This window comes from Homo sapiens, chromosome 9 (genome assembly GCF_000001405.40).
Source record: "Homo sapiens chromosome 9, GRCh38.p14 Primary Assembly".
In the NCBI taxonomy this organism is placed as follows: Eukaryota; Metazoa; Chordata; class Mammalia; order Primates; family Hominidae; genus Homo; species Homo sapiens.
The window spans coordinates 110364087-110872028 of NC_000009.12; the positions used below are offsets into that span (position 1 = coordinate 110364087).

The 507942-nt window shown below is 37.4% G+C and overlaps 2 protein-coding genes, 3 long non-coding RNA genes, 1 other non-coding gene and 2 pseudogenes across 15 annotated transcripts, besides 20 other annotated features; 3 read left to right on the forward strand and 5 right to left on the reverse strand.

Moving 5' to 3' along the window:
* Nucleotides 1–1161: 1161 nt before the first annotated feature.
* On the reverse strand, nucleotides 1162–215655 carry SVEP1 (sushi, von Willebrand factor type A, EGF and pentraxin domain containing 1). Its single transcript, NM_153366.4, has 48 exons — nucleotides 214927–215655; nucleotides 185763–186018; nucleotides 182029–182205; nucleotides 149862–150020; nucleotides 148840–149019; nucleotides 138952–139131; nucleotides 134955–135152; nucleotides 132729–132847; nucleotides 125564–125693; nucleotides 119500–119607; nucleotides 118275–118406; nucleotides 117156–117350; nucleotides 115549–115670; nucleotides 112118–112229; nucleotides 108073–108237; nucleotides 107278–107511; nucleotides 104854–105015; nucleotides 101779–101940; nucleotides 94866–95027; nucleotides 94385–94476; nucleotides 93170–93266; nucleotides 91504–91617; nucleotides 87203–87316; nucleotides 85973–86174; nucleotides 82814–82971; nucleotides 81751–81952; nucleotides 79459–79634; nucleotides 72294–72418; nucleotides 71155–71278; nucleotides 70250–70420; nucleotides 68376–68549; nucleotides 67829–67948; nucleotides 66188–66364; nucleotides 65834–65918; nucleotides 65057–65248; nucleotides 63505–63672; nucleotides 46977–47649; nucleotides 42074–44865; nucleotides 40241–40466; nucleotides 36768–36923; nucleotides 25438–25501; nucleotides 23199–23372; nucleotides 21812–21988; nucleotides 15261–15431; nucleotides 13185–13280; nucleotides 11282–11377; nucleotides 5837–5930; nucleotides 1162–2474 (listed from the first exon to the last, which is right to left on the reverse strand). Exons 1-48 carry the CDS (start codon nucleotides 215455–215457, stop codon nucleotides 2453–2455), a joined length of 10716 nt encoding a protein of 3571 aa, NP_699197.3. The 5' UTR covers nucleotides 215458–215655; the 3' UTR covers nucleotides 1162–2452.
* RNU6-1039P (RNA, U6 small nuclear 1039, pseudogene) lies at nucleotides 5506–5612 on the reverse strand (annotated as a pseudogene).
* Nucleotides 5683–5977: a silencer, noted in NCBI's record as "tiled region #12709; HepG2 Repressive non-DNase unmatched - State 24:Quies". NCBI's record gives its function as "represses a minimal TATA promoter and a strong SV40 promoter by Sharpr-MPRA in HepG2 cells {active_cell/tissue: HepG2}" and the evidence as "EXISTENCE:reporter gene assay evidence [ECO:0000049][PMID:27701403]".
* Nucleotides 8093–8262: an enhancer, noted in NCBI's record as "experimental_104987 CRE fragment used in MPRA reporter constructs". NCBI's record gives its function as "activates a minimal promoter by MPRAs in K562 erythroleukemia cells, with activity observed for the introgressed 9:113134544 variant allele {active_cell/tissue: K562}" and the evidence as "EXISTENCE:reporter gene assay evidence [ECO:0000049][PMID:34662402]".
* Nucleotides 13332–13501: an enhancer, noted in NCBI's record as "experimental_105021 CRE fragment used in MPRA reporter constructs". NCBI's record gives its function as "activates a minimal promoter by MPRAs in K562 erythroleukemia cells, with activity observed for both the introgressed and non-introgressed 9:113139783 variant alleles {active_cell/tissue: K562}" and the evidence as "EXISTENCE:reporter gene assay evidence [ECO:0000049][PMID:34662402]".
* Nucleotides 101647–101816: an enhancer, noted in NCBI's record as "experimental_105134 CRE fragment used in MPRA reporter constructs". NCBI's record gives its function as "activates a minimal promoter by MPRAs in K562 erythroleukemia cells, with activity observed for the introgressed 9:113228098 variant allele {active_cell/tissue: K562}" and the evidence as "EXISTENCE:reporter gene assay evidence [ECO:0000049][PMID:34662402]".
* Nucleotides 107269–107438: an enhancer, noted in NCBI's record as "experimental_105151 CRE fragment used in MPRA reporter constructs". NCBI's record gives its function as "activates a minimal promoter by MPRAs in K562 erythroleukemia cells, with activity observed for the introgressed 9:113233720 variant allele {active_cell/tissue: K562}" and the evidence as "EXISTENCE:reporter gene assay evidence [ECO:0000049][PMID:34662402]".
* On the reverse strand, nucleotides 175604–175712 carry LOC124902331 (U6 spliceosomal RNA). The gene has a single exon (XR_007061908.1). It is a non-coding gene; the product is annotated as a U6 spliceosomal RNA (small nuclear RNA).
* Nucleotides 214522–215022: an enhancer, noted in NCBI's record as "H3K4me1 hESC enhancer chr9:113340888-113341388 (GRCh37/hg19 assembly coordinates)". NCBI's record gives its function as "activates a minimal SCP1, AML or CMV promoter by ChIP-STARR-seq in naive H9 embryonic stem cells {active_cell/tissue: H9 hESC(naive)}" and the evidence as "EXISTENCE:reporter gene assay evidence [ECO:0000049][PMID:30033119]".
* Nucleotides 215023–215523: an enhancer, noted in NCBI's record as "H3K4me1 hESC enhancer chr9:113341389-113341889 (GRCh37/hg19 assembly coordinates)". NCBI's record gives its function as "activates a minimal SCP1, AML or CMV promoter by ChIP-STARR-seq in naive H9 embryonic stem cells {active_cell/tissue: H9 hESC(naive)}" and the evidence as "EXISTENCE:reporter gene assay evidence [ECO:0000049][PMID:30033119]".
* Nucleotides 227483–227777: a silencer, noted in NCBI's record as "tiled region #9261; HepG2 Repressive non-DNase unmatched - State 24:Quies, and K562 Repressive non-DNase unmatched - State 24:Quies". NCBI's record gives its function as "represses a minimal TATA promoter and a strong SV40 promoter by Sharpr-MPRA in HepG2 and K562 cells {active_cell/tissue: HepG2 | K562}" and the evidence as "EXISTENCE:reporter gene assay evidence [ECO:0000049][PMID:27701403]".
* Nucleotides 235378–240995, forward strand: LOC124902247 (uncharacterized). Its single transcript, XR_007061730.1, has 3 exons — nucleotides 235378–235442; nucleotides 240332–240402; nucleotides 240624–240995. It is a non-coding gene; the product is annotated as an uncharacterized LOC124902247 (long non-coding RNA).
* An 8963-nt stretch (nucleotides 240996–249958) lies between these two features.
* On the forward strand, nucleotides 249959–261056 carry LOC105376218 (uncharacterized). Of its 2 annotated transcripts, none has more exons than XR_007061731.1 (3): nucleotides 249959–253166; nucleotides 254482–254705; nucleotides 255815–261056. It is a non-coding gene; the product is annotated as an uncharacterized LOC105376218 (long non-coding RNA). The 2 variants fall into 2 exon arrangements; XR_001746891.2 differs by having other exon boundaries at nucleotides 254482–254768; nucleotides 255815–257040.
* Nucleotides 253203–253372: an enhancer, noted in NCBI's record as "experimental_105200 CRE fragment used in MPRA reporter constructs". NCBI's record gives its function as "activates a minimal promoter by MPRAs in K562 erythroleukemia cells, with activity observed for the non-introgressed 9:113379654 variant allele {active_cell/tissue: K562}" and the evidence as "EXISTENCE:reporter gene assay evidence [ECO:0000049][PMID:34662402]".
* Nucleotides 256193–256362: an enhancer, noted in NCBI's record as "experimental_105219 CRE fragment used in MPRA reporter constructs". NCBI's record gives its function as "activates a minimal promoter by MPRAs in K562 erythroleukemia cells, with activity observed for both the introgressed and non-introgressed 9:113382644 variant alleles {active_cell/tissue: K562}" and the evidence as "EXISTENCE:reporter gene assay evidence [ECO:0000049][PMID:34662402]".
* Nucleotides 257034–257203: an enhancer, noted in NCBI's record as "experimental_105225 CRE fragment used in MPRA reporter constructs". NCBI's record gives its function as "activates a minimal promoter by MPRAs in K562 erythroleukemia cells, with activity observed for the non-introgressed 9:113383485 variant allele {active_cell/tissue: K562}" and the evidence as "EXISTENCE:reporter gene assay evidence [ECO:0000049][PMID:34662402]".
* Nucleotides 262301–262470: an enhancer, noted in NCBI's record as "experimental_105248 CRE fragment used in MPRA reporter constructs". NCBI's record gives its function as "activates a minimal promoter by MPRAs in K562 erythroleukemia cells, with activity observed for the non-introgressed 9:113388752 variant allele {active_cell/tissue: K562}" and the evidence as "EXISTENCE:reporter gene assay evidence [ECO:0000049][PMID:34662402]".
* Nucleotides 265484–265653: an enhancer, noted in NCBI's record as "experimental_105271 CRE fragment used in MPRA reporter constructs". NCBI's record gives its function as "activates a minimal promoter by MPRAs in K562 erythroleukemia cells, with activity observed for both the introgressed and non-introgressed 9:113391935 variant alleles {active_cell/tissue: K562}" and the evidence as "EXISTENCE:reporter gene assay evidence [ECO:0000049][PMID:34662402]".
* On the forward strand, nucleotides 304705–442472 carry MUSK (muscle associated receptor tyrosine kinase). 9 transcript variants are annotated; one of them, XM_005251994.4, is made up of 16 exons: nucleotides 304705–304897; nucleotides 318588–318714; nucleotides 323031–323182; nucleotides 331317–331444; nucleotides 333239–333380; nucleotides 364602–364631; nucleotides 370165–370289; nucleotides 383555–383714; nucleotides 398116–398122; nucleotides 403734–403997; nucleotides 411702–411877; nucleotides 412546–412569; nucleotides 420729–420930; nucleotides 421441–421632; nucleotides 423604–423752; nucleotides 436220–442472. In XM_005251994.4, the coding sequence occupies exons 1-16, from the start codon at nucleotides 304819–304821 to the stop codon at nucleotides 436900–436902; spliced, it is 2640 nt and encodes an 879-aa protein (XP_005252051.1). In that variant the 5' UTR covers nucleotides 304705–304818; the 3' UTR covers nucleotides 436903–442472. The 9 variants fall into 9 exon arrangements, with proteins under 9 accessions (XP_005252051.1, XP_005252052.1, XP_016870223.1 ...); XM_005251995.4 differs by lacking the exon at nucleotides 412546–412569; XM_017014734.2 differs by lacking the exon at nucleotides 403734–403997.
* Nucleotides 329144–329645: an enhancer, noted in NCBI's record as "NANOG hESC enhancer chr9:113455510-113456011 (GRCh37/hg19 assembly coordinates)". NCBI's record gives its function as "activates a minimal SCP1, AML or CMV promoter by ChIP-STARR-seq in primed H9 embryonic stem cells {active_cell/tissue: H9 hESC(primed)}" and the evidence as "EXISTENCE:reporter gene assay evidence [ECO:0000049][PMID:30033119]".
* RPS21P5 (ribosomal protein S21 pseudogene 5) lies at nucleotides 363363–363593 on the reverse strand (annotated as a pseudogene).
* Nucleotides 363955–364474: an enhancer, noted in NCBI's record as "NANOG hESC enhancer chr9:113490321-113490840 (GRCh37/hg19 assembly coordinates)". NCBI's record gives its function as "activates a minimal SCP1, AML or CMV promoter by ChIP-STARR-seq in naive H9 embryonic stem cells {active_cell/tissue: H9 hESC(naive)}" and the evidence as "EXISTENCE:reporter gene assay evidence [ECO:0000049][PMID:30033119]".
* Nucleotides 388723–389017: a silencer, noted in NCBI's record as "tiled region #6532; K562 Repressive non-DNase unmatched - State 24:Quies". NCBI's record gives its function as "represses a minimal TATA promoter and a strong SV40 promoter by Sharpr-MPRA in K562 cells {active_cell/tissue: K562}" and the evidence as "EXISTENCE:reporter gene assay evidence [ECO:0000049][PMID:27701403]".
* On the reverse strand, nucleotides 396972–421605 carry LOC107987115 (uncharacterized). Its single transcript, XR_001746892.2, has 3 exons — nucleotides 421517–421605; nucleotides 420727–420894; nucleotides 396972–400751 (listed from the first exon to the last, which is right to left on the reverse strand). It is a non-coding gene; the product is annotated as an uncharacterized LOC107987115 (long non-coding RNA).
* Nucleotides 418300–419499: an enhancer, noted in NCBI's record as "CDK7 strongly-dependent group 2 enhancer chr9:113544666-113545865 (GRCh37/hg19 assembly coordinates)". NCBI's record gives its function as "activates an origin of replication core promoter dependent on BRD2, BRD4, P300/CBP, MED14 and CDK7 cofactors, with strong dependence on CDK7, by STARR-seq in HCT116 cells {active_cell/tissue: HCT116}" and the evidence as "EXISTENCE:reporter gene assay evidence [ECO:0000049][PMID:35650434]".
* Nucleotides 426730–427302: an enhancer, noted in NCBI's record as "H3K27ac-H3K4me1 hESC enhancer chr9:113553096-113553668 (GRCh37/hg19 assembly coordinates)". NCBI's record gives its function as "activates a minimal SCP1, AML or CMV promoter by ChIP-STARR-seq in primed H9 embryonic stem cells {active_cell/tissue: H9 hESC(primed)}" and the evidence as "EXISTENCE:reporter gene assay evidence [ECO:0000049][PMID:30033119]".
* Nucleotides 444637–444686: an enhancer, noted in NCBI's record as "active region_28787". NCBI's record gives its function as "activates an Ori minimal core promoter by ATAC-STARR-seq in GM12878 lymphoblastoid cells {active_cell/tissue: GM12878}" and the evidence as "EXISTENCE:reporter gene assay evidence [ECO:0000049][PMID:35858748]".
* Nucleotides 457176–457385: an enhancer, noted in NCBI's record as "active region_28788". NCBI's record gives its function as "activates an Ori minimal core promoter by ATAC-STARR-seq in GM12878 lymphoblastoid cells {active_cell/tissue: GM12878}" and the evidence as "EXISTENCE:reporter gene assay evidence [ECO:0000049][PMID:35858748]".

Genomic DNA, 507942 nt, shown 5'->3' on the forward strand with positions numbered 1-507942 from the left:
GGAGTAGGAAGTTCATGAGTTTTAGAGTAAATCAGGCTTGGGGTTCATTTGGCTTTGCCATTTATTTTAGATCAGTTATTTGACTTCTCAGCGTTTCACTTTCCTCATCCATAAAATAAAGTTAATAATACCTATCTCAGTAGAATTGTTGTGAAGATTCAAAGACCTAATCTCTTTAAAACACCTACTGCAGTGTGTAGCATGTATTATTAGTTGTTCAAAAACTAGTTTGAAAGCTAAATTATATGATTGATTTATAGTTCATTTTCTTCTTTGTTAGGTTTTTGCATCAGAGTGACATTTGGTAAATATTTGGCAAATATTACTCAATGTTTGTCATCTTTTCCAGCTTGTGGGATAGTTTATATAGCATGGTGAATGGCTCCGCCTTCAAAAATTCACTACAAGATATATCTAGTATGAAAGATTTTAAAATTTCTTTTTAAAATTTTTGTTTTCCTACACTGGTCTTCTCTGCATAGTATGGAAGATTAAAAAATAATATTCAACTATTTTTAGTATCATTACTCTGTGACTCACATTTCTAAACATGTATTATTTCCACACCTCACTTGTATGGTGCTTTACTTCCTTATATTCTCTATACGCCAGGACTACTTTGACTTACTGTGAAAATATAAACCTTTCAGCCTATTCAAAGTAACCCAATACAAATTCCACTTTGAAGGTAAACTTATTTAGTAGGTACTTTCAGAACTGAGTGTTGTTTCCAATTGCTTTCTTAGCTTAATTTTTTCTGCTACTATTTTTTTTTATTACTCAGATTTGGGGCTGTATTTTGTTTTCTTTTCTTTTTGAAATAGGGTCTCACTTTGTGTGAAGTGGTGCGATCTGGGCTCACTGCAGCCTCGACCTCCCAGGTTTAAGCAACCCTCCTGCCTCAGCCTCCCCAAGTAGCTAGAACTACAGGCATGCATGACCATTCCTGGCTAATTTTTGAATTTATTTTATTATTATATTATTTAGTTTTTAGAGATGGTGTTTCTCCATGTTGCTCAGGCTGGTCTCGAACTACTGAGCTCAAGCTATCTGCCCACCTCAGCCTTCCAAAGTGCTAGGATTATAGGTGTGAGGCATCACACCCGGCTTTTTTGGCTGTATTTTTGTTTTTATGATTATAAATGACAAAGATCAACAAGGTTTGGAAGTTAATGGACTATGAGTAAATTTATTGGAAAGTAGACTCATAAGCATGTAAGACTGGCCAAGAAAGTGAATGTCAAGAGAAAGAAGGAGGAGTCAATGGCTGAGGGATGCCTACGGTAGTGAAGAGAACCACTAGGAGAATCAAGATCTCTTTCATCCTTTCTGCATTCCTCCACAGTGCTACAACACACTCCAAGGCCTGTGTGGGAGCAGTTTTCCCAGAGGATGGAGGCAAGTTGATTCTGAGTTTCCTATTTTAAAACAAAATCTAGGGTTTGACTTTATTTTCTGAAGTCTGGGGAAGGCTTCATCTTGGTACAATTGTTGTGATAGAGGTAGGTGACAGTGAGGACTGAGGGGCAGCTCAGCTTTCTCTTAGGTGGCTGCAATTCTTTTTTGCAGGTGAGACCAGGAGCACAGCTCTGGGGAATGTTTCCCATTTGCCTTTTTCCTTCTCTTTCCCTGTCTTCCCCTTCCTCCCAAAATAGTGAGTTGTGGGATTACCAGTCCGGGTATCAGCTCTTTGTTAATCTTCCAGTTCTTGCATTTCTTATTCCAGCCACGAGAAAGAAGGCTAGCACTTTCATTGTGAACCAAGGTCATTATGCTGTTTCTCCACATCCATGAAGTTAATGCCTACGGCTTTTCAAATGTTGTGAAAAGAATTAGCCAGGCTACCCTAAGTACCAGGACATAATTATGTGGTGGAGAGTACCAGGTCCAACAGTTACTCTCTGATTGATTAAATGAAAGAAAAAGCTTTTATTATTACACATATTGTATAGAAGATGGAACCAGAACAAAGGGGTCTCCTTTATTGTAAGGGGTCTCCTATGTGGTGCCAGTGGCACAGATGAAAGATCATGAGTCCTCTCTATGAATCCCTTGGCCACCTCATAAAATGGTACTATCCAGCAAAATATTATTTAGTAGCAAAATATACTTTAATGGAAAAATCATTTTAAGTAACTGAATAAAAATGTGTACCAGGAACTTTCCCAATAGACAGCAGAATATGTACATTTTGTGAGGGTAGAGCAGCATCTATTTAATATAATTTTTATATAGAAAATACAGGCATATTTAAAAATGGAAACATGTAAGAAAGTATGTCACAAGGAATAACAAAATATATCACAAAATAAAAAAAGTAACCCCAAGTAACAAGTTTACTAAACAAGACCCAGCACCATGTTGGACTTTCTTTGCATAAGTTCCAGGATGCCCAGGCACTACCGAGGAGAGATGATCCTGCTTTTGGGAGAGCCAGATGGTCGTGCAGTGGTTAAAACCCAGTCCTCCTTTTCCTGGAAAAAAAAAAAAAAGCAACCAAATAGATTCAAAAGAAAAAATTGAACTGAAGAGCTAACATCTCTTTAGGAGTTGATGAAAACAGGATTGAAAGTCCCAGATACCTGGGCATTATCTGTGATGTTTATACGGATGGGGGTCATTCTTTGAGATAACTAAGAGGCATGGGAAACAAGTGCTAACTTATGGAAAGATCTGAGAAGCATCAGACCTGAGTTTTACTCTTGATTCTGCCACTAGTTTTCTATCTATCTTACAATTCTCTCTTCTGTAAAATGAGGGGTTTGGAGCTAATGAACCTAAAGGTCTCTTAGTCCATTAACAATCTATGGTTTTTCATTATGATATTTGCTTAGGATCAGTTTTCTGAAGATGTGCACAGAGGTCAGAGGAAACACAATTTCCTTCTGAACAACTGAATTATCTGGAGAAAAGGCCAGGTCAGTCTTATTTATCAGTAGAGAAGGTAAACATTGAGGGATTTAATGGATGCCACAAGGCATTTCTCTACCAACTGACATTCATGCCAGGAAATTGCTCCATCTGTTAACAAACCTTTATTGAGCAGCGACTTTTGTGCCTGTACAAGGCACTAGGCATATATATATATTTTAAAACAAGATCTTACTCTGTTGCCGAGGCTAGAGTGCAGTGGCACAATCTTGGCTCGCTGCAACCTCTGCCTCCTGGGTTCAAGCAATCCTCCCACCTCAGCCTCCTCAGTAGCTGAGACTACAGGTGTGTGCCACCATGCCTGGCTAATTTTTCTGGGTATTTTTTGTAGAGATGGGATCTTCCTATGTTGCCCAGGCTGGTGTTGAACTCCTGGGCCCAAGTGATCCGCTTGCTGCCTTGGCTTCCCAAATTGCTGGGATTACAGGTGTGAGCCATCACACTCAGCCCAGCATACAAACTTTAAGGCATTCAGTCTCGTAGGAGAGAAGGAAAAACTTATACGGTAACATTTATTGTTTATTTCTCAGACAAGCACTCTTCCCCCTCCCACTTTCTTTTCTTCTGGGAATTGCCAGACTCTCCTCCCTTTTACCCAGTTTTTTGCCAAAATTACCCTTTATGTTGGTACAACATAATCCAACCTAGGACATTGATTCATGCTTGGCCATTGAATCAATCTGGACCAATCAGAGTCCTGGATTTTTAAACTGGGACAGTGTACTATGTCTCCGGATACTGTATGGTGACATGTAAAAAATTCTGTAAGAAATTTTGTCCTGGCCAGGCACGGTGGCTCATGCCTGTAATCCCAGCATTTTGGGAGGCCAAGGCGGGCAGATCACTTGAGGTCAGGAGTTCGAGACTAGCCTGGCCAACATAGTGAACCCTCATCTCTACTAAAAATACAAAAATTAGGTGGGTGTGGTGGCATATGCCTGTAGTCCCAGCTACTCAGGAGGCTGAGACAGAATCGCTTGAACCCATGAGGTGGAGGTTGCAGTAAGCCGAGATTGCACACTGCATGCCAGCCTGGGCATCTGAGTGAGACTCTGTCTTAAAAAAAAAAGAGAAATTCTGTCCTTCCCTTCCACATGAACTAAACAGAAGAAAACCACTCTGTAGCTAGACAGGATGGAGGAGACCCTGGAAGAGGTGGTGACATGGGAGGTGGAGAGGTACACGTGGCTTTCAAGTCCCCAGTCTGGTCCTCCTGATGCTCAACCACTCCTCTGTCCTTGGGTTCCATACAAGGTCCCTCTATTGTGATAATAAATTCTCTTCTTTGCTTAAACTAGTTAGAGTTTTAGCAAGAATTACAGTATATACAGGAGGAGGAACCTGTCTGGTCCTCTGGGTTGCTAGTTAGCCTTCCCTTGAAGGTGAGCTACACCTCTCAGCTTAATTTGCCATTATTTTTCTTGGATGCCTATATCAAACTTTTGCGTAAAAAATCTAGATCTTGTTTTCCTGATTAATGTACAGTATTTTAATACATGCTAATAATTATCCTTTCCTCAATCAAGAAAGAACTCCTATCGACAGTTTTTAAATCATGCAAACTCTCTCTGGGCTTTTCTTTATCTGAAAAATGAAGAGGTTGAAATATAAAATCTAATATTATAAAAAAGTACTAAATACTTCTTTTTTGAGTCACTGTTTTTTCTCTTTTATTTCCTCTCTTTTGGCTCTCATTTTCTTAAATTCAGCTCTGCTCTCAGGTAAAGGTATAATCTTGGCAGCTTCTAAATATATTTGTCCATTTCAAATTTGCTGTTTAGGGTTCAGTTTATTTTTTCTCCTTTTGCAGAGATGGCATATACTTGAGATGATGTGAGGAAATTCACTGGCATTAGACAGATTTTTTTGTTGTTGTTAGGTTTTACTTTAATTGCTTTTTTATATTTGCAAGTTGACTTTGACATTCCAATCAAAATAACAAATCAGGAAATGAAAAATAAAAGTTTTCAGTTAACTGAATTTTTCCCACTTTAAAAAATGAATATGGAAATACCCATTTGTTTTTAATGAGTCCTATATGGTAGGGGTAAGTGTACATAATACAAATCTAAGTGCAGTGATATATATTGAAAGTCTTAAAATATAGCTGATAATATTTCAACATTGCAACATTGGTGAGGACAATGTTTGAATATTGAAAATATTTTATCTGTGGTATGTCACAATATGGCTGATATTTTCCTGATGTTTAAAAAGTTATAAATGATCTTTTAAGTATTTTCCCTTTGACTTGTGATAGTATTTTTAAACTGTGATATTTATCTGGTCAGAAATAAGAAACCGATGAAAAAACATATTTTTACATAATCTTTTTGTAGTCAATGAAATGCTACGCATAGAAACACTAAAATACAAAATATATTACTTTAAAATAAACGTTTCTTATCAATTCAATACTATTTTTATTGTAATGAAGAACTTAAACATCTATTGGGTCATTTTCAATAAAATTACATTGAGTTTATTTATTTTACATCCTTGCATCTGTAGGATGCAATCTTCTGTTCAAGAAGTTTATTTATTTATTTATATAACCGATTTTTTTTAATTGCAAAAACTGTGGAATGCTTCACAAATTTGTGTGTCATCCTCTAGCATGGGTCATACTAATCCTCTCTGTGAAGTTCCAGTTTTAGTATATGTGCTGCTGAAGTGAGCACAAGACTGCTTATTTTTGAGATATTCTTGTTTTGTCAATCCTGAACTAATATTTCTTAGCTTTGGCTTTAATTCAAATTTAGAGAGCCTGTCTCAAAATGGATGTTTTCACATACAAAATACTTACAGTCAAACTAGACAGAGATAACTTCTGGCTCTTAGGACAATTTACTTGAATTTTAGAGTCTTCATGTTATAGGCGAACATTAGTTTTTGGTTATCTTACCTGGAACAGTTATGTCCCGTCCAAGAAGAAAGACAGTGACATCGGTTTGGTCTTACACATTTTCCACCATTTAAGCAGGGAGACTGGCAAACAGCTGGAATAAAAAACCCATGCATTTATTTAATTAATACTTAGCAATTCTGATGATATCCATAAAGGCACGTAGGATAAGATTTGACTCTACTTCCTGCAGCAGCCACTGCTGGTCTTCATATACCGTTAGCATTATCCATTTCTGCTGTTCTGCTTGACTTCACATCCTTATGTGGTACCACCTCCCTTTTTCCTTCCAAGCTGGTCAATTTTCACATTTAAGTCCCAGATTAAGTTCTACCTACTTATTGAAGCCTTTGCTGATCACTCCAAGTCCACTGATTTTCCTCTTCTCTAATCTCTTTTAATTTATGCAACCAATCTGACACTTTGAATGTTTTGAACTATAAATTTTTTTGTGTTCAATTAGATTGTACATTTCTTTCCACTGACTTGAAGCTCAAGATTGTAAATTCCTCGAGGGAGTTAGCATTGAACTCTATGATTGATTGGGTGATTAAGTCAGACGTCAACTTTTATGATAATAAATTAGGCACATGGATTGTCTAAAATAACAGATGATTCAACATCCCTTTGTGTTTGGAGAGGAGACATATTTCACGGCTTTTGTCAGCTTTAACTAGAATTACAGAAACTGGTTAGTCACAGATAAAACCCTGAGAGGACACTGAAAGATTTACTATCTAGGTGTTTTTCTCACAAATCCATAATCTCATAACCAAACTCTTCATCTGCATAAATGTATTTGTTAAAAAACCTGAAGATGCTGGTATTTGGTCTAGATGAATTTTTAGCAAGTGTAACATATCAAAGAGAAAGGAGAACTCCCTGTAGGAAGGAAATAAAATGTCTGTTGGGAGAAAGCTGGAAGTAAGAACCATTCCAATATCTGTAGCACAGAAAGGCAGGCTCTTTCCTGGATGAAAAACTTATAATTCACCATTGTACGTATATAATATACATATTTTTGGTGAATTATAAGTAAATGTCCTTTCTTCAGTCATTCATTCATAAAATATGGAGAAAATGTCTGCTAAGCAAGTAGTAGGCACTTGATAAGCACTGGTCCTTGTCCAGAGAGAACAAGAGAAGACAAGTAAAATACGTCTTTCCCCTTAGGGAGCTCTCTTGGTAAGTTAAGAGTAAGAGCTGGCCAGCAGAATACACTTATTAGCAATCTAATGGGAAAGAAAATTATGAAACAAATCAGGATTAAAACAAGCAAAAATAAAACTCAATAATTGAAAACCAACTCCCCATAGTTTCTGCTTGCTGATATAAGAACACGTTACTCCTTTTCAGGACTATGCTGAATTAGCAGTGCCTGACTGCACTAACAAACTAGTCATTACATTTACTTCCTTGTCTAAAAGCTTAAGCCTCCTTCCCTATCACGTCGGTGGTCCCAGTATTCCACTCAGGGCCACCTTTTCATGTTGCGTGTCTTCTGCAGTGTTATTTTTTCCTCCCGTGAGTATTTTTCAATGATGACTTATAAATCTCTATCTTCATCTAAATGCATTTTCTGGGAACCTAAACTATCATCCAACTGCTTATCACTTCCCTTGTATGTTTCTGCTTATCACTCCCCTTGTATGTTTCACAGTCCTCTCAGACTCAGCGTGTCCATACTTAACTCCTTATCTCTACTCTCAAGCTTGCTTCTCCTGGCTTCTCTATCTCAGTAAATGGCAACACCTTCCACTCCAGTGCCCAAGCTGGAAACAGCTTTTAGTCTTCCAAGTAGTATTTGGCTCCTCACAATAGATCTGTAACCAAGTAGCGTTGATTCTTACTCTTTAACTGTCTCTCAAATCTGCTCTTTTGTGGTTGTTTCTCCAGACTTCACTAATTCTTGCCAATTCTGCTTTTACAATCCCGCAATGAATCTCTCTATTGTAAGTCTTGCTTTCTTCCACTTTTCATACTGCTGCCAAAATCAGTTTTCTAAAAGAAAATCCGATCACATGATTTTCCTGCTTAAGATCCTTCAGTGGCTTCTGTTGCTCTCAACACATAATTTAGCATCTTGCACTTCGCATGTGATGTGTTTCCTGATCGGATGCTGCCCATCTTTAGAGCTTCATTCCAGCCACTCCCCTGCATTTCCTCTATGGCTTTGGTTATCCTTTGCTGAACACACCTGTATATTTTGTGGTCCATGCCTTTAGCTGCAATGATTTTCTTCTGGGGACTCCTTTTGTTTCTCCTCAGATTCTATGCTTCAGTAGCTTTTTCTGAACTTCAACATTTGGTTAGTTTACCCATTTCACTGTTGTCATAGCCCCTCTTATAGATTTTGATTAGCCTCTATCTTAACACGTCCTAGTTATCTATTTATAGGCCATTCCACATCCCTTCCCCTTTCCTAGATTGAAATTCTGGAGGGCAGGAGCCCCTGTTTTATATGGTTGTGGTATGCTTAGTACTTAGGGGTGTAACTATGCTGAGGTAGCTGCTGTAAGATTTGGCAGAACGAAGGCTATAGAGTTCAGTGTCATTAGGAGCATATTCTTATTAGAGAGCTAAGGTGTTAAAAGAAATGCAAATAAATCAGATCTATTTATTAGCTTTAAACTGCATGATTCTAACTAGTTGTGTAACGTTTATAGAAATGGAATGTTAGAAAGTAGATTATTGTGATATTGAACAAGTTTAGAGATCAGAGGAAACTTAGGCAGGACTTGGGGGTTGAGTGAGGCTAGAATAGGTGGAGGAAAGAGGAAGATCATTGCAAATGTAAGGAGATTGGGGAGGAGAAGAGGCTGCTTGCAAGGGTAGTGAGAAAACCGTCACTGCAGGGCACAGTGTGTGATGGTAGGATAACAAGTGAGTTGTGCTTCAGCTGTGCTGAAGCTGGCTTATGCAGCACCTTGGAAGTCAGAAGAATTCAGGGTGGATGTGGAGACTAAAATAGAGAACCATTTTAGCCTCTTAAACATGGCAAAGACATGCCAAAGTAGTACATTGATGATGTTCAGTCTGGAGGGACATGGAGACAAGAAGGTCAACTAGGCCATGATCCAGAGTCTTTTACTGACTGGTGACAGTGGTGTGGAGTAGAATGTGAGAGATGCTGAGCAGGAAGGAACAAAAATAATGATGGTGCTGTAACCTCAGATGAAAGGGAGGGTGAGTCAAGAGTAATTCATTTATTACCTGCACCAGTAAGGTACCTGGAAAAAAGCAGAGCTTGTTTATAGATGAGCAGGAGAAACGTGGGTAAATAGCAAAGTTGATTTGTTATAAACAAACACTATATAGACTGCTTTCAGAGTCTCAAATAAGGCCTTCAAATTCAGCCTCCAGGACATATTTCCTTCTCTACATTCATGAATGGCTCAATTTTGGCTTTAGGTAGGGTGACGACTGCACATCTGCTTTTGTCTGTAACAGTACTTTTCAGTCTCATTTCTCTGGTTTACTTATTAATAGTGCCTCTTTTACTCTCAAAAATGTCCTGGTTTGGAAGCTAAATTATATGGTCTTTCCAGCCTTAGGGTTCATGACAAGCTCTGGTGTTAGGAAGCCCTGTCTATACTTTACATGCCATTTATGTTTTACTCCACTGAGGAGGTGGTATAAACATTGTTTATAGGAGGAATAGTGGTATGTCAGAATTAATACTTCATAAATATAGCAAGCCCTATGTTTTAAGTGGTGGCTTAAAATTTTAGGACACTAGAAGGTAGTTTATCATTTTAAATTGAGTTATTTGACATTTACTAAAAATATCTACTATATTTCGGCACTATGCTAAGCACTGGGGATATAAAGATGATAAAAAAAAAATCCTTGCCCTCAAGTGGCGTATAATCTAGTGGGGGAAGGGATAGATAATCAAGCAATTGAACAGATGTCAAAGTATAGTGGGCCAAATGCTGTATTTGAGGTCTGCAAGAGGTGCTAACAGGATGTTTTTTACTAATCAATCAACTACCATTTGTTACTGTTGTCCATGATAAGAAACCATCTCTTTGATGAGTTTTGTAATATTTTTCCATTTCTTTTCCTTTAAACTTTTTTTTAACTTTTATTTTAGGTTCAAGGGTACATGTGCAGGTTTGTTATATAGGTACACTTGTGTCATGGGAGTTTGTTGTACAGATTATTTCATCACTCAGGTACTAAGCCTAGTTCCCAATAGTTATTTTGTTCTGATCCTCTCCTTCCTCCCACCCTCTACCCTCAAGTAGGCTCCAGTGTCTATTGTTCCTACGTGTTTACGTGTTCCCATCATTTAGCTCCCACTTATAAGTGAGAACATGTGGTATTTGGTTTTTTGTTCCTTTTATAAGGATGATGGCCTCCAGCTCCATCCATATTCCACAAAGAACATGATCTCGTTCTTTTTTATGGCTGCAGGGCTATTACTAAAAAGTAAAAAAATAGGCTGGATGCAGTGGCTCATGCTTGTAATCTCAAAACTTTGGGAGGCCAAGGTGGGTGGATCACTTGAGGTCAGGAGTTCAAGATCAGCCTGGCCAACATGGTGAAACTCTGTCTCTACTAAAAATAGAAAAATTAGCAGGGTATGGCAGCAGGTGACTGTAATCCCAGCTACTCCAGAGGCTGAGGCAGGAGAATTGCTTGAACCTGGGAGGCAGAGGTTTCAGTGAGTCAAGATTGCGCCACTGCAGTCCAGCCTGGGTGACAAGAGTGAAACTCTGTTCTCAAAAAACAAAACAAAACAAAACAAAAACATGCTGGGGAGGTTGTGGAGAAAAGGGAACACTTATACACTGTTGGTAAGAGTGTAAATTAGTTCAACCATTGAGGAAAGCAGTACGGCGATTCCTCAAAAACCTAAAAACAGAACTACCATTCAACCCAAGCAATCCCATTACTGGGTATATACCCAAGATAATAGAAATCATTCTACCATAAAGACACATGCTCGTGTATGTTCATTTCAGCACTATGCACAATAGCAAAGACACGGAATCAACCTAAATGCTCATCAATGGTAGACTGGATAAAGTGTTTTTTTTTTCATTTTAACTTAAATTGTATTTATGTATAACCTTGTTCTTTCTAAAGAGTAAGCATGAATTTAGTAATTTAGCTTCTTAGAGATTAAAATAAGTATTATTCTGAACCTCTGTGTAATGTCTTCTCTATGCTCTGCAAAATGAAGCAGATGACATAAAGAAGACAGATAATTGAGTAGACTTAGATGCTATTCTTCGGCACATGACCTGGAAACGTGTTTAGGCAACCATAAAATTCAGTGTTGAGACACGAATCAAGGGATCATCTTGAGGAATTTTTGAGAAACATCAGTACTTTTTCATTTTGCCACCACTTCTGAGTCTAAGTCACACTCTTCAATGTCCTCTGGAGTTTCATGGGCCTGAGCCACCAAGAAAACAAACCATGAAAGAGGCCTACCTGTATGACAGCGAGACCCCGTCCAGCCAGGCGGGCAGTCACACTGGTAAGGGGCCACACAGCGACCTCCGTTCAGACAGGGAAGAATGCAGATTGCTAAAAAAAAAAAAAAAAAAAAAAAAAGGAGGCAGGGGGGATTGAAATGGCGTTGATCAAAGTACACATCTTAGATAGGTTCAAGGGTTCAGAAAACATTTTGCAGGAGTGAAACCTTATATGACTCACTAAATAAGTTTCCTGCATGTGTTCTGCTTATTAATGAGTATCATTGGGAAAATACAATCAGGAAAGTAAGCCTGGATTCTTAGCCACATGTAATGACTTTAAGGCCAAATCCACTTTCAGTGAAGACACTCCGTAATCAGTGTCTGCAAAGTGCTTTGCTTTAACTCTTCACAAAATAAGCAGAACGGTCTCCATTTATTATAGTTTCAAATTTCCATTACAAATTACATAAAATGTTCTAAGAGGATTTGGCTGCCTTGAGGCTCTTCCTGTCTTGAACTAAATGTGAGAATGGGAATCAGATAGGCTGTAACATAGGGTTGGAGTTTGCAACATTTTGGTAGCAATGGGACAACACACCCTTTATTTCCGAGAAGCTGAGGACTGACGGTGACTGAATGATGCCTCCCGAACCCTGTTCATGACTATCATTCCTCCTCCTAGAAATCACTGAAATCTTTAAAGAGGCATAGTCTGTTTAAAAGATGTGAGTTTGTTGCTTTGCTCCCCAAAATCAAGTTCCCTAACCCCAATAGTCTTTGCATCACCTAGGAGTTGGTTAGCAATGCAGATATCAGGTACCAACTCAGATCTGCTGATCTCCCAGATGATCTGTATGCATAGCAAAGCTTGGGAAGCACTGGTATAATGAAGGAGGGCAGGCACATGCTCAGTGAGCCAGACCAGCTAAGGCAGCCAAGCCAGACCTGTCGTGGGGTACCCCAAAGTCAATGCTTACTAAGTCTTTGGACTCTTGACATAAGGGCAGGCTAAGTCTGGGAGCTCTAGGTGAAATGGAATGATTGGGGTGAGCTGGAAGAGAAAAGTGTGATTTCTCTTCTTTTTTAATCATTTGAGAATACTTGTTTTGGTGAGTTGTTAGCAGCCTAAATTTATTTCCATCATACATTTTCCTTTATAGATTAGTTGAAAAAGTCACACTTAAAACATTTTAGTCTCTTATAAAATTCCTGCCCTGTAGGAAAAACTGGTATAGACCAATGGCCATCACATGAATCACTCTTAATGGTTTACATACACTGCTCCTGTTGAAATATGAAACCATTTTATCCTTATATATATTTTAAGATATTGAAATAAAGTGTAGTTGAGATATTTAAAAATTTAACATCACTATCCATACCTCCCTGGAATTTCAAATTGTTTCTATAAGGATCAAAATTCTATATTAATTTACCAAGTATGGATATAGGAGTGCCAGCTTTTCTTATTTTCTTAATGAGTAGAAACTATTCTTAACAACAAAGAGGAAATGGTGAGCTGCAAATATTACCTGCAAAGTACATGTTTTGCAGTGGTGCACGTTTATACCAACTGCAGCAATGACTGACATAGCACATAGTAGACCTTGAGTTAAGGGAAGAGGATAGCTTGGAGACTTTACAACAAGCTCCTTCTCAAGAAGACTTTTGCAAATTTGTGCCAGGGAACATGTGAAAATGACTTTAGATGGATCTTAATAACAGTATTTTCAAAGTCATTAATATTCTAGATCTTCTGCAACCTGTTGACACATATGTGCTCTGTTTGGTGTGGACAAGGACTTACAGCAAATGAATTCTTCCCAACAGTACAACCATTTCCTGGTAACTCCCCTCAGGTGGGAGCATCCAGGCAATTTGTCAGGACTCAAAGTAAGATCTGAAGAGCAACTCACGTTCTTCACAGAGGCGCCCCATCCAGCCCTCTGGACAGGAACAAGCATTTGGGCGTTGGCAGATGCCCCCATTCTGACATGGAAATCGACAGACAGCTGGAAAAGAAGCAGGATGGGTCACAAATGTAGGGAATTATGAAGGGAAGGAGTCAGAAAATAGAATTGCCCCTTTATATCTCATACTATTTCCTTGAGTCAAGCTTTCAGGAAGAGAGACAAAAATCGAATCTCAGGAGGGAATTTCAGTATGTGGAGAAGTACAGCATTTTATTGGCTGCTATTATTTCAGTTTTCCCTGTAGCTTTATTGAGGTGCAACAAATAAAAATTGTATATATTTTTTACAACCTGATGTTTTGATTTATGTATAGATTGTGAAATAATCACCACAATGGAGCTAATTAGCACATTCATCCCCTCACATAGTTATTGTTTTCTTTCTTTCTTTTTTGTGGTGAGAACACAAGATCTATCCTTTCAGCAAATTTTCAGTATACAATACAGTATTGTTAACTACAGTCACATTGCTGGACATTAGAACTCCAGAACTTATTCATCTTGCATAACTGAAACTTTGATACCTTGAGCAACATCTCCCTATCCTCACCCCCTCCCAGCTCCTGGGAACCACCATCTACTCTCTGCTTCTATGAGTTTGACTGTTTTGGATTCCACCTATCAGCAAAGTCAGGCAGTATATGTCATTCTGTGTCTGGCTTATTTCATGTAGCATGATGTCCTCCAGGTTAGTCCATGTTGTTGTAAATGGCAGGATTTTCTTCTTTTGCAAAGCTGAATAATATTTCATTGTATCTGCCTATTTTTATCTGCATGTCTATCTAATCTATCTTCTTAATCATCATCATCATCATCTATCAACATACATTTTTTTATCCATTTATCTGTCAACAGACATTTATGTTGTTCAATATCACACACACAACACTCATTCTGACTTTAGACTTTAAGTGAAGTCTGGGATATTCCTTTAAGATGTCCCCCCTCAAAAGGCTCTACATTCTCTTACATCCCATGTATTGGTGATCTCACTTCTCATTGTTGCTGCCAGACAATGAGTCCTCTTTCTCTTGCAATAGCCCCTGTTTCTTTTGAGGCTCATGCCATTCATCCATTGACTTCCTCAATCTTCCCTGCTTCACCAGTTATTAAAGTCCAAATCTGTTTTTCTTGTAAATTTGTTTGAGTTCATTGTAGATTCTGGATATTAGCCCTTTGTCAGATGAGTACATTGCAAAAAATTTCCCCCATGCTGTAGGTTGCCTGTTCACTCTGATGGTAGTTTCTTTTGCTGTGCAGAAGCTCTTTAGTTTAATTAGATCCCATTTGTCAATTTTGTCTTTTGTTGCCATTGCTTTTGGTGTTTTAGACATGAAGTCCTTGCCCATGCCTAAGTCCTGAATGGCAGGTGGGAATTGAACGATGAGAACACATGGACACAGGAAGGGGAACATCACACTCTGGGGACTGTTGTGGGGTGGGGGGAGGGCGGAGGGATAGCATTAGGAGATATACCTAATGTTAAATGACGAGTTAATGGGTGCAGCACACCAACATGGCACATGTAGACATATGTAACAAACCCGCATGTTGTGTGCATGTACCCTAAAACTTAAAGTATTAAAAAAAAAAAAAGTCCAAATCTGAACAGTTTGTGGTCAACTCATCCAACAACTCAATTATTTAGTTCCTTGGTTTTATCTGTGTGTACTAGCGTACTTCTCGACTTCTAGCAAATATTTGTAGAATGAATGAAATAATTATTATGATGTATAAAAATCATATTTTATTATAAAAGTGTAAGTTTTAGAAGGATATAATACTAGGGTGCCTCATTACCTCTTTCTATTTTGCAACATTTCAAGCACAGAACCTAAGAGTTCTATGTGCTTTTAAAACTCAAACCATAACATTAAAAGAAAATTACACAGCTGCTAAAAGAAATTTTAAAGCCAAGGAAAAATAAAGTAGTATGCATATTAATTGCTGGACAAATCAGATTTCTATACACATTTCCCTGCAGTTTCACTAAGAAATAACCATTCAAATATTTCCTTACCTCTGCAAATAGGAGGTGATGTCCATGTTCCATTTTCTAAACAAACACTCCTCAGGAAACCCTCCAACATGTATCCACTGTAACATGAGTAGGTGATCATGTCTCCATATTGATAATGTACGCCTCGAGCAATTGCATTTTCTACGTGAGCTGGTGGACCACATGAGATTTCTACAGGATAACAAAACAACAATTAAGCTTGTGCTATTAACACAGACTGAGAACACAGTCTCATCTCTCAGAATGAATTAAAGAGCAAAAATAAAATACATAAGGGAAACATTTTCACCTACTTATCTAGAATAGTAAGAACTAAAAGAATTAACTGCTGCTGTTGAGAAAAATTGGACACACAAAGATCAAAGGTTTTTTGTCTTCTGATTCAAATGTTGAAGGTGAGCCTGTTTTAAACCTAAGGAAAGCAGTCTGTAGGACACCAAGAATTAGCTCTTGTACCTCATCAAATAAATGGCTGCAAGAGACTTTCAAAACAGGATGCTTATTAAATTAGGAGAGAAAGCATGATGATTGTAGTCTACTGTTTCAGAGTAAAGATCATTAATTGTAGTACTGCATATTGTATCAGGGCTATTTTATTAATGCCTAGCATTTATTAGTGCCTAGCATGCAACATGCTCTTGAAAATGAGTCAGTGAATGAATATTGTCTCTAGTCTATAGATGCTCAGTGAATACAACTTGATGAGGTTTATGAAATTCAAGGTTTCATGTTAGTTTTCCTCTTTTCAATACTGTAAAAGAGTGACTTTCTGCTTTTGGGATCTGTGATAGATTGGATGACAATCCTCTCTTTTAAAAGGGACATATGCGTATATTTAAATAGAAATTTTTATAACTGATATTGTTTTGAGAATTTTACAAGAAGCCTCAAGATAATTAGAATTATTCTGTGGTGGGCAAGGGTTAGATTGGTGTCAGGATTCTAATCAGAATCCAGTTTGTTCAACTTTTGAATGAAGAGTCCTTATAAGCCGGCGTCTAAAAGATCACTTTGTTGTCATAATACTACCATAAACTTGTTAGAGGAGATAATAAATTTGTATGATTTTTCTAAAATTTTTTCCCCTCTAAGGTGGACAAAATGCCTACTATGCAACAGAAATCAGAAGGAAATAAATGAATTATGTTTATTGATTTGCATATGTTAAACCAGCCTTGCATCCAGGGGAAGAAGCCAACTTGATTGTGATGGATAAGCTTTTTGATGTGCTGCTGGATTCGGTTCTCCGGTATTTTATTGAGGATTTTTGTATTGATGTTCATCGGGGAAATTGGCCTGAAGTTTTCTTTTTCTTGTATCTCCATCAGGTTTTGGTATCAGGATGATGCTAGCCTCATAAAATGAGTTAGGGAGGAGTCCCTCCTTTTCAATTGTTTGGAATAGTTTCTGAAGGAATGGTACCAGCTCCTCTTTATACCTCTAGGAGAATTCAGCTATAAATCTGTCTGGTCCTTGGCTTTTTTTGGTTGTAGGCTATTTATTACTGCCTCAATTTCAGAACTAGTTATTGGTCTATTCAGGGATTCAGCTTTTTCCTGGTTCAGTCTTGGAAGGGTATATCTGTCTAGGAATTTATCCAAGGGTGCATGTGTCCAGGAATTTATCCATTTCTTCTAGATTTTCTAGTTTATGTGCATAGAAGTGTTTATAGTATTCTCTGATGGTTGTTGTTTGTATTTCTGTGGCATCAGTGGTGATATTCCCTTTATCATTTTTATTGTCTATTTGATTCTTCCCTTTTTTTAATTAGCTAGTGGTCTATTTTATTACTTTTTTCAGAAAAACAGCTCCTTGATTAATTGATTGTTTTGAAGGGCTTTTTGTGTCTGTATCTCCTTCAGTTATGCTCTGATCTTGGTTATTTCTTGTCTTCTGCTAGCTTTAGGGTTTGTTTGCTCTTGGTTCACTAGTTCTTTTAGTTGTGATGTTAGGGTGTCAATCTGAGATCTTTTTACCTTTTCGATGTGGGCATTTAGTGCTATAAATTTCCCTCTTAACACTGCTTTAACTGTGTCCCAGAGATTCTGGTACATTGTCTCATTGTTCTCATTGCTTTCTGATTTCTTCCTTATTTAATTATGTACCAAGGAGTCATTCAGGAGCAGATTGTTCAATTTCCACGTAGTTGTGTGGTTTTGAGTTTCTTAATCCTGAGTTCTAATTTTTGATTGAGCTGTGGTCTGAGAGAATGTTTGTTATGATTTCAGTTGTTTTGCATTTGCTGAGGAGTGTTTTAGTTCCAATTATGTGATCAATTTTAGAGTAAGTACTGTGTAGCAATGAGAAGAATGTATATTCTGTTGTTTTGGGGTGGAGAGTTCTGTAGATGTCTATCAAGACCACTTGATCTAGAGCTGAGTTCAAGTCCTGAATATCCTTGTTAATTTTCTGTCTCGATGATCTAATATTGACAGTGAGGTGTTAAAGTCTCCCACTATTATTGTGTAAATGTCAAAGACTCTTTGTAAGTCTCTAAGAACTTGATTTATGAATTTGGGTGCTCCTGTACTGGGTGCCTATATATTTAGGATAGTTAGTTCTTCTTCTTGAATTGAACCCTTTACCATTATGAAATGCCCTTGTCTTTTTTGATCTTCGCTGGTTTAAAATCTGTTATGTCAGAAACTAGAAATACAACCCCTATTTTTTTCCTGCTTTTCATTTGCTTGGCATTTTGTGTCTTTTAAGTGGGGCATTTAGCTCATTTACATTTAAGGTTAGCATTGTTATGTGTGAATTTGAGCCTGTCATCATGATTCTAGGTGGTTATTTTGCAGACTTGTTGATGTAGTTGCTTCATCTTGTCATTGATCTTTGTACTTCAGGGTGTTTTTTGTAGCGGCTGGTAACAATTCTTCCTCTCCATATTTAGTGCTTCCTTCAGGAGCTCTTGCAAGGCAGGCCTGGTGGTGATGAATTCCCTCAGTGTTTTCTTGTCTGAAAAGGATTTTATTTCTCTTTCACTTATGAAACTTAGTTTGGCTGGCTATGAAATTCTGGCTTGGAAATTCTTTGAATATTGGCCCCCAATGTCTTCTGGCTTTTAGGGCTTCTGCAGAGAAGTTTGCTGTTAGTCTGATGGGCTTCCCTTTGTAGGTCACCTGGACTTTCTCTCTGGCTGCCCTTAACATTTTTTCCTTCATTTTTACCTTGGAGAACCTGAGGATTATGTGTCTTGGGGTTGATCTTCTCATGGAGTATCTTACTGGGGTTCTCTGGATTTCCTGAACTGGAATGTTGGCCTTGTTTTGCTAGGTTGGGGAAGTTCTCCTGGGTGATATCCTGAAGTATGTTTTCCAAGGTGGTTCTATACTCATCTCTTTCAGGTACCCCGATCAATCATAGGTTCGGTCTTTTTACATAATTTCATAGTTCTCAGAGGTTTTGTTCATTCCTTTCATTCTTTGTTCTCTAATCTTGTCTGCCTTATTTCAGCAAGATAGTCTTCAAACTCTAAAATTCTTTCCTCCACTTGGTCCATTCAGCTATTGATACTTGTTGCATTGTGAAGTTCTCGTGTTGTGTTTTTCAGCTCCATCAGGTCATTTACATTCCTTTCTAAACTGGTTATTCTGGTTAACGGATCCTGTAATGTTTTATCCTGGTTCTTGGCGTCTTTGCATTGGTTTAGAACATGTTCCTTTAGCTCAGCGAACTTCATTATTACCCACTTTCTGAAGCCTACTTCTTTCAATTCATCAATCCTAGCCTCTGCCCAATTCTGTGCTTTTCCTGGAGAAGTGTTGCAATCATTTGGATGAGAAGAGGAACTCTGGCTTTTTGAGTTTTCAGTGTTTTCTTCATTGATTTTTTTTCTCATCTTCCTGAGTTCTCCAGTTTTGATCTTTGAGGTTGCTGACCTTTAGATGAGGCTTTTGTGAGGGCTTTTTTGTTGATGGCTGTTGTTGTTGTTGCTGCTTTCTCTTTGTTTTTCTTTTAACAGTCAGGCCCCTCTTTTGTAGGGCTGCTGTGGTTTGCTGGGGGTCCACTCCAGACCCTATTTGCCTGGGTCGCACCTGCACCTGAAGGTGTTACCAGCGGACGCTGCAGAACAGCAAAGATGGCTGCCTGCTCTTTCCTCTGGGAGCTCTGTCCCAGAGGGGCACTGACCTGATGCTAGCAGGAACACCCTTGTATAAGGTGTCTGGTGACCCCTGTTGTGGGGGGGTCTCATCCGTGACCCCTGTTGTGGGGGGGTCTCATCCCAATCAGGAGGCATGGGATCAGGGACTCGCTTAACAAAGCGCTCTAGCTGCCCCTTGGCAGAGCAGGTAAACTGTGCTGTGGGGAATCCCACTAGTCCAGCCTGCCTGGATTCCTCAGAGCCAGCAGGGGAAGGACTAAGCCTGCTGATCTGTGGAGACCATGGCCACATGGAGCCCCAGGGGCTCCATCTCAGGGAGATCAGAGGTCTGTTCATAAACCCCTGGCTGGAGTTGCTGAAATTCCCGCAGGGAGGTCCTGCTTAGCGAGGAGGAAGGAGTCAGGGTCCAGCCTAAAGAGGCAGTCTGGCCACGATCTGTCACAGCTGCTGTGCTGCACTATGGGGAATTCCTCCTCTGTCCAAATTGCCCAGTCTCCCTGGCACCAGCAGGGAAAAAAAAATGGTAGACTGGAGCTGCAGTGATGGTGGCCGCCTCTTCCCCCAGAAGCTCAGTCATCTTAGGCAGCAGGCAGCCACAGTGACAGTGGCTGTTCCTCCCTCCGATAACTCAGTAGTCTTAGGCAGTTTTCAGCTGAGTGGCCGCCAAGAATCTACACAGCTCTGTGCTTGGGACCTAAGGCCCTGGTGGCGTGGGCTCATGAGGGGGATCTCCTGATCTGCAGGTTGCACAGATCCATGGAAAAAGTGTGGTTTCCTGAGTGGGGTAGCACAATCACTCACCACCTCCTTTGGCTGGGGGTGGGAGCTCTGCTTGCCCCATGTGGCTCCCAGGTGGGCCGTTGTACCACCTTGCTTTTTCTCGCTTTCTGTGGATTGCGCCAACTGCCTAGTCAGTCCCAATGAGAGAACCTGGATACCTCAGTTGCCGGTGCAGGATTCACTCACTGTTTTTGTTCTTCTCGGTGGGAGGCTCCGGCCACAGCTGTTTCTAGTTGGCCATCTTGAACCCCTCCCCGCAAAATAAACATTCTAATACTGCAATAAGCTGCTAGCTGAAAATTCAGGGACTTGGGCTGTTGTGTATATCTTCCTATTAGGAAATATTGCTAATATGCACCAATTCACTTATTCTTCAAATCTATAAGAAATCTATAATAACTACAAGAAAGATATAATTGAGACTCTTAACAAATGACAGCCCTCAGACTCAGAGAAGTAAGGCACTAGCATAAGTTTAGAGTTAAACATTTTGAGGACAGAATTCAAACTCAGGTCTTTCTGATTCCAGAATCCCCATGACCTTCACAGGCATATTTCTTATCTCATTAAGTGGCGTGCAAGTGTACTGAAGATGAAGACCATTGTAGGCATGATACATTCTTACACTATGCAGCCTTGTGCCTTGCCTCTGGTCGGACTCAATGAATATGTTAATTGATTACTGTAGAGGTAGTAGCTTGGACAACAAATGAGCCTGGAGGGCAGGATGCTGGCAGGGGGATTTTTATTTTTATTTAGTTTTTGAGATGTAGTCTTGCTCTGTCTCCCAGGCTGGAGTGCAGCAGTGGTGCGATCTTGGCTCATTGCAACCTCCACCTTCCAGGTTCAAGAGATTTTCCTACCGCAGCCGCCTGAGTAGCTGGGATTACAGGTGTGTGCCACCACACCCAGCTAATTTTTGTATTTTTAGTAGAGACAGGGTTTTGCCATGTTGGCTGGGCTGGTCTTGAACTCCTGACCTCAGGTGATCCACCCACCTCAGCCTCCCACAGTGCTGGGATTACAGGTGTGAGCCACCGCACCCAGCTGGCAGTGAGATGTTTTAAATGGAGTTAAAAAGTGTGCGTTAAAAAACGTTGCGTTATCACAAGGCTGAAAAAGATGCCTCCAGATTGCATAAATGGAGTAACAAAGCGCTAACCTATAGTGCTGGTGCTAGCAACGTAGTGCTTGCTAGTGGTTCTCAGATTGTTTTTTCTGGGCCAGCAGCATCCTCATCAGCAACATCTAGAAATGTGTTTTAACAGGTTCTCTAGGTGGTTCTGATGCAGGCTCAAGTTTGAGAACCACTGTGGAATAATTTTTCTGTTGCAAAACATTCATAGTCTGTTAAAGGATAGTTTGGGGACTCTGACAGTGTGGAGAAAAATTTGTATTTTGAATTTAATACCTTGCTCATTCTTAGAGGAGCACATTTTGAAAATCTGTTCAGGTGGGTTTTAGTTTAGTTCTGGAAAGCTTTTTTTAAAATGTTTGAAATTCAAAGATTAAAAGAAATTTACAAACATTAATGAGGAAGATGATAACTGTGATAGCACAGAGATCTAAGTATCTACAACTAAGTGACTTGATTGAAAACAACCTCACAGGGATGGGAAAACATTTCGCACTAGCGGCATGAACTGGCTTCCGCCTGCTGACTTACTTTCACATTTGGCGCTTGTCTGTGTCCACGTCTCGTCGGGGTTGCAGGTAATGATGCCGTGGCCCTGCAGCAGAAAACCTTCCCTACATTTGATGGACACATTCTGATCAACATAAAACTCCTTTTCAGACAGCAGAGCATTCTCGGGAATCACAAAAGGAACAGGGCATGGATTTGCTGTCAAAAAGAAAAGAAAATGCTTACTGATATTTCCCCTCTTTTCCTAATGTATTTCTTTGAAGGTGGAGTAGTAGTCCTATAAGAGATGGGTTCTCAATAATGATCATATAAGGTTTAAAAATATGGAACTCCAAACATTAGACACAGACTTGTTTTGCATCCTCATGAAATTATGTGTAAAGATAAAGCCAGATAAGATCAGAAAACATGAAGTTATTCAACCACTAATGCAAGGTCCTAAAAGTTGAAGATGACAATTTATGCCTGAAATTATGGGCCACAACATTATTTTAGACTGAGTTTTTGATCAGCATTGTGAAAACAAAAGGCATACTAGAAATCAAGGGGTATATCAAATATTCCCTTATTTGAAGAATATCAAATGCTTCTCATTGTCACCTTACTTTCTTTTATTGAACATCCTTCAGGAGGATGGAACCAGGAAACCATCAGACATTTCTATGTGAGCTGAATGTGACTTTAGACTCATACTGCTATGGGCAGGATATTAGAACTAGTGGAGTTTGCATGTTTTATTGATAAAGATGGATTCATTGTTATAGGCCCGAGGGAAACACAGGAAATGATGATGGCATTATGCGTGCTTAGCGCAAGTGTGTGACACACATGTCAACACATATTTCAAGCAATTTCAGATTTTTAAATGGGCATAAAAGTATTTGAGTGAGGTACACTTCCGCTGTTACTACATTATGATGATACTTGAAACAGTTAACAAGAGCAGTCTCAACTTCTACGTTGCTTGTGAATATTGTTTTCATTCGAATGGCTATAACTCATTATCTTAATTTATCATATTTATATATACTTCATTATATTAACATCACATATTAAATGTATTTTCTTTCATTTCTTTCCCTATCCCCAGTAGAATTCATGATACATCTTTCATTTCTTTCCTATCCCCAGTAGAATTCATGATACATGTATGTCAAAATTTTTTCATTAAGTTGCATTTTCTCTTAGTAATCACTCATGGAATCTGACAAAAGCTGATTCTCAGACAGGACTTAGATAACACAAACATATTTTTAAAATATCCCAGAGAATTCAGCTTGGATAGGCATTAATTGCTTTCTCTGGGCCCATATCCCTTATGAGTGGAGCTTCCTCTATGTTTTGGATATGCGGGAAGCTAATCGTGAAACTGAATCTGATTAAAATTTCTCCTAAAGGCAACACACACGTTTGCAGAGAGGGACTGGGTGGCTCCAGGTTCCATTTTCTGTGCAGTGTGCCTCAGATGGCCCTTCAAGACTGTAGCCTCTGTTGCAGGAATATACCACGTTGGGTCCAGTCGTCCTGTTTTCAATGTCAGCTTTCCCATTGAGAAATTCAAGTGGAGTTTCACACCTGGTCTCTAAAAACAAGAATAAAAGCCTCATATTAATTGCTTCCCCAATTCCTCTTTCCTTCTTTTCCTATGATTGCCAAAGATATTTCATGGAATATATAAAATATTATGGCCTACTCATGTGTGAAGCACAGTGATATTCATTGAAGGAGAAAAATATAGCATACCTAAGTATTGGATTAATACATGCATGCAATTAAAGATTGGGAGTTAGTCTTATTGACTCCAGCTGTCTTTATGTATTATTAATAATGCTGGGGACAGGGAGTATGGATGAGCAGGTGGGTAAAATAAAACAATCTCATTGTAAGTTGCTAACAATGGCCAAGAACTTTTCAAACAATACTAAATTTATTTCTTACAACACTTAAGTTGTAAGCCCAAATAAAATAGAGGATGCCCTGTTAAATTTCAGTATCAGATAAATAACAAATACATTTTTAGTATAAGCGTGTCTCCGATATTGCATATTTATAAGTTTACATTTAAATTATTTTTCATCTGAAATTTAAATATAACTGCATGTCCTGTATTTTTGTTTCTTCTAAATCTGGCAACCTTACTTATAGCAACTCTGAGATTATCTCATGTAACAGTTGGCAAAAAGTGAGGCTTAGAGAAGTTAAATAATTTGGTCAAGGTCATACTGCTTGTAAGAAGAGATAAAATATAAAATTATCAGAAGGTAAAAGACAATAAGAAAGTATAAAGAACAGGGACCCAAGAGCTTGTGGGGAATAGAATAAATGACATTTTATATGGCTTTTGAGGAATATGCTGACTTCATAAACTGGTGAGTATTATAGTAAAGTTATAAAGAATGATTTTGCATTATTGTGAGAAATGTTATTAACAGGGATGCTATGAGGAAAATAGGATCACCCTTTCAAGAATCTCAAAAAATGGGCTTGAGTCTTAATTTTATAATTTTTGTGAAGGCAGAGAAGGTGGTTCTAGACTAGTGCTTCTCAAGTTTGGCCGTACCTTAGAGAACCTGGGAAGCATTTATGGCCTATCACAGACCAAATGAGTCCAAATCTTTATACTGAGGGCTACTTTTCAGTATTATATTAAAAATTCCCCAAACAATTCAAATGTGAACTCAGAGTTGAGTCCCTGGACCAGATGCTAATGGACTTCTTTCAGCCCAAAGTTGAGTATGCTGAGATCACAGATCTTAACCTTGGCTGCACTTTGAAACCACATAGGGAGCTTTAAAATGCTATTGATGCTGTGCCGGGCATGGTGGCTCATGCCTATAATCCCAGCACTTTGGGAGGCTGAGGAGCATGGATTGCTTGAAGCCGGGAGTTCGAGACCAGCCAGGCCAACATGGTGAAACCCCGTCTCTACTGAAATACAAAAAATTACCCGGGCATGGTGGAGCATGCCTGTAGCCCCAGCTACTCGGGAGGCTGAGGCATGAGAGTCCCTTGAGCCCGGGAAGTGGAGGTTGCAGTGAGCTGAGGTTGCACTACTGCACTCCACCCTGGGTGACAGAGTGAGACTCTATTTAAAAATAAAAATAAAAATACATAAATACATACATACATTGTCCTTTGGCAGAGAAGGGAATACTGGGGATAAAGTTATGTGCATTAACCCACATTTTGCCAAATAAACTTGGTTGTTCTCATAAAATGAGTTAAATTCCATGCAAAATATTAATATTAATTGATTTGACAGATGGACCAACAGCACGTTAAAAGTATTGGCTAGTACTGTCACCAAAAAACAACAGCTCTTAGCCTTCTAATTTATAATTATTTGAGAAAACCCCCCCAAAATGCTAATAAACTCAATAATTAACTAGTTTTTAAACAAACTGTTTGCCATTCCAGAGTCAGTAATCTTGTGTCCTATTGCAGTTAATTGTTAATCCCTACTACAGTTTTTGACCCTTTTATTGGTTTACTGCCCTTGAGAAAAAGCCCATTAAAAGGTTCTCATATGGCTTATGGAGTTGGCTTACATTTTAATTACAAAACTAACCTATAAAGAAAATGTAGCCACACTGTTATTTTGTGTCCTCAGTGTCATTTTGGGGGCTGCTAAGTGTCATTCAACTCACCTTTGCATATTGCCACCCCTCCACTCCACTGTCTGTTCTCCTGGCAGACACGTTCCCTGTTCCCCTGTGAAACAATGGAGAAAGGTCATCAAGATCATAACTCTACAATAGAAAGATAATAAGGAAATGCAAAGTAATCTTAGCTATGGCCTTGAATCGCTCAGCACTGGAATGCTAAATAAACATGTTAAAAACATTTTTGAAAGTCTAAATCTACTCCTTAAACTGTATTTATTTATCAAATTGCTTCAAAATTCACACTCTGGCAGACCGGTATAATTAAGGTACAGACTTTGCTTCACCTTTTATTTTAAACGGCAACTAATTATAATCTGTAGCTAAGACTGACAAAGAATGCATTAGAAGTAGTCAAATAGTAGTATTCTTAGAAATATATGAATCATAGTGTATCATAATATATGTATATACACACACATACACAATAGAGTACTATTTGGCCATAAAAACACATGTGATGTATACACATAAGTGTGTGTGTGTGTGTATATATATATAAGTATATATACACGTATATATATAAGTATATATATATACGTGTATATATACACATACATACTTATATAAGTATATATACATACATACTTATATAAGTATATATACAAGTATATACATACATACTTATATAAGTATGTATGTATATATACACTTATATAAGTATGTATGTATATACTTGTATATATACTTATATAAGTATGTGTATATATACTTATATAAGTATGTATATATATACTTATATATATACATACTTATATATACTTATATAAGTATGTGTATATATACTTATATATACACATACTTATATACACTTATATATATATACTTATATCTACTTATATATATATATACTTATATCTCACATTTTCTTTATCCATTCATCCATCGATGACACCCAACACTTAGGTTGACTCCATATATATCTTGGTAATTGTGTATCCCAAAATGTATACAATTATGATTTGACAATCAGAAATAATATTAAGCATACAATCTAAAAATGCAAACCCCCAGAAACTATTTGGTTCACATGATCTTGGTCTAGCAATATATACTCTTTTCTTTTTACAACTTCTCAGGTGATTCTCAAGCAGATGGTAGTGAACTCCACTGATTATAAGAGCAGCAATTTGTCAGTGATTCTCAGTCCTGGCTGCACACACGAATCACCAAGGGAACTCTGAAAAGGGTACTGCTGCCCCAGACTCAACCCACAGAAATATTGAATTAATTAGTCTGATGTGAGAACAGGTATTTGCATTAAAAAAAAATCCTGTCTGATGGAAAAATTCAAACATATGAGAAATACCAACAGTAGAAAGAACAGTATAAGAAACTTCTGTGTAGACATCACCCAGTTTACCCAATTAACTCAGGGCCAACCTTGTTTCATGTAAGCCCCACCCCTTCCATGAACTCCTATTATTTTGAAGCAAATTCTAGACTTCAAATCATTTAACAATAATTATTTCAGTATGAATCTCTAAAAGATAAGAGCTCTTAAAAATTATAACCATAACATTATCACAACTTAAAAAGTAACAATTCCTTAATATTAATAAAATGTCGTTTTCAAATTTCCAATTGTTGCATAAATTTCATAATTTATTCTTTAAATAATTCTGTTGAATCAGTACCAAATAAGATCCATACACTGAGACTAGTTTATGTTTCTGTGATGATTCATTTTATGAACAAATGTACAGCAACCTGATGGGTCATTACTTTTTGTCTTTTTTTTTTTTTTTTTGAGACAGAGTTTTGCTCTGTTGCCCAGGCTGGAATGCAGTGGTGCAATCTCGGCTCTCTGCAACCTCCACCTCCTGTGTTGAAGTGATTCTCCTGCCTCAGCTCCCCAAGTAGCTGAGACTACAGGTGCCTGCCACCACACCCCGCTAATTTTTGTATTTTTTAGTAGAGATGGAGTTTCACCATGTTGGACAGGCTGGTCTCAAACTCCTGACCTCAGGTGACCTACCCGCCTCAGCCTCCCAAAGTGCTGAGGTTATAGGCGTGAGCCACCATGCCCGGCCTTGATGTGTCATTACATTTGAAGAAGTATTAATAGATAATTAACCTTTAAACTTTTGGAAACATCCTGGTATTAACTACAAAATTGAGAGAGCGATAATAGTGATTGCTCTCACTCTGAGCTCCATGTTAGAATCACCTAAGAAACTCTTTACAAATACTGATGTGCAGCAACTTGAGTGGGCCATGAGGTGCCCAGCTTAAACACTGCTTCTGGATGTGTCTGTGAGGATGTTTCTGGATGAGATTAGCATTTAAATTAGTAGATCATGTAAAGTAGATTGCCCTCGCCAATGTGGAGGGTGGGGGGCATCTTCCAAAACACTGAGGGACCAAATAGAACAAAACATGGAAGGAGGAAATGGCCCTCTTTTTCTTCCTCACCACTTGAGTTGGGACTCATCTCCTCCTCTATCTTCAGACAGGGTTTTACATCATCAGCTCACCTAGTTCTCAGACCTTTGGACTTGGACTGAATTACACCACCAGCTTCTCAGGGTCTCCAGTTTGCAGAGAGAAGATCCTGGGATTTAGCCTCCATTAACTTGTGACCCAATTCCTCATTATATATATATATATATATATCTCTTCTCTCTCTCTCCTATTGGTTCTCTTTCTTTGGAGACTCATGACTAATGCAATGTCTCTTATATCTCTCTAAACTTAGGTTCCTTCTCTATTTACTCCCCTCTGCCCTGTCAATTTATTTGTCTTGGACACTGAAAAACTGGGTCATTGGTCCTGTATCTGTTCCCACAGATAGAATTTTGCCACTTGCTTCACTGTGGTGTCTCTGACACTGTTTGTTGGATTTAGAGGCTTGATAATTTCCGTATTCATTTTGTGTGTGTGTGGTGGAGGTGGGAGAGCACAAAATGTTTTCATAGATGGGGTTGTTCACCCATCCAGAGACACATAATGTCTGGTTGTCTCCATTTTTTGTGACTTCAGCAGCCATGGATGATCATAACTTAAATCCATTAATTCTTAGGAGTTGTGAATTCTGCTATTTAAATTCTATTTTATCACTATTAACTGTAACTTCCCCTCATCTACTGTTTGGTTATCTAGTCAAACAGGTAGCACTGGAAAGACAATTCTTCCTCTTGAGTTGTCTGTTTTTAAAATAATGAGTTTGTTCATAAGCATCCTTTAAGAGATTCTAATTTTTTTAAAAGTATCATTATAAGCCTAGTGTCATTTATGACCTATTTGATGTGTTTCAGTCCATTGAAGTTATTACCCTTGTTAATGCTAAAATGGTCTCATCTTGACCTGTGGGAGCCTTGTCCAGTGGCTTCTGAATACTTTCGATGTGTAGTCTTTGTTAGGTTCCCTGCTATTTTGTGTGACAAGTTTCCAGGCAATATTTTACATTTCTTGTCCGAGACCTGGAGTTGGTAATTTCTCCAAGTAACTGAACATCAATATTTTAAAAACTTTCTCAAGTGATTCTAACATGTATAATAGCTTGGAGTGAGAGCAATCACTATTGCACCTTTCTCAATTTTTCAGTTAACATATATTTCCACAAATTTTTAAATTATCTGCTTCAAATTTAATGACAGTTTGCTCTACATTTGTTCATAATTTTATATTACTTTTCTTCTTAATAAATTGCAAGATTAATATTCTTGCATGAAGAACGAGGTTTCAAAAACAGGAAAACACTCCGAATGTAATCACCATTATATTATCATCTTTTTTGAGGAAAGAAGATATATATAAGCCTGGTCCCAGACTGCATATACCTATCATATGATAATTCTTGTACTGCATGGTCAGAAAATAATGAGACATGCAAAACATTTAACAGAAAAGTGGCGATGAGATGGCCAAATAGGAACAGCTCCAGTCTACAGCTCCCAGCGTGAGCGACGCAGAAGACGGGTGATTTCTGCATTTCCAACTGAGGTACCGGGTTCATCTCACTGGGGAGTGCCAGACAGTGGGTGCAGTGCACTGTGCACAAGCCAAAGCAGAATGAGGCATCGCCTCACCCGGGAAGCACAAGGGGTCAGGGAATTCCCTTTCCTAGTCAAAGAAAGGGGTGACAGATGGCACCTGGAAAATCGGGTCACTCCCACTCTAATACTGTGTTTTTCCAACAGGCTTAAAAAACAGCAAACCAGGAGATTATATCCCGCACCTGGCTCAGAGGGTCCTATGCCCACAGAGTCTCACTCATTGCTAGAACAGCAGTCTGACATCAAACTGCAAGGCAGCAGCGAGGCTGGGGGAGGGGTGCCCACCATTGCCGAGACTTGATTAGGTAAACAAAGCAGCCAGGAAGCTTGAACTGGGTGGAGCCCACCACAGCTCAAGGAGGCATGCCTGCCTCTGTAGGCTCCACCTCTGGGGGCAGGGCACAGACAAACAAAAAGACGGCAGTAACTCTGAAGACTTAAATGTCCCTGTCTGACAGCTTTGAAGAGAATAATGGTTCTCCCAGCACGCAGCTTGAGATCTGACAACAGGCAGACTGCCTCCTCAAGTGGGTCCCTGACCCCCGAGTAGCCTAACTGGGAGGCACCCCCCAGTAGGGGCGGACTGACACCTCACATGGCCGGGTATTCCTCTGAGACAAAACTTCCAGAGGAATGATCAGGCAGCAGCATTTGCGGTTCACCAATATCCGCTGTTCTGCACCCTCTGCTGCTGATACCCAGGCAAACAGGGTCTGGATTGGACCTCTAGCCAACTCCGACCTGCAGCTGAGGGTCCTGTCTGTTGAAGGAAAACTAACAAACAGAAAGGACATCCACACCAAAAACCCATCTGTACGTCACCATCATCAAAGACCAAAGGTAGATATAACCACAAAGATGGGAAAAAAACAGAGCAGAATAACTGGAAACTCTAAAAATCAGAGCGCCTCTCCTCCTCCAAAGGAACGCAGCTCCTCACCAGCAACAGAACAAAGCTGGACAGAGAATGACTTTGACGAGTTGAGAGAAGAAGGCTTCAGATGATCAAACTACTCTCAGCTACAGGAGGAAGTTCAAACGAATGGCAAAGAAGTTAACAACTTTGAAAAAAAATTAGACGAATGGATAACTAGAATAACCAATGCAGAGAAGTCCTTAAAGGACCTGATGGAGCTGAAAACCAAGGCACGAGAACTACGTGACCAGTGCAGAAGCCTCAATAGCTGATGCAATCAACTGGAAGAAAGGGTATCAGTGATGGAAGATCAAATGAATGAAATGAAGCAAGAAGAGAAGTTTAGAGAAAAAAGAATAAAAAGAAATGAACAAAGCCTCCAAGAAATATGGGACTATGTGAAAAGACCAAATCTACGTCTGATTGGTGTACCTGAAAGTGATGGGGAGAATGGAACCAAGTTGGAAAACACTCTGCAGGATATTATCCCGGAGAACTTCCCCAATCTAGCAAGGCAGGCCAGCATTCAAATTCAAGAAATACAGAGACCACCACAAAGATACTCCTTGAGAAGAGCAACTCCAAGACACATAATTGTCAGATTCACCAAAGTTGAAATGAAGGAAAAACTGTTAAGAGCAGCCAGAGAGAAAGGTCAGGTTACCCACAAAGGGAAGCCCAGCAGACTAACAGCTGATCTCTCAGCAGAAACTCTACAAGCCAGAAGAGAGTGGGGGCCAATATTCAACATTCTTAAAGAAAAGAATTTTCAACCCAGAATTTCATATCCAGCCAAACTATGCTTCATAAGTGAAGGAGAAATAAAATCCTTTACAGACAAGCAAATGCTGAGAGATTTTGTCACCACCAGGCCTGCCCTAAAAGAGCTCCTGAAGGAAGCACTAAACATGGAAAGGAACAACCAGTACCACCCACTGCAAAAACATGCCAAATTGTAAAGACCATCAAGGCTAGGAAGAAACTGCATCAACTAACAAGCAAAATAGCCAGCTGACATCATAATGACAGGATCAAATTCACACATAACAATATTAACCTTAAATGTAAATGGGCTAAATGCTCCAATTAAAAGACACAGACTGGCAAAATGGATAAAGAGTCAAGACCCATCAGTGTGCTATATTCAGGAAACCCATCTCACGTGCAGAGACACACATAGGCTCAAAATAAAAGGATGGAGGAAGATCTACCAAGCAAATGGAAAACAAAAAAAGGCAGGGGTTGCAATCCTAGTCTCTGATAAAACAGACTTTAAACCAACAAAGATCAAAAGAGACAAAGAAGGCCATTACATAATGGTAAAGGGATCAATTCAACAAGAAGAGCTAACTATCCTAAATATATATGCACCCAATACAGGAGCACCCAGATTCATGAAGCAAGTCCTTAGTGACCTACAAAGAGACTTAGACTCCCACACAATAATAATGGGAGACTTTAACACCCCACTGTCAACATTAGACAGATCAACGAGACAGAAAGTTAACAAGGATACCCAGGAATTGAACTCAGCTCTGCACCAAGCAGACCTAATAGACATCTACAGAACTGTCCACCCCAAATCAACAGAATATACATTCTTTTCAGCACCACACCTATTCCAAAACTGACGACACAGTTGGAAATAAAGCACTCCTCAGCAAATGTAAAAGAACAGAAATTATAACAAACTGTCTCTCAGACCACAGTGCAATCAAACTAGAACTCAGTATTAAGAAACTCACTCAAAACCGCTCAACTACATGGAAACTGAACAACCTGCTCCTGAATGACTACTGGGTACATAACGAAATGAAGGCAGAAATAAAGATGTTCTTTGAAACCAATGAGAACAAAGACACAACATACCAGAATCTCTGGGACACATTCAAAGCAGTGTGTAGAGGGAAATTTATAGCACTAAATGCCCACAAGAGAAAGTAGGAAAGATCTAAAATTGACACCCTAACATCACAACTAAAAGAACTAGAGAAGCAAGAGCAAACACATTCAAAAGCTAGCAGAAGGCAAGAAATAACTAAGATCAGAGCAGAACTGAAGGAAATAGAGACACAAAAAACTCTTCAAAAAATTAATGAATCCAGGAGCTGGCTTTTTGAAAAGATCAACAAAATTGATAGACCGCTAGCAAGACTAATAAGAAAAGAGAGAAGAATCAAATAGACACAATAAAAAATGATAGAGGGGATATCACCACTGATCCCACAGAAATACAAACTACCATCAGAATACTATAAACACCTCTAGGCAAATAAACTAGAAAATCTAGAAGAAATGGATAAATTCCTCGACACATACATCCTCCCAAGACTAAACCAGGAAGTAGTTGAATCTCTGAATAGACCAATAACAGGCTCTGAAATTGAGGCAATAATCAATAGCTTACCAACCAAGAAAAGTCCAGGACCAGATGGATTCACAGCCAAATTCTACCAGAGGTACAAGGAGGAGCTGGTACCATTCCTTCTGAAACTATTCCAATCAACAGAAAAAGAGGGAATCCTCCCTAACTCATTTTATGAGGCCAGCATCATCCTGATACCAAAGCCTGGCAGAGACACAACCAAAAAAGAGAATTTTAGATGAATATCCTTGATGAACATTGATGCAAAAATCCTCAGTAAAATACTGGCAAACCGAATCCAGAAGCACATCAAAAAGCTTATCCACCATGATCAAGTGGGCTTCATCCCTGGGATGCAAGGCTGGTTCAACATACACAAATCAATAAATGTAATCCAGCATATAAACAGAACCAAAGACAAAAACCACATGATTATCTCAATAGATGCAGAAAAGGCCTTTGACAAAATTCAACAACACTTCATGCTAAAAACTCTGAATAAATTAGGTATTGATGGGACGTATCTCAAAATAATAAGAGCTATCTATGACAAACCCACAGCCAATATCATACTGAATGGGCAAAAACTGGAAGCATTCCCCTTGAAAACTGGCATAAGACAGGGATGCCCTCTCTCACCACTCCTATTCAACATAGTGTTGGAAGTTCTGGCCAGGGCAATCAGGCAGGAGAAGGAAATAAAGGATATTCAATTAGGAAAAGAGGAAGTCAAATTGTCCCTGTTTGCAGATGACATGATTGTATACCTAGAAAACCCCATTGTCTCAGCCCAAAATCTCCTTAAGTGGATAAGCAACTTCAGCAAAGTCTCAGGATACAAAATCAATGTGCAAAAATCACAAGCATTCTTATACACCAATAAGAGAAACAGAGAGCCAAATCATGAGTGAACTCCCATTCACAATTGCTTCAAAGGGAATAAAATACCTAGGAATCCAACTTACAAGGGATGTGAAGGGCCTCTTCAAGGAGAACTACAAACCACTGCTCAATGAAATAAAAGAGGATACAAAGAAATGGAAGAACATTCCATGCTCATGGGTAGGAAGAATCAATATCATGAAAATGGCCATGCTGCCCAAGGTAATTTATAGATTCAATGCCATCCCCATCGAGCAACCAATGACTTTCTTCACAGAATTGGAAAAAACTACTTTAAAGTTCATATGGAACCAAAAAAGAGCTGCGTCACCAAGTCAATCCTAAGCCAAAAGAACAAAGCTGGAGGCATCACGCTACCTGACTTCAAACCATACTACAAGGCTACAGTAACCAAAACAGCATGGTACTGATACCAAAACAGAGATATAGACCAATGGAACAGAACAGAGCCCTCAGAAATTATGCTGCATATCTACAACTATCTGATCTTTGACAAACCTGACAAAAACAAGAAATGGGGAAAGGATTCCCTATTTAATAAGTGGTGTTGGGAAAACTGGCTAGCCATATGTAGAAAGCTGAAACTGGATCCCTTCCTTACACCTTACACAAAAAATTAATTCAAGATGGATTAAAGACTTAAATGTTAGACCTAAAACCATAAAATCCCTAGAAGAAAACTTAGGCAATACCATTCAGGACATAGGCATGGGCAAGGACTTCATGCTAAAACACCAAAAGCAATGGCAACAAAAGCCAAAATTGACAAATGGGATCTAATTAAACTAAAGAGCTTCTGCACAGCAAAAGAAACTATCATTAGAGTGAACAGGCAACCTACAGAATGGGAGAAAATTTTTCCAGCCTACTCATCTGACAAAGGGCTAATACCCAGAATCTACAATGAACACAAACAAATTTATAAGAAAAAAACAAACAACCCCATCAAAAAGTGGGAGAAGGATATGAACAGACAGTTCTCAAAAGAAGACGTTTATGCAGCCAAAAAACACTCATGAAAAAATGCTCATCATCACTGGCCATCAGAGAAATGCAAATCAAAACCACAATGAGATGCCATCTCACACCAGTTAGAATGGCAATCATTAAAAAGTCAGGAAACAACAGGTGCTAGAGAGGATGTGGAGAAATAGGAACACTTTTACACTGTTGGTGAGACTGTAAACTAGTTCAACCACTGTGGAAGTCAGTGTGGCGATTCTTCAGGGATCTAGAACTAGAAATACCACTTGACCCAGCCATCCCATTACTGGGTATATACCCAAAGGATTATAAATCATGCTGCTATAAAGACACATGCACATGTATGTTTATTGCGGCACTATTCACAATAGCAAAAACTTGGAACCAACCCAAATGTCCAACAATGATAGACTGGATTAAGAAAATGTGGCATATATACACCATGGAATACTATGCAGCCATGAAAAATGATGAGTTCATGTCCCTTGTAGGGACATGGATGAAACTAGAAACCATTATTCTCAGCAAACTATCCCAAGGATAAAAAACCAAACACTGCATGTTCTCACTCATAGGTGAGAATTGAACAATGAGAACACATGGACACAGGAAGGGGAACATCACACACTGGGTCCTGTTGTGGGGTCGGGGGAGGGATAGCATTAGGAGATATACCTAATGCTAAATGACGAATTAATGGGTGCACCACACCAACATGGCACATGTATACATATGTAACAAACCTGCACATTGTGCACATGTACCCTAAAACTTAAAGTATAATAATAATAAAATTAAAAAGAAAAAAGAAAACTGGTGATGAATACTTTTTTTGTTTTTGTTTTTGAGACAGGGTTTCACTCCTGTCACCCAGGCTGGAGTGCAATGGTGCGATCTTGGCTCACTGCAACCTCTGCCTCCTGGGCTTAAGTGATCCTCCTCCCTCAGCCTCCTGAGTCGCTGGGACTACAGGCACATTCCATCACGCCTGGCCATTTTCTGTATTTTTTGTGGAGACTGGGTCTTACTATGTTGCCCAGCCTGGTCTTGAACTCCTGAGCTCAAGTGATCCACCCTCCTTGGCTTTCCAAAGTGCTGGGATTACAGGTGTGAGTCACGACACCCAGCCAAAACCTACCTTTAAATACCATTGTAACAATAAAAATAAAAAAGAGTTTCCTGAATAACTAAATGACAACATGGTGTAATGTAAAATAGGCCTCTTAAATTTCAAATTTAGTGATACGGTAATGCTTTCAGCAAAACTGATTGATCTAGCTCTCCCACTAAAGTAAACAGAGACCTAGGTGCTGCGGAAGGGATTTTAATATTACAAAGCAACAGCTGTCTCAGGAATGAAGTTGGTATTAGTTAAAACTGTTCTGTGGTGTTTTCAAGCCAGATTTGCTTATGGGAACTTGGCATCTCAATGCCAAGGTATATGAGCCCATTGTTTGAGGAAATCCTGGCTTTGCATACCTAAATCCTTGTGGTTACCTCTCCATGGTGACCGGTGGACTTCCCTGTTGCAGAATATGATTACCAGCAAGCCGAAACACAGTTTAAATGGTCAGTTGAAGTCACAGCATCTGTCTTGTGGTTTGCGAACTTACTTTTTTCCTTCCTTATCATGGCTTTCATGTTTTTTATTTGAGACTTATTTTGCTTTTTTTTTTTCTTTGAGATGGTCTCACTCTTGCCTCCCAGGCTGGAGTGCAGTGGCATGATTTCAGCTCACTGAAACCTATGCCTCACGGGTTCAAGCGATTCTCCTGCCTCAGTCTCCCAAGTAGCTGGAATTACAGGTGCCTGCCACCATGAACAGCTAATTTTTGTATTTTTAGTAGAGACGGGGTTTCACCATGTTGGCCAGACTGGTCTTGAACTTCTGACCTCAAGTGATCTGCCCACCTCGGCCTCCCAAAGTGCTCGGATTACAGGCATGAGCCACCGCACCCAGTTTATTTTACTTTTTAAAACTCTAAGTTGCCTTAAATATTTCTTGGAAAATGTTAGAGTATAAGGGAACAAAGTATAATAGAATCTTTTGAGACCAAAGTCAGTAAAACAAATTTGTGCTAATACTGAAAGTATCCCCAAGTATATTGGAAAAACAAATTATTTCTAGTTAAACAATTTGTTCGCTTACCTCTAGTTCATAGCCAGGCTCACACTGATAAATAATTGTGCTTTCAAAGGTGTATTTACTGCCAACCACAAATCCATGTTCTGGACTTTCAGGTTTCCCACAAGAAACTGGACTGCAAGATTCATCGGAGAATGGTGGCTCCCAGGTTCCATCAAGCTAAGTGACAAATAACAAAATGTAAGTTATGTTTAGAAGTTAATACATATGAATGAAGAAATTTGCAAATATTGGTTATTTGCAGAATAATCTCCAAAATGATAGTCAAAAGCACCCAGGGTTTGGTCCTACTTTTGCTACTTATTATATGTGGGCTTAAAAAACACACTTTAATTATTAGATGGTCTTAATAGTCACCCACAGACAATTTTAGACATTTCTTAAGCCCATAAAACAGGCATTTTCTTCCTAATAGAATCTATTCAAAAATCACGAGCAACAAGAAATATATTTTCATTATAATGCACGAGAACTGGAGGTTAATACAAATATTCTATAACTTACACTAATGCACTCTTAAATTTCAAGATTCTATATTTTATAATAAAGTTTATGAGAAACAGTAAATTTTAGGCATACTACTCAAAGTTTAAGAAAATCAGCTTCCTTTTCTCCATTCCAACGAGAACACCTAAAAACATTTTATCACATATTTTTGAAGGGGTCATGTAGAAAAAAATTTATATATATATATATAATTTTGTATCTATAAAGAAATCAATAATGATTAAAATAAATTTTATAAAGAAATCCTCAATAAATGATTAAAATAAAAATAACCAAAATAAATTCCAGATATAGCAAAAGAAAACAATAATATGTAGCTTTTAACAGTTATTAGTGTTTTCATTACCCAGAAAGATTTCTGCAAAAAAAAATTATTAAGGCACTACCTACACTATTGAAAAATTAAATGCAACAAATATACTAGGAAAATGGTTAATCTGTTGGGTAAGGTGAGGCACACACAGATATATCTCTTGAAGATTGTTATTCTATTGCTAATATTTTTCTGTTTTCTTTGTGGAAATATATATGAATTGGATAACAGTGTTAAACAGGATTTGCGGCTAAACCCTCATTCTACATATGAACCAAAAGTAATTTTGTATATATGACTGCATCATGATTAACCATTTTCCTAGTATATACATTGCATTTAATTTTTCAATATTGTAAGTAATGCCTTAATAATTTTTTATTTTGCAGAAATCTTTCTGGGTATTATAACACCAGTAACTGTTAAAAGCTACATATTATTGTTTTCTTTTGCTATATGTGAAATTTATTTTGGTTATTTTTATTTTAATCATTTATTAATGATTTATTTTCTCCAGAGACTTGTGATGACTCCTTTATCAGAATCAGCTTCTGACTCATTACTTCTGTTCCATTTATTTTTACTCCTATGTAATTTTACATGAATACTACACTAAGAGTTTTGTAACTCTGTGATATGTTTTAGTTTCTGGAGAGACTGGTCCTCTTTCAGTATTCATTTTTCAAAATTTGTATTGATCTCCTTATCCATGTATTTATTTTATGAACTACAGAATCATTTTGTCACATTACACAATACTCCTAGGTGCTGAACATAGTTTTACACAGTTTACACCTTAAAAAGGGTCTATTCTACTTTTCAGACCAAAAATTTAAACCAAAACCCAGTTGAGCAAAAAAGGGGGGTCATACTATGTGTGAAGAAACTAATGAAGGTTGTGAAAAATAAATTATTGACTTAAAAAAAAAAGAGCTTAGTATCTTTTTTAGCCAGTATCACAGAGTTCTCCAGGGCTTACAAGGGGACCCAGTTGTCTACACACCCAACCTGGAGAACAACAATTTGATTCCCTTAATTATGGCAGAACTCTGTCAGACAGCTCAGAGTCTTAGACAAAGTTTCCTCTAAAACTTCTTCAGCTCTATATCTAAAAGGGACCATCTGGAACCATACAAAATTTGAAGGCAAGTTAATAATTTGGCAATTATTTAACTTGTTCCCCCTAATGTTTCTGCTTTTAGGTTTGACATTGACCAATCATTGAGTATGCATGATTTATAAATGGAAAACTGGGAGAAGGGAATGGTTCTTGAGTCCCTACTATATGTCAGGCAAGTACTAGCAATTTTATATCACATTAGGTAATTTAATCCTTTCAATTATCACAGATTTACAAATAAAAAAATAAGCTGAAGGAATATAAGGTCATAGAACCTACAAATATTTGAGATGGAATTTAAACAAAAAAGTATGCTTGAAGTGAAAGTCTGCTATACTCTGCCACATTCCTCTGCTTTTAATCCCCTGACACCAACCCCAACTCCAGCAAGAGTCTATCAGTGACACATTTTTTCTTCTCCTGGTATATCTTATGGAAGTTAGGAGAAGGGGATGGGCTAGGAAAGTCTGCTGTCTACGGTGATGATTCCTTCCCCGCCACCGCCGTTTTTTTTTTTTTTTTTTTTTTTTTTTGACACGGAGTATTGCTCTGTTGCCAGGCTGGAGTGCAGTGGCGCAATCTCGGTTCACTGCAACCTCCGCATCCTGGGTTCAAGCAATTCTCCTGTCTCAGCCTCCCGAGTAGCTGGGACTATAGGCATGCGCCACTATGCCCGGCTAATTTTTGTATTTTTAGTAGAGACGGGGTTTCACTGTGTTGTCCAGGATGGTCTCAATCTCTTGACCTTGTGATCCATCCACCTCGGCCTCCCAAAGTGCTGGGATTACAGGCGTGAGCCACCGTGCCCGGCCCGATTCCCATTTTCAAACTAAAAGTGCCAAAATTAGGTAAAAAAAATGTGAAAATATCTATAATAAGATTTCATGACAAATTAATCATAAATCTTATGTGCAAAAGAATGTCTATGCATAGAAATCAGCCATGGGTTATGCCCAATATGTTTCTAGATTTAGTGGAAAGACCAAGGTTGTAGAAGCAGGCACTTTCCTCCATTATTTATCTCATTTCTCACCAACAATACAAGATACGTGTAATAATACACTTTTTTTTTTTTTTTTACAAATAAGGAAACCAAAGTTCAGAAATTTTAAGCAACTTTCTCTACTGCTTACAAGCAGCAAATAGCAGAGAAGAGGATTTGACACCAATTATCTGTCTGCTTCTGCAAACTTTTGTCTTTCCACTAAAACTGGAAACATATTGGGCATAGCCCATGGCTGATTTCTACACAAGGACCCTCTTTTAATAAGATTTGTGGTTAATTTGTTATAAATATCTTGTTATAGAAATCTTAATATTTTACCTAACCCTGGCACTTTCTTAGTTTAAAGTGGGAATACTGCAGAAAAAAGATACATTTTACTATATTTTCTACCAAGAAACTTTTCAAATCCTTTGAAATGAGTGAAAACTTCAGACTTTTTTTTCTTTTTGGGATTACTATTATAGATACTGCTTGCTTGGCAATATATGTATATGTAGGCATTACACATTCTAATTAAGACAGAATCTTACCTGACATACTGATATGTTAACTCCCTCAAAGGTATACCCTTCTGCACATGACACAGAAACTTGCCTATTCACACTGAAATCGTCCCCATGTACAAGTATATGTGTTATGTTTTCCGGGAGAGGACATTTTTTAGGACTGCAGGAGATTCTCTCAGGGAACCAGCGACCATCTTTCTGACAGGTGAATGTATCTGTATCTGTATCCATCGTATAACCTTCCAGACATCTGCAATGGAAATGCAAAAATGAGTGCCTTAAATGAAGTACAATATAGTTTCTGATCTATCCTTGGATTTAGGAAGCTGTTACAAGGCTCAGTAGATATTTTGTGCAACATATTGATTGTTGCACAATCAATATGTCAGGCGGATGGCATTGCCATGCAAAAACACCAACATAACAATAACAACCAGTTGAGCTGGGTGCGGTGGCTCATGCCTGTAATCCCTGCACTTTGGAAGGCTGAGGCAGGAGGACCACTTGAGTCCAGGAGCTTGAGACTAGGCTGGGAAACATAGTGAGACTTCATCTCTATAAAAAATAAACAAAATTAGCTGGGCACGGTGGCACATGCCTGTAGTCTCAGCTACTTGGGAGGCAGAGGTGGGAGGACTGCTTGAACTAAGGAGGTTGAGGCTGCAGTGAGCCAAGAACATGCCACTGCACTCCAGCCTGGGTGACAGAGCAAGACGTTGTCTCAAAAAACCAAAAAACAAAAAACCGGTAATAACCAGATCAGTTCTCAGTTATCCACATGAAAAGTTAATCAAGACTAAAATTACTTTAAGTGTTTTTGATGTTATTTACCTTATTGTGGATATTATTATTATTGAATTCATTTTTATTCTATAAACAGCTAACAGTTCAGGAAATTCTAGACAGTCCAAAATGGACTCAGATACTAGTAGGAATACAGCATAATTAATATGTATTATGAATACCTACATGGACTCAGATACTAGTAGGAATACAGCATAATTCATATGTATTATGAATACCTACATGGACTCAGATACTAGTAGGAATACAGCATAATTCATATGTATTATGAATACCTACATGGACTCAGATACTAGTAGGAATACAGCATAATTCATTTGTATTATGAATACCTACGTGGACTCAGATACTAGTAGGAATACAGCATAATTCATATGTATTATGAATACCTACGTGGACTCAGATACTAGTAGGAATACAGCATAATTAATATGTATTATGAATACCTACGTGGACTCAGATACTAGTAGGAATACAGCATAATTCATATGTATTATGAATACCTACATGGACTCAGATACTAGTAGGAATACAGCATAATTCATATGTATTATGAATACCTACTTTGTGCCAAGTGCTGCTCTAGGTCCTTTACATAAGATATTTCTTTTAATCCTGATTATTTGGCATGATCATGGCCTGAATTCTTCAGTTTTTTGCCTTATGTCCCCAATATTTGCATGTGTCAATATAATCACAAAGTTATAATCATAAAGAAATTTACTATCCTGATGTTTAAAAAACAGCTTCACGATTCCGGAGCTTTTCAAGCTAGCTAGAGGATCTTGCTGTTTGTTTCACGAAGCTCAACAGAATATGATAGTCATGATAATTATATTAGAAACATGTCTGAAAAAAGTATCGATTTATTTTTATACTCAGTGGATTTCTACATAATTGTAGGTAGAATAAAGCCAAGTGTTAAAAGCACCAGTGTTTGGAGAGCAGTTCAGAGATGATGTTTTCTTCCCAATCAGCAAAATTTTTGATCGATCACATTTCATTTCATAATCCTGCCCGCACCCCTTGGAGACCCTAGAGCCATGATCTTACCTGAGTTTCACTTCACTTTCATAGGTGTGTGCCTCTCCAGTTGCCACTGCATTGGCGACAGACGGTGGGGACCCACAGGACAAGGGCTCACAGACTGGATAAGGCTGGCTCCATACCCCTTTCTCTGTACAAATCAGATCTGAACTGCCTTGTATGACATATCCAGACCTGCAGCTGTAAGTTATCACATTTTCCTTCCAAGAGCTGGTCTCACTGATGAACGCATTTGGTATCATTGGAAGAGAACCACAAGAAGTGTGTTCACAGTGGGGGAACCCAGAGCTCCACTGGCCATCGGCTTCACAGGTGATTTCAGAAAGTCCTAGGAGCTTGAAGCCTTTGAAGCACTGAATCCGGGCTGCCTTTCCACAGTCAAAATCTGTCCCATTGACAGTTCCATATTCAATTACTGGTGTGGAACATCTGCAAGGCAGGCAGGAAGGTGAGCTGCCACTCCAGGAGCCATTGGAGAGGCACCTTCTTGATGAATTTCCATGGAGCTTATAACCAGGAAAGCACTGATACTGTATATGGCCCCCATGAATAAAGGAAAAACCATTAGGGAAACCATGGGCAAGATCTTCAGGAGGTCCACAGTTGACTGGTTTACAGAGAGGAATCTCTGCATCCCAGTTGCCATCTGACTGACAGGTGAGTTTTGGAGCACCGTGCAAGATGTAGCCCTCGTGACAGTGGAATGTTACTTCCTTCATGAAGCCATAGTCCAGGCCTTCCGTCACCCCATTGGCCAGTTGTGGCGGGGTGGCACATCTGACAGGCACACAGTCGGGAGTGGCTCCACTCCAACTTCCATTGGCAAGACAAACCCGACTCCTGGCTCCCTCAAGCAAGAACCCTTCATTGCAAGTGTATTCAATCTCTTTTTGGAATGTGTACTCGTCTCCTCTCACCTGGCCATTGGCTGAGACTGGGGGTGAACTGCAGTCCACAGGAATGCAAATGGGCTCATCCTCATCCCAGTTTTTGTCATCCTGGCATGTTCTCCTCTCAGTGCCATTCAGCACATATCCGGGGTCACACTCATAGTACAACGTGCTCAGGTATGTGTAGTTGCTTCCTTTGATGGATCCATTCATGACTGGATTTGGCTTTTTGCATGAAATGGCTTCACAGCGTGGGGAGGCACCACTCCACTTTCTATTCTCTAGACAAAGCCTTAAGTCAGAGCCTGCTAGAATGTGTCCAGGTTTACAGCTATACTGCACAGCACTTCCCATGCTAGTCTCTGTAAAACGCAAAAAGCCATTTTCAGGAGCAGTAGGCAAGTCACATTCAATTGAAATGCAGGATGGTGCACTGCCATTCCAAGTTCCATCTTCCTGGCAGATCAGCACAGGGTTCCCCAGAAGTTCATATCCTGGATTACAGGTGTATGAAACCATGGTACCATACAGAAAGTTTGATGAATGTGTAGCAGGAGACTCCTTTGTATTTTCCCAGGTTTTAGCCACTGCTCCCAAATGATAAGGAGGGTGAGGAGTCACATATGGAACTTCCATCATGTCGTCTTCTTGCTCAAAATATCCCTGGTCATCTTTGAGTTTAGTACAGTCTCCAAAATCTATATGAGGAGGGAGGCCACAGTCTATTGGCATACATGTTGGGATGGAACTTGACCATCCTGACTCTTCACAGGTCTGCATGGCATGACCAGCCACCTGAAACCCAGGGAAGCAACTGTAGATGATTATGGCACCATAGCTGTAATCTGCACCTTCTACAAAACCATTTTCAATGGGTTGTGGGGAATCACAGTGGATGGCATTGCAAGATGGGGCATCTACATCCCAATCACCTGTCTCTAAACAGGTCAAGGCACTGGGACCTTCGAGCCGAAAGCCTCGGTTGCAAGAGTAGGTAACGGTCTGTCCATAGTGTAGGTCCGTGTAAGAGAATTTGCCATTCAAAATCTCCTTGGGTTTCAGGCACTCAATGGCTTTACATGTTGGTTTTCCTCCAAGCCAGTGACCATTTTCTCCACAAAGGGTGGTAGTATTTCCCACCAATTCAAAGCCTGGCTTGCAGGTATAGAGAGCTGTGCTGAGATAGGCAAGGCCTTGCACATCAATGATTCCATTGGGGATTTCCTCAGGTTGGGGACATTCTACTGGAACACATTCTGGCAGTGGAGAGCTCCAGGTGCCATCAGGTTGGCAGAGGGTGGTAGAATTTCCTCTTAGGAAAAACCCACCTACACAAGAATACTTGACAGTACTTCCAAAATGAAGAGCAGAAGAAGGAATGGGGACACCAAAGGAAATTAGGGGAGGTGGGGTACAAAGAACAATCTTACAAACAGGGAAAGAGTCATTCCATTGCTGGGATGGCAAGCATTTCAGGACAGAGGGGCCTTGCAGGACATGCCCTTCTTTACAGGAAAATGTCACAACTCCTACCTCGGTGGTCAACTCCTTTAATACTAGCTGGTTTTCCAAGAGGGGCGGCTCTGGGCACTTGGCAGGCATGCACTTTGGATTTGACTTCTTATTCCATTTGCCAGATTTCTGACATGTCCAAGAACTGTCACCAACAAGCTCATAACCCTCATTACAGAAAAACTGAACCTTGGACCCTACTTCAAAGTTTTCTCCTTTCATGAAGCCATTCTGGATCGGGGGAGGTTTTCCACAGTCGAGAGGAACACACATCAGAGGGGATTCACTGTGCCAGTGGCGATTGGCTTGGCAGACAAATACAGGACTTCCGACTGACTTATAGCCCGGGTTACACTGATACCTCACTTCACTCTCAAAGATCCTGCCAGTTGTATGCTGTGCAACAGGAAGAAAGCAAGTGAGTGCGATTTGTATAACAGATGATAGCATTAACTAAATCCTTGGATAGTGAAAAAAACTAAAAGGTCTATGTTAAAATGAATCAATTAGGAAGTAAGCAAATAATGATTTATGGTTTTTCCAATAGATCCATTCTATTTTTTTAAATAAGTGAAAATGATAGTAGAAAGTCAACTTAGGCTCGGCATGACGATTCATGCCTACAATCCCAGCACTTTGGGAGGCCGAGGCAGGAGGAACACTTGAGGTTAGGAGTTCGAGACCAGCCTGGCCAACATGGTGAAACCTGTACAAAAATTAGCTAGGCATGGTGGTATGTGCCTGTAATCTCAGCCATTTGGGAAGCTGAGGCAGGAGAATCACTTGAACCCAGGAGGCAGAGGTTGCAGTGAGCTGAGATTGTGCCACTGCACTCCAGCCTGGGAGACAGAGCAAGACTCTGTCTAAAGGGAAGAAAGAAAAGAAAGAAAAAAAGAAAATCAAATTAAGTAATCCCCACTGCAGAAATCCTTACTACAGTTTTGAGCCCATAACAAGTAAAAGATCAGTAATCTATATATTGATTGGTGAACTGATGAGGCAACGCTAAAAATGATAAATTACTCAGTTCAAAAAAACTTTCTGCCCAAAGAAATGCTAGTAAAGAAGCACATAAACAATTAACATGTATTTGTTAATGTTGTTAGATCATAAATAGTCAAATAAAATGTTTTTATGGGTATGTCTTAAGAATACTATCAAAATTTTGTTTATATTAACATATTTCTTAAAAATTACTGCTGTAACAATAGAAAATAATATCCTATCTTTTAAAACAAAAAATTAATATTCGTGATCTCAAAATTCAAACACATGTAATATAACAGGTCATAAACAAATAAACAAAATTACTCATTTTGTTTATGCATTGCTTGTGTGTCTCCCATGCATGTAAGCACCATGCCATTACACATCTAATCTGTGTTGTTAAATGCTAGGTCGCTGATTCTCAGAACTGTACCTGGTGCCAAGCAGGAGCTCTAGAAATATTTATTAAATTTATAAATGAACACCTCTCTACTTATACTCTATACCCTCTTCCAATTAATAAATGAACACCTCTCTACTTATACTCTGTACCCTCTTCCAATGAAAAGCTACTAAATCTAAGCAAAAGCCTTAAATAAAAGGCTTTTACTGTTTTGTTATTTTGAATGTAAAGGAGAAAAGGTTGTACTGTGTATATATGTGGGTTTTAAAAAAGTGTTTAATTAGAATATGGTCAATTTCAAATGGCCCTTGATTTGGGGGAATAGATTCTCATTCCTATTTTCTTGGTAGGCTTATTGAGAAGACACACATTAGCGTGAAAGCAGGACATATTTGGGTTGGACTGAACTCTTTTGTCCATCACAGTGAAATTACCTTTAGGTTTACCAAAACAGAATTGTAAAAACTACATTATTTGGTTTACCCTATCTTTTGTCTAAGCATTTAAAATTATAATATATTTCTCTAGGTTCCATTTAGACCTTGCCTTCTATAAAATAAAGCATATATCCATCCTGAAAAACCTCTGTAAAACAAAATATTATATTAAAATTGGTTTATTCTAACTTCCTATTTAGGGCTAAGCTGTTGCCACAAAGCACTTGAAATGCCTATACACTAGTAAAATGCAGAAAGTTATATACTAAAGATTCATAATCATCTTCATTAATTTTTTTTCCAGTCTTCACTACCTGTAGATTTTAGCCATTTCTGTTTTTCAATAATTAATTTGTTCATTGCCCCGCTTCTGAATAGTGGGTTCATCACAGTGGGCTGGCCCTGTAAGTGATGAAAGCCACAGAGCATTTGCTAATTAGTCTCTTACCTCCAGAAAGTGATTCACAACCTTAGGCAGATGAATTAATTCATCAAGAGATGAATTAATTATGAAAATGTTAAAAAGATTATCATGATTCTTTGTTAGTGATAATAGTAAATTCCAGTTTCCATGCCTTAGTGAACTTGGCAGTGTTTGGACTCAATTATTTGTTTTGTTTATTTATTTATTATGGGCCCTGTGACAAAAGCCACAGACCATTTGCTAATTGGTCTCTTACCTCCAGAAAGCCATTCTCAACCTTAGGTGGTTCACCACAAGATACCGGGTGGCACGTCGGTATAGGACTACTCCACTGCCCTGTGGCTTCGCAGGTGCTCTTCTTTTCCCCTTTGATGTAGAACCCCTTGTTGCAGCTGTAAGCCACCATGGCTCCAAAACTGTAGTTTGATCCACTTGCATAGCCATTCATGATGCTTGGTGGCTCTCCACACCGCACAGGGATGCACTGGATGGACATGGGGGAAGGGTTCCACTGCCCACCTCTCATACATTCAATCTTTGCTGAGGTGTTCAGTACAAAGCCTTCCATGCATTTAAAGCTCACAACTGAGCCAGCTGCAAATTTTGCTTTGCTCACAGATTCCAAGATGCTATAGGAAACCGATGGAGGTTTTTCACAGAAATGAGCTATACAACGGGGCATGTCTTGACCTTCTGGGGGTACCCACTTGCCCTGGGCATTGCAGAGAAGCTGGGAATTGTCTGCTAGGCTGTAACCATCAGAGCAGTAGTAGAATGCAATGTCTCCAAAGAGCCGATGGGCAGTCTCTGGAGAGGCGTGGTCCACAATGGGTGGCTCATCACAGGAGACAGCCAGGCACTGCTGGTCACTTCTACTCCACTTGCCGTCGGCCAGGCATTCAATGGTGTCAAGACCAGCAAGAGTATAGCTGTGAGGTTGGGAAGAAAGAAAGAATAACTAAGCATAATATTTGAGAAAAAGTGTTTGTGTCTTCTTCTATTTTTTAAATCTTTCCCACAATGACTTTAAATTTATCTTTAAAATAATATTTCCTCTTTGAATACTGAGCTTATTGATCAAATGACTTTCACTTGAGATATGTCAATACATTGTGATATTGTTTGTTCAGAAACATGTATTTAAATCTTCCCAACGACTTTATCTTTAAAATAATATTGACTCTTTGAATATTGAGCTTATTGATCAAATGACTTGCATTTGAGATATATCAATACATTGTGATATTAATATTTGCTCAGAAAGGGAAATGGATTTAAGATTTTTTTGCTACTTAAGGAACTCTAATAATTGCTATACATTTAAAAAATAAAATCAAGGAGTAAGCTGTATAGTGCTATTTGACTCAAATATGGAATTCTATCTGCCTTTAGATGGTTTTAACTTGATTTTGGCATTTGTCTTTATTGTTTGTTCTTAAGCTACAATGTACAATGCCATATTTAGCCTACATATAGCTCATTGTTATGTACTGACACCTAGAGAACTTTAAAACAGTGATTATAATTTCAGTCTCCAATGTCTCCTAAGCCTTTACCCCATGTGGCTAGAGTTGAAAGGTGTCAATTCAAGATGGATTAAAGACTTAAACGTTAAACCTAAAACCATAAAAACCCTAGAAGAAAACCTAGGCAATACCATTCAGGACATAGGCATGGGCAAGGACTTCATGTCTAAAACACCAAAAGCAATGGCAACAAAAGACAAAATTGACAAATGGGATCTAATTAAACTAAAGAGCTTCTGCACAGCAAAAGAAACTACCATCAGAGTGAACAGGCAACCTACAAAATGGGAGAAAATTTTCACAACCTACTCATCTGACAAAGGGCTAATATCCAGAATCTACAATGAACTTAAACAAATTTACAAGAAAAAACAAACCCCATCAAAAAGTGGGCAAAGGACATGAACAGACACTTCTCAAAAGAAGACATTTATGCAGCCAAAAAACACATGAAGAAATGCTCATCATCACTGGCCATCAGAGGAATGCAAATCAAAACCACAATGAGATACCATCTCACGGCAGTTAGAATGGCAATCATTAAAAAGTCAGGAAACAACAGGTGCTGGAGAGGATGTGGAGAAATAGGAACACTTTTACACTGTTGGTGGGACTGTAAACTAGTTCAACCATTGTGGAAGTCAGTGTGGCAATTCCTCAGGGATCTAGAACTAGAAATACCATTTGACCCAGCAATCCCATTACTGGGTATATACCCAAAGGACTATAAATCATGCTGCTATAAAGACACATGCACACGTATGTTTATTGCGGCACTATTCACAATAGCAAAGACTTGGAACCAACCCAAATGTCCAACAATGATAGACTGGATTAAGAAAATGTGGCACATATACACCATGGAATACTATGCAGCCATAAAAAATGATGAGTTCATGTCCTTTGTAGGGACATGGATGAAATTGGAAATCATCATTCTCAGTAAACTATCACAAGAACAAAAAACCAAACACCGCATATTCTCACTTATAGGTGGGAATTGAACAATGAGATCACATGGACACAGGAAGGGGAGCATCACACTCTGGGGACTGTTGTGGGGTGGGGGGAGGGGGGAGGGATAGCTTTGGGAGATATACCTAATGCTAGATGACGAGTTAGTGGGTGCAGTGCACCAGCATGGCACATGTATACATATGTAACTAACCTGCACAATGTGCACATGTACCCTAAAACTTAAAGTATAATAATAAAATAAAATAAAATAAAAGGTGTCTTCTGCATATGGCTCTGCTATTCAATCAGTATGAATAAATTTTTCTTAGTAATTCCCAGTCGTTATGCACAGATGTTGGCCCACATATAATGATGGATTGATGACTTACAAAAATCTAAAATTACTCTCAAGTGTTCTGTCAATGAGATAGAACAAAAGATTAGGATATACAGTATTAGAATAATTATATTTGAGTCATGCTTATTTTCATCACTGATCTCTTACTGAACAGAAAATTGATGGAGTTTTGAAAAAATCTCTAATACCTGATTAGCCTGTCATTTTGCTACTAATGAAGGGTAAGGGAAATAAAATAATTGAGTACCTAGTTTAATCCTGCTTAGATGTAATGATTTCTTCATTGTAAGGAAATAAAGTGAATGGTGGTTCAGACAGGCTTAGAAACTTGCCTGAAGTCACACAGCTGTAAGCAGCAGAATTGGGATCAGAATTTGGTTGATCAGTTTCCAACACCTACACCTTTTCCATAACACTGCTCTCTGTCTCTCTGTTTTGAAAGTGAAGAAGGTTAGATCATACTTTCTGGGTGTCCTGGGCAAACTGTATTGCAGTGTCACTAATACAAATTATTTGACCCACCCATTAGCAAAGATTAATTCATTAGTTATCAAATATTTCTCCTGAGATCTCTTTTAGTTTTATAAAGCATCAGCTATTATAGAGAGGTTGAAATTCCTTCATCCTAACTGACAATATTTATGAAATCTATAAGAGACAGAGAAATCAGGAAAAAAATAACAGTGTATCAGCAGAGCTATATGCAGCCACCTTACCTAAGTTCACACATCATGCTATGGATGGAAGTGGTCTCAAAATGAATACTCAGACATTCCCAATAGTTGAGTACAGCCCCCAGTTAGGGCCTGCTGCATTTCGTTGCTTTAGATAGGCTCAGTTCTTTGTATGAAGATCTGAACTTAGCTTGGAATAATAGCCTATCAATATCACAGTGATGCTTTAGAAGAACACATCTTAGGATAAACTGGCTGGAACAAATTTGCATTTTTCTGGAATCGTAACAAAAAATCCTTTGAAAATGGGCAGAATAATTTTCAGATGCAATTTGCAATGATTTGATTGACACACTGGGTAGAAGCTTACTAATGAGCATGTGCCTGGAGAGCTTTATGACAGAGCTCCCAAATGCATTATTAGCTCTTCTGTCTTAGCAAAAAAGCCTTAAAAGAGCAGCCTACTAGATATTTAAACGGCTGCAATTTAATAAGAACAACAGGAAGCATAAATCAGCATCAATAATTATGTTTTCAATCATAAAGATTTTTGTCTGAACATATCTAATAATTGCATTTAGAAGTTTATATCTGAGAAGAATCAAAAGGAAAAATTTAATTAGGATTTTAGGGTGGCAATAACCCTTTCTTCCCTCTGCGTTTCTCACCAAGGAGTATAAACATGAGCATGAAAAGGAAAATGAGAAACAAATGACCACTTACGTATTTGAGCAAACAACTGAAAACCCCCTACGTTTGAGGGTTTTGATAAAAGGTTTAAAAAAGATAAATGTTTTGATAAAAGTTGAATTTGGAAGGCCAAGTTTAGGGTAGGACACAGAAATGAGACTTCTTGCTTCTTTCTTTCCCTGGCATTCATTATATCACTTAAGTCTCTTAAAGTCTCTGCATTTTTGTCCTAAGCTTAAGAGTGGATCTTGCCCTTATAATTCAAGGAAAGGCCAATGAAAAGCACAACACCAGTATAGGAGGAAAACTCGGTGAGACAGATGCAAAAATGTGTGTATGTACACATGGTAAGCATGTGGCTTATATAAGGCCCAGGAGGCTTACATTGTGTGCAGGGCAATGGTCTGTGCTAGGCAGCCCCAAGGGAGGAGACAGTTAAGAGGGACTGGAGAAGGAAATAAACTTTAATACACTAATAAGGCCAGCAGCATCTTGAGAAGTGGAAGAAGACGGTAAGACAGGTCATATTTTACAAAGGCCATGACTTGAACAGAGCGATGCCATCCTTGACTGGAACAAGACACAGGGCATGTAGATCTATGCCAATCAACTCCTTGGGGAAAAGAAATAGAAAATAAGTAAAGAGAGATAAGATGAGTGCTGACTTCTTGTTCTGCTCTACAACAGTCTGAAAACCCTCCCTCTATAATACTTGACGAATTACAACACAAATTATTTTAAATGCATAGCTGAGCTGACAAGAAAGGAAATTTCCATGTGCCAGAAATGAAGAGGAAATTACAAACAGAAAAGTAAACTTGTGAATGGATGCTATGGTTGACCTTGGATTAGACAAAGAAGGGAAGTCGAGAGGATAGAAAATATAGCTTCGGAGTTAAAATAGCAATAGTGGAGTCTGTACCTCATGTGGATTGGAGTTTAGAATTTACACCATTCACTTTGTATGGAAAATCTTCAAATTGATAAATTAATGTAAAATTAGGTTCTTGGCTGGTGATACTCCCGAAACACCTGGTAGAAAAAAAATCTACATACTCAGAAAATAAGGGGTTACCATAGATAAAACAAGCCCTGTTTACTATAAGGGCACAATCTGAATTTATAACACACACAAACATATTTTCCATCACAAATGGGTTGGCAGACAGAAAAAACTGCAAGGGTAGAGCACCAATAAGTGAGATAATAGAAAAAAAGCTCTAAAATATAAAAAATAGTATGAAATAAGTATGTTGAAATAAGGACAAAAGAAAGACTCAAAATTCTATTAAAAGTGACTATGAAAAAATGTTTGAAAAATAAATAGAAATTCTGGAAATAAAAATGTGGAACATAAAAATTAAAAACAATGGACATATTCAAAAACAGGCTACAGATATTAGAAGAAAAATCAGTGAACTGGAAGAAATATATGAGGAAATTATCCAAATGTAATAGGTTTTGAAAGAGATGAAAAGTGTGACAGATTAATTAACATGAAAAATAGAATGAAAAGGCCCAACATATATCTAGTAAGACATCCATAAAGATATAAAAGAGAAAGTGAGAAACAGAAAATATTTGCAGTGAAAATGACTGAGAATATTCTAAAATAGGTGAAAGATATAAATTCTCAGATGTAAGAAGTACAATGAGTCCCAAACAAGATGAATGACAATAAATACACCATAGTCATCTCATAGCAAAACACTAAAACAACAAAGACAAGTTTTTAAAAAGTAACCAAAGAGAAAACATATTACTTATACAGCAACAAGAATTTGACCAGAGTTTCTCAATTTCAGCACTACTGACATTGTGGACCAGATACTTCTTAGTTGTGGAGGACTGTTCTGTACATTGTAGGATATTTAGCATTTTTCCTAGATTCTAACTATTAGATGCTAGTAGCATCTTCCCCCCAGTTGTGACAACCAAAAATGTCTCCAGACATTGCCAGATGTCCTTGGAGGGCAATATTGTCCTTGATTGAGGATCACTAAATTAGACTCATAAAGGAATTCTGAATAGCAACATTAGAATCATAAGGCAACGGAATAATAGCTTCAAAATACTTATGGAAAAATTGGAGGAGGAGGAGCCAAGATGGCCGAATAGGAACAGCTCCGGTCTACAGCTCCCAGCGTGAGCGACGCAGAAGACGGGTGATTTCTGCATTTCCATCTGAGGTACCGGGTTCATCTCACTAGGGAGTGCCAGACGGTGGGCGCAGGCCAGTGTGTGTGCGCACCGTGCGCGAGCCGAAGCAGGGCGAGGCATTGCCTCACCTGGGAAGCGCAAGGGGTCAGGGAGTTCCCTTTCCCAGTCAAAGAAAGGGGTGACGGACGCACCTGGAAAATCGGGTCACTCCCACCCGAATATTGCGCTTTTCAGACCGGCTTAAGAAACGGCGCACCACGAGACTATATCCCACACCTGGCTCAGAGGGTCCTACGCCCACGGAATCTCGCTGATTGCTAGCACAGCAGTCTGAGATCAAACTGCAAGGCGGCAACGAGGCTGGGGGAGGGGCGCCCGCCATTGCCCAGGCTTGCTTAGGTAAACAAAGCAGCCGGGAAGCTCGAACTGGGTGGAGCCCACCACAGCTCAAGGAGGCCTGCCTGCCTCTGTAGGCTCCACCTCTGGGGGCAGGGCACAGACAAACAAAAAGACAGCAGTAACCTCTGCAGACTTAAGTGTCCCTGTCTGACAGCTTTGAAGAGAGCAGTGGTTCTCCCAGCACGCAGCTGGAGATCTGAGAACGGGCAGACTGCCTCCTCAAGTGGGTCCCTGACCCCTGACCCCCGAGCAGCCTAACTGGGAGGCACCCCCCAGCAGGGGCACACTGACACCTAACACGGCAGGGTATTCCAACAGACCTGCAGCTGAGGGTCCTGTCTGTTAGAAGGAAAACTAACAACCAGAAAGGACATCTACACCGAAAACCCATCTGTACATCACCATCATCAAAGACCAAAAGTAGATAAAACCACAAAGATGGGGAAAAAACAGAACAGAAAAACTGGAAACTCTAAAACGCAGAGCGCCTCTCCTCCTCCAAAGGAACGCAGTTCCTCACCAGCAACAGAACAAAGCTGGATGGAGAATGATTTTGACGAGCTGAGAGAAGAAGGCTTCAGACGATCAAATTACTCTGAGCTACGGGAGGACATTCAAACCAAAGGCAAAGAAGTTGAAAACTTTGAAAAAAATTTAGAAGAATGTATAACTAGAATAACCAATACAGAGAAGTGCTTAAAGGAGCTGATGGAGCTGAAAACCAAGGCTCGAGAACTACGTGAAGAATGCAGAAGCCTCAGGAGCCGATGCGATCAACTGGAAGAAAGGGTATCAGCAATGGAAGATGAAATGAATGAAATGAAGCGAGAAGGGAAGTTTAGAGAAAAAAGAATAAAAAGAAATGAGCAAAGCCTCCAAGAAATATGGGACTATGTGAAAAGACCAAATCTACGTCTGATTGGTGTACCTGAAAGTGATGTGGAGAATGGAACCAAGTTGGAAAACACTCTGCAGGATATTATCCAGGAGAACTTCCCCAATCTAGCAAGGCAGGCCAACGTTCAGATTCAGGAAATACAGAGAATGCCACAAAGATACTCCTCGAGAAGAGCAACTCCAAGACACATAATTGTCAGATTCACCAAAGTTGAAATGAAGGAAAAAATGTTAAGGGCAGCCAGAGAGAAAGGTCGGGTTACCCTCAAAGGAAAGCCCATCAGACTAACAGCGGATCTCTCGGCAGAAACCCTACAAGCCAGAAGAGAGTGGGGGCCAATATTCAACATTCTTAAAGAAAAGAATTTTCAACCCAGAATTTCGTATCAGCCAAACTAAGCTTCATAAGTGAAGGAGAAATAAAATACTTTATAGACAAGCAAATGCTGAGAGATTTTGTCACCACCAGGCCTGCCCTAAAAGAGCTCCTGAAGGAAGCGCTAAACATGGAAAGGAACAACCGGTACCAGCCGCTGCAAAATCATGCCAAAATGTAAAGACCATCGAGACTAGGAAGAAACTGCATCAACTAATGAGCAAAATCACCAGCTAACATCATAATGACAGGATCAAATTCACACATAACAATATTAACTTTAAATATAAATGGACTAAATTCTGCAATTAAAAGACACAGACTGGCAAGTTGGATAAAGAGTCAAGACCCATCAGTGTGCTGTATTCAGGAAACCCATCTCACGTGCAGAGACACACATAGGCTCAAAATAAAAGGATGGAGGAAGATCTACCAAGCCAATGGAAAACAAAAAAAGGCAGAGGTTGCAATCCTAGTCTCTGATAAAACAGACTTTAAACCAACAAAGATCAAAAGAGACAAAGAAGGCCATTACATAATGATAAAGGGATCAATTCAACAAGAGGAGCTAACTATCCTAAATATTTATGCACCCAATACAGGAGCACCCAGATTCATAAAGCAAGTCCTCAGTGACCTACAAAGAGACTTAGACTCCCACACATTAATAATGGGAGACTTTAACACCCCACTGTCAACATTAGACAGATCAACGAGACAGAAAGTCAACAAGGATACCCAGGAATTGAACTCAGCTCTGCACCAAGCAGACCTAATAGACATCTACAGAACTCTCCACCCCAAATCAACAGAATATACATTTTTTTCAGCACCACACCACACCTATTCCAAAATTGACCACATAGTTGGAAGTAAAGCTCTCCTCAGCAAATGTAAAAGAACAGAAATTATAACAAACTATCTCTCAGACCACAGTGCAATCAAACTAGAACTCAGGATTAAAAATCTCACTCAAAGCCGCTCAACTACATGGAAACTGAACAACCTGCTCCTGAATGACTACTGGGTACAGAACGAAATGAAGGCAGAAATAAAGATGTTCTTTGAAACCAACGAGAACAAAGACACCACATACCAGAATCTCTGGGACGCATTCAAAGCAGTGTGTAGAGGGAAATTTATAGCACTAAATGCCTACAAGAGAAAGCAGGAAAGATCCAAAATTGACACCCTAACATCACAATTAAAAGAACTAGAAAAGCAAGAGCAAACACATTCAAAAGCTAGCAGAAGGCAAGAAATAACTAAGATCAGAGCAGAACTGAAGGAAATAGAGACACAAAAAACTCTTCAAAAAATCAATGAATCCAGGAGCTGGTTTTTTGAAAGGATCAACAAAATTGATAGACCGCTAGCAAGACTAATAAAGAAAAAAAGAGAGAAGAATCAAATAGACACAATAAAAAATGATAAAGGGGATATCACCACCGATCCCACAGAAATACAAACTACCATCAGAGAATACTACAAACACCTCTAGGCAAATAAACTAGAAAATCTAGAAGAAATGGATACATTCCTCGACACATACACTCTCCCAAGACTAAACCAGGAAGAAGTTGAATCTCTGAATAGACCAATAACAGGCTCTGAAATTGTGGCAATAATCAATAGTTTACCAACCAAAAAGAGTCCAGGACCAGATGGATTCACAGCCGAATTCTACCAGAGGTACAAGGAGGAACTGGTACCATTCCTTCTGAAACTATTCCAATCAATAGAAAAAGAGGGAATCCTCCCTAACTCATTTTATGAGGCCAGCATCATTCTGATACCAAAGCCGGGCAGAGACACAACCAAAAAAGAGAATTTTAGACCAATATCCTTGATGAACATTGATGCAAAAATCCTCAATAAAATACTGGCAAACCGAATCCAGCAGCACATCAAAAAGCTTATCCACCATGATCAAGTGGGCTTCATCCCTGGGATGCAAGGCTGGTTCAATATACGCAAATCAATAAATGTAATCCAGCATATAAACAGAGCCAAAGACAAAAACCACATGATTATCTCAATAGATGCAGAAAAAGCCTTTGACAAAATTCAACAACCCTTCATGCTAAAAACTCTCAATAAATTAGGTATTGATGGGACGTATTTCAAAATAATAAGAGCTATCTATGACAAACCCACAGCCAATATCATACTGAATGGGCAAAAACTGGAAGCATTCCCTTTGAAAACTGGCACAAGACAGGGATGCCCTCTCTCACCACTCCTATTCAACATAGTGTTGGAAGTTCTGGCCAGGGCAATCAGGCAGGAGAAGGAAATAAAGGGTATTCAATTAGGAAAAGAGGAAGTCAAATTGTCCCTGTTTGCAGACGACATGATTGTTTATCTAGAAAACCCCATCGTCTCAGCCCAAAATCTCCTTAAGCTGATAAGCAACTTCAGCAAAGTCTCAGGATACAAAATCAATGTACAAAAATCACAAGCATTCTTATACACCAACAACAGACAAACAGAGAGCCAAATCATGGGTGAACTCCCATTCACAATTGCTTCAAAGAGAATAAAATACCTAGGAATCCAACTTACAAGGGATGTGAAGGACCTCTTCAAGGAGAACTACAAACCACTGCTCAAGGAAATAAAAGAGGACACAAACAAATGGAAGAACATTCCATGCTCATGGGTAGGAAGAATCAATATCGTGAAAATGGCCATACTGCCCAAGGTAATTTACAGATTCAATGCCATCCCCATCAAGCTACCAATGACTTTCTTCACAGAATTGGAAAAAACTACTTTAAAGTTCATATGGAACCAAAAAAGAGCCCACATTGCCAAGTCAATCCTAAGCCAAAAGAACAAAGCTGGAGGCATCACACTACCTGACTTCAAACTATACTACAAGGCTACAGTAACCAAAACAGCATGGTACTGGTACCAAAACAGAGATATAGATCAATGGAACAGAACAGAGCCCTCAGAAATAATGCCGCATATCTACAACTATCTGATCTTTGACAAACCTGAGAAAAACAAGCAATGGGGAAAGGATTCCCTATTTAATAAATGGTGCTGGGAAAACTGGCTAGCCATATGTAGAAAGCTGAAACTGGATCCCTTCCCTACACCTTATACAAAAATCAATTCAAGATGGATTAAAGATTTAAACGTTAGACCTAAAACCATAAAAACCCTAGAAGAAAACCTAGGCATTACCATTCAGGACATAGGCGTGGGCAAGGACTTCATGTCCAAAACACCAAAAGCAATGGCAACAAAAGCCAAAATTGACAAATGGGATCTAATTAAACTAAAGAGCTTCTGCACAGCAAAAGAAACTACCATCAGAGTGAACAGGCAACCTACAACATGGGAGAAAATTTTCGCAACCTACTCATCTGACAAAGGGCTAATATCCAGAATCTACAATGAACTCAAACAAATTTACAAGAAAAAAACAAACAACCCCATCAAAAAGTGGGCGAAGGACATGAACAGACACTTCTCAAAAGAAGACATTTATGCAGCCAAAAAACACATGAAGAAATGCTCATCATCACTGGCCATCAGAGAAATGCAAATCAAAACCACTATGAGATATCATCTCACACCAGTTAGAATGGCAATCATTAAAAAGTCAGGAAACAACAGGTGCTGGAGAGGATGTGGAGAAACAGGAACACTTTTACACTGTTGGTGGGACTGTAAACTAGTTCAACCATTGTGGAAGTCAGTGTGGCGATTCCTCAGGGATCTAGAACTAGAAATACCATTTGACCCAGCCATCCCATTACTGGGTATATACCCAAAGGACTATAAATCATGCTGCTATAAAGACACATGCACACGTATGTTTATAGCGGCACTATTCACAATAGCAAAGACTTGGAACCAATCCAAATGTCCAACAATGATAGACTGGATTAAGAAAATGTGGCACATATACACCATGGAATACTATGCAGCCATAAAAAATGATGAGTTCATATCCTTTGTAGGGACATGGATGAAATTGGAAACCATCATTCTCAGTAAACTATCGCAAGAACAAAAAACCAAACACCGCATATTCTCACTCATAGGTGGGAATTGAACAATGAGATCACATGGACACAGGAAGGGGAATATCACACTCTGGGGACTGTGGTGGGGTCGGGGGAGCGGGGAGGGATAGCATTGGGAGATATACCTAATGCTAGATGACACATTAGTGGGTGCAGCGCACCAGCATGGCACATGTATACATATGTAACTAACCTGCACAATGTGCACGTGTACCCTAAAACTTAGAGTATAATAAAAAATAATAATAATAAAAAAAAAATAAAAAAATAAAAAAATAAAGTAAAAAAAAAAAAAAAGAAAAAAAAAAGAAAAATTGTCAATGTAGATTTGTATATTCAGCTAAACTACAATTCAAGAGCAAGGGCAAAATACTATTAGTTTCTGACCAAGACTGTGTAATTCATGACTCTTGCTGGAAAAGATGCAAAGAACATCTTCAGGAAGTAGAAACATGAAACTCAAATGGAAGGAGTGTGATGCAAAAAGAAATAGTGGTGAAAAAATTAATAGACATGTAAATAAATATACATAAGCAGTGACTGCAGTTAAAAAATGACTGATTTGGAAAGCTGTAAGATAAAAGGGAAGTAAAAAGGTACATAGTGATAAGACATTTAAGATGGGAGTGCTGACAGAAGTTAATGCTTTCTAAAGTCTTCAAGTTGTTCAGGAAGAAGGCAGAAACATTAAGTATGATCTTAGGATATGGAAAAATGTCTTAAGCCTGACAAAAAAAATCCCTAAAGGACTCTAAAGGAAACAACTGATAAATATGGGTATATTAAAATAAAAAATTCTATAACAAAAGGCACCATAGAGTAAAAACGAAGCCACAGATAAGCAGAATATCTTTGCAACTCATGTAATAAAAAAGGGATTGGTTTCCTGAAAATATAAGTCAATATGAAAAACAAAATGGGAAAGAGACACAAACAATTCATCCCTAGAATAAGAAATATGCACTTTCAATAACCCTTTGGAAGGTTGTATACCCAGTTAAACTACAATTTGAGAAGTGTTTATAGTCTTAAAGTAATTTCTGGGAAGAAACAATGGGAAAACCTTAAACAATGATGAAATTGGAAAGAAGAATCAACTGTGATAAACACTATTGTAGGCAAAGTTGTGGAGCTAGGGAAGCTATCTCACATATTATTGTTTAGAGTGTTAACTGGTATGGTCACTCCTGGGAGCATTTGGTACTATCTTGCAAAGTTAAAAATGTGCATCTTCCATGACTGGACAATTCCAACTCTTCGTGTCTAGGTCAGAGATGTTCTTTTACATGTGTGCCAGGAAACATGCAAGAATATTTACTTCAGCACTTGTATTCAAACGAAGTAAATAAATTAACCCTCTACCAGTAAGATGGTAATTTAGAGATAGCTCGTTCTGACAAGAAAATACTGTCTATCAGTGAAAATAAATTCAGTTGATTTACATGTATTGAGAGGGATAAATGTAAAAAAAATAAGGTTAAGTGAAAAATCAAAGCTTCAAAAGGATGCTTAGAATATGAAGCAACAGATACAAAAATTAAAATATATAAATTAATAGGATATTTGTTTATGGGGGAATATGTATTTAATAAAGACAAATATCCATGTTTGTTACTTTGAGGAGCATAGATGAGTGATGAGAATGGCTTCTAATTATATCTGTAATATTGTGTTTCTTTTATAAATAGAGATCTAAGGTAATGATGACAAGAATTTAACATGCACTTTTATTTCAGCAATGGATACATGGGTGATTTTAAATAGAGAGAATTTTATTTTTTGGCATTTTTGTTTTGTTTTGTTTTTAGACAGAGTTTCGCTCTTGTTGCCTAGGCTGGAGTGCAATGGCGCGATCTCAGCTCACTGCAACCTCCGCCTCTGAGGTTCAAGCAAGTCTCCCGCCTCAGCCTCCCGAGTAGCTGGGATTATAGGCATGCACCACCACACCCAGCTAATTTTGTCTTTCTAGTGGAGACAGGGTTTCACCATGTTGGTCAGGCTGGTCTTGAACTCCTGACCTCAAGTGATCCACCTGCCTTGGCCTCCCAAAGTGTTGGGATTACAGGCGTGAGCCACCACGTCCAGCCTAATTTTTGCATTTCTATTTATTTCAAATGTTTTGTTAAAAATTTGGCCAGAAGAAATGAACAAGAGAGAGGCTTTCCTTCCAGTCTGGCCACTTTCAGAGCACCCCTAAAAGGGCAAAATGCATATTAAAGGGGCATCATTTTTCTTCTCATCAAGAGTTTTAATTTCAGAAAAATAAAACTGTCTCCTAACAGTTATTTTTTTTTCCTTTCAGAAAAAGACTACACGTGGTAGTGATTTGGGACTATGTGTACTTCATATTAATTTGATTAGCTAGCTCAGATAGCTTCCCCATATATTATTGAAATGTCATCACTTTATATGCTAATAATGATACAGAAAACAATAAAGCCATATTTACATCATACTTCATATATATAACACACTTTTATAAAAATGGTCTCATACCCTTTAACAATTACATAATTTAGATGGGCAGATCTGATTCAATCTTTTCAATGACAGAAAAAGTTTCCACAGACTATGATCTTGCATAGAACAAATGGGCCTGTAAGAGAATGTGGCCCAACACCTTCATGTCTTAGCTATAAAGTGGGAATAATACTTCTTCTGCCAAACTCCATCTTTGTAGAAGGAAGTACATGAGATGATTCACATAGAATTCCTCTAAATAAAAAATCCTCTTCAAATGAATAGATTTTTTAATCGTTTTCATAATTGTCTTAATTGATTCTTTAAATCACTTTTAGATAAACGTTAGGCAGACATAAAACTCATCTTACTATATCTTCTAAGTGAACAATTTGTGAGGATGTGTATGATTTGTGAAGAGGAAAAGGTATAAATCTGTACATGTAGCATCATCTTTAATATTCAAATATACATGCAAAGACAAAATTCTAGGAAGAAATGAAGTAAAATATTACCAATATTTGTCTTTGGGTAATAAAATCATGGATGACTTTTAAATATAGATTTTGTGTTTTCTAGTTGTATATGGTGATCATGCATTACTTTTTAAATCAGAAAAAGCCCCAGCAATAGTCAATATCTAGATATTGTTTGGAACATGTATATTTGCTAAGATTTCACAAACATTTAAATGACTAATTTTAAATAGTCCTATCAGTTCATTAGGGGTAGTTTCTTATGTGAGTGAGTCCACAGGGGATAGATGGGACAATCAAAAGCCATTCCTGCATTGACATTTTAATATTAAAGATTCCTTGTTCACTTAAGAAGATGTTAAGATTTGGGCTTCAGTTATTTATGCAAGTCTTTAACTCTTATTATCTTTTCGCAAGAAAATATTGTTGCCACCTGCTGGCAGTCATGTATTAGTGGAATGGTTTTCTACTCCTGTGAAGTAAAATCCAACTTCCATGAAAATACAGAAACTGCACCAATCATCATAATAATGGCTAAGTTTGTTGGGTTCATTGATTTTTTTTTTCTGGTTAGGCCATGTATTATATCATTTTATTTCTCACAATATCCATAAGTATGAACTCATTTTATGCAGGAGGACCATCAAGGCAGAGCGGTCACACTATTTCCCTAAGGCCCCACAGTTAGTGAACAACAGAGTTGAGATACAAATCCAGAAAATGGCAACTTTTCTGCTGTGTCAGCTTGTGAAGAACAACTGTAGTAAATCTGGAGTGTGAAAGCCCTATTGATGAAAATATTTATTGAGGATGCATAGAGAAAAAACAATGATTGCAATGAAATGAAACTCAGATGACCTGAGATTTAGCCACCCCTCCATACTTTATTGGTTGCATTGAGACCCTAAACTGATCATCCCAAAGGGAGTCTTTCCCTTCACTGTCCCTCACAGGGCTTTTGCTAAGATCAAATGAGACAATGAGTCTGAAAGCCCTTCGTAATTTGTTACCTGGTTTCCAGAGGTGATCTCTGAATTAAATAAGATCCTTAGAAATGTAAAAACCTGAACTTTATTATCTTTTTTCCTCCCTGTAGATATGTCATCTTTATGTTATGACTTAAGTCTTGCCTTTGGTTTTGCAGAATATAAATACACGAACGCTCACTTAAAGGTACTTTTTGCATCTTAGTAGTACAATATAAGGCTGGGTGCAGTGGCTCATGTCTGTAATCTCAGGCTGAGGCAAGTGGATCACCTGAGGTCAGGAGTTCAAGACTAGCCTGGGCAACATGGTGAAACCCTGTCTCTACTAAAAATACAAAAAGTAGCCGGGTGTGGTGGCAGGCGCCTGTAGTCCCAGCTACTTGGGAGGCTGAGGCATGAGAATTGCTTGCACCTGGGAGGTGGAGATTGCAGTAAGCCAAGTTCATACCAATGCACTCCAGCCTGGGCAAGGTGATAGAGCAAGACTCTGTCTCAAAAAAAAAAAAAAAAAAAAAAAGTATAATATGAAGATATTTTTTCACTGCATTGCCCAATGTCCATTATTGAGGGTCTAATTTGATATACTACTCAAATTCCAGGAAAATATTATTTCCACAGGAGAATATACTCCGTCTCTGCAGGTAGGAAATAAAAGCATAAGGCTCTCTTTGTCTTTGGCTGCCAGGAAATTAAATTTCGTGTCCAATGGAGCCCATCTCTGCAGTCAGGAGCATCCACTTCCTTGGCTCTCAATGATCCTTTCCTTCACAGGCCCTACTCACCCTTCTTTGCAAGTGTAAGTGACGGTGTTCCTGAAAGTGAAGTTATTCCCCGTAATGACAGCATCTTTGATGGCAGGTGGTTCTCCACAGAAGACGAGGTGACAGGCAGGTGGCGCTCTGTCCCAGATGCCAGAAGCCGTGCATTCAATAATGGAAGGGCCCTGTAAGCTGCGGGAAAGAATGATGTTACTCTTTCATTGGCTATGGATTTGCTGCTATGGAGATAAAACAGGAAGAACTCTGGAGAAAATAAGGGACATTTGAGGAATTTGAGTACACAAAAATAGCATTTCTTCATATTAGATTGCTTTATATGAAAGCAAGAGAAATCTAAACAAGCTATACACCATTTGAAACAATGAATGGGTGAAAACAATATAACAACAGTAATCACTTGGTGCATAGTAAAATATTGAATCTGCTTATGGGCAGTGGTGTAAGGCACTCCAGACCTGTGAAGAGCAGATTACTTGGATGAGAAGGGGTTCATTAGACTGGTTAGAATCCAGCAGGAAGAAAGACACTCACCTAAGTAGCCAGGAAATCAGGGCAACTAAGGTCAAAGGGAACTGTCCAGGCCATGAGCCTGGGCATTTGAACCATGCTGCCCCTGACTCTGACCTCTGGTCTTCCTTTGACTTAAACCTCACATCCCTATGCCATGGCTTATCTGCCTTTCTTCTCAACTTGATTCTGATAGCATGCTTTAATTCACTCCACTTTCTCTTCACTCGATCTGTTCCACTTCAGATCCTGTTGATCATGTTTCTGATCACAGTCTGACTTTCTCCACTGTCCCCTCTGTTTAAACACACACACACACACACACACACACACACCATTAATCTCCTACAGTGTTAAGAACCTAGCCCCTTATCTTGACATGCTTTTTCATAACATTCCATGCAATGTTGAGTACGTTTGGTAAGCTGTTTATAAAGAAATCCATCACAAAAGCATTTATCGGGTATTCTGTTTATGCTTCATAAACTATTTTTGCTTTCATGTTTAAAGTCTGAATGCTTACAGCAATTGAACTAGGACTCTCAGAGTCATAGTTAGATAGAATATTTTCTTGGGCATTTACCATTAGCTAGGTAGGCCTCGGGAAGCATACAGATTTGAGAACATCCTCATATTTATAAATTTGTTTTTAGAGTCAGCCAGTCACGTACAAATGAAACCTATTGAGTAAAGAATACAGGCACGGTGGCTCACACCTGTAATTCCAGCACTTTGGGAGGTTGAGGCAGGTGGATTGCTTGAGCTCAAGAGTTCGAGACTAGTCTGGACAAAATGGCGAAACCCACATCTGTACAAAATACAAAAATTAGCTGGGCATAGTGACGCACACCTGTAGTCCCTGCACTCAGGAGGCTGAAGTGGGAGGATCGCTTGAGCCTGGGAGGCAGAGATTGCAGTGAGCTGAGATTGCGCCACTGCACTCTAGCCTGAGTGTCACAGTGAGACCATGTCTCAAAAAAATTAAAATAAAATAGGGAGCGAGTAACACAGTATTGTAGAAAGCTTGGTTGGTGTCTACAAATGTTACCTGTATCCTGTATCGCATGAATATGATGCAGTAGAAAGGTAGGTAAGCCCACTCAAAATATATTTTCCATTATTTATATTTTCCGGACTAGAACACTTCACTGGTTCACACACAGGAGGGGAATGACTCCAAGAACTGTTAGCAAGACAGGATGATTCTTTATCACCGGCCAGAGTATATCCTTTATTACACCTAAAGAAGATAGAGGAAAATTACAGGATATAATTTGCTTTATTTTGCATGCCGTTATCTGTGCCAAAAACCTCTAAAAATATTAAGAATTTATACATATTGGAAAAGTTGATTTTTTTTCCTACTGAAATAATGCTTTTAAATTAATTTTTTTTTTCAAGATTGAATACTGTATATCTTCCCCATAGGGAAGTAGGATAGATTTAAGAATTTGGCTTGCCTTCAGTTTGTGTCATGGATTAGTAACTACAAACAGGGAATCCTTGGCTTGAGAGTGGTGTGGTCTAGTCTGTTTCTGAGACATCAAGAGTATTCATTAGCTAGGAGCATCCACTCTCAGGGTGCCTCAAGGGGGCACTGGAGGTAATGATAGATTATTGGTCAGGGGATTTAAGGATTCTAGATATAACTACCATTAAATTATTGGATTAAGATTTGTTCACACTATGTATCATTCGATTAATTACATATTAATTCAAAAATGTCCTCTGCAATTATTTTCCCACCCCCTTTCTTTCAGTGTTATATCACTACCAGTATGCCATCAACATCTTCTACAATATAGTTTTAATCTTAGATACTTACCTATATGTCACTTTGCTGCCAAAAGTAAATGCTAACTCCTCAATGCAACCATTTTCTGGAATAGCCGGTTTACCACATGAAACAGCTTAACAAAGGAAAAACAAACACGTGACTTTTTTGAGACTGTGTGCAAAAATCTTTGAAATTTCAAGGGGCAGCTCAAGATCTTTTTTTGTTTGTTTGTTTTCTTTTTTTTTTTTTTTGGTGTGTGTGTGTGGGGTCATGTTTAAACATGAGCCTAATACCTCAGTTCAAATACAAAGAACATTGATACAACATAACACTTCATATGTCTACGCCTTACCTTTCTAGGATTGCCAAACATAAGAAACGTGGTAAATTTACTAAACATACCTTTACAATATGGTATTAGATGATTCCATTCTCCAGACTCCAAACATGTGATTTTGGTTACTCCCATCAACTGGTATCCTTCCTGACACGAAAATGTGACTTCGGCACCTACTGTATAAATCTCACCTGAGGAGTGGCCATTTTCCGGATTTCCTGGAGCCTTACATTTTATAGGTTCTAGAAACAGACAGTTTTGGTGGAATAATAAGTGGCTTTCACACAACCATGCAAAGTCTCACAGCAAAAGAATTCCACTATAGTTAAGAAACCTGTTAAAATCGCAAGAGAAAACCTCGTGAAGGGAAATGCATGAGGGCCCAGAGACACATTGGACATTAGACCAGAACATACATTTAATAAGCATTTAAGCAATAATAGTTTGAAACAGCAATTCCTAACAACAATATACATAATTTTTCTGGCTGCAAAGGTAGGCGCTCATTGGGAAAGTAGTGGTGGTGCTAGAGAGTGGCTTAGAAGGGCATTAGCCTCTTTCATCTGTTCCCTCTTCATACCCAGTTTTTCAGAGCAACTGACTTGGTGTCAGGCTGATGGAAAGGCTGAATAAAGCAGATTCAGGAAAGTTTCCAGCCTCCCTTCCCAAATAGAGTATGGGCTCTGGGCTCTCCCTATCTACAGATTCAGGGTCGGTCTCCACTGCTATAATAGGAAGGAGAAAAAGCTAAAGCAAGGTTTGGGCCAGTGTTGAGCAAGAAAAGTGAATATAATACTTGAATTCTCAAAACGGGAGGATATATTGCATCAATCTTTTCAAAGGCCATTTGAGCTATATAAGTCAAGGAGTTTAAACAAATTCTTAAAGTAAATGCAATTATGAGCTGATTTTGAGGAAAACAGCCAGAGGTAAGCATAAAGATGTATGTCCAAAGATGCTTATTAAACTGTTTTCCATAGTGAATATCACCTAATATTAACATACAGAGAAAAGTTACTTATGGAAAATCCATAAAGTGAATTATAAAACAGGAATTAAAATCCTGCTCTCAAACTATTTTGTGACACCAAAAATGTGCCTGATATAATATTACATGAAATAACTAAAATAAAGAACTGTTTATATGGTGTGTTCATATAGACATCTTATTGTTTTCCAGGAGTTACTCTTCACAACAAATGAAGAAATACAACAACGGGTTGAGAGATGATCTGGTATTATCAAAGCTATTTCAAAATATTGTAGTGCAAGATGTCTTGGGGAGGCAAGATGTCTATTTTTTTTCAATGATATAATTTTATGTGACTGAGGCAGAGGAAAGATATTGATAGTGAAGATGTGATAAAGCATCTTCCTTGCTCTGATTGAGGCAGGGATGTCACTGATTATATTTCTATATCCACTCTATTATTCTTGTACTATGTAGACGTTTCAACATTGTAGAATCATAGTTGGCTGTCAGTTTTGTTTCTGAGAAATTGGGAAGTTGGGGGAGGCACAATGCTACTTTAAAGCACTTTTAGTTGTTACTGATGTGTCTTTTGTAAGAACTTTATCTTATCTGCCTACCTGTATGCCCTTTGAAGTTGAAACAATTATCTCACTTAGAAATAACATACACTTAAAATATGTACTTGAATAAAAGAATGGAATTAGGAACTTTTAGTTCTACATATATTGGTTACCTGCACAGTTTTTCCCATCTCCTGTGTACGGTGGGACACATGAACATATGTAGGATCCATCTACGTTCAGGCAAGAAGCATGCTCACTACAATCTGATCCAACTGCACACTCATCGACATCTAAAATGAAGACAGCTTATAAATATTAAAGTTGATTCCTTTTCCGTATGTATCAAACATCTGTTTTTACTTTTAAATCATTACATATCACGTAATGCACAACACTTCATATATTTGTATAGAATTTAAATATAACAGTCATAATCACATTGCAGATATACAATAAAAGCTATTATTTCCCTAGTTTATAGGTGGGCAAGTATAAGACAGGGATATATAAATATAGTCTTAATATGGAGCCTGATAAAAATTTAAAACATTTCTGGCACCTCTACATACAGCTGCTTTGTCACTATGGCTTGGCCAGAGCTTACTGGGATGAGATAAAGTTAACAAAGCAATGCCTCAAGAACCTCAGGAATTTGGGATGACTGTCATCTACAGAGCTAGAATAATCTCATATAGTAGTTGCCAACATTTATCTCACCAAGGCAGGATGGTGAAACGCCGTTCCAGCTCCCATTATCTGTACAGAACATCCTTGAGTCACCCAATAGATAGTAGCCATTGTTGCACTGGTAGGTTACTGTGCTGCCAGCATAGAAGTCATCGGCTGAATGGAAGCCATTCTCCAAAGGAGGTGGCACCCCACAGCTAATGCCTGTAAGGTGACCAGGAAGAAGACAACGACATTAAGAGCAAAATACTCCAAGAACACTTTATTTGTATTAAACTAGCAGTTCAGTTAAGCATGACATTTTTACTGAATGCAAACATCAGACTGAGGGTGTCCTAGGGATAGCAGCAGCCTGAACCCTCAGCGTCTAGCACATTGCCTGGCTCACAGTAGGCATGCAATTCATTTATTCAAAAAACATTTACCCACTAGACGCTGATAAAGTTTGGATATTTGTCCCTGCCCAAATCTCATGTTGAAATGTGATCCCCAATGTTGGAATTGGGGTCTTGTGGGAGGTGTTTGGGTCATAGGGGCAGATCCCTCATGGCTTGGTGCTGTCCTTGCAATGGTGAGTGAGTTCTCGTGAGATCTGGTTAAGTGTGTGGCACCTCTCCCTCCACTGTCTCTCTTGCTCCTGCTTCTGTCATGTGATGTGCCTACTCTTGATGCCTTCTGCCATGAGTAAAATCTCCTTGAGGCCTCCCCAGAAGCTGAGCAGGTGCCAGCACCATGCTTCCTGTACAGCCGGCAGAACTGTGAGCCAATTAAATCTCCTTTCTTTATACATTACCTAGTCTCAGGTATTTCTTTATAGCAATGCAAAATGGCCTAACACATAGACACTGTTCTAGGTGCTGGAGTTACAGCAGTGAGCCAAACAAACAAAATCCCTGCCTTATGGAGCTTATTATCTAGTGGGGTAGATAGGCCAAAAAAAAAAAAAAAAAAAAAAACGGTGAATATATCAGGTGGTAACAGGTGCTTATCTAAAATAGCAGTCTAGCCTCCACCTAACCCTCATTTTGTATTACTTTTTTTTTTTTTTTTTTTTTAAGATAGGGTCTAGTTCTGTCACCTAAGCTGGAGTGCAGTGGTGCAATCTCAATTCACTGCAACCTCTGCCTGCCTCCTGGGCTCAGCGATCCTCCCATTTCAGCCTACTGAGTAGCTGGAATTACTGGCACACACCACTACGCCTGGCCAATTTTTGTATTTTTTGTGGAGATAGGGTTTCATCATGTGCCTAGGCTGGTCTTGAACTCTTGGGCTCAAGCGATCCGCCCGTCTTGGCCTCCCAAAGTGCTGGGATTACAAATGTGAGCCACCACACCTGGCCACACTTTGTATTTTCCTAGCCTCTTTTATTTTTCTTTACAGCTCTTGCTTCTAGCCCTTACCTTTATTATTTACTATAAATAAATATTATATTTACTTATTTTTCTGTCTCTCCTATTAGAATGTAAACTACATAAGAATAGGAGCTTTTTCCCCTGAACTGCTGCATCTCCAGGACCTAGATCAGTGCCTAGCACATAATAGGTACTTTAAAAGTTGCTGAATAAATGAATGAATGAATGCACTCGACTGAAGATGGCTCTCCCTGTTTCCCCCTCCAGCAATGACCCATCTATCTCTGGGCCTCTACCTGTAGGGTGTGTCTTTCCAACCCTTTCAGTTCCTTGCATCACCTTGGATGCATGCACAAATGGTCCCTCTGGATCCTAATCACCCATCTCCTTCATGATGCCCAGCACAGTTCATTAAACAAAGAAAAGGTTCAATGAATATTTGGTATATTTGCTACTGTGAAGTATTCACTCTTTGTCTAGCATTCCTGAAAAGAGTTATGTTTTCAATATTTTTCAAAAGTCACTGAAATGGCTTCAAGAAAGGCAGCTCACGTTCACAGTGAGGAAGTGGTTGTGTCCACTGTCCTTGATTCAGACAGTACTGCACAGGGTTCCCGACCAGCTGGAAGCCTGGATCACAGAACAGATTGACTTTGGAACCTGGCTTTAAATCTTCAGATGCAGTTCTCAGATGAGGCACTGACCCTCCTAAGCGTGGGCAATCTGAGGGCAAAGAACACAGGTGCAGAGCTTGTCAGCGGCATAGTGGTAGCATCACCAAGTCAATGATTTCAAACTGTATTCTGTATCAGCATTTGAGAGCCACCTTACTGATGTGAAAACAAGTTAACATGTAACCAGATCACTGGCAAGCAAAATCACTAAAAAAAAAAAAAAAAAAAAGCATTTAAGTCAATAACTCTCCCTCTTTCAAAATATTTTAGGAATGTCAATGAAATGTTCTTGTAAGTTATCAAAAGCCATAAATTCTAGGACAGTCTAAGAAACTCATTTAAATAAATTTGATTTTATGATACAGTTTTGATCATTCAGTTTTAGTGTGCAGATTGCAACATCCATCGCTTTTCTCCCTGTGCTACCTGTTCCTAGATACCTTCTACAAATTATAGAACCAAAAGAGTACCCCATCTCAAACAGGTGCATAGTATGTCGGTGGGCCTTGAAAAAAATAACCTCATTTCTTCTCTAATTTTCCTGATATTATTTTACTTTCATCCAAATTTCCTAATTATATTTTGTTATACAGAATATATTTTTGCATTAAAAAAACAAATCCTTTGGATGAAAATAGGGTAAATATGAATTACTAGTTACAAAAAGTAGATTGACAGTCACATACGATTGGACCGATAGAGAATTCTGAACTGTCTTCTTTTGCTAGACAGTCCCAGGGTGGTCAAGAGATAGTGGAGTCTATGAAAGAAGGAAATTCTCACCAGAACAAAATATGCTCTTAGAATCGATCTTCACTTTCCCCACAATTCCTGACAAGAAATCAGGCCATGCTAACACGTTTCCTTTACTGAGTTCCTCTGGGCAGGAGGTAGCCAGTGACTTCACCTGAAAGTTTAATAACACTTTAGATAAGCCTTACTTGTTCCATTAAGATGGAGTTATTACACATTAATTTAGTCCTATTGAAAACATTCACAGATTTTTTAGAGATGGGGGTGGAGGGAAGCAGGTATGATTTCAGGGGCAGCAGGAGATTCTCTTCTGTTTCCCTCTCTCCCAGCTCTATCATTCCCTCTCCCAGCTACTTCTCCCACTAGACTCGTTGTTGCCTGAAATTTTGGAATCCTACACCTAGAATTCCCTATGTAAAGCCATGTGGTTTGTTAAGGGGTTGTAGAGGCTCTCCCCTTCTTCATTCTATGTCTTTGACCTCTGACACAGAATTGAGGAAGCTGAGGCTTAGAGATTCTTAGAGGCTCAGCCTCTGTAGTAATAAGAGCAAACATTTATTAAGCCTTTACTATGGGCCAAATAATACCACAAATGTATATGTAGTATTTTGTTCAATCTTGTCAAAACTCTGCTATGTAGTTCTATTTATCTTTTATAGATAAGAAAACTGAAACTCAGTGAGATGGAATAACATGTTCAAAATCATCACAGTGAGTTTGGGGTAAGACTGGGATTTGAACCCCAGCTGTTTGACTCTAGGCTGGTTTTAGCCACTAGGTCGTATGTTGCTCTCTATGGATGATCTCGTGCCAGCCTTAAATTTCTGCATCTTCAGTCAGAGGGATTTGAAGCATTATTCTTTATGATTTTCTCCTGCTTCTTTGGTGATATTCTTAAATTTTATTGGAGAACATTATTTTGCAAAATCTAAAATAATGTTTTCCAATAAAATTTAAGAATATCACCAAGAAACTAAAAAGGGTGTTCACTGAAAATTACTGTAACTTCTGCCTAACTTCATCTATAACCACAGCATCAAATGATACTGGTGATAAATTCTGATAACCAAGAGCTTACAATAAGTTATGTCATCATTAGGCTGTTCACATTTTTACTAGGTTTGTACCTTTGCATCTCATTACTGTCATACACTGAAAATGGAATTGACCTGCTGTGGAGACAGGACATAGTCCCAGAGGTTGAGCTGGCTTATGGAGCCCACAAAAGACTCAGCTGGGCTGAATCCCTCTCCTTTTTTGTCTTGCTCTTGCCCCAGAACTAACGCACCACCACCTAAGGAGAGAGAAAGAGAAAGAAAAGGAGGAAAACTGGCCTGATGGTCTGTTATTCCTAAAATCCAAATTTAATGAAAGCACGACTGATACAAATAAATGAAAGAAAATTACTGAAAAGCAAAATTCTGTAAATTTACTGCAGGTTTTATCAATAAGAACAAATTCAATGTTTTATATAGCAACTTAAAAATAGACAGGATTTAGAATGTTGATTTATAAACCTGTAACTACAAAAACTGTATTCAATACATATATATGCATATAATATTTTATGTTGACAAATTAGGTGTTATTTTGCTTACTTTCTTGTAGAAAATCACCCTCCATGGAAGTGACTGCTCTTTATCTTTCTTATTCCTTAAGCTACAATGATATAATTTCTATCACCAAATCCAGAGAACTTTCTAAAGTTGCCAGGAGTCTCGTAATTGCCAAATTCAATAAAAATTTCAGTATTCATCTCTGTAACTTCTCTGTATCAGCTGTTTCTGTTAAGCATTTCATCCTATTCAACTTGCCTTTCTGGGTGTGCTGGACAGTCTGTGTCTGCACTGCCAGAACTGCCCTCCACCCTTCTCCACTCAGCTTTGTGTCCCAAAGGTTGTCCCCGTGAGCTGCATCACCCAGCTTCCTTGCCCCGTCTTCTCTTTGTTTCTGGCCAATGAAGAGCCAGCATGAGATAAGAAAAAGGGATGAGAGAGAACTTGAAACTCCTGTATCCCTTCCTGCCAGGCAACCAACTAGGAGTGGCTTTTTCTATTTCTGAAGAGATCAGAGGATTCTCTCCAGCACTACAGGTTCCTAAATTCTGGCAACAATGCCTAACCCTTGTCATTTCAGGCCCATCCCTTACAACCATCTGTTGTTGCTAGTCATATGTGTTTTACTGTCATATTTTGGTCTTCTTAACCATGCTCACACCTTTGAAAACAGCCCTTCGTTAAACTCACTTTAGTGATGCTACCTGTTTCCTGCCAGGAGCCTGACTTGATTACACTACGCTTGATTTCTATCAGAGCATTCTCTCCTGGTTTTCTTTGAACCTTTCTGCTCATTCTCAGTCTCCCTTCTCTGCCTGCCTCTTAGAAGTGATCCCAAGATTCTACCCTGTGACTTTCTTCCTTTAACTACTCTTTTTTTTTTATTTCAATAGTTTTTGGGGAATGGGTGGTTTTGGGTTACATGGATAACTTCTTTAGTGGTGATTTCTGAGATTTTGATGCACCCATCACCTGAGCTGTGTAAACTGTACCCAATGTGTAGTCTTTTATCCCTCACCCACTTCTCACCCTTCCCTCAAGTCCCCAAAGTCAACTACTCTTTCAATTTGATCTCCCTTGTTGGTCAATCTATGTCCAAAGATCCCTCCTTCATGATTTCCCAATCTACGTGTTTTTAAATTGTATTAATAATTTTAAAGTTAATACATGCACAGAAGAAAATTTTTAAAATAAATTATAAAGAACTCCTCTTACCTAGAAATAATTATTTAATAGTTTTTTGTATTTCTTTCCAGTTTTTATTTTGTTTTAGTGTATGTGTATGTATGTGTGAGGTATTTTAAAACACATAACTCAGTATCATACTATACAGAATGTTTGAATATTGTTGAAGGTGTTGTGAGACCATCTTGAACGCGTTCTCATTTCATGAGTTTTAGTAGTTATGCTATTTTTTTTTTTTTTTTTTTTTTTTTTTGAGACAGAGTCTTACTCCTTCACCCAGGCTAGAGTGCAGTGGTGCGATCTCAGCTCAATGCAACCTCTACCTCCCAGATTCAGGTGATTCTCACGCCTCAGCCTCCCAAATAGATAGCTGGGATTACAGGTATGCACCACCATATCCGGCTAATTTTTGTATTTTTAGGAGAGATGGGGTTTCGCCCACCCTCACCACGCATGTTGATCAGGCTGGTCTCCAACTCCTGGTCTCAAGTGATCCAGCCACCTCAGCCTCCCAAAGTACTGGGATTACAGATGTGAGCTACCACGCCTGGTCTAGCTATGCTATTTTAACACATGAATGGACAACAAAGCATAATTTGCTTCATTAATTAAACGGCCCCTTATTACTGGATGTTGGCCTTGTTTCTAAGTTTAATACTAAAATGACACTGAGATAAACCTGTTTATTTATACATAATTATACGTATGTTTGAATTATTGATTATTTCCATTAGATTGATTTCTGGTAGTTAAACTGATGGTTGCAGGCAAAGAATTTCTCTAAGGCTTTTGATACGAGTTTCTAAATTGTTTCCCAGAAAGACTGTATCAACTTACATACTTGCCAGCGCTCTATACACAGGTTTGCTATGCTGAATCCTAGCCAGTTTTATGGTGTCACTAAAAACAACTTTGCCAATTTGATATAAAGCAGTATCACACCTATATCTTTAGCTGTATTTTCGTGACTAGAAATTCAACATAGACCTTAAACTCAGTATGTCGAAAACCATATACACAATCTTTTCCCCTCTCACCAACTCCGTTTTTTAGAATTCTTACTTTAGCTAACAGACTCTTCAATAAACTTGGTCACTCAAACTGAAGCCAGTCATTCACTGCTATGCACTGAACTGTGTCCCCGCCAAATTTATATGTTGAAGCCCTAACTCCCACCATGGTGATATTTAGAGATGGAGCCTTTGGGAGGTGATTGGATTTAGATGAGTTCATGAGGGTAGGGCCCACGTGATGGGACAAATGCCTGCATAAGAAGAGACACCAGAAAGCTTGCTCTCTCTCTCCCTGCCATGTGAGGATACAGTGAGAAGGTGGCTGTCTACAAGCCAGGAAGGGGGCTCTCACCAGGAACCAACCATACTGCTACCCTGATCTCAGACTTCTAGCCTGCAGGACTACAAGAACATTAATTTCGGGTATTTTTATTTTTTTTATTTTTGAGGCAGAGTGTCACTCTTGTTGCCCAGGCTGGAGTGCAGTGGCGCAATCTCACCTCACTGCGACCTCTGCCTCCTGGGTTCAAGCAATTCTCCTGCCTCAGCCTCCCGAGTAGCTGGGATTACAGGCACCTGCCACCACGCCCGGCTAATTTTTTTTTTTGTATTTTTAGTAGAGACGGGGTTTCACCATGTTGGCCAAGCTGGTCTTGAACTCCTGACCCCAGGTGATCCACTTGTCTCAGCGTCCCAAAGTGCTGGGACTACAGGTGTGAGCCACTGCGCCCGGCCAATGTTGGTTATTTAAGCCACTTTGTGTATGGTATTTCTTTATGGTAACCCAAGCAGACTAAGACAGCCACGAAGGGTGTCAATTGGAACTCTGCAATATTTATGGATTCTCAAACATCCTGGCCATCCTTATGCCTCTGGTCAGCAAGCTATTTCCTTAGGTGGTTACTGTAAGAGTTTCTTGGTTTTATTTTCCTGTTCCTTCAATCTACTTTTTACTCTTCCATCATTGTTTATATTTTAAAGATAAAAATGCTTTTTTTAACCAGAAAATAAATATACGTTCATTATGAAAATAACATAAAATGAAGTCAATAAAAATCACCTGTAATCGCACCACTTAGAGAAGAGATAGTTGAAAACAAGAACACACTAAATGAAATGAACACAAACCACTGCCCCACCTCACTTGATAATGCCATTTCCTTTTGAAATACCTTTAATGTCTGTTAATTCACTGAAGGAGAAAATGTGCATTTCTTGGGGAACATAAACAGGCTCATTACAGCCCAACACTATGTTATGTTTCAGCTTCTTTATCACGTCTTCCTTTTCTTCTCTTCTATATACACTATGCTACTACTTTGGGGATCAGCCAACCATTCTTCCTCACACAAACCCCATTCATGGCTCCCTGCCTCTGCACGCAGAGCTCCTTCTGTCTGAGCTGCCTTTCCCTGTTCTTCTGACTCATCCTTCAAGACACAGGCTGGTTAAATTCAGCAGATGTTTATGAAGCTACCAATAATGTGCTGTCGACAATACCAGGCACTGGACTTAGACAGATGAAAAAACATTTCTTCTTCTAAGAGATGATAATTCTAAGGGAAAATTCATGCATAAATACTTTCCGATACAGTGTGGTTAATGCAGCAATGGAGGCATGCAGAGTCAAAGAAGAACTGAAAGAAAAAGCTCAGTGAGAAAGGGCTGGGCTCAGGGAAATCTTTCAGACCTGGATCTTGAGGATTAAGAGTTAATCTCATGCAGAAGGAAGATATAGAGAGTTTCTAGGCAAAGGAGTGGGTAGAATGCCAGAAAGAATTGTCTAGCGTGATGTGTATGGTAGATACTGAGGGTGTCCATCCACATCCCCTGAGGTCCCCTCTTCCATTCTGAGTGCTACAGCTTCTAATGGTCCCACACCTGCTCCACCTGTGGGCATGTATCAATAAGCTAATCTAAGTGGTGAAGGCAGAAGGGGCCATGAAAAGGGCACAGCCATAAATTAAAAGAGTTAGGCCATAGGAATGCAATTTGAGAGACTCATTTTAACTCGTCCGGAATTCTCTGTTTCTTCATTTCTAAAATAGTAGCATAACTACTCTATTAAACTCACATGATCATTGTGACAAAAATATTGTGTAAATTTTGTAAAAATATTTGGGTAATTAGGCATAAATGGTATTACAAGGAAGTTTTGGTTTTGGCACTGGCTTCCTGTTCAAGCATATTTTACAAAGAAGCAAAGGATGATAGACCACGTTTTAAATTTATCAAGAGTGATTTCATCAAAATTATCTTATTAGATATTGCCCTAGTATTATGAAATAATTATATGATTTTCAAAAGCAGCCTCTATATTAATCTCCCAATACTCCCATCTTACAACAACCTAATGTTTCTAGTTTGTCTGTGTTTCTCTTTCCTTCCCCTCCAAATTAATCTCCCCAATCCATTTCTTTATAAATCACCCTTGCTCCCTAAATTCATTAAACATCCTGAGCCTCCTTCTCTGCCCTCTCCTCATAACAAAATTCATGTGTCCTTGACTCTACAGCTCTGTCCTTTGGGTCTTCCATTTCTGGAACCTCAACACTCAGATGTTGCCTTACTGGCTGGATTGGCGCTTGGCAAATGCTCAGTGTGTGGATACACATCCAGGGATCTGTCTGTATGTTTCATTCCTCTCTTCAGTGATTCTGGGGTTTAAGGAAGAGTGGCTTTCTCTTTTATTTTTCATTTGTCCCAAGTTTCCCTCCCAGGAGAAGCATAATAAATGCTTCTTAGAGTTCAGATATTAACTCTCAGTGCTGTCCCTGCACTGGGGAGTCCTTTTGTCCTCTGGTTGGAAACCTCTTTGTTGTTTAGGAATTTTCACATACACCCTATTACTTCTTTCTGCTCGTGACAGAACCACCTAAGCTACCCTTCCTGCCATCTCCCCCATCCATCTTAAAATGCTTCAGTAACTCCCTATTGATTTTAGGGTGAAAACCTCAATCCTTAACCTACACCACATGGCTTTACGTGATTTGGCCATGTCCGCCCTCTCTACCTGCATGCCTTGCCTTCCCTCTTTCAGCCTGCATTTCAGATACATCAATCTTTTTCTAGCGCTTTCAACAAGGCCCAGGCTCCTTCACTAAATTAGTGCCTGATCACCCTGGAGAGTTAGGGACATATCCACAAGCCTCGATGGACTCCCCATTCTACATCAGCTCCTTGGGTACAGGCTTTCATAGAATGATGTTCCTTTCCACCATAGTGCTTGCCTCAGTGTGAAATTACACAGCATTTAGTGTGATTATGTGATGAACACCTCACTCTCTGACCACAATAAAAGCATCTGGAGAGCAGGGACCACACGACTTTTGCCCACCATTGGGTTTCCAGTGCCTTGCATAGGTGCCTGGCTTTCCTAGTGAGTGCTTAGGACGTATTCTTTACATTCACAAGTAGATCAATTTTGGTTTGATCCGCATGGATCTTCGTAGTATTAAAGTGAAACAATACATGGACAATAATTTCTTTCTTTTTTCTTTTTTTTTTTTTTTTTGAGACAGAGCCTCTCTCCATTGCCCAGGCTGGAGTGCAGTGGCATGATCTCGGCTCACGGCAATCTTCGCCTCCTGGGTTCAAGCGATTCTCCTGCCTCAGCCTCCTGAGTAGCTGGAATTACAGGCATCTACCACCATGCCTGGCTAATTTTTCTGTGCGTTTTTAGTAGAGATAGGGCTTCACCATATTGTCCAGGGCGGTCTCCAACTCCTGACCTCGTGATCCACCCTCCTCAGCCTTCCAAAGTGCTGGGATTACAGGCGTGAGCCACCGTACCTGGCCAATAATTTCTAATAAATAAAATAAGTATTGTATTTGAGGCTTCGCAAGGGTCATCTCACCGCATTTTTATGAAGTTTAGTATTTTTGTGCTATATTTATTAGTATACGTATCCTAGTTTCATACAACTTACTTCTAGAATGTATTAGTCAGTTTCTAATACTTTAATTCATTTTTGTCTATTTAATTTTCTTTTAGTATACCTGAAACAAATGAGCAAAGTAAAAAATAATGTCATATGCATATACTTCTATAGATGTATCCAGATAGAACAAGCTTATTGCCATGTACAATGCTGAGAACCTGGGTCACCTAATGAAATTTAGTTTGCAATTCTTCAAACTAAAACTCCTGGGATATTTATTAAAAAGTATTTTTTAGAAGACAAGCCAAGATCTATTTGAAAAGGGCCATAAAAGATGGATAGCAGTGGTCCTGCTTATATACTGATTACAAAACAAAACAATCCTTAAAATAAACAAAAAATACCAGTAATTAATCTCCTTAGAAGACAGTTTAGCAACCAGCTGCTAATTCAGCATGCTTCTTGGTAGTCTTAATGTAGATCTTCAAAGGCATTTCTCACACAGAGAGGCAAACAGCTTACTTAGGAAAAAAGCTTCTAATAACCCACAGTTAGGATAATCAGGGAGTAGGAAATAAGAGAGATAGCTGTTAATCTTTGTTTGAAACCAAGAACAACAATGCTAGCAAACCTGATGTCCATTTAAGCAGCATCACCTCTAGAGTCCAACAGAATTATACTCATTTTGTTAAAACATACCAGGTATGGGCAAACCAACAGAGAGGCCAGCACCACCGTCAGATAATTTCCCATCGATATAGACTTTCCAGATGCCATTGGCACTTGTCCAAGTGATTGCAATATGATGCCATCTGCCATCATTCACCGAGGGACAGTTTGTTATCTTTTCCCTGCCATTCACATAAAGAACCCAGCTGTAGAGAGAAAGATTCCAGGGAATGTAGTCATTAGCCATATGTTGCAATCCTTACTGTGGGGCATGCTACAATTTTTCTTCTTTTTCTTTTTTTGTGGGTAAAGTACTTTGTGTAAATCCATTACTCTTTTTTTTTCTCCATTTGGTCACATTTTGTAGAAGCAGATTTGATTTACTAATTATACTTTATTGTAGCTCACTGAAAATTGGTTTGTGTTTCTTAAACACTGAGGGGTAGGAAAAAGTCTTAGGATGAGCCAAGAGAAGTTGCTCCAATTTGAGAGAATTTACCAACTGGCTGTTTTGGAGAGAATGAGTCAAGAATGGAAAGGGTGAGAATTGTGTAAATGTCAAACTGACATCCTTCTTCCAGAATGTAAGTTTCTTAAGACCAAGAACAAATTTCAGATGTTTCATAGATACTTCATCAAACAAACAATTAGTCTGTTTGATGGTTGCTGCTATGGTTTGAATATTTGTATGCTCTCAGAATTTATATATTGAAATGTAATCACCAATGTGATTAGGAGGTGGAGTCTTTGGGAAGTGATTAGGTCATGAAGGCTCTGAAGAGACCACTTGCACCTTCGCCATGTGAAGACAGAGTAAGAAGGTGCCATCGTGGACAGGAAAGTAGGGCCTCCCCAGACACTAACTATGCTGGCACCTTGATCTTGAAGCCTCCAGAACTGTGAGAAATATATTTCTGTTCTTTACAAGCCACCAAGTCTATGCTATTTATTATAGCAGCCTGAATGGACTAAGACAGTTGCTCATGTAGTCATATGTCAGACAAAGTATGCTGATCCAAAGAAAAGAATAATTGAAACAACAAGGATGGCCAGCCAGAAGATATTTCCAATAACTGTGTCATTCAGGGAAATGACAAAGCTAATAAGCAGTTTAAAGTAAAAAGTCTTCAAAATCAAATGGAGAAAAAGAAACGATTAGAGAAAGTTGATAATGAAGATAAAAATTCATTGACCACTTCTCCCAGCATCTTATCAGATCCTGTTTACAGAGGTTTATGAAAAAATAATATTTTTGCAATATTAATGGTTTCCTTTCTGCATTTTTCCAGTTTCTCTCCTTATTCAAGGAGGCGACAGATTCTCTCTTTATATATATTTTGTCTCAAAGGAGGGTTTTTGCAAACTTCTTGGATTTTTGTTTTTGACAGATCAAGTACATTAAGAAGAATAGTATTTGAGGATGGGAGACTTCTACCAGAATAGTGAGATTCCCTTGGATTGGGGATAGAAAAAAAAGCTCAGTGGGTTTTGAACACCAACAACCTGCTCATAAGTAGGCCAACGATTTCAGTGGATCTGAGAGGAAAAGGCCATGTGGTGCACCACAGAATCTAACCACACGGAAGTTATGAACCTGAAGTTTTGCCAAGGATTTCACATGTTTAAAAAAGCAGTGGTTTTAAAGGGACCACAAACGCTGGGTCAGTGGACAGCTCAGTGATAAATAATGTGGACAGTTGGCCAACGATGGAAGTCCTGCTCAAGTCCGTGGCTCTTTGGCAAGACTCTGGGTACAACTAAGGTTGGCTCTCCTGACAACCCATGGCGATGGGGCCCTGGAGTTGGAATTAGTGGATTCTAAAAAAAATATGCACACTGAGTTTGTATACTGATTTGTATGCAATACACTTGTCTCCCAAGGTCAATGATGTCACTGAAATCCCTTAACTTTTAGAGATCCTATTATATAAAAGAAAGAGCATCAGTATTTGAGTCAGAGTTTGAGACTTAGCCCTGCTACTCCCAAGGTGTGAGATCTGGGGCAAGTCATTTAGACTTTCTGAAACTTTATTCTACTGTCTATAAAATGGGCACAGCTCCTCAGGTCATTGTGACTATCAGATGAAGTAATACATATGAAAAGACTTAGTAAACAGCAAAACACAATACATGTTTGAGGTATTATCACTAAAAATTTACGTTCTTAAAGAACTTGTTCAGATGCTCCATTTGATTATTGACACCCTGCTGTTTTCTGGGAACACCTGACCCTCTACTTTCCCATTTCCCATCCTCAATGTCAGTTCTAATTCGGTTCCAAGATAAGATCTTAAGCATAGCCTTCCCGACACTTCTGCTTACCCGTTATAATCAGTCAGGAGCAAGGTATTGTCGCTGCCGTTATCAACTGCATAGGAGATTGGTGTTCCATAGTTCATGTCGTCAGAGGATTTCATCCAGAAGGTACAGGTTAGAGCATGGAGAGATGGGAGCATGCCATCTAGCATGACATATCCATAGATGCCAGAAACTTCAAAATCCAGGTTAAAGCCTGTAGACTGTTCTGCAATGAATAAGAAAAGTGTGCAGACTGTGGCACTTGAAAGACATTTCCAATTGTCAGAGGAAGCAGTGCTATTGTCAAAGAAGCTCATTTCAGTGAATATGATTATCTAAGAAGCAGTTTCAAAATTAAATACATATTATTTACAAAATACATAGTGCATTCTTTTAAATAAAATAACCAGTGAGTATATAAGATAGGAAAAGCATTCAATAGTGAAAGGAAGCAGAGAAACAGGAAGTAGTTGGAAGGAGAGGTGAAACTGAAATGCTACTAAAGCCAGGAGATACTAAAGCATGTCTGTATGCTGATGAGAATGACTCAGTAGAGAGGAAGTAATTGATGTCACAGGAGAGAAGGAGGAGGTGCTGCAAGGGCAACATGCTGCCCTACTCAAGGCTCTGGCTTTTCCCTATTTCATGAGCAATTCAGCTCTGCCCCAAACCTGCACAGACCACTCAATAAAACAAGTCTTACAGCTAAAAGACTCCAGTCTCCTGAGAAAGTATTTAGATTTGATCTGCTGATTCTCAAACATGTCCATGGAGTCTCACCTCTGAAGTCAAGCGGCTTATCAAAGTATCATTTCTATTATAAATAAGTAGAACATGAAGAGTTCTACTAAATTCAATTTTCTCTATTTCCCCCCTAAATTTTTAAGCTTTAATTTCATCATCTGTGCCACTGAGGATAATAGTAGTAGTACCTAGTTTGTTGGATGGCTGTGAAGATTAAATGAGTACAAAGTGCTTGGCATCGTTTTTGGCCTACGGACACTGCTTGGTGCAGGCAAAATTGGTATTATTGTTATTATATTACTATTGTTAGTATTGTTATTAATAACACTGAGTTGATACATACCTGTTTCACACCTTTTGCCTGAAAATCCTGGCTGACATTTACAACTGTATGAATTTAATTCATCCACACAGGTGGCCTGATTTCTACATGGATTAGACTGACATTCATTGATGTTCAATTCACAGTGTGATCCTGTGAAGCCAGCTGCACACAGGCATCTGAAAGAAAACAAAATGTTGTAACAATTAGAACAGTTGTAGGAAGTCTCCCATTTATGATAATCTTATCTCGAAAGACTTTGAAAATTGAAATGCTGGAACACATTTTCTACACCAAAACAGTGCTTTAATTGCAGGTTACTTTTTCCAGTTCACTTGATTAAATCTATGTAAGACAAGATGTATTAGAAATGTGCAGTAGCAAAAATAAAGTAGAAAGTAGTTCTGGTACAGGTGAAATATAATTCATACATTGTGGTTTCTCTCCTCATAGGAGTTCTCAGAAAAATATGAAAAGTTCAAATGCTGTTCTAAAGGCTTTTATATGTTAAGCCAATTTTCATAACAATGAGGTAATACTAGTATTATTCCCATTTTACAGATAAGCTAAACTGTGGCTCAGAAAGATTAAAGAATTTACCCAAGTTCTATTGCTACCAAGTGGTGGAGTGGGGTTTTGAATCAACCTATACTCTTTTTCTTAATCAGGATGCTATATAGTTTCTGTGCTATGCAACAAACCATTTTAAACTCATCAGAATGGAAAGTATATCTGGTAATGTCAAATGTTGACAAGAGTGTCATAAAATAGGAAGTCCCATATAGTGAGTAAGACTACAATTTGGCAATGTCATGAGAAGTTGAGAGTTTGTGTTCCCAGAGCCCTATAAATCCATTTCTTGTTTTCTGCTCTAGGAGATAATTGCACAAGGTGCACAGGGACCCATATAACAAATGTTCATAGCAGGATCATTCTAAATGTCTATGGAGAGGAGAATGAGAAAATGAATCATGGTGTAGTTAATTCCATCATGTAATGGAATACTAAGGAGCAATTGAAATGAACAAACCAAAGCCAAATGTAACCTCCTTGATAATACTTGAAAATATCATGCTGAGTGGAAAAAAAAACCGAATTGCAAAAAGAATATGTATGTTATGATACCACTTATGTAACATGTAACTTATATACTGTTTATAGAAGTCATATATGTAGCAAAATATAAAACCTGAATAAGAAAGATATATTCAGACTGCAGGACGGTGATTACTGCTGGGGGAAGAAAGTGAATGTGTGTGTGTGTGTGTGTGCGCGTGTGTGTGTGCGCGCGCTCGCGCGTGTGTATGCATGTGTCTATGTTGGAGGGAATCCAGCCCTACCTTTAAAACTTACGTCTTTAAAACAGAAGATGTGAATCAAATATGGCAAAATATTAAGGTTTGATAATCACAGTGATCAGTACATGACTTTTATTATTGTAATTTTCCGTGTGACTGAAATATTTTGTAATTTAAAAGGACTGGTCCAATAAATGCGAGTTAATGTTATTGTTACTAGCATGTCATACGAAGACCTCTTTGATATTGACCTAACAGTGTCTAATAGGAATAACTGGTGTTTGGAGGATGTAAACAAAATCTCAGTTGGAATTGAGGGATCTTTACTGGGTCTCTGCATTTGACGGTAAATCTATTTTGACTATAATTTCACTCACCTTTATCCTCCTGTGTTTGGTGTCATTACAACACTATCATATCCTCATCTATGAAATAGATTCACTTTGTCAACAACCTATGTTCCTTCTGAATTGGGAGCGTGTACCTTCACCTTTCTTCTAGTTAGGATTTAGACAACTTTGGTATTCATCAATCGTTTTAAACCCAGGAAAGAGTTTAGAACTCTTGTTGTTCATCTGGAAATTTCTCATTGTCTACAGTTATGTACTATATGCCAGAAAATGTCAAACACCCATGAGAAAGTGATGCTACATGATAAGACCTCATTTCCACATTGTAGGTGAAAGTCTCATTGGCAGAGTTGCCTTCTTATTTCTTCTGGATAGCGCCTTGGCTGTTTGTGGGAGGATGGTAATGGAAGGGGGCTGAACTAGAAGAAAGGGGATTGGGAAATGTTGCAATTGGGCTAGATCTTTTTTTTCTTTTTGGTTTTTACTTTTGCAAACTTATAAAACCAGCAGCATCTTGAGGACAATACAGTTTTCTAAAATTTTGCAAGCAAGAGAAATCTATCTTGTATACTACAGATGTGCTGTCTTCTGTACTTCCCTGCAAAGAGTGGGGGATGGAATGGGATAGTCTTGATAATGACAACAGGAGAGGGTTGTTTTTCAAACTGTATTCTACTGGCACCTAAGAGCTGCCTCAGGGAGACATAGTCTTTCTGCCCCTCAAATACTACTATTTTCAGCCACAAAAGCTTAGCTTTGATTATTTTACTTTTTTACATTCATGTTAGATTTCTTTTGAACCAAAGGTTACTAAACTAAAAAAAAAAGTTTGAAAATCATGGACATAGAATAAAGATGAGCACTATCACAGTATGATTGCAGATTCCATTTTGATTTTATCTGGTATAAAAACTTTAGCTAAAGCACATGTGGCTCATCTGAGGCCAGGAGTTCAAGACCAGCCTGGCCAACATGGTGAAACCCCGTCTCTACTAAAAATACAAAAGTTAGCCAGGCGTGGTGGCAGGCACCTGTAATCCCAGCTACTTGGGAGGTTGAGGCAGGAGAATCGCTTTAAACCGGGAGAAAGAGGTTACAGTGAGCCGAGATCGTGCTATTGCACTCCAGCCTGGGAGACAAGAGCAAAATTCCATCTCAGAAAATAAAAAAATAAAAATAAATAAATAATTAAAATATGGGCTTTGTCTAGTACTACTGTATTTGCTTCTGAGTAATTATATTTCATCTTTTATGACTTCCCAAGTATAGAACGTTAGTTCCCAAACATGGCTGTGCATCAGAATCATTGGGAAACTTAAGCCATAACAGGTTGCCTATTTTAAAATGATAGGCTCTACTTCAGGCTTAGTGAAGCAGAAATGGCGGTGGGAATATTCAGCTGTAGCCTATCCTCGGGCCAGCATTTGAGAATGACTGACTTGAGACTCAAAGCAATACTCCATAAAGGCTGCAGAATCACTGAATAGTTTAAAAAATAAAAACAGTGAAAAGAATCAGACTTAGCCTTTTACCTGAAGCTATTGGCACCGTCTTTACAGGTAGCTCCATTTTTGCATGGCTGACTGAGACACTCATCGACGTTCTTTCCACATCGGGTACCCAAAAATCCAGGTGGGCATTTGCACAAGAATCCCCCAACCTGGTCTTCACAGACTGCATTATTTAAGCATGGGTTTGACTGGCATTCATTGACTTCTGTTTCACAATGCAGGCCTGAGGATGGAGAAGGAAGAGAAACAGCCCAAATGATTAACTCCCTGGGAACACTGTAACTAAAGTGTTGACTCCCTGGAGGATGCTGCTTCTAGAGGATTGGAATGGAGGCTGTGGAGCCCATCAAACTGGTTTGAGATCCATTCTGTAATGGGCTCTGGCTTTTGTAAGTCATTTTTTTGTGGACTCTGAGTTTTTGATAATCTGTTTTTTTTTTTTTTTTTTTTGAGACAGAGTCTTGCTCTCTCTCCCAGTCTGGAGTACAGTGGCGCGATCTCGGCTCACTGCAACTTTCACCTCCTAGGTTCAAGCGATTCTCCTGCCTCAGCCTCCTGAGTAGCTGAGACTACAGGCACCCACCACCACACCTGGCTAATTTTTGTATTTTTTTTTTAGTAGAGACAGGGTTTCACCATGTTGGCCGAGGTGGTCTTGAAATCCTGAGCTCAAGTAATCCACCTGCCTCGGCCTCCCAAAATGCTGGGATTACAGGCGTGAACCACCATGCCCAGCCGATAATCTGCTTTTTTAAATCTTACTTTTTGTTGAAATTAAGTTTGGTAATAGACATCTAATTGAGATAATGTTAAGAAATAAAGCTAGTAAATTCCATTCAAAACTTGCCTGTTTCTTTGATCTTGCCTTTTTCCTTCACTGGACACTTTCTTGGATTTACTCTTTAGAAATTAAGCATACACTTTTAAACCATATTATTGTACATCTGTTTGCAATATGATATTACATGATTTGTCTCCAGTTCCTTCTTGAAAGTTTGCCTTTACACACACACACCACATACACAAATTATTTTTTGCTGAACCATTTGAGAGTAAATTGCAGACCTGCATGCCCTTTTACCCCAAACCCCTCAGTGTGTATTTCCTCAGAAAATGAGGACTTTCTCTTACATAATCACCATACAGTAATAAAATCCAAAAATTCACATTAATATATATGTTAAGAAATGTACTAATTTGTGGTGGTTTACAAGATTTTAAGACAACATAGGAAGACTGGAAACATCTTACCTACAAATCCTTTCACACATGTGCAACGATAGCCAGCCACACCATCAACACAGATTCCTTTATTTAAACAAGGACTGGAGCTACACTCATTTATATTTTCTTCACACCGCTGACCTGCAAAGAATCATTCATCTTTGAGCTGGAGAAAACTTGACAGAACTTTAAGACCAATAGTTTCCAAGCAAGTTGTTCAGGCATTGGAATAGGGAAATTGGAAATCATGGCTAACATGTTTGTGACAAACATGTTGAAATAAAATGTTTCTTCTATTCTGTGAACTGCAAAATTTTTCTAGCAAGAAACCTAACATATTCAGCATGCAATGGAAAATGATAACCACGAATATCTGACCATATTTTTTTTAGTGAAAAAGATGTGTGATTTTGTTTTAAATTTTTTCTCCTTATTTGTTTGCTAGTTGTTCTCTTTTTGAGTTTATTCCCTTTAGAGTTAAGTGGTAACAGTTACAGCATTACAGTTACAAAGTTGGCAAAAATTATGGGAGAAATATATTGAATGAAGAAAATAACTCATTTTCTTCTGCAAATTAGGGAAACACAGCCAAATTTCTGTGCAGCTGTCCCATGTTTTGTGTGAACATAATTTGGGAACAACTAATGTTATTCATAGCCTTTATTTTACACATCTAGAAACAGATCCAAAGAGGTCTGTGACATTGCCAAGGACAGGCACAGAAATGAGCCTAGAACCATAAATCTTCATGTTCAAGAAAAGACGTACAAAGACTCGTTGGGTTGAAGAGTTCAAGGATGCTTAAATTTATAACTCATGGCATTATGTAACACATATCTAATAATTTATGTACCTTGACATTAAAATATGCTAAAAGGAAATTTCATAATAAAGGTTGTTTTTTGAGAACAGTAAATCTAACATAAAATCTACACTTTCATACAGACCATTATGAACACTTGTTTTTTCACAGTAAACCCACAAAATAAATTTAATGTCTAATAAATAACATACATAATACATTTCACATCTAGTAAATGTATATTTATTTTATTTAGAAACTTGGTTCTACTTTTCTCATAGTATGTGTCTGCCATTCTTGTCACAAGTTTTTACTATGATTCAACACCAGGTGTCGCTAATATGAGATTTGGAATTTTAAATAAAGAATTGTAGGATACAGGTGCATAATTTTAATACTGTCTAAGGAAATGCAACCATAGGCAGACGGTGGAGAGGAAAGAGCATGAGAAAGAAAATGGAAACCAGGCAAGCAATCTGGATGTGGTTCCAGCTGTTGAATACACACCCTTGGTTAGGGGTGATGAGTCTGCTGGTCTGCAGTTGGTCTCACAGCATGTGGACCTCTTAGAATATAAGCTGAGAGAAATTTGTTTCAAGATATGTGTGATGTGGCCCCTAAATGCAAGCCACACGCTTTGGTGTTCATAAGATAAAAATGATTTCTTCTGTTGTTGAGGTAAAATAGGCATATTTCTAAACAGCATGCCTGTCCACTATAATTGATAGAGTATGCTATCACTTTATCAAGTGCAATATCAAGTCCACTCTACTTGATGGCTTATTTGAAGGATTTTCAAGGCAACTTTGACTATTTAAAATGTCTCCCTATATATAAACTTTCAAATTACACTTCCAGATGAAATGCAATTTTACTGTATAAACTCAATATATCTTTTCATAAGCCTGGGACTACCAGTGTTGCATGGATGTGAAATAGAGAAAATATATGAGTTGTTCCAAATGATTACTACTGTAAGTTATGTTAAACATTTTTATGTCTTTATGGAAGTTGTTTTTAGATACACAATAAAATTATTAGAATCTGGTTCCTTTGAAATGTTATCAGGATTTTACTAAACTTTTTAAAATATAGAAAATTATATACCCACACATATTAAAATATATATTCAGATATCTTTTTAGTATAATAATGATGAGTTAGGTACAATGCTGGATGATTTAGATGATCTCAGTACTCTCCATAATAATATTATGGGGTCATTACTATTTATAAAGTAGTAAATCCTAGTCTATTTTATTAGAATATATCATCAATATTATAATAATTATAATGTGGGTTAACAAGGGAATTGAGAATAAGATCACTGTTTCTGAACTATTTTTGTGAGAAGGTGCTGGAAGCTGCGACTCTTAAGATATACACTTAGAGAAATCTCCAAACTGCTTTCCAGAGTGGCTGAACTAATTTACATTCCTAAAAAAGTATATAAGTGATCCATGTTTTTCTATAACTTGCCAGCATGTGTTATTTTTTGACTCTTTAATAATAGCCATTCTGGCCAGGGGCGGGGTGGCTCAGGCCTGTAATCCCAGCACTTTGGGAGGCTGGAGTGGGTGGATCACTTGAGGTCAGGAGTTCAAGACCAGCCTGACCAATATGGTGAAACCCCATCTCTACTAAAAATACAAAAAATTAGCCGGGCATGGTGGCATGCGCCTGTAGTCTCAGCTACTTGGGAGGCTAAGACAGGAGAATTGTTTGAACTTGGGAGGCAGAGGTTGTAGTGAGCCGAGATCATGCCACTGCACTCCAGCCTGGGCGACACAGCGAGACTCCATCTCAAAAAATACAAAAATTAAAAAAAAAAAAAAGCCATTCTGACTGGTGTGAGATGGTATCTCACTGTCGTTTTGATTGGCCTTTTCTGATGATTAGCGATGATGAGCTTTTTTTCATGTTTGTTGGTTGCTTATGTGTCTTCTTAGAGAAGTGTCTGTTCATGTCCTTTGCCCACTATTTAATGAGGTTATTTGTATTTTGCTTGTTGATTTGTTTAAGCTCCTTATAGATTCTGAATACTAGGCCTTTGTCAGATGCATAGTTTTCAAATATTTTCTCCCATTCTGTAGGTTTTCTGTTTACTCCATTGATGCTTTCTTTTGCAGTGCAGAAGCTCTTCGATTTAATTAGATCCCACTTGTTAATTTTTGTTTTTGTTGCAATTGCTTTTGGGGACTCAGCCATACATCCTTTGCCAAGGCCAATGTCAAGAAGGGTATTCCCTAGGTTTTCTTCTAGGATTTTTATAGTTTGAAGTTTTACATTTAAATCTTTAATCCAAGTTAATTTTTGTATATGGTGAAAGGCTGGGGTTCAGTTTCATTCTTCTGCGTATGGTTGGCCAGTAATCCCAGCAATCCCATTACTGGGTATACATCCAAAGGAAAATAAATTGTTCTACCAAAAAGACACATGCACTTGTAAGTTCATCCCAGTGCTATTTACAATAGCAAAGACATGGAATACACCTAGGTGCCCATCAATGGTGGATTAGATAAAGAAAATGTGGTACTTATACATCATCGAATATTATGTAGTCATAAAAACTCCACAAAATCATGTCGTTTGCAGCAACATGGATGCAGCTGCAGGCCATTATTCTAAGTGAATTAAAGCAGGAACAGAAAGCCAAATACTGCATGTTCTCACTTAAAATGGGAGCTAAACATTGAGTACACATGGAATAAAAATAGGAACAATAGATGCTGGATACTATTAGAGGGGAGAAGAAAGGTGGTGTGGGCTGCAAAACTACATATTAGGTACTATTCTCACTACCTGGGTGATGGAATTATCTGTACTCCAAACCTCAGCATCATGCAATATATCCATGTAACAAACCTGCACTTGTACTCTCTGAATTTAAAATAAAAGTTGAAATTATTTAAGTCATAAATAAAGACAAAGATTTTGAATGCTAAAAAATAAGATAACACTTAAATATGTATTTATTTAAGTTAAAAGGAGAGGCATAGTGGTCCATAACAATTTCAAGGATACATGCGCCTGAAGTCCACAGTTAGTAATAATTATACACACACATATTCACACACACACATGAACATCCACAGAAATTGGCATATACACTTCATAAATTCAGTAAAATACTAGTAAAAAGCTTGGGGATGACCTTGTATTTGTAGTAGGCTTTACATATTTTCTGTCATTTCCTCACCTCCATTTTTACTAATGAAGAAACAGGTTCAGTGAAGTTAAATGTCTTGTCCAAGGTCACACATCTAGCTGGCAAAGATGGGAACACGCCTGCTTGTTTTATAAAGCAATTACATACTGCCATATTGATATCTTGTTCTCCTTACATAACCGGAAAAGGACAAGAACACTTTCCCAATGCAAATAAGTAATATTAGAAAATATGCTTCTTCAATATGTTTATAATATTCTATAAATGTATCTTTGACACATTCCAAATTTATCTCAGTGATGAAATGTTAATGATTCAAAGATTTATATTGTTGAAAACAGGAGACCTTCCCCTTACCTGTGTAACCTGATGGGCACTCACAAATGAATTCCCCAACTAGGTCTTTACAAACTCCATTGTTGAGGCAAGGCAGTGGGCTGCACTCATCGATGTCTGTTTCACACTTTAAGCCTACAATGTAAACCAAATGCTGAGGGACAATCCAAGGATGGGATTAACCGAAATAGAACTATGATCATTTAAAGGTAATTATCTCAATAATCAGAATTTTTAAATGGGTAGTGGTAAAGGGTAATATTCATTAAGTGCTACCATCTATTAAGTATTTAATGAAGGTAATACCTCTTTCTAAACAAATTTAAGATATTCTTATAAAGATACATAGGAGATAGCAAAAGATCCCAAATTAGAAGTGGGGTAGGAGCACTTGGAAGCATAAAATGGAGCCAGGAATTATGCTAATTTCAAAGTGAAAGTTACAATATCATCTGTATGTGCTACCAAGGTCACCTGGCTTAGGGGTGGAGGTGGGGCTAAAGCCTGCCAGATCACAGCTCACATGCCAGGTGTCCCAGAGTGGCTGCATCTTCCCACAGGGTGCACACAGGCTTTCTATGGGCTAGCTGTGCTGGAAACCCATATTCTTTCTCAGGGTCCTCCTCACTAGCATCAGCATTACCTGGGAATGCAATAAAAATACAAATTCTCAGGCTGTACTCCAGACCCACTGAATTAGAAATTCTGGGGCTGGAGTCCAGCAATCTGTGTTTTTAACAAGCCTTCCAGATGATTCTGATGCACACGACTGTTTGAGAACCACTGTCCTATATTATACCCTTTCTCAACCACCACTCATTTACAGAATTCCCAAACAAGATCCTTTATTTCTTATGGAACGTCAAGGTAAATATTTTTATAAAAATCCACAGAGACACACATGCACACAACACGAGCCAGCTATAATAAATGGGATGCCAATATTCTAGATAGATCTTGGCTATACTTTGTTTTTTGACTTTCCTTTTGCTTATTTTGTGGTGAATTCCTTTACTTAAATACCACTTCTCATGAAAAACTTTCAAGTTGGTTGTATAACATTGAAAAAAACTGTCTAGAAGAAAATGATTATTTTAAATTAATTGCAATTTTAAGGTATAGTTCATTTCCCCTCAAAAATTATGTTTCTGGACTTAAGTCAAATGTGAACCAAACTGTTAAAAACCCCCATAATTCATACGTAATTCCTACATAATAAAGCCCAAAGCCAAATTGTTTTCTAAGCACAGCTTCCAGAAAGATAGAAACAAAGCATAGCTATTCATAAGAACTTCTATTAGTGTGTAGCAAATCAGAGAAGCTGCCAGTTCATTTAAAAATGTTTATACTGGACAATCTGTTCTATGTTGAGTATCATGCATATAATTTTTGATAGAATGAAACTTTGAACATGACCCCTGTATTTCAATTTAAATTGTGGGTTATGACAAAGACTCATAGGGAAGATGAGTCTTTATTCTTTATCCAAAATAGGCAAAGAAAACTGTCATTTGTGAAGTATGTATAATTTTTTCACCTATTGTTTATCTTGTTCAACAAATTTTGGCACATTTACATGGTCTAATGTATCTTATCGGATATAGTTAATGTACTAAAGTTTGATACTGCAAGTCATAATGATTTCATATAAAATATATTAAAATCTACATTCCTCTTGGTTATTTACCTGTATATCCAAGTGGACAGAGACAAACATAACCACGCCCAAGTTGCTGGCAGGTTCCACTATTGTGGCAAGGGTTAAAGAAGCATTCATGGAAAACCTACCAGTAGCATAAAAAAATCAATCAGAGACAAAGCACTCTATTTATTTCAAAGCAGTCCTGATTAGAGTCAGGTTTGCAACATTAGACAGCTCGTTCCTCCTGTTTCCAGGTAAGTTCACTCAAGCTAGGTGGCTTGCTGCCTGAATAACACTGGTGCCTGCCATATAGGGGAGCAAATGATATATATCATTCTTGGGTGATGTTCTGGTAAACCTAAGGAGTGTTTCTAAATGTTGGCTGCATGCTAGAATACAATTGATATTTTGAAGGCATACTAAGGTCAGGGCGTCAACCCAGATTAGCTAAATCAGAATCTCTGGGAGTGAAGTCTGTACATTACTGTCTTAAAAACTTGGCCAGGATTCTAATACACCTCCATGTGACAGCCACTGCTTTAGGGGATCCTACAAATTCCTATGTCCACTAGGCTCAGTTTGAAATATGATTTATAGAGTCCTAACAAGTCATTATGTTTGGACTAGGCTGTAGGAAGTTGTAATCAGAAAAATATCCCCATTATCCATGAAAATACTAAAAGGCAAGGAATTCATGACATTGGACAAGGTGAGTTCAGAGTAATGACTGAATCTATTAAAGTAACCAAGACTTAACAACTAGTCTTGTAAAAAATATAAAGCATTTGGTTTAGCTATATTCTTAATTTATGTTTCTTAATTTTTAAGGACTCATACTTTTCCCCAAGAAATCTTTTCTTTTCTGGCAAAGAAATTTAAATAATTTTCATGAAAGTTGGGTAACTCTGCCTGCCAATTAGAAAAGGCCTTTCCTTAAACCAAATTCTCTTACTCAAATGATGGGTTGTGCTTGTGGTAAGTGCTTATAGTGAATCAAAAGGCTCCCCCTGGATCTACTCATTCTTATTGCCAGGCATTTCTGGGAAAAACTCTCATTTTTGGTACTTAGAACATCTAATGTTGCATTTTGGGAATGTTCTAAACAGGAGTCATTGTAAATACAATTATTCATTTATAAAATTCATACATCTTGATTACTTAAAGTTTCAATCCTGGTCCTTTTCCTGTGTGTGATGTGTAAAATGACAAATTGCTTTCCAAGCATTCCACTAGAGAACAGTTTATGCAAAATGAACTTGCCTGACTGCTGATTTCATGCCTCTTTTTAATATGTCCAAGAGAGGCAGGGGGCACCACACTTTCCTCTGCCGCTGAGAAAGTTGAACTAAAACCTAATCAATTAATAGAAAAACATGTCAGTGTGGCAAATATGCCAGTAAGTGGACTATATCTAACACTATGGTCAAGATTCTGGTTGTCAGAGTGGGTAAAGCCACATATATTTTGTTTCACTTATATTTTAAAAAAGAAAACAGAGATGGATGGCATACATCATTACATCCTAGACTCTTAGAAAGAAATTTAGAAGTTATCAAGTTCAGTGTTTCCAAAACAAGACTCTTTGTGTCATGGTCATCAAAAATACCTCAGAAGGACAATTTAACAACTCCAGATGCCCAAATCCACCGAAAATAGTAATATTCAGAACTGAAGCTACAACAGAGACAGGGAAAAGTAAATGTCCAACATAGGATTACATAAGAAATGAAGTTCATCTTACTTGAACATTCTGTGATGGATCTGGAACCAGCGAATGGGGTAGTTCCATAAAAGGGACAGGCCAGGCAGAAGGCCTTCCCTGCATTAGGTTGGTAATAGTCACGAGGACATGGGTGACAGGGCATTAACCCAGAACGCGAGAATTTTCCTTCTGGACAAGGAACTGCAGAGGTAAAAACAAATCATATGTGCATATAAAGTAACACACCCTACATTTGAAAGAAGTGATTTAATCTGTGCATATAAGAAACCTACTGAATTATCTATATAATCTCTTCCATATATTTAATACCCATACCATCTTATCACCCAGGTAAATGTTTTGTTGGGTCTCCTTCCTATCTTTAGTAACACATGTTAACTTAATAAAGTTTAGAATTGGCCATATAATTGTATTCTGATTTTTCCACCTAACATGGTATCATAAGTGTTTCCCAAATCATTCCCCCAGATTATTGAATAGTATAGATTTTAATAAAATAAAAATGTTGCATCTCATTGACAGACCATGATTGAGCTAACTTTTCTACTATTGGATATTTAGATTGTTTTCATTTGTTTGCTATTATAAATAATGCTGAAGTAAATTTTTTGCATAAATCTTTGTATTTAGCTCTGATTATTTCCTTGGGATAATAGTTGACTTTGGGTAGTTGAATTAGAATAATTGGATTTGAGTAGTTGAATAGTTAGGTCTAAAGATTTGAAAAGATTAAAGCCATTGATATATAGTGCCAAATCATTAAAAAAATAAGTAGTTCCAATTTATACTCCCATTAGTAGTGTATGAAATCACTCTTTTCACTACATGCTCTTCAGCATTGGTATTATTAAATTTTTTTTCCAATTTGAGGGTGAAAACGGAATTAGTTATTTTAATTTGCATCTTGATGATAAATGAAGTTGCTTTCTTCTGCTTATTAGAAATTTTATTTCTCCTGAATAGTCTTTTATGGAGGTTTTTTATGATTATTTTATATATTAAGAATATGAATCATTTGACACACTTAGACTAATTATTTTTGCCAGTTTGTGCTTTGCCTGTTAATTTTAACTGCTTTCATGACCAAGTAATTATGACTCCTCCTTATTTAATACTACAATAATATAAGGTAATATATTTACCTATGAGACGTTCAGCAAAATCAGTAGTTTTATCGTTAGTATTTTTATTGGCTATTTTCTAAGTAATATGAATTGTAATTTGATTTTTTGACACAATTATTTTTCAGAAAGATGGTTTAAAATGTATAAATATTTGGAATATGCTTTAATTAATTTCTGTTTTTAATCATCTTATGGTCAGATAATTTACGTTGCATAACTAATTGCTACCTTTTGAATTTTGAGTTTTTTTGTTCATTATATCTAAAGATAAAAATAAATACTTCATTAAAAGTGTTATCACAGTAGAGTAAAAAGTATAACGTGTATTATTAGTTCAGCCTTATCAATCATGTACTATAAGTTTTCTGTGTCCTTACTGATTGCCTACATGATCTTTATAAATTCAAAGGAGTGGTGGGGTATGGTGGCTCATGCCTGTAACCCCAGCACTTTGGGAAGCTGAGGTGGGCGAATCACTTGAGGTCAGGAGTTCCAGACTAGCCTGGCCAAAATGGCGAAACACCGTCTCTACTAAAAGTACAAAAATTAGCCAGTGTGGTGTCAGGTACCTGTAATCCCAGCTACTTAAGAGGCTAAGGCAGGAGAATTGCTTGAACCCAGGAGGCAGAGGTTGCAGTGAGATGAGATGGCACCCACTGCACTCCAGCCTGAGCAACGGAGTGAGACTCCGTCTCAAAAGAAAAAAAAAAAAGAAAATTCAAGGAAGGTATTAAAATCTTCCATGAAAATTTTATTTTTACAATTTACCATTGTGAGACATACAGATTTTGTTGTATTTTACTGCTGTTATTTGATGACAAAGCTTTATTATGACTAACTTATACTGCTTGTGAATTACGTAAAAATAACTCTTTTCTTCCTCATGTGATGCTACTGGGCTTTGAATTGAACTTTTTCATAAATTCCCTTTACCACCCCTACTTGCTTGTTTTTTGTATTCGTCGGTCTGGAAATCTTATTATTTTTAACCTTTCACTGTCATTTGTGTTAGGCTTTTTGTAAATAACATTCATTTGAGAATTGTCATTTAACCAAATCTGAAATTCTCTTGCCATTAACGAGTGGAATATTAACAAAACTAAAAATGGCCTCAAACATAAAACAAGCTCGGGTTTTCCTCCATGATGTTTTGTTGCATTTAGCAGAGGGCAGGGGGACAGAGTACTCATGACTTAACTCTTTGGTTGGGGTTTTAGACAGCAACCCAAGTATGAATTCAGGTTGGGTATGTCCTTTCCTTGGATAAACTGGCATCATCTGGATAGCTTTAAAGCCATTATAAACTGAGAAAACTATTAAAAATACTAAGACTTGTCTGCATAAATGTAAGTATGGAAGACAGAACACAAAAAGTAGCTACTCAGGATGTCAACATCCTTATCATTTAGGGTTTGGTGTCCTTACAATAAAAATAGTACAGCAGAGATAATTAGTAGTACGGTTGAAAAATTTAGAGATGGACTGAGGTTCAAAGGAGCAGGGTATGCCATGTCATAGCATCTTTTTTTAATTGATTTGAGAAAAAACAAAGCATTTGTGATAATCTCAAGACATGTAGATCAAAATTTTAAAACAAAAATAGCCAAATTTTTTGCTAAAGAGCTCTTTTACCCAATTAACAAAAGAGCTCAATGAAGAGATGGTAATTCAATCAAGAGATGGCAGAAAATATCATAGATTTTTATGCAAATTTAGAAAAAATATTTCTTGCAGGTTTGGTCTTTACATGCATAAAATTTACATTTTTAAACTGTATCTTTATTTCACTAAGAACAAGCTAATTTACTCTTTGATTGATAGATCTCAGAGTGCTAGGTAGAGCTCTGTTATTCGCACAAACTGTAAACTTGCTTAGCTTAAAATGGGTTTCCTCAATCTCAAGTTTCCGAGAGTGACTGCCTATTTGGAAAAGGTAACTTACACACAGCTAATTAGTTAACAGAAAGCATCAATCTTCTGCTGGTAAAAGTATAAAACTTTTGTTTGAGAGAATATCTCTGAGTATGTATGAAATGCTGAAAAGATAAATTCCATCAGTAAAACTCAAGATGCTATAATGAATTAAACTTTTTTTACATATAATTTTCAGCACAAAGATGCTCAAAAAGAAAAGATGTTTTTGCCCCTAGAAACTAACAGAAGGTAAAAAATTGTACTAAGATGTAATAGTAATAAAATACTAACATTAAAAATAAATCTATTAGCTTCTAAAAATACCCAACTCATCATTGTAATGTCTATACTTTTTAGCATAGAAAATATAAAATAAATTTGCATGTGCAATTTTATTAGTTTAAGTTATTGTCCAAGGGCAGACAGTTGTCTTCAGAAATATATTTTCCTGCAGTGGTCAATTAGCATTTAATAGAGTATTTATATATGTAGTAAACATATATACACACACACGCATATATATGTATATATAAACATACACATATACATAATAGTGGCACTATCTAGTATGTAATACAATACTAAACATGTACATGTACACACACACATAAATACGCAATTCCTAATGAACTAGTGTCATGAGAAAAGAGGGGTGAATGTTTCATTTTGATTCTTGGCCAAAGAAACTAGTCTCCCGGTCAAGAAAAATGCAACAAAACCCTCTTTTCACCTCCTCTATTGTAGACAGAGAGACAGAGAGAGAGAGAGAAATAATCTAAGTATGCCAAAATGATATTAAAATCAAATGACAAACAGTGCATGGAAATGACCAGGAAAAAAATGTCATATCACTTGTGCTGTTCTCTGACAGTGTTAAGGGCAACACATATAGACCTGGAGCCAAGTGGATTTTGCCTTTTCAATGGGTTTTCTGACTATGATTAATAATACTATATTGTATACTAGAAATTTGCTAAGAGAATTTCAGGTTCTCTTACCACACACACCCAAAGAAGGGCAACTATGTGAGATGATGTATATGTGCATAAGAATATCATAACATCATTTTGTACACCTTAATTATAGATCATTTTAAATAAATAAATCAGTTTCCTAAGATGAGGTCAGAGGTCAATGACTTCCTGAGCCTCCTTTTAACTTCATCCTGGAGAGTCAGGGTAAAAGGTGGTGTCATCCTAGTCTAAACATCATCTTTTCTTCTCCTATAGATCATATATTAACAACAACAACAACAACAACAACAAGTACCTGTCGAACTTATTCTTCTGATAAAAATCATTTTTAATGAATGAAAAATTTCAGACTCTTGAGTGTGTACCTACAAACCCAAGAATATGTAATAACCTAACAAGTTATAAAAAGTAAAATGTACAAAGAATATATTACTTTAACAAACTAATATACTTTGTGATACTTAAATATGATTGCTATCTTGAATAATAATATTTTAAGTGCCACATGATAGAGAAATGCAAAAGCAATGTCTTAGCACAAAATAAAACAGTACACTATAAAAATAAATCAATACTGATAGAAAATAAATCAGTAATAAAAATAGTAAATCAATACCAAAAGAGAAAATAAAGAAAAAGGAAGGAAAGAAAGAAAGGAAGAAAAAGGAAGGAAAGAAAGAAAGGAAGAAAAAGAAAGAAAGAAAGGCTGATGAAAGAAAGAAAGGCAGGCGAAAGAAAGGCAGGTGAAAGAAAAAGAAAGGCAAAAGAGAGAAAGAGAAAGAAAGACAAAAGCAAGCAAGCAAGAGAAAGTGAGAAAGGAGTTAAAAACTAACAAAAAATATATATAAGGGACCGTTTTAGAACTTGCACACATTTAAGTTTAAAATAAAATGTTTATCCAGCACCGCAGAAGAATGTTAACTTTTGTCATTCCTAATTCCCACTCATGACAAGCAGAGTGTGGTTAAACTTATGCTAGGAATATTAGGAGAGTAGGGCCAAAAATTTAGAGACTTTTTGGGAATTATAACTCCTTAATTATAATAATTTAGTATTAGACAAACCTCAAGGTTTATTTAGAAAGCTAAAAAAAAATTGTCAAATGTGAACTTGTTTCACTATAAAAATCCTAGTTGCTTTTGTGGTTGGAGGAAGTGGGCAGGAAGAGAGAATTTTTTACTGTGGACTTTCTGCCAAAATTATTTCTTATATTGACAAAAGAGTCTCTAGCAGATCTATTTCAATCAGAATGTGAAGGCTTGTGAGACTTTTAATTAAAAGATCCAAAGCTGGTATTATCCAACAGACATGGTTTATGCGTTTCAGTTAGGCCCTAAATTTTCTTCTCAACTCTTCAGTGAAACTATTAGGTTGATGAATATTACTTGCCCAATGCCTCAGGTCTCAGACTTATATCTACCTTGATCCTACTAGACTGAGATAATTTAAACAGATGGAGTATATATAAACCTATAATTCAGAGTGTGTTTTGCCTGTTTCCTTTTCTCCCAATGCACTTATGAGGACTACAACTTCCAAGATGCAATGCTGGAAACGCCCCTTCCTGCCCTTGCACATTAACTTTTCCTACCTCTTGTTTACTGGTGATCTCTCTCTAACTGGATGAAGTTAAGCATGGCTGGGTGCAGTGATAGTAGGAAGTGTGCCTATGTGTCTCTGTGTAGCCTGAGAGAAGTAGGGAACCAGTAGGTTGGCTTCTTAAAAACATCATTCAATGTGGGAACAGCTTCTTCATTTCTCAGTTGCCATAGACCTTAGGTTTTTAAATAAAACTATAGAGGTAGGATACACAATTAAAAAAGAAATCTTTCATCAAGGAATGTTTGTTCAGTTCCCAGTGAGTAGCAGAGGTAGGCCAACAACAACCTTTTTAGTCCAGTTCTATTGACTTTGCAAATTACAGTAGTTGCAATTTTTTGGAATTTCTGGAAGTAGGCTGACCTTGACTGTCAGTCCTAATTTCATTGTCATTCTAAGTTTTCATCTTTTGTTTCTGTTTACATGTTCATGAGTATTTTGCTGGAAAACATCCCTCAGTAGGGATGTTAGTCAGAAATACTTAAAAATTGGAACTCTAATCTTTTTTTTTCTATTTAAACCAGTGGTTCTCAATGTGTGGTCCCTGGACCAGTAGAATCAGCATTACTTGAAACCATTTGTTAACAGAAATATGAATTCTCAGACCCCTCCCCAGACCTACCGAATCAAAGACCCTGGAGGTAAGGCCTCACAATCTGTCTTAAAAAGCTCTCCATGCTGACATTTGAGAACCAAAATTAGTGGCTCTCAGATTTTCCTAATCACTTCAAATAATCACCTGGGGAAACTTAAAAAAAAAAAAAGAAAACCAATTCCCAGCCTCTACTCAGACAAGTTAAATCAGAATCTCTGGGAGAGAGGATCAGGTTTCAGTATTTTAAAAATACTCATGTAAATGTGAAGATGATTCTAATGTGCTGCCTGACTGAATAACTACTCACGAAAACCTTCAACTCGTAAGGAATGAAATTCATAATCCACAGAATAAAATATTTTTAGAGTTTCAAGAAACACTAGACAGAACTTCACTTTATAAAGGAGGGAATGAAGTTCCTAGTTTAGATATATTTCTACCATATCACGAAGCCACATGTTTATTACTGTATGAGGCCTGGGACCAAGTCTTGTACTTCTTTTGTGTTCCTAACCCAGCCCGGTGTTTACACGGCAGGTATTTATACCTAAGTGTTAACTGGCTGAGAAAAGAAACTAAACAAACAAAAAAACCTCTTTATGAAGAGACAGTTATTTCCATTCTGTGCATAGAGTAGATGTATGTTTTTGCAGAAAATATGCCACTCCTTCATGCATAGAACCTAGTAGGTTTAAAGAAATATCAATGTCTAAGGCTTTGATAACCTCCACATGCAGAAATGTTCACGGCTCCTCTTTTCACAGTTGAGGTGTTTTCTGGACACGAGAGGCAGCTCCGGGAACCAAATTTTGGCTGATAAGTGCCCAGTGGACACGATTCACAAGTCTCAAGTCCACTGTATGAGTAGGTGCCTTGTTTACACTGAGCTGAAAAGAAAAAGGTAATATTACTATCAATAATGATATTAAGCTGCATAAAATTAGTACTGTGCGGGATAGGGTTTTCTGCATTTTAGTTTAGGACAGAAGGACAGAATGAGGGACCCAGAGAGCTCTTTCTCCTGTTAGCTAAGCATACGCATATTGTGGCACCACCATGCTTCTCTATACTAAGTTTTAGACTGTTTCCATTTACTTCCATTATGACCTTTTACAGTGTTTGACGCATAGAACACGTTCAATAAATAGTTGTCGAATGAAGTTAGAAATACATAGCACAGAAGGACACTATGATAGGAACAAGTTGTACACTGGGAATTTGTTCATGTAGAAGTTCTCAATACGTACACTGTTATCCTGCGTGGCAGAAACAAAACCCCAAACCTAGCTAGAGCCTTATAAACTACTCTGAAATCTCTGCTTTAAAAAAGAACTGGCGGCCGGGCACGGTGGCTCACGCCTGTAATCCCAGCACTTTGGGAGGCCGAGGCGGGCGGATCACGAGGTCAGGAGATCGAGACCATCCCGGCTAAAACGGTGAAACCCCGTCTCTACTAAAAAAATACAAAAAAATTAGCCGGGCGTAGTGGCGGGCGCCTGTAGTCCCAGCTACTTGGGAGGCTGAGGCAGGAGAATGGCGTGAACCCGGGAGGCGGAGCTTGCAGTGAGCCGAGATCCCGCCACTGCACTCCAGCCTGGGCGACAGAGCGAGACTCCATCTCAAAAAAAAAAAAAAAAAAGAACTGGCTGCTCTAAATAAGAACCGGCTCTGCTACCTCCTCCTACCTAGACACGCCATTTCATCCAAGGACCAGTGGGGAGTAGAACATAAAAGCAGACATACCTTCATGCCCAGAGAGGTGAAGCAACTTGCTATAATTCATAAGGATGATTTGTAGAAGAACAGGACTTTGGCCAGATGCCCTGACTCCCAGAGTACTGGCCTTTCTTTCTGCTTTTGACCTCCAAACAACTCTCCTTTTCACCATTGCTAACATGTTTAGCGCATTTCCAATTACGTAGCACTGCTCTAGAGTTTATATCAGTCATTAAACACCCACACCTGCATGCAGAACTATGGCAAAGAAGCACACTTTTGAAATTCCTTATTTTAGGCATGTCTTGCTGGTAGCCTTAATTATGAGAGAAAACGTTTCCATCAGGAACTCTTACTGAGAATAATAGTGAAAATATTTTGAAAATATTGAATATTTTAGCAGCAAGAATATGTGCACATGTGCCTGTAGTTATTCATTTCCAAGTAAACTGAGAACTGATCTCATCACATCAGACACTATTCTAACAAAAAGCAATCCAATAACTGCAAAGTGTCATGAGACTTCTTTCCATTAATTGATGTGAGATTCAAGAACAGAATCCAGCTGATAGATATAGTTTGGATGTGTGTCTCTGCCCAAATCTCATGTTGAAATATAATCCCCAGTGTTGGAAGTGGGGCCTGGTGGGAGGTGATTGGATCACGGGGGTGGATTTCTCATGGATGGTTTAGTATCGTACCCCTGGGGCTGTTCTAGTGATAGAGTTCTCGTGATACCTCGTTGGATAAAAGTATGTGGCATCTCCCCTGTCTTTTTTACTTTTTTTTTTTTTTTTTGAGATAGGGTCTTGCTCTGTCCCTCAGGCTGGAGTGCAGTGGTGCGGTCATAGCTCACTGCAGCCTCCACCTCCCGGGCTCAAGCAATCCTCCCACCTCATTCTCCTGAGTAACTGGGACTACAGGTGTGCACCACCATGCCTGGCTAATTTTTGTATTTTTTGTAGAGACAGGATTTTGCCATGTTGCCCAGGCTGGCCTTGAACTCCTTGGCTCAAACAAACTGCCTGCCTCAGCCTCCCAAAGTGCTGGGATTACAGGTGTGAGCCACCATATATTCCCCCCTCCCACCCCAACCCCCTGCCTTGCTCCTACTTTCTCCACGTGACATGCCTGCTCCTTATTTGCCTTCTGCCATGATTGGAAGCTAAGGCCACCCCAGAAGCAGATGCTGCTATGCTTCCTGCATAGCCTGCAAAACCATGAGCCAATTAAAACTCTTTTCTTTATAAATTACTCAGTCTCAAGTAATCCTTTATAGCAATGCCAGAATGGCCTAACACACCAGGCTAACTGATGAATGTGGATTGGAGTTTGACTTAGAGACAGCAATGGAATATTTCCAAAAGGAAAGCTAAATGGACTTCTTTAAAGTGGGGGAAACAGGTAATATTTTATGTTTAAAAGAAAGAAAAAATAAATAAAATTGCTTTCTGTATACTATTGTTTCATTTTATTTGCCATTTAGATTTCAGGACTGTGATGGGGCTTAGAACACCCTACCCCTAAATATCATACCTTGCCTTGGCATACTGAATATTTCAAGCCGAAGGAAATTTGAGAAAACCATAGAAGCAGGAAAGTGTCTCTGAACTTCTGCCTTTCTTTCCTTTAGGAGATCATAAAACCTAGAAATAATTCTTGGACCTTCCCCTTTGAAGCAGACTGTAAAACCCTCATGTGAGAAATGCCCACCCTATACTCAGAGGAAAAGAATATTCTTAGCCCTGAAGATACAGGGATACATTGAAGAATCTGAACAAACAAGACTTGCTAAGCTCCACCTAGCTTATTCCCAATAGGTCATTCTACTCCACAACTATCCTCTTCTTTATCCAATTTAGCATAAAAATATACAGGTTTCCCTGATTCATTTCTGGAGGCTCCTATGTCACCTAAAACTTATATTGAATAAATGTGTATGCTTTTCTCTTGCAAATCTATCTTTTGCCACAGGGGCCTCAGACAAGAGCCGAGTGTTGGGTGAAGAAAATAAATCTTTCTTTCCCCCAAAAGGGAAACAAAAATTGGGCTGCTTCTAGTTGAAATGTCCAGTAAGCCTCTACCTTTACAATCAGAGATGTTTCTTGAATGGATATATTCCGTGTACATCCCAGAGGGGCAAAGCTTGCACTCAAGTTGCCCTTCTTCATCTTGATAGGATCCGATCCGGCAGCTTTCACAGGTGAAATGTTCCAGATTATAATAGGTTCCCAAAGGGCAATTGACTACAGAAAAAGCAAACAGGAAACACTGAATAAACTACAACGGTGGAACACACTGGGCTTTTTTTTCCTAAGACATGAAAGTAATAAAGCATGCTTGAAGGTGCTATTGTTTATGGGTTAAATTTTATGGCCAGAGGCTTATTCACAAGGTAAACCTTTCAGAAATATATTCCCAGAAACCAACAGTAAGACATTCGTTTATTTTTTAAAGATAAAGCAAATTCTTATTGACCAAGCTTAAGGCTTATATAATGGGGGTTTAAAAGTGTGGGTTAAAGCTGTGATAAGCCAGATCATCACGGGAAAGACAGTTAACAAAGAAAAAGCTGATGGAGAAAAAAGGAAAAAACAGTTAGTTAGGTTCCTTTGAGGATTTCAGATACTACAAACATTTTCTTAGTTGTTTCTCTGAATGCTTCCCCATTGAAACTGACTGCTTGTCAGTTAGCACCCTCCTTTTCTTGAGATTTGGTAGGTTTGGGGTGGCTCAGAAATTCTGAGACCAAAATACAACATTAAACTGAAAAGCCTGCTACCAAAGTTAATATCCTTAATGGGGAAGACACTTGAGATTAGTACCTAGGTGATTCTGAGATGTTAAAAAGTGTGTAATAATTACCCATGTACTTGTTAAACACGCAGATTTCAAGACCCCAACTCCAAATGCATTAGTCCTAGGATGGGGCCTGAGTCAAGATGCACTTTACAAGCATTTTATGTGATGCAAGATCACACTGAGAAATGAGAAACACCGCTCAACGTGATTCCTAATTTTTACTCACAAGGTGGGGAGGAAACAAATGCAGGCTTAGAACAACAATTTTAATGTGCTTTTGATTGGCTGAATTTGTCACACTATAAAAAACCCAACGGAGCTCTTGGACTAGCAATAAGAACTGTGGAAGAAGGGCACAAGAACCCACGTTTATGGAGAGATGAACGTAAGATTCATGCCATTCGGTTCAGCTGAGTGTACACAGTTCCATTACAGGAGATTTCCTTATCTATAAATGATGATTTCTTTGGGGAACAGGCTGGAATTGACCCAGATCATGGCAGTCTAGAATCGGGCTTAAAAGTTAAGGGGTTTGGAGTGGGGAGGGAGAATAGGGAGTGACTTTAATGGGCATAGAGTCTCCTTTGAGGGTGATGAAAATGTTTTGGGAAGAGAGGTGATGGTTGCACACCATTGTGAATGTACTTCATGCCATTGAATTATACACTTTAAAATGGTTAATTTTATGTTACGTGAACTTCACCTCAATTAAAAAAAAAGCTAAGACTCGTGTTGGCTGCCTGGATGGGAATTTTTGCCACACTACTTACTGTCTTATTTTATTTTTATTTTTGAGAGAGTATCTCACTCTGTTGCCCAGGCTGGAGTGCAGTGGCGCAATCATAGCTCACTGCAGCCTTGACTTCTGGGGCTCAAGTAATCCTCCCACCTCAGCCTCCCGAGTTGCTGGGACTACAGGCATGTGCCATCATGCTTGGCTAATTTTTGGGGTATTTTTTGTAGACAAAGGGTTTTGCCATGTTGCCCAGGCTGGTCTCGAACTCCTGGGCTCAAGTGATCCTCCCGCCTTGGCCTCCCAAAGTGCTGGGATTACAGGCATGAGCTACCGAGCCTGGCCTCCACTTACTGTCTTCATATATATATATATAGAAAAATAAATATATATATATATTTATTATACTTTAAGTTCTAGGGTACCTGTGCACAACGTGCAGGTTTCTTATGTATGTATACATGTGCCATGTTGGTGTGCTGCACCCATTAACTTGTCATTTACATTAGGTATATCTCCTAATGCTATCCCTCCCCACTTACTGTCTTAATGGGTAAGTCTTAGGGGCAAATTCGTAGCCTCTCTGGCTTCAGTTTTCTCATCCGTAAAATGTGTTTAATAATAATGGTACCTCACAGAGGTGCTAAACAGGATTAAACATGACTGGTGCTCAGCTGGAATACAGAAGTGGTCAAAAAGTATTCATTATTATTATTGGAGCTGTTACTGAAAGCTGTGAGGTCTAAAGATCTTTAAATAAAAATCAGATTTGAGTCCCTCCCTGAACTAGATTTCCTGTCCCTACCAACAGTAGTTCCTTAGACTCTTGAGACAAAATAGTAATAATAACAACCACACAACAAGAGCAAAATATGTTTCATTTCAATATCCCTTTATAGTTGTAAAATGGCTACACCCATCTCATTTGACCCAGTATGCACCAAATATTTTTGATCACAGGGAACAGTCTTACCACACATACGCCCTCTCAGCACTGAGCCTGGTCTGCAGAAGGGGGAAGCCTTTTTTGTTTCTAATGAATTGCTGTCGGCTATAAGTATTTCTGATGCAAGCTGAAAGGAATACATGGGGTCTTTGTTGAGAGTCCTTTTCAGTTTATTTGTGATAGTTTCCAATGTCTGAAGGAGTCGTTGCTGATTTTCCCATTCAAGGGTATCATTTCTTTCATCGGGTAATGGCACACTAGCTGAGATAAAAACAAAATAAAACACAACACAAACACATGGTGTTTCAGAAAGTCATTTGTAGTTAATTTTTTACCAAACAGAAATACTTAAAATCTTTTAGTACTAATAAGTGGTCTATAGAAAAAAAATAAAAATCTTTCAGGAAAAATTAATTCAAAATAAATTTAACCACTATTTAGTGAACAATTAAGTTAAGTACATGGATAAGACTAAGAACTATACAATTTGTTTCAGTCCTCTCAGATGCTAAATCTATATCACCTTTTTTGGGAGTTCTTTATTATAACATAATAAATTCCTGTAAATTCTTGCATTTTAAAAGCGCACCTTAATCATGCCAAGATGAGAACGAAGTAGGGTGCTTTTCGCCGTGAGACCTACAAAAGACATCTATGATACTGACAGCAAAAGATGACAAGGCTTAGTTAACTGTGCTTTCCCTAATTCTCAATTCCAGAGTCATTTCCTAATAATGATAACAAATGGAAGATTTGAGAAGCAGGTTTCCAACCAAGAATTTTCCATTATATTGCTTTTTCAAATAGACAGTTTATCCTTACCTGTGATGTTAAAAATTAACTTAATTTTATAGTCAGATAATGGGGCACTTCTTTTAATCCGTGAGGACTTGGCATTGCCGATGCTTGTGGCTGTTTCTTGCACAGTGTCCAGGAAGTCATCGTAAGAGTAATCCAGCCTATTAGCTGCACCCCAGCCACCTGGTCCTGGATAGTCGGGGCAGAGACACAAATGATCACACAGTTGCTTTTTCGTCAGCGTTCAGGTTCTAATGTTAAGCCACAAGTGAAATTACACTTGACCATTTCCTCAAATGCCCATAACATACTGCATACAGGGTTTGGTCTACAATGTTATATATATTGTAATTTTTGATCACTTCATATTTAATACAGATTACCAATGAATAATACTAAAAGAAGAAAGAAAAGTCTCTATGGAACTACTAGGGCATTTATACCACTCTATCTTTGAGTTAATAGTTAATTATTTTAGCTTTAGAGGTAAATTTTAGAGGTAAATAAGAGCTGGGTGCAAAATTCTAGTCAATTTCTATTTCTTTGCAAGGCTTTCTCCAATCCTTTTTTCTTTTTTTAAAATTGACCTTAAAACTATTAATATACATAAATAGATCTCCTCTCATGAAGATTACTCAAGATGCTTTCATCATATTTTAAAGGTAAGGGTAGTTTTCAAAGGCAGCACATAAGTTAAATGATTCTATCATACAACCACACTGGAGGCAACAAGGGTACATGGAATTCTCTAGATGCCCTTGATATCACTGTGATTAACTGCATGGGTTCAGATTGTGGCTTCTCGATGTAGGCTGCTGTATAATCTTAGTCAAGTTACTTTCATCTTTCTGAGCCTCAGTTTCTTGATTTATAAATTGAGATGATTCTTACCTGATAGATTTGTCTGTGGATTAAATGAGACAAAATATATAAGCTGTCAAACTCAGTATTTGACTTATTATAAAACTATATGAATATTATTCTGGCCATTCTATTGTTATGTACTTTAGACAATAATTTATATTTATATAGGCCTCTCTACTTAAGTAAATTGTTTTGTGAACTTTTTGGCTTTATTTATGCTTTGGCTATTAAAATTAACTGGGATTAATATCATCTTTTTACTTAAACATTTTCTCCACAAGCATTAAGTAGCTGTTATAAAAAAAATGAGCAAAGAGAAATGTATTAAAAATTACTACAATGCTACCACATAGAAATAATCACCATGAACATTTTAGGCAAGCTTTTTTCCCACTGTGAATGTATAAATATACACACAGATATACATTTATGCATATGTGCATACATACATATACATACACACACACAAACCTGGAATAAAAACAAACAACACACTTTTAACAAAACAAGATTATGCTATGTATGTATTATTTAGTAATCTTTTTCAAATTTTATGGCATTTCTATGTGAAATGGCCACATAATACTCTCTTGTATGGTACAACACAAACAACCTACAGTTTCTATTTTTAGACTTTTAGGTTATTTCAAATGTTTAGAATATCCTTGCACATACGGTATTTAATCAAATCTAAGATACCATCGGTTAGAAGATACATCCCAATTTCAGGTCTAAAGGAAAAATATGCATCTCAAAATTTATGAAATGTAGTACATATTTGCACAATGGCATGATTTTTACCTTGAGAAATATTCTTAGAAATGAAATTTCTGGGTCTAAGTGCATGGGCATTTAAAATCCTTTAGATACATATTGTCAAATGCCCTCTTAATTTCTTTCTATACAATGTATGAATATGATTTTTTCCCCTACATTCTTGCCAACTGTGGGTATTATAATTCTTGTTTGTTAATCTGACAGGTCAAAAATTGCATTCCACTTTAGTTATTTTATTTTTTGAGATGGAGTTTTGCTCTTTTTGCCCAGGCTAGAGTACAATGGCATGATCTCGGCCCACTGCCACTTCCCCCTCCCGGGTTCAAGTGACTCTCCTGCCTCAGCCTCCCGAGTAGCTGGGATTACAAGCACGTGCCACCATGCTCTGCTAATTTTGTATTTTTAGTAGAGATGGGGTTTTACCATGTTGGCCAAGTTGGTCTCTAACTCCTGACCTCAGGTGATCTGCCCACCTCAGCCTCCCAACGTGCTGGGATTACAGGTGTGAGCCATCTTGCCTGGCCTAGTTTTAATTTTATATTACATGATTATTATGAAGTCAACTTGATTTTATTATATTTACTGGTTGCTTATTTTTCATACATTATGACCTTCCAAGGCATGGTTATAAATGTTACACCGATCTTGTGACTTTCTACTGGGAATACATTTGGGGAGCAATGCTTGTTTTTAGGATCACAGGATCACATGTGCCACCTGCCCATGCTTTTTTCTCAAGAATTGCCATTTGGACCCTTATTAGGTGACAAATATCGCTCATCTCATAGACTTGTGATGACAACTGACTCTCTCTAGGTGTAACCTTGTGCCCCCAAAACCTACCGCAACAATCTGGGAGGGGAAACCTGGATCGTGTTTAACAGAAGAGGGTTGATTATTCTAGATATGTTACTGACAATGCCACCTTACTTTTTCCTATCTAAAACCTTAATTTCCAAAATGTTCACTAAAGTGCTGTACATAATAGTAAACAACCGAAAATAACCCAAAATCTACCAATAGGAAACTATTTCTATAAATTATGGTAAACTGATCGATGGGATAATATTCAAACTGTACTGAAGTAGGATATTTAGTGAATAAAAATGTCCTCAATACAATGTTAACTAAGAATTTGTGTTCAAAATAGCATCAGTATATACACAATAAGCAGTTTTATATATATAATAATATGTATATATCATAGTATGGTATATATACAGTATATATAGTATGGTATATATATGTGTATCTACATACATATATACTTATAAATATATACATGTATTAACAGTCTTATTTCTGGGGTTGTGGATTATCTTGATTTCATTTTTTGTTTTTAAGCATTTTAAAAATTGTATAATAAACATATGCACAAATGATATTTAAAAAAATTTAAAAATCAAAAGCAACAGTCAACATCACTCTTAATGCTAAATCACCAAAAATATTACAGACATGACTAGTATTCGAAATGGAAAAGATGTCTGCCGTAATGCGAATTAATACTTACCATCTCATAACCTTCTAAACACATGACTTGAACTTATTCATTTGATGCTTAAAATGGTCACATGAGGTGAATACTCTTATATACCCATTTTATAGGTGAGGAAACTGAGGCACAGAGTGTGTTGATAGCTTGCTCAAGATCACACAGCTAGTAGGTAGTGAGGCTAGGATTTAGACTTAAGTAGTTGGTTGTAGAGTCCACGTGTTTAACCATTACACTACTTTGATAACAATATCATTATTATTATTATCTTTTTTTTTTTTTTGATACAAAGTCTCACTTTGTTGCCCAGGCTGGAGTGCAGTGGCATAATCATGGCTCACTGCAGCCTCGAACTCCTGGGCTCAAGGGATCCTCCCACCTCATCCCCCTAAGTAGCTGGGACTACAGGTGTGTGCCACCATGCCTGGCAAAAAATAATCTTAATAAAAATGTTCAGAGTATACATAGAGAAAACATCAAAATTCCACTTAAAGATATATTAGACTCGAATAAATGGAATCTTAACATATTTTTGGTGAGGAATCTGAATATTTTACATGTGTAACTGTTTTATGTTAATGACTTCATTGTAACTTACACTGAATGCCATATAAAAGTTGCTGTTAGGACTTTATTACTATTCTCTTTTAGGATACATCAACATTTGAATTTTACCAGCATATGTGACTTAGTTTTCTTAGTTTTTGTCATTTTTAAGAATCCTGGCAAATAATTTTAAATAATTTATTTGTTACTAAAATTTGATATAACCTTAATGATCTTTCAGCACATTATCAAATTATTTAGCCATCCTAAAATACTTGATGAATAAATTAATAGAAGTTAATGTTTCTAGTTTGCCTCACTTTTCTGGAATTATTCTTATTTTGCAGATTAGTCTTGCCAACTACCGATGCCACAGAATTTAATTACCAATTGCAAAGCCATTTTCATAGTCATAATTATATTCTAGGCAATATTTTTTGGTCAGGTTCTCCTCCAGTCTGCAGTCAATGTCCTCTGCATCACTACAAAATGATGGGACCTGCAAGTAAAAAATGAAGAGGATAAAGTGTAAATCACTTTTCTGCATGCCTTGGATAAACACTTTGCTCCCCTGGCCTTCACGTCTCCATCAGCAGGAGGGAAGGGAGGGCCCCAGAGCTCTGCACATTCCTCAAAGGGATTCTGACCCTCCTCCCCTACAGCCTCTAACTGTCTGTTGGTCACCAGGATTAGTTTCACACCTTTTATCTCTGTTTATGTCACTCACCATGAGAAGCCCAGCGCTCCTGGAATATCTCCTGTCTCTAAACTTTCGCTATATGGCTCTTTGGAACCCTTTCTCTGACCCCATCTCCCACTCCTCTTCCCCAATCCCCCAAGCCTTCCTCTATGCCCTCTGAAGCTCAGTCAGTAATCAGCAAATCTGTTATTTTCTACCTCCTCTCTTTATGTTCTCTTCACCTTTGCCCTAAAACCTTTCCAATTTTCTGGAACATCTCCCAGAAAATATTCTAGAAATACTAGAAATTCCAGAATTCTGGAATTGGGGGCAGGCCTGAAGGTGGAGGAAGGTCCTTCTCACTCTTCGTTGCTGTTTCCAGATCAAACTCCCTCATATCCCCTTAAAGGCTCACAGTTCTGAAGCTCATGCTGTCAACTCTACCACTCACTGACCCTTCTGGTGACAGTCACCTGCAGCATTTCCCCTCTGCGTCACTCCCTCATTCCAAGAACATTTGGTAACTGTCCCTGTTATAGTTCTTGGTGATTTCTATAGTCACCTAGCAAACTCTTCCATCTCCTTGGATTCTCAGTTCCTTTCCCTCTTCTCTCTTGTATTCCAGCCTTACTCTGTCACTCACTCCTGTAGTCATACCCTCAGACCTTGTCATTGTCAGAAACTGCACCTTCTCCTCTTCTCAGGAATCCAACAGTTCCTTGACTTCATCAGAATGTATAATCCATCGACCCTAGTGCCTCTCCTTTAGCCACTCATGTCTTCATGTCCTTGTTTACCCATCTAAGATTCCACGATCCATCACCATGGAATGTCTCCTCCCTTGCATGCCTCTTCCTCAATTTGTTTGCCTGGACAACACTTAACCTTGGTTAAATTAATCGTTCTGCTTCCCCACACCTGTACTACACAGTCAACTAAGGCTTGAGAAAAAATGTAACCCTGCTGGCTGCCAATCTTACTACATTTCTTTAGCATACTTATTCATCCTTTCTTAGAAAATTATTTTACACCACCTCTCTCTTCTGAAGCCTCCAACAACTCCTCCCCATTCTTACTCTCAGATGATCATTTTTTTTACGCCGATCAAAATTGAACTCAGAAAAGAGCCTCCGTTCACACACTTCCATCCCCATGAGTACCCAGTACCTGGACCTATGCCCTTGTATGCTCTGCCTCCTTGACTCTTCTCTTTATCCCACAATCTACTTCCAATGTATCAGCAAGTCCTACTGAATCTACTTTCAGAAGATATAAAAAAAATCCATTCACTTCTCACCACCTCCAGTGCCACCCAAGCCACCATCATCTCTTGCTTTCATTTCCTATGTGGTCTTCTTACTCTCTCCTACCCTCTCCTCCTAGAGCCCAAAGTCATCAGTAAGTTGTTCCCTCAAATGGCTTTCCATTTAATTAGAGTAAAAGGCAAAGATTTATAGTGACTTTCAAGGCTCTCCACAGTCTGATTTCTCTTCTTACCCCCATCTCCTCTTCCACATGTAATCTTTTTGACCATCTATCACTCAGCCTGTCATCTTCTCTACCTTTGCCACTCTGACATCTTTACGGTGGTTCAAACTCTGAAACACACTCCTGCCTCAGGGACTTTGCACTTGCTACTCCCTCTGCCTGGAACGCTCTTCCCCTAGATATGCTCGTGGCTCACTGCCTCATTCTTTCAGGTCTCCTCTCAAACAGGAACCTAGTGAGGCTTTCCCATCTTCTGCTTTATTTTATTCCATAGCATACGCCATCTGACATGCTACATATTTTCCTTGTAATTTGTTTATTGTTGGTCTATTCATTAACATGTAAATTCTATAAGCACAGGGAGTTTTGCCTGTTTATTCAGATCTAAATCCCTAGTGTCTAGAATAGGACATACTTACTAAATATTTATTAAATGAATACATAAGCATTTAACAGCACATCCTATTCCCTTATAGCACCTTTAACCTGCTACAATTTAGTGTCTGATAGACACTGAGTCTAACACACACAAAAATATTTAACATTTTAAAGATTTCTTCACCACTTTGGGGTGGAGTATAATTAGTATGAGTGTATTGTTGCCTTTCGAGTATAGGTCTATAGTAACAGAGGCCTAATGGGCGCAATATTTTCTTGGTTTGCTAGTAACAGTGACAACATTATTTCTCTTTTTGGAATTTGGTTTTATTGAATAGATTTAAATATAACGTTTTTACCAAGTGTTTTTGAATGGACATTCGTTAATATGTTAGGTGTACTTGTAACGTGCTTGGCATACAGTAAGCAGCACAATAAAATGTTAGCAAATAAATAAAGTGCTACCGAGTCTGCAGGGCATACAAATATGTATCTAGCATGGTTCCTGCCTTGAAGATGTTCAATACAGTTACATATATTGCTGTATTTTCTTTTCTTTCTTCTTCTTTTTTTTTTTAGACGGAGTCTTTCTCTGTTGCCCAGGCTGGAGTGCATGGCGCGATCTGGTTCACTGCAACCTCCACCTCCCAGGTTCAAGTGATTCTCCTGCCTCAGCCTCCTGAGTAGCTGGGATTACAGGCACACATCACCATGCCTGGCTAGTTTTTTTGTATTTTTACTAGAGACGGGGTTTCACCATGTTGGCCAGGCTGGTCTCGAACTCCTGATCTCATGATCCACTCTCCTTGGCCTCCCAAAGTGCTGGGATTACAGGCGTGAGCCACCGCGCCTGGTCTGTTTTTTTTATAATTGTTGTAAGAGTCCTTTCTAAACAAAAATGCATCTTTTAAATCTTTTAAATGTACAATTATCTTTTAAGTGTCCAATTATCTTCTTATCATAAACAAAATACCACCTACAATGTTTGGCATTTTTGTCAAACTTTAAATAATAAAGGCATTCTCCAACCATCCAGACCTTAAGCTTCTCTGACTTCCTAAGGATGTTTTTAAAGATTCAAAAATGTTTTAATGCATATTTACTTCTAAGTCATTTTAGAAGTTCAAAATCTATGAATAATTTTAAATATTAGGTACATGTCTGGATCACAAAGAAGAGGGAAATAGGATGAGAAATCGCAGTTGTAAATGACTCAGAAAGGTTATGAAAGCCTTATAAAAGAACACACAATAAATGACCACTATTGATGTACCATTTTTCCCAGGGTCGTCTCAAATGCTTCAGAAAACTTCTTCATCAGATCTGTGTCATCACAACGAGCTGCTTTGTAGAACATCTCAAAGGACTTGAACCCGTGGTTTGCAAAACGTTTTTCTAGAAAATGTTGGACAAAACAGCTTCAGTTGGTTAGTGTTTTTAAAACAAAGATTTGACTTTCTATGAAATAATTGAAACAATGTTTTAATTCTAACATAATTTGTGGGATTGTTATAAAAACAAGAGATGACAGTTAAGGAGAGTTTCTAGGCATTAAATGATCATAATAAACCATGCACCAAGCAGCACTGGACTCAGTTATCCAGTGAAGAGTTTGCTTTTGATATATGATTCTTTATCTTCCATTCATACAAAAAGTGAGTATTTAAGGGAAGAAGATACATAAAAATTGTTTTCATTATATTCCTGGGAATTTTTGAAAAATCCTGGCTGGCTCAAAGTTGTTATATCTTATATAGCACATATAATAATTTTAAAAAATAGGCATTGAAACATTTCTAAATATTATTTTTGTGCAATCATATTCCTTGAAAGTGTAATTGTCATAAAGACAAATTTCTCCCTGGATCAAAAGCTTGCATGGTAGACTTTGCAAAATGCCCCTGAAGAATTCAGGGACAGTCTCCTACTAGCATCCCACCGTCTCAATCTGTGAAAGAGGTGAATGGTATTGTTTCTATTTACTACTGCAGTTTGGGGGGAAAATAGCTCTGTTAAGTGGGTTTCACATTTTTTTCCAAGACACTGGTATTTAAATTCCATTTATGGTAGTGGATCAAAGATTCACTTCAGAGAATATTTATTTACACTAAATGAATACATTAGGTTATTTTTATAACAATGTATATTTAAGATTATAGAATAGTTTAAAATCTAAATCAAATATGAAGAGACTATGATTGATGTATTTTATTCCATCATGTATGTTAGATTTTATTTTAAAGTAGCTCTTCTGCACACTATGAGAGTTTTTTCTCTATTTTTTTTGTGCAACAGGGTCTCATTCTGTCACCCAAGCTGAAGTACAGTGATGTGATCAAAGTTCCCTGCAGTCTGAAACTCCAGGGCTCAAGCGACTTTCCCAACTTAGCCTCCTAAATAACTGGGACCACAGGAGCACACCACCAGGCCCAACTAATTTTTTTTTTTTAATATTTTTGTAGAGATGGTAGGCTGGTCTCGAACTCTTGGGCTCAAGTGATCCACCCGCCTCAGCCTTCCAAAATGCTGGGATTACGGGTATACGTCACCATGCCTGGCCACTATGAGACTTGAAATTCATATTTACAGGTTCAGAATTACATATTGTCAAGTCTCCAGATATTTCTGATAAATAATGAGAGGGCTCAGATGGTTCTGCCTTAAACTGAATCTTGTCCTACAGCAATACAATCTATAATAAGACTTTAGTGACTAATATTTTAAATCCAGGAAAGAGTAATTCTCTTATTCACAAACATTTCAAATTCATGGCACCATTTTCCATTAATTCCTATCGTAAGGCAATTTTCCTCTTTAACACTTAGAAATGTACACACATTCACACACATTAAAGAAGTCTAGAATAAAATTAAAACTTACTGGCACAGTCTGGCCATTCAGTGGTATATGTTGGTTTCCAGACGCCATCTTCATAAGCACAATAATACTTGTCAGTAGACCCTTCTGTGAAATCATAGCCCTCCAAGCAAGTTAATGTACAGTTGACTCCAGTATTATCTGGAGTGCATATAAAATCCCCATTTACAGGTGTGAATGGAATTTCACAGGGAGAACCTGTGTAAAAAAAATTGTACTATTCATATATAGTGGTACAAGAAGCATAAATTAAATTCCAGGAGCTTAAGCAGAATTTTGAAAAGGACTCCTCCTGTCTATCGCTATTTCTAGAAAAGCTTTTACCATATGTCTTTAGTGCAGGAGAAGGACAACACATGCTTTTTGGTTCCTAGATTGACATACATTGAAAAGCTGTACCTACGTGTAATTAGAGGTTGTGCATATTTTTATAAAAAAGTTAAAGTACTTCTGACTTGGAGTTATTATTATTATTATTATTACTACTACTTTGAGACAGAGTCTTGCTCTGTCACCCAGGCTCGAATGCAGTGGTGCTATCTCGACTCACTGCAGCCTCTGCCTCCTGGATTCAAGCAATTCTTGTGCCTTGACCTCCTGAGTAGCTGGGACCACAGTCACATGCCACCATGCCTGGCTAATTTTTTTATTTTTAGTAGAGACAGGGTTTCACTACATTGGCCAGGCTGGTCTCAAACTCCTGATCTCAAGTGATCCACCCGCCTCGGCCTCCCAAAACACTGGGATTACAGGCGTGAGTCACCATGCCCTGCCCTTATTTTTGACATTCCTTTAATAAAAACAAAAACTGGATAACATTGTGCAGCAAATATGTTTTCAGAATCTGTCTTCTCAAACATTTAAAATAGGATAATGTCAATAATACATTGTAACCTTAGAGAAAATGTTAACAAAATGTTAACTAAAGACTGTTCTGGGAGAAAACATTTATATCTATCACAAGGTCAAGGAATGACAATGGAAAACCTAAATAAAACCTGTCAGTCTTCTAACTGTAAAAATCTAATGCTCATAGCCTATTTTCTTTCATAAAACAGAGCACTATAGCAATGACATGTGTCAAATGTCAACTAGAATTCTGGGGACTTATGAAGACAATACCTTTTATGACAATATGGATATCACATGTCCTGTTATTGCCTGAGGGGTCAGTGGCTGTATACTGTACTATAGTCTCCCCTTGAGGGAAAAGGTCTCCTTGTGTATGACTTCTGGTAATGACCAATTCAGCCCCTGGAAAGGAAAGAAGGCAGCCAATTTTTGGGTTGTATTCACAATATTTTTTTTGAAACAGTCTTACTCTGTTGCCCAGGCTGGAGTGCAATGGCATGATCTCGGCTCACTGCAACCTCCACCTCCCAGGCTCAAGCGATTCTCCTGCCTCAGTCTCCCAAGTAGCTGGGATTACAGGCATTTGCCACCACGCCCAGCTAATTTTTGTATTTTTAGTTAGAGACAGGGTTTCACCATGTTGGCCAGGCTGGTCTTGAACTCCTGACCTCAGGTTATCTGCCCACCTTGGCCTCTCAAAGTGCTGAGATTACAGGTGTGAGTCACCGCGCCCAGCCTATAGTCACTTTATTAGTCTCTTATTTAATTTGAAGTTTCATGTCCTACTTATGCAAATCAGTTGGGCATTCCATGTTGCTTAGCCCACTAGTAGAAAATAAAAGATTTAATTTTATGCAGTAACATAGAAATAGTAGATTCAACAACCCCATTAAATTAAGGCTTTTTTTGACAAACAACTGATTTTCTCAAAGTCCTTTGAGATGTCCTACAAAGCAACTAGGCAATAGGTAAGTCTGCTACGACATTGGGACTTAAATTAAGAAATTACTTAATTTGCATTTTTTGTTGTTTTCTGAGTTCTACTGAAACCCTTAAAATAAACTTCAATTGTATTTGCTTAGTTTTTTTCTACTTTCTTATGACCTTTTATAATTTTATTTGTCAAGTATTTAAGAACTGAGTCTGAATATATAGATGTGCAGTAGAGATGCCGATAAAATGCATGGTTTATACCTCTAGAGCAACATAAGCTTGGAGACTAAAGAAATTCATTAGCACCCTGCTAGGTACAACACCTAGTGCAGGTTCAACAAATGCCCATGAAATACTGAATTAGGAAAACTCTCATTGATAGGTAAGATTGATAATGTTAAATTATAATTATTCTAGCATTAAAACATGTTAACTTATATAATTATTCATTCTCCCTAGACAGTTGTTATTTGCTTTTTCTCTTTTATCCCATTAAAAAGCTTTTTAAAATAAAAAAGAATTCATTGCTACTATGCTGACAACAAAGTCCTTGTCACCTCACCTGAGTTGTCTGAGAACTGAGGCTCATCCCAGCTTGCGGCATGTACCTTCTCCGAGACCTGGACGGGAGGTGGAGATCTGCACCAGTCTATGACAGGTGGTTCTGCATCTGAAGAACATGAAATCAGACAAAGAAGTCACAGCTGATATTCACAAACGATGAGGAGGTTTTCAAAAGAGAACTGAAGTCGGCTTGTGCTGGCAGACAGCCTTGAGCTTGCAAGAAACAAGGCTGACTCTGTGGCTCCTGTGATATCTTTTCCCTGATCCCCAACACCAAAGGAAAGAGCTGCTTTTGCTATACTTCCCCCATCTGTTGAAGAAAAAAATGCCACCTTTCTAAAATCACCTTGGTCACAAGTGTGTGAAAGGCAATTCCTGATGTGGTGGGCATTTGAATTGTGGGTTCTGTCCACGGTCGTTGAGCTGACCCAACTGGAAGGGAAGAGAACCATTCCAGACAAGCTGAAGGAATGAAATGACCACATCTGTCATTCCCATGATGTTCCTCTTATCTGAAGAGTCAAGACAAGGGCTAATAGATGGCTAAATAGAAGGACCATGGGCCAGAGATCTGAGTTATGTTGCAGAATAAGCAAGATGTTAGTGTGAGTGGCCTATTGCTGGGAGGCTAGGAGGTTATGTCCAGAGGTGGAACGCTGGAGCTAAAGATTTCTAAGGTTGACAAATTCTAGATGAAGACAAAGAAAAGAGTGGGAACCCGCAAGTGAGGAAAGGAGAGAGAGTATGAAAGCCACAGCAGAAGTTAAAGCACTGGGAGTCTGTGTTGCTGAGCACTGGAATTCTGGCTGAAGGGTGGATGTGAGGTGGGGTGAGTGAGCCAGGTTTCAAAGCCATGATTGAATGTGGTGGAGTTTTTAGGATGTCAGTAAAGAACAATAAAGTGGGTGTATAATCTAGGCAATACCATTCAGGACATAGGCAGAGGCAAAGATTTTATGACGAAAACATCAAAAGCAATTGCAACAAAAGCAAAAATTGACAAATGGGATCTAATTAAACTAAACAGCTTCTGCACAACAAAAGAAACTATTATCAGAGTGAACAGACAACCTACAGAATGAGAGAACACTTTTGCAATCTATCCATCTGACAAAGGTCTAATATCCAGAATCTACAAAGAACTTAGATTTACAAGAAAAAAAAAACCATTAAAAAGTGGGCAAAGGACATGAACAGACACTTTTCAAAAGAAGATATTTATGCGGCCAACAAACATATGAAAAAAAGCTCATTATCACTGATCATTAGAGAAATGCAAATCAAAACCACAATGAGATACCATCTCACGTCAGTCAGAATTGTGATTATTAAAAAGTCAAGAAACAACAGATGCTAACAAGGCTGTGAAGAAATAGGAATGCTTTTACACTGTTGGTGGGAATGTAAATTAGTTCAACCGTTGTGGATGACAATGTGGTGATTCCTCAAAGACCTAGAACCAGAAATACCATTTGACCCAGCAATCCCATTACTGGGTATATACCCAAAGGAACATAAATCATTCTGTTACAAAGATACATGCACGTGTATGTTCATTGCAGCATTATTCACAATAGCAAAGACATGGAATCAACCCAAATGCCCACCAATGATAAACTGGATAAAGAAATTGTGGTACATAGACACCATGGAATACTATGCAGTCATAAAAAGGAACAAGATCAGATCCTTTGCAGGGACACGGATGGAGCTGGAAGCCATTATCCTCAGCAAACTAATGCAGGAAGAAAACCAAACACCGTATGTTCTCACTTATAAGTGGGAGTTGAACAATGAGAACACATGGAAACAGGGAGGGGAACAACACACACTGTGGCCTTTCAGGGGTTGGGGGAGAAGGGGAGCATCAGGATAAACAGCTAATTCATGCAGGGCTCAATACCTAGGTGATGGGTTGATAGGTGCAGCAAACCAACATGGTACACATTTACCTATGTAACAAACTTGCACATCCTGCACTTGTATCCTGGAACTTAAAATTAAATTAAATTAAAAAGAGGGTGTATAGAAAGTAACTTTAATTTAATTATACATTTTATACATCTGAAGTGTTCTTATTACATGCCTTTGAGGTTTGAGGGAGATAGCAAAAACATTATTTTTCTGATTTTGTAGGTGAGGAATGTTAGTTAGACAAGGCAAACTTAAGAAACTTGCTTGAGGTCAGTAAGCTATTAAATTGTAGCCACAAGCATTAAGACCAAGTATTCCTATCCAAGATATATGCAAATACATACTCTGAAATTAACTGAACTGCACCTGTGAGAATATATGGATTCCCATTTTAAGCCAAGTCTCATGAACATATGTTCAATTTTTGTCTTTTCCTCATGTTTGTTATTAGTGCAGACCTTAGGTTTATTATTTCACTGTAGACCAGTGATGCAGTTTATTATTTCACTGTAGACCAGTAAACTCTGTAGACCAGTGATGCAGTCTCTTTTGCTCATGTTTGGATCTCCACTAGATAGCACAGCATCTGGCCTATAACAGGTGCTCAAACAAGTTGCTGGATAAAGGATAAAGCAATGCTCATAGCAGGTCAGTGTACTTTGAGAATGCTGAATCAAGTCAATTCATAGCTAAATTTACAAATCCAGCAGTATTTACTATTTTGCCAAAAGAAATGACAATTGAATATTCAAAGATTTTCTGGGCATATCTGATTTTATTCAGACATTTTAAAGTTAAATCACAGGTGCAAGAGGGCAGTAAGGCTCAGTCAATTACTGTCAAAAGAATTGGAGGCGACAGCAGATGTACTGTCTCCAAAGGAGAGGCACAGCCCACTTCAAAGCAAGTGAGGCAATACTCTGTGGCAGCCAAGGAGAAGCATTCCTGGCTTGACTCTCATTTATCATAAGGGTGACACCAACACCCTGAAGAAAATAAGAAAAATGTAAGCTTTGGTGTATTTTCTTTCTCTCTCTCTCTCTGTCCCTTTCTGTCTGTCTCTCTCACTCCCTACATCCCTCTCTGCTTCTCCTTCCTTCTTTCTCTGCTTCATCTTCCTTCTCCTTCCTTCTCTTTCTCTCTCTCTCTCTCTCTTTTTTTTTTTAGATGGAGTCTCTCTCTGTCACCCAGGCTGGAGTGCAGTGGCATGATCTTGGCTTACTGCAACCTCCGTCTCCCGGATTAAAGCAATTCTGCTTCATTCTCCTGAATAGCTGAGAATACAGGTGTGCGCCACCACACACAGCTAATTTTTGTATTTTTAGTAGAGACAGGGTTTCAACATGTTGGCCAGGCTGGTCTCGAGCTCCTGACCTCAGGTGATTCATCTGCCTCGGCCTCCCAATGTGCTGGGATTACAGGTGTGAGCCACCACACCTGGACCTTCTCTCTCTCTCTCTGTCTCTCTCTTTGAGACGGAGTTTTGCTCTTGTTGCCCAGGCTGGAGTGCAATGGTGCGATCTCAGCTCACCGCAACCTCTGCCTCCCAGGTTTAAGCAATTCTCCTGCCTCAGTCTCCCGAGTAGCTGGGATTACAGGCATGTGCCACCACACCTGGCTAATTTTGTATTTTTAGTAGAGATGGGGTTTCTTCACATTGGTCAGGCTGGTCTGGAACTCTCCACCTCAGGTGATCTGCCTGCCTTGGCCTCCCAAAGTGCTGGTATTACAGGATGAGCCATCACACCTGGCCCTCTCTCTTTTATAATTTGGGAATTCAGTTAAAGTCTAGTAGTCACTCAAGTACACATTTCACATTTCACTATGCTGACTCTTCATTATGAAAAATTAAAACTTGGCAAACTCCTGAACCACATTTCCAAGTCTAAAATCACTGTGTCAGATTTTTGAGAATCCAACATATTTTTCATGCAAATGGTAAAGCTCATGTTTAAAACAACACTGAAAAAGGAATTTTTAAAAACTAAGCATTGTGAAATAGTCTGATTTTTACTGGATTTCTTTCATCTACTTTTACCAAAACCTGTAATGTATAGGGTAAGGAACCAGTTTAATATATGTTAGTTATTTCAATAAGTTATGTAACATTTTTAAAACAAAATGAATTTAACATAGTGAATTTTAAAATAAACATATGAAAAATAGACCTGAGATAAATGTTGCAAAATGTCAGTATGTTGTCATCTAGCTTTCACACAGAGCTTAAAGTATGGTAGGCACTAGATCAAGTGGTTTATATATTATCACAAATTAAAAATCTCACAATGAGGTAATACATTCATTACTTTTACTTTTGGATAAAGAAATTGAGGTATAGAGCAGGAACTGGTCCCCTTGACTTTAAGCGGTGGAGATGAACATGAACCCAACCAGCTTGGGTTCAGAGTCCATGCTCTTGTCCACTACAGATTGCTATGTAGCCTACCTCTCCATGTATTTTATTTTGGTAATGAGCAGAAGACCAATTGAGAGATGATACGGTAAACCAGGCTCAAAAGATTTCAAAGGACTGATCCGCAGCGGTGGTTCTGAGGATGGAGAGAATGGGACAAACTTCAGCGATATCAAGTAGGTGAAACCAACAGCACCTGATACCTTCTTGGATATTGGTGAGAGGGCAGGGAGTCAAGCATGATTCCAAGGTTTTCGCTTGGTAGCTAGGTGGTTGGCTGTGTCCTTTTCTGAGCTAGGAAATAATTTAGGTTTAGGTGAGTTTGAAATGCCTGTGAGACATTAATATGGGGAAAGTCCAGGAGGCTTTCAGAGTCCAGTTTGGATTCCAGAAAAGAGATTCGAACTGGAAATAGGAATATGGGAGTTGTTGGTTAACAAAATCACTCAGGAAAACTACAGAGAGAGATAGAGAAGACCAGGGCTGAAACCCTAGAGAAGATCAGCATTTGAGAATTAGCCTGAGGAAGAGAAGCCTACAAAAGAGATAAAGAAGGTTAGGTAAAAATAATGGAGGGAAAAAAAAGACGGGAAAGACTAACATCAAGGAAGCTAAGGGAAGGAAAAAGTTTTGGTAACAAGTGTGTGGTTAATAATGTAAAACGTAGCTGGGTGTGGTGGCTCACACCTATAATCCCAGCATTTTGGGAGGCCAACGTGAGAGGATCACTTGAGGCCAGGAGTTTGAGATCAGTCTGGGAACACAGTGAGACCTTGTCTCTACAAAAAAATTAAAAAAAAACAAAACAAATTAGCTGGGTGTGGTGGCACATGCCTGTAGTCCCAGCTATTTGGAAGGCTAAGGCAGGAGGATTGCTTGAGCCTAGGAATTTGAGGCTGCAGTGAGCTATGATTGTGGCACAGCACTCACTCCAGTCTGGAGGACGGAGTGAGACCCTGTCTCTGAAAAAAATTAAATAAATGTAAAATATGAGGAAAGATTATGTAAAATTAGGACCAAAAAGTATGCAGAGTAACACCAGAGATCATTGGTGACTTTGATGACAGTAGTTTATACGAGTGAAGGGGATAGAAGCCAGATTTGGGTGACTCCGAATAAATGGCAATTAAGCAGAAAGACATGGCAAGCATTGGGAACTTTCATGTGGGCTCATATGGGAAGAAATCAAAGAGAAGTGGTAATAGTTAAAGGGTTTGTAGGTTTCAAACAGGGAGTGCTTTGAGCAAGTTTCAATGCCAGTTGGAAGAATCAGTGACAAGGGAGTTGTTGATCATAAAGGAGAAGTGGTCTCTGGGGTTCTGGATTGCTTTCATAAACCTGCCCAAATGATTCAATGAAGACTTACTGTATTAGTCTGTTCTCATGCTGCTAATAAAGACATACCCGAGACTGAGTAATTTATAAAGGAAAGAGTTTTAATGGACTCACAGTTCCATATGGCTGGGGAGGCCTCACAATCACGGCAGAAAGCAAAGAAGGAGCAAAGCCACGTCTTACATGGTGGCAGGCAAGAGAGCACGTGCAGGGGAACTCCCCCTTATAAAACCATCAGATCTTCTGAGACTTATTCACTATCATGAGGACAGCATGGGAAAGACCCACCTCTATGATTCAATTACCTCCCACTGGGTCCTTCCCACGACACATGGGAATTATGGGAGCCACAGTTCAAGATGACGTTTGGATGGGGAAACAACCAAACTATATCACTTACCAATAACCTTGATATGGAAAATGCAGCTGGCCTGGTTGCCGGATAGGTCAGTTGCCGTGTATACGATAGCAACATCTCCAATTGGGAAAAGGTAAGGTGGGGTGAAAGCTGGATGAACGTGGACTGACACCTATTGGAGATACACAAATATTTTGAAAGTTAATGTCAAAAGTGCGTTTATTCTTTTCTGATTTATATATTATTAGTAATGTTAACAATGATACAATATTTCACAAAGAGGAAAGGAAAAAGGCACAGCTTTCTGGCATATTTCTTTCCAGATTATTCTATTTACATGATTTATAGAATTGGCACACATATGAAATATTTCTCCTTGTTTTTTAAACATAATACCTTCAAACATCTTTTATGCTCTTATGTAGTCCTTAAAACTTAAGATGACTCTTAAATGTTTCCATAATGTTCTGTAGAATAAATATAAGATAATTTAAGAAAAATCTGTTGAAGGACATTAGTTTGACCCAAACATTTCCATTGTAAACAGTTTTGAACAGATAATTTAAACATATTTTTTCTTCTTCTTTTCTTTACTGATGCATAATAGATGTACATAGTTTCAAGGTACATGTAATAATTTCACACATTCATATAGTTTATAAAGATCAAATCAGTGCACTTCAGATATCCATCACCTTAAATATTTATCTTTTCTTTATGCTGGAACCTTTAAAATTCTTCTCTTCCAGCTATTTTGGAATATATGATCGATTATCGTAAACTATGGTCACCCTACTGATCTATGTAAGACAAGGTCTTATGACTTCTATCAAAACATGTATTCCTACCCACTAATTCTCTTCTCTTATCTCTCCCTCCCCCACCTTTCTTGGCTTCGGATAACAACCAGTCTACTCTCTATCTTAATGAGATCTACTTTTTTTTAGCTCTCACCTGAGATATTTGTCTTTCTGTGCTTGGCTTATTTTGCTTATTTATTATTTCCTTGTAATAGAGTTCCATGAACAGAATTATTAAACCCAATCATTAACATTTTATTAGTAGATAATATAAAACTTATTTCCAAATGCATGGTAACAATTCATATTCCCACTGTCAACCACATTTTCTGATCTATATTAAATATCATCAATTTTTGGTAAGTCAAAAATCTGGCACCAGGTCATTGTTTTAATGAACTGTTTTTTAATGCCATATGCTAAGATTAAATTCTCAAGTTTGCATGTATTATATTTTTTACTTCTTGAATTGTATGTTTATTTTCTTCATCCATTGAAAATTGATAAATTTCCTTTTCACTGTAGTTTTAAAAATATTTCAAATAAGATTAGAAAGCTACTCATGAAATGATTTGATAAGCATCCAAAAATATTTGATGGTAGTTTTTTTTATGATTTAAACTATAATTTGGAAATATATTTTCTGTGTGGTATGATTTGAGAGTATAACTTTACATCTTAAAAATCACTCACTGATTCCCCTTTATGATATTTTAAAATCCATCTATTATGAAATAGTACTGCATCATTCTGTTTATTTTTATTTTATTAAATATTTTGATTTCTGATAGAACCAGTTGTTTCTTATTATTCTTTTCAATACTTTAATCTAGGTATTCTTCTACTTTCCGTTACAGAATCACTTTTCATGCTCAAAAATATATTAACAGTACTTTTGAAATACATTTATTCTATAAATATTTTGCTTTTTAAATTTTTTCTTTCAGAAAAACTAGAATGAAACATTTTGTTTTTTAATCTACAAATATGGCATCTATTTCTGTTTGATTTCATTATTTCACCTGCCAATGTTTTATATTTTCCTTTAAGGTGCCATTTACCCTTCTTTTTAAATAGAAACCTAAATATTTTACATTTTATCTTGCATTGTAAGTAGAATCCCTTTTTAACCTATTTTAGTAACCTATTACTATATATAGCATTACATATTTTATAGAATGGGGTGTGTGTGTGTGTGTGTGTGTGTGTGCAAATTTATCTGTATCTTGGTAGTCAAATAGTTATTTTGCTCCAGGAAATTACATCAGGGATACAAAGAGTAAGTTTAAAAGTCTCATTCAGGACACAGAGGAAAACTTAAGAGTATAAATCATGGAATAGATAATAGACATACAGAATAGAAATTAGAGATATAACTTACGAATCATCAGTGTTCCTAAAAAAACAGAATGAATGGAATAAGAAAAATGTTCTAAGATATAGAAGAAAACTTTGATTTGAAGAAAGCTATGACTGTACATAAAAAGGACTCTTGATGTACCAAAGTTGATAAAGAACAATCATCACTTAAACAAATCCCAGATAACTTAATGTACAACAAAAAATTCCCACAGCACTCAGGAAGAAAAAAAGCAGATTATCTAAAAAAAGATAATAATCAGCATATATTATCTTTCTCTTAGTCATTAAATGCTAGTCTGGAAATAAAAGATGTTCTTGTACATGCAAAGGCTTAATAAATATACCACCTGTATATACTTTTTCTGAAAGAATGGATTTTGAACCTACCAAATGAGATGAATCACAACAAATCCCTCATAAGAGAGAAAAGTCATGGTGTGAAGAACTGTCAGCAAACACCAAAACTATGTAAACACATACTCAGTGTGAAAAATTGTGGTCGTTAGGATTCAGGTGTTATCAAAGATTTTTGAAGGGATGTAAAAAAAACTATATTAATTAATCTATAATAAATTAGAATAAGAATCCCAGATTATATCAATAAACTATAAGCGGCTGAAAAGTTAAACTGATAATTTACTCCTTTTACTTGGGCGAAATGCAATAGATACTCTTATTTTTTTTGCCACAGATAATTGGGTAATGAAAGGCTTATGCATGTTTTTAAAACTTTATTAAAAAGACTATATTCCTTCCATATATAATTGCAGCTACAGTCCTAAAGCTCCTAAGAATGGAAAAATCGCCAGGAGGCTGACACAGCAGTGGCTGGATATATATATTTCATATATATATATATGAAATAGGAGAATTGACTTGGGTAGAGTGTTGGGATATTTCCCCTGTCTTCTCCATGGGGCAAGGAATGGGGAGGAATACTGCCTTAAACCAAGTGGCAGGGCTTCAGACAACCACTCATAGAACATTGGCAGGGGGAAGGGGGTGCCTACAGAAAAGGAGACCAGCATCCCATTCCCAGGCTGGATGCTTGCTGGGCAGAAGAAATCCATAGATTCACCCCAATGTGAGGAGTGCTGGGTGAGGCCGACACCCATGCCTTGGAGTTTAGGGGCACATATGAATGTAGACAGGTGGCTGCATCTCTCCTGGTGAATTTTGAAGGCAGGAGGCTTATTTGAGCAATATGGACAGACTGGGAGGAAGGCTGTTCTGAAAATGTGTCAGCCTGCACTCCCAGTTGTTGGCATGGTGAAGTGACATAGGCTGAAAGGGGAGATGGTAGTACTTGAGTTGTTCTGCCCTACACTCTGCTCTAGGGGTTTTGAGAGGTTGTGGGATGTATGACAGTGCTTGGAGCTAAGGGGAAGGGCAGCAGAGGTCCTGCCAGAATGCACCTTCATGGCAGGGAACTGTAAGGGGTTGGGGAGGGGGTGGTGCTTCTACAGGGCCTCCTGCAGAATGTGCACATGGACTACACAAGAGAGATAATTTTTTTTTTGCTTCTCAGAGTGCATCAGCAATACAAAGAGGGCCACACAGCCTTAAACAAATGAAAGACTTTTGAACCTTTCCTCAAAAATACTCCTTTCCCAGCTGTGTTCATTTCCTATTGTTTCCATAGCAAATTCCTAAAAATGTGGCAGCTTAAAACAACAAAAATGGGCCAGGCACGGTTGGCTCATGCCTGTAATCCCAGCACTTTGGGAGGCTAAGGCAGGAGATCACTGGGTCAGGAGTTCGAGACCAGGCTGGCCAACATGGTGAAAACCCGTCTCTACTAAAAATACAAAAAATAGCTTGACATGGTGGCACTTGCCTGTAATCCCAGCTACTTGGGAGGCTGAGGTAGAAGAATCGCTTGAACCTGGGAGGTGGAGGCTGCAGTGAGCCGAGATCATGCCACTGCACTCCAGCCTGGGGACAGAGCAAGACTCTGTCTCAAACAAACAAACAATCAAAAAGCAAAAAACAAACAAAAACAACAAGAATGTATTATCCTGTGGTCTTATAGGTTAGAGACACTGATGGGTCTTACAGGGTTGAAATGAAAGTGTTAGTAGGGCTGAGTTCCTTTCTGGAGGCTCTGAGGGAGAATCTGTTTCCTTGCCTCTTCTAGCTTTTAGAGGCTGCCTGCATGGTCCTCCTCCTCTAGCTTCAAAGCCACTGATGGCAGATTGAGTCCTTCTCTCTGCACATCTCTCAAATCCTTCTGTTATAGCATCGCTCTGTAACCACAGCTGGGAAAGGTACTTCTCTTATTTTAAGGACTCATGTGATTAAGTTGGATTCACCTGGATAACCCACGCTAATCCTCCCATCTCACAGTCCTTACTTTCATCACATCTACAAAGTTCCTTTGCTATGTAAGGAAACATATTTGCAGGTTCTAGGGATTAGGACAAGGATATCTTTGAGGTAGCCATTTTTCTGTTTATCCCACCAGCCCTGACCCTAGAGAGGCCAGAGACAGAGACGGGGAGGCATAGAAGGGGGAAAATAGCATCAATTGCTCCTCTTTCCTCAAGTCAGTCAGGCCTCCTCTGAGCCGCAAGAGGAAAAAGCTTTGAAGTGGATACAAGATTCAAGCTTTTATTTAGACAGCAAGACTCTTCTTTTTAATCCTTGAAAGTGGTTTTTAATTATGGAAAGAACTATTGGTATACCCTAGAGCAACCAAAGCTTGTGACTGTAGAATAATGGTTATTTTCTATTGGTGCCTTTCCTAGTTCAGACTATTCAATATCAGTTACACAATTATAGTTTTGATTGCACTGTACATATAATTTAGCATCTTACTTTTCTACCAAGAAATTTCTTTTTTTGGAAATTTTCTGAGGGAATAATCAGAGACAAAAGACAAAGACTTAGTACAAGGATGTTCATGACAGCATCGTGAGTTCTTTCTTTTTATTCTTTCTTACCCTGCTTTGAGTTCATGTTCTATTATTACAATAAATATAGTGGGGTTTTTTTCCCCAATTGTCTAAACTGCCTTCTCTGTCTTTTTTTTTTCTTTCAAACCTCTACATTATAAAGAAACCCAATTATTTACTTTTTTCATGCCTGCGCTAGAGAATCACATCAATTTTGGAGAAATTCACACAGTAGTGCAGATTAATCTCTCTATAAGTTTATGATCACAAAACTCAAATGGACCCCCAACTGTAGCCAAATAATCCTAGTATATTTCTCTGGTCTGTTCACTCTCCTTCTCAGAATGAGTTTTTCAAAACTTCTCAATTCTCCTAAAACTTCAAAACTCTCTTACTTATTCCCTTTAGTTACGCTTCAGGTTTGATCACTTTCTGAACAGAAGCCATTCACAATGAATTGCCCCCTCTTTTCCTTGTATATTCAACTTCTCCATCTCAATTGGTTCTCTCCATTTCTATTTTTATTCTTTTAAGCACATTCAAGTTCTTCCCCCATGTAGTAGGCTGAATAACGGCCCCCCCAAAGATCATCCATGTTCTAATCCCTGGAACCTGTGAACACGTTGCCTTACATGGTAAAAGGGACTTAGCAGACACGACTAAATTAAGAATCTTAAAATTAGGAGATTCTCCTGAGTTATCCAGATGGGTTCAATGTAATCTCAAGGGTCCTTATAAGGGGAAGGCAGGAGGGTCAGAGTGAAAAGAAAAAGATGTGGTGGAAATATCACACATGAGAGACTGTTCAACACACAAACCACCTAAAGTGCATTCAGCCCTAGAAATCACATTTGCCCTTTTCAAATCAGATTTAAAAGCTACCTTGATTGTAAGTATATTCAACACAATGATCGGAACAGCTATTTTTTCTATGTTGCGCTCTGCATCCCCCCCGCCGCCCCCAGTGTATCCTGATTGGTCCAACTTATATATATTTACAGGTAAGTGTAGAAATAACATAATATTTAAGTGCATCTTAATGTATATGAATACTAACCATGTACATATAAGAGGAAGTAAAATTCCTAAATGAACTATTTTTCTAACATCTGATGGATTATTTCAAGCTACTATACAAAGAAAATTAAAATACTGTGTTCTGAATAATGCTGGATTCAGACAAGCTTGAAGAAGAAACACCAGTGCTATCTCTTTCTGACTGAAAAATACACAATCATTTTGGGCCCATATTTTAAAAGATAGGTTCATAAATAGCAATTAGGATTGAGTCCACATCTTTTCTTTTCTTAAAAGATCCTCAGAACCTAGTAAAGGGCAAAGAATTCTTCGTCAAGTAATCTTAGTGGCTACAATAATACAACAAATCCATAGAATGAAAAGTTTCTGGTTTTGAGGATTTTATCTGAGATTTCTAATTAAAAATTCAAGGTTGATCATTATTCTGTCAGATGCCGCATTCACATTTACGAGTAGAGTTCATACACAAAGAGTATTGTGATGGTTAATATTGAGCGTCAACTTGATTGGATTGAAGGATACGAAGTATTGTTCCTGGGTGTGTCTGTGAGGATGTTGCCAAAGATTAACATTTGAGGAGGACTGGGAGAGGCAGACCCACCCTCAGTCTGGGTGGGCACCATCTAATCAGCTGCCACCTTGGCTAGAATAAAGCAGGCAGAGGAAGGTGAGAAGAGCAGACCTGCTGAGTCTTCCAGCCTTCATCTTTCTCCCGTGCTGGCTGCTTCCTGCCCTTGAACATCAGACTCCAAGTTCTTCAGCTTTTGGACTTTTGTACTTATATCAGTGGTTTGCCAGGAGTTCTTGTGCCTTTGGCCACTAACTGAAGGCTGCACTATCGGCTTCCCCACTTCTGAGGTTTTGGGACTTGGACTGACTTCCTTGCTCCTCACCTTGCAGATGGCCTATTGTGGAACTTCACCTTGTGATGGTGTGAGTCAATAGTCCTTAATAAACTCACTTTCATATATACATCTATCCTATTAGTTCTGTCCCTCTAGAGAACCCTAATACAAGTATTACCATGAGCATATTAGTAAGTCTTCAACACACATATCTGCAGTATATTTAGAATTCATTTGAAAAGGATGCACATAATTGCACAAACCTTACCTTTTCACCAGAGTTGTCTTTAGCTGTTGGAATCTGCCAGGTAACATTGGCAGAATCTTGCTGTTCCAGAGTCTTAGCCTCTATGTCCTTAGGACAGTTGATTTGAGGAGCCTCCACGTCTAACTCAGAAAAATACACAAGTAGATTAATACACTGATATGTGGTCCTAGATCATTTAAGGAAGAGGTACAAATCTAGTTATATTAATACACTGTGACACATTTGTACATCCCAGTTACTGATTGTTCGGAATCTGCACCCACCTGCTTTCCTGATCATTTATCTCAGCATGGCTTACGAGCCCAATCTTGAACTAGTACCTATTAACCTCTTAGCCTCATTTCTTCCTTTTCTCCTACAGGAATTCACTCTCCACATTGAGTTACTGTCAGGCCATTGCCTTTCTTTTACCTGGGCCCTTACCTATGTTCTTTTATTTGCCTGAATTAGTGCCCTCTTCTCCCTTTACCTGGATGTCTAGTACTTGCTCTTGAACAGGCTTAGACACAGCTCCTCAGGAAGCTCTTGCTGATTCTCCAGGCCCATTTGAGGTCCCCACTCCACAAGTTCCCATAGCCCTCTGGATTTCCCAACCATAAAACTCAACAAGCTATTTTGAAATTGAATTTTCTCCCCCAATAGAATTTAAGTTATTTGAAGGTCAGGATGTCTTGCCCCACTGTCTTATATGGTACCTGACATATCATAGGAGCTTGAGAAATATTTTTTGAATGAACTAAATTAAAAAATGTTGACTGTGACAGGAAGAAACTACACTTGAAAATGAGGCTGTCAACTAGAATTAACTAGCAGAAACTGAAACGTACTGTCAAAGCAAGCAACAAATTAAAGCCAATGATATTTTTTACTTTATACTATGGTGCTGAATTAGACGTGCTAACGTTACACAGATGCACGCCAGTTATGGTAGTGCTTAAGCTTTTGTTATATGATAAAATACATCTTTTATTTTAATTTATGTTAAATTAGGTCTTCTGTAACTTCTGGCTGAATATATCTGAATTGATCTCATTGTGTCTCACGTCTTCTTGTTTCTTCAAAATTTAATTCAATTTATATTTTCTCTTTCTCAAAGGGGCTTATACTTGGACAACTCTCTCCCACAGGAAGACATAATAGCATATTAACTCTGAAAAAATTTTTAAAAAGTATTTGATTTTTCATTCATGCTTAAACAATAGCTTGACTGGACCTGGAATCTAAAGTTTATATTTATTTGCTCTCCATATCCTGTACACATTGCTACATTTCCTTGTGGCATTTAAAGTTGTAAATGAAATAGGTAACGTGAGTCTAATTCTTGTTTCTTTTGTGCAATTTCTTTCTTTCTCCATGAAAAGTTATTTAAGATTTTTCCATTAACTCTGCAACTCAGAAATTTCACTAGGAGTAGTCAAAGTATGCCAACCCAACACTCAGGAGTTATTTGTGGTCTAAAGGATTAAGCCATTCTCTAGCTCAGAGAAATTTTCTTCTCTTGGTAGAGAAATTTTTCTCCATCTCCTCTCCTCTCTCCTTCTGGAACTCCTTATTAAATGGACATTGGGGTTTTTCCTTCTGCCACTGGCATCCCTCAACTTCCATCTTTTTGGTTTGATCAATTGGGAAATTCAAGCACTTTCTTTGTTTACTCATTCAGTTCTCCATTGTGAGGAAACTCTCAGTTTGGTCTTTTAAATTACTAATATAGTTTTCAACAGCATTCCTTCCATTCATCTGCCCTTGTCCTTCTCTTAGAGATAGGACATTTTTTACTTCTAAGAACTCTTTTCTGTTTTCAGTAACTCCTTTTTCATAGCGGTCTGCTCTTGTTGCAGAGAAAATGGCAATGTCCTCTTGTGAATGGAATGTGATGCCAGGTTTCAAAGTGCTGATAGCTTCTTTTTGAAAATCAATTCAGTCTCACCTGCTTTATATAGACCAAGACTTCCCTAAAGATTTTAGTCTTATGGAAAACTTACCTGATTTTCAGCTCTACTATTTTCCTTATTTGTGTATTTCTTCTGTCATTGTCTGGCATTTTGTAATCAGATTTTGTAAATTCACCACTTTCAACCAGAAATCCTCATAGAGGATATTGGGGTAGCACCTAACCATATTATCATGGGTTTGCAGCAAAAGTTGCAAAGAAGGATTGTCCTATACTGCACCCATATGGCAATATTAAAAAATTTGATTTTTAGCCTGACTAGTGTAGAGACCTACCTTTACACACAGCTGCCTGAACTCCGACATTCCATTTTCCAGAAGTGGTACATCTCAGCATTTCTTTGACTCCAGATAAAATGAACCCTTGGCGGCAACTTACATAGCAGATCGTCCCAAATTTGGCTGGCTGCTTGCCACAGTTGTGGGGGGATATGATGACATCTTTGGGCATCTGAAAGGTGGAACAGTGGCGCTCTACGGTAGGGAAACAGAGAGAATGTTATTTGTGTTCCCACAAATTGGAAATGCCATGGATTCTTTTTACTCAAGAAAAATACAATTATGCTGCCTTAGGATTTACGTAAATTGCTAAATGATAACTATATATGACATTGAATGTATAATATATTGTAAATAATGCTAACCTATACCTCTTTAGTTATCTTTTGCTATTTTTGCCAGTGCATCATCAAAACTTTCAAAAACTTCTGATATTTTAATTAACACTGATTTTGACTTTTATCATTTGCTTGGAGCACATTCATTTAGTTAGCAGAATATTATTTTATGGCTTAGAAGTAGAAAGTCATAAATCGAATTCCATATTTCATGGATTAAGTGATATATTCAGCAATCTCTATTTTATGAGCTTTTTGGTGCTATTTTTAAGCAAGCATATAATGAGAAAAGTTTCTAATAGCCTTCCTAAAATCACTGTTATATTTAGGGCCTTGACCTTGAATGCTATATTTAGCACAGAAAAAGAATAGCAGATGAATTAGGCAGAATGCAGATGGAATGGAAAATCAAGGCTAGGACTTAATACAGGGAGTGCATGTGAGGGGGCAGCGTGTGCACACACCCATAGGCACATTTGTTTTTTGTAGTAGAGAATCTACTGGCAGCATTACTCACATTTTTAGTCTCTATTTTCCATGTTATTGGAATAGCTGAATAAATAGCTAACATTTATTCAGTACCTACTATGTGCCAGGCATTATTCTAAGCACTTTGCATGTATTATTTAATCATATGCTGTAAGAAGTATTCCAACTTACAAATGAAAACTGAGCACACTAGTAACTTTCCTAAAGTCACCATGCAAGTAAGTGGCAAAATCTGTGTGCTACTAAACACTCCACTATCATACTTCCTCCATGAAATAATTTCTTTCCAAACTGTGCCAGCAAAAGCCATTTTTTTTCCAAGAAATGGTTTGTCTCTTTATTTCTGCACGGTGTGAACTGCATGCCATCCCAGACCTCCTAGTCTACTTTGATCAACAGGAAAATCAAAGCCAAATTTGTGGTTCGACGATAATGACAATGTGGGACTCAGTATCCTTTATTTACAGCTGGGCCTATATAAAGTAAGAAAATTATCCTTTTGGCTGTCAAAGTTGTTGAAAATTTTATTCTTTTTTTATTGTTTGTTTATGGTACTTACGGTGAGCGTGTCTTTAACTTTTATATAGTCTAATCTACTGAGTGTTTTTCTTTTTGAAGTATTCCTTTGCTTTTATGCTTAGTAAGTTCTGAGACTGGTTAGCATTCACTTACATATGTTAAATACATTCTCTTCCAGGTTGTAATGGTTTTATCTTTTACCTTATCTTTAAAATCTATGAAGAATTTATTTCTGTGTTCAGTGTGAATTGAAAACATACAGGAAACTTTATTTTGTTTTGTTTTTCACAAGGAGCTAGTCAATTTTCCCCTATGATCAGTTAAATAAATTTTTTTTCCCTCAACTGACCTGTGATACTTCCTTAATTGTAATCTGTATGGCAATCCTTGCATATTCTTAATCTTTGCAGATTAAAAAAGATTTGAAAACCTGATAGAGCTACTTTCTATTTACTATTCCTATTGCTCTTCCTTTTCAAACTGATTTTAGTGATTGTTCATTACAATATTTTTCTAGATGAACCCTAGAATCATTCCCTAATTCCAAAAGAAGGGCAAAAAAGAAAATCCCTTTTAAGCTATTGAATGAGTTTGCATTCAGTGTAGTACATATATATGTAATGCATATATATGTAATGTGTTAAGTTCTTTCCTTAGGTTAATTTGGAAAGAACTTAACATAAATATATGTACTATATATTAATATAATTAATATACATATATAAATTATAAAATAATACATATATAAATTATGTAGTAATATAATATATACAAATTAATATAAATAATTTATATATAAATACATAATTTGGAAAGAACTTAACATTTTGAAAACATTTTATATAAATATTAAAATGTTCTTTTCATCTCTCGGTAACATTTTTCTGGTTTGCTTAATACAGGTTCCACACGTTTCTATTTAAGGTTATTCTGACATATTTTATATTTTCCATAGATCTTTTGAATGTCATATTTTACCACATGTTCTGTTTATCATTGTATATAGAAAAGCTGTCTATTTTTCTTTATTTTTTCTAATGTCTGCTGGCAGATATATTTGCTATTTTAATGACTTTAATGAGCTCTCGTTGATTAGTAGATTCATTCTATTTTGTTGTGGGGGGGGCAGGCTTGTAGTCTACAAATGATGATGATTTTCAATCCCAATATCTCTAATCTCATAATTTCTTACAAGAGCTAAAGCTTAGAGAATAGTACTAAACAATGTGAGCATATTTTTCTTTTGCCAAATTTGATAAGACTGTCTATATTGTTTCTCCATAAGTGGCTGCAGATTTCAGATTGATATTTTTTATTGAGTTATATCAATATGAGTTTTAAAACATTTTACTGAAAATGTGTTTTAAATGATAATGAATGAATTTTTATCTTCTACTAAGCAACCATACAATTTTCTTCCAATTTGCTATAATGAAGTAATTTATTATATTGATAGATTACTTAATTTTAACTCCCTTTTGCAATCCTAGAATAAACTCTACTTGATTGGCAGATTATTTTCTTTTTTCAGTGTGGGTTGCTAGTATATTTGCTTTTACAGCTTTTACAGACCAACGTAATGTTGGTCTATAATTTTCTATCTTTTTTGGTAATAATTGTCAGGTTGACAATTAAATAATAATACCTCAAGAATATGAATTGGCTGGCTTTCCATTATTTAGGCCAAACTATATGGTATGGAAAGTTCTTAGAATTTTTTTTTTTTTTTTTTGGACAGAGTTTTGCACTGTCGCTGGGGCTAGAGTGCAGTGCTGTGATCTCGGCTCACTGAAACCTCTGCCTCCTGGGTTCAAGAGATTCTCCTGTCTCAGCCTCCTGAGTAGCTGGGATTACAGGCATCTGCCACCACACCTAGCTATTTTTTTAGTATTTTTAGTAGAGACAGCGTTTCACCATGTTAGCCAGGCTGGTCTGCAGCTCTGACCTCATGATTTGTTCACCTCAGCCTCCCAAAGTGCTGAGATTACAGGCGTGAGCCACCTTGCCCGGCCAGAAAAATTCTATTTTTGAATTTTTCTTACTTATATTTTAAATTCTATTTTATTACTTTATTTAAAGCTTTGCTTCTTAACCATTCTCCTGCATCCATTCTCCCTTTATAGTTCTTTTTCATTTACTTAAACAATTCTGGTTATATCCTTCTTTCAATTTGCCTTGCAGTTGTTTTATTTTCCTAACTTTTCAGTTGAATGTTCAGTTATTTTTATTTGTTCTTGTTTAATAATAAAGCAATTTTTAAGATTCACTGGTTCCTAATTTTGTCCTTCCATTAATAAGGTAAATGTAAAACATGTTTAACAAAGCAAGGGTATTATGAGGCATTTGCATTTTAAAAAAAAATCCATCCAAATTGGCCTCAATTAAAACTAAGAAAAAAGGCATGGTCATTTGAAGGTATAAACCTCTGTGAGTTAGAAAACAGAATTCATTGTAGAAGTTCCTTTACTAGTGGAGAGGAGTAAGACAACACATCTGTTTTTGTATCTGTAACACCTGCACCTGTACATGTGGATATGTATTTATACTCATTACCAGCTAGTGTTTAGTTTTAGGTCTTCACAGAATACTGGAGAAATCAGAGCAGAGGAAATGAATCACTCAAGGCATTACACCTTCTAGAAACTTACCCACACACCGGGGTTCTGGCCCATCCCACTGGCTGTTTCCTTGACAAGTAAGCTTATCACTGCCTTCTAGTCTGTACCCTTCATCACAGGCAACCAAACATGTTGTCTTATATAACATTTCCCTTGTAGAACAGCTGATGTGGCCATGTTTCGGCTGGCGGAGATGAGGACATGTTCTTACTATGTAAAATGAAAGCAATTAGATCACATTTTGCTAAATAAGGATAAAAATAATAATTACAAGTTTAGCAATGCCTGCACATTGCAAGCAAGACAATTTTCTTTTCTTAAAATAGCAAACGACACATAATACACCACCATTTTTTGAGTTCTTATGGGACAATTGAAAGTTCATGTTTTACCAAATGCATTGCCTAAATAATATCATCGCATGCAGCCCTCTGCCCATAGGTGGGAAACTTAACCTGTCTAAGAGGCCTGGCCCTACATGGAAGATGGTAACTGTAGATTAGAGGTGATCACAAAAGGGAGGTACCTGATGCTCTCAGCTGGGCCTTTCCTGTGATTTTTCAGGCTACATTACAACAAAAGGAAGTGGTATTTTCCAGGACAGAGTTTTCAGGTTCATGATCGACTTGGTTCTTAGACCTCATGGGCATATCCTAGGCCTTCTAATAGTGTTAGCCTCTGCAAAGCTACCCAACTTCTGCCATCTTCGGTTGTGGTATTCTACTGTCCAACCCCAGTTCTTGTTCTTCCAGCTTTTTCACTTCTCCTTCCCACAAATATTCCTGCCAATCATAGCTCATGATACGAATCTTGACTTATGCATTAACATCAGTTTATTTTTGCTGCTGTGGTAGAGGCTTATAGTTGCCCACCCAATAGCCATTCTCACCAGTTTTATTAAGCATAGTAATATGCCCAGCTAAAAGATTACAACTCTCCACCTCTACCTCAACTAATGAGAGCCCATAATATATAGCTGAGATTGAGCAGGACTTCTGGAAAGCTTTTTATTTTTTTATTTTATTTTATTTTATTTTATTTTATTTTGTTTTGTTTTTTGTTTTTGAGATGGAGTCTCACTCTGCTGCCCAGGCTGAAGTGCAGTGGCGTGATCTCAGCTTACTGCAAGCTCCACCTCCTGGGTTCACGCCATTCTCCTGCCTCAGCCTCCCGAGTAGCTGGGACTACAGGCGCCCTCTACCACGCCCGGCTATTTTTTTTTTTGAATTTTTTTATTAGAGATGGGGTTTAATTGTGTTAGCCAGGATGGTCTTGATCTCCTGACCTTGTGATCCGCCAGCCTCGGCCTCCCAAAGTGCTGGGATTACAGGCGTGAGCCACCGCACCCGCCCTTGGAAAGCTTTTTAAAGGGGGCTGTCTCAATTGAGAGAGTACTTCTTTCCCTTCCCTGCTTCCTTCTCCTTTTCTTCCACAATACAGACATGAGGAATGGTAGCCCAGCATACTAGAGTATAAGTATATGATACTGTGGGAACATATCATGCACCATGATGGTATAGCAAAAAACATAGGAAGTCTGGCTCTCTGATGACAGTGGAGCTATTACACCAACTTTGGATTACCTACTTCTGTCCTTGTTTTAGTTAAAAGAAAAATGAAGCCTTAATTGGCTTAACACATTGTTATTTGGGTCCCTGATACCAGCTATACACAATTTCTAATTCCTTCTGCCCAGCATTTGGGTCCTTGATACCAGCTATACACAATTTCTAATTCCTTCTGCCCAGCATTTGGGTCCTTGATACCAGCTATACACAATTTCTAATTCCATCTGCCCAGCATCCATTAACTCTTCCTTTGTTAATTTTTTAGGGAAAGATCTTCCCCCTTTCTTGGATCATGGGATGTGTGTGTGCTCCAAACGTGCTCGGGGTAGAGCATGTTATCTAGGAGCACATTTCCCCGGCCAGAGAAGTGAGCAGGCACAACTTGTGACATGGTTTTCTTCATCTTCTTTGAATTCACCATGAGAAAGCAGTAGGAAGGATATTCACTAAACTGCGGATGCTGAAAACGCCCCCGTACCTCAGCCAGCCTCAACATCACCATCAGAAAAAGTGCCACGAGTTATCCAGAGAAACCTGCATTTCCGCGGTTCTGCCACCTTTGAGTCTCTGTCCTCAACATTACATCAGAGAAGCTACCAGAGAGCACTCACACTGTTCCAGCCTCTGCAGGTTCCCCAACGATGTCTGTGTTCTGAGTTTTCCTGGTAAGAGTCTCCAACTGCCCACTCAAACCCAACAATGTATGTTAGAGTCCATTTCCATTGATTTCATCATGCCCTCTATTCCTGTTGATGGCAATCACTTAGAAAGTCCAAGGCTCTATAGTTATCCCTCATCCACCAGGGTTATCCACATGTAGCTGTGTTCCAAATCTATCCCCATAGACCCTTGGACCTGCCCCCTAGAATAACGATGGTTTCAGTTAATCCCCTCATATCCTAAACTTCCTTTTGAGCAACTTTTCCTTCACTTGATTGCCCTAATAAAAATTATATTGTCTTCTGTAACAGGGACTGGAGGTGAGGAGGTGTCTCTGTTGCTCCTGATTGTCTTCCCAGATCATTCTCTCTCCTTCCTTCCTAAAAACTTCCAGCTCCTTTGAAGTATCATATTATATATCCAATAACCTTTTTTAAATTCTCTCTCTCTCTCCTTTCTCTTTTTTCTCTCTCTCTTTCTCTCACACACACATATACCCACACCTTAGTGACTTCCTTATCTATGTAAATGATCATTCCAGTATCCTGGAGTTATATTCCTGATCTCTTATTTTCTTTTCTCTCTTTTTTTTTTTATTATACTTTTAAGTTCTGGGGTACAGGTGCAGAACATGCAGGTGTGTTACATAGGTATACACATGTTATGGTGGTTTGCTGTACCCATCAACCTGTCATCTACATTAAGTATTTCTCCTAATGTTATCCCTCCCCTAGTCCCCAACCCTCTGACAGGCTCCAGTGTGTGATGTTCCCCTCCCTGTGTCCATATATTCTCATTGTTTAACTCCCTCTTATGAGTGAGAACATGCAGTGTTTGGTTTTCTGTTCTTGTGTTAGTTTGCTGAGAATGATGGTTTCCAGCTTCATCCATGTCCCTGCAAAGGACATGAACTCATCCTTTTCTATGGCTGCATAGTATTTCATGGTGCATATGTGCCACAATTTCTGTATCCAGTCTATCATTAATGGGCATTTGGGTTGGTTCCAAGTCTTTGCTATCGTGAACCCTAGAAGAAAACCTAGGCAGTACCACTCAGGACATAGGCATGGGCAAAGACCTCATGACTAAAACACCAAAAGCAATGGCAACAAAAGCCAAAATTGACAAATGGGACCTAATTAAACTAAAGAGCTTCTGCACAGCAAAAGAAACTTTCATCAGAGTAAACAGGCAACCTACAGAATGATCTCTTCTTTTCTAATGATCATATCCTTCACCTTATCTCAGCTTCTACCATTGCCATGCCCTCTAGACCTCGCTGTCACCAATCCAAGTTTCCTAGTCTCTGACAATCACCTCTTACCTTCTGGGATCACTCCTTCAAGTGCTTCAATCCATCAGTTCCCACACCCTCCAGGAGCCTCTGATCTATCATCTTCCGTAGTCTCCTCTTTAGAGAAAACCCTCTTGAAAGAGTTTATAATCTTGTCCTACACTTCTTGTCCTCTAGTTCTAACTTAGACTCTCTCCAATCAGGGTTTCCAAGCAGGGGAAGGAGGGAGGAGCGTAAAGGAGAAAGGAAAAGTCGTGAAGAAGGGAGGGGAGAAGAAAGGAAAGAGAAAGGGAGGGGAAACATAGGTGGAGGAGATGAAGAGGAGAGGAGAGGAGAAGAGGAAGAGCAGGGTGAGGGGAAGGGGAAGTCAGAGCAGGAAAGGAGTAGGGGTAGGGGAAAGAATAAATAGGGAAAAGAAAGAGGAAGATGGGGAAGCTGTCAAGACCCATGGAAAATGCACTCTCAGTCAGAAGGCATGCACATTCCATTCACGAACAGAGATTGGAGAGGAAAAAAGAGTCGGTGCCTGTTAAATATGCCAAATGATGGGGACGTATATTCATCTTGATAGATTATAGATAGAACCTACAAGCATTGGACATCGTACAAAAGACAGAAATAACCCCTACAAAAGAATAAAGTTCAGTTTCCTCTCAGAGAGCTCTTATAACAATCTCTAAAGATTTTTGAACAAAACATTTGGGACTCAAGAATTTTGTTGAGACTCCGGGTGGGATATATTTTTTCTTCTTCTACTTTTCTGCATTTGCCAATTGTTCATACCATGCATACATTTAGTTACGTCAAAGACAACCTTAAAATACCAGGAAAGGAAGCTGGGGGCAAAATGTTCAAGTGCATATTCAATTGAAGTCACTGTTTGAATTTATTCTACAATGAACCCATTCAAATTATATTAATCAGCAGAGCATAAGTATTGTGTGCATTAAATAAAAGTTTAGGATCCATTACTCCTTAGAGAAAATGCAAGAGTTAGATTAGAGATTAGATCATAAACCCTAGCCTCTTTTATCCCTGGAATGGCTTGGACCAAAGTCAAGTATTAATAAAAAATGATCCGAAACATTTTGCCTTCCGTGTTTTAATTTTTCCTGAATGTGCCCATTTATGCAAATAGAATCTTTATTGTGTCTATCAAGTGCATGAAACATCTTGTCTTCTGCATTTTGACTTTTATTGAGTGTGTCCTTCATGTGTATCCCAAGGCAAAGTATGAGGTGGGATTAAAAGGTGAATCAGATAAATTCTGATGTATAAAATTTGGAAAACCATATTAAACAATGTTTTGGCTTCAACAAACTGCCAAGATGACTCCAGCTTTCCTAACCTGAGACAAAATGGATTTATTACTGATAATAAATTAGAGTCGGTGCCTCATATAGATGCAAATTATACTGCTTCTCAGATGTTGGTATTAATAAACTTCCATTGCTCCCCACTGAAAACAAAACATATGCAATAATTCCTATTTATTCCTTAAACATTTCACTCAAGAATGAACACTTAATACCATTTTAATAGGTACACACTTCTTAAAGAATTTTCAACTTATATTTTTTTCATTTCAACATGCCGAAAAATCCTGCAATTAATATTTCTTGACTTACATTTATGTTATCACAATTCCTAAATATTTATTTGGTCTTTTTAGAAAATAGCAACTTAGACTTTTAAGAGAAAAGTCTACTTGTAGTAGACAATATAAGAAGCTACTCTGGTTCCCATCTTAAAGACTAATCAGATTTTTTTTTTTCCAGGCACGTGCTTCCTATTAGTCTCCAAATTGTGATATCTATTACTGAAAATAAAATAAATCTGATGTTAAATGTAAGGTTCTCATTGGTTGAACCTTTTTACTCAGGTTTAGTTAGTTAAGATTGAGAAACCACAAAAGAATCCTTTCCTGTTTAGAAAGAAATGCAGAATTCTGGCCGGGTGCGGTGGCTCACGCCTGTAATCCCGGCACTTTGGGAGGCTGAGGCGGGTGGATCATGAGGTCAGGAGATTGAGACCATCCTGGCGAACATGGTGAAACCCCGTCTCTACTAAAAATACAAAAAATTAGCCGGGCATGGTGGCGGGTGCCTGTAGTCCCAGCTACTCGGGAGGCTGAGGCAGGAGAATGGCGTGAACCCAGGAGACGGAGCTTGCAGTGAGCCGAGATCGTGCCACTGCACTCCAGCCTAGGTAACAGAGCGAGACTCCATCTCAAAAAAAAAAAAAAAAAAAAAAAGAAAGAAAGAAATGCAGAATTCAGATAAAACTGAAAATGAGTATAAGTGCTTTATGAAAAGTGCATAGGAGAAGTGAGAATCAAGTTTACCAATTATTAGTCAACATCCACAAAAACATTAACAATGTAACATGATATTTGTAAAAGGCTTTAGATTTTATGCAGGTCTTTCATTTCTGCCTCAATCTTACACATATTTTTGAGAAAGTATAATATAACTAAAATTATTCACTGTTCTTATAATTAAATCTGTAAAAATATACTACTTTCTCCATACTACCCACCATGAAACAGACATGAAATCCTACCCAACGGCCATATTTCATTGAATCCCCATTGTAAGACACAACATTATTTTATGTGCCACTAACAAAGAAACAATAATGCCAATTAAAGGGTTTGCTGCAACTGATTTTAAGATGCATCTCCATTTTAGAGATGTTAAAATGTTTTAAAAAATGTGTTTCAGATTTAGTGAAATATGGCATGTGTTTCAGATTTAGTGAAATATGGTATGCGTTTCATAGAACAATATCTGATGTAACTAAATACACTGAGCATTAGTGAAAGTGTAAGGGCCTGGGTAAGTACCTTCATTCAGTACAACTTTGTATACTGGTAAGTTAGCTGTAGCTTTGGTGGTGAAGTTGAATTGTAGCATCTCTCCTTACTCTGCTTTAAATTATTTTATTTATATTGGAATTGCAATTGAAATTACATAAAAGAGAACAAGCATGCTTTTTTGTAGTCAAGGTCTCAATCTATCACCCACGCTGGAGTACAGTTGTGTGATGATGGCTCACTGCAGCCTCCAACTCCTGTGTTCAAGTGACCCTGCTGCCTCAGTCTCCTAAGTAGCTGGGATTACAAGCTTGTGCCATCACACCCATGCATGGTTTTTAATATGAAGTGACAGAAGCAGGTCATCAATGTATATACTGTAGTTATCAATGTACATCAACGTATACATTTATCGATATGTGTATTTGTTAACTTCAAGTTTCCATTCATTCACCAGAGATATCATCAATGATTGAGGGGCAGAAATAAATTCTGTGCTCATAATGAATTTGGTTTAGCAGAGGAGGTAGACAAGTTAATTACCAATAAAAGTGTGATGCTTTGTATTGTGACAAGTTAGTTACATTGGGAAATATGTTTGCCAGAATCCCTTTATTGTGGTTCCAAGTTAGGGTTGATCAAAAGAGGAACTTGCACTTGATTTTGGAAGGCAGAAGTGAGGAAGTGGTCATTGTCATCAGAGTCAGTGATAGAAAAATGCAGTGATGCCCAGGGGGTTCCAGCTTGCCCTTGCTTGCCTCCATTCCACGTCCTCACTGCTGATCCCATGACCAGTGGTGGCCCCATGTTCATTGCAAGGTTCTTGGCTGCAGAGCCACAGGGGCATAACTACACAGAGGTAAAGCTTCTCTTAGACCTTCCATGAGTTTCTCCTTAGCAATTCCACTTCAAAAGCTGGGTAGCCTCTCAAGTTGACTTGTCAAGAACTCCTCTGATCCTCCCACTCCTCTTCTGTTTCCAAGCTCCTTCTAAAATTGTGTAAGCTCTATTCCCTGAAATAAATCCTTCATCCCATAACATGCATGGTGACTGTGCTTCCTTGACTGACCCTGACACATAGCATAAGAAACATAATGAGGGGTGGGGGCAGGTCTGCAGATGCACAGATGCACGTGTAGAGGTCACCCCATTCAGGAGGAGGAAGTTGGCAACAGTGGAGGGTTGAGAGGACCCAGAGCAAAGGCAGAGCCAGGCTGTGGGAACAGCTTCAAAGGGCCGGCTTCCTGAGAGAGCATGGCTATTTCTTACAGCTTTAGGATCAGACGCGAGGCTTGATTATGGAGGGTGCAGGCTTGAGAGGCAGGGGCCAGACCTTATCCTGAAAGGGCAGTCTTCTCTGATTTTCTCACTCCTCTTTGGAAGGCTACTGAGTGGCAAGTTAAAATGTAATATTTCCCATCCTCTACCGTAAGGTATTTGGAAGAAGGGGTAAAGATTTTACACAGAACTTAGAACTATTGACTTCACGAAAATATATTTTACAAGCTTTCAAGGATTCATTTTTTCAGTAATGGTATGTGGCTTTTTACCACTTGAGGCTGCATGACTGAAAATGTCTTTCCTTTGCCTTCACACATGAACAGTAGCTTGCCTGAGTTTAGAAATCTAGGGTCTATTCTTTTCCCTCAGAATCCTGGCAACACAGTCTTATTTTCTAACATTGAGAATGGCCAACAAAGGGGCCTAAGGCTAATCTGATTCTTTCTCCTTGGTAGGTAGTGTTGTTTCTAACTATGAAATGGACACAGTTTTCTGTTTTTCTAGGGCATTCAGAAAATTCACTAAGATTATTTCCCGACATAAATCTGTTTTTAATATTTTTTTTGTGGCACTTACTAAGTGATTTTAAACTGAATATCCAAGATTTGGGTTGTGAGTATTTTCAAAATTTCAGCTCAGGGATATATCTTTAGATCTTCTACTGGTGCATCTCCTCCATTCTGTTCTCTCTCTGGATTCCTCACGTGAAAAGAGTCTATTTCCTGTGACTATTCTCATGTTACTTTATTCTTTCATATTTTTATTTTTGGATTTTTTTGATTGACCTTCAAATGAATTTCTTGAGTTAGTTTTCTAATTTATTAATTTGACTTCTAACTAGGTCCATTCATTGTGTCAGTACCTTTTTTTTTTTTTTTTTTTTTTTTTTTTTTTTTTTTTTACTTCTAATACATATTTTTCCTCTCAAATTTCTTTCATTGCTTGGAATCCTGGCCTTATTTTAGCAATGTAGTTGCCTTTGAATCTCAGTGATTCCATTTTTCTTTCTTTTCTGTCAGGTCTCTTTTGTTCAATCTGCTGATCGTTTTCAGTTTTCCTTGTCTTTTGGGGATACCATGTAGGCCAATTTACATTTATAGATGAGTTCAGTATTGGTACCTAATAAATTGGTACCAACATAGATGTCTCCTGGGATTCACAAATGATCTTGGAGTCATGAGTAGGTGGTTCTCCCTTATGGATATGGATGCCAAGAAAAGACCAGAAGACAGAACTAATCTTTAACCAGTGGTCCAGCTGATTTGTGGGGTTTTGGAGTAGTCAAATCCTCAGCAAAGTGTTCTGCCAAAAAATGACTAGTGGATGTGGTGGGAGTAAAGTTGCCAGATTTAGCAACAAACAAACCAATGAACCAGCACGCCCAGTTAAATTTAAATTTCAGAAAATCAACAAATAATTTTTTAGTATAAGGAGGTTCCAAATCTTGCAGGGGACCCACATATACTAAAATATTATTTATCAAAAATTCAAATTTAACTGGCATCCTGTGTTTCAACTGGCAACCGTAGGTAGGGAGCAGGTACTGTACTGAGAAGCTTTGTGGGCAGGGATTCTGATGGAGGTCCTCAAGTCCCTTTGCTCGCCCCCCTTTTACCTTTTCTTAAATATCCTCCTCTTCTAACCCTACTTGTAAAACCCTAGGAAGTTGGTTGTGTGACAGTTGTAAGAAGTAGGAAAGTAGGTCCTGGAGTTGGCAAGTTGAGGCAGATTGAGGCACTATTTTTTTTTTTTTATTGCTTCTCTGTATTTGACATGGGAGCCTCAGATTCCATTGGTGGTGCCCACTTTCTATTGGCCTGAATAGGCTCCTTGGACTCTCGCTTTGACAAATTCTCTACTTTCTATAACGGGTCGACTAGCCGAAGTAAAGGCTGGAGATTACAAGTTGGCTAACTGCTCTTGTTGCAGGATACTTGTGTGATTCCTTAAGTCCTACAATTCCAAGAGGCATCAGTCTCCACTCTGATTATTCTAAACTCTCCTTTATATCATGTCTTAGAGGCTTGAAATTTGAGGTTTGGGGTAACCTGTCCATTTACTTCCCAGGCAAACTTTTTCTTTGCTTGTTCATAAAAGGGCTATAAAAGGCGTAGTTTACAATTATGTGGTCAATTGAACTTGGTAATTCTGATTTCAAATTTCCTATAATTTTTCTCTTTCTGTAGTATGGGGTCTATGAAATCCAAAAAGAAATGAAGAACTGACTGGTTTACTAGAGTTTAAATCAAGGAAATCAGGCAAGACAGTAAATAAACAATGTAAATTGGCAGTTTGCATACCTCTGCAGTAGCTCTCTGAACCGGACCACAAACCATTGGGTAGACATAAGATGATGCTGCTTCCCACAAGATCAAATCCAGGGTGACATCGGACCCCACAGGCTGCATTGAAGTGGTTGTTGCAAGTGTTTTGGATAAAGTAACCATTTTCGGGAGGCTTCAGGGCAGGGCAGTGGACAACTAACATTTACAAAAATAAAATTGAAAAGCAAAGTTAGCCTTTTGTCTATGACATATCCTTTTTTTTTTTTCTTTCAAGGGGGCATTTATGCATATGTGTCAATTGCCTACAGCATTTCCATTTACCGCATTTGGATTTTCAAGTACATATTTGGAAGAAGAACCCTTATATCTGACTCCTATTAGGTACTAACTTCCAATTAAATTTTAAATACAAACTAAATATTATTTGTTAAGCTTTAAAAAATTTATTTTGATATCTATATGGATATGAGATTTTATAGTTCTTGACCTTTATATGTCATTAGATATTTTCCCTCTTGACTAAGGTAGAATAAAACAAAGAACAAATAAGGCTAGCAAAGTATATTTGCTACAAACCCCAAGAGCCACAGCTTCTTGCACATGGTATATGCTATTTAAATATTTGTAATTTTTGACATGAATAATACTGAGACCCTTTACTTATAAAAATATATTATTTCAAAGATAAATGTGACTATCTCCAGAGCCAAGATGAGCTCATTTTTATTCAAATTTGTTGTTAAAATTGTGGCTTTTCTTTTTTTGATTCATTTTAAATGTTTTCCAAGTACTAAGCCTTTCTGATTTCAAGGTGATGTTATTCCCAGCATCTCAGTTCCCCTTTCTCTGGAGCAGGATAGAGATATGTTCCGTGATAAGAATGTTATAAAAGCAAATCATCCCACTCCCCCAAAAAATATGATTAGAGAAAAGAACATTAAAGATCATTCTAAATGAATTAGGTGCAAACACAAGCACTATTTCTCTCAGAGAAATCAGCTTTTATATTTCCCATTTTCCAACAGTGGGAGACTCACGTTCACAGGTCTGGCCAGATGCCCTGTATCCCTCTCTGCAGACACAGTCTTCAGGGGATGTGCTTCCAGGTGGAGAGGTGTGATTTTCATCAGGACATGGAATGCAACTGCTGATTCCTCCTGGTGAGCCTTCAGGTTTGTATGTCCCCGATGGGCAAGCTGTGGGCAGACAAGCCGGAGAAGTCCATGTTATGTGGCACATCAGCTGGTAGTTAACAAAACATTTGAAATTAATATGGGAGAGAAAGCCAAACAATAGTTTTCCATAGAAATGGTGATGTAGGCTGGGTGTGGTGGCTCACGCCTGTAATCCCTGTACTTTGGGAAGCAGAGGCGGGTGGATCACCTGAGGTCAGGAGTTTGAGACCAGCCTGGCCAACATGATGAAACCCTGTCTCTACTAAAAATACAAAAAATTAGCTGGGTGTGGTGGCGTGTGCCTGTAATCCTAGCTAATCAGGAGGCCAAGGCAGGAGAATCGCTTGAACCTGGGAGCTGGAGGTTGCGGTGAGCTGAGATAGCACCACTGCACTCCAGCCTGGGCAACAAGAGCAAAACTCCATCTCAAAAAAAAAAAAAAAAGAAAGAAAGAAAAAGAAATCGTAATATAATTTAAGCAAAGAGAGAAACCAACATTTTTGTTTTCTAAAGAATGATGTAATTTGTTATTTGCAAGGTATGAAGTGGCCTCTTATGTCCCACAATTAGTTTCAAATACAACACAACACAGCATGAAATGTCTGGGCTGATTTGTGGGAAAATTCAAAATAGCAATTTATATTAAGTCACCAGGAGGAATCAATGATCCTCAATAGATAAAAAAAACTTTGATAAGTATGATGTCCCCTATAGCCCAACTCCCCCATCCTGTGCACCTCATCTCTAGCACTGAGCCCCAGCTCCTCTCTTAGCAAAGGAGAATAACTGCAGATACGCAAAAAGCACTTAGCCCATTGTTTCTGTTCACAGATCTTGAGAAAGGATGAGGAGAAAGTGAAGAGCTTGAGGGACATAATCCAACCGACAGGAACTAGGCCCTTTGAAGAAAAAAGAATTAAAGACACTGCTTTTCCCAGGCTCATGGAAAAAAAAGATTAAAAGCAGAATCTAATTGACCTTGCTTCAAATCTTTCCTCTGCACAGACAATGTAGCTTTGAATTTGTAACTTAATCCCTCTGGAGTTATGCATCTGTAAAATAATTTAAATTTCAGAAATTCAATAATAGAGCAATTGTGGAATCAAGAGACTTGCAATGCTCAGTTAAGCCAATTAAATGTGGCATAGTCCCAGGTTGCATTTCATTATTAAATAACAGTTGCAACCAAGCAATGTGCATTTATGTGGGGATTTTTTTTTTTTTTTTTTTTTTGAGACGGAGTCTCGCTCTGTCCCCCAGGCTGGAGTGCAGTGGTGCGGTCTCGGCTCACTGCAACCTCTGCCTCCCTGGTTCGTGCCATTCTCCTGCCTCAGCCTCCCAAGTAGCTGGGACTACAGGCACCCGCCACCACGCCTGGCTAATTTTTTGTATTTTTAGTAGAGACGGGGTTTCACCGTGTTAGCCAGGATGGTCTCAATCTCCTGACCTCATGATCCGCCCGCCTCAGCCTCCCAAAGTGCTGGGATTACAGGCGTGAGCCACCGCGCCCGGCCTATGTGGGGATATTTTACATAAATTATCTCATTTAATCCTCACAGTATTAATAAGCAGCATTACAAGATTAATACTATCAATATTTGCATTAATTTCATTAGTATTATTATATCCATTTTAAACATCAGAAAATGGAGGCTTAGAGAGATTCAATGACGACTATAGTTACTCAGTTAGTGGGTGACAGAGATAGAATTTTAAAGCAAATATTTATATACCATTCACTATGTCCTAGGGACTGTTCTATATATTTTATAAATATTAACTTGTTAACTTCCTAATACCTTATGAAGCACCTAATATTATTAATCCCATTTGCAGATGGGAAGACAAAGGCACTAAGAGTTTAAATAACTTGTCATAGTTACACAGTGAGTTAAGTGGCAGAGCTAGGATTTGAATCCAGACAATTCAGAACCAGAGTCCATGTTCTTTACCACTACACGTGCTGTGAGTCAAACCCAGGCCCCTTGGATGCTAAAGCTAAATCATTATAATATACTAAATCATTATAATATACTAAATCATTATAATATACTAAAACTAAAATATAATATACTAAAACTAAATCATATAATAAACTAAAACTAAAATATAAAATAAAAATATAATATACTAAAACATTATAATAAACTAAAACTAAAACATTACAATATACTAAAAAAATCATATTGAAAGGTGGGATTCATAATATGTCATTATTTGAAAAGCCATGCTTCTAAAATTCTTGACTTTGTTTAAAAACAAAAGATACCATTTTCTCATGATATATAGTAGCAAATTCCAGATCTGGAGAGATTTGTGACTATGAATGAAGGAAACACTTAAAAATAGTAATAATGATATAAGACATGATAAATAATTTAGCATAAAGGAAACACTACTTTGAAGCACTGTATTAGCGATATTGAACTACTGAATTATTTATATTACTGAATATTAATATTGTAATATTTCTTTCTATAAAATATCAGTAAATATCTGATCAGGATCCTCAAAGAGATAAAGGACAACGTGGTTTCCTTTAAACAGGAGTCAGCAGCTGTAGAAGAAAATGATCAAGATAAATAGAGAGATAGAAAAGAAAGTTTAAAATGTAAATGAAAAATTAGAATTGTCATTGGGCCAGTAAAAAGAAGCCATATAACTCCAGAACAAGAGAATTGAGTAGAAGTAATGGTTGTGATATTAGTGCAAAGATACATTAATGCAAAGATATGAGAAGTAATGGTTATGATATTAATGCAGAGATATATTCCTAACCTGGAGCTTTAGTGCAAAAGTACTCATTAAGTTCCAGGAAAAATTAACAAAAGTCACATCCAGGATGAAAGAAAAATATTGCAAGCTTATAGGAAAGGAAATTAAGATACTCATAAAGGGGAAAATCAGATTGATATTTCATTTTTTCTTTGCAAAAACAAATGCCAGGAAAAAACTGAATAAGATACATAGCTTTGTGAAAAAAATTATGAACCCCAAGTTTTATTATGTGGGCAAGCTATTGGTAAGTAGGTGGGAAGAGAAAGACATTCGAGGATGTGCATAGCTTAGAAAACAAAGCCATTTTATTTTATGTCCAGGCATGGTGGCTCACGGCTGTAATTCTAGCACTTTGGGAGGCTGAGGCAGGAGGATTACCTGAGCCCAAGAGTTTCAATACCAGCCTGGGCAACATAGCTACACCCATCTCTTAAAAATATTTTTAAAATTAGGCTGGGCATGGGTGGCTCATGCCTATAATCCCAGCAATTTGGGAGGTCGAGGTGGGTGGATCACCTGAGGTCAGGAGTTCAAGACTGCCCTGGCCAACATGGTGAAACCCCATCTCTATTAAAAATACAAAAGTTAGCTGGACATGGTGGCAGTTGTCTGTAATCCCAGCTACTTGGGAGGCTGAGGCAGGAGAATCACTTGAACTCGGGAAGCGGAGGTTGCAGTGAGCCAAGATCACACCACTGAACTCCAGCCTGGGTGGCTGAGCAAGACGCTATCTCAAAAAAAAAAAAAAAAATGTAAAAAATTAGGTGAGCATGGTGGTGCTTGACTGTAGCCTCAGCTGCTTGGGAGGCTAAGGCGCTGCAATGAGCTACAATTGCACCACTGCAATCCAGCCTGGGGCCTGGATGATAGACCAAGAACCTGGCTCTTAAAAAAAAAAAAAAAAAAAAAAAAAGCCATACTTCATTTACTGAGAAAGAAATTAAAAAAAGATTTCAAGAACGAGAAAAAAAGGTACTTAATTAATAGTTTGAGATTAGAAAACCTGTGGAACATATAGTAAATTGCTAACTAAAATAATTGTGGAAATGAAAACAAATACTAAAGAAAGTCTAAGAAAGCAAAAGATTCTATTTGGCTTATAAATACATATTTAATATATGAGACTTGAAGAAAATTATCTTTATGGTTTTACAAGGTATGTATTCATGAGAGAATTATCAGGCTTTCAGGTTTGTTTATTTTTGCTGATCTACATTTTCTAGTTTTGTTACAATGAATAGGTATTATGTGGGCAAAACCAAAAGTAAATGAAGTTAGGCCCAGCACGGTGGCTCACATCTGTAATCCCAGCACTTTGGGAGGATAAGGCGGGCCGATCACCTGAGGTCAGAAGTTCGAGACTAGCCTGGCCAACATGGTGAAACCCCGTCTCTACTAAAAATACAAAAATTAGCCGGGTATGGTGGTGCACACCTGTAATCCAGCTATTTGGGAGGCAGAGACAGGAGAATCACTTGAACCTGGGAGACGGAGGTTGCAGTGAGCCATGATAGCGCCATTGCACTCCAGCCTGGGTGACAGAGGAAGACTCCATCTCAAAAAAAAAAAAAGTAAATGCAGTTATATATAAAAGAGAGTATTGTCTCAAATCATATATTTTGTTTGTTTGTTTGTAGACACCATCTTGCTCTTTAACCAGGCTGCGCTCAAACTCTCAAACCTCCCACCTCAGCCTCCCAAATAGCTAGGACAACAGGCACATACCACCATGCCCAGCTTCAAATCATAGATTTCATTTCATGGTTATCGGCTCTCTGACCTTGGAGACCACTATGATTTCTCATTCCTCCTCTATCTCCTTCAATATCTAAATAAAACTTATGTTCTTTGGTTCTTATTCCCTAAAAATCTTCTACGTTACTTTTATCTTAGATGCGACCTCATCATCTCTCTTCTGGTTTTTACAACATCCTCCTTACTAGTCCCTTGGCCTTACCTCTACCCTTCAATCCATTTGTGATGTTGCGACCTGAACAATTTTCAAAACTATAAATTCAGTCAAATCATTTTCCACCTAAAGCCTGTACCAACCAGATAAGCCCCTCTCTCTTTAGCCTGGAATATAAAGATATCTTTGATCTGTCTGTAACCTTCCCACCTCTGCAGCTGCAATGAACCAGCATATCATAAGCTGGTTAGAACCTGCTTCAAGATCAACTAGTGCCTAGTTTTGTACTGTCCCCTTCCCCTGACTCCCACCACATTTTTGGGGAGTTTGAGCAATTTACTTCATTTCTCTGTGACTTGGTTTCTTCGTGTGTAATAGTAGTAGTACTTTCCTTGTATATTTTTGTTGTTGTTGTTAGGATTAATTGAGGTCATGTGAGTAAAGCAACAATGCCTGGCATGTTGTTGGCATTTGGGAAATGTTAGAATAATGTCTCCAACCCTTCATTTTCTCAACCATAAAATAGATGATTATACTGCTTTTATAGATTTGTTGTGCCAGATAGATGCTCTGGCGCTTGGTAAATATTACCTTCCTTTCTTTCCCTTTCCTATCTTCCACTTCTGCATTTCTGCCTTCCTGCTTCTGAGTGAATCTCCAGCATCCTTCAAGACTCTAACTCATTCTTTAAAGGTTCTCTAACTTCTTCAGACAAATTTTGTTGCCTTCTCGCGGAACCCACAGAGTACACTACCCATTCCTCTGCACTGGCACACATCACACTCTTTGTAACACACAGGTTTCTCATTCCTTCAGTGGGAAGTGTGCTCCTGTATATTCAAAGAGTCTTCCAATTACCTGACCTGGCCATTGTCCAGCCAATTGCCTGAGCTGGCAGTCACTCAATCAAAGGAGGGCAAAAGAAAACAAGCCCTGATGGAGAGTGGAGGGTGGGTTTGGTGTGCAAGGAGAGTAGTAAAGTCAGGAAGACTAACAACAGAATGAAGTGAAGGGACAGTAGACTTGGAGTCAAGACAACTGAGTTGCAATCTTGGCTCTTCCACTAACAAGCTATGGGGTCACTGGCAAGTGACTTTTTTTTTCTTTCACTATAATATACAGAAGTTACAAGTAAGGATGTCTATGATCTTTCCAAGGCTAACATAAGATGATTCCATAAATAGAATAATACTAAAAAGCAACTTAAAGAAATCCTCCATATGAATGGTCAGATTCTGGCTACAGATTTTATAAATTATTTTTTAAAATAATGCTGCATGAAAAGGACCTAATCTTATAGTATTACTCTCCAAAATCTTTTAAATAATCAAGAGTTTAAAACACTGGCGAACAGAGTTTTGAATAAAAATACCCAAAAGTACATTTGGAAATGTATTGTGAAATTCATAATGATAATGAAAAACAGACTTTAGGAGAACTATTTAAAGGCATTGCACAATTCTAGTGGGAGAGGTGTAATCAACTTCCTTGATTCCCAAGGGGGAAAATTCCTCATCCCAAACCAAGCAAAAGTTGAAAAAAATGAAATAAATCTTTGGTTTGAACAAGTTTCACAAGTCTCCGTAAAGGGCTATGAATTGTTTTCCCTTTTTAATATGCGATGTTTCCTTCCTGGAAATGTACCAAATATTATTTCTTAATTGTTCTTTTGTTGTTGTTAAAATAAGCACTTTCTCTTTTCAGAAACATCTTGGCGGTTATCAGCTACTATTACTGGAAGTGTGAATTCTTGAGGTTATCACGTTGTACTAACATTAGATTTTTCTTCAGCTGACCATGCAATTCTTTGACTGAAGTAAATAAAAACACCAACCAGTTTGGAATTTGTAAAACACAAAGAAATCTCTACTCTTTCTAATATATCTTACCCGTTAAATATCAATTCCTTAGATGACTATTTTACTATTAATAACATATATTAGACAGTGACTTACATTTTACAAAATTTCTCCTCATACATGTCTTAGATTAACTTCTAAAAATCCTGATAAATATTAGGAGCCTTTATTTCCTTGCACAATTCATCTTTAAAAGTTAACAAATCACTTTAAAGAGTTTTAGGGCAGTTGCATGAGCTGCATTTAGGCTGTGCACTCCACAACTTCAAGGGTGCCTGTTTATGTGAATAATAATGGCATCCCCTGGAGTTGTACAACACCAAGCCTCTACTTTCTGCTATAAATAGGTAAGAAACCAAGCAAAATCTGGGCCCGCATTCTCTTTTCGACTTTATGGATTTGATCTGAATGAGGAATCTGTTCCTACAAAGAGTTGTGCTAAGATTTTGAACATAGGAATACACTGCTCTAGAACAGAACGTGTTTTCTCCATGTTGAACCAATGTTTTCAAAAATAAGACAAGGACCCAGGTGTGCATATAGGGACTTTCTTTTTATGAGGCAGCCAAGATCCTTTCTATTTTCCTCAATGAATTAGACAAGGAGACTTTCAATTGCCCTGAATTCTATACATCTGTACCTCTGTAGAATGCATTAGCAGCCTGTCGTTCTCCCTGTGACTGGTGGTAGCTCATTTGGCCAGAGTACAGACTATTTGGACAAAGTTGTGAATCTGAACCCTGATGTGGTGCCATGGCAGGAAATGGCACCCTAACTACAGGATGCCATATTGCAAATGTAAGCACACGCTCAGACTTGCCAGGAGATTAGTGATGGATCAGGACAAGTCTATCAAAAAACAAAAACCTCAAAGGACTGTGTACAAAAGAGGTTGCATCAGCAAAGTAATTTTTATATGTTGGGGATCAATATATGTGTATGCACACATACACACTCAAAAATACACACATATATTCACACATCAATACAACCAGCTGTGTAGAGAACATTTAAATGAATCCTTTGTTGTTGAAAGCTCTGTATTCTTTATTGTCTTAAAGTGTTTACCATCTGGATGAGAAAGGTGACATCATCCTGATTTTTATAATTAAAATTTCATTGGCAAGTACTTTTAGGAGAGGCCCTCTGGAGATTTTTTAGAATTATCTTTAACGTTATTTTTCTTTTCTAAAATAGCTAATAACTCAGAATCATGTAAGAAAGAGAAAAAAATTGCTAAACAATTTTGGTTTAACTACTCTTTTAATGTTTGACACTTAGGTTGATTCTAATTTTTTACAAACTTGAACAGCTTTTCTCTAAACATTTTTTTCCCTTAAATATTTGATCCATTTTTTAAAAATTTTCTTAGGCAAAGGAATATTAAATTTTTAAACTCACGAGTCTCTTGTTAAACTACTTTATATTCCCATTATCAAGACTGAAAGTACATGACTTATTGTACTCTTCATTTTCACTGGGTATTAGCAGTTTTAAAAATTACCAATGGATAATTATTTAAATATGAAGGTCTGTGAACTTCAGTTGCAACAGGGTTTCAACTTGAACCTAGATTAGATCCATCCCTGGGATTCAGACTTGTGTAGGCCCAACAGAAGTTGATTTGTGTGAAGAATTTGAGAGCCTTCTGGGAGAAAACTCCATCCATGGTGGGGATAACATTAAAAAAATTACAATTTAGAATGGCATGATTGTTGATCACTTAGATCAGACATCCACTGTAGCAGCAAAGCAAGGTTCTGCATACCAACTTATCTGCCAGATGTTAACCTTTATAGATGCTGGATTGTGGGATAGGCCAGTGGGCCAGCAAAGGGGGTCAGATCAGCAAAGAGGCACTCAAGGCACTTGAACAATAGCAATTTACCACCCAGCACATAAGTATTTCAGGATTTTAACAGCTTTTACAACTGTATTGTTGCATACTTGCTGAATGTCCGCCTGTCCTAAAGAAAGAGAGAATCGGCATATGTCAGCCCTAATGACCCTTGATTTTAGCAGCTAGGAAGGAGGAAAGATTCTGAGTGTAGTTTGGTGTTTATTGTCAAATGTGTTTCCCTTTGGGTCCTATAAAGAGTGGTAACTTATGAGTAACATTCAGGCTGTAGTTGGCTTTGATATTTTTCTTTCTTCACTCCTCTACCTCACATTCAATAAGAAATTAGTCTGTAGTCGTTTGGAAATACGGATTATATCAGTTGTTATCCATTTCCATTATTGGTACACTAATTTAAAAGCCTTTTTATTTTAGGCCTTGATTGTCTCTAACCTCCATACATAGGTTGCCTTTTCTACTTTGCTTCACACTCAGTGACTTTTAGCCACAGGTGCCAAATTAAATTCCTATTGTTATACTGCTTTTATCATGCCACTTTTCTGCCCCAAGATCTTCAATCGCTCACTATTGCCAGTTTACCAAAGGCCATGTCTTCAGCCTGAAATTCAAGTCCCAGTACAATTTAGAATATAGTCCTTACTCTTACTTGTCTTGCCTTGAATCCCACTATATCCATAGATTTTTCCTACCTTCCCACCCATGCAAGCTACCTCCAGTCCCCATCACAGGCTTATACTTTTCATTCTCTGCAAGTCGTCTTCATTTCTAACTGTCCAAATCCTATCATTCAAACCAAGTTGAAATCCTGTCACCCCCACAACTAATGGGAAACATTTTTGAATGCCAATAGCATTTTGTATATGTTTGATGTCATATTACTTTTATTTTCATTCAATCATAAAATTCTAAAAAACATTCAATTTACCCACAGGAAGACAGAAAAAAATAAACAGAGAAATAAAAATCAGAGAGAATAAACAGAAAACAAAAAATTAACTGGCAGACTTAAGCCCTACCATATCAATAATTACATCAAATATAAGTAGTCTAACTATACCAATTAAGTGATAGGGATTAAAAACATGATCCAGCTACAGGCTGTCTACAAGAAATCACTTAAACATAATATAGGCAAGTTCAAAGTAAAATTATAGAAAAAGATACATTGTGCAAACATTAATGAAAGGAAAGAAGGAATGTATGTTATATCAGATGAAGCAAGTTGAAGGGGAAATTTATAGTGCTAAATGCGTGCATTAGAAAAGAAGTCTCAAATCGATAATCTAAGTTCCCACCTGAAGAAGCTTGAAAAAGAAGAGCAAAATAAACCCAAATTAGAGGGAAGGAAATAGTAAATATAAGAGCAGAAATCAATAAAATTAAAAACAGAAAAAAAAGAAAATATAGAATAAAGATTTTGAAAAGATAATAAAATGATTTAGGAAGACTAATACAGAGAAAAAGAGAGAAGGCACAAATTACCAATATCAGGTAAGCAGACTCCATGGACATGGAAAAGATACTATATACTATGCACAGCTCTACTTACATATCTGACAACTCAAATGAAACAGACCAATTCATCAAAAATTATAAACTATGATAATTCATACAGTATTAAAAATAATTTGAATAGCCCTATGGTTAAGAAAATTGAATTCATAATTTTAAAATGTCCAAAAAATATCCAGGTCCAAATGATTTCAGTGGAGAATTCTGCCAAACATTTGCCAAATATCTACCAAAAAAAATAAGCACCACTTCTACATAATTTCTTCCAAAAAACAGAAGAGAAGGGAACATGCCCAAATTCATTTTATCAAGCTAGTGTTACCCTGATACCTAAGTGAGATGCAGAGTATAAATAAACAAAAAACTGCAGAACAACATCTTAGAAATATAGACACAAAAAAATCTTAACAAAATGTTAGCAAATGGAATTCAGCAATATGTAAAAAGAATTATACATCATGATTAAGTCAGGTTTATTGTAGGGAGGCAAGGCTGGTTCAATATTTGGAAATCAATCAATGTAATCATGTTAACAATATTAACAGGCTAAAGAAGAAAATGCACAAGGTCACGTCAATTGATGAAGAAAAATATCTGCAAACAAAATTGTCACCAATTTATGATGAAAACTCTCAGAAAAGTAGTAACAGAAGAGAATTTACTCAACTCAATGAAGAGAAACCTCAAAATCATACAAATGTTATTATTATTATTACTTTTTTTTTTTTTAAGCAGGGTCTCACTCTGTCACCCATGCTGGAGTGCAGTGGCACAATCACAGCTCACTGCAACCTTAACCTCTCAGGCTCAAGTGACCCTCTTACCTTCGCTGCCCATGTAGCTGGGACTACCTGTGTGCACCACCATGCTTGACTAATTTTTGTACTTTTTGTAGAGATGGGGTTTTACCATGTTGCTCAGCCTGGTCTCAAACTCCTGGACTCTGGCAATCTGCCTGCCTCAGCTTCCCGAAGTGCTGGGACTTCAGGTGTGAGCCACAAATAATATTATTCTTAATAATGAAAGTCCAAATGTTTTCCCCTTATGATTGGAAATAAAGCAATTCTTTTTTAAAACAGTAGTGGAACTTCTAACCAGAACAGTAAGGGAAGAAAATGAAATAAAACGTATTCGGATTAGAAAGGAAGAAATACAACTAAACCTATTTATAAGTGATGTGATTCTCCTTATAAGAAATTTCAAGTACTCTACCAAAAGCAAAAAACCAAAACACTCCTAGAACAGGTAAGTTAAGCAAAGTTGCAGGACACAATGGAAACAAACACAAATCAATTGTTTCTATGTACTAGCAGTGAACATGTGGACAATGAAATTAAAAATATGTTTACAATTATTTACTATTGCTCAAAAATAATAAAGCAAGCATGTACAAAACTTATATACTATACAATGCTGAAAAGGAAATCAAATATCTAAATTAATATATCATGTTTGTGGATTGGAAAGTTCAACATGGTAAAAATGTTAATTCTTCCATCATTAATATGCAGATATAATACAACTCCGAGGAAAATCCCAAGAAGATTTTTTTAAATGTAGACAATATTCTAAAATTTGTATGGGAAGGCAAAGAAATTAAAATTAGCTAAGACAATTATAAAGAAGAATACAGTAGAAGGAATTAGTCTACTTGCTTTCAAGACTTATTATACAGCTATAATAATCAAGACTATGCAGTATTGATAGATCAACAGAACAGAAGAGCAATCCAGAAACAGAGCTACACTAATGTGCCTGGCTGATTTTTTTTTTTTACTTTTTTAAAAAAATTATACTTTAAGTTCTGGGATACATGTGCAGAATGTGCAGGTTTGTTACATAGGTATACGTGTACCATGGTGGCTTGCTGCACCCATCAACCTGTCATCTACACCTGGCTGATTTTTAACCAAAGTGCAAAAACAATTTAACAGAGGAAAGATAGCCTTTTCAAGAAATGGTTTTGAAACAATCAGACATCCGTAAGTACAATAATTAACCTTGACCTAAATCTCAAACCTTATACAAAAATTAAGTAAAAATATCATGGATTTAAGTATAAAATATAAAACTATAACACTTTTCGAAACATAGGAGAAAATCTTCAGGAACCAGTATTAGCCAAAGAGTTCTTAGACTTGACACCAAAAGCAGAATTCATAGAAATAAAATTGATAACTGGACTTTGAACTTAAAAATTTTTGCACTGTAAAAGCCTCTCATAGAAGAACTAAAAAGTCAACCCACAGAATGGAAGAAAATATTTTCAACCTACATATCTGACATAGGACTAGTATGTAGACTATATAAAGAACTCTCATAACTTAAAAGTAGAAAAACAAAAACAACAATTAGACAATGAACAAAAGACATGAAGAGACAGTTCACTGAAGAAAAGATATAGATGGCAAATAAACATATGAAAAGATGTTTAACATCATTAGTCACTGGGGACATGCAAATTAAACCAAAATGTGTCATCACAACACACCTATCAGAATAGCTAAAATGAAAAATAGTGACGACACCAAGTGCTATCAAGGAGGCAGAGAAACTGGATCACTCATACATTTCTGATGGAAATGTAAAGTAGTTCAGCCACTCTGGAAAACATTTTGGCAAGTTCTTAAACAAAAATATGCAACTACTGTGCAATCCCACAATTACATTCCTGGGCATTTAGCCTAGTGAATTAAAAACTTATGTTCACATTAAAACCTATACACAAATGTGTATAGCAGCTTTATTCATAAAAGCCAAAACCTGGAAACAATCCAGATGTCCTTCAACAGGCAAACAGTTAAACTGTGGTACATTTATACTATGAAATACTACTCAGCAATAAAAAGAAATGAATTATTGGTACACACAACCATCTGGAAAAATCTCTAGAGAATTATGCCATGTGAAAAAAGCCAGGCTCAATATGTCACATTCTGCATGGCTCCATTTATATAACATTTGTGAAATGACAAAATTATAGAAATAGAGAATACATTAGTGGTTACAATAGGTTAAAGGTGGAGGCGGTGGCTATGGGTTGGTGGGAAGTGACTGTGGCTCTAAAAGAGCAACAAAAGGATTATTGTGGTGGTAGAAATGTTCTGTATTGAAACCATATCGATGTCAATATCCTGTTTGAGATACTGTACTATAATATCTCAAGATGTTACCATTGGGGAAAATGATATAGAGGATATCCTTTAAAGTGGGAAAGGATATAGAGGATCTCTGTATATTACTTCTTAAAATTGCATGTGACTCTATAATTATTTCAAAAGAAAAAATGTAATAAAAATTTTTTTTTAAAAGCAGAAAACAGGGAAGGAAAATTTCAAGTTATATCCAGAAATATTCAAAGCAGAGAAACTGCATTTTTTAAAGGATTTTTATTTTTTCTTTAATGATCGATTCCTAAAAATTAATGAGGTGAATAGTATGTTTAATATTTTGATAAAAATGTAAAAATTGTGCTCCATAAAGGATTCACTAACTTATACTTCCATCATCATTGTATGAAACTTCCTATTTACCTACATCCTTAATTAGAGGAAAGTATCAATTAATGTTTGCCAATACTATGGCTCAGAAATATTTTCATTTTAATTTGTATTTGTCCATTATTAGTGAGATTGTGCATATTTACTTATGTTTATTGCCTATTTGTAATTTTCTTAAGTGAATTTCATAAAATTTTTTTTCAATAGCTTTAGGGGTGCAAGTGGTTTATGTTCCATGGATGAATTGTATAGTGATAAAGTCTAGGGTTTTAATGTACGCATCACTCAAATGGTATATATCATACACAATTATAAAAAACTACTAGGTAGGTTTTTTTATCCCTCACTCCCCTCCCACTCTCCCCACTTCTGAGTCTCCAATGTCCATTATACCATACTGTATGCTTTGGCATACCCACAGCTTAGCTCCCGCTTATAAGTGAGAACATGCAGTATTTGGTTTTCCATTCCTGAGTTACTTCACTTAGGATAATGGTCTCCAGCTCCATCAAAGTTGCTGCAAAAGACATTATTTCATTCATTTTATGGCTGAATAGTATTCCATGGTGTATGTATATATATATATACACACACACATACACACATATACATATATACATACATACACACGTGTGTGTGTGTGTGTGTGTGTGTGTATATATATATATATATATATATATATATATGCCACATTTTCTTTAGCCACTCATCAATTGATGGGCACTTAGGTTGATTCTGTATCTTTGCAATTGTGAATTGTGCTATGATAAACACACATGTTTATCTTCTTTATGTAATGGCTTTTCCTTTGTGTAGATACCCAGTAGTGGGATTGCTGGAATGAATGGCAGATCCACTTTTAGCTTTTTGATAAATCTCCATACTGTTTTCCATAGAGGTTTTACTACTTTACATTTCCAATAGCAGTATATAAGTGTTCCTTTTCACCATATCCGTGCCAACATATTTTATGTTTTGACTTTTTAATCATGGCCATTCTGGCTGGAGTAAACTGGTGTCTCATTGTGGTTTTAATCTGTATTTCCTTGATAATTAGTGATTTTGAGCATTTTTCATATGTTTGTTGGCCATTTATATATCTTCCTTGAGAAATGTCTAAGTTGATTGTCTACTTTTTAATGAGATTATTTATTTGTTTGTTTTCCTTGCTGATTTGTTTGAGTTCCTTGTGCATTCTGGATATTAGTCCTTTGTCAGGTCCATAGTTTGCAAATATTTTCTCCCATTCTGTAGGTTGTTTACTGTTGATTATTATTATTATTATGGCTATGCAGAAGCTTTAAAAATCAATTTATTAAAATAAATATATTTTAAATTAAAATTTAAATTACATTTATTAATTTTAAAACTGAATTTTAATTTTTAATTTATTAATTTTCATTTTTGTTGCATTTGCTTTTGGAGTCTTAGTCACAAATTCTTTGCCTAGGTCAATGTCCAGGACAGTTTTTCCTAGGTTTAGTTGTAGAATTTTCAGGGTTTTAGATCTTAGATTTAAGTCTTTCATCCATTTTGAGTTAATTTTTTTATACGGTGAGAGACAGGTATCCAGTTTCATTCTTCTACATGTGGCTATCCAATTTTCCCAGCACCAGCTATTGAATAGGGTGTCCTTTCCCCAGTGTGTATATTTTTGTCTGCTTTGCTGAACATCAGTTGGTTGTATTTAGCTTTATTCCTGTGTTCTCTATTCTGTTACATTGGTCTATATGTCTACTTTTACATCAGTACCATGCTGTTTTGGTTACTATAGCTTTGTAGTATAATTTGAAGTTGAGTAATGTGATGCCTCTATATTTGTTCTTTTTGCTTTGGCTCTTTGGGATCTTATTTGGCTCCATATGAATTTTAAGATTCTTTTTTTGTTCTGTGAAAAATGACATTGTTATTTTGATAGGAATTGCATTGAATCTGTACATTACATTGAGCAATATGGTCATTTTCCTTATATTGATTCTTCCAATTAATAAGCATCGGATGTTCTTCCATTTGTTTGTGTCATCTATGGTTTCTTTTATCAGTGTTTTGTAGTTCTCCTTGTAGAGATGGTTCACCTCCTTGGTTACGTATATTCCTAGGAAGTTTGTTTTTTTTTTGTTACTATTGTAAAAGAGATTGAGTTATTTATTTGATTTTCAGCTTGATTGTTGGTGGTGGTGTATAGCAGTGCTATTGATTTGTGTATATTGATTTTTGTAATCTGAGACTTTACTAAATTCATTGATCAAATCTAGGATTCTTTTGGAGGAGTCTTTAGAGTCTTTTAGGTATAAAATCATATCGTCAGCAGAGTTAGTTTGACTTTCACTTTTTCAGTTTGGATGCTCTTTAGTTCTTCTTTCTGATGGTTCTGGCGAGGACTTCCAGTACTATGCTGAATAAAGTGTTGAAAGTGAGCATCTTTGTCCTGCTCCAGTTCTTAAGGGGAAGGTTTTAAACTTTTTCCCACTTAGTATGTTGGCTGTAGGTTTATCACATATGGCTTTTATATTTTGTGTTATGTTCCTTTTATGCCTTGTTTGCTGAGGGTTATTATTATAAAGAGATGCTGGATTTTTATCAAATGCTTTTTCTCCATCTATTGAGATGATCACGTGGTTTTTGTATTTAGTTTTGTGTATGTACTGAATCATATTTATTGAATTATGTATGTTGAACCATCCCTGCATCCCTGGGATGAAACCCAGTTGATTAAAGTGAATTGTCTTTTTGATGCGCAGTTGGATTTGATTTGCTGGTATTTTGGTAAAGATTTTTGCATCTATGTTCATCAGAGATATTGGTCTGTAAGAAACTACATTTTGGAAATTGGTATATCCTGGTCACTACAGAGACATGCTTGGTTGGACGTTAGGGACATGTCTTCATGACTACCCATTGCTTTACGGACACTTTGATACATGGAATAGAATATGATGAAAAGTATACATAAGTATTATAATAACTGGAAAGGGCAATTCCTCCTGCATAAATTCATAAATTGGTATTCTTATTCATACATCAGTTTTTTGTTTTTGTTTCTATTTTGTTTTGAGACAGGGTCTTGCTCTGTTGCTCAGGTTGGAGTGCAGTGATATGGTCTTGGCTGGCTACAACCTCCACCTCCTGGGTTCAAGTGATTCTCCTGCCTCAGCCACCCATTTAGCTGGGACCACAGATGCACACCACAGTGACCAGCTAATTTTTGTATTTTTTGTAGAGACGGGGTCTCACCATGTTGCCCAGGCTGGTCTCAAACTCCTAGGCTCAAGCAATTCTCACACCTCAGCCTCCCAAACAGCTGAGATTACAGGTGTGAGCCACCGTGCCCAGTCTTTATTCATATATCAGGATCAGTAAAATTGTACAGCTTTTTACAGCTTCTCATGATGGTCACACAATTTTCTTTCAAATTATTCTTAGAAAATGTATTTTTTTCTTGTTAGTATAAATGGAACTTTATCACATTTTAAAAAGTGTAATGTTTCTCCATAACAAATTTTATTGATTTTAAACTATCTTGCCACCTTGCACATCTATTCTATTAATATTAGCATTTTTCAGTTGATTCCTTTGGATTTTCCAAGTGAATGATAATATGGCATGCAAATAATAAAGCAACTTTGTTTTGAATATTAAATTGTAGAATAGAGTACCCTTGCTTTATTGACATTTATGATTTTGTCTTAAATATTTCATATATAGTGATTTGATTTTTTTATAACTTGTTCTATAGCTCATGATTTACTTTCATTTAACTGCTTCCATATTTTGACATTTGTAAACCTCAAGTTTTATTGGAAAATATTATGCCATTAGTATGGTTTGGCTGTGTTCCCACCCAAATCTCATCTTGAACTGTAGTTCCCATAGTCCCCACATGTCATGGGAAGGACCCAGAGGAAGGTAATTTAATCCTGGGGGCAGTTACCCTCATGCTGTTCTCGTGACAGTGAGTGAGTTCTCATGAGATCTGATGGTTTTATAAGAGGATTTCCCTGCATTTGCTCAGCACTTCTCCTTGCTGCCACTACATGAAGGATATGTTTACTTCCCCTTCTGCCATGATTGTAAGTTTCCTGAGGCCTCCCCAGCCCTGCAGAACTGTGAGTCAATTAAACCTCTTTCCATTGTAAATTACCCAGTCTCAGGTATATCATCATTAGAAGTGTGAGAACAGACTAATACAGCCACCTATGGTAGAAATAGTTTGATTAATGGATTTGTTAAATAGCTCGTTTAGTAAAAATCCACAGTACCCTGAATGCTATGTCTTGCACTGTTGCATGAATTAAAACACTACCCCAAACCATCAATATATGCAAATAGCTTTAGACACACACATGTGCACTACTGTGGTTTTAGGAATAAATTTGGAAACAATCTTAGTAACCACATAACATAAAAGAGATAAATGTGTGATTAGCCACTTCCTATTGTTGAACTCAGCCTTCCAGATGGCTTATTTTGATACTAAGCCAGTGCTTCCCAGGGTCAGTAGACTTGTTCACCTTCACTTCTCCAAAAAAGGAATGGAAAATTCCCAGGAAGTTGGGAACCAAGCAGAGTTCCCATATGCTGTGTTCTAGTATCTAAACATGCATCTCACTTTATTTATTTACTCCTTCATTCATTCACCAAAAATTTATTAATGCTTACTCCAAGTCCATATGTTTTTTAGGAGAGGCTATAAAAAAATAAAGGAGGCATAATCTTGCCCCAGAGGAATTCATAGAATATTAGAGAAAAGAAAACCTACCAAACATTATAATACCATATGGTAAGTGTGAACAGAGAGAAGATATTTATGACCCTCAAATTTCAGGTCTAGCTGTGTCAGAGCTATAAATCTAAGGGAGAAGGGATGAGAGGAAAGGTGTCATAGAAGTTAGTTTGCTGTAAATCGAGAAGGACTAGTAAGAAATGAACGGACACACAAGGCATGAGGGTATTCTAGGCAAAGGGAACAAAACTGCACAAGTGGATTCATGAAAAGGCTTGAAGTGACTGAGGAGTCACTAGCAGCTTGGGGTATCTGGAGCATAAGATGCTGCAATGATCATACCCAAGAGATCATTCAACCCTAGTAGAATCACAGAATTTGATATTTCTTCTAAAAGTTTTTAAAAAGAATTACAGTAGTGTTTTTTGAATCATTTTAATGCACTAATCCAATCTGTTAATATGGAACAGGGTTTCTTAACGTCAATATTATTGATGTTTGTAGCCTCTCAGGGGCTGTCTGGGGCACTGTGGGATGTCTAGCAGCATCCCTGACTGCTATCTGCTAGGTAATAGTAGCTCTTTCCAGCTATGACAACCAAAGTTTCCTCCAGAAACTTTGCCGAATGTCCCCTGGGGAGGGGGCAAAATTGCTTCCTGTAGAGCAACAATCCCCAACATTTTTGGTACCAGGGACTGGTTTCATGGAAGATAATTTTTCCACTGACTAGGGTACGGGATGGTTTCAGGATGAAACTGTTCCACTTCAGATCATTTGGCATTAGATTCTCATAAGCAGCATGCAAACTAGATGCCTCACATGTGCAGTTCACAATAGGGTTCACTCTCCTATGAGAATCTAATGCTGCCGCTGATCTGACAGGAGGCAGAGCTCAGGCGGTAAGGCTTGCTCACCTGCCGCTCACCTCCTGCTATGCAGCCCTGTTCCTAACAGGCCACAGATCAGTACCGGTCCATGGCCCAGAGGTTGGGAACTCCTGCTGTAGAGAACTACCACTGATGGAGCACAGTAATTTATGCCAATCAGCACTTACTACATGCCTGGCCCTTTAGCAAGCTTTTATTCACATCTTATTTAATGTTTCTCACGAGCCTACTATTATTAACCACATTTCATAGACTAGGAAACTCATGTCATAGAGATGAAAAACTGCCCAGAAAAACACAGTAGGTGACAGAATCAGGATTCATCCCACTAACTGGTATCAATAACTATACATGATATGAGCACACAGTTGCATAATGACTGAATCATTCACAAACCACATGTAAGGGAACTGAGCATCCTTGAATTTTACTATCCTCAAACCAATCTATTGTGGATACCCGGGGTTACTATCTCTGTGTGTCTGTGTGTGTGTGTGCACGCACACGTGTGTGTGTATTTTGGCATCCCCAGCACTTAGCACACTATAAGGCACACCATGTTTTCAACGAGTTTGGAATGATGGGCAATTTGAACAAGCATAGCCCGATTTCCTCTAGCTTGGGCTATCATTTTCAAATTGCTAACATTGGCCATCATCTAAACTTGGCTAATCATGTAACATTTAGTGAACAATAACCCCATGCAGGCCCTGTGGAACCAAACACTGGGAATACTAAGCTACAATTTAGAAGCAACTGTTTATTGAAAATATAACCTGGAAATAGCAGCAAAATATTTCTGGATCATTTCTTTGATGGATAATGACTGAGCAATGAGTGCTATGGATGAATTGCAAGTAACAGCATGAACTCTAGGGTCAGAGATCTGGGTCTGCAGGCTAAGTCCACCACTTTTTTAAACTTTTACTTTAGATTCAGGGGTACATGTGCAGGTTTGTTATATAGGTAAACTCACATCATGGGGGTTTATTATACAGGTTATTTCATCACCCAGGTACTGAGCCTAGTACCCAATAGTTATTTTTTCTGATCCTCTCATTCCCCATACCCTCCACCCTCAAGTAGGCCCCAGTTTCTATTGTTTCCTTCTTTGTCTTCATGACGTCTCATCATTTAGCTCCCACTTACAAGTAAGAACATGTGGTGTTTGGTTTTCTGTTCCTGTGTTAGTTTGCTCAGGATAATGGCTTCCAACTCCATCTATGTTCCTGCAAAGGACATGATCTCATTCCTTTTCATGGCTGCATAGTATTCCATGGTGTACATGCACCACATTTTCTTTATCCAATGTCATTGATGGGCATTTATGTTAACTCCACGTTGTTGTTATTATGAATAGCGCTGCAATAAACATTTGCATGCATGTGTCTTTATGGTAGACTGATTTATATTCCGTTGGGTATGTGCCCAGTAACAGGATTGCTGGGTCCAGTGGTAGTTCTATTTTTAGCTCTTTGAGGAATCATCACACTGCTTTCCACAATGGTTGAACTAATTTACATTTCCACCCACAGTGTGTAAGTGTTCCCTTTTCTCAGCAATCTCATCAGTATCTGTTGTTTTTGACATTTTAATAATATCTATTCTGACTAGTATGAGGTAGTATCTCACTGTGGTTTGATTTGCATTTCTCTAATGATCAGTGGTATTGAGCATTTTTTCATATGCTCATTGGGTGCGTGTATGCCTTTGAAAACGGTCTGTTCATGTCCTTTGCCCATGTTTTAATGGGGTTGCTTTTTTTCTTGTAAATTTGTTTAAGTTCCTTATAGGTGCTGGATATTAGGCCTTTGTCAGATGCAGCATTTGCAAATATTTTCTCTCATTCTGTAGGCTGTCTGTTTAGTCTGTTGATAGTTTCCTTTGCTGTGTAGAAGCTCTTAAGTTTTACTAGATTCCATTTGACAGTTTTTGCTTTTGTTGAAATTGCTTTTGGTGTCTTGTCATAAAACCTTTGCCCATTCCTATGTCCAGAATGGTATTGTCTAGGTTGTCTTCCAGGGTTTTTATAGTTTTGGGTTTTACATTTAAGTCTTTAATCCTTCTTGAGTTGATTTTTTATATGGTATAAGAAAGGGATTCTGTTTCAATCTTCTGCATATGGCTAGCCAGTTATCCCAGCACAATTTATTGAAAAAGGAGTCCTTTCCCCATATCTTGTTTTTGTCCATTTTGTCAAAGATCAGATGGTTGTAGGTGTGTGACCTTATTTCTGGGCTGTCTATTCTGTTCCATTGGTCTATGTGTCTGTTTTTGTACCAGTACCATGCTATTTTGGTTACTGTAGGCCCATAGTATAGTTTGAAGTTGAGTAACATGATGCGTCCACCTTTTTTCTTTTTTCTTAGGATTGTCTTGGCTATTCTGGGTCTTTTTTGGTTTGAACTTAAAATTGTATTTTCTAGTTCTGTCATGAATGTTATTGGTAGTTTGATAGGAATAGCATTGAATCTGTAAATTGCTTTGGGAGGTATGGCCATAGTAATACTGATTCTTCCTACCCATGAGCATGGAAGGTTTTCCCATTTGTTTGTGTCATCTCTGATTTCTTTGAGCAGTGTGTTGTCATTCTCATTGTAGAGATCTTTCACCTCCCTGGTTAGCTGTATTCCTAGGTATTTTATTCTTTTTGTGGCAATTGTGAATGAAATTACATTCCTGGTTTTTTTGTACATTGATTTTATATTCTGAAACTTTGCTGGAGTTGTTTATCAGCTGAATGAGTTTTTGGACAGCGACTATAGGGTTTTCTAGATATGGAATCATGTCTTCTGCAAATTGAGATAGTTTGACTTCCTCTCTTCCTATTTGAATGTCCTTTATTTCTTTCTGTTGCCTGAATGCCCTGGCCAGGACTTCCAATACTATGTTTAATAGGAGTGGTGAGAGAAAGCATCCTTGTCTTAAGCCAGTTTTCAAGTATTGTCCTCATTCAGTATGATGCTGGCTGTGGATCTGTCACAGATGGCTCTTATTAGTTTGAGGTATGCTTCTTCAATATCAAGTTTATTAAGAGTTTTTAACATAAAGGAATGTTGAATTTCATCAAAAGCCATTTCTGCATCTATTGAGATAATCATGTGGTTTTTGTCTTTAATTCTGCTTATGTGATGCGTCACATTTATTGATTTGCTTATGTTGAACCAACCTTGCATCCCAGGGATGAAGCCTACTTGGTCACAGTGAACTCTACCTCTTTATAGTTGAATGACATTAGAAAAACTACTTAAATTATTCAAAACTGTTTCCTCTTCTGCAAATGAGAAATGTATGTAAGGCAAAGACTTTGCAAGTGGCATGTGAATGTCACATGCATCATTTTAAAAGAACCAATTTCCAGAACCTCAACATACATATATAACTAAATTAGTATGCTGGAGAAAGTGTCTATGGCACCTTTTCACAATTGCATTTCATTTTTCAAAAGAAATGTGAACTTCTCACCCCTTCAAATTTTACTAGGGTACATTGCCCCGAGGTGAAAAATCTTTAGCATGATTCAAAATCTTGACATTTGGAAACCCTTCTTTAATCAAGAAATAATAAGCAGGGTCTTTAAGAAGCTTTTCTTTTTTTTATTATACTTTAAGTTCTAGGGTACATGTGCATAACGTGTAGGTTTGTTACATATGTATACATGTGCCATGTTGGTGTGCTGCACCCATTAACTCGTCATTTACATTAGGTATCCTCCTTAACTCATTTTATAAGAAGTTTTTCTTAACTACAGGCACTGTTTTACAGCATATCTCCAGAACTTATTCATCTTGCATAACTAAAACTAACAGATAGTCATTTAACAGTCCTAGTAAAGTCTTTTTGGAGGGCATCCCAGAAATTGAGAAAGTGAATGATTGCGATGATTGTGTAACAACTCCTTTTGTACGTCAAAATGTTTCAAATTCTTCAATTTCAATAAAGATGTAAAGGACCTAAGGGACTTGTAAGCTAATAACTCATTTACGATACTTTTTTGATGATAGATAACCGATGTTATTTTTGGCATGCAACTCAGGAGGAACTCCAAGAATTGAGTGACATCAATTTAACACAACTTATTCAAGTCCCATGTACATATTTATATGAAGAAGGTTTTCAGCACTAAAATCCATAAAAGTGAAAAAAGGAAATAAAATTGATGTTGTATGCTCTCTTAACCTAACAATGAATAATAAAAATCCATGGATACATGAACTAATTAACAATGCATCTTATTAAGAAGTGAATTTTCAATAGTATTTTTATGTGTGAGAAAGTATCAAAATGTATAACATGCATGACAAATTATATACAAACAGCAATTGTGATAATAACTCAGTCTAGTAGCACCTTTGGTCACAGAACATTTAAAAATTAATTTCAATTTTTATCCACAATTTTTGTAGTGGAGAAGTACAATTCTGTGATCAACAGAAGGCTTTGGAAAAAAATATGTTACATTAGAATAGAATTATGTAGTGGAAGTAGAATAGAAGAGGACTAAGAAAATAAGAAGCCAGCAAAATTTCTGTAATGAAAAGGGTGCTTGTTAACAAATGGATACTCAAAACATTTGCTATAATATTTAGATTTTAGTAGGTATATTTGAAACTGATACAATAATTTTATTTTAAAATGTCAATACAGTATTATGAATTACCATCTTTTAAAGTCCTGCCAAAAAAATTTAGATGGCCATTTAAAAATCAACGAGGGATTTGTAAATTTTCCATTTTTTTTTTTAGGGGTTACATGAGCAAGTGTTTGAAGATCATGATTCAGTTAGTAGATGTTAAATGTTTTCCCTTTGTTCACGTATCATTTTTATTGGAGAGAGTCTCTTATAATGGGGCTAGGGAAAGGAAGAAGAGAAAGATAAGATCTTATAACAATAAGCAGATATTGATCACAATCCTTATCTTGAGAATTCTTGGCAACTGTATATATTTTTTGAGTATTTCTAAGGAACACAACACACTGACTTTGGGGGTTTGTGATGCTTCACACCAATAGTCTAATTTTATGTGTGTTACAATCATGATAGACTGGAAAATGCACTATCAGGGCTGAATACCTACCTCATTCAATAGAAATGGAACAAACTAGCCTGATTTAGGCAACAGTTACAAATTCTCCAGCTTAAGTTGATGGAACCAGTGTCAACATGCTAGCGATATTCCTTCATAAAAAGCAAATGGGAATACATTGTATAAATTCCTTATACCTTACAAATCCATTATTACATACCACTGAGGATATTTTTGGGGAAAAGAAATCAGCCAAGCTCTGCTTACAGAACAAGATTTCCAAATGTTTTGGTTTTCATTCAAGAATTTCTAGAGCTCTTTGTCCTCTCTCTTTCCAAAGAAATGATATAATATTTAGACAGGAAAGTGTGTATGTGTGCAGGGTAGGAGTGGAGATTTGTGTGCATATATTTACACGTATAATAAGATACTCCCAAATAAATATTCCAGTGTTTCTATTTCGATAGTGTTTCCTCCTTTTATGAAAATAATATAGCTGGAGCTTTGGCTCAAGTTATCTGGCCTTCAGCCTTGGCCTCTATCCAGCTATAATGTTCAATCTGCTAATCATGCCTAACTCATTGAAATATAGTCAATCTCTGCAAAAGAGCACTGTCCTCAAGATGCCTGTTGTCTCTATACTTTGTGTCTCTCAAATCCCTCCGGGGAAATTCAGAACAGCTGCAACTGCTTGGATTTACGACCAGAGTTCACTGACTACTCTCAATGTGATTTGATGATCTATCCATCTTAAAATGACTAATCTAGGATTTGATTTGTTGTTGGCAAAGGTTAATCAAATGTAAATATTTTGGTTTTAAATAAATTAAAAGCATTTTAAGAATTTCTTACCTAGTACCTTTGTGCTAGGAATCCTGTGGTGCTCAAGGCAAACATGAAAATCTTGCAATTGCCTAAGATTTCAGCAATGAGTTCTGTTCCACTTAAAATTCTGGTATTAAAGTTTACTTCTTACTGACATCCTTTTTCTTGAGCACTTACTTACTATAGGCTCTGAAGACAAGCAGTGGGGATACCAAACGAATTAGAAAGTCACTGCCTGTTAGCAACACTTATGAAGGAGGAACAAAGACAATAGTTAGGTGTGATGGGAAAGGGAGCCAGAAAATGCATGAATAAAGATCCAAGGAATGAAATAGCATACGAGCTGCAGAAAACTAGAATTAGTTCGAGCTTTCAGCTCAAAGAATAAAGGAGAGGTCAAGTCATGCTAAGCCTTTATACCATGTGAAGGTGCCTGAACTTTATTGTATGAGTGGGTCATAATTCGAAAACATTAAACAGAGTACAGTATGACCAGATTTGAATTTTATATAACTCATTCTGTTCTTTTCCTTCTGAGTATTAGGTTGAACAATATGAAGATGCTACTTTGTAAGTTTAAAATGATCAAATATTGATAATAAATATTGATAATATTATAAGGGACAAACTAATACTTAACAGATTTTTAAAGTATATATATACACATATATGTATGTGTTACATATATATGTATAATATATGTACATTACATATATATATGTATATTTAAATAAGAAATGCTTCATGAATTTGCTAGTCACCCTTGCACAGAGGGGCCATGCTAATTTTCTCTGTAACACTCCGATTTTAGTATATATGCTGCCAAAGCAAGCACAAAAATTATATTCTTAATTGTGAGTCTGTTTGTTAAATTTCTATCCCATAGAATAATAAAAATTGAAATTAATTTTTAAATGTTCTGTGACCAAAGTGGCTAGACTATAGACTGTGCAGCCAGAAAACTCGAGCTCATATCCCAGCTCTATTAGCTGTGTGACCCTGGACAAATTGCTTAAGTTCTCAGACTTTTAGTTTCCTTATCTATAAAATGAGAAAATGCTCCAGAGAGTTATTGTAAAGATTACGAGTTAATATAAACAATGCTTAGAAAATGGTCTGGTACATAGTAAGCACTATTTAATATTAGCTACTATTGTTATTATTATCAGTTATTGCTCTCATCACCATCATCATTATCATTATCATCATCATCATTCTCACTATCCAAATGCCTAGGTGAAAGGTAAAGGATGAAGACAGTCATACTAGTAACAGAGGTGGAAATGTAAGTAACACCTTCTTTTCATTAGATCCACAGTTTTGCAATACTGTTCCCTTAGCTGAAATTTAATAACTAAACCCAGAATAATATTTTCTCCATCCTCTAAATCTAATTATGTGGTGTTAAAATACCAGACCTACATTCCTGAGTCATCCAAAATATTTGCAGTAAATGAAACAGAGTTATGTAGGGTTTTTTAAAAAAACAACAACAACAACAGCAAAATACCAATGCTTTTGTAAAACATTGATTGATTTACCACAAGAAAAGTATTGATATCTGGGTATTCCTGTTTTTCTCCATTTCTGGTTTCTTAAGGAGTAATGTAACATCAAGAGAAAAGAACAAGAACGACAAGACCACTAGCTAAAAGCACATGATTAACTTGAAACTAATTCATTGAAGTTTTGAGTCAAGGGAAATTATAAACCAGTTCAAACATATCATATGCTATAAAACTGAACTCTTTGACAGACTATTACTTGTCAGTGATTTCTAACAAATACCTCTAACAAAGACTGGTATTCAAGTTAGGATTTTCATGACATGGAACAGATCTACAATTATTACAATATTTTTGTGCATCAGGATCTTGTCCATGAAGTAGCTGCTTACTGTGACAGTGGCGTTCATTTCAAGGGAAGCCACCGCCTTGGCTACAGATTTGAGAGGTCATTGTTTGAAGACTCAATTAACCCAGACCACCAATCTCCCACAACAACGAGGAAGAAAGAGAAGACCACAGTAATATCATGATGGTCAGCTATCTTTGGTCTCAAGGGTACCTGTGAGATAGCCTTGGCCTGGGAATTGGAATACCTTAATTCTACTTCAGCTCTGCCACAAATTTACTACATGATGATGGGATGGGATTTCCTCATCTTCCGAACGAATGATGAGGAAAAACCCTTATGGGCATTTCTAATATTCTACTTGTCTATGAAACTAACAAATATAACTCATCTCAGCATCTGTCCTTATCCTAATCAAGGTAAACAACCTCTACTTTTTGTCTGTTTTATTATTATTGTTTTTAAACTTGTCATTGACCTGAAGCTTAATAACATCTGCTTTCTTCAACATTCAATGGCACATTATTCCTCTGCTTTCTCCCATCTAATAGTCTTGCTTTTCACTGGATACTCATCAGATTAAAAGTGTATTCCACCTTTAGTAGGTGCAAGGGCTCTTTACTAGGTGCAAGGCCTGTGCGCCAGCATGCACTGGTGAATGCACAGGATAATACCCCTAGTCTAGCCTAGAACAGTAGAATTCATAAGATATACGGTTGTCACTTCATACTTGAAGTAATTATCTTAATGCTCATTCATTAGCTTTCTCATGACAATTATATTATCTCAAAATAATCGTTAATAATAAAATCCGCCCCTGGTTGAGAATTGATGTGCCACATACCATCTTATGTATTCTAAGTATATTCTCTATTAACCCAACTAGTTTTGCATACACATACACACATGCAATCTATATACATATCTACATACATCTATATACATAGATATCTATATATATCTATATACATAGATATCTATATATATCTATATACATAGATATCTATATATATCTATATACATAGATATCTATATATATCTATATACATAGATATCTATATATATCTATATACATAGATATCTATATATATCTATATACATAGATATCTACATATTACATTTATACATATCTATGTACATAGACATGCATATATATGCATGTAGATATGTATAAAATTATACTATAATTTAAGCCCATTTTACAGAAAAAACTCAGAACAGAAGAAATTAAGTTGCTCATAGCCATGCAGTTTGTAATTGGCAGAGGCTGAATTTAAGCCAGCTCTTTCTGTGTTGCGAAACATTTTGAACACAGTTCAGTGTCTGTTGTCTCTGAGAAGCAATGTATATAAGATGTTATTTTCAAACATGGGGGAAGACAGCAGTGTGATATCTTGGAAATAATATAGGACTTAGAGAAAAGTGTCTGGGGTTCTTCCCGGGGTTCTGCTGATGTTTGGGTATGTTATCTTGAGCAACATACTCATCTTTCCTGAGGCCTCAATTTCCTCTTGTAGAATGAGGGGTTTAGAGCAGATAATCTCTAGGGTTACTTCTGGATCTAAAAGGGAATGATTTCCTTCTGAAAGGCATTGTTTCTGCAGTGAGGATAAATACTCAGAATTCCAACTATTCAGAATGAAATTTAACATCCTCTCCTTAAGTAATAAAACAGCTATCGTCTAGTCATCCTTCAGATCTCAGCTGTCTGTCTAACTTGAAACTTCTGTGTTGTGTGTTCTTCATACTATGGACATTTAAAAATAAAATTTAATAACACATAACATTGTTGGCAATTACAAACTGATTTTTGCAGTTAGACTGTAAGTCCCAAGAAGGTAGTGACCATATCTGTCTGCTCACTATTGAATACCTACCTCATACCTAGCAGTGGGCTTGGTGTGGAGAACATCCTCAACATTTATTTACCAAATGGATTTTAAAGGGGCTCACTGATGATGAGCATTTTTTCATGTGTCTGTTGGCTGCACAAATGTCTTCTTTTGGGGAGGGGGGAGGGATAGCATTAGGAGATATACTTAATGTGAATGACGAGTTAATGGGTGCAGCATACCAACATGGCACATGTATACGTATGTAACAAACCTGCACGTTGTGCACATGTACCCTAGAACTTAAAGTATAATTAAAAAAAAATATATATATATATATATAAAATAAAAAAAATAAAGGGGCTCACTGCTTCCAGATTTTTGGTCCTGGATGACTTAGAGCTAAGATTTCTTTCTGCCTTTCTGAAAGGAGAGTCTGGTCATGAGTCCTTCATGCCATAGGAAGGATATAATTTCTTTTCTCTTAGCTCCTACTGTTCCAGAGAAGCCAGTGATCAGTACTGCCTCCTACAGCTACACAAAGACAGAGGCACCTCTTGGAGTTCCAGTTCCACATTTCCTAATCTCTTAGAAACAAATATTGAAGATGACCATATGAAAATTTGTGTTGATGCAACTCTATATAATTTAAATCTTGTATGTAAGAAAGCATCACTCAGTATCAGTAAGCTGAGGCTTACTAATTTAAGGGCAGGGATGGATAAACTAATCCTTATGTGCCTGGTGTTCTTGGCTAGAACCAACAGCAGAAGTGCTCCAGTCCCCTCTACCGATGCACTAATGACAGGCCCACCCAACTACATATATTTTACAGACTGCTGCGCCTTTCATCCTGGAATGTGTTATTGGTAGTAGACAAGGCTACTTGGGTAACTGGGGGCAGTGGTTTTGTGAACTGCCCCCTCTTTCTTCCTGCTGCTTGTCCCCTGGGATGCAAAATTCTAGTGCTGTGGAACAGCAAGAGTCGCAGCACAGAGTGGCTAAGGCTGTAGGCAGCCACAGGCCACTGGCTGTTTGGCAGGGAGCAGTTCAGTCTAGGACCACACGGAAAGCAGACATGCTGACTACAGCATCCAGCAAAGAAAATGAGCTCTTCTGCCTGGGTTTGGTGGGCTAGGATGGGGGAGTAAGGAATAGGGGTTGGAGAGAGTGCCAAGCTGGGCTGTTGATGAGAGTGTGGGAAGATTCAAAGGGAAGGAAAAACAAGGGGAGGCACTTTGCCAACTCAGAGGCAGTTGAGCTGATCTGCTCCCAACCCCCCACCTTTTTTCTGCTTAAGTGAGAAATCCTGCTGGGTGGGGTGGGAGCAGGGCCAAGAAAGGAGTGATTCTGCTGGGTGAGCATGGATGGTTGGACCCAGGAAGGGGGTTTCTGCCAGCTGGGATCAAGGCCAGAGGAAGCAGGAAAAATTAAGGGAAAGGAGATGAGAGGAGTAAAAGAAAGATGCAAGAGGAAATGTCCCAAGAGAAGGAAAGAAGAAGGAAAAAAGAAAGGAGAAAAGAAGAGAGAAACTTTCAGACAGACAAGAGAACCACATTTCTATGTGGAGAGCAGACCCATCTACAAAATGCCAGAATAAAATAATGTTCACACGAAACAAGCAATGAATGACCACATGGTACTAAATAAAGCAAACCCAGTGCTCCCAAATTTTCCTTGTGGGTGTTAATTTCCATGGGGATACAGTTTTCCAAAACAGCTAATCATGAAAGAGCTGCAAGCTATAAAAAAAAAAGTTGCTCTTTAGGTAAAAAACAAATCCAACAAATGCTATCCAATACAGAAAAACTATGTACTACTTTAAAATATTCGATTTTCTTAAAATATAATGTAGAGCACAAGATTCCTAAGTTTCCTTTCTTGCCTCTCTAATAAGATATAAAAATATAAAGATCTTCTTATAAGAAAACCTAGAGACGGAAAAATTACAAATGTCAATGAAATAAATCCCATTCATTATTATTTTTTAATTGACGTGTAACAACTATTCACACGCATGGGGCACAGTAAGATATTTTAAAAACATGTATATAATGTGTAATGATCACATTATGACAATTACCATATCTGTCACCTCAATTATCATTTATTCGTGTTGGGAACATTCGAATCCTCTCTTCTAGCTATTTGAAGATGTACAATAAATTATTTGTTAACTATAGTCACCCTACAGTGTTATGGAACATTAAAACTTATTCCTCCTATCTAGTAGTAATTTATATCTGTTACCCAACTTCTCTTCATCCCCCATACCTTCTACCCTTCCCAGCCTCTAGGAAGCACTCTTCTCCTTTCTAATTCTACGAGATCAAATCTTAAAAATTTCCACATATGAGTGAGAACATGTGGTGTTTGTCTTTCTGTGCCTGACTTGTTTCACTTAACAACTCCAGGCTCACCCACGTTGCCACGAATGATAGGATTTCATTCTTTTTTTATGGCTGAGTAGTCTTCCATTGTGTATATAGACCACATTTTCTTTATCTGTTCTTCCATTGAATAGACCCTGAGGTTGATTCCATATCTTGGCTATTATGAATGGTGGTACAAGAAACATGCATATGCAAATATCTCTTTGACATACTGAATTCCTTTCCTTTGAATATCTGCCCAGTAGTGGGATTGCTGGATCATATGGTAGTTCTCTTTTTAGTTTTTTGAGGAACCTCCATACTGTTTTCCATAATGGCTATGCTAATTCACATTCCCACCAACAGTGTTTAAGAGTGCCTCTTTCTCTCCATCCTTGCCATCATTTGTAATTTTTTGTCTTTTTGATAGTAGTCATTCCAATTCCATTTCGAAGTGATGGCAGTTTTAGAACTTTTCAATGCACTTTTGTGGAGGCTCCTGAAGAGTTTAAAAAGCCATCAAGTGAAGGATGCATTTTTTTATGTGTAAATCTTACCAGTTACATGTGGCCTGGGGACAAGAATTCCACTGGCTTCAATCTCATAGAGAGATTGAGGCACATTTTGGTTTACATGCCTAGAGGACAGATTTGGCTGTTTTATTAGACTAATTACAAAGACCCCAAATCTTTCTCCTCCCAGTTCTGAACCTAGGCTTCAAGGGGCCTTACAAGCTTCCATTCTTCTTCTTGGAACCCTGCCGTCCCCACCTGAACAAGCCTGGGCTAGCCTGATGGAGTATGAGAGGCCACATAAAGGACAGCCTTGTTGTCCTAGACAAAGCCATTTTAGGTCAGACTATTGTCAGACACCCAAACACATAAGAGAATCCAGCTGAGATCAGCCAGCAGCCTACTCAACTCACCGCTGATGGCAAATAAATGAGTCAGCACAGCTGAAGCCCCAAAGAGATGTGCCACTGACCCCACACACTAATGAGCAATAACAAGCATGTATTCCTTATAGCCATTGCATTTTAGAATCATTTGTTACACAGCAACAGACAACTGATATACACAGATTGGAGACTCACCTGTGCATTCATACTGCAGACCTTTCCCGTAATACCCCTTTTCACAGATGCACTCAAAATGGCCTGTGTGTGTCCCACATTTGCAGCTTCCCATTCGGTCACAGCAGTCCTTGCCTTCATCACAAAGATATGAGCAGTGGACCATATCATCTTGAATAAAACTCCCAGAAGGTAGATCTACAAATAACATATGACAGAGGGCGATAAAAATGAGTCACAGTTCAATGTTACATTCTCTGGTCATTAAAATTTAAGTGCAAGCTGGAGAAAATATCTTTCCATATCCCTCTAATTCCCAACTGCTTCCTGCTCCCACCCAAATACGAATGTGTGTTATTTGTACTAGCGCGCTCTGGGAATTCGTTGAAGCCAGTTAAGTTATTCCAGTCTGGGACCTCATCATAAGTTCTCAAGGCCATTCAGGGTCAGGCAGAAATTAAGTAGTGTAGTGAGGAATCTCCAGATGCTGCAGGAAACAGTGCAGTCAGTTCTGCAGGTCATTCCCCTGGCTTCCAAAGCAGCAGCATTCCACTGCCTCTGGGTGAGGTCAGGCCCCAGCAACGAGTCCCCAGATCCTTGTTCCAATGAGAAACAAAGCCACCATCCTGATCACTGCACAGAGATGTTAATTGTGAGCCACCAACTTTGGAATAAACACTGTCACTTCTATGGTATTTGAGTAGGTAAATAAAGACCATTCTTATTACTTGAGCCATGCTCTGAAGTGAGGCATGCTGGGAATGCAATAACTCAGGCAGACCTGTTTAGAAAGTGACTTGACAGGGTGGGTAAGGTTGAATATGATTGACCCAGAATGGATGGCCTAGAATCACACAAACAGTAAGTCCTTTATTCTTTTCAAGAAGTTTGAAAGTTTTAGACTAAATTCCAATACTAGGTCCATGGGGCTCTAAGCCCAGATATTGTGATGGGCTTATAGTAGGAATTCAAGTGGGTGAGTTCCAGCAAGACACACGGGCTGCAATTGGACACCTTGGAAGGAGATTGGTGGTAGACTCAAATATAGAACATCCATCTCCATGCATCTAGATAGGGGCAAAGCAAAGGGAAGATTCCAGCCCCAAGGGAAAGAAACCAGTGCAACCAGGTACCCTGGTAAGCTCCTTCCAATAGACTGTGGTGTGGGTAAAAGATCTGTAACACAGGCCCTTAGGACTCAGCTCTGAGACACTGGACCACAGGTTTATTTGGCAGTAAAGCAAGTTAGGGAGCAAGGAAAACCTACTTGTCCAGCCTGGGTAATGCAGTGAGACCCTGTCTCTACAAAAACAATAACAATTTTTAAAAAAATTAGCTGGGCATGGTGGTACATGCCTGTTGTCCCAGATACTTGGAAGACTGAGGTGGGAGGATCACTTGAGCCTGGGAGGTGGAGGCTGCAGCGAGGTGTGATCACACCACTGCACTATATAGCCTGTGTGACAGAATGAGACCCTGTATCAAAAAGGGTGAGAAGAAAAGAAAAGACAAACATAGCTGTCAAGACTAGTGTACCAGCATTCAGGTCTGGAAGAGAGATAAGTGGAGGAGGTACAAATGGGGAAAGCTATTATTCTGTAACCTATGTCTATCGAGAATGGCCAGAAACATGAACAGCAGTGAAACCCAAAGTGGATCCATCTAAATTGAAAGTAGCTGCAGAGAACACAGAGGCAGGGGAAATGAGGCTCATTTCCTTTGATCTGATCATGTCTTTCCAGTAAAAACAGGGTTTTACTTACTAAACCTAGAAACTCAACTAAAGTATTACACATTTTAGATATTAGTTTAGTGTAATAAATGTGGTGTCTCCTAAAACCCTATTGCATTATGATAACCAAAACCCTTTCCTTGTTGACTCTAGTTTCTGGGTCAACTTCCATCAGGACAGAAGTCTCCACTCCTAGAAGACAGAGGGATGACAGGAGCTGAAATTTGTTGATAGCACTCATAATTTCATAATCCCATCTGGCAACACCCAGTATCTCCAACTGCAACCACCCTGTTTTCCCTCTTAACATATCACTTTCCTTGGAGAAAAGGAGAAATAAAGGTAGCCAGTTGCTGAACTTCTTCCATGTGCTACATACTATATTGGTGATGTTTTAAATATCTTATTTAATCCTCCTGAAAACCTCTGTGATACATATAATAATAGTTTCCATTTTTAAAGGAGAGAAAACTGAGGTTCATAGTTGTTAAATAAATTGCCTAGGGGAATTAATAATGATAATTTGTTAATAAATAATAAATATCAGTAATAGTAGACAGTTATTGAGTGCTGAGTATAACAAGCCATCAGGAACTTTCTCATCCCTTTATATGTATTAACCCATTTAATCCTTGTAACAATTTTATGAAGTAGGTACTATTCTCATTTCCTATTCTATTTACAAGAAACCTAAGGAATATAAAAGATGAATGATATGTAAAAACAAAACAAACAAACAAAAAAACAGAAAACGTCAGCTAGTAGGTAACAAAATCGGGATTTAAATCCAGACATTCTGGATTTTTAAGGCTTAGCTCTTAAAAATTAGATTTCATTAAGTTGCAGGCCTGGAACTTAGATCCAAACCTGTTTAAACGCAAATCCATACTTTATTTCCCATACTCAGTTTCTTGCTGCTTCTAAGCCCTGTCCTAAGTCCTTGCTCACTTCACTAAAATCCCAGCCTCCAAAAACTTTGGCCAGCATCATCCCTCAGAGAGATAAATCTTTTTTGCTTTATGCATGGTGGCTCATGTCTGTAATTCTAGCACTTTGGGAGGCCCAGGTGGGAGAAATGCTTGAGCCCAGGAGTTTGAGACCAGCCTGAGCAACATAGCGAGACACCATCTTTATTTATTTATTTTTTTTAAAAAGAAACTCCAGTAGAGCTAACCCACTTATTATGAACATCACTAATTTCTTAGAACTCATGTTGCCATGGTTTTCCCCTCAAACTGAATCTTTCACATGGATATCTGCAAGGATCAAGCCTAATTTGCCATATCACTTTAATCTGAGGCTAGATTTCCTGTGATTTCTTCCTAGTCTGTATTTTCTTCTCCTAGCTCACTAAGACATAAACCTATATTCTGATAGGAAGTTTAATTTATATTACACAGCTAACTTATTATAATGTATAATTATGATTTAATTTTTAAATTATAATTTATAATTAAATTATAAGTGATGCACAGAAAGCTCTAATAATGATACATTTGCTGATTTCCTTCCCTTTTAGGGTTAATGCTCTTAAGCTTTTACATAAGCATATCTATCTTCAAATGGTCAGGGCAAGAAGTATGTGTTAAGTATTTATTGTTCCTGTATCTTCATGTGTATTTCTGGAAACATTCTGGTAAGTTTCACTGAGCATGTCTCTGAATGTTTACTTCCTCTGTCCAGATAACTGTAAAGAGATCTAAGTCAAGGCTTCCCACTCTGTGTGTGGCCTCAAAACACACCTAAATTCATTCCACTGATTCTAAGGTGGGAGCATATGGATATTTTAGTGAAAACACATAACAGCTGCTAAGAAAAAAAACAAAAGGAACTCTTGTTGCAAGGTCAGAATGTCATCTCTGTGAAGTTCAGCACATTTCATGATGCCCAAAGGACACATGGGCATCATATTCAGCAAAGACCTTGTGAGAGTTTGATATTACCCTCCCATGGGTTTCAAGCAGTGAGAGGCAAGGAAGCCTCATTTAAAAGTACCTTTGTGATGCCATTAGGTTTCCATTACCTTCATGCAATGCCCGGCGAGCTAAAGCCTCAAATTCTTCAAAACTGTGTAGCAGGTAACAGTGCTCCTCCTTTGGGGTGGAAGCCATGTCATTCAGCTCTCGAATGTTCCCTTGCCATATGCCAAAAGTGAAGATCTCCACTCCTGAATCTCGCAGTGACGCTGCAATTGGTCTAGGGTCTCCCCCATTGGAATATCCATCAGTGATGAGAAATACAACTTTTGTTGAGTTTTCTCTAGCATGAAGAAGAATTTGCTGTAATGAAATGGGGAAAGTTAATATGAGTGTGTACTGTCTTGCCTACTGTGTGCTTCTCTTCTTACGTAAGGCAGTACTTGCAAAGATCATTAGTATTTCACAGGCATGAGGGATGGAAGCCCTAGTCAGAGTAAAACAGAAATAGGCACAGATGAGAGCCTACAATGATCTTCTCACAGAGCCACAATAAACCTCAAAAGCATTTAAAAACTATCATCCTCATCAACATTGCTGATGGAGCTTGCTAATGAAGTACAACAAACACTTATGGAATGAATTTTTAATCAATATTATCACTTATTATTATATTATTTTTATTGATTCTCAGGCTCTCAAAATATGAACAAAATCTGAATCCAAATTCCACAAATTATCTATCTATCTATCTATCTATCTATCTATCTATCTATCTATCTATCTGTCTATCATCTCTATCCAAACCACTGCATGGTCATACACCAAAATCCTAATGGGAAGGAAATTTAACAGAACATGTCTTTTCCAGAGTCAATAATGGCTGACCTGCTTCCTATATTTGTTTTTCCACTTGCTCCTCCAAAAAATGTAGAATTGATTCAATACTTCATCTTTTTGGACCACCCGGTACTAGCATAAAAATAGCTAGTTTTGGTGGTATCCAGAAATACTGATTCACTAAATCTGACACTGGGACTTTATTATTTTAGGACAAGTGAATTCTGTTTTACAATGATATATGCTCTTCCTTCTCTACAGATAGAATTTTAAAAAATGAAACCTTTTAAAAAGACATTTATATATTGCCATTGATGCTTTGTAACACCAGACTATAAAGGCACAAGAACTCCAGTGGTGAATCTGGCATTTAATTCAATTTGCTGTTGTTGCTTTTCACTACAGATGAGTAGAAAAGATAAAGAAGCACCAGGGTATATTTTCTGGTAAGTTCTTAGAAGAAATTCCTATTAAAAAATAAATTAATTTTTAAAAAAGAACTTCATGTTTATTCCGCAAGAATTCAAGAAACACTACATGTTTTTCAGAAGGTAGGCAGGAAGAGTGACAACTGCATCCTATGTTGTGTTAAAGTGAAAAGGAGATATTGTGATTTTTAAAATGTTTGATACAATTCACTTTAGGGTGCAGACTCACTATAAGATCCAGATTCTCTCAGACTATGAGATCCAGATTCTCTCAGACTATGAGATTCATGTCCGTAGAAAGCAATCTTCATTAGTATATAATCAGTGGGTATTCATTACAATTCAATAATTCTTACCTAAATTTAGTTAGTGTTTGTGAGGCAAAGCTAAAGCTGCTAAACCTGAATTTAAGGAAAATTAAATGAAACTAACAATGCCTCCAGAAATATCTGGAAAGCCAGCAGTTTGAGAAGAGGTATTCAAACATTTCACCACACTCTTTCTCAAAAATCAAATGAGATCAAGGAAAATCGTACAGATGGGACCACACCAAAGACAGGCACAGAGGGTGGCTTCTGCGACGGAGTAGCATTCGGGACGTTACTGGAGACATTCCCCAAATAAACACACCAAGAAGCCCAATCAACACTCTCAAAATTCTTGGCTCTTAAAGTTTAAAAAGCTGCCCTCTTGATGAATGACAGGAAGATTTGGAATGAATGCTTGGTAAGTGTGAAATTTTTCCACACTCCAGAGAAGAAAAAACCTCTGAGGAGAGGAAGAGGGAAAGAGTTAGGGGAGAATGAGAAATGTGAGATGTTGCTGTGAGACCCTGAACTCTCCACACTCTCTCCACACCCCTAACTCTGTCACAGAAGAGATGATTGACAAGCCTCCCTTTAGGCATAGAGGTCCCCAGGTCCTCTTTCCATCTGGATATCTGGGATGGTGGTACATCCCAAAGAAGTGCCCTTGGTCATAATGACAGCGGACAATAGAGCAGTGGTACCCAACCTTTTTTTTTTTTTTTTTTTTTTTTTGAGTCAGAGTCTCACTCTGTCACCCAGGCTGGAGTGCAGTGGTGCGATCTCGGCTCACTGCAACCTCCGCCTCCCAGGTTCAAGCGATTCTCCTGCCTCAGCCTCCCGAGTAGCTGGGACTACAGGCACATACCACCATGCCCAGCTAATTTTTGTATTTGTAGTAGAAACAGGGTTTCATCATGTTGGCCAGGATGGTCTTGATCTCCTGACCTCGTGATCCACCTGCCTCAGCCTCCCAAAGTGCTGGGATTACAGGCGTGAGCCACCACGCCCTGCCACATGAGCCACCACGTCTGGCCAGTCCCCAAACTTTTTGGCACCTGGGACCAGTTTCCTGGAAGACAATTTTTCCATGGAGTGGAATGGGGCTGGAGGACAGTTTCAGGATGATTCAAGCACATTATATTTATTGTGCACTTTATTTCTATTATTTTTACACTATAATATAGAATAAAATAATTATACAACTCACTATAATGTAGAATCAGTGGGAGCACTCAACTTGTTTTCCTGCAACTAGATGGTCCCATCTGGGAGTGATGGGAGACAGGGACAGAGTGCACAACTTAGATCCCTCGCATACAGTTCACAATAGTGTTCACGCTCCTATGAGAATCTAATGCTGCCGCTGATCTGACCGAAGGCAGAGCTCAGGTGGTAATGCTCACTTGCCCACTGCTCACTTCCTGTTGTGTGGCCCAGTTCCTAACAGGCCATGGATCAGCATCAGTCCACGGCCTGGGTACTGGGGCCCCCTGCAGTAGAGTAAAACTACTCCATTGGGTGGTAAAGGAGAGGGCACCTGAAGAAGCTTATGTATTCCAGAGAGGTATAGCAGAGAAAGAATCAATGCAATTTTAAGACACCTGAAGGAGTCTTGCAATAATAAAGGTATGGCAGTAGATGACACCACAGACCTTGTGAGCCAAGAAGAGATGTGTCTCTCTTGGGCAATATCCATGGGAAGAGATCCTGGAAGCCGCAGGAGATAGCTGCATTAAAGGTTATGAAACTAACCAACAGACATGCGGATGACCAACAAAGACCATCATGACTATTGATGAGACAACTGGGCATCTCAGAGGATGGCAGCACAGGACATGTCAGAGCTGAGAGGTAAGTATCTCTTCCTTTGCTGTAACTTTGCCCAAGCCCCAGAGCTTCACGTCAACTACAGGGAGGAAGGGAAGAGGTAATATTTCTCAACGTGACTTTGTTTTCAAAAGTGCAGTGCTTGAGAGCCTTCTGATTTTGAGTTTGCTTAGATGTGCCTACGTGAGGTTTCTGTCATCAGGAGAACTGGGGTCACAAAATGTAAATTAAATTTAGTATTGGGGAAATAGAGATTAAAAAATTTTAATCAGCAGATAGTGAATTTGTTTATCTTTTACAAACACAGTTTCTCTTCCTGATGAAACCCTGTGATATCTTGGAAAGTAAATAGAGAAAACTTTTTGGAATCCTGCCATCACCACCTATTTAGAAGGAGAGGCAAGGGCTAGAGATGAAGGCCAAGGCTGGGAGAGAAGGAGGTCACTTTAACCCCTCTGCGACACAGTTCAAAGATATCCAGGGGAGACAGGCCCAGGTATTTCAAGGCCAAGGATGGCTTCAAACAGAAGCCCAGTCTTCTCCCTAACTGTAACTTCCTTGAAGGCAGGTATTTTTGTGTATTTTTTAAAGTCATAAAAACCCAGAGACTAGAACAGTGCTTGACAAATGATACGCGCTTAATAAATATTTGTCACTAAGGAGTGGCCCATCGTGCAGCAATTCTTCCAGTTGCTCGAGCAAAAACCTTGGAATCATCCTTATCTCCTGTGTCTTCCTGTATCTTGCTTTAAAAAGTTTCCCCACCGCAAGCCTATTAAATATTCTCACATACTTTTCCTTAATGCTTATATTTTTAAAATATTTCTTAAGTCCAAATAGATATCTTTTGTCTTTGCTGTGACATAGAGACTACTTTTACTTTTATTAAACAGGATAAGCAATTTTCCTGCAAATTATTTACTGATTAAACTGTTCTTTCCCTGGGTATAATCTCTGCATCCAGGTTACTTGCTCTACTTGCTTATTCTTGGCCTACACCACCCGTCTCGGCTGCTATAGCTTTATACTATTTTTTTTTGTATCTGGTAAGGAAAGTCTACCACCTTTTTTTCTCTCTATTAAAATGTTTGTGGTTAACTTTGATTTTTTCTTTTCCAATAGAGCTTGAGAGTCTGCTTATGAAATTCTTCACTAAAATGTTTCTATCTCATCATTTGATCCAGTAATCCCACCTCTAGGAATCTATCCCAAAGATACACTGGCAGATACACAAAAATGGACAGACCAAGGACCAGCCCCAGTAGAAATGGGCATCTCTAAAGCCCCCTACTGTGGTCTCCAAATACTATTACCCACTAAAAGGAACCAGGAATTGGTGAAGAAATGGTTGATTTTAGGTCTATGGCATGGAATGTTCAAAATGAGTTTGCAACATCCTCTCATGTCAGAAAACAAAGATGCTGTTCAAGAGCCCTAAAAACATGCCCAGAAGAATCAGGAGCCAGCCTGAAGAGGCTCCTTCTGGCAAAATAAAGGTCATTTTGAGTATCAATAAAAATAATTGAAATGGATTTAAATGTATCAAGTATAATATAGACATTTATGTGTATGTATAGATGTGCGTGTGTGTGTGTGTGTGTGTGTGTGTATGTATGTATTTACATTTTCAGTTAGTACACATTCCAGGGGAAAAGTGTTATTGACATAAATAATACTTGGAACAAAGTGAAATATGCATACACAAATACACACACATTTTTGTTGTTGTTGTTCAGAACCACCTTTGAGGAAAAGTCCAATTATCTGTTATGATTGAGATGAAATGAGACATTATTTGTCTTTAAAATTATACTTTTCCATATTCGAAGGGTAACTCCTAGTTGTAGTATGCCAAGAGGTGGAAAGTTGTGTTTACACCATCCTTGCTCTTTACCAAGTAATAAACTTGCTTTCTGTCTGAGTTGTTCCCCTCTGAAGTCACAGTCTCACCTCCACGGACACCCACCCTAAGCTTGTGCTCATTTTGATTACTGCTTCTTCTACAAGGTCACAGCAGTTAACTGTAAGCAAGACATTAAAAACGTGAGAATTTTCCTAGAAAGGAGGAGAAGTGGGGAAAAAAAAAAAAAAGGAAATTGTCTCTTCAGTGTGATATTCTCAATAGTGCCGGGCACAGAGTACATGTTCATAACTATTTCTTCAATGAATGAATGAATGAATGAGTGCAGTGGATAAACTACAGGATAGTCTGGAGCAGAGTTACTTGAATGAGTTGGTCTTGAGTGAGTAGTTAGTGTGTCTGGGTACATGCACGTGTGTATGTTTTGTATAGTTTTGTACACCAAAGATAAAATTATGTGCGCCTTTATTGTCCTTCTGAAACAAATGAATGCTATTTTTAATATTAATGTAGCTCCTGTCAATAACATTCTTTAACATCCACATTAGGATTTAGCAGTGATTTCTTGCTGTACTACTCATTACACACAAAACACTTCAAGCCATGATTCTATTTTTCTTCTCTTTTTACAGAGAACTGGTGAATATTTACAGGAAACATTACATCTGTTGGCAAGACAATATATTAAGCTTAAAATAGCAAGAATAGCAGGACTAGTAGTCCAAGCAAAGAATTACACAAGATCTGGGTTTGGAATGCACTTTAAGGATAGAGGAGGGGTGGGGGATTTACTGAAAATAATTTACCCCTCGCCCCAATCTTTGTGCTTCATCGTACTTGAATAAAAACATTAATTCAATCAAAACGTTTTTATACCCCAGATTTAAGAAGTAAATAGATCTGTGGTAATGTTTGTGGAATGTATTAGAAGGCCAGCACTTGATTCTCTTTTCAATGTTCCTGAAATAGTTTACATCATCTGCTAGCCTTTGTGAGACATTTAAGAAACAGAATTTTTTGGTCCAGAATACTGAATGAGACAAACCCTCTGCTGCCAAAGAAAAACTCAACATGGACTTTGTATGGCAAAAGGTTATCACCATCTGTATTGTATCAAGCCTCCGATTAGCTTGTATAAATATCTGGCAGGAAAGTAAGCTTCCCTTGTCCAGCAACAGTCATTAGAATGACAAAAATGCAGGGTTGTGTAATATTGTTCTAACACCCGAGATCCATCACCATTACACAAGACGGCACCCCCACTCCATGTCAGGCTGCAAGAGAACTGTTTTGAAAAATGGTCTTGAAAGAAAAAGAGAGGTCACAGCAGATCTGGCATGGGGACAGTGTTTGCTCTTGGGCTGCATTAATTAAACTACGTGCCGATATCATACCAACTGCAACACAACCTTAATTGCAATTACCCATTGTGACCAGCCTTCACTGAAAATACTAACTAGAGACGCTAATAAAGTCTTTTTTTGTTGTTGTTTTGTTCTGTTTTTTTGAGACAAAGTCTCACTCTGTCACCCAGGCTGGAGTGCAGTGGTGTGATCTTGGCTCACTGCAACCTCCGCCTCATGGGTTCAAGCAATTCTCCTGCCTCAGCCTCCCAAGTAGCTGGGATTACAGGCACGTGCCACCACGCCCAGCTAATTTTTTGTATTGAGTTGGGGTTTGGCCATGTTGCTCAGGCTGGTCTTGAACTCCTGACCTCAGGTGATCCACCCAGCTCAGCCTCCCAAAGTGCTGGGATTACAAGTGTGAGCCACCACACTTGGCCATAACGTTATCTTTTAAAGAACTTGATCAATCTTGATGAGCCAATAGAAGGAAATATAAATAAATAAATAAATACAATGAACTAATACCTACAATGACTATATGACAGCTATTCTCCAAGGGGCAGAAAATTAGTAAATTATGTCAGTGTTTCAATCTGTTTTCCACATATATTGTTTCTGTGTTAAGAAACATTTAGTCCAAACAACACACCATAAGCTACTTGTAATACTTGACCCTTCAAATTCTAAAATTTCACCACGCCTTGTCTGTTAGTTAATATTTCTAATTTGAATCTCAGGTGTTCTTCAGTTCAAAGGCTGTTAATGGTTTTATATTTAACATTATTTATGGGAAAAGAATCTATTCTGTTCATTGTTTTCTGGACTTCATATATTCTAGTATGTTTTCATTTTTATCTCATCCTACTTCCAAGCTTTTCTTCTACACCACTGTTTTGGGTATATGCAGTGTCATTCTCTTCTCTACTTCTAATTGAGATTGAATCCCGGCATTGCATTTATTTTCCTTATTACAATATTTCTGTCTTTTATACAGTTCTCACTTTATTCTTTTCAGCTTCTCAGCCAGTTTTGTTTGAATTTTAATCTGTTGTTTATCTTCTCTTTTCTCATCTCCATTTCAAAGTTTTATTAATTCATGTTAAGCACATGTAACCCCTTCCCTCCCTTCCTGCCTCCCTCCCTCCCTCCCTCTCTCTCTCTCCCTTTCTTTCTTTCTTTCATACGGAATTCTTATACTTTATATCTTACATTCTACCTTTATTTTATTTAGCAGAAAATTTTCAAAGAAGCCAGATAGAGTTGTGGATTTTTATTCTGCTTTTTCACCATCCATGAATGAAGACATATATTCAGTCATAGTGTTTCCAACAAACAATGAACAACTAACTGGGTAAAAGTAAAATGAGTGTTGGAATTTATGGTTGTAAATTTTGCTATCTATTATTATTAATATTATTAAAGCAAGCTGATAACCCACCCAAATGATCAGTGAAGAGGTTAACCCTCTTATTTGTAACAAATAAGCCACAGCCTGTGTCTGAAAATGGATGGCCTAGATCACCAATCCCCAATAGAACTTTCTATAATGCTTGACATTATCATTTGTTCTGTTACATACAGTAGCCACATATGGCTATTGAGCACTTGAAATGAGACTATTGCAACTGAGAAATTGAATTAGTAACTTTGTTTAATTTTAATTAACTTAAATTTAAGTAGACACATGTGGCTAGTGGCTATAATATGGGACAGTGTAAACCAAGATAGATATATCCTCATCCCAGGATGAAAAAACACAAAACATCTAGAGAAGGCCTATGAAAATATTCTGTAAATCCAAGATATACAAAATCAACTGAAGCATTTGGAAGAGTATGTAATTTAATACTAAAATAAGAAAATAAGAATAATTGGCCCGGTGCTGTGGCTCACACCTGTAATCCCAGCACTGAGGCAGGCAGATTGATTGAGCCCAGGAGTTCAAGACCAGGCTGGGCAACATGGAGAAACCCTGTCTCTACAAAAAAAAAAAAAAAAAAAAATTGCAAAAAATAGGCTGGTTATGGTGGTGCACACCTGTAGTCCCAGCTACTTGGGTGGCTGAGGTGGGAGAACTACTTGGGCCCAGGAGGTGAATGTTGCAGTAAGTCATGATGGTGCCACTGCACTCCAGCCTGGGTGACAGAATGAGACCCTGTCTCAAAAAAAAAAAAAAAAAAAGCATAATAAAATGGTGCTTGTATTACTAGGATTTAGAAAGTCAAAACCTCCATAAAAAACAAGAACTGAAAGCCATAGAAAGAGAATAGGCTAAAATGAAAAGAGAGATGTGTAAGAGAGGAATTTGATAAGAAACTAATGCATGAAAACTCAAAATAATGAAAGACAGAGATCCACATTGCTCATAGTGAGATAAAAATGCCAGAAATTCAAATTGATAAAGTTTAGTACAAATTTTAGTGTAGAAAGCTGCTGACTAATCTCACATAGCCACAAAATTTTATATAAATACTACCAAACTGAATTCAAATATTAAAAGAAACTTTCTCGTTTATGTGATAAGGCTTATTCCTCAAATATAAATATATATTAAAATTGGAAAGTCTTTGGCTCCAATGCAACACAATTATTACCCCAATTAAAAGGAAGTAATAATCCAATATGCTGAAAAGACATTCAATAAAATTAATTTTTGCTTTGCTTATCAATAAAAATTAGGAATAAAAATATACCTCATTAGTATGATAGATTATCTATCTCAAAACAATAATGGAAACCATGTTCAACTATTAGAAAAACAGCAGATTTCCCAAGTAGGTAAGAAATAAATCAGTAGTATTAAGTATTTTCATTATTATTTAAAATCCTTTTGAACTTCCTAGCTAACATAATAAGACACAGAACCATAGAAAGTGTTATACTTCTTAAAGCTTCTGCTCCCTCTAAAAAAATCAGAATTAGAAAGAAAACAACAAACTGGAAAATATATGTATTATGCTTATCAAATATAGTATTAATGTCTTTAAAATATAAATAATTTTTATAGCTGTCTAAGGAGGAGAAAAGAGAAAAAATAACAGAAATACAGTTGAGCATTTTTGACCAAACAAAACAAAGACCAAAAAAAGAAATTGTATTTGCCAGAAAATATGAAAAATGTTTAACTTCATTAATACCAAAATAGCATAAGTTTAAAAATAGTAACACTGTTTTTTTTTAACTTCTCAAATGGCCAAGGTTTTCTTTAAATTTCAAAATTGCAAAATACATAGGAAAACAGATATTTTTGTTGGGAATACCACCTGTCCTGGTAATATTTGGAGGACGGTTTGACAAAGTGATCAAAGCCTTAAAATTTTCACATGATTTGAACTGAAATTCTACAGCTAAGAATATGTTAAGGAAATAACAATGGATACACACACAAAATGATCAAAAGGATGTATGTGTATCCCAGAATAATTTGCAATAATAAAAAATTAGAAACAATATAAAGTTCCAACAACAGGACAAGCACACTAGTTAAATAAATTATAGGGTAATCACATAATATTATTACAATGATATTATTGAACACTATTAAATTTAAGAAGTAGGCAACCAAACACAATGATTTCATTACCTATATGTACATGACATTAGTGTGCATGTATGTGGAAATGTACTGTATGTCTGTTTGTGTATGTATGAGTGTGACTGACTCATACAGTATATAGTCATGTATACACTCATGTACCACATAATGATGTTTTGGTCAATGACAGACCACATATACAACCGTGATCTCATAAGATTATAATGCCATATTTTTGCTCTGCCTTTTCTATAGCTATGTTGAAATACACAAATATTTAACATACTGTTACAATTGTCCACAGTATTCAGTACTGTAACATACTGTAAGGGCTTATAGCCTAAAAGCAATAGGCTATTCCATATAGCCTAGGTGATTAGTAGGCTATACCACCCAGGTTTTTGTAAATACAGTCTGTGATATTCACACAATAACAAAATTGCCTAATGATGCTTTTCTCAGAAGGTATCCCCATTGTTAAGCAATGCATGACTGTACATCAAAATGTTGACTGTCTCCTAGTAGTGTCTTTAGGGTTTTTCATTTACTTCTATGTTATAGTTTGTTGTTGTTTGCCATTTCCAAATTTTCTCTTTCATGCTTCCTTTGGGCAGTATCATGTGAACTCAGAACTTTGAGTCTCACTTACAGTCTAATGGCTCCTAAATCAATGTCAAACTCTTCAACTTCCAACGTGAAGTTCCAGTGGCCCAGTATACACCTCTGTCTGAATGCACCATGAGGCTCCTCAAACTCAACATACCCTCTCCACACACAAATAGGGGTTCCCTCCTCCTGTTTTCAAGATATATCAAATATCTTTCAAGTCTGAAATCTGGGAGTAATCTATGGTGCCTTCTTTCTGACCTATCACATTTAGTAACCATCCAGATGCGTACATTTCCAAGTTATCTATCTAAATCACAATCTAATCGCCCCAGCCATGGTTCAGGAATTTCAGTCTGGCTTCTTGAAAATCAAGAGTTGTTTTAAACATCTGTAGCTGAAGCTGTTCTTCTTTCGAATCCATTTTCTGACCTGCCATCAAAGTTATCTTTCTGAAATACTGATCTGATTGTCTTTAAACTTCCAATGTTTTCCCTCCATCTACAAAATAAAATCTAAACTTCTTTACATGTCCTTTTACTATCTAGTGCTAAATAATGCTTCCAACCACAACCCTTACCACACCCTTGCCTCCTGTCTACCCTCTCCCCAACCCCACTTTTGCACTCGATTTTAGCTACACCAATCCATTTGGAGGTTCTGAAATACACCATGCGTTCTTGATGTTTGCTCTGCTTGGAAATTCTTAACAACTCTTTCCACCTCCCAATACATCCACCTCTGATTTTTACTAGTTCTTCCAACTTTAGATCAAAGTTTCCTCTTTTTAAACTTTCCCAAATTCTTCTGCTATGCATAAAATCAGTACCCCCACTCACATTCCATTATATTAACCCCATCGTAATAAATTCTTGTAGGTCTGACTACATCCCAAGTCGGATGGCAAGATACTCTATGGCAGGAATTGAATCTTATATTCTCACTCTATTGATAACAAAGATTAACTATGAAGTAAGAGAATGAAAGCAATTGCCTTAATTTGTACTAGCTATATGTCCACCATGCAGAATAAACTAATACATTCTAGGCCAAAACGTTTTTAGTAAATTCTATCCTGCAATCATGAAATGAAAATTCATATAAATATTATATGTAAACTTATTTTACCAGATCCATATTGAGCATCTATCATATACCAGGCACTGTACTAGGGATTTACCAATTGTATTATTTGATGACACAACCATTAACTAAAAACAAACAAAATAAGTAAACAAATAGATAAAACAATGACAAAAGCATAAACTGGAAACAGTATTCTGCAGTAATTGAGCTTTCCTATTTATACTGTAATTTTAAGTCAATCACTGTTAGTATGCTTCATTTATTTTAAGTATTTACTTGGGCTTCATAGACTGAGAGTCTAGAAAGAAAGAAAAAGGTTGGTTGGCCCTATAACATTTAGGCTATTTATTATAGTCTAGCCTAATCACAGAAGAACCAGAGGGTCAAAGAAGAACTAAGTCTCAAATTTATGGTTACGAGGTTTTCCACCCACATACATATTTTAGTTATTAAACATGGATACAAATCATTTTGAAATGGACCCATAGGGACAGTACATCAAATTGGGAAATGGTACGCACAGGAGTTGATGAGTAGCAGACTTAATTAAAATGGTTTAAAAAAAACATGCAGAAGACCAAACAAATTTCTAATAATGACAAATTCCACCATTTGGAATAAAAGCACATAGGGAATAAAGAAAATATGAATAGCAAAAACAAAAAAAAAGTCATCAGAATCCAAATGAAAATTGGAGGCTAAATGACCTATCATTCTTAAACAAATGCTAATTTATTACAGGATAAAAAATCAAATTTAATTTTATTATCAATATTGTTATGAGTAACTCTATCATTTCAGTTGACATGTTAAATTCCTATACAATATGATCAAGTAGCACTTAGCCCAAAAAATCAAAGATATTAGAGAAATTATTCACATGCTAATGTCAAGAGGTCAAAGGAGAAAGTAAGATAATCTCAAATGGCCCAAGTATTACATATGGTATTTGGACATCAGTGTATGATTCTACAAACAAATTAGGGAAAGAACAGAGAGGTACTTACATAATATGACCAAGAGAGCTATCATAAACCAATGACCAAAATCATGCCTGAAGCATTCTTATTAAATTCAAGAACAAGGCAAGAATGCCTCATCACTTTTTTATTATTATTATTATTTTTGAGATGGAGTTTTGCTCTTGTTGCCTAGGCTGGAGTACAGTGGCGCAATCTTGGCTCACTGCATCCTCTGTGTCCCAGGTTCAAATGATTCTCACTAACTCAGCCTCCCAAGTAGTTGGGATTACAGGTGCCTGCCACCGCACCCGGCCAATTTTTTTGTATTTTTAGTAGAGATGGGGTTTCATCATGTAGGCCACGCTGGTCTTGAACTCCTGACCTCAGGTGATCCAACTGCTTCAGTCTCTGAAAGTGCCTCATCACTTTTATGTGAGAAGTTTAGCTGTTGTAACAAGGCAAGAAATATAAATAAGTGTAAAAGAACTTAATCATGTTTCAGATGAAAGAGAATAAATTGAAAGATAATACTGAGAGGTATTGAGAAAAATTTATATACAAGAATAACTATTTCAACTGCAAAATTTTGTGGTAACTGACCAGCAATAGGAGATTTCTAAAATTCAATTGTGGTATATCTACATGAAAAAATATACTTGAAAGGTAATTTTAGAGGAATCTATTATATGGAAAAATTTTCATTACGCAACTTTAAAAACAAAAATTACAGCATGTGCTTTTACTACATATGACATATAATTACATATGCCCACACATACATAAAAAGAGTGAGAGACAAAAACTGTAATTATTATTATGTTTTCCTGCTTTATCTAAGCTATTAATTTGTATATTATTTCCATAATAAGGAAAATAAGCAAAAATTATTTTAGAGAAACATGCAAATAGAAGAAGAAAGTTAGTAAAGACTTTTAATGGTTACCCTTGAATTAAATTTATTCACAAGTGTGTAAATAAATTTTGCAATTTATAGGGCCTTTGCAAATTTATTTGCCAAATTCACAAAGAATGAGGGCAACCACACTCTGTTGTGTGGTTGGATAATCACTTAATTAGCTTAAACAAAGATTTACTGGATGTATATAGGAATATTTTTTTCTAACCCGAAAGTAGGGAGAAGAGCTAGTTCTCAAGAGGGATTGAAACCAGGAACAAGCAAGCCAGTAGAAGCCATGGTGGCTACTTCCTCCAACATTACATTTATTTCCTCTGGAGTTACACAGTATGGTGTCTCCACTTCTCTTTGTATATCTTCTTCATTCTCTCTTCCTTACATTGATGAGATTTCTATGGTTCTCTGTGCAGTCTTAACTCTGTAGTACCTGTCTACTGGTAATAAAACCAAAAAAACACCTACTCTCTCAGGGTTCTTTGTGCCCTAATTCAAATTCCCAGGAAAAAGAATATAAATGAACTATCTCAATCTCTGGATTGCCACCTGCAATCCAAACAGAAAGGGACAACCCTCATGGGTAGGCAGTGGACTGAAGAGTGGGGGCATGGTCCTCAGTGAAAGTGGCTGTTGATTGACTGGACTGCAAAAAATACGAGCTACGAAGAGAAGAAATAATTTAATGCTATGCTTAGGCTTAGCCAGTAGAACAAGTATTTCGGAAATGTATCAGGTCAAACTGTTCTTCCAAAAGGGCACCAAATGCCAGGATGCATGCATAGAGATTGGGAGAATTCAAGTGTAAAAATATTACTGAGAAAGAAGAAAAATGTGATTTATGATTCAAAGCTGTTAGAAAAGAAATAATGTCTTCTTACCAGGTATTTTAATACTTACCATAAAGAAAAAGTTTAGCAGGAATTTAGAACACATGAAAGACATGGAAAATCTAACCATTACCTTGCAAATACTTAGGCTTCAGCAACAAGCCAACTCTGGAACGCTTGAAAAAGCCAAATATATTTCAAATCAAATCTGACACAAGAGGGGTGCAAAGGAGTGGAGGTTGAAGAGAGATTTTTTAAGTTCGTGAACTTACTGTGTACTTTCTTTGTTATAGTTATCTTAAATTCATAAAAAAACACATTTAATTTGTAACATTTATTAGCATTCCAAATAAACGACATTTGGAAGTTTGTTTCATTTTTTTTATTTGTTTGTATGATTGACCATATGACCACATAAATAAACCAGGATGGAGCAAAATATTCTGTTTCTTATCTTTAAGAAACTGAAATTAAAACCCAAATGATTCAGGGTTGACTTTGATTCATAGATCAGAAGATTAATTATCTGTATTTAAATTATCAATCAATGACAGTAGTCATATTTATATACATTATCTTTCAAATGTGTTGACTTTTAAAATTATTTTGAATAAAATGTAGTCTCTGGTGGATTAAACAATCCTTACAATTCAGTTACATGCTTCCTCTTACAATAGGGGCAGTGTTCTTTAAATATGCACTGGACATATAAATGAATCTAGTTTATTACCTACCATACTTGAAGAAAGATTTTAGTAAGCACTGATGATCATGGAGCTAACTGCTATAGCAAGGTTTTGGGGTTTTGTTTTGTTTTGTTTTTTACCTGAAGAAAGTACTAAAATAGTCAAAAGGAATTGGGTTTTTGTTTTCTTTTGTGAAATGGGCAGTGTATGAAAAGAATAGGAATGTTATGATGCAGGGGAACGCTGAGTAACTCAGATTAGGATAAATTGAATTTAGCTGGAAGACCAAGTCTTGTACTGAGGTTCTGCATATACATTTACAAACTTAAGTGTAGGCTGAATGATTATTTGAGAGTAATACTTAAGGTCACTTAGGACTAAAAGAAAATTTGATTTTTGCTTGGGTTACATTTTATTTCAATAAAGGGTGTGAGGTGGAGTGTTGACCTTGGATTAAAGGAACCTAAGACTTCAGAAAGCTAGATAAATACAAAGGAAAGAGGCAGATATCTTGCAGCTAAAAGATATGATCTCCTACTGCCTCAGTGGCTTGGTCTCTGCAAGGACTGGTAGAAATATCTGTTAAAGTATATGAGGCAGGAGATGCTAGCTGATATGATTATATCATGTAAGAATGGCATCTGAGAGAGAGTGAAGTGGGTGTGAGATAAGGGTGGTCAGCTGGGATTATCAGGCAACTTAGAGAGTGCCCATTCAAATGACAATCTCCAAACATCCCCTTCTCTTAGTCCTGTATCTGCTCCAACCTGCCTTCCGCTTGGTCATGGACATACCCAAGTCCCTTTCATGGCTGCCGTTTCTGCCTCCTGACTTTGCAATGAACTTCACTGGTGAGTATGTATCAGTGTGTCTTGCATCTACTAGATCTGACAACATGACATAGAGGTAGTTCTGCATGGTGGTTAAGAATTTAGACTTTGGCCCAGACTGCCTGGATTTGAATCCTAGTTCTTCAACCTAACCAGTAGTATCACCTGGTCAAGTTACTTACATTCTCCATGGTTCAGTTTCTTCATCTGCATTTTGGTAATAATAATAATAACCTAACCGGCCAGGTCCAGTGGCTGACACTTGTAATCCTAGCACTTTGGGAGGTTGAGGCAGGTAGGTTGCTTGAGCCAGGAGTTTGAGACCAGCCTGGGCAACATGGCAAAACCACATCTCTACAAAAAAATACAAAAAGAATTAGCCAGGTGTGGTGGCTCACACCTGTATTCCCAGCTATTCTGGAGGCTGATGTGGGAGAATCACTTGAACCTGGGAAGTTGAGGCTGCAGTGAGTCGTGATAGTGCCACTGCATGCCAGCCTGGGCAACAGAGCAAGATCCTGTCTCCATAATAAATAAATAAATAAATAAATAAATAAATAAATAAATAAATAAATAATAACCTAAGTAAGAAAGCTTGCTATTGTGAAGATTTAATAAATTCATATGGGTAAAGTGCTTACAGTGGTGCCTGACAAGTAGTAATCATTCATTATCATATACCATGATTCATCCAAGGAACTTTTAACATGTTAGTAGAATACATCTGTCAAGTAGATAAACCAATTACAATGCAACCAACATTTTATGCAGAACAGTGAATGAAAACCAGTAATCATGCTTATCACTGGTAGGACATGGGATTAGGGAAAACTGTGACTCTATAACCAATAACCACACAACTCCACCTGAGCCAAAAAGTAGGTGGTAATGCTTTTGGCAGAAGAGCAGAAAAAGAACTATCTGAATCTGTGCAATATTGAGGAGAACATTACAGGAGTGGTTAAAGGGCAGTTGTGACAGCGATATGGAGAGAGGACATGAATTTAAAAGCCCAGAGCCTACAGATTCTCTTCAGAACTCACTGGATGAGCTTCTCTCTCCAGAGGTGCTGTAAAGTTTACCTCTTTGATCACAATTTGTGGGAAAACAGGTAGGAGTCCACATCTGTCTGAGATCCTTCCAAACACTTTATATTGCTCTCTCGGGAAAGTGATCTGAAGGATGAATTTGCTAAAATTATCCTATCATTTCAAAAGTCAAGCATCCACTGAATAGTCCTTTGAGATGTTACAACTATTTTGTTTCAGTTATTTGCAACAGAAACATTCAGGAAAACACAATATAATGCTTGATACACTAAAATGAAATGCACTAAAGATATATCCTTTCAAGAATTCTAAAGTTCTAATGAATATCATTTTCTAGGTCTTGTAGGAGGTACAAAGTCAACTAAGATGTGATCTTTGTCGTAAGCAAGCAGAGGGAAGACAACAAACACCACAAGAGAGTTATAAACCATGTATATACATCTCTGTAATTTCCTTATCTAATATCTCCCTACAGTATTTCCCCACATTTTGGCAAAATATCAAATTGGTGAATACAAATTAACTCTGAAAAATTCCCACAAGAACAATACTGCTGTGACTTCAGCCACCTTTGCCTACTAAATTTTGATACTCGGTCTCATTCCATGAAAGAATAGGAGAAAGAGGAAATATTGAAAGAGAAAAAGTGAAAGGAAATAAAGAAAAAGGCATTGGTCCTTTCTGTGTTTGTGGACTCTCAAATGCTGGCCCATGTGTGAGTTCTTTGAAGAACACTCCACATTTTCTCAGATCCCACTTCCAGTACTGCACCTAGTAATTTCTTACTGCTGGAGTTGTCTGCTTAGCAGGCAATAAAGTGATTTCAGTTGAGTTATTTTCCATAGTTCTTCACCTGTGGAAATGTCACATACCCTTGCTTGGCCAAAAGTTGATAGTGCAGGCTGGTCCTCTTAGCCTCCCTTTCAAGCTGCCACAGAGGACCCTGCTGATGGCCCACCCAGACTTCCTAGACATCCCCTGCCAGCATCTGCATCTCCGCCTGAGGGCTTTCTTGGGTTCCTGGAGATGACTCTGCCTATTTGCAGGGGACAGAAAAGTGACAGAGAATTATTGCCCTCCAGGGACCAATCCTTGGCAGTGACTGACATGAGGTAGTCTCTAAATACCTGAGACCTATCACCCTTAAGCTGCGATACTTCTAAGGCCTGAATTCTACACTGGCTCCCAGTGTTCCCTAGTGGAATTAAGAACAACAACTGTTTTATGGTGCTGTTGGCTAGCTTCCTTTCCTTGTCTCATTTCCCCACTCTCACATCAATATTTACTAGGACCACCTCCCAGATAAGCTACTTACACTACAAACTTCATCTTAGGTTGTGCTTCTGGCAGAGCCTAGATGGAAACATCAGATGTGTCTCCAGCTCACTTCTTCTTCCATAAGTAGGCACAGGGGCAAATCAAGGCTCCCGCTCAAGTTCTAAGAGTGCACATAGTTTATGAAATTGAACTTACATTATTTAGAGAGTTTTATATACTCATGGTAAACACACACAGAGTGTGCGATGAACATTCTTTTATAGGGAATTTTATCTCAGATTATTTTCTCATGGGAAATTCCTTGATTGGTAAATATTTCGTTTTAGGATTTATACTTTTATTGCAAACATACTGACAATTTACCATATTGCTCTGGAAATATGATGCCAGTTTCTTAAATATGTAGATAAATTGTGAATGCTCTATGTTCAGAGAAAAAGGCCTGTGAAGAGGAAGATCTCGAATGCACAAGAAAGAAGGGAAAATGCTTGGTGAAAGTTCTACCTTGCTGAGGGAAGGGACCCTTACTCTGACAAATGTAAGAAAATAAGGATGATTACAAATGCACAAGTTTATGGGTTGAACTACTGAAAATTTAAGAGTTTATATCGAATAAAATTAGAAGTGTTGGTATTTTAACCATGTAGATACACAAATATACATTTTAAACACCAACTTTGAAATTAGAAAGACAGGCCAGGAGTGATGGCTCATGCCTATAATCCCAGCACTTTGGGAGGCCGAGGTGGGAGGATCGCTTGAGCCCAGGAGTTCAAGACCAGCCTGGGCAACATGGCAAAACCCTGTCACTACAAAAAATACAAAAATTAGCCAGGCATAATTTGTGACCCTGTAGTCCCTGCTACTTAGGAGGCTGAGGTAGGGGGATACCCCAAGAGGTTGAGGCTGCAGTGAGACATGATCATGCCATTGCATTCCAGCCTGGGAGACAGAGTGAGACCCTGTCTCAAAAAAATAAATAAATAAAAATTAAATTAAATTAGAAAACAAACAAACATACTTGGCATTAGCAACTGGTACATCCTATCTGCTAGTGCTATAGGATGGGCAATTTAAAAAATTGAGGCTTTGGGAGGCCGAGGTGGGCAGATCACCTGAGGTCGGGAGTTTGAGACCACCCTGACCAACAAGGAGAAACCCCGTCTCTACTAAAAATACAAAATTAGCTGAGCATGGTGGTGCATGCCTGTAATCCCAGCTACTTGGGAGGCTGAGGCAGAAGGATCACTTGAACCCGGGAGGTGGAGGTTGTGGTGAGCCGAGATTGCGCCATTGCATTCCAGCCTGGGCAACAAGAGTGAAACTCAGTCTCAAAAAAAAAAAAAAAAAATTTGAGGCTATTGGGGCTGTTTCAGAGAAATTAAGAAAAGAGTTCATCAAACTCATGTCCTCAAAATATAGTTTATATACTCTGGCAGTAGCTTACAACTGGGAAAATATTTAACTTGGTGTTATTACTTTTTCTTAGTAAACGACTCAATCATGTAATAAGTCCTACTAAGAACTTCCCTTAAATTATTTTTTTCTCTATTTATCTTGTGGAATTAAATTTTTCCTTAATTAGTTTCAAATTACATTTATTCACATAAAACAAGGTAGCTATCACTATTTCAATAGACATAGTAATTAGAATCTATCTTCAAGCTTACAGCTTACACATTTAGTACATCTATGAAATAACTATATGCTCTGAACTTGAAAAATCTTTATTGCTTCACCCTTTACAGAAATAAACTATTAATTTCTTGAATGACTCTATGAGAAAGACATACAGCAGAGAAGATGAATACTTTAAAAATCTTTTCATAAAGATGGATAGGGGAAAATGCATCTACTGATGATTCACATATTGCATTTTCTGAGTGCTATCTTTCATTTCAAGTGAAGCATTGTAACAACATTCATGCTAAACAACAACTCTCACAGAGTTTTTCCTATCCACGGCTGACCTCCAAACCAGAGCAGGTTACTGTATGGAAGCGGACTCTGACTCTATGCCGGCAATCCAGTCTTCATATGGTCTGGAGAGATTTAGAGAACAGTCTTTAAAATCTATGGGAAATGCAGAGACAATACATAACAGGAAATTCCTTTCAATGTAGACATGTCTTCACCTGGCAGCTTACTAGAGAAAAGATGAAGAACCATGTTTTCCTGAGAAATGTTCACTTGTATTTATCAAATTAACACTAAAGTATTAATTTTATTTTGTGGTATACAATTTTCCCTGTCTCTATCAGTATCATCTTTTATTTGTGAGTGAATTTCATATTATTTAGAAGCTTCTGACTTCTGGGAAACTAAGACAAAAAGTTTCTGTTGCGTGTGTGTGTGTGTGTGTGTGTGTGTGTGTGTAGACAGAGTCTTGCTCTGTTGTGCAGGCTGGAGTGCAGTGGCGCAATCTCAGTTCACTGCAACCTCTGCCTCCTGGATTCAAGCAATTCTCCTGCCTCCGTCTCCCAAGTAGCTGGGATTACAGGTGTGCACCACCACTCCCATCTAAATTTTGTAGTTTTAGTAGAGACGGGGTTTCACTATGTTGGCCAGGCTGGTCTTGAACTCCTGACCTCAGGTGATCTGCCTGCTTTGGCCTCCCAAAGTGCTGGGATTATAGGCATGAACCACAATATTTAAATGAGTTGCTTAGGAACTCTGATAATTTTTACTAAAAGAAGCATCATCTGCCCTAAGGACTAAGGTATTTTCAGTCAAGGCCAGACTCTTTTATCTTGATCCTGGCCAGGCCAGTGGCATTTGAGGAAGAAATGGAATAGGATTTCTTGACGTCATCTCCCTGGTTAGACATATACTCTTCCAGATGGCTCCTTTTTTTTTTTTTTTTTTTTTTTTTGAGACAGGTCTTGCACTGTCGCCTGGGCTGGAGTTCAATGACGCGATCTCAACTCACTGCAACCTCGGCCTCCCAGGTTCAAGCGATTTTCCTGCCTCAGCCTGCTGAGTAGCTGGGATTACTGGCATGTGCCACCACAGATGGCTAATTTTTGTATTTTTAGTAGAAATGGGGTTTCACCATGTTGGCCAGGCTGGTCTTGACCTCAGGTGATCCACCTGCCTCAGCCTCCCAAAGTGCTGGGATTACAGGCGTGAGCCACCATGCCTAGCCAAGCTTAGCATCCACATTTTCCTTCTTTTTCAGCAATAAAGCTCCATAAAACTAAGGGTAAGCATGAAACCAAGTGTTCCCCAATGAGATCTATGTGGAAGTACTGTGTGGACTGCCACAGAGTCTCCTTAAGAGCGTGACTGTCTCTGTCCTTTTCTCCTTCTTGGCATTTGGAAAGAATCCCTGATGGTAGGAGCTCCAGTAGCCAACTGAGACCATGAGGTGACCTGAAGATGATGGAGCAGAGCTGAAAAGAGGGAACTAGATCCCAGAAGACATTTCAGACCTGTCATTTTCCCTCTGAATTTTCTACTCAAGGCTTAATTTGAGAAAGAAATAAATGTCCATCATGTTTAAGCTAGTGGTACCTCAGATTTTCTATTAGATCCAGCTAAGCTACTCCTAGCCACTTCATTCATTCTAGTTTACATCATCTAGGGGGTTAACACCATCTCAGCCTCTGCCATTGATTGTTCCATGTCAGGCCATGAAATAGCACTCAAGGACCACAGTATGAAATTCCAAGTGCCAGGCGGGGACTCCAGTGGGCTGAAAGAATACACACCCAGAATTGCTACAATTTGCTAAGAGTAAGCCAAAAAGCCAGATTTTTGAAAACATGCTATCTCCTGATTTTAAAATGTGTGATTAAATTATACACACACATACACACACCAAGTGAAATGCACCCTTGGAATGAATATTTTACAGCCATCGTTTACATTCTCTGGGTTACACTGTTTGGCTTTACATCTTGTGTAACAGTTTAGCAACACTGGACATGGAATCCCCTACTTCTCCTTAGCTTTTGATACCTACCTCCAAAGGTAATATAGTAAGATATAGGAAAAGAGGGGCACAAAAAGACCAGGTGATAAATCAGAAGACTGGATAGACTGTCTTTGGCATTTACTTAGCTATGTGATTTGTGTGTAATTATGGTCATTGTTAAGAGAAACCCTCTCTATGCACATTTGTATCATTAGGTCATTGGTGGAGAATTTTCCTACCCTTTGGCCACAGCTGTGAGGGAGGACAAAGCAGTTGGCTCTCTCCATGTGTCTAAGCATTCACAGTCTTTGACCAAGCATTTTCATGATGTATTTCAACCAAACAGAATATAACACTGGCAGCCAATAATAATAAGTGCCTTTAACAGTAGCAGTAGGTACACATTCTTATTACATACCAGTGTCCTATATGCAGGAAATAACAAAACTAATAAATAAAATACATGTAGTGCTAGATTAAGAAGAAATTTGAATTCGACATTTAAGAATTATTCACTCTCTCTTCAAATTAAAAATTTTAGGCCAGGCACAGTGACGCACACCTGTAATCCCAGCACTTTGGGAGGTCGAGGTGGGCTGGTCACTTGAGCCCAGGAGTTCGAGACCAGCTCGGCCAACATGGCGAAACCTTGTCTCTACTAAAAATACAAAATTTAGTCAGGTGTGACGCCGAGATGGCGTCACTGCACTCCAGCCTGGGTGACAGAGGGTGACCCTCTCTCTCTCTCACAAAAAAAAAAAAAAAAAAAAAAAAAAATGAGTACTACTTTTTTGCCTGGGAAATATATGTGAGGTCTGGAATTGTTGTACGTACTGAGGATTTATTTCTTCATTATTCATTCATTCCATTCCATTCTATTCCATTCCACTTATACTTCTAAAGTTCTGATAAGGTTGAAAAAGAGATTCCTATATAATACTAGGGATGATTTGAGAATTCTTCAAAAGCTTAAGAAGCACAAAAGAGAGAGCATTTCCAGACGTAAATTTGGAAATATATCTTTTCAGCATAAAGAACTTAGCTGATGCAACAGTGAGCGATTGTTGATGTTAAAACTACCCTCTGAGTGTGGAACAACTGAGTCCACTGCAGATTACATAAGTACCCCCACCCCTTCCTATAAAAAAAAAAAGAACCCAAACTTTCCTTATTATTTCAGCACTGGGGCCATCAGAGAGACCACTGCAAAACATACAAAGGCTATTATCAGCCTTTGTATGAACAAATCCTAGTGGCATCTCACAGATCTTCAGGGTTTGTTAGAAAACATAAAAAGAGACACTTTCTTCCCATAAGCCTGGGAGAGAAGATTACTCTCCAGGTAAAGGTGTGAATATCTACTAGTGTGGACACATCATGGAAGATGCTCTTTCCCTGAGCTAGGAAGCACTTCTGCCCACACATTCCCAGTCCTCTGACCATCTAAAGCTTGGATGTTTGGCGAGACAGCGCATCCCCCACCAGAGGATCACATTTCTGGAATTCAGGAACAATGAGGAAAGCAGATTTTTTTTTTTTCAAAGGAAGCTTCATGCGATGTTTGTTTAACGGATATTTAGCAAAAGCGAAGTGGAAATGAGGGGCTCTGGTTTTATTTTGATGTGAAATACGTAGGATTGAGAAGAGCCTGGCATTCACAGTGGGACCAATTTAAACATATTCACTTTAGGAAAGGTAACTTACAAACACATGGCAGGAAGAAAAACCAAGAAAAAGGTCGTTATGAGATAATTACTCACCCAGAACAAACAGCTGAAGAGCTTTTCATTAATTCTGTAAAAGGATTTCATGTAATTAAGTTCAAGGTGCTAAACTTTCCCCCAGGCTATTGACTGTGTACTAATTACAGAATTCACTGCTTTAGTCCTTGCACTCTTTGAAGAGTGCTAGGGGGTGGTTCTGAAGAGACTATGTCTACACTGCACTTTATCCATTCAAATCAGGTGTGATAATGGTGAGTACCCACTCATATACTACCCCTCGAGTTGTCCAATTCTGACACCAAATAATAATCATTTAAAAAGAGAAGCAACACTGTTAATCCTTTTTGTTTGGTCAGTCCCATCTGCTGAGAAATAACAGCAAATTTCATGTTGTTAAAGAAAATTTCTACATCTCGCGGTTTTTATACAAGAGGAATAAGATGTCTGACTGAGGGGTAACTGTGCGCTTGCACAGTGTGCCTATGCACCATACATGTTTATGTGTTTGCCTGTGATTGTGTCTGTGAACAGTTGTGTGAGCATTCAGTTTCAAACAGAAAAGGTTTGAAAAACTGATTTTTCCAGGGAGTAATTAATAATCTCAGAAATGTCCCTGTGATTTTCAATTTCACACAAAGGCTAGGTCACAATCAGTTATAATAATACCACTCTGCACACACGTGGGAATCTGACAAACGATCTCATTTCCATGATGAAACGTACAAAGTTTCAGGTCAAAACCCATTCAAGATAGCTTACCATTTTCAAACTAACTTTGCAGCTAAATGCTTCTGCCTGATCCCTATGCAAAAATTCAAGCCTCAACCAACACCATTTCTAAATGTTGGTCATCTTCTACCAATTTTCTCTAAATCTTATATTTTAGTTATACCTAAGAATGCTCATCAGAGGCTTGGAAAAGTTACAATGCAGACATGTAGGCTTCCAGTTTAGACAGGGACTGAGTCCAGTCGACCTTCTTTTTTTTTTTTTTTTTTTTTTTGAGGAGTCTCACTCTGTCACCCAGGCTGGAATGCAGTGGTGTGGCCTCGGCTCACGGCAAGCTCCGCCTCCCGGGTTCACGCCATTCTCCTGCCTCAGCCTCCCGAGTAGCTGGGACTACAGGCACCCACCACCACGCCCGGCTAATTTTTTGTGTTTTTAGTAGAGACGGAGTTTCACCGTGTTAGCCAGGACGGTCTAGATCTCCTGACCTCGTGATCCACCCGCCTTGGCCTCCCAAAGTCCTGGGATTACAGGCCTGAGCCACCGCGCCTGGCCGAGTCCAGCTGACCTTCTTTTGTACCTTCTCATAGCCCAACCAAAATGAGAAAAAATAAAAATAAAAAAGTCAAAGGGAAGATCAGCTAATACAAACTTTTGAGAAATCCCTGCTTGTTAGATTACAAATGGATCCAGGCTGAAGAGCAGCACTGGGAACCTTGTAGGCAATTCCTCTGTTCAAGACAGGATGTAGTAGTTGGAAGGGGAAAGCTGAAGACAGAGTAGGTCTTGAGGGGAGCACTGTGTACTCGACTCATTACCCATTTTACTGTTTTGGATCAACATTCTCAGAGGCCCCGGGCAAGTCTGGCCAAGCCAAACAGAGGAGCTGGCACATGGCAGGTTTTTCCCTGATGCAGCAGGGTTCTTCCTGGATGGAGTAGACCATGGCATTAGGAATAAGGCCAGCCATCAGGACCTCATGAGTATTTAGAGCGGAGACCAGGTCCAACAGGGAACTACAGCTGCAAAACTATACCCTGCCTGGCGCGACTGCTTCAACACACAGAGAGCATTTTTAGGGTAGCTATTTATCTCTTAAAGGCAAAAGCCTTTAAACCTTCATAAGCAATGAAAACAGTACAAATGAAAAAAAAATAGATCCAGTAGACTAACAAAACATTTGTTGCCATCACCTTAAACAAAATTAAAGCGCTGAGAAAAAATATTTGCCACACACTTGGGTCACTGACAGCTGAGGGTTAATACCATTAAGATTTAAAGAGCATTTGCAAATCAATAAGAGAGCCACCCCCAGTTAAAAACTGGATAATAATCCTCAAATATCTTAGTGGGTATTCAAAAAAAGGAGCTATATATGGACAATAACATGTTTTTAAAATATTCAGCCTCACTAATAGGGAAATGCAATTTAAAATGGGACTCCATTTCTCACTTAGAAAGTTAGGGGGTGGGGGATGGAATCTTCAAATGATATTAGCCAGCACTGGCTGGTCTGAACCCCAGGTCCTGACACTGGGGCTGCATGTGGAGGGCAGGTTGGCACCATTTTCTGCAGAGCAACTTGACACATGTATTAAATGTCTTAAAAAAACATGAATATTCTTTGATGCAATAATGGCACTTCAAGAATTTGCCTTAAGGAAATGATTAGAGATATGGACAAAGATTTAGTTACACAATGTTTGTAACAGCCTAAATACATAGTAATAGGTAGTCTCACACACACACACACACACACACTCACACACAAAAGCACATTCTACAGTGGAAAACTGTGACCCTGAAAAATAATGATAGTAGAAATATGTTCCTTATTTTGGAAAGAAGACTGAAATATATGGTGGGAATACAAAGTCAAATTACAAGAGGATGTACAATTGAATCCTTTTTCCTGGGTAAACATAATTTAGGCATAATATATGTATGAAAACATGCCTATTACCTAGACAACTGAATAAAGTCAAGGAAGCTATGTACCAAACTATGACGGTATATTTTCAGGAAATAGTTTTCCTGATTATTTTATTTTCTGCAATAAATATTTATTATCAGTAAAATAAAATATATATAAAAAGAGAAAAAAAGAATCAAAGAGACTTCAACAAGAATCCAAATATAGAAGGCATATTTTTAAAAATCAGTGTTTCTATACGTCAAGAAAAGTTGTTTGAAATTTAATTTTAAAAGATGCTATTCATGACAGTAATATTGAACAGAATATATTTAGATGTAAACTTGAAAAATATATACAGGACTTAACTTCTAAAAATCTACAACTTTGTTAAAGATGTATAAATGTATGTGTATAAAGAATATGCATAAATGCTATTAAGCAAATTATATGAACCAAATAGTGCTGGGACAACTGCTTATTCATTTAAAAAATAAAATTAGACATCTTTGTCACACTATGCACAAAAGTAAGTTCCAGATGGATTAAACTGCTAAATAGAAAACTATTTCTCTGATTTGGGAAATGAGAAGGCTATTCTAAGACTTTGAGAAAATATAAGGTCTTACACTTTTGAAATGGAAGAATTATTACTATAAAATACATATAATCCCCAAGTTAATTCAATATTTTCTATATTGAAATCAAAATCCTTACTGACTTCATTGGTAATATGTAAAAATGAATTTAAAATTCATATTAAATAATAAGTGGGTAAGAATTAACTAGAAAAAGAATAGATTTTTTAAAAGGAGAATTTGCACTACCAGATATTTAAATATGTTGTAAAGTTACAATAGTTAAAACATTTTGGCAATGATACAAATGAGATAGAGAATGGGATGAAATAGAAAGCCAGGAAGAGATCAAATACCCATAAGCATTTAGCACATGATAAACATGACATTCAATTAAATTGGAAAAGGACAGATGGCTATTAAGCAAGTAGTGCTGGGACAACTGGTTAACTATTTATTTTTTAAAATCAAGTTAGACCTCTTTGTCATATCATACACAAAAATAAATTCCAGATGGATTAAGCTGCTACATGGAAAACTATTTCTCTGATTTGGGAAATGAGAGAGCTATTCTAAAACTATGAACAAATATAGGATCTTAAGGAAAATGTTTGATAGATTTGAGTGTATAAAAATGTAAACCATTCATCTAACAACATTTCCATAAACAAAAATAAAAGGCAGTGAACTGGAAAAACATTTGCAACATATACACAAAAGAATTACTGGCCTCACTATATAAAGAACTTTTGCAAATCATTAAGAAAAAAAAACAAGCCAATGTGTTAAGAAAAAACAAACAAGCACTATAATGGCAAAATGGGCAAAAACTATAAATATCAGAGGAAAAAATACAAATGTCCAGTAGATGTACTGGAAAATGTTCATCCTCAAAAATCAAAAATGTGTATTTGCTAAAATGATGCCTCCATCACCTCTTAAATTGACAAAGATATTAAAAAGAATAGTATGATATTGGTGAATATGTGGCAAATTTACTGCTGAGATACTCTGCTGATGAGAATATAAATTTATACAACCCTCCAAGGGAGAAATGGACAATAGTATCAAGAAGTTACAAATGTTCATAACCTTTAGTTCAGGAACTTTTATAGAAATTCTTCCTAAAGATGTAAACAGAGGAGTCCACAAATATTTATGTTCACGATAACTTAGTAAGGAAAAATCCTAAGTGTCCAACAATAAGTGATTGTTGCACGCAATGGAATAGTATGCAGCTAATGTAGAACATTTTAATTAGGATATAACAAACGAAAAATGTAGGCTACAAAACAGCAAGATATTAAAAGTATGAATGGATGTACATACTGGGCAACTGTTCAACAACCTGCAAACAGTGGCTTTTTTAAAGTGATGAAATTTTAGGGTTTTTTTTTCCTCTCCCTACTTTTTGTTTAATTCAGTCCACAAACACTGGCTTGCTATTATGTGTTAGATATTTCTATATGTTTCTTTTTCCCCCACTGAATATGGATTAATTTGTAATCAGAAAAACAGACACACTTTACAAAAGTCCGACATCCCAAACTGACTTCCTCTTCCAGATATTAAAAATCTAATAAAGGATTGGAGCAAAAATAGGAAGGGCACGAATCTTACATTGAAAGCATAACATAACTTTAAAAAGAATTGGGGTTAGGTTTATATCACTCCATGTCCTACCTTTAGAAACACTTTGTAAACCATGCTCACCTGTTTCAGCTTGGATACCGTCTGCTCCTACAAACGTGAATGTGATTAGCGTTTCAAGGATCCCTTCCTAACAGGGTCCTCGAAGCCGACTATCTAAGGAGCCTGACATCCCTCTAAGCGTTTTAAAATCCATTATCCCATTGGAACCTCCACAACAATAATAGGCGGGTAGCGATGACTCTGGTTTTGTGGATGGGGACGCTTGACTTGGGGTGGTTATGCCTTGCCCAGGACTGAACCCCGGGATAGAGACGGGCAGGCAGCGGTGGGTCGAAGGGCCCGGGGACTAGGGCCCGGGTCGGGAGGGGCGGGCGCCTTACCGCGGCTTGCTGGAAGGCGCCCTTGGTGTAGGTGCCGCCACCTCGGTAGGAGATGGCAGGGATCTCTTGGAGGAGCAGCGCGCACTTGTGCTGGCGCGCGCGGCGGGTGGAGATGTAATCGACGCGCGGCACCACGTAGTTCTTGGACGAGAAGGTCACGATGGCCACGCGCGTGGCCGTGGGCACCACGGGGAAGTCGGACAGCAGCTTGCGGACGAACATGAGCTCGCTGCGGAAGTTGACTTCGCCCACGCTGGACGAATCATCCACCAGGAAGACAAGCTCCAGGCGCTCGCTGAGCTCCCGCAGCAGCCGCACGCGTCGCCGGAACGCCTGGCCCAGCCGCTCCACTCTGCTCCCCGCCGCTTCGTCGCCAGGAGCGGGCGGCGCGGGGATACTCCCGGGGGCCCCGGGCGCGGTCTCGGGGAAGAGGCGGAAGCTGAAATTGCGCGACGGGGACATCTGCTGAAAGGTCGCCCAGCCCGAAACGAGCGCCAGACCCCAGCAACAAAAGGCCAGGCGAGGCCACATCGCGCTGGAGACAGAGCGGCTGCCCCGGAGCGCAGGCGGCGGCTCGGGCGGGAAGAGGCGCTGGGCGGCCGGACTCGCAGAGGGGCGTGCGCGGAGCTGGGCGCGGGGCAGCGGCCAAGAGCCTCAGCGCCCTTTCATCTGACACTGGGGACAGACACAATCCAGACTCCTCAGCAGCTCGGGAACTCCGGAGGGAACGGCGCGCGCTCTCTACCCCTCTCGCTCTCCTCTTTTTTTCTTCCCTCTCTCCTCCTCCTCTCTCTCCCTGAAGCCTATAAAATGTTTGAAGGAAAGGGGGCAGTCAAGAAAAATCTCCCGCTTCCCTCCTTCTCTCCCTCTCTCCCTCTCCCCGCTCCTGTCTACTTTCTGTATCTGTGACTCTATCTCCCTCCTCCCCCTCTCATTCTCCTCCCGGGATCAAGCCAAAGGCTCGGAGATTCCATGACACCAGAACCCCGCGTCTGTCAGGCTGTCAACATTCCCGCAGCAAGCGCACCAGCGCCGAAGCCCTGATTGATCCCATATGTCTGGCAGGAGCTGCAGAGGAATTCACTGGAGATGGATCCAGATACCGAGAGTGCCACAGTAATTGGAAACACTTTGTAGACGAAAACATACACGCGGACTGGCCAGGGAGTTGAAAGCATCCTTTGAAAACTGCTTGCTCACCTTTTGTGTTTCTTTTCCCCCATTCAGTGTCCCAAAGCCCTCGCCAAATAGATGATTGTACAATTTTCCTGATGGGGATTTCTAATCAGTGGTGTGTGTGAGCGTGCAGATTAAGCCCTTAAGGGCCCCCTCAGATCACACCATAAAGGAGTTGCATCTAACCTTATGCGTTCCACAGGAATGATTTGTCATGGTACTTCAGTCGTGCATTTATTCATTCATCTGTTTGTTCATTCTTTCCTGATTTTAACAAATATTTTTTGAATACCCATTGTGTGCCAGGAACTATGTGAGGCACTGCAAATATAAGGAACAAAAATTGACAGGGATTCTATCCTCAATGAACTTAAAGGGTAACAAGTGAGGTGACCATTAACCAGATATTAACATACAAAATATATGTAATTACAAGTGACCATGCTAAATAAAGGAGAGCTTAGGTAGACAGACTTGACCTTGGAGAGGCCAGAGAAGCCTTCTCTGAGGACAGAAAGTTTGTGCTGAAGTCTGAAGTGTAAGTAGGGGGTCCCCAGTCCCCTTTCATGTGTTCTTGATCTATTTCAACAGATAAGATCCACCTGGCTTTAAGTGGTACCTGGCATATATCTGCTTTGAAACAAGTTGCTACCTGGGGTGGTTTTTCCAAAGCAAGACCTCCAAAGGGGAGAGCGCACGTGTAAAGAAAAGGTGCACTTTGCATGAGGGTGGGGCCTTTGGTTAAAAGATTCCAGCTGGGAGTCAGGAACACCGTGTAGGTAAGCCTACGGTTATGTAAACCACCTGAACTGAGTCACTTCCAATCCTTGGCTCAGCATCAGTATCTATTTCATGATGGAATTCAGTGATCTCAGTTTCCTCTGTTTCTAATAGTGAATGATTTAACTCCGTCTGTATTTAACAAAATACTTTCAGTGACAAGTATCACAATGTATTGTGTAACATGTTAGGGCTCTGGCATCAGTTTTCCTGGACGAAATCATGACTCTGCCATTTATTAGTTGTACAGCCTTGACTCAGTTTGTTCATTTGTAAAATGGAGTAATAACGATAACATATTAAGGGCTGTCATAAGGATTAAGTCATAAAAAAGTAAAATTCTTAGGACAATGCTTGGAGCATAGCGTGTACTCAATAAATGCTGGCTGGTTGCTCTTATTGCCACCTTTAATCATGAATGTTCTTCAAATTATTTTCCTAACAATACTTATTGACCACCTGCTATGTGCTGGCATGTTAGATACGGAGGATTTAAAGGTGAATAAGACTGAGTTCCAGTCCTCCAGAAGTTCAAAGAACATTAGAAAAGAACATAGATTTGCAAACAATTACAAAGCAGTAGGGTGACTGCAAAAGCAGAGAAGAAAGAGCAAGGAGGAGAAAGATCTCGTTCTTCCTGGGGAATGAGTAAGACTTCATTTGAGCTGGGACTTTTTTAAAAAAAAAAAAGTTTTTCCAAATATCATCTACTCTGTGTTATTTAAAACACATCATGAAGCCCTTTATGTGCAAAGCACCGTGGCATCTGCAATGTGTGCCATCTCCTGTGTTCCCCACACAAACCAAGGAGGTACTCAATTGCTTTAGAACTCTTGCTGCAAGTAAGTGGCACCTAATGTCTCCTCATTTAAACAAAAAGGGATTTTTTGGTTAGTATAACTAAACTAGGGAAAGGGCAGAGGGTACAGCTGGTCTCAAAAAGGCTTGGAAAAGGAAATTAAAAACTACTTAGGTCTTTAATTTTTCTCTCAGTTTGGCTTCTTTTTGGATGCCACATTTAGTCTCTTCTTCGGATTTATAACCTGAGAAAGACTTTTACCCCACCAACTCAAGTTAATAATATTTTGAGATGTCTGCCATAGGCCTAGACACATTCAAAGCTCTCTGGATAATTCTAACACATGCCCCAAGGGTGAACGCCTAAGAACAGCACTCTGGCATTGTGTACCTCCAACGGGATGAACAGTCAGGCCTATGTTACTTGTCCTCATGGTAAGAGAGTGGGGACACATCAGTCAGAGAAGTCCTGCCTGAGTGTTATTAAGACTGCTGCTCCAAGTCTTGCCACCGCTCCCCAGAGCCCTGTAGTCCCTTCTGCTCTCTAATCTAAAGCAGTGGTTCCCAGCGGGAGAGATTTGCATGTCTCACTCCCAGGAACCTTAGGCAATGTCTGGAGACATTTGGGGGATGGGGCAGTGCTACTGGCATCTAGTGTATAGGAGTAAGGGGTGCAACAAAACCTCCTACAATGCACTGGCAGCCACCACAACAAAGAATCATCTAGCCCCAAATGACAATAGTGGTGAGGTTGAGAAACTCTGGCCTATACCACAGTAATAGATGCAGAAGATGACAAAAACTTGTTAGACTAAACATTAAGATTAGAAAGGCTGGGCACAGTGGCTCATGCCTGTAATCCCAACACTTCAGGAGGCCGAGGCGGGTGGATCATTTGAGGTCAGCAGTTCGACACCAGCCTGACCAACGTGGTGAACCCCTGTCTCTACTAAAAATACAAAAAAAAAAAAAAAAAAAAATAGCTGGGCATGGTGACACATGCCTGAAGTCCCAGCTAGTCGGGAGGCTGAGGCAGGATGATCCATTGAACTGAGGGGGCAGAGGTTGCAGTGAGCCTAGATCGCACTACTGCACTCCAGCCTGGGCAACAGAGTGAAACTCTGACTCAAAAAAAAAAAAGAAAAAAGAGGAAAAGAAAAAGCAACTTAAAGGTATAGAAATGACAACATGGAGCTGAAGTGTAAAAAAAACCTACCCTGACTTCCTGACTTCATCTCATGAAATAAAGACTTCTGGAAAAAAAAAAAGTGTGTTGGTGGGCTAGGGCAAGAGGCATGCATTATATAATTCTCACCACCTAAACTGTGATTCAGAGTCCCACATTTTGTTCAATCAGGAATGGAACCTCAATCCTGTCTACCCGCTGGGACCTCTGCTTGAGTCGAGGACACCAACTACACCCTCCCTTCACAGCACCCATCTTTCTACATTGAAGCTGATACTGTGAACAGATAAGTTGCAACGTGCATATGGGGAAAGATGGAAGAGGGACTGAGGAAGAGAGCAGAGTGGTGCTGGTAAAGATCCTCCTGAGATTCCAAGCATCAAGTCCAGTCATGGGAGCAGAGGCAGGAAAAATGTCTGTTTCCACGCATGCTAGTTGTCATGTTTTGTTTTAAAAACAAAACTATAACACAGTGTCAGTGAATCACAGCGGCAGGCAGTGGAGATAGGAGGAAGATGCCACCTTGTGACTGCATTATGACTGTATTTATAAGAATATCTTTCTGCCGTGAATTTAACAAAGACATTCTCTCACATACAGAGGTTGGGAACATCTGCCACTCTATATGTTTCTTTTTAAAAAAAATTCCCATCAGTTTTTTGGGGAACAGATGAGTAAGTTCTTTAGTGATGATGTGTGAGATTTTGGTGCACCCATCATCTGAGCAGTATACACTGAACCCAATTTGTAGTCTTTAATCCCCCACCCCCTTCGCACCCTTTCCCCCTGAGTCCCCAAAGTCCATTGTGTCATTCTTATGCCTTTACATCCTCATAGCTTAGCTCCTGCTTATGAGTGAGAACATACGATGTTTGGTTTTTCCATTCCTGAGTTACTTCACTTAGAATAATAGTCTCCAATCCCATCCAGGTTGCTGCGAATGCCATTAGTTTATTCCTTTTTATGTCTGAGTAGTATTTCATCGTTCACAGTTTCTTATCCACTGATTGATTGATGGGCATTTGGGCTGGTTCCACTTTTTTGCAATTGCAAATTGTGCTGCTATAAACATACCTGTGCAAGTATCTCTTTCTTTTCCTCTGGGTAGATACCTAGTAGTGGGATTGCTGGATCAAATGGTAGTTCTACTTTTAGTTCTTTATGGAATCTCCACACTGTTTTCCATAGTAGTTGTACTAGTTTACAGTCCCACTAGCAGCGTAGAAGTGTTCCCTGTTCACCGCATCCACCTCAACATCTATTATTTTTTGATTATGACTATTCTTACCGGAGTAAGGTGGTATCTCATTGTGGTTTTGATTGCATTTCCCTGATCATTAGTGATGTTGAGCATTTTTTTTATATGTTCATTGGCCATTTGCATATCTTCTTTTGAGAATTGTCTATTCATATCCTTAGCCCATTTTTTATGGGATTTTTTTTTCTTGTGAATTTGTTTGAGGTCATTGTAGATATTAGTCCTATGTCAGATGTATAGATTGTGAAGATTTTCTCCTGCTCTGTGGGTTGTCTGTTTACCGTGCTGTTTATTTTGCCATGCAACAGATCTTTAGTTCAATTAAGTCCCAGCTATTTATTTGTATTAATATTTATTTGTATTTGTATTTGTTGCATTTGCTTTTGGGTTCTTGGTCATGAAATTCTTGCCTAAACCAATGTGTAGAAGGGTTTTTCCAATGTTATCTTCTAGAATTTTTATGGTTTTTGGTCTTAGATTTAAGTCCTTAATCCATCTTGAGTTGATTTTTGCATAAGGTGAGAGATTAGGATCCAGTTTCATTCTCCTACATGTGGCTAGCCAATTATCCCAGCACCATTTGTTGAATAGGGTGTCCTTTCCCCACTTTAGTTTTTTGTTTCCTTTGTCAAAGATCAGTTGGCTGTAAGTATTTGGGTTTATTTTTCGGTTCACTATTCTGTTCCATTGGTCTATGTGTATTTTTTATACCAGCACCATGCTGTTTTGGTGACTATGGCTTTGTAGTAAGTTTGAAATCAGGTAATGTGATGCCTACAGATGTGTTCTTTTTGCTTAGACTTGCTTTGGTTATGCAGGCTCTTTTTTGGTTACATATGAATTTTAGAATTTTTTTTTTCTAATTCTGTGAAGGATGATGGTGGTATTTTGATGGGAATTGCATTGAATTTGTAGATTGCTTTGGCAGTGTGGTCATTTTCACAATATTGATTCTACCCATCCATGAGCAAGGGATGTGTTTCCATTTCCATTTGTTTGTGTTTATGATTTCTCTCAGCAGTATTTTGTAGTTTTCCTTGTAGGGGTCTTTCACCTCCTTGGTTAGGTATATTCCTCAGTTTTTTTGTTTGTTTATTTGTTTTTGCAGCTATTGTAAAAGGAGTTGAGTTCTTGATTTGATTCTCATCTTGTTTGCTGTTGATATATAGGAGAGTTACTCACTTGTGTACATTAATTTTGTATCCTGAAGCTTTGCTGAATTCATTTATCAGTTCTAGGAGCTTTTTGGAGAAATCTTTAGGGTTTTCTAGGTATAGGATCATATCATCAGCAAACAGCAACATTTTGACTTCCTCTTTACTGATTTGGATGCCCTTCATTTCTTTCTCTTGTCTAATTGCTCTGGCTAGGACATCCAGTAATACGTTGAATAGAAGTGGTGAGAGTGGGCATCATTGTCTTGTTCTAGTTCTCAGAGGGAATGCTTTCAACTTTTCCCCATTCAGTATTATGTTGGCTGTGTGTTTGTCACAGATGGCTTATATTACATTGAGGTATATCCCTTGTACGCTGATTTTGCTGAGGGTTTTAATCATAAAGGCAATGCTGGATTTTGTCAAATGATTTTTCGGCATCTATTGAGATGATAATGTGATTTTTTAGTTCTGTTTCTGTGGTGTATCACATTTATTGACTTGTGTATGTTAAACCATCCCTATATCCTTGATATGAAACCCACTTGATCATGGTGGATTATATTCTTGTTATGTTGTTGGATTCAGTTAACCAGTACTTTGATAAGGATTTTCACATCTATGTTCATTAGGGATATTGGTCTGTAGTTTTCTTTTTTGTTATGTACTTTCCTGGTTTGGGTATTAGGGTGATACTGGCTTCATAGAATGATTTATGGAGGATTCCCTCTGTCTCTACAATTGATACCAATTGTCAATACAGTTGGTACCAATTCTTCTTTGAATGTCTGGTAGAATTCAACTGTGAATCCATCTGGTCCTGGACATTTTTTGTTGGTAATTTTTTTATTATCATTTCAGTCTTGCTGCTTGTTATTGGTCTCTTCATGGTATCTAATTCTTCCTGATTTAATCTGGGAGGGTTGTATCTTTCCAGGAATTTATCTGTCTCCTCTAGGTTTTCTAGTTTATGCATGTAAAGGTGTTCATAGTAGCCTTGAATGATCTTTTGTATTTCTGTAGTGTCAGTTGTAACATCTCCCATTCTATTTCTAATTGAGCGTATTTGGATTTTCTCTCGTTTTTTTGGTTAATCTTGCTAATGGTATATCAATTTTATTTATCTTCAAAAAAACAGCTTTTTCTTTCATTTATCTTTAGTATTTTTTGTTTGTTTGTTTCCATTTCATTTAGTTCTGTTTTGATCTTGGCTATTTTCTTTCCTCTGCTGGGTTTGGGTTTGGTGTGTTCTTGTTTCTCTGGTTCCTTGAGGTGTGACCTTATATTGTCTTTACTCTTTCAGACTTTTTGATGTACGCATTTAGGGCTATGAACTTTCCTCTTACACTACCTTTACTGTATCTCAGAGGTTTTTATAGGTTGTGTCACCATTATCATTCAGTTTGAAGAATTTTTTAATTTCCATCTTGATTACATTGTTGAGCCAATGATCACTCAGGAGCAGGTTATTTAGTTTCCATGTATTTGCATGGTTATGAAGGTTCCTTTTGGAGTTGATTTCCAGTTTTATTCCACTGTGATCTAAGAGAGTACTTGATGTAATTTCAGTTTTCTTAAATTTATTGATACTTGTCTTGTGGGCTATCATCTTGGAGAAAATTCTATGTGCTGATGAATATAATGTATATTCTGTGGTTATTGGGTAGAATGTTCAGTAAATATCTGTTAGGCCCATTTATTCCAGGGTATAGTATAAGTTCATTGTTTCTTTGTTGACTTTCTGTCTTGATGACCTATCTAGTGCTGTCAGTGGAGTATTGAAGTACCCCACTAAAACGTATTGCAGTCTATCTCATTTCTTATGTCTACTAGTAATTGTTTTATAAATTTGGGAGCTCCAGTGTTAGGTGTATATATATTTAAGATTGTGATATTTTTCTGTTGGAAAAGGTTTTTGTCATTATATAATGTCCCTCTTTGTCTTTTTAACTGTTGTTGCTTTAAAGTTTGTTTTGTCTGAAATAAGAATAGCTACTCCTGCTTGCTTTTGATGTTCATTTGCATGGGATGTCTTTTTCTACTCCTTTACCTTAAGTTTATGTGAGTCCTTATGTGTTAGGTGAGTCTCTTGAAGGCAGCAGATAGTTGGTTGGTGACTTCTTATCCATTCTGCAGTTCTGTATCTTTTAAGTGGAGCATTTAGGCCATTTACATTCAATGTTAGTATTGAGACGTGAGATACTATTTCATTCATTATGCTATTTGTTGCCCATATACCTTGGTTTTTTGGGTATTTTTAAATTGTATTTTTGTTTTATAGGTCCTGTGAGATTTATACTTTATTTTATTTATTTATTTATTTATTTATTTATTTATTTATTTTGAGACAGAGTTTCACTCTGTCACCCACACTGGAGTGCAGTGGTATCATCTCGGCTCACTGCAACCTCCACTTTCCAGGTTCATGTGATTCTCCTGCCTCAGCCTCCCGAGTAGCAGGGATAACAGGCACCCACCACAATGCCCAGCTAATTTTTTTTTTTTTTTTGTATTTTTAGTAGAGACAGGGTTTTGCCATGTTGGCCAGGCTGGTCTCGAACTCCTGACCTCAGGTGATCTGCCCACCTTAGCCTCCCAAAGTGCTGGGATTACAGGTGTGAACCACCATGCCAAATTTCATTTGTAAATTATCATACAGTAAAATTGAGTTTTTTGTTTGTAGAGGTACATGAAATCAGGAACTGTTCTGTATCCTATTTGTGATTGTGGTTATATAACCACAGATCCAATTGTTTTGTAATCAGAATACAGAACAGTTTCACTGATTAAAAAACTGCCTTTATAGTTACACCTCACCTCACCCCTAATCCCTAGCAACCACTGATCTTTCCTTCAACATTATAGTTTTATCTTGTCAAGAATGACAATGTAAATGAAATTAAACAGTATGTAATTTTTGGAGACTGATGCTTTCCACTCAGCATAATAACCTCATCTAAGTGTTTGTGTACAGGCCTTTGTGTGAACTTATGTTTTCAATTACTTAGGGTAAATACCCAGAGGTGAAATTACTAGGTTATTTGCTGAAAGTATGGTTTCATTCTAAGAAATTGCCACAGTGTTTTCCTGAGTGGTGCAGGCACCATGTCTCATTCACAGTAGGAATGTATGAGAGTTCTAGTTGCTCTGCATTCCATTCAGTGTTTGGTATTCTGTGTGGGCGTGTGTGTGTGTGTGTGTGTGTGTGTATACATATATACAGATATACACATATATATGTATACATATGTATATATGTATATGTATACATATGTGTATATATATGTAGACATATATACATATATATAGATGTATATGTATACATACATCTATGTATGTGTTTTTATATATATATTTATAAAAACACATACATAGATGTATATGTATACACCCACATATAACCATTCAAATAGGTGTGCAGTGGTCTCTCATCATGGTTTTAATTTGCATTTCCCAAATGGCTAATGATATTGACATTGATATTAACCTTCAACTCCTGAATTTCCAAGTTTCCCTCTACTTGCTTAGTAAATATTTGTAGAGCAAATCTACTAGCAACAAATCCTCATAGTTTTCTTTCATCTGAAAATGTATTTATTCCATTTAAGTTCCTGAAGGATATTTTTGCTGGATATATAATTCTGAATTGATAATATTCCCCTTTTCTTTGTTATCTCAAATCTACTATTTGCCCCATTCAGTAAGTTTTTGTTTTCAGTTATTATATCTTTCAGTTTAAAGTTTTTCACTTCCTTCTTCATTGCTTCTATTTTTTGCATGAAACTTTGTATTTTTCCATTTGTTTCAAGAGTGTTTATGATTGCTTGTTGGGTCTTCATATGATAGCTCTTCTAAAGTTTTTATGATATAATTCTAAGATCTTTCATCTGGGGCCATCTTTTCCTGTTGAGGGAAGTCAGGGACCCTAAACGGAGGGCCTGACTGAAGCCATGGCAGAAGAACGTGGATTGTGAAGATTTCATGGACATTTATTAGTTCCCCAAATTAATACTTTAATAATTTCTTATGCCTGTCTTTACTGCAATCTCTAAACATAAATTGTGAAGATTTCATGGACACTTATCACTTCCCCAATCAATACCCTTGTGATTTCCTATGCCTGTCTTTACTTTAATCTCTTAATCCTGTCAGCTGAGGAGGATGTATGTCACCTCAGGACCCTGTAATAATTGCATTAACTGCACAAATTGTACAGCATGTGTGTTTGAGCGATATGAAATCTGGGCACCTTGAAAAAAGAACAGGATAACAGCAATTGTTCAGGGAATAAGAGCGATAACCTTAAACTCTGACTGCCGGTGAGCCGGGCAGAACAGAGCCATATTTCTCTTCTTTCAAAAGCAAATGGGAGAAATATCGCTGAATTCTTTTTCTCAGCAAGGAACCTCCCTGGGAAAGAGAATACACACCTGGGGGTATAGGTCTATAAATGGCCCCCCTAAGTGTGGTTGTCTTTTATGGTCTGTAGACTGTAGGGGTGAAATAGACCCCAGTCTCCCATAGCACTCCCAGGCTTATTAGGAAGAGGAAATTCCTGCCTAATAAATTTTTGGTCAGACCAGTTGCTCTCAAAACCCTGTCTCCTGATATGTTATCAATGACAGTGGTGCCTGAAACTTCATTAGCAATTTTAATTTCGCCCCGGTCCTGTGGTCCCATGATCTCGCCTTGCCTCCACTTGCCTTGTGATATTCTATTACCTTGTGAAGTACTTGATGTCTGTGACCCAAACCTATTCGCACACTCCCTCCCCATTTGAAAATCCCTATAAAAACTTGCTGGTTTTGTGGCTTGGGGGGCATCATGGAACCTACTGACATGTGATGTCTTCCCCGGATACCAGCTTTAAAATTTCTGTCTTTCGTACTCTGTCCCTTTATTTCTCAAGCCGGCCGATGCTTAGGGAAAATAGAAAAGAACCTACGTGACTATCAGGGCAGGTTCCCCGATATTTTCCCATACAAGTAGTTCCCCTTTTTTTGGTAGGACAAGTAATATTTAATCATATCCTGAATATTTTAATATTATGTTATGAGATTCTGGGTCTCCTTTAAATCCTATTGAAAGTGCTGATATTTTGTTTTAGTTTACAGTTAACCTGGGGAGGCTCAGATAACAAGATGTAACCAACCTTCCGTGGGTATTGATTCCAATGTTAATTCAAGTTTCAAAGTTTCTGCAATACTATTACAGTTTTTCCTGTGTGTGAGCTCCTCACTGGTCAATCTGGGATATGGGTAGTATTCTATCTGAGATATCCTTACTAATGAAGTTCAGATTCATGGGTGAGCAGCTCAGGAGTGAGCCCAGAAGTTCCTAAGCCCTTTGCTCCCCACATGTCCCCCATTACATTCTGGTTTTCTGGGGCTCCCTTTTTTAGACCTCTGCCCCTGAAGCTGGGACTTGAATTATCCTGCTCTCCTATACACTTCTGTGAGTGTCCTTGCATCTAGGTCAACTAGGAAAACAGAAGCATAGGAAAGTCAAGGTGAAACTATTTTAAAATCAGTTCCATCTTAAAACTAGCAAGGACATTCCTTGTCAGTCACCATCAGTAGTCATAAGATGTTTACAGTAAGGAAGCAGTTCAGTAATGCCTGCAAGGACAAATTCTTACAAGAGTAGAATGTCCAGATGTCCTGATATTGCATAACAATATATGCTTTTAAGATAGTTAAAAGCCATGCTTTGATGCACGTATGCACTAAAATGCTAAGAACAACTATCTTTCAGTCAACTCAACAAAGTACTAAATTTTGTCATGTTTACATTAAGGAACCAGTTCAGTAATCCCTGCAAGGACAAACTCTTACAACAGCAGAATGTCCAGATGTCCTGATACTGCATAACAATATATGCTTTTAAGTTAGTTATAGTCATGGTTTGATGTACTTATGCACTAAAATGCTAAGAATAACTGTCTTTCAATCAACTCAACAAAGTACTAAATTTTATCATGACCACACACCCGCATGTAGACATAATTAGCTCAGCTTTTTCATATATAAGACCCCTATATGAGAAGGGTTTAAAACAGATGGCACATTCCTCCTCTTACTTTCTGAAGACACCCTATTGTGCATCTGAGTAACTTTCAATAAACTATCTCTTCTCACTGCACTCTGTGACGTGTCTTGAATTTTGAATTCCTTCCTGTGTGAGATCCAAGAACCCTCTCTTGGGATCTGGAATTGGGACCTCTTTTTCTGGCATCAAAATGACAGGAGGACAAAGAGGTTTTGCCCCCATCCTCCTAGATTTACAAGTCCTCCATTAAGATAAGAAGGTTCTTTTTCCTCCAAGGTTTGGCTCCTGCAGATTCCTGTTGCATTACAAACTCTACCGTGGCTGCCACTGTCAAGAGATTGCCTAAGGGTGGGGAAGTAAGAAAACAGAGAGAAGAAAGACAAATGGAATTTCTCTCTCTCTCTTTCCCACTCTCTAAGGTAGAATTTGAATGCCACTTCTGGAGCTCTCTCTGTCTGCATCCATGCTTACTTGGGGTTTCAGGCTGTATTGAATTAACACCAGGGGATCCTAGAGGGGAATAAAACTGGTAAAAAAAACTCACTACTGCTTCCATGGCACTTTAAATTCTAACCTTCTGCCCAAAACCACCTGCTACTATTAACTTTTCAGTGCCCTCAAATTATGGCTCCATGCACTCTGTGCAGATTTTATAGTTGTGTAACTGCTCAGTGGGTTCACCTTTCCCACTGCCTAGACAGAGCAGATTCATCAAGACAGGGGAATTGCAATTCGGAAAGAGTAATTCATGCAGAGCTAGCTGTGCAGGAGACCAGAGCTGTATTATTACTCAAATCAGTCTCCTGTAAGCATTCAGAGATCACAGTTTTCAGGGACAATTTTGTGGGTGGGGGAAGGCCAGTGAGTCGGGAATGCTGATTGGTTGGGTCGGAGATGAAATCATAGGGAATTGAAGCTGCCCTCTTGTGCTGAGTCAGTTCCTGGGTGGGAGCCACAAGATCAGATGAGCCAGTTTATTGATCTGGGTGATACCAGCTGATCGATCAAGTATGGGATCTGCAAAATATCTCAATCACTGATCTTGGGAACAGTTTAGAGAGGGTCAGAATCTTGTAGTCTCCAGCTGTATTACTCCTAAACCCTAATTTCTAATCTTGTGGCTACTTTGTTAGTCCTGCAAAAGCATTCTAGTCCCCAGGCAAGAAAGATGTTTGTTTGGGAAAGGGCTGTTATCATATTTGCTTTAAACTATAAACTAAGTTTCTCTGAAGTTAGTTCAGCCTAATGCCCAGGAATGAACAAGGACAGCTTGGAGGTTAGAAGAAAGATGGAGTTGGTTAAGTCAGATCTCTTTCACTGTCTCAGTTACAATTGTGCAATGGCAGTTTCAGCTGCATTCAGTGGGATGGGCTGGGCTTAATACCTAGTTGACGGGATAATCTGTGCACCCAACCTTCACGGCACACGTTTACCTATGTAACAAACCTCCACATCCTGCACATGTACCTTGGAACTTAAAATAAAAGTTAATTCAGAATAAATGGATTTAAGTCAGGGTGGAGTGTGCTTACTCCATTTTACTCAGAACTAGATTCATTACTTTATGTTTTGAATAACAATTGTATTTTGTTCCTCAATTATTATTATTATTATTTTTAAATAGAGAAAGGTTCTCACTATGTTGCCCAGGCTGGTCTTGAACTCCTGGACTCAACTGATCCTCCTGCCTCCATCTCCCAAAGTGTTGGGATTACAGGTGTGAGCCACTGCATCTGGCCCTCAATTACTCTTTAAAAGTCACCTGTTCATTCAAAGTTCGATACTTCTTAAGTAAGTTTTAGTAATTCATATTTTCTTAGGAAATTGTCCTTAAATTAGCACATCTTAAAATGTATTAACCAGAAAATTTGAGTAGCATGTGCTTTGATTTATTGTATCCTCCTTCATACCTGTGGTGTTAGTTTCTTCCCAATATTGCGTATTGGTAATTTTACTGTTTTTTTCTTAATTGCACCTGTAAATGTTTATCTATGTTGTTATGCTTTTTAGAGAACAAATGCTTAGACTCGTTTTCTGATACATTAAATTATGCTTTTATTCTGAACAATGTCTTTTGTAGTTCCTTGACTTAAATCCATTTATTCTGAATTAACTTTTATTTGAAGTTCCAGGGTACACGTGCAGGATGTGGAGGTTTGTTACACAGGTAAACATGTGCCATGATGGTTTGCTGCACAGATTATCCCATCAACTAGGTATTAAGCCCACCACCTATTAGCTATTCTTCCTAAGGCACTCCCTCCTCCCACCCCCCCACCCTCCCACGGGCCCCAGAGTGTGTTGCTTCCTGACATGTGACCATGTGTTCTCATCGTTCAGCTCCCACTTACAAGTGAGAACATGGGGTGTTTGGTTTTCTGTTGCTGCATTAGTTTGCTGAGGATAATGGCTTCCAACTCCATCCATGTTCCTGCAAAGGACATGATCTCATTCCTTTTTGTGGCAGCATGTATTCCATGGTGTATATGCACCACATTTCCTTTATCCAGTCTATCATTGATGGGCATTTAGGTTGATTCCATGCCTTTGCCATTGCAGTGCTGCAATGAACATAGGTTTGTATGTATGTTTATAATAGAATGATATGTATTCCTTTGGGTATATACCCAGTAATGGGATTGCTGGGTCCAATGGTATTTCTGTTTTTATGTCTTTAAGGAATTGCTACACTGTCTCCCACAATGGTTAAGCTAATTTACACTTCCACCAACAGCATATAAGCATTCCTTTTTCTCCACAACCTCGACAACATCTGTTGGTTTTTTACTATTTAATAGTAGACATTCTGACTGGCTGAGATGGTATCTCATTGTGGTTTTGATTTGTATTTCTCCAATGATCAGTGATATGAGCTTCTTTTCATATATTTGTTGGCCACATGTATGTCTTCTTTAGAGAAGTGTCTGTTCATGTCCTTTGCCTACTTTTTAATGGGGTTATCTGTTTTTTTTTCTTGTAAATTTGTTTAAGTTCCTTATAGACTCTGGATATTAGACCTTTGTAGAAGGATAGATTGCAAAACTTTTCTCCCATTCTGTACATTCTTTGTTCACTCTGATGATAGTTTCTTTTGCTGTGAAGAAGCATTTTAGTTTTATTTGATCCCATTTGTAACTTTTTGCACTTGTTGCAACTGCTTTTGGTGTTTTCTTCACAAAATTTTTGCCATGCCTATGTCCTGAATAATATTGCCTAGATTTTCTTCTAGGATTTTTATAGTTTGGGGTTTACATTTAAGTCTTTAATCCATCTTGAGTTGATTTTTGTATACAGTGTAACGAAGGTGCCTAGTTTCAATTTTCTGCATATGGCTAGCCAGTTCTCCCAGCACCATTTGATAAACAGGGAATCCTTTCCCCATTGCTTGATTTTGTGAGATTTGTCGAAGATCAGATGATTGTATGTGTGCAGTCTTATTTCTAGGTTCCCTATCTTGTTCCATTGGTCTATGTGTCTGTTCTTGTACCAGTATCATGCTGTTTTTGGTTACTGTAGCCTTGTAGTATAGTTTGAAGTTGGGTAGCGTAATGCCTCTAGCTTTGTTCTTTTTGCTTAGGATTGTCTTGGCTATTAAGGCTCTTTTTTGGTTCCATGTGAATTTTAAAAGTTTTTTTTTTCTGAATTGTGAAGAGTGTCAATGGTAGTTTAATGGGAATAGCATTGAATCTATAAATTGTTTTAGGCAGTATGGCAATTTTCACGATATTAATTCTCCCTATCCATGAGGATGGCATGTTTTTCCATTTGTTTGTGTCATCTCTGATTTCTTTGAGAAGTGTTTTATAATTCTCATTGTAGAGCTCTTTCACCTCCCTGGTTAGCTGTATTCCTAAGTATTTTATTTTATTTTATTTTATTTGTGGCAGTTGTGAATGAGATTGCGTTCCTGATTTGTCTCTCAGCTTGGCTATTGTTGGTGTATAGAAATGCTAGTGATTTTTGTATGTTGGCATTGTTTCCTGAAACTTTGCTGAAGTTGTTTATCAGCTGAAGGAGTTTGAGGCCAAGACTCTAGGGTTTTCTAGATATAGAATCGTGTTATCTGAAAACAGTGATAATTTGATTTCCTCTCTTCCTATTTGGATGCCCTCTATTTCTTTCTCTTGCCCAATTACTCTGGCTGGGACTTCCAATACTATGTGGAATAAGAATGGTGAGAGAGGGTATCCTTGTCTTGTGCCAGTTTTTAAGGAGAATGCTTCCAGCTTTTCCCTAATCAGTATGATGTTGGTTTGGGGTTTGTCATAAATGGTTCTTATTATTTTGAGGTATATTCCTCCAACAACTAGTTTATTGAGAGTTTTTAACATGAAGGAATGTTGAATTTCATCAAAAGTCTTTTCTGTATCTATTGAGATAATCATATGGCTTTTGTCTTTAGTTCTGTTTATGTGATAAATCACATTTATTGATTTGTGTATGTTGAATCAACTTTGCATCCTGGGGATGAAGCCAAGTTGGTTGCGGTGAATAAGCTTTTTGATGTGCTGATGGATTTGGTTTGCCAGTATTTTTTTGCAAATTTTTGCATCAATGGTCATATTAGTTCATTTTCACCCTGCTGCAAAGACATACCAGAGACTAGGTAATTTATAAAGAAAAGAGATTTAATTGACTCACAGTTCCATATGACTGGGGAGTCCTCAGGAAATTTACAATCATGGTGGAAGGGGAAGCAGGCATGTCTTATGTGGTGGCAGGTGAGAGAGAGCATGTGAAAGAAGTGAAGGGGAAAGAGCCCCTTATAAAACCATCAGATCTCAGGAGAACTCACTCACTAACATGAGGAAAGCATGAGGGAAACAAATCCCATGATCCAGTCACCTCCAACCAGGTCTTTTCCTTAACACCTGGGGATTACATTTTTGAGATAAGATTTGGGTGAGCACACAAAACCAAACCATATTATTCTGCTCTTTGCCCCTCCGAAACCCATGTCTTTACACATTTCAAAACCAATCATGTCTTCCCAAAAGTTCTCCCAAAGTCAACTCATTCCAGCATTAACCCAAAAGTCCAAGTCCAAAGTCTCATCTGAGACCAGGCAAGTCCCTTCCACCTAGGAGCCTGTAAATAGCAAGTTAGTTACTTCCAGATAGAATGGGGGTATAGGCATTTGATAAATGCTCCCATTCCAAGTGGGAGAAATTGGCCAAAACAAAGGGGCTACAGGCCCCATGCAAGTCTGAAATCCAGCAGAGCAATTATTAAATCTTAAAGCTCCAAGAGAATCTCCTTTAACTCCATGTCTCACATCCATGGCACATTGATGCAAAGGGTGGGCTCCCATGGCCTTGGACAGCCCTGCCCCTATGGCCTTTCAGGGTAGCGTCCCCTTCCCCAGCTGCTTTCACTGCTGGCTTTTCCAGGCATGTGGTGTAAGCTGTCAGTGGATCTAGCATCCTGGGGTCTGGAGGATGGTGGCCCTCTTTTTATATCTCCACTAGGAAGTGCTCCAGTGGGGACTCTGTGTGAGTGTTTCAACCCCACATTTCCCCTTTGCACTGCCCTAGTGGAGGTTCTCCATGAGGGCTTTGCCTCTGCAGCAGAATTCTGGCTGGACATCTAGACATTTCCATATGTCCTCTGAAATGTAGGTAGAGGTTCCCAAACCTCAGTTCTTGACTTCTGTGCACCCATAGGCCCAACACCATGTGGAGGCCACCAAGGCTTAGGGCCTGCACCCTCTGAAGCAATGGCCTGAGCTGTACCTTGGCCCCTTTTAGCCATGGCTAGAGCTGGAGTAGCTGGGACACAGGGTACCAAGTCCCTAGACTGCACAGAGCAGGGGGAACCCTGGGCCCAGCTCATGAAACCATATTTCCGTCCTAGTCCTGTGGGTCTGTGATGGGAGGGGCTGCCATCAAGATCTCTGGTATGCCCTGGGAGACATCTTCACCAGTGTCTTGGCGATTAACATTTGCCTCCTAATTACTTATGCAAATTTCTGCAGCCAGCTTGAATTTCTCCCCAGAAAATTGGTTTTTCTTGTCTATCACATCATTAGGCTGCAAATTTTCCAAACTTCTATGTTCTGTTTCCTTTTTAAACATAAGTTCCAATTTCCGATTATCTCTTTCAGGTTTAAAGTTCCACAGATCTCTAGGGCAGGGACAAAATGCCTGCCAGTCACTTTGCTAAAGCATAGCAAGAGTGACCTTTGCTCCAGTTCCCAAGAAGTTTCTCATCTCCATCTGAGACCACCTCAGTCTGGACTTCACTGTCCACATCATTATCAGCACTTTGATCAAAACCATTCAACAAATCTCTAGGAAGTTCTAAACTTTCCCACATCTTCCTATCTTCTTCTGAGCCCTCCAAACTGTCCCAACCTCTGCCTGTTACCCAATTCCAAAGTAAAGTTGCTTCCACATTTTTGGGTATCTTTATAGCAGTACTCCCTCTACCAGTACAAATTTACTGTATTAGTCCATTTCACACTGCTACAAAGACATACCTGAGACTGGGTAACTTCAAAAGGAAAGAGGTTTAATTGACTCACAGTTCCACACGACTGGGGAGGCCTCAGGAACCTTACAATCATGGTGGAAGGGAAAGCAGGCATGTCTTACATGGTGGCAGGTGAGAGGGAGCATGGGTAGGAAGTGAAGAGCCCCTTCTAAAACCATCAGATCTCAAGAGAACTTCCTCACTATCACGAGAACATTACGGGGGAACCACCCCCATGACCTAATCACCTCCCACCAGGTCCCTCCCTCAACACCTGGGGATTACATTTTGAGATGAGATTTGGGTGTGGACACAAATGATTTCTGCCTTAATTTCATTATTTACCCAATAGTCATTCAGGAGCAAGTTGTTCAAGTTCCATGTAGTTGTATGGTTTTGAGTGAATTTCTTGGTCTTGAGTTCTAATTTGATTGCACTATGGTCTGAGAGATTGTTATGATTTCAATTCTTTTGTATTTGCTGAGGAATGTTTTACTTCCGATTATGTGATCAATTTTAGAGTAAGTGCCATGTGGCGATGAGAAGAATGTATATTCTGTTGTTTTGGGGCAGAGAGTTCTGTAGATGTCTACCAGGTTCACTTGATCCAGAGCTGAGTTCAGGTCCTGAATATCTTTGTTAATTTTCTGTCTTAGTGATCTGTCTAATACTGTCAAATGGCAGCCTGCTCCTTCCTCTGGAAACTCCATCTCAGATGGGTATCTGCCTGTTGTGGGCCTGGACATGCCTGTAGCAGGTGGTTGGAGACCTCTGTTGGGAGTTTTCACATAGGAGGAACAGGATCAAGGAACCATTTAAAGAATCACTCTAGCACTTTTGGGTAGAGCAGGTGTGCTGTGTGTTGGGGATCCCTTCAGTCCCAGATCGCTGTGGGCTCTTCAGGGCTGGCAGCCTGGATTGACTGAGAAACTCGAATAGCCAAGATGGCAGCCTGCCCTGCCCCCCAGGCACTCCATCCCAGGAGGAAGTTAGAGCTTTGTTAGCCTTAGAACATGAGCGGGGAGTGGGTTGATGTCCCAGCTGGGAGGACCTGCCCCATGAGCAGGAGTGGATCGGGGATCCCACTTAAAGAAGCAGTCTGGCCACGATCTGGCAAAGTAGCTGTGCTGCACTCCAGATACTGTTTCTCATCTGGACCATTTGGAGTCTCCAAAGCCACTGAGCTGGAATAGCTGAGTCGACCAAATCACAGAGATTGTGGCAGCCCCTCCCCACAGGAGCTCCATTCCAGGGAGAGATCAGAGCTCCGTCCATACAAAACTTGCTGGGGGTGCTGTAGCCCCAACAGGGAGGTCCTGCCCGTTGAAGAGAAGTGGACTGGGGTCCTGCTTAATGAAGCAGTCTGGCCATGATCTGGCAAAGCAGCCGTGCTGCACTGGAGGACCCTTCCTCTTCTGGACCATTTGAACTCTCCAAAGCCGGTGGGCTGGAAGGCTGAGTCTACCAAACCACAGAGATGGCAGCTGCCCCTCCCACTGGGAGCTCCATCTCAGGCGGGCTCCACGCTGTTGCCATTGGCTGGCTGGAATTCCAAGCCAGTAGGTCTTATCTTGTGAAGTGCTCTGGAAGTGAAGCCCACAGACCGACGCTGCTTGGCTCCCTGGATTCAGCCTCCTTCCTAGGGGTATGTACCGACCTCCTGCCTTGCTGAGGATCCTAGGGCCGAATATGTAAAGCTCCTGGGTCTCTGTGCATGCCTGAGCAGCTGCTCTGCCGAGATTCCGCATAGCTCTGTGTGTCAGACCCAAGGCCCTGGTGGTGTGTGCTCACAAGGGGATCTCCTGATGCAGGGGTTGCAAACATCCGTGAAAGAGGCCTGGTTTCTCAGGCATGGTTGCACAATCACTCACGGCTTCCCTTGGCTGGGGGTGGAGGGTTCCCTTGTCTCTGTGCCACTCCCGGGTGGGCCATCGCTCCACCCTGCTTTTCTTATTTCTTTGTGGGTCAAATTGATTGCCTAGTCAGTCCCAGTGCAAGATCCCAGATATTTCAGTTGAAGGTGCTGTATTTACTTACCCCTTATTCTGCTTTTTTAAATAGAGCTTTTACAGATAAAATTTTCCATTAACTAAATCTATGTGTAGTATCATTATTATTTTCTAAACAATCTATAATTGGAGTTTATTTTCCTCTTTTGCCCAGAAATTATTGAAGTAATGGTGTGTTTTATTTTTATGTTGTTTTTTTAACTTCAAGTGTTTATTTGTATGTTTTTTTTGACCTATTTTAAATTAATTCCTGACTTTATTTCACTGGAGTTAAAAACAGGCGTGTACATCCTCTGATCTTATTGAAATTTCTTGTGGCCTACTATATGACATGCAGTAAAACATACCATTAGATTTTGAGAAAAATAAACACTTTTGGTTGTAAGATATGTATAATTTATCTTATAAATCAACTTTATTACATACATTATCCAACTACTCTATATCCTTAGTCACTTTAATCTATTCCATCTGTTTGAGGCTGAAAGTCTGTTAAAATCTAGTACAGTTTTTGACCATTTATATTTGTATTTTTCCAGGGTTTGCTTTATATTTTTATGATGTTTTAAATTTTATGCATAAATGCTCATATTTACATATTACTGTGAATAAACATTCATTTATTAACAATGTAACTTCATAACTTTAATAGCATAAAACCAGTCTTTATTCATCTAATATATTTACCTTGAATTCTATCTATGTCTGGATGACACTGCAGCTCTTTTTTTTTTTTTCCAGGAATGAAGAGTTTAATGTAGGATGTAGACTTTATATGGTAGTTGGGAGAACTGTAGGAGTGAGAGTCAGGGACATCACCAGCAGAGATCAGGGAATCTGCCACCACAGATCTGTGTCTGAAACAGCTGGATGGCACTTCAGCTTTTATTATAATATTACTATTATTATTATTATTATTGTCATCACCATCATTACTATTTCCGATTTGCTTGGATATTTCTTTACTCTTTCTTTTTACCTTCTTTTTTAGTCTTTGTCTCTTTGAGATGCATTAGGATATTAACCCATTTTCACGAATTATTTTAACTAAAACATTTAGTTTCCTGTCACTTTATTCCAGGTTCTTTGTTTTTAATGCATGTTTGCCGCCTTCCTTTGTTCCCTTCCATTTTCTTTGCAGGGTAGATTGGACTCTACTCCTCAGTTCCATGGGAGGCATTGCTTCAACACCCCTTAATTTGGGGCTCAGCCTTGTGACTTGCTTTAACAAACAAGATGTTCACAGAATCGCACAAGCTTGGGCTTGAAATGTATTAGCACAGTGAGCTCTCTCTTGAACCTCTGTTCTTGCCATAAGAAAAAACATGCCTGTATTAGCCCATTGGTCCCAGGAGACAGCAGGGAGATAAGGAATGCAGAGCCAAGTCTCCGTAGCCCAGCCCATAATAGCCAGGTGCAGGAGGGCCCCCAGCTGAGATGAGTAGAGCCACTCCTCCAAGCTGAGCCACTCCACTAAGCCCAGCCAGTGTGTGCTTATGATCGCACATACTAACATTTGTGGGGTTTTGTTGTTGTTATCTCATTTGTGTATGCGTAGATGTATGTGTGTATTCATCTCTATGTGAATATAGATAACAGACAAATTGTATAACCATGAACTTGGATGTTGTGGCAAACACTGTTAGTTGAGTCCCCAGTAATCATACCCATCCCCTTTACCCTTGACAGGTTCTCACTACTACAGTGGCTGAAGAAAACAGAATCTTATTTTCTCAGAACCTCCACTTGCAGGACATGGTCATGTGATCCAATTTGACCAAAGAGACATAAGGGGAAGTCAGTTGGATGCTTCTTGGAAAGGTTTTTCATCCCTGAGAAAGACAGGGAGTTCAATGAGACCTTTTCCTCAATGGTTCTCTCCAGTCCCTTTAATACAAACACCCTAGTTTCTGCCTTTTGGGGGGCCATGTGAGAATATAATGCCCTGAGCTGTCACAGTCTGCTTGTGACCTGAGGTGAAAGGGCTCGGAATGAAAAGCTAGCATAGTTCAATTCCCACCTATGAGTGAGAACATGCGGTGTTTGGTTTTTTGTTCTCGCGATAGTTTGCTGAGCCAACTAAAAAAAAAAAGCTAGCATAACACTGGTAACTCACAGAGCCAACTCTAGGACATTTATTGTGTTGACTTTCAAAATGATCAGGTGAAATCTTTTATTTCTTATTAAATAGGACATTTCTTATCCATAGCCTTAATCATAAATGCTATGTAGACTTTTTCTCCTCTGTTCAGTGTGACCTTTGTCTTTCTATATGGAGAGACCTAGGGACCGGTTCCTGAATCGTTGGCTGCTTTTAGGAAGTAGAAGGGTGTACTTGCTTCTTGGCCCTAGATTTCTCATTTGAGAAGTGTCCTTTTGTCTTTATTCTTTTCTCCACTGTGATTTCAGATCTGGTGTGTTTTGGAACATTAGGTGAGGTCCCTATGGGCAGACACCTGGTCCCTTGAGCAGCTTTTAGGGAAAGGAAATTCCCTTGAGGATGAGTCATGCCGTGCATCCAATCCCTGGCTTGGATGTCTGTCACTCAGCCTTCTACCCCTCACCCACACAGTCCCTGGTACAGCCTTTGGTTGGGTATTTTGCACAGCCTCTGTTCCAGGCAGCCAATGGGACACAGCTGGGGTGAGGTCAGTGAGTCACTTGCCTTGAGCACAAAACTTAATGAGGTGCCAACAACTTTAGTAATCAAGATAAATGACATCCTAACGCAATATTTTTAAAATAGCAGAATGAATGCAAACAAATGATTAACAAAATATCACAGTTTTAATTAACAAAAGGATCTGCCGTGCACTTGCATGACTTACCCTTCACTTGTTCCACCCTCACTGTAGCCATTCAATGGGCATTCTCTTACCATGTTCTTCAGCCTCCTTGTGTCACTCTATCTCACCTAGCGATGTGCGACCCATTCCTGGGGATACTTTATATTAAAAATCTGGATAGTACAGGCAAATAATCAGCTACTCTTAAATTAATTTACCCTGTCTTTGAAGGTCAGGATGGTGCCCTGCTAGTCCCATCAATCCATCCTCTTTTCATCCAACCCATTAGTCCTATCTAAAAAAGGGAGGGGCCAGAAAAATAATCTGTACTCCCAGACCACATCTTCCAAAATCTCTATTTCATGCAGAGGTAAAGGAGCTTTTGACCTGGCCAGCTAACACGGTTTTTATCTCTCAGTGGGAATACAGGGGTGTTCTAGAGGAGAAAAATAGAATGTCCCTTTAGTTGTTAAAGTCTCCTACAAGTTAAGATTTCATATACTGTTCTCCTATACTCACATATGCATAAAAACATCAGAAATATATACATCTATATGCCATGCCTTTACATTATTTTCCATTTGAAATAAATCAATTAATGTTTGTCAATCAGAAAGAATACTAAATGATGTGTAGCGAGTTAAAAATGCCACATTATTTCTGAACAGCTCTAAAATGTTTAAATCATGTAACTCTTTAACCATTTTAATTGCAAATACCCACAGAGGAACCTATGCACCAAAATAAATACAAAAACAAAAACTCTTTTCTGTCCCATTTCTTCCTATTCAATCACTCTCAGCCAGAGGAGAAGCCTGTCAGGACACAGGGGGGTCTGGATCCTTTCTTCAGCAGGTGTAACCTGGGCCATCCTGCCCCAGCACTACTGTATGTCAGCGCTTCTATATTGTTACCCAGCCTAAAGTTTCTCACGGGCCTCATCTTTTCCGATTTTGTAGAGAATGGGCTGCATTTTTATGCTGGAGCATAAGAGAAAGCCTCCAGGTAGCTGGCTCAGGGTTTGGTTTCATGTACTGGCCCTCTCTCTTTCCTTTCAGAATTTCAAAATGCAACCATAATTCCCTTTTTTTTTTTTTTCTTGAGATGGAATCTCGCTCTGTCGCCTAGGCTGGAATGCAGTGGCACGATCTCAGCTCACTGCAAGCTCCGCCTCCTGGGTTCACGCCATTCTCCTGCCTCAGCTTCCCGAGTAGCTGGGACTACATGCGCCCGCCACCACGCCCGGCTAATTTTTTGTGTGTGTTTTTAGTAGAGGCGGGGTTTCACCCTGTTAGCCAGGATGGTCTCGATCTCCTGACCTCGTGATCCACCCGCCTCGTCCTCCCAAAGTGCTGGGATTACAGGCATGAGCCACCGCGCCCGGTCATAATTCCCTCTTTATACCAGAGTCAGCTGCTTATGAAATTCTGTAGCTATCTGCAAAATTATTTATCAAACCACTTAAAGCATGTGTATTCTACTTTGTGAAATGTGTGATTCTGCCAATGTTAGGCCACTTTAGCAATGGGAAGACCATCCAGGAAGGAGTGAGTCATCCTCCCAGTGCCCATGCTTTTGAATTGCGCTATATTCGTGAAACTTGTATTCACCGCCATCCTCTTCCCTTCCCCCACCCCAGATGTTCAGAGTGAGTGGATTTGTCTGGATAAATGCAGAGAAGGCTTCCTGTGCCTCAGCTGCTGTTTTACATTCTGCTGTTCTTCCTTGCACCTCACCAGAGTGACCAATCTGAGAAACCCAGGAGCTGTGCTCCTCCGAGAAAAAGAGAAGCTGAAGAGCCCTCACTGACGTAGGTCATCTTATTTCCTGTTTTACTTATATACTCCTCTTTACAGACAGTTAGTTGAAGTGGAGACAAGAGAATGTAAGGGTGAAGCCAATTGGGGAATTCAACAGGAAGTGTTTCATTTTGCTTTGTTTTTACCTTATCAGTTTGGTCTATTAAAGAATCAGGGTTTGAAGCAGAGGCTCATGACCCTTCTCACAGAGACTTCCGTGCTTTTTTCCCAGATCCAAGGCACATGGACATACCACAGTACAGGTCCCTGCTGAAAACACAGAAAATGCAGAAGAATCCCCGGAACACAAGTGACCACCAGAGCGCTGTACTGCACTTTTTCTAGCCCTGCACCAAGACAGAGGCTTAATTTAGTCCAGAGATTCAGAAGGGAAATCCAGAATAAGCTAAACCTAATGGAGTGAAAAAAGAGAACATTCTCATCTCTTTAGCTTTGGCAAGATGCCAGACAACCTGTGCCAATATCCCAGAATCCATCACCTGTCGAGCTTTTACTAGAAACATCAGGTTTCCCACATCCTGGGGTACAAAATTCATCCTCAATGCTGGTTACCTGCCCCATGCAGATGCTGGCATTTAAAATGTTTTGTCGGTGGGTCACGCCTGAAATCCCAGCACTTTGGGAGGCCAAGGTGGGCAGATCATGAGGTCAGGAGATCAAGACCATCCTGGCTAACATGGTGAAACTCCATCTCTACTAAAAAAAAAAAAAAATACAAAAATTAGCCAGGTGTGGTGGTGGGCACCTGTAGTCCCAGCTACTTGGGAGGCTGAGACAGGAGAATGGCGTGAACCCGGAAGGTGGAGCTTGCAATGAGCCGAGATCGTGCCACTGCACTCCAGCCTGGGCAACAGAGCGAGACTCCATCTCAAAAAAATAAAAAATAAAAAATAATAATAATAAATAAAATGTTTTGCCTCCCTCAAAGGAAGTTACCAGTAGTGATACCTCCAGTTTCCAACACCTTTTTGATATCCTCTTTTGTACTTTAGGGTACCCTTAAAAATTTAAAACCTCAGTTCTCCTTTAAATTTATTCTGAGGCCCTGGTTTCCTGCCACCGCAAAATTCAGTTATGCTTGTGCTTTCTGTCACATAAAAAGCAAATAAGTTAATTTCATGGCCTTATATTTCTCATAATCTCATCCCTTCTGATCTTTTCCACATACTTCTCCAACGCATCTGGAGCATGGGGGGTTTCTTTCATCAGCATCTTCCAAGCCCGTGTCCTCAGGAGGCAAGGAAAAAGCAGTGTGATTCCTTCCATGTGTTCATATGCTTGCAAGAGAGACACCAGAGATGAATCACGAAAAACACGCCAAAGGAAAGAGAGCACTTCCCAAGACCTAGAAAGGAGTTGAGGTAAGTCATCTATTCATAGACCACAACTTTGTCCTCCAGCCCTAAGAATAAAGGTTTTCAACCTTGGCTATACCTTAGATTTTTAAGAGTACCTAGGGTACTCTTAAAAAATGCCTATCCTGGGCCAGGCGTGGTGGCTCACGCCTATAATCCCAGCACTTTGGGTGGCCGAGGCGGGCGGATTGCTATGTTGGCCAGGCGGGAGTTTGAGACCAGCCTTGCCAACATAGTGAAACCTCTTCTCTGTGAAAAATACAAAAATTTAGCTGGGTGTGGTGGTAGGAACCTGTAATCCCAGCTACTTGGGAGGCTCAGGCAGCAGAATCGCTTGAACCTGAGAGGCGGAGGTTGCAGTGAGCTGAGATCACGTCACTGCACTCCAGCCCAGGCGACAGTGCAAGACCCGGTCTCAAAAAAAAAAAAAAAAAAAAAAAATTCTTATCCTGAACCACGTAAGTAAGAATCTCTGGAGTGTTTTGTTTTGTTTTTAAATTCCTCAGGTGATTCTAATATGCAGTCATAGTTGAGAATCATTGCCTTGGTATGACAGACCAAAGTTGTCCCCTAAGAAATCTATTTTATTTTCTCCTGAGCCATATATTATGAAACTCTTCCGTCTTGAAGTGGAAGGAGATGGGTAACTTCGAGTTCCCCATACATCTCTGTAATCCTCCATCAGAGGTAAGAGAATGCGTCCTACAAATGTACTACCTGAATACCAGAATATTAAAGAGTGAGTATTCACAAACACACCCCATACATGAATTATGTACATATGTGTAAATTACATATGATAATTAGGAAATGTTGTTTTAGCCACTGGAAGTACAGAAAAATTATTTCATGGTACTAACATGGCTTTTATCCATTCTAACTTTATTGAAAATGAAGCATAGCTATTCTGAAGAAGTTAGGAGAGTAAATGTGCTGACTTCTTAATGAAAGGAAAAGGGGAAATAACTCCATAAACTTTATTGCAAATATTCTTAAGAAAAAGATAAAAATTAAAACTTTAAGCATGCATTCCTAATTACTTAATTTCAAACATTTCATTATTTCTTTCTTCCTTTCTTTCTTTTTTGTCTTTGAGATGGAGGCTTGCTCTGTCACCCAGGCTGGAGTGCAGTGGCACGATCTCAGCTCAGTGCAGCCTCTGCCTCCTGAGTTCTAGTGATTCTCCTGCCTCAGCCTCCCAAGTAGATGGGATTACAGGTGTGCACCACCATCCCCAGCTAATTTTTTGTATTTTTAATAGAGATGGGGTTTCACCATGTTGGCCAGGCTGGTCTTGAACTCCTGACCTCAGGTGATCTGCCCTTCTTGGCCTCCCAAAGTGCCGGGATTACAGGCGTGAGCCACCGCACCCAGCCCATTGTTTCTATTTTTATCAAAAGTTTGCTGTTCCTTCTTTCAGGAGAAGTTGAATGATTGTTCTTATTTGTTGAACATGACCCTAAATGAATTTCATGAGCATGAGCCTCTTGGGATTCTAAATGCAAGAATTCTGTGTTGATGCTCCAGATGGGGCATATAATCTTTGGGACCTTCTCCTTAGCAAAAATGAGTTTCTCCTTTCCAAAAAAGTATATTTATCTAAACTACTAAGGATTTCGTTGGAGACGTTCTTTTAGAAAAATTATGCAAAGCAGCCTTCCTAGAAGTAATCAATAAACTTCGATAACATCTACACGCCCAACAGCTTCTGCATCTCTGCAATGTTTTCGTTCCCCCTCTATCTATTCTATATCTGGTTGCCTTCTTTCCACATATATGTAAATGAGGAGACACATAATAGTTTACATAAAAATTCTTTCTCTCCTTTTAAATTATGTTCTGATCTTATAGTTTAAATCCAGAGAATGTGTTGTACAGACAACTCAGAATGAACTTTTTGCTTTTCGGTCTCTTTTGGATGATTTTGCTCATTGCAACATAGTAATTAGAAGGATAATCAATATTTCCACTCAAGCCTCTCAAGCCTAAGAATTATCTCCCACAAACTAATAAGCTAACGGGAAATTCTGTGTTTGATATTACTTTTTGAATTTTCTGTGTTAGTACAACAAAAAGTAATAAATTTGAAAGTCATTAGATTTGATAGGCTGTAGGCCAAAAATGCTCACTGCTATGGCACATAGATAAATAAGTAAATAGATAAATTAATACATAAAGACAAAGGATACTATGTCTCAGTTGCAAATTTAAGGAAATAGATCAATGAAATGGCACAGAAATTTCTGAAACAAACACCAGAATAGTTAAGAATTTAGTGCATAATAAAGATTGCATTTCACATCAGTGGAAAAAGAAGGATTGTTTAATAAACATGCTAGGATAATAGCTTACTTATGAAAAAATATAAACTTAGATTTCTGATGGATTTAAGAGATAAATATACATGCTAGGATAATAGCTTACTTATGAAAAAAATATAAACTTAGATTTCTGATGGATTTAAGAGATAAATATAAAGAGATTAAATCATAAATAAGTCCAAAGAATATATAGATAAACATTTATAAGATTGTAGGGTAGGAAGGAATATTTTAAGGCTGAACACAAAGGAAGAAACCACAAAGAAAATGTTAAATTATTTGATCATATAGCAATTACCACTTTTATTCATCAAAAACTCACACATAAAATAAAAAATAAAAATAACAAATTAGAAAATAGTAGGAAAAAAATTGAATTATCCTTATATATAAATCACTCTTATAAGTCCATATTAGCAAGACAACTGGAAATATGGACAAAGGATAATGGAAAATAATTTACAAAAGAATAAGTTCAGATGGACATCAAACATATGAAAAACTATTCAACCACAATTGTAATTATGGAAATATGCTTTATAACAAAAGCAAGAAACTTTCTTTTGTATTTCATGTTGGCAAAAATTAATGAATATATGTATATTCATCCCCAGAACTGGCTAAGGCTGATTTGGCAGACACAAAACACATGTGCTTCCATGCTTCCATCCTTCATTGAGGTTAAGCATCACTAATTTATCTTAGCATTCTTTGCTGCCATATTCAGATGTGGTCTTGCAGTCATTCTCAAAAAGGAGTACCAGGTCAACATTGATATTTAATCAATGATGGTACTCTAGATGAAATCTAATTGCCCTTCCCAGGGTTTGAAGAAAGTGGAGCTCTTCTACATGGTTAGTCCTTGACAGTCTGATTCAATAATATGATCTTTTTTTTAAAGCTATGATAATGGCCATATCCTTTAGCTAGAAATCTTTTCTAAGGAAATAGTCAGAGATGAGCACATGCATTCATATATGATAGAATTTACAGTACAATTACAAAAGTGAAATGTTGGAAATCTTGGAAACAACTTTTATATATAATAATAAGAGAATGGTTGAAGTATATTAAATATAAAGAAAAATACATAGTTATGCTTATGTTTTCAAAACTAATGTTAAAAATGCTAAATACGTACTGTTAAATTGATACACAGTTGTGCAATTTTTTTAACGTGCACATAGAAAAGATGAGAAGAAACATACAAGTATGTGATGACATTTATCTTAAGGTAGAACAATAGTTATTGATTGTCACTTATTTGTTATATTTTAAACTATAGAAAGTAATTAAGCTACAGATTATAAATTTGTATCTATATGCAGATAGATATTATAAAATGTCCATCAGTTGTGTCCTATAGCTAAATAATGTAATATCGTAAACCTCCTGAAATGTCCATATTTAACATAAAGGAGTTTTTCAAATTTTGGCTTTATGTGACAGACCGTCCTAAACTTAATGACGTAAAGTGATAATGTCTTACTATCATCCTTGATTCTATGTGTTGACTGGAATCAGTTGAGTGGTTCTCACTTGGGATTTCTCATGTGATGGCATTTAGACAGCGGCTGGGTCTGGAGTGATCTAAAGGCTAAAATGAGCAAGATGTCCAGATGTCCAGGATTCTCCAAGAGAATAGCTTGGACTTTTTCTACGGTTGCTCAAAGCTCCAAAGACAGGAAGCAGAAACTGCTGGATCTATTAAGAGTGATGGCTGGTACTGACATGCCATCACTTCCACCATATTCTAATGGCCAAAGCCGATATAAGGCCAATCCAAGAAAGAGGTAGAAAAATGGACTCCACCTCTTGATAAGAGAGTAGCCAGGTCACACTGCAGAAGAGCAGGTGGAATGGAAAATATTATCATGGACCACTTTGTAAAATACTCTCTGCCACTCATTATTAGAAGGAAATTTGTCTCTTTTAGAGATCTCCTTCTTTTTTTCAATTTGCCAGCCCGATACCCAAGTATTCTATTCCTTCAAAGAGCTTTAATGTGCTCAGTGGATCTTAAGCTGATATAAAGTCTAAAAAAATAGGAATGTCTCTTACTTCTCCACTTGATAAAGGACCAATTTGAAGTAGCTTAATTTATCCTTTGCAGAAGTGTGATTTGATCTCAGACTCACAAATTTCAACAGTTTAAAATGAAGTAACATACTCCACTAACTTCTGTTCACCCTAATTGTGCCTTGTTTTCCTCCAGCCAGATGTTTCTTATAATTAATTTGCCTAATAATATTCAGACTAGGAAACCATTCTGCATTAAAATGATGCACTAAACATACCCACACTTACTTTCCATATCCTTGGCTCTTTCTAGATCTACCTTGCAGTTTTCAACATACTTAATCTCTTTTGAATCCAGATGGAATCTATGTTTACCAGGAAAGAAAACAAAACCTGTAACAGTATTTTATATTCTTTCATTTACATGGAAAAGATATGAAGATATAATATGTGCTTAAAAATTATACACACAAGGCAGTGGTTTAAGACAGTGTGGCAGGCAACTTCCAAAATGGCCCCAAATTAGCTCCGCTTCCTGATATTCATTGTGCTGTATAATTCCTTCCCTTTGAATGAGGGGCTGGCCTTAATGATTCACTTCCAACAAATAAAATATGGTTAAAATGTTGGGATGTCACTTTCAAGATTACGTTACAAAAAAAGACTCTGTTTTGCTTTTTTCTCACTCTCTTTCACTCTATCTCTCTCTCACTCTGAGGAAGGCCAGTTGCCATGTTGTGAGATGTCCTAAGGAAAGGCCCATATGGCAAGGAACTGATGTCTCTGACCAACAGCCAACAAGGACCTGTAGCATGTAAGCAGCCACGTAGTGAGCTTGGAAGTGGAGCTTCTGAAACCTGTTTACAGCCGTATGAGTGGCCTTGGAAGCCGGTCCTCTCCCTGTCAAGCCTTGAGATGACTGCAGCCCTGGGTGGTACCCTGATTGACTGCAGCCTTATGAGATGCCTTCAGCCAGAAAACCCAGTTAAGTGACACCAGGAATCCTGAACCACAGAAAATGTCACATACTAAATGTTTGTGTTAAGCTACTAAGTTTTAGGATAATTTGTCATGGAAGCAGCAATCTGGGCAGCAGCAAAGCCCAGAGAGAGAGCTCATTTCTCTGACTAGATGAACAAAGAAAAGGGACACCTATGGTCCAAAGAGTATGGAGGGGATCATCATTGTTCTCTCTGTCTCTCTTTCTCTCTCTCTCTCTCTTTCTTGCTACTTCATCATGAGGAGCATCTCAGCTGCACAGACTACACACAGAGTAAGGGGCTAAAACTCAGATACCATGGCTTTCTGGTTAGAGAAATGTGCTCAACAGATCTTATGGTCCCTATGGAAAAGGGACCATAAGAAAAGGAACCATAAGAGCCAGAGAGTGTGATAGGAAATGCCAGGTAGGGGAGAGCTGGAGAAAGATATCCCCTAATTCTATGTATGCACTAACATAAGTTCTCACTATGACCTGCAAATGCATGGAACAGACGCAAAGAAGCATAGCTTTGAAAAGTGAACTACAGTATAAACCACCAGCTATATCTCAGACTAACCCAATGAGGTACACGCACGGAGCGAACCCAAGCAGCATAGAAAAGGCTTTGAAAACTATAACTGCCACCCATAAAAGGAGAGACAGAGCTCATGGTCTAAACCTAACTGGGCAAAAACAAAAACAAATTGACATCTCCAACAGGTTTTCACATGCCCACGAATCTCACAATATAATCATCAAAGTTTTCAGCATACAACCCAAAATTACTTTAAAAAGATAGAAAAATCTGATCACTTTTCAAGGAAAAAGATAATCAACAAGTGCAAACCCTGAGATGGCCTAGATATTTGAATTATCAGACAAAAATGTTAAAGCCGTTGTTATAAAATGCTCCATAAGGTAAAGGTGAACACTTTTAAATGAGCAGCAAAGTGAAAGTTTTGAGCAGAAAAACTATGAACATCAATGAAATGGAAATTTAAAAACTGAAAAATAGAATATAAAATTTTTTTTAATTACTGGATGGGCTTAATGGCATAGGGGAAATGACAGAGGAAATAGCATTGAATTTGAAAGTAGGAAAATATAAATTATCAAATCAGAAAAACAAAATGACAGAAAAGATTTTTAAAAAAAGAACAGAGTCTCTGGTACCTGTAGAAGAATATCAAAGATATTTGCGTCATTCAAATCCTAGAAAAAGAGGAGAAATAGATTACTGCCAAGTATTTTTTGAAGAAATATAGGTGAACACTTTGTAAGTTTTATGAATTTAAGACACAAATTTACAGATTCAAGAAGTTCTGAGAACCCCACATAGAATAAACTCAGAGAAAACCATGCTAATACACATAATTAACTACTTAACCAAAGATTTAAATATTTATATATAGAGAGAGTGGTCAGTGACAAATAACACATTACATTCAGGGGAACAACAATTTTCTTATCAAAAGCTGTGGAGGCTAGAGATAGGGAAATACCAACCTTCAAGTGCTAAAAGGGAAAAAAAATTGCCAGCTCCTAAGCCTATATTCAATGAAAAGACCTTCAGGAATGATAGCAAACTAGAGACATTTTCAGCTGATCGAAAGCTTGAAGAATTGGTAGGCAGCAGACCTGCTTTAAAATAAATGTAGAAGGAAGCGCTTTAGAAAAACAGAAATGTAGATATTAAGGTAAACATACAATCATCCCTCAATACATACAGGTGATTGGTTCCAAACCACTACATATACCAAAATTTGCGTATACTCAAGTCCGGCATTTGGCCCGGTAGAATCCACGTATACAAAAAGTTGGCCCTCATGATTTGCAGGGTTTAGATCTTCAGTACTGTATTTTCGATTCACATCTGGTTGAAAAAAGTCTGTGTATAAGTGGACCCACACAGTTCAAACATGTATTGTTCAAAGGTCAACTCTAAAAGCCTATTTTTCTACTTTTAAGTTCTTTAAGTAAGTAGAATTATCAAAAGCCAAAATTATAATATTGTCTGGTGGGGGTTTCCATGTGAGTAAATGAATATATATTATATATATAATATGCACAGATATTATATCATTATTATTATATTATGTAATATAATTATATGGCCATAGGCAAGTTGCCTCACCTCTCTGAGTATTGGTGTTTTCATTTATACAACAGGGATAGTAATCCTAAGCCTAACCCTAATATTATATTAACATAACTAATAATATAATATTATATATAAGTATTATATTATATATATTATATATATTCACTACATAAAGAAGAGAGCATAAAGGGACCAGGTAAGATTTCTACATTTCTATATGTTCTAATTAAAAAACAGACTATCAAATTCAATTTTTAAAAAGACAATTATGTGACTACAGGAAACACATTTAAATATAGATATATAGATAGATAAAATAAGAGAAAGATAAAAGATACATCATGAAAACACCAATCAAAAGAATACTGGAGTTGCTTTATTAATATCAGATAGAATAGACTTCAGAATTAAAAATATTATCAGGGATAAGAAAAGACATTAAATACTGAGGAAGGGGTGAATTGTCCGAGAATATGTAATAATCCTAAATGTGTATGCTCCTGACAACAGGCATCAAACTATGTGAAGCAAAAACTGAGAGAACTGAAAGAAGAAATAGGAAAATTAACAAATCTATTTGAAGATATCTACACTCAGGAATTAGAAGAACTAGACAGAAAAATCAATAAAGATATAGAAGACTAAAACAACACTAGTTGACATTTATAGAATACACCACCCAACATTAGCATAATACACAATATTTTCAACTGTTCATGGAATATTCATCAAGAAAGACCATATGCTGGGCCATAACACAAGCCTTAATTGATTTACAATAATTGGAATCATGCAAAGTATGTGCTCTAACCTTTAAGGAATTAAATAGAAATCAATAACAGAAATACATCTGGAAAATCCCAAAATATGTGGAAATTAAAAAATCCATGAGCCAAAGAGAAAACCTCAAGGGATATTAGAAAATATTTTGAACTAACTAAAAATGAAAATACAACATATCATAATTTATGAAATACATGAAAAGATCATTAAATGCTCATATTAAAAAAGAAGGAAGGTCTCAAATTTGTTAGCCTCTTAAGAAACTAGTAAAAAAAAAAAAAAAATCAAATTAAACCCCAAACAAGCAGAAGGGTAGAAATGATATATATAAAAACAGAAATAAATGAAGTGGAAAACAGAAAAATAGTAGAGAAAAATCAATGAAACCAAAAGGTGGTTCTCTAAGTAAAACTCTATGCAGACATTCTATGGGTGGTGGGTATTATAAATAAAGTTTCGGTACCGCAAAAGAAATAGCACTCGAATATAAAATTTTCTTTTTAATTATCAGCAAGGCAAGGTACTTCTATAGAAGGGTGCGCCCTTACAGACGGAGCAATGGTGAGTGCACACCTGGACAAGGGAGGGAAAGGGGTTCTTACCCCGACACACATGGCCTCTGATGCTGTGTCGTTCCCCTATTGGCTAGGGTTAGACCGCACAGGCTAAACTAATTCTGATTGGCTACTTTAAAGAGAGTGACAGGGTGAGTGGTTTGGGAGGAAAAATGGTTATGACAGAGCAGTTAATCGGAATGAGTGAGGGTGGAGTAGGTAATCGGAATCAGTCATGGTGGAGCAGGTAATCAGAATGAGTCAGGGTGGAGCAGGTGATTGAAATGAGTCAGAGTGGAGCAGGTAATCGAAAAAGGTTGCTTTATGAGGAAGTTAAGTTTAAAAGTAGAAGGCAAAGAATTGAACATACTGACATATTGATTCTTTGAAAAGAAATTTAGAACTCATATCTAACATGGGAGAGTGGGAAGAGGAAGAAGATACAAATGACCAGTACCAGGACTGAAAGGGAGATATCACTGCAGACCCTACAGACATTAAAAAGGCTAATAAGGGAATACAATAAACAATTTTATGCATACAAATTCAACAGTTTAGATGAGATGGACAAATTCCTTGGAAATTATAAATGCCAAAAGTCACCCCAAACTGAATTTTTAGTGACTGGAGGCATTTATCTCAGTGGACTCTCCAGACTTTATTCAAAGCCATTGCCTGCTTCCATCAAGCTTAGTCTTGAATCTTTACCAATGTTTGATTTATTCCTCTTACTTTTTTTTCTATTAACTTTGAATACCATCCCTCCTCCTTTCCAAGACTTTATTTATTGTGAGTGATAATTGACATAACCTTCAGGAACCTCAGAAACCTTAGGCATCTGCAGAAACATTTTGAAGCATATCAGACTAGCCTATCTTTCTAGAAACCCGATTCCCATTCCCCTCTGCCAAACCCCTCAGCGGCGATGTGTATACTTTGTATTAGTGCATATTCAGGAAGGTTCAAAGCACTTGTCTGCTACTCTTTGCATGGCCACACCCTCAGTCAAGGGCCTTTCTGCTTCCAGCATCATTACAGATGGATTTGAGGCTTTGGGCTATCTCCAGGGGAGCCATCTCCTCCAGGTTTTTGTTCCCTTTTCTGACTCAGAACTTAACCATTCTGGCAAAACTTTCTGTGGTGTGGCCATAGTTACAGTACAGCGTTTGCATTCTATGGGTCTTACAACACTATCCCCCAAATCCACCAATTTTCAGTAGCATGTAGCTTGTCTCATAAGCTTTATTTCCTGCTTTAAAGGATGAACAGTCCTCAGAGGAACCAAGTTCCTTGCCCAAATAATTTTGGCAAGGCTAAGACACTGAAGGACATCTATACGCCTTGTTTTCTCATACATCTTAGGCCTGTAAATTCTGGTTTATGGGTTCACATCCAGAGTCCCTCCTTTCTTTCCAGCTTTCCAATTAGTTTCTGTTAATTTATATGGTAGAAAATACATATTTCAAAGACGTAGTTCTTAGCTCTGTCTCAAAGTGCTTAAGCAGTTTTTATCAATTTCTTCTTATTTGGGAGTGGTATCCCCAAGCTAATACCGCCTGTGAGGGAAAAATATATACTCTTAGGCAACATTTTGCTAGTAGCTTGATAATCATAAGAGTGTCTTCTTGCTAGCAATATTTTGAGTACAACAGCAACAGAGTGTGCAATGGATTCACTGGTTAAGCCAAAAAGTTATAATGTTTGAACCTCCCAAGGGCCACCTCCATATTTAATATGAATTTCTTTAAACCACCAGAGCTGGGCCTCATTTCTCCCATACTCTGTGGGAGTTCTGACTTTCATCCAAGATCTTCCCTATGACTTTAAGAGCAGAAAGACATGGTCCTTGTGGTGTCTCCCAAACTGGACTCCTCTTAGTTACAAGTGGACTATGACTGACTTATTAAAATGATCCTCATCTTTCCAGAAACACTTGAATGCTGCCACCAGTATATTTTTTAGCTGAGACCTTCCTCTTCCTTTTTTCCCCATAACCAGAATCTGTGGTCTGTGCTAACATTGCTTCTCCATGAAAATTTCACTCCCACTCCACTCTTTCTACCTTTCTGCAGATGCCTGCACTTTCACCGCAAATCATGAAATGATTACATATTTTTAACAGCATTATTGAGATTAAATTTATTTACCATAAAGCTCACCCAGGTAGCAGTGGCTGCCAGCTATACCCTTTCATAGAATTAGCCTTTTCTTTAGGCTTTGCTCTTCTCAAAACAAATACTTCCCTTTTTGTTCTCTTGTTTCCTCTTGTAAGTCCCTAGGATTATTAAACATAGGGCTTGAATTTCACTTTGAAATGTTTTCCACGTTTGTGGTAATAATGTCACCTGAGGGTTTCTACTAGATTAAGTAAAGGAAGAAACAGAGTGGGAGGGGAATGAAGTGTGACAAACTCTCTTATAAAAGATAAGGCAAAAATGGCAGTCAATTATTGTTTCTGATAAATGTAATGTCATCCAATAATTTATAGTAATTCTGAGAACTATAGCCAGTAAAATGAATTTGCATAGTCTGTCTTCTTTAGGACACTGATTTTCAAACTTGAATGCACACTGGAATCACCCGAGGAATTTAAAAAAACACCGACACCTGGATCCCACACAAGGACCCTGATTTAAATGGTATGAATTGCAACCTGAGCATCAAGATTTTTTAAAGTTCCCTAGGTGATTCTATTGTGCTACGAAGTGACTCTTTTACTGCAAACTTGTTAGCATGATCAGAATCACCAGGGGAGTTTGATAAAATAGATTGCTAGAGTTTTTGATTCAGTACATTTGGGTGAGACCAGAGAATTTCAAGTTCTAGCAAATTTTTGGCTAAAACTGATGCTATTTTTCTGGAGACTATATCTTGAGAATCACTGCTTTAGAGCACTTTAATATGCAAATGAATCACCTGAGGATTCTGTTAAAAGGCAGTTTTGATTCAGTAGATATGGAACTGGACCTGAAATTCTGCATTTCTAATAAGCTCTTAAGTTATGCCAGTGCTGCTGATCCATGGATCACACTTTAAACAGCAAAAGATTAGAGTACAGAGGTTAACAATTATAATTAGAGAATACAGTAAATAAATTTTATTTTGTAAAAATATTGAGAAAAAAATTAGCACCAAAGCACCAATTTAAAGGATATTTTATTCCTTAATTTCCATATTATTACATGGATACATGATTTTTTAAAATTCCATGATCTTTGAGAAATTAACAAAATATTTTGGAAATGTTGTATCATGAGGAATTCAAAATTACTCTCTTTTTTTAAGGTAAAGGTGTCAATATTCAAGAATGCCCCCCAAATCATTGAATGATTACATATTTTAACAGCTTTATTGAGATATAATTTACTCATTTGAAGTGTACAATTTTATGGTTTTCAGTATCTTTTCATCATCACAAAAGAAAACTCATTGTTCATCACTCCCCATTTTTCTACTATCTGAGTCCTAGGCAGTAACTAAGCTGCTTTCTGCCTCCATAAGTTGCCTATTCCGGACATATCATATAAATGGGATCACACAATACGCAGTCTTTTGTTCCTTCATTTATCGTAACACTTGCTTTTCCATGATATAATCCCATCAACATTATATATGGATATTTTTCTGGTGATATTTAAAAATTAATATTCAGCTGTTCCATCTATTGGTTTATTTTTAAGTGTAAATAATCAATTCTAACCAAGAATGTAGAAGTAAACCAGTAACTCACATTTCTGCTTTTAAGTATACTAAGAACAGTATCAAATGTGGCTCTCACAGTTCTGAAACTTAAGAGGAACGCATGGAGATTCTGATTGTGATATTTATGTCTATGTATTTTTTCTCTTGATTTTGGTAATTTACAATATGGGAATAAGTCCATCTTCCAAAACCTAATTAGGAATACAGTGTTTAGCAGATCAGTAATATGTGTATTTCTCTCTTTCTAATTAGGATAATCCTCACCAGCCTCAGAGTTCATGTCTGAAAGTATAGAGGCGGCAGATAACCAATGCAAGTGAACATGGGTGAAAATGGATGAAAGTCCATCTGGGCTGTCTGCAAAATGAGAAGATTCTAGACACTGTTTCTTAAATACCTTGGAGGCGAGGATCACAAAATGCTCTCAGAAGTTTATGAAAGCTATGGAGTCTCCGGAAATATTCAGAATTTTGCATGTAATTTTCATAGATTGCAGATTCCCTGAAGAACACCAGTAGTTGAGGACTCCTAGAACCCAGGTTAACAGTAGCTAGGGTTCATGCAGTACTTGACATGTAGTAAGTTATAAATGTTTGTGATGATGAGAATTAATAGCTTTGTTTCATGGAGTGAAGAATGAGAAAAAAAATACTTGTTTTTATAAATGGAGTTTTTAATGATTACAGAAAATATGTTTCCAGAGCCTGGAAACAGGCTGCTTGTTAACATTCATTATCAGTGTTTATTATTTTTAATGCTCATTCTTTTGTTTTTAATTGGCAGTTTTGGCAATATGGAATAGTCCATTTAGGAACTCCTGACTACTTGTTATTTACTTTATACCAAGCACGCTGATAATCAATTTACCTGGATTAGCTCATTTAATCCAAACAAATCCCAATAAGTAGGTTTCTCTAATAAAGAAGTTGAGACTTAGAGTAACTCGTAATGGTCCCAAAGACTGTCATGTGTAGGGAACAACTTTGTTTCATGAAGTGAAGAATGTATAGAACACAAACTATTTTTTATAACCACCTTCATTGGCAAAATAATTGCTGAAAAATTCCTACAGATTCCAGCAAGCATTTGTTAATAATAATTTGTTGCTTTGTGTTGATGTATAATCTGGCTTTCACTGATATTTTAGTAAGGACTCTGCACAGGATAAGTATGGATAGCTAGCTAGAAGCTATTCTCACTCTTCTCTTCAGCATGGTGACTTGAATTTCCATGGTATAGTTTCAACATTGTCATTTGGTTTCCTCATTATCTTTGGCTTTTCCAAGAGCATGCTACCTATATTATAAACTGAACCTTATTTTATGTTCTATAGCTCCATAGCTTGTTTCTGCTTCATTCAACCTGATTTCATGCTAAACATGAAAGTAGCTATAAAATTCCTACTTTAAAGTGTTAATTGAAAGATTATGAAGAAAAGAACAGGGTTTTAGTAAAGACTATATTTAACTGATGGTAAAGACTATCATGACCAAATTTATTTGGCAAATGTTTGCCACTAATGTTGACAGGTAATGTAAATGGCTCATACTATAATAATCTGCTTTCTTTTTTTGTCTTCTTCCAGGTTCTGGATGAAGCCTTCCACCATTTTAAAGCTCCTTTTATGGATATTTCTGGTTTTGGTCTCAGATTTTCATTCTCCAAACATTCTCTTTAGATGACCACATTCACTTTCAAGTATTCATGCCAAATAAATCTTCATTTCCAGCCCAGACCTCCCTCCAAACTCTTGGTTTGTTTAGTCACTTGCAACACAGATTATTCATCCAGATTTCCATGGGCATCTCAAAATCAACACATCCAAAATGAAGTTATCATCCCTGATAATCCTCCTAGCTCCTGTCCCATTCATCTCCCTCCCATCTCTCACCCATAAAGAATTAACTACTGATGTTTCTCACTAACCAACCCATAATAATGACCTGCATTAATTAATCCATGTGCAATTCAGAATTACTTACATTCATTTATCCATGTGATATTTTCACTCATTAATCACCATCGTCTGCATATGTAAACAGGAACAACAACATCCACCTATCCCAGCAGGGGTTTTGCAATTACTTTAAAGCCTTTTCAAATATATTTTTGTGTGATTAAAATGATGGAGATATTTCAAATGAATTCAAGTATAAAATGCAAAATATTCCAACTTCATAAACTGTTTACTTCTGGCTTAGAAAATGTTAATATTTTTACTCAACCCATCTGGCTCTGGAGATGCTGTGTGTGCTTGATAATTGTATGTGAAAATTATTATTTGCATCTTTAAAAATTACTTGAGGAATGCTATTTATTAAACTTGTTATTCCTATCTATTTTTTGACAACATAATACAACTTTAAATTCAAAAGAAAAATTGACAAGACATATTTTAGCAGTTTAAAATGAACATCACAGATACAAAATGATCAAAGTAAAATATTATTAGCTGTAGATGACTCAAATATTTCCTCGTCTTACTGTCTTTTGTTTTGATGTGATTTCCTTCCATCCTTAAAAAATCCTGTAGCACCATCTGCTCCTATAACACTTTGGCATGCTTAAAAATTTCATTTCCAGACTCGGCAGTTTTGAAATACTTCCATGGACATTTCTTAAAGAAAATAAGTTGGAAGAATTTCCATTCCTCCCAGCTTGTTTCTTAATAAACAGCAGACGAAGTACTCAAGAAACACAGAGCTATATAAATGTTTTGTTATAATCAGACATTTCCCTTCTGATTTTCCCTCTGACCCTGTGGCTATATTATGCCTGAGGAAACAGTATTTTATATGCTATGTGCACAGTTTATGCAACAATTTTTTAATATGCAGATCTGGTTTTATAATCTGAATTCTAAAATGTAATGAATTTCCATGAAGTGTATGTTTCATGGATAAGCCAGCATTTAATAAATGACTAGATTACCCAAACACTCCAAGGGAAGTTGGAGACTAAGCAAGTAATATCAGTAAAAATAATCCAATAAACTAAATAGATTCTCCTTCTACGAAATTTAACCATACATTTAGAAAAAATTAGACTTCCAGTTTTTGACAGCGGTAATGGAAAATTAAGTGGCTCATTTTTTCAATGTGTATGACTCCAAGTCGTTGAAACTGATACAGAAGTATAAATAAGAGGTATTAAGTGATGCTGAAACTGTGGTAGGAGAAATAGCAATGGACTAATGGCCTCCTCAGGGAAGCCTAAATATAGGTGTTGCATTGTTTACAAATATATTCATCCTTTTAGTCACTTATTCAGCATATATCAAACACCTACTATGTCTAGATTTCATGTTAGTTTCTGCAATGAATCAATAATTTCCTTGTCATTTTAAAATAATATTTATCTATCATCTTAGAGATGCAACTTGGTCCCCTTCATCCAGCAATTTCTACTCTAACCCGTTTTTCACATAATAGCCAGAGTAAATTTTGTAAAGTTACAATTGTATTGTAGGATAAAGGTCTAACTCCTTAATGTGGTTTACAATGCCCTTTACAAAAGTCTCACTTTTACTTACCCTCTTAGTCTCTGCCTTTCTACACTTACTGTCTAGCCATACTGAATTACTTCGCTGTCACTCGAGACTTAGTTCTTTGCATGCTCTTTCCTCCACCAAAAATATTTTTTTTTCTCCTCTCCTTACCTGGCTTCTTTTTTAAAAACTTTTATTTATTTATTTATTTATTTTGAGACAGAGTCTCTCTCTATCACCCAGGTGGGAGTGCAGGGGTGCAATCTCGGGCTCACTGCAACCTCTGCCTTCCAGGTTCAAGCGATCCTCCTGCCTCACCCTCCCAAGTAGCTGGGATTACAGGCATGCACCACCATGCCTGGCTAATTTTTGTAGTTTTAGTAGAGACGGGGTTTCACCATGTTGGCCAGGCTGGTCTCAAACTCCTGACCTCAAGTGATCTGCCTGAGGCCTCCCAAAGTACTGGGATTACAGGCGTGAGCCACCGTTCCCGGCCTCTTTACCTGACTTCTTTTCTTTACCCTTTAGTTTCTGACATAAACATCTTATCAGTGAAACCTTCCCTAAGGAACAATGCCAAGTCAGATGACCATAGTGACCTATGCTTTCCACCTTGCAGCACATAACACAGCCAGTTATTTATTTCCTTGCCTCTTCTACTGGACTGTAAACCCCTTGAGGACAGGAAATATACTTTGCTTGCCCTGGAAACCTCGTTATGTGAAATAGCACTTTGGCATACCTTGGTAAAAAAAAGGCTGAATGAGGAAGTGGAAGAGTGAGCCATGCATTCTTCCTGTCTCTCTGAGTGAGGTCATTCAAAATGGCAAGGGTGTAAAGACGAGGGAGGCATTCATTTGCCTTGCCACTTGACTACATGGGTTGGAATATTTGATGGTAAATGCACATACTTAATCATACTCTTTTTTAAACACTACATTTAAATTCTAATTTACTATTAAAATATTTCCAACTTAAATCAGTAATGCCTTAATTTTTCTTATGGAGAAGAGTGTGTGACTTACTCTTCTTGTTTACTTTAGTGCATTATGATGGACTGAAATACAAAACAATTCCAAGATCAACTTAAATATATTTTTCTTGTTTTGGAAGCAGAATAATAATAACAAATTAACTAATCTAGAGAAATAAATATGTTCAGTAGAGAGATAATTGCATTTGCTTGGGTAAAATATTTTGGCTTGCTCAGTATCACATGTATACAGCTGTATTTCTAAAACAACTTTATTCATAAATAACATTTCTTTAAATATTTATTGATAATGATATGGCAATCTAGTATACTATGACTTTAACCTCTATAGATTCTAAGATCAAATATGTAAATGAAATAAACATACATCTATGCATATTCAACTAGGAAGCATTGTATTGAAACACTAATGATAGTATTAAGGGTTGAATTTTATTTTCATTTTTTTACTTTTCTATATTTTTCCAAACTTTGAGAATGAGCACATAGAAAAGAAAACCAATTAACATTTTTATATATGAGATAGAGCAGAAAAGATAATGACATTGTTCAAGAGAGAAATAGTAGATATGGGTGTTCCATAAGTTTCTTGCTAGCTTTAAAACTAATTTTATGAGTTCTCAATTGTACTGTCAAAAAATATATAGATTTCAATCCAGTAGAGATTCAAATAGAAATATCTGTCAAATATTCTTTCTTAATAGATAATTAATGAAAAAGCATACAATATGACTGTCATAAAAGGTGAATGCCTTTCACCTCATGGGCACTTACGTATCTAATGAATCCATGAACTGGTCAATGAATAGAAACTGAAGTTTGTGTATTAAAATCCTGTCTCTGCTGCCCTCCAGTGGCTTAACTCTGAAGAACTTCAAAAGAGAAAATCAAGTGCCATCTATTCCCAGATCCTTATTTGTGGTGAGTATGAATGCTCAGGTGTGTGAGCTTGGGATTTTTCCTGGACAGTTTTGTATTTGTCCTATTAGATATTACCTTGGTATATCAAGACCAAATTCCCAAGACTAAATGCATTACCCATCTCCTCCCACCTGCAGAAGGGTAAGCTGGAGCAACTGCCATAAATGGTGCCAATAAATACTAGCATTTGTTCGTGGACAGTTTATAGAGACTTTTCAATTGTGTTATCACAGAAAACTCCTAGTAAGAAATAGTGGTGATAGCAATTGCATCTCGTTTATTAGAAATTTCTCTGATTCCCTTTACAAAGTGGGTGATGGTGTCAGTGTTATCTTTAGGTATGAAAACCCTATGAACAGCTTATAGTCTAAAACTTACAATGTGGTGCTGTAGAAAGATGTTAGCTTAGCAGCAAACATCATCAATAAATATCTTCTGCAATCTGGTAACCATTAGAATTATATATTTTTTATTGCCCTGGACTATGAGAATTACATTCTGAATTCATTTGGTATCTTGTGTAGGCATAGGAGAAAACCTTTTTGTATCTAAGAAAATGGGGTTTTTGACATTGACTATCACCTGTTCCCAGATCTCCTAGGACTCAGACCTCAGACCTCACACCCCTGAAAGCTGAAACCTCGGGGGTTTCAGATAGTGATCTCTAATTGAGTTCTTGTCTAGATGAATTCTTAAAATATTTTACCTTTCCCTGTTATTGTGGTTCTGGAATATTCTTTTGGTTTTAGCCAAGGAAATCTCTCAATTTCTTCAAAAGTTTGCTACTGTGCCTCTAGGTGGTACAATTATTTCCATCTTTTTGCTCATTTGCAGCCTGTCTTTTTGGATTATAGTCTCTCACTACTTAAGCAATTTCTTCCTTTTCTGTAGTATGTCTCATTTGTCCTTCATAATAATGAATGTCTGTGTTTTTTATTCTCAGGTAGATTACTGGAATTTTACGTATATTTTATTGGTGTTCTCATGAATGCTTGGATTTAACAATTGTACCATTTTCCAACGTTCTATGTCATAGTAATTTTGCAACTTGTTTTCAATTAATAATATGTTGAGAATAGTGTACATAAAATGCATTTTAGAACTAATCCTAAGATAAAGTGTCTCACCAAAGCATATTTTATAACAATAAAGCAGTAGAAAAAATAAGTTAACTAAATGTCCAACAAGTGGAGATGTATTATATAAATTCAGTACCATCAAAAATGTAATATTACTCAGTAATTAAAATTATATTTTATTTAAATGTTCATTGGCTTGTGAAAAGTCTATAACATACCAAGTAGAAGTTAAAGTTATATTTTGTAAGTTAAAAAAATTTTAAAAGGTGAGAAGTATATACAAGATTTTTCCCATTTTTTTAGAAATGGATATGCATGTGTATATTGTATGTATGTTTATATGTTATGTATATGCACACAAAAATGCCTAAAAGGATATGAGTTACTAATAGTGATTTTATCTTTGGTGTGGTTGTCATTATTTAAATCTAAAATAAAAAAAATCTTAACTCCATTATCCTTCATGAAGCCCTTAATCTAATCGAATAGTTCCTTAAACTCTAGCATATACTACTTTTATGCTGTTGGTGGGACTGTAAACTAGTTCAACCGTTATGGAAGTCAGTGTGGCGATTCCTCAGGGATCTAGAACTAGAAATACCATTTGACCCAGCAATCCCATTACTGGGTATATCAAAGGACTATAAATCATGCTGCTATAAAGACACATGCACACGTATGTTTATTGCAGAACTATTCACAGTAGCAAAGACTTGGAACCAACCCAAATGTCCAACAATGATAGACTGGATTAAGAAAATGTGGCACATATACACCATGGAATAATACTATGCAGACATAAAAAAGGATGAGTTCATGTCCTTTGTAGGGACATGGATGAAGCTGGAAACCATCATTCTCAGCCAACTATCACAAGGACAAAAAACCAAACACCTCATGTTCTCACTCATAGGTGGGAATTGAACGATGAGAACACATGGACACAGGAAGGGGAACATCACACACTGGGGCCTGTTGTGGGGTGCGGGGAGAGCGGAGGGATAGCATTAGGAGATATACCTAATGTTAAATGACGAGTTAATAGGTGCAGCACACCAACATGGCACATGTATATATATGTAACTAACCTGCACGTTGTGCACATGTACCCTAAAACTTAAAAGTATAAAAAAAAATAAATTAAAATAAACAGCTGAAATGAAAAAAAAAAAAACTCTAGCATATACTTTCAGTTTCCTAAACACTCTCATAAATGTATTGTAGTGCAATAAAATCTAACACATTATAATGCCATCTTTATTCTATCATCTCCTATCAGTTCTTAGTGGAATAAATTTGAGATCAGAACAGTAAGATAATTCTATTGACCAATGGACATTACTGAATCGGGGGAAATTCCAAAGTGGAAATGCACTGTGTCACACGTTTGTTTATTATAGTTGCAGCCTCAGCATTCATAAGTTGTTAGGAATCCCATAACCACTTAGGACTGACATAAGTTGTTTGAATCCCAGTCATACCCCGTCACCTTTGGCCTAGTTAAAACTCCCCCTTCCTGCGAGGTTGTTTGCAAAATAACATGCTTATGCCTCATACCACTGATCCAAAACCCAATGCATCCCACCATTGCCAAGCACAATAACACCTAATGGTCAACACCAGAGCTCTAAAAATAAGTTCCTCATTCACACATGTTTTCTTTACACTAGCCAATCCACAACTTCCGCAGGAAAAACTAAGGGATAGTGCCCGTGGCTTTGGTCCTTCCTAAAGACATAGCCCCACAGGTTCCCCTCCTCCCCATCTCATTGCCCACCCACTGGTTGAGCTTCCTGCTACCACCTACAGATTTCCCCATAGGCCTCACATTGGCACCCCCAACCTCTCTGGAACCGGTGAGTAATAAATTGCTTCTGTTTTATGCATTTTGGTTTCACAACCTCACTGAGTCTCACTTGGCTGACATACTTGAGGCTAACTTTCCCCCTATCAGGGCTCTCCTAGGGAGTGTCTATCTCGGCTTATGGCGACTCTCAAGAGAGAGATCACAAAAACAAAGCAGACAGAAATGATAACAATAGAAATCATAACACACTGCATTGGAGAAGTACAGAGAGTTTTCTTCAGACCTCTTAGGTTCTGTGGCTGGGTCTGAGAATTAAAGTAACAGAAGACATATTAACAAGAGAAAAACATACAAGTTTAATTTTTTTCATATGTACACGGGAGTCTTCATAAGGAAAATTAAGACCTGAAGAAGTTATTAGGCCTCAATAGTTATATATCTTTTTAAACAAACAACAATAAATTGTGAGGATGTGACAACAAAGAGGCTTGGGCCAAAGGCAGTAAATGTGGGACAGTGACTAGGAAATATATGGGAGAGACTAGTGGAAGATAAGGACTATTATAATAGATTTGTTTGTACGATTGATTTTGGTGTCAACTCCAAGTCTCCAGTGATAAAGATGGTCTTCTCTTCCTGGTACAAGAAGGGCATCTTTTTCACGGGAAATTTTATGGCCTGCTTTTAGATAAAAGGTGTTCAAAGCGTATTTTCTGTATCTGCTGATTCTCAAGTGTCTCCAGCTCAAAATAATCAATATGCAAAACAATAAATTTGGGGGTGACGTGTTCTGAACCCCTTTAGAAGAAAAATACATCAAGTTTGGTTAATAGACAAAAAATAAAACAAGATAAATAGATAAATTAAAAAGACATTTGTCATTGAGATTTATGGAGAGACACACAACAAAAGGCAAACAAATTGACCAATCTGTGGAATGCCTTCCATTCCTGTTGCAACAAAAGTAGACAAATAACACAATAATAATTTGACCTGATAGAATTAAAATTTTACCAAAAGCTGAACAGAGCATATAACACTCCCAATTTTCCTGGCAATGGGGCTGTCATTTCTATAATAATTACATTTTAATGAGGATAAAACATATCCAAATAAGATAAGCAATAATTAAAATCTGAGTCACATGTGTTCTACTTAGTTCCACTTTAAGGAAAGATCTGAAGAGGAATTGAGAGATTTTTGTTGCAGGCCAAAAATAAAGTTATGAGAAAATAATTTGAGTGATATAAATGAATGATAAAATTAAGCCTTTGTTCTGAAGAGCCTCTGGGTATCACACAACTGTGTTTGTCCCAGTGTCTTTGATGGTGATAGCCACATTGTCTCACCTGTTCTTCCCATCAGCATTTCTGATTGGAGAAAATGAAGACTAGAAAGTGGCAAAAGCTCATTCTTTCAGTGGCCTGAGAAACCCAGTAGCCATAATGAAAAATGTTGACAGATTTTAACTATATAATTACTTAAATACTCTTTCGGGATAATGATGGTTCATAAACAAGATTAAAAAGGCAAATAATAGAGGAAAATGTTGCAACACATGAATCATGAATTAATGTCTTAAATCTTTCAAATCAATAAGGAAAGGCAAAACTTGACTGAAAAGTGAACAAAGGATGGAGCAGGCAATTCATAGGAGTAATGCAAATGGTGTAGGAACACAAAAAGTAAATCATCTTCTCTGGGAACCCTAGAAATGCACACTAAAACAAAAATGAAATTCTCTTTTACTCCATCAGTTTAGCAGTGGTGTAAGCACAGAGGCATTCTCATCTGTTGTTACTGAGAGGCAAATTAACAGAGCCTTTGGGAAGGCAGTGTTACACCCTCTAAAAATATTTAAAATGTGAAAAGCTAAGACAGCAATTTCACTTCAAGGAATTTAATCTCTAAAACTATAATGCACACATATATACACATAAGCAAACAGGATAAAAATATTTATGTATGAAATTGTTCCCTGTAGAAATATTTGTGTAGCAGTCAAATTGTAATCAATATAAAGGATGAAATAAATTATAATATGTGCTTATTACTAGTATGCTGCAATGCAATGTTTCCACTTAAAATGGGTTAGAACTATGTGTACAAACATTGAATGATGTCTTTAATATAGTTTGAGTTCAAACATGTTGCAGTTATGTATATGTTATATATGTATGTATATATATGCACATTAAATCATATTTTAAAAATAAATTCAGATGAGTTGTATGATTAAGTTTTCTGTCTGGGTATCACCATTTATTTTTCTGTTATTTATTAAACTGACCTTGGACAAGTGACCTGACTCCATGTCCTCCATGTCTAAAATGGAAATAATAATTTGGTGAGTCTTAAATGAATTAATAAATGTAAAACAATTAGAATCTAAGTGTAAAGCCTGGCACAGGGTTAAACTATATGTGATGTCTATTATTATAGTATTTTTGTTATCTAAATTGAATGATTTTAACCCTTCTTACAAATAATGTTTTCTCACATAGACATTATTTTTTCTTTTTTTCTTATTAATAGAACCCTGACCTTGTTTTTTATCCATGCACTTTTGTGTATCTAAGTGCTTAAGAGGAAAATAGACTCATTTCCAGTCTCATCAATTAAATCTTGATTAGTTTAAGCCAGTGATAAGCCGAAATGTGAACATTTTAGGTCAATGAGATATGACAGATAATTACCTAGATTTCTGGAAAGAATTCTGGGATCTTGAAAAGAGGCATAAACAAGAGACTGTCTTTTCAAGTTTTGTTTGTTTGTTTGTTTTATATCTAGATGTTGGTTTGTAATGATATGAGGCCTGAAGCTGCTGCAGTTATTTTATCCCTGTGAGGGAAATTAGCACCCACAGATGATGATAAACGGAAGAGATAAAAAGAATCTGTGTCTTTGTTGACATTGCTGAGCTACTGAATTGATCACTCATAGAAGGCCTTATTATATAAGATAATAAATATTGTTTTTCAAAAACTATTTTGATTGGGATTTAAATGTAAAGAACACGTCTCAATAAATATATCCATAATCCTGATACTTTGAAAAATCTATCATCTTCTATTCCTCTGCCCTCACACCCATGCCTTCCTCTATCTTCTTGAATATATGAAACATATTTATAATAACTTATGGATCTGTTCCCCTAGCTTGATTTTTCTCATATGAGTTATGCTTATATTTTTCTCTTGAGTTATATTCATATTTTCCTCTTGAGTTATATTCATATTTTCCTGCTTCTTTGCATTCCTGATAATATTTAATTGGATGCTGAACACTGTTAGGTGCTTGATTTTGTTGTATTCCTTTAAATATTTTTGGGGTTTTGTTCTGGGATGCAGTCAAGTTACTTGGAATTAATTTGTCCTTCTGATTCTTGCCTTTAAGCTTTGTTAGTGTGTGTCTAAAACATACGTTAGTCCTAAAATAATTTGGCCTCAGTATTTTTTAAATGATTCTACCCCAAACCCATGTATTAAGAGGTCTTTCTACCCTGGCTGGTGGGACGAAGAACTATTCCCAACTCTTTGTGAATTTTAGAAATGGTTCCCCTTCATTCTATCAGTTCTTTCCCTGGCATTGAGTAGCTTACTCACACTCATATTAGGTCATTACTTGGTTATAAAGAGTCAAGGAGACTCCTTTGCAGTGGTCAGGTCTCTTTCTGTGTAGGTCTTTCTCCTCTGGCATATTTTCCCCAGCAAATTCTAGCCACTTAGTGTACCTCGACTTGGAACTCAGAGTGGCTGCTGGATGCTTTTGGATGTTCTCTTTATGCTTTGCAGCCTGGAGACTCTCCATCGATGGTAAGCTTGGCAACCACAGGGCTCACCTCATTTGTTTTCCTACTCTCAGGGACCACTCTTCTAGCTGTCCCTTGTCCAATGTCTAAAAACAGTTTTTTCATGCACTTTATTTGGTTTCTGGTTATTCAGGGTGAGACATTTTCTAGTTTAATGAGATGAATTCTACAGCTGTGAAGTACTCCTTTGTGTAGTGTAACATACTTTATTCAACTACCTCCATATATACAAACATACAGTGTTTCCAAGACTTTGTCAGTACAAACAATCTTTAATTAATGACTTGTACATATGTAGTTTGTATTGCTAGAGGAAATTTTAGTGTATATTTCTAGCCAGTGGGAACGCTGGGTTAAAGGTAGTTTTGTTAAATACTCCATAAGTGTTGTAACAACTTGTATTCCTGCCACCGATATGGACATACGCCTTTTTCACCACAGCCACACCAGTTGAGTGTGTGTTGTTATATTTTAAAAATTTTGTCACTCTGATGGATGAGAAATGGGTCCTCAATGCAGTTTTATTTTGCATTTCTCTCATGATAAGCAAAGTTGAACATTTTTCCATATGTTTAAGTTCCTTCTACATGTATGTGTGTGCATGTGTGTGTGTGAGTGAATTATTGCAAATATTTTCTCTCAGTTTTTTCTAAACTCTGTTGTTTTTCTTTTTTTGCTATGCAGAAGTATTTATTTTTATTCCTTTATAGTCAAATGAATTATACCATCTCAATTTCTAGTCCTACTTAGAAAACCTTTTCTCCTCACTGAAGTTAAAGACGAATTCACCCATATTTTCTTCTACCACTTGTATGGTTTTTATAGTCTATATTCAGATTTCTGGATCATTGGAGTTTATCTTTATCCCTGGTATAAGGTATGGATCTAATTTTAACTTTTTTGAATTGGCTACTTAGCACCATTTATTAAAATGTCTGACTTTGTCCCAGTGATTTTTGCAACATTTATCATATATTAAATTTCCATATGTACTTGGGTATCTTTGAATTTTTTATTTAATTTCATTGGCCTGTCTGCTTGTTTGTGTGCCAGTACCAAACTGTTTTTATTAGAGAGGTTCTATAATGTGTTTCAACATCCATTTCCTGGATATTCTTACATGTTTATTTTTCCAAATGAATTTCAGTATTAACTTGTCTAGCTTCATTTAAAAGCTTGCTGCTGTTTGTATTGAGAGTGCACTAAATTTATCCATTAACTTAGAGAAAGCTGATGTATTTATGATGTTGAATCATTCCAAGAACAAAGAATATTTTTCCAATTGTTCAAATCTCCTTTTGTGTTTTAAACACAAGTGTTTTGAAGTGTTCCTCATATAAATTTTACACATTTCCTATTAACTATATTTCTAAGTATTTTACTTTTGTTGCTATTGTGAACAGGGTTTTAAAATACATATATACATACACATACACAAACACACATCTTTATTCTTTAGAACACATATTCTAATACATATATGTAGATTTATATATACAGAGATGGAGAATATATATACTTTAAAAAGTATTCATCAGTTCTTATTTTCTTGAGTGTTTTCATCAGACAAATATTTGTTTTTATCTAAGACTTTTTTCATTATCTATGAATATAATCAAGGCTTATTATTACAAGTGTTATTTGAATAAATTTCTTAATATTGAATCAATCTTGCATCCTTGGAAAAAAATCTACTTGATTGTAGCATATTGTTTTCTTAATGTGTTTGATTCTGTTTATTAATATTTTATTTAGAAACTTTGCATCAATATTGATAAATAATATTAGTATCTTTAATTTCATACTTTCTTTACTAGATTTAGGTATCAGGTTTAGGCAATGGAAAACATATAGAGGCTGGTCTATGAAAATCTGGTAGAACTTTCTGGCAATTGTTTATTGGTTCTGTCTTTATCACTTTTTCTATTTCTTCATGGAAATTAATCTGTTTAAGCTTTGTATGTCTCATAGGTAATTTTTGTAACCTGTATTTCTGCGTAGGTAGAATCGTGTCCCTCCCACCCTGTCCCCAGGTCCATAAAAAAAGATACGTTCAAGTCCTAAACTTCAGCGCCTGTGAATGTGACTTTACTTGTAAAGGCTTTTTGCAAATGTATTAGGTGGTACAAAAGTAATTGCGATTTTTGCATTGTTGAAATTTGCTGTTTGATACTGGAATACATTCTTAAATTTGATTATGTTAGACATCATTTTAACGCACATTTCTCACTTTATGTTTTTTGCTAATGACTTACTACTTGCTGTTTATTTTATATGTATTTTAGACTATGGAAATGATGTCAGACAAAAAACAAATTTGATCGATTTTCTTAATTGAGTTCAAAATGTTTAAGCAGCCGAAACAACTCGCAACGTCAACAATGCATTTGGCCCAGGAACTGCTAACAAACCTACAGTGCAGTGGTGGTTCAAGACGTTTTGCAAAAAAGACAAGAGGCTTGAAGATGAGGAGCATAGTGGCTAACCATCAAAAGTTGACAAAAACCAATTGAGAGCAATTATCGAAGCTTATCCTCTTACCAATACACAAGAGGTTGCTGAAGAACTCAACGTCGACCATTCTGTGGTTGCTCAGCATTTGCAGCAAATTGGAAAGGTGAAAAAGCTCAGTAAGTGGGTACCTCATGAGCTGAGCGAAAAATTTTTAAAAACCCTCATTTTTGAAGTGTACTCTTCTCATTCTACATCACAACAATGAACCATTTTTCAATCAAATCGTGACATGCAATGAAAAATGGATTTTATATCACAATTGGTGACGACCAGTTCAGTGGATGGGCTGAAAAGAAGTTCCAAAGCACTTCCCAAAGCCAAACTTGCACCGAAAAAAAGGTCATGGGCCCTGTTGGTGGTCTGCTGCGGGTCTGATTCACTACAGCTTTCTGAATGCTGGCAAAACCATTACATCTGAGAAGTATGCTCAGCAAATCGATGAGATGCACCAAACACGGGCAGCCAGCATTGGTCAACAGAAAGGGCTCAATTCTCCACAACAATGCCCAACCATTTATCGCATAACCAACACTTCGAAGTTTTGCCTCATCCACTATTCACTTTACCTCTCACCAACCGACTACCCTTTTTCAAGCACCTTGACAACTTTTTGCAGGGAAAACACTTCCACAACCAGCAGGATGCAGAAATTCCTTTCCAAGAGTTCATCGAATCCTGAAACATGAATTTTTATGTTATAGGTATAAACAAATTTATTTCTCGTTGGCAAAAATGTGTTGATTGTAATGGTTCCTGTTTTGATTAATAAATATGTGTTTGTGCCTAGTTATAATGATTTAAAATTCATAATCCAAAACTGTGATTATTTTTGCACCAACCTTTTGTATTTCCCTTTTGCCCATTCTGCAAAAATCATTTAATGTAAGGCTTTTAAATTCCCAGTTGAACCTTTATTTGTTGCTAATAATTTTTAGTTCTTGGCTTTGTGATAAGAGAATATGTAATATTTCTAGTTCATGTTACTGACTTTTTGTATGTGTAACATGATCTCAAAGTCAATTTTTGTGACTTCCATTTACACTTCAGTAGGTGCACTCTCCATTAACAGAGTTTAAAGTTTTGTATAGCCTTAAAATCTACCCCATTTATTATGTTGTTTAGGTCTTTTATCTTATTTATTTTTTGTCAACTTAATCTGTCTTATGTGGAGAATACTGAGCTAAAGTTATAATGAGTGTATTTCCACTTATGTCTTCTTGCATTGTTGTAGTTTTTGCTTCAGTGAGGGAATTCTGTTATTTAGTGCATAGATATTCATAAATATAACTTTATTGTGAATTATGGTTCATTCTAGCATTAAGAAGTGAATTATGGTTCATTCTAACATAAAGAAGTGTCATTTTTATACCTTTAATGCTTATAAAATTGAATTTTTCTTTGTCTAATGTCAGAATTGCTACACCTGCCTCCCTGACAGATTCCATTTGCCTGGTATGCCTTTGTCTATCTCTTTATTTTTATCCTTTGAGTCACTTATTTTAGAGACGTCTCTTGTGTGTCCGTATAGTTGGTTCTTGTTTTGTGAGTCAAATTGGAAGTCTTTTCCTATTAATATATGGGTCAAGTCCATTCACGTTTATTAGTAAGTGTGATTGTCTAGTCTCACAACTACATATTATTTGTCATAATTATGCATTTTATGTTATAATTGCTGAGTTTTTCCTTTACTATATTTTTTTTGCTGTTTTACCTTTACAATTTCTTTGGCTATTTAGAAAGTTCTAGTGATCATCTTTATCTTAATGCCTTTTTAATGAAATTGATAGATAAAATTGTATGTGTTTATTATGTACAACGTGATGTTTTGAAATATATAAACATTGCAGAATGGTTAAATCTAGATAATTAACATATGCACTAACTCACAAAGTTATCCTTTTTGTGGTGAGAACATTTAAAATATACTCTGTTAGCATTTTTCAAGAATACAATATATTGTTATTAACTATAGTCACAATACATCATGATCTCACTTATGTGTGGAATCCATCTTTATAGATTTTTAAATATCATTAGTTCTCTGTTTCCATATTTAACCTTTTACTTACCACTTTGTTAGTTTTTACTGGTATCCATTAGCTTTCACTTGTTCCCTATATTAAAAAAATTAATGTGCTTATTTTATTTTCCTCTTTCAATTTTTCTTCTCTCATTCTTAGTCACATCATTTACATTTGTCAAAGATAAGACACATAATATGATATATAATATATGCTATGTAACATGTTATTCTATCGCTGTTATCCTCACTTTTGTCTGATCTCACTTGTATCTACAAATTGAACATACTAAATGCTCACCATTAGTCTTTTTTCCAGAAGTTTCACTCATCATATCTTGGTTCAAAGAAGCCCATTCTCTAATGTATTTCTCAAAATGGGCTGCCAAGGATAGAATTTCCTGATTTCTTCCATATTTGAAACATTGACATTTTAAAGACAACTTGGCTTTATAAAATGTTTGGTTCACATATTCTTTCCTTGAATCTTTTGAAAATGCTGCCCAATTGATGCTTTGCTTTGTATGTGTGTTTTTTCCTTATTATCTGGGAAATTTGATCCTAGTCTAATCTTGTCCTCGTAATTTATTTGTTTTTTAAAAAACTAGTGGCCCTGATAAATCTTTTTCTTCATTTTAAGGTTTGATAGTTTTACTAGAGTTTGTCACAGAGTTGATCATTGTGGGTCAGTTTCCTCCAGTACCTGGTGGGTCCTTTCCATATGTAAACACAGATCTTCTTTATTTCTAGAAAGTTTACTATAATTTTTAAAAATATTAGTTCTATTCTATTGTTTTTCTTTTGAAACTCCAATTATACATAAATTGGTCCTTTGCCTGAATACCATTTCAACCAATTTTATTTGACCTTTTAAAAAAGGCTTTTTCTTATTTTTTCATGTATTAGTTGTTTTTCCACTTCTACTTATTGCCCTTTATTAAGTGATCATTCACACCTTTTCTTCCTTGGGTGCTCTAGGTGCCTTAGTCTTCATTTCTTATGTAATTTTTGCCCCTGAATTCAGTCAGCTCTCATTTCATTTCTTCCAATTCTTGACTTTTCAATTTCAGATGCAAGGTCTTTTGCTGTTGTTATTGTTTCATATATCAAAATGCTTGTTTGAGGATACTTAATTCAGTTTTAAAAACTGTAATAGTTTTGTTTTGCTTTGCTAGTCTCCTGCTTGGAGAAAAAGTTCCTCAGATAAACTGTTTTTATTTTAATTTGTTTTCCTTTAACAGTAATTTGTACAAAGACTATGTCCCTGCTTGGTGTAGTATATAAGAATCCTAATTCAAAATTGCCTCCTTCTATCAATATAGCAAAGTAGACCTCGTTTCTAGATAGCTTTGCTTTCTGTAGGGGTTTGGGAGAATAATTGTGTGTTCTTTGATATTTTTACTTCCTTTTGTGTTCCAAGATCTTAAATTTCTATCTCTTGCTTCTTTTTCTCATTCACTGTGAATTTTCCAAAAGGTACCTCTTCTATCCTTTCAACCATTATTGCCTCCAAATATTTACTTTTTTAAAAAATAATTGCCTCCTCATATCTTAGGTATACTTTTAAGTCTTTTCCATGAGATCAGTACTCTTTTTCAGTATTTTTCTTTTTCTTCTTGAGACAGAGTCTCACTCTGTTGCCCAGGCTGGAGTGCAGTGGTGACATATTGGCTCACTGCAACCTTGGCCTCTTGTGTTCAAGCAATTCTCCTGCCTCAGCCTTCTAAGTAGCTGAGATTACATGCACACACCACCACATCTAGCTAACTTTTGTGGTTTTGTTGTTGTTGTTGTTGTTGTTGTTTGTTTTTTGTTTTTAGTAGAAACAGGGTTTCACCATGTTGGCCAGGCTGGTCTCAAACTCCTGATCTCAGGTGATCCGCTGCCTCCACCTCCCAAAGTGCTGGTATTACAAGTGTGAGCCACTGCACCTGGCCTTTCTTCAGTATTTTTATACCTATGGTTGATTTTCTTCCTCTGGAAGTGTTTTTTTTTTTTGGTTAATCCTAGGCACACTGCTAGTTCCCCTCTTTTCTCTTTTATTCAGTTTTTACTTGACTGTTTTATTTTCCATGAATGCATTTGTCATGAGTAATTCAGTAGTATTTTGTTTTTATTTCTCTTACTTCACAGGTTATATGAAGTTTGGGCATTCTCTACTAATAAAACTCACGAAAGCAGGTATTTTGCATGGTTATATTGGTTCTTTTTGTTGTTCTGACTTCTTTCTTTAAAAGTTATGCTGGGAGGTTTGAATATTCACCACTGCCATTGTTTTGGCTTCCCCTAAATTCCCCTGATTTATTCTCAGGAGGCAAATTGTAATATATTATCAACTTGATTAAAAGTACTTTTGAAAACAATGTGTATTTTTAAAACAATCCCACACAGCAGCACAAGATGCTTCTCAGTAAATCTGGATTATAGCACACGGACATGGATTAGATTTTGATACCGTCATGAAATATGAATGAATGAGGAAAAAATATAGAGCTACTCTGGTACAAGTTAACTTTTGTCTTCTCTTTAAAGGAAATAAATATGGGACTGAAAATTCTAGAAAAACATCTCTCTTAGAAGATGACTGGAGCCCTAGATGGGCAATGAGCATGGAATTAAAGAGAACACCAAGATAAATGTGTTTAAGTCTTCAGGCTGTGCTTGAAGAGAACTTGCTATTGAGCTACCAGAACCACTGCTATTGATCCTCAGAGATATGAAGGGGCATGAGACAGCTGCGAGGAGATTGCATGTGGGTAAATAGTGTTCACATTTCCACAAAGTGAAAGATGAGTTATGTAAGACAATTATAACAATGAGCCTAAGCTGGGTCACAGAATGGTTATTAAAAAGGTAGTTTGGAATTACTAAGGTGAAGCACTAGTTGAAGAGAAGTCCATTGTGAAGAAGCACTATCATGTTAGCTGGACTACTTTCTTTGATAGGATGGATAGGTTTGGGGGATTACTGTAAATATGATGTATCTGGAATTGAGAAGACATTTGACAAATCTTTTATTACATCCCTGTGGACAAATGGAAAATATAGGCTGTATTATAGTATCATCTGATTCCTATTATTTCCTATAATGATTAGACATATCTGTGTCAGATACTCACCCCACCATATAAAAGAAGTCCATTAACACATTCTTTTCCACTCCCATGTCCTAAACAGTTGTTCCTCATTCATTACCCTGATTTATTTTCCCATTCATTATTTATTTATTAAGGTATTTCACTTTATCTTGAGCCTTGGAACTATTACTTATTATAATTTTCTGGCTAGCATCTACACTTCACTAGCATTCTAAACTTGGCTAAGTCTCTCTTTGGTCACTTCTATGACAAGGAATTACTGTAAATTGAAGATGATAAAACTGTAATGCAAAATGTAGGAATAAAAGAATGGTAGACTCAGTGTTCAGATTCTGAACACCATATGTAAGAGTTAAACTAAGTAAATTTCACAATATTTCTTCTTATATATTCCACTTTTCTTCTTAAATATTTTATAATATTTAATTATGATAATTACTGACTTCCCTAAGTTCCGAAAAATTTTATTGTTATTCTGAAGGAACACTCCAAGATGATCAGCAGATGGCACTGCTAACTTGAAAAACCAATTCTTAGATATATTAAAAATTGATGACATTTTTAAAGCTGTTAACAGTTACTATGATGTATTACAGAATAGTGAGAAAACAACGTTAAACAGGTGGAAGAAATTTAAAATGATCCACAATTGTATATAAAATAACGATTAACATTTTAGTACATGGCCAAGTTTTATATTCACATAAATGGAATCTATCCTACAAGAGCCTACTAACTGAATTTTGAAAATAAAAAATGTATTATATCAAATTGCCATGTCATTAAATCTTTCTCTGCAACATTATTTTTTATGGTATATAAATACACCGTACTTTAGTTAACCAATGACTTGTAGTAGGAAATTTAGTTTATTTCCAATTTCTTATTCTCATAAATAACACTGTTATGAACATCCTTGTGTCTAATTCCTGAATTATAGGTCACATATTTAATTGTCTCCACAGGATAAATTCCCAAAAGTAGAACTGCTGTATTAGAATATATTTTTAAAATATTATATTCAAATTGGACCCAAGAAAGGGTATAATAATTCGCACTCATTTTTAAAATTTATACACATTGAATGTTACATTAAAAATCATTTGTCTCAAAATAGGTACAAAATATAACTTTATTTAAAATTATGCCTTTGATTAAATGTTTTCAAATATTTTGTAAGTTTATGATCCACTTGATATTTGTGAATTTCATTTTCATGTCTTTTAACCCTTTTAAAAATAGAATAATTCATAATTTCTCTACTTATTTTGTGAATACTCTATATATTAAAGTCATCATTGCAATTAAGGCTATTCTAAATAAGCTAATGTTGCTAACCCAAGTGTTATTTAGGAGAGTGTTATTTTACTTTAGAAAAAAATATGTCTTTTTTTAAGTTTATTGAATTTTTCTTTGAGTGTTTTTTTATGATAAATTTTAATAACTGTTTCTCAGGGACCATGAAAAGGATTAGTCTATATTTGTATGATATAGAATTCAAATATTATAACTTTCTTATATTTCTCAGATTCTCTATATAATGTTATGTGCTTTTTGTTGTTGTTGTTTTTCTTTTTTTTTGAGATGGAGTCTCACTCTGTTAGCCAGGGTGGGGTACAGTGGCATGATCTCAGCTCACTGCAACCGCCGCCTCCTGGGTTCAAGCGGTTCTCGTGCCTCCGCTTCCCAAGTAGCTGGGATTACTGGGATTACAGGCATGTGCCACCACGCCTGGCTATTTTTTGTATTTTTAGTAGAGACGGGGTTTCACCATGTTGGTCAGGCTGGTCTCAAACTCCTGACCTGAGGTGATGCACCCACTTTGGCCTCCCAAAGTGCTGGGATTACAGGCATGAGCCACGGCACCCAGCCAATGTTACATATTTTTTTAACCACTTGATTTCTCATGGAGAAGAGATATCAAAATCTCTGACAATTGTATTTCTTTTCATTAACATTTGCTTTTTCTTTACATATTTTACCATTATATTATTCAATGAATTAAAGCTTATAACTCATATTTTAGTGTGATTTTTTCATTTTGATTTTAAAAAGCCCTTTGCCTCATTTTAAGTTTTACTTTTCTTAACTCAAATTATACTTAGTATACTTTCTAATTAGTTTGTCAATGTACTCATTGACAACTGAGTACAACTGATATATTTATTAGTATATCAATTGATATATGCTTCTAAAGTGATTGAAACATTTGATCTTTTCAGTAGCATTAAAAGTTTTCCTAAAAATATTTCTTACCGTTTTTCAATGGCTTCCTTCAAACTGTAGCCTAACCACAGTCTGTGACAGCATTACATATGATGAATTAATGAGATCTGAATTCCATAGTATAAATGTTGTAAAGAAGAATGCGGAATATCTTTATGTGCTCAGTATTTAGGAAGCTGCCTAACTGGACTAGAATAGTTCCAATTTAAATTGGTGGATTTTCAAAAATTTTGGCCATTCGATTAATGACAAAGTTTTTGGAATAATTTAAACTCTTTAAGCAAGGGATAGGTGTACTCACTCATCAAAACATCTACACGAGGTACGTATTATTATTATTATAACATTTTAGAAAGGAGGAAAGAGATTAAATTACTTTCCCAAGGTAATATAGCCAGGCTTCAAACCCACACAGTAAAAACATCTTACAGCTTGTGGTTTTATTTCCACAACTATGTTAGAGAGAGAGAGAGGCCTGCAAATAAAAACTTCAAGTGCTGATTTTACCTAGAACTCTGTAAAATGACTTAACATAGCATTGATTGTCACCTGTGGCTGGGTGCCCAGTGGGAGTACCTAGACATCTGCAGTGGAAGTTGTTTTGACAGCTTCAGGAGTATTAGAAGACAGTCCTTTTGGCAGGCCTGGTGACATTATTACAGAGAACAATAGAAGAAGTGACAGTGATGAGAGGCTCTTACAGCTGAGGTTTGACAGGATGTCTCATTGAAGAGGCTGTTGCAAGAAAGTAAGATAACAGCAGCTGTGGGGGTAGGAGAAGAGATTCAGTTGTGAATTCAAGTGCAACCCCCAACCCACTCACTTACCCTGGAGACTTGCAATGTATATGATAGACTGTGCAGAATGCCTGACGCTACATGGAGTGATGGAGTTGAAAGCAGAAAATTTTGCATATTCCTTGACAAATAGTCCTACTTTTGCCTCTGGTATGGTCTAGAGAATAGACAGTATTCCTCTACCAAGACAGAGAAGCTGTGTCGAGGGGGCAAAGTTGATGTAATTTGGCAAGAATTACCTTCATGACATCAAGGGATTGATTTGCACAGCCATAATTCATTCCTGGGCTGCAATGCTCTATGATAGCTGAAATCCAGTTATCCTTATTTTGAGTCAGTTGGTCCTTTGACTGAAGCCAAACTTCAAATGATGAAAACTTAACGGGGCTCAGAGAAAAGCTAATGTAGGATTTAGAAAGATCCACTCATGGGTTACACATCATCGTTTTTCATGGATGATTACTAAATTAGTCAGAGCAAATATCTATAATTTTACTTGCAGAGTCACAGCCCTAGCTCTGCCAAGTACCCTGAGCTTTGTGTGATCTGAGGGACAGCATACATAGCCTTGGTGCAGTCACCAGGGGTGACCACAGAATTCCCTTATTCCAGGTGACACTGACCTTCAAATTAAAACAAGCCTCTGTCTTAATGGCTAAAATTGGTGAGAAATGGAACCAAAGTTTTTCCGATTTTGATAATGAAACACTGTAGGAGTAACCAGGCAAAAACAAAATTAAAAAGGTGACTTTCAATAGTACAAAAATTAGATTTGCTTCAAACTCATGCAATATTGAATGTCCGTCAATAGTACGAAAAGACTATATTCGATCTATTGCCTTTTACAAGTGGAGTCTTTAGGAGACAATTTTTCGTACACAAAGCCTTAGAAAACAGCTACTACGTACCCTTTCTGAAAAAGAAAGAAAAATATTTTACTCAATAGAAAAATGAATCAAAATTTACAAGTCAAGGCCAGGTACAGTGGCTCATGCCTGTAATCCCAGCACTTTGAGAGGCTGAGGTGGGTAGATCACTTGAGGTCAGGAGTTTGAGACCAGCCTGGCCAACATGGTGAAACCCTGTCTCTACTAAAAATACAAAAAATTACCCGGGCGTGGTGATGGGCACCTGTAATCCCAGCTATCTGGGAAGCTGAGGCAGAAGAATTGCTTGAACCCGGGAGGCAGAGGTTGTAGTGAGCCCAGATGGCGCCTCTGCACTCCAGCCTGGGCGATGGAGCGAGACTCCATCTCAAAAAAAATATTCGCGAGTCAAGATAGTTTTGTGACATGTAAGAACTGATGAGTGCAGGAATAATGTGTAAAGTTGACTAAAGTGTTGTAAGCATAACTGCAAAACTGGGCACAGATGTAAAAACTGTCTGTAAATGTTTATTTATAAATTTTATATATATGTATGTGTATAGTTGAAAGTAATGCATAATCATAGTGAATAATTTGGGGAATCAGAAAATTCAATTACAAAATAAGAATATAAAAATATATTTTATATAAAATGTAGAAACTTTTTATATAAATATAAAATTAAAATACTAAAATATTTAAAATTTATCTGCTCTTCTACCTCTGAGAGAAAATTCTAAAGATTTCAGTGTATTCTCTCTCTACATATATGCATGTGTACAAACCATACTATATAGGCACATTTTATTCTTATACTTTAAAAACAATAATGGCACTTTGGGAGGCCAAGGAAGGCTGATCACTTTGAGGTCAGGAGTTCGAGATCAGCCTGTCCAACATGGTGAAACCCTGTCTCTACTAAAAAATATACAGATTAGCTGGGCGTGGTGGTGTGCTCCTGTAGTCCTAGCTACTTGGGAGGCTGAGGCATGAGAATTGCTTGAACCTGGGAGGTGGAGGTTGCAGTGAGCGGAGATCACGCCACTGCAGTCCAGCCTTGGCGACAGAGTGAGACCCTGTCTCAAAATAATAACAATAATAATAATAATAAAATGGATCAAAATTTATATTCTTAAATTCAAAAAACATGATTATTTCAGCTTTTTTTTTTTTGGCTGTGATGTCTAACATAGATGTAAATCTCTTTTACAGTTCTGTGTTGGATAGAGTACTGAATGTGGGACTAGTTGGTGTAAAGGTATTGTCTTTATGAAGCTTTTGATAAAAATTTTTAACTAATTTGCACAATCTTCATCTGTGAATGAGAGTACCAGTCTCACTATGTCATCAATAGCAATACTTATCCTCAAAAAATATAACTTTTCCATTTTAAAGACATTATATTTTATTCCATTTAGCACCTGTGTCATCCACAGAAATTCAAGTCAGGGCTTTCTCCCTGGAATAAATGTGGCTAGTGAAGGAGGCAAGGAGTCATGTTCTATTTAACTACAGTATCTGAATAGACTATGTCTACATCTTAATGGCACCAACCCCTCAACCATACCATCCCCACTGTCTATCGCCCCTGCACACTACTGTGCCCCTATATTGTCTGTCTTTCTAGTTCTGAGCAACTGTCATATTCTTACACCATCTACCTACCACATAGACTGGAACAAAGTAAGTTAGAGCTTGGGTTAGAGGCATGGTATATTCACTGCTCTTCATTGACTAACATTCTCTTACTATTTGCTAACTTGAAACAGAGCAAATTCTTAATGGTTAGTACATTTGATTTAACTTCCTTGATAAAGTAAAGCTTAATAACATTAGAAATTAAGACACTCTTATAGTCATCAGGAGCTGATCAGTACACAGTTACTTTGACTTATCACAATACTAGCTGTATATTAGCAAATTGTTCCTGCTTTTTTCTCTTCATCTCTCAAGGTGGAATAAATAACTGTAAGAAACTTCATATATATAAAACACTGATGTTTATTATTTGTATTTCTTTGAATAGATGAATTTCAGAATGTTCATATTTTATTAGGTATTTGTAATTCTGTGAATTTTTGTATCCTTTGCTCTATTTCCTATTGGAATTTCTCTTTTTTTCCCCTTATATAAGCTCTTGTGCACTATATGTAGTAGCCAGTTCAAATCCCTAACCAATACGTACCCTTAAATTCTGTTTGGCAAATAATAGTTCTACCTTATTTCTCATGTTTATGTGTGAACTCTATTTGTGTAAGATTCCTGGTTATTTTTTAACCCATTTCTTTCAAAGGGAGAAGAAGCATTGTAATCCAATTGATGAGTTTGGGAGCACAATCTTGGGCATATATAGCCTGACCCCCTTTTCAAGTTTTTTCTTTGGCAGCAAACTTCCCCACAGTGAGACAAGAGGCATAAGTTGTTTTTTGCTCTTTTACACTGTAAGTTCATCAGAGGCAGACACCATAAGGGAAGGCCTGAGTCACTCTAAGACTGCCTGTGCATGGATGGATATATCTGCCTAACTTAGGGGACCCATGTTAGTAAATTCACCTGCCCACCACTGTCCAGCAACATTCTACAACCTCAGTTTAATAATGATAAAGATGATATTTTGGCCTCTATCCTATTGACTCATCTTCTTTATTGTTCATTTGGTTCAGAAGTTGACCAGAGTAGAGGTGTCTTATTTATTGAGCCCCTGAATTCCAATTATTTGTTGTTTGCTTCTTAACGATGTTTTTATAATACAAAATATCTTAATATTTGTAAAGTCAAATCTCTTGATGCTTTCTTTTATTCCTCACATTGATTTTATTCTTAAAAAATATTTCCCCAAGTCAAGATCATTCAGATTTATCTATATTTTTATCCACCTATTGCGTAGTTTGGTTTTTGTTGTTCAAATCCATGTGGAATCAGTTTTTGTACATGATGTGAGGATTTCTTTTCTGAATAGTTAAGAAAGCATCCTGCAATCAGGCAGGAGAAATAAATAAAGGGTATTCAATTAGGAAAAGAGGAAGTCAAATTGTCCCTGTTTGCAGATGACATGATTCATGATTATATATCTAGAAAACCCCATTGTCTCAGCCCAAAATCTCCTTAAGCTGATAAGCAACTTCAGCAAAGTCTCAGGATACAAAATCAATTTTGCAAAAATCACAAGCATTCTTATGCACCAATAACAGACAAACAGAGAGCCAAATCATGAGTGAACTCCCATTCACTATTGCTTCAAAGAGAGTAAAATACCTAGGAATCCAACTTACAAGGGATGTGAGGGAGCTCTTCAAGGAGAACTACAAACTACTGCTCAATGAAATAAAAGAGGACACAAACAAATGGAAGAACATTCCATGCCCATGGAGAAGCAGAATCGATATCGTGAAAATGGCCATACTGCCCAAAGTAATTTATAGATTCAGTGCCATCCCCATCAAGTTACCAATGACCTTCTTCACAGAATTGGAAAAAAACTACTTTAAAGCTCATATGGAACCAAAAAAGGGCCCGCATTGCCAAGATAATCCTAAGCCAAAAGAACAAAGCTGGAGGCATCATGCTACCTGACTTCAAACTATACCACAAGGCTATAGTAACCAAAACAGCATGGTACTGGTACCAAAACAGAGATATAGACCAATGGAACAGAACAGAGCCCTCAGAAATAATACCACACATCTACAACCATCTGCTCTTTGACAAACCTGACAAAAACAAGAAATGGGGAAAGGATTCCCTGTTTAACAAATGGTGCTGGGAAAACTGGCTAGCCATATGTAGAAAGCTGAAACTGGATCCCTTCCTTACACCTTATACAAAAATTAATTCAAGATGGATTAAAGACTTAAATGTTAGAACTAAAACCATAAAAACCCTAGAAGAAAACCTAGGCAATACCATTCAGGACATAGGCATGGGCAAGGACTTCATGTCTAAAACACCAAAAGCAATGGCAACAAAAGCCAAAATTGACAAATGGGATCTAATTAAACTAAAAAGCTTCTGCACAGCAAAAGAAACTACCATCAGAGCAAACAGACAACCTACAGAATGGGAGAAAATTTTTGCAATCTTCTCATCTGACAAAGGGCTAATATCCAGAATCTACAAAGAACTCAAACAAATTTACAAGAAAAAAACAACACCATCACAAAGTGGGCAAAGGATATGAACAGACACTTCTCAAAATAAGACATTTATGCAGCCAACAGACACATGAAAAAATGCTCATCATCACTGGCCATCAGAGAATGCAAATCAAAACCACAATGAGATACCATCTCACACCAGTTAGAATGGCGATCATTAAAAAGTCAGGAAACAACAGATGCTGGAGAGAATGTGGAGAAATAGGAACACTTTTACACTGTTGGTGGGACTGTAAACTAGTTCAACCATTGTGGAAGACAGGATCTAGAACTAGAAATACCATTTGACCCAGCCATCCCATTACTGGGTATATACCCAAAGGATTATAAATCATGCTGCTATAAAGACACATGTACACATATGTTTATTATGGCACTTTTCCCAATAGCAAAGACTTGGAACCAACCCAAATGTCCATCAATGATAGACTGGATTAAGAAAATGTGGCACATATACACCATGGAATACTATGCAGCCATAAAAAAGGATGAGCTCATGCCCTTGGTAGGGACATAGATGAAGCTGGAAACCATCATTCTCAGCAAACTATCGCAAGGACAAAAAACCAAACACCACATGTTCTCGCTCATAGGTGGGAACTGAACAATGAGAACACTTGGACACAGGAAGGGGAACATCACACACCAGGGCCTGTCATGGGGTGAGGGGAGGGTGGAGGGGGGAGGGAAAGCATTAGGAGATATACCTAATGTAAATGATGAGTTAATGGGTGTAGCACACCAACATGGTGTATGTATACATATGTAACAAACCTGCACGTTGTGCGCATGTACCCTAAAACTTAAAGTATAATAATAAAGATTTTTAATAGCCATTATATAGAAATTAAATCACTTGATTTTTGTATATAGATCTTGTATCCTGTTTTGAAAAAAAAAAAAAGAAAAGATCCTGGTGCAACTTTTCCAAATAATCCTTTCTATTCACAAAATTGTGATAACTTTATCATATACCAAATATGTATGTATATGTTGTATATACACGCACACACAACACATACATAATGGTACATGACATATATAGACATATATATATATACATACATGTACACACAGATATATGTGTATATATGCATGTAAGTGTGTGCATACATATTAGTATATGTCATTTTTCTGGGCTATCAATCATACATGCTGTTGGTTCTTTTGCCAAAGTTTTATTTTACAAATTACCATAGCTACATTTTTTTAAATCAGGTAACAAAAGTTCTACTTTGCAAGGTCTGATTATGAGGATACATGTTATGATAAAATACCATCTTTCAACAATCAAGTTTGTAAGCAAATATTTAAATGAATTTTCCAGAATAAACTTTTATGTAACTGTGATCTTTAAACATTGCTCACGTGTATGAGGAGTGAGAAGCCTGATGCCTGTGAGTCAGGCTGTGGACTGTACTATGGCTCGTGCCACCAGCTGGCCTATTGCATGACAGAGAATGGTCTCCACAAGTCACAAATTACATCTGTTTATGCTTCTATTTGTTAGACAATCTGGCACCGGGAACAGCTGAGCAGAAGGATTTGAAAACAGCTTGTTTGATTGATGTATCTAGAGTTATCTCTAAATCCAAATAAAATGTTAAGTGCTATCAAGAAATCATAAATCAGGCATGTCTCTCTTTGAGCTATGAGAAGTTCTTGCTAAAGCTTTTATGACACCCATTTGAAAGAAATACAATTGGCTTGTATTCAAAATAGGATTTAGGCCTGTGTGTACCACACGATTAATTAGGTCACATTTTTAACCCGATTCAGCTGTGAGATAGCACAGGGCCTAGCATGTAAGTCATGGTGATGGAAAAGGTTGGAACTAGGGTTTTCAACCAGGTAAGAGAAATGTAGAGAGCATCAGGTACAAATGCAGAAGGTGGTTGATACTAATGAGTATGTTCGAAGAGTAGTTGTGATCAATGACCTCTGTTTACGGGGAGCAAGACGCCAATCAGAACAGGCAACAACACAGGGAAGCTGAGTGCCAACTACTAGGACATCACTTTGGCGGGATCCCAGCACTGAATCTTCATCAGTTATGACAAGAAAATTTTACATGCTTATGTCTGTGAAAACTCTAAATGCCCAGGAGACAGTAGAAATGCACTTTTTCATTAAGCAAAACTTTTGGGGAAAAAAAAAAATTCCAGGCCAGGCACTGTGGCTCATGCCTGTAATCCCAGCACTTTGGGAGGCCAAGGTGGGAGGATCACTAGAGCCCAGGAGTTCAAGACCAGCCTGGACAACACAGCAAAACCCACATCTATACATTTAAAAAAAAAATTAGCTGGGCATAGTGGTGTGCTCCTGTAGTCCCAGCTACTCTGGAGGCTGAGGCAGAAGGATCACTTGAGCCCAGGAGTTCGAGGCTAGAGTGAGCTATGATTGTGCCACTGCACCAGCCTGGGCAAGAGAGGGAGGCACTGACTCAAAAAACAAAAACAAAACATTTCTGTATGTGTTGTATTAGGTGTTGCCAATTAATATCAGCTCTGCCTAACTTAGGCTGAAAAGGAATTACTAGAAGACTGTTGTGAAGTTTATAGTATCAACAGGAAGGCTAGAGAATAAAACTTGAAAAAATGGGTAAAAGCCAAGGAAAGCTAGGTGGGAGGCACAACAGTTTAGTCAAAGTCATGCCTAGGAGCAGATGGGCTCTGGTGACATCTTGTCACCAATACTGCTGCTCCAGACTCGGCTGCTGCTGTGCACCATGACAGTGAATGTATTCTCCAGTGCCTTTTTGCTTTGGCTTGACTTACTCAAGAGTCAATGCCATGGTCAGGAGCATCCCATTGGCTGATCCTGGTCACGTGCCCACCTGGCTTTGCCTGCAAGGGGAAGAGATCTGGAACCGTCAGCTTCTTTAATGTAAGGCTGGATTTTGACTTCTTCTCAAGTCCCCAAGTGTGGGAGGGGAGAAGTTCTGGATGTTAAGTAGCAAAAAGTACACACACACAAGCATACGCACACAAACATATATATACTATAACTGAAATTTTAACATTTTGAATACTTATTACTCACGTAATAAAATTTTGTTTCTTTTTTTTATAATAATTTACTTTTATTTTTCTTAAGGTCTATTTTTTCCACTTTTGATGAAAGAGTCTCTTCTGTTCATTCATTCTTTTGTTAAAGGCCTAATACATCTCCCTATAAGTAGGATGCCTGGATTCCCCTTATATTTTCCCATACTTCACTTGAGTCTTCATAATGAAGCCTAATCTCTAACTCCTTCATCCAGTAGCCCAGATTGAGTGCATAGTGATCTGGGGCCGTAGGTAGTCCTGGCAGGTACATCTCATTTCAGGAGAGTTTTTCATCTGTGTCTCTCAACACTTACCTAACGGTGCGAAATCATTTATGGCTGTACCCCATTCCTGGTGCAGTATATGAAAAACTATGAGAACCGAATGAAAATGTGCCTCCTGCAGGAGATCGTTCCTCACCTGCCTTCATCAACCCCCAGTTTTAGCATTCTGAACAGTTAGTGACCTAGACCTTGACAAAAGTTTTCCAATGTCACCCTTGCCAGCAGCCAGTGACTTGATAAAGCCATCTATGGCCCAGACCTCATGGGATAGCTACTCCTGAATCCCGTTACACTCTCCCTAGGCAGCTACAGCACTGAAATCTGGTGAGCAGGCAGCCTCTGCCAAAGGCCCTCAAAGAACGAGATTTTCCTCTGATTGGGTGGTCCATTACTTATCCAAGTCCTAGACTAGATAAATAATGGTATCTATGACGTTCAAAATCTCTTGTTAATTTTTGAAAGGTTCTGCTTTCTAAGGTAAGTGATTTGCAAGCCAGTCCTGCTCAGCCTTCTTCATACATGTCTCCTCTGCCCTGTAAGTAACAGAAATTCTAGCATTTGGATGGTTCCCTAGTTTCTGATGTGAATGTAGTCATTTCACCATTTTCTGGGTGATTTCACTAGTTACTGGGGGAGAACATGTAAAATATCTGTCTGTTGTCAACTGGCCACTTTCCTCCAGAACGCAAACCGATACCAATTTGTTCTCTGATTTTATTTCACCTCTTTGAATCCTTGTCTCATGACTTGCACTTGGCATTCAGGGAAAGGTACAAGGGAAAAACAGACTAGGCCAGAAAAGACATGGCATGTATCTCTCAGATCCTGACATCTTGTAGGCTGTTTTCTGTGAGCTCTGCTGCTCTCCCTGCCTTCACATCTACCCAGTTAACAACTGCTTAGTTCAAGCACTGTCCTCTCTTTGTGGGGCGGGGTGGTCATCTCAGACTGCCCCCATGATTGCCTAACTCCTGTAAGTGCCCATACTCTGTTCTCCCAAGAGCTCTAAACATGCCTAACACTTATTGCACTCTCTCATAGTTGTTGATATAGTCACCCATCTCCCTAGCCAGACTGTGAGTTCTCTGGTAGAGACTAATCCACCTGTCACCGCATTCCTGGCGTCAAGTTCAGTTAGTTAAATGAATAAATAGGTTTGGAAAAGAGATGGGAAAGAAAAGAAGAAAACAATTTATTAGAATATCTAGATTTTTTTCTAAATTGGTAACATTCAAGATTAATCATGCTTTGACAGTTTGGAAGAACAAAAGTGAAGAATAAAGAAAGAACTAAACTGTGATACTGATAGCCTTATTGTTTCTGCTCTGTTAAAAGTATAGTACATGTGTTGGAAGTGAACTTACTGATTGTGAATAACTAATAATAGAAAATAATGATAGAAACATATCTTCTGATGACAGTTTCTGTATAATTCCCATTTCTTTATAATAAATACACTGTTCTTCAGTGGTAGAAAAACTAATTGTTCGCTGTGAAAATGCTACCCATTAGCATCACTGTTCCTAAACAATATACAGTCTTCTCTTATATGGCTCTCAGCTGCACGCTGCCTGGAAGATACTTTAGACATGAGCCAGCTTTTTACATATAACAAATGCCCAGTAAGAGGCACTTAGAATTCCAGTTGGACTGAACTTGCCCCTTCTCCAGAGGGCACATAAATGAATACATACAAGGAAATCCCCTCCCATCATGCACACACATATGCCCGCACGCAATCCTCGGAGCAGCTGTGTTATATTATAAATTGGAGGCCTTTTGTTAGTTCAGATGTTTCAGGTCTGCAAAGGCACTCTGGAGAAGAAATAAATATTATGAGTAAGTCTCGTTTCCATGCTTGTAGTGGGGAAATACTTTCCAGCACAGTTTACTACGGTTTTATACTAAAACAATCTCGTAAAACAATACCAGCATTACTCACTCAGCACATGACTGCTAAGACAAGAATGGTGTCTGTTTTATTCCCTAAATATTCAAAACATTATTTCATTCAGACTCTGTCCCAGATAGACTTTCTTTTCAGTAAAACTAACCAGAATAATCATGGATTGTGTGCTCACTAAATCTATTATTCTTTTTTTAATATAAAATAATTCGTCTTTTTTCCCACTTTACCAAATATTGCATATTTATAAAACTTCACCAATAAGAGAGATCCAATACAAGCATTTAAAGGAAAGGCAGCTTGGAGCTGGGTGGGAGCTCAATCTGGAATCCAGGTCATTCCATTTAAGGATCTGGTCTTCTGCTTTGAAGGCTCAGGATCTGAAGTTGCTTATAAGCTTGGTAACAAGAAGAGAAGGTACTGGAGATAGGTATAAATGCACATTTATTAATTTATAAGGGGAGAGGACTCATAATAATCAGTATACTAAAAGTCTACATAATAAGTGCATTCTCCTCTTATTGTCAAACTATACATGAAGCCAACTGATAAGATTTTATTAAATATGAAGTCAGAATAAGGGTACACAGAGAAATTTATTTTAATGGCACTGGCCTAAGAGAGATATATTTATCTCCCTATGAGATCTTGTCAAAGGGATTAGAAACACTTTGCCATGCTCTTACCAAAGCCTGGCACATTCTCCCACCCCCATTCTCTGCTTACTTTTAGTAATCCATTTAATCTTAGCTTAATTATCACTTTCTTAGAGAAACCATTCCTAGTCTTCTTATCTAAGAAGGGGCCCTGATGTATACTCCAGAGCACTCTGTAATTTTCTTTTGTAACACTTGTCTCAATCTGTAGCTCTACATTTATTTGTTGTTTTAAGTTTTGTCTGCCTCTAGATTGTAAGCTCCAGGAGAGCACGCGTATTTGTTTTGAGCTCTACTATTCTCAGCATCTAGCACAGTGCCTGGCATAGCTAGGAGCATTCAGTACACATTTGTTGAATGAATACATGAATGTACAAGGTAGCGGCTGAGAGCACAGGTGCTGGATTCAGGCTTCCTTAATTGAAATCATCTCTCTGCTTCTTAATAACCACGTGAGGCTGCAAATTACAAAATTAGTTTCCTTATCTGTAAAATGAGAAAATGATAGTATAATACCTACCTCATAGGTATTATACCATCTAATGAGGATTAAATTCCAATGAGGATTAAATAATAGATACAAAATACTTGGAACAGTCAGTGATTGGCACAGAGTAAGCACTCAAGCAGAGTTAGCTGTTAATATCATCTTACAAAGAATAATTCTAAGAAAAGTCGAAAGCCTAATTTCTAAAACTCAGCTTTCTTGGGACGTTACTGGAATAGTACTATCAATACTAACCTCTGGAGATATTTATTTATGTTTCCAAGGTTTAATAGAACCACCTTTTTTATTATAAAATTCTTAAATTAAATAAGTGACTATTAAAACAGATTATACCAAAGCCCTTTCAGCATGAAATAATTTTTTTATTATACTTTAAGTTCTGGGATACATGTACAGAATGTGCAGGTTTGTTACATAGGTATACACATGTCATGGTGGTTTGCTGCACTCATCAACCCGTCAACTACATTAGGTATTTCTCCTAATACTATCCATCCCCTAGCCCCTCAACCCTTGACAGGCCTCGTGTGTGATGTTCCCCTCCCTGTGTCCATGTGTTCTCATTGTTCAACTCCCACTTATGAGTGAGAACATGCGGTGTTTGCTTTTCTGTTCTTGTGTTAGTTTTCACATGAAATATATTTTATCTTATTTTCACAATGTTTTGAATGTACTGATGTGTACTGATCTATTATGCATAGATTTCAGAACTTAACTCTGATGGCAACTGTGTTCTTATTTCCAAGTTGTTGGGAGGGACATCTCTGTAACAGTGAACTATGAACAACAATATTACAGGTGGAAATCATAAAATTTAGAAAGGAAAAAATAAGAACATAATAACTATATATATGTTCTATAACATATAACTATATAATAACTTTTTTATTTTATAAAAAAGAGGTGGTCATTATTGTATTTGTTTTATATTGTTGTAAGGGCTTTACTATGGGGCAAAACACCTTATTTAACAATTATATATTATTATGTTGTAAGGCAAATCTTGGTTGTTAAGTTGGCTGTATAGTTGTTAAGAGTCTTACTCTCTGGCTCATTCATTCAACATTTATTGAGTGGCTAATAGGGCTGGTTTATGACATTTTGGATTTGCACTAAAGCATGGTACAAACAAGATTCTGTTTTTTGATAAATTGGTATTTTGATCATCACAACTTTTATCAATTATTTTTTATGTATTACGTCTGTTATTTTCAATGACAAAATACTGACAACAATAATATATGAAAATGCATTGCTAAAATGACCAAAGTAAGGGCAACCACCCTTTTCAAATTTTCTTATCCTGTATATACCTGTAGTGCACCCTCTGGTCATTAGCTGTAGCTGCTACTCAAAGAGCTTATTTTCATTCACAATTGAGCATCTTTTACCTGGAATTAAAATATTCATTTCAAAACATCTTCTTTTCTTTCCTTTGAGGACATTATAATACTTAATCCTAAATCGGGACTTTAGGAAGTGGCTTTCTATATTTGAGCCTTAATTTGTTCACCTTCTCACTTGTTGGAATCTCCATCCTTTTATTTTCTCACATAGGGGCTCTGCTGTTTTCAGTCCCTAAGACAAGGTTATATCCTGTGTCCACATGAATATCCCACAGATTAAACTAGTGCACTGTCCTCAGAATTGAATCAAACTCAAATATCTTGTACAATTACTCATCTGTTATTCACTTTCTCCTTATCAAACAAAAAGGACTTATAAAAACTATAATTTGTATACTTGAATTATCAATTATAGAGAGATGTGTTAAAAATCTTCCACAATGGTTATAGATTTGCCATTTTCTCATAGTAATTTTATAAACTTTTCTTTATATTTTATAATGACTATATTATTAGGTACACATACCTACAATATATGATAGCAGGTCAAGAATAGACATTAATGAAACACAATGTATATGTATAAAGCATATTTATTATTCCACTCCCACTTATGTGCTCATGAGAGACATCAGTAATTAATCACAGCACTCCATTTTGATCCTAAAGTTGTTCCAGAATATGTTTTAACACAGTGCCCTGTGCAATCATCTTAGTTGTCACTCAAGGTAATTCCTGTTTGCCTTTCCTTGCCCCACCTTATTTTCTTGAAAAATAGAATGTACTAAAAAGGTGGGATTTGAATATCCCATCAATGGGGATGAACATTATAAAATATTACTCAATACATGGTATTGGAACAATTGATACTTTTAAAAAATGATGTCATGTTTCAAACTTTCATCATATGCTAAAAAATCAATTGAAACAATTAATGTAGATATAACAAACTTTTAGATGGTCTAGAAGAAGATATAGGTGATTATCTTTTCTTGAGATCCAGAGACCTTTTATGAACATATAAGCAGAGGCTAGCGAGAGGGCATACAGAAAATCTCTGGTAAATTAGGCTTCATAAAAGTTAAAATCTTCCTTCTTTCAATCATAAAAAGCAAATGGAACAAATGAGGAAAAGGTAGGCAGTGTATGTAATACTAAAAGTTCTTAATATATAGTGATTTTATAAATTAAATAAGAAAAAGCTATTCTAGGTGAAAAATGACTAAGAACAAAATCACACAATTTGAAAAAGAAGTATTAATGGTGAATATGCATACTACAAAAGGTTAAATCTGACACTAACACAAAATAACACAAGATAATTTTTTTCCTGTCAATTTATCATAGTTCAAAAATAACAATGTCATGATATAATGTACATTGTTGAAAATATCTGAAAGGAAATTTGGAAACACAGATCAAGAAACTCATAAATATTCACAGACTTTGATTCAGTAACTCCATTTCTATTTTCACCTGAATGCCATAGTTTGAGGATTGCATATGAAAAGAATGGATGAGATGTTGACATTTTCTTCCTAATGATTAGAAATTGGAAGTAACTAAAGTAGGTGATTACACAGATTAGAGTATACCTATATATTGGAAGAAAATGTATAATAACCAATTATAGTAAAATGTATAAAAATGTGCAATGTACATAAAATCCCATTTAACACATTTTCTATGTATATATGTAATATGAAAGAAGATGAGAAATAAATGCACAAACATGGTAATAATATTTGTTTCCTAAGTCTTGGCACTACTGAGAAATGATCGTTGTTTTTGTTTTTGTTGTTCTTAACCTTTTATGGTTCTTTTCTTCTTATTATTTTACAATAAACAACTGTAATCAGAAAAATATTTTTTAAAAAGAAAATGTGAGGGAACAAATAGTGCCTAAAAATCATATCAGTTTATTGCAGTCCCCAAGTATTTCCTAATCTGGAAAGATACAACCAACAACTGTTTCATTAGGCTATTGCCAAAGAAACATCTAAAAGTTACTTCACTGATGAAGACAGAAAACCACAGAAAATTTCTTCCTGGGTACATATTGTAATAACACATAAAAGCCTGTGTAAATCACAGCTCAAAATTACCAGGACTTTCCCTAGTCAACACAGTTCAATCCAGCCACTGCCCTGGGCTAACTTAGAGGAACCTCTAGTCTGGTCCGTAAGCCACACACCCAGGCTTTGAGAAAGGGCCAGAAACATAGCTGGTTTGCTTTCCTAATCCTGGTGATGACCAGGACGTTATAAAAATAAGTTTTATCTCTGGGTGTATATTTTTATTAAATTAAATCTCCTGAGAGCATCAGAGTTATGCATAGACCATATTTATTAATCTTGCATCAGCTCTAAGTGATTGTTTTAAAAATAGGCTATGAATAAATTGACACGTCATACTGATTCAGTCGTGCAGCATAGTTTTCCTAGCATAATTTGGTGCTGCTGAGCTTCTGGGGGACTACCCTGAAGGATTCTCTTTCCTGAGGTGATATATTTTGCAAAAGGGGAAAATTATTTTCCAGGTAGCCATGACATTAGCATTACACATTTCTGAGCCTTTATTTAGCCAGTATCGTCACTACAACTGTACTGCACTATTTATAGATGATGCTAGAAGATTCCGTTATTGTATTCAATCACACACAGAACCATTTTCATACTGCATGTGCCACTAGTAATTGTTGCTAGTTAAGGAGTAGGGAGAGTTGATTGTATTCATTTTCTTATCTTTCAATAACCTGGCAAGAAAGAGGAATAGAAATTTTGGGAAGAAATTTGCAAAGCTACTTTAAATATAGCGTTAGTAGTTTGAATACATTATGCTTTCATTTTCTGAAATAGGGATTCTGTAAGTGAAATTAAATCAAACTGAAATTAATAGATGCAGAGCTCTCCTAAGGACTTGTCATGTGAAATGTTGTCTATAACCCTTTTTTTTTGTGCTCATATCAACCCTTAAGTCTGCAATACGAATTACTGCTGTTAAGGTCACTATCTGGCCAAATCAGATGGATACTTCCCATATCTAGACCCCCTCACCCTCTCAGCAGCATTTAACCAATTTGATCTCTCTCTCTTTGGGAACTTCCTTCCCCTTCTTCTCACAAGAATGCACACACCTGGATTCCTCCAACTTCTCTGGCGATAGTTTCTTACTCTCTTTTGTTTTACTAACTTGCTCTTCTTCCTCAATACAGCCTCTATGGGTTGGTATTACTAAGGTAAAATCCTGGGCCCTTATTTTTGCTCCACCTATTTCATGACCACATGCTACCCCATGGTTAAACATCAACCTGCTGTAAACTCCCAAATTTATATTCAAGCCCAAACTTCTTTTCTGAGGTCCAGATGTAAACCTGACCTGCTTACTAGACATTTTGATTCAGATATCACAGAGGTATTCCAAACTTAACGTCTAAATTCAAAATCATGATTAAGAAACTTTTCCTCTTTAAGCTTTTTCTTTTCCAATTTTCTGCCTGTTAGATCACACCACACTGATTGTTATTTAGTCCAAAAATCTGGGCATCATTTTAATTCCTCTTTCCATCTCAACTAATCCCAACCTTCTAACATCCCAGATGGAAGCAGCAGTCTTTTTATAACTTAATCTCAGTAGCAACACATCAATACTTCTTCTGTATTCTATTCATTAGACATGAGTCCTCAAGTCCAGTCCACCATTAGGGCAGCTTGACGGGGACTGCCTGTCATCCTTCTGCAGTGCTCCAAGCCTTGCCAAGCACTTCTCTCCTCACATAGCCACATGGCCTGGTGGATGCAGTTGTCAATGTTTCTTTTGGATTCTAGTGTCTGGCATGGCCCTAGCAATGATCTGCTGAACTGGATTGAAATATAGCACTCTAAGCCATGGTAAGAACATATAAACAGTACTAATGGCTGGGACTAAACGGAGAAATAAAACTCATACAATGGGATGTTTCCTTTGGAGGTGATCTAGTTCACTGTTTTCCTATTTTTTCCACAGTGTACCAAAAACAGATCTAGCATTTTTGTGTAATATACAGTAGGATCTGGAACACTCCAGTTATTATAATAAAGAAGGAGGAAGAGGACAGGCAGAGAGAAATGGGGATGAGTTTGTCACCCTGGTAAGGGCTCAGATGATAGTTTTCAAGCTACTCTGTGTCTTTCTATAATACCTTTGGAAATTCTAGATGAAGTCTAAAATTGAGGGAGGCAGAAGAGATGAGGATGCAGAAGGGAGGCTTTCAGGACACTCAGCTACCAGTTGTATTATAAGAGGAACCAAGGAAAGAAATTGCTTACCACCTCCTTCAAGACACCAAATGATAAAGGCCAGGGAAGGCCCAAATAAAATTCACTCTTTTCCTGTACACAGAATATGCCCAGAATTCCTGCCCGCCATATTTTCTCTAATGAGCTGAATAAATAGCATAGATCCATTTTGCCCTACCAAAAGCATAGACTTTAAGTATCCAGCACTATGCAATTTCAGTCCTTTGGCTCCAGTGTTGAGTGCACCTCCAAACAATCATTTCCCTGAGTTGTAAAATGCAATTCTGTATCACTTAGAACACAGTTCTCTATGGCTTAGCATGGCTCTAAGAGGAAGAGAAAAAATAAGACCTAAGAGAATGAGCAAGGAAATCACTTGTAATGATTTCATTCCCCTCTTGAAGAATTCATCTCCAAGGCCTAAAATTCCTAGGGATATGATTTCATTTATTCCCTCTTTCATCATAAACTAGTGCTGCAGTACATCAGGAACTCTGCTAAGCATAGGAAATGCACAGATAAAAGACATAAAAATCAGTCTTCACTAAGTTCACATTCTTGCAAAGAGAGAGATGCAGGAACAGGTAAAGATTCTTTTGTAGAGTGTGTTGTGAGTTAGGTGCAGTGAGCAAGGTGTGGGAGCTCTCCATTAGAGCAAAGAAGAGGAAATCCCACTTGGACTGAGGCATCAAAAGGCACCTCTCAGGAAAAGTAAGAACCAGGTGTAGTCTTGAAAGACAGAGGTAATTAGCTAAAGATAAAAAGGAAGGGGAAATTCCCGTGGAAGGGAAGACATTAAAAGGCACAGAGGCTAGAAAGAGCATGGTAATGAAAAAATGCTCATCATCACTGGCCATCAGAGAAATGCAAATCAAAACCACAATGAGATACCATCTGACACCAGTTAGAATGGCAATCATTAAAAAGTCAGGAAACAACAGGTGCTGGAGAGGATGTGGAGAAACAGGAACACTTTTACACTGTTGGTGGGACTGTAAACTGGTTCAACCATTGTGGAAGACAGTGTGATGATTCCTCAGGGATCTAGAACTAGAAATACTATATGACCCAGCTATCCCATTACTGGGTATATGCCCAAAGGATTATAAATCATGCTGCTATAAAGACACATGCACACGTATGTTTATTAAGGCACTATTCACAATAGCAAAGACTAGGAACCAACCCAAGTGTCCAACAATGATAGACTGGATTAAGAAAATGTGGCACATATACATCATGGAATACTATGCAGCCATAAAAAGGATGAGTTCATGTCCTTTGTAGGGACATGGATGAAGCTGGAAACCATCATTCTCAGCAAACTAACGCAAGGACAAAAAACCAAACATCGCATGTTCTTACTCACAGATGGGAATTGAACAATGAGAACACTTGGACACAGGAAGGGGGACATCACACACCGGGTCCTGTCATGGGATGCGGGGAGGGGGGAGGGATAGCATTAGGAGATATACCTGATGTAAATGATGAGTTAATGGGTGCAGCACACCAACATGGCACATGTATACATATGTAACAAACCTGCATATTGTGCACATGTACCCTAGAACTTAAAGTATAATAAAAAAACTATATATATATATATATATATATATATATAAAAGAAAAAAAAAGAAAGAGCATGGTTATTTTAAGGACCTACAGTTATGCCCAAGAGCAAAGTGTGTGAAGAAGGGAAGACGAGGGAAGAGAGGGGAGAGGTGAACAGAGGTTTGACAGGCTATGCAGTGTGGAGTTTCTTTTAAAAAACCATGGAGAGTCAAAACATTTCAAACAGGACAACAATGCAGCCAGATTTATGTATTAGAAGGAGCTCTCTGACACTGGTGCAGAGAAATGACTGGCAGAGAGGCCCATTAGGGAGGGATCTGCTTTAGTAAACAGACAGTAAATTAATGAGGCCTTTAACTGAGGCAGAGAGTGTGGTGAGGAAGGGTTGAACTAGAGAGGCTTCACAATGTCAAACTGATAGGACTCATTAAACATGAGGTTCAGGAAACCAGATGTCAGGGATGATTCACAGCTTGATTGCTTGGGAAGCTGAGTAGAAGATGGTGATATTCACTGAGATCAGAGATGAAAGAATTCCCAGGTTTCAGGGAAGTTGATGAGTTTAGTATTAAGCATACTGGCTTAATTCCCCCTGGTACTTAGGGCACGTACTATCTTGGATAAATTTAATTAAGACAGACTCTTTGGTCAGTAGAAATTTCTATCTCAGATCTTGAGCAAGATGGAAAAAAGCTTTTGAAACAGATTTTATCAGCTCTAAAAGTATAATATCTTTCCAAACTGTCTCCCAGAACTCCCCATAATGACTTCTCCCTTGCATAGAGGGCAAGGAGGCGAACAAAAATGGATAGCATTTTATTTGAAGATAAGTTAGCTGTCTAGGATTAGCTATTTGCGTGATACTATCTTAACTTTAACAGCACTTTGACTTTTAGAATTCATGTTTTTTCAGGTCAATTTACAGACCTGCTAATTTTTTAAAAACAATTCTGAATTTATATACAATCCATAGTTTATCAAACATATTACATTCTTCTGCACGTGGCTATCCAGTTATCCCAACACAATTTATTGAAGAGACTATTAAACTCACCAATAGAAGGAAACACATATTCCCCAACTTTTTCCCCGTGCCTTCATGTATAAGGATTTTGAACAGAGTCCAATATCTGGATGAGTGTTGGTTTACAAAAGTATTTTAGCTCAATGAGGACAGTGAGCACCCATTATGGAGATATGGCCTGTAAAATGGCATTTTGTTTTAAAGTCTCTCACAGTGATGGGAAGAGAAAGCAAAGTTTAAAAGTGAGCGGTCCTCTTTTATCTCACTGTTAGTTCTAATTGAATATTAAACCATTTAAAGATTAATTTAATATATCTCAAAAGTTGAGTTTTGGTTTCTTGTGAGACGGGCATGTAGGTGACCAGATATACCAGTGTTTCCCAAGACAGAGATTTAATTCAGAGATACAGGTGTAGAATTCACATGCATATACCTGTTAACTAATGCTGTAAGTGTGGACACTGAAAAAAAAATGCCAATGACTTAAGCTTGGAGAAAACTAACATTTATTTTCTCCATGGAAGAAAAAGGATTTCATGAAAGAGAAAACAAAAAATAACAAGAAAAACAGGAAAGAGCCCGATTTAAAAAGCCAAGTGAAAAATGGCTTTTAAGTGAAAATAATTGGCCAGTATTTTCATATGTTTGGGAAAATATATGTAAAGCTATAGATCTAATAGATATATTCCTTCTCTCTCATACACATGTTTTTTCTGGTACTTTTAAAATCCCAAATTTTATTTTGGCGTAATATATGAGGTACAGATGTAATTGATTTTTTAAAATGGCTACCAAATTCACCTAATAAGTCATCTTTCCTCACTAATTTAAAATGCCGTCTTTATCATTCATTCAGTGTGCACTGACCTTCTACTTATAGCCTCATACCACAGGATTTTAATGTCATTACATTAAGCTATTATTAAACCTTTACAATACATTTTAACACTTGGTAGGCAAGTGATTCCTTATTTTTATAACGATGCCAAGAATACACAAAAATAGTCTCTTCAATAAAATTGTGTTGGGACAACTGGATAGCCACATGCAGAGAATAAAATTAGGCCCTTATTTTATATAAAAATCAACTCAAAATGGATTTGAGACTTAAACGTAAGAATGGAAACTGAAACTACTAGAATATAAATGGAAAAAGCTTTTTTTCCCACATTTTCCCTGATTATTTTTGCTTACTTTGTTTCTGTATATATGTTCTAAAATCAGCTTCCTAGTTTCCAAAATACGATTGGAATTGTATTAAGATTACCTTAAGTGTATAGGCTACACTATCTCAGGAGACAACAGTTCTGATAAAACTATGGTTTGCTATTTTTCTCCTTCGCAAACTGCACTAGGAGCAGGTTGGAGAAACTGAGTTGTAAATGAAAACCCACTACCAGTAGCTCCCCTTCACTATCTAGATCTCCAGCTCTAAGAAAGATGGCATGAACTAAGGCTGTGTATAGGGTAGATGTGAAATCGAGGTTCCGGTGGAGAGGGAAGTGTAGTCTCCTTTTTGTTAAGAAAGAAACAAAACCCCAAACTTACTTGCCCAATATCTTAGGCCCTGAAACACCAGGATAATTAGGTGCCCAAAAATTCATAATCATTATTTTTTATTCCTCCTAACTGCAATTTTGCATCCTTTCACCAACATCTCCCCAATACCCATTTCCCCTCCCCCAGTCCCTTGTAATCACCATTCTCTCTACTTCTATGATTTCAACTTTTTCAGATTCCACAGACAAGTGAGACCATGTGGTGTTTGTCTTTCTGTGTTTGGCTATTTCACATAACATAATGTCCTCTAGGTTCATTTATATTATCCCAAATCACAGGATTTTCTTCTTTTTAAAGGCTGAATAGTATCCCATTGTGTATATATATACACACACACATATATATGTGTGTATATATATATATATATATATATATATAGTACCACATTTTTGTTATTTATTTATCTAGTCATGAATATGTAGGTTGATTCCATACTTTGGTTATTGTGAATAATGCTGTAGTGAACATGGGAATACAGATATCTCTTTGACATACTGATTCATACTGATTACATTTCCTTTGAATATATATCCAGTAGTGGGATTGCTCTATTATATGGTAGTTTTCTTTTTAGATTTCTGGTAAACCTCCCCACTGCTTTCCATAATGGCTGTACTAATTTACATTCCCACTAACAGTATACAGGGTTCCCTTCTGTCCACATCCTCACCAACACCTGTTACCTTTCATCTTTTTGAAAATAGCCATTCTAACTGGAGTGAGATAATATTTCATTGTGGTTTTGATTTGTATTTCCCTGATAATTAATGATTTTAAGCATGTTTTCATATACCTGTTGGCCATTTGTATGTCTTTTAAGAAATGTCTATTCAAATCCTTTTCCCACTTTTCTTTAAGTGAATGAGGTCTTGCTATGTTGCCCATGCTGGCCTTGAACGCCTAGGCTCAGCATCCCGAGTAGCTGGGACTAAAGGGGTGTGCCACTGTGCTTGACTTCTTTGCCCATTTTAAAATTGGGTTATTTGTCTTTTTTTTTTTTTTTGCTATTGAATTGTCTGAATTCCTTATATATTTTGGATATTAACCTCATCAGGTGTATGGTTTGCAAATATTTTCTCCCATTCTGTAGATAGTGCCTTTACTCTGTTGATTGTTTCCTTTGCTGTGCAGAGGCTCTTCTGTTTAATGTAATCTCATTGGTCTATTTTTGCTTTTTATTGCCTGTGCTTTTGGGGTCACATCCAAAAAATCATTGCCCAGACCAATGTCATAAAGCTTTTTCCCTATATATTCTAGCAGTTTTAGTTTCCATTCTTACATTTAAGTCTCGAATCCACTTTGAGTTGATTTTTACATAAAATAAGGGCCTAATTTTATTCTTCTGCATGTGGCTATCCAGTTGTCCCAAAACAATTTATTGAAGAGACTATTTTTGTGTATTCTTGGCATTGTTATTAAAAATCACTTGATCATAAAGGCAGAGATTTATTTCTAGTTTCTGTATTCTGTTCCATTAGTCTATATGTGTGTTTCTATGCCAGTACTATAGCTTTATATTATACAGTCATTTATCACTTAACATCAGGGATATGTTCTGAGAAATGCATCCATAGTTCATTTTGTTATTGTGTGAACATCATAGAGTATACTTACAGAAACCTTGATGGTATAGCCCACTGCACACCTAGGCTGTATGGATAGCCTATTGCCCGTAGGCTACAAACCTGTCAGCATGTTACTACACTGAATACTGTAGGCAATTGTAGCACAATGGTACGTATTTGTGTATCTAAACATAGAAAACATACAGTAAAAATACAGTATAAAAGATAAAAATGGTACACCTGCATTGGGCACTTACCATGAACGAAGATTTCAGCACTGAAGTTTGCTCTGGGTAAGTCAGTGAGTGAGTGATGTGTGAATGTGAAGGCCTAGGACATTACTGTACACTGCTGTAAACTTTATAAATACTGTACACTTAGACTACGCTAAATTTATTTTTAAAATATTTTTCTTTCTTTAATAATAAATTAACCTTAGCTTACCACAACTATTTTATTTTATAAACTTTTAAAATTTGTAATCTTTTTGACTCTTTTGTAATAATACTCTGTTTGAAACACAAATATATTGTACAGTTATACAAAAATAGTTTTTCTTCATATCCTTAAGCTCTTTTCTATCTTAAAATTTTATTTTTATTTTTTACTTTCTAAACTTTTTTTGTTAAACACTAAGACAAAAACACACAATAGCCTTGGCCTACACAGGGTCAGGATCAAAACATCACTGCCTTTCAACAGCTTGTCCTACTGGAAGGTCCTCAGGGGCAATAACACACATGGAGCTGCCATCTCCTATGGTAACAATGTATTCTTCTAGAATACCTGCCTGAGGCTGTTTTACAATCAATTTTTTATTTATTTTTATTTTTTATGTTTTTAAATAAGTACAGGGTATACACAGTAAAATAATAATAAAAATATAGTACATTAAAAAAACCAGCAACATGGTCATTTATTATCATTATCAACTATTATGTACTCTACATAATTGTATGTGCTTTTTTATTCAAAAAGAAAATCATTAAGAACACAGCAATATTAATATTTATTCTTTTTTTTAGAAGAACCTGATTTATTTATTTAATTTTTTTATTATACTTTAAGTTCTGGGATACATGTGCAAAACGTGTAGGTTTGTTACACAGGTATACATGTGCCATGGTGGTTTGCTGTATCCATCAACCCATCATCTACATTAGGCATTTCTCCTAATGCTATCCCTCCCCTAGCCCCCCACCCCTTGACAGGCCCCAGTATGTGATTCTCCCCTCCCTGTGTCCATGTGTTCTCATTGTTAGCTCCCACTTATGAGTGAGAACATGTGGTGTTTGGTTTTCTGTTCCTGTATTAGTTTGCTGAGAATGATGGTTTCCAGCTTCATCCATGTCCCTGCAAAGGATATAAACTCATTGTTTTTTATGGCTGCATAGTATTCCGTAGTGTATATGTGCCACATTTTCTTTATCTAGTCTATCATTGATTGGCATTTGGGTTGGTTCCAAGTCTTTGCCATTGTGAATAGTGCTGAAATAAACATATATGTGCATGTGTCTTTATAGTAGAATGATTTATAGTCCTTTGGGTATATACCCAGTAATGAGATTGCTGGGTCAAATGGTATTTCTGGTTCTAATCCTTGAAGAATTGCCACACTGTCTCCCACAATGGTTGAACTAATTTACACTCCCACAAACAGTGTAAAAGCATTCCTATTTTTCCACATTCTCTCCAGCATCGGTTGCTTCCTGACTTTTTAATGATTGCCACTCTAACAGGCATGAGATGGTATCTCATTGTGGTTTTGATTTGCATTTCTCTAATGACCAATAATGATGAGCTTTATTTCATATGTTTGTTGGCTGCATAAATGTCTTATTTTGAGAAGTGTCTGTTCATATCCTTCGCCCACTTTTTGATGGGGTTGTTTGTTTTTTTCTTGTAAATTTGTTTAAGTTCTTTGTAGATTCTGGATATTAGCCCTTTGTCAGATGGATAGATTGCAAAAATTTTCTCCCACTCTGTAGGTTGCCTGCTCACTCTAATGATAGTTCCTTTTGCTGAGCAGATGGTCTTTAGTTTAATTAGGTCCCATTTGTCAATTTTGACTTTTGTTGCCATTGCTTTTGGGGTTTTAGTCATGAAGTCTTTGCCCATGCCTATGTCCTGAATGGTATTGCCTAGGTTTTCTTCTAGGGTTTTTATGGTTTTAGGTTTTACATTTAAGTATTTAATCCATCTTGAGTTAATTTTTGTATGAGATATAAGGAAGGGGTCCAGTTCCAGTTTTCCGCATATGGCTAGCCAGTTTTCCCAACACCATTTATTAAATAGGGAATCCTTTCCCTACTGCTTGTTTTTGTCAGGTTTGTCAAAGATCAGATGGTTGTAGATGTGTGGCATTATTTCTTAGGCCTCTGTTCTGTTCCATTGGTCTATATATCTGTTTTGGTACCAGTACCATGCTGTTTTGGCAAACCAGGAAGAAGCTGAATCCCTGAATATACCAATAAGAAGTTCTGAAATTGAGGCAGTAATTAATAGCCTACCGAGCAAAAAAAAAAAAAAAAAAAAAAAAATCCAGGACCAGACGGATTCACAGCCGAATTCTACCAGAGGTACAAAGAGGAGCTGGTACCATTCCTTCTGAAACTATTCCAATCAATAGAAAAAGAGGGAATCCTCTCTAACTAATTTTATGAGTCCAGCATCATCCTGATACCAAAACCTGGCAGAGGCACAACCAAAAACAGAAAATTTCAGGCCAATATCCCTGATGAATATTGATGTGAAAATTCTCAATAAAATACTGGCAAACTGAATCCAACAGCACATCAAAAAGCTTACCCACCACGATCAAGTTGGCTTCATCCCTGGGATGCAAGGCTGGTTAAACATATGCAAATCAATAAATGTAATCCATCACATAAACAGAACCAGTGACAAAAACCACATGATTATCTCAATAGATGCAGAAAAGGCTTTCAATAAAATTTAACACCCCTTTATGCTAAAAACTCTCAATAAACTAGGTATTGATGGAACCCATCGAAAAAAAATGAGCTATTTATGACAAACCCACAGCCAATGTCACACTGAATGAGAAAAAGCTGGAAGTATTCCCTTTGAAAACTGGCACGAGACAAGGATGCCCTCTCTCACCACTCGTATTCAACCTACTATTGGAAGTTCTGGCCAGGGCAATCAGGCAAGAGAAAGAAATAAAGCGTATTCAAATAGGAAGAGAGAAAGTCAAATTGTCTCTGTTTGCAGATGACATGATTGTATATTTAGAAAACCCCATCATCTCAGCCCCAAATCTCCTTAAGCTGATAAGCAACTTCAGCAAAGTCCCAGGATACAAAATCAATGTGCAAAGATCACAAGATTCCTATATACCAATAACAGACAAACAGAGAGCCAAATCATGAGTGAACTCCCATTCACAATTGCTACAAAGAGAATAAAATACCTAGGAATCCAACTTACAAGGGATATGAAGGACCTCTTCAAGGAGAACTACAAACCACTGCTCAAGGGAATAAAAGAGGACACAAATAAATGGAAAAACATTCCATGCTCATGATAGGAAGAATCAATATTGTGAAAATGGCTGTACTGCCCAAGGTAATTTATAGATTCAATGCTATCCCCATCAAGCTACCATTGACTTTCTTCACAGAATTAGAAAAAACTACTTTAAATTTCATATGGAACCAAAAAAGAGCCCATATAGCCAAGGCAATCCTAAGCAAAAAGAACAAAGCTGGCGGCATCACACTACCTGACTCTAAAGTTCTATAAATGAACTCACGAGGCCAAAGAATGAAGAAGACACCAACACAAAGGGGAAAAAATCAAAACAATATGGTCATTGCAATGGTAGAGATATGCACAGTATATTATGGAAACCCAGAGAAGACAAACGTAACACAGCTTTGGGAAGATATGGAATTTTTCTCCCAGGAGGAGAGGATGATCAAGCTGAGAGATGTGTGAACTGAGTGGAAAGGAGGGGAGTAGTATTCCAAGAGAAGCAAACAGTATGAGCAATTCATGGAGGTAGGAAAGCTGTATACAGGGAACCATCAGCAGGTTGTTGAATAAAGGAAGCTGAATGAGGCTGGGCACAGTAGCTCACGCCTGCATTCCCAGCACTTTGAGAGGCCGAGGTGGAATCATCATTTGAGGCCAGCAGTTTGAGACCAGCCTGGGTAACATAGCCTGACCACATCTCTCCAAAAAATAAAAATAAATTAGCCTGCTGTAGTGGCAGTGCCTGTAGTCCTAGCTACTCTGAAAGGATCACTTGAGTCCAGGAGGCTGAGGTTGCAGTGAGCTATGATTACCCCATTGCACTCCAGCCTGGGCAACAGAGCAAGACCCTGACTCTGAAAAAAAAAAAAAACAAAAAACAAAAACAGGATCGTAAAAGACAATACTAACATACAACAAAGCATGCAGATTCCAGTAAAGCCTGTCATATTAGGCAGATTAGGCAGGTTTAAATATATTTTTATGTGATGATGAGCCCCTAAAGGCTTTTGAGCAGGAGGGACTATCTGAAAAAAGATATAGAATGGTTAAGACCCAAGACAGAGAGAAGGTACAAGGACTATTTGGTTGATAAAATCTGTAGGAATTGGAATGGGCTGAATGTGGGAGTGGGGGTGGGGTGAGAGATGGGGAGGACTGAAGACTGAATAGACCCAGATTTCTGGTTTGAGTCCGGGAGAGGTGGGGTGCTGAATTCGAAGGTCAGGACACCTATACCTCTGGGAATACAGCGATGGTTGCAAAAGGCATCTGGTATTGTCCTTCTGCCACTGTCTTAAAAGGGATTCTAAAGGGATTTTCTTGCCCTTGTTCCTCCAGCCCTACACTTGCATTACTGGCCTACGTGGATGCTCACCAGCTGGCTGTGTCCATCATTGCAGCCAAGTCTGAGAATTCCTGATTATACTTAGAGCCTGTGGAGCTGCTGACACAAACAGTCATTAGCAGACAACCCTTTTGCAACAAAGTATGCTTTAAAATGTAAACTGTGGAGCCATTTTCCTTGCGTTGTCCAGAAGGAACTTCGTCCTGCGTGAGCCTGGATTAATCATGAGAGAGCTCGTCAACATTCCACTGGTACATATTCTTACTCTGGTTGCCTTCAGCGGAACTGAGAAACTTCCAAAAGGTTGGTTTGAGCAATCGTGTCTTCTTGTTGTCTTGTCATGGTTGTAAAGTGTGTGTATATGAGATATGACCAAGACTGATTTATAGTATGGTGGGCTTGGGTTTTACTTGAAGAAGTAAGGGTGAAATGTATGATGAGGGAGGAAATTATATACATAAGCAATTGGTTGATGGTCTCTCTACCAATATTTTACTCCGAAGTTCTGCAATAAAAGGCTTAGCCACATAGTGCATGCAGAGCTCTGACTTCTAGGGCAAAACATAAGCATGTACACTGCAAGTTATCAAGGTCTATTTTGTTTATGCGAATGTCAAATTTCAGGGTGGTCTAAGTGGATGATGACAACCTTTTCGCATCAGGTTTGCCAGGAATAGAATCAACCCCATTCTCAGACATCCAGAGCATTTGCTTCTGAATAAAAATCACTTTTATTTTCAGTTTTAGCTTTGCCAAACTCTTAATAAATATTTTAGTTGCTAAAAATTGGAAATACAGAAAGACGTACACAATTTGCCTGTGTAACAAACCCGGAAGACAATGGATTTTAAATAACTTTGAGGCTGGAGTCATGATTTGGCTTGGCAAGAGACTGCAAAAGTTTTTTTCAGAGCCTTTGGAATGTACCGGAAATAACACCACCTCAGGGGAAAGGAAAGCAACTTAAGAAACTGACAAACACCTGTTGCAGTAGCAAGAATGTCCAGTGATATAGTTTCTGGCCAGTGTATTATGAAACTGGGACTAGCGTATTTGAAATCAGAAAGACTGGAAAGTCTGTGATTTGCAAAGTGACTAAGGGTATCACTGAAATCTTTTTTTAAAAAGACATGAGAAAGCAGATCGAGTGGTATCAATACAAGAGTTTTCAAATTTAATGTTATACCATAGAGTAAAAAGAGATTTTTGCTTCAGGACATGTTCAAATTAATCATTTTCCCTTTATATTAATCAAAGCACTGAAACAGTTTGTATTGTGTAGATAAATGAAGGTGGTATCTGTATATAGATGCAAAATGTATCTTTAGATTTTCTGGTTCACTAAAAATTCTGGAGCCATAAGGTCAAAGTTCACATGCAAATAAGATGCGGGTTTCTTCACAAACAATCTGATTTCACAGATTTTTTTGTTTCATTTTGTTGCTTCTCTTTTTCCATTTTACTTGAGTATAATGGTATCTTCAAATGTATTTAAACATTTAATTTCTAATGAATACTTTAAGGCATCTACAGATAAAAGAGACTCTAGATCTTTTCAAACAGCTAATAATAGTCAGAAAGACTTAACATTGGCTTCAGATTATTTTAATACTTCCTGATCAAACAACGGATGTCCGGTAAGGCCCCACCTGGATGTTTGAACGTATGGGTTGTCTTAAGTATTATTTGTATATTTCTAAACCACGCAGTTACATAAAAATGATAGGGTTAAATACTAAAATACAGTCTTATAAAGAGCAGGACAATTGATTTTGATGATTCAAATAAGGATTTGTTGTACACACACACAAAACCCCCAAAATCTCTCTATCTGAATAAGTCTTAATTTATATTCTAGAAAGAATTGATTTTCATTTCCAAACTTTACAAATAAAGCCCTTAATTCAAATGCACACTATCTCTATTTTGAAAATATTGAAATATAGTGGCATAGAGATAACAAAGCCAAACACCCTGACTTTTAAATAAACTAACCAGATCATTCACCCAATTTCATTTCTTATAATTTATTTACTACTAGAATTAGGTTTTAAAATCAAAAAATTTAAGCAATTTTTTCTCAGTCTATTGTACTGTAAAATCTAAATTAGTATGAGTTTAACATCACTCTTAGCCAAAATACCATGTCTAGGAGAACAAACATTTATTTACTACATACAGCAGTTCTGAGAATAACTAATATCATGAAAGCATAATCCTTAAAATTTTAAATGTTGAAGGGTGAGGAATACATTGGTAGAAAAGAACCACAATAAAATTTTATTATTTTCATTATTATTATTATTATTTGAGACAGAGTCTCGTTCTGTTGCCAGGCTGCAGTGCAGTGGTGTGATCTCAGCTCACTGCAACCTCCTCCTCCCAGGTTCAAGCTATACTCCTGCCTCAGACTCGCAAATACCTGGGACTACAGGTGCAAGCCACCACACTCGGCTAATTTTTATATTTTTAGTAGAGACAGGGTTTCACCATGTTGGCCAAGATGGTCTCCATCTCTTGACCTCGTGATCTGCCTGCCTCGGCCTCCCAAAGTGCTGGGATTACAGGCATGAGCCACTGCGCCAGCCATTATACTACTGAAACTAATAAAAATGGCCCACCCAAACTATTTCTACTATTTCTAGAAAACTACTGTTTTCCCTATTCTTGGCAGACGGTAATAACAAAAAGAGTTTTTTAGATAATATACTTCTTCCTAAGTCCTTTATCATGAATGCATAAAGGAAATTGTACAATATGTATTAGCTAATAAATTGACATATTTAAAATAACACAAAAGTATTCAGTGGATTATTTTCTGACTTTCTGCACATCATTTTTTGATAAAAATTAATATCCAACTTTGTAGAATTAATTGTTCATAGTTTTCATTTTAGTTTAATTAAGGCTACTAATGCCCAATGATAAGGGGAAGAATCATTGTCTTTCTGAATCATTTCAACTAGTGATATTTTCAATGATGAATTCAGTGCCATAACCCAAGTAGTAGAATTTCACAAACTGTCATTTATGAAAGTAGCCAATGTTCCACTGGATAATTGGCTTAACTACATACATCAATAACATTTAATGCTTTATTAGGGAGTATTAAATGTATGGTGCAATGTTAGATTCTGCAGGAGCATAAGAGTTCATGTAAGCAGCTCTGGATTTGCTTAATATGCACAAAGAACTATCAAAAGTCTCACTTTCAAAACACCCGACTTACTACAATACGTTGAAGTGTTTGAGCGTACGTGATTTTATCTTTAGATAGATTTGAATAACCTCCTCTTTTAAATTGTATGTATATAAGGATAGGATTCACAGATTTGACATATGACTAAGTCATGACTGACACAGCTGTCATTGAAATCCAGGACACACAGTCCTGGATGAATATTTTATATTGACATGCATTGAAAGAGTTACTCATTGCATGTTTGAGTAAACAGAGTTGCTTCAAATATTATTGACCTTAAAGAAAAGAAGGAAGGAGCAGAAATTTCAAGATCTCTTTAAACTCTACCTTATTTCCAAAGGTAAATGAAGTAGGCAGCTTCTCAGTGAAATAAAACCTGATGTCGTTGAAGGAGAGTAACAAGTGAGGGGTGGAAAGAGGGCCTGAAAGGAGTGGCTCTATTCAGGAAGATGAGAGGATCACATGGGCCATGCTGAAGACCCAGCTGGGGCTAGGAACTGCAGCTTTCTTTATAGTGCCCCTGACCTGAACATTTACTGCACTATACCCAGCAGTGCTATGTGAACATAGGGTAGGGAGGACAGATGGCTGGATTAATTCAGGATTGGCACTTTCCAGGGTCAGTACAGCTAAAGAACTAGAGAGTAAAGGAGTTGGAGTTATATGGCAGCGTACCATGAGATACAGATTGGATCAGGAAGAAAGTAAAACAAGGATATTTAATGCTTGGAAGAGAAGGTTAAAAAGTTTAAACCAACCCCAAAGTGTTTTGTTGTACTAAAAAAAAAATACTGCATTCATAATGTTAGAGAAACATGAATATTTTCCAAGTCAGAGCCCTAATTTTACTAAAATAGAAAGGAGCAAATACACCTTGTTTCTTTATGTACCCAATCATTGGGTCATGTCAATCCAAAAATAATCAATCAAAAGTTGGTAAGTCAATAGTCATATGCGAGAGCCCATAAAATACAAAGGAAAGGTAATGTCATGTCCTTCTCATCAAGCAGTTGATATCCAAGTCAAGCTTTTCTTCGGGTCCAGAAAAGGATTGTGTTCATTTTCATGTATTTGTTATTCATGTAGTCCTTGGATTGAGAGAAGAAATAGTGCCCTAGTTTAAACGAGCTCTGGCTGAGATGAAAGCTGGATAGTAGAATGAAAGTAAACAAGAGACAGTGTGCTGAGTCAACAAATATCATTAAATACAACTGATCCATGTGATTGTGTCAGTGAAAACCGGAAAGCAGATTTGGATAACTGGAAATATGGACAATGTGGACTTGGCATTCTGTGTGTAGAAACTGATATTGATGTACATCTTCTCTTATCCATCTGTGCATAATCAGTATGATCTTGAAGATGCAGTATGTCTTAGAGAAAGGAAGTATAAACCAACTTTAACCCTGAAGTTCAGCTAGTTCAGCTCTATCACTTCCTATTTTTGTGATATGTAGACAAGTTGTGCAACCATTTTTAGTCCCCATTTCTGGTCTGCAAGTGGAAATATTAATAGTATCTACCTTTTTTGTGTTAAATAAAAAGATAATGAATAAAAAGTATAATGCATGGCACATACCAGATTCTTAATCACTTTTAGATGCTAATATTAGTAAAAACAGTCAAACTTCACACAAGACTGTTATGTCACTGAATCTTATGGGAAGGTGTTAACTTAATAAAGTTCTTAGTAACACCTTCCATATTTCTCCATGTCTATTTTCCAAGACATTCTAAGACTCACTTCTTTGATCTTAACTGATCTCAACAGTTCATGTGACATCTCCAGTGTGTCACCTCATTGGAAAGATAACATTAATAGTAAGTCTATTACCTCTGCCACTTCTGCATCTGTGTATTGAGTGAAAATAACACTAGTGCATAAAGTTTCTCTCTTATAAAAGTAGCACATGGTATTTAAGATTGATTTTGAAAATGCAAAATACATAAAGTTTAAGACAGAAGAAGTCATCCATACTTCCAGGACTATTAACACATTGGCATATTTTCTTCCATTTTTTTCTACATATTTTTAAAGTCCTTATTAACATTGTGCTGCCTGCTATTTTTACTTAGCACTAAAGCATGAGCATATTCTATATTATTAGTAATCTTCCAAACGTCATGTGTGGTGACTAAATAATATTCTGTTTAGATAACAGTGTGCTAGTATATGTTTAATATTCACCTCACTGAGAAAAAAAAAGACGTGGATTTGTTGCTCTTGTTTATTTCTGCAGTAAAATACTCTATAGTAAAAAACTCTATTGTGTCTGTGGCCAGTCTCAAGCTACTATCAAATAATGAGCACTGAGTTGGGAAATAGCATGTGTAGTAGCATCCTTCATATATTATTTCTACCACACAGACACATTACAGATAACCTCAAGAACTTATATAATAATAAAATGTAGTTAAATCATTGGGAATTTCAAGTATTAATACTTTGTTTTTAATATATTTGATTATAAATGTATACAACTTAGTTTTTAATAATGATTGTATATAACAATCACCTCTCAAAATTCCTAAAAAATTACCAAGTGGCTCTTGCAAACCTGCGGAAGACAAAACTTGTGTGCCTCAATCTTCTCCCACTTGACTACGATTAATAGAATTTAGTACAATTGATCTGTTTTCTGCAGTAAAAGTCACCTATATGCCTTTCTATATGTGAGATTATTTCCTTAGGATAGATTCCCAGAGATGATGATGATGATGATGATGATATTATTATTATTTTAGAGATAGAGTCTTGCTCTGTCACACAGGCTGGAGTACAGAGGTGCAATCACAGCTCACTGAAACTTTGAACTCCTAGGCTCAGTTGATCCTCCCACCTCAGCTTCTTCCCAAGTAGCTGGGATTACAAAGTGTGTGCCACCATGCCGGCTAATTTTTAAATTTTTTGTAGAGATGTGGTTTCTCTGTGCTGCCCAGCCTGGTCTCAAACTCCTAGGCTCAAGTGATCCTCCCACCTCGGCCTCAAAAGTGCTGGGATTACAGACATGAGCCACCAACCACACCCAGCCTGAGATAAAATATTAACGGTATAATACATTTGAATGTAATAAAGACAAGGAAAACAATCAAACAGCCTGGGTTTCTTTTTCTAAATTATAGAATCAAGTAACATTTGCACAGTGCTCCATGTGGACCAAGGACAATTTTAAATGGTTTCCATTTATTTATTCCTTGTGACAAGTTATGTGGAGGCTATACATTATCTCCGTCTATAGCTGAGACACTGAGGTTAAGTGTGGTTAAGTGACTTGCAGAGTCGGTAAGTGATGGAGCTGGGATGTGAATTCAAGTCCTGTGCCACATTGCCTCTTTTTTTTTTTTTTTTTTTTTTTTGAGACAGAGTCTTGCACTGTCGCCCAGGCTGGAGTGCAGTGTCGCGATCTCAGCTCATTACAAGCTCCGCCTCCCTGGTTCACGCCATTCTCCTGCCTCAGCCTCCCGAGTTGCTGGGACTACAGGCACCCGCCACCACGCCCGGCTAATTTTTTGTATTTTTAGTAGAGATGGGGTTTCACCCTGTTAGCCAGGATGGTCTCGATCTCCTGACCTCGTGATCCGCCCGCCTCGGCCTCTCAAAGTGCTAGGATTACAGGCGTGAGCCACCGTGCCTGGCCGCTACATTGCCTCTTAATGTGTAGTTGCTCAATAGTCTTCCCTTTTTTTTTTTTTTTTTTTTTTTTTGGGACTGAGTCTCACTCTGTTGCCCAGGCTGGAGTGCAGCGGTGCGGTCTCGGCTCACTGCAATCTCCACCTCCTGGGTTCAAGTGATTCTCCTGCCTCAGCCTCCCGAGTAGCTGGGATTACAGGCCTGCACCACCACACCCAGCTAATTTTTGTATTTTTAGTAGAGATGGGATTTCACCATGTTGGCCAGGAATCTCTTGAACTCGTGGTCCTCCCCGCCTCGGCCTCCCAAAGTGCTCGGATTACAGGCGTGAGCCACCGCACCTGGCCTAGTCTTTCTTTTTAAACAGTAAAAGCATTCAACATCATCAATTAACCTTTGGGCTCATTGTTAACCACACTCCACAAGCTTAATAAAATATTGTTTTTGTTCTTTATCTCTCAATATCTAGATGATTATACTATTAATTGCTTATTTCATTCATTCGTTGTTTAGAAAATAACTTTTTATTGAGATTGACTTTCTCAAACTTTATGAATTATAAGTTTGCCTCCATTGCATTTTGAAAATTAACACTTCTTTGGCATTCTATCTGCTACAATTTTTTTCTATTATGAAAGCAATATGTATTCATTTTTTTAAAAAATCCTGTAAGATACAGAAAAACAAAAATATAAAATTACACATAATGCTCATAGCAAGGGATAAGTGCTCTTAGCATTTTGCTATTCATTCTTTCAGTCTCTTTCTCTCATATATGTGTGTGTGTATATGTAAGTGTATATATGTTGTATATATACACATACACACACATATATTATATATTATATATTATATATGTGTGTGTATGTGTATGTAATTTTATTTTGTAAATTTTAAGTTCCGGGGTACAAGTGCAGGATGTGCAGTTTTGTTACATAGGTAAACGTGTGCCATGGTGGTTTGCTGCACCTGTCACCCATCACCTAAATAACTGGGCTCAGCATGTATTAGCTATTTTTCATAATGCTCTCCCTCCCCCAATCCCACCTGCTGACAGGCCCCAGTGTGTGTTGTTCCCTTCCCTGTGTCCATGTGTTCTCATTGTTCAGTTCCCACTTATAAGTGAAAACGTGGTGTTTGCTTTTCTGTTCCTGCATTAGTTTGCTGAAGAGAATGGCTTCCAGCTCTATCCATGTCCCTGCAAAGGACATAATCTCATTCCTTTTTATGGCTGCATAGTATTCCATGGTGTATATGTATCACATTTTCTTTATCCAGTCTATCATTGATGGTCACTTGGGTTGCTTCCATGTCTTTGCTATTGTGAATAGTGCTGCAGTGAACATAGGTGTGCATGTATCTTTACAAATTTCAGAGGCTGTTATTTCATTGAGGAAAGAGAAGCATTTAAATAAGAAGCTCTCTCTTCAGCTGCCTACCAGCAAAGGGGAAAAACCTACCTCTCTGCATCCATCTTGTCCTCCTTCTCCCTCACTGTGCTTTAAGAGGACTTTCTCTTCCTATCCGTGGTTAACCCGTCTTTCTTCCTCTGAGCCCCACATAAATCTGCTTTCTCAGGGACCTATTTCCCTCAATTATCTCCTGTCTTTCTCCAATGTCCTACATTTTTGCTTCTACTAGGTGCTTCCAGTCAGCATTTAAACCCACTCTTGTCACCATACTCACCTCCAGCACCATGCAGCCCCTTTCTTCCCTTTTATTGTTAAACTCTGCTGCAAAAAGATGTCTTCCCTCTCCTCTTAGTTTCCACTTCCTTATCACAACCTAACCCCCACCACTGCAATCTGGCTTCCGCCAAATCTGCAAGCACCAAAATCAACATGACCTCCTCATCAGGAAACTCAGTGGGCACTTTTAGGTCCTTATTTAACTTAACGTCTCGGCAGCATTTGATTCTCCCTCTTTTGTGAAACGTGTGCTACTCTTGGGCTCTGCCAATAGCCTCCACTGGCTTTGCTTACAACTCTGATTTCTTCCTCTCAGTCTCTTTTCTAAACTCTTCATTCTCCCACCCATCTTTTATAAATGTTTGTGTTTTCTTCTAATTGGCTTAGGGCACCAGCCTCCCTCCGTCTTCAGGCTTTCACGGGTACCGTTTCCTCTGCCTGGAACACTCTTCTCTCTCCACTGCACCAAGCCAAATTTGAATCATCCTGTGAATGTGTGTGAATGTATTGTGTAGTTTTTTTTTATTCCTAGTTTTATCAAGTTCAGTGGTTGAGAAACATTATTTATCATGTTAAAGAAATACTATTATATTCCGACTCTACTAATGGTTTTCAAGTAGGGAATGGATAGTTAACTCTGTTACTGCCTTTTTGACTGTGATAGGTATCTTTTAAACTATGACTATAGTAAATCCTGTTTAAAGGACTTTTCTATTAAATTATCCTTATATTTTTGCAAGGATTTTTTTTCTGCCTAAATGCATAGTAATAATTTTGAAATTTATGATTTAATTTAATTTGCTTTTTAAAATTTTACTTTAGGGCTTTACATCCTGCTTGACTTACATTAGCATTGTTTTATTCCAAAGATTGATTTGAGAAGCTTTCTATACTTTATATTCCCTATAGCTTTTGTTTGTTTGTTTTTGAGACAAGGTCTTTCTCTGTCACCCAGGCTGGAGTGCAGTGGTGCAATCACAGCTCACTGCAGCCTTGACCTCCTGGGCTCAAGTGATCCTCCTGCCTCAGGCTCCCAAGTAGCTGGGACTACAGATGTGTGCCACCTGTACCCGGCTAATTTTTTTATTTTTGTATTTTTTGTAGAGATGCAGTCTTGCCATGTTGCCCAGGCTGGTCTCAAAACACCTGGATCCTTCAGTGGATCCTTCTGGGCTCAATGGATCATCCTGCCTCAGCCTCCCAAAGTGTTGAGATTACAGGTATGAGCCACTGCACCTGGCTCCTTGTAGCTTTTATGTAACTGGAGACTTAATTCTTTCTTAAGAGTTTTTTAAAACTTATCTGAAAAACTTTGGGGCATTATATTTTTTTCAGAAGTGTTCTTTGCTAATCTAATCTTTTTCTTCTGTGAGTATTGTTGATGATTTTACCCCACCCTTTACTACATGTGAACAATTTTGTTTTTAAAATTCTTAATTCTTTAGATTTTCATCTTTAAATATTCATTACTGTTTAGCTCTGTTGAATTGTGGTCCAAGAATGTGACATATAATCTGTTTTTAAAATTTATTTAAGCTTTAATTTTCATGGGCATTTGAAAATATGTGTCATCTATCAGGGCTTACAGTTGATGTGCATATCTGTTTAATTAATTTTACTAATTCTGCTATTCTGTTTTACTACATATATAATTATATTTTTGTCTTTTGATCTATAAACAGGATTGGGATTTTTTGTTTTTTTGCTATCTTTTTATTGTCTATTTCTTACAGATTTTATTATGGTTAGAAAATATAGACTATATAAAATCAATTCTTTGAGCTGGGTTAAAATCTCCTATGTAGCTTGGTATATTTTCTTTATGTTTGAATGTTTCATCTATGCATCATTTACAAAATGTATTCTGTAATTGTTTCATTGTTTTATAAATGTACATTATATCTAGTGTTAATTTTGATGTTTATATCTTCTATATCTTTACTGTAGTTCTGTTTGATATATTAGTGTCTGAAGGAGATCTCTTAAAGGGTTACACTATGTTAAAACATTTCTCCATGTACTCTTGTGATAATTTTACTTTTGGGTTTGAGTCCATATTTTTAAATAATTAAGTTTCATGATTGTCATATCTTTTTAGGGCTTGTTCCTTTTATCATTAAGCAATGTTTCTTTTTTTCTTATAAATGCATATGCCCCTATATTACATTTTTCTTATATTACTATTGCTATGTCACTTTCTTTGGGATATCGTTTGCTTTATACATATTTTCCCTCCCCTTTATTTTTAACATTTCTGTTTTATTTTATTTAAGTGTGTCTTTTGTGTTTGATAGCATCTGTCATTTCATAGGTCAGCTTATACCATTGGCACTTACTGTGATTTCTGGTATATTTGGACTTGTTTCTTCCATATTATTTTATGTCTTCTGTTAACCATGCTTTTTCTTGGCTTATTTATTCCTCCTCTTCTTCCTGTTTGTTTTTGCTTTTGTTTTTGATTGATAAAGCCTTTCTGGTACCTCTTTTTTTCTCTGTTGTTTTGGAATTTTTGAATTTTATTTATTTTTTAGTAGTAACCATTAATAAGGTTTTAACATAATCATTTAACCATAGATGCTTCTTTCTGTTTGAAGTTATTCAATATTTCTGTCCTCTTGTTTATGGCAAAGAGCTTAGCATTTTTTAATTACTTAGCATTTTAAACTTCTTTCCTGAACTTTGATCTTATAGTTGTTTGTCTAGAATTTAATTCCACTCTTTTTAAACACAAAAATTTGTGATTTTTTAATATTCCATAGTGTGTTAAAATTGCAATGGTATTTCACCACCATTTATGCTATTGTTTTTTATAACTCACCCCTTTCTTTCTGGTATAAATTATTCCTTAGTGAGTTTATTTACTCTAGTAACTATTTCAGAGAAAGTCTGTGAGTGGTAAACACTCTCAATATTTGTTTATAAGTGTTCTGAGTTTAAAATTATTACCTAAGCTAGCTGTGTAATTCTAAGCTAACAGTTATTTTTACGCAGTCATGTAAAGGTATTAGCCTATTGCCTTTTGGTATCAATTGTTGTTGCTGAATAATCTCAGGTTACCCAAAATTGGCATTCCTATTAAGGAATTAAACTTTTTCTTTCTGGTAGAGTTTAAGATTTTATTTATCTTTAATTTTTACAGTTTTAATTCAATGTGTCCAAGTATGAATTTCTTTCTTTTTTTCTTTTTTTTTTTTTCTTCTGAGACAGAGTCTCCCTCTATCACTCAGGCTGGAGTGCAGTGGTGCGATCTCAGCTCACTGCAGCCTCCACCTCCTGGGTTCAAGCGATTATAGTACTTCAGCCTCCCACATAGCTGGGACTACAGGTGTGCACCACCATGTCCAGCTAAATTTTTTGTATTTTTAGTAGAGACAGGGTTTCACCATGTTAGCCAGGCTGGTCTTGAACTCCTGAGCTCAAGTGATCTGCCCTCCTCGGCCTCCCAAAGTGCTGGGATGACAGGTGTGAGCCACCATGCCCAGCTGTATTTCTTTTTTAAATCTGTCTTGTCATTTGGTGGGTACTTTCGACCTTAATATTCCAGGGTTTGTTTTTCAGTTTTGAAAAATTATCAGCCATTTATCTCTTTATATATTGCTTCTAGGCTGCTCCCCTCTTTTATTTTTCTCAAACTCCTATCAGAGGTGTATTAGTGCCTGTCACTGTATACTTTATATCTCCTAACTATTCTTTAATAGTGTCCATGTCTGTATTTCTTTGTATTATGTTCTGTATATTATAATGATCCTTATGATATATATATCATATATATGATATATATAATGATCCTTATAATATATTATATTATATATAATATATATTATATATTATATATTATATAATATATATTATATATTATATATATAATATTATATATATTATATAATATATATTATATAATATATATTATATATAATATATATTATATATATTATAAGGATCGTTATAATATATATTATAAAAATTATTATAATATATATTATAACAATCCTTATAATATATATTATAATGATTATTCTGTTGAAAAGCTGGGAAGAAAGTGGCCCTGATGACTGTGTATAAGATGTCATTTTACATAAAAATTCTGCTTTCTTATTTCAACTACTATGTTTCAACTTTTTTATTTACTCCTTTTGTGAAGGCCTTATAAATACAGTTTTGTTCATTTAAACAGTACATCAGTCACTGTGCTCACCCTGGGAATTAAATGATGTCTAAAACATGATCCCTGACCTAAAGCTCAAGGTTTTAATAATTGAGTGTGGGTCAAAGACGTAAACAGATCATTTTAATAGTATCTGTGTGACAAGTGGCATTATAAGAATGACATTTCAGGATAACATAAGGTTAAGGAAAGAGGCATTTGGGTCTGCCTAGCATGTCAGGGGAAGTGGAAGGAGATGGATGCTTAAACTGAATCGTAAAAGACAAAATAACATTAGCAAGGGAGATATGGGGCAAGTAAAACGCTCCCACTCACCATTTTTTTTCACTCTCAGCAGATGAGCTTGCCTTTGACTTTACCAAAAAATAATAATAATAATAAGGTTTATTCAGAAAGTGGATGTATCTTTTATGGCCAAACAACGTGCCAGTCTGTTCTAGATGCTCTATAAGTCTGTCACTGACTATTTCACTTCTAAATGTCAATCATACTACTTATTTGGCTTTGATGTATACCTTGCCCTTTAACTGAAGGGACCATATAATTTACTGTATAAATGCAGGTAGCCCTCATTTCACAGAGGAGTGAGAAAAAAGAAAGGACGATGTCTATAGCCTTTCCTCCTGTTGTCTTAAAAAAAATAAAATAGAACAAAACAGCTTTGAGATCTAATTCACATACCGTGCGCTTTACCCATTAAAGTGTACAATTCACAAAGTGGTGTCTCTTCATTTTCTAGTTGTATGCCCAAGTGAATTCTCTATGAATCTGATGAAGCTTAAGCTTCAGATTCTCTCATTTGCAGGAGCCCTTTCTAAGACCCTCAGTGGGCTTTAGCAATGTGCTTTTATGAGTGTCTATTTTTATAAAATTAGGGGAAAATTGTTCTTAAAAAACAATTTTTTAAATTATTATCCTTTTCCACCCTGACTTCCCTTCAGACTCACTTCCCTTTATGCTGATGATATTGGGGTGGACACAGAAATTTTGTATTCATAATTTTATATTTTTTCTTTAAAAAGTACAAATTGCACAAACTTGGGCCCCATAAAACTTGGATCTGCCTCTCCTCGTATATCATAAACTCTAAGCCCTGCTCTCCTGAGAGACTTCTCTTTTGATTTTCAAATGCCTAGTTTGGAAGTAGAAACAACATTCTTTACATAAGCTCTTCCTTTCTTTTGGCAAATTTCTACTCTGGGGAAACAGAATTCTCATTCAGGTATGTAATGGCTTCTGACTGCTTAAGGAAGGGTTAGTAAACAAAATTCTAGAATGTTCTCTTTTGATTTCTCCTTTCCTTTCAGCTCCTGTCATCACCACTCCTCTTGAAACAGTGGATGCCTTAGTTGAAGAAGTGGCTACTTTCATGTGTGCAGTGGAATCCTACCCCCAGCCTGAGATTTCCTGGACTAGAAATAAAATTCTCATTAAGTAAGTATTCCACATTTTAATTTTTTTAAATTTTTGTGGGTATATAGTAGGTGTATATATATGTATATATTTATGAAGTAGATGAGATGTTTTGATACAGGCATGCAATGTAAAATAAGTACCTCATGGAGAATGGGGTATCCATCCCCTCAAGCATTAATCATTTGAATTACAAACAATCCAATTACACACTTTAAGTTATTTTAAAATGTACAACTAAGTTATTGTTGACTATAGTCACTCTGTTGTCTTATCAAATAGTAGGACTTTTTCATTCTTTCTATTTTTTTTGCACCCACTAAACATCCCCTACTCCCCCCGATCCCTGTACTACCCTTTCCAGCCTCTGGTAACCATCCTTTTACGCTCCATGTCCATGAGTTCAATTGTTTTGATGTTTAGATCCCACAAATAAGTGAGAACATGCAATGTTTGTCTTTCTGTGCCTGGCTAATTTCATTTAACATAATGATCTCCAGTTCCATCCATGTCTTTGCAAATGACTGGATCTCATTCTTTTTATGGCTGAATAGTACTCCATTGTGTATATGTACCACATTTTCTTTATCCATTCATCTGTTAATGAACACATAGGTTGCTTTCAAATCTTAGTTACTGAAAACAGTGCTGCAACAAACATAGGAGTATAGATATCTCTTTGATATACTGATTTCCTTTCATTTGCTTATATATGCAGCAGTGGGGTTGCTGGATCATATGGTAGCTCAATTTTTAGTTTTTTGAGGAAACTTCAAACTATTCTCCATAGTGGTTGTACCAATTTACATTCCCACATCAACAGTGTACAAGGATTCCCTTATCTACACATCCTTGCGAGCATTTGTTATTGCCTGTCTTTTGGCTCTAAGCCATTTTCACTGAGGTGAGATGATATCTTATTGTAGTTTTTATTTGCATTTCTCTGATGATCAGTGATGTTGAGCACTTTTTCATATGCCTGTTTGCCATCTGCATGTCTTCTTTCGAGAAATTGTTCAAACTTTTTTGCCTATTTTTGATTGGATTAATATATTTTTTACTATAGAGTTGTTTGAGCTCCATATATATTCTGGTTATTAATCCTTTGTCAGATGGGTAGTTTGCAAATATTTCCTCCCATTCTATTTGTTGTCTCTTCACTTTGTTTATTGTATCCTTTGCTGTGCAGAAGGCCTTTTAACTTGATGTGATCCCATTTGTCCATTTTTGTTTTGGTTGCCTATGCCTGTGGGTATCTCTCAAGAAATTTTTCCCCAGACCAATGTCCTGGAGAGTTTCCCCAATGTTTTCTTGGAGTAGTTTCATAGATTGAAGTCTTAGATTTAAATCTTTAATCCATTTTGATTTGATTTTTGTATATGGAGAGAGATAGGGGTCTAGTTTTATTCTTCTGTACATGGATATCCAGTTTTCCACACATCATTTACTGAAGAGACTGTCTTTTTCCCAGTGTATGTTCTTGGTACCTCTGTCAAAAATGAAATGAGTTCACTGCAGGTGCATGAATTTATTTCTGGGTTCTCTGTTTTTTCCCATTGGTCTATGTGTCTCTTTTGATGAAAGTACTGTGCTGTTTTGGTTACTCTAGCTCTGTAGTATGATTTGAAGTAAGGCAATGTGATTCCTCCAGTTTTTTTCTTTTTTCTTTTGGCTATTCTGGGCCTTTCGTGGTTTCACATAAATTTTAGGATTTTTTTTTTCTATTTCTGTGAAGAATGTCATCGGTATTTTGATAGGAATTGCATGGAATCTATAGACTGCTTTTGGTAGTATGAACATTTTAATAATATTGATTCTTCCAATCCATTAATATGGAATATTTTTCCATTTTTTTGGTGTCCTCATGAATTTCTTTCATTGATGTCTTACAGTTTTCATTATAGAGATCTTTCACTTCTTTGATTAATTCCTAGCTATTTAATTTTATGTGTGGCTATTGTAAATAGGATTATTTTTAAATTTATTTTTCATATTGTTCATTGTTGGTATATACAAATGTTACTGATTTTTGTACATTGATTTTGTATCCTGCAACTTCATTGAATTTATCAGTTCTAATAGTTTTCTGTGGAGTATTTAAGTTTTTCCAAATATAAGAGCATATCATTTGTAAACAAAGATAATTCTTCCCTTCCAATTTGGATGGCCCTTAATATCTTTCTCTTGTCTGATTGCTCTAGGTAGGACTTCCAGGACTGTGTTGAATTAACAGTGGTGACAGTGAGCATCCTTGTTGCATTCCAGACTAGAGGAAAGGCTTTCAGTTTTTCCCCATTCAGTATGATACTACTAGCTGTGGGTCTGTCATATATGGCTTTTATTATTTTGAGGCATTTTCCATCTATTTTTTGAGGGTTTTTATCACAAAGGGATGCTGAATTTTTATCAAATGCTTTTTCAGCATATATTGAAATAATCGTATGTTTCTTACCCTTCATCTGTTGATATGATGTATCACATTGATTGATTTGCATATGTTGAACTATCCTTGTATCCCAGGGATAAGTTTCACTTGGTGATGATATATGATCTTTCTAATGTATTGTTGAATTTGGTTTGCTAGTATTTTGTGCAGTCTGGATAGGCCAATAATCCCAAATCATCAAGTCCTGGTTCCTTTTTTGCTTAGCAGTTTTTCCCACTTATCTTTTCCTCTTGAATTTTACTATAACCAGAAAAAAGAAATGAGGCCGCAGCTTCGACACATTTCTTAGAAATTTCCTCAGCTAAATATCTGAGTTCATCATTCACAAGCTTTGTTTTCCACATAACTGCAGGACACCATTCAGCTAAGTTCTCTGTCCTGCATAACAAGGATCCCCCTTTCTTCTTTTCCCAGTAGCATGCTCCTCATTTCCACTCAAGTCCTCACCAGTAGTGCTTTGAACATACATATTTCTACGAATAGTCTGTTCATGATAATTTAGGTATTCTTTAAGATGATGTAGATTTTCTCTACCATGGAACTCTCTTCCTTCCAATTCCTCAGGAGCAGAATCATTAACACACGTATTTCTATTAACAGTCTCTTTGAGGAAATACAGGCTTTTTCTAGCATGCTTTTCAAATTTTTTTCGGTTCTAACTATTCATCAATTGCAAAGCCACATCCACATGTTTAGGTATTTGTTGCAGCAGCACCACACTTCCAGGTACCAAAACCTGTATTTATTTATTATCCTTGCTGTAACAAATTACCACAAACTTAGTGGCCTAAAACAACATAAACGTACTATGTTACAGTTCTGGAGTTCACACGTATGAAATAAATCTCTCTGGGCTAAAATCAAAGTGTTGGCAGGGCTGAGTTCCTTCTGGAGGCTCTAGGGAAGAATCTGATTTCTTGCCTTTCCTAGCTTCTAGAGGCCACCTGCGTTCCTTGGCCCCCTACTCCACTTATAAGTCTAGCAATGGCACTACTCTGACCTCTGCCTCCATTGTCATACCTCCCTTTATCAATCTGCCTCTCTCTTCCATCTTTTAAGGATACTTATTATCACACAGGGACCATTCGAATAGTCCAGAACACTCCATTTTAAGATTCTTAACATCTGCAAAATAAGGTAACATATTGACAGATTTTGGTGATTAAAACAAGAACCTCTGTGGGAGTGTTATTCTGCTTACCACACGCATTTGGCATAAAAAAACTCTTATTTGGTTAAAAGAAACTCTCTTTTATATTGCTGCTTCTCTTCCTATTTCTTTCTACTGCCCTAATTCCCTTCTCAACAAATGGTTTGCATATAATTAAATAGGTAATATATGTAAAGCATATATTTTTATAGTTGGAAATTGTTTTCCTCCCTTATGTATCCCAAGTAACTAGAAGTGTGCCTGGCACTTGTTAGCAATCAGTAAGTAATTGTTTAATGAAAGAATAAATATTCAACTAATCATTAGTTACTTCTATAAGTAATTAACCCTTTCTGTTCATCGTATTTATACATATGCATGTTCTTTATCTATTAATAGCTGCTACTTCCCAGAACTTATTGGGAGAAGACACCTATGTCTTGGTTTTATATGCTTTTCTGAATAAAGTAAACTTTACATTTTGTCTTATCAGTGGGCATCACCCTTTGAAAGCATTTTTGAAGGACTATGGTACTTTGACTATTGGAGCCTAAGAAAGATGAGAATATAATGTTAGCTTTATATTATCAAGTAAGGTTATTCTATTATTCAGAAGTCACTCAAGTTTCCTCTCACCTTTATTCTACTTCCTCATTAACAAGTCATCGGTTTGATACATTAATCATGGCAAAAAAATCACAGAGGAAGCACTAATCTGTCATTTTTTTCTGTGACCTGCAGACTCTTTGACACCCGGTACAGCATCCGGGAGAATGGGCAGCTCCTCACCATCCTGAGTGTGGAAGACAGTGATGATGGCATTTACTGCTGCACGGCCAACAATGGTGTGGGAGGAGCTGTGGAGAGTTGTGGAGCCCTGCAAGTGAAGATGAGTGAGTGGGAAACAGATTCGTCTATTGATTTGAAAGTTGACTTGGTACACTTAGTTTTGTATTTATTTTTTACATTTTTTTTTTGAGACAGAGTCTCACTCTGTTGCTCAGGCTGGAGTGCAGTGGCATGATCTCGGTTCACTGCAACCTCCACCTCCTGGGTTCAAGTGATTCTCCTGCCTCAGGCTCCTGAGTAGCTGGGACTACAGGTGCGTGCCACCAAGCTCAGCTAATTTTTCTATTTTCAGAATATACAGGGTTTCACTATGTTGGACAGGCTGGTCTCGAACTCCTGACCTCTGGTGATCCGCCCACCTTGGCATCCTGAAGTGCTGGAATTACAGGCGTGAGCCACTGTGCCCCCGCTGACTTGGTACACTTTAAAACAGTCAGTAAATAGAGATTTTCTCAGGCCTGGTGATTCAGCACTGAGACAAGTTCAAGTTCAAGCACAACCCTGAGGCCAATTAATCCCACACCTCTTATGCCTGCTATCAACCACTACCCTAAGGCAAGCCTCTCAATTCTCTATCCTCTCCCATTTTCTTACCTTCACTCATCTCCTGACTTCTTCCACCCTGAATTCTTTCACCAGGAAAACTTCCTCTGAAACATTTACCCTACACCTGTGAAACACAACCAAACACACTTTTTATTTCTAACCTCTTTGCAGACACTTTTGCCTTATTTCAAATTTGATATTCTTCTGAGTGATTTTCTGCTTCAGTGGAAGCTGTTCTATTTTCTCCACTTCATGTCTACAAGACTGCCAAACACTAGTAGGTAATCTCCCAGCCCTCAGTGTTGCTTTTAAACCATTCTATTTTGTATTCCTATACAAAATCTTTCCTCTGATGAGGGCTTATGCCATTCTGACCTATCTTTTCTCTAACTGTATTCATCATGTCATCTGCTCTTCTAGGCACTTCCCCATATTTATTAAAAACTTTGATTCCAGGCTTACTATCTTTCTATCCATCTCTACTCCTGCAATTACCCTAAGAAATTTTAACAGCCATGAAATAGAACCACTAGCCACTTAATTCTCATAATTCCTTGACCTGCAGAAATCCAGTGATGTTTGTCTTTTTTTTTCAATTTTAAGGCTCATACTTTTAATCTCTATGTACACACGTATGTAGTCGTTAAGGTAAGTCTGCCACTGTGAGGAAAGGTAGTTTCATTTTATTTTTTTAACTTTCATTTTGAGTTCAGGGGTACATCTGCAGAATGTGCAGTTGTTTTACATAGGTAAACATGTGCCATGGTGGTATACTGCACAGATCATCCCATCACCTAGGTATTAAGCCTAGCATCCATTCTATTCTTCTTGATGTTCTCCCTCCCCACACCAACACCCCCGACAGGCCCCGTGTGTGCTGTTTCCCCCCATGTGTTCATGTGTTCCCATCGTTAGCTCCCACTTCTAAGTGAGAACATGCAGTGTTTGGTTATCTGTTCCTGCATTAGTTTACTGAGGATAATGGCTTCCAACTCCATCCATGTCCCTGCAAAGGACATGATTTCATTCCATTTTATGGCTCTGTAGTATTCCATGGTGTTTAGGTACCACATTTTCTTTATCCAGTCCATCATTAATGGGCATTTAGGTTGTTTGTGTTAACTGTTTTATTGTTTTTTTGTTATATATATTTATATATAAATATATGTAAACATATATTTAAATATAAATACATACATATATTTAAATATATACAAATATATACTTAAATATATAAAAACATATTTAAATATAAATACGTATAACTATATATTTAAATATATAAATATATAGCTATAGTTATATATAGTTATATATTTACATTTAAATATATAGTTTTATAATTTATTTATATAAACTACATAAATAAACTATATATTTATATAAAATATAAATAAACTATATATTTATATAAATATATCATATATATATTCATATTTTATATAATATATAATATATAAATATATAAATATATAAACTATATATTTATATATTGTATAGTTATATTTATATATAAATATATAGCTATATATTTATATTTAAATATATATTAAATATATATTTAAATATAAATATATAAATATATATAAATACATATTTATATATATGTAAAAAATATAAAAATATGTGAAAAATACATATTTATATATAATATATGTAAAAAATATTAAAATATGTAAAAAATACATATTTATATATATGTAAAAAATATAAAAATATGTAAAAAATACATATTTATATATAAATATATACAACTATATATAAATATATAGTTATATATATTTATATATTATATATATTTATATATTTTTTACTACATAATATATAACATATTATATATTTTAGTATATATATTATATATTAGTATATATTAGTAATATACCATATAATATACATAGTATATTATATATAACTATATATAGTTATATATAAATATATAACTATATATGTTATATATAGTTTATATATAATATTATATATTATATATAAACTATATATATCACATATAGTTTATATATTTTTTAATATATAATATATAACTATATATTTAAATATATAAATATGTAACTATATATTTATATATAACTATATATTTAAATATAAATATATATTTAAATATAAATTATATAAATATACATAAAAATACATATTTAAATATAATATATAAATATATATTTAAATATAAATATATATTTATATATTATATTATAAATATTATAATTATATATTATATATTATAAATATATAATATATATTATATATTAATATAAGTATAAATATATAAATATATATTATGTAAGTATAAATATATAAATATATATTATATAAGTATAAATATAGAAATATATATTATATAAGTATAAATATAGAAATATATATTTAAGTATAAATATATAAATATATAAATATATATTTAAGTATATATAAATATATATAAATATATATTTAAGTATAAATATATATTTAAGTATATATAAATATATATAAATATATATTTAAGTACAAATATATAAATATATATAAATATATATTTAAGTATAAATATAGAAATATATATTTAAATATAAGTATATATATATTTAAATATAAGTATATACATAAATATATATATTTAAATATAAGTATATACATAAATATATATATTTAAATATAAATATATATTTCAATATAAGTATATATAAATATATATTTAAATATAAGTATATATATAAATATATATTTAAATATAAGTATATATATAAATATATATTTAAATATAAGTATATATATAAATATATATTTAAATATAAGTATATATATAAATATATATATTTAAATATAAGTATATATATAAATATATATATTTAAATATAAGTATATATATAAATATATATATTTAAATATAAGTATATATATAAATATATATATTTAAATATAAGTATATATATAAATATATATATTTAAATATAAGTATATATATAAATATATATATTTAAATATAAGTATATATATAAATATATATATTTAAATATAAGTATATATATAAATATATATATTTAAATATAAGTATATATATAAATATATATAAATATAAGTATATATATAAATATATATATTTAAATAAATATATATATATTTTTTGAGACGGAGTCTCGCTCAGGCTGGAGTGCAGTGGCATGATCATGGCTCACTGCAACCTCTGCCTCCTGAGTTCAAGCAATTCTCCTGCCTCAGCCTCCCAAGTAGCTGAGATTACAGGCATGTGCCACCGGACCCTGCTAATTTTTGTATTTTTGGTAGAGTCAGAGTTTCGCCAAGTTGGCCAGGCCAGTCTCAAACTCCTAACCTTGAGTAATCTGCCCACTTTGGCCTCCCAAAGTTCTGGGATTACAGGCATGAGCCTGTTTGTGTTAACTCTTTATCAGCGTAGCCAATCGATGACTCACTCTTGGCCTTGTCACCCACTGGAAGTAGTCTGCATTTAAAATCTTCAGCTTCAGTATGTCACTCTCATCATGGACATTTTTTGGTACAGCCTTGTCAGATGAGCAAAACAGTTTCCCATACTCATGATTTGCCTCCAAGTAGAGTTTGTGGGCACAAACTTCCATTGTCTCCTTCTCAGCTAACAACAGTGTCTCAGTCTCTCTCATTCTCCTACTCTTGCTATACAACCTCAACATCACCAGCATCATCATGTTCTCTTACCTTGATTCGTCTCTGTTCTCCTTTCCATTGATTCCCCAATGGGGCTTTTATTTCCTTCCATACTTAGTTCTTTCTTCTACCTGGTGATGTATCATCAAACACTGCCTTACCAGCATCTTTAAATCTCATGGCCTCCTGTCCTGTAAGCATCTGCTACTTGCAAACTGTCAATCTTACAATGATGTAACCTTCATCTTCTCTTCTCTGACATGCTTATAACCATACATACGGGCACCACACAAATTAGAGGAATTTAGGTCTACTTGGGACATTTATTTTTAGTTTTTGTGTTGTTGTCTTTCCTCATTATTTCTTATCTTTTGTTATTTTGCTGGAGGAAATCATTAGGTACTTTTTTCAGAGTGTGAAGATGTAAAATATTTCCTGAATTTGTGCACGATTGGAAGTCTTCATTTTGCTCGCATTGTTGGATAATAATTTTGCTGCATGCAGAATGAGAGTTTTAAAATCCCTTTTCTTTAGTTTTAGTAGATATCCTCTGTTGCAGATGAGAAGTCTTTTTCTTATTTCTTTACAAGTAAATCTGATGTCTCTCTTAAAAAGTTTAGGATTTTTCTTTTTTTTCTAGAGTTCATAAATTTCACAAATTGACAAGAATATATTAGGTGTATTTTTAAGAATTATTGCTACTCAGTTTTAGGTGGGCCTTGTTTTTTTGTTTGTTTGGTTGGTTGGTTTTTGTTTTGTTTTGGTTTTTTTGAGACAAGATCTCACTCTGTAACTCAGGCTGTAGTGCAGTTGTGTGACCATGGCTCACTGCAGCCTTGACTGCTTGGGCTAAAGCAATCCTCCTGCTTCAGCCTCCCAAGTAGCTAGGACTACAGGCATGAGCCACCATACCAGGCTACTTTTATTTATTTATTTACTTTTTTTTGGTAGAGATAAGTTCTCAGTGTGTTGCACATACTGAGTCTTGAAGTCCTGTGCTCAAGTGATCCTCCCACCTTGGCCTTCCAAAGTATCGAGATTATAGGAGTGAGCCACTGCACCCAGCCTAGGTGGGCCTTTTTGATCTAAAGACCAAAGCTTTTTAGAAAGGTACATTTTCTCTATTTTTTTTCTTTTTTCTTTCTCTATGACTTCAAATTTTTCTTCTCATATTTTCTGCATGTCTTAATATTCTACTCTCTTGAAGATTCCTTTTACTTTTTCTTCATATTATGAATGTGGTCTCCAGTATGACTATTCTGTCATTCTGAGTGTTTTGGTCTTAAAAACTATATTTTTAATTTCTAAGAATTTCCTTGATGTCTCTGTTGTCATAACAAACTCACTTGTATGATACAATATTCACTTAAGCTTCTAAGGATATCACTAGTGCATCTTTTAAAAAGACATTTTCTTTTTTCCCCTGCATTACTTTTATTTCCTTCAGAAAAAAAAAAATTGATTTTGTTTGGGTTCCATCCTTTTATGTTTACAATTTTTCTCAAATTGATCTTTTATTTTTTGATCATAATAAATATACATGGAGTGTTCAGTTAATTAGGATAAAAAGCTGGTGGGAATAGCATGACTTTATGGAATACTGATTTGGTACTTACTGTGAGTAAGTAGGTGGGGATCTGCCTATATGCAGGCTTCCCTTCAGTATGCAGAGAAGTAAGAAATCAAATAAGGAAGTTGGAATGCTCTCATTTGCTAAATAATGAAGACTTCATTCTGAGGATGAAACACATTCAAGTATTTCCTTACTTTGTGACACTACCTTTCTTTTGAATATTTTTGCATATTCTCTCTGGCCCAATTGTTCTTGATTTGGGTTCTATACTAAATCCCCTTTTCTTTTCTTGCCTTCTTTTTTCCAACCTCTCCTTTGGAGATCTCATCCATTCATGTGGATATACACCGGTGTGGCCATTCCAATTGCTAAAATTTTGGAATGCTTCCATACTTCTTGGAAAGATCCGTTTTATAAGGCTCCCGAGATCCCCCAACCCCTATCACTACTCCAGCTCTCTTAAGCCCTCCCCCAAGAGCTCCCTCCCCTAAATTCCTAATGGTCCATCAGCTAAAGTCTCAATGCTGGCACAGCGGGATACTTCCAGCATCCTGCTTTAAGGTGACCAGTTCTGATTGGTCAGTACTTATGACTCCACCCTGAATCATGTTCCCTTACAGTGGGGATCCATGGCTATGCGTCAATACCCTAGTCATTCCTAGTTGACTTTACATTCAATTTCCCAAAAGGGAATTCCTCACCCCTCACCTAACAGATGACCAAGACATCAAGTCACTGAGAAGATAGGAGATTTTTGCTTTAAGCAAAGGTCTTTACCTAAGACATTATCTGTGCCTCAGCTTTACCATAGAGATCTTGTTCAGGGAACCTATGGAAGGCATAGATAACACTTTATTTGACTGTCATAGGAATATCAAGTGCTCAGCTAAGTTTTTCCCAGCAACTGTATGACAATACAACTCACAATTGAGGAACCTGGCCAGTACTGTATTTACATGTAGGTATTTACAGTTTATTAGAAGGAGAGTTGTATGCTATAGATAGCAGGCAAAGTAATAAAGTTGTTATTTTCCTATATTTTAAAGCCTTTCTTGTATTTTTGCTATAACACAGGGCCGCAGGAACTCTAAATGACAGTGAATGCTTAGATTAAAAACCAACAGGTCTCACGCCTGTAATCCCGGCACTTTGGGAGGCCGAGGCGGGCAGAACACGAGGTCAGGAGATCAAGATCATCCTGACAACAGGGTGAAACCCCGTCTCCACTAAAAATACAAAAAAAAAAAAAAAAAAAAATTAGCCGGGTGTGGTGGTGGGCGCCTGTAGTCCCAGCTACTCGGGAAGCTGAGGCAGGACAATGGCATGAACCCGGGAGGCGGAACTTGCAGTGGGCCGAGATCGCGCCACTGCACTCCAGCCTGGGCGACAGAGCGAGACTCCGTCTCAAAAAAAAAAAAAAAAAAAAACAAAAAAACAAAACCCAACAGGTCATGAAGGCTTTGCAAGTATCTCTTACCACCAACAACACCAAAGCCCCCATTCCTCTCCCTCACATTGAAGTAGAAGAAAACAAAGTCCATATTTCATGCGTTCCTTTGTCAAAATAACAAATTGGTTACGGCACATGTCCTGCAAGAAATAAAATGTGTCCATTGCTCAGTAGTCTCTCTTGCGAAGTCCCCCTCTGTATCTGTAACGTAAAATTCCTAAGGACATAAATGTAGTTTTAACTATTTTACGAATAGTACTAAAATAACTGGCATCCTGAACTTATCAATTCTTTTGTATATTAGATTTAATAACTTTCTTTGAAAGTTTCATATTTGAGAATAAAAATTAACTGGCATAAACTATTTCTTCTGAAAGATTAAAAGTGTTTGAACAGTAAATTACATGTTTGAGTCCCCCCAAATTGTATGACAGAATTTCTTCTGATTGTTAATATAATAATATCTGGTTTACTTTCTAGAGAATGAATGTATTTAATTAATAATCATAAAATTTAATAGTCAAATTAAGATGGAAGCTAAAGGGAAAATAGGTCATAATTTCTAACTAGGTAAGAATATAGTTATATCAAAATTTTCTTTTCAAATGTTTTATGTCTATCAGTATGAATTAAATAATGTTGAATTGCTATGGTGACAGTCTATGTTAATCAGCTTTTATTAACTATCTTTTAAAATGAAGAATGCTATGGTAACTTCACACTGTTAATATTTTTCATAAATTTGTGTTTTGCTAGTAAGATTCTAATAAAGCAGAGACAACCAAGTGTTTCTAAACTGATTTCTGTTTGAGATCTACTGAGGAAAACTGTCTTTGCATTTGGTGAATTTTGTAATGTAACATGCCTCAAATGATTCTCAAAACAGATGTTTAGAATTAAATTGAAAGTTAGAAACTCTAGGTTTAATAAAGCCATATTGCCTTATTTATTTTGAATTTTCATTTCTTTTTAGAACCTAAAATAACTCGTCCTCCCATAAATGTGAAAATAATAGAGGGATTAAAAGCAGTCCTACCATGTACTACAATGGGTAATCCCAAACCATCAGTGTCTTGGATAAAGGGAGACAGCCCTCTCAGGGTAAGTGGTTATGATGTTAAAACACATATATAAAATGTATTTTAAAATATAACATTTCTTTACACACTCAGTTACACACTTACAAACTTCTAGTATAAAGTAGTTTCCATGTACATTTTAACCAAATGTAAATATTTCTGTTTGCATATATGCAAACTGCATGGCATTTCATTTGGGTCTGGCTAGGGAAAAAAGAGATGGGAACCAATAATGTTAAAGATAGAAAAGGAGGCAATGAAAAAGCAAACCTGGAATCCTTTGTATTTGTTGGCTGGCTAAATCATTTATTTTTTTTTAATGTTGAATCTGAGACTTAGGGGATGAAAAAGAAAAACTAAAACCCAGGCTTTAGAACTGACAGTTTCTGGAAGGAGGGAGGGAGACAAGGTTCGGAAGAAAAGAAATGAGATCTCTGGAGAGAAGTTAGGCGAAAAGACTCAAGACTCATACACAAATACCTTGGCAAATCCCTCCTGAGTCATGAAGAGTAGTCACGCCTGTAATTCCAGCACTTCAGGATGCCAAGGCCTGAGGTCAGAAGTTCAAGACCAGCCTGGCCAACATGGCGAAATCCTGTCTCTACTAAAAATACAAAAATTAGCTGGGTGTGGTGGTGTGTGCCTATAATCCCAGCTACTCAGGAGGCTGAGGCAGGAGAATAACTTGAACCCGAGAGGCAGAGGTTGCAAGTGAGCCAAGATCTCACCACTGCACTCCAGCCTGGGCAACAGAATGAGACTCCATCTCAAAAAAAAAAAAAGTTATTATCCATATGCTTATTTTGTACTGCCTCTGTATCTTATCCCCACATTTATTGATAAATTATTATGAGGCATCATTATTGTCTTTCCATCTTTATATCACCTAAAAGATTACAGACTATGTTTTTCATTTAACAATGCATAGTATATTTTAAGAGGAATACAAAGGTGTCACTTTATGTCAATTAACTGAACTAAGGTATAAAATTGCTCAGCTTTGCTTTATTTAAAATAAAATAAATATTGCTAATTTTTAATGATTAATTATCTGGCTTTCCTCTTGTTATAAATCTTGGTGCATTTCCTACAATGACAAACAAGGGTGGTTGTACTTATGTTACTGAATTTAGGGTTCAAAACAGAAAAGACAGATGTAATATTTAAACTCCAAAGAGTAATTTTAATATTATGTGTGAAATTTTCTAGTATTTCAAAGGACATGTACTCTTCTAAAGATACCATCTAGGGTGCAAGGTAAACCTGATAGTTAAAAGCAATGTGTTTATTTATTCATATTTCAATAGCTTTTGGGGTACTAGTGGTTTTTGGTTGCAAGGATGAACTGTATAGTGGCCAAGTCTGAGATTTTAGCGTGCCTATTACCTGAGTGCTGTACATTATACCCAGTATATAGTTTTGTATGTCTCACCACCCCACTCTGCAACATTTCCCCCTTCTAAAAGCAATGCTTTTAATCAGATTTAGCTGTGACTTTGGGGAAGCAAAATAAGCCCATATACATATATATATTATACATATACATATTATATATATAATATATATATACACACACTCATGGGATGAAAGAAAATAAAAATAAACTATACCTCATAGGACCCTGGTGAAGATTAATTTAGGTACTCTTGCACTATTTCATTTAATATTGTATGTTTTACATAATAAGTGGCCAATAAAGGTCAAAGCGATATCTTTGATGATGATAATAGTGATGACAATAAGTTGATGATATTTGGCAAATGTATCCTTGATAGACCCATAAACATTTTTGAATTCACGTCCCTATCTCTGGCAGGAAAATTCCCGAATTGCAGTTCTTGAATCTGGGAGCTTGAGGATTCATAACGTACAAAAGGAAGATGCAGGACAGTATCGATGTGTGGCAAAAAACAGCCTCGGGACAGCATATTCCAAAGTGGTGAAGCTGGAAGTTGAGGGTAAGGAGCTGCATTTCTTCCCCTGACTGTGTGACCAGGGGCCTCACTGTCTACTGTGAAGGCTGCACCTGGGCTTGGGAGAGAAGAGATGTGGGCAGCCCACTTCCCTCAGTTGTTCCAGATATTAGGCCATAAGTTCAAGCGTATGATAACAGAAAAGGAAAACTGAAAAAAGAAAGAAATTTTCACTAGTATAAAAGGTCATATTCCATTGATTACTCACAATCACTGGTAATTTTTACCAAAACAGACTAAATTTACTGTAACAGTAAAATAATAGAAACCCATTTTAGAATGCCTTCCTGGTTTGGACAATTCTTCCCTCATTTAAAGACTTGGGCATAATAATTTTAATCTTTTTAATCATACAGAACAACTTTAAAAAGATGTGATAAGGAGGAAAAAGTAGCTATTTTCAGATAGTGTTCTATCACAAAGCTTGAAAAAAAAAACATTAACTCAAATCGTAAAGCCAAAAATAATCCCAGTTCTGTGAGTTATGTTATCAAAATCGTTTTTCTTTTCTTTCTGAAAATATTTTTTAATCAGCTAATTCAATAACTTGGTGTGAAAGGTCTTCACTGAGAAATCAGAATCCAAATAGGTCTAGGTGTTCTATTTGCTTGTTAGTCGGGTCCTTCTTGACCTAAAATTGCACCACATTTTGCTTAAAAAGAACTATCAGCACACCTCTATTAGGCGAATAAACTGAGTACAAACCCTTCCTAGCTCTTCCTGTTGTATGCCAGAGAATTAACATTTTTGGCTCCTAGCTTTCTCACCTGTTAAGTGGGGTTTGCTCTATTTAATGAAGTTAGGTGTTGATAGTGTTTAGCAGAGCATCTGGTCCTTTGTGCACCCTCAATAAATGTTGGCTATAAGAATTATCATCTATTTTTCTGCTTTTCTCTTATCTGATTGATAAGTGTTAGAGTATCACATACTGGCACAAATTACAGTTCAATCAGGAAAAGACTTGAAGAGTTCTCCATATTTTACTTTGATTCTGTCCTACTTTCCTTAGGCCAAAATCTATCTTTTTCTGCATATTTCCTTCTCATTCATATAGTTTTCTATTAACTCCTTTAAGATTATTTTTATTTCCTTGATGGACATTCCTGTCACAGCTTTAATGATCTCGTTTCCCACGTTTGCCTCCAATTGAGGTAACATCTTTATTATGTCATTGTACCAATTGCTCATAAAATTTTCATTAATTCCTCATGGAAAATAATGAGGTTGGTGGGAATAGTGGCTGTCAGAATATAAAAATACATTTTCATCAAGTTGCTGTAATTTAATATCTTCTAAATAATCAGTGCTATTTGAAGCTCCGTATTCAACAACCAGTTGATATGATTTATTCAGTAAAAACTAAATAAACCTACAAACCCACCCAGACACACATTCAGACTCACTGAATATCTGTCTGCCTAGATCCAGTGTTTTCTTGTTCTGTCTAAGGAATGATGCAGAATTAATGCTATCCATTTGTATAAAATATCACAAAGAGTTTTTCTCTTTAAGATATTAAAAATAAGCTTTCTGTATTATAATATTTAATACTGATCATTTAGGTCACTAGCTTCATAGATATTAAAACAACTTGCTTTACCTTTGACCTAGAGAAAATTATCACCGAACTCCATTAGTTGGAGTTATTATACAGTTTGGTTTTGTGTTACCATTTAATTTTGTATCATGCCTGTCAGTAACATTGAATACTGCCTCTTTTCTCGTAACCTTTAAATGGTCATGCTTAGTGCTTTAAAAGTTAATATATGCTAGAGATAGTATTAAATTTGCTAGAACTGAGAGCTCATAATATCATTTAAAGTTATTCTAACTGTAGGTAAGATGATTTTCGCACACATTTAGCACACATGCCTATTTCTACCCTCATCTTAGTCCCTATTAAAATAGCCAAAATATGTGACATGCTTAGCACAATTGCTGGTACATAATAAGCATTTAATAAATGGAATCTACTATACTTATTATGATTAAAACATAAAATTGTAACAAATTTGCTTTGGCTCTGGAAGCTCTGAAAGGTTGACTTCCACTTGAATAAATAGTTGAGGTATTTTCATAAGATATAATGTAGACGTGACCTATTTAGAGGTAAGGCTAACTCAACCTACAACTCAGAACAAGTTTTTTTTTAAAAAAAAGCAACTGAGAAATGACTGGAAAAACCTCAAAAGTACATGCAGATGCCTGCTAGTTTGGCAATGATGAGGACTGAAGATGATGAGGCAGGGCCATCGTCAGTTGGGGCAGACGAGCATATGTATGTATCAAGTCGTAACTCTGCAAATTAGTTATGCAGTGACTATATCGAATCAGAACTCTATGGTGCCATTTGATGCTGGGCTACATGTAACACAGATGGGCATACAGGAAAAGATAGAGTTTTGTCATTGATAGCCTCTAATAAAGATAAACATGCCAGGCCATGGATTGGGTACCATGTGTTAACTAAATCTTTGTTGTTACAACTGTGAAAGAAACACCCTACCACACAGAAGTAAAGCTCCCTTTCCAGATTGCCATTCTCAGACTGCTGGACCTCTGCAATGGAAATGTAAAGGTATCCTATACTTTGGTCTTGCCTTAAAATGTTCAAACGGTGACATACATAATTATTGATGGAACCATCTAACTCAAGCGTGGTGCAGCATGGATGTCTTTCTGAAAGGATGTCCAATGGGAAGGCTAACATTTTAAAAAGTTCCATTGAGGCTAAATGTTTTATGTGGATTATCTTGTTTAATTCTCACTAAAAGTCTGTAACAAGGGCCCTATATTCTGCCATTTTAGGAAACAGAGGAATAGAGAGGATAGCTAACTTACACAAGGCTGCACAGATAGCTGTGTCTAAGAATTTGAGTCAGGCTGAATACTGTCTGTTCTATTAAAGAATGAGATAGTCCTGTGTGACATTGTCAAGAGAAGTATCTAGATGAAAATGAGGGGAAAACCAGAATTCTGCAAATGAAGGAGAGGATGGGAGCTGAAAAAAAATAGACAGGAGGTATTGACAAATTTTTTGATAAATTTTTCAGAGAAAAGGGAGGAGTCAAAAAAGGAAGCAGTAGCTGGAGCTATGTTTGGTGTGTAGATCACGTTGCATTGCAAGATTTCTCTTCGAAAAATATTGAAATGTAAAAAAATTTAAATGTTAAAATATTAATGACACTGAGCTCAGAGAGAAGAAAAATTTGAACATACATAAGAGAACAAAATACTCAATGAAATGTGGTGCTGGATAATGCACAAGGGTTGTATTTGGGGGCCAAGTAGAATGATAAACTGTATACAGAGGGTGACCACATGTTCTGGTTTTCCCAGGACAGTTCTGGTTTACACCTGTTGTCCTGGAATCATTATTAATAGAGTCTCTCTTTTACTTTCAGAAGTATCCAAGCTTCCACGATAAATTATATGGTTACTCTCCTTAGACAGGAAGACAGAATGTCCTTGTAATAGGAAGAAAAGAGAAGAGGGAAGTTTTCAGTATAAATCAGTTCATAAGTATGATGGATGGAATTTGAGAAAATTCTGTTCTTATGGTCTCTATTTCCTCTAGGAAGGAGAAATTAGGGTTATCTTTTGAAAACACTTTTGTTAAAGGGTCAGGGAAGGGGGTGAGGATGAAGTGAGTTCTAAAATAGCTGTGGAATGGGAGAGATGACTCACAAAGTAAACCAGGATTGTAGGGCAGCATTAAAGTTTTAGTAGAGAGCAGGACCGTGAATATGGAGTAGCATCAATCCACATGGTTGCAGGGTTTTTCCCTCCAGTGTTGCTCTGCTGTACAGGTGTAAGTTCAGAAAATAGCAGAAAGCTAAATTCAAAGGCAAGACATAAATGTTGGAGTTTTGTCAGGAAGGAAAATAGGGCAAAGGATTTGAGACTATTGCAAAAGAGAGATTGAAGCATGAATCATGGAATCTTTAGGTACCAAATACACCTATAATTTCTCTTTCTTTTCTTTTCTTTCTTTCCGTCTTTCTTGTTTGTTTGTTTTGTTTTGTGACAAAGTCTCACTCTGTTGCTCAGGCTGGAGTGCAATGGCACAATCATAGCTTACTATAGCCTCAAACTCCTAGGCTTAAGTGATTCTCCCACCTCAGCTTCTTGATTAGCTGGGGCTACAGGTGTGCACTACTGTGCTCAGCTATTTATTTTATTTATTTTATTTTATTTTTTTTACTTTACTTTATTTTATTTTATTTTATTTTATTTTATTTTATTTTATTTTATTTTATTTTATTTTATTTTATTTTATTTTATTTTATTTTATTTTATTTTATTTTATTTTATTTTATTTTATTTTATTTTATTTTATTTTATTTTATTTTATTTTATTTTATTTTATTTTATTTTATTTTATTTTATTTTATTTTATTTTATTTTATTTTATTTTATTTTATTTTATTTTATTTTATTTTATTTCATAGAGACAGGGTCTTGCTATGTTGCCCAGGCTGGTCTCAAACTCCTCAAGCAATCCTCCAGCCTTGACCTCCCAAAATGTTGGGATTATAGGCATGAGCTACCATGCCCAGCCATACCTATGATTTAATATCCAAATATGAAATATCCTCGGATATGAGCCTAGGATTAAACACTATAGCTCCAGCAATATAACAGACAAGATAATATGAAAATCTTCCAACTAGCCCGGAAATGCTGGGCTAGTTGTATAACTGATAAGAATAAAATATAAATCTCTGGAAGCTCAAAATGGACAGGAACTGCAAAAACCATAAGCTCAATGAGCTGGTTTCTTATTGTTCTAAAGGTAATGGGACAGGTGCTCATCTCCATAACCTAGGAGATTGGTTTTAAGACCCTTAAAGGGGCAGGAGACAGGGTCTTGGCCCATGTGAAATGGAGGTTAGCATTCAAAACCTTGTATAAAGCTGAGAACCACAAAAGTAGAAAGATGGGCCAGAAATTCCATCTTCAGGCACAAAAACACAACACAATGGCTTGTCTGTCTTTAGTCGTGAGGGAGAAAAAACCAGGTCATCTTAGGAGTGAATATTCAACACTCAGGACTATAGCTTCCATAGGCTTGATATTGACTTAATACCATCAGCACAGTCTGGGAATTCTCAGCTGGAAAAATGAACATACAAACTGGTTTCAGGCTGGGCACAGTGGCTCACCCCTGTAATCCCAGCACATTGGGAGGCTGATGGCTTGAGCACTGGAGACCAACCTGGGCGACATGGCAAAACTCCATCTCTACAAAAAATATAAAAATTAGCCAGGTGTGGTGGTACATGCCTCTAGTCTCAACTATTTGGGAGCCTGAAGTGGGAGGATGGCTTGAACCTGGGAGGTGGAGGCTGCAGTAAGCCAAGATTGTGCCACTGCACTTCAGCCTGGGCAACAGAGTGAGACCCTGTCTCAAAATAAAAAAATAATAATAAAAAACCTACATACACATAAAACATTGGTTCCAGGCCAAAAAACCCACACACACACAAAACATTGGTTCCAGGCCAAAAATTTAACAAGAAAAAAAAGCTAAAAGAAGAAGCACTTTACCCAAGTTACATAGGCTTTTCATGGATATACCTACACTGAGGATGAGTTCACAATGCAAAATTGTCACACCTACAGAAAACAACCTACCTTGAGTGAGTGTTGTCCAACATAATATACAAAGAAAATTCAGTTAACCACATAACATCATAGAAATTATAAAATAAGTATGCTTAAAGTAATTAAAAATGCAAAAGGAGGAATAAGGAAAACAAAAATACATTAGGGCCAGGCACAGTGACTCACGCCTGTAATCCCAGAACTTTGGGAGGCCAAGGCAGGCAGATTACTTGAGGTCAGGAGTTCAAGACCAGCCTGGCCAACATTGTGAAACCCTGTCTCTATACAAAAATTAGCCGGGCGTGGTGGTGCACGCCTGTAGTTCCAGCTACTCAGAAGGCTGAGACAAAAGGATCTCTTAAACCCAGGAGGCAGAGGTTGCAGTGAGCCAAGATTGCACCACTACACTCCAGCCTGGGCAACAGAGTGAGACTTTGTCTAAAAAAAAAAATTAAATAAATAAATAAATTAGGAAGACAGGCGGTTTTGATAAATAATTAAACACAATTTTAACACATAAAAATATAATTAAAATTAAAATTCAATGGATGAGTAATAGTATATTAGAGATAAAGAGATAATTCAGCCATTAGAAATCAGCTCTTCAGAATTTAGAATTCAGTGCAGAAAGATTTTGAAAGCATAGAAAAGATGAAATTGAATTTAAGAAATGATAAAAGATACATTACAGAAAGAGAAAATACAGAAAATATGAGAGGCAATACTCAAAAACATGATGACTAAGAACTTTCCAGCATTGATGAAAGACTTAAATCTTCAAGTACGTGAAGCATACCAAGTCCCAATCGGTAAAAATGAAGAGCAGAGAAATAAGCATTTCACACCCAGTCAAATCATAAGGAAACATCAAAGACAAAGAGATTATCTTAAAATATTGAAGACAGATTATTTATAAGGGACAACAATTAGGATAACAATAGAGTGTGGGGAAACTATCACTTTCATCTATCCTTACAATTTGGTATAGCCGCATGAAGGTTTATGAAAAATAAAAATCAAACTTTAAAATGTATATAGATTTGTCTCAGCAATTTAACTTCTGACAATTTATCTAAAAGAATATTTGCACAAGTGTATGTTCAAGATTATTTGTTACAAAGTTACTTAGTAAAAAGTTGTAAAGAACTTAAATTTGCTTCAATAGGACACCATCTAAATATGTGATGTAATTCCATGCAGCCATTAAAAAGAATGAGATGGATTTATATACATTAACTTCTAAAATTATCTACCGTATATGTGACTTGGGTCTGCTTTCCATCTCTGAGCCTCAGCTTCCTCTTCTCTAAAATAGAGATAAAAGCAGAACCTACCTCTTAGGATGCTTGATTATTAGTTATTATAGACACATAGTGTGTACTATATAATTATTTGCTGTTTTATTATTTATTTCATGTATTTAATAAGTACTTGTATAGTGCTTACCATGTGCAAGGTACTGTTCTAAGTGCTTTAGAATATTAATTCATTATCAATATAATATGTTCATAAGTGAAAAAGTAAGTAAAGAACAGTATATCTTATTATTATATATTAGAGTACATGTATATCGAACTCTTAAGTCATCATCTCTGCATAGAGAATTATATGGGGGGTCCCGGCACGATGGCTCACGCCTATAATCCCAGCACTTTGGGAGGCCGAGGTGGGCGAATCACGAGGTTAGGAGTTTGAGACCAGCCTGGCCAACATGGTGAAACCCCATCTCTACTAAAAATACAAAAAATTATCTGGGCATGGTGGCAGGCACCTGAAATTCTAGCTACTCAGGAGGCTGAGGCAGGAAAATCACTTGAACCCAGGAGGCAGAGGTTGCAGTGAGCAGAGATTGTGCCACTGCACTCCAGCCCAGGCAACAGTGCAAGATTCCATCTCAAAAAAAAAAAAAAGAAAGAAAGAAAATTATATGGGGGGTAACTTCTATTTTATACTTTATGTAGGCCTATACTTTTTGCATCTTTATAAAGAGAACTTTATAATTAGGAAGAATTAATACATGTATTTATGCTTTGGAAAAAAAACACTTCTTCCAAATATTATACTATTTTTGATAAAGTAACATGAATCTTTCTGTTCATTAGTTTGATATTTTTGCAGTTCTGTTGCTCCATTGATCTCCAAGACAAACTCAGGGATGGGAAAAGTTTTGTCAAAGGTAATTGATTCCTATGTTGCTTAGGTTTTCACAACTCTTGGATATTGGCTGAAGAATTTTGAAGGTGGAGGTTCTGATGAACAGGACATAGAACATGCCATTTCTTTAGGGAAGGAATCAATCCATAAAGCTGCTAAGCTTGAGACCTACAAGAGGAAGCTGGCAGAGTCACCTAGATGGAGGAAGTGAAGGGGGTCAGAGAACAGCAGCTGCTGCTGAAGTCTCCACTCATCTGACTCTTCTTTTCTATGTATAGATGGAAATCTGAAATTTATGATTTTATAGTCTGGAATAGTTTGCAGGATCCAGCACAAAAGTTTTGTTAGGGTTCTGATTTCTCAGTGAACATTTTCCACACTTTGTTGGGTGTTACTGACTTACAGCATAAAGGGAAAAGTAAAACAAAGGGAAGTTCCTATAGGAAAGGGAAGCACCGCTAGGTAAGAACTATTTAGGTATACTGATTTGACATTGACAGGGAAGCCTCAGTCATCTGGGAGGCAGAAGAAAGTTTTCAGTCTCACAACTGTGGAGGCTCTTCTGGAAAGGTTAAGCCCTGTCTCAGGCCCCCATGTGCCAAAGGGCTCTAGGAGAGGATTCACGGCAGGATGTGACCAGGGAACATCTTATTGTCTGATGTCACCAGAGAAATCTACATATCATATTTCATACATTCTAAGATGCTCATTATTTCATATTTTGGCATATCTGGGTTACATCTCATCATTAATCCCTTACAATCACAATTGAATAAATTTTAGTTTCTTTGTTGCACATTTTAATATCTCTGAAATTGAGATTTTTCTTACAGGTGCTAAAGGCATTCACACCCAGTTTGTGGCTTCTGCCCTCCAGCTAAGATCGTTCCTTAGCTGTCCCCAAATATGAGAATGAATATACAATGATAAAACAAAAATAAATCAACCATATTGGCTCATAAAGCTTTCTTTATTTTTAACTAGAAATTTTCCTTCTGCTTGAGATCATTTCATTTGTTCCTCACAGAAATGAAAGCATTATTTTCAGTGAGATGATGCCACCTAGCCTTTTTCCCTCAAAACCTTTTATTTGCTGCCTATTCATTTTATTAGGTTGAAATAGAGACTAAGTGGCTTTTCAGGGCCATATAGAGGAAATTATCTTTTAAGAGACAATTTTGTCTGCTTCTCTAATCCACTTCACATTCTACTTTAGGTATGGTGTGTAGCCAAAGAGTGATCTATGTTGTTTTTCTTATATATCTGAAACCATTTTCTCCTGAGTACCTCTAAAGGACAGGAAGACAGATACTCAGGGGCAGAGGGATATGGCAGTGGAACATGCTGATTTGAATGGCAGGGCTGGAATTTTCAGTGAGGGTTTGCTATCATGATTGCTTGGGACAACTTTTGAAATTCTGATTTTATTTCCCTGTTTTGACCAGTGGCATATGCCCCCTTTAAAACGCTAGACCAGAGGGCCAACCATAGTGGCTCACACCTGTCATCTCGGCACTTTGGGAGGTCGAGGCAGGCGGATCACTTGAGGTCAGGAGTTAGAGACCAGCCTGGGCAACATGGTGAAGCCACGTCTCTACTAAAAATACAAAAATTAGCCGGGCATGGTGGTGCACACCTGTAATCCCAGCTACTCAGGAGGCTGAGGCAGGAGAACTGCTTGAGCCTGGGAGGTGGAGGTTGCAGTGAGCTGAGATGGAGCCACTGAACTCCAGCCTGGGCAACAGATTGAGACCCTGTCTCAAAAAAATAGAGAGAGAGAGAGAGAAACAAATAAAGAGAGAGAGAGAGAGAGAATTAACTCCTCTGACCAGTGCAGGGGCTCATGCCTGTAATCCCAATACATTGGAAGGCCAAGGTAGGTGAACCTCTTGAATCCAGGAGTTCGAGACAAGCCTGGGTGACATGGCAAAAACCTCATCTCTACACTGAAGTAAAATAAAGTAAAATAAAAATAAAATACCAGACCATACAAATCAAATCTTTTAAGGTGATAACATAATTACTGTTTTTTATAGCTGGGGGGTGTCTTTGTTATAAGATTTTTTAAACATTGCAAAAGACTCATTTAAAATTTATAAATATCTAATTTTCTTTTTTCCCCTCACATTCTCTGCCTTAACTAAGATTTTTTAAAATGCACTTATTTATTTGAGGCTGAATGTGGCTCTTACTACATTCTGTGAATATCACATTCAGATGAATACTGCTTTGTATATAGAAACTGGCTGAATGTAGTGTACTTGAGACCCAAATTAAAATAGATGGATGCTGGAGTGTATCAAGCTCTTGTTAATTGCATTTTCTATTATTATCTTGTTTACCCTTGAAGCTTTAAGCCATTAAGGAAAATATTGGGCAGAAGCTGGAATCAAGAGAGGGCTGTCAGTCAGCAATTGCTGGTGGGAAGAGGTGTCTTGGCACCAATACAAAACTGCAAATAAGAGCCAGGGAGGGTCTAGAAGCAGAACAAAAAGAAGAGAGTCCTTCTGGGTACAGGGTTATTGTAGGGCTCCTTCATGTTTAAACAACTCCTTATTTCCTCAGGGCTTTGAAAAGCAGCCTCTTGTCAAAACGTGGAGAGGCATTTTGGGGAGTAGCAAGGGAAGGCAAGTCATATGGAGAATTTAAGTGGCTTCAGTGCATGAGTCTCCATCACTTGTCAGGACACCTGCGTGCTGCCAGCCCAGTTTCTTTGCAATCTGAAAGGCTGCACTATCTACCCTTAAGGCCAACAAATCTATTCAGAAACTTTTTATCTGAAGATATTTTTGCAGACATATGAAATAGGTAAGACAAGTAGAATTCCAAAAGATGAAAATAAATAATTCCTATCTATCTATCTATCTATCTATCTATCTATCTATCTATCTATCTATCATGTCACAGAAGCAGATGTCAATAGACATAACTATAAAAGATCAGCATTGTCTTCAAAATTTTAGACTTCTGGCTGCCTTCTTTCCTAGAGATCAAATTTACTTGTTGCATCTACAAAAGTGGAAGCAATCATGTAATGTTTATACCACATTTGATTTGCTTTTTCCTTTGTTTATGCTGCAGCTCTTAATATCACAAATGCCACAGAGAGAGGTATTTAAAACCCCACCGTGTGCTGTGCTCTCAGTGATTGCAGTTTTAATAAAATTTGCAGTGGTCCTGTTCCCGGCATCAGTCCTAATTGTTTGATGCCACTAACAGGTTTGATTTGCTGTCATGAGTACATTGTGCATTTGAAAACCAAACAAAGAAAAAAATCACAAACCTCTGATATCCCTGGAGGCTATCATTGGGAAAATTAAATCTGCATGATTTAATAGGATGCATGTTCTAAAAGAGGAGCTTGACCCATTGATTTTGACTTTAGGGGATATTATGGTATATTATGGTATGGTTTCATCTAAAAAGTTCTATAAGGCTTTCAGAGAAGAATGGTAAAGTGGTCCTTTAGTTGAACAGTTGTCACTGCATTTCTCTAAGAAAAAGTCACTTGTATAATAATGATAGCACTGAATAGATAATACATAATGCTTCAAGTCAACACATAGTTAGGCCCTCTTAAAGTGCAGTGTTAAAGAAAATGTACTTTAAAGTAATTAAATTGTTTAGTATAATGTTGACATTATATTATTTGAAATGAAAAGTTATCGTGACCTGAAATACATATACTCTAATTGGAGTGAGTTTTTAATATCAGTTTTCAGATATTAAAATGAGATGCATAAGTTCAAGCATACATACACAGTAAAGGAAAATTGCTTTCTATTCAATGCATTAGTTCATCCAACAAAGACACACTGAGCAATGTTCCAGGTGCGACATGAGACAGAGAAGGCCATGCCTCCACTGGGCTTAATTTCAAAATGTGACTATTTTGATTCATGCAAAGATATCATGGAAAGCTATTAGAATTCTATGGCAAGAAGGAGTTCAAGTAATTTTATATTCAGTTATTTTCTTCAGATATCAAATACATGACTCTGAGACTGTAATTGTTATATTTATTTCCGTGAACAACAAACTATACAAGGCATTATTTTTGGAGAGGACTTAATATAGTGGTTAATAACATGGGTGGTAGGATCTCAAGAAAACTGCATGGGCTCTAGAGTCTCAGGTAAACTTCTTGAGTCCAAATCCTGGTTCTACCACCTATCACATGTGTAACTTCCAGTAGGTTACTTATCTCTTTGTGCTTCAGTTTCCCTACTTGTAAAATTAGGTTAATAATACTATCTACTTCATAAATTGAAGAATGTAGAAGTAGATGATATATTTATAGCTCTTACAAGAGTGACTGACACAGAGTAAACACTCAAATAGAAATTATCAATGTTAGTTCTAGGGCTAATATAACTTCTGTGCAACAGAAGCAGTGATTTACGCACTTGTGCAGACAATTATAGCTCCCTTTTCCATGTGTCATCTTTATCTCTGAGGTACAAGCAATAAAGTCCAATGGCAAAAACTAAATTTTTATTTTTAATAGTTTATTTGTATTAATTTTGGTTCTAGCAAAAGAATAATAACCAACTTTAAATCTGCAAGGAGACCCCAAAGTCATATAGTTCAATTCCTTAGTTTGTAGATAAAGAAATTTGAGACTAGGGGCAGTGGCTCACGCCTGTAATCCCAGCCCTTTGGGAGGCTGAGGCAGGAGGATTGCTTGAGGCCAGGAGTTCGAGGCCAGCCTGGGAAACATAGTGAGACCCCCCTCTCTAAAAAAAGTATTTATTTAAAAATATTTAAAAAAAATAAATTTGAGACCGGAAACATCTTTTATTTTATAGATAAAGACACTTGAGACCAAACAAATTGTGACTTTGCCCAGGTTGGCAAAGGAACTTGAGTGTCTTATTCCTAGTCTAGGACATGTTCCACTACCTATTCCGATTCTTTCCTCTTTTTAATATTTATGTTGTGTAGATAATACTCTGCAGAGTTCACATGCTTTAGTATCAGACAGACCTGGGTGTTAATCCTGACTGTGCTGCTTACCAGTTATGTGAGGTAGGATAATTTACTTGACCTCTGCAAGTCTATTTCCTCATTTGTGAAATGGGGGGTAATATTATCTAGAACACAGAGTTCTTAAAATGGACTCAGATAGCATATTCACAGTGTCTATGCAGTAGCTCTTTGATAAGTATTTGCTGTTGTTGGTATTGTTGTCTGTTGTTTACATTGTTATAAAGCTGGATGACATCTATCCAGAGAATACCACTAGTCAAGCTTCTTGAATTTCATAAATAGAATGTCAACATTAACAACTGCTCATCTGGTCTCCAAAGAACATAAATCTACTTTCAATCAGCAATGCTTTGTACCTGCATTCTTGTTACTTGTTAGAGATTATAACTTTGGTGTGGCTTCACCGTGACAAGTGATAAAGGGAAGCTTATCTAAGAAGCTGTGTAAAGAGGTGCCTTTAATGGCTAACAGGAGAGAGGCTATTTGGAGTCAACCTGTTAAAAAAAAAAATAGTACAACAACATAAAAGTGAAGGCGGCCTTCGTGTGTATCCTGAGCTTATATCATATTTTATTCACTATAGAAATAGATATTTGCCAAAAATCTTGTTGAAAATACTGATCCATTCTAGCACTCACTGCTCCCAAGTAAATCCCAAGTGAGAAATCACTTTAAAAATTTAGTGCCATAAAAAATGATGAGTTCATGTCCTTTGTAGGGACATAGATGAAGCTGGAAACCATCATTCTCAGCAAACTATTGCAAGGACAAAAAACCAAACACCGCATGTTCTCACTCATAGGTGGGAATTGAACAATGAGAACACTTGGACACAGGAAGGGGGACATCACACACCGGAGCCTGTTGTGGGGTCGGGGGAGAGGGGAGGGATAGATAGCATTAGGAGATATACCTAATGTAAATGATGAGTTAATGGGTGCAGCACACCAACATGGCACATGTATACATATGTAACAAACCTGCACGTTGTGCACAGGTACCCTAGAACTTAAAGTATAATAATAATAAAAAAAATTTAGTGCCTGGCTGAAGCTCTGTGAACAATGGCTGCAGAGGAGCTTCCTGCCAGCCTGGGGAAGCCATAGCCTGCACATGATCTGTCCCTTTTAGTGAACTAAGGTTGACTTGATGGAGCCAATGCTGGCAAAGGTCTCTGAGGAAAACTGACCTGGATTTATACAAGGTCCAGCCTTGCAGGTTGTAAGGGAGGTCACTTTCATGGCAGGCCAAGATCCTTGAGATGTTTTGAAAATTTGAAGGAGAAAGGAATTAGGCCAAAATGAATAGATACTGCAGACGAAATCTTATGGAGAAATTTCCTTGGACTTACATCCTTAGCCTCAGCACAGCAAATTAATAGAAGCTTGCAGAAGACCAAGCTGAGATTTCTTATAGAGACCTCCAGTGGAACAAACTTAAAGAAGGCCCATATGGTTAACGTTCTTGATGCCCATATGGTTAACATTGTTGATGCACCTGTGTAAAGAACCAGGCTAAATCTAATAAGGCCATACTCACTTTGTCGTCAAGAATCTTTGAGATTCTTTTTAATCAAAAGTGGGGAGACTATAAGGAACAATTTGTGCTTAAATGGAAAATTGTGTGTTGTCATTCTAGAGCACACCTGTGTTGTGTGATTCCAATTCTGTGGGAGCTGTTTTAAAGCTTTATAAATTGTAGATAACTGGCAGCAATGCTAAATCGTTCTCCTCCATAGACTTGCAAATGAATTCTGTCCAGTGGAAAAGCAACCAAAAAACCCAATCTGGCTCTGTTTGCACAGTCATTTTAATATTCCTGATCTATAAATGGGTCTGTCCTTGGGATTCTCTTTTCACCTGGTTGCAACACTTCACTGGTTTCCTTGTGAATGAGTTAAATAAAACCTTTAACTCATGTTTATTCTGAAAAAAAAAAAAAAAATCAGTGCCTGGGTTGGGGAGAAGGGTCTCTGCTGAGAAACTGACATTTTATCCATTCCTATAGTAAGTACTGTGTACTTTATTTTCTTTTACTTTATTTTTTGCTCGGCCTGGCATGTATCTTAGAATCCAATTTGAAGCTTAGTCATAGTATCTGTTACACCAAACCATCCAGAGGTTTTCTCCCTGATCCTAATATATTGTTATTCATTTAATTTATGGCCATATCAATATACCTTCCTTAAGATCTCTATGGAAAGAGAAAGAAATAACTAAGTTGACGGATTCATGGAACTTCTCCTCCAAGTGGTTCTCAAATGCCAGTGCACATCAGAAGCATCTGGAGATCTTACTAAATGACACAGCTTCAGGATGCATTCCCCAGTTATTCATATTTGATAGGTTTATGTTAGTGCTTTTTAACAACACCCCAAAGGATCCTTAATGCAGTGACCCATGAACCACACTTTGAAAAACACTGACTTCAGGTTTTCTACTTAGAGGGACTTTATTCCAGATGAATCTAAACAATTCAAGGAGAAAGCTTATCTGCAAATAGTAAGATATCAATGTTAGGATAGCTTCAAATTCATCCATTTGTGGAATGCCTACTATGTTCTATGCAATGAGGTAATTCTTAAGGATACAGACGAAAGAGAGATGTGGTTCATTTCTTGAAAAGTGTTCAAATTCAGTGAGGAAGATGGATATGCAAACAAGTAAAATGCAATATATTTACAATGATAGAAGTTTGTGTAGGGTTATATACACAGGACAGAGGAGATAGGGAAAGGTCAGGGAAATCTTCAGAGAGGTGAAGGCCAACAGGGCTTTGATTGATGAAGAGTGAGGAGCTCTTGGTGAGGATCATATCACATTGAGGGAGGAAAAAGAAAATAGAGGAAAAAATTCAGATTTACCATGCAAGCACAGCCTGACACTGACTCATAACCAGGGAGTAAAAGAAGGATTAGAGAGTTTGGGACAGTATCTATTAGTGGTGCTATAAAAACAGAATAAACCATGATTTGACTCACAGGCTAACATGGAGATCATCTTCTTGGTATCTTCTCTTGGACCTTTTTTTCTTTTTTTTTTTTTTTGAGACAGAGTCTCTCTCTGTCATTCAGGCTGAAGTGCAGTGGTGCAATCTCTGCTCACTGCAACCTCCGCCTCCCAGGTTCAAGCGATTCTTATGCTTCAGCCTCCTGAGTAGCTAGGATTACAGGCATGTGCCACCATGCCCAGCTAATTCTTGTATTTTTAGTGGAGATGGGGCTTCACCATGTTGGCCAGTCTGCTCTCAAGCTCCTGGCCTCAAGTGATCCACCTGCCTCAGTCTTCCAAAGTGCTAGGATTACAGGTGTGAGCCACCATGCCTAGCCCTCTCTTAGACATAATTTTAAACGGGTAGATACCTAACATCCTGACAATGTGGGAACCTATGGTTTGGAGGCATATGGCCTTATCTGGCATCCAGAATTCCATCTAAAAGGTTACAGAAATGTTCCCAACCCAAGCCACTTTAGGCAACTGGGATACTGTGGTATGATTTAAGATTAAGTTTATGGCTTCTATTTATTTTTCCAACTAAAATTTCCGGTTGGCTAAAACAAAAATCTTATTCTTAATAGACCTCAGCTCGTTTAACGCATGTCAGAGTGCAGGCATCTTCCAGAGCTTAGATCAAAAAAGTTATTTAAAAGTAAACTAAGATTTTGATAAACGTACCATGGTTATACAGGATGCTAACATTAGGGGAAGTTGGGTGAACAGTACATGGAAACCTTCTATACTATCTTTGCAACTCTTATGTAAATCTAAAATTATTTCAAAATAAAAATGTTTTAAAAAGGTAAACTAAGAAATACTTCTTTGTCCTGGTAATTAAGCAGTTTAGCATCTCCTCCCATCAAAAACAGAAAATGAACTTTCTTTAAGAAGAAAAAAGTGAATCAGGAATGAAGTCACATATTTTATTGGCTGATGATTAAACTTCTAATATATTTTCAGAACCAGTTTAACAAAAGTGCGGTTGCTTTATATACACCTAAGACTGAAACAAAAACAAGTAAACTTTGTGTAGCTCTTGTCTGATTTACATGGTAAACATTTCTTGCTCGTACCCACTATTCACCATCCATATTTACAAGTGAGAAAAACGTTACCATCTCAAAGGCCACAGAAATGTTCCCAACCCAAGCCATGGGAGGGAATCCCACATCATTGAGGCAGGCAGCCCTTATTTTGTCCTGGAGAAGAGAGTCACTGTATTTGAGGATGATGTGTATGTTTTCTAAAGGAGCTTGCCTTCTGACTCCTTCAGAGTTGGAGCCACAGTGGGTAAACCTCTTCAGGCATTGCCCTGCTTCAAAGCAGACAGAAACGTAAACAGTGGCAGTACACCAGGATCGGGTTTCTTTGCTTTAGCTACCAAGAGTCAGGAAAGAGAAACCAGGTATTTATTTAGGTTTGTCATTATTGCTAGGTTTTCTTTTAATGATAAGGGTTTGAGAAAAGAAGTATCTGTTCAGAAACAAAGTATCACAGAGCCTCAATAGGATTACTTTTTCAACCACCCAGGGCCACGTGTTTTTTAAGTCAAATATAAAAACAATTTAACCCATTTTGTTCTTTGTAGTCCTTGCCTTCTAACAGGCATCTCCAACTCAGTTATTCTTAAAATATGATGCTAGATGAGACAAATAGTCTATTTAAGAGCAGATTCAAATAATCTGTATAGATGAGCATCTATGTTTTAATAACAGGGTCGAAAGAATTTCTCTCTCTACAGAGTGATTTCTCTGTCTCAAATAATTCAGTTTATGAAAGGAGTTAAGGATATGCTTTTTAACACCGGAAAAGGGTACTTAACATGATCAATATCTAGGATACAGCCAGCTAAAGCAGATTGACGTTACAAAATAAAATAAAGCCTTCTCCCTTTGAAGTCCGCTAAAGGAACAGCTTTCATGACTCAGAAAGATATCCTAGAGATCAAAAAAGCTCTGGAGAAAGAAAAAGAACTAGAAGACCTGGCTTCAAAATTTACCTCTAGTACTTCCCAGTTATGAGTTAGCTGCTATATTAATTAATTGCTTTATATAAATCATGTCATTTAATCTTCTCCACAATTCTATGAGTTGAAAGTTAATAACTACGTTTTCTGGATAAAAAACCTGAAGTTCAGAGAAGTTGAACAGCAACTCAGAAAAAACAGCTAGTGAGAGTGAAGTGAGGATCCAATTCTACCACCTGGATTGCTGTTAGGGTATTGTACATGAGTGTAAGGAAAGTATCCTACTACTAAGATTTTGACTTCCCAACCTCTGAGTTTGTCCTTTGAAAAAGCCCTGCAATGGTGTTCTTATTTACCAAATGGTCAGAGATTTTCTCAAGATATTGACTATAAGGAAAATGATAAACAACTTAATGAAATGGCACTATGAAAATAAAATAATCTAGGAACAAATATTATTTTATTTTCATAGTGCCATTTCATTAAATTGCAGCACTATTCACAATAGCAAAGACTTGGAACCAACCTAAAAGCCCATCAATGATAGACTGGATAAAGAAAATGTGGTACATATATGCCATGGAATACTATGCAGCCATAAAAAGGAAAGAGATCATGCCCTTTGAAGGGACATAGATGGAGCTGGAAGCCATTATCCTCAGCAAACTAACACAGGAACACAAAACCAAACACCACATGTTGTCACTTATAAGTGGGAGCTGAACGATGAGAACACATGGACACATGGGGGGAACAATACACACTGGGGCCTGTTGGAGGCTGGGAGTGGGAGGAAGGAGAGCTTCAGGAAGAGTAGCTAACGGATGCTAGGCTTATTACCTAAGTGATGGGCTGATCTGTGCAGCAAACCACCGTGGCACACGTTTACCTATGTAACAAACCTGCACATCCTGCACTTGTACCCCTGAACTTAAAATAGAAGTTGGGGGAAAAAAAAGAAAAAAGAAAATATTAGCTTGGTGCAAAAGAAATAATGGCAAAAACTGCAATTACTTTTTTTGCACTAACCTAATAAAGTGATCTTCAGAAAACAGTCTACTTTTTTAAAAGGCAAAAAACAGAGTGGTTTATATAATTGGAATAATTTTTACATCTCTTTTTGATACACACTTCTTATTTTCTAAAATTTTCACAAATCATCTTAAACATTAATGCTGTCACCAAATAAATTCTCACAAAGTAATAGAAAGCTCAGGAAATTAATATTTGAGAAGTAAATTTAGAGGCAAGGATAACTTAAACTGAGAAGCATTTATAATTTTCCATTTTGAGAAATACTCTGTAGCATTTATAAACATTATATTTTAATTTTCTATTTCAATAAATTAATATTGTACCAGAATACCAAACTGCATTTGGAATCATAGGCAACTGTTATGTTTGTCCTTTCTTGATATTTGAAAAAAATGACCTTCCTTTTGAATGCTGCCCTCATAATTTAAAATTGGCCTTCTCCTTCACAGGGGACATTCACGATAAACTCTCAATAGGCTTTAATTTGGAGAATTTTAGTTTTGCCTTAGCAGCTTTTCTTATATCTTCTCTTAATTCTATAAGTTTAGGCTTTATATGTTTTGAAATTATATTGTTAAGTGCATACACATTAATTATTGTTGTAATTCCTCCTCTGCAGATTGCATTTTTAACCTTTGGATGATGTTCCTCTTCATCCCTTTTTTATAATACCTTTTAGCATAATTCTGTATTGTTTGATATTAATATCATTACCACATTTTTCCTTTGTTTTGTGTTTTCCTGTGCTCTTTGTTTGGTATTCTTCTATCCCTTTCTTCCAACCTCCCCACAATCTTGTAAGCAGAATATAGATAAATACTTTTGTAATTCAATCCAAAAGACTTTATTTTTAGTAGATAAGTGTAGGTCTTTGTATTTATTCTGAAAATTTATTTCTATTATTCTTTAGACGATTTCTATCATGTATTATGCTGTTTCTTTTCTCTGCTTCTTTTTTTAATTCCTTTTCTGTTTTCTGGTAGATCATTATATATTTTTTTAATTCTCCACTTTAACCCACACCACAACCACTTTGCTGATTTTGAAATTGTGGATCACAATGTTATATTTCAGTGATTACTTTTACATTTTAATATACATATATGATGCTATAATTCTAACAGTTTAAGATCATGTAGGATCTTCTCCAGTCTCTTTAACTAAAGCAAGCATCTTATCATTCTTTAAAATCTTATCTAACAGCACCTTCCCTCATCCTCTGTCACTTTCCTTGGCATTATCCAAAATTTTATTTATCTTAAAACACTGAATTATTTTATGGTCCATAAATAGTTCTATCAATATATGCCACCAATTGCTGTGTTCATCATTCAATTTTCATGTGCCTTTTTTCTTCTGTTTCCAATTTCTTATTTCTGAAACATATTATTCATTAGTTCATTCAATTAGATCTGTGAGCAGATATCTTTGTCTTTGTCTTTGTATGTTTGAAAATGCCACTATTTTACCCTGATCATTCAGGTGAACATTGAAATCTAAGTTGACAGATATTTTCCCTCAGTGTTGTCCTATGTCTTCTTACATCAATTGATGAGAAGTGTTCTGTCATTGTAACTATAATTCTTTGGTAGGTAACAGAGTTCTTCTATCTGGTCTTTTTACCTTTGATTACCAGTACTTTTACCATAATTTGTCATAGAATCTGTATTAGTTATCTGTTTCTCTGTAACGAATTACACAGAAACTCAATGTTTTAAAACAATAAACGATTATCACTTCATAGTTTCTATAACTCAGGAAGTACAGAGTGACTTTCCCAGGCCAATGTATGGATTATGTTTGCAGTAAAGATGTTGGCCACTTCTGCAGTCATCTGAAAGCTTGAATGGGCTGAAGGATCTAATTCAAATGTGGTTGACTCATAAGTTGGTATAAATTGATGCTGGCCAGTGCAGAGCCTCCCTTTGTCCCCATGTGGGTCTCTCCTCAGGCTGCTTGAGTGTCCCCACACTATGGTGCCTTCCTTCCCTAAGAGTAGATGATCTAATAGAGAACAAGGAGGAGTTAGTAATGTTTTTCATGGTCTAGCTTCAAAAGCCACACACAGTCACTTCTGCCACATCCTATTTGTTAGAAGTGAGTCTAAGTCCAGCCTACTTCCAAGGAGAGCAGAGGAACTATACTCTACTTTTCCAAGGGAGAATTTGTGGACAGGTTTTAAAACTACAATAGTGTCAATGCAAAATGCACCAGAAAGTCTCAGTAACAGAATCACACAAGCAGAAGAAAGAACTTCAGAGCTTGAAGACAAGGCTTGAACTAACCAAATCCATCAAAGACAAAGAAAAAATAATTTTTAAAAATGGACAAAGCCTCCAAGAAGTTTAGGACTATGTTAAAAGTCAAAACCTAAGAATAGTTGGAAGGAAGAAGAGAAAGAAGATAAATCTAAAAGTCTGGAAAACATATTTGAGGAAATAATCAAGGAAAACTTCCCTGGCCTCGCTAGAGATCTAGACATCCGAATACAAGAAGCTCAAAGAACACCTGGGAAATTCATTGCAAAAAAATCATTGCCTAGACACATAGTTATCAGGTTATCTAGAATCAAGACAAAGAAAAGAATCTTGAGAGCTGTGAGGCAAAAGCATCAGGCATCTTATAAAGGAAAATCTATCAGAGTAACAGCAGATTTCTCAGCAGAAACCCTACAAGCTAGAAGAAATTGGGGTCCTATTTTTAGCCTCCTAAAACAAAGCAATTATCAGCCAAGAATTTTGTATCCAGTAAAACTAAGCTTCATAAATGAAGGAAAGATACAGTCTTTCCAGACAAATGCTGAATTAGCCACCACAAAGCCAGCACTACAATCTCAAATGAACTCTAAATCTTGAAACAGATTCTGGAAATACACCAAAATAGAACCTCTTTAAAGTTTACATCTCACAGGACCTATATAACAGTAACACAATGAAAACAACAACAACAACAACAACAAGGTATTCAGGCAACAAATAGCACAATGAATAGAATAGTACCTCTCATCTCAATACTAACGTGGAATGTAAATGGCCTAAGTGCTCCACTTAAAAGATACAGAATAGCAGAATGGATAAGAATTTCACCAACCAAGTTTCTACTGTCTTCAAGAGACTCACCTAACACATAAGGACTAACATAAACTTAAGGTAAAGGGGTAGAAAAACATATTCCATACAAACAGACACCAAAAGCGAGCAGGAGTCGCTATTCTTATATCAGACAAAACAAACTATAGAGCAATAGCAGTTAAGAAAGACAAAGAGGGAGATTATATAATGATAAAAACACTAGTTCAACAGGAAAATATCACAATCCTAAATATATATACACCTTAACACTGGAGCTCCCAAATTTATAAAACAATTATTACTAGACCTTAAAAATAAGATAGATGGCAACACACTAACAGTGAGGGACTTTAATACTACACTGATAGCACTAGACAGATCATCAGGACAGAAAGTCAACAAATAAACAATGGAATTAAACTATACCCTACAACAAATGGACCTAACAGATATTTACAGAACATTCTACCCAACAAATGCAGAATATACATTGTAATCATCAGCACATGGAACATTCTCCAAGACAGACCATATGATAGGCCACAAAACAAGTCTCAGTGAATTTGAGAAAATAGAAATTATATCAAATATTCTCTCACACCACAGTGAAATAAAACTGGAAATCAACTCCAAAAGGAACCCTCAAAACCATGAAAATACATGGAAATTAAATGACCTGCTCCTGAATGATTGTTGGGTCAACAATGAAGTCAAGATGGAAATTTAAAAATTATTTGGACTGAACGATAATAGTAACAAATAGTGAGACAACCTATCAAAACCTCTGGGATACAGCAAAAACGGTACTAAGAGGAAAATTCATAGCATTATCTGAAAAAGCACATATAGACAATCCAAGGCCACACCTCCAATTCTCCATGCAATTGGTGAAACAAGAACAATCTAAACACAAATGCAGAAGAAGAAAAGAAATATAAAAGATGAGAGCAGAACTAAATGAAATTGAAATGGAAAAAAATACAAAAGATAAATGAAACAAAAAGCTGGTTCTTTGAAAAGATAAATAAAATCGATAGACCATTAGCTAGATTAACCAAGAAAAGAAGACAGAAAATTCAAATAAGCTTTATTAGAAATGAAATGGAAGGTATTACAACTGATATCACAGAAATATGAAACATTATTCAAGGCTAATATGAACACCTTTATGGACATAAACTAGAAAACCTAGAGGAGATGGATAAACTCCTGGAAGTATACAACCCTCCTAGATTAAACCAGGAAGATGTAGAAACTCTGAGCAGACCAATAACAAGCAGAAAGATTGAAATGGTAATTTTAAAATTGCCAAGAAAAAGCAGTCCAGGACCAGACAGATTCATAGCTGAATTGTATCAGACATTCAAAGAAGAATTGGTACCAATCCTATTGACACTATTCCACAAGATAGACAAAGAGGGAATCCTCCCTAAATTATTCTATGAAGGCAGTATCACCCTAATACTAAACCAGGAAAGAGCATAACCAAAAAAGAAAACTACAGACCAATACACCTGATGAACACAGATGCAAAAATTCTCAACAAAGTACTAGTGAACTGAATCCAACAACATACCAAAAATATAATCTACCATGATCAAGTGGGTTTCATACCAGGGATGCAGGGATGGTTTAACATATGTAACTCAATAAATGTGATACACCACATAAACAGAATCAAAAACAAAAATCACGATCATCTCAGTAGACACAGAAAAAGCATTTGACAAAATTAAGCATCCCATTATGATTAAAACCCTCAGCAAAATCAGCATAGAAAAGACATACCTTAAGGTAATAAAAGCCATCTATGACAAACCCACAGCCAACGTTATACTGAATGGGGAAAAGCTGAAAGTGTTACCCCTGAGAACTGAAACAAGACAAGGATGCCCACTTTCACCACTTCTATTCAACATAGTACTGGAAGTCCTAGCCAGAGCAATCAGACAAGAGAAAGAAATAAAGGGCATCCAAATCAGTAAAGAGGAAGTCAGAATGTCACTGTTTGCTGATGATATAATCTTATACCTAGAAAACCCTAAAGACTCATCCAAAAAACTCTTAGAACTGGTAGATGAATTCAGCAAAGTTTCAGGATACAAAATTAATGTACACAAATCAGTAGTTCTCCTATACAGCAACAGTGACCAAGCTGAAAATCAAATCAAGAACTCAACTGCTTTTACAATAGCTACAAAAATAAAATAAAATACTTAAGAATATATCTAACCAAGGAGGTGAAAGACCTCTACAAGGAAAACTACAAAATACTGCTGAAAGAAATCATAGATGGCACAAAGAAATGGAAACACATCCCGTGCTCATAGATAGGTAGAATCAATATTGTGAAAATGACCATACTGCCTAAAGCAATCTATAATTCAATGCAATTCCCATGGAAATACCACGATTACTCTTTACAGAACTAGAAAAAGCAATCCTAAAATTCATATGGAACCTAAAAAGAGCCCACATGGCCAAAGCAAGACTAAGCAAAAAGAACAAATCTGGATGCATTACCTTACCCAACTTCAAACCATACTACAACGCCACAGACACCAAAACAGCATGGTACTGGTATAAAAATGGGCACAGAGATCAGTGGAACTGAATTGTGAACCCAGAAATGAAGCCAAATACTTACAGTTAACCGATCTTTGACAAAGCAAACAAAAGTATAAAGTGGGGAAAGGACACCCTATTCAATAAATGGTGCTGGGATAATTGGCAAGCCACATGTAGAAGAATGAAACTGGATCCTCACCTCTCACCTTTTACAAAAATCAACTCAAGATAGATCAAGGACTTAAATTGAAGACCTGGAACCATAAAAATTCTAGAAGATAACATCAGAAAAACTCTTCTAGACATTGGCTTAGGCAAAGACTTCATAACCAAGAACTAAAAGCAAATGCAACAAAAACAAAGAAAAATAGATGGGACTTGGCCGGGTGCATTGGCTCATGCCTGTAATCCCTGCACTTTGGGAGGCCAAGGCTGGCAGATCACTTAAGGTCAGGAGTTGAAGACCAGCCTGGCCAATATGGTGAAACCCCATCTCTACTAAAAATACAAAAATTAGCTGGGTGTGGTGGTACGTGCCTGTAGTCTCAGCTGCCCTGGAGGCTGAGGCAGAGGAATCACTTGAAACTGGGAGGTGGAGGTTGCAGTGATCCTAGATAGTGCAACTGCACTCCAGCCTGGGCAACAGAGCGAGACACCATCATGGGAAGAAAAAAAAAAACATGGGACTTAATTAAACTAAAAAGCTTCTGTACAGCAAAAGAAATAATCAGCAGAGTTAACAGACAACCCCCAGAGTGGGAGAAAATTTTGCAAATAATGGATCTGACCAAGGAGTAATATTCAGAATCTACAAAGAACTGAAACAGCAAGAAAAAAAAAATCCCATCAAAAAGTGGGCTAAGGACATGAACAGACAATCTCAAAAGAAGATATACAAATGGCCAACAAGCATGGAAAAATGCTCCACATCACTAATTATCAGGGAAATGCAAATCAAAACCACAACGTGATATCACCTTACTCCTGCAAGAATGGCTATAATAAAAAATAATAGATGTTGGCATGGGATGTGGTGAAAAGGGAACACTTTTATATTGTTGTTGGGAACGTAAACTAGTACAACCACTATGGAAAACAGTGTGGTGATTCTTTAAAGAACTAAAAGTAGATCTACCATTTGATCCAGCAATCCCACTACTAGGCATGTACCCAGAGGAAAAGAAGTGATTATACAAAAAAGATACCTGCACATGCATGTTCATAGCAGCACAATTTGCAATTGCAAAAATATAGAACCAGCCCAAATGCTCATCAATCAACCAGTGGATAAAGAAAATGTGAGACATATAAATACACACACATACATACATATACACACACACCATGGAATACTACTACATATACATACACACACACACACACACACACACACACATACATACCATGGAATACTACTTATCCATAAAAAGGAATGAAATAATGGCATTCACAGCAACCTGGTTGGAATTGGAGATCATTATTCTAAGTGAAGTAACTCAGGAATGGAAAACCAAACATTGTATGTTTTCATGCATAAGTGGGAGCTAAGATAATGAGGATGCAAAGGCATAAGAACGACACATTAGACTTTGGGGACTCAGGGGAAAAGAGTGGAAGGGGGATGAGGGATAAAAGACTATATATTACGTACAGTTTACCCTGCTCAGGTGATGGGTGCACCAAAATCTCAGAAATGAAAAAATTTTAAAAACTACAACAATGTCAAATTGTTTGTATTAATCCTCCTATGCAATCCCAGTGCCACTTGAAAGGCAGTCTTCAAGTACTTCTGAAAAATACTCATCCCCAAAACACAGGCAAAAAATTTTGATTCAGTAACCTAAATTGTGTGTCTGGCATTTAATTGTTTGTTTGTTTGCTTGCTTAAACTTCATAAGTGATTCAATGAATTTCGAGTTTTAAAAGCCACCACTTTAACTGATCTGGGGTTTCATGTATTGCTTCAAGCCTAGAAAATCTCCACCACTATGTCTTCAAATATAACCTCTCTGCTCTTCCTTCTCTTCTCTACTGCTCACACTCCTGTAAGCATATATTAGAGCTCTAAATCTGTTCTTCCCATCTTTTAGTTAATCTTTCACATTTCTGTCCATCTTTCTCTCTGGCCTCAGGGCTGTATGATGGCTTAAGTGCCATCTTCTGATTCATTAATTCTTCACTTGACCTTGTCCAAGCTTGAGTTTATCATATCTTTTGTGTCTCTGCTTGTTATTATCAATTTCTAGCATTTCTACTATTATATGTATTTCAATTTTGCCTGTTTGTTTTATAATTTATTTTTATACATATACTATTATTTAAGGTTCTTAAACTCCTTTTGAACTTCTTTGTTTTCTTCCAGAGTAAATTAATCCCCCAGTTACTGAATTCATTAAGTTGAAAGTCAATTTATTATTGCTTAGCAATTGTTTTCCTAATGTGCTTTGAAATTATGATTTGCCACTGTAAATCTTATCATCATCTCTCTGAAATGATTTATTCCTTTTCCAGTAATTTTGGGGGTTGCCCTCTACTTCCTTCATTCATATAAGATATTTCAGGGAGCAATTTTAGGACTCTATTCTGTAATGTTTTGACATTCAATCCAGACCCAGTCACTAAACCGTCAAAAGCATAACACATGTTCTGACTACGATACTATGACTGCTTTGGTTTCAAGCAGCGAGCCTCCAATCCCCCATCTCATATAGTACACTTCTAGAGAAATCAAACTTCAAGCCCCTTTCTCTGTTTATAGAATTGGAACTCAGCAGTGACTACTTATCTGTTGTGTTTTGTCTACTTTCTTATACACTGAGATATTCATCTTGTTTTTTAATATGGCTTTGTCTTTTTAGGTAGCAAAAAATTATATCTTCATTATTGCTATGTACTTATATTCTACCTAGATGACTGAATTGTAATATCATAACACCAACTTGAGTAGTACTCTTTGTGCTATAATTATTATATATCATCATATAAATTCTATCCAGCTGAATATATAAAAATAAAAATTTATATTATTGTTTGAAAGAGGTCAAAAGTATTGATGTTTAAAAGTGATATTTTTATCCATCTAGAAAACACAAGAGTATCAACTCCAAAGCTACTTTAACTAATATGATAATTAATCCTATTTACAAATAAAATGCACTTATGTACACATATATTAACAGTTTTCCTATATAGCAGAAATAACGCATTAGAAATTAATTGAAATAATGGCATTCACAGCAACCTGGTTGGAATTGGAGATCATTATTCTAAGTGAAGTAACTCAGGAATGGAAAACCAAACATTGTATGTTTTCATGCATAAGTGGGAGCTAAGATAATGAGGATGCAAAGGCATAAGAATGACACATTAGACTTTGGGGACTCAGGGGAAAAGAGTGGAAGGGGGATGAGGGATAAAAGACTACATATTACGTACAGTTTCATTCTTGTTAGGTGGATAGAAGTGGGAAAAGGGTCTTATAGATAGTAAGTATAAAGAGATTGGTTTTGGTTTGATTTTGATTTACAGATATTCTCTCTCCTTTACAACACAGTTGATCAAAATGGATTGCTACTATGGTACTGAGTTTCTCATAAATAAAACTTTTCAAGAAAATTATGGATTACTATTTACCTTGGATGTTGAAGTGAAGTGAATAAATTATATCTCAGATTAGTCCAATAAGAGCAGTCATTGATTATTCTAAATACCCTATTGGACAGTTCCAACAAAATAGGATGAAAATGCCCCACTAATGCAACTGGCAAATAACTTGTTTAACAATAAATGTGTTCTTCTTTCTACAAGAGACTGTGCTGGACTTTAGAGGAAAATAAAGCAGCAACAAAAGTCTGATACTAATCCCAGTTTAATTCTAGCCCTAACCTCCCTAAAGAAGATTACAAATCAATTTGGAAGACAAGAACAATGCATTACATATAAAGCAGTTAAATAAAAATTTAGTAATTAAATGGGAATAAAGACTATGAAGCAGAATATTTTAAAAATGATAAGTGGTAAAACAATAAGTTCAGAAGTCAAGAGTGATCCTAGTAGGCTAGGCGAGCAGGATATGTGGAAAAACTAGGACTACTGTTTGAGCTCGAAATGACCAAAAAAGTCATACAGCGAATAACTATACCTGAGCTTAAATAGGCCTATAGACTTTTCTTGCATAATTTTCTCTAATTTAAAGTAACCTCAATTGTGTGTGCATGCATGTAAATGTGTGTATGTTAATGCATAAACATATATAAATTTGTATCTATAAAGAGGTATAATATATTTGCATTAGAAAGAAATTTTGATAGTCTATAACTGAAACTATAATTTCTGGTAGAACTTCTAAGCTTCCTCCCAGGAAAATGACAAATCTTAGACATTCTTTCATGTCTTGAGTTCATCCACTGTTTACTTACAGTGGATGAAATAGGTGTATTCTTTCAAAATTTTGCACTGCTTCCAATCCCAAATAAGGCAAAATGAACAATAGTAGCAACAATAACATCAAACTGAAAAATTTCAAAGGAAAATTAATATTATCTAAAATTGAGCCTACGCTCAAAGTAGAGTTCAAGTATAGTCCTGTATAGATCATGGAGTGAAACTGAAACGAGACTCAGAATTGACCTGCAGTTGCCCTTGAACCCTGACAAAGAACACTCTAAGAGAAGAAAATGACAAGTGAATATAATTCTCAAAATTTACTAATGGAAAAAGTTTACTGATACTCTTTAACTTTAGTGGAATAAAGTTTTGGAGATACCACAGTTGCAGAATAAAGACACTTAATATCCCTATAAAAACACCATGGCCATCCCAACCACTCTAAGTTACTTGGCTGATAAAGGAAATAGAAAAAGAGAGAGAGGGAGAGAGTTTTTGTTTTGTTTTGTTTTGTTTGTTTGTTTTTCCAAACTTAGAAACAAACACATTGTTCTGGGGCTCTAGAAAGATGTGTCCAGCCCGAAGGCATTCAAATGCAATTTTTCAAGTCTAATCTGGCCCAGTCATGGACCTTCTTTCATTTCTCCTGATTGAGGTATGTGATACAGACAGGGAATCTGCAGTTTCCTAATGTCCAGATGACCAGTTTTAAATATGAAAGAAACTAATATTTATCCAATACCTATGCTTTACCAGGAACCGTTACGAATATTGTAAAAAAAAGATTTCTTCATTTGAAGGTACATTTGACAGACGACCTCTAAATCTCCTTTTAACGATAAATATATTCAATTCAGAAGTTTTAAATAGTTTTTGAACTTGATGCTTATAAACAAAAACCAAGAATGTACCACTGAGTTGATGGAGGTAGGGAAAGTTCAGACAGTAGAATCTAAATGAGGAATCACAAATTCACTTAAATGTAAGGGGATTGGGTGTTAAGTGTAAATATGAGACCTTCTCATTGGGAAGACTCAATGTCTGAAAAGGGGGTTGAATTTCTGGCTCTGCACCTGCAGCAAATCTCCAAGACTTAGATCCTTTGTCCGGAAAATGGGCTAATTTTGGCGGGGAGGAAGTGAAGGGTTTCACTATTTATTTATGACAAATATTCAACACTCACAATTCTCTCCAATCAGAAGTTCTTTGAGATGCTGTTGGTCTTGACCAGTCAGAGAATGGAGTCATCTGACTCACCCATTCTGAGAATGGTCCTACAGACACTATAGGTTTTAAATTGGCCATTAAACCTGCCTATAACCTTGTCAACCTTGGCTAAGTTCATCTGGATGGATGCATGGTCCTTGGCACCCATGATGCGGTTGCTGGCGGAACATTTCCACTGCATGTTCAGGTCCACAAACTCAGGCTGGATAATATCAATTATGTTCAATTACAGAGACATGGGGAGAGTCAAATGAGATCGAGTAAAAAATGTGCATGAAAATATCCACAATCTGTGAAAGACTATGCAAGTGTATTATTGTCATTGAATGTTGTTAGCAATAGCATGGCCATTTTTTACTTACAAATAAATATTGCAGTTGACATATTACTAACTCTAAGAAAGGTTCAAATTTACATGAACAAATAAAACTTCAGGAAAGAAAACTAGAGTTCCACTTGGGGACTACGTCTGACATGGTTATATTAAACATTTTGGAACAATTAATTTGGTTTTGTTGTCTCTCTTCTAGGATTTTTAAACATTTATAAATTCTCAATTCTTTCTATTCAATCTAAACATTTTACAATATCCTGTGGACCTTACTTCCTTAGTAGATTCCCAGAAGGTAATGATTTGCTCCTTTCTGCTCTCCAAGCAGCTTCTGTGTTGGTGCAGAGTTGCAGATCTCTGTTGGTGGTAGGTTCTATTCTGCAGAAACCCCCTAATCCTCTGTTTACCACAACATGAGTCTATTGCCATAGAAATGATAGCTGAGATCCCAGATTGAACACCACTGACTTCACAGCAGGGCCTGGTAAGAGGAGACTCTAAGCTACAAGGGGGGAACGCAATGTATGAGAATAGTAGGCACTCTGTAGCCTTGAAAGAAAGGGTAACTGTCAACATTAGAATAAAAATTCATGAAAGAGCTACATTGTTAGGTATGCTGTAGTTTATTTTCTGTATAATACTGCCTGGCTAAAAGTAATCATTCTGAAATCTTATGTCATTTAACAGTTTGCTTTCAAAAGGTCTGCAGTTTTCCTTGATTGCATTTGTTTCTTATTGAAATAAGAAACAAGCAGCTTCTAATTAATCTTGTTGCACAACTGATGTTTCTGTGGTCAAAGATTTCCCTTTTCATGATGTGTTGTTTTGTTTGCGTGTTTATTGTGTGTGTTTGTTTTGTCTTGTTTTTATTAACAGAAGAAAGTGAACCCGAACAAGATACTAAAGGTATTTTTTTTTCTTTCTGCATGGCTTCTTTTTAATTGTGTAGCTCTTTTCAATTGTTTATTTTTGTTGACCTTATAAACAGCTCTAAGTGCCATTTTTAAAGAAATAACAAACAATGTATGGGGAATATTAAGTCACAGCACTTAACGGTGTTATTAGATAGGCTTCTTTATTATATAATATGCTTACTGACCATTTGCATTTCTTAAGCAAGATTGAGTTAAAAGTAATGTTTAAATTTGGTGTCTCTGGAAATACAAACAAAATGAAATGAAATAAATCAGCATGAGAGTATAAATCCCACATAGATTGGAAAAGAAAGATACCCTTTGACTAAAAGACTTTTGGTGGGGGTTGGGGGGCTTTACAGTCTTTGGATAAATGTTAGGATGTCAAGGTGCCAATTTGGTTTTTATTGTGATGATTTCAACAAGATCAGGAGTATTATGCAATTGCTCCAAATCAATAAAAATTAAGTTATTTTAATTGCACAGAGACATATGTTTGTAGTGGAATATGTTTAGAGGAAAATAGCTGGAAATTAAATTTGTATGGGAAAAATTCTACTTTTTCCCCAACAGTTTTCTGTCAACAGTTTCTGTTTTCTGTAAAAAAAAAAAAAAAAAAGAAAAAAGAAAAAAAAAAAAGGTACCTTGCATTCTGATTAAGCCCCAAACTTTGTGCTCTTCTAACCTAAAATTTGATATTTGGGGGATGAAATTTGTGAGTTCTCATGTAATAGAGTTGACTGTAGGAATTAATCTCAAACTGGTATTATTTAAAACAGTACCTCCTTATCTTAGTATCTCATATAAAGTACAGATAATGTTTTCTTATTTTTAAATACCAGGTTGCTTACAATTAAATACAGGTAAAAAAGCATTTTACCTGGTCCTATGTGAATTTTTTTTCTTAATTTATTCCTATCAGTCATTGCTGGTTTGAATCATGTAACCTAAAAACCCTTTTCAAAGGAAGCTAGAAAATAACAAAAGAGGAAGGGAAAATAAAATCCATGGGAGCTCCTTGTGTCCTTTGAAATAACTGCTCAGAAATAGAAATTGATAAGAGACTTAAGTATTCCTCTGGCACTGCTCCCTTACCAAGAAAAGAGAGGTAGTTCATCTCCAGCCAAACCACTCATTTATTTCAGGACTTAACATGGATGCCCTGTCCCTTGGGCTTTTTATTACACTCCAGTGCAATTTCAGAGTGAATTATGCCTTTATCTTTTTACTATACCTTACTCCTTAAGATGACAATCAATAATAAAACTGATTACATATCTGAAAGTGCTTTGAAATAAGGAGAGAGAGAGAATATAATGTGGGTATGTTATAAAAGATTTTAGAATTGCTGGCTTCTTGAGCCCAATTTTGAATATAGGATTCTCCACTTGCAGTTAGCCTGCAAGTCTGCTCAAGAGACATTAAAGCCCCAAACTCATGAATAGATCCCATGAGAGAAAACCCAGAGTTAAATATATTACCTTGGTCTATTTTCCATGTTGCAGATGCACTTGCTTACCCACAGGAAACCAAGTGGTTTAGGGCTCACAGTGAATTGGAGAAGGATGGATAAGACTATGTACAGAAAGAGGGGTTTGATGATTTTTTTGTTTAAAAATCCATATCAAAACAGTTATAAATGCTTTCCAACTTACTAAGTAATTTAATGTTCCTTCTATTAAGTGGTTTAATTGTTTATGTAACAAAAACACTTTTATATTCTTTTATGCAGATAAAACACAAAATAGGGATATTCTATGCCCATTTTATTTAATAAGAAACATGTCATATAACTTTTTAAATTGATGACCTAGAATGCATTTTCAGATTGTGACTACCACTGAAATAATGGGATTTACTGTTGACTTGTGTCCAAGTTTGTTATTGCCGGTGTATTATTATTCATGGAGGTTAATCTGGCATTTATTTTTAATTGCAACTGACTTTATTGTTTACAATGCTTGAAAAACATGTCAAAATTTCCCTCATCACCTTTTTACCTTTCATATTTGAAAAATGGTAAATTTGAGTATTATGCAATTGCTCAGATAGAGTTGGGTAAAAACATATCAGCTTTATTGCTGATAAGGCTGGAATGAAAAATAAAGATTTCTATTCCATGTGAGGATTAGACTAACATAACTTATGTTTCCTCATCCTCTTCCTCCCCACCCCACTCTTTCCCCTTGACTCTTAGTTGTAGGATGAAGAAGCCCTGACCTGGTAAACTTACTTACACACATCAACCCTATATCCTTCTTAGATGCAAGAGAGCTGGGAGACTGATAGCTCAGAATAGGATTGAGATACACATAACATATCCAAGTCCCTTCCCCCAACCTTACCAGAGAAGTCATCATGTTCGTTCATTTATTTATTCGTTCACTCAGCAAATATTCATTGAGTGCCTACCATATATATATACCATGCAGGGTTCTAGAAATAGAGACAGATATGTAGATAGATATATAGATTGTATCAGTCAGCTCATGTTAAAAAGCAAAGCAAACCTTGCCCTTGTGATGCTTACATTCTAGAGAGGAGAGACTGACAAAAAACAAACAAGCAAACAAATAAATCAGTAATTACCAAATGATTCAGATAGTGGTGATATGATACAATATAAACAAGGGTAAGGGGAATGGGGATGAGAAAGTACTATGATAAGGAAACATTTGAGTAGAAACCCAGAAGACATCTGCTATCTCCTTTGAGAAGGGAGGAAGACTGGGAGGAAGGGTGGAAACTAACTTTCAATACTGAAAAAAGGGGGTTGAGTTTCTATTTTATCATTTAGAGAGCATGTGAGAGTGCAGGAGAAAGCAGCTTCCCTTTAATCCCTGGCCTTATTGTCCTCTTAACCTAATCCACTGCACTTAATGAAACCCATGGTCAGCCATAGCCTATCTGCCCCCTTCAGGGAGAAGTTTATCAGCAGTCTCATATTCATGAAGCTACCTATAATGTCAGCAGTACTCCTGTACCTGCCTGTGCCACACTGGAGCCCCCAGAAAGTTCCCATGGAGGGCAGAGTATTACATTAGTTAAATTAATTCCAAAGTCACGTTGAATTGACTCTGTTTTATTTACCATACCACACTATGCTTAGTTGTGTTGTGCAATGTGGATAATCAGAGGTTTCACAATAAGCCCAAATGATATTCCAAATATAATAACAGCCAAAAGAAAAAAAACTGCTATAAATTAGGACAAAATAAAACCTTTCCAAGAAGAATTTAAAGTCCCCAAATTAAAACTCTTGGCTTCATAAATTAAAGCAGCAAAACATAATCGAAATTACATTATTCTCCAATTTTTTATTCTGCTCATCTTCAGCCAGAAGGCTTTCATTCAAAAGGCGTTTTTGATTCAAAAAGTTCAAGGGTATAGTCAATGTTACTAGAACAGTTTTCTAGCACATGTGAGGTTGAAATGTGCTAGATTTTCCAAATCTCTCAAAGATCCTGCTTGTTTCAGATTCTCGGGCAGTGGGATCCATAGATGGTCATGCAGTAGTCCCACACTCAAAAAATTTAGGAAACACAAGCATAGCCCCAACCCCTACAAGAGTTATTTTAGCCAGATGATGCACATGGACTCTAAGTCTCCATTATTGTAACCAGAAAACATTAGAAGAGTACCTGGACGCACCCTCACTACGATGCCTGTCAGTGTTAGTTGTCAAGAGTCTGTAACGTGTGAATTTAGATTAAGTTGGGAGAATAAGAATCCAAGCAGAGGCACACATTGCATTTGGGTGATATGTCTCTTAAGTCTCTTTTAATCTATAATGGATCACTCTTTCTTTTTTACCCCCTAATGCTAATGATTTTCCCTGTTAAATATCTGGGTTTGATTGAATTGCATCTCCATAGTGTTCTTTGAAATGTTCCTCAACCCTTTAATTTTTGTAGATTGTTAATTGGACCCCAGGACTTACTTAAAATCAGGCTCAATTTTGCTTCTGGGGGACAGATTCAGCTTCATTTTAAACATTTGATAGCATTCTTTGTTATTTTTTAATAATCTCTTTTTGCCTTGAAGACAGCACCTTCCTTGCATTTCTTTTCTCCTGGTTTTGGGACCCACATTTCTATATCTAAAATATCAATATCAAAAGATAGGAAGTCAAATTAATTTAAATCTGCAAAAAGCCCCCAATAGTCAAACAAATCAAATGTTCCTTAATCTCTTTAAATTATGCAATGCTTTTTAAGAGGTACTCAACAATGAGACCAACTGGAAACACTACTCTGGACCTGTTCTATCATTGTCCTGCGTATCTCCTTATGTAGCACATGTGGTCTCCCATACTTTAGTTTAGAATCCAATATTCACAAATTTCAATTTAACTAGAATTAAGTTTCAAAGCATTGTGCTAATTGGGGCTTCATACTCTAATATTATATTCTGTGCTTAAGTCCTAGAAATCAAAAAGTAGGAGCATAAAATATACTTACAGTATAATAGGCCATCCAAAAGATTCCGTAATAGTTTAAACAAACACTGAATTTGAAGTCAGAAGACTTGAGTCCAGGTTTCTCACTCATCATTCTTGTTACCTTGGGAAACCAACTTACTTAAATTAACAAAGATTTGGTTTTCACTGCTATAAGATAAGAACAGGAATCTAGCCAATCTCTGGAGTCTCTTCCAAGTTTAATGATTCTGTGAATCTAAGTACCCTCCAATTTGTAATGCATTGTGAGCCTCAATCCCACTGTTTAGTTAAAGGTAAAATTTCTTCCTACATCAAAATAACCTCCTCTTACTTAATCAGTGGGGATTCAGGGTCAGAAAGGAATAGAAATTACTCATTCTGCTGCCTACACTTTATCTAAAATATCCTTTTTTTTTTTTGCCCAATATATCATCTGAAAAGTTTGACACAATTTGTCTGCCCTCCCACTATGATACAGTTGAGGGTGTAAAGTGTAATTATTTGATTAATTCAATAAAATACTATCCTGTGCTTGCTCTGGTCAGGAACTCTGCCTGAAACAATACAGCAGTCAACGAAAGGCAAGGCTTTTGGCTTCAAACAATCTAATGGGAAAGGGGAATAATAGACAAGTAAAAAATAAATAAGGTAATTTCAGATAGTTGTAAGGTCTGTAAAGACAATAATGTAGGCTGATGAAAAGTGAATGGGGGGAGGATTACACTTGATGTTGTGTGAGTAAGAAGGACCTTTCTGAGAAAATGTCACTTAAACAGAGACTTGAATGATTCAAGGAACCTACTACTTGAGGATCTGGGGGATGAGTGGTCTAGGCAGAGGAAGAACAAGGGCAAGTTTCCATGTTAAGAACAAGCTCAGTGTGTCCTTGAGTGGTGAGAAATATAGGGTTATAACATAAAGGGCTTGGAGGCTCGGCCATGGCATGTGGTATTATCCTTAAAACAGAGCAAACACTGAAGAACTGCACACAGGGGAACATGGTCTAATTTGCATTTCTAAAAGACCACCCTAGCTTGACCATTTCCTGCAGGAGCGTCACTCACCACTTCTGTCTTCCTAACAGTTTTTGCCAGGATCCTGCGGGCTCCTGAATCCCACAATGTCACCTTTGGCTCCTTTGTGACCCTGCACTGTACAGCAACAGGCATTCCTGTCCCCACCATCACCTGGATTGAAAACGGAAATGCTGTGAGTGTCATGTGTGTGGGGACTTGTCTGGGGAAGACCCATTGGTGGTGAACTTCAGGATAGACCATATAGTTGTAGTTACCCAGATCTCTGTCATTGGTCTCACCTACACCACTTTTCAAAGCCTCCCAATATCTTTGTCCTAGAAGCCATTGCCATAGAAATCAAACTCCAAGAGTTTGCTTCCTTCCATGTATCATGAGGAATACTAGAAAACCAATTTCTTTCTTTGTGCCTTTGTGTAAATGGGAAGTGGTAATAATATCTTCCCATATAAGTAAAATAATTTTCATTAAACTCATCACCGAAAGATTAGTTCCCTGCTAGAGGCTACTTTGATGGAAAGTAATCCGGAGTTAGAATCAGTGTCAGTTCAGCATTCTTTTCTTCATTTTCAATAGTGGTAATAATAACTGATGTATATTAAGTAGTTATTTTCAGCCAGGCTCTATTCCAAGCACTTTACCTACATACATTTATTTATTTATTTATTCATTCTACAAATATGTATTGAGCTTCTGAACATCAAACACTATTCTAGGCCCTGTGGATACAGGAGTAAACAAAACAGGCAAAGTTCTCTGCCCTCAAAGAGCTTACCTTCTCATGGGGAAATACGGGAAAATATATGTTGTATGTGTATGGTGTCAAATGCCATGCAGAAAAATAAATCAGGAAAAGGAGACAGAAAGTTCAACCTTAGGAGAAATCAGAACTCTCCTACACTGTTCATGGGAATGGGAATTACTACAGTCACTATGGAAAACAGTATGGCGGTTACTCAAAAAGCTAAAAATGGAATTGCCATATGATCCACCAATCCACTACTGGGTATACAGTCAAAAGAAAGAAAATCAGTATATCTAAGAGGTATCTGCACTCCCATGTTTATTGCGGCACTATTCACAATAACCAAGATATAGAATCAAACTAAGTATCCATCAATGGATGAATGGATACAGAAAATGTGGTACATATACACAATGAAAGAAATATTACTAATCCATAAGAAGAATAAAATCCTGTTATTTGCAACAACATGGATGGAACCGCAGGACATTATGTTAAGTGAAATAAACCAGACACAGCAAGAAAAGTATTTCATGTTCTCTTTCATAACTAAAAAAATTGATCTCATGGAGATAGAGAGTAGAATGATGGATATCAGAGGCTGGGAAAGGTAGTGGGGAAGGGAGGATAAAGAGGGGTTCGTTCATGGGTACATAAGTTAGAAGGAACAATATTGAGTGCTTAGTAGCTTTATTAGTCAGTTCTCGCATCGCGATAAAGAAATACCTGAGACTGGGTAATTTATAAAGAAAAGAGGTTTAATTGGCTCATGGTTCTGCAGGCTATTCAGGAAGCATAATGGCTTCTGCTTCTGGGGAGGCCTCCAGAAACTTACAATCATGGCAGAAAGCAAAGTGGGAGCAAGACATCTCACATGGCCAGAGCAGGAAGGAGAGGAAAGGTGCCACACACGTTTAAACAACCAGATCTCACAATTCACTCACTCACTATCATGAGAACAGCACTGAGGGGATGGTGTTAACCCATTCATGAGACTTCTGTCCCCATGATCCAATCACCCCACGCCAGGCCCAACTCCAACACTGGGAATTACAATTCGACTTGAGATTTGGTGGGGACACAGATCTAAACCATAGCAATAGCACAACAGGACAACTATACATAGTTCACGATATTGAACTACATAGCACAATACAATATTTAAGTATTTCAAAATATCAAGAAGAGTGGAATTGGAATGTTCCTAGCACAAAAAAATGACAAATTACTTAGGTGATGGATATCCCAATTATCCTAATTTGATCATTACACATTGTATGCTTATATCAAAATTTCACATGTACCCCATAAATATGTACAACTATTATATATCCATAAAATTTTAAATTAAGAAACATTTTAAACAGAAAGTTAGACCTCAGGAGGAAGATTATATTTTTAAAAGAATGATCAGTGAAGGCTCATTTGGACAAAGACATTTGAACAAAGATCTGAAGGAGTTGAAGGGTGAAGTTACATAGATAACTGGGGGAACATAACTAGACAAAGTCTCTGAGATAATGGTATACATGGCATGTCAGAAAAACAGCAAGGAGACCAATGTGGTTAGTGGGGAGTAAGCAAAGGGTCAAGAGATGAGAGGCAGGCATTGTGGATCCTATAGGCCGTGTGGTCATTTAGACAACTTTGCTTTTATTTGAGTGAGATGAGGTGCCACTGTAGGTCTGTTTCTGTTGTCTGTTTTCCCACTGATTCTTGTTCATTTTGTGTTGTTTCCTTGTGTGCCTAGCTATCTTTGATTACCTGCTGTGCATTGTTTTGTATAAAAATATCAGGAACTATTTTGAGGTCTAGATGAAGGTATTTTCCTCCAAAGAGAATTTTGCTTGTTTCTGCCAGGGACAAGAGGTTACTGCTAATCTTGTACCACCTTCAACTAAGCTCAAGGTATGAAGCTCCTTGGGCATCCCAGATAATTATAACATGACCAGTAATTCATTATGTGGACTATTTAACTTGTAGTTCACACTGATAGCTCCCTGATATCTAGTTCTTTTATATCTTAATTTATTATATCTCTTATTAGACTCTTAAGGGCATGAAGTTTTGATTTATCTCCTGACTCCCTAAGGCCATCCAAAGGAAAGTTCAAATTTTCTGGGTTTGGAAAACTCTCTAAGGGTAAATAAGATTTTCTTAGTTTGTTACATCTGTTAAAAATTTTTTTTTCAAAATTTTAATTTTCTCACTGTGTAGCTTTGTCTGAATAACCTAACATCAACATCTGAGACAGAAACCTACCATGGATTTTTATTGTCATTATATAGACTTTAACCACTTTGGTTTGCACCGAGTCTTTAGTTTCTGATACTCTTTATGAGGTTAAGAAAATGTATTTTTATTCTTAATTTGATAATTATTTTTAATATAAATATATTTTAAAATCAATAAAACACTTCATCATCAATTACATCCTCTTTTTGATGTCATTTTTCACTTTAAATTGCAAAGTTTCCCTTATATTGAACCATTCTTTCATTTCTGAATACATTGCTTTTTTGTTTAATTTTTTAATTGTGTTGTTTCAATTTTCTGTATTTCTTTCAGGATTATTTGCATCTATTTTCAATAACAGAAATGGTTTTGTCTTTTAGTAGGCTATCATGATCAGGCTTTGTTAATATTTTTCCAATCTTATAGAATAGACTGCCAAGTTTACATAGTTTCCTTTGATACAGAGCTTGAGGTGAGAAAGTTGAGATGCAAGTCTTTCTTATACTCCAAGACATTTTCCTCTACTATACCAATAATTACTGCTTCTCTCTTCTCCACATCCTTTCTATGTAGACTCCATTGAAATGAATTTCTTTCAAAACTTCAATCTTTCTCTTCTTTATGCTCTGCATATGTTTGTGGAGGAAATAGGGGGCCCTATTTTATCTGTCAGGTTATTCTCAAGCTCTAGTGTCCACCATGATTGTCAACTATAGGAACCCACAACAGAAAATCTCATTCGCAATCTCTATCTCACAGGTAGATGCCTCAGCCTGGTGCCATATGCATACATTATAGCTCCCAGAGTTCTTCAATTACTTTGCTGACTTTCTTAAAGTTGGCTCCTGCTTACAGCCCCTGCTATCTGAAGTTTGAAATTTTCCATGACTTTGTAGGGAAAATGTATCCATTCTCCTCTCAGTAAACCTCTTCTTTTGTGCTAGGTTTCAGCTACTTAGTTGATGTTAATTTTTCTATCTATCAAATCACCTCTTTTTATCTTCCAGAATTTGCTGGAAATATCTGATCCTTTGATTATAATACCATCTTTCTATATATTTACTTTTCTTAATTTTGTATTTATCTTTTAGGATTTCAGGTCCATAAACAAGGGTTAAACATGTGAGCTAAGATTATTATTACTGTAACTCTGATGTTAATGAACATGACTTGCATAGAGCACTATCTTATTATTTTCTTTGTCATTTAAAAATATTCAGCAGAGCAAGTTCTTTTGCTACTATCTAAGCCTACCTTAAGCAGGCTCTGTGATTTTTCTGGTTACTATTAGATGATTTGAAATCATTAACATTATCCCAACTTAGTCATTTAAGTGTCTAGTCCTAAGTAATAACCAAAGCATCCAATGGCATTCACAGTTCCTCCCTTCTCAGGGATATTTCAGCTTAACTTTCATATAAGAAAAAATTGCAGTTGGCTTCTTACCTCATGCTCACTCATTCTTCCCCCATTTCCTAGCTGCTCTTTATGACCCCAGAAGGGGTGGGTGGGAGGTAGGGAGGAGCAATAACTGGTGCAAGAGAGCTCTAATTCAACTGATGCACTTGTAAGTTGGCTTTATACCTTCTGTGCCTGCCAGATATTTAAAACTGACTCTTACCCTCATAGACCTATTCATGATTCTTCAGAAATCAGGGAACATTAAGATGATACCAGTGATGCATTTTCCTCAGGCTATCCATCTTTGGCCACATTAGCAAGTCCCCAATTTGTTAGTTGATGGAAAGTCTCTTTGTGTTGGGGTCTAATCAGTCCCCCAAAAAGTCATCTTGGGAGGACTGAAAATGACTCCCAATCAGATCTTCTATAAAACCTTTTTATTGACAAACTCTGGAAGCCCAGACCATTGGACTCTGTCTTCTTTGTTCCTTCCATTGGAGCTGCCAGACATCCTTTAGATTTTACAGGTGGGAATTACATACTTGTCTAATGTGTCTCCAAATTGCAAGTGTGTTAGAGTCCCCAAGATCACATTCATGTCTGATGATTCATGAGAAGGACTCACAGATTTTAGATAAGCTGTTATGATTATGGCTTATTGCAGGAAAAGGATATAGATTAAAATCATCAAAGAGGCATCAGTTTTCCTCTTCTAGTGAAGTTGCATGGACAGCACTTCATTCTCCCAGCAACAATGTGTGACAGCATGCATGAAGTATTGTCAACCAAGGAGGCTCACCCTAACCTTGGTGTCCAGAGTTTTTACTGGAGCTCAGTTACATAGATGTGGAGTGCTCACATAACTAGTCTTAGCTAGTTTCCAGCCCCTCCAAAGGTCAAACTAATACAACGTGGCCTAGGATTCCAAGTATTCACTATCATTCACATTATTATCATAAACCATCCAGCATTGCCCAAAATCTCAGATATATAAAGATATTCTTATTACACAGGATATTCCAAGGGGCAGAGGTCATCTCTCAGGAGCCAAAGGCCAGACCTTTCTTTGGAATGTGTAGGGTTTGAGCACCTCGAGCCCATTGAGTTAGCCCTTCAACTTTTTACTGCACAGCAGTAAAACACATTTATAACTCTCCGGGTGGTCCCATGGAGGATACTTTTATCCCTTAAGGAGATGGGTGCATGTCCAACCCAGTCCTTTGGGTGGATTGAGAATGGCTTTCAATATGGCTGAACAACCCAAACCTTTATAACTCATCTAACTGGTGGCTATTTTCAGTTTTCATTTCCTCCAGGACAGGCTGTCCAACTTTTTGGTATCTTGGCTGTAGTGAACATATATTATCATATTACAATATATTAATGGTACCATTTGGAGATCAAAGAAGTGTCCCAAATCGGGACACTTTAATATCCACATCATCCCAAATTGTGTTTAATGCAAGCATCACAACAAGAAAATGGGGGACTTCTTTTTAAGGAAGGCAAAACCTTATGGTATAATTCAAATGATATTAAGTATAATTTCTACCCAATCCAAGGCACATTCCTTCATGGACTTGAACTATTTCATGTCTTCATGACTTTCTCTTCTCCAGGATTACATTAGTATTTAGGGCTGCCATAATAGAATACCACAGATAGGGTGTCTTAAAAAACAGAATTTTTTTTCCTACAGTTCTAAAAGCTGGAAGTCCAAGGTCAAGGTGCTATCAGGGTTGGTTTCTGGTAAGGCCTCTCTTCCTGGCTTGCAGATGGCTTCACATGGTTATCTCCCTGTATTCTCACAGGGCTTTCTCTCCTTGTGTGTGCACTTCTGGTGTCTGTGCCTACAATGATGAGCGCCAAAAATCCCAGAGTGTTTTTTCATAACACAGTTCTCATTCCAAAATAGTTTTTATTCCTCTCTTTTATAGACCATTATAAGGTTTCTTCCTCTAAATTAAATAACAGTGACTAAAACTAAGGCAAATACTCTGGAGCAAAATAAAAACTAAAAAACAGATAGCCTTAAAGCAGGAAGTTACCCTGTCACTAGGGCTTGGCATACTGTAGGCTTTAGAAGCATTTCGCGGCATGAAAGAATGGTAACCCTGAGGCATCTCCATGTAATAAGTTAATTTGTATACTGCTTTTAAATAAAGTTAAACAACTTACAGTTTCAGAAAGATAGAAGGGAAGAGCATTCGGAAGACTGGGAGTGAAGTTTCCCGGGCCTGAACCCTTATTCAAAGGCGTCTCGACATGGATAACCTCGAGAACATTATGCTAAGTGAAATAAGCCAGATACAGAAAGGCAAATACCAAATGATCTCACTTATATGTGGAATCTAAGAGTTGAACTCATAGAAGCACAGAATAGAATAGTGGCTGTCAGGGATGGGAGGATGGGGAGATGATCATCAAAGGGTACAAAGTTTCAGTCATGCAAGATGAATTAAGTACTGTAGATGTAATGTACAATATGGTGACTACAGCTAACAACACTGTATTGCGCACTTGAAATTTGCTAAGAGGGTAGATCCTAAGTGTTCTCAAAACACACACACAAAGGTAACCATGTGAGATGATACTTCACTAGCTTGATTGCAGTAATCATTTCATAATATACATATATATCTCAAAACATCACCTTGTTCACCTTAAATATATACAATTTCTATTTGTGAGTTATACCACCAATAAGCTAAAAAAAATTAAAAGTCTAAATTTTTTTAAAGGAGTTTCAAAAACTAATGCTTTGCTCTATACTTGTACCTGGCCCCACCCTTGTCTCTCTAAAGCAGGGTGCCCTAGGAAGACTGATTGGCTGTAGCCCCAAAAGGTGAGAACTAGGACATAAGATAAGAAAGGGAAGAAGGGAAAGGGAGAGAAGGAAGTGGGGAACAAAGTGCGTCAATGTGTGAAATTTTAGTTGGATGTTGTAAAACAGGAAAAAAAATGCCAAATTCTATGGCTACCCCAATAACAAAGAATGTCTTATGGCAATGGCACCCTCCAAGTCATATAATTCATTTATTATTGTCACTTTCACTATTGTTTTCGCTGAAGTCTTTTTTCTGTTACTTGAACAAAATCATTTTTTTCGTAATTTGTTAATAAAATTGTTTCATTTTATCTGTCTATCCTACATCCCTTCAAATACAGTACACAAACAAATGAACGTGCTTTTCCAGCTTGTAACTTGAGGCATGGTAGAATGAGAATTAGATGGGGAGTTGGAAGACTGAGGTTGTAAATGCCCCTCTTTAGTTAATGTGATTTTGGGGTCCGTTTACAACTCAGACACTGATTTTCTCATATCTATCTACACTAACACAGACGTCAGGTGGCTGTCAAAGATGATCTCTAATGGTATAATTAGAGACATCAGGGCTAATGTTCTCTAATTTTGTCCAGTTATGATAAAGTAACTTGGAGTGCCTGTTCTTTACCTCTCTAAGAACGTTTCAAGTGTCATTTAAAATTTGATTCTTATTTGTCAATGTGTTTTTTGGCTCCTCTGTGGAAACTGTTATAGTCTTAAGCCTGTCAAGGGAGTATAAAGACATCCTAAGAAAATTTGGAGACTGGGCCGGGTGCGGTGACTCACTCCTGTAATCCCAGCACTTTTGGAGGCCAAGGTGGGAGGATTATGAGGTCAGGATGGAGACCATCCTGGCTAACACGGTGAAAACCTCGTATCTACTAAAAATACAAAAAATTTAGTCAGGCGTGGTGGCACATGTCTGTAGTCCCAGCTACTTGGGAGGCTGAGGCAGAAGAATCACTTGAATCCAGGAGGTGGAGGTTACAGTGAGCCAAGATTGCGCCACTGCACTCCAGTCTGGGCAACAGAGAGAAACTCCATCTCAAAAAATAAACAAAATAAAATTGGGAGACTGACAATATAACTTCACTAATTTGTCTATGTAAAAATAGTAATAAAGAAAATGGAAAGGTATATACTTTTTAAATTTCTAGTATTTTCAAAAGATTCATATGAGGTTATAAATGGAAGATAAATGATTATTCTCTGTCGAAGTTTAGGAATAACAAGAGTAGGATAGTTTAAGATAGTTGAGGCCTTATTGAGACCCCAACTTATTCATTCAACATGTGACTCACAAAAAGTGAAAGGCAAAATAGATTTATCACCTCAGATTCTAAAACAGGAATAAAACAAACAAAGTGACTTTCATCCAGGAAGAAAGCAAAAGTACATCCGCAGTTCTTACGGTCAGAGAGTGTGTGCTGCTCTTAGAGCCAAGTTTAGTTCTTGGTAATTCTACCCAAGTCTGAAAGGAAATCAAGATGACTGTCCACATTGACGCAAATCACAGGACATGGAGGCAATGTCAGGCATTTAATGTTGTAAAAGTTGCAAACCAGAAATCCCATGGAGGAGAACACAGAGAATCCTATAGTCCTGATATCATTTTTGGTGGAATGAACAAAGACGAACGCAGAGCTGGGAGATATTTGGCACAGAATGAAACAGAGTTTGAACTGTGGCTCTTCACTCACTACGAGTTAGTAAACTAATGCCATAGCACGCTGCTCAGTACAATGGGTACTCTGAAAGAAGTGAGTGCTCCCTTTCTCCCCTGCTGTGAACCTGCCAGTGAACCAAAACCCTTAACAGTTAGAGCCAAAGAGCAGGAGAAAGTCCAGCAACGTGTCCCAAAGTGATTAGAAACTATCTTGCTTTCCTCCTATGGAAATACCAAGCATTTTTTGTGGAAATCTGAATTCACAGATGAAGTTCAGAGTGAATAGTAACATTCCTTTTGTTTTACAATCTTGGAAATAGTAGTTTGGCATGGAAAGAGCAGAGCTTACTTTTTAAAAAGAAAATTATTTGTATTTTTATAACCAGATTTATTTATAGTTATACCAGTAATATCTCTGTTATTTTGGCATGCAACTAAAAAATATAGAAAAATTTCATGTCCCTCTTGCTTTGTCCAATAAATATAATTTCTAAAATATTGTAGAAGTTGAATAATTTTAACTTGTTAGAAGAATTTTATAAAATAAACAGCCAAATCACCTAGGTTGAAGGTTGTCTTTTAGAATTTTCTTAAAGGGAGGCATATCTATATTTAGACATATTTTTAAGAGGCAGTAGTTTTGCTTTAAAATATATGACCTGTGAAGTCCTTTTATCTTACTAGCTGTGTAAACCAAAATAATTACATGTAACAAGTCTTATGTGGAATAATTCAGCAGCCAGTTTGAAAGAGGCTAATTAATATTTGTGGCTACATTAATCAGAAAAACTATGGAAATGTCTCTTGGTTTATTATCCCTTTTTCTATGATTCATAAACAGACATTATTACAACTGCATAAACATGAACCCTACTGGGCAACATCCTTTTTTTTTTTTTTATTTTTTTCCCCAAGATGGAGTCTTGCTCTGTCATGAGGCTGGAGTGCAGTGGCGCGATCTCAGCTCACTGCAACCTCCACCTCCTGGGTTCAAGCAATGCTCCTGCCTCAGCCTCTGGAGTAGCTGGGACTACAGGTGGGTGCCATCAAGCCCAGCTAACTTTTTGTATTCTTAGTAGAGACAGGGTTTCACCATGTGAGCCAGGATGGTCTTGATCTCCTAACCTCGTGATCTGCCTGCCTTGGTCTTCCAAAGCGCTGGGATTACAGGCATGAGCCACTGCACCCGGCCCTGGGCCATATTCTAACAGTTCCACAGGATATTTCCAGCCAGCTGGAACTATCTGCAAGACAGGGCCATTGAGGCCAGAATACCTTTCAGAGGTCTTCCCTAGCTAAGGTCAAATCATAAAATTATCGGATTATCCATAGCTGGGGGTGGATTCTCTCAAGACCGCATTAGTAATGTATTAATGATACATTAAGAAGTACTCCACAGGTCTATAACTGCTCAATCACCTTCAAAGAGTTTTTACACACATTATGTCAGGCATGAATTATTATGCCTATTTAATAGAGCTTCCTATCCTACTGCCTCTTTTTAGAAAAAAAAGTTTTATTGTGATCTTTATTGTATACATTTAAGGTACAAAACATGATGTTTAGATAAACATATACAGTGAAATGATTACTATAGTCAAGCAAATTAACAAGTCCATCTCCTCACATAGTTACAGCTAACTTAGAAAGACAGAACATCACACCCAGAGCAGGGAGCTGTGTCTCCAGCTCCCTCAGGTCCATATACCTGAGTGACTTGGAGAAAATCATGCATTTCCTGTAACTACCAGACGTAGTCACCTCAATTAAGTAATCTGTTTTGCTTAGGCATACCTTGGTAAAAGCTCACAGTACTAATCTGGACCCACCCCTTTGATCTTTGAAACCTGAGGTGCGAAAAAATATCAAAATGGAGGGCAGAGGGATTTGTTTTTATTTTCAGATCATCAAAAATACTAAACTGTTGATCAGAACCATCCATGAAGAAAGAAAAACAAATTCAAACTATGACTAATGGGGCCTGCTGTGCGTGAGTCACAAACTGAATCAAGCAAGGCCTCTGGAAGCAGGGGGAAAAGCATTCAGGAGTCACTTTGTACTCAAGCATGAACCTCCTAAAGTGTTGGTCTCTTTGCTGAACTATTTCAACACCTGGATGAAGTCCAGGAGAAGAGACGTCAGGCAGTTTAAAAATTGCTTCTCTTTCCTACTAAGGATGTTTTCAGTGACCTTGAGGAGGTGTTTAAGAATGACTTTCTTAGGTGTGAACATGAAAACAGTGGGACTTAGGGCAACATTTGGGGAGATTCCTTGCTTCAAAGTTGTCTCTAAGGCATTGCACATTCCTACTTCTTGCAGGAGGGAACTGTCTTTCCAAAGGATTTTGCAAACTGTTCTGCTTTTGCTTATCTAAACTGGAAAGAGATATATAAACAAAATATAAAATACAAAATAACATAAAGTCTGTTGATTGAGCATAGAGGCTTGGGGTCTTTAGCTTTTTTTCTTATTGTTGCTTTGTATTAAAATTCAAGGGAGTCCAAATATTTTCAGTCCCCTTGATCTAACTGGGATACTCATACAATGAGACATTGCACTTCTGATAAATATGATAATGATGAGTTTAGTTTGAATTCCCAACTGAGTGCATGTCTCTTAAAAACATTTTTCTCTTCACTTTGTAAATTTCTTATAGAGTCTAGGTTGCTCATCTGGGGAAAATGCCACAATACTTGATCTGACCTGGAAAGATTCCCAGTGAAGGTAAATTGATACTCACATAAGCCAGTTTTTATCATAAGAATTGAGACTAGTACTGAAGGTAAAGAATAAAAAGCTAGTTGGACAAACGTTCACTGCATGATTGCTACACAGTGCTTGGTGCCAGGGATAGCCAGCCACCTGGCAGCTAGGAAGAAAGCTGGCCTTACCTCAGAGCTTTCTTCTTCCTGGCTAGTCAAACTGTGAAAATCCTTTCTCATGCAACACAATAAAATAATTGGCTCCAAAATGTCTCATTCTCAGCCTCATTCCCTAATACTGGACACAGGAATCTCTTTCAGCCAAGCAGCCAAGCTCAGGCCAACATGGGACGTACCTCCACTCCTTTAAGATAAAGTCAAAGCATAACACCAGCTGATTCCTTAACTGTCATTTCACTCCAGTTTCCCTCAATTGGCATCATGTTTCCCTGATATAAGCAGCGTTAATTAAAGATTAGTTATTGAAAAGGTGGTATTGTGCTCAAGAAAACAGTGAAAAAAGAACCACCATTTAAAAAAAATGCCACCACCTTAACAATGACATTTGTCAGATATGTATTTTGTTCATGGTTGGTTGATTTGTTAAGGTAGTTGTTACTCTTGTTTTCTAATGACTGCTCATTTGTTCTCTCTTCTAGGACTAGGGAAGGCACTGTAACATAATGATTAAAAGCATAGGCTTTGGTGTCAGACACGCTAGGATGCAAATTCTAACTATGCAACCTTGTAAAATGTGCTGGGCAGCTATCTTTCCTACAGAGTTGGAGTAATGTTGACTAATATATATGCATTTGTATAAATTAAGCTGTTAATTGTGTGTCAATATTGCATTGATATCTTGGCTCTTTAAGGACATTTGATTTTCTGGTTTAAGTAGTACCTCCTGCATGAACTTCCTGACGTGTTGAACTATTTCAACACCTGGATGAAGTCCAGGAGAAGAGAGGTCAGGCAGTTTAAAAACTGCTTCTGTTTCCTACTAAGGATGTTTTCGGTGACCTTGAGGTATTATGTATGTATTATGTATGTCATGCCTCAGAGACAGACTTGGCTTCACAACCATTTTTCCTGACAACCATCCACCTATCTGACATGCATTTATGGGGAACTGAACAGGAGTTATGAAAATAAGTCCTTAAGTCTGCAACCTCTCATACTTAACTGTCATCTGTAGGACACTGAAGACATATATCAGAGGATCCACACCGTATATAATTCATGCCTTGTATTGGTTATCTATGGTTGTATCACAAATCAGCCCAAAGCTTAGTGACTTAAACCAATAACTATTAGTGCTCACAAGTCTGTGGTTCAACTGGGTGGTTTTGCTGATTTGGTTTTGCTGCTGGGCAGGACTGCCTGATCTTGGCTGGTCAAGTTCCTGTGATCGGCAGATTGAAAAGGTGGTAGTTGGTTCAGAATAGCCTTATGCGTACCTTGGATGGTTGTTGTTGGTTCCCACCTGGGGCAGAGGGGATAAACGGGCCAGGTGTGTTTCATCTTCTACCATGCTGGCTCTTGCTTGTTTATAGGCAGTCCCAGGTTCCATAAACAAGAAAGCAAGCCACAATGTGCAAGAACGTTAGTTTCTGCTCATTCATTCCAAAACACATCACAAGGCTAATCTAGATTCAAATTATGGAGGAAAATGCTACTTCTTGAGGGAAGAGCTACAAAGTCACATTGCAAGGGCATGGACACAGGGAGGGAAAATCTTTTGGCTATGTTTGCAGTGTACCACATGCACTTGATTATAATCTTAATGCTTTTCCCTTCAAATCTACTGACATAGTATAGTGGGAAATCCTTGACTGAGTTCTTTTATTTTCCTTTACTCTGTCAGGTTTCTTCTGGGTCCATTCAAGAGAGTGTGAAAGACCGAGTGATTGACTCAAGACTGCAGCTGTTTATCACCAAGCCAGGACTCTACACATGCATAGCTACCAATAAGCATGGGGAGAAGTTCAGTACTGCCAAGGCTGCAGCCACCATCAGCATAGCAGGTAGGATGCCCCTTCACATTTGCGTTGTTCCAGGAGAGGGGAGAGTTGATACTATTCTACAATATCGAGCATTGGAGAAAATCTCCCTTTTCTTTTATCTCTTATTTCAGTTGCATTTGGGCTATTTCCTCCCCCATGGGGATACTCCGGAGGTGACCTAGATATGGATTTTGGCAGATTTGCTGCCTGGAAAACTAAATCCTCAATACCTACCCAAGTGGTAGGTAACAGCTTCCAGGAACTCACTTCTTCCTTCCTTCTTGTTTTTCTTATCTTTTTTCCTTTTCTCCATTTCTCTTTCCTCCCTCCCTCCTTCCCTCCCTCGCTCCCTTTTTTCCTTCCTTCTTTCCTTCCTTCCCTTATTCCCTCCTTCATTCCTCCCTCCTTCCCTCCCTCCCTCTTCCCTTCCCTCCCTCCCTCTTTTCCTTTTCTTTAATTTCCTTTCCTTTTCCCCACTCCTCGTTCTCTCTTTTGGTTGATCAAACTTTCCAAGTCTCTCATGGAGAAAGTTGGCAGACATTCAACATGGTCATGCCAATTTCTGCATGGCTATTTCTTGCGGGCATTTTTACCTGTGAGCATGATCCCTGTGGTCTTTCCCTTCCCTGCTTCAGCAAGCCACAGCAGGTCTTACAGGTGTTTTCAAGAAAAAGGCTGACACACGGATTTCTAGGATGTTTGTGTTGAGTTCTAAAGGTTTATTTTTAAAATGTAAATGTCCCAAAGGCTTCTGAGAACATTTATAGAATTCCTAGAGATGGAAATAATCCCTGTATCAGGAAATGCCAGGCATATTAGATTCATAGCGTGCCTAGGGCTCAAGGGTCAGGAGAGAGGTGCTTGGCCTGACATGTAAGGCAAGCACGGATAGAGCTTGTGCCTAGGGCCAACTCCCCACAGCCTGCTGTTTCTTATTACAGTGCCACCTCTTTGATCTTCCCTGATGGGGAACTTTCCAGTAATGTCTGTGATTTGTAATATGAGGTGAATAAAAACCACAGATAAATGATAAGGAGCACTGGACAAGGCTGGCCCTCTGGGACTGCCTATGAAGGAAAAGGAAGACTTCAAAATTAAGGTTCCCTCTCCTTTCTCCCCCCAGTGATATCTCTGCCTACCATGTCTTCAGACACCATATCAGTTATTCTAGCATTTCCACAGGTGGGAAATTATTTCTCCCAGAAAATGAAAAGTCTTCTAAAAGTAAATTCAACTCAATTTAACAAATAATAATAATATCACATAATAAGTAATAGTATAATCATATAATATAAATAGTAATAAGAATTACTATTTACATAGCACTTTGCTGTTTATAAAGCACTTTTACATGCATTTATCAAATACTCTAGATGACGCCCATTGTGTTGGGTAGAGTAAGAGATGAAAAGTTAATTTAAAAATGGGTCCTGCCTTCCAGGGACTCTGCATCTAGAAGGAAGTCAGTCAGTCACGTATATTATGGCACTGGCTGTATTCTATTGCAGAAGCATACACAAAATACAACAGCAGAACAAGAGAGGCAGGATGTCAGGGAATCCTTGGAAAAGAGGTATCATTGGAGCAGAAGATGTGGATATGAGATGACTAGGTTGAAGTCAAACCTTTCAAACCTGTTCAAAAAACAGCAAATCAGTGGTCAAGGCTAGACCACGAGAGAGACAGCAGGGAGGTGGAAAGTGGAAACAAAAGTTGAAACATGGGCTCTAGCCAGGTTATGAAGAGCCTGCATAGGTTTAGTATATTATTTCATTGATGAGAAGTCATTTAATGATTTAGAAGAAATAAGTGCAATAGATATATCCTCTAGCAAATTAACAGATGCTGAGGTGTTAGGAGGTTGAGAAGTGCGGCAAGCTGTCAGGAGGCTCTTCCAGGTGTCTCAAAAAGTCATGAAGGTCTGAACAGCAGCAGCAGCATTGGTTCAAAGGGAAGAGGAGAGATGCACAGGACAAATCAGGATAGAAATAAGGTTTGCAAATGCTTGAAAATGGCAGTGGGCTAGAAGGATGAGTTCAGATGTGTCTGATTTTGAAAGGTGCCCAGGACAAGCAATAATATATAAACACAAAGCATATGAACAGGAGAAGGTCCAGGAGATAATAGAATACTCAAAAATGTTGATGCCTTTGAATTACCTGGAATTATTCTGGTCTCACTGTCTTTGTATTATTTGACATTTGATCAAGACCTACTGTTAAATAAACATATATTTATAAAAATCTATCAATATATATTTATATAACATATATGTATGTATGTGTGTTTATATACACACACATGGAGAGAGAGAGAGAATCACATTTAAATATGAATACTCCATCCAAGAAAATAAACTGATCTACTTTAATTTAACCTGCACTTTCACTGGCAGAAGAAAAATACTAATGTTACTAATCTTAGGAGAGTCTCATTTCAGGTCATTATTCAGTCACTCAAAGATACCCGTGCCAGAGCTCTTTCTCCCTTTTCTTCCTTCTTTCTCTTTCCCTAGATGGCAAAGGAGAAGAGGATTTGTATTTAGGCAGTGGTGTCTTCTGGACACCCCCCACACCACTGCTAACCCCCGGATCTCTAGTGAAGTCTGCAGCTGAACTTGTGATTTTATCTCTTGGCTTGGTTAGGGCCCAGGGGACCTCCCTGGCTGGCTTAGCCTGTTTGAGACATCTTTTGGAGCAGCACAGCCCTCTGCATCTCAGCCAAATCCTTCATCATGCCATTGTCTACACTCTGCTCTGCAACCTCAGAAGCTAGGTCTCCCTGTCTGTCCCTACTGTGGCCCTGTGGCTGGCCTGCTGAATTCCAACTCAGCTCCTTCAGTACTCCTCACAGGGCCTGAAGCAACTTCTAGATCACTTTCAAGGCATACAGAATTCAGGAGAGATTTGGGCTTGCTAACTCAGTTCTGCTGTCTGCCCAACCTTGTCATGCTACCATTTTCACATTAATGTTGCCATCCATGTTGGAGTAAGGGATCCCTGTGGGGTGTTTTACTTATAGCATCCTAAATAAGAAGTTAGAAAAACTCCATCTGCTTTTGGCTTTTTCCTTAATTGATCAATACACCTCTATTCTAGGATTTGCATTCAGAAAAGGGATCTATAAAATCTATAAAATATCCAAATTTTTAATCTCCCTACCTTCCTCCTTTTCACAGCATATGAAGCTGGAAGAGCAGGTGGTCAGGAATCTCCCCCAACCTTCAGTGCAGTAATCTTTAGAGCCTACTCATCATAAGTACAAAGGTGGTTGTGAAGGCAGTGCTATAACCACTGAGGGGAACCTAATAAAATGGGTATATCTACTCCACACAAGGGAAGATTCATCCCATGGACACAATCTTTAAGATGCCGAGAGGACTACAGGGCATGATTGCCACCATACTATATGCAGCAACATCATGACTTCATTCCTGTCCTAGCCCAGATGAGAACCTGATCCAACTCCATAAACGGAACACCAACAGGGAAATCTGTAACCTTAAAAAAACGGCATCTTCCAGTGGTAGAAAGAGCCTAAAGGTCTGAGACAGGCAGTATAGGAAGGCCATGTCCTAGGGTGTAGGGAGAGGTCATCTTAGATATCAGTGTTGAGAAAGACCAGAATGAGGATGGGGACAATCAGCAATGGCCACCCAGGAAAAATAACAGTGGAATTTGCATGGGGGAAGGGATGGTGGGAGCAATGCAAAGATTGGCATGTGGCAGCAGAGAGCAACTTGCAATCTGCTGCAGCAGCAGAGGTGAGTGCCTATGAAGAGCAGTTATCTCTGTAGGAATAATGGTTGTGTAGACTAGAACCAGCTATGACTTTTCATGAGCTTGACAATGGCAGTGCGATGGAGGTCAGCTTTAGAGTGGGGAGAAGTTGGGGACCCTGGAAGTGAGGCTTGAAGCCACTCTGGACAGGGGTATGTTTACAGTAGCTACCCAAGGAACTTGGGTAGAGGTAGAGAAGGCAGCATAAGGAGAGGGTTAACCTATAACTGGGACCTGGGACTTTGCTCTTCTGAACCACAAAGGCAACAATTAAATCTGACCATATACAGAATCATAGTGCTGCACGATGTTCGGAGTCAAGTAAAGAAATGAGAGTTGTTACTCGAAAACTGAAAAATGGAAAAGACTAAAAAGGTCTAGAGTGGATATGATAAATGAGAAACATGCCTATTAATTAAAAAATTGCTACACATCTAGTGTTATTCCCTGGAATAAGACCCTTTTGTCCAACCCCTGATTTGTTTGTCTGGTTGATTCTCACTGATTATTAGGGGACTTGACACTCCTCGACTTTTCCCAAAATTTCCCGAGGCAGACCTAATAAGGGTGTGTCATGAGTGTGATTGAATAAGACTTCTGAACTCCCATGAGACAACTTCCATTTTCTCTTCCTCTTTGACCTGCTCTTGTGAGTTAGACCTGCTAGAAGCCCCATGAAGGTCCCTCTGGAATCACTGAGGAAACTACCTCCCAACACTGGGGTGCTCCGTGGACTGATATTTTAGGGAAATGAGGCTACTTCGATGAAAAAGGGATCCTTGGAGCCTCTTTCATTCAGGGTCATTTGAAAGAAGCATGGCCTTATGCTCCCCAGATCTCCCAGAACTCAAGTATGGTATCTGCTTTCTCCATTTCTGCTTTTGGCCCCTCTCTCGGCATCCGATGAGGCTGGCCAGAAGTCCAGAACTTCAAGTCAGACATGGCGCCTCTTTTGCCATTCTGGCAATGCTTCCTTAATGCCAAACTCTGCTGTCTCATTTAACCATCTCCATCCTCCCCTATGTGACTAGTACCCCTAGTAGTCAACAGCCCCCTCTGTCATGTTCCTCGTGTTTCCCTTTGAAATTTCTACTCCATCTGTTTATTTGCTCTTCCCAGCAGGAAAACTGGAAATGGAAAAAGCTGATCTTATGCTTATGCTTAGGATTATGTCTAATGATATTTCTAGTGTTTGAAGGACAACAAAAAATAAAGATCAGGCTTCATTTTTCCAAAACCCTTCCATGTGTCTGCCCAAATCCTTATGCATTGTTTTAGAAATGTGATATATTTCTTTCTGACTCATTTACATTTACTGTTAGTCATCAAAAGGAGTCAGAAAAACTTTTGGAACCTCTCCCTATGAACCAGGAAGTTGCATTTCCCCTCCAGTCACAACCCCATAAAGCCTCAAGTTGCAAAGTAAACTTGCCAGGATGCTGGGCATTTGGCAAGATGCTTCTCTTTGTCATCAGAACCCTCAGCCCTGTGGAAGAAAGCAAGACAGCCTATGATACCAATAGTGAGCATAGTCCTAAAACAGCCGGAGACCATGAAAATGGACACAGGGATTCAGAAGAGAAAAATACAGGCCGGGTGTGGTGACTCACACCTGTAACCCCAACACTTTGGGAGTCCGAGGTGGGCAGATCACCTGAAGTCAGGAGTTCGAGACCAGCTTGGGCAACATGGTGAAACTCCATCTCTACTAAAAAATACAAAAATTAGCCAGGTATGGTGACGCATGCCTGTAATCCCAGCTACTTGGGAGGCCGAGGCATGAGAGTCACTTGCACCTGGGAGATGGAGGCTGCAATGAGCTGAAATTGCACCACTGCACCACGGCACTCCAGCCTGAGCAATAGAGTGAGACTTCATCTCAAAAAGGAAAAAAAAAAAAAAGAGAGAGAGAGAGAGAGAGAAATAAAATACATATTTGTATTTCCCATTCTCAATGGCACCAACAGGTCCTTCATCAGAGAGTGCAGTCCATGGTTCTATCCATGTTTATCCAGTCTCAGAGTACAGGGACGAGCCTATGGTCACACACCCCTCTAATGTAAGCCGCTCCCCATTCTACCAACAACCCCCACTTTCTATATTGCCCCTTCTTTGAATCGACCTCAGGGTCTAAGCCTTTTGGTCACTAAATTTAAAAGTCACATGAATACAAGTAGTATCAAAACTGAGCAGGAGGGAAAAATCTGATGTGGTAATACTGGAGTCTCCCAAACTCCCCAGATGAACCACATGGTTTTATTTTTCTTATTTCAAAAGAGGTGATGTTTCACACTACTACAGAAAAAAAAAATGGAACTTTGAACACTATTTCATAATCAGTATAGCTGATTGAATGTACTGACATGTTTCATGCTCTTTCTCATGTCTGATAGCCACACTCCTGTTTCCTCCCAATGTTGGAGATAATTCTTGAGACTTGGTAACAGAGCAGTAGCACGTAATTTGCTTTACCACTCAGTGCTTCAACCATCATAGGTAAAGAGTGTTCTTATCAACAAAACAGACACCATCCCTGGCATTCCATGCTGGCTTTCTCTGGTTTTAAATTAATTAAAGTCATTTTGTTTTTGTTCTTAATAAAAGGGAAAAGGATAAATGAGTAACAGCCAGTAGCCACATTAAATTGCTACCAGATGTTCTGCAGTTAGGCATAAAAGGTAAGCATCCTTTTACAATCAGGCAGCTTTCTTATATTAGAACAGTTCTGTTTCAGAAGAGAGCCAATGTTTTTGCTGACTTCTAGATAATTTTAAAGATACTATAATATTGGTGGATATTTTAAGAATTTTTAAATACTACAAATATTGGTGGGATATTTTGAGAATTTTTTAAAATTGAATTCTGAGCTTAAAGCACTTTATAGTTGCAAGGTTCTTGGACCCCTTCCTCATCTCCTAGCCATACACCCCCACAAAAATAAAAGAAAATGCAAGTGGAGACATTTCCTATAGAAGCTCATTATCCCCTCCCAGGTACTATGGCTGGATTCTCTTTTGCATTGGCTTATCTCCATGCTCCTTCCACATTACAAAATGAGGGCTCTATCATTTACATAACCTTGGCCCCCTTGCTTTTCAATAGATCTTCCTGCTCAGCTGCTATTAGAATCTGCCTTTGTATTTCCAAATTATATGCCATTTTCTCTGGAAGAATTTTCCAGTGTTCCACTGTCTTTCTTCCCACTATTGTATTTGTATAATGGCAGAACTGCCATGAGATTTGGGGGCATGAAGGCACTTCTTTCCTGAGTTCAGCAGTGACATAGAGTTCTCTTCATTCTCTTTCATAGCCTTTGGTCATTTTAATTAAGAGACTCTTGCAGGCCTCTAGCCCGGTTCACTAAAATTTAAATTCTCTCTAATTTATAATTTGTTGACATCATTGGCATCACCTCTTAGATGATCAAAATGACAATCCTATAACCCAGCCTGCCTATCTCAGTAAAACAGAAAGAATCTACTAGATGTTTTTCAGAATGTAAATAGATATAACATTTATAATGATTTTCCTATTGTCCAGCAAATTATCTCGCAGTTGGAGTCCTGCAAATGTTAGAGACATCTTGATGTTTCCTTCATAGTCACTCCAGAGTCTGTTAGTTCTTATGTATAAAGAAATTTCACAAAGAAATCCAGCTTTTCTCACTGCTAAAAGGATGTGGCCTTCTGTCCCTAAGCAAAGTGACCCATTTAGGGGAGGGATAAAATTTTAGAGCTTATTATTGGCTAAAACCCTACTCTGGATCAAAAGTTTGTTTTTAAAGTGCATTGTAGATTGCAGAACAACTATGAATCACTCATAAAGAGAGGTAACAAAGACCTGAGGCTATATGTGTAACCAGTGTATTGAACAATTTAAACCTGACAGGTACACAGAGAAAATGGTGTTTTCTCCAACCAATGGGGACTGAGGAATTATGCCTTTTAGAATCTCCTTGCCCTTCTCAAGAGCAAACCCTTTACAAACTTTCAGGCAGATTCCATAATTTCCAGGTAATGTTTAGAGATTAAAAACCCAGCCTGATCTAGTTTAAAACTCTCCTCTTACATAATTTAAACCTCATCTGCTTCACTCTCTCCACTGCCAGCCAATCTTCCATTCAGGAACATGGAGAGTAGACAAAATGGGTCTGCTACTATTATACACCCTTCCCTTCTTCCCTTTCCTCCTGTTCCTCTTCATCTCTGGCATATTTAAGGAGAAGAGGATTTACAAGGAAGGCGGCAAATGTGTTTTCCTAAATGGAATATGTTTTAGTTCTTTCTCTGTTAATTGTTATTGCTTCTCTGACTAATAATAATAATGTTAACAATTGCAAGGTACATTCTCAGTGCCCAGTGCCATATATATATACATATATATATATATATACACATATATATATACATATATATATATACATATATATATATATATATGAATTTATTTAACACCCACAACTCAATGAAATGGATACTTTTATTATCCCCATTTCACAGATGAGCAAACTAATGCTCAGAAAGGTGCCCAGTCTGACACAGCTAGTAAATGGCAGAACCGGTATTGAAACCCAGCAGGTGCAGCATCCAGGCTTTTAATGCCTTGATGGGTTATTAATGTCTCTCTATTGCAGGTGGTACCTGAATACTGACTGTCTCCTAGGACATTTGGGTTCTTTGGAGGGTCCTTCGGAAGACTGTGTATTGCACAGTGCCCTGATGTGGGAGATTCTTTACTGGTTCAACCTCTCATAATCCCCAGTCCTTGATCTCAATCCCTATTGAGGTAACCTGCAATTGCTTATGACTGGGGTTCTTTGTCTGGTGTCCAGTCTTCTTGGTAACTTAGCTACCTTCATAGCATCCACTGAACACACAGGAATGTCCCATGTCCCTACCATCCCAATGGTGGGGAGTTCTATTCCTGGACCCTCTCACTCTGCCCTCAGATTGTTGCAATTCTTTTTAGACAGTAATATTATTAAAAAAAAAAAAAGACAAAACAAATGCTTTCCTTGTCTCTGAGTCCTAGTCTCTTAATTCTTAGGCAGTTGAAAAATGACTCCATGAGATGTGTTGTTACCATTTACATTGTATCATTCAAGAATGAGAAGATCTAGGGAAATAATTCATCCCCTTTCTCCTTATATTTGCTGAGATGCCCTTCATCTTTACTTGAAGGCTGAGAACCAAAGCTATTTGTCTGGTTATAGGGCCTACAAATTGCAACAAAGGTTGGGGTGATTGTGCCTTTTAGTAAATTCCAAGGAAAAATGTCAAGTTGTATGTGTGTGTGTGTCTGTGTATGTTTACATATTTCCTACGTGTGTGTGTCTGTGTGTGTGTGTTTACATGTTTCCTATAATCATTTGTCTTGCTTTTTGAGGGCATTCCAACTACTGGTGGAAAAAATAAATAAATACAAGGGGGTCCATGCTGTGAGTAGTTGAAATGAAAATACTGGTGTTTTGATGGGATTAATTCAGTACATTTATAATAGACTAATTCACCCAAAATCAACTTCTAAAACCAGTTTGCCTTAACTCACTTAACTCAATTTCAGTTAGCCTGATGACTATTGCATCTAATGTTGAAAATTCAGAATTAAAAATGAAATATTGGCTGGATACAGTGGCTCATGCCTGTATCCCAGCACTTTGGGAGGCTGAGGCGGGTGGATAATTTGAGGTTGGGAGTTCGAGACTAGCCTGGCCAACATGGTGATACCCCATCTCTACTAAAAATACAAAAATTAGCCAGGCAGGGCAGCAGGTGCCTGTAGTCCCAGCTACTCAGGAGGCTGAAGCAGGATAATCGCTTGAACCTGGGAGGCAAAGGTTACAGTGAGCCAAGATTGTGCCACTGAGCTCCAGCCTGGGCAACAGAGTGAGACTCTGTCTTGAAAAAAAAAAAAAAGAAAAAGAAAGAAAGAAACATTTACCAAATAATATGGCTGAGTATTTATGACTAATTTTTGTATTGCTAATACTTTATCACATATAGGGAATCATGAGATTGTTACATATTGTTGTGACTGTCTTTTTCTGTTCCAGTCATTTTGAACACTTGCATTATTCTTTAGCCAATTTGTCAAAAAAAAAAAGTCTTTTTCTTTACAATTTTGAATTTCTGCTAAAAATATTTAGTGGAATGAAATTTATTCCATTAAAAAAACGAACCTTTTGATTATTATTGTCTCCTTGCTACTTTCCTTTATTATAAGAGTCTATGAACTCTACATGTATGTGTATATATATACATATGTATGCATTAACCAAATTAGCATACTCTCAGAGCTCATTTCTGTTTAGTGAGGTATTCGTATTTTAAAAGAATAAAGAAAAATGGGTCCCTCTTTTGATCACCATTCCATGTTATTTATCAAGAGATGTAATTGATAAAGGTTTTATTTTGTTTTGTTTTGAGACAGAGTCTCTCTCTCTTCCTCCCAAGTTGGAATGCAGTGGTGTGTGATCTCGGCTCATTGCAGCCTCTGCCTGAGCTCAAGAGATCCTCCTGCCACAGCCTTCCAAATAGCTGGGACTACAGGTGTGTGCCATAACGCCCAGCTAATTTTTGTATTTTTTGTAAAGAAGGAGTTTCACCATGTTGCTCAGACTGGTCTTGAATTCCTGGGCTCAAATGATCCTCCTGCCTGGGTCTCCCAAAGTGCTGGAATTACAGGCATGAGCCACCATGCCTGGCCCTAATTGATAAAGTTTTAAAATGCAAAATGTGCATCATTTCCAAATGAATTTATAGTGAGAATCATAACATTTTGAAAAACAGTTTTCAAAATGCCACTGGAGTGTTAACAAATTAATACCATCTGTGATGACTTTTCCATTCTGCCAAAACCTGATAAAGCTCTGCTGAAGTAAAGAAATTGGTTTCACAGAGCCAGCACACTGAATGGGCAAAAGCTGGAAGTATTCCCCTTGAAAACCAGAATAAGACAAGGATGCCCACTCTCACCACTCCTATTCAACATAGTACTAGAAGCCCTGGCCATAGCAATCAGATAAGGGAAAGAAGTAAAAGGCATCCAAATAGGAAGAGGGGAACTCAAAGTATCCCTGTTTGCAGATAACATGATTCTATATCTAGAAAACCCCATAGTCTCTGCCCAAAAGCTCCTTGAGCTGTTAAGCAACATCAGCAAAGTTTCAGGGTACAAAATTAATGTACAAAAGTCAGTAAATTCCTATATACCAACAATCACCAAGCCAAATCAGAAACACAATCCCATTCACGATTGCCACAAAAGAATAAATACCGAGGAATACAGCTAACCAGGAAGGTGAAAGATCTCTGCAATAAGAATTACAAAACACTGCTCAATGTGCTTAAAGCAATTTATAGATTCAATGCTACTGCTATCAAACAACCAACGACATTCTTCACAGAACTAGAAACAAAACTATTCTAAAATTCATATAGAATCAAAAAAGGGCCCAAACAGCCAAGGCAACCCTAAACAAAAAGAACAAAGCTGGAGGAATCATGCTATCTTACTTCAAACTATACTACAGGACTGCAGTAACCAAAACAGCATGGTACTGGTACAAAAACAGACATATAGACCACTGGAAGAGAATAGAGAGCTCAGAAATAAAACCACACACTTACAACCATCTAGTCTTAGGCAAAGCTGGCAAAAACAGGCAATGGGGAAAGAATCCCTATTTAATAAATGGTGCTGTGATAGCAGGCTAGCCATATGTAAAAGATTGAAGCTGGATCCCTTCCTTACACCATATACAAAAATCAACTCAAGATGGATTATAGACCTAATAAAACCTAAAACAGTAAACCTGAAAGATAACTTAGGAAATACATTTTGGCCATAGGAACTGGCAAAAATTTCATGATGAAAATGCCAAAAGCACTTGCAGCCAAAGCAAATCTGACAAATGGAACTTAATTAAACTTAAGAGCTTCTACATAGCAAAAGAAACTATCAACAGAGTAAACAGGCAACTTACAGAGTGGAGAAAATATTTACAAACCATACATCTGACAAAGGTCTAATATTTCAGAATCTACAGGGAAATTATACATACAAGGAAAAAAACAAACAACCTCATTTAAAAGTGAGCAAAGGACATAAACAGACACTTTTGAAAAGAAGACATACATGCAGCCAACAAGCATATGAAAAAATGCTCAATATCACTAATCATTAGAGAAATGCAAATCAAAACCACAATGAGATACCATGTCACTCCAGTTAGAGTGGCTATTATTAAAAAGTCAAAACATAACAGATGCTGTCTGAGACCAGCCTGGACAACATGGCAAAACCTCGTCTCTACTAGAAATCCAAAAGTTAGCCAGGTGTGGTGGCACATGCCTGTAATCCCAGCTGCTTGGGAGGCTGAGGCAGGAAAATAACTTGAACCCAGGAGGCAGAGGCTGCAGTGAGCCAAGATCACACCACTGCACTCCCTCCTGGGCCACACAGTGAGACTCCACCTCAAAAGAAATAAAAAATTAAAAAATAACAGACACTGGCGAGGTTGCTGAGAAAAGGGAACTCTTATACACTGCTGCTGGTGGTGTAAATTAGTTCAACCACTGTGGAAAGCAGTGTGGTAAGTCCTAAGATAACAAAAACAGAACTACCATTCGACCCAGCAATTCCGCTACTGAGTATATATTCAAAGGAATATAAATCAGTCTACCATAAAGACACATGCATGCAAATGTTCGTTGCAGCACTATTCATAATAGCCAAGATGTGGAATCAACCTAAATGCCTATCAATGACAGATTGGACAAAGGAAATGTGGCACATATACACCATGGAATACTACGTGGTCATAAAAAATAATAAGATCATGTCCTTTGCAGGAACATGTATGGAACTGGAGGCCACTATCCTTAGCAAACTAATGCAGGAACAGGAAACTAAATACTGCATGTTCCCACTTATAAGTGGGAGCTAAATAATGAGAACACATGGACAGAAAGAGGGGAACAACAGACACTGGGATCTACCTGAGGGTAGAGGGTTGGAGAAAGGAGAGGATTAGGAAAAAAAAAAATAGAACAACTTTCGGGCACTATGGTTAGTACGCGGGTGATGAAATAATCTATACACCAAACTCGCAAGTCACAAGTTTACCTACACAACAAACCTGAATTATGTACCCCCGAACCTAAAATCAAAGTTAAAATATTCTTCAGGATCACTGAATAAAAAGCTCATAAAGATTCAAAAAAGTCATACACTCAAAGTTATAAAAACCTTCTAGTTACCAACCCTCACCAATCTCAAAGAGAATGATTAGAAATACAAGCTCATTGTATTTTAAGAAGATTGACCTCTCAGAGAAATTCATGTTACAGCCCTTAAAAATCCCCCCCAAAATAACACCCAAATGGATCTAAAACCTTCAAAACGGAGTTAGACCTCAACATTAGGAGAAATTTTAATATGGCAAATTGGTTTTAGACAAAGCATATGTTTTACTGTTTATTTTCGTAATGAGGGTTGAGAGGACAGGACGAAGTAACCATAAAGCACTTGGTAAAGAGTGTGAAGTTTTTAATTTACAAGAAAGAAAATGGAATAATTCAGAAATGCTGGTTATATCACACCCTTGCCGGGATTCTCATGCCTTGGCAGAGTCTGAGTTGGGGCTGTTTGTCCTGGGAATCACATACCACCAGAGGAGAGGCGTATTCTCCTCAGAGCCCTGAGTTTTTACATCCGTGAGCATGGGCAGCTACATAATTTGCAGGGCTAGGTGTTCCAAAAACGGTAAGGATTTCAAGGTAGGGAGAGCAGAACATTAAATTAAGCCCGAGGCCCTTCTGAGTGCAGATGCCATGCAGCTACCCAGGGCACACAGCCTTGAGGCAGCCAGGTCTATGAGAACAACCATTGCCTACTTTCTCTTCTACCCTCTCTCCTCTGCATGTTCTTTTCTTTTCTCCTTCTCCTTCTTTTTTCTTTTTTTCCAAGTCTGCTTTATGCATCTTCTCTGTTAACCTCCACATCTTGCTTTTTTTTTTTTTTTTTTTTTTTTTTGAGACGGAGTCTCGCTGTCGCCCAGGCTGGAGTGCACTGGCGCGATCTTGGTTCACTGCAGGCTCCGCCCCCCGGGGGTTCACGCCATTCTCCTGCCTCAGCCTCCCACGTAGCGGGATTACAGGCGCCCGCCACCTCGCCCGGCTAATTTTTTGTATTTTTAGTAGAGATGGGGTTTCACCGTGTTAGCCAGGATGGTCTCGATCTCCTGACCTCATGATCCGCCCACCTCGGCCTTCCAAAGTGCTGGGATTACAGGCGTGAGCCACCGCGCCCGGCCCACATCTTGATTTCTTAATGTAAAGTCCCTGGGTAGCTAATGGAGGGAAATTCTGAGCTTAGATATTGCCTTGGTGGATGTTACCCATGATTGACTCAGTTTGAAAAGAACCTGCTTCCTAAAGATACTCAATATTTTCTTCATTTCCTCCGAATCTGCCCATTAATGCAGCATCTGGCCTCCTAGCAGAAGCGGAGAACTTTTCAGAAACTTAGAGATCAGTAGTATCAAAACAATCTCAGCCAAAGCATAAGATGAAAATGTACTAACGTTCTTTCTTTTCTCCTTTAATTTGACTTCCTGTGGGAACTTCCTTTCCTGTTAATAGAATGGAGGTAAGAAACTGTTATTGTAACAATTGTTTCCAATGTTTTGTTTTGTAGGGATTTCGTTTGTTTGTTTTTGTCTGTGAGAGGGTCTTGTGTTGCCCAGGCTGGAGTGCGGTGGAGTATGTTTTGTTTTTGTTATTTGACATGCCATTTATTGAGTGTTTACTATTTGCTGAGCACTGTAACATTTTAGAAACTTTCTAATTTCTAATCCTTTTAGTAAGTATGATGAAGTGAAAGACAGGTAACCTCTACTGAATACTTACTATGGATCGGGCACTGTGCTGAGCTTCACATGCATTATTTAAATCTATCTTCAAGACATCCCCATGGAATGGGTATTATTGTTATCTCTATTTTGCAGAAAAAAAAAATAAAAAAACCTAAGAAAGTTTCTTTGAACTGGAGAGTTCAAGTGGCTTACACAGCCAGTAAATGATAAAGTTAGAAATGGAACCCAGAACTGCCAAACTCCCCCTTATAGCTCTAACCTATATATAAGAAGGTATCCCTTGCAATATAACCTTTTGCAACTTACAGTGTTTTATTTGCAGTACTTTTAAAACTGACCTTCATAAAACTCTATGGAGTGTAATTAATTTTAAGACAGCATTCTTAGCACATAGCCTACGTTTAAAAACAGGCAGCAGGATACAAAATTTTGGTTAGATAGCAAAAATAAGTTCAAGAGATTTAGAGTACAATACAGTGACTATCATTAATAACAATGTATTGTATTCTTGACAACCACTGAGAATAGATTTTAAGTGTTCTCATCATCAGAAAATGGTAAGTATGTGAGGTAATGCATTTGTTAATTAGCTCAATTTAGTCATCCCACAATGCGTACATGTTTTAAAACATCATGTGGTACACAATAAAAAAAACAGTTTTTTTTAACTAAAAACACCTTTTAAAGTTTTACTGTTAAAAAGGTCTTAAGAAATACCATTTGGATGTATATATTGCTCTGAAAAGCAGTGAAAATCATGATACACATTATATGAAAAATTAAACTAGTTTTAAGTATATAGGATAGTGATTTGTCATAATTGACTGCATTCCAGTTTGTTAATGTGGTATCAAAAATTCTCAGTTCAAAAAAAAGAAAAAATTCTGAGTCCATTTTTTAATCTAAATATTGCTTTAATAATTTTTATTAACAATTTTGGAGCTACTGCCTTAGCAGAGTAAAGTTTATCTAAACTAAAATTAATAAAAGTGCCATTTAATAACCCTCCTTCTGAAAAAAACAGGCAGCAGGCCAAATTTGTCCTGTGGGTTGTACTTGCTGACCCCTGCCTTGGAGAATAAATTATATACAAAGACACTAGACGCGAAAGAATAGAAACAGTTCCCGTTTGCTTTGAAGGTTGGAAGTAGCACAGAATCTGTCATTACCTTTGTTGGGAATGTTCAAGGAGAGATAAGGCAGTTGCTAAAAAAGGGAAGATTTGTCTGAAGCAGAGGAGAGGTACAGCTGTCAAGTGTGCCTGTGCAGGGAGGGAGGGAAGTAAGGTGTGGAGTTTCCACTAGAGTCTTGGGGTTGTCATAACACAAACATGCCATGGCTGGTCATCTGGAATGCCCTTGGGACAAAATATTATGTGTTCAAAGGGAGTAGACATCTCCCTCAGAGAAACTTGAAGATAACATTTTAAAATGTTCTATTGAATGTGATTCATGCGTTTCAAAGTAGAGAGAAATAGGAGTAAGAGGTGCAGTGAGAATTCTTTACCTACTCCCTTTGACCACATAGGGTTGTCTGTTATAAAAGAAGTTGAAAAGGAGATCCGAGATCAAATATCCATTATTGCCTCTACAAGAAAGGGAACTTTTCTGAAAGAGAAGTCAACTGAGTTTATATTGTAAGGAGGCAAGAGAGGGACTGTTTCCATGTGCAATATTAACTAGCATTATTAGAAGCTAGTCTGGCTGATGATTCCGAAATAACCAGCATTCTGTGAATGGATCCCTGTGACCTCTGTCCCACGGTTCTAATGAGCAACAGGACCAGCTGCTTCTAGTGTTGCCCCATCAGCAGTACCACGAACTGCAGGCAGAGAAACACAACTTTAGCTGGACATGGAGGGGTCTTGTCACTTACAAAAGACAACAGAAGACACCAATGGAAATTATTTGCATTTATCTCATTCCCCAGTTCTTGCTGTGAGCTCCTTTTAAAAATGTTTGAAGTGATAGATTTAGGGGTTTGAGGGACAAAATGTTCCAGTTGGCCTCTGTGTCTTGCATCTAGAATTTGATCACTGTGTAAAATTGAAGGCTTATATTTCTGCACAAGAGGAGAGGAAAAGGAAGTGGTTGAAACACTGAAACTATAGGTAGTTGATAGATAAACAAATTCAGATATATATAAATTTAGATAGATAGATAGATAGATTAGATAGATAGATAGATAGATAGATAGATAGATAGGTAGGTAGATCATCGGTCTTGTGTGTGCCTTACCTTTTAGAGCTAATCCAAGCACTGATATAATACCAAAGCCAAGTCCTTAATTATTCCAGGAACATCATAGAAATGAAATGTAGAAAACTAATAATAATCATATACTTTGTATGTGTATGTTTTTTCCCAGCACATAAAGGGTTTGTATAAGCTAGTGGTCATCAAGCTGTTAGGAAGAAAAAGCAAAATTAAAACTAAGATCTTCTCATTTCTATTCAAAACCTATTGTCTTTTTTTCTTTTTCATTTTTATTTTGCATTATATACTTAATGCTGTAAAACTAATGAGGATTCAATACTAGCAGAAATTCAGACAGAGGGGTTCATTATTAGTTGATTGTTAGTAATCCTTATCTCTGAAGTTATTTTCATTAATTTTTCTTTTGTGTACTTTTTCTTAGTTTCCAGTTTTTTAAAAAAGTGTGTTTTGATGTATAATTAAAGGAAACATCATGAAATGTCTATTATTTTTAAAAATACTCATGGAAAATGAGTAACAGCATCATTGAATAGTTAACACATGACAGCAAAACCTGAATGAATAATTCTCAGCTCGGAGACACTGAGAAATATTTAATTTTTACATGGTGGAGTTTTTTCTGTTAAGCGTAAAGAGTCACACATGCTCTTATTCATCCCCCTTTATGCCGAGATATTACGTCAACATGTGAGACCATTTCGTAAACCAGTTTGAGATATTTCTGGTTACTCCTTATTATATAGTTTCTTAAAGCACAGTGTAGAAGCTGGTTAGGGATTAATTCCTTTCCTTCCCATCCTAACAGTCATGGCTGACACCTATATAACAATGACAGGTTAACAAGAGAAGAGCATAACAAATATGTTTGATCACAGTTTTACATAACATGGGACCCTTCAGAATAAAGACCCCAGATACAGGGAAAGCAATCCTTTTTTTCTGAGACAGAGTCTCGCTCTGTCACCCAGGCCGGAGTGCAGAGGTGCAATCTCAGCTCACTGCAACCTCTGCCCCCCAGATTCAAGTGATTCTCCTGCCTCAGCCCCTCGAGTAGCTGGGATTACAGATGTCCGCCACCACGCCCGGCTAATTTTTATGTTTTTAGTAGAGACTGGGTTTCTCGATGTCGGCCAGGCTGGTCTCAAACTCCTGACCTCAGGTGATCCACCCATCTCGGCCTCCCAAAGTGCTGGGATTACAGGTGTGAGCCACCACACTCAGCCAAAGCAATCCATTTTTATGCTTAGGTTCAATGAAGTATGAACAGCTGTGTAGAAATATGATTAGACACAAAGGGTATGATCTAATGCTAACAGGCTGAGTGGGGAAACTAGCCCATCCTGCTTGTTCAGATTTTTCTCAGCCCCTCTGTGCAGCACTCACTCCTCCCAGGCAAGAGGTAGGATCCCTCTGGAATGAGGGTCTGAATTTCTTTATGGCCAGGTGTTACACAGAAAAGCTGGGGGTGGGTAGAGTAAATGTTTAGGTTTTATGGCTGGCCTTGAGGAAAAGGCGTTCTGGTGTCTGATCTGACTTGGAGAAGAGGGATTCTAGTGTCTAAGGTTTGCCTGAGGGAAGAAAGAGAGGAGAGACAGGAGGGCAGAAGGTCTGTTTCTGAGGCTGCTTCTTAGGCCTTCACCTTGGGGTGTCGTTTACTGAGCCTCAACAACAGCATCCTTGTTTCTGTCTAATTTTCTCTGGGGGTTTTCTCACCTTTACCTTGAGAAAGTTTTTGTGGAGTTTTGTGCTTTCTTATTCAAGGCCTTCATTTTAAATATTCCCAACAAACAAAGGGATACAGTAAAACTCATGTTGGCTAATTAGAAAAAGGCCAGTATGAATTAAAGGAAGACTCTATATTACAAAATATTGTTTTAAAGTATAGCTGTGTTTCTTGGAAGTTCATCATTTTACCTGAATGTATTATATCTCATTCCAATGAATTTGCTTTAAAGACCTGCCAGTGGTGGTTTGTAATTATAGTATTAATTTTTTAAATTCAATTGGGGTCACGTAACAATTTTAAAATTTGACACAAATTCTAATTTGTTTAATTTTCTTACTTTAAATTCTTTATATAAAGACAATGAAAAACTAAATTCGATAGTTGTACAAATCTAAATGAGAATATAACTTAAGAGTTTTCTTAAGTCATTACTAACACTATGGAAGATCTGATAGAACACATAAGAATATACTGAGACCATCACAGTGCCTACACATAATAAGTATTCAATATATGTTTGTCAGGTGAGAATATGAGTTGTTATAATTCCCAGCATTATATTAAGGGAACAAGTAGATGTGTGAAGAGAGTACCAATAGCATTTTCCATTCTCCCAATTGTCTTCAGTTATTATAGCAGATAAGTTTTTAATCCTATGTTTGTGCTAGCACTAGCATTTACAGGTTTCTCCCTGATATATGGCCCATTAACACACAATAATCCGAGTTCAGAGTAATTACTTACATCATTCAACAGAATAGATCACTGAGGCACTGGGTGACCAGTTGACTTTCCATGTGATGAGACATGATGAGAAAACAGCAAAGCTGAAGGTGCTACTTGGCTCCTCTGGAAGCCATATTTCTGCTTTCTCCTCCCTACATCACTTTCTTTTTCTTTAATGGAATTCTAGGAAGATGTGTGAGTGGGAGAATCTGAGTGTGGAAGGTGTTGCAAAGATGTATATGTTGTCAAAAATTAAGGTAAACTATCATAACACATAAATAAACTATGTTCCTAAAGCTGCAAACTTTTTAGGTGAGAGCAATTATTCTTATGCTCAATTATTTGTTAACCATCATGATGAAATGTCTTCCAGATGCATCTTTGCTTATATCAGCTTATTAACTAAGAGTAGTCAGATTCTATTTATAATGTAAAATATTAAAAATACCCAAATCTATTCAGTCCTTCATAGTTCCCAAAGCTTTCCACATCTATCGTCACATTTGGCCTTCTCAATAGCCCTGTGGAGTAGCTAGAGATGATATAATTGCAGCTGGAAATGAAGACAATATTCAAATGGAGCGTGTCAACCAATTTACTAGTACAATTTTCTCCTATTTCTGAGACACAGATGTGAAAACCAAAAAAAAAAAGAAAAGCAGAATGAATGCCAAGAAATAGCATGTGATTAGAAATGTTGTTCATTTCTTCTTTCAGTAAACCACAGAAAGATAACAAAGGCTACTGCGCCCAGTACAGAGGGGAGGTGTGTAATGCAGTCCTGGCAAAAGATGCTCTTGTTTTTCTCAACACCTCCTATGCGGACCCTGAGGAGGCCCAAGAGCTACTGGTCCACACGGCCTGGAATGAACTGAAAGTAGTGAGCCCAGTCTGCCGGCCAGCTGCTGAGGCTTTGTTGTGTAACCACATCTTCCAGGAGTGCAGTCCTGGAGTAGTGCCTACTCCTATTCCCATTTGCAGGTAAAATCTCAAAAATAAGTCAAAGGAAAAATTCCATTTTTCTATCTGCACAACAGAAGGAGTTTTTGAAAAATGTTGTAATATGCAACAGTAAAAGGAAAAGCTGGTTTTCATCCAAAATAGGAGGTTAATGCCTGGGTGCAGTGGCTCATGCCTGTAATCCCAGCACTTCGGGAGGCCGAAGTGGGTGGATCACTTGAGGTCAGGAGTTTAACACCAGCCTGTCCAACATGGTGAAACCCCGTCTCTACTAAACATACAAAAATTAGCCAGGTGTGGTGGTGCACTTGTAATCCCAGCTACTCGGGAGGCTGAGGCAGGAGAATCACTTGAACTGGGGAGGCAGAGGTTGCAGTGAGCCGAGATTGCACCACTGCACTCCAGCCTGAGTGTTGAGACTCTGTCTCAAACAAACAAACAAATAGGAGGTAATTAATCAGACAATATTTCTACCATATAAATCACTAAAGATAACCTAAAATACAAGTACTTAGAACCTCTAGAAAATATCATAAATGGTGTAATATTCCATTACTCTTGTTATTGTTCACATTATTATCATATCCATAAATATCCCAGATTTCTATCAGATGAAAGGAGAAATCTTAAACATGGACCTCATTAGTAAGCCAAGATAGAGAAAATAAAAACTGTACATTATTTGTCAATAAATGAGATCATGCCAAGCATCTCTGAATGTTATTTTAAAGTACATTCCATCCAAAATTCTAAGTTCTGATGCTGTTGCCTCATTTGGGTGGTTATAGGAAGGAATTAGATTATAAATAGATATTTTGTTAAACTCCCATACTTTTTAAATATTGAAATTGATAAATTTATGTTCAATAGAATTATCTTCATCTTTAATTACTTCTTATGTAGAAAAAAAAGAATCTAGTTTTTGAGCTAAATAGAACAAAGTTCAAATACTGTTAGTTCTGCTTTCTCGATGTGTGTGGTCTTGGCTAAACTTCAGTTTCCTCATCTGCACGGTAGAATTGAGAGGATTAAAGGAAAAATCACACTCATGGAATATGTCAGAAACTAGATAGACATTGTTATTCCTAAATTTTCTGTTGAGGAAACCCCATGACAACAACCAACACAGCACATTTCCACTTCTATTTTGATAAAACCAGAAACTATTTAAATATTGCAATAATTTGAGGACACTCTCTATTTAGCATTCAATAACAACAGTATGGTCATTAAATTAGAGTTTTGTATTCCTCAATTTACTGCAAAGTTTGAGGGTTTGGAGACACTATAAGAGTAATATAATTTGTTTATTCATCTAAGAAGATTGTATTGTGATCAGGCATGTTATCTAAAAATCTCTAGGGACTTCAGCATTGACAGAATAAGAAGGGGAAAGAGAAGGAGAGAAAAAGTAAAATTACTGCAAAAAAAAATGGGAAGAGTGGGTGAGGGGCAGTAAAATTTGTTTTAATAGAACTTAAGAAATACTGATGCTATTTCAACTGTCCTTGCAGTTATTTGAAAAAATAGTGTCTCTGTTAATTATCACTTCTTTAGTTTAGATTTCTCTTTCTTGGGCTTCTTTATAGGATTCTCCAAAATTGTTTATTTGACGTACTGCTCAACAGTGAAAATCCTTTTGCTAGAAAGTAGCACGTGTATAATAAACAGAATGTAACCAGCAAAATAAAGTGACAGTAGATTCTATCAGCTTTTCCTTTAGTACTACTAACATAATTTGTGGTGGCCACGGGATAGTTATCATACTTACACAGTGACACTCAGGCAAATCAGCTCAACACCATGGATAGATGCTTGAGAGAAATAATAATTAGATTAGAAAAATTCTCTGTGTGTGTGACAGCCATTGTGGTTTTCTGATTACAAAACCCACAAGACTCCATTGTATAAAAAAAGAACACAGTACTTTCATTGCTAAAACCCAGAAAGTTGGTCACTACTGAGGTGTGTGTTTACTTATATTTACTTATATCTATATTTCTGTACTCTGAATTCTATTTCATGGATGGTTTCTCTATTTTTGCATTAGAGACTTTGGGTTTAATTACTGTCTTTATAATTAATTTCAATTTGTGCTACGAATTTCGCAGGTTTTCATCTTTTAAAAAATTATTGTTTACTCATTATATAATTATTTTTATTACATGTTGACATTGGCAAAATGTTTCTAAATTTCATATTTAAAAATAATTATATAAGTTATATAATACAATTATATATTAACTTAACAATAATTATCAATAATAATTAATAATTATTATATTAATAATAAATAATACTTAATATGATATAACTAATTATAAGCTATATAATTATATATTATAGTATATAACTTATATAATTGATATAATTTACAATTATATATTAATTATATAACATATAATTAATATATAATTATAATTATAGTTTATAATAATATAATTATATATTATATAGCTCACTATATAATTATTTTTAAATATAAAATTTAGAAACATTTTGCCAATGTCCACATGTAAATACCATTTAGAATTTGATCAGAATGATGCTAAGTTTATACAATTAACTTAGGGCACAGAGCTATATTTACATTACTGAGTATTCTCATTTAGGAGTATGGTATGCCATTCTTTTTATGTAGATCTTGTATTATGCCTGCTAGTAAAATTTGATGATTTCTTTCTTACTTTTTTTTAATTAAATTTATGACTAGGTGTGTTTTATAGTCATTGCTGTTGTTGCAAGAGTATTAATTATAATATAGTTATTACAGGAGGCTAGAATGTCCATAAAACATAGAGATGCAATTAATTCCCTTGTTCCTTATTTTAATAAAACTGCCATTAATTTCTTTAGAATTTGTACATTTTAGAGTTGAACTATGTAATTTTTTGGATCATATTAATCAGATTTCTAAAAATGTATTCTTTTTTTTGAGGTAGTTAGTTGATAGAAGTATAATTTATATACAAGAAACTGTGCCCCTTTTAACCATATAGTTCAGAGTTTGACAAACGTATACAACAATGTAACCACTACCCCAATCAAGACATAGAATGTTTTCACCACCCATAAATTTCTCTTATGCTCATTTCCTTCTTTTTTTTTTTTTTTTTTTTTTGTCCCTGGGTTCAAGCAATTCTCCTGTCTCAGCCTCCCAAGTAGCTGGGACTACAGGCACCTGTCACCAGGTATTTTTGTATTTTTAGTAGAGATGGGGTTTCACCTTGTTGGTCAGGCTGGTCTCGAACTCCTGACCTCAGGTGATTCACCTGCCTCGGTCTCCCAAAGTGCTGAGATTACAGGCGTGAGCCACCGCGCCCAGCCCTCTTATGCTCATTTCTAATCAACTTCCCATTATCTCTAAAGGCATCGTCGTTCTGATTTCTCTGACAACTAGTTTTGCTTGTTCCTGAATCTCATACTCATGAAATTGTATAATATATACTGCTTTGTGTCTGACTTCTTTTGTTCAACATGTTTTTGATATTCATCCACATTGCTACATGTAACAGTGGTTTGTTCCTTTTCATTGCAGCTTTTATTTGTGTGGTTGAGATGGAAATAGTTATGTGAAGAAGTAGGTAGGGTCAAGCTCCCCTTCATGCTGCCTAAGAATTATAAAGCAATTAATTTGAACAACTGCAGTATCAAAAGGAAAGTTAGTATAGAAATGTTAGGCCACTCAAGATGACAGACTCATCAGCCACAACAAAAAAGTCAGATACCAGCTTTAGACACAAAGGATCAACCAAATAATTTATTCCTGCAATTTGTAGTTTATTCCAATTTTGTTTGGTATTATACCTCCTAATTATTGAGAGGAATCAAGTCTCATCAATCATAAATCATTAATCCTTGCCAACAAATGTGTATTATTTTCCATTTTGTTAACGAGTTGTTACTACTATATAATAAAGCCATTTCATTTTATTATATTTATATACAACAACCGCTTTACAGTATTCTATTAGATTTTTGATTGATAGTCTATGGTTCCTCTGATGGAAAAATATGGTCTATAAATTATTATATATAGTTTATATATAATATAAAACTATAAATCTTAATTAGATTCTACTCTTTCTTAATTGAAATTTCAGAAATTTTTACTAGAATTAAAATTAAATTTTATCTTCATGTGCTAGCACAAAATACATTTATTAACTTTCCAGCATTTATGTCCCAGATCAGTTTACATGCCTGAGCCACAGATGTTCTTTCTAATCTTGAAAATAATTCACCTTTTTGAAAGAAAAAAATCCCTTTCATTGAAATGTTAAATTTATTAGAAAATCATAGTTATTTCCTAAATCTATGTCATTCACAGTATACATTTAAATTTTTTTTCTAATTCCCATTGTTATTTAAATAAGTAGTTTTATTGGGAAAATGTTATTTTTTAAAATCCTCATCATCAAATATTTTGTTCCCATTGAAGTAAGAAAATATAATCTAAAAATTTTTACATTTTAATATTTTATAGAGGTTTTTTCTCTGATATATAATAATAAAAATTGGCATTTATAAAGACTTAGTCTCTTCCATTAACATACAAAATTCATATATTTATGTTCAATCCTTTCTGCTCTTAAATGAGTATTAGCTATTTGGTCCAATAGTTTAATAGTGATGCGTCAAAATTTTCACAATTGTGTTTCCAAGAATGTTTTCTTGCAATTCTGACTCCTGCTTTTTGCACCAAGAAATATTAAACTAAAATTGAATTTACTGCTGATAACTGGTAAGTTTGATCTTCATTTTTTTGTTATATCTTTTGAAAAAGTCTCTACCTTTATTCATCAAACTAGTTCAGAAGTTGTCAACCATTTTATATTCTACTTCTACTTGCTTGTGATATTTTTAAAAGCGTGCTATCACTCATGGTTTTCTAATTATTAGGTTGGTACAAAAGTAATTGTGTTTTTTTTCCATTAAAAGTAATGGCAAGAACCGCAATTACTTTTGCCCCAACCTAACATAAGCAGTCATTCAATGATGTGTGCCTCTTTTCATGAACGACATGGAATTTTATTGTCTAACAAATATTTATTGATCTCCTTCTGGGCTCCAAGTACTACACTGAGCATTTGGGATATATTAATGAACATAATAAACAACTTATATATAACTTTAGAAGGTGTTAAATGTCATGGAAAAAGAAAAAAGGAATGCTTTAAGGAAGACCAGAAATAACAAACGGAGAGGAGAAAGTTGTAACTTTAAAAATAAGGTGTTCAGGGTAGACTTAATTAAGTTAGCATAATTGTACTGAATCTTCCACACTTGTTCTTTGAAACTTTACCTGAAATTATCAACCGTATTTGTATTGTTCAATTATATTTTATTTGCATATGCTCAATTTTTGGAACATTATTCTTAGCTTTTACATTTGATTTCATAATCATGTATAAGTAGATACTTGGAGGAGCTTATACTATGTTACTTATCATTGATACTCATTGTCATTCATTTCAAATAAAATATTTCTTTTTCTTAAATTCCTAATTTAAATTCACTTCTTGTTCATTCATCTCATCTTTACTCATCTCTCATTCAGCTGGAGTAGGTGTTTTTCACATGTAAAAAAAAATTCTGTCATTGTACATATGTGTTTTTGACTGGGTATTTAAGTCTGTGTTAACACAAGTGTTAGCTTTTGCGTTAGTTCTCCTCACTTGTGTTACTTATCCTCAAAACTGTGGACTCTGACCAATTATTTTCTGGCCATGTTGTAATAAAGAGGAAGAAGAAAGCAATCCTGACTTTTGTTCCTTTGTAAGGAACATTTTCCTCTCTCCAGATTGTAGAAAGATTATTTCTTTAATTGTTGAGATTCAAAATATTTGTAAAATTCATTTGGGGATAGATTTATTCTCATTGTTTTCTTTCATGTAATATAAATAATATAAAAATAATGGGTAATATGCCCTAAACATTGTGCCCTTTTCATCTTAAAAATGTTTTCTTATACCACATCTTTGATTATTTTCTATTTTTTATGTGCTCTGGTTCTCTTGCTAAGAAACACTATTATTTGATTTTGAACTTCTTACTTGCTCCACCTTATCAGTTATTTCACACATTATTTTCATCTGTTTAGCCCTTCTTGCATTCAGTTAGGTCCTTTCTTTCTGCATTCAATTGAATATTTAATTCAAATTTGTTTATTTCTTGCAGTGCCATTTGTTTTCTATTTTCAATGAAGATTGTTAAGTGTTGGTTTTATTTTTTGTGGTTTCTATTTTCTGTAGTTACTTCCATGTTCAAATTATCCTACTTTTTAGTCTATAGTTCATCTTGATTTGTTTTTTCTTGTGAAAAACTCTGCTATAGAGGGCATGCTTTAGTGCATGGCAATGAAAACAAAGCAAACCAAAAGCCATTCATTAATGTGTTCTTCTGTTTAGAATAAAAAAATTTCCCAGGTATTTGCTTCTTCTGCCTAATGTGGAGTATGGAGTTGTTTTCATATGTCCCATATTGATTTACACTTTAACTATGCTGTCTGCGTGCAAAAAAATGTGCTTATACAACCCAGGGGTGGAACCAAGCTAAGCAACTCTCCTCAGGTCCTTTACCTGCTCAGAAGTCTTGAAAGCCCCATTATACTCCCTTCTCCCTTACGCACACCAAGAATTATAAATCCCATTGTTTTCTTCATATAAGAATATATTTGCATCTCATCACATTCATATGCACAGCCTTTTATTCTATGCATACTCAATTAGCACATATTGGCAAGTTAGGAAAGTAGGAGTGTGGGAATAAGTATGAAAAAAGACACCATTGTGGCATATATATACACACACACACACACACACACACACTCTTACAATTTCCTCCTCTCTGAATCCTTCAGATACTGAATAAAGGACATCTGCTATTATTATGTTTAATTTATTTAATTATCTTTAATTTCCTCTTATTATTAACCCCAAATACCTTAATTTGAAATTAACCAGGTTTTTCCTATGCAGTTTGTCCTATTTTCTATCAGGCTTAAACAAATACTAATCTGCAAAATTCCAAGTAGTCCAATTAGTGTTTCTTCAGCCCCTTCACTCATAATACAACATGTAGATGAACATAACAGCTTCATATTCAAACAGATAATACTTTGGCTTTCTCAGATGGAAGCACGCAGAGCAATGGGACAGGATTCCGTGCCTCAAAGTAAGGGCTGAGTAAGGACCCAGATGCCCTCCTATAAGCTGCCAGGGAGGTGGTGGTGTTCTGTTTCAGAGGACAAAGCACACAGAGGCCCAGACTGTGTTCCTCGAGCCCTACCCATTAGCCCCAAGATCATAGAAAAATCTTCCAAGCTGGAAACTGGTTGACAATGATCCTGACTTTCAGTAGGTGTGTTTTTTAAACTCTGTATACCTTTTTCCTCTACCTGTGTTGTTATTTGAATATGAAGTTGGGAGAAGACATATCAGAGATTCCCAATCTAATACGTTTTAAATTTGACGTTTTTTTCCCTTAGACTAGCATTAATTGTGTTTCACAACAAAACGAGATAGCATTTCATCTCACGGGACAGTACACTAGATTTCATGAGGTCTCATATTATTTACAGTAAAAAGTTTCTTTCATAAACGCGCTTTTTTCAAGAACAATTTACCATGATGATGTCTTGAAAACACAGAATTTAGGCTCTGCCACAAATTTGCTTTAACATGTAATGATTCATCAAGTTTTGTTCTCCATATACTATTTTAGAGAGTACTGCTTGGCAGTAAAGGAGCTCTTCTGCGCAAAAGAATGGCTGGTAATGGAAGAGAAGACCCACAGAGGACTCTACAGATCCGAGATGCATTTGCTGTCCGTGCCAGAATGCAGCAAGCTTCCCAGCATGCATTGGGACCCCACGGCCTGTGCCAGACTGCCACATCTAGGTAACACAGAGTTCTCCCAAGACTTTGGAGGTTAAGAGAAATTTACTATTTTGAAGAAACTAAGGTGTGAACTTAAAGCTTCTAATATTTCTAGGCATTTCTAATTTTTTTTTTTTGAGTTCTGCCTTCCTTAGATACCTACTAGCGGAATCCTAATGCTATCCTAATTGTACAGATTAGCGTAAAGATTTATTTCATTTGCTCTAAAATAAATGAAACAGCACTTTTAATTACTGCTTGACATTTTAGATTCTTTCATAGGGAATCTTATGAGAGCTTGTAACATTTTCTGGAGTGTGTAGAAAAATGGCTAAGAAACATCTTATATTTTGTCAGCAGAGTGGAATAAAGGAATAAAGTCCTTTTTCTTAGCCAAGAAAGCATGCTAAAATAAGACACATGTTTGAAAATGCTGATCTCACAAAACAAAATTGAATTGCTTCATGTTGCTTTAATGAACTTTGTTTGTAAGGAACTATGTTGTTATCCCTAACAGCTGGTTTAATTTCAAAGACCCAATTCTTTCACATTCGAATGCAAAGAATGTTTTCCAGTTGTATATTAAAAAGCTGAGAGAGAACTTGCATTTCTTAGCACTCACTCTCTCACAGAATATGTGAGATATCTGGATGCTCACTTAAAACAAATTTTTATCCTTTCCCCTTCAGATTATAACAAAGAAAACCTAAAAAGTAAGTAATTGTGTTTGTGCCCTTGAAACCTTATGTGTATGTAATTGGATTCATGCATGTGTGTTTACACTTATATTTCCTGATGCCCAGAACAGAATGTACAGCCGCTCTCAAAGTCTTCTCACCATACTCATCCAGGGTATAACATGAGGGAAAATCATGGAAGGTCTCAGTTTATAACTTTTAATTAGACCGTAGAGAGTACCATATTTAGTGAGTCATACAAATGCTATCTCCCACCTCAAGGTTTTTAGTCTGTTTTATTTCTTATATGGCTATAAGTAAGCCAAATTTAAAATGTCACCTTTTGATTTTATATTCTTGATTCAGTATAATCTAATTATGTATAGATGAAACCCAACATTTATTTCTTCATTGAGCCAATTCATGATCTTCATTTGTGACAATAGATCCCTCTTTTGGAAGTTAGGTATTTTTTTAAGACAGCTGATTTCCAGTATAAAGTTTATAGGATCAAATCAAATGGCTTTAAAAAGGTCATCACAAAAATCTCTGGGAAAGAATTCAAGAAGGTTGCTTGAAAAGGGATGTCGTACAAAATAACTTGTATCAGATAGTGCTTTAACCTGTCAGAATGCAGAAATCCTCAGGATGAAATTAGAAAAGCTTTTCATGTCAACTAACTTCCTCTGGTCTCAGCGTTCTAAGGCTTAAATCACACTTACTTCCTGTAATACATATTCCAGCCCTAATCTCCTCTGCATTTGACTAGGTGCCAGGACTTGATTTTACCAGCTTGCTTAAAGGACCAACACTTAAAAGTATTAAAAGCAAGAATGCTACTGGTCCTAGTTGAATTACTCAGAGGTATTAAACAAGAAGAGTTATGGAAACCTTAAAAATCTATTATTCTGGTAGCCTGTCAAATTGTTATTCCCAAATCGAAGGAATAAAAAAAAATTTCAATTCTTTGTTATATGAGCAGCCAAAGTTTACTTTGATTGGACTTTGAATTGATTACTGTGCTCTTTGTTATCCATCGATTGCTCACTCATCCATTCAAACATTCATTGAGGGTTTGCTGTGTGGAAGGACCAGACCATTCATCTTAAATTAGACAGGAACAATACACAAAAAAGCATCCACATTTCTGCCTTTCACACTAATTATAAAGGAATTTTGAGCAGCACAAACTAGCTACAATAATAAATTTTCTAGTCTTTAAAAAACAGCTTTATGAAATCTTCGATACATGTAAGAAAATGAGCTCCTAATGTCATGAACTAACCATTTAAACTGAAAGTAGGGCAGGGAATATCTGAAAGTATGCTCCTTGAGTTAAGGCAATTATTATTAAAAGAGTTGGCTTTAGCAGGTCAATAGTGGAGCAAAGAAAACATCCTTATTAGGCAGTGTCCCATATTTTATAGGGGTGTGTAAAGACCTTAAGTATTTTCCAAAGAGTGTCTTGATTTCTGAGTAAACTCTAAAGAATATCACCAGCTCATTTGGAGGGGTCACAAAAGAGCTGTTAATCATTTGTTTATCTTTGCATTATTTTCTTCTTCCTTGAGCATAGGGACTAGAATTTCAGTAGTTTTTCTTTTTTATAATTTCTTTGGCTGAAGTGAAACATCTTTTTGAGCAGGCAATGCCTTTGTGCTATTTACATTATTTGTAAGCAAGGATTACACTATTCCTCTCTTCCGTGAGACTTCACATACTTTATTACAGAAACACTCAGCAGTGAATCTGTCTTCTATTTCAGAGCTTCTGTGGAGAAAAGGTTAATTTGTCTTAATCATTGAAATAATTACTTTTCTCTTGAATTCTCTTTTTCCTTCCATCTTTGCTCTTTCTATACATATACATGGAGAATAAAGGACCCAATGAATGTACCCAAATCCAAACTGACTAGTGTGATACATACATTATCTCTCTTAATACTCCCAATAGTTCTACAAAATTAAGTACTATGAACGTCCTCCATTTTACTTACAACCCAACATGAGAAAGAGAGATTAAGCAATGTGTCCAATTTTACCCATCTAGTAAGGTGATAAGCCAGAATTTGAACTGAAATCTATCTGATTCTGGCTCTGTCTTCAGAGCCAGAATGTTATACCTGATGCATTTCTGTTATTACTAATGTTTCTTAAAAAATTCCAAGACCTCATGTGTAATAAAGCTTAACTGATTGTTTAACTGATTCATTCTTGAATAAATTCCACTACCTTTTCACATTTGTTATAATTGATTATTCTTAAGAAGCTCTAATTGATAAAAATTTTATTGTTCACAATTTTAAATCACCCAGGCCACTTGATGATTTGACTTTTTGTTAACATTTAAATGAATACATGCTTTGTGTCCCAGACCATTTTTCCATAATGATCAGCTACTATTTTGCCCACGAATGAAATCATGAAGCGTCAGTGTCTCTGTGTGTGTGTGTGTGTGTGTGTGTCTGTGTAAAACTCATGAATTATTTCATAATTTGAAATGTGGTTTGGGTAATTTTTGTGGTAATATTAAAGTTACAAGTTCTTAGAAAATTGGAGTTTAAAGTAACTTTAACAGTTATTTAATCTAAAGTCTCCCACAATGAAAGAATCTTTTCTAGAGCATCTCTGACAGAAACATTCCATTTTCCCTCCTGAATTTATTTCTCAATTCCTTTGTAGAATACATTAATTATTTCAACAATTTAGCTATGTAGAACTAAATTCTGGTTCTCTAGAACTGTCAACAACTGATCTTCACTCTATTTCTTTGATTTATTTATAATCTGTATGATAGTCCTTAAAATATTTGGAGACAGGCACTCAATCTCTCTGTAGTCTTCTCTTCTTCACATTAAATATCTCCAATTTTTAACTTTTTCTTTTGCAACTGACTTCCAAAATCCTCACCTCCATGTTTACTTTTTACTGGCTGCCACAAGCTTGAGAATATCCAGAACTGAACACAAAGCACAGAACATGATCTGATCAGAATTGCAATGCAACCATATTTTCTGTGATAAGGCCTTGTTCTTTTATGAGTATAGATTAAACTCATGCTAGCTGTCTAATAATTTCATGACATTAATAGCCCTTCTATACACATATGGGTTTACTGATTTCCTTGATTTTCTAATAAATTTTCTACTAGACCAATCCAATTCATAATTATTTTTATTACATTCTTCTAGCATTTATAATAATTTGTACTTTACATGTTTAGTTACTATGTTCTATGAGGCATAGTGATCCAAGACACTTTTCTTTTTATATGAAGCTCTTTACCAATGTAAAATGTCACTCTTGTCTTGTTTTAGTGCTTTTAGCTTTAAATTTCTAGTATTAATAATGGTAATTTTTTCCTTGTATTTATGTTAACCTAGCACCTCTTTGTTCCTCTTTTATTTTTCTTTTCTTATAAACAACATATACCTGGGTTTACTCCAATCAGATAGCCATTTTCTATTAATAGGAGGATTTAGCCTGTTCATATTTTATATCACAACTGATATACTCTATTTTATCCCTACTATCTTAACTGTATATTTTCTATTCGCTTTACGTTTTTGCTTCTTCTTTTTCTTTTTCTTTACTTGTTACTGGTTATGTTTTCTCCACTGCTAAGTGAAAGTCAGACACCAATTCTTTCTACACATCGCAGTGCTCTATTTATTCTTCATTTCTGCCCACCCCATGGGACTTTCAGAATCTCCAGGAGATCCTCAGACTGCTTGGATCTTCTTCCTTACCTCCCCTGGTACTCTTAGGTTTCTCTTTGCAGAGTGATTCTCAATATTGAGTCTTACCTAGCGAATTAGCCAAGACTCCACCCATCACAGCCCCTTCACATGTATCCTGAAGTTATTTTCTGATTCAATTGTTATTAAGAGTCTCCTCATGTATTTCCTTAGAAGGGAAAGTGTCTTGGGAGACAGAATCCCTGAAGCCTTGTGTGTTATCAAATTGTTTTCTTTTATTTGGGTAGTTGAAAAGTGTATTAACTGGGTATGGAACTCCTGAGTGACATTTCTTTGGGTGGTTTATAGATGTGATTTCACTCTTTTCTAGCTTCTAGTGTTGGAAGCAGGTAGTCTGGTGTGAATTTATTTTTTTCCTGTAAGTAATTTATTCTTTCTATCTAGGCAGAAACTTTTTGATTTTTCCCTTTATCCGTGATATCTGTATGATAAAAATTGTTTAATCATGTGCTATTGAACATCTCTTTCCAACTCCATGATAGGGCTTCATGTTGGGAGCTTGAGATAAGCTATGATGGGAATCTTTATCCCATTGAAATCAGGATGGTAGACAGACCTTTCTAATGCAAAAAGTTGATCATGCTATTCCACCTCGTAAAACACTCCTATAAGACCCTCCATTTGCTGCAGGGCATAGTCCAAATTACTTAAATTGGTATACAAGGACTTTTATCACTAAACCTGATATCTGCAGCTTTACCTATAGATACTCCCCAACTCCAACAATGAAACTTCTAGGTGCACTTTTAGAAAGGCATCACATCTGCTTAGTTCAGATCTTGGTATATGCTATTACTTCTTTATAGAATACTATCTCTCTACCCTGACTCCATTCTACTCTCTTAATTCCCCCATCCCACACACACGTTTGTGTGTGTTTTTTTGTTTTGTTTTGTTTTGTTTTGTTTTGTTTTGTTTGAGACGGAGTCTCACTCTGTCGCCCAGGCTGGAGTGCAGTGGCACAATCTTGGTTCACTGCAAGCTCCGCCTCCCGGGTTCACGCCATCCTCTTGCCTCAGCCTCCCGAGTAGCTGGGACTACAGGCGCCCACCACCATGCCCAGCTAATTTTTTGTATTTTTAGTAGAGATGGGGATTCACCGTGTTAGCCAGGATGGTCTCGATCTCCTGACCTCGTGATTCACCCGCCTTAGCCTCCCAAAGTGCTGGGATTACAGGCGTGAGCTACTGCTCCCAGCCCACACCTTTTCCTTAGTCTGTTCAGGTTGCTATAACAAAATGCCACAGACTGGGTGGCTTATACACAGAAATTTATTTCTCACAGTTCTGGAGTCCAAGAAGTCCAAGATCAAGGTGCCAGCAGATTTGGTATCTGGTGAGGACCCATTCCTCATAGACATAGCTGTCTTCTCCCTGTGTCCTCACATGGCAGAACGGGCGAGGGAGCTTTCTTGGACCTCTTTTATAAGGGCATTAATTCCATTTATCAGGACTCTACCCTTATTCATTTCAACACATGAATGTGGGGGAAAGACACAAAGACTCAGATCATCATAACCTTCAACTGGTTACTGGCTACTCACCATTTATGTTTAACTTACAGTTACTCACTCTAGAAAACCTTCTCAGTATGTCTAAACCTGAGTTAGTGCCAGCCCTGAACGAGACTCACAAGCATCGTGTTCTTACTACTCCTATAATGCTTCTTATATTTTGTTTTATTTCTCCATTTATTCACTTGTGTCTCATGACAAGCAAAGACTTCTCATGTTCACCACAGTGTTCTGGATACCTAACAGTCACTATTGATTTAGTGAATGCATTTACATATGGATGAATGAGTGTATAAACTCCCGTAGTGTTCAGAGGAAAAGAATCAAGACAGAAAATTGGTGAGAGAAAAGATAAAAAGGAAAAAGAATGACGATTCAAAGTGATCCTTTAGACCCAAAGAGATCATTGATGTAGTTCAAGGGAAGATCAGATCAAATCAGAAGCAGTCATCAAGGAATAACAAAACAAAACTATCTTGAAGGAAAGAAACATTTAAATCCATAAAGCAAAATTATTGTTCCAACTATGTCATTTCTTGCATTTTAAAAAAACTCACTAAATCATCATAGATTTTTCTTTTAACATGACAGTAAATTCTACTTTCTGATTCTTTTTAGAAAAACTAACCTTATATTTACCAGTGAAATTACACTACCAACTTTACTAATTACATTATATTCCCTCACATGTTATATATGGTGTGAGATGCTCTGTAAACTCCAAATACAAAAATAGTTATTTCTCCCTATCTTTTAATAATTGTTCCAACTTTATTATTAGCAGAAAGCAAAGCTCGTCAATTTAAGCCACCCCCTACCACCACCACCCACCCATCTTAGATCGAGAAAACTTGGGATGACTCAGTCCAAAGAGAATCAGACTAGCTTTCAAGTCAGTCAGAGAGGAACCTGGTCAGTCTGTTGAGTCCACCACTCCTGTGGTGCCGGATGAGGCATGCTGTCACTGATCTTGCGCAGATGTTTTATTGCTGTGCTGATGTTCTTCCAGTTCCAGGTGCCTGCCTGAGTCACAGTGGTGACCAGGCCTGGCATCCGCAGGCTTCAGAATCACTTGCTTAGCCATTGGTACTCAGGGCATAATCACTGGGTCCACTTCATGTATGACTAAGAAGTCATACATGAGCGTCTCTTGTAGCCTCCAATTTTGCAAGTGCCCTATTTCAAATGCTTTAGGCATCTACTGCCATAAAGGTTTTATTTTGACTTTGTAATATGTTATATTAATATGTCCCCTTCTATTAAATCATTATTCTCTGACTATGATGTAGTCAGTTGCTAATATTTCGTTTAGGATCTTCTAAACTTAGGTTGTATAATCTATGTATGCTCTTTTCTTCTGTGCTAACATTGCCAGGTTGTGATATTGGTATTATAATAATTTCTAAAATAATTTGAAAGAATTTTCTCTTACTGGAACATATTATAAATATGGAAATTTTATCTCTTTCAAGACTAAAAGAATGTCTTTTATAATGTGATGACTTAAAAATCTAGTTTCCTGCCTATGGTAATATTTATATTTTCTAATGCTTCAAATTTGGGGATTAATATGTTCCTATCATTTTCCTTAAGGTGTGAAATATAATAATTACACATTATTTTAATTAACTTTGAATCTGTTATAACTTTTTTATCATTTCTAATTTTCTGTTTGTACCTTTTCTCTTTAATTAAAATTCCATTGATTAGACTACTATATGAATATTTATAAAACCAACTATTGATCTTTTAATTCTATCATTTGTGTTACGTGTATTCTAACTTATTAACTTCTGCTTGTGTATGGCTGTTACTTTATTACCTATTATCTTTTGTTTTCTGTAGTTATTGTTTCTTACCCAAAGTCTTGGGTTAAATGTTCAGTTCATTTACTTTCATTCTTTTTTATCTAGTGGAAGGAGATAACACTATGACTTTATCTTTGAGCACAACTTTGGCTAAATAAAATACACACTATTAAGAGGCTTGTGTCTAATCTATAACTATAGTTACTCTCTAGTTTTTGATCAAAAAGTCATTGATTTTTTTCTTTTTAAAAATGTCCCATTGGATTTTATTTAATCTATTATTAATTGCACTTTGGCCATTAAGTAGATATGCATAATTTCTGCCTTTAAAATTTATTGAGATTAATCCACAAATATTTGAAAGGAAGGTTTATTCTCTATTTTTGGGTACAAAGGTCATTCTTAGCTATTAAAACATTGTTGCTGATTATTTTAAAATACTCTGTATCCCTGTTTTTGTCTTTACTCAATCTGTTAAGAGGATTTAAATGTGATTAATAAGGTTCTTTTAATACATATACAATGGACTTTGTACTCTACAAATAGTGGTATGAGTATGGCATCTTTTGGTTTCCAACAGTAATGCTGATTTTACTTTATACATATCACATCGGCCTTTTAAATTGAAGTTTGACAGGAGTTCAGTTTTTAGATGAATTAACTTCTCATTTGTCTCCTAATATTTTCATTTTTCATCTTCTTTCATGATTTTTCTTCTGTTTGTAAACTGACAGTAAATGTATATAAAAGCTCAGCTCTAGACAATCCTGATGTCAAGTGTAATTATGTGAAAATATTTTATTTGATAATTTCCATGATTTATGTCAGGTCATAGATAATATGATTCAGTATAAATGGCACCAGCCCAAGATCTACATTTATCTCAGAAAAAAAAAACCTATTTCCTCTCTCTGAGTCTCATCTTTAAAATTCTATTATTCTATAAGCTGGATTTACTTACAACTAGACCTTACTGAACTTTATAAATATATAACCAGGGAGAACCTGATACATAAATATATTATTATCATGAAATTTATTTTACTGATTGCTTAAATACAAAAAATTGCTTCTTAAAGGTTTGAGAATGAATGAAATAATTATTCTTTACTTACAGCATTCCCACCAATGACGTCCTCAAAGCCAAGTGTGGACATTCCAAATCTGCCTTCCTCCTCCTCTTCTTCCTTCTCTGTCTCACCTACATACTCCATGACTGTAATAATCTCCATCATGTCCAGCTTTGCAATATTTGTGCTTCTTACCATAACTACTCTCTATTGCTGCCGAAGAAGAAAACAATGGAAAAATAAGAAAAGGTGAGATTCTAGTTTCAGCTAACCATGTGTAGTAATATTTTAAAGCCTTGTGTTTTATGGAGTTGGTATGACGTGAGGAATATATATGACACTGCAACTCTCTAAATATATCCGTAGCCCTGCTTTAAAATTAAGCACCCCCATCATGATCTTTACAAATGTCAATGACTTTTTGGCATGGGATCAAATCAAATGCCCTAGGGTTACTGTTTCACAAAAGGTAAAATCTAAACAATAATTTGGAGGAAAATGGCTATTCCTGCTCCTTGTCTTCTCCTCAGGCCTGTTGCCATTGCTGGCTTGGAGAGCTAAACATTTCTGAGAAAATGTGCCTTTTGACTCTAGACCAAACAAAATATTTTATTGCTCTCAAAACGAAGGATCTTTGGCTGCCTTAGTATAACTTGTTTTCATTACTCTTAAATGCCATATTTCTTAGAATCTAAGTCTAAGTACAAAGATCTAACCTGCTTCTGAGCTCATTCCTGATCTTGCCTGTCTTGCCTGCAGAGAATCAGCAGCAGTAACCCTCACCACACTGCCTTCTGAGCTCTTACTAGATAGACTTCATCCCAACCCCATGTACCAGAGGATGCCGCTCCTTCTGAACCCCAAATTGCTCAGCCTGGAGTATCCAAGGAATAACATTGAATATGTGAGAGACATCGGAGAGGGAGCGTTTGGAAGGGTGTTTCAAGCAAGGTAAAGTTACCTATGGAAAAAAAAACTCCATTGAAATATGTTATGTCTGAAAAGCTACCAAACTATTAGCTTGGTATATATATAATATTAGCTTTATATATATATACACACACATATATATATATATATCAAGCTAATGATATAGTACATATATATGTACACTGTGTGTGTATATATATATACACACACACATATACATATATACACACAGTGTAATATACAGTATTATATAGTATTAATACAATATTATATATGTATTATATGGTAATAATATACTATATAAAATAGTTTTTATCAAGTTAGTTAATTCTGGCCAGGTGCGGTGGCTCGTGCCTGTAATCCCAGCACTTTGGGAGGCTGAGGCGGGAGGATCACCTTAGTCAGGAATTCAAGACCAGCCTGGCCAACATGGCGAAACCCCGTCTCTACTAAAAATACAAAATTGAGCCAGGCATGGTGGTGCACAACTGTAGTCCTAGCTACTCGGGAGTCTGAGGCAGAAGAATTGCTTGAAGCCGGAAGACAGAGGTTGCAGTGAGCCAAGATCGCGCCACTGCACTCCAGCCTGGGTGACAGAGCAAGACTCTGTCTCAAAAAAAAAAAAAAAAAGAAAAGAAAAACTAGTTAATTCTTTACATCATTAACCTTATTTGTATTGCATAATACACTTCAAATCTTAATTTCCCCTCTTTGCTGGAAAACAGTAGCCTATATGGAGATAATATATTTTACTGCACTTAAAATAGGTAATTTATTGGAGATGTAAATGTGTCTTCACTTCTACGATTTTTAAATTATAAGAAATTAGTAATATAGTTCAATAATATTTCCTTTTCAGGAAAGAATTTACCATATATTTTTAATCATAATTTCTTACATTGTTTTAAATAACTCCTTACATTATAATATAATGTATAGATATTAAGTAGATGTTCATGAAATGACAAACAGAAAAGGAATAAAAAGGCAAAAATTTATAAAAAATGAGCTCAAGAAAGGAGTATGTATTAGGGCCAATATTAGCCTATGTATCACCTTTGTGCGAATTGGAATAAAATACCCTTTCTGCTGCATGGATATGGCTCCACAGACACACAGCTGAGCCAGAGAATATGAATTTGGTTTTAATCTCCAACTGGCACTTCGGCCTGGTGCTCTTGGGCAAGACACAACTTAATCTCCACCCATGGTGGCCCTGGCGTAGAGGTTACATGAATAGTGAAAATCTCACACAAACATGTCTTGGAAACCAAAATTTGCAAGGCACCACTTTAGGCTCAATGGAGGGTACAAAGATGAGTAAGCCATAGTTCCTACGTCATGGAATTTAGATTCTGGACAAAGATTAAAAGGTTAGGATGTGGCTGGGCGCGATGGCTCACACCTGTAATCCCCGCAGTTTGGGAGGCCGAGGTGGTCATATCACGAGGTCAGGAGATTGAGACCATCCTGGCTAACACAGTGAAACCCTGTCTCTACTAAAAATACAAAAAATTAGCCAGGTGTGGTGGCGGGTGCCTGTAGACCCAGCTACTCAGGAGGCTGAGGCAGGAGAATGGTGTGAACCCAGTATGTGGAGCTTGCAGTGAGCCTAGATCATGCCACTGCACTCCAGCCTGGATGACAGAGTGAGACTCTGTCTCAAAAAAAAAAAAAAAAAAAAAGGTTAGGATGGCAATGATAATCCTATTGGGGGTGTATACTTCAGAATTCCTATAATTTGTAAATAATGCATCTTTCAAACTTCATTGTTTGAAATTGTTGAAAATAACACCAGTGATTTTTATTAGTTGACATCAAGGAGTTTTAAGTATGTTGTCTTTCTTTGATTCTGTGGCTCTGGGAAAGGCTGCGTGAGACTTAACCAGCCTTTTACACAGGGGAGGTGGGAGGATATGTATAAATGTGGGTAGGTATAAAGATATGATGTCCATGATCTTTGGTTTCTTTTTCAATAAATGTATCTCTCAGGGCACCAGGCTTACTTCCCTATGAACCTTTCACTATGGTGGCAGTAAAGATGCTCAAAGAAGAAGCCTCGGCAGATATGCAAGCGGACTTTCAGAGGGAGGCAGCCCTCATGGCAGAATTTGACAACCCTAACATTGTGAAGCTATTAGGTATGAAAATACAAGTGAGGATATGTATTTCATCAGAAAACAGAGGCTTTCCAAGTTTTTCTCCCCTTGTTCGTGCTTTTTCCTTTTCTCCTTGATCAGTGAGACGTTTCAGTTCCTTTTCAAATTTAGCTTCTTCACCTTGGTCTATCCCAACCCTATAGGACATTCATGGCTTAATGGATTATCCCTCTTTAAATTCATCACTTCAATTTGTCTCTGTCTTTGCTGCCTCCTATTTATAAAAATGTTTAAAATGTCCCCATTGTAAAAAATTAATACTGCTTCTCCATCACAAAATTTATCAATATTGAAAAGTCTATATATTTTACTTATTTTGTTTCTCCTCTTTCTTCCCTAACTAGAATGTCATGAGCAGCGATTTGTATCTTTTCTGTTCATTGTTGAGTTCCAGTTTATTCCCAGATTCATAAATTCAACACAAATTTTACAAATATTTAGTTTGTATTAATTACACAGCAATTAATAAAACTTTTCAAAAATCTGTGCTCTCGGCTGGGAGCAGTGGCTCATGCCTATAATCTCAGCACTTTAGGAGGCCGAGGCAGGCAGATCACTTGAGGTCAGGAGTTTGACACCAGCCTGGCGAACAAGGTGAAATCCCATCTCTACTAAAAATAGAAAAATTAGCTGGGTGTGGTGGTGTGGGCCTGTAATCCTAGCTACTCGGGAGGCTGAGGCATGAGAATCGCTTACACCGGGGGGGCAGAGGTTGCAGTAAGCCAAGATTGCACCACTGCACCACAGCCTGGGTGACAGAGTGAGATTCCATCTTTAAAAAAGGAAGAAAAAAAAAATCTGTGCTCTCATAGAGCATACATTCACTCTATATGAGGAGACAGATAATAAAAAAAAAACAAAAATATGGGATGCTGGATATTAAGTTCTACAGACTTTTTAAAGTGTTAAAGCAGAGAAGTTGGAATGTGAGCTACAAAGTTTGAAGACTTCAGTGAAAATATTACATTTATATAAAGACCTGGCAGAGGCAAGGGAATAACAGTGTGGATATCTTGGGAAAGAACATTCCAAAAAGAATGAGAAGCATTTGCAAAGGTACTGTGGCAAGAGCAGATGTGGCATGCTTGAGGAATAGCAAGGAGATGAATGTGGCTGGAGCAGAGTGAAAGATGGGGAGAGTTATCAAAGATGAGATCAGAGAGGTAATGGGGGAGGTAGGCAGGTCCTGTCAGGCCTTATTAAAAACATTGGCTTTTAATCTAAGTTGGGAAACAAATGGAGAGTTTCAGCCAAGACATGACATGACACAACTCACATTTTTTCAGATCTTCTCTGGCTGCTTTCTTGAGCATTGCATGAAGGGAAGCAATGAAATCAGGAAGACAGTAAACAGGTATTGCAATGATGCAGCAAGAGAAGATGATGGCATGGGCCAGGTGGTGGTAGTGAAGATCGTGAGAAGTGATTCTCTTCCATGTGTAATGTGAAAGTAGAGCCAAATAATTTGCTGACAGACCAAATATGAGATGTGCAAAAAAGGGAAAAGTCAAAGATAGTATCGAAGTATTTGGCTGTGCAGATGAGTGAATGGAGGTGCCATTGGCTGAGTTGAGGAATACTCAGAAGGAACAGGTTCCTTTAGTGGAGAGAGTGGGAATTCATTTAAAGATGTGGTTTTTGTCCAGGCACTGTGGCTCACGCCTGTAATTTCAACACTTTGTGAGGCCGAGGCGAGCAGATCACCTGAGGTCAGGAATTCGAGACTAGCCTGGCCAACATGGTGAAACCCCATCTCTACTAAAAATACAAAAATTAGCCGGGTGTGGTGGCACACGCTTGTAATCCCAGCTGCTTGAGAGGCTGAAGCAGGAGAATTGCTTGAACCTGGGAGGCGGAGGTTGCAGTGAGCCGAGATTGTGCCATTGCACTCCAGCCTGTGTGACAGAGTGAGACTCCATCTGGGAAAAAAAAAAGACGTGTTTTTTGGCGATGCTTATTCAACATCCACATGATCCACATGAAGTTAAGGATGCATGTGGATATGGAGGCCTAGAGTTCTGGTAAGGATGATCTGGTTAGACATGAATCCAAGGCTATTGCAGTACACAGAGTATTTAAAGCCATGAGGTTGAGTAAGACACCTAAGTATGGAGAAAGCAAGCCAGAACAGAGAAGAGGTCCAAGGACCAAGGCCTGGAGCATTCCAGTATTTAGTGTGAGAAAGAGGAGATGAACAAGAAAAACAAACTAAAAACGAGCAACCAATGAAATAGAAGTAAATCAAGAGAGTGTGGTGTCCTGGATGTCAAATGAAGTATTTTAAATAGGTGAAAGTGAGCATGTCATATGCATTAAGTCAAGTGAGAGGAGGACTATAAAGTGACCTTGAATTTGTAAACATGGATGTTCACTGGTAACCCCGAGAAGAGAGGTTTCTTAGGAATGTTGGGGGCAGAGGAAATGTAAGTGAGCTCAAAAGAAGAGGAAGAGAAAATCTGGAGAAAAAGTATAAACAACTTGTTTTGCCATAAAGGTGAACCAAGGAACATGGATAGAGCTGAAGGGGGCAGAAAGAAGCATGCTTCCTTTCATGTGGAAGTAATAGCACATTTGTAAATTAATGAGAATGATCCCGTAAAGAGAAAAATTGATGACAGGGTTGGCAAATAGTGGAAGTAACATCTTTGAACAGTGAGAGGGAATGGAATCTTGGCACTGTTGGATGGATTGGCCTTTGTAAAGAGAATGCTCAGATCAACCATAGTAATAAGAGAGAATTGGCTGGAGATTGTAGCCAGTCTCTTCTGATTGATTTAGTTTTCTCTGTGAGGTAGGAATCAAGATCTCATCTGAGGGTGAGGAATGGGAGAAGAGTTGAAGATTTGAGGAAAGAGAAGAAATAAATTGTCATCTAAGAAAATCCATTTTTACATAAAATATAAAATGGACTAGAGAAACATAATATGATTGGCAAGAACATTAAAAGCTTACTTGAAATTAGAGATTACACATTTAACATGAGACTGGTCAGCATGGTTGTGTATTTATCCAAATGCTGCCAGCTGGGCATAGACTCGTTAAGAGGAGTTAAATTTTACCAGAATTAGCATTTTGCCACACAAGTAAGTTGAAGTCAAATTGAGGCAAATAAGAGAGGTGTATGCAAAGGAGTGATTATTATGATTGATCAAGGAACTTAAGCTGTTTAAGGAAGGAAGACAAAACGTGAAGAAAGTAGGGATCATTAAAAGGGGGTAGGATCAATAGATTAAAAGTTTCAGGGGGAGGAGCCAAGATGGCCGAATAGGAACAGCTCCGGTCTACAGCTCCCAGCGTGAGCGACGCAGAAGACGGGTGATTTCTGCATTTCCATCTGAGGTACCGGGTTCATCTCACTAGGGAGTGCCAGACAGTGGGCGCAGGCCAGTGTGTGTGCGCACCGTGCGCGAGCCGAAGCAGGGCGAGGCATTGCCTCACCTGGGAAGCGCAAGGGGTCAGGGAGTTCCCTTTCTGAGTCAAAGAAAGGGGTGACGGACGCACCTGGAAAATCGGGTCACTCCCACCCGAATATTGCGCTTTTCAGACCGGCTTAAGAAACGGCGCACCACGAGACTATATCCCACACCTGGCTCGGAGGGTCCTACGCCCACGGAATCTCGCTGATTGCTAGCACAGCAGTCTGAGACCAAACTGCAAGGCGGCAACGGGGCTGGGGGAGGGGCGCCCGCCATTGCCCAGGCTTGCTTAGGTAAACAAAGCAGCCAGGAAGCTCGAACTGGGTGGAGCCCACCACAGCTCAAGGAGGCCTGCCTGCCTCTGTAGGCTCCACCTCTGGGGGCAGGGCACAGACAAACAAAAAGACAGCAGTAACCTCTGCAGACTTAAGTGTCCCTGTCTGACAGCTTTGAAGAGAGCAGTGGTTCTCCCAGCACGCAGCTGGAGATCTGAGAACGGGCAGACTGCCTCCTCAAGTGGGTCCCTGACCCCTGACCCCCGAGCAGCCTAACTGGGAGGCACCCCCCAGCAGGGGCACACTGACACCTCACACAGCAGGGTATTCCAACAGACCTGCAGCTGAGGGTCCTGTCTGTTAGAAGGAAAACTAACAACCAGAAAGGACATCTACACCGAAAACCCATCTGTACATCACCATCATCAAAGACCAAAAGTAGATAAAACCACAAAGATGGGGAAAAAACAGAACAGAAAAACTGGAAACTCTAAAACGCAGAGCGCCTCTCCTCCTCCAAAGGAACGCAGTTCCTCACCAGCAACAGAACAAAGCTGGATGGAGAATGATTTTGACGAGCTGAGAGAAGAAGGCTTCAGACGATCAAATTACTCTGAGCTACGGGAGGACATTCAAACCAAAGGCAAAGAAGTTGAAAACTTTGAAAAAAATTTAGAAGAATGTATAACTAGAATAACCAATACAGAGAAGTGCTTAAAGGAGCTGATGGAGCTGAAAACCAAGGCTCGAGAACTACGTGAAGAATGCAGAAGCCTCAGGAGCCGATGCGATCAACTGGAAGAAAGGGTATCAGCAATGGAAGATGAAATGAATGAAATGAAGCGAGAAGGGAAGTTTAGAGAAAAAAGAATAAAAAGAAATGAGCAAAGCCTCCAAGAAATATGGGACTATGTGAAAAGACCAAATCTACGTCTGATTGGTGTACCTGAAAGTGATGTGGAGAATGGAACCAAGTTGGAAAACACTCTGCAGGATATTATCCAGGAGAACTTCCCCAATCTAGCAAGGCAGGCCAACGTTCAGATTCAGGAAATACAGAGAATGCCACAAAGATACTCCTCGAGAAGAGCAACTCCAAGACACATAATTGTCAGATTCACCAAAGTTGAAATGAAGGAAAAAATGTTAAGGGCAGCCAGAGAGAAAGGTCGGGTTACCCTCAAAGGAAAGCCCATCAGACTAACAGCGGATCTCTCGGCAGAAACCCTACAAGCCAGAAGAGAGTGGGGGCCAATATTCAACATTCTTAAAGAAAAGAATTTTCAACCCAGAATTTCATATCCAGCCAAACTAAGCTTCATAAGTGAAGGAGAAATAAAATACTTTATAGACAAGCAAATGCTGAGAGATTTTGTCACCACCAGGCCTGCCCTAAAAGAGCTCCTGAAGGAAGCACTAAACATGGAAAGGAACAACCGGTACCAGCCGCTGCAAAATCATGCCAAAATGTAAAGACCATCGAGACTAGGAAGAAACTGCATCAACTAATGAGCAAAATCACCAGCTAACATCATAATGACAGGATCAAATTCACACATAACAATATTAACTTTAAATATAAATGGACTAAATTCTGCAATTAAAAGACACAGACTGGCAAGTTGGATAAAGAGTCAAGACCCATCAGTGTGCTGTATTCAGGAAACCCATCTCATGTGCAGAGACACACATAGGCTCAAAATAAAAGGATGGAGGAAGATCTACCAAGCCAATGGAAAACAAAAAAAGGCAGGGGTTGCAATCCTAGTCTCTGATAAAACAGACTTTAAACCAACAAAGATCAAAAGAGACAAAGAAGGCCATTACATAATGGTAAAGGGATCAATTCAACAAGAGGAGCTAACTATCCTAAATATTTATGCACCCAATACAGGAGCACCCAGATTCATAAAGCAAGTCCTGAGTGACCTACAAAGAGACTTAGACTCCCACACATTAATAATGGGAGACTTTAACACCCCACTGTCAACATTAGACAGATCAACAAGACAGAAAGTCAACAAGGATACCCAGGAATTGAACTCAGCTCTGCACCAAGCAGACCTAATAGACATCTACAGAACTCTCCACCCCAAATCAACAGAATATACATTTTTTTCAGCACCACACCACACCTATTCCAAAATTGACCACATAGTTGGAAGTAAAGCTCTCCTCAGCAAATGTAAAAGAACAGAAATTATAACAAACTATCTCTCAGACCACAGTGCAATCAAACTAGAACTCAGGATTAAGAATCTCACTCAAAGCCACTCAACTACATGGAAACTGAACAACCTGCTCCTGAATGACTACTGGGTATAGAACGAAATGAAGGCAGAAATAAAGATGTTCTTTGAAACCAACGAGAACAAAGACACCACATACCAGAATCTCTGGGACGCATTCAAAGCAGTGTGTAGAGGGAAATTTATAGCACTAAATGCCTACAAGAGAAAGCAGGAAAGATCCAAAATTGACACCCTAACATCACAATTAAAAGAACTAGAAAAGCAAGAGCAAACACATTCAAAAGCTAGCAGAAGGCAAGAAATAACTAAAATCAGAGCAGAACTGAAGGAAATAGAGACACAAAAAACCCTTCAAAAAATCAATGAATCCAGGAGCTGGTTTTTTGAAAGGATCAACAAAATTGATAGACCGCTAGCAAGACTAATAAAGAAAAAAAGAGAGAAGAATCAAATAGACACAATAAAAAATGATAAAGGGGATATCACCACCGATCCCACAGAAATACAAACTACCATCAGAGAATACTACAAACACCTCTACGCAAATAAACTAGAAAATCTAGAAGAAATGGATACATTCCTCGACACATACACTCTCCCAAGACTAAACCAGGAAGAAGTTGAATCTCTGAATAGACCAATAACAGGCTCTGAAATTGTGGCAATAATCAATAGTTTACCAACCAAAAAGAGTCCAGGACCAGATGGATTCACAGCTGAATTCTACCAGAGGTACAAGGAGGAACTGGTACCATTCCTTCTGAAACTATTCCAATCAATAGAAAAAGAGGGAATCCTCCCTAACTCATTTTATGAGGCCAGCATCATTCTGATACCAAAGCCGGGCAGAGACACAACCAAAAAAGAGAATTTTAGACCAATATCCTTGATGAACATTGATGCAAAAATCCTCAATAAAATACTGGCAAACCGAATCCAGCAGCACATCAAAAAGCTTATCCACCATGATCAAGTGGGCTTCATCCCTGGGATGCAAGGCTGGTTCAATATACGCAAATCAATAAATGTAATCCAGCATATAAACAGAGCCAAAGACAAAAACCACATGATTATCTCAATAGATGCAGAAAAAGCCTTTGACAAAATTCAACAACCCTTCATGCTAAAAACTCTCAATAAATTAGGTATTGATGGGACGTATTTCAAAATAATAAGAGCTATCTATGACAAACCCACAGCCAATATCATACTGAATGGGCAAAAACTGGAAGCATTCCCTTTGAAAATTGGCACAAGACAGGGATGCCCTCTCTCACCGCTCCTATTCAACATAGTGTTGGAAGTTCTGGCCAGGGCAATCAGGCAGGAGAAGGAAATAAAGGGTATTCAATTAGGAAAAGAGGAAGTCAAATTGTCCCTGTTTGCAGACGACATGATTGTTTATCTAGAAAACCCCATCGTCTCAGCCCAAAATCTCCTTAAGCTGATAAGCAACTTCAGCAAAGTCTCAGGATACAAAATCAATGTACAAAAATCACAAGCATTCTTATACACCAACAACAGACAAACAGAGAGCCAAATCATGAGTGAACTTCCATTCACAATTGCTTCAAAGAGAATAAAATACCTAGGAATCCAACTTACAAGGGATGTGAAGGACCTCTTCAAGGAGAACTACAAACCACTGCTCAAGGAAATAAAAGAGGACACAAACAAATGGAAGAACATTCCATGCTCATGGGTAGGAAGAATCAATATCGTGAAAATGGCCATACTGCCCAAGGTAATTTACAGATTCAATGCCATCCCCATCAAGCTACCAATGACTTTCTTCACAGAATTGGAAAAAACTACTTTAAAGTTCATATGGAACCAAAAAAGAGCCCGCATCGCCAAGTCAATCCTAAGCCAAAAGAACAAAGCTGGAGGCATCACACTACCTGACTTCAAACTATACTACAAGGCTACAGTAACCAAAACAGCATGGTACTGGTACCAAAACAGAGATATAGATCAATGGAAGAGAACAGAGCCCTCAGAAATAATGCCGCATATCTACAACTATCTGATCTTTGACAAACCTGAGAAAAACAAGCAATGGGGAAAGGATTCCCTATTTAATAAATGGTGCTGGGAAAACTGGCTAGCCATATGTAGAAAGCTGAAACTGGATCCCTTCCTTACACCTTATACAAAAATCAATTCAAGATGGATTAAAGATTTAAACGTTAGACCTAAAACCATAAAAACCCTAGAAGAAAACCTAGGCATTACCATTCAGGACATAGGCGTGGGCAAGGACTTCATGTCCAAAACACCAAAAGCAATGGCAACAAAAGCCAAAATTGACAAATGGGATCTAATTAAACTCAAGAGCTTCTGCACAGCAAAAGAAACTACCATCAGAGTGAACAGGCAACCTACAAAATGGGAGAAAATTTTCGCAACCTACTCATCTGACAAAGGGCTAATATCCAGAATCTACAATGAACTCAAACAAATTTACAAGAAAAAAACAAACAACCCCATCAAAAAGTGGGCGAAGGACATGAACAGACACTTCTCAAAAGAAGACATTTATGCAGCCAAAAAACACATGAAGAAATGCTCATCATCACTGGCCATCAGAGAAATGCAAATCAAAACCACTATGAGATATCATCTCACACCAGTTAGAATGGCAATCATTAAAAAGTCAGGAAACAACAGGTGCTGGAGAGGATGCGGAGAAATAGGAACACTTTTACACTGTTGGTGGGACTGTAAACTAGTTCAACCATTGTGGAAGTCAGTGTGGCGATTCCTCAGGGATCTAGAACTAGAAATACCATTTGACCCAGCCATCCCATTACTGGGTATATACCCAAAGGACTATAAATCATGCTGCTATAAAGACACATGCACACGTATGTTTATTGCGGCACTATTCACAATAGCAAAGACTTGGAACCAACCCAAATGTCCAACAATGATAGACTGGATTAAGAAAATGTGGCACATATACACCATGGAATACTATGCAGCCATAAAAAATGATGAGTTCATGTCCTTTGTAGGGACATGGATGAAATTGGAAACCATCATTCTCAGTAAACTATCGCAAGAACAAAAAACCAAACACCGCATATTCTCACTCATAGGTGGGAATTGAACAATGAGATCACATGGACACAGGAAGGGGAATATCACACTCTGGGGACTGTGGTGGGGTCAGGGGAGGGGGGAGGGATAGCATTGGGAGATATACCTAATGCTAGATGACACGTTAGTGGGTGCAGCGCACCAGCATGGCACATGTATACATATGTAACTAACCTGCACAATGTGCACATGTACCCTAAAACTTAGAGTATAACAAAAAAATAAAAAAATAAAAAATAAAAAATAAATGCATGAATACCCAAAAAAAAAAAAAAAAAAAAAAAAAAGAAGGCATTTCAGCATGCAAACAAGTAATACTTTTAGGAATTACACTGACTTCATTGTAATGCATAGGAAAAATAAATAATTCACAAATAAAAAACAAACAAACAAAAAAAAAGTTTCAGTGGGGTCAAAGGATTTTTAGAGTTAGGGCAGTCGAGGCAGTGAACTAGGGTGAAAAAGGGAGGAAGTGATGAACAACAGGTAGAGTAACTGAAAATGAGATTATGGGAGGTATACAAATGTATGGAATGACAAAGTCAGGGGTATGACAATGTGAGTGATTAGCTGAAGTTGGGCAGAGGTCTAAGGAAAGGAAGTAAAGTAATTTAGTGGTCAGGATATTGGAAGGAATCTAGATAAATATTAAAAGCAAGAATTTCTATAGTAGTATCTCGAATAGTTTCTGGCACATTGTAGGCACTCTATAAATATTTGTTCAATAAATGAATAAACGATATTAAGTACATAACAATTCATCTTGAAAACACTTCTTCCATTTCCTCAACTCCTAAACATTCATTTATTCATTCTTCATCACACAAAAATCTGAATCTGGCTTCTGCCCCCTACCCTCCTTATTTACTTTCTCAAATAGTATACATTTAGTCATTAAACAAACATACATACATGCATATTTTCAAGATTATCAAGCAATTCCTGTTTCAACTTTTCTTAAAATGTTGACTCTGTATTCGTATACAGTTTATAACATCCTGAATTCCTGAAATTGATTCAAACAGAAACTATGTACAGTTTTCCAATTTAACCACAGTAGCATGCTTATACATCACTACTTGGAGTTTTCTCTCATTTTTATTGTCCAACAAGAACTGAAACTTATGTTGCCGTTTGTTAAATGCTATATCTAAATTCCATTTGGATATCCAATGAACACAGGTTCTATTTTTTATCAAGTATACATAAGCAGTAATCATTCATGCAAGTGATTCCACTACTCTCATAGTTTCTTGTAAGTTAATCCCAGTGAAATAAGATGACAATAGTGGAAGAAAGGGGAATTGGGAAAATCCATAAAATTCACTTCTATCAATAAAAGAAATCTACTTTGTTTTATATATTTGATACATCAGCCACTTATTGAACATGTTCGTATCTTAAAAATTGTTTCCCTTTTATTGAAATCCTAGTGGATAATGGTTTTGTAGTCATAAATTGGGAAAAATGGTATAACTAAAGAAATATGCAGAATTTTAGAATGGGAGTAGGCATTGAATATTATAGACTCTTACGGAATATTCTGGCAGTGGAGCAAACAGTAGAACAATCAGGTGAGATTATTCATTGAAGATGTCATGCTAAAGTTTAAAGACATGGCTTGGGCTAGGCATGAGGTTTTCTTATGCCCATCCATCTATGCATCCATCCTTAAATCTATCCATGCATCCACCTATGCATTAATTCATCCATCCACCCATCAACATATATTGAAAACCCATAGTGAGCCATGTGTAGTATTAGACCTGAGGTTACAAGGATGAATAAAATACAGTCTTCCTCTCAATAATTATTATATTTTGAAGTCCCACCTAAGAGTTGGGTTGGAGTAATTACAATATAGAAAACATTTTGAGGTCTTAAATAAATGTATATACATATATAATTGTAAATTATATCTATACACATGTATATATAATTGTTCATAATAATCACAAAGTAGAAATCTTTTGTATAGTATTTTCTTTATCAGAGTGGAAAATTTCATTAAATCAATTTAGTTCAAAACTTTATTTCTCAGAGAAATATTTTGTCATTTTTTTCCAGTATAAGAAATTATTTTTAAATCAACTCAACCAGCATAACAATGGTAAAGCCAGTTGATGAGATAGGTAAGTCCCTGTTAACTAAAGATTATCCAAAAAGGATCCCACAGAAGAAACTTCTAAGTATTATCCAGTTGGTATTTCTTTATTTTTTCCCTTTAGTTTACAGAAATGTGCTAATTGAGGTCCTTGGAATTAAAAATTAATGCCAAAATAAATAAGCCAAGATAGCAGTATTCCTCATTTCTCCTCTTTTTCAAACAGATACTTTTAACTTTTGCCTGAAAAAACCCAATAGATCTAATAATCTATTTTTAAGATGATGTGAAATTATGCCCATCTTATCTAATATTCCAAGTTCTCCAGTTTCCCTCTCAAATATATCAAGACTTTAAGATTTGAAAATGATCTTCTGGCTTTAAATCTAAGACTTTATTTATATTAACTTTTTTGGTAGCATGAACATTGTAAAACCTAAATTTCAAAATGTTTTACTGCAGCAACTTAAATACTTCATCTAAGACACTTGAATTGTATTTGTTATTGTTTCCAAACTTGATACATCTTTCTTATTAACATCCTTCATAGAAGTAAACAGAAACAGACAGCAATTACATTACATACTCAGAGCAAGCATCCATTCATAAATTAACTCACCAAACATTATGAGGCATCTGCTCTGCCAGACACGTGGTAGGTGTGGGGAATTTTTAAAGAAGAATAAGGTTCAATCTCTCCTTTCAAAGTGCTAAAACGTTGGGGAGAAACCTCAAATAGTCAAATGATTATAAAATAGGATGGTAGGTTCTCTGTGAAAGGATGACAGTAGGAAAATCTAACAGTTACTGGAAGGATCAGGAGCTGAGGCACCCTAGGGAGAGTGATAAACTGAATCTTAAAGGCAAAGAGGAGATGTTTAGGCAGAGAAATAGGGTCAGGGTTCAACCATGGTGTTGTCAACAAAAAACCAGGGCCTCCAGATTTCAGAGAGAAGAGCCACTCCAGAGAACTGATACACCATGTACTTATATGCACCATGAACTTGATGCACCATGTACGATGTACTTATGACAAGTGCCCAGGACAACAGCGCTCTGCTGGAAGTCCTCAAAAACTTTAGCCAAGGGACAGAAACCCCACTACCCAGAGTGCATTTCCTAGCTGAGACTCCTTTTGTGTTGTGATTAAAAGGATACAAATATTAAAAAACAAACATACGACAACAACAACAAAAAACAGGGCTTCATATGTTCTGACATGGTCGTTTGCTTTTGGAGTGCTCTTTCCATTGTTTCATTGTAGAAACTGAGACTAACAGGGATGGTCTTTTGGTTCCAGGAGTGTGTGCTGTCGGGAAGCCAATGTGCCTGCTCTTTGAATACATGGCCTATGGTGACCTCAATGAGTTCCTCCGCAGCATGTCCCCTCACACCGTGTGCAGCCTCAGTCACAGTGACTTGTCTATGAGGGCTCAGGTCTCCAGCCCTGGGCCCCCACCCCTCTCCTGTGCTGAGCAGCTTTGCATTGCCAGGCAGGTGGCAGCTGGCATGGCTTACCTCTCAGAACGTAAGTTTGTTCACCGAGATTTAGCCACCAGGAACTGCCTGGTGGGCGAGAACATGGTGGTGAAAATTGCCGACTTTGGCCTCTCCAGGAACATCTACTCAGCAGACTACTACAAAGCTAATGAAAACGACGCTATCCCTATCCGTTGGATGCCACCAGAGTCCATTTTTTATAACCGCTACACTACAGAGTCTGATGTGTGGGCCTATGGCGTGGTCCTCTGGGAGATCTTCTCCTATGGCCTGCAGCCCTACTATGGGATGGCCCATGAGGAGGTCATTTACTACGTGCGAGATGGCAACATCCTCTCCTGCCCTGAGAACTGCCCCGTGGAGCTGTACAATCTCATGCGTCTATGTTGGAGCAAGCTGCCTGCAGACAGACCCAGTTTCACCAGTATTCACCGAATTCTGGAACGCATGTGTGAGAGGGCAGAGGGAACTGTGAGTGTCTAAGGTTGAAGACGTTCAAATAAAATGCTGCAGTTTCCTCTCAGACTCTGTGAGCCAGGGGAATCCTACACCAGAGGCCCAACAAGACCCACATAGGAAAGAGTAAGAGTAAACATGAGTAGTGTGTTGTTTGCTTCCCAGGGAGAGCAAAGACAGTGCAAAACCCATGTGGTAGACGGACCCATTGAAAGCCAGTGATTGGAAACACAGGCTAGGAAATGTGTCAGATAATGGAGACAACTATTCTTCTTCATGAAGGTTTGTAATACACACTGCACAGGGAAGAATGTCATCCTGTTCAGTTTCCAAAGTAGCTGGTCACAGAGTAAAGCTCTGCTGTATTAAATTTTAATATGAAATGGGATTCAGAGCTTCATTTTTTAATTGAGTTAATTCCTGTCCATTGTGAAAGTAGCTTAATCGTCATGTAAGACACTTAGGTGAAGTACAGAAAACTAAAAAGAAGGAAAAGCCACTCATTCTGTCTCCCCCCAAAGACGAGTCTTAGTGTTTTATTAAATCTTTCTTGCATTTAATGCATAATTTTATATTTGTTTGTATTCTGCAGAGTTGTGGTTACATTTTATTGATAGAGGGTTTCTAAGGAATGAAACAGCAAATCAGCAAGCCTGTAACTCTGAGTTCCCTTTTCTGTCCTGTGCCCCTCCTTTTTTCCTTTCTGTGCATTTGTCATGAATTAAGTCTGCTTATTTTATTCCTCCAGTTTTCTTGAAACAAGTTTTTGTATCTTACTGATTTACCTTTTCCTTTAAAAATTGTATTGGTATCTTTTCCATTGCTTTAATCTTTATTTCTTCTTCTTTCCAGGACTTCTGTCCTTTTTTAGTTATTAAGCTATTTTTTTCTTTTATTTCATTCATGTAATAAACACTCTGGCAGAAATAATAACATTTTAAATACCATTGTAGATTGATATGTATATGCCTTTTGCAAAGTATTACTATTTTTCCTGCATTTGCCTTTGAAGCCACACATTTCAACATTCTCACCTATTAATATTATTACTAGAGTCTATTTAAATCTCTTAAACCATAATTTATAATATGAGATTTCACAAGATACACTTGTGGCTCTGAGTTATTTCAAAACTGATATTTCTGTGCATTCTGACATTTTATTCCTTTTAGAAACAAATTCAGTTGGCTGTAGAATTAATATCGTTCTGCTTAACAACTTTGTGCATGACATATTAACTGATTTTGTTGTATTTCATGATTTAAAAAAAAAAGCAGCAGCTCTGGAACTCAGATTCCTGGGGGTTCAGATTTTTTCTCAGTGGATCCTCACACAATACATCTTTATCTAAGTCCATACATGATCTGAGTTTATTTCTGATATAGCAGGAACCCAAATTCTCCTGAAAACGAACAGGGAAGAGAAAATAACAGTCTACTCTATACCAGCTTATCTTAATTCAGACTAATTGGTAGTTAGGGCATTGGAGGAATGGTGTGAATTCTTGAAAGTAGATTTTCGCTGTCTGCTGGAAAACTCTGCCTGAAATCCCCAAATCTGCCTCATGTAACAGCTTGACATCTTTGGTGGGAAACCTGCCATTTCTTATTCATAGTGTCTCCAGGCAACCAAGACAAAAATGTAGAAATTTTCCTAGACTTTGCCCTCTCTTTCATCATCAGTTTTCTATTAGTTTTACTTCCTAAAATCCTCCTGCTGACATCCTCTTCCCTTCAACCCAAGAGCCAATGACTCAACCTCTACCGTTGCCCACCCTGTCTATTAGCTGGCCTTCCTCTCATTTCAGACCTGAACAGATTCTGTAGGATACAACGACAGTAAGGCGGTCCTTAGTCACAGTTCTGGTTCATAAATAGCGAGGTCAGCATTTAGGACTGAGACCTAAAGAAGTGCTTCAGATAAAAATCATGAGTCTAAGTCCAAAATTGATACTGTAATCCAAATGACTGAATAAAGAATAAAGTTGCAGCGTGTGTCTAAAGCAGAAAGTCAAGATGCCAACAAAGCAGAAAAGTTGGAGAGGGCCACCAGCAAGTCTAGAACTTGAGCATAGATATCCATGGCTTATTTTAGATGGTTCATGTATGCTCTGCAAAATTCAAAGACAGCTTCGGGCTTTCTCCGCTGATAAAGTTTTGTTGTAAAAGACAGACATAGAAGTCAGGCTGACAGAAAATAGAGTAACAGTAATCATAAAAATTATAATATCAGCTAGCATTTATTGAAATCTTACCATGTGTATTCTGAGGCCTTTAAATATATGAACTTAAACCTCACAACATCCCTGTAATGTTGGTACTATCATTATATACATTTTAGTTTTGCTTTGTTTTGTTTTGTTTTTGAGACGGAGTCTCGCTCTGTCGCCCAGGCTGGAGTGCAGTGGCACGATCTTGGCTCACTGCAAGCTCAGCCTCCAACAGTCACAGAGAGATTGTGCAACTGGCCCGAGTGCACACAGCAACAGAGCCTACTTTTTGACCAAAAGAGGCCGAATTCTCAACCACTATACTGTAGAGCCTCTGTACATGATAGAAGCAATAACTGAACCTCAGTAACTCTGTGGAAGTGATTTGTAATTTGCATGTCGTTTCAAGCACACTCTATATCTATATTTTATTCTATTAACTTCCTAAGTCTTTTTAATGAATAGCAAAAAAAGTATATTTCAGCATTATCAATTTAAGTTAATCATAACATCTAATAGGTGACATGTTTATTTTTTCATGAGTTCTAATTACATTTTCAAGTTAAGATCACTGACTTATTCCCTAAGTGCTCGATCTAATGTTCTGAATCACAGGAGTATAGATGCATTATTCACCAATATTGTTTACTTTTTTAAATAAGATTTTTTTTCATGGTAGAATCATCATATACATTCAAAAAGGTAGACAAAAGAGAGACACTCACAGTGTCACTGTTACCAAGTGCCAGGACAGATATCAGTAAGGCACCAGCAGTCATTTTTAGTGATCAAATACCAAACATGGTAAGATACCAGAGTATTTTTCACATGACACCCAAAAACATATTCTCTGCTATCGTGGTAGAGCAGAAAAAGAACACTTTCTTTTCATTTTACAGTATATTACGAACCTGTTCCACGTCATTAAATATTCTTCTAAAAACCCAATTTTGGAATAATATTCTATTTTATTCATATACTGTAATTTAGCTAATCAATCTTGTATTTTTGAACATTTAGGTTTTTTCCAATTTTTATCATTATAAAAAATGCTGTAATTAACATCCTTATTTGTTCATGTCCACATTTCTTTTTATGAAAATTCAGAGAAAGGAAATGTCTGGACCAAATGGCATGTACAATATTAACACTTCTGTTATGTGGTTTCATATTCTGCAGAAATATTACTGCCACTTCTACATTGTACAAGAGATCTCATAGCCCTAAACATTTGCTTTCATAGATAATTTTCTGTTTTTTAGAAATCTTTTGTCTCTTTGGTTATAGAAAAAGAGAACCTCTTTTTAATTTTATTTTTTAAATTACTAGTCAGGTTGAATGTTTCTTGTTCCTAGGTCATTAACAGTTTTTATTTTGGCAATTGTCTACAGCCCATTTTTCTGCTGTGTTCATTTTCTAATCGAATTATGGGATTTATCTTGTAAAAAGCCTATTAAGCCTTTTTCATACTTTACACAAGAGATCACATCTACTTACTTTACCTTAAAATAACATTTACTTATTTTCTTATAAAAGTAATATATTATGTTTGAAAAGAAAAATAATATGCAATAATATACAATAATATGTATAATCATAATAGACAATAATAAAAATGAAAAAACACCAACCAGAGGTAATTAACATTAACATCATAATATTCTTCCAGGCTTTTTCAGATAGACAGGTAGGTAAGTAGGTTGGTAGGTAAATAGATAGATAGATGATACATAGAGAGAGATAGATAGATAATTTAAACAAAAATAAGATCATACTGCTACATTACTTCAAGCCTTGCTTTTATCACTTAATATATCTTAAACATCTTCTACATGAACAAGTATTCATGTGCAACATTAATTTTGATGGTTGAATAGTATTATACAGATTTATCGTAATTGACATAACTATTCTACTGTTAGACATTTGGTTTATTTCTATTTTTCCATTATAAAATGTAATGTTTGGATCATCCTGTTGCTAAATTTTGTAAGCATTTATCTTAAGTGATTTCTTTAGCTATAACTCCTAGAAGTGAAATTTCTAGATTAAAGGATAAATGCACTTTTAATACTTTTTAAATATATTAAAAAATTACCTTCCTGAATTATTTTATTAACATGTACCTCTCCTAGTCAGATAAGACAGCCCATTTATTTCAGTCTCACCAATACTGAGTATAGCATTTTAATCATTGCCAATATAATAGCTAATAGCTTAAAGTTATTTCATAGCTTATATTTACACTTCTTTAAATACTAATAAAATTGAACATTGTTTAATGTTTTGAGGATACTTGATTGGTGATTTGCCTCCTACTATTATTTTTCTACTGGGTATATCTTTTTCTTGTTGCTTTGTAAGAGCACTTTATATATTAAGGAGTTAAATTTTGTGATATATGTTTCAACTACTTTTATCATGTTAAAAATATAGACTTCTATTTGTCTTTTATTGTAGGTTTTATCAATCAGAAAAGAATGTTGACTTTTCCGTCCATTCAGATGATTGTGGCTTTTTTCCCTAATGGATTTGTTAATATGTTCAATTGTATGAATTTATTTCCTAATGTAGCGATATCCTTGTCTTCTAGGAATAAACTTTTTGGGCGAATCATATCAATCTTCTACTTAACTACCAAATTAATTTACATATATTTGCATCAATATTAAGTTCATAAAATTAAAAGTTTATCATTTTCATCTCTGTTAGAGTTTTGTATTGGCATTAGCATTTGTATTAGCATTGTATTAGGAAAAACTCAGGAGTTTTTCTCTATAATCTTGGTTAGTTTATTTTTAAATAATTGTTATTTATGAAAGTAATACATAAAAATGTTGTTTAAAAAAACTCACAAGAGGGTAAAAATTAAAAAAATAATAAAAGTTCCCTTCTTCCTTTTCATCTCTAGTCCCAGCCTAAGTGCTAACCACTTCACCCATTTATAGTGTTAGTTCTTCTGGTGATTACCAGTGCAATTCTAACAAATAGGTTTGCATTTCTCTTTCTGAATTGATCAATTTTTTAAAAATATGCAGCACTCTGACTCAAACTCCCTTTCTTTTTCCTGAGATATGTTAACTTCTAATGTTATATTGTTTATCACAACTTTCACAAATATTTCTAAATAAAGGTTACCTACTGATTCTGGATTGTGCTACATAAAATTAGAGCTTCCAAATTTCCCTCCATCACTTCTCCCTGCTCTCTACTCTCACAATCAGTCAACTATACACCTATTTCTACGCTGTCAACTATATGTTCATTTCTATGAATCTGTAATATTTGCATTTTGTTCTGGAACAAATTAAGATTTAGGTGCTTTGACTAGATTGATTCTAAACATCAAAAAACAAAAATAAAATATCTGCAATTATGTGATCATGTATTTATGCATTGCCAAATAATGGTATTCCATTATTTTAATTTGATAAGATAAATTTAATATACATTAATTCTTATTTCCTCTATTTTATGGAAGAAATATTTTTAAAAATCACAAAACTTTTACATTCGCTTCTCTTCCTGATATTTATTTTTCCTTTTTCTTCTGCCTCTCTTCTTTCGTGCCCTTTTTTCCGAAAATTATTTTGATGATTTTTTTTATTCACCATACATAATTACAAATGAAGAGTTGCTCTGGTTCGTATTGGTAGTAGAAGTGGGGTCCCTTTGCTGTTTTGTTGGTATATTCACCCAGTGTGACCTCTTTTCCGTGGGATGGCTACCTCTGGGCTCTGATTATGTGGCTCATAGGGAAGTATAGGCAGCCTGAGTCAGAATCCCCACAGTTCCAAAGTGATGGAAGACTGTACTCTGAGATACAATATTTTGACGTATTTCACTCCCAGGGAGAGCTACTTGCTATTCTTTCACTGCTTCCATTACCCAAAAGAGTATGATATTCTCCCCATTTTCTGTATTGCCTCACACCTAGGACCCTTCAAACCCACACCAACGACCTCTCAGGCAAATTGATCTATTCAGATAGCAGTTTACAGGGATAGACATGAGGCCTCTTGGCCCACCTGCTCTATACACAATCTTCTAGTCGACCATCCTGATTGACAACCCACAGCCCACCCCTGTCTCTGTATTTGCTGACTCAGAGCATGGAGACTTTATACATGTGAAATCACATCTCCCCTCCCCTCACGCTTGGCTTGTGTGTATTGCAAAAGCTGCAATTTAGTTTTTCCTGTGCCTTGTCTTACCCATGGATAAGAACACTAAGATACTTTCCGCTTTTTGAATATTTGTCAAAGTGATGGCACTTGGATTGGTTTCAGCATGTACATAGATTGATTCTTATTCATATACATTTACTGTCATATTGGGGAAATCTTGAGGGGAAAAGAAAAGCCTCTTACTACCATGTTCATCAAGAGTCCTCTCTGGAATAGTTGAAATAGTTTAGGAGTTATCGGTTCACTCCTTCGTCTTGTTTGCCTCCAGATTTCTTTTTTCCTTCTTTTCCTGTTTCTTAATGTTGGAACAGCCCACACCTCAATCCTTGGATGACATCTCCCTTTTATCTGTATTCATCCCTAGTGATCTCTTCTGGTTGCAAGGCTATAAATGCCATCTGTATGCTGAGATTTTTTTATTTTTAGTTCAAACCTCTCTCCCCAACTTTACACTCACATTTCTAACTGTGTGTTATAGATGATAGCTTTAGATTCTCCTCCTCAGGACTAGGCTTTCTGCTTGATCTAGGAGCAAAGCTGAAAACTGCTATGGAGCTTGGTGTTGCCTTGATACCGAGGAGGAGTCTCAGAGCCTCTCCAGTGCAAATACACACTTGCAGTGTCCTAGTGCTGCTGACTTACGTACTCATTCTAAAGAGGGTAGATTGTATCCATTTTAATAGCTCTCAATACCCTTGCCCATTCCCATTACAGCTGGCAGAAATTCCCCAGCTGCAAATGGGTTGCATTTATCTGTTACCCATTCCTGATTTGCAGCACGATTGACTGTTTCCTTTTCTGCGTGGTCTATGTGTCACTCCATGAGAATCTGGGAGAGGAGAACTCGATATGGTGCTCATTCCATCATTTTAACCATAGTGTTCTTTATTGTGAAGAGGTATCCCGGTTAGAGTGGAGTCAAAGCTTTATAGCAAGTGTATTTCAGGTAACTATTCTTTTACTTGTTTCAGATCTATTTCAGTAGCACAGCCACCAAGATAGAACACTTATAAGCCCTTATTTTGGTATAGATCACCAGAGAAACCACTCACCACTCGCACTTGGCCTTCAGTACTGAGTCATTACATATTGGAAGGTCAGAAACTACATCAACAGGAAAGACCCATAGGTGTGGGGGTCTGATATATTTGCCAGTACATTTCTTATCATTACAAACAAAGATTTATGTGTGTCTAGATGTTTACCTTGCCTTCTAAGAGGTCATGTCCTCTGAATGAAGCAAAATCAAGGTAAGCCTTTACCTGTAAGCCGTTACATGTCTTCTTTACAGAATCCCTCTTAATTAAAAACTTCTAAGAGATTCAACAGGGTTAGTTTTTCTTACAACCTTCATCGTCAGACCTGTAATTATGCAACTGGCCAGCATTGCTCTTTCAAACCACAGTCTCTGGAAAGTACACACCGTATATAGCATTTTGCCCATAAGAAGAGAAACCACCTGTAGTATCTAAGGTTACGTCAGAGAGATGTTAACCACAAAAAAACCCAGACTTAGATACACACTATCATTTTCTGGGTGTGTTCTTGACCATTTAGAGCTGTGATTAAAATTAGAAGTGTTGGCATGACACTGCTTTCTGACTTTCTTTTTTAGCCATGTTGACACCGTGGTGGTTAGTGTGATGCTCCTTCTTATTTCAATTGATGCTTTACTCAAGTATGGATGAAACATAATTTAAAGTCACCTCTTCTTCTGCTATCTTGATTTTTAAAATTATTTGGATGCATTATATTTAAGAATCTTAAGACAGTCCATTAGTATTATGTATTTATCTTCTCTTCACTCGTTTAAGTCACTTTCTGACTCAGATCACCTTCTCAGGAGACTCTCAGCATCATTCTGCCTGACATCACTCAGTTGCTTTGTTTATGGCAACCTAAAAAAGCAGCTGCCCTAATTTTAGCCCATTCCCAGAGTACCCTCAGAAGTGACAGGTAAGAAAAAATAAACTGATCAAAGATGAGAGAAAGACTTACAGAGGAGTGACACTGAGAGAGCAAAAAACCACAAATAAATTTCATTTCTAAGAACAAAGCAAAGATGACCAGGAAATGCCTGAGGAAACACATTTTTTTTTTTTTTTTGGAGGCAGAGGGTATTATATTCCTTTTTTTTCTTCAACTTTCATTCTAGATTCAGGGAGTACATGGGCGAGTGTGTTATGTGGACATGTTGTGTAGTGCTGATGTTTTCAGTACAACTAAACCTGTCACCCGGGTTGTAAGCATAGTACCCAATAGATAGTTTTTCAACCCTTGCCTCCCTTCTTCAGAGACCTCCCCCTTCTTGTATTCCCCAGTGTCTTTTGTTCCCATCTTTATGTCCATGTGTACTCAATGTTTAACTCCCACTTATACTTGAGGACATTTAGTATTTACTTTTCTGTTTCTGTGTCCATTTTGCTGCAAAGGACATGATTTTGTTCTTTTTGGCTGCATAGTATTCCATGGTGTATATGTATCACATTTACTTTATCCAATCAACCATTGATAGGCAACTATGTTGATTCCACATCATTGCTATTGTGGATAGTGCTGCAATGAACGTATGGGTACAATGTGCCTTTTGGCAGAATGATTGATTTTCCTTTAAGTGTATACCAAAGGAAATGGGATTGCTGTATCAAATGGTAGATCAACTCTTATTTATTTCTCATTCATTTCTCAAATAATTTCTCAATTATTTGAGAAATCAAGGAGACACTTTTTTTTTTTTTTTTTTTTTTTGAGACAGAGTCTTGCTCTGTTGCCTGGGCTGGAGCGCAGTGGCGTGATCTTGGCTCACCAGAACTCTGCCTCCCAGGTTCAAGCAATTTGGAGACATAATTTTTAAGACATTTTTAAATAATAAACCTCAAATATTTTAGGGAAAACATCTTTATCTCTGTTTCTATAACTGTCAACCTCTTTCTAATAAGCTTTGCAAAGCTATATGAAACTAGTTTTTAATTTTTGTATACTTGAGACAATTTTGGAAGAAAGTAGGTATCTACTCATCCAATTTCAGAGAACTCTGAGAAAATTTAGTTATTCTTATGAAAGATCTATTTTCTTATTGCAATAACTGTGAATTTATCTGGCACTTGGCCAAACTTAGCATTAACAGGTAATACATTATATTCACAACAGAAACTAGAAGATGATTCCAGAACAACACAGCCCTAAAGGAAAAATCATTAATTGTTTGACATAAATATTCTACACTTCAAAAATCTACACTTAGATTTTTTTTCTAAGATTGTTTTGTATTATTTACTAACCTAACAGCTTTCCATTAACAATAAATTTAGAACTTTTTTATATTTTAAATATCAATGTGTGCATTATTTTGGTGATGACATAATAAATCATTAGATGTTGCATACATGTTATCAAATGTATATGGAGGTTGCGTAAGTGTTATCAAGACAGGCAGCAGATGGAGTGTTGAAATATATGGACTCAGGGCTGAGTCTGCTGCCTGTCAAATCCTAGCAATTTACTTAACCCCTTTGTGTTCAATTTTCCTCATTTATGAAAAGAGAATAAGAATAGCACCAAGCTCATAGGTTATTGGAAAGATTAAATGATTTAATAAGTAGAAAAGGCTTAGAAAGGTACCTAATACACAGTAAATACTTCCAAGGACTTTGCTAATATAATTGTGTCTAATTTTTTGCAATTATATAGAAAACTGACATACTATAGCTAAATCATTACACAGATCTTTTTACTATTTCCTGCAGATACAGCAATAGAACTAACATAATTAGGTCAGATGCAATAAACCTTTTTAGGAATTTTAATATATGTTACAAAATTACCCTCCAGAAATCTTGCAACAATTTACACAACCAATAGCAATGTTTGAAAGTGCTTATTTCTGATACTTCAGCTAATTTAGCATGTCATCAAATTTAATTCTTAGCCAGTTTGATAACTGAGAAACTTTAGCTCCCTGTTTAAATTTGATTTTTCTTTTAAATTCCTGCAGATATTGTTTGCTTTTCAGATTTTTTACCAGCTGTTTTTGGGCAGTTTGTGAATTGTCAAGTATGTTCTACTGTTTGTCTTCTACTGATTGTTCTCCACCTGGACTGAGTGTGGATCCTGGAACAGTCTAGTTTTTCTTGGGAATCCTGTTACAATGTATGTTCTAGATCTACCCTCCATATTTATTATCTTTAGCCTCATTGTATACATTTTATATCAATTTCTTCTGAGATAGGTAAATGTCTTAATCTGATTTTGTAATTCATTACATCTCCTATCTGCTTTTTACTGTTTTCATTGCATTATTTTTTATTTAATTATTTTTAATAGTAATACATTCACTTGGGTCAACATTCAAAGATATAAAAATCTACACAGTAGACTTCTACTTATAAGAAGAGGGGGTGGATGTGCTTTTTCCTCTTCCTTCCACTAAATACAACTAAAAACCCGAACATCACATAGAAAACCAACGTGGAAAAGTAGAGAGAAGTAGACAGTTCATCTAGGAAGAAGACAGAGTCAAGGAATGACATTCTGGTGAGCTCTCTGGGTTTTCTTTGGGCCTCAGCTATCTCAAACTTGAAGCTGAAGAAGCCAGCAACACAGAAACGCCAGCGGGCATATACCAAAAAAAAAAAAACCAAACAAAAAAAAAGCCCCAACTAAAGCCTGCTATCTTTAGACAAAACACCAGGAAAAGGGCACCTAGCAAGACAGAAACCTTTTAGACAATAATTGCTCTCTTCTAGCCAAACACCACGCGCGCACACACACACAACAAACAAAAAAAATGGCCTCACCTCCACCCACGCCAGCAAAGACCGAGTGTGGATCCTAGACTTCTCCCTCACCAGGTGTAATAAGGAGCTCAAACTTCCCACAGGTGTGAGTCAGAAAAGTCCTCTTCCACAACTCAGACTTTCATGCCTCTGAGCTCTAAATGCATATAGAGGAAATATTTAAGGCAATATATTATAAACATAGGAGGCTAAAGCGATATAAAAGGAGGTCCTTTCTACACTTTGTTTGAACTGGTAAAATGTCGACACTAGTAACTGTGATAAGTTACATACGTACTGTATAATGCATGTATAATGTAATCCCTAGAGCAACCATAACAAAACTCCACAAAAAGATACACTTCAAAACACTATTGGTCAGGTGCGGTGGCTCACACCTGTAATTTCAGCACTTTGGGAGGCCAAGGCAGGTGGATCACCTGAGGTCAGGAGTTCAATACCAACCTGGCCAACATGGCAAAACCCTGTCTCTATTAAAAATACAAAAATTAGCTGGGTGTGGTGGCACATGCCTCCCAGATACCTGGGAGGCTGAGGCAGGAGAAAAGCTTGAACTCGGGAGGCAGAAGTTGCAATGAGCCGAGATCACACCACTGCCCTCCAGCCTGGGTGACAGAGCAAGACTGTGTCTCAAAAACAAACAAACAAACAAAACCCACTATAGATATATCAAGACAGAATTCTAAGAAATGTTCAAGTAACCCACAGGAAGGCAAGAACAAGAAAACAGAAAAAAAAAAAAAAAACAGAGCAAATAAAAAGCAACAAATAAAATGGCAGACTTAAGCCTTGACATAGTAATAATTACATTAAGTATAATTATCGTAGAATTTTAAATGTTTAGATGGGCTTCCAGTCCAAGATGGAGAGAGAGCATGTGTTTGCCTCACCACCTGGGGTCTCAATGGACTACGGATTTGGATAAATTTCTGCAAAATGGAAAACACATGGCATCATACTAACAGACAAGACTCACAGGAAACAAAAGAGTGATACAATAGAGGTAGAAACCATCTGTTTGGTTCTATCCTTGAGAGGCTAAATAGAGACTATTTCCCTAGAGCTACTAACTAAAATACTATCACCTGGCAGGAAGCAGTGGGGGTTGGGAGGAGGGGCGGCAGTGAACTCAAAATAGATGATTACCTTTCTGGTGTCAGTGCCTGGTCCATACCCCTCACTCCTAGCAACAGTTCTTCTTCTCCGTTTCCTTCCTTAAAATCCTCCATTAATTTTTTATTCATTCATTTGACCAATACTTAGTGATTAGCTACTAAATGCTAGGCACTGTCACAGTTGCTGGGGAAATACTAGTGAACAAGATAAGTCTGATTTGGGGGAGTTTTAATTCTACTAACGAACAAATAATAAATATGAAAACAAAAATATAAACAGATCATTTTAAATAGCAATGAGTTCTATGAAAGCAGAGACATTGCAGGAATTAGTGTATATCCTTCCACCTGCTCATCACAAATAAATTCATTAGCAACTGCACTGCTACGACATTTCAAAGGCTGTTGAAATTCCACGTCTCCAAGGGCTGGAGTTCTCATTGCTATCAGCAAATGATCTGACTCCAGAATCCCAACCTTAGGGTATGCTTCCTAGGACTACTCTTAGGATACAGGGTTAGGTCATGTATTAGTCCATTCTCATGCTGCTAATAAAGACATACCGAAGGCTGGGTAATTTATAAAGGAAAGAGATTTAATTGACTCACAGTTCAGCACTGCTGGGGAGGCTTGAGGAAACTTACAAACATGGCAGAAGGGGAAGCAAGCATGTCCTTCTTCACATGGTGGCAACAAGAAGTACTGAGCAAAAGGGGAAAAGACCACACCATCAGATCTCATGAGGACCCATTCACTATCAGGAGAACAGCATGGAAGTAACTGCCCCCATGATTCAATTACCTCCCACCAGGTCTCTCCCACAACACATGGGGATTATGGGAACTACAATTCAAGATGAGATTTGGGTGGGGACACAGCAAAACCATATCAGGTCAGGTTCTTGAAAAACCAAGCCTGAGATAAAGATTCCTGTGCAAGTGGTTTATGGAGGGAGTGCTCTCAGAGGAAATGCCTCTGGGAGTGATAGAAGGAAGTTTGGTTAGTGAAGGAGCTGGGCAAAGGTGTGTTATCAGCGGAAGTGTGACCTCAGCTTGCACTCACAGAGAGCTCTGGAGTATGAGTTATACCGCAAAGATTGTCCTACCCAGAGGCAAAGAAGATTGAATTCTTATACCCCTGCTTTGCCTTTGGATATGAGCCACCCTGGGGCAAGGGCCAGAAGTGGGTAACCTCTCAGGCATCTCCACATGAGACAGTTCCTGTCATTCAAAGGCAATCCTTTCAAGAAGGGTTTCTTAACTTCCCAACTTTCAATTTGGGAAGATTTCTTATTGTCTAGCTTATTTTTATAGACACAGTCATCTTATTAAATAATAGTGACACACTAGCCTTATATGTTGAAGACTTCCCTTAAAACTGCTAACAGATATGGCATAAATCATTGTAATAAAATCAATTCTTTTTGGTTGATCCAAGATTCCATTTTCCTTCTCGTTGAAGAAGTAGGTGAATTTTAAAGGAAAGAACTAACTTTCCAAATTCAACCTGAGCTAGTTACAAAATAAATAAAACAGAAACTGCCCATTCTACCTTTTTTATGCAATAATAACAATACACACTTAGTCCACTAATTAAGTCTTCCCTTCAAGAAAGATTAGTAATTTATTTAGTAATTAATTACTAAATATTAAAAAAATTTAGTAATAAAATTAGTAATTTTATTACATTAGTGATAAAATATGTGTGCCAGGTGCAGTGGCTCATGCCTATAATCCCAGCACTTTGGGATGCCAAGGCAGAAGGATCATTTGAACCCAGGAGTTTGATACCGGCCTGGGCAACATAGGAGGACCCCATCACTACAAAAAAAATTTTTTTAAATTAAAAATTAGCTGGACATGGTGGTGTGCACCTGGAGTCCCAGCCACTCTGGAGGCTGAAGCAGGGAGATACCTTGAGCCCAGGAGGTCAAGGCTGCAGCGAGCCATGATCATGCCACTGTACTCCAGTCTAGGTGACAGAGTGAGACTCTGTCTCAAAAAAGAAAAAAGATTTCTCCCAGGCTTTTGGAGTTCTCAGAGTGTCACAAATGCTAAGAACAGACAAGGAAAGAGGAAGAAAAAGTACAGAGAAACAATCTTCTATCCCCTTTAGTATTTGCAAACTATAGTGTGTCCCTTATTTGTTTCATTGTTATAATCTGGATTCTTGGCATTTAAGAAGAAACTGAGATTTTTCTGTAACTCTGATGAAGAACATTCCCGGAGGCCAATGTCTCTATGTGCTGGAAACCAGAAAGGGGAAGTGTCCCAGCTAGAGTCTGGTAAACCATAATTCTTCCTATTGTCAAGGATTTCACATCTTTGCTCACACATGGGAAAGTTCTCAAAGTAGATTTGACAATATTTCACAAATACCACAAAAGGACCATGCTCAGCAAAGACAATTCCAGGCTTGGCACTAAGCAATGTAATCTATCAACTGGCACCAGTGAGTCTCACTTGGTGTGAATGTTCCACAGCACAGACCAGTACCACTCTTAGATCTGGGCAAGAGGAGACTAACTTGGGCACTGTGATTAAGAGGATTTCACTCTGGTCTTTCTCCAGGCACCATCCTTCTCACAGGGTGAGGGTCCCAGGGGCCAAAGGGCTATGCCTACCTAGAAACTGACTCCCTTCTTTTAAACCATATTTCAGATATGAGGGGCCCCAGAATTTCAGCTCTGCCACTGGCCCTTTTCTGAGTCCCTCTACCCTTGAGTGGACAGTGCCTCTGGCAGTCATATCTTTAGGCTGGGGGTTGTCCAAGGAGCAGCCATTATAAGAAGAATGAACACAGATGTGTTCACAAGACCTTTCATGTGTTGGGCAAACTCAGGGTGGGAAAAGAGAGTAGAAGGGCTGTGATCCAGGGCCTAGCTCTTCCCACACCACCATACTTCAGCAGAGACCTCAGAAGAGTCCTAAAACTCTCTATATAAATAGTATTCAGTTTAGGTAATAATTGAGTTACTATGTGGCAGGCACAATCAGGACTGGCAGGCACTATTCTCAGTATCATATATGTATACACAAATATATATATATATAAAATATGAATTATAATATATTATATATAAATATATTCACTTAATTTTCACACTAACCTTATGGGAAATATGCTTACAGGGAGATTAAATAACCTGCACCAGGCCATACAGCAAGTGGTGGGCCCAAGATTTGATCCCATGCAGCCTGGTTCCAAAACATGTACTCCTATTTCACCAAATACAATTTTGCATCCCTCTGTGAATTTCTAGATTAGATAAATTTGACGTGTATCACAATCTTCCTTGGAATTTGCTTTGCAAAAAAAAAAAAAAAAAAACTAAACAAACCAAAACAACATGATTTTTTTGGAGAAGGCAACTTGCTTAGTTAAAACAACAGGGTGGATCCGGTGCTATATAGAGCAGTTTGCTGCAAGAACACACAGCGTAGGGAACTTAACCCAGACCATGGAATCAAGGGGCACTTCCAGAGGAAGACAGTTTCTGAAATAAGTCTGAAAAGATAGGTCCAAGTTAGGCAAGCAAATAAGATGAGAGCAGGACAGTCCATTCTAGCCTCTAGTAGGAGAACAAAAACAAATAGGAAAGAGGGCCCTTTATTTTTTTTTCATGGGTGGGATTTTATTAAAATTGTACATAGATCTCAAATTTAAATTTAAAAATGAGCATTTTTTTCTAGTATCAAAATAGTTATTTTAAAAATAACTTGGAAGCCGGGCGCAGTGGCTCACGCCTGTAATCCCAACAGTTTGGGAGGCTGAGGTGGGCGAATCATGAGGTCAGGAGTTTGAGACCACTCTGGCCAACACGGTGAAATCCCGTCTCTACTAAAAAAAAGAAACAAAAATTAGCCGGCGCAGTGGCGGGTGCCTGTAGTCCCAGCTACTCTGGAGGCTGAGGCAGGAGAATCGCTTGAACCCGGGAGGCAGAGGTTGCAGAGAGCAGTGATCGCGCCGCTGCACTCTAGCCTGGGTGACAGAGCAAGACTCTGTCTCAAAAAAAAAAAAAACCCTTAGAAAACTTTAATACAACTTTGTTATATATTAAATATTCACCTAAAATCTCAATCATTTCTCTCCCATCTCTCTCTGCTAGAATCTTGGAGGGCCCTTCATTTATAAGTAACTCACTGCAAACACTTTCAAGACAAGAGTGAGGGGAAGGTGAAGAGGTTAGAGCTGAAGTGTTTATCATATCTCTAAGTCCATGGCTTTTAACCTAAAAGCCACCTCTGAAAATTTATCTGGAGGAAATGAAAAACCTGTGTCACTACTCTGAAAATTCAGATTTTTTAAATATTCAGGGATAGATTTATAGAAACTTAATTGTGTATAACCTTACCTTGTGGGCAAGAAAAATGACTCTCAAAGATGATAAAAATCAGTAGTTGTCGAGAGTATGATCTTTTGATTCAAAGTAGAAATTCACTTTTATTATTAATCTTTATTGGGCCTACTCACTCCTGCCAGAGTGGGTCATGCAAAGGCTCTGGGGTCTTAAGCAGAGTACAGTATTTGGTAAGAATGTTCTAGGGTTTGGTTTACACTGACCACCACTGAGATGCCCATTGCGAGTATATGTAGTCATTTGAAGTTTGGGACTTCTGCCATGTCTATGCCACACTTGGACATTCAAATCATTACAGAGTCAGTCTAGGAACTCCTGTGCCTACGGTTCGGTCTCCTTAGGTGCTCTAAGCAACCATTTGCCCTGGGAGTCATGCCGTTTCACCAGGGCACCTAGAGAGTGGGTTCCCATCACCACTGGAATCCAAAGACCTGTCTCCTCAGCCTTAGAGAAGCGTCTCCATTCTGTTGCTACTTTTTTATCCTGCTTGTTTAAAAAAGGCATTTTCCTCTCCCTAGTTTCCCTTTTGAGACCTTTAACATATTCTCTCCAATTGCTTTTGGCTTTTCTAAATGCCAAAAAGAAAGCTTGTATTCAAGCAACTCAGGCTTTAGGCACTGAAAAAACATCCATAGCAAAGGAACAAAGGCCTTAAAACTGGGAACAGGCCAGGCACGGTGGCTCATGCCTGTAATCCCAGCACTTTGGGAGGCCAAGGGGGGTGGATCACGAGGTCAGGAGATCAAGACCATCCTGGGCAACATGGTGAAAACCCGTCTCTACTAAAAATACAAAAATTAGCTGAGCGTGGTGGCACACACCTGTAGTACCAGCTACTTGGGAGGCTGAGGCAGGAGATTCGCTTGAACCCGGGAGGTGGAGGTTGCAATGGGCTGAGATTGCGCCACTGCACTCCAGCCTGGTGACAGAGTGAGACTCCATCTTGAAAAAAAAAAAAAAAAAAAAACTGGAACAAATTCCAGAAGGACAAGCATCTCAAATATCTCTGTTTTCCAGCAGCAAAAATAATAATAATGATTCAACGAATGATTATATAGGATATTTGAATTGTTATACATTTTGCATCATTATAAATAACACTGTAAAAACTTCTTATATGGTATTTGTATTCTTGGGATACATTTCAAATAGTAGGAGCACAATATATCACTTGAGGTACCTGCTTACTTAAGCAAATGTAAGGTGAGGTCATTAATGTCATGACTGAAAGACAAAAGAGAAGCTTTTTGTCAGTTGCTGGAGTCCACTTTTCCCATGAATACCTTGTTATACTCTGAAGGTGAGACAGAGTAATTTTCAGGAAGCCATTGGTTTCCTGGAGGAAACTCAGCTCCTCGTGCCTAAGATTCAAAGTTAGAAGGACTCATCAGAATGGACTGAGATGGTCTCGTGCAAGTTCCCCTAGCAAGAAAGCAAGCAAAGTCCCCCAGAAGCACTCACCAGAAGGGAAAGGAAGTTTGGGATGGTACTGGAGCTCAACACAAGGTATGAAAATTGGGAAGCAGCATGAAGCTAAAGTAGGAAGCCCCTTGCCAAAGCCCTTGCCTAAGCCCTTGCCAAAGCACAGGCATGAGATTGGACTAGATAAGAGATCACTGCACAGTGAATAAGCATCCACCAGTCTGCATAGACCAGGTCTCCAGCAGCAAGAGTGTTGTGGGCAATAACTACAGCAGTAGAGCTGATGGACTGATTTCTCCTTCTAGTTCCTTGTCTCCTCTGGGATGTTGAAGCACAGCTAGTCTTTTTTGCCTGGGGTCCTTGGACAATTGAGGATACAGAAGGAGAGAACATAAGAGGAGGAATTGGTGGGTGTTTGAAGTAGTAATTGAAAAAATTAGACATGTGAACATGCTTGTGTCCCAAGCTGGAAAAACAGGTCAATAAATACACATACTATCAGAGTCACAGTAAATGCATGTACTGTCAGAGTCACAGATTTGTTTACAACCAGAGAAAATACAGAAAAATGTAGCTTCTTTGTTGCTTCTTCAAGTATTCTCACCTGCTGTGTAGAAAGGAAATCTATCTTTGAGCTTACTACAGTAAATTTGGTCCACCAACTTTATTTAGCAGTCCTTGTAGAAACTCAGTCATCTCCTATAAAATTCTGTGGCTCTCAGATTTTTAGATGGAGTGACACATCCTCTGTCCTTCTTCAGGATGGGATATGGGCAGTGGTAAAATGATTACCTCACCTTATGAGAGCAACAAAGAGGACCCAAGATTACATGCAGTGCCTCTGGATTCTTGCTGGTCCTTACAGCAGAAATCTTGTCTGTGTGTCTCCTTGACTGTGACCACTGAGGCAGAGGCTACTGGTCACAAACTAGTATGTATGACCAGAGACCACAGCCAAAGGCATTTGGCCCTGTCCCAAAGTCTCTACCTCCTACCTAAGGTGTACAAAAAAAATAAAATAGGTCAATTGAAAATAGCTGAAATATTGAGGGATATTTAGAGTACAAGAGTACTCACAGCAGTATTGCAATTACAATGTGTATACGAAGGCCTTATTGACTTGATTTACATTTTTTTCTTCTTTCAATATGTTCTAGTTAGTTGAACAGATTCCCAAACAACCCAAAATATTTTTGGTTTAAGTACTAGGAATTATAATTATACACCTTTCATGAATGAATGGTCAAACAAAATTCCTGCCAGAGATAAGTTTTCCAGTGTTCTGACAAAAGGACATGCTATCAAGCATGTGTTGACAGCCATTACAATGACACTGTGTACATCTAGTCAAGACGTTTTTTCACTTCTCCAAAGCCAGAAAAATGGAGAAGCCTCCCACCAAAACTTCAAGAGAAAGGATGAGAGTTGCTCACCCTCCCTAAACTTTAAATTCAAAGAAGGGGGCAACTAAACTGGAGCTTTGTGTTGTTGGACAACCCCTGTCTGTGGACCAGCAGTGCAGGATGGGCAATTTGCCTAAGCAGCTGTGAGCCTGGAATCTCTTGGGCAGAATCATTGGCTTGAGAACAGTTTATCTCCAGGAAATTTCTTTGCTGGGGGCAAGTGGAGGGGGGCAGAAAGGTCTACTTTACTTGAGATGTTTCTCAGCAGATAAGTTTCCAAAAATCCTCATTCATATCTAAATATGTCTTCCCTAGAGAGACTGAACAAGGTTCTAAGAGCTGTAGAACAGTTTTAGAAGAAAGTGCTCAAAGTTAGGCTAAACCTATAATTCCTACAGGCAATTTGCTCCTGGAATAGTTAGCACCAAAATCACATAGGGGGGTTTTATGGATGTGTACCTTTTGAACAGAAATCTTTAAAACTAATTCTTTTTTGTGTTAAAAAGGAAAACATGAATAGTAACATGCTAAGATATAAAATGGACGATGTTACATATAAATTGATTTACTTATGTTCCTTAACTTGAAGATTTAGTGCTTGGTAATCTTAATTTGGGAGGGGTTTATTGTGAGGTTTTTCATTTTAGATAAGCTTCCAGTTCAAGATGGAAGAGGAAACACATGTGTTTGTCTCAATACCTGTGGCCTCAGTAGACTACAGATTGAAAACATATGTGGAATATGGAAAGCAGATTGGGGTCAGGCTGACAGATAACAGAGCACAGGAAACAAGAGAACGAGGCAGTAGAAGCCATTCTTCATGGCTGAACCCTTGATAGGCTTCTGGCTAGGCAGAGGCAGGCATAGAGAGTAGAAAGGGAAACAGAAAGAGAAATCTCCTTCAGCCACTAGAATGCCTGCTCTGCTCAGCCAGCCTCTCTGTTCCAGGCCCCTGACTATACAGAATGATGGGTGGCACCACCATTTAACCAAAGTAGAAGCTATTCTCTAAAATAGTAAATAATTTATTTGGGTAGGATTATAGTTACCCTTGGTGATCCAGGTACTTCAGAGAACTTCATAGGCTTTAGTTTAGAGAGCAAAAGTGATGAGCAAATAGCCAAACACCAAAATGAGGATTCAGGAGAAAGGCCTATTGAAGGAAAAATCTATAGAAAAAGCTCACAGCTGTGCCTGAGTTTCACCAATCCATTCCTTCACGAAGAGAGACTCAAGCATTAGCAGATAGCCAAGACAAATCACGACACCAGTGAGAGGAATCAAATGAGCACATTACAAAAATAATAATGACCCCTGAGGAAAAAGCAATTTTTCACAGAACTGAGACGATCTAAGGAAAAAATTCTGATTTGTATTCTCAGGGAAGCTTGATAGGATATTCAGATATTGCATCCAAAACTATAAAAACAGGTTGCTATAGAAAAGGAGAAAAAAAAGTTTTCTTTTAAAGTTTAAGTAGTTTAGCTAAAAGAGAAAAGTCAATATGAGAATATATGGTTGTCAGCTGGGTGGCCATGGAAATGCTTGAGTCACACCTTCCCCAACTACAGGCAGTGCAGCTTGCAGCTCTAGGAGAAGCTCCTTCCCTGTGCTTAAGGAGGGGAGAGAGAAGAGTAAAGAGAAGTTTGTCTTGCAACTTGGATACCAACTCAGCCACAGTAGGATAGGGCACTTGGCAGAGTCCTTGAGGCCCCCAATTCAGACCCTAACTCCTGACATTTCTGGACACACCTTGGGCCAGAAGGGAATCGGTTTCCTTGAAGGGAAGGACCCATTCTTGGCAGGATTCATCACCTGCTGACTAAAGAGCCCTTGGTCCCCAAATAATCAGCAGTGGCAGCCAGGCAGTACTCGCTATGAGCCTTGGATGAGACTCAGAGCCCTGCTGGCTTCAGGTGTGACCAAGCACATTCTCAGCTGAGATAGCTACGGGGAGACCCCTTCTACTTGGGGAAAAAGTAAAGGTGACTTTGTCTTGCACCTTGGGTACCAGCTGGACCACAGTGGGGTACAATACCTCATGGGCTCCTTGTGTCCCTGATTCTAGACCTTGGCTCTTGGATGGCATTTCAGGACCTACCCTGGGCCAGAGGGGAACCTAATGCTCTAAAAGGAGAGACTCAGGCCTGGCGGCAATCACACAAGCTGACTGACTAGCCTTTGGTCCTTGAGTGAATATGACAGTAGCAAGGCAGCACTCAGCACAGGCCTTGGGCAGTGGCGACCCTGGTAGAGACTTCTCTGTTTGAGGGAAAGGAAGGCAAGAGTGGAAAAAACTGTCCTGTAGTTTGGGTGCCAGCTAATCTTCAGTAGAATAGAGAGGATCAGGTAGATTTCTTTTTTTTTTTTTTTTGAAACAGAGTCTCTCTCTGTTGCCCAGGCTGGAGTGCAGTGGCGCTATCTCAGCTCACTGCAAGCTCCGCCTCCAGTGTTCATACCATTCTCCTGCCTCGGCCTCCGGAGTAACTGGGACTACAGGCACCCGCCACTGCGCCCGGCTAATTTTTTTGTATTTTTAGTAGAGATGGGGTTTCACCTTGTTAGCCAGGATGGTCTCAATCTTCTGACCTCATGATCTGCCTGCCTCAGCCTCCCAAGGTGCTGGGATTACAGGCGTGAGCCACCGCGCCTGGCCAGTATCAGGTAGATTTCTAAGGTTCTCGACTCCAGGCTCTGGCTCCCAGATGGCATCTCTGGACCACCAGGGCAAGGGAGAACTTGCCAGCTTGAAGGGAAGGACACATGTTCGGCTGAATTTGCTACCTGCTGATTGTAGAGCACTTGGGCCTTGAGCAAAAGTAGGCAGTAGCCAGGCAGTGGTCACTACAGGCCTTGGGTGAGACCCAGTACTGTGCTGACTTTAGGCCTGACCCCATGCTCTCCTAGTGGTTGTGGTCACAGGGGTGCCTATATCATCCCTCTCCCAGCTCCAGGCAGCTCAGCACAGAGAGAGACTCAGTTTGTTTGGAGAAAAGTAAGGGAAGAGAACAGGAGTCTCCTTGTAATCTAGGGAATTCTCTCTGATCTTACCCAAGACCACCAAAGTGATACCTCTACAAGTCTGCAAGAGCCACAGCATTACTGGGCTTGGGGTGTCCCCTAAGGTGGATATGGCTGCAGTGACCAAAGACTTAGATCACAACACCCAAGTTCCTTCAAATATTTGGAAAGCCTTGCCAAAAAAGACAGGTTCAAACAAGCCCAAACTGTAAAGACTACAACAAATATCTAATTCTTCAATGCCCAGACACCGATGAACATCCACAAGCATTGGGACCATCCAGGAAAATATGACCTCACCAAATGAACTAAATAAGGCACCAGGGATCAATCCTGGGGAAACAGAAATATGTGACCTTTCAGACAGAGAATTCACAATAGCTGTTTCGAGGAAGCTAAACAAAATCCAAGATAACATGGAGAAGGAATTCAGAATCCTATCAGATAAATTTAATGAAGAGATTGAAATAATTAAAAAGAATCAAGCAGAAATTCTGGAGCTGAAAAACGCAATTGACATGTTGAAGAATGCATCAGAGAATCTCACCAGCAGAACTGATCAAGCAAGAGAAATAATTAGTAAGCTTGAAGACAGGCTATTTGAAAACACAAAGTCAGAGGAGACAAATGGAAAAAGAATAAAATGCAATGAAGCACACCTACAAGAACTAGAAAATAGCTTCAAAATGGGAAATCTAAAAGTTATTGGCCTTAAATAGGAGGTAGAGAAAGAGATAGGTGTAAAAAGTTTATTCAAAGAGATAGTAACAGAGAACTTCCCAAACCTAGAGAAAGATATCAATATTCAAGTACAAGAAAGTTATAAGCACCAAGCAATTTTAACACAAAGAAGACTACTTCAAGACATTTAATAATCAAACTCCCAAAGATCAAGGATAAAGAAAGGACCCTAAAAGCAGCAAGATAAAAAATAATAATAATAACATATAAAGGAGCTTTACATGTTAATAATAACATATAAAGGAACTTCAGTACATCTGGCAGCAAACTTCTCAGTGGAAACTTTACAGGCTAGGAGTGGCATGACATATTTAAAGTGCTAAAGGAAAAAACTGTTATCCTAGAATAGTATATTCACTGAAAATATCCTTCAAACATAAAGGAGAAATAGACTTTTCCAGACAAAAGCTGAGGTATTTCATCAATACCAGACTTGTTCTACAAGAAATGCTAAAGGGAGTTCTTCAATCTGAAAGAAAAGGATGTTAATGAGCAAAAATAAATCATGTGAAGGTATGAAACTCACTGGTAAAGTTAGTACACAGAATGTCATAACACTGTAATTGTGGTATATGTTGAGTAGAAAGACTAAAAGATGAACCTATCAAAAATAATAACTCCAACAACTTTTCAAGATGTAGACAGTATAGTAAGATATAAATAGATATGACAAAAAGTTAAAAAGCTGGAAGATAAAGTTTAATTTTTATTAGTTTTCTCTTTGCTTCTTTGTTTATGCAATCAGTGTTAAATTGTCATCACTTTAAAATAATAGGTTATAAGATAGTATTTGCAAGCCTCATGGTAACCTCAAATCAAAAAACATACAACAGATACACAAAAAATATAATATAAGAAATTAAAACATATCACCTGAGAAAATCACCTTCACTAAAAGAAGAACAGAAAGAAAGGAAAGGAGGAAGAGAAGACACCAAAACACCCAGAAAACATCATACAAATGTCAGTGGCATGGCATATGTAAATATCAGTATATCAAAGAGATGTCTGCACTCTCATGTTTATCACAGCACTATTCACAATAGCCAAGATTTGGAAGCAACCTGTGTCCATCAACAGACAAATGGATAAAGAAAATGTGGTACATATACACAATGGAGTATTACTCAGCCATAAAAAGAATAAGATCCTGTCATTTGCAACAACATGGATGGAACAAAAGGACATTATTTTAAGTGAAATAAGCCAGGCACAGAAAGATAAACTTCACATATTCTTGCTTATTTGTGGGAGCTAAAAAAAAAACAATTGAACTCATGGAGATAGAGAGTAGAATGATGGTTACCAGAGGCTGGGAAGGGTAGTGAGGATGGTGTGGGGGAAGTGGGGATGATTCATGGGTACACAAGTATAGTTAGAATGAATAAGGTCTAGTATTTGATAGAACAATGGGGTGACTACAGTCAACAATAATTTATTATACATTTTAAATAACTAAAAGAGTGTAATTTGATTGTAACACAGAGAAAGGATAAATGCTTGAGGTGATGAATACCCCATTTACCCTAATGTGATTATTATTCATTGTATGCCTGTATCAAATTATCTTATGTATCCCACAAATATATATACCTACTACGTACCAACAAAATTTAAAAATAAACAAAAAGAATATATGGTAGATTGACTGTATTAATGATCCCATTTCTTCACCCTTCACTTTATCCAAGTCCTTCATTATTTAACTTCCTGGCACTTTTCCTCTTTGCCTCTGAGCTCATCCATGTGAATGCCTTTAACCAATGATGCTGCAAATGTGACACAGGAAGAATCTAGAAAAATGTGTTCCTTCTCTTTTACCTTAGTCATTGTTTGTTTTCTCGACATATGTAAGAGACACATGGAGTAGAGCCCAAGGGGCAGCCTGTAGACTCTCAAAGACACTCTCAAGCCTGACAGAGATCAGAACCACCCGCTCAAGTGTCAGCTAAATGCTCCCCTCCAGGAAGGCTTCCTTGTCCCCTCCACCTAATGAACCCTGCCTTGGGCAATAATCTCATTAATTTTATACTGCTGTGGGGAAAAGAAAGATCAGACTGTTACTGTGTCTATGTAGAAAGAAGTAGACATAAGAGACTCCATTTTGTTCTGTACTAAGAAAAATTCTTTTGCCTTGAGATGCTGTTAATCTGTAACCCTACCCCCAACCCTGTGCTCGCAGAAACATGTGCTTTGTGGACTCAAGGTTTAATGGATTTAGGGCTATGCAGAATGTGCTTTGTTAAACAAATGCTTGAAGGCAGCGTGCTTGTTAAAATTCATCACCACTCCCTACTCTCAAGTACCCAGGGACAAAAAACACTGCGGAAGCCCGCAGGGACCTCTGTCTAGGAAAGCCAGGTATTGTCCAAGGTTTCTCCCCATGTGATACTGTGAAACATGGCCTCGTGGGAAGGGAAAGACCTGACTGTCCGCCAGCCCGACACACGTAAAGGGTCTGTGCTGAGGAGGATTAATAAAAGAGGAAGCCCTCTTTGAAGTTGAGATAAGAGGAAGGTATCTGTCTCCTGCTCGTCCCTGGGCAATGGAATGTCTTGGTGTAAAACTCGATTGTATATTCCATCTACTGAGATAGGAGAAAACCGCCTTAGGGCTGGAGGTGAGACATGCTGGTGGCAATACTGCTCTTTAAGGCATTGAGATGTTTATGTATATGCACATCAAAAGCATAGCACTTTTTTCTTTACCTTGTTTATGATTCAGAGACATTTGTTCACATGTTTTCCTGCTGACCCTTTCCCCACTATTACCCTATTGTCCTGCCACATCCCCCTCTCCGAGATGGTAGAGATAATGACCAATAAATACTGAGGGAACACAGAGACCTGTGCCAGCACGGGTCCTCCGTATGCTGAGCGCAGCTCCCCTGGGCCCACTTTTCTTTCTCTATACTTTTGTCTCTGTGTCTCTTTCTTTTCTCAAGTCTCTCATTCCACCTGACGAGAAACTCCCACAGGTGTGGAGGGGCAGGCTACCCCTTCATACTGCCTTCACAGCACCCATTGTATTCGTCCATTTTCACGCTGCTGATAAAGAAATACCTGAGACCGGGCACTTTACAGAAGAAAGAGGTTTAATGGACTTACAGTTCCACATGACTGGGGAGTCCTCACAATCATGGCCGAAGGCAAGAAGGAGCAAGTCATGTCTCGCATGGATGGCAGCAGGCAAAAAGAGGGAGAGCTTGTGCAGGGGAACTCTTTATAAAACCATCAGATTTCATGAGACTTATTCACTGTCACGAGAACAGTATGAAGGAAAGTGCCCCCATGATTCAATTATCTCCCACTGGGTCCCTCCCACAACACGTGGGAATTATGGGAGTATAATTCAAGATGAGATTCGGGTGGGGACAGAGAGCCAAAACATATCACCCACCATTAATGAAATTATCTTGTTTATATCATTGTGCTCATGTTTATTGTTTGTTTCCTCTACTAGAATGAAAGCACCACTGGATCAGGGACCTTGTCCATATTATTCACTAGTGTTTCTCTAGCATCTGCAACAATGCCTAGCCATTAGCAGGTAATTAGGAAGCATTTGTTGAATAAATTAAATTTGAATAAATTAAATTTGAATGAATTAAAAATGAATAAATGGGTTGGTGGAAGGAATAATTGGAATGAAGATTGGTATTAGGATAGATGATCAAAGAATTTACTAATTGATATGCCCCAGACACGGACAGATTAGAAAGACTGTCATCCATAGAAGGCCTGGAGGCCCCCTCTTGCCAGATGACATTTTAGTGGACCCAAGGAAGACCCAGAGGATCCCTGAAATATTTCAACATTTTAACAACTGGTCTGTCCCCCAGTGCATACCATTTAAACACCACTCTGCTGGCTAGGACAACCATGTAATGTGCTATGGTAACAAAGTTTCACAGACTGGACAAATACATGAAATGGCTCATTTTTGAGTGCTCGGTAACATCATCTTAGTGCCCGCAAATCACGTATCTGAGGCTATGTAAAAATAAGACTGATCAGCTCGAATGTCAAGCTCTCAGGCATCTTTCTTTGCTTTGTGGGACTGAAATCATTTAAGGAAAGGAATGAGATCACTTACACTTTCTAAAGACTGAGGGACGCCCTGAGCTTCCCAGTTCTCCTACCCACATTTCTCTGAAGTCAGTGAGGCACTACTTCTGCTTGGCAACAAAGAATCTGCCTTCTCTTATTTCCCAAAGTCCCCCTTTTTTTTTGCCAAGATAATCTTTCCCAGACAGAGGCATTCAGGAGAAATAGAAGTCTCATGTCCCAAGAAATGGGGAAGGGAGGCGGGAAATCACACAGAAAAGGCCCTGGCGGTGCTTAGTCAAATGAGTTCAGCATTTGGATAGGGACCAGCAGCTGACACACATATGAGAAGATTAGGAGAGTATGTGTACTGAATAGTTCACCAAAACCAAAGAAATTAAAATTGTAAGGCTGTGGGAAAAAATACTAGTTATGAGAATAAAGCAATTAATTTTCCTTACAAAATATCTGTTAACCACAATTGGCAAATTAACTAATCCCCAAAATAATCAACACTATAAAACTTCACTCGGTTGTTTGAGAAAGGAGAAAGCCTGTTAATCAGAGCCAATTTTTAATGGCTGATTTTTCTAAAGCCCTTTTAGTGCTCAAATAAGGGTAACTACTAAGAGTCTTTTGGAAAACTACTATCAGGAATGAATGAGAAACATTCTTAATGACTTTAGATTGCTATATTCATTAGTTGCTAGCATACTTAAAAGTAGATTATTATTATTGTATTAAGTATCCTGTCTTGTTTCTTAGAAATATTTTCTCCACACATGTTAATATTTAAAAAATCAGTCCATGCAATGATGTGATGATTAGAACCATAAATAGTTTGGACACTAGTTAATGAAGCTTTTCATTTTTAGGAAAACAGCAGAATTATCTCAGAAAGGCTATCAGTGCATAGCTTTTAACTCTACCTCCTGCTGTCCAGGGATGTTAAACATTGGTAAACAGAAAGTGAACATGGAGGAAAGATTTTCTGATTGATGAGGGCAAGTCTTTCAAAAAGCATCCAATTTAAAAGATATCCTTTTCCTGGCGGAAAACCAAAGAAGTCTCTAACCCTCTCCCACCACAATGTCAGTAATTTTTTAGATGGCATTTTTCCTCAGAATAATTAACATTATACAGCAGACAGAATTCTATCAACCCTACAATTCACAGATAGCAAAAAATAACCCTCCAAAAGCCAGAATAATGGAAAACATGGATGAAATCATAAAGTCACAGTAAGAATTTCCATAGAGAGTAAACTGATTCCGTTGCAAGCCAGGGAGTTCTGTAAAATTATCTTGTGTTGTCTAAAATAGAGAAGTAACTAAGATAGGATATTCCATGCAACATGTTGTCCAGGGTAGAACAGACTAGTAGTGATCACTCCAGGCTCAAGATTTAACCAATAACCTAGTAATAAGGATGGGTAACTAACAATAGAAACACACCGCAGAGGTGGCGGCGCCTGTAATCCCAGCTACTCAGGAGGCTGAGGCAGAGAATTGCTTGAACCCAGGAGGCGGAGCTTGCAGTGTGCGGAGATCGCGCCACTGCACTCCAGCCTGGGCGACAGATTGAGACTCCGTCTAAGACAAAAAAAAAAAAAAAAAAAAAAAAAAAAAGGAACACACCAGGAGAAAACCGTCTCCCTTCTGGCTCCGCCATCCGCTGAGAGCTACTTCCACTCAATAAACTTTGCACTCATTCTCCAAGCCCACGTGTGATCTGATTCTTCGGGTACACCAGGCAAGAACCCAGGATACAGAAAACCCTGTGTCCTTGTGACAGGGTAGAGGGTCTAATTGAGCTGGTTAACACAAGCCACCTATATGCACATGGAAAGGGGTGGTGGTAGTTGTGATGACGAAGGTTACTAAACACAAGCGCTTTACTTTACTCCTTAGTTTGGGTTGACTCATTGAAGGGGGAAATGTTCCCTTGTCCCTCCCACAGGGCATGCGATGTGGGTGTGGCTCGCTTCTTGAGTGCCCTGCTGCTCAGACCTCTAGAGGAGCACACACACTGGCAGGCCGTGGGGTTCCGATCCCACGGCAGTGTCTAGGGGTGAATGTGTAGGCTCCTGAAGCCCCAGTAGGCCTGTGTTACAGGGTGCTCTCTTAGTTTGCCGTCTATAGGTGGCTTGTGTTAACCAGCTCAATTAGACCCTCTACCCTGTCACAAGGACACAGGGCTTTCTGTATCCTGGGTTCTGGCCTGGTGTACCCGAAGAATCAGATCACACGTGGGCTTGGAGAATGAGTGCAAAGCTTTATTGAGTGGAAGTAGCTCTCAGCGGATGGGGGAGCCAGAAGGGAGATGGTTTTCTCCTGGAGTTGAGGGGCTCGGGGGCCGCTCTCCTCCGACTGCCCACCGAACTCCACTGGTCCCACCGGTGGATGCCCGGCCGGCGGGCCGGTGCCTGTGTCTGTTCTATATGCTCTTCTGCCGACGTGCTCCTCTCAACGTCCTCTCAACGACCAGCCGCTTGCGTCTTCTTCCTCCAATGTGCTCCTCAGGACGTCCTGCCGCTTGTGTCTCTGCCTTGCTAGGGTCTCATGTTTTTATAGGCCCAGGATGGGGGCGTGACGGGCCAGGGTGGTCTTGGAAAATGCAACATTAGGGCAAGAAGGCAGAAGTGCTAGTACTCACCTAGGTCTGCGGGGATGGAGCCCTAACCAGGGGCCACCCCCGTCTCTACCCAGCACATCTGTTCCCCCATTCCTTATCATTTAAAGGGACCACACTCTTACCTTTCCAGCACTCCTGTATCATCATTGTTTTATAAAATCACAAGCTGAATCATTTGTTATTATAAGCCAAGAAACCTGAAATGAGACCCAGCTGGTTTGCATCCTTAGTATCCTAGGGCAGAGACTGGTAGCCCCAAACCAGAATGATGCTTGAATAAATCCTATTTCTCTTTTAAGTACTCCACACCAAAACGAGTAAAAAAGCTCCTTTCTAACACTTACCCTAATTATGGGGCGGGGTGGGGGGAGGGCAGAGGTCAGTAATTTATTCTGAGAATGAATGGAATTGACCAATGGAATTTATTTTGGAATCAATGGCATCAAAGAAAAAAAGGTTTTAAAAGTCACTAATCTCTATATTGAAGCAGTAGTTTTAGACACTTTAGTGATAAAATGCCAGATACAGCTTATTGCTAAGCAAGTATGAACAAAGCCCAAAACTAAGATCAGACACCTGGGAGAAGACAGACAGAATGGCAAAGTGTAAACGTTGGCCAAACTGAGGACAGGCTGAAGCTGAAAATTGGGAGCTCAGAACACCAAATGACTACACAGGGAGCCTAAACACCAGGGTCAAAGAGGAACATAGGTAGTCAAGGACGTAGAATTTGGAAGAATATATGATGGGTATCCATGGCAAAAAAAAATATGAACAGACAAGTACAGGTAAACAGAACCACAGGGGACAAAGACATGAAGCTGAAGGACTAAGCTCTTGACACTTCTCTTATCCTGGTTCTAATCCTGTTTCAAAGCCCAGTTGTAACTCTGCTATTGGATTGCCTATGATACTTCTGCATTCTTGTAGTAAACTCTCCAACCCCTCTTCTTTGTTGTTTCCTGTTAATTGTAACCAAATAATTTTTATTAACATAGCATTTGTACATTACAAAGATGTGGAAGCATATTGCCAAGTAGTTCTCCAGAAAGTACATGGGATTCATTTACCCAATGACAGGTGCCTGTTTCCCTCCATTTTTACTAACTTGATGTTTTCATTCTTTCAATTCTTTACAAATTCTTTTTTATATTCTAATAACTGGTGTACTCAGAAATAGCACACTGTCTTTGCCACAGAAATATAGAAAGGATGGATACTACCAAGAGATCTGGACTCAGAGAACAGGGGCTCCTATTGATATAAATTTGGATTCTCTTCCATTGGAAAAAATGATGAGATCATTTATGGCTAAATATGGAACAGTAAGATCATGCTAAGCAAGGGGATCTTTGAATGAATGGACAGAAGGATGGATAAGTTTGTGCTGCATCATAGTTGAAAAGGAGCAGAGCATGGTAGATACCTTTTAGGTCTGAAGGAAACTGCCCAACCCATAAAGATTTCTTGAGGATCCCACTGGTGTCCAAAGCTGATCCATCTAAAGGACACCTAATCTACCACAATGTATTAATCATAACTTTACATAATAAGATGAGGTTTAAGAATTATAATGGAGGAAATTATCATTTTATAGAACTGACTACACTGCTAGCCAATGAGTAACTGAAGATTATGAAACATCAAAGAGTTCAGGTGAGTAGGTAGTTAAAAATAAATAGGTACCATTCAATATATTCTAAATAAAGCTTGTTAAAATATATATATTATGTTACTCTCAAAGTTACAAAAAATCTGGGAATGATCCCACTGGTGAGCATGAAAATAAATGTGTAAGAAGTATATAATTAGCAACAGCAACCCCAAAAAAGCCCCCTAAATTTTAATTATAAAAGTAAAAGTGGTTTAAATAGAGAAAGATGTCTTGAGATGGGATAATTGATATTATTAGATGTATGTTATTTCCTGAACATAATTAAAATTCAGCAAAGATATATCTAGAACTTGACAAAATATTCATCTGGAAGAAAAGCCTATGGGGCTTATAAAAGGTTGGATTAATGGGGGCACTTACCGAAACACATTTTAAAGATTACCATAAAGCTACAGTAATCAAAAAAGTGTAGTACTGGCAGTAGAATAAACAAGAAAAAGTCAGTTTTTAAAAACAGATTAATATGATAAATCTGAAAGGAATGAAGTGTGGTAAAGTTTACATTTCAAATCAGTGAGAACAAGATGGATTAGTGAATTATACTTGGGAAAAAATAAGTTAGAACCATTATATATCTGTCAAGGTCAATTGCAAAAACCCGGTGTATTCATTAGCTAGTTTAAGCAGAAGGAAATTTATTACATGGTACTAAAGGGCTTACGGAATCATTAAGAGAAATGGAAAAAAAAAAAAAAAAAGAAAAAAGAGACTATAGGCTGTACTTCCAGGAACAGCTCCCAAAGCCACATGGTAGGTCTGGGCTAGGAAAGTTGGTGCCAACTTGCTAAATTTCTTCTGCAGTGGCTAGGTCTGAAGCCACACTGCCCTTGCTAGTTTCTGCACAACTCATTTGCCAAATCAAATCTCACTCAAGTACATTTGATCCACAAAATCTAAGTCACATCAGCCACACTAGTTACACAGATGTATGGAAACTGCAGGTTTCAGTTTTCCAGCCTGTGCAGTGCAAGGAAGGGCATTAGAAGGAGGAGGACTAGATGGTGAGCTGACCAATTTACACAAACCAAAATAATCCCCAGATACCTTAAATATAAAGAACCAAATAATAAAATAGAACAAAATATAGATATGTTTAGGCATTTAAACTGATATTTTTTAGTATTTGAAGTATTACGCTATATGTTAGTATGGTGTGTAATAACATGCATTGGAAACACCCTGAAGTTATCAGTATATAATTGCTTGTTAATTATGGCACATCACAGGGACTGTCACTCATTCTTTAAAAGAATTAGAGGATATTTAATGATACGAAAAGATGTTCACAATAGATCACTGATTTTTAAAATCAGGTAATACAAGTTATGGGGTACAAACTCATTTTGTGAATTACTCCTGTAAATTGTGTTATATTCAGTACACATTAATAGATATATTACATGTAATATACATTTTAATTTATAACATGTAACGAAACACATAACACACACATATATTTCTGGGAAGAAAGAGAATGAGAGTGAGAAGGAAAAAGCCTATAAAAATGGTAACAGTGACTATTTCAGAACAATGTGGTTGTGGGATTATTTGATTTCTTGTTTGGCTTATAATTTCTTAAGCAGATACACAATAATAGAGTATCTCCTTTGTTACAAGAAGAGATTATTTTTAAAAAGCAAAAAACAAAAGAACGAGGAACCAATATAATTTAGAAAAAAAAAAGATTTTAAAAAAATTTTAGAAAAAAAGAAATTTTAAATCCTAAATGAATGTTACCCAACATTTTTAATGAAAGTTAACGTTTACTAGAAACTTGCTATTTGACAGCCACTGTTCTTAGTGCTTTAAATGTATTAATATATTTGTTTTTCATAACAACCCAAAAGGTAGACACTATTACTATTTTCATTTTACAATGAGGGAACACATAAGAGGTTACGTAAATTGCCTGACATCATACAACTAGCAAGTGGTTGAGCTTACTACACAACACTGTTATAAAACCCAAGCTTTCAATCACAACATTAAATATTATCAATATTAATATTCTTAGCTAATATTTTTTGGGCATCAACATATAATACAATGCAACCATTTTTAATTGTACAATGCAATGGCTTTTGGCATATTGACAGAGTTGTACATTAATCACCACAGTCAATTCTGGAACACTTTCATCACCCCAAAAAGAAATCCCACTTCCTTGAGCCCATCACCACCCCATCACTCCAGGCATCATACCAATACTTCACTTCCGTAATCTATTGTATTCTTGCAACAATGCTGTATGGTAGAAGTGAATAGCCCCACTATACAGATGAGAAAACTGAGGTAGAGAGAGGTCGAGAAACTTGCCTAAATTGTATAACTAGTAAACAGTAGAATTGGGACTTAAATTCAGGCAATCTGTCTTCAGAATACAGTCTCCTAACTACTCTGCTATGCCACCACTACATTATATTACAAAAATGAAAGTTCATGAATAAGTAGAAATTACTCCAGGAATATAAAGATTGTTCAATTTGAATATATCTAGCAAAATGACATATCATACCAATAATAATAGCGAAAAAAATACTATCCCCAAAAGCACTCAGTATCTATCTCTAGCAGAAAAAAATAGATGGATGACCCCCACAAGTAAACAAGAATAGGAGAATGTGTACACGTCTATCTGAAATAACTGTAATTAACACCTAACATTGACACAAGAAAGACATATGTAAGTAATAAAAAATAAAACATATCTGTTACCATTACCCTAACTTAAATTTATTCTACATGTTTTAACTAAGGCAGTCAGTAAGTAAAAGGAAAAATGAGGTTTCTCTTTAAAAAGAAAATGCAAAATAATTATTTCTATATAATAGACTGTATAAATAGAAAAATAAAACCAACTTCAAAATCATCTTTAGTAATACAATATTTCAGTAATCCAAGAAACGGAAAGTCTGTGAAAAAAAAAAAAAGATATACGTGTGTGGGAGTGGCAATGGGAGTGGAAGGTTAGAGCTCAAATTCATCTTTCAGGCTGAACAGTCCCCATGAACTGGAAATCATTAAGTCCTGTTTCACCTCCCGAGAATGCATACCAGTTAAATTCTTTACATTCTTTTTCCTTGCCTACTTTGCCTGGAAAAATGCTTGAAACCACAATGTTGGACAGATAGTTTATTTTTGTGTGTCAGTATTTTAACTGGAAGGAAGAGGAGAAAATTTTTCATGGATCTTTAGGTTATAATGATTTGACCTTTTATTAGTTATAGGATTTATTGCCCACATGAAAAAAAAGGAAGAACTTTTGCAAAGGAAGAGTGGAAAAGCTAAGGGCCAATATCATGTATTCCCGTCTTCCCTGACCTACTATTCAAAACCTCCAGTAATGTGGAGAAAAAAGAAAGGCTCCAGAGTCCTTTGAAGTCTGTGTGACTTCAAGGAAATTACAGAATAAAAATGTCATGGAGCATCTTGCAGGCTGCTGGAGACCCCAGGGCTCTAGGCTGAAGGGAGTCTTCAGCTTTGCAGATCCAAGAGCCCAGATGAATCTGCTCAACTAAGGGCTATTCTGGGATGTCCAAGAGCTGTGACTAAATGAACTTACCAGATTTTTTTTTATATAAACCAGTCATTTATGCATCTTTACCAGCCTCCTTCCCACAGAGGTTTTGGTGGCTAAGATGTCAGCCCATTAATTTATCTTTAGAAATACATCAGTAGCTGCTGAGGTACACCAGATGAAAACTGACTTGGAGTCAGAATCCCTGGTCCAAGTCTCAAATTAGTCATTTAAATATTATGTGTGATCCTGGCTGAGACACTTAGCCTATCACTCCACCAAAATTAGCTTTATCAATGTCACCAATAACCTGCTGGTTCCCATGTACAATACACTCTTTTATTAAAATCTCACTTAACCTCTCCATGGCCTTGTACCCTGCTGATCACCTTTCCTCCTTGAGTTTTCATGGCACCACCTTTCTGGTTTTCTGCTTACCTGTCAGCTGATTCTTCTCTTTATTCTTCATCTCATCCTTTGCATCTAGGATCTGTCTTTCATACTCAACTATTTGGGTTTAAATCCCTTTCCTTGAGTAGCCTCATCCAGATCCATAGATTCAAGTCCCAGACATTGATCCTAAGACCCAGAACTATAGATAAGACATTTCCACCTGAACAAACCTTGGAGACCTAAACTCAACAGGCCCCAAACTGAACTAAGCGTCTACCCTTATGCCTTCCCCATACTGTCCAAATCAGAAAATTAACTCCTCAGGTGAAGTTGATGCTATTAATCTATGAATGACCCTTTGAGTAGCAAGTCTGAAAAGCAAGAACTTTTTTCATGACTCCAACACTAGATTATCAAGTCTTCCTTGTTTATAGCCCCTCGCTCCGCATCATCCCCACCTCCATTGCCTTAATTCAAGAGGGAATGACACCTCCTTCAAAACAGCCTCTATGCTCTCTCTACTGATCTCCCTGACTCCTTGCTGGGCCATGCCAATTTTTCTTACATAGTCCTCCCATAATGACCTTTATCAAAGGCCAGTCTGAGACTCCCAAATGGCTTTTCCATAGCTCTAGAGTTATTTAAGCTTCTTTGTTTTGTATGCCGGCCCTTCATGGTCTGGCTTTATTCTACCTCTAGACTCACATCTGCAATCCCACATCCCTTGCATCTCAATCATTACCTCGATTTTCCCAAACACATCATGCTGTTTCATGTATCACTGCCTTCCTACAATCATTTCTTCTATTGGAATGCCATTCCAAACCTCAAAGCTTATTCTTTTCTCATCCTTCTAGGATCAGTTCATTCATTCCTTTCAAAAGAGGTCTACCCTTTCCCTGGTGTGATAGATTGCATTTGCTCACCACTCTTTTTGCCATGGCTTCATCATGACCAAAGTAGACTTTCCCACACTTGTGCCTTACTGTGGCCAATAGCACAGAAGCGGAGGTAATAATGTGCCAGTTCCAAACCCTTTTAAACAAACTTAATGACATCCCTATGAGAAGAACCTGTCTGAGCCTGTCTCAGAATGATCATGAGAAACACATGGAGAACTTCTCTAATCAGCTGACCCTCAGAGGACCAAAAGACGTGTCAGATAAATCCTTACTGGTATGTGCAGTTTTGAGGTGTGGTTGCTTCTTATGTGGTGTGTTGTATATTAACCAAAACATTTAGTGTAGTTTATTTGTCCTTCTCTGTCCTCCCATAGCCACTCTGTATGCTTTAGGCCAGCTCTTCTCCAAGACAAATGAGGAAGCAAAACTGGCACCTTGACCTGCTGCCATTCAAACTTTAGTCATAGGGGAAAAAACATCCTCTCTGCATTCTAATAAAGTTTCTTAAAAATGTAATAACACCCTGCCTTGTACTATTCCTCCAAATAAATGAAGACTTCAGCCCTTCCCCTTAAGTTGTTAATTCTCTAACCAAAATAATTTTATCCTTGACTTTTATAAAACTGATGCCTACATATATATGTGAACCTTTATTTACTGATATGACAATCCAGTGAAGAAACATCTGATTTTCTGCCATGAACAAACCAACTTTCACCTTGTTTAATTCAGGGATCCCAGCTCTCTTAAAATCTGGAGTAACTTGAAAAACTATGCAAGTAGAAATAATTTTATTTTCTCAATGCGTTTGTCTGAGTTTTGTTTTGTTTGTTTGTTTGTTTGTTTTTTGTTTTTGCCACGAGCAAAGTTTGAGGCATTAGGTGCCATCAAGTGCTCAGCATTCTAGAAGCCTATGTCTTGCAAGCGTGATGGTAGCTCAGGGATTTGTCTGTGAGAGAAGAAACCAGAAAGGCACTGTCTTGGGAAGACGCTAAAATAAAAAGACTGGCCCACAGTCCAAACTCATCGCCAAACCCAGAGAAACAGGCAGGCTGTGAATCCCACTATAAGTGCCAAGAAAGGCAATTTGGGTATCCAATTCTAATACTCATGAGAAGGTATTACTGCCGTTGTTTAGAGGACCATTCAGCCTCTGGCATAGGTGACAGAGAGACAGGCTGACATGGAAAACCTCTATTGCAAAACTTTTCACATGGTGACACAGAAAGTTTGTGTATAATTCTTTTATGTTGTTTATACAAGACAAGCTTTTTGATACTTGTGTGGAGACATTACAAACAATGATTCTGAGCCTGACTGGGCTGTATAGGACATGCAAATGATACAATGTTAAGTGAAAAAACAGAAAGCAAAATTTTTTTGTACAATGTTATTTTATAACATATTCCTAGAAAACTGATTGATAGAAAATACATGCCTGACCAGGCATGGTGGCTCACACCTGTAATCTTAGCACTTTGGGAGGCTGGGGTGAGTGGATAGCTTAAAAGCCCAGGAGGTTGAGGCTGCAGTGAGCCCACTGCATTCCAGCCTGGGCAACGGAGTGAGACGCTGTGTCAAAAAAAAAAACAAAACAAAACAAAAAAAAAACAGATAAGAAAATACATGCCCAGGCCGGGCGTGGTGGCCGTGGCTCAAGCCTGTAATCCCAGCACTTTGGGAGGCCAAGGCAGGCAGATCACGAGGTCAGGAGATCTAGACCATCCTGGCTAATACAGTGAAACCCCATCTCTACTAAAAATACAAAAAAAAATTAGCCAGGCGTGGTGGCGGGTGCCTGTAGTCCCAGCTACTTCGGAGGCTGAGGCAGGAGAATGGTGTGAACCCGGGAGGTGGGAGCTTGCAGTGAGATGAGATCGCACCACTGCACTCCAGCCTGGGCGACAGAGCCAGACTCGTCTCAAAAAAAAAAAAAAAAAAAAAAACAAAAGATAATACATGCCCAAAGGGGTTTAGTTGAGTGAAGATAAGAGATTTTTAAAAATATTTCTATTTTACAAAGCATTTTATGTAAGAATATAACTTTATGATGAAAAATAATAAATGTCTCACATAAAATAATATCTACAAACAAAAGCTGAAAATTTAAAAAGAAAGGTTTTTCAGTGAGCACTGAATGAGAGCAAAGCAGCAGGGAAATGTTGCCCAAGTATTCCTATAGGGATATTCTACCAAGGGGTCCACTATTCATTCCAGTCCATCACAGTTCCCTCTCCAAACTGGGTTGGAGACACATGAATCACTCTTTGGCTTTAGATTTCTAGACTCCACACAGACTACAGCCCTTCTGATACATGACAATTGAGAAGATTACTGTTTACTTCAATTATATGCCAGTTATATATACTCCTGACTGGTTTTCTTGATTGAACATAGACCTTGGTCATTTGCTGAAGAGTTAGAAATATTTTATCAGCAAACACACTTCACTTTTTTATTGAGTGTTTGTATGCCTAGAAGAGAAGGCTCATTTTTATTTCATTTTCAGAGGATAAATTTTCAGACCTCATCTCCAAATTCAAGGTTTCTATCCTATTTGGTAGCCTCATATACAGCCTGTTATAACTTTTAACAAACATGAGTGAAAACAGCTTGTCCCTATCTCTTTCCTATCTTGTTCAGAATAACCCTTCAGACACTTGATGTTAAAACTATCCATCAGCTTTAATTATTCAAATTAACCCACCTTCTCTGATTAATTTTGGCTTTACCCCGATGTTTTGTTTTACAGGAAAAAAAAAAGGAGGGGAGTTTTTTTCTGGATACCTGTGCATATCTCCTCATTGGTTTTAAATTGAAGACCTCTAAAAGGAACACTCTGTATTGGTACAAATATCACCAGCATTGCCTGTACTGTAAAGCTGAATGTAAGGTGGGTGGGGAGGGGAGAGGAGGTAAGCAAAGACATCGTCCTCTACCAAAATCAATTTATCTAATAGGAAATCACAAATATGCATGATGTTTTGCAATACATACAATCTGTGTGCTGATAGGAAAAAAAGGCCTAGAACTAGAAATAATATGTTTATGGAATGACCAGCTTCTAATAACCAAGAAATCAGTATGGGATTCCTATAGGAATAACCAAATGGCAGGAGAGCTATTTAGAAAATATTCTGTTCGGATGCTAATGAAAGGGAATATACAGGTATACAGCTTTATAAAACAGTAAGACAGGGATATGCCCCTTGCTCTGCAGGGCTGACAGAATGATTTAAACAGGAACACTGGGAGTAGACTATTGGAAGACAGCATCAGGGATGGGATTGGTCAGGAAGAGTTTAGAGATGGGTTAAGATACTAAAATGGCGAGGTAAGGGTCAAGTCCTTTCCATCATAGAAATGGGGAGGTCAGAGTCAGAGGTTCATGCACTGAGGCTTGGAGAGTCCATTCAAAAAGAGGCAGAATTCTGGACTCGGGTTAGGGATCAGCAGCGAGGGGGATATGGCAGGTAGAGCTGACACTCTGACTATTATGAATCACGGATACAGTGGGCCTAGCTCTTGGATGATGTCACATTCAAGGAAGCACCATCAGAAACAGCCAAAAAAAAAAAAAGATTTTTTTTTCAATCTTCAACATGCAACTCTCAAAAACAACAAAAACAGTAAATGGCACATTCAAAACTCTTCCTTATATTCTCTCTGAGTTACTATAGAGACTAACTTCTTTTTTAAAAAAACAATTTTATTTTATTTGAAGTTCTGGAGTATATGTGCAGGATGTGCAGGTTTGTTACATAGGTAAACATGTGCCATGGTGGTTTGCTGCACCTATCAACCCATTACCTAGGAATTGAGCCCCACATGCATTAGCTATTTATCCTGATGCTATCCCTCCCCCGACCCCCTCAACAAGTGTCAGTGTGTGTTTTTCCCCTCTATGTGTCCATGTGTTCTCATTGTTCAGTCCCCACTTATAAGTGAGAACATGCAGCATTTGGTTTTCTGTTCCTGTGTCGGTTTGCTGAGGACAATGGCTTCCAGTTTGATCCATGTCTCTGCAAAGGACATAATCTTATTCCTTTTTATGGCTGCATAGTATTCCATGGTGTATATGTACCACATTTTCTTTGTCCAGTCCATCACTGATGGGCATTTGGGTTGATTTCATGTCTTTGCTACTGTGAATAGTGCTACAATTAACATACGTGTGCCTGTATCCTTATAATAGAATGATTTATATTCCTTTGGGTATATACCCAGTAATGGGAATGCTGGGTCAAATGGTATTTCTGGTTCTAGGTCTTTAAGGAATCGCCACACTGTCTTCCACAATGGTTGAACTAATCTGCATTCCCACCAACAGTGTAAAAGCGTTCCTATCTTTCTGTGGAGACTAACTTGTTATCTCTCTCCCCAGCCACCATGCTCCCTTCCCCATCAGCTATTCCTGTGCCTTTTTCTGTGTCCAGGAGCTGGTGGGGCAGAGAGAACTGTTCCTCAGAGGGCAGTGGATGGAGATTACCCCAGGTAGGAAAACACCTTTCTCTTGGGGTAGCTGGGATGCTTAAGTGACTTATACAGTTTAATAATTTTTATTACGTCTCTCTGCCCTCTAGTCAAAAATTACTGCCCGCCCCCCACCCCGCAACATACACACACACATACACATACACACATAGAAAAATTCTTATTTTAAGTGGGGATCCCAGAAACTCTTTATTTACAGTCTAACTTCCCCACTCTTTTTCTTCTACTGGGGATACCTGTCATGGCCCTTGTGATTGTGCCTCTGGCATCTTCCAGCTGGATGACCACAGCCCCTTCTTATCAAACTTGACTGAGACTAAGGGACAGGCAAAATCCTAGGAAGCAAACGCAGTCAATTCCGTATTTAATCGGCCCTGACTTCATAGCTCCATTCCGGATATTTGGCACGGAAGTGATGTTTCCTGGTAAGAGTCCTCCTGGTTGCAGACTGCCACTAGATGTCCCTCATCCCCTCAACCTAAACAGAGGAATGAGTCTTCACCTCACCGCAAGGTATGTGACAAGTAGGGGGAATGAGTACCTGGGTGGGCAGAACCTCCTCGTGAGTAATCAGAAGTGCAGTTCTGAGTCAGAGCCTGGCTGCCATACACGGTTCTTTCAGGGGCTCTGTCTTGAAGGAGTGGAGGGGAGCCTGCACGCTGTGTCCCAGCATTAAGTTCTGAACTTCATTCTGGAACGAAATCCTATGTCCAGAGAGCTTTTCATGTTGACTGCTTTTCCTCCTTAATTCTATTCTTCTTCACCAGTAGACAGACTTAGAGGGTCCTCAGAGTAGCAGTAAAGTTCTGGATGGGTTTGATAATTTCTGACTATAAACTGGCACCACATGAATTTTATCTGGCTGCTTTCTAGCCTCCAAGTTTCATTCATTAGCCCCTCAGAGGAGAGCTCTGACAGTGTAAACAAGGTGGATCTTCCCAAAAGTATTAAGAATTAGCATAGATATGAGTCCTAATCACTTTTCCTGTTGGTCAAAGGTAATGAGATGTTTCTGCTCAGAAAAGTCAGTCATTGAAAGACTTTGTCTGTGATCATTCCATTTGGGAGGCCCAGCACTCACACAAATAGCAGCATTTCTCTGCCTCTGAACGTGACCTTCCTTATACATTTTTGTGACACGTTCTAACCACACCCCTCTATCCCTGTTACATTATATCCAGTCATATCTCAAGCTGTTGGGGCAACTGGCCAGTCCCAAATGCCTCCAAAGCTGATATGCAAGTCCATGAAGTCCCTGTGTGTGTATTGGGGGTGAGGGTTGGGGGTGAAAGATGAATCTAACTCCCTCTGGTAAAGGCAGGCTAAGCCTTGAACTAATCAAGGCAGGTCAGACTCTCTCTGAATTCCTCTCACAGTAGCTCATTGAAAAACGTTTCCTAGATGAATCCTTTATGACCCAAAGGGAAAATATTCCAAGGCTTTCCAAGAATATTCCAAGAATATCAGACTACTATCACAACTACCAAATTTAAAACATAATGAAGGCAGTAAACAATAGAAGAGATATTTCAGACAATCTTAAAGTCAAATTAGAAACTCAAGCCATACTTAAAAATGTTGGCATGTTTCCCTAAAATTTCCTCAAGCATGATTTTCACTGTTTCTCCCAAGTTTAACTGGACATGGTTTTGGGGGAAACAGGGAGGCACATGGAGAGTTGACATGGATCTCCTGGAACCTAGATGGTCCATAGAGCAAAACTTTTCTCTTGTCTGGGGCCACCTGTGATAGCAAAACAAAGACATAGGGCTTATGTGAGAGTAGCCTGTTGATATGGTTTGGCTTTGTGTCCCCACCCAAATCTCATGTTGAGTTGTAATTCCAAATGTTGAAGGTGGGTCCTGGTGGGAAGTGATTGGATCATGGGGGTGGTTTCTAGTGATTTAGTACCATCCCCCTAGTGCTGTCTCGTGATTGAGTTCTCATGATACCTGGTTGTTTAAAAGTGTGTAGCACCACCCCCTTCACTCTCTCTCCCTCCTCCTCCAGCTGTGTCGAGCATGCCTGCTTCCCCTTCATCTTCCACCATGATTGTAAGTTTCCTGAGGCCTCCCCCAGCCATGCTTCCAGTACAGCCTGCAGAACAATGAGCCAACTCAACCCCTTTTCTTATAAATTACCCAGTTTCAGGTAGTTCTTTATAGCAATGTGAGAATGGATTGATATACCTATCCATAAAGAATTTGGGATGAGATTTTCCTAATGGGTTATATGAGAGTTTCAGACCTTCTCAGAGTAGCAGTGAAGTTCAGTGAAGCCTAGTTTGAGTCATCTTGCAAGGTCTCTACCTGAGAAATTGGCCAGGGCAAGGGGACCTCAGTGATAAGAGCTCTGTAGTCTTAACCTGAGAAGCAGAAGCTGACAGTAACAAGACATCAGAGGTGGCAGATGGAGACTGCATTACTAATACTAGGGAGTAGTGCCAGATCAAAAATCCCCAGATAATCTGCAAAGAATTCATAAAAGTGACCCATGAAAGAAAAACAGTAACTGAGAACCTAACAGGCAGGAGGTTCCAGTGTTAGATTATGGCACAAAAGCCACATAAGCCATTGTCCTTTTCTTTTAATACCTCTCACACTTCCACGATGCCCCAAAATCATGAAATAGCAGTCAGTGAACAAAAGAGCACAAAGGGAAAGACTCTTCAAAACTTTCAGGGGCATCAAAAAAAAAAAAAAAAAAGCAAAGCCTGAGAAACTGTCACAGTAAAGAGAAGGCTAAGGAGATATGATAACTGAATGAAATACGGTATCTTAAATAAAATTCAGAAACAGAAAAAGGACATTAGGAAAAACTAGTGAAATCTGAATAAACTGTGAACTTTAGTTAATAATAATGATCGATATCAATTCATTCACTATAACAAACATACTATAGAAATGTAGAGTGTTAATAATAGCAAAAACCAGGTATAGGGGATGTGGGAACTCTATAATCTTCCTAAGTTTTCTGTAAATCCAAAACTGTTCTAAAACATCGATTTTATTTTTTTTTCAAAGGTAGATGAGGGATACCAGTTAAGAGGCTGTTAAATTAATTTAGAGGCTGATGATAGGAACTGGGACCAGAGAGGTAGCAACTGAAATGGAAAGCAGGTATTTGAATTTGAGTTACATTCTAGAAATAAAGCAGGCCACACTTGCTACAGGATTGTGTTGTGAATGAAGAAAAGGAGGTACTGAAGGTGCCTCTGAATATGGGTCTTAAGTGACTGGATGGCTAATAGGGTGTGTTTGTTGAGATAGGTATTGGGATAGGAAAAGGTGATGGTTATTTTGGGGCAGCGGAAGAGAATGGATGTGAAGTGATTTGTTTTAGATATGTTAGGTTTGAAAGGTCTATTAAACAGCAAGATGAAGTTGTCAGGTAGTTTGGGATTCAAGGGAGGGCACAGGGCTAGGCACATATATTTAAAAGACACGTTGGTATATTTAAAGTCCTATTATAATTGACAGAAATCAGTGAGATAGTATTTAGAAGAAGGCCCAGGACCAAGCCCTGGGGCACTACAATATTTAGAGATTATGAAGAGGAAAAAGAACCAGACAGGCCGACATTGAAGGTGCAGCCATAGAAGTAGGAGGAAAACAATGGAAGCATTTAATTATGGAAGCCTAGTGAAGAAGATGTTTGTCAAACCCATCAAATGCTGCTGAGTAAGAGAAGATAAGAGAAATGACCACCATATTTAGAAAGACAAGAGTGCTTTTAAGAGAGAGGTAGAAATAAAAGCCCGATTAGGGTGGATTAAAAAGAAAATTTTTAATGTCTTTTTTAAAAATTTGAAAAGGTGGTGGCTCACGCCTGTAATCCTAGCACTTTGGGAAGCCAAGGCAGGCAGATCACTTGAGGCCAGGAGTTCAAGACCAGCCTCGCCAACATGGTGAAACCCCCTCTCTACTAAAAATACAAACAAATTAGCTAGGTATGGTGGTATACATCTGTAATCCCAGCTACTTGGGGGGCTGAGGCATGAGAATCGCTTGAACCCAGGAGGCGGAGGTTGCAGTGAGCTGAGATCGTGCCGCTGCACTCCAGGCTAGGCAACAGAGCAAGACTCTGCCTCAAAAAAAAAAAAAAAAGAAAAAGAAAAGAAAAGAAAAGAAAAATGAAACGAAAATGGGTTGTAAGGAAGTGGAAATAGTGACTCCCAACAAAATCTGAGAAGTTCTGTAGCAAAGCAGAGAAACAAAATGAGAGAACCATAAGAGATAAGGTCAAATCTTTTATTTTTTAGTAAGCCAGAAACTCTGAAGGAATTCAAAGAAAAGAGAAAGCATAATACAAGAAAAGAAATAAGAATTCAAATCACTAAAATCTTTAAAACACTCTTAAATACCATAAAAAAAAAAGAAAAGAAAAAACCCACAGAATTTTGCCATCCGTCTATGGACCCATGCAATTTTCTGCTTCCCTCAACACTGGGCTCAATCTAAGCTTTAGTGCTAAGCACCAAAGGGAATCTCCACCCATTTACTATACCCAGAGAAAAGCTTGTTCTCAGACTCCTGCAGTCAGTAGCTAGTCAGGTTGAGTCATCCTGGGGACCCTAAAAAGTGACATATGTTATTGCTGAAAGGGCTAACATCAGTTCCAGTATAAATCAAGCTTACCCTTCACTGATTAAAAAAGAAGAAAAAAGGTAGATTCATCAAAACGCCTTGCTATAGAAAGGATCACTAGTTTAGTGTCAAAGCCCCTCCTCTCACAGAAAAAGAGATAATGGAAAAAATAGGAAAAAAACTTTTCTAAAAGATCACAATGCATATTTTCAGTGCAGTTTGACAGGCTTTAGGGATGCATGAAAGTAATGTATATGGCTATGGGAAAGTAAGAAATCAGAGAATAGAATGGGTTCTTAAGGGAAATAATAATTTATAAAAAATGAATTAAAAAGGCCAGAAATAGCAGAATGAACACTATACTGCTGAAAAACAAATTAGAACAGCAACCCAGAAATTCACTCACCTATTCAGTAAATATTATTTAAGTACCTCCTCTGTTCTCTATTCTGGCTCATATGTAAGCATTTAATATATAATAACAAGAAAATAAATTGCAGTCCCATGGAGCTTTCACCCTTGTGAGAAATATTACAGAATTTGGTGGAGAAAAATACATTGATATAAATGATAAGAGAAATTGTAAGTAATATGAACAATAGATAAAGGTGATACAGTATTTATATAATTAGTTATTCCAGAAGAACACTAGAGAGCAAATGGAGGAAAGAATAGAGGAAAATTTCTCTGAGCTGCTTGAGATTTACAGCAAAAAGACTCGCTGAGTTCTCTGGACACACGATAAAGTGCATTCAATTATATTAATATCAACTTTTAAGATCATGTAAATTAAAAACATTATTAGATATAGGAAGCATCACCATATAATGATATACAATTTAATTCACTAGGAAGATAATTTTAAATATGAATACTCCTCAAAATATATGAGACAGAAATTCATAGACCCACCCCCAGAGAAAAAATGACAAATGCACCATCAAAGTAGGAGATATCAATATATCTTTCTCAACTGTAGATAGAAAAAGCAGAAAAAAGCAAAATAGCTAAGATTTTCAAACATAATCAGCAGGACTGATCTAATGAAAACATATAGAATTTTGCATCCAACCATTGGAGAATATTAGTTTTTCTCAAGCCTGCAAGAGACATTTAGAATATGGGTACCAAGATAAAAACTCTTGGCTTCTGAATTCCAAAATAAAGATTAAATCCTACAAGATAATGTACTAGACTAGCATCATTTATCACTGCTGAAACACTTAATGCTAGAAATAATTAAGCAATGTTTTAATATTTCTTAAGGAAAATATTATTACACAAGAACTATAAACTCAGCCAAAAAATGTTCGTGTAAGAGGAAAAATGAAATATGTTTTCATACATATAAGCAGCCACAAAGTATGCTTTCTGGGGAAAAAAGTCATTATGGAAGCCAAAAGAAAAATGATTCAGCATAAAGAGATAAAGAAAGAGGAAGATGGGAGAAAAAAAAAAAACCTAACAAGCAACATAACCGGCAAGCTAGAGTTATCTAAGGACTTCTTGGCAGATGTTAGCAAAAAATCCTTCAAAGAAAAACATCATTAGGAAAAAAACAAAAAAGCGGATCTGAAAATAAATATGGAGTTGTTTCAATAGATGAGGAATTTTAGAGAAAAGAATAGGAAGGACCTACAACTCTGGTAAATTTCTGAATCTGAAAAAGGGAAACACACACATATAATCTCATGATTAATAGAGCTTAAAATGTTTTTGGAAAATACTTTTTAAACAGACAACTTCAAAGTAACTGGAAAAAATAATTTCAAGATGGCAAATTAGAACAAAGAAAAACAAGGATGTACAAAAGCATAATAAAGAGAAATAAAAAAACAACTAAATAACCCTATTATGCAAAGCCTTATGGAATGAAAAATAGAGCAAAAACAAGATTTCTGCTGTTTATAAGACATATGCCTAGAACAAAATAATGTAGAGTTGGAAAATTAATTTTAAAAGAGGAGTCTTGGAGATACCAATATTTAGAGAAATCTAAAACCAAATAAACAAAAAATGCGATTGCATAATAAAATGTTCAACCAATGTCAATCTAAGTCAAAAGCATTTAGATTGGCCAAATCACAATCATAATGGGAGATCATAAGAAAACTATATTAACTTCATAATTAAAGTAGAAGAGAATAAATTAAGATATATTAAATTAAACATACCATTTCCAAACTTTATAGAAAAGAAAATATAGACCTGTATACCCAGCAAAGGTCTTACAAACTTTTCAAGTTTTAGGGATTTGACATATTAATTCTAAATTGTAAATGGAACAAATGTGTAAGAATACCTACAAAAATATTGACACAAAGGAATAATATGAGTTTCCATTTCACATATTAAAATATTTAACATTATGATGACTTAAGAATTATATTAAATGAATGTAAAATTATAATATGTAAATTGTTAAACTGAAAGAGTTGAGATCAACAAGCTACTTTTTCTTTCTTCTTCTTTTTCTTTCTCCAGATGCACATAATCTGTAACACACATTTACAAATATTTTAAAATTCTGTAACTGGTGTTAAAAAATTGGCTTTTTGGGGGAAAAAAGATACATTTTCTTACAACATACTTGAATAAACTGCACTGAAATTGAATACTTAGTCACTAAAAATAATAGATGCACAAAATAAACAAAAGAAAAGATAGTCAAATAAATTTAAAAATCAGAGGGAAAAGCATGTCTAATCTTGTCTCAAAATTCAGAAACCATCAATGAAAATTACACAGAATTGATTAACAAAAAAATGAAAAATTTTTTTTTGTAGCCAAAGACATTATATTCAAAGCTGAAAAAATATATAAGAAAGATGAAGAGCTAGTATGTTAACAAATAAATAGCTTCCAAATTAACAAAAACATCAACTCATAAAAATAAAAGATATGCACAGAAAAGAATAAACTTATGAAAAAACCCTCAATTTCACCGATAAACAAAGAACTGAAAACTAAAATAAAAGTGAGAAATAATCACATACCAGTTTGGCTAAAAATCAAAAGATTGCTCATAACCAGTATTGATGAAGACATGGGAAAATGGTCTCTCTAATCACTAAAAATCTTGAAGGACATTCAATCAGTAGTAACAAAAACTGAATGCTCATACATGTAGCAGCAATTTCACTTCTAGAAATTTATCTTAGGGAAGTAATAATTGCACAAAGATATAGATTCTTATCTCAGCATTTTTTTAATAAGAAGAAAAAATTGGCCAGGTGGTGCATACCTGTAATCTCAGCACTTTGGGAGGTTGAAGTGGGAGGTTCACTTAAGTTCAGAAGTTCAAGACCAGCATGGGCAACATGGCAAAATCCTGTCTCTACAAAAAATACAAAAATTAGCTGGGCTTGGTGGCACACGCCTGTAGTACCAGCTATTTGGGAGGCTGAAGCAGGAGGATTGCTTGAACCTGGGAGGTTGAAGCTTCAGTGAGCCGTGACTGCACCTCTGCACTCCAGTCTGGGTGACACAGTGAGACCCTCTCTCAAAGATAAAATAATAAAATAAAATAAAATAAAATTATAAAACCTAAATTGCCACCAAGGAAGCATTATTTTAATTACAGTACATGAACACAATGGAATTTCACGTAGCAATTTAAAACCTGAGATGCATATATATGTGTATGTATGCAAAGTTGCCCCAAATTTGTAAAATACGAAAACAGAAACAAAACCAAAAGCATATTACAAAGCATATGTACGCCAAGATCCAATTTTTGAATGATGTTGATTAAAATTTATAGTTACATCTTTTAGGTACAATATTCTAACTTTATTGATTTAACTGAATTTAGCCTTCTTATAAAACCCTATTTCCATTCAGTGGTAGAAAGAAAAATCAATCTCACTCATGCAGGGTAACTTCGAAAATTATTTTAAAACTTGGTTTCTTGAAGGTTAACTTGGTTTCCTCTGGGAAACTTGCTCCTCATGCCATTTTTCTCCTTTATTTTATCTTGAGGACTCTCATTCAAGGCATCTGGGTACAAGGGAAGCTCATGGCTATTATGGTGTTGGAACAAGGAGGCTCTGGTTGGAAAGAGGATGCTCCCAAGGACTCCAGGCTTGTTCCATCTGGTTTAACAGCTTCTGCCCTCGTGTAGCAGGTCCTATGTGGCTTTTGAGTGTTTGCAGGATGAACAACTGCTGTCTGTGGTTCCTAGAATGCCCCTAGGCCCTGAATTCCTATGAATTCCACCTTCCCTATCCCTGACCCCCAGCCTTGTCCCACCCACCAACAATCTCTCAGCATTTATGCAATACAACGTGTTTTTCAAGGAGATGATAGTGCCAAGTGGGTATTTTTTAAGAAATAAAATCATGACTCAGATACAAAAATAAAATGAATGCATATCAAAGATTTCGTTCAGCTCATTAATTAATGAGGGAACCAGTAAGATGTTACAATCCAGTTCAAAGGGAAATTTTAAGTACAGGGCCTCGAATTCTTCCCACCAATATTCAGATGATGTAGAGCAACTGCCACGAGGAGGCTCCAAAACACATTTGGGAGGAGACAGTGCTTGTCCACACAGCCAACCCCAGGAAATCTCAGAGTGCTCCCTGCCTTGAAGGTTTGCCTTAGTGTAGCATTTACTGAGCATGTACATATCGGAACATCATTTCATTATAAATTAATTTCCTTTTATATATTGTCCATTATATTATAATTGATTATACTTTTTTTTAAAGATATGAATTAATTAGGTTGCATTATCTAAAAATCTCATTTCAGGATAATAATACTTTATTAAACAAAAACATTGTTAATAAAGGTAGGCATTGGCTCCGATAGAGGTGAGAGCCACTGTATTCCATTCCATTTCATCTTGGAACCTATGCTCTGGTCACTAAGGAGAGAAAATATCTCCAGTGGAATCAATGACGTTGTGCTTTAGTTAGATTTGACTTAACCATGATGGTGAGTCCTGAAACCCTTCCTCTTAAATGGCCTGGGTGGCCATTTGAGGCTCCCAATGCCTCATTAATGTCTATGGTACTTGAAGTTTATCATATCACTTTTGCTCCAGTATACTTCGATAAATTAATACAGGGAACAATTAGGGTATTTTTAACAATTGTTATTTTCCAAAAATAAAAATTCACCAAATTTATCCACATAATTCTGTATAGAGATATTAAAGCAAATAAAGTCAAATATAATAAAAAGAGGAAAAATTACGATCATTTGTAGACAGGATGATTATCAGTCTGAGAAGCCTAAGTGTAGTGGACATTTGCTGTTTTTACTGCCCAGTATCTTTTTTCTCTTCTTGAAAGTACCCCAATTACATTTAAATAATTACCTTTTTCCTTCTGGATACAAACTATGATCAGCAGCCCTGCCTTGCCCTGTCCTTCTCTAGGCCAGACATTGAGATATGTAACCCAAGATACAGGTCTTGATTGAATCTATATCTTGAAGAGAAAGTCAAAGAGACCAAAAACTGTTAGAATCCATCCATTTCCACAGAGATATTCTGACCAGATTGTTTCTGCTAGAAGAGAAATTCTGTAATTCCTGCTACCCAGCTCAGTACCTGTTTATTTCCAAGACTAACTTTCTAATCTTTTAATTAATTTTGTGAACTCTTAATTTTCTATCAATTAATTCCTTTTTTGTTTAAGTTAGTCAGGGTAAAATTTTATTAATGCAACAAAAGAACTCTAACTGATGCCTCAAGGTGATAAATTTAAAAGTTTGTTAAAAGAAATAAGAATGCTTACTATGGTGACCAATTTCAAACAAATAAGAATGTTTACTATGGTGGCCAATTTCAAATACAGTTAATACTTTTTATACAGGAACAATAATCAGTTAAAGAACATAATGGGGAAAACGTTCTATTCAAATTATCGGCCACAATATAAAATACGTAAATATAAACATTGTTTATTAATAACAACATTGTTAGGAAAAACATGAAAAAAACCCAAAATGCAACTGAAAGACCTAAATGTAACAAATAAAGAGAAAAACATACCAAGTATTTAGATGTCAATTCTTTTCAAATTATTCTACTATAAATGCAATTCCTGTAAACATTTCAACACAATTTCCATAAACATTCCTTTTTTCTCAGAATTTCATAAAATAGCACAGGGAGAGAGAAAAATATAACTCATACCTTCTAAAAATGTAAATTCCAAATGATTTCACATTTTTATTGTATTATAAAAGTCATTAGACTACTAGCAGGAAACATAGGTATATATTGACATAACCTAAGTGTAGGAAGCAAAATTTTAAACAAGCTATTGAAGCTAGGAAGTTCAAGTAAAAGATTGGTGTAATAAACACCGTACCTTTTAAAATTATGTAAAGTGAAACAGATATATAAATAAATAAATAAATAAGCAAGAAAGTTCATTTATTAAAAAGGAAAATGATAACCTTCATAGCACATATGGAAAAGTATTAATATATGTACTACATGAAAGCTTTCCTATATATTAGTTAAGAAAAAACAAAAATATCCCTTGCCTAAAACTTAATTTTTCTTCTAATATATGTTTCAAAATAATTGCCCCTCCATTTTCTCATCAAAATAATTTTCTGTTCCTCCTTGCCCAATGTGCCAATTCTCTTGCTTCTCTCAAACATTTTTGTTGTATTTTCTAGAGCAGAGCTTCCCAAAATTTAATGTACACACACATAGCCTGGAGATATTGTTAAAACACATGTTCTAATTCAGGAGGCCTGGGTCACCCCTGAGAGTCTGCATTTCTTACAAGCTCCCAGATGAAACAGATGTTGCTGGACTCAACTACATGTTTTAAAGATGGACACATTTGGCCATATCCTTCTTCATTTCTTCATTGAACTCCTCACTTTTATAAAACTTAAGTACATTAGGAATGGGAGTGGGGAGCTGATCATTGACATCCTCCTCATTCCCTAGGGCTGCTTCTAGACATGCAACGCTGCCTCCTTCTACCAAAAACTTCCAATACTTCTTGTTGCTATCATCTACTGGCCCCCAGGATGTGTCTCCTGATCCCCCTGATTCATTGAAGACTGGCTCCCGATTCACAGGCTTCCATTCCACCTTAAATACAGCCAGCATCCTAACAGGACCTTCCACTTTAAGTCCAGCCAGAATCCTAAGTGGACCTTTCATAGTTCACGTGGACTTCCCGGTCATCACTCCAGACATTCAGTCTCTTGATATTTTCCTCTCCATGAATCTTGTCTTCCTGTCTACCTGAACCACCAATTCTCCTCACACCTTAGAATCTGAAATGGTTCCACCCTCCAAATCTCTTTATGCAGATATTCTACTCTCTGAGACAGACCATAATCTCCTATCATTCTAACTCGGTGGCTGAATTTCCCCCTAAAGGCTGGTTTCACGGACATAAGATCAGTGTAGTCAGTTGCACAGGGTTGTACACTTACAAGAGACTGCATGTGGTTTAGTGCTCTGCTATGGGTGTCCTGATATTCTTAATTTTTGAAGAATAGGCTCCACATTTTTATTTTGCACTGGGTCCCACAAATTATGAAGTTGGTCCTGCTTCTCCTATGATATGAATTTTTAAAAATCTGGATTCATATTATTTTATTATTTATTTATTTATTTTGAGATAGAGCTTCACTTTTGTTGCCCGGGCTGGAGTGCAATGGCACGATCTCAGCTCGCTGCAACCTCTGCCTCCCGAGTTCAATTGATTCTCCTGCCTCAGCCTCCCGAGTAGCTGGGACTACAGGTGTGTGCCACCACGCCTGGCTTTTTTTTTTTTCAGCAGAGACAGGATTTCACCATGTTGGCCAGGCTTGCCAACTCCTGACCTCAGGTGATCCACCCACCTCAGCCTCCCAAAGTGCTGGGATTACAGGCGTGACACCACACTGGCCTGTGTTCATTTAAAATACAGGAATAATATATACTCATTTTAACAAATTTAACAATATAGAAATACAGCATTTAAAGTCAAACATTCTCCCACCAATTACATTCCATAAAAGTAAGTACCATTAATAATGTTCTGTATCTTTACCTTGTCTGTCAGTCAGGATAGGGTGCATATGTGTGCAGGCATATATTTTTAGTATACTTTCATTATTAAATAATTCATATCAAATATATTTTCTGTAATGTGTATCCTAGACATCTTAACATATCTGTTCCTCTGTGTCTACATTATACTTTTTAACTATTAAGTGGTATATTTCATTGCATGACTGCACCATAATTTATTGTAGCACCTGGATGTGTTAGATCCAGACAGAGTAGATTCAGATAACTTAGGACCTCCATCATGAACTAGGAAAGTAAAACAAGAAAAAAAACAACTTCACTCAGTCACGAAATAGAATATATTTTCATCTCCAGTGAAATGCCTCTATTGAGTGTAGAACCTGCCAAACTGCTCTATACAGACCTCTTTACAGAGTCCACACCCAGCCCTGTACTTCAGACCTGCACACTTGCAGAAGAAATCCATGTCAGGTAACAATACCAATCTACCTGGACCCTTACTCTTAAATATGAATGAAGAACTCAAGGTCATCAGGTATTAAAGAAAAGCAAACGATGTGGAAAAGGAATAAGATAAACACACAGAACTGACTGTGGAGAAAACAGAAATAATGTAAAAAACAGATTACTACTACCTATATTTGTTTTTTGTTTTAATTCTTTATCTTATTGACACTTTCATTGCATTGGCCCTCTTAGTTCCTCCTTATTCATCAGCACTTTTCTGCCTTCACTTTAACCCTTGTTAGCTTAGAATTTTTCCAGTTGACTATTGCTGTGTAATAAACTATCTCAAAATTAGTGGCATAAAACATCAATCATTGTATTATGTTCATGATTCTATGTGTCAGCATTTTGGGAAAGGCATAGTAGGGATAGCTTGATTCAGCCCTACTCTCTCTGGGGACCTAGTTGAGTGACTAGAAATGGAGGGCCTATTTAACTGGGCACATGTGTCTGAGGCTTCATCTGATAATGTTCTATATCACACTTCTGACACCAAATATGGGAGAGGACTTCTCATATCAACTAAGTCTCCAACTCTCTCTACACAAACTTGGTGTCCCACAATTCAGTTCATTTCTGACACTAACTACAAATAGTTAGCACAGACTCTGCTAGGGCTCAGTCTCACAAGGTCTGCATCAGTTTAGACACCAATCATGTGTCTAAGCCACCTATACTTTTGACCAATAGGCTATAAGTCAGGGGGCTCACTCAACCTCTTCCTAAGGTTTGATAATTTGCTATGATAGCCCATACAACTCAGGAAAACAATTCACAAATTATTACTGGGTTATCGTAAAGGATACAACTCAGAAACAGCTAAATGAGATAGATGTATAGGGCAAGGTATGGCTGCAGGAGCTTCCATACCCAGTCTGGGCACACCACCCTCCAAGCACTTCATCAATGGGCTCACCAACTAGAAGCTCTCTGAATTCCACCACTTGTGTGTTTTTATGGATATTCTATTATGTAGGCATGATTGATTAAACCATTCACCATTGGTGATTGAGCTCAATCTCCAGCCCCTCTCCTCTCCCTGGAGGTCTGGGGGTGAGGGCTAAAAGTACCAACCCTCTTATCACATGGTTAATTTCTCTGGCAACCAATCCCCATCCTGAGTCTATCTAGGTGCCCATCAAGAGTCACCACATTAGCATAAACTCAGGTATAGTTTAAAGGGGCTTTTTATGAATAACACACGTCACTTCTCTCACTATCTCACAGGAAATTTCTAGGGCTTTAGAAGCCCTTAGGCTAGGAACTGAGGATGAAAATCAAATATAAATTTCTTATATCACAGCTGTGGCTATTAGCTGGGTTGCTTGGTTTTCTTCCTTATGGTGTCTACTGGAGCTAGAAAGTCTAAGATGACTTCTTCACTTAACTTGCCTGACTGTTACTCCTTCACAGGGCCTCTATGTCCTATAGAGTAATCTGGATATCTTCCAGTGCGGCTCAGAGCTAAGCCCATAACTGACACAGCATCATTTCCACCACAGAATCCAAATTAAGCCCTTCAACAACACTCCTGACCCTTTCATTAACATATGCTCTTGATTCATATTTCTGTCTTTTTGTGTCACTTGTTGGTATCAATTAAATTATCTGCCTTCTTTGGCCTACTCTGAGATGCTGCATATTTTGAAGGAAAAAGAAACCATAACCAGAAAACTGGTGTACTGTTACTTTGAGAACTAATCATGATAATGAAACTAAACAAAATATTTCAAATCTTCCTGACAATCCTACAAGGTTTTTCTAGTCAAATCGCTTACAACTGTCTTCCATTGTCTTTATTCTTCTCAAACCTTATGCTCCACTAAACGTCTCACCTACTAATTGACAGGAAAGATAGAAGTCATCAGTGGTGAGCTATTCGACTTTACATCACAAACTCTACACACCTACTTGAATCTTACCTAAATAAGATCATTTATTCTACCTGTGCTTAAAGTCATTTTCTCCTCCTAATCAACAATTTTATGATATTGTGTAATCCCCAGCTGAGTCATCAACTGTTTCTTCCTACCAGCATTTAACTATATTCGAATCACAGATAGATAGATAATCCATCAAACACCTGTTTCTTTCATTACAACCATTTTCTTTTCTTCCTTTAGATATCAATCTTTTTAAAGTTGGCTATATTTGCTGTTTTCAATTTTTCACCTTTGATTTACATCACAACTTAATTCAATCTAGATTCTTTCTCCTTAATTTTTCTGAAACTTTTCTCACCAATGACAATTTTGTAGGTAAATCCAGAAGCTATATATTTTTTCTTATCTTGTATAACCTCTTGGGAACATTTGACACGATGGGATTCCTCTTACTCTCTTCCCCCTTTTTTGCCACTGTGATAATTTTCTTCAGTCTTTTTTGATGAATTCCTTTCTAATCATAAATGTTAGCAATTCTCCGGGGTTGCTCTTGGCTTTTTCTTTTCCCCTCACTCTGCATGCTTTCCTTGAGAAATCTCAAACATGCTCATGTTTCCAGAGCCATCTATATGCCAGTTATAGATTTTTATTTCAAACTTACTCCTTTCTTCTAAAGCAAGTCCTGTATGTGCAATTGCTACAACTCAACTTCCTACACAACCTCTTTTCTTGGATGTTCCAGAGATACCTACTACCATACACATCTGTAAATGAACTTATATTCTTCCCCCCACCCTCACCCCAAATCTGTTCCTTCTCTAAAATTTCCCATCTTAGTAAATGGCAACACTACCCATGCAATTGCTTAAGCCAGGAGCAAGAGGATTTTCCTATTTTTTCATTTTTTCTTATAAACCTCATTCCATCAATCACTAAATCTTCGCTGGTTTTACCTCCTAAATATATCTAAAATACACCCACTTCTTTCCATGCACACCACCAGCATCTCGCTCAAGCTAACTTCATTTTTCATTTCAGATACATTAGTAGCATCCAATTGCTCTCCTTCCAACCACTCATGCCCCATCTAAACAGTTATCTAAATAGCAAGTTTTGAAATTGTCCATCTCATCATTTTTCTCCCTATCTTGAAACTTTTGAGTGGCTCATTGCCTTCAAGAATAAAGAAAAAAACTCTTTAGCATGAATTATAGGGTCAGCCTAATATAGTTAAGAATAATTATCCCAACTCCAGCCCCTGTTTTACATGCTCCACATATGTAACCATTCAAGTCCTTAAATACTGCTTTAAAAACTTTACACATGACATTACCTTTGCATTCCCATGTGCCCCTTTCACCTAAATAACTTCTACACAGTCCTCAGCTGTAAACTTTAAAATCATTTTCTCAGGCAAGCCTTGTTTGCAGCCCCAACCCCATTCTTAGACAAGGTTACCTCATCCTCACTTGCAATAATTACTCACCTGGCTGATCTCATTTCGCAGAGGTCAACCCACTCTCTCCTTTCCAAGAGTGTAAAAAATAATAATAATAAAATAATTACTTTCCCAATGGATGTCCTTTCTAGACTGTAAGCTCTGTAAGGATAGGTGCCATATGTTTCTCGTTTTACCACTTTCTCAAACATGCGGCATATGTTTAGCACAGCTAAATAAATGCTTCACTAGGAACCACAGAAACATTCAAAAGAAGTTTGAAAAAAAGAAGGTAAAGTATGATCCTATTTTTGAAAAACACAAGTAGAGATCTATCATAGGCTATAACAAATGTATAAACAGAAATGCACTCAGCTGTGATTAACAGAAATGTGAAAAACACATTAGTGATTTTACTTTTCTTATAACATGAAGAACATTAATGTAGGGAGTCCAGAGCCTGCACAGCTGTCACAAGATAATTTGATCCATCACGTCTACATTCCAGAAAGAAGGGGAAGGGCAAAGAGCAAAACAGTATACATCATCCGAGTTAGCCCCCTTTAAAGAACTTTCTTAATAACTCTACCTAGCAGATTCTCCTTAAATCTCAAAGATCTGAACTATGACACATGACCAACCTTATCTGTGAGGGAGGATTAGGAATTTCTTAGCAAAGGAGATAAATAAATGGATACTGGGTGGACCACTAGCGGTCTCTACCTCGACTGTAGAGGTAGAGATTATACCTCAAATGCAGCCCAAAATTTTATATAAAGAGTAGTTCTACCATAGCTGGAAAACCACAAGTGATATTTATTTTTTGTTTTATTTTGAAAACATTTTATTATTTTGCTTTCTTCCCACTTTTACATTTTCCTACATTGAACATCTGTTATACTTGTAATCAGATGAAATGTTATATATGAGTAGCCAGAACTATTATACTAGAGATATAAACTAATTCAGAGGGATTAGTCCTACCAGGTATCAAATAATGTTTTAGGCCGGGTGCAGCGGCTCATGCCTTTAATCCCAGCACTCTGGGAGGCCGAGGCATGTGGATCACTTGAGGTCAGGAGTTTGAGACCAGCCTGGCCAACATGGGAAAACCCCGTCTCTACTAAAAGTACAAAAATTAGTGGAGCATGGTGGTGTGCACCTGTAGTCCCAGCTACTCGGGAGGCTGAGGCAGGAGAACTGCTCTAACCCAGAAGGTGGAGGTTGCAGTGAGCCGAGATTGTGCCACTGCACTCCAGCCTGGGTGACAGAGCGAGACTCCATTCAAAAAACAAACAAACAAAAATAATGTTTTAAAGTTTTCATAAACAAAATGAACAATAGTAGAAAATTGATCACTAGTACCAATAAAAGTTTCCCAAAACAAATATATATGTATGTATGTGTATATATACATGTTTGTATACACACACATACACATGCACACATATATAAATGTACTATAAGGCAAAATTTTAAAAATAGTTTATTCAAGATTGATAAGTATCTAAAGTATAACAATCAGAGCTACGAAATTTTAGAAAAATAATAGAGTTTTTAAATTATCACGGAGGGGAAGAGGCTTCTTTAAACAAGACAAAAAACAAAACAAAACAAAACAACAGAAGCCATAAAGAAAGCATTGATGTGTATCTAAACAAAAACTAAAAACACAGTCAAAAGGTGTGAAATTTGAGAAAATATTTGCAATATTTTAATAGACAGTTATTTCCCCTAATATAAAATAGCTTCTATATAAAAATGAGGACAATTTTGAAAATACAATAGGAAACATAAGCCTGGAGCCCAAGAGACTACACAGGATTAGAGATAAAAATTTAAGAGTTGTCAGTGTACAGGTGTTTTTAAAATCATGGAACTAGATGGAAGTACATAGTAAAAATGATAGAAAAAGATGAGAATAGGCATGGGAATGAACTTCGGAGGGCTCCAGCAGAGGAAACTATTCAAGATATTAGAACACTGATGGTTTGGCTGTGTCACCACCCAAATCTCATCTTGGATTGTAGTTCCCATAAAGAACTCCCACTGAGAGGGACCCAGTGGGAGGTACTTTATTCATGGGGGCAGTTATCTCTATGAGTTCTCGTGATAGTGTGCCATGTTTTCATAAGATCTAATGGTTTTATAAGGGGCTTCCCCCTTTGCTTGGTTCTCATTCTTCTCTTTCCTGCCATCATGTGAAGAGGGACATGTTTGCTTTCCCTTCTGCCATGATTGTAAATTTCCTGAGGCCTCCCAATCCAGCATAACTGTGAGTCAATTAAACCTCTTTCCTTTATAAATTACTCAGCCTCAAGCAGTTCTTTATAGTAGTGTGTGAACAGACTAATATAGTAAATTGGTACCAGGTAGTGGGGTGATGCTGTAATAATACCCAAAAATGCAGAAGTACTTTGGAACTGGGTAACAGGCAGAAGTTTGGAGGGCTCAGAAGAAGACAGCAAGATGTGGGAAAGTTTGGAATTTGCTAGAGACTTGTTCAATGGCTTTGACCAAAATGCTGATAGTGATATGGACAATAAAGTCCAGGCTGAGGTGGTCTCAGATGTAGACAAGGAACTTGTTGGGAACTAGAGTAAAGGTCACTCTTACTACGCAAAGAGACTGGCAGCATTTTGCCCCTGCCCTGGAGATCTCTGGAACTTTGAACTTCAAAAGAGATGATTTAGGGTATCTGGCAGAAGAAACTTCTTTTTTTTTTTTTTTTTGAGATGGAGTCTTGCTCTGTCGCCAGGCTAGAGTGCAGTGTTACAATCTTGGCTCACTGCAACCTCCACTTCCTGGGTTCAAGAAAGTCTCCTGCCTCAGCCTCCAGAGTAGCTGGGATTAGAGGCATGTGCCACCAAACCCAGCTAATTTTTGTATTTTTAGTAGAGACAGGGTTTCACCATGTTGGCCAGAATGGTCTTGATCTCCTGACCTCGTGATCTGCCCGCCTCGGCCTCCCAAAGTGCTGGGATTACAGGCATGAGCCACCCTGCCCGAATTCTGGCAGAAGAAATTTCTAAGCAGCAAAGTGTTCAAGAGGAGGCAGAGCATAAAAGTTTGAAAAATGTGCAGCCTGATGATGTAATAGAAAAGAAAAACCCATTTTCTGGGGAGAAATTCTAGCTTGCTGCAGAAATTTGCAAAAGTAAGAGGAGTCAAATGTTAATCACCAAAACAATGGTGAAAATGTCTCCAGGGCATGTCAGGGACCTTCCCAGCAGCTCCTCCCATCACAGGCCCAGAGGCCTAGGAGGGAAAAATGGTTTTGTGGGCCAGGCCCAGGGCCTCCCAGCTGTGTGCAGCCTAGGGACTTGGTGCCCTACATCCCAGCTGCTCCAGCAGTGGCTAAAAGGGGCCAAGGTACAGCTTGGGCCATTGCTTTAAAGGGTGCAAGCCCCAGGCCTTGGCAGCTTCCACGTGGTGTTGGTCCTGCGGATGCACAGAAGTCAAGAATTGAGGTTTGGGAACCTCTGCCTATATTTCAGAGGATGTATGGAAATGCCTGGATGTCCAGGCAGAAGTTTGCTGCATGGGTGGAGCCCTCATGGAAAACCTCTGCTAGGGTGGTGAGGAAGGAAAATGTGGGGTCGAAGCCCTCACACAGAGTCCCTACTGGGGCACGGCCCAGTGGAGCTGCAAGAAGAGGGCCACCATCCTCCAGATGACAAAATGGTAGATCCACTGACAGCTTGCACCAGGTGCCTGGAAAAGCCATGGACATTCAACATCAGCCTGTGAAAGAAGCCAGGAGGGGAGCTATACCCTGCAAAGCCACAGGGTAGAGCTGCCCAAGGCCATGGGAGCCCACCTCTTGCGTCAGTGTGACATGGAGTCAAAGGATGTCATTTTGGAACTTTAAGGTTTAATGACTGCCATAGTAGATTTTGAACTTGCATGTAGTCTGTAGCCTCTTGGTTTTGGCCAATTTCTCTCATTTGGAATGAGTGTATTTACCCAACACCTGTACCCTCCTTGTATCTAGGAAGTAACTAATTTGCTTCTGATTTTACAGACTCATAGGTGGAAGGGATTTGCCTTGTCTCAGATAAGACTTTGGACTTGGACTTTTGAGTTAATGCTAGAACAAGTTAAGACTTTGGCAGACTGTTGAAGGGTATGATTTTGTTTGAAATGTGAAGACATGAGATTTGGGAGGGGTCAGGGATGGAATGATATGGTTTGGCTGTGTTCCCACACAAATCTCATCTTGAACTGAAGTTCCCATAATCCCCATGTATTGTGGGAGGGATCCAGAGGGAGGTAATTTAATCACGGGGGTGGTCACTCTCATGTTATTCTCATGATAGTAAGTTCTCATGAAATCTGATGGTTTTATAAGGGGCTTCCTCCTTCACTTGGTTCTCATTCTTCTCCTTCCTGCCATCATATGAAGAAGGACCTGTGTGCTTACCCTTCTACCATTGTTGTAAGTTTCCTGAGGCCTCCCCAGCACCTGTGGAACTGTGAGTCAATTAAACTGCTTTCCTTTATAAATTACCCAGCCTTGAGCAGTTCTTTATAACAGTGAGAGAACAGACTAACAAAAATACCAAAGAAATGATCATGTGAAATTTCTAAGCCAGAGTTGTAAATGACGGACTTTAAGGCTGCTACTGGTGAAAAATTAAGGGAAAACAAGAAAAATGATATCGGAAACTAGAAGGAAGGGAAATCCTTTTCAGGTGGGGGCATAAAGTTTAGCAGTGCTGACACCTACAGTAACATGGAAAGTAAAAGAGGTACCTATAAACTGAGTGGTTTTGCTAAGGAAATTTCCAAATGGGGTGTTGGAGGTTTTTTCTACCTGCTTTTTGCCATTTATAGTAAAATGCAAGAGAAGATAGAAGAGCTAAAGAAAGTGCTGTTAAATATAAAAGATCCAGGAATTGTTTGGTTTGAAAACTATCCACTTCCAACAATGGAAAATGATGCTAAGTAAAAAATAGCTTCAGGCAAAGAACAAATTGAGGGCGATTTCAAGAAAACATGATCTAAAAATGAAGCTAAGTTTGTGACTGTAAAACATTTTGTTCAGATTTGGAAAAGGTCTAAGTTGATGCCTCCAAGAATCATTCAAACAGTAGGGCTTCTAAGAAACTAAAAGATTCTGTTTCTCAGCAGCTTCAGCAAAAGCCAAAGATAAAAAGGTCTTATTTCAAAGGGATCTGTTATTTAGTGGTTGACACTTTTGTTTAATGGAGTAAACCTCAATAAAACTCATAGAAAACCCACAATGTTTTAAGGTAAATATATTATCGAATCATTGTCAGGTTTAACTGAAGTAGACACAGCAAAATGCAAAGCACGTTTGAATGCCCAGACTTCTACAGTCTGAAAGCAGGCTAAGAAAACAACTTAGTAGCAAACACAAGCTAACTTTCATAGAGAAGATAGAAAAACTAAAATGACAAAACAAGAACTCAGAATGTGGCACTAATAACCATGGAAAATCATTACCAAGTTTTAAGTTATAATCAAGGAACTGCCAATAGCTCTCTTGTTGGATAGCATAATGGATTCCCTACGTGTGTCTTCCATTTCTCTCCTTTATTGAATGTCTATAGTGGTTCTTTTTATGCCTGTCCCATCAGTTATTTGATTTGTTGGAGATGGGGTTGGGGGTGTGGACACAGATAACTATTTCTCCTTAGTTCACAGGTCTTCATATTGAGAGAAACCCTGTTGAGGGGTTGTCCTTAAGGAACCACAGTCAAAGAGCCTCATCCATATGTAGAAACACAAATGGTTAGATCTTGTACTTTGATGATGCTGTAAAAGGAGAGACTATTGGGTACCCTGGGAAGGGGGAAGAAGTATGTTTTGCATGTGGAGAAACATAAATCACTGGAGAGCAGAGTGAAAACTGTTGTAGCCAGACTTCTAGATGGCACCCAGTGATCTTTGCCTCCTGGTATTTCTGCCTTAGGGTGATTCCCCGCACACTGAATTAGAGCTGACCATGTGACCAGTGGAATATTATGGAAGTAATAGAGTGTGATTTCCCGAATAGCTTGGGAAAGACACAGCCACTTCTGCCTTGGTTTTTTTGGATTACTAGCCTTGGAGAAAGTGACAAAGGCTCTCTCCTTGACTAAGCTCTACTCTAGTCAGGCTCCTCTGAACCCTATTCTTAACTAGGCCTCGCCCTATAGACATGACAGATTCTTAACACAAACGATTTCATCCACCATCACCACCATCCCCACAAACACTAAGAGACCTGGACAACCATGTAGACTTTTCAGTTTGGCTTCCTTTATTTAGTAATCTACATTTAAATTATCTCCATGTTTTTATATGGCTTGATAGCTCATTTATTTTGAGTGCTAAATAACATTCCATGGTCTGGATGTGCCATAGTTTATCCATTCACCTACTGAAGGACATGTTGATTGTTTCCAAGTTTCAGTAATTATGAATAAAGTTGCTTTAAATATTCTGTGCAGGTTTTTCTATGGACATAAATTTTCAACACATTCAGATAGATACCAAGGAGTATTATTGCTAGGTCAGATGGTAAGAGTATGTTTTGCAAGGAACTGCCAACTATCTTCCAAAGTGGCTATACCATTTTGCATTCCCATCAACAATGAATGAGAGTTCCAATTGTTCCACATCTTCACCAGCATTTGTTGTTGTCAGTATTTTGGGCTTTTTTATTCCATATTAGTTATAGTTATATTAGCTTATTAGTTCTAGGAGTTCGTCAGTTTCTTCAGATTTTTTAGGCAATCATTAAACTCAGTTTTATTTTTCCTTTCTGAAACTTATATTTCCTTTTCTTAACATATTTTATTAGATAAGACTTCCAGTATGATGTTGAAAAGGAATGGTGAGAGGGGATAGCCTTGCCTTGTCCCTTATCTTAGTGGGAAAGCTTCTAGTTTCTCACCATTAAGTATGATATAAGCTGTAAGTTTTCTGCAGATGTTCTTTATCAAGTTGGGGAAGTTCCCTCTCTATCCCTAGTTAGAAAGTTTTTATCATGAATGAATATTAAATTTTGTCTAATGGTTTTCTTCATCTATTGATATAGTCATGTGATTTTCCTACTTTAGCCCATAGATGTGATGGATTACATTGATTTTTTTAATGTTAAATCTGCCTTGCATGCCCAAATTAAAATCCACTTGGTCATAGTGTATTTTCTTATACATTTTTGGACTCAATTTGCTAATATTCTGTTGAGAATTTTTGTATCAATGTTCATGAGAGATATTGTTTTCATTTTAATAATATCTTTGGTTTGGGTACAGGGTAATGCTAACTTCATAGAATTGAGTTAGGAAGTATTTTCTCTGTTTATGTCTTTTGGAAGATATTATAGAGAATTGGTATAATTTCTTCTTTAAATGTTTGGCAGAATTCTTCGCTAGTAGACCCACATGGGTCCAGTGCTTTCTGTTTTGAAAGGTTATTAATTACTGATTTAATGTATTTAATAGGTATAGGTTGACTCAGATTATCTTTCTTCTTGTGTGAGTTTTGGCAGATGTCTTTCAAAGATTTGGTCCATTTAATCCAGGTTATCAAATTTGTGGACATAGAATTGTTGTTTATAGTATTTCTTTATTACCTTATAATATTCATGGGATCTGTAGTAATGTCCCCTCTTCCTTTTCTGATCTTAGTAATTTGGAGACTTTCTCTTTTTTCCTTAGCTTGGCTAGAGGTTTATTAATTTTCTCTCTTTTCAAAGAACCAGCTTTTAGTCCCATTGATTTTTCTCTATTGACTTCCTATTTTCAATTTCATTGATTTCTGTCTAATTTTTATTATTTTTCTTTGGCTTACTTTGGATTTAATTTGCTCTTTTAAAAAAGTTCCCTAAGGAGGAATGTTATTGATTTTAGATCTTTCTTCTTTTCTAGTATATGAATGCACTGCTACAGATTTCCCTCTAAGCACTGCATTCATTGCATCCCACAAATTTTGATGTTTTATTTTTATTTAGTTCAAATTTTAAATTTATTGAGATTTCTTCTTTGACCCATGTGTTATTTAGAAGTGTGTTGTTTAACCTACAAGTCTTTTGGGGTCTTTTGGCCAAACTCTTTTTTAATTAAAGAAACCTAAAAGACTGACAGTATCCAATACTGATGAAGAGATGGGTTAAAAGGTAGGCTCATACACTATGGTACTATAAACTGGTACAGTATTTTTGGAGTGCACTTTGGTATGCTTTACAAAAAATAAAAAATTAAATGTCCATTTCCTATAATCAGGAAAAGGCAAAAGTCAATTTTAATGCTCATCAAGACTGAATACTATTTATCAGTTGGGATAAGCTATGTTGCAGTAGCAGATGAATGACAAAATCTCACTGAAAACAGAGCAGGTGCTTATTTCTTGTGTAAATCAGAAATTATCGGAGACAATTCTCAATCAATTTAGAAGTTTATTTTGTCAACATTAAGGACATCCCCTGAAGAAAGGAACACAGAAATCACAGAAACAGTCTGTCCTGTGTGCCTTTCTCCAAAGAGAAAAAGGCTTCAGTATTTAAAGGGGAAACGCAGTTTGGAGGGGAAAGAGAGAAGGTGTGGTCACATTACTGAATCCACGTGTTGCACGAGAAAAGGAGCAGGTAGGGGAAAAGCCAATTATGTATTTGTCTGGTGCTCAGTAAATCAGCACTTTACATAAGATAAGGTGAACATAGAGTAGCTACCTGTGGAGATATCTGGCCTTTTATCTGCAGCCGTGTGCTTAGGGACAAAAGGAAGAGCAGTTTCTTGCATGACTTAGATTTCAGCTGAATTTTTCCCTTTTGGCATAGTGATTTTCATAGTGAAATTTTATTTTCCTTTCAGACTTGATAATGCTGTCCATTCAATATGAGACATCAGGGAGTTTGCTCTACATAGTCACTCAAGCTGATGGGGATGTCACTCTCTTATTCTGCCGCCTCTATTTTTGGCTTTTGGAAGGTGGAGGGGGAGAGAAAAAAGATCTGAAAACTAGCATGGGGTATTTTAGTTCATCAAGTCTAGAAATGACAGATGTCACATCCACTCACAGCCCACTGGACATAACTAGTTGCACAAACCTGTCTAACAGAGTTGTAGCTTTCCAAGAGTCCAGGAAGAAGGGGTAAACAAAACATTGATGACCTGTAATAATCTCTACTTCAACTGCAGAGCAAGGCAGACACATACTTAAACCTTGGATGGATATCTATAATGTATTATCAAGTTAAAAATCAAATACATGGTACATAACCTTATTTTGTTGAAAAGAAACAGCTTCACATGTTTCTGGATAATACATTCAGATATTAAGTTCTGCTTTTTTTTATTTCTCCTTGTTTTAGCTCATTTCCTTCTTCTTATTCAAGCAGATCGAGGCTGTGTGCTTCTCATCTTAGGGAAGAATATAGCAAGATGGCAGCAGAAAAAAATCAGACTCCAAAATCTAAGTCTTCAGTCCAGGGATATATCCTGAGCTTCAAGTTTCACATAGCCACCTTCCTACCACAAAATTCTCATTTGAAGGCTCTACTCATTATCTTTTCTCTGTAAAATTGCTCTTATGTTCCTTATCTCAACGTATCACATGTCCATCCATCCAGTATTCGAGGTCATAACTTAAGAAAACATCTTTATCCAAACAATCACCGTGTCCCAAACACCCCTGAATCCATTCATCTCTGCACCTCCATTGCCACCTTCATCTTTCGTCTCAGTTAATGTGACGGCCTCTGATCCTATCTTTTGCCTTCAGTCTTTCTTCTCCAATTTATTCTGAAGTGTAAACCAGATTGTGTGGTTTTTTTTTAAACTTAAATCCTTTAGCTTATTTCCCACAATTCTCAAGGATAAAATCACTTCCAAAATCACTCAAGTCATCACGCCAGCCTGCCTTTCAAGCCTCATCCTCACAGTCTATACCTGCCCTTCTTTCCCAAATGGCATGCTTTCTCTCACTAAGCATTTACACATCTTGTCTGAAATTCCTATCTGCATATGCTAAATGCGTGCCAATTTTTCTAATGGGTTGTTTTGACGTGAACTGATTACCAGAGTGAGTGCAAGTTCAAGAGCTTGACAGGGGCACACCTCTGTGCAACTCAGGCTCAAGGTGAGTGGCTTTGACAGGACAGTTCTCATTCTAAGACAGAGCATTCTAAATTATCCTTTCAAAGATAGTTCCTCTCCCTATCTTCCACCATCCATTTTATTTTCCTTTAATTTCTATGTCATGCCATTGTTTCCTTCATAACTCTTAATACAATTTGTACTTTTATTTTGAACTTATTTTCTTCTCCTTCGCTGCAACTAAGTTCTATTAAAGATCTTGCTTATCACATTCACAGCAACATCATAAGAGCCTGATACACAGAAGACTCTGAAAAAATATTTGTAGATGAATAAGTCAAAGAATGAGTGGTAGATAGCGATAACATCAACTATCACATCTAATTATGGTCATAAAATTTTCACTTAAGAACTGTTGAGTGACACCATATTTCTAGTTTTGTTATAGTCATTGGTATAATAAAAAAGTAATGGAAAGCACAAGATTATCTTACTCTCAAATATTACTAACTTGTTTTCTAGCTTGGAATATAGGCATGCCTGCAATAATATGAACACCGCACAGCACAGTTCATGCACCTGTTAATGACATCATGTTTTCTTCTCTTACTTTTACTGTGCTAAGTTCTTTGAGGGATTAAAAAATATATAAAACATCATGCCTCTTCTCAAGGAACTCATAATTTGTTTGGGGAGACAAAATAGATAAATATATATAAGGAATTATCAATTGCAATATAAAGAATATGTAATTAGCCATCAAATAATGCTATAAACAACAAATATTAGACCCCCAGTTTTTTCTTTGAGACTGTTTCCTCATGTGTAAGAGTTACCACAAAGATCAAAATACAAATTATATGAATGTTTTATGTGAGCTATAAATCCCATAAATCCCATTACCCACGCAACACAGTAGTGCTATTAAAATTTTTCCTAAAGCATAGCAAAATAAGTTGACTACTCAGAAAACACAGACACATTGGTAGAACACATCATCGAAGGATTTAAGCTTTTTTTTTTCTTTTACATTATTCTGACTTAATTTTAACTGTAATATTCTTAAATGTGAAGGAAACCCTTTATCAGGATTGTGGAATTAAAGAGCATTTCTTCATTAAGCATGCCTTTACTTGTAGTTCACGCATTTCATTTACATAAACAAGTGTTAAGTACTACTCAGCACTATATGTTCTTCATAATAGAAAATACAAAGATTCCTTTCATGAAAGATCCGAGTTAAAAGATGCAAATTATAAACAATGTCACACATGAAACAAAATGAAGTCTGGCTTTCCTGATGCCAAAGAGACGTTGAGAGTTCCACAAAACAAACAGAAATGTAAAATCGCAGCCGGGCATGGTGGCTCACACCTGTAATCTCAGCACTTTGGGAGGCCAAGGCGGGCGGATCACGAGGTCAGGAGATGGAGACCGTCCTGGCTAAATGGTGAAACCCCATCTCTACTAAAAATACAAAAAAATTAGCCAGGTGTGGTGGCAGGCGCCTGTAGTCCCAGCTACTCAGGAAGCTGAGGCAGGAGAATGGTGTGAACCTGGGAGGTGGAGCTTGCAGTGAGCGGAGATCGCTCCACTGCACTCCAGTCTGGGCAACAGAGCAAGACTCCATCTCAAAAAAAAAAAAAAAAAGTAAAATAACTTTGTGAATGTCTGTTTATCAGGTTGTGTGCAACAGATTATCTGTGGTCTAACTTCCAAACTGTAGGGGAGACTTCCACTTTCTACTTTACTCATTTCTGTGTTCCTTGAAATATTTGTTTGCGTGGTTTCTCTCTGGACTAGATACAGTCTATAGTTCATGTGTATAGAGACTCTCTCTTCCTGTCTGTTAACTCTAGGGAAGTATCAGCACCACATCCATTGTTACAGAGAAGTCTTATGAGTTTTAGCATGAGAAAAGTATCAAATGTAATTGAAGAAATGAGGACTAGATTAGTGAATGCTAGGAGTCAGAATGGGGGTAAGGGAGTTGGATGAAGCTATAAATTGCAACATGAGGAATCTTTGTGGTGATGGAACTGTTCTATGCCTTGATTATATCAATGTCAACTTCCTGGTTGTAATGTTATGCTATGGTTTTGTGAGATACTGGCCACTGGGAGAAACCAGGTAAAAGATATACGGAATCAGTCCATATTATTTCTTAGAACTGCATGTGAATCTGCAATTATCTCAAAAGAAAAGATTTAACTGGAAAGCGACAGTAACAGTATAAGTAATTAAACAAAACAGGAACCCATGAGTTCATAGGGGTATAAATGAGTGAATAAATGAGAGAAAAAGTTTCTCACAGAAGATTGCTAATACATTTTGAAAAGAGAATTAGAAATTCATCATTAGGCAACTATCAATCAGAATAATGATTAATTCACCCAAGAAATATCAATGGATGCTAAAACTAGACATTAAAATTTGATGTGGAACAGGATACTCACATAGTCCCAATTACCTCTCTACAGGGTGCTTATTACAAAGGATAAAAAAATGATTGAGGGTATGTGTGCAACAGGTATCTGTTTTCTTCATAGTGGCAAACCTAGTAGACATCACCTTAACTACATAATCAAAGTACATAATAGGACAAATCAACATGATGTACTGCTTGATGGGATGTAGTCGGAAGAAACACAGCAGAATTTCTCTCTTGTTTTGTCAAAGATAAATGATATATATACCATTGAAAATGTCAGACAAGCCAAGTTGAGAGACATTCTAAAAAATGACCTGTGATCTTTAAGTGACAAAGTCATGAAGGTCAAGAAAAAACTAAGAGACTGTTGAAGATTTAAGAAGACTCAAAGAGAGATAATACAGCCAGCCAGCCTGGATTAGGTTATTTTGCTATAATGGACTTTATTGGACAAATTGATGAAGGTTGAACGGGATCTGTGAATTAAATGATAGTTCCTGCATCAATGTTAATTTGACTTTAATAATTGCATTGAGGTTATGAAAGAGAATGTCCTTATCTGTGGAATTACATAAAAAAGTATTCAGGGCTGATGGGGCATCATGTTGGCAATTTATTCACAAAATCTGTAAATTTGGTTAGCTTTTCCATAAGTTCCAAAATGCAAGTTATCTTTAACATAAAAAATTGGGTTGAGAATTCTCTCTGCAGGCTAGAGCTAGATTAAGGAATCTTGTGCCCAATTTCTCCTTCTTCCTCTTCTAATGAACATCCATAATCAAATGAGGATAGCATGATTGAAAATGGAAACTTTTTTTTTTTTTTTTGAAAATGGAATCTTCTAAATCAAGGATTGGAAAACTTTTTCAATAAAGGGCCAGAGAGTGAATATCTTAGACTCTGAGGGCCATTATAGACTCTGTTGCAACTACTCCACTCTGCGCTAGTATTTAATGATACAAAAGCAGTCATAGGGAATTAATAAACTAATAAGGATGGCTGTATTCCAATAAAACTTTATTTATGGACATTGACATTTGCATTTCTTATAATTTTCATGTGTCACAAAATATTTTCCCAACCATTTAAAAATGTAAAACCTGTTCTCAGCTCATAGGTCATACAAAAATAAGTGGATTCGACTGATGTGCCTTAGTTTGCAAATTCAGCATATTTTCAAATGGTCATTACATGTCACATCATTAAAGTTCATATTCAGAGTTATAAAGCTCATATTCATAGACTATTTGCTAATA

Bases quoted from the DNA above. Each gene is read 5' to 3' on its own strand.
- MUSK (XM_005251994.4), top strand. From the start codon at position 304,819: ATGAGAGAGCTCGTCAACATTCCACTGGTACATATTCTTACTCTGGTT. The intron at 304,898-318,587 runs GTTGGTTTGAGC...CTTTCCTTTCAG, and splicing joins AACTGAGAAACTTCCAAAAG to CTCCTGTCATCACCACTCCT. The intron at 420,931-421,440 runs GTGAGATTCTAG...TCTTGCCTGCAG, and splicing joins CAATGGAAAAATAAGAAAAG to AGAATCAGCAGCAGTAACCC.
- SVEP1 (NM_153366.4), bottom strand. From the start codon at position 215,457: ATGTGGCCTCGCCTGGCCTTTTGTTGCTGGGGTCTGGCGCTCGTTTCG. The intron at 105,016-107,277 runs GTAAGACTGTTC...CTTTTTCTGTAG, and splicing joins GCTGAGAGGGCGTATGTGTG to TCAATTGCCCTTTGGGAACC. The intron at 101,941-104,853 runs GTAGAGGCTTAC...TTTTCTTTTCAG, and splicing joins AAACATCTCTGATTGTAAAG to CTCAGTGTAAACAAGGCACC.